This window comes from Culex pipiens, chromosome 3 (assembly GCF_016801865.2).
Source record: "Culex pipiens pallens isolate TS chromosome 3, TS_CPP_V2, whole genome shotgun sequence".
Taxonomy (NCBI): domain Eukaryota; kingdom Metazoa; phylum Arthropoda; class Insecta; order Diptera; family Culicidae; genus Culex; species Culex pipiens.
In genome coordinates, this window is record NC_068939.1 from 26,728,220 (window position 1) to 27,304,935 (window position 576,716).

At 38.9% G+C, this 576,716-nt stretch overlaps 32 protein-coding genes, 2 long non-coding RNA genes, 3 other non-coding genes and 2 pseudogenes across 63 annotated transcripts in view; 15 read left to right on the forward strand and 24 right to left on the reverse strand.

Annotated features, from left to right (window-relative positions):
• Positions 1–11,043: 11,043 nt before the first annotated feature.
• LOC120417411 (uncharacterized) lies at positions 11,044–15,207 on the reverse strand. Of its 2 annotated transcripts, XR_005605461.2 has the most exons (5): positions 15,130–15,207; positions 14,953–15,069; positions 13,189–14,890; positions 11,469–13,126; positions 11,044–11,406 (listed from the first exon to the last, which is right to left on the reverse strand). It is a non-coding gene; the product is annotated as an uncharacterized LOC120417411 (long non-coding RNA). The 2 variants fall into 2 exon arrangements; XR_008212510.1 differs by having other exon boundaries at positions 11,469–13,050; positions 14,953–15,187.
• Positions 15,208–18,977: 3,770 nt separating this feature from the next.
• LOC120417404 (uncharacterized) lies at positions 18,978–35,735 on the reverse strand. 5 transcript variants are annotated; one of them, XR_008212507.1, is made up of 3 exons: positions 35,351–35,735; positions 19,761–19,919; positions 18,978–19,692 (listed from the first exon to the last, which is right to left on the reverse strand). XR_008212507.1 is itself a non-coding variant. In XM_039579444.2 (2 exons), exon 2 carries the CDS (start codon positions 19,612–19,614, stop codon positions 19,123–19,125), a length of 492 nt encoding a protein of 163 aa, XP_039435378.1. In that variant the 5' UTR covers positions 19,615–19,692; positions 19,750–19,919; the 3' UTR covers positions 18,978–19,122. The 5 variants fall into 5 exon arrangements, 1 of the variants encoding a protein (XP_039435378.1); XR_008212508.1 differs by having other exon boundaries at positions 19,750–19,919; positions 35,544–35,732; XR_005605458.2 differs by having other exon boundaries at positions 19,750–19,919; positions 35,351–35,731.
• LOC120417403 (acidic leucine-rich nuclear phosphoprotein 32 family member A) lies at positions 28,726–40,968 on the forward strand. 2 transcript variants are annotated; one of them, XM_039579442.2, is made up of 7 exons: positions 28,726–29,154; positions 38,938–39,314; positions 39,383–39,459; positions 39,523–39,894; positions 39,969–40,033; positions 40,099–40,273; positions 40,337–40,968. In XM_039579442.2, exons 1-7 carry the CDS (start codon positions 29,107–29,109, stop codon positions 40,390–40,392), a joined length of 1,170 nt encoding a protein of 389 aa, XP_039435376.1. In that variant the 5' UTR covers positions 28,726–29,106; the 3' UTR covers positions 40,393–40,968. The 2 variants fall into 2 exon arrangements, with proteins under 2 accessions (XP_039435376.1, XP_039435377.1); XM_039579443.2 differs by lacking the exon at positions 39,523–39,894 and having other exon boundaries at positions 28,789–29,154.
• Positions 40,969–49,292: 8,324 nt separating this feature from the next.
• On the reverse strand, positions 49,293–130,034 carry LOC120417406 (mediator of RNA polymerase II transcription subunit 13). Of its 3 annotated transcripts, XM_039579448.2 has the most exons (14): positions 129,811–130,034; positions 128,409–129,019; positions 112,080–112,407; positions 72,542–72,626; positions 72,268–72,351; positions 71,588–71,946; positions 68,179–68,803; positions 67,443–67,751; positions 59,775–63,730; positions 58,233–58,465; positions 57,323–58,168; positions 57,112–57,256; positions 56,906–57,051; positions 49,293–51,095 (listed from the first exon to the last, which is right to left on the reverse strand). In XM_039579448.2, exons 2-14 carry the CDS (start codon positions 128,475–128,477, stop codon positions 50,718–50,720), a joined length of 7,563 nt encoding a protein of 2,520 aa, XP_039435382.1. In that variant the 5' UTR covers positions 128,478–129,019; positions 129,811–130,034; the 3' UTR covers positions 49,293–50,717. The 3 variants fall into 3 exon arrangements, with proteins under 3 accessions (XP_039435382.1, XP_039435381.1, XP_039435383.1); XM_039579447.2 differs by having other exon boundaries at positions 128,409–130,034; XM_039579449.2 differs by lacking the exon at positions 67,443–67,751 and having other exon boundaries at positions 128,409–130,032.
• On the reverse strand, positions 94,235–94,915 carry LOC120417407 (uncharacterized). Its single transcript, XR_005605460.2, has 3 exons — positions 94,770–94,915; positions 94,570–94,704; positions 94,235–94,491 (listed from the first exon to the last, which is right to left on the reverse strand). It is a non-coding gene; the product is annotated as an uncharacterized LOC120417407 (long non-coding RNA).
• Positions 130,035–131,239: 1,205 nt separating the features above from the next.
• LOC120417418 (uncharacterized) lies at positions 131,240–132,330 on the forward strand. The gene is made up of 3 exons (XM_039579461.2): positions 131,240–131,395; positions 131,584–131,977; positions 132,036–132,330. The coding sequence occupies exons 1-3, from the start codon at positions 131,333–131,335 to the stop codon at positions 132,269–132,271; spliced, it is 693 nt and encodes a 230-aa protein (XP_039435395.1). The 5' UTR covers positions 131,240–131,332; the 3' UTR covers positions 132,272–132,330.
• LOC120417417 (transcription factor grauzone-like) lies at positions 132,286–133,832 on the reverse strand. Its single transcript, XM_039579460.2, has 2 exons — positions 133,652–133,832; positions 132,286–133,593 (listed from the first exon to the last, which is right to left on the reverse strand). Exons 1-2 carry the CDS (start codon positions 133,769–133,771, stop codon positions 132,364–132,366), a joined length of 1,350 nt encoding a protein of 449 aa, XP_039435394.1. The 5' UTR covers positions 133,772–133,832; the 3' UTR covers positions 132,286–132,363.
• Positions 133,833–140,651: 6,819 nt separating this feature from the next.
• On the forward strand, positions 140,652–142,339 carry LOC120417419 (transcription factor grauzone-like). The gene is made up of 2 exons (XM_039579462.2): positions 140,652–140,853; positions 140,917–142,339. The coding sequence occupies exons 1-2, from the start codon at positions 140,749–140,751 to the stop codon at positions 142,303–142,305; spliced, it is 1,494 nt and encodes a 497-aa protein (XP_039435396.1). The 5' UTR covers positions 140,652–140,748; the 3' UTR covers positions 142,306–142,339.
• Positions 142,340–144,570: 2,231 nt separating this feature from the next.
• Positions 144,571–146,191, forward strand: LOC120417385 (transcription factor grauzone-like). 2 transcript variants are annotated; one of them, XM_039579404.2, is made up of 2 exons: positions 144,571–144,711; positions 144,766–146,191. In XM_039579404.2, exons 1-2 carry the CDS (start codon positions 144,607–144,609, stop codon positions 146,158–146,160), a joined length of 1,500 nt encoding a protein of 499 aa, XP_039435338.2. In that variant the 5' UTR covers positions 144,571–144,606; the 3' UTR covers positions 146,161–146,191. The 2 variants fall into 2 exon arrangements, with proteins under 2 accessions (XP_039435338.2, XP_052566294.1); XM_052710334.1 differs by having other exon boundaries at positions 144,607–146,191.
• On the reverse strand, positions 146,180–147,704 carry LOC120417392 (transcription factor grauzone-like). The gene is made up of 2 exons (XM_039579413.2): positions 147,522–147,704; positions 146,180–147,459 (listed from the first exon to the last, which is right to left on the reverse strand). The coding sequence occupies exons 1-2, from the start codon at positions 147,627–147,629 to the stop codon at positions 146,227–146,229; spliced, it is 1,341 nt and encodes a 446-aa protein (XP_039435347.1). The 5' UTR covers positions 147,630–147,704; the 3' UTR covers positions 146,180–146,226.
• LOC120417389 (transcription factor grauzone-like) lies at positions 147,689–167,752 on the reverse strand. 3 transcript variants are annotated; one of them, XR_005605457.2, is made up of 4 exons: positions 167,498–167,752; positions 165,989–167,440; positions 165,829–165,897; positions 147,689–147,704 (listed from the first exon to the last, which is right to left on the reverse strand). XR_005605457.2 is itself a non-coding variant. In XM_039579408.2 (3 exons), exons 1-2 carry the CDS (start codon positions 167,627–167,629, stop codon positions 166,007–166,009), a joined length of 1,566 nt encoding a protein of 521 aa, XP_039435342.1. In that variant the 5' UTR covers positions 167,630–167,752; the 3' UTR covers positions 165,738–165,897; positions 165,989–166,006. The 3 variants fall into 3 exon arrangements, 2 of the variants coding, with proteins under 2 accessions (XP_039435342.1, XP_039435344.1); XM_039579408.2 differs by lacking the exon at positions 147,689–147,704 and having other exon boundaries at positions 165,738–165,897; XM_039579410.2 differs by lacking the exons at positions 147,689–147,704; positions 165,829–165,897 and having other exon boundaries at positions 165,932–167,440; positions 167,498–167,751.
• LOC120417388 (uncharacterized) lies at positions 148,946–161,231 on the forward strand. Its single transcript, XM_039579407.2, has 6 exons — positions 148,946–149,278; positions 149,338–150,710; positions 154,471–154,651; positions 159,426–159,502; positions 159,559–159,694; positions 159,753–161,231. Exons 1-6 carry the CDS (start codon positions 149,168–149,170, stop codon positions 161,157–161,159), a joined length of 3,285 nt encoding a protein of 1,094 aa, XP_039435341.2. The 5' UTR covers positions 148,946–149,167; the 3' UTR covers positions 161,160–161,231.
• On the reverse strand, positions 150,816–152,650 carry LOC120417390 (transcription factor grauzone-like). Its single transcript, XM_039579411.2, has 2 exons — positions 152,476–152,650; positions 150,816–152,418 (listed from the first exon to the last, which is right to left on the reverse strand). The coding sequence occupies exons 1-2, from the start codon at positions 152,584–152,586 to the stop codon at positions 151,042–151,044; spliced, it is 1,488 nt and encodes a 495-aa protein (XP_039435345.1). The 5' UTR covers positions 152,587–152,650; the 3' UTR covers positions 150,816–151,041.
• On the reverse strand, positions 154,219–155,862 carry LOC120417391 (transcription factor grauzone-like). Its single transcript, XM_039579412.2, has 2 exons — positions 155,608–155,862; positions 154,219–155,547 (listed from the first exon to the last, which is right to left on the reverse strand). The coding sequence occupies exons 1-2, from the start codon at positions 155,737–155,739 to the stop codon at positions 154,321–154,323; spliced, it is 1,359 nt and encodes a 452-aa protein (XP_039435346.1). The 5' UTR covers positions 155,740–155,862; the 3' UTR covers positions 154,219–154,320.
• A 165-nt stretch (positions 167,753–167,917) lies between the features above and the next one.
• On the forward strand, positions 167,918–201,566 carry LOC120417397 (protein KIAA0100). Of its 3 annotated transcripts, XM_039579424.2 has the most exons (7): positions 167,918–168,193; positions 168,325–168,448; positions 171,050–175,341; positions 175,408–177,700; positions 178,173–178,274; positions 178,405–178,419; positions 178,731–179,338. In XM_039579424.2, the coding sequence occupies exons 1-7, from the start codon at positions 168,135–168,137 to the stop codon at positions 178,779–178,781; spliced, it is 6,936 nt and encodes a 2,311-aa protein (XP_039435358.1). In that variant the 5' UTR covers positions 167,918–168,134; the 3' UTR covers positions 178,782–179,338. The 3 variants fall into 3 exon arrangements, with proteins under 3 accessions (XP_039435358.1, XP_039435360.1, XP_039435359.1); XM_039579426.2 differs by lacking the exons at positions 178,405–178,419; positions 178,731–179,338 and adding an exon at positions 201,539–201,566; XM_039579425.2 differs by lacking the exon at positions 178,405–178,419 and having other exon boundaries at positions 167,921–168,193.
• LOC120417396 (obscurin) lies at positions 181,373–257,756 on the reverse strand. Of its 7 annotated transcripts, none has more exons than XM_052710325.1 (28): positions 257,502–257,756; positions 251,402–251,580; positions 225,029–225,153; positions 224,602–224,769; positions 220,787–220,918; positions 220,538–220,714; positions 220,196–220,361; positions 203,732–203,824; positions 197,794–201,475; positions 196,557–197,663; positions 195,959–196,093; positions 195,149–195,388; positions 194,931–195,072; positions 193,908–194,859; positions 192,934–193,849; positions 191,772–191,906; positions 190,556–191,662; positions 189,801–189,967; positions 189,627–189,741; positions 188,970–189,572; positions 188,658–188,908; positions 188,389–188,600; positions 188,184–188,323; positions 184,301–188,121; positions 182,807–184,238; positions 182,516–182,741; positions 182,352–182,457; positions 181,373–182,282 (listed from the first exon to the last, which is right to left on the reverse strand). In XM_052710325.1, exons 1-28 carry the CDS (start codon positions 257,548–257,550, stop codon positions 182,145–182,147), a joined length of 16,716 nt encoding a protein of 5,571 aa, XP_052566285.1. In that variant the 5' UTR covers positions 257,551–257,756; the 3' UTR covers positions 181,373–182,144. The 7 variants fall into 7 exon arrangements, with proteins under 7 accessions (XP_052566285.1, XP_052566284.1, XP_052566286.1 ...); XM_052710324.1 differs by having other exon boundaries at positions 196,557–197,666; XM_052710326.1 differs by lacking the exon at positions 195,959–196,093 and having other exon boundaries at positions 196,557–197,666.
• LOC120417398 (uncharacterized) lies at positions 237,024–244,136 on the reverse strand. The gene is made up of 2 exons (XM_039579427.2): positions 238,610–244,136; positions 237,024–237,455 (listed from the first exon to the last, which is right to left on the reverse strand). The coding sequence occupies exons 1-2, from the start codon at positions 243,131–243,133 to the stop codon at positions 237,336–237,338; spliced, it is 4,644 nt and encodes a 1,547-aa protein (XP_039435361.1). The 5' UTR covers positions 243,134–244,136; the 3' UTR covers positions 237,024–237,335.
• Positions 257,757–275,262: 17,506 nt separating the features above from the next.
• LOC120417421 (protein Daple-like) lies at positions 275,263–278,886 on the forward strand. Its single transcript, XM_039579465.2, has 13 exons — positions 275,263–275,450; positions 275,504–275,782; positions 275,841–276,225; positions 276,344–276,545; positions 276,606–276,721; positions 276,779–277,082; positions 277,159–277,190; positions 277,456–277,608; positions 277,667–277,867; positions 277,922–278,072; positions 278,133–278,233; positions 278,294–278,652; positions 278,711–278,886. The coding sequence occupies exons 1-13, from the start codon at positions 275,425–275,427 to the stop codon at positions 278,874–278,876; spliced, it is 2,475 nt and encodes an 824-aa protein (XP_039435399.1). The 5' UTR covers positions 275,263–275,424; the 3' UTR covers positions 278,877–278,886.
• Positions 278,887–287,183: 8,297 nt separating this feature from the next.
• LOC128093463 (uncharacterized) lies at positions 287,184–313,581 on the reverse strand. The gene is made up of 3 exons (XM_052710331.1): positions 313,323–313,581; positions 298,649–298,745; positions 287,184–298,588 (listed from the first exon to the last, which is right to left on the reverse strand). Exon 3 carries the CDS (start codon positions 298,573–298,575, stop codon positions 287,185–287,187), a length of 11,391 nt encoding a protein of 3,796 aa, XP_052566291.1. The 5' UTR covers positions 298,576–298,588; positions 298,649–298,745; positions 313,323–313,581; the 3' UTR covers position 287,184.
• Positions 303,701–308,883, reverse strand: LOC120417415 (uncharacterized protein K02A2.6-like). 2 transcript variants are annotated; one of them, XM_052710333.1, is made up of 2 exons: positions 308,660–308,883; positions 303,701–308,106 (listed from the first exon to the last, which is right to left on the reverse strand). In XM_052710333.1, the coding sequence occupies exon 2, from the start codon at positions 307,898–307,900 to the stop codon at positions 303,902–303,904; it is 3,999 nt and encodes a 1,332-aa protein (XP_052566293.1). In that variant the 5' UTR covers positions 307,901–308,106; positions 308,660–308,883; the 3' UTR covers positions 303,701–303,901. The 2 variants fall into 2 exon arrangements, with proteins under 2 accessions (XP_052566293.1, XP_052566292.1); XM_052710332.1 differs by having other exon boundaries at positions 303,701–307,908; positions 307,966–308,883.
• Positions 308,579–312,290, reverse strand: LOC120417383 (uncharacterized). Its single transcript, XM_039579401.1, has 3 exons — positions 312,257–312,290; positions 308,838–309,276; positions 308,579–308,618 (listed from the first exon to the last, which is right to left on the reverse strand). The coding sequence occupies exons 1-3, from the start codon at positions 312,288–312,290 to the stop codon at positions 308,579–308,581; spliced, it is 513 nt and encodes a 170-aa protein (XP_039435335.1).
• Positions 313,582–314,541: 960 nt separating the features above from the next.
• On the forward strand, positions 314,542–320,063 carry LOC120417393 (uncharacterized). Its single transcript, XM_039579415.2, has 2 exons — positions 314,542–314,669; positions 314,731–320,063. The coding sequence occupies exon 2, from the start codon at positions 314,752–314,754 to the stop codon at positions 319,105–319,107; it is 4,356 nt and encodes a 1,451-aa protein (XP_039435349.1). The 5' UTR covers positions 314,542–314,669; positions 314,731–314,751; the 3' UTR covers positions 319,108–320,063.
• A 1,937-nt stretch (positions 320,064–322,000) lies between these two features.
• On the reverse strand, positions 322,001–333,462 carry LOC120417422 (vigilin). The gene is made up of 5 exons (XM_039579467.2): positions 333,389–333,462; positions 329,230–329,314; positions 327,328–327,408; positions 325,029–327,266; positions 322,001–324,956 (listed from the first exon to the last, which is right to left on the reverse strand). The coding sequence occupies exons 3-5, from the start codon at positions 327,341–327,343 to the stop codon at positions 323,449–323,451; spliced, it is 3,762 nt and encodes a 1,253-aa protein (XP_039435401.1). The 5' UTR covers positions 327,344–327,408; positions 329,230–329,314; positions 333,389–333,462; the 3' UTR covers positions 322,001–323,448.
• Positions 333,463–338,899: 5,437 nt separating this feature from the next.
• LOC120417414 (2-oxoisovalerate dehydrogenase subunit beta, mitochondrial) lies at positions 338,900–342,104 on the reverse strand. Its single transcript, XM_039579457.2, has 3 exons — positions 341,970–342,104; positions 340,761–341,651; positions 338,900–339,391 (listed from the first exon to the last, which is right to left on the reverse strand). Exons 2-3 carry the CDS (start codon positions 341,643–341,645, stop codon positions 339,164–339,166), a joined length of 1,113 nt encoding a protein of 370 aa, XP_039435391.1. The 5' UTR covers positions 341,646–341,651; positions 341,970–342,104; the 3' UTR covers positions 338,900–339,163.
• On the forward strand, positions 339,398–340,747 carry LOC128093496 (uncharacterized). Its single transcript, XM_052710481.1, has 3 exons — positions 339,398–339,626; positions 339,681–339,716; positions 339,773–340,747. Exons 1-3 carry the CDS (start codon positions 339,576–339,578, stop codon positions 340,061–340,063), a joined length of 378 nt encoding a protein of 125 aa, XP_052566441.1. The 5' UTR covers positions 339,398–339,575; the 3' UTR covers positions 340,064–340,747.
• A 6,926-nt stretch (positions 342,105–349,030) lies between the features above and the next one.
• Positions 349,031–349,850, forward strand: LOC120417423 (60S ribosomal protein L7-like; annotated as a pseudogene).
• A 597-nt stretch (positions 349,851–350,447) lies between these two features.
• On the reverse strand, positions 350,448–352,305 carry LOC120417382 (THUMP domain-containing protein 1 homolog; annotated as a pseudogene).
• LOC120417395 (uncharacterized) lies at positions 352,229–370,109 on the forward strand. Its single transcript, XM_039579421.2, has 10 exons — positions 352,229–352,801; positions 357,404–357,703; positions 357,771–357,913; positions 357,977–358,863; positions 358,919–359,077; positions 359,140–359,351; positions 363,830–364,814; positions 364,870–365,074; positions 365,142–365,297; positions 368,635–370,109. The coding sequence occupies exons 1-10, from the start codon at positions 352,708–352,710 to the stop codon at positions 369,685–369,687; spliced, it is 4,194 nt and encodes a 1,397-aa protein (XP_039435355.1). The 5' UTR covers positions 352,229–352,707; the 3' UTR covers positions 369,688–370,109.
• Positions 370,110–373,169: 3,060 nt separating this feature from the next.
• Positions 373,170–375,206, reverse strand: LOC120417413 (uncharacterized). Its single transcript, XM_039579455.2, has 2 exons — positions 374,277–375,206; positions 373,170–374,218 (listed from the first exon to the last, which is right to left on the reverse strand). The coding sequence occupies exons 1-2, from the start codon at positions 375,033–375,035 to the stop codon at positions 373,967–373,969; spliced, it is 1,011 nt and encodes a 336-aa protein (XP_039435389.1). The 5' UTR covers positions 375,036–375,206; the 3' UTR covers positions 373,170–373,966.
• Positions 375,207–377,348: 2,142 nt separating this feature from the next.
• Positions 377,349–388,458, reverse strand: LOC120417425 (U-scoloptoxin(05)-Sm1a). Its single transcript, XM_039579470.2, has 4 exons — positions 387,794–388,458; positions 378,367–378,528; positions 377,959–378,108; positions 377,349–377,771 (listed from the first exon to the last, which is right to left on the reverse strand). Exons 1-4 carry the CDS (start codon positions 387,843–387,845, stop codon positions 377,566–377,568), a joined length of 570 nt encoding a protein of 189 aa, XP_039435404.1. The 5' UTR covers positions 387,846–388,458; the 3' UTR covers positions 377,349–377,565.
• Positions 388,459–391,262: 2,804 nt separating this feature from the next.
• LOC120417394 (coronin-1A-like) lies at positions 391,263–457,185 on the reverse strand. 6 transcript variants are annotated; one of them, XM_052709627.1, is made up of 7 exons: positions 456,791–457,185; positions 402,673–402,885; positions 394,403–395,026; positions 393,781–394,330; positions 393,395–393,723; positions 393,133–393,330; positions 391,263–393,071 (listed from the first exon to the last, which is right to left on the reverse strand). In XM_052709627.1, the coding sequence occupies exons 2-7, from the start codon at positions 402,685–402,687 to the stop codon at positions 392,943–392,945; spliced, it is 1,845 nt and encodes a 614-aa protein (XP_052565587.1). In that variant the 5' UTR covers positions 402,688–402,885; positions 456,791–457,185; the 3' UTR covers positions 391,263–392,942. The 6 variants fall into 6 exon arrangements, with proteins under 6 accessions (XP_052565587.1, XP_039435350.1, XP_039435354.1 ...); XM_039579416.2 differs by lacking the exon at positions 456,791–457,185 and adding an exon at positions 456,239–456,656; XM_039579420.2 differs by lacking the exon at positions 456,791–457,185 and adding an exon at positions 416,278–416,541.
• Positions 432,038–432,109, forward strand: Trnae-cuc (transfer RNA glutamic acid (anticodon CUC)). The gene has a single exon. It is a non-coding gene; the product is annotated as a tRNA-Glu (tRNA).
• Positions 432,413–432,484, reverse strand: Trnae-cuc (transfer RNA glutamic acid (anticodon CUC)). Its single transcript has one exon. It is a non-coding gene; the product is annotated as a tRNA-Glu (tRNA).
• Positions 432,784–432,855, forward strand: Trnae-uuc (transfer RNA glutamic acid (anticodon UUC)). The gene has a single exon. It is a non-coding gene; the product is annotated as a tRNA-Glu (tRNA).
• Positions 457,186–462,202: 5,017 nt separating the features above from the next.
• Positions 462,203–475,128, reverse strand: LOC120417405 (U2 snRNP-associated SURP motif-containing protein). The gene is made up of 9 exons (XM_039579446.2): positions 474,972–475,128; positions 474,790–474,906; positions 474,578–474,671; positions 474,150–474,514; positions 473,327–474,096; positions 473,028–473,270; positions 472,780–472,966; positions 462,615–463,843; positions 462,203–462,551 (listed from the first exon to the last, which is right to left on the reverse strand). Exons 1-9 carry the CDS (start codon positions 474,975–474,977, stop codon positions 462,455–462,457), a joined length of 3,108 nt encoding a protein of 1,035 aa, XP_039435380.1. The 5' UTR covers positions 474,978–475,128; the 3' UTR covers positions 462,203–462,454.
• Positions 475,129–481,926: 6,798 nt separating this feature from the next.
• On the forward strand, positions 481,927–483,795 carry LOC120417412 (60S ribosomal protein L19). The gene is made up of 3 exons (XM_039579454.2): positions 481,927–481,978; positions 482,444–482,550; positions 483,126–483,795. The coding sequence occupies exons 1-3, from the start codon at positions 481,974–481,976 to the stop codon at positions 483,626–483,628; spliced, it is 615 nt and encodes a 204-aa protein (XP_039435388.1). The 5' UTR covers positions 481,927–481,973; the 3' UTR covers positions 483,629–483,795.
• An 8,688-nt stretch (positions 483,796–492,483) lies between these two features.
• On the forward strand, positions 492,484–498,902 carry LOC120417387 (adenylate kinase). Its single transcript, XM_039579406.2, has 3 exons — positions 492,484–492,643; positions 492,739–492,862; positions 497,691–498,902. The coding sequence occupies exons 2-3, from the start codon at positions 492,758–492,760 to the stop codon at positions 498,309–498,311; spliced, it is 726 nt and encodes a 241-aa protein (XP_039435340.1). The 5' UTR covers positions 492,484–492,643; positions 492,739–492,757; the 3' UTR covers positions 498,312–498,902.
• A 3,462-nt stretch (positions 498,903–502,364) lies between these two features.
• Positions 502,365–576,716, reverse strand: part of LOC120417386 (uncharacterized) — a 74,419-nt gene continuing 67 nt past the window's right edge. Inside the window, exons 1-13 of the mRNA XM_039579405.2 lie at positions 576,140–576,716; positions 569,321–570,116; positions 555,782–558,784; positions 551,012–551,131; positions 550,819–550,914; positions 521,936–522,121; positions 516,881–517,083; positions 516,394–516,508; positions 511,985–512,182; positions 511,712–511,917; positions 506,451–506,850; positions 506,260–506,386; positions 502,365–502,888 (exon numbers count right to left, since the gene is read on the reverse strand). The exon at positions 576,140–576,716 is cut by the window's right edge and continues 67 nt beyond it. Coding sequence (XP_039435339.1) covers positions 502,779–502,888; positions 506,260–506,386; positions 506,451–506,850; positions 511,712–511,917; positions 511,985–512,182; positions 516,394–516,508; positions 516,881–517,083; positions 521,936–522,121; positions 550,819–550,914; positions 551,012–551,131; positions 555,782–558,745 — 4,725 coding nt within the window. The 5' untranslated portion in view covers positions 558,746–558,784; positions 569,321–570,116; positions 576,140–576,716 and the 3' untranslated portion in view covers positions 502,365–502,778. The remainder of the gene's footprint in view (positions 502,889–506,259; positions 506,387–506,450; positions 506,851–511,711; positions 511,918–511,984; positions 512,183–516,393; positions 516,509–516,880; positions 517,084–521,935; positions 522,122–550,818; positions 550,915–551,011; positions 551,132–555,781; positions 558,785–569,320; positions 570,117–576,139) is intronic.
• LOC120425839 (uncharacterized) overlaps positions 551,960–576,716 on the reverse strand; it is a 144,177-nt gene continuing 119,420 nt past the window's right edge. The window contains exon 5 of one of the 2 annotated variants that reach the window (XM_052710500.1): positions 551,960–552,035. The gene's annotated coding sequence lies outside the window, so the exon portion shown is untranslated. The remainder of the gene's footprint in view (positions 552,036–576,716) is intronic. The other variant, XM_052710499.1, reaches the window with a different exon arrangement.

Sequence of the window (576,716 nt, forward strand, 5' to 3'; positions counted from 1 at the left end):
ATTCTTTGGTACAGGGCCCTGTTTTCAAGATATAGCCACCGAATGTTTGATTTAAGCGGAATATTCACAGTTTTTCGATTTTTAAAAATAGTGACCATTTCTAAAAATGTTGTTTTTGAAAAGTTCAGAAAATTTTCCATAAAATTGTCTAAGAAACATTGCAGATAGGACCTCTGATTGCTGAGATACAGCGGCTTAAAGAAAAAGAAATATGGAATTTGAAGTTTTGTAAGTCTTACCCAAACAACCCACCATTTTCTAATGTCGATATCTCAGCAACTAATGATCCGATTTTCAATGATAAATCATGAAACATTCGTGGAATTTCCGATCTTTTCGAAAAAAAATACTTTAAAAAATTTTAAATCAAGGCTGACATTTTAAAAGGGCCAAACATTGAATATTACACCCATTTAGAATGCTAGTCTTGATTTAAAAAATTTCATAATATTTTTTTCGAAAAGATCAGAAAATTTCACGAATGTTCCATGTTTTATCATTGAAAATCGGACCATCAGTTGCTGAGATATCGACTTGAGAAAATGGTGGGTTGTTGGGGTGAGACTTAGAAAACATCAAATTCCATGTTTCTTTTTCTTTTAGCCGCTGTATCTCAGCAACCAGAGGTCCAACCTGCAATGTCTCTTATACAAATTTATAGAAAATTTTCTGAACTTTTCAAAAAAAATATTTTTAGAAATGGTCACTCATGATCACTACTTTTAAAAATCTAAAAACTGCAAATATTTCGCTAAAATCAAACTTTTGGTGGCTATATCTTGAAAACAGAGCCTTTTATCAAAAAATTTGTGAAGTACTTTTCGATTGCAAATTTAATTTTACATTTAAAAATTACTTCAAGTTTGTTTTTGCATGAGATTTTGATTTTTTTTTCAAAAATCACTGTTTTTTTTTTCAAAAAATCATAACTCGGTGGCAGATTTTTTGACCATGTTTTTCTATGGCTCAAAAGTTGCGGGTTTTTGTCCCCTAAAAAGTATCAAAAAATCTCGAAAATCAAAAAATACATATTTTGGGAAATTAAGTTTTTGTGAAAAAAAAAGCAAATTTTTTTTCCGTGTGCCAATTTTTTTCTCAATAGTCCTCAACAATACCTACAACTTTGCCGAAGACACCAAATTGATCTGAAAATTCAATCAAAAGTTACAGCTGGTTGAATATTTACGTACCATTTTTGTATGGACAGCTGTCAAAATTGTATGGAAACTTGTATGGGTGGACCAGTGACACAAAACAGCTTCTTTGAAGGAAGGCCCCCACAAAGTTTGAGCCAAATCAAAAAATATAAATAAAATCCATTTCCGGTTTTGGTAGAGAATTGCTCTATTGTATCTTGAGAAGATTTAAAAAATGAAAGCTACTTGTTTATTTTTTAGATTTTTCAAAAACATCTTGGTTTTTGTGATTTTTCGTTGCATGTGCAATAGTTTTTTTCCGCAAAAAAGAAATAATTTCGTTAAAATTAAAAAAATAGGAACACGAAAAATTAATTTCTGATTTTTTATTTAACCTTTTATCACTAAAAGTTCAATTCCCGAAAAAGGATTTTTTTTTAATTTTAGAGGTTCTTTATATGTTTTAGGGGAATAAAAAGGCATAGCCCTAGTGAGTAATGGTGCAAAATGTGGTTTATGACATATGAATTTTTGGAAATATTGTGGTTTTTGGAAAAAATCGAAACCTGGACAAAAAATATTAAAAATCCTTTTTTGAAGCAAAATTAAATTTGCATCTGAAAAGTACTTTACCAATTTATTTGATAAAATGGAACCGTTTTCAAGCAATAGCTTTTTTTAGGTAGAAATTTTCGATTTCTTTTCGTTTTTTTAACATTTAAAAAATATCCCCGAAAAAAATATTTTTGAAAGAGTCGAGAAAATTTCCTACAAATTTCTTTCTAATACTTTGAAAATCGTGAAATTAGTTTCTGAGAAACAGCCTCACAAATAATAATGCGAAATTTTCAAAAATTTGAAATTACTTTTATTTAAAAGATTCATTTTTGAACATTGAAAATAGTTTTCGAGATATCGTCAGTTGAAAATTACAGGCTAATTAGCAAACACTTAGAAAACTCATTTACATCGATTCGAATTCTTTGGGAGGTTGTATCTCAGAAACTAATTTCACGATTTTCAAAGGCTCAGAAAAATATATGAAGGAAAAATTTTTGGATGCTAAAAAAATATTTTTCTTCAAGAAGTTTTTTTAAATGCAAAAAAACGAAAATAAATCGAAAAATTCTACCTAAAAGTAGGTAGTTTAGCAGGTACATTTTATCAACAAATTATAAAGTACTGTTGCAAATGTTGGCAAAGTTTTGCTTCCAACATTGTTTTTTTTTTTTTCTGTCCAGATTCAGGACATTTTTTTTAAGAATATTAGCTATTTTATTTTCGACAACCTATTTTAACGATTTTGTTTTGTTATATCATTTGAAAATCAGATATTCACCTCTTCCGGCCAAGATCAAAATCGAGATTTGTTGAACATTTTTGTTTACCTTGACCAAATTGGACGAAAATACCGAGATACCGTCAGTTGAAAATTACAAGCTAAATAGGTAACACTTAGATACACTCATTTTCAATGATTCGAATTCTTTGTGAGGCTGTATTCATTAGGGCACAAAACTTTTGTAAACAAGAGTGTATCCCTGTCACACCTTATGCAAACTCTCATTTGAGTGAAAGGGATACACTATTGTTTACAAAAGTTTTGTGCGCATTTGAAATGTTAGGCTCCAATTATCAAAGGCTCAGAAAAATATTGGAAGGAAATTTTCTCGACTTTTCAAAAAAGTGTTTTTCCATCAAGAAGTTTTTTAAAATCCCCAAAAAATATAAAATAAATCAAAATTTCTACCTAAAAGTAGTATAGCTTGAAAACGGTACATTTTATGAAAAAATTGTAAGGTTGCAAATTTTTGCAATTATTGCTTCATAAGGCCGATGCAAATATTTAAAAAAGTTTTTGTCCCTCGGCCAAGGCCGAGGTCAAGGGGGGGGCAAAAAAAAAAAATTGAATAACAAGCCATAGTCTTCACATTTAAATGAAAAAAGTGTTTTAAAATGCATTTTACACTAGTTCAGTTGTTTTGCAATCATTAGTTTTCAAAAAATCTAAGATCTGACAAAAACAAAAATTGTATCGAAAAAAAAGATTTTGCATCGAAAATTTTCAAAAAATCTTAAGATTTTTTAATAAACCCAAACATGCTAAAAATGATTTTAAACGCAGGAGAATGTATTTTAATTTGATTTCAGCTGGTTGCACTTGAATTTTCATTGAAATTTTGAAGTTTATCGTAAACATATTTTTTTTGCCCCCTGATTTTTCGGGCCAATTTTGAAGGGAGGGGTGACAAAAACTTTTGAAAATATTTGTACCAGCCTAAAATGAATTTATTTGTTCAGGTTTTTTCGGTATTTTCCAAACCGAGGGACAAAAACTTGAAAAAAAAAATCAGCCTGAGTCGCACATTTATCCAACGAGGTTTCTCATAAATTCAAGTTTGGACGAGTTAAATACATTTAATTTTTTTTTTTTGCAATTCCGAAAAAGACTCTTAGTATTGGATTTGTTCTTTGAAACGACAGGTGAAAAACTCCAAAACTGTAACGAAAAGGAATATCTGCCCTGATCGCACAAATGTCACTTATTCATTTTCATCGTTTTTGAGTTATTGGTGTAGTTTGGTTCAACATCGTGTGCTCTTTCAAAAGAGCCTACAACATCCAGTTTTGTCGCGAAAACTTAATACGTAGCCTTATGTGTTGGCCAAACTTCAAATGCGTTTTTCTCAGCTTGCTGTTTTTGCATATGGGACAGGTATGCGAACATAGGCAGTTAATACTCTTCAATAATATGGTATAAAATTCAGATAGTTTTTGAGCTCTGAAATCACCAATCGTGGTTGTAAATTCATTAAAATTTTAATTAAAAAAAACGGTGTGGATAAATTAAGTAAAAAATCAAATAATTTAAATTATTTCAAAATTCTGACACAGCATTACAAAAGCAATCTGAAGTAAAAAACATCAACTTTAGGTTAACATCATTACTTATGTTGGGATATTTATATCATGAAACAAAATATAAGCATCACACTTTCTTTAACAAAAAAACGCAACTTTAAGCCCACCCCCACCCATTAAGGGGCGTGATACAGTAACTGCAGACGTCAACCCAATATCTGCGGGTGCGGGGGTGGTAAATCGGTGGGAGAATCCAGTTCCAAACCACAAATTGAAACCGCACCTCTGGGAAACAAACTGCGTCTGTATGCCTAGCTTCAATAAAAAACAACATAAAAATAAAAATCCTAACCGAGCCACGTGAGACGCCATCGGAGGACACGTGGTGCGAAGCCAGCGAAACCAAGTGAAGTGAAATTAAATAGCCTCGGGGTGATTGAAATTTTTTGACATCAATTGGGTGGCAAATTAGGGGTGGGAGGGGTGGGAGATGAGGCACCACCGGAAGTCATGGGAAACAGGAAGCAGCTTGTTTATGGGATGGGATGGGAACCAGCCGAAAACGATTCATTGCGGCGCAGGCACTTGGGGAAATTGGTTTGGGAAAATCTGCCCTGATTGATGGCTGACCAGCTGATGGGAAATTTTGCGGTGGGAAACGTCTCCGGAGGAGGTGTGTGCTTTGGGGAAAACGTTTTATTTACTGACGTCGAATGACTCGGAAGTGGGAAAACCAAAAGTGACTTTATGACGGTGTTGGCTTTGAATGATTGCCGCTTACATGGTTTGGTGTCATATAATGTATTTCACGATTAAAACAAATCCGTTGGAAACTTCAATAAAAAGCAAACAGAAATACAAGCCAAAACCCAAGTAAAGCCTCTCTAATGGACTCTACATCTTCAGGATTCTCTCCATGGAAATCATCCCTCCTACGGAAGCATTTTAAGCCCCACTCGTTGTTAAGTCGTCACTAAACTCGAGCACTCTCGAGGGGGAAACTCATTTTCAGGATTGCACTCACGTTGATCACTATAGGTTCGACTCAGCCCCTTTAAAATCAACCCCAACCAGTTCACTGAATCAGCGTGAAATACTTGACTTAGAGGGTGACGATTCTCGAGATTTTCAATTTCCCGGGAATCGAGAGTTGAATTTGGCAATTTCCCGGGAATTCCCGGGACCCGGGAGTTTTTTTTTCTATGCATTAATTTAAAAGAAAATGTAATAATATTTTAATTTTAATTTAATCCTCTTTATCTGAGGAACTATATCTACCTTTTGATTATTTTTTTTCTGAATCTGCAAATACAAGATTGTTGCTTGTGCTTTTTAGAACTCATAATTGTTGTTTAAAATGTTAACAAATCTTTATTCGCACTGAGTGATTTTTCAAAAGTTTCACAAGCTTGTTGCATGAACTTCTTATTAGATTTTTGTTAAGTAAAAAAAACTAATATATAATTTCCTAGTATCGGGATATTTGCAGAATGATAAACGACGACCCAAAACAACAATTTAAACTTGTTTTTTTTTCCTTTCTAAGGTCAACTGTAAATATTCATCGAAGAAATATTTACAGTTATCAGGAAAATCCGAAATTTCACAATTGGTGGACTTTACAAAGATTTACAGAGTGTTTTTTTCCAAAATATAATTGAATATTGAGGTTGACGTAAAACAAAAAAATACTTATTGACATCTAAAAAGGAAATTACCTTGATACAGCGAAATTACCCTAGGGACATTGAATTTAAAAAAAAACAGGTTATGAGGATTGCTGTGCTCGAGAGAGGAAATGGAAATTGAACTAATTTTGAAAAAGCTTTTCCCTCTTATAAATAATAAATAAAAGTAATTAAAAAAAAACTTTCGATTTCATTTCTGGGGTGCAACTGCTAAGTATGCTTCAAGATAAATTTTGGGATCCAATTTTTTTGGCTTCTCTCAATTACAGTTATTGGAATTTTTGACAAGTTAAATTTGAAACTTTCTGAATAAGAAGATCAGAGAAGCATTGGTTTTTTCGAACTTGGACATCGAACATTGAACTTCCAATGTTCTATACAATTTCGAATTTTTCAAATAATTTTCTTATTAGTTTATATAATTTATAAGCATAAAATTTCCCGGGAGTCTCGACCGAATTTCCCGGGAATCGAGAGGTCCAAAAATGGTCGATTTCCCGGGAATTTTTTCCCGGGAATTCCCGCTCGTCACCCTCTAACTTGACTTGAAAAGCTCAACCAAACCGTCTGAAGCTACTGCTATAGCAATAAATACTACAACACAAAACAACTCGTTCTCAATCCTGAAGCTCAATCAAATGAAACTTGAAACACAAAGAATAGAAGATATCCAAACTCAATAACCGAAAATCCCTTAAGCAAAACACAATCATATTGTACGAGTTAAACCCAGAAGAAAACAAAAAGACGAATCAAAACCAAAACCCAAGTTTGTTACGAAGAAAAATGTTCTAAAAAAGCAAAAGTCATGAAAAAAAATCTCAACTGAATCGGCTTAGATAACCGTTAGCAATCAAATGAATCGATAAATTATTACTTAAAAAAAAAAGCAAACAGAAAACTAGGATTATTCCGAGATCGAGAGAGAAGGTTCGGAAGTCGCAAAATCAAAAAAGTAAATAGCGTGTTTTTAAAAGAAAAGATTATAAAAAAGATGCAAATATAGCGACTACTTTTGTAATTGTGAAGAACTTTAAAAAAAAGCGTTTGAACCTGTCCCGTTTGTGACCAGAGACGGGAGGTCATCTTCGGTGCCAAAACCTGTGGGACATCATCAAACGCCAGTTGGTTTCGTTTAGGGTGCAAGCAGAAGTAAACAAAACTAATGTTAATTAACAGAACAAAACGGTTTATATACTCAATTAGTACAGGAGCAGAAAACATAAAACTCAATTTGTAAAAAGGGGACATACATTGTTAAAGCAGAGCACACTCACACAAACACTTGAACCCCTGGAAAAGCGAAAAAATCGAACAGAACTAAAAATCGGAAAACAAGGATTACATTTTGGCTGCGAACACGGGCGAACACATTTTCGTAAGAAAAGCGATGAAATAACAAAAAATAAAAGAAGCAAAAAGTGTTACCTAAAGAAATTAATAAAAGAAAAAAAAACATAAATGTCACTTGTATTAACGGAGCGATTTTAACACAAAACCAGAAAAAAAAACATTAAACAAGAAGAAAGTGTCTATTATAACTAGGAACAAGAAACAAAAAACTGAAACTTAGTTACCGATATACGTTGATGAAATTCATTGGAGATAACAACATAGAAAAAGCAAACGTGTGAACTGTATAAAGAACAAAACAATATAGGTGATATATTTTCATTAAACTGTAGGAAATCGAACAAAATGCTTTAATTTGAGTCCCAAATTAGTTTTCAATATCTCACCAAACAAACATACCAATTCTCTTCACTAACAGTAATCAATGACGATCAAGCAAGCAACCGATTCCCACTTTAGAACAAAACAATCTCACTTTTGTAGCGAATCTTTGAAATACCAAACATTTTAAAACCGAATTGTACGAATTTATTACCAGAAAACCAGAGAAAACGCTCTTGCCCCACATCTAACCAGAGGCAGAGAGTTTAGAGAAATTAGTCGTGCTATTTTTCCACAAACAGCATAAACACATAAAACATATTTTCTGATATTTAGAAGCGCGCAATCACATTTTGAGACACATTTTTTATTCCAAAAACCAAACTTTTTCAGGTACGCGTTTTTTCCTAGATACCAACCGAAAAAAAAATCGAATAGGCCATCAAGAACGTAGGCAGTCATTTGAGGAGTTTTAGCCAATTTGTATCGCAAGCATCACGTTATCGGAGGGTGGGACGTTTTTTTGAGAACATGAAAAACGAGTGAGAAGTTGTTGGACTAGTAAAATGCCGAAAATAGAGGGAATATTTGGACTCTACTGCTGACAAGTTTGAAAGTCGATGAAATTTTGTTGGCGAAACAATTCAAACTTGTCAGCAAATTGAGCACTCAGATAAGAAAAGGAAAAATAAACCAAAAATAATTACAAAAAAACACGCACTTACACACAACCAGGAAACAATCGACGAAGACCGTATTGTAAACGTGACCGATCTGGTGGTGCCTCCTTAAAAGAGAAAACACTACCAGTTGCAGTTGCCAAACTAATCAAACCACAACGGATAAAACAATCTTAATCAAATTATAGCAAGAAAAAGTCAACGTTCGGGATAGCAGCAAACAAAATTAATTCATTCAGATAAACAGATACAGAAACACACACACAGACATGGTGAAACAATTTTGGGTAAAAAAGAATCGTGAATAAAATCTAAAAATGAAAAAAAAACAAACTAGAACAAGAAAAAAAACTAATGTAAAATTTAATTGTAATGTTTTGTATCATATTATTATGAGAAGAAAAATGAGACAGATGTTTTTATGGTTAAATATATAGTATTCCAAAAATTGTTATTCAGCTTCCAAATAAGACGGTGCTGTATTATTTTAAGGTGGTAAATCACAGCCAAACTCTTTCAGTTTAGAATAAAACTCAATTTACAAAATATCACAGCCACAAAATTCATTTTCATTTACGAAACGGATAAAGTTTACATTCTATGCTCTAAGCCATAAAAACCGTACAGTCGATGAAAAGCTCACCTATAGCATGCCATAATGCTCGTTCGTGAGTTACTTCTGAGTGACTCGAGTAAATCACACCAAGAGCTCTAGCCCAGTTAACTCATTCGGAATTCTGAAACGGAATTCAAAACGATTCGAATTGAATTCCGTTTCAGAATTCCGATTGAGTTAACTGGGAGACTGCTTTCTGATATTTAGAAACGCGCAATAATGGTTTGAGACGTTTTTATTTCAAACTATATAAGAATCCTGGAAAAAAAAGATTTCCCGTTTCTAATGCTTTTTGAAATTCAAAATAGGTTTAAAAATAAGTTTTGGCGATTTTTTTAATCAAATCCTTCTAGGGGCATTGAGTTCAAATGGTTAACCTTCTTATGCCGAGAATAAAAAAAAATATTGTGGAAGTCATGTTAAGCAGGTTTTTTGCTACGAAAAACTTAACATCTCTTGTTTTATGTTTGTCTTGCTCAATTTTTAGAATTTTTATTTGAATTTACCTTGTTTAGTTTATGTTTATTTAAAATATGCCATATTCTACCACCTATCTAGTATTTTTTCATGTTTTTGCAGAACAGTCTTAGTCTAGAGCATTAGAGCAGCTCTCTCCGAAATCGGCCGATTTCGACCATTTTTATTTTTTGTATTTTTTTATTTGACTTAAACTTTGTGGGGGCCTTCCATATGACCAAATAAGCTATTTTGCGTCATTGATTCACCCATACAAGTCTCCATACAATTTTGGCTGCTGTCCATACAAAAATTGTATGTAAATATTCAAACAACTGTAACTTTTTAGTGAATTTTCTGATCAATTTGGTGTCTTCGGCAAAGTTGTAGGTATTGTTGAGGACTATTGAGAAAAAAATAGGTACACGGAAAAAAAAATTGAGGTTTTTTTTATCAACTATTTTTTCACTAAAACTCAATTTCCCAAAATATGTATTTTTTTGATTTTTGAGATTTTTTGATATGTTTTAGGGGACAAAAATCCGCAACTTTTGAGCCATAGAGAAACATGGTCAATAAATCTGTCGCCGAGTTATTAATTTTTGAAAAAATAGTGATTTTTAGAAAAAATCGAAGTTTCATGCAAAAACAAATTTGACATTATTTTTTAATGCAAAATTAAATTTGCAATCGAAAAGTACTTTACAGATTTTTTGATAAAGGGCTCCGTTTTCAAGATATAGCCACCGAAAGTTCGATTTTAGCGAAATATTTGCAGTTTTTCGATTTTTAAAAATGCTGTAATTCATGATCAAAGTGCTGATATGCCGATAATAGAAATAGGCTGAGAAATGGTTTATTTCCCCTAATGGTCCGATTTTCAATGTTAAAATATGAAACTATCGTAAAATTAAAAAAAAAATATTTTGAGTTTTTTTTAAATTAAGACTAGCATTTTAAATGGTCGTAATATTCAATGTTTGGCCCTTTTAAAGTGGTAGTCTTGATTTAAAATATTTTTAAATCGGAAAATTTCACAACTGTTTCATGTATTAACATTGAAAATCGGACCATTAGTTGCTGAGTTATCGTCATTAGAAAATGGTGGGTTGTTTTGGTGAGATTAAGAAAACTTCAATTTTCGTGTTTCTTTTTCTTAAAGCGGCTCTATCTCAGCAACCCGAGGTCCAATCTTCAATGTCTCTTAGACAATTTTATAGCAAATTTTCTGAACTATTCAAAAAAAATATTTTTAGAAATGTTTACTCATGGTCACTATTTTTAAAAATCGAAAAACTGCAAATATTTCGCTAAAATCGAACTTTCGGTGACTATATCTTGAAAACGGAGCCCTTTATCAAAAAATCTGTAAAGTACTTTTGATTGCAAATTCAATTTTGCATTAAAAAATAATGTCAAATTTGTTTTTGCATGAAACTTCGATTTTGGTTTTGGATTTTGGTAGAGAATTGCTTATTACAAAAATTACTGCATACTTTGCATTTAGAAAATGAAAAAAATACTTTTTTTTAAATATTGGACAACTTACAAATCAAACATCCAAACCTTACATTTTCTAAAATGGACGAAGACGATTTAAAATTGTTTGAAGAAAGGATTTTTGGTGAATTTAGCGATCGAAGCGCGCCTACAGGTGGGGTTGAGTTAATTTGATTGGCTAAAGGAGCGTTTTTTTATCACGCAATGCCCCCCCCCCCCCTCGTAATTTTTTTTTATGAAAAAAAAATGTATTGAGCGTAACACGGACTAAAGTAATTCTAAGGGTTATAAAATGTTTGGTGCTCCAAACTCTGTCTGCTTTCTGGAACAAACTAGCCCATCGGTTGTTACATTTGACTTGTCCACTATCTCTGTGCAAATATCACGTCCCACCACCATCAGAGGCTTTAGTCATCATCGTACACATCAAACATTTCACTCAATATATTTATTCACATCTTTGGGACACACTGAAATTAGTTAGAAACATTTGATTATTTGTCAAAAATGTATTTATTAATTTTCTTCATTTCAATCACTCTTTTCGTTTCTGCTCTGCATAGCTCTTCAGATAAATAAATGAAAGAATCACTGCCACAACAATGGCAACGTTACGAATCCTTTTCCACAAATGAATGCCTGGACAAAATGAGGAAAGATGACCGTTCACACGTCATCGGATAATCCCAACGGGGTGGACCTGCACGAGATTTGTGACCTATGTAGATTTTGGAAAGTATAAACAAAATAGTCCCCTTAAGTCCATTGACGATGTGAAAACGGCTCGTAAATTCCTGCAAAAGTTGAAGAGTCGATTAAAATTTTCTCAACGTAATACACAATATTTGAATCATACGGGACTGTTGAAGAAAAATCTCCCAGCAATGTAAAAATAAGGAACTGCTAGCCAAAGAAAGTCCATTCTTGCCAGTTTAAAGGTACGAACTGAATTACCTATTCCGCAATGCGCAGTCTGAGAAGCAAAAAAAACATGTGGAGCTTGTTGAAAAAAGCACACAGCCAAACTTTGCCAATACTACTGAAGTTTGTTTAAAACGATTGTACTTGAAATAGTAACATATATGTTTCGTGAGTTGTTCTCTAAGAAAAATAATAGCTTTGGAAAAAGGAAACATATAATTTAATATAGCTTGGAAAATTTTATCAACCAATCAAAATGGATTCTTTAACCCTACAAAGCGAATAGTGTTATGAAATTTAAAAAAAATACTAATAAAATATATCTTTAACCAACATCCCAGAGAATTGTTTCCATATCAGATGCAACCAAAAAGTGAATCTATTGTGAAATACGTAATATTACTCTCAAGGAAACTGATGCAATATGATGTGATTTTTTAAAAATAATCACGCAAAAATTACTTCAAGTTACTCTGAAATTTACCGTAAGACGCAAGAATATTAATAAACACTAATAATATTATAATGTGAATCGAAAATGATCAGTTTTGTTATGAATCTTTAAAAAAGCGTTAAACATGCGCATAACTTGCAAAAGTGGACGTTTCATATCTCATGAGTTAGCCTCAGAGTTAACAGTATTTTCAGACATAGCATTGCATTGTATCGTTCACTGGGAGCAATTCTGAACATATCGTCGCTGTCGTGCCAAGTTGTCGCACGTGCATTTTGAGTCGAATTGAGTTAAGAACACAATTTTGTGCAGCTCACAATGCCTCACCTTTTGATTCAATAAAAAAAATGAAAAAAAAACATGCATTGTTGTCACTCCTCTTCATATGAAAGAAGTTTCGATCCAATCGTGCTATCTTGACACAGCCTGAAAATTGGTGCGACAACTGTTCAAAGATGTTTCAGGTCAGAACGCGTTTGACACAAGTACGAGCTCGACTACCGTAAACATTTGTAATTATAACTCGGGACTCCAGCAACCAAATTCAACCAAACTTCAGGACAATGCACAGAGTGTTCAACCAATCAAAGCTTGTTTGTTATCGTTGACATTGCGTGTTCTCGTTTTTGTTTGTTCAAGGTCAAACATTAAAACGCGTTCTCGAAACGTCAAAAAGCGACGTGGGACAAGTTAGCACGACAGCGTCGATGTGTCTTTCTCTGTTCAAATATTACATCCCACCACCACCAGAGGCTTAAGTCATCATCGCACACATTAAAAGTTTCTCTCAATATATTTATTCACTATTTATTATTTATATTTATTCGCATCTTTCGTCTAAAGTAATCCTTTCAATCACTCTTCAATGAGTCTTCATGTACATGCTCTGCTTTGATATTCAGAAAAGCAAATGAAAGAATCACTATCATAACAATGCCAACATTACGAATCCTTTTCCACAGAAAAATGCCTGGACAAAATGAGGAAAGATGACCATCCACACGACACAATGAACACGTCATCGGATAATCCCAACGGGGTGGACCTGCACGAGATTTGTGACCTATGTAGATTTTGGAAAGTATAAACAAAATAGTCCCCTTAAGTCCATTGACGATGTGAAAACGGCTCGTAAATTCCTGCAAAAGTTGAAGAGTCGATTAAAATTTTCTCCAGAGGATATCAAATATTTGAAACTTACGGGGCTAGTGAAGAACAATCTGCCAGCAAAGTAAAAATAAGGAACTGCTAGCCAAAGAAAGTCCATTCTTGCCAGTTTAAAGGTACGAACTGAATTACCTATTCCGCAATGCGCAGTCTGAGAAGCAAAAAAACCATGTGGAGCTTGTTGAAAAAAGTACACAGCCAAACTTTGCCAATACTACTGAAATTTGTTTAAAACGATTGTACTTGAAATAGTAACATATATGTTTCGTGAGTTGTTCTCTAAGAAAAATAATAGCTTTGGAAAAAGGAAACATATAATTTAATATAGCTTGGAAAATTTTATCAACCAATCAAAATGGATTCTTTAACCCTACAAAGCGAATAGTGTTATGAAATTTAAAAAAAATACTAATAAAATATATCTTTAACCAACATCCCAGAGAATTGTTTCCATATCAGATGCAACCAAAAAGTGAATCTATTGTGAAATACGTAATATTACTCTCAAGGAAACTGATGCAATATGATGTGATTTTTTAAAAATAATCACGCAAAAATTACTTCAAGTTACTCTGAAATTTACCGTAAGACGCAAGAATATTAATAAACACTAATAATATTATAATGTGAATCGAAAATGATCAGTTTTGTTATGAATCTTTAAAAAAGCGTTAAACATGCGCATAACTTGCAAAAGTGGACGTTTCATATCTCATGAGTTAGCCTCAGAGTTAACAGTATTTTCAGACATAGCATTGCATTGTATCGTTCACTGGGAGCAATTCTGAACATATCGTCGCTGTCGTGCCAAGTTGTCGCACGTGCATTTTGAGTCGAATTGAGTTAAGAACACAATTTTGTGCAGCTCACAATGCCTCACCTTTTGATTCAATAAAAAAAATGAAAAAAAAACATGCATTGTTGTCACTCCTCTTCATATGAAAGAAGTTTCGATCCAATCGTGCTATCTTGACACAGCCTGAAAATTGGTGCGACAACTGTTCAAAGATGTTTCAGGTCAGAACGCGTTTGACACAAGTACGAGCTCGACTACCGTAAACATTTGTAATTATAACTCGGGACTCCAGCAACCAAATTCAACCAAACTTCAGGACAATGCACAGAGTGTTCAACCAATCAAAGCTTGTTTGTTATCGTTGACATTGCGTGTTCTCGTTTTTGTTTGTTCAAGGTCAAACATTAAAACGCGTTCTCGAAACGTCAAAAAGCGACGTGGGACAAGTTAGCACGACAGCGTCGATGTGTCTTTCTCTGTTCAAATATTACATCCCACCACCACCAGAGGCTTAAGTCATCATCGCACACATTAAAAGTTTCTCTCAATATATTTATTCACTATTTATTATTTATATTTATTCGCATCTTTCGTCTAAAGTAATCCTTTCAATCACTCTTCAATGAGTCTTCATGTACATGCTCTGCTTTGATATTCAGAAAAGCAAATGAAAGAATCACTATCATAACAATGCCAACATTACGAATCCTTTTCCACAGAAAAATGCCTGGACAAAATGAGGAAAGATGACCATCCACACGACACAATGAACACGTCATCGGATAATCCCAACGGGGTGGACCTCCACGAGATTTGTGACCTATGTAGATTTTGGAAAGTATAAACAAAATAGTCCCCTTGAGTCCATTGACGATGTGAAAACGACTAGAGAGCCTGGATCTTATAAGATCCAGGCTCTCTAAAAACGACTCGTTAATTCCTGCAAAAGTTGAAAAGTCGATTAAAATTTGCTCAAGGTAATAAACAATATTTGAAACCTACGGGGCTGTTGAAGAAAAATCTCCCAGCAATGTAAAAATAAGGCACTGCTAGCCAAAGAAAGACCATTCTTGCCAGTTTGAAGGTACGAACTGAATTACCTATTCCGCAATGCGCAGTCTGTGAAGAAAAATACCTTGTGGAGCTTGTTTGAAAAAAAAGCACACAGCCAAACTTTACCAATACTACTGAAGTTTGTTTGAGCGACTATACTTGAAATAGTAACATATATGTTTCGTGATTTGTTCGCTAAGAAAAATAATAGCTTTGGAAAAAGGAAACATATAATTTAATATAGCATGGAAAATTTTATCAACCAATCAAAATGGATTCATTGACCCTCCAAAGCGTAAAGCGTAATACAAATTTTAACAATCCGATAAAATATATCATCAACCAATGTCCTAGAGAATTGTTTCCTTATCAGATGCACTAATCTCATCGTAACAAATGACTCTATTGTGAAATACGTAATATTACTCTGAAAAAAACCTATGCAATATGAAGTATTTTTTTTTAAATAATCACAAAAAAAGACAAAAAATTGCTCGAAAATATTTACTTTGAAATTTACCGTAAGACGCAAGAATATAAGTAAACACTATTATCATGTGCATCGAAAATTATCAGTTTTGTTATGACTCTTTAATAATCGTTAAACATGCGCATAACTTGCAAAAGTGGACGTTTCATATCTCATGAGTTAGCCTCAGAGTTAACAGTATTTTCAGACATAGCATTGCATTGTATCGTTCACTGGGAGCAATTCTGAACATATCGTCGCTGTCGTGCCAAGTTGTCGCACGTGCATTTTGAGTCGAATTGAGTTAAGAACACAATTTTGTGCAGCTCACAATGCCTCACCTTTTGATTCAATAAAAAAAATGAAAAAAAAACATGCATTGTTGTCACTCCTCTTCATATGAAAGAAGTTTCGATCCAATCGTGCTATCTTGACACAGCCTGAAAATTGGTGCGACAACTGTTCAAAGATGTTTCAGGTCAGAACGCGTTTGACACAAGTACGAGCTCGACTACCGTAAACATTTGTAATTATAACTCGGGACTCCAGCAACCAAATTCAACCAAACTTCAGGACAATGCACAGAGTGTTCAACCAATCAAAGCTTGTTTGTTATCGTTGACATTGCGTGTTCTCGTTTTTGTTTGTTCAAGGTCAAACATTAAAACGCGTTCTCGAAACGTCAAAAAGCGACGTGGGACAAGTTAGCACGACAGCGTCGATGTGTCTTTCTCTGTTCAAATATTACATCCCACCACCACCAGAGGCTTAAGTCATCATCGCACACATTAAAAGTTTCTCTCAATATATTTATTCACTATTTATTATTTATATTTATTCGCATCTTTCGTCTAAAGTAATCCTTTCAATCACTCTTCAATGAGTCTTCATGTACATGCTCTGCTTTGATATTCAGAAAAGCAAATGAAAGAATCACTACCATAACAATGCCAACATTACGAATCCTTTTCCACAAAAAAATGCCAGGACAAAACGAGGAAAGATGACCATCCACACAACATAATGAACACGTCATCGGATAATCCCAACGGGGTGGACCTCTGCGAGATTTGTAAGCTATGTAGATTTTGGAGAGTATAAACAATATAGTCCCCTTGAGTCCATTGACGATGTGAAAACGACTAGAGAGCCTGGATCTTATAAGATCCAGGCTCTCTAAAAACGACTCGTTAATTCCTGCAAAAGTTGAAGAGTCGATTAAAATTTTCTCCAGAGTATATAAAATATTTGAAACTTACGGGACTATTGAAGAACAATCTCCCAGCAATGTAAAAATAAGGAACAGCCAGCCAAAGAAAGTCCATTCTTGCCAGTTTGAAGGTTCGAACTGAAATACCTAGTCCGTCATGCGCAATCTGTGAAGAAAAATACTGCGCTGTACTTGGTGAAAGAAGCACACAACCAAACTTTACAAATACCACTGAAGTTTGTTTGAGCGATTATACTTGAAATAGTAACATATATGTTTCGTGAGTCGTTCGCTGTCCACGCTCCATACAAAAAAGATTTTTTTTGTATGGACAATTGTCCACGAAGGGGGGGGGGGGGGGGGGTTCGAGATTCCCAAAAAAGTGTCCACGTGGTTTATGGATGGTCCCCAATCAAAAAGATTCATTAACCCTACACAGCGTATAGTGTTATAAAATTTAAAGAATATAAATATAAAGGGCGTAATATTGAATGTTTGGCTTTTTGAAATGTTAGTCTTGGTTTGAAAATTTTAAAAATATTGTTTTCGAAAAGATCGGAAAATTTCACAAATGTTTCATATTTTAACATTGAAAATCGGACCATTAGTTGCTGAGATATCGACATTGAAAAATGGTGGGCTGTTTGGGTGAGACTTAGAAAACATCAATTTTCCTGTTTTTAAACCTTTGCATTGCAATATCTCAGCAACTAAAGGTCGTATCAACAAAGTCCGAAGAAGCAATATATAGAGAATTTTCTCAGCTTTTCAAAAATATTTTTTTCAAAAGTGTGCAAACATGTGCACTAATTTAAAAAAAACTGCGACTATTTTCAAAAAAGTCACCTAAATATGGATTTAACTTGAAAACGGTGCACTTTATCAAAATTTCACTAAAGTACTTTTTGATTGCAAATTCAATTTTACATCGAAAAATGAAGTTGAAAAATTTTTGCGACCAATATTTCGATTTTTTGAAAAAATCAGTAGTGATTAAAAAATTCATAACTCGGTGATTTTTTGCACAACCTGGAAATTTCTGAAAAGTTGGCATTTTATGTCTTCTAAAACATATGAAAATAAAATAAAAATAGTCTTTTTTTGCAAATCAAGTTTTAGTGATAAAAAGTTAAATAAAAAAATCACCAAATTTTTTTTACCGTGTATCATTTTTTTCCAGTGTAGTCCGTATCCATACCTACAACTTTGCCGAAGACACCAAATTGATCAAAACATTCCTTCAAAAGATACAGATTTTTGAATTTTCATACATCATTTTTGTATGGACAGCTGCCAAATTTGTATGGAAAGTTATATGGACAAACTAATGATGCAAAATGGCTTCTTTGGGCATACCGAAGGCACCAAAAAAGTTTCAGTCGGATTAAAAAATACAAAAAAAAAATCGAATGACCGAAATCCTAGAGAACTGCTCAGCTGTGAGTGTTATTGAAACAAAGTTCAAAATAAATGCAAATTTCAACACGTTTTCAATAGAACAATAGAATAAAGAAATGTGGACAAGGTTATAACTTTTTGATTTAATTCATATCATATTAAATAGGATCAACGAATGAGCATGAGCATGAGCATGAGCATGAGCATGGTTGACTGCCAATGAGCTGCTACTCCGTTATTGACAGATCAGCTGAAGTTAAACAATGAATCAAAAATGATCAGTGGGAGCCAACCATCCGTTCACTGTTTAACCTCTGAAGATCCATATTTTATTAGTCAATACCGGCGCCCTCCCAAGAAGCCTGCAGTTCAACGAAAGGGAGGAATGTTAGTCCGATAGTTGAAGTTGCAGATTCATCAAGCATACAGTTTTTCGCTATATACTTGCTGATACCGCTTGAGACCGTTGAATCCACAGCATCTCCTTCAAGCATCACGTGATTAATATTTTTTTTGGGTTAGTAGGATAAGGTATTGGCTTTTCGATGCCTTCCGAGCTACGACGCTATGGGGAGGATTTTCATAACAGACCCGTCGGCGAGCCTTCCGAGCAACGATGCTATGGGAAGGTATTTCTGGTTAACACACAAAATTACTCACACACAGTTATTTTGCTCCACTATTAACTCGACGTTCCAAATTGTCAGTGAGTCTTTCGATCATTATACAAAAATGGCTTTTTCACCGCAAAAAAATAAAACCTTATTCGAAAAATTTAAACACAATCCACCCGACGCCGTGCCTTCCGATCAACGATGATATAGGAAGGGCTTTGAAAATCATAAATAAGTTAAGTATCGAAACGAATCTTCACAGTAAATAAAATAAATCGTGTCATCTGATTTTTTGTTTTTATTTGTTTCATTTGATCACATCACATCACAGCATTGTTTTTTTAGCATCAAACAGTAAATACCTCACTTATTCTATAGAAATTTCAAACATCTTTTTAGCTGGAATGTTCAGTACAATGGATTCGCTTCTATTTCTGTAAATACAAAAACAACACCACAGCCGCAACAATTGCTCCAGTCTTCACCACCGAAACGATCTTCCGATACAGCTTCTTCCCAGGACAGGCCGACGACTTGTGACCCTTGACGCGACACCGGAAGCACCTCCTGACGGCGTACTGGCACGTTCCGTGGGCCCTTTCCCCGCAAGATTTGCACCGCGAAGTTCGGTTGTCCGAACTTGTGCAGAAGTAATCAATCCACGTCAGCGCCCACAGGACGACGGAAGGTTTGAACTGGGAATTTTCCGCTTCGAATATTTTGGTGCAAACCGATGCGATGTGGCCACCCTCGTGGCAAATTTCACAGATTCGATTCCGGTGAAAGCATTGCTCCGCCTTGTGGCCCCTGTGGCCACAGCATTTACACTCGTTTTTCCGCACAGTGGTGTCGAAACAGCTCCAAACAGCCCATATTACAATGGATCCGAATATTCCAAATAAAATCCAAACGGGATCCATGCTGCCGGTCCAAAACTAACTGAATTGCGTTGTATGCTGTTTGAAGCACTACTGATGAATGTGAATGATAACAAATACCTGCAAATTAAATCCATGTTTAAACATATTGATAATCTCTTTATATGTATTGTATACCGGCCACATACATACGTGCTCACTCGGGTGCCTGATTCAAATATCACAACAGCAAATATTGCTGAGCAATCAACCAACGAGTGGCTCGGAGTCTGGAAAACGGCTGTTGAATGCAGCGTTCAGTCATAATTAACTCTCCTTTCATTCCCTTGAGCAACAGCCGGTGAAACCTGAAAATAAAAAAAAACATTTGAAAATTGTGATAAACAGAGCTGTGGAACTATGAATGCATTTGATAGTCTTGAAATATAATATTTTTATAACCCTTTCAGGTATATTTTTTTATATTCTGAGATTAGCCCATTGCAAATGTTATTCCAAGATTTTGTCCTGACTAAAATTTTAAATCCAAAACTTGCAAAATTCTTAATTGTAAACAGTTAAGAATACATTGTATAATGCCTATTAATGCATTTTATATAAAATCTTTTTTTACAAATTTTGAATTTTAACCACAGCCCGGGCAGACGGTAATAACAAAATTCATGCCATTTCAATAACAAATACTGTTAAAAAAGCAGAGAGTGTTATCGATTCTTCTTGAAAAATCCATTTTTGCATAAGATTTAAATAACAGTTATCATAACAAAATATGTTATTGGTCTGATATTGATTGAAAGCCAAAAAAACTTTGGAATATCATTTTTTGTTATGGAAGATGGGGGATGATCGGATTAGTTGTTAAAATAACAAAAAATAATAACAAAGATTTGTTCGAAGAATAACTAAAAATTGTATCAGTCTGTTATTACAATAACAATCCAATAACAAAAAAATCAAAAAATGTTATTCCCAAGTTATTTCCGTCTGCTCGGGAGATCAGTACAAAACGTAAAAGTTTAGGAAATTATTATCATAAATTCATTAATATTTTACAATTTTCTTTATAAAAGTATTATAATTGTAATGATGTTTAAATTATTTTGTAATAATTTTTGTTTTAAAATTTCGAAATTCAGGCTTGAAACTTAAAATTTAATTCAGAGCTAGCATACTTGGCTGAAATTTCACTTTTCTACTTTAAAGATTTTTTTTTAATCGAGAGTATAGAATTCTGGTATCTTGGCTGAAATCAGTAACTAGAGTTTGGTGTGTATACAATTGACATTTAAACAACAAATTGTGTAGAAGAAATCACATTTTACCATCCGCTTTTTCAATGCATCACATTTCACACCACAACAACCTCCGTCCAACTGTTCAACGATAACTGCGCCCCATGCTTGTGCCACCCAGCATCAACCCCGCGATGCACTTATATCATCACCTCGGCACGTCCACTTTGGTACCGTTTTATGTATACGTATACGAATGAGTTACGGGTGAGTGACGAAGTTTAAGAAATTAGGTAGGGGAAATATACCCTTTCTCAGCCTATTTCTATTATCGGCCTATTAGCACTTTGATCATGAATTACTACTTTCATAAAGTGTTTTTGACTGTTCCAAAGTAATAAATAGTTCAAATAAAAGTGAGCAAGCAACTTTCCATTGTTGATGTATCTGAAAATGTTGATCTAATAGCGGAAAAATGCCAAAGTGATGAGAATTGGTCGAACGGCTTAGACTGATTAAAATGGGTATAATTCCCCTACTACCCGAAACCTGCATTTTTCAGCTGCTACCATTTTTGGTTAAGTTTAGTTTTCTTTAGTTGAAGTAAAGTAAAACAATGTGACAAGGTATTTTTCTCACAAAATCGTAAATATGGTATCTACTAGATTTTTCGCTAGTGCGTCATCCCGGGAATTCCCCAAAACCACGAAATCCCGAGCTTCCGAAAATTAAACATTTTTAATGCACTCAAACCCCGATGGTTTGACACTAGCTGTGACACTAGTCAAACGAAGGGGGTCACTTTTTAGATTGACACCCCTTTTACACGGAGTTCACACACACTACCAATCGATTGTTGTGATAGTGTGCGTGAACGCTGCGTAAAAAATGACAGTTCGTTACTTTTTAGTTTGAATTTGACCAACCAACAAACTGAAAAAGTGTCAAACGAAAAAGTGACCAACCACCGGGGGTTGAGTTTAATAAATGGTTTAGGAATTAAATGCCATCTTGTTTCTTCAAAAAATACATTTCACAGTGCATAACTTTTGTTTTAAATAAATCGAAATTATTGTTTGAAAATTACTAAAGAAATTTTGGTGCTCAAATCTGCAAAAGAATCTCAGATGTTTATGTTTCTCAAAAACTATTATTGTTTTTAAATACTATTGCTTATTGTTAATAATATGTTTGAACCACAAAATTAATATTAACTAAATCATTAATTCACAAAAAAAAGTATTGAAAAAACACATAAGATAAGGTCGTTGTAAATATTTTACAAAGCGTAGGTCGCCCCCCGCACCTCCCTCAAAATCGGCCTGAATAATCAGGAGGCAAAAAAAAATATTTTTTCGAAAAACTTCAAAATTTTAACGAAAATTAAAGTATAATCAATCGAAAACCAGTTAAAATGCATTTTCCTGCGTTTATAATCATAATTAGCATGTTTGAACTCCTTTAAAAACATTTTGAACTTTCCTGTACAGTCCCACGAAAAGTTTTTTTTTCTCGCGAAAAAAAAATTCCGTCAATAAATTGATATTTTGAAAACTAGTGATTGGAAAGCAACTGGACGCGTGTAAAATGCATTTAAAAACACTTTTTTCGTCCAAATGATGAAACCTAGGCTTGTAATTTAAATTTTTATATTTTTTTTATTTTACATTTTTTCTGTTTTTTTTCTTTTTGTAGTTTTTTTTAGCAACTAAAGGTTCAACCTACAAAGAGTAATAGACTAATTAATTTAAAAAAAAAAACAATAACTATTGAAAAACAAATAAAAAAAACTCAAAAAACATTAGCGAAAATTCTGAAAAGTACTTTCTGATTTCAAATCCAATTTTGCATCTTAAAATTTTTTTTTTTTTTTTTTGTATTTTTTCAAATTTTTCCAAAGCCTGAGATTTTTTTTTAAAAGAATTGGCATAGAGCCATTGCAAATTTAGTTTCAAGTTTTTTTGTTTTCAAAATCTCAAAAAAAAATAGTGGGCGCATAAAATATTGCGGAAAATAAATATTTTCACAAAAGATTATACAGCTGATGGTAAACTATTTTAAATAAATGGTAATTTTGTATTTTAAATCAAATAAGGCACTTTGAGACTTTTCCAATTCCAGGACACAGGAATTGTAGATCATACATACATACATACATTGATATTTCGATAATTTTCGGTAGTAGAAGTTAAAAATTGTTTAAATTAGAAAGGGTTAAAATTAAATGGTGTGCGAAACACACATGTTTAGAATAAATTTAGACTGAAAAAGTGACAAAATGTGGACAAAAAAAAAGTTGTATTTTTTTTTAGAATTCAAATAACACATTTTCCCTGACATAAAAGATGTACCCATTCGCAGGAATAAAATTTCCTTTTTTTGTATACAGTTTTTTACTTTAAAATTTAAAATTTAATTTTTTTTAATTTTCACAGAAACAGAAAAACATCTTACTGCTATCAAAACACTCACAAATAAATATTTCCTGCAAAGCCCAAAATAACCGCGCACTCATTTTCCGCTCGATTTCCTTTCGCCGGATGCATTTTGTATTTTTTTACTCCCAACTCACCCCCAAGAAACTCTTTCGTGCCAAGTGTTGGTGATCACGGGGGGTAGTTTTTCGTCGAAAATACTACCGATACCAACACAGCTCCAAAACTCGCCGACCAACCACCAACACAGATGCGAAAGAGCTCCCTGTATTTTTCGACTTTGGTGATTTTTCGCCCCAATCGGCGAGCTTTGACTCACAAAAACGCGGTGTAAATTTCAAACGGTCCCACCCGCCTGACCCCACTTGGCCCTCCCCCACCGCATCGTTGCGTTGGTTGACCGTTTTGCATTATTATTGTGTGTTGAGGAGTGAGCATATGTGTAGAGCATGGTGAGGTGATGATGGCAACATAGTTTCGCGAAGCTGTCGGACAAGACGTCGCAGCTCATCTGGCAGTGAAAAAGGGTAGTTTTTGGGCAAGAAAAATTGCAAGTTTGAACTGGTGCAAATTTTTCATAGTGAAGTGATTTATAAAATTTAAAATATGTTTTAGGTAAGTGAAAATGAAAAGCTTCAAAACAACTTTGTAAAAAACCTCATTAATTTGTGCAAGTTCAATAATTCAAACGCCGAAAAATGCGACCTTTACAAACCTAATTAAGGTCAGACGAGTCCAAAACAGATAAGAAAAGGAAAGTTGTTTGGAAAAACAAACAAGTCAACCGCGTTTAGAAGAACCGGCCAAGATCACAGAGAGAGGGGAAGGAAAAACTTGCAGAAAATTTTGAACTTTCCTCACGCAAACAACAGGGTGCTCGGTGGATGATGATGATGATGTCGTCGGCACACAGTTTGATTTGTGTTGTTGTTGCCTTGCTCCAATCATATTTTGTCGAGTTGTTTCGATTTCCTTACACTTTGGCTGTGACGGCGCTCGTTACGGTTCTTAGCATGGCTATTTTGTCATAGTTAACCATTAACATTATTTAAATAAAACTAATAAAATTTGCTAAATTTTCATACAAGTTTGTGTAATCATATCGAGTCAACAAAATTGTTATCAGGGGTATTTTTGCTTCATTTTAATCTTATATGTCCTGCTCAAAAGGTTAAAAACTATTTTAAAAAAACTATTCTCATTTCTCTAGAAAAATTTTCCAACCTCACCTCATTCAAACTTCTTTCAAAAATGGTTTGAGATGACACTGAAAAAGGCTCATTTTTACCAAATTTTATGTTTAAGAGGCTGTATCGAGTCAAGAATGCAAAACTAAAATAGTTTTTTTTTCTTTATTATGAAATTTTGCGATGTTTCGAATAAAAATATTTTCAAATTTTAATAAAATGCTTCTACAGATACGAAATAGTAGTTTATGCAACAAGTTGCAAAAAGAGGATTTCAAGTTTTGCAACGAGTTCCATACAACATTTTTTGAAATTTCGAAAAACACCCATTGGGTGAAATTTTAAGTCGAATTTTCATGTATTTTGTCAATAAATTGTTTAAATCAAAAAAGTGTTGAAAAGTGTTACTTTTCGAAACAAGTGCTGAAAAGTTCAACTATTCAGCATTTATTTTGAAAAGTGTTGCTATTCGATTCTGTTATTTTTGGTACAGAAAAGTAGGCTATTTCGTCGTTCAAGAATGACAGGAAAAGTAAGTAGTTTCACGACGGAATTGCAAAAAAAAATTAATGTTATCAACTAAAAATTGTGAACAATATCGAAATTTATGGTAAGTACTTTTCGATATCAAATTTGATTTTACCTCTAAATATTTTCGACTATTTTCAACGTTTTTCAAAAATCAAAAATTGGCAACACTGTCAAATGAATTTTGACCATCTTGTGCCAAAGCTCAGAAGATTTATTTTTGTCATCTAAAAACACCCAAAAAATCAAATTTTCATAGATGGTTATTTTGAGCAATTAAATTTTTTGTGTGAAAAGTCCAGGTAATTTTTTTTAGTAGATACCATTTCGATATCATTTATGGTTTCGGTTAGAACGGATACAGAGGATACAGACCAACTAAATTAGTGCATCGATTTCCTAATTCATCAATTCGGATCGTGCTCAAATTTTGGGGGTTCCCTGGCCGAAATAGTTAGACCTGTTTTTTTTTTTTTTTTTTGTTTGGCCATTCAGGTGACCTACGCCGTGTTAAGGTGGTCCAAAAAATTGCCATTTTCTTCAATTTTCGCAAAAAAAACACATTTTTCAAAAAATCATTACTTGTCTGTCTTATACGCAAATGATGATTAGTTGGCCTTTCTAGAAAAAATTAACAGAAGTTTCAAAAATCTAGTCTAGTTAAAATGCCGTTTTGACAGTGTCTGGACCAGTGTTGCGATCCTCACGCGCTCGTGAGCGCTCATTTTTCGCTCATTCGTGAGGAGTTTGCCCGCGCTCACGTTTGCTCCGATTTTTTCAGCTCGCGTTTGCCCCACGCTCGCGCTCTCGCTAATGTTTCGCTCACGGAGCGCTCACTTTGGAAGTATCGCGAATCGTTTTACGTTTTTGAGAATGTTTTTGTTTTTCAATCCTAGTTAGATTTTTTGCTTAAGGCGCAGCATGTCAGTGGAAACATCACTTAGGAACATTTTTTTATATATTAATTGGAATAGCTTATTTTCATTGACTATGTTTTTGAATAATAAATTGGATTCGCAAGGGTAAAATCATATTGGAGAACTACAGTCAGAGTTGATAATTTAAATATTTTCGAATTAATCGGGCTTACCTTAAAAATAGATAAGGTAAGTAGCAGTGTTGCAAATGAGTGATAAAAAAGCTATCAATAGATTATCTCTGCACCAAAAATATCCGAGAGCATAGCGGCCGTCACAATAGCTTTCGAGATCTCTTCTTGTGTCTCGTGATTCCCAGCGATGTCATTCTCTCTCTATCACTCCTCCCCTTTTCCTCGACTATGCGCTCTCACCGCTGAGTCTCTCAATCTCTCCGAAAACTGCAATGAGAGAACGCGAGATGGCGATTAGGAACCGACCACGCATGACGTCCCGTTAAACTGCGTTTGCGAAATTGGTTTTGTGGCGGCTTTTGTGGTTAAACGCTGTTGCGGTAGGATGATCGTGGAAGCGGGAATGAGAGAGAAAAGGAAATTGTCAATCGCGAGTGTGTAAACACGAAAACGTGTTCGGCTATGTTCGGCGCTGAGAGTTTCAATGAAGAGAGAAGAGCAGTTGTATTTGAGGCATGAATATTCATGCGGGATAATTGTAGTTGCTGAGAGCTGATATTTTGATATTTTAACAACCCTGGTAAGTAGAGACAATTGCTGGGGCAAGGGCGGCTGATCATTTTTATAAAGTTAATCTTTCTCTTTCTCATTTTAGAAAATGAGGTAAAATTGTTGAAACAGTTCTTTTTTACATTAAAGCCTCCAAATTGCTAGTGTTTGAAATAACCCATTTGAATGAAATAATATAAATTGTCATTATTTTGTTTTACCACATAAAGGGTGGCTCCTCTTCCCCCAAGTTAATTATATTTAACACTTCCGCTACCAAGCCCCTGAAAATGTTCATTTATAGATTCAATAAATGATTTTTTTGAATATGGACATTATGTGAAATGTTCCAAATATGAGAGATGATTATAACTTTTATAAAGCTTACTGCTGAGTTTTTATAAACATTTTTTTTTGTGTTTTTAAAACCACCTTGAGTCAAAACTCCAGATTCTAGAAACTTAAAATAAACATAATTTGTCAATTAATTCAATTGTTTGTACATATCAATGCATCTCTTCACGTCAATGAATTTTTACATTAAGAATGAGTTAGCTTTTTGTTAGCTCACTCAAAAGTGAATCATTCTGCCCCTTGGCTAATTCTGAATTTAAAATAGAACGTATATTTCAGTTCGCCGACTAAATCCATTTCATTGCTTACTTTCGTTCGTTTGACCACTTTCTTGTTTGTTTTAGCTGCCTAATCTGAGATAGTTCTAGAAACTTTGTTTCAAACAGGCAGATGCTTCAACAGGAGAAAACAACTACCTACTTTGGCTCACCAGCTCACGTGAGCGCAAAACGCTCCGGTGAGCGTGAGCGAGCACGAGCTACCTGATAAAAACTCATGCTCCAGCTGGAGCGAGCGCGCCTTCCGTGCGCGCTCGCTCATTCGCAACCCTGGTCTGGACAAAGAGCCTATGTCTAAATATATTTCTTGACTTTTTTTTGATAAGGTCCTATAAACAAATGTAAACATTGAGTGTATCCCTTTCACACCTTATGTCAAAGTCCATCGGAGTAAGCGGGATACACTCAATGTTTACATTTGTTTATAGGACCTTATCAAAAAAAAGTCAAGATTTATATATGATTCCTCAGACAGTTTTACGTAACATACTCAAAAATGGGAGGAGTTCTCTTAACAGGATTCAAAGATATGATTTTTTGAATATAAAATCTAGGTTTTTCGACGCGCCGAGCGCAAAAACGGGAAATTGATTAAATCGGCAAAAAAAACAACTTTTTTCACTAAAACAACGATAACTTTATAATTTTAGCAATGACCTATACATTTGGGTACCAAAAGTTGCGTCTTTCAATTACGGTAATTTTATTACCCTATAGCTATGGTTTATAAAAAAAATTTATCGAATTCTGCCCTTCGAGTAATTTGGTCCTAAAATTTAGCTCAGATTTCTGATATTATTGTTCATAACGATCCTGACGATAGATTTCTATGGGATGGCCTCCTGGAGAATTGTGGCCGATTCTGTAGAAATATACAATTTTCAATTCATTAAAAAAATAAGAAAAACTAAATTTCTATTTATAATTCTGATTTTCTGAATTTCGGAACTAAAAGTATAACAAAATGCTTTGTACGTCATCACAGTTATGAAAAATTTACAAAATATCAATGAATTTATGAAAATATTTTTATCTTAATAAGACGCGTCTTTTACCGATCTGGGGTCCCAAAATTGAAAATCTGTGAAAAGAAGAAGTCTTTTTTTTGATAAAAAAAAGTGCATTCATAAACGTTATCCAATGTATGCTGATTAGTTTACAATCGATTTTCAAAAAAGTTTCAATACAAATTTGAATATACCTAAGTCAACAGCTTATTCTGCCCCCTCTTTTTTTTTTTTTTTTTTTTTTTTTTTGATGAATAATTTAATATGAAAGGACGAAAACCTGAAATAAAATTTGCAATGGCCAATATTCTTGCATAAAACGCACTTCCTGTTTCAGAATCCATCCATCCTTCAACCCCCAAACACTTGTAGCAGTTTCAATCGCGCGCCGCCACCGCACCGCCAACCCTCTCTCGCACCGGCATCAGTCACTCATTCCACCCTCTCTCTCTCTCTCTCTCTCTCTCTCTCTCTTGCTTTCTCAAACTCTCTTCCAGGTGTTTGCCGCGCCGCTCGCCTTCACCAACACACGCACCGTTCGACAAGAAAAAGACTCGACGAAATAAAAATCGAGTGTCTTCGAGGGGCACTCTCGAAGGTTTAAAGGTGTAGTGGTGCGCAAAAGAACTCACGTCATACGTCGTCGGTCGGTGTACGCGAGTTTGACTTGCGAGTTGTAAAAGACGACTGTGTGAGCTTTCTGGCGATAATTTCGGCGGAATAATTTGGCCCGGAAAAAGTCGGTTTTTCGCGTGTTTGGAGTGGTTTAGGCTGGTGGAAGCGTAATCGGTGCGTGGTGCGTGTGGATTACCGTCGAAGGAGACTTCCGGAAGTGGCAGCGGGACCGAGTCTGAGACCTCAGGGGGCCAGGCCAACTTAAGGACATAAACGTCACAGCAGCAGCAAAACAACAATGGAGAAGCGAGTAGCGCTGGAAAAACGCGGCCTGCCAGATGACCAGGTAAGTGTGTCCGGGCGGCACCGATTCCGGATGGGGAGGGGGGACCAGTGGCCACGCTTAATTTGGTGTTCGGTTTTTTTTGGGGCGCTATCTCCCCCGCGCCACCTGCGTCCGCTCGCTCCGCGTTGGCGCGTTCTGTGTGCGTGTGTGCACGGTCCGAAATGCACGCACATTCGCAAATTCCTGGCCGCGGGATGCACCGGCACTTCCGGTTCCAGGCTGCACCGCACGATCCGTAGTGGGCCAAGTTAGCTAACAAACCGAACGGAAGCAATTTAACCTCAAAGTGCGTCGTTTCGCTTGGCAGCTGAAAAACAACGCCTTCTGCGTTAATTACCGACTGTCACAGTGCAAATTACGGCGAAACTGGACGGTTTTCCTAAGGTCCAGCACCTTATGGTCACTTGGCCATCCCAGGAGGACCCCTTTCCCCCCAGTGTTGCATTCAATCAATATGTGCGGATGCTCGGCGGAAGAAAAAGTCAAAACTACCAAAAACACACCAAGAAAACTTGCCTCAATTTGATTGAAATAGAAAAAGTGAAAATTTCAACTCAAAGTTCCTTCCACCCCTCCGAATCAACCCTTACGGAAAATCTTCTAATGTTCCTCCCCAACCTCCCCCAAACGCGGCGGCGGCGGCGGCATGTTTACATCCAAATCTGTGTCCCGTTTTATCAGCAAAGACCAAAGAATTTTTCGCGCTTCCCAACATCGATTTCGTCGACTTCTCGCGACGGAACTCCCGGAATCCCACGCGCGCTGGGTATTCAGACCAGAAGCGCTGACAAGTTGTGAACCCCCAACAATTCTAAGCTGAGGCATTTCAGGCTTCGTTTAGAGTTTGAAAAAAGTTTAATAAATTAATCATTCATCAATGGGGAAGGAAAAATCAGCCGCCATATTGCTTCGATCGAGGAAGAAAGAAGTGGTGGTGGGTAACACACGAAAGAAAAAACGCAACACATATCGGTGTGCGGTGGCAACGGAGCGACGGTGGTCAGTGGTGAACCGCCAGTGGTGCCAGATTTGTGGTGGTGTTACAGAGTGTTATTCTGAAGAAAAAAATAAGTCATAGGTAGCCTCAACATTTGAATGAAACAAGTGTTTGAAAAAGCATTTTACACTAGTTCAGTTGTTTTGCAATCATTATTTTTCTAATAAAAATTAAGATTTGACGATAACAAAAATTTAGCAAAAAACAACATTTCATCGACATTTTTTTTAATTTAAAATCTTTTTGAATAAACCCAAACATGCCAAAAATGATTCATAACGCAGGAAAAGCATTTTTAATTGTTTTCAAAAAGCATAAACCTATGATTTTTTGAAAAAAAATATTTGTTTCCTGCATAATCAACATTTTTTACAAAACTTATGCCGGATTCGGATGAGAAAAAATATTTCCAACAATTAGGTGTACAACTTTCGAATATTTGTTTGATTTTTCTATGAGAAAACTTTAAATTTAGAAAAAGATAGTAGGGGAAGATGGGGCAAGACGACCATATGGGGCAAGAGGAACAATCGCTCGTACGGCCGTAATTTTTACACTTTTGATTATTTCCAGTATGAGGAATTGTTGCTAGCAATGCAATTAGCTGATTCTACTACCACATAACCGCCAAAACGACGCAAACGCCACGGGGCATAAGATTGAATGAAGTTTTTGTTAAAACCTTAGTTTTCTTATAATTTTTGGAAAATACAAAACAAGGCTTAGGGTTTGTTTTAAGGCTCATTTTATCAAAATGCTATTTTTCCTAGATCAGTAGTGTCCCTATCAATGACTTGCACCTATTTGAAAGTAAGATTTAACTTTTTGTTTTTTTGTTGAGAGCTTTTAAAAATCATGTTCAGGTAGGGCAAGGGCACCATATGGATTTATAGTATGGAAAAAATACGAAGTGCTGTAACAACATATTTTATTCGAAAATAAATACATAAAAGTACTTAAAAACTGATAATCAGTTGATAAAAAAAGCAAATTAACATGTTGTTTCATGCATTGTTCCTCTTGTCCCAACGGGTTGTTCGTCTTGCCCCACTAGTTGAGTAGAACGTACGGAAAATCAAAAATTTTAAAATCAATTTTTACATTAACAAACTGGATTTTTTTTTAATTTGTTCTATCAAAGTCTAAGTCAAGACCTGGAATAAGATGATCACTTGCCCCACTTTCCCCTGATTTGGACTATTTTCAAGAAAGGCAAATCAATAAAAATTGTTGAATATACGTTAACACATCTGTTATCAACTATATAACTGATTATTTCATTGATATATACGGGGAAACTCATTTTATCGTGTTCCAAAACAAGTTTTTTAAAGAAAAAGTTCACAAATTTTTGCGCGCTCAAAAATTAATGTTCATTATTTTAGAGCAAAAAAAAATTTCTCGTATTTTGCAACCAGTTTCATTAAGATTGATGCAGGGAATCATGAGAAATAAGCGATTTTGTTCTACAATCCGGCAGAAAGGCATACATAATAACCTCATTTTGGCGCCACCTACATTAGAAACACAGTCGCGCTGCAAAACCTCAATTGCACTTCAATTTCCATTATAATTTTTTTAAAGTATTTTGAACAAAAAAAAAAGTTTGCTCTCTGATTTTTCGGGCAGATTTTGAAGAGAGGGGAGGGGAGCGACAATTTAACAGTGTTGAAACTGAAGAAGATATTTTAATTAATTTGTTCAAAATAATTAACGTTTGATGAATCTATACTCTTTTAATATGCTATAATTCATTGTACCGTAAACCGGGGTGACTTTGATAGGATTTCAATTTGTTTTTGGAATATTTTCCAACAGGTAAGGTTTTTCTGAAGCTTATTATTTTCAAAACGTGTACTGGGGTAGGCCACACAAAGTTCATGCACTTTTATGGAAAAAAGCTTTTTCAATAGTGTTTAAAAAAATAGTTACGTTAAAAAATCTTAGTTTAAATTCCGGGGTGACTTTGATAGTAGTAGTTTTCTTGTTAAAATCATATTTAAGATGATCAAACTTTATTTGTACGTTAAATGTACCATCACTAAAGTAGCTGATACAGTTTTTAAGATAAAAAAATCAATGTTTATATTTAGTTAACTAAGTTTATAAGCTTTTAAACAAAATACATATGAATTTAAGGTAAAATTGTTAAAAGGTCGGAATTTTGCCTGAAATTTGTTAAACTAGTTTTGATTATAAAATTATCGATTCATATGGCATTTTATACTGAAATCGAAGCAAGAATAGATTGTTTTCACATTTTATATGAAGTTTGATCTACTGAAAATGCCTATAAATTAGGAGATTTTTTTGAATTATGTTTCCAAAACACATAATATCAATTATTTACAAATTTATTTTACCTTCTCCTAGTAGAAAATTGTCCAAAGAATCCGAAAATGCATTCCATTTTTTGATTCAAAATCAGGTTCATTGAGAAAACCATGGCACTTTGAGAATATTAAAATGATGCTATTTATCGACATTTTCTTTATTATAGTTAACTAACTTTCTAAACTTTTCAAAATTATATGAAAAGTTCTTTTTGAGGTACTTTGAACACTTCTCTACCACGGTCAATATGATTCTAAACAATTCCGTACGTATTTTAATTGTATTTTTCATTTTGCGGAAAAATCGCAAACCTATCAAAGTCACCCCGGCTATCAAAGTCACCCCGTTTTACGGTATCCAAACACCTGAATAGAGTTATCTAAGCCCAATCTCACGCACACTAGCACTCCATTTGTTTTGCTGGCGGGTACAAATTTTAACCTTAAAACCCTTCGTGTACGTACACGCAATACATGCGCACGTAGATTACTCTATAAAAACTGGAGAGATAGACAGATTGTTAACATCTAGTTTCAAAGTTCCTTAGCTCATTTGAAATTACCGCGGATTATCCTTACAGATACTTACTTACTATTCATACATTGACGATCACGGAATAAAAACACAGTTTGTTAGTTTATCGTGCAAATATCGACAAAATACAAAATTACGTAAACATTCTTTATTTTAAGGGAGCGTTTTTTTATATCGTAACGCAGAAAAATGGATTTTTGGACCCCCTCCTCCCCTCTCCTCGTCTCCATTCAAATTAAAAAAAAAATGGAGCGTAGCATGGCCTTCGAACCCCGAGTTACAATGTTGGATGACTTGTTTTGACCCATGTATTGTTCTCTAGTGTCATTTTGGTGTAACTTGATCTAATGTCTCCCCTTCTATGGGGAGAGACTGGGTCAATTGGGTCCTAAAATGAAGCTTAAATTGCTGATATTGTAGAACACAAAGGCAAAGCTTTTTTTTAATATTGTCAACTCATATAAACTAACTTCTGACTAAATTTCATCCACATTGATGGAGTACGACTGTTTTTACAGACCAAAATGTAAACATAAATCGGGTATTTTTGCAAAAATATTAAAGCACTAGTTTTACTAGCTAAGAACTCAATGAAAAAGGATTTAATTGATTGTAATGCGGTCAATAAACTTGTTATAACATCAATTTTTGTATATTTTTGTTGTTTTTGGACTTGTATGGGAATATCAGAGAATTATTGAAAGAAATTTAACTGGTTCTTTTAAAGTTTTAACAATGAATAAATTGTAAGAAAATGATGTTAGAGGCAGTTTCAATCTTCTTTATCAATTTTACATACATATAAGCCATGAAGATAAAGATTTTACCGGTGGAGCATTGGTTCACCACTAATTTTTTTTTTTTTTTTTTTTGCATGGATTCAATGTTTTGTGGACCAAAGTTAAGCTAATCTAGGGATATTGGACCAAAATTTATGCATTTACTATTTTTAAAACAGTTGATAAACTCTGGGCGTTAGAGGGTTAAGATGGAATTCATCAAATGTCCTCGTATTTTAGAAAAAAAAAATGTTGATAAAATATTCAACAAAAATCTTATGTAAAAGTTATACCAATATTACTTTTCAAAACACCCAATGCCCTACGATTTTCCTACGTACATAGGTCCTTTTGAAAAGAAAGCGAGATACAATAAAAAATTTAAATCTTGAAAACTAAAAATCAATGTTTTTGTTGTTTTGCAATAGATTTCTTAATGTAAAGACGTAACAGGAAAGTGCAAATTTTGCGAGAAATGGCACCCCGAGTAAGACGTTAATATTCATCATCTAAATACCATGGTTATATTAACATCTGATAAGGCGTACATGTTTTATGTCGGGAAAAGGTGTATATTTGACATTTTCCTGTGTAATTAGTGGTGGCATGCTCAACCTTCGGCTTTATTTTCAAACAGCAAGTAATTATTAAACTCAAATTTCATTTTTTCGTAAAGAATAAGAAACATTTAGGGGAACAGCATCTAACTCCATCGTGCCGCTAATGTTGCCATATCAGCACATTGACGTTCAATTACAGCTCATAAATGGCGTTTTCTACTGAAACCGAGTGATACATAGGTCAATACAAAGTGAGCAAGCAAGTTTCTATGAACAGTTTTACAAAATAAGTTGTTTAAATAGTGGAAATCATTTTCAGCTAAGCTAAGTGATTGTAATTAGTCCTCAAGTTTAAACAGTGTATTTTTGTTTGATTTGAAAACAAACTTAATAGTAATTTGAAATGAGCGGATGAAAAAATGGCAATTCGAACAACTGAAAACTGAATGTTTACATTTAGGTGCTTTCTAGTTCGAATGAGGATCGTCGCTATTTAATAAAATTAAAGCAGTTGACTTTGATCTATCCAACAAACGTTTTAATTGTACTTTAGAGTATAGGTGATAAAATTAAAATTTAAGATAATCAATGAATTTAAAAATTCCTAGATAGCAACAAAAAATTAAGAAGAAAGTCAGTGTCACAAATCTGGCAGCACTCTCCGTCCTACTCCGCTCGCCACCAGAAAGAGTGTTCCGCACTGACAAAACCCGTGCATTGAAAAACCAACGACAACAGGGTGTGCGAGTTCCACCCGATTTTTATTACGACGTTTCGTAATCGCGTTCGTCCTCCGACACCGCGATGCGATTGGAACTCCGTCGTCGATTTTTTTGAAGGCAGAAGGCACTCAAAAGTTTTTCGATGCGATTCGCCACCAATACTACTACAACTAAGATTTCTGCAAGTACCGCTCTGATTGTGTGTGCATCCAACAGGCGCCGCCATAACCCATACCAACACAGCGCAAAATGTTGCTAGCAGTCACTCACACTCAACACGCGTGCAGGATTGGTCACTCAACGCCACCACCAGAGTGAGTGGGTCGCCATCTTGGTTTTTTCATCCAGCCCCCGTCAGCAGAAATTTTTTCCACCGTTTTTGCACTCGCTTTTCAGGCACTTTTCCGGGGATTTTGGAGGATCCTTGGGCGGGCACCGGACGATCGAGCACGTCGGAACGTACCGATTGTGTGGGCGTGGGGCCCACAACACCGTGGGCGGGGTCGGTCAACACTTCCGCATCGGAAAAAGAGACACTGATTACGGGGGCACATTGCTGCCAGGGCACCTGTGCCGCACGCGTCCATGGCCAGCGCGAAAGAGGAGTGTGTGCTGCTTGATCGAGCGAACGCTCAAACGCGACTGGGGTGGTGTTGGTCTGGCCGAGGTCCGACCCACCGAAAGGTACTCACGCTGGTCAGAATACAAATTTTTGATGGTGGTGAGTGCCGACAGGGTTGCCGGAATTATCTTTGTCTAAAAATATTTCTTTATCGCTCTAATTCATAGAGGAAATCCGGAGTTTTCTTTTTTTTTATTTTTGAAAAGGTCCAATAAACCAAATTTCTGGTTTTTGCTTTTTGGATGTTTTTTAATACCCCTGACTTAAGGCGGTTTCAAACACAACCAAAAAGCAAAAACTGGAAATTTGGTTTATTGGACCATTTAAAAAAAACTGAGAATTTTGGCTTGAGCCTCGAGTCGATCTGGCTCGAGATCGAGCCTGAATCGAGTCGAGGCTCGAGCCAAATTTCTCAGTGGGATTGTGTGTTGTTTGTACTTTTACCAGGGAGACGACTCCTACACCTGGAACGACCACCAATAAAACAGATGGTTCTTGTGTAAAATCGTCTGATGAACAGAATGGTGACGTTGAATTAAAATTGCGCATCATTCTTTAATTCTAGATTAAATTTTCAAAACAACCTATCCATCGTGGGTTTCCTATGCAGATAGGAACTTTTGAAAATTTAATCTAGAATTGATCAAAACCCGATACAAAAACGGCTTTAGAACCTTTTAAAAACTAACACAAGAATTTTTCATACATTTTTTTTTCGATGGAGCGTAGACATTAGCAAATCTCCCCCAACTCTTAGGTGTTCGCTTTCACTAAAATTTAAATTAAAAAAACACTACTTGATAAACGATGAAAAAAATAGAAAAAATATGAAAAATTTTAATACAAGACAGAATTTCAACATTTCAATACAAAAATTGCTGGTAAATGCATTATTCACAAGTACAGTTGATACGCAATCATAACTTTTTCTTAATTTATATTTTTTGTATTTTTAGGCTTTTTGGGTGTTTTTAAACCTCCTTGTATCAGCAGTATTCAGAACACTTGAAAAGCAAAAATGAATATATTGTTTGTTTATTATTTGACCATTTTTAAAATTAAATTCTCAAAATGTAAGAAAAAAAGCCAAGAAAAGCATTTTTGTGGTACCTACTGTACACCGCAAAATTTAAATGATTTTTTAATAAATCCGAACATTCTTAAAATGAATAAAAACTCCGATGTATGCACTAGAATTTAAGTTGATATCAGCCGATAGCTCTGAAATTTCTATTGAAATTTAGTTTTTTTTTAATAATATTTTTTGTCCCCTAATTTTCAAGCTAATTGGATGGGTAGGAGAGAAAAAACTGAAAAATATTTGCCACATCCTTCAAAATAAAAATAAAAGATGAACGTTGAAACAATGCTAATTTCATAATCATATACTTAGAGTTCACGCGCGTTGATATAACCGATGTTATAGAGTTTACGCGCGTTGATATATAACAAATGTTTGGCTGTTGTCAAAGGTATATTCAAAACAAACCAAGTTGCTAGCCAAATCATCGTTAAATTTCAGGTAAACTTCCATATTTTTACACCATGGTAATTTAAAACGGATTTAAAAATCGATTAAAAAATAACGCGGTCTCCTTGACTGAAAATGCACTTCTTGACACCTTGTTCCAATCTTCATCAGCCAAAACTTTTGCAATTTTCACCCTTTTTTGCATCTACAAAAATCTTTTTCATAGCATAACTTTTGAAATACTTCACTAAACTACATAATTTTGAATAAGGTCTTAGGGGACCCCAAAACGAGAATAAGGCAGATAATCGTGCGGAAAAAATCGTGTCTACACACACCCCAACAGAAATTTGCTCAGAATGAGTAAGGGGCCAAAAATGTGGTCAGAAATGATTTTAATCGTATTTTTACCGATAAAAATTGAAATAGGGCTTTAGGACCTTATTCAGGAAAAAAGAATCATTGAAATAATAGCTTCAAAAAAAGTTGTTCTTTCACAATAAATCTGGCAACCTAGTCGATTCCGAATGAGTGACCACGGCACTCATGCACCGATTAGGCATTTCACCAACACCGTCTCCTCTTTGTTGGTGTGGGAGCAATGTTTTCCTCGCTCGTTGATGGCAGCAGCAGGCCGCATTTCGTTCCGCGCGATGGTCGACGAGAAAAATGTAAACATTTCTGGCTGTTGATCGATTTTTTTCTTGCCCCTCGCCATGCAAGCCATGATTGGCCATTTCCAAGTGTCAGACACTTTTAACTTAGTTATGACGGTTCAAAACACCGTCGACCCGACGACACGTGTTGCGCAATTTGACAACGTGGTCTCGGCGCGAGATGATGTAGTTTTCAAGGTCTTTTCGTCGTTGATTCCGCGCGCGCGGAGACGAAATCCCGCTTGAAAATCGATCTTCCTGTTGCCGATGTGTGCGTAAGATGCATATTTTGACAGGGCACTCGCACGACGAAGAGTTCCCTCGCGTGAGTGTCGTCCTCTCACCACTACTAACGAGCATGCTTGCCAGTGCGGGAGCTCACCCACACCGATGAAGGGAGGGGGAGCCACATCGGTGTTGTCATACCGACACAGAAAAATCAAATTCTGGAGCGCGCGCGAAAATGTGCTGAGGAACCGTTGCTGGTCGGGGCGCTTCCCAACTGCCGACGTCGATATCGAGGGAGGTCGCGGGGGAGCAATAATTTTATGCACATATGCTGATCATAGGAAATTACTCAAGATTTTTGTTTTGTTGTGAATTTTGTTATTCTTTGACTTATTTGTTGCGTACAACTTTTGGAATGAAAATGGAAGGAAAGCTGCATTTCGTTTATGTACTTAAGTGTTATAGCAAGCCATGAAATTTGACGATGCTGACAAGGTTTCTAAATAAAACATTCTTATTTCGACCACTGAACAAGAAGGTTATATCTTTCACTACGCAATATTGGCGACGAGGATTTTTTTCTTTGATGATCCTAGCCAAGAAAAACCGTTGTAGAGATTCCACTTGGTATCGACGACTTTGGAACTGAAAGGAGGAGGGGATGTTAGAGCAAGCCATGAAATATGTGACAATCTGAAGAGGTTTTCAAATAAAACGTTTTTATTTCGATCACTGAAAAAAGATGGTTGCTTCTTTCTCTACGCAAGCAATATTGAGCAAGCATTTTCTACCGTTTTTCAAGAGGCATTAAACAGTTTGGTATGTGGGGCCTTGACCTTGAAGTCCGCAATTGAAACGAATCCACCTTCCCCTCCCGCAGATCACCGAGCTCATCCTGGACAACTGCCGCAGCACAAACATCGAGGGCCTTACGGACAGCTTCACCGCGCTCGAGGTGCTCAGCCTGATCAACGTGGGCCTCACGTCGCTCAAGAACTTCCCCAAGCTGCCGGCGCTGCGCAAGCTCGAGCTGTCCGACAACCGCATCTCGAACGGGGTCAGCCACCTGGCGGGCAGCCCCAAGCTGACACACCTGAACCTGTCCGGCAACCGGATCAAGGACTTTGACGAGCTGAAGCCGCTGAAGGAGCTGGAGAATCTGGAGGTGCTGGATCTGTTCAACAACGAGGTCACCGCCACCGAGAACTACCGGGACAAGATCTTCGAGCTGATCCCGTCGCTTAAGTATCTGGACGGGTGAGTTTGTTGTTTTTTAGGGGGTTTTTGATCAGGTACTAATGGGAGACTTTTTTTTTTTGTTGTAGCTTCGACCGGGAGGACACGGAAGCGCCCTCGGATGAGGAGGACGAAGCCAACGGCGGTGGCGATGACGACGATGAAGGTTAGTATCGCTTTGTGTTACCACTTTTCGTAAGACTACGATCGAGGCCCCCAAACCTTGCAGCCGCATGTTTCTCCATCAACGGGATCGACATCGATCTGGACGAACTGGAGCGGTTCGAGGCCCGGCTGAGGCAGAAACGTGCCGTCGTTGAAGAGGCCGTCAACGGGCTAGAGTCCCGGTTGGGTCAGCTCGAGCTGAGGCTCGATGCGGATGAAGAAGAGCAAGAAGACAAATCCGAAGCCCATGCTGCCGACGATAGGGACGATCTAGACGAGTTGTACGAAGAGATACAGCGAAAAAACGAATCCGAAAGTGCCGTCGCACGCAGTGAAAACCCCCCGTCGCTGGGGGCACTGCTGGTCGCGTTCCTCTCCCTGTTAGCGTTCCTCAATCAGATCTGCTTCGTTCAGCGGAACCAGCAGCTGATGGAGAGTTAGTTTCGGAACCGGGAAGGCTTGGGTTGCTTGAGTACTAACGATCTGTTTCTATCTTTTCTCTCGTTGCAGACGTCGAGCTGGATGATTCCTCCGATTATGATGAGGAAGACGACAATGATATCTCGCTGGCCGATGTGAGTTTTTTTTCCGGAAATTTCGTCGTAGAAATCAAACTTGATGCTAACTTTTACTCTCGTAGGTCTACAATGACAACCTCGAGGAGGACGGTTCGGACTGGAACGAGGAGGACGGCGAGGGTGACGACGACGTTGACGAGCCCACGGACGATGAGGAGCATGATGGCGAAGGCGACAGTGACGGTGAGGCTGCTGGCGGCGAAGGTGCAGAAGAGAAGGCTTCCTCGGACGCTGAGGGTAAGTTTGAAGGTGCTCCGGAACTTAAATCAAGAGATCTAATTATGGTTTTTGTTTCTCCAGGCGCAGATGCCGAAGCCAGGGGTAAGAAGCGGAAACTGGACGGTAACGACGGTTAAATCGCAGACCGTTTGTATTCTTCTTTTTCGAAAAACAAACAAAAAACACACACCCCCTTTTACTTTAATTATTATCGATAGTGGTAACCGTAAGTTTCGACTGTAAGAATACAAAATAATACTATAAAGAAAGCGGAAGGTTTAAAACAAAAACACAAAAAAAGAATCCAGGAATGAAAGTATAAAAACCACAAATTTACAATAAAAAGAGCAAAAAACCAATTGTAGCGAAGCAAAACGTGCGGCATTCACATTTACAGAAAATCAAATCGCGATCACCTCTGTCACACACAAACACACACACACGGTAGTAGCAGCAGTATAAAAGAGGGAAGTAAGAGATTAGTAGGAAAGAGATCGCGTTCGTGCGCGTGTGTTGCGGTTGCGATTTTTACGCGCAATCAGAGCCAGAATTTAGAAAGACAGTCTTAGAGATTTTGACACACAAAAACACACCAACACTCACACTTCTTATAGCGAAAGCAACGTGTATTGACGATGTGCTGAACTCGAGTCAGTTAAACTTTTATTTGTTGAATAAATTCATACGTCACAAGCGCCAAGCTGTAACATAAATAGTCGATCATACTTGTATTTGTGCACCTCACACACATCCTTTCCCCCCGAAACCCCAAAATATTCTTCACCCCTCGTAGATATTTAGTTGCAGCAAACTATGTTCTTGTTGTAAAACCAAATTATCTTCCCAAGCGACGACGGTGCGCTGCCTTGAAGCACACAGACATTTGGACACGCGTTTCCCCCAAATAAAAAAAAACTGAATTTTGAATTTATTAAGCAGTGCTGTATAGAGAAAAACAACACAAACATTTACAGACTTACAACACACACAGTATATATTAACAAACAGCAAAAAAAAAGAGAAAAAAATAGTAAAAATGAGAAAACATTGCAGAAACAATACAAACAATTACTGCGAGTCATGTGAGCAAATCAATGATGGACGCGCGCGTGCGGCAGGTGAGATATGAAAGAGCAAAATTTATAATTAACTGAAAGTATTTGTTTAAATAAAAAAAGAGTAATTAAAGCGGGTGATTGTTTTGGAGAACGAAAGAAAATTCACTTAAAACTCTACTCAAATTCGCTCAAAATTGTCTTAGATACTTGAAATAACTGGAGTGGTTTAAAGATCGCACTATATTTAAAAATTCATAGAAAATCGTAAATTCTGGGTTTTTTTTTTCTCGAAAAGTCCAAATAAAAAAATATTTTTTTGCCGTTGGGGATTTTCAATGCTGACTCAAGACGGTTTCAATATCAAGAGTAAAAAAAAAAAAAAGGAAATTGAACACAATCATTCGCATTATTTGAATTTGAAAGCGTTTGTTATGAGTTCTAAACTTTGGATTGACTAAGAATTATATTTAAATTTTTGAAAGAAAAAAATACTCTTGAAAAGCACAAATTCACTAATTTTGACTTATTCTAGTATTGTATAACTTTTTACAATATAATGACTTCAAGCGCTTTAACCAATGAAACTTTTTTATGCCTTTATGTATGGAATGATTTTTTTTTTGTAGATTTATCATTTAAATTAATGTGTTTAATGGAAGACGACGAAGATCATAGTAGACTACGTATAGGGGAGTCGGAGGTGTAATGGGACGACAGTCCAAAATAAAATTCATTCTATTGCAAACACTCAACTGAAGTAGTTCGGTCTCTGGCTAATCTCCCAAAAGGTTATGGGCCCAGGAAGATTTCAAAACTGAACACTTAGAAGAATTTTGAGAAGCAGTTACTTTTTTTTTTCAAGAAATTTTATCAAGTTCCGGAACAAGATGAGTCAAGCCGGAAGTTTCCCAGCCTTGGAACGGCTTGCTGGTCGCGAAAATTGGGCCGACTGGAAGTTTGCGATGCAGACGTATCTAGAAGTCGAAGAATTTTGGACCGCTGTGAAGCCGGCAAAGAAGGCGGACGGAACATATGAAGCCGTAGATGCCGTCAAGGATCGAAAGGCACGAGGCAAGATCATCTTGCACCTGGAACGTCACAATTTTTGTCACGTGAAGGACACGAAGACCGCCAAGGAAGCGTGGGAAGCGCTCGAAGCCGCGTTCGAGGACGCGGGGCTGACCCGACGGACCGGCCTGATCAGGAAGTTCGGTTCGACGCACTTGGAGGACTGTTCGTCCATGGAGGAATTCGTGAACACGGTGATGTCAACCGCGCACCAGTTGCGTGGTATCGGAATGGTTATTCCGGAGGATTTGGTAGGTGGACTGCTGCTGGCGGGACTGCCGGAATCGTACCGCCCGATGATCATGGCTCTGGAGAATTCTGGAACGGTGATTTCTGGAGATTCCATCAAAACGAAGTTGCTGCAGGAGCTCCCGGTGACATCGGCAGGTGCGGCCTACTCAAGTAGGAAGCAGGAACGCAGACCCGAGCAGAAACGGCCACCACGACCAACCGGCGACAGCAAGGGTCCGAAGTGTAGGCGCTGTCAGAAGTTCGGACACATTGCGAAGGATTGCCGCTCAAAGGACTCGAATCGGAGGGACGGTGACGCTTGGTGTACCGTACTGTCAACCGTCAACGAGGACGACCACTGGTACTTCGATTCAGGGGCTTCCAATCACTTTGCGAAGTCGAAGGAAACGTTGGACAACCTGGAGAACTACAGTGGTACAGTCGTTGCTGCTAACAGAGGTGCCATGAAGGTCATCGCGAAGGGAAGCATGAAGCTGTGGACCACGGTTTCACCCGATGAGAAGCCGATTGAAGTCAACGACGTGCAGGTAATTCCGGATCTGTCGACGAACCTACTCTCGGTAAGCCAAATCGTGAAGAGAGGGAACACGGTTACGTTCGACAAGGCTGGAGTGAAGGTGATCAACGCATCCGGGGCCACCATTGCCACCGGAAGTATGGTCAAGGACATCTTCAGGCTGAACCAGGCCACACCGAAGCCTCAAGCGCTCGCGGTGACTGCTGCGGAATCGTTGGAACTGTGGCACAAGCGGATGGGCCATCTCAACTTTGACGGCGTGAGACGTTTGAAGAATGGTCTAGTTTCCGGAGTCCACTACAACGAGTCTGCTGTCGAAAAGTGCAAGGTTTGCGCTATGGGTAAGCAGACACGTCTTCCGTTCAGCAAGGCTGGCTCGCGCGCAAGCGACCTGTTGGAGTTGGTTCACTCTGACATCTGTGGACCGATGGAGGTTCAATCCTTCGGAGGTAGGCGGTACTACCTGAGCTTCATCGACGACAAGTCGCGGCGGATCGCTGTGTACTTTCTGAAGCAAAAGTCGGCGGACGAAGTCTACGACGCATTCGAGGATTTCCGTTGCAAGGCGGAGAGGCAGACTGGTCGGAAGTTGAAGATTCTTCGCACGGACAACGGTAAGGAGTTCACCAACAAGAAGTTGCAGGTCCTGCTCAGCCGCTTGGGAATACGCCATCAAACGACGGTGGACTACACGCCGGAGCAGAACGGGCTTGCTGAACGCGGGAACCGGACCATTGTCGAGCGTGCGCGGTGCATGCTGTTTGACGCTAACCTACCAAAGACCTTCTGGGCGGAGGCAACGGGCACAGCGGTGTACCTGGCGAATCGATCTCCAACCAAAGGCCACGTCAAGACACCGGAAGAGGTATGGACTGGACGCAAACAAAATCTGGCACACATCCGTGTGTTCGGAACTCCGGTCATGGTGCACATCCCGAAACAGAAGCGGAAGAAGTGGGACGCCAAAGCCCACGAGTGTATTCTGACAGGTTTCGAGGAGGATATCAAGGCCTACCGCCTGTGGGATCCGAAAGCGAAGAAGTTGATCAAGCGACGAGACGTAACTTTTCTCCGTGAAGGAGGAGTCCCGGCAAGCGCTCCTGTCTCTGCAAAGCAACCGATGGTGATTCGTCTGGATTTTGAAGAACCCATCCCGTGTGTGCAGGAAGAAGACGAGCCGCCGGTGCAGCTGGAAGAAGCTGAACCAGTCGTTGATGATGTCCCACAAGAGCCTGAAGTCACAGCTGAACTCGAAAACGACAACGCTGAAGTTGAAGTTGAACGTGATGACGGACTGTGACGTGACACCTATTGCGCTCCCCTCGCGACCATTACATCCGCCTGGGTCACCGGCGTTGTTGCGCAGCGGTCGGGAGCGCAGTCTTCCAGGCAAGTTCAAAGATTTTATTCTGTCGAGCAAAGGCCTGTCCCTTCCATCATTCACAGCCAACCTTGGATATGACGAGATCGTTTCGGACTCGGAAACAAGTGGAGACGAGAACTCGGACGATACACTAGTTGGATTTGCAGCCAGACGTCAGCCCACGAAGGGTCGAGATCCCGTTACACCGGCAGAGGCGATGAAACGTGGCGATGCGAAGCTGTGGAAGGACGCGATGGACGATGAGTACCGATCACTCATGGAGAACGGCACGTGGGAGCTGGTCCAGCTGCCCCCGGATCGCAAGGCGATCGGATGTAAATGGCTGTTCAAGACCAAGGAGGACGAGAAGGGCAACATCGTGCGGCACAAGGCCAGACTCGTGGCACAGGGCTTCACCCAGAAGTTTGGCGTGGACTTCGACGAAGTTTTCGCACCTGTGGCCAGACAAGAAACGTTCCGGATCCTGCTGACGATCGCTAGCCGTCGGAAGATGGTGGCAAAGCACGTGGACGTCAAGACAGCGTACCTTCATGGCAAGTTGGAGGAGACCATCTACATGAAGCAGCCTGCAGGATACACAACCGGAGACGTCAACACTGTGTGTCGATTGAAGAAGAGTCTGTACGGGCTCAAACAATCTGCTCGAGTATGGAACCACAAGATCGACGCAGTTTTCAAGCAACTGGGATTCGGCCAGGCGAAGGCTGATCCGTGCCTCTACGTTCGGACGACCGGAAGGTCAACAGCGTACATCATCATCTACGTGGACGACATGGTGATCGCTGCCGAGACTGAGGAGGAGTTTAAAGCTATATTCAACGGCCTGCAACAGCACTTCACCGTCACGAACCTCGGAGATCTGAAGCATTTCCTGGGAATGGAAGTTGAGCGAGCGGCCGATGGATTCAAGTTGAACCAGCAGAAGTACATCACCAAGATGGCGAGTCGATTCGGTCTGGAGGATGCCAAGAAATCGAAGATTCCCTTGGATCCAGCCTACCTACAGCAGAAGGAGGAGAACGATCAGCTACCCAACAACACCGATTATTTGAGCTTGATCGGAGGTCTGCTGTACGTAGCTGTTCACACCCGACCGGACATTGCCGTTAGCACATCGATTCTTGCTCAGAAGTCGAGTCGTCCGACGCAGCTGGATTGGCAAGAGGCAAAGCGAGTGCTACGCTACCTGATGGGGACGAGCGATCACAAACTGCACTTGGGATCTACCGGTGCAGGACTGGAGATGTACGTGGATGCGGACTGGGCAGGCGACCACCGGGACCGGAAATCTAACTCTGGTTATCTGGTGCGTTTTGGCGGCGGACTCGTCAGCTGGGGCTCCCGGAAGCAGAGCTGTGTAGCGCTGTCATCAACGGAAGCTGAACTGGTGGCGCTGACTGAAGGATGCAAGGAGCTGATCTGGATACAGATGCTGCTGGGTGAGTTCGGGATCAAGATCAACCGTGCTGTGCCGATCTACGAGGACAATCAAAGCTGCATCAAGCTCGTGGATGGCAACAAGATCGAGAAGCGGACGAAGCACATCGAAACCCGATACTTCTACGTTCGCGACCTGAAGGAGAAGAAGATGATCGATCTGCAGTACTGTCCGACTGAGAAGATGTTGGCAGACATTCTTACGAAGCCGTTGCAGAACCTGCGGATCAAGATGCTGCGTGAAGAAATCGGTCTACTACCGGATCACGTCGAGGAGGAGTAATGGAAGACGACGAAGATCATAGTAGACTACGTATAGGGGAGTCGGAGGTGTAATGGGACGACAGTCCAAAATAAAATTCATTCTATTGCAAACACTCAACTGAAGTAGTTCGGTCTCTGGCTAATCTCCCAAAAGTGTTCCGCAAACATGAAGTCAGTCGTGGTGATTATTGCATTCGATCGTAATTTTTCGACTTACGATTTTAGTAAGATTACGATCGTAATTTGTCGATAGTAGATTGAGATCATTCGATCGTAATTTCTCGATCTAAAAAGGCACAGCAATCCACTTTAACGACCCGCGGGTATTTTGTGGTCTCTGTTGCAAGTTTCTGCTCATTTCTAGGCGTCCGAAGGTTATGTGTGGCGATTCACCCAAATCCACTTTTGCGCAAATGGACTTCCCCATCCGATAGAAGGCGTGATCAGGCAAATCTCGTTTCGAAAAATGCCACCGGTTTCGTCTGGAATTGGGTCCTAAAATGTAGCTTAGATTGCTGATATTATTGTTTGCAGCGATAAAGCTTATTTTTCTGAGTACAATGACCCTTTGTACGACCACAAAGAGTTTAAAATGGATTTTTAAATCAATTTAGAAAAATTAACCTCGCGGTCCTTCCTGACAGAAAAGTTCCTACTTGACAGCTCGTTCCAAGGGGACCATAGTTGATCCATCGAAAAAATGTTGTCTTGTATTTTTTTTTTTGCATTAAAATGAAAAAAAAAAGTGATCAGAAATGGTTTTTAATCGTGTTTTTTACCGTTGTACATAAAAATTGACATAGGGCTTTAGAACCCAATTGAACCCAGGCCTTACTGGGGTGAGAGGCTACCACGCTAACCACTACACCACCGAACCCGGCTACCATCGACAAATTACGACCTCCGATCGATAAAATCTCGATATGGGTTCAAAGCTCGTTTTCAAAACTTTTAAAAATTCATGATATTAAGAAATTTTTAAAATTTTATGACTTTTAAAAATCTTAAATTTAAAAATTTCGAATTTTTTCAAGCCTTAAAAAAATATTTTTCTTAGTTTTTGAATTTTTAGATTTTTTTTAACTTTTCAGATTTTTTAATTTTTTTGAATTTTTTTATTTTTTTTTTTTTAAATTTTGAAATATTCGATTTTTTATGATTTTTTTAAAATTTATAATTTTTTTGAAATTTAAAAACAAAATTACATTTTTGAAATTTTTAAATTTTTTGAATTCTTTAAATTTTTTAAATCTTTAAAAGTTTTTGAATTTTTTGAATCGATTTAATTTTTTTAATTTTTTTTAATTTTTGAAATTCTAAATTTTTTGAAAATTTTTGATATTTTTAAATTAAAAAAAAATTAAAATTTTGGAAATTAATTTAATTAATTTAGGATATCCTCAACAACACATTTAAAAAAAATATCTCTTGATAATCTTCATCTTCATCAAAAATTTTCCGAAAAAAATACAATTAATAAGAAATCGAAGTTTTTGCACTCAACGAAAAAAAAAATTACTCTATAAATTTTTGTTTTATTTCTTTAATTCTTTAATTTTTAATTCCATTTCACCATCACTATCTTGCTTACATTTTAGATTACACAAAATTAGATTGAATTGGATAATTTTTTAAACATAGTTCAGTTTAATTTTGAGAAAAATAAAAATTTAGATAACGAATACTAAAGTAAAATTTTGGAAAATTTTCTAACCTTACATTTTTTTTTGAACTTTAGAATAAAATTTAAAAAAATAAGAAATCAACAATTCCAAAATATCAGAATTTCATAATTTTCAAAATTTAGAATCTTTGAGCTTTAGAATTATAGATTTTTTTTTATTTTTCGAATGTTCGATTTTTTTTACTTTGGAAATTTTGAATCATTCAATTTTTCTGACAAAATGTATGATTTTCTCTATGGTCCTGGTAACTAGATAGGAAAACCAGCAAGCTTAGAACAAGAGAGCACAGAGGCATCGATATGCTGAGCAAACGACCAATTTTAGAACAAATCTCTGAGGATGGTGGGGCAACTTTGTGAGCTAGTAATTTGTAATTTTCAGTTGAACGCAAATCCTGAGCAAAACCAAATTATTTGATTTTAATAAACATATTGCAAACAAGCAACGCGCGAAGAAATGTCAAATGCAACTTTTCGTTGCTTTTCCTTTTCTTCGTGACCCTTTTTTAAAGCATTTTTTATATGGAGTTTTGCGTTCCTTCCGGACTGACCAATATAAAAAAATAATATTATCAATGTTGCAAAGTTTGGCCTGGAAGACATTCAAATACTTCATCAAGGGCGAATTTTCAAAAAAGAAATGAAATTTTGTAGTAATATTTTTAAGATCATTGAAATTCCCTCACCCAGCTTAAAATTCCCTGACTTTCCCTGACTTTTCCAGGTCAAATAAAATTCCCTGACAATTCCAGGTTTTCCCTGACTTTTCCAGAAATCGACACCATGTTGATTGACCGTGGCTCGATTTGATAATTCTTTAGGCAATTTTGAATTGTGGTGGGATTTTTCTCAATGAAGTAAAATAAAAAATAACAGTGTTTGTTTTCAATGATGATCCATTTATTTTTATGATTTTTTGTAAACGAAACCTTAACATATACAAGTATTAATATTTTATATAATAATCATGTATAGTAATTAATTTATATTAATGACAATTCATTAATATTAATAGTTTTTGTTATTTTCTTCTCAATTTGCATAGTAATATTCTTATTTTGTTTCACCACAAGGGCCGGCCCACACACGCTTACTCTTCATGCACGCTCTAAATTCGCTCATTTTCGCAAATCTTGCTCTCTCTTTTAAATTACCACAATCACTCACTTTTCCTTCCACACCATTGTTCCTACTCATTTTTAAGTGTTTAAGTTTCTTTGCGATGTATATCTTCTGGTTTTTCACTTTTCAATAGTTTTTTTTTGCCGTCACTAACACTCATTTGTTGTTTGCTCAAATATTTTTTGCTTGTTGTTTTACTTTGTTTTTAATACAATTTGGCCTAAACTTACGATAGAATTCTCGTTCCACCATTTCTTTTTTGCTCAAACCTACATTTCATTTGCCTACTTTTCTTACCGATAAAATTGATGATTCTAGTCAACCCACCAAAATCTTTGATTTCCGTTTGTCTGTTCACGCCTCGATCTATTTCCGAGGCGGGGGGTTTCAATCATTGTTTTTAGAATGCCTCTTGGAACGAATTTTGCTGCTTCTTTTAAAACTATTTCTTGCTAATATTTCTAGTTAGTGCTTGCTCTGTAAAATCATGTTATTTTTTTTGCTGTGTGTGTGTGAGCATGATGATAATGGTTCGATTGCAGGTTAACTAATCACTAATAATGGTGTGTCGGTGTGCTACTAGTTTAATTACTACTTTCTTTTTTGTTTATATTATTTACAAATTGTTATGAGCGCGTTGCATTTGGTCACTATTTCTTTCCCCGCGCTGCAGCGCGGAGTTAATTTGAAATAAATATTTTGTTCTCGTCTCGTCCCCCCGTGCAGTGAGTCAGAGGGAGAGCGAGGGTTAACTTACGTTTTTTTTTACACACATTTTTATTTGAAGTCTGATTCAGATTTGAAAGGGTTCAATTTTTTTTTATTTAATGTTTGATTTTGTGTTTCCCCTAAAACTTTATACTTAGCATAAGAAGTATGTACAAAAAGGGGGGAGGCAATTCTTTCAGAATTTATTTGCCCGAGGGATGAGACACTGTTATTTACACTTTTTTTTGTTGCGTGCCTGGTTTAGGTGTATTAACTAACGACCATTCTCGGTTTGCTTTAAATAACAAAACAACACTGATTGGATCTCTGTTTGCTTCTGCACTACACGCAATAGTTTTTTTTTTTGTTTATATCTTGTTTCTTTTCAAAGAGGAAAGGGGACTCATCTTACTACCAACTAAGTAAACTTTTACACAATTCCCTAGAGTGTGATTTCACATACATCTGTTCGCATGTATAAATTGACTTTTTCTACCGTTTTTTTTGTCTTATTTTATGTACAAAACTTTACACAGAGTTACGACGAAAACAAAAGATTGCAATGTTCCCTAGGTTCAGTTGTTTGTTGTTAATCTCCACAATTTGCTGCTCGTTTGTGTGTTAAATTGGTTTATTTTTTTTCAGGGTTAGGGAAAAGGGGAAAAACCAAAATACTGTTGCGAAAAAGCTTGGAAAATTTAACTTTTTGGTGTCACCTCAATACTTTCACAGTGGCTTGCATTCTCTACAAAGAAGAATAAATTAGTAACTTATATACTGCGTTTGTGTGTGTTTGTGTAAAACCAGATCTTGGCCGCAATTGAAACTCGTAAAATTTGGACATAATTTCAAAGCGTTAAAATTTTAGCGGGGTTGTCACGTGTTGCCTTTCTGCTGCTAGACCTCTCTCTCTTCCTTTAACCTTTTACCTAATATCACAGACAGTCGAGGGGGGGTGTGTTGGTTGCTTAGGCCAGCGCCGCCGTCATGTGGTACAGCTGCATCAGCACCTGGACGTGCACGGGCAGACACGACAGCCGGTCGTGCGTGTTCGAGTCCATCGCGAGCCACGACAGCACGTTGTAGCCCTCGAGCACGAAGCGCAGCACGTCGGCGGTGATGTTCGAGTCGAGCGGATGTTCCGTCGTCGACTGGGACTGCGCCATCGGGTCGTCGTTGTTCTGCAGGATCTGGAAGCTGTTCAGGTGGAGCGCGATCCGCAGAAACACCGGACAGACGTTCTCCAGGTGGGGGCAGGACGCCCAGAACCAGGGCGGCATGCGGCCGGTCGGGGCCGTCGAGACGAGGTAGCCGATGGCCATCGGTTGCTGGGCGAGGGAGCCGACCTGTGGGAGAAGAATATGATGTTGTTATTTTGAGCCTTCAAAGCATCCACTAATTATGGTAAATTATAATGAGCGAAACCCCTATGTTCATTATGAATCGTGTAAGCATAAGTCGAAAATAGGCTTAATATGAACTCTATTAGGTTTTAAATTAATGTTTTTTTTTTAGTTTCTGTTGAAAAAATCGCTAACACTCCTTGTCCTTGAAATGCAATCTTTTAAAATTTCTAAATTAAAAAAAATAACCTATTTGTTTTTTACTATATTTTTTGACGAATTTTTACAATATACATACTGAGATTTTTTTACCGAATTCGGAATATGAAAAATCGGTAAAGTTTGGATCGGTAAACCATCTGTCAAAAAGAACCAAATTTTACCGAATTTCGGTTGTACGATGAACAATAATGAACTTCTTACCGATTTGCGGTAAGTTTTTACCGAATTCGGTAATTTTCAGTTTACCGAACTGTTCAGCAGTTGAAAATTCGGTAAACTTTACCGTATTCTGTAAAAAAATTTAAGTGTGTAAATTCAGCTTTATTTCAAATGGTCCTATAAACATAGGAAATCCCATAACTTATATGACATGTCAAAAAAAAAAACTTAGCATGAACTTTTCTTTTTTTACCAAAATTGGTAGTTTTTAATTTACCAATGCAGTTGAAAAATGGATAAAATTTTACCAAATTCGGTTTAAAATATCTAACATTTTTAAACATAAATCGGTGGAGTTTGGATCGGCAAACCATCTTTTAAAATGAACAAGATTTTACCGAAAATTGTTGTAAGATAAAGAATAATGAACTTTTCAAAGTTTCTACCGAATTCTGTATTTTAAAACTACACGGCAAGTGTAGTTGTGAAATGGACATTCCACCAAATAAACAAGATGACGATTATTTGAGATTCTTTTTATCGGTCTTTTTCGTGCGCGAGAGAGGAGAGCCATGATCTCTTCCAATTTTTTCTCAGAATTTCGCAATTTCTTTCGCGATTTATTATTTTGGGTTTTTTTTTATTAGGGCGAAACTTTGTCCATGCCTTCCCAATGTAATTTTACACCATTAGTTTTTTGTAGTTTTTTCATACAAGTCTCCATACATTTTCGTTGGCTAGTCATACAAAAGGGCATGTGATAATCGAAAATCTGTATATTTTTAGCAAAGTTGTTGGTTATGGTGAAAACTTCTCAGAAAGAAACAGATAAATGAAAACAAAAAAAATCACAATAAGGCTTTCTAGGCCCAGTGAAAAAAATATAATTTAACCCAAAAATGACGAACTTCTCGTCACAGTGTCCTGATGCAAACAATAGGTCTATTCCCGTACTGCAGAATTCTGCAATTCTGCACGAAATTGGCAGCAGAGCGTTCCCGTACTTTTCTGCAACAAAAGTAACTTTTCTCTCAGGCAGAACTTCTGCAATGAGAGAGGTAGAAGTTGCAGCAAAACCGTTCCCGTACTTTTCTGCAAGCTCTCTCTTCTCTTTCGTGTTGAAAAGTAACTGCAAGTTGGTGTGAGTACACGCTTACATAAAATTTGCAAGTTGGGTTAAATCAAGCATTTTATTATTATGTAGTAGTAATAAATTTGATGTTTTATTATTACTAAATTTAAGTAGTCTTTTTTATACAAACGTCCCTTACGTTTGTATATTTGGAATTGATAGTTTTTGGTGTATTTTTTTTTAATGTCTGGTTTAATTGAGTACAATATTTTATGTTAAAATAATAGGTAAATTTAATTGGAAAATAATACATTGTACCTGCAATTTGTATTCTTATATGAATAAAAAAAATTGATGTAATTTAGTCGAAAATAAATTCTAAAACTCTGAAATTTTTGAATTCTTAAATTCTTAAATTTTAAATTCCTAAATTCTTAAATTCTAAAATACTCATTTTTATTTGCCGCCATCTTGAATCATGAAAAATTCACATATTTTGGAGTCATATTCAGAGGATTTAGAGATTAGAAATTCTGAAGAGGTCGTCGGATAATAGAGTGCAAACTGTTTCTATTTTTTATAATTGAAACTCAATTATAATATGTTTTTTTGTTTACAAAATTTTTAAATTTTTCTTTTTTCAAATTATAAATTCTTTGAATTTTTTAACTGTAGATTTGAGTTTTTGAAGGTCAAACTTTTGATTTTTTTAATTTCGAATTCAAAATATTTGAATTTTTGAGGTCTGAAATTTTATATTTTTCATCCTTATTTTTTTTTATTTTGAGTTTTTGAAATTAAGCTTTTTTTTAATTTTATACATTTTGAATTAATTTTTAATTATTTGATTTTTTTTCTGTTTTTTTTTTAATTTTCTTATATAAAAATTTGCATTTTAAATTTCTCAAATACCTGATTTTTTTTAGTTTCTCAATTTAAAAACATATTAGTTTGTTTTTTTTTATATTTTTAGTTATGAATTTCTTAATTTCCGAGTGTCTAAATTTATGTGTTTTTATATTTTTGAGTTTGTGATTCATTTACTTTCTAATATTTTTCAATTTTGCTGCGTCACCGTTGTTCTTCCATGTGACATCCATAATTTTGTTATGTTATGTCCTGAATAAAAAAAAACCTTCAAATGCTCTGCTATCAAAACATGTATTTATGATCTCTTCTATATTAAACCTTTGCTTGTCATTTTTTTAACTTTATTTTTTAAACGTACCAGCCACTCTCATTTCTATTTTTTTACCTAATGTAAAAAAATTTAATTGTTTGTAATGTAAAATTTCTACCTAAGCATAAGCATCTTTTAAAAAAATATTGAGTAGCATAAAAAAATAAGTCACCGTTCTTGAGGTAAACTTCTTTCAATTACAATTAAAAAGAAACTTTAATACCTTTAATACCCAATTTGAGTAAATCTACTCAACTGTGTACAATATTGCAGAAAAAGTACTGGAACGCGCTACCCAGGCAAAAGTTTTGCGGCTTCTCTCCTTGCAGAACTTCTGCAAAAGAGAGAGATGAAGAGAGCGAGCTGAAAAGTACGGGAACATGCTGCAAAAAAGTGACTTATGCTGGCTGCAGAATTCTGCAGAAGTTGCAGAAATTCTGCAATTCTGCAGGTACGGGAATAGACCTAATAGAGTAATCTACGTGCGCATGTATTGCGTGTACGTACACGAAAAAGATTGAGGTTAAATTTTGTACCCGCTAGCAAAACAAATGGGGTGCTAGTGTTTGTGAGATCGGGCTTAGATAGCTCTATGATCGAGCTCGAGCTGTCACAGCCCTGCGAAGTATGTTGGCTGACATATCGGGCGGTCAGTCAAAAAAACCAGCTAGAAGTCGTCTGACAAAAAACTTTTGCTAGAAAGAGATAGGAAACCTGATGCAAACAATCGTCCAGCTGTAATGTAAACATACTTTGAATGTATTGGTAAATTTCTGACTAGAAAGCCTTATTTGTTTTAGTAGACCTATTTTCTATTTTTTTTATATATGTTTATAAAATTGGTGCAAAATCAAGTACCGGAGATAATATCATGAATTATGATTTCTTTTCAAATGTCGCCATATAAAAAATTATATCTGTTACTGTTACTAATTTGAAACATATAAAAAAATTAATGATAAGTTATTGTCAAACTTAATTATAAAAATAATTTTTAGATGCAAAATCAAAATTGCAAATAAAAAAAAACTTAGCTTTTTTTGTCTGATAATGAGCTCCTTTTTTGGTTAATTTTTCAGCTCGCGATTCTCGGAAACTATTGGTTCTATTTTCAATGCTGAAAAAACTTTTGTAAATATTGTTGCTCATTTTAGTAAAAATAATTTCAAAGTTTTTAAATCAATCCCACATTTTAAAACGTCAATATTAAATCTTCTAACGCTTATCAGGAGCAAAAATCGGGGAACAGTGCTCTCCTCTCTCGGACACGAAAGATCGGTAAAAAGAAACTCAAAAAATCATCATACCTATTAGGTTTAACGCCGAATCAATTTTTAGGTTAGAAAGGAGTGCATGTAAACAGTTACATGGACTTAGCACAGTTCGACGCGCTCGTCGATTTTGTTCGGGGAAAATCATCGACAATCGACGAAGACCATGTAAACAGTGCACACGAGCTGTCAAATGACGTCACGGTGTAAAACCTAATTAGGTTTTACAGCGTGACGTCACGAGCGCACACGCACACACATTTTTACTTAGACACACGTGCAAAAAATGTAAACAGTGCAGCCGAACTGTCAAATTTCTAACCTAAAAATCGAGTCGGCGTAAAACCTAATGGATTATTCGACGGAACACCGATTTCACTATTACACTTGCCCTTGTAACGTCACAAGTCGAAAAATGACATGTCACTTTTCGTGGATTGACAATGTATAAACAAAATGATGTAAATTAATTTAAATGGTGCTAACAATGAAATTCACTAAAAATCTTCTACTAATTGATTCAAGATCTCTTCGAAAAGTTCGGAAGCGATTTTATTTTGCGAATTTCGCCACCTCTCTATTTAGCGGGTGAAGAAAGTTCGCAGGCAAAAAGATTTTTTTCAAGATTGATCCATCCCTAGCCCTTTCATAAAGTTACTCTTGGTTCTAAAATTTAAAAAAAAAATTATTTAAAAGAGCAGAAAATTTAACTTAAGTGTCATTTTTAACATTTACAATCAAGCCAATAATTTCTGAGATATTGCGAGTTGAAAAATGAGGGCTAATTAGATGAAATTAGAAATAATTCACAAAGTTTAAATTTTAAGAGGCTTTATCCCGGCAACCAGTAGTCCGATCAACGTCAAATAAGACAATTACAGGAAATTTTCTCAGTTTTCAAAAAAAAAACCTGAACAAAATAAGCTTTATCGTTTAAAAAAAAAAGCAATTCAAGCTTAATTGTAGGACACAATTCGACGCCAACATTTCAAAAAGCATCATGTACACACCATGCGTTTTGAGAAAAACGCATTTGAATGTTGAGCATCCATTTTCAATTCCCATTTTAATATAAAAGCAAAATAAGATGTTCTAATAATAACAAACGATGAAAAACGTTGCTTTTATTGATACTTGATCATCCAAATTCAATAAAACATCATTTCCGTAATTTTATTTGAGTAAAACAAACATAACTCCTTTTGAAATCACCAACGTCGATATCACCCTGCTGTCATTGAGGGGGGCGCTTTGTTATGATTCGTTTTTCTTCGCCGAATGTACATGGCGCTTTGTTCATGTAGCTTTTTTTCCGTCACGAGGTTCATGTAGTCTTTTGTTTGACAGGTTGACAGGGCTATATAAACAGGGACTGCTGATGGCAGAGATTTTGTTTATGTTACTTTATTTAAAATCATGATTAAACAGACTTTACTGAAGTAACTTTTGCTCATTTTTGGTGGAGAGGTAGTTTATTAGGAGTACTTTCAAAATATGCAATAACCCAGAAAGTGTCAAAATGTACATGATGCCTTTTGAAATGTTACCGTCGAATTGGCAATTTTCTCTGCTATCAATAATTCAAAAACTTAAAAAAGGTTAGAAAAAAAATCTTTTGACATATTTTTAAGATAAGATTAATTAAAAAATGTAAAAAAAAGAAACTTCTAAATTTTATAGTCTTTTTCTAAATTTTTTTTTCCTGAAAAATGGTGGCTGCAGCAAAACATTTCAAAAAGAAGGTGCAAAAAATTACGTAATATAATAGACCACCTGATTCTGTTCGTAAAAGAGTTCCAATTTCAAAAAAAAGTTGAATTTTTACAAAAAAAATCAAACTATCAATCCACAATCATCAAAACAAACTTAACTCGATTCTTAAATAAAAAAAAAAACACTTAAAACTTACATCTTCCGCTTCCTGCGCCATAAACCCGTTCATGTTCTGCGCACAGTTGGACCCGCTGTCACCCGGGCTGTGCCGCTGTCCCTCGAACGGGCTCGGACTGCCCTGCCGGGAGTCGTTCTGCATCAGCTGCTGCGTCGGCAGATCGTCTACAAATAAACACACAATCGTTAGTTCGAGGGACTCTTCACAAAATGTTCTCATCTTACCCCAGTTGTCAAACAGATCCCCCAGCCCGTTGATGCCGTCCTCGTCGCACTCGCCGTCCAGGCCCAACCCTTCCAAGTTGCCCTCCAGCTCCAGCCCGAACTCGTCGTCGTTGATGTGCTGCTCCACGAATGCCGATTGGGCGGACTGAGGGGAGAGAATTAATGTTGTTTAGCCGTTGAAAACTTCTTTGGTTGAGGAGGGTGTTCTTACCTGAGTCCTCGCGCTGGTCGGGAACACCAGGATGTGGGTACAGGTCACGTCCTGGGGCGTCGTCAGCGGCGACTGCATCGACAGCTGGCTGAACCGCTCGTCCGGCGTAAACTGGTCCGGCATGACTCGTAGCGCCGAGTCCGGTTCCAGCGTGACCAGGCAAGCGCTCAGAATGCTCGGCACCGACACCGGGTGCATCAGCGAACACTGCTCGCAGATCTCCTTCAGGTGTTTGGACGCCTTCTGCAGGTTCTGCTTGCTCAGCAGCCAGCTCCAACCTTTCAGCTCGCCGTGCCCAATCCGGCCGACGCGACCGATGACGATCCGCCACGGTTGCACCGTCTGAGAAATCAACCCCAGAATAAAGTCCATCAGCTTCTGCAGTCCGGATCGTCGCGCGGACGCCCGCTTCCGCCGCACCCGGTTCGGAATGTCGATGTTGATCGTGACCGTCTCCAGGAACTCCCCCCGATCGTCGGTGGCCACCGCCAGCAGCCAGCTTTGGTCCTCGCTCAGGCAGTAGCTGCAGTACATGATCGAACACTGCTGCTTGATGCTCGTCTGTCCAAACGACTCGGTGTTCTCCTTCTTCTCCGTCAGCTTGGCGAGCACGTACGGTGGCGTGTACAGCTTGTACGGCGTCCGGTTCTTTTCGTCCTTGTTCTTGATGAACGCGTCCGCGTTCGCCGCCGTCCCGAAGCCCGTCAAACTCTTCACGTTGTTGGCGTGCGCCATGAACCGCCGACTCTGCGAAAAGATGCTCAACGCTTGGCAGCGCATGTGATCGCTCAACCGCAACCGATTTCTGCTGCGTCCCAACTCCAGGATGCTCTCCAGCGAGATGAGCTGCAATGATCAAGATTTTGTTAGAGAAATATTAAATCTATTCACTAGCTCCAAGAATACCAACCTGCACGCTAATATTGCTCCGAATCGAGTCCGGCACCTGGTTCAGAATGTTCGAGTAGCACCGCAGCAGCGACAGGCACGCCAACCGCTCCGTTTCGGGCTTGTCCGTGCCGCACGTGAACGGTTCCACCATGTACAGCACGATGTGGGGCGGCTCCTTGCCGTCGTCGTCGTGCTGCATCCGGTCGGCCGGACTGCTGGACGAGGACGTGTTCAGCATGCTGCCGTCGGCGTCTACATGGTGAAGAAACGAGAATTAGTTTAGGAACTTAAGGACGTATTAAGCTACGACAAACTTGCAAACAAACAAACTTTTTGACAGTTTGCTTGCATTGTTTGTTTGCCTGGAAAAATTGTTTGTACACACGTCAGCCTGCATACATTCTGCTAGGTTTGCGAGTTTGAAGCAATTAGGGGCAGGGGGGGCAGAATGGACCGCCTAAGGGAAATGCACCAAAAACCATAGAAAAACATAAAAATTTATGAATCAAGTGTAGTAGGCTTATGCTTTGGAATGTTCCCTTCAGTGTTGTATACTTGGTTGATGAAATTTTTTTACTTAAAACTATTTTTGAGCCACTTAAAAAAAAAGTTTTTCGACTAACTTTCCAGGGTCCGGGGCAGAATGGACCACCCTGCGGGGCAGAATGGGCCACATTAGAAAACAAGCCATTTCTCCTAATACAACGTTGAAGGGTGATAAGAAATTACTTGAGGGACCTTTCCATTATAGTTTCCATGAAATTTGATAACTTTTATAAAAATAATAACTTAAAAAAAACAAAGATTTTGAAAATAGTGTAAATATGTCGAAAAAAGACACTATTTTTACAACTAAGCGTCGAAACAACTAAAAAATCAACTTTTGTTGCATTAAACGTGATTTGTGAAGCTACCAGGAGTGAAATAATCCATTTAGCTCAATTTTTTTTAACTTTTGATTGTTTTTATAAGGCAGGAAAAGGGTGGTCCCCCAAGTGTATTTTAATTTAACACTTCCACCACCCAGCCTCTAAATGATTTGAAGGTTCCGTTGTTGTTTGTATACCTTGGTAGTATCATCTAGTAACGTTATAAGCATTGAGCAAACTTTTTCAAACAATCCAACTTTTCAGAAAGCTTATTTAAGAACCTCGAAAAAAACATCATTTGGGTGGTTTTGTCAATAAATTTACATTTTTGCTCATAATTCAAAAAATACAATGAATTCAAACATCGTTTTCGGTGTGGTGATGTTATTTGACGTCCTTTATAAGACCCTTGCAATACAGTTGGTCTAAATCCATTCTAAAGCCCAAAACCAAGGGTGGCCCATTCTGCCCCCCTGCCCCTATGCGAGTTTGGAAAACTGTCAAACACGGAAAAGTGCGAGTTTGCTTGATTGTTTGTCATAGTTTAAAGGAGTCATTACACTACCGCAAACAAAAAAACTCGCACTTTTTCGTGTTTGACAGTTTGCCAAACTGTCAAAAAGTGCGAGTTTGTTTGTTTGCCGTAGTGTAATAGCTCCTTAATACGTCCTTTAGTAGTAGAGTGAACTCACCATTGTCGGACTTGGGTGTGCTGGGCGCCTTGTCGCCGGGTTGCGACGGGTCGGGCGTGCTCGGCGGAGGCGGCGGCATCGGACTTTGGCCGTCTCGGTTGGGCGTTGAGCTGGCCGCTTGGGACAGGGCAAGGGCGGCGGCGGCATGCGATGAGGAAACGTTGTGATTTTCGGGTGGGTCGAGCAGACTCTTGTCTGAGGGTACCTTGGAGAGGTACGGTGCAAGCTGCTGTTGGCACGTTTGGGCGTACAGTTTGAGCAGGTCGGACAGGCGGCTGTCGCCGAGGCTGGTGAACCACTCGTCGGCGTTGGAGTTTTGCGTTTCCTTGAGGACGCGGTTCGAGCTGACGCGGAGCACGCCGTCCCAGCCCTTGATCGGGTTGTGCCGGCCCAGTTTGCACATTTCGTACGTGGTGCTGAGTTCTTTGAAGTAGGTCTTGACACGGGACACGATGAAGTCGTTGTCAGGGAGGACGACAACGTAGGCAATGTCCCGCGCGTACGAGTACGGTTCGAGGAGGAGTTTGTCCCAGTACTGGATGGCGTACGGGGACAGGGAGAGCCAGTCTTTTTCGTAGCCGACGACGAGGGATGGTACGGGTTGGGGTTCGCACTGGCCTGTGCCTCGTCCGGCTAGACGATGGAACTGTCGCCAGGTCAGGGGGCCCTGGATCGTGTACGGGGCGTCCCACAGCCGGGTGGTGCACTTTTTGTGGAATGCGTCCTGAAGCAACGGTTGCATGGACTTCATTATCCGGACAATGTCTTGGTTGCTCTTCGGGCCGCCGGCTCGCAGGTACGGCCACTTGTGAACATTTCCACTGGTTTTGACTAGCGCCGTTTCCTGTTCGGGTTTGGTCTCGCTGATCGCTTGCAACCGGCTTTGTTCCAGCGCCAAACTGATCACATCGTTGGCGTCCGAATACTCCAGCATGTGGACGGTGGCGTTTGCCACACTCTTGACCGTCATTGCACTACGAAACCGGGCCACCGCTCGGTGAATCGAGTTGCTCGAACTCTGAATGACCGCACAGTGCTGCCGCAGCAGATCCATGATCCGCAGCGGTAGCGGGGAACTATCACAGCTTACGCCCGAAGCTTCGGCGCCCTTGCCCAGCAGGAACTCCAACAACGAGCCCTTTTTGTGCAACGCCGGATCTTCGGCCATTCCGGTAATCTCGAGTTCATCCTCGAAGAACAAGCCCGCTCGGTGCGCCAGCCGGCGATTGACCAGCGCACTGAAACCGCACGTACACTTGATGGGATCTTCGTCCAGGTAACCGTTCTGCAAGCTATTGCCACCGTTGATGGCCACCGCCGGCGAATTCATCATCTCAAAGGCACCATTGTTGTTGTTCCCCCCGTTGAACTGCGAGGGCGTCGACTTGGCCGACCCACCCTTGCTGCTACCGCCGAGGAAGCTCGTCCCAGGAAGAGCCAAATACGGCCCCGAGTCCGCTCCCCGGATGTTCCCCACGCACTTGGGCCCCGCGTTGCACACGCACAGCGTACAACTGGTAAAGTTGTGATCGCGGAAGATGTTGAGCGACGTGTCGTACAGCAGCACGTTCACCAGCAGCGCGCTCGTCTCGATGGCCGTCACCAGCCGCTGCTGCAGCGAAGGATTGTTGGAAGCAACCTCCGGGGCGGACGGCGTCGCCGGCTCGGCCCCATCGTCCGGCCCGAACTGCTTCGCGTGGTAGGAAGAGGTCGTCGAGGTAGCGGGTGACGCCACGGCGACGTCGTACGGCGGTGGAGGCAGAATCGGCGTCCGGCGGAAGTTCATCGGATTGCCGGGGCTGCCTGCGGCTCCGAGAGGGGATGGGTACGGCAGCGGGCAGGAACCTTGGGGGGTTGGGACGCGCATCGCCGGAGTTCCTCCGCCGGGCGTTGCCGGGGATATCGGGGACATGCCCTGCCGCAGCATGCCCGGGTGGAACATGTTGTTGTTCATCATCGCGCCTCCGCCTCCGTTGTTCATGGGTGAGGGACTCATTAGGGAGTTGACTGAGGGGGGTCGCGATAGGACGCCTTGGGAGGGGGGATTCGAGTACGGGTTGCCGATGCCGGCATTTCCGTTAAAGTTGAGCGAGTTTGGAGCGCTGCTCAGGGGTTGAGGTACGGTCAGGACGGGTTCCTGCTTCATCATGACGTTGCTGGTGGCGTTGGTGTTGGCGTTTGGCGGGATGTTTTCCACTTGAGCTTGCTGTTGTTGTTGCTGCTGCTGCTGCTGTTGAGCAGCTTCTTGCTGTTCTTGGAGTTCGCGCAGTTTGATGAGTTTTTCGCGTTCCTGTTTTTCCTTGCGGAGTTGCGAGGAGGATTTGTACACACAGTTGAGCGGGAGCGTAACTTGAGGTTGGGTTAGTTGACTGGGGAGTTGCTGCAGCGGGGCGTACTTGGACGATCCGACGTACTTGCAGATTGGAGGAGGGAGAAATACGTACGACCAGTCGTCGATGGGTTCTTCCTGGGGACTGCCCAGGATGGGGATGGCCGTAGCTGCACTTTCCACCATGGTGTCTATTACGATCCCGTCCGAGAGGAAGCCTCCGGCTCCTGGGCTTGAGTTTGGATGGTGTTCTAAACTCGGTGGAGTTGGAAACATTTGGGAGAGTTCTTTTGGACTGAGAATGCCGGTGTGGCCGGTACCGGTGCCGCAACCGGTAAACCTCTTGATGTCCTCCATGTTGCCACTCTTGTTCGACGCCGGACTCGTGTTGGCGTTCATGTCCGGATCGTCGTGGTAATTCGCGCTGTCATCAAACAGGTTCTCCAGGTCGTCCAAGTTCGGTTGCAACCCTTGCACGGTGTACAACCGATCGTCTTTATCTTCCTTCTCCTTCTTAATCTCATGCGCTCCCAACATCTGGTCGTCTCCTTCGCCATCCTGGCCGCCACCACTTCGATCGCAACCAGCTTCCGTCTTGATCTGACTCTCGTTGAGCATACTGCCAGGCCCAGGTGTCGAGTCTCGCTCGTCCGGAAGTGCCAACGGATCCTGTGGATCCTGCTTGACGCCATCCGCAACACTCTGCACCGTCGCCAGATACTTCTCCGAGTGCTTCTGGTCCGCGTACAGGTCCATGTGACGAATTTGCTGCGCCAGCTTGGACTCCTCGTTCGGTCGATACCGCTTCACCGGATGATTCATCCACGCGTCGATCGACGAGTAGTCGTACAGCGCCTGGGACGTGCTCGGGATGCAGTCCTCCCCGGCGATCTCCTCGTAATCCCGCGAAGACAACGATGGCCTCTTCAACGACTGCAGAATCTGCAGCATCGCTTCCCGCTTATTCACCGGACTCTGGTTCGCGATCGGGTTCAAACTACTATACACACTCGGCGTAGTCCCCGGCATCACCTCACACTTGATACCAGCCATCCCAACGCCACCACCACCCCCATGACTCGGCAGATTGCCCGGACTGCTGTTGGTCGTCCCACCACTACTGCTACTGCTGGTACTGCTCAACCCCGTCTGCTGACCACCCCCAGCCGCCGTTTGCAACGCGTTCTGCACGTTCTGCTGTTGTCCACCCCCAGACTGCTGCGAGTTGGGCGTCTCAACGCTCATGACCCCACCGCTTCCACCTCCCCCACCCGGATGGGACGGCGTGTGGTACGGCGAGGCCGTAATACTTTTACTGTCGTGCTGATCGGTCGGCGTCGGCGCCGGCGTGTTCTTGTCCAGGTGGTCCAGGCACGAGGGCGTCCCCGGCTGGACGCTGCGCGGGTTGTTCGAGGCGGGCGGGTGCGGCGACATGGTGATGAGCTGATCGCCGGACGGCACCGACGTCGGCTGGGACACGGACGACTGCATCGGCGACGGGGCCGCACTCGCCGGGCTGCCCTCCGAGGGCAGCGGATGCGAGTCCCCGATCGAGAGCGGATTCCGACAGTAGGACGGAGGTCCCCCGTACGGCGTGCTACCGCCGGCGCCGCAGTTTTGGTTTGACCTGCGGAAAAAATGGGTAAAAGCCGGTTAATCAAAAACATCGTTAAATTTTACCACTTCAAGCTAGTACAATGATTTGTCTCTAGCCGCCAGTGATTTACAGTTAGTAAAAGCCAATAAAAAAGAACTAATAATACAATAACACTATAAATCGCCTTCACCGCGAATAAATCAGCCAGCATTATGTGTAGAAAAGAAGAGAAAAGCAATAAAAAAATGAATACATAGCTCTCCAACATGAAGATATACCTAGTTGGAAGAGGAGTGCAGAAAACAGACATGCAACCAAAGGCAAAGAAGAAAAAAACTAGCAAAGCACTAAACACACAAACGAAAAAATGTGCATCAACACACAAACAGACACACACAAACAAATAAAAAAAGAGGTAAGAGATAGCATGGGAAAAACAGCAACTAGTTGTAAATAGTAAGCATGAATTGGTTGGTGTGGTGAAGAGATGCCCTCGGTTGTACCTTCTATCAACCAACTTTTATGGTTCGTGAAGGTTCCAAAATTTTAAAAGTCGATTTATTTTAATGCCGGAAGGTTAAAGGAGTGATTTGTAAACTTAATTGAAAGGCAAGGTAACCGATTTTTGCATGCCATTGCGTGACGAGCAATAATCTACTATTGTTATTGAGTGATTTGGTTTAGTCTAGTGAATAAAATGGTTTGAAAATGAATTTCAACCAGAGCACACCAAAAACAATTTTTTTTTATTTAAAACAATCTTGATGGGGTGAAAACGTATCTTTGGCATGATTAAGCTCTAGTCCTATTTTAATGTCTTTTGACGATTTATAGATATCAATTTGTTCACTCCAAACCATGCTATTTATTATCCAAATTCCAAAATGCTGATGAGATGCCCGAATGAAATACATGCCTTTATTTTTTTCACTATGAATATTAACTACGAACAATGACGGTAACAGTCTAATATCATCAATTTTATCATATCAAGAGTTTTATTTGAAAAGTTCTTAAAAACATAAGGAATCCCATAGCTTAAAGGAAATTAAAAAAAAAGTCCAAATATTTCAAATTGTCACAATTGTCCAAAAATGGTACGTTTTTAGCGGATGTCACCCTTTTGCACAAGATGGAAAACATTGTGTCTAAATTCACAAAATACTTAATTTTCACAATTACGTATTTTCGATTTAAAAAAACTGAAATTTTCAATTTTAACATCAAATGATCAGGAGTTTTGATATTTTTTAATCTCAATTTTCACAAAACTACGTATTTTTGACAAAAAATTGGATGTTTTTTAATATTAGAATCAAATAATCGAGAACTTCTAATGGATTTTGAAAGTCACAGAATTTTTATTTTTTTTAAATACAGTTTTTACAAAGCTACGTATTACGTATACAAAAAAAGACTACATTTTGAAGTTTTTACTTATTTTCTGTCATTAAGTTCAAAAATGACCTCAAAATGCTGTAAAGTGATTTCGGAATTTTAAATCCATGAGTGACCAAATTGGCGGAGCTAAAATATTGAGAATTTTTTTTCAGTGTATTGGTAATTGTTTATTGGTAACCATTAAAATTTTACTAAAATGGGTGATGTTAAAAGTGAGAAGATAGTAAATCTAGGCTTCGTATAATCGAGTATGGACTGAACTCTATACTTTCACAAAACTACGTTGTTTTTGTCATACAATACTTTATTATTTTGATTCTAATGGAAATTCATCATTTGGTACTGACTTTAAATTTAATTATTAAAAAAAAACTGTATGAGAAATTTCCATTTATTTCATTAAATAAAACATAATATTTGAGTATTTTCAAAATACGTAGTTTTCATATTATTTTAATAATGTTTTACGACTTTTTCGATCTTAGTTCAAAAATACAAAATACCAAAAAAATAAAATCTAGCCTAACGATTTCGAAAGTCGAAAAATAGATATTTTTAAAAACTGTAATATGATGACATCAAGCAAAAAAAAAATTATTCTTTGGAATATTGTGTCTCAGTAACTAATTGTCCGATTTTGATTATATATAGCTTTTTAAGCGAAAATGGCGTTCGAATGGTGAACGCCCGAAATGTCAAAATTACGCAGTGGTACCAACATTACGAAAAAAAAGTGTGCCGTGGCATGACAGCCGCATTTTTTTCTAATGTTGGTGCTACTGCGTGATTTTGACATTTCGGACGTTCAACATTCGAACGCCATCTTCGCTTAAAAACCTGGATATAATTTTCCAAGACACCGAAAAAAATATTTTCTCACGTGGACAAAGACGGAGACAATTTCTAAAGTTTTTTTTTTAATATATTATATAGGACCTACACACTTTATTTGAAAAAAATATGGATAATTCTTTTTCTGCAAAAAAAAAGATTTAAAATCGGCAAAAAAAATCTGAATAGCTCTCAACAATAATGCAGGTACTTTGCTGAATACACCAAATCTACGATGTTTGTATGTACAGTATACAGTAAATTTTTTTGTAAATTTGGAAGCTGTAATTTCGGAAGGTTGAATATTACCTCTTCTATGATGTAATTTTACATCAATTCAGACTGAAAAAGTGACATTACAACAGAAAAGTGGCAAAATTACACATTTTCAGAGGTAAAATTACAATTTTTTCTGACATAAAAGATGTACCCCTTTCCATATGTAATATTACCATGATTTTTTTCCTTTGTACTTGAAGGTGGAGTGTGTATGAAAAAATCGGAGAAATGTATGATAAACCCAATTTTTCTATTGCTTTGTTTTCAGTGAAAGCTATTTTCATCCAAGTATCTTCGAAAGTGAGATTTTCATTGGAAATTTTAAGATCTACAACTTTGTCAAACACACCAAAGCTGAAAAATTCGATCTTGAAAAGTTATTAGCTATTAAAAATTGCTTAGCTAGTCAAATTTCACATGGCTTAATAAAAAAAAAAAACGATGTCTGAGAATCAATTTCGTTAGAATCATCGATTTTTAGCAGAATCGGAAAATGCTACCGGACACCAAAATCACCCGGGAAATTTTTCTGCTGGTTTCGGGAGAAATATTCATAGTTTAGCGGATTTTTTCGCTGGACCACAGGTTTTTGGCCTATCATTTGAATTTTATGGATTAAAACAAAAATGTGATAATAACATTAGAGTGAATGGAGCCGGCTGGGAGGGACAATGATGCGTAGAAAGACTGCGAAAGTGGTGTTAAAATTCCAAACCGGATGTAGTTGCCATAGGGTAAGCTTGAGTCCAAATAAAAAAAAAATGCATTTAAACTACCCATTGTTCACAACGTGTTCATTTTACGTAAGATATAGAACATATTATAAAAGTAAAAATACTAATATGCAGACAAATTTCCAAATTGTAGGTTAAAACTTTAAAAAAACAACCACCTCCAGCTCGACTTTTGTTAGTTGAAAAAAAAAGTTCTATTTTTCATTGCTACAGAAAGAATGATAAATAGAAAGGAACCTTTAAGTACATGTTAAACAAGAATAGACCCTCTTCCAAAGGCAATCAAATGAAACAAAACTTTAAAATAACAATAAAATGAATAGTATGAGTAGGTGTCGCGTTGAAGTGATGATTTCGTGATGAGTTCGAGCTTCGCGGTGGACCTTCTTGTATTGTGTCGCGTTGCTGTTTTTGGGGGTGAATATCTCAAGCTGCTGCAACACAGCAGCGGAAAGAAACGGAGAGTGGGGGGAAACAGTTTTCAAAACAAAACGCACCTTTGAGCGGACTCGAGATAGTCGGGACTGTCCGCGCCGGTAGCCCCGGTGGACGAGGACGGAGAGGAGAATTGGTTGTGGTGGTGTTGGACGGCGGTGGACGAAGACGGCTGCGCCGCGGACCTGCCCGTCGGGAAGAACCGCTGGTGGTGGTGCGCGGCGGAAGGTCGCTTGTGGAACGGGATCCGGTGCGGCCGGGCTGGCCGAGAGGAAGAGGAACCACTGCCGGTGTGGGAAGAACCGGACGCCGTGGTGCCTTTTCCCGACGACGAGGTTCGTCCACTGCTGGACGATGGCTTTTTGTTGCACCTGAAAGAGCCACACAAGCTCAGCAACGTTCGGTTTTGCGGTTCTCGCGGGTTCTAAGGCTAGCTTACGGACTCGGTAGTAGGTGTTATTGACTAAGATTTTTAGGGTTTCCGTTTTTCTGTTTTTCGATTTCTTTTAGAAGGGAAATTGATTGAATAGACACACTTATCTAATGCAGCAAAGAATACTAGAAGAAATAGTTTCAGCATGCGCACTCAAGGTACATTGAGCACATCTTAAATAGTTATATTAGCACAAGATTACAACGTAACGATAGAAGAGAGAAGTAAAGGAGCAATACACTAATCTAGGAAATGGTATACGTAAAACGAACTATCTAATTGTAATTTCTTCAATCGCGCGTATTCAACAGGGCATAAAACACAAATAATAACTGCAAAAAAACAAAACAAAACCCGAAACTCACTTGATGCACGAGCAGGACACCTTCTGCGTGGGATCGGTAATCTCCCACACGGAGTTGGCGTTCGCGTCCACCCCCATCGAGGACGACGACGTCGAAGACGTGGTGTTGTCGCAGGGATCTTTCGGCTCAGACTTGATCGCCACGCCGTCCGAGCCGGGCGACTGCTGCGGAGCGGGAACCTGCGGGGCGGTCGCCCGCATAATACAGTCCTGCCAGGCCCGTTCCGGCAGCAGGACGGCCGCCGAGCAGTTGATCTGCGCCGCGGACATGCTGCTCTGGTTGCCGAGATCGTTCGAGGGCGACTCCGGCACCGTCAACGGTGGGTTCATCAGCGGCCGACAACTGCTGCTGCTGTTACTATTGCTACCATTGTTATTACTACTACTGTTGCCGGTGCCGGTGCTGGCGGTGGTTGTCGTGGTTGGGCTACTGCCGGTCGAAGACACCAGGTCGGCGGCCAGCGAGTTGGACACGGCCACCGTGAGGGAAGATGCTGCGGCGGGGCAGACGGATTTGGAGTTTGCGGCGGAAGAGGCGTTGCTGCTGCCGTTCGAGTTGGGCGGCGACCAGTCGTCGATGTCCGTTACGAGCACGTACTTGGACGGGTAGCGCATCTTGATGCCGCCTGGAAGAAGATTGGAAAGGGTGAGGATTGTAATTTTAAGTTTAAAAGTTTGATTTGATAGCAATTACCATAAAGTTTGGTTTAATGAAATAAAAAATCGAAAATGCTGATAATTTTTTTTTAATTTCAACCCGAAAGATTGCTTTAAAATTTTACATTAAAATGAAATAAACTAAAAATTATCAATCAAATAATATAGAATTAAACTATAAAAATTAAATCCGTGCAGTACAAAGAGTTCATAAATGTCTTTTAAAACATTCATCTCGAAATAATAAAAAAAATATTATAGAATATCTCTCTAAAAGGCGACCCTTTCCCAAATACCGTTTTAAAGAAAATTAACGTGTTGGCATTGAAAAAAAGATCCAGGCCTAATATGTCCAAATATGATCAATATTAAGGTTATTTTTTTAATTCAAATTTAGTTTTTATTTTTTAAAAAATTTCTTTTTTTGTTTTTGGAGTTAATTTTGAGTAACTTTTTTTCTACGAAAACACGACTTCTCTTGTTTTATGGTTTTCTTCATTCATATTTTAGTATTTCGTGAGTGTTTTCACATATTTTTGAAAAAATATTTCAAAAGAGTCGAATGGAAAAAGGTCGATTTTTTCAAGTTTTTTTGTTAATGTTCGAATGCATTTGCCCTGATCAAGTTTGATTGAATCGATTTTTTTTTTTGGTGTCTGTTTGAGTACAGACTTTTTGTTAAACAAGTTTTTTAATAACTTGTATTGTTTGAAATGAGCACATGAGTGCATGAAAATATAATGAAACAAGATTTTTCTTATCTAATCTAATCTAATCAGACCCTAGCGCAGCCAATCTTTCGAAGGGATCCTGGAGAGTGCCTTAGGTTAGATGACGCCTAGCACTCTTCTTGTGAATTGCATTGAAACATCACAAGCGTTGAAGCGACCAGGCCTACTGCGTAAAGCCGTATCGCAAAGACATGATTCGTTTGAAGTGGGTTGAGTTTGAGCACAGAGTGTTCGAACAACAACACAATTCTGAATCGACAGGGGAGGAAGAAGCGTGAGGACACACCACCATACGCTCCGAAGAAGTATGAATAAATTATTTTGAAAAAAAAAAATTTTTTTTTGAAAAATTCCAAATTTAAACTTGTGTTTATAAAACTTTTGAATGAATTGCTAACTTAACAAGAATACATTTACTTGATGTCATATAGGAAAATGTTTGAATTTAAAAAATCTCTTTCAGGCCTGAATAATAAAACAATTTTTTTTAATGATGGGAAAATGATTTTTTGGGACCACCGCCATATTTGGGGTGAGATTGGGTTTAAGGGGTGAAATTGGGTCATATAAATTTCACACATTTTATATGACCATGTCTCACCCCAGACCCAATGTCACCCCTCATAACGGTACGAGAATTGTAGGCATGTTTAGAAAATTTTGATTTTTGGGTCAATATGACATCAGACCTGAAAGAATTGTAAAATATCAAAAATACTGAATCAAGAATAAAGTAATTTGCAAAATATATGAATTCGAATTTTTTTCTCAAAATGCTTTTAACAGAAAAGTTCATGCTTTAAAAAGCTAAGAATAAATTATTTTAAAAGAATATAACATTCTTTATAACATTCTTGTCATAAAACATATTAAGGTGAAACGGAACGCCAGATCTTTAACAATTTCTATACAAATTAAATCAATTTCTAAACTGGACAGGATGCTTGCTATCGTCTTATTTAGCGTCTGCAAAAAAAAAAGAACTTTGTAAGTTACGGCATTTTCCTTAAACGTGCTTCTGAAAATTCGAGTCGTGGTGTCAATATGGCGCTGCCTGCCTTGTAAGAATGGAAAAACTCACAAAAATATTACAGAACAAGAGTACACTATTTTGGAAGAATTAGAAAAAATTAGCCTAAGAAATCTAAGCCATTTGGAGAACTGTTCAATAAAAAAGGAAAAGCTTGCACAGATTTTGCTGAAATAAAAATAAATTGTTTAAAAAGAGCATTAAATTCTTAAAAATAAGCTTTTCCTTCTTTTATTGTTTGTATTTTTTTTTTGCAATTATCTTTTATAATTTTTTTTTTGTTATTTTACGATAAAATTGTACTTTTTCCTAAATTTTCAGACATCTTTAAAATTTGCATGTTTTTTTTTCAATTTCGTCATGACCAACTTATTTTTCCTGATTCCAAACTTATTTGCTCTAACAAAAGTAACAGAATCGAAAAGAAACACTTGTATAAAAAAGTCGTGCATCAAATTGTTGAAAGAAATTGTTCATTATACGAGTCGTGAGTTTATCAAACAGGCTTCACCAAGTAGGATAAATTGAATTTAATTATAAGTCAAATGTTCATGTGTTTGGTCCATTCACCATTCAAATCAAAACTATATTTGAAAGTACATTTTTTTCCTTGAGCAGGAGGTTTTTTAAAGAAACTTTTGTAATACGAAATTTTACATCAATTGTTTTATGTTTTTCTTCTTTGATTTTTTTGTGTATTTTATGCATTTATCTTGTAAAGTTTTTGTGTTTTTCAGATACAATTAGGCCTGTTGAGAAACCTCCAATAACTGAATCTTTCCTAATTTGCTGTCACCTTTAAAATTTAATTTTAGCTTTTAAGGTGCAAAAATGCATTTAGACATGTCAAATCACCAGAATGTCTTTTGTAAAACAAGAAATGGTAAAAAAGGATTTTTAAAATTTTTGGATTGAAGGTTTACCAAAAATCCCAAATAATAAATTAAGTATTTTGTCATTTGCTGAGCTAAAAAAAACCCCAATCAACTTACCGGTCATAATCTCCACGATCGGCGGCACCAGATCACCGCCGCCGCCGACGCTCTCCGCCGCCAGGTGCATGTTCTTGTTCGAGATCGGATAGAAGGCACTCCAGTCGTCCAGCACCTTCTGCGTCTGGGGATCGCTCGCCTTGTGGCTCTGGCCGGTCAACGTTCCGGCCAGCCCGAACGGGGCCAGTATCACCGAGCGGGGCTTTGGACTGTCGCCGCCTCCCTGGTGGGCCTGCGCCTCCTCCAGGTGCTTCAGCATGAGGGGCCGCACCGGCGGATGCTCGCGGATGTCCATCGAGGCGCACACCGTACTGTCGCCGTGCACGAAGAACGCAAACGAGAACGAAAGGTGGAGCGAGCTGGGAAAGGGAAGGGATTGTTAGAGTACTCTTTGTAAGATTTGCCAATTGGCGACAAGCGTTGCTTGCATGGTTCTGTCGATGGGAGAACGAAGACATTTCCTAATGACTACTCGAAAACGTCACAGAGATCCATCGGTCCGGGATTGCCGGACTTGCTCTCGGAAGTGTGACCCAGACTGGGCGTTCCCACGGGTTGCCACCCTGGCCTCGGGACTCAGCGCAGGGCGGCACCACGGCGCAACTAACAGCGGTGGGAAAACGGGTCTCTTCCGGAAGTGTGCATTCTTCAACGCGTGATGAACGAACCAAATTGCTTACCTCTTGCCAAACACTCGCTCGCTGTTGGAACTCGGCTGCACGAACCACCTGCCCAGACGGACGACATCCCGCGACAGTAAACATCTGTCCACATGTTAGCAGCGGCCACAGGCGGGTTCCACAGGTGGTTGGTTCCATGATGAGAAAAAAAAAGAAAGAAACAAAAGCAAATCGCGTCAAGTTGATGACGATAATTTTCGCGAGTAACGACTTTTTTGAAAGCCGCGGTCGTAACTCTCCGCTGGACCAGTTGGTTTGTATCATGAACACTTACCGTTCGATGACGTTGTGCAGCGCCTTAAACAGCAGCGACCGGCACTCGTACGACAGGCCAGCCTCCCAGGAACCCTTCTCGCCGTCTGGAAAGGTAGAGGAAAAAGTAGGATATCAGTTTGGTGATGTCTCGCGGTGATGATGTTTAATGGTGATTATAGTAGTTTAAGCGAAGAGGCAATAATGTGCGATTTAATTCTGTTTAAGCTCATACTATCGAGAATCGGCACGATTCGCGACAGTTCAAATAATTGTCTTCAAATGGTGACATTGGCCTTCACCTCAGATTTAAACAGCCTTCTGAATGAAACTTTCAAATTATGGTTGACAAAACCACAAGAATACGATTAAAATATTAAACAATTATCATAATGAAACTTGAAAACGGTCCAAAGCATTTTTTTAAATTTGGAGCAATTTTGTGAGCAGATTCGGATTTGTGAGCAAAATGATGTGAGAAAACATGTCTAAAGTTTTATTTGAAAGGTCCAATCAACAAACTTTTTAAAAAATAACTATAGATGTAGTTGAACAAATTTGTTTTTTTTTATTGTGTCATACACTTTTCTTTAGAAAATTCGACATTTTCAAATAATTAATTAAAGTTCGAAGCAAAATACTCGTGCATGGTTTTCTCTGATACAAAATAATAATTTAGATTTGGATGTTATCACATGCCAACATCTTTCCAGAAATTGAAAAAGGAATACAGTCCAGACTCGATTATCCGAAGGACTAGGAAAAATTTCACTTCGGATAATCGAAACTTCGGATAATCGAATCACGAACAAATTTTTTTTTCGTTGTCTAAATTTTGATTATCGAGCTTAGGTATGACCCCTAAACTACGCTAAAATGATTTAGAATTTTTAAAGCCAAGATGGCGGGCAAAATAGCGGTGTGTGTGTGTGTGTGTGCAACCAACCAAACGGGGCCACGCGGCCGCTTCTTACAAATTGAGTTGTTTCCATGTGTTTTTAGATCTACATTCTATACATGCAAATAACTCGCATAGGCATTTGGAAGTTGTTAGCTCTGCCGAGCTTCGGTGACCCATTTCTACACTGGCTAGCCGAGCGCGAGGTACTTCAGCTTTTATCGACAAGCCCCGCCCTGAAGAACGTTTTGCTTCAATCGGATTCAAACGTTATTTAGAACTTCCGAACCCTTGTCAAATGGACAAGGACCCAGCGCGTATATAGTTGATAGTAACAGTATTCCTAATTCCAATCATAGCTCACCAAGCCGTGATGGCGTAGTGGTTAGCATTTTTGCTTACCAATCCAAAGGACGGGGGATCGAACCCCGACTCGGGTGACTTTGATTTTTCGTTCATGTTCAGAGTTTCAAGATTCATATTTCCTACACTTTCTCGTTGGGAGCAGATGGGTATCGAACCCAGGACCATTCGCTTACAAAGCGAACACCGTAACCAGTCAGCCACGGCCGCTCCCGCAATGGCGGGCAAAATAGCGGTGATGCAATATTGAAAAAAATGTATTTTATTTTTTTAATAGGCAATCAACAACTCAAATTTGCATAAATGGGGTCGTAGAAATTTAATTTTATGCTAAAAACAAGAAAATGAAAAAATACGAAAACACATTTTTTTTTGTTTGTGATTCGATTATCCGAAGTCCCATACAAACCTTCGGATAATCGAACTTCGGGTAATCGAAACTTCGGATAATCGAGGCTTCGGATAATCGAGTCTGGACTGTATTGTTTTTTCCTCAACTCCTCACAAGACTTCAAAGCTCCAAAACTAGACCACCTTTCCAAAATAAAATTTTGACTTTATTTATAAGGCGATCTGGATCATACCTTTTTTTGTTACAAGCTTTTTTTTGAGAAATTCTCTGAAATTTTAATTCCAGTACTTTTCTAATAAGTGTAGATTTTTAAAACTCTTAACATTAAACATACACTTGCATAATTTTCTCAAGTTGAATTTTTTTTTTTTTTTTTTTTTTGTGAGGGTGGTCCAGCCGCACATCGTTGATGTTGAAACCTCTAAACTGGGCCCTCGTCCTGTCACGTCCGTCAGTAGTCTTGTCGTACATTACAACTAGAATCAGATCTGCCAATGAATTAGTACACTTCGACCAAATAAACACTGACGCTGTATGGATCTGACTCTAGAATAAATGCACAGTGGTGTGTTATTCATAAGTCCAACTTATTCAATTATTCATTTAAGTCCAAATATTCATTTGCTAACTACTTTGGATTGAAAATCTAAATTTTAATCTAAAATCCTCTAAACTTAATGTTCAAAACTAAACGTTCCTTTAACTGTTGCAGTACTACTTCTATAAAAAAAAAACAATAAAAATTTGTGAACTAATGTACAAATAGGATAGAAATCGTGATTTTAAAAAGAAATGATCATTTACGTCAAAAGATCCGTAGTTCCTCGATTCGCAACAATGGTCAATACAACCATAATCCGAAAACCGTTAGTTCAACAGATCAACGAATTTTGTCCGATATCATTACATTATTGATTGATCGAGACTCTATGGACAATTTGACATAAAAGAATGCCTAGTATTCTACATCTATCAAAGTTTATTGACAGCATTACTTTAACTTAACAATTGCAACTAAATTTATCATCAAATAGATTTGGAAAAGATACAGATTTATTTTAAATGCTAATGCTAAGCAACAAATCAATTGTACTATCCTGAAGTCCCACCTAAATCCCACATTGTGATAGTGAAAAAGTCACAGAAGCAGCGGTGTCTTGTGCAATTGTGATATTTTCACTATCGGAGAACTACCTAGTTCACGAAGACAGCTTATCGGTCAACGCTTAAGCCCTGGGGCTGCGACAAAGCGAGTTCTCGTAGCATGAAGTGGTGTCCATAGTGCTTATAAAAAAGAATGTATACCCAAATTTTAACTAATGCACTAGGATCAAATCATGCCCCTTGACTTTACAAGGCCCAGGGATAATTTTCTCAAGTTGAATTCACAACTAATTAAAGTTATTTTACGTTATGCATGGTGACCAAAAACATGTTGTATGGTACTCTTGGTACAAATATTTTTTTATCATTTTAAACGAGTTTTAAAAAGATTTTGTACAATAGTTAAAATTATTTTGAATTGGTTTTCAAAATCTAAAAAAAAAATTGCGTTAGACAGTGAAGCAGATCTTAACTTTTTACCAAATAAACTGGATTTTTCAAAAACCAAAAATTCAAATTTTTATTCGAAAAGATTTTTTGCGAAATTTTAAAAAGTTCGTAGTTTTCGAGTCATACACATATCTAGATTGAACTTTAAGAAGAGTGTGTCTGTTTTCATCAAATATTTTACTTGAAAAGTTAAGAAAAAATCAAGAACCATTTAAAGATTATTGATCCGACAAAGCTCAAGGCAAAAAAGTAGATTTTTTTTTACAAAAATTGCTCAATTTCTAGTTTCAAAACAAATTAGACAGTAAAACAATAAGAATTAATGTTGCTACTTTAAAAAAAAAAACAAAGTTGACTTTAAAGATGTCGGCCACTATTGCTAGTTCCAACCACTAGTGTCTTCCTTTTAACTACAAGGACTTCGCCGCCCTGGGCTCCTAAGTGTTTGAGTACGGCACGGAGCGACGGCGCCGGATACCCATATTTACACAAAGAATTTTAGAGCGCCCGCCGCGGGATTTGAACCAGCTGCCTCTGGATTGTGAGTCCAGTGCGCGGTCCGATTGATCCACACGGGCAGGATGTTGCTACAATTTGATTAAATACCCATAGGGGAGAGTGGGGAGACTTGATCCCCGGGGACACTTGATCCCAAACCTGTATCTCGTCAGCATGTGGGTAAAACAATTGGCTTTGTTCTAGAAAGTTGTGCGAAATCAACTAAAACTCATTGTAGAAAACAAAGAAAAAAATTAAAAAATTTCTAGATTGAGTTACACACATTTTTCTAAAAAGTGCTGCAAAAAACTTCCAAGAGATCTTTTTTCTTTGTTTTGATAAGTTTAGAAAACACTCAAAAATAATTCAAAAAAATAGTTGTTATACATGAATTGTTTGATAAACATATCAACTCCAAAACCTTTACGCATTTGACGTTAAATTTATCGTCATACTAATTTTACAATCAATTGTTTAAAAAAGTGCGTTTAGGGAGACTTGATCCCTGCATTTTTACAGTCACTGGAATCAGCCTCAAGATTAAATAATTGGGCTGGGTTTTCGTACATAGTTTCCTTCAGTATAGTTGAACATAACTTACTGCAGTTTGAACCATTTTTCAAAAGTTTTGTAAACAAAAATTACCAGCTTTTGTAAACATGCTCAATTTTGGTCTAAAAAAGAAAATTTTAAGTTTTTAAATATTTTGCATGTTAAACTTGTTATATTTTGAACACAAACGTACAGGTTTAATGTGAAATTGCTGTAACTTATAGAAAATTAAAAGTTTGGATGAATAAGAAACATTTTGCTTAAGATTTCTTCAAAATGTTGAATGGGGGATCAAATTACCCCCAACATTTTGAAAATGGCGGTTTAAAATATTTTTTTAAAACGCTTGGCATGATTCGAAGAGTTTATCTGATGAAATACCCTTATCAGCCAAACATAGTTGAATGTTTTAGCTTTCAATTCATGCAAAAAGTTCATAGTTTTGTGAGAAATTGACAGAGTTATGTGCGATACAAAAAAAGGGGATCAAGTCTCCCCACTCTCCCCTACTCATTATTACACTCCATAACTCAACAGCTGCACCAAGCAAAACTGCCCACAACACCTGTCCCGCTCTCGACAGCAATCATATTCCGAACGACACTCTACTGATGGCACGTATCGATCATCGTCGTCGCCACCGTGATCGACTCAGCTCCGGCCAATTGCATTCAATACCTTGTCACAAAAGTGCACCCGCAATATGTGTGTGTGTTCAGTTTCCATACTGCAATTTACAGCTTGCACTTTTACTCGCTCGGCTTTGTTGATGTTTCACTGTTTAACCTTTTCGCGCGTTCCCTCAGACACCTTAACGGGTGGGTGGTGTTTCCCCCACCCACGTTCCCACGGGTTGGCACGTGCCATATGACACCGTTTCACACACCACTTGAAATAGTGCCCCGTCACCCACCACCGCGGTAGCGCCTTGGCGCCTTTGCAGTTGAAGATTATGTTGGGATAAATATTAGGTGCTTTTATTGATCTTATTTGGGATTATCTGAATGGTGTTTTCACAGAACGTTAAAGTAGTATTTTTAATACATGGTTAAACAAATTTATACATGAAATAACGATTACCACAAAATTATAGACTATTTTGAAGAGAAGAATACGTTAGAAATTGTCATTGTATTTTGTTTACAATCAATAATATCAAATATATGCTTTTCAAGCTAAACTATTAAGAATAATTTTAAACCTTTAAATATTTTTAAAATAGTTTTTCAGACATGTATTGGATTAGGCTATACAACGTTCTTATACTACATTTTTCAAAAAGTTTTTTTTTATTCAAATTATGCTTTGAAAATTATTTCATCAAAAAATCATATTTGAAATGCTGAAGAGACTTTTATGGCCAGTGTTTATTAAAAATTGTGCATTAAAAAAGTTTTAAAACATTAAAACAATATAAGTTTTGGAGGTCATCAGAAAATATAAGAAAAAGTATTTTAAACTAAATTACAGAGAAACCTCTTTTAACGCGATGCGTTAAGTTTTTCTAATTTGTCGATTTCTCTGGAACGACGCAATTATTGCAATCTTTTAAAAGCAATTTGTAGGTTTTGTTCAGATCTACAAAACGCTGTTTGAAGCTTGCAAAAATATTGTATGGTTTAAGAGAAATCGACGAAACAAAAAGCGTAACGCCACTGCGTGAAAAGAGGTTTCTCTGTAGCAATAACCCTATTATAGTCGTAGGGTATTTGTCCCTATTTTGGGCCTAGTACCTATATTGAGCCTACCAAACATAATTTGACGAAATTGTGCATTCCACCGTCAATTTGCAGGCAACTGCCACTTGGGAATGATTCTTGCTGTCATTAGCTTCAGTTTGGTGGGCAAAAATAATTCACTATTTCCTTTTAAATAGGAAAAAACGGAATAAACATATCACTCGTCAAATTTTTCGTGGAAAATTACTAATTGCCCATTAGGCCCAAAATTTTCACCACTTTTGCTTACCGCTTGTTGACACTCAGCGTCACGGCTTTCATCACTCGGCACACGAATGAGAGCCTTCCCCCAAATCTCAAACCACCAGCAATAGGTTTTCATTGGCGGTTAGCATTATCCCGGTTCAAAAAACAATCACTAAACTGACACCAATCAATTATATTCTTAATCAAAGTTACTATCTTAATTTTGTAGACGATGCCTGTATTTTCAGTCCATTTGACACTTCTACAAACTGTGACAGTGTGTGCGCGCCTTTCACATCTCAAAGTCCTTACTCGCGTAGTACGGATTAAATAATTGGCTGCGCAACAAATATTTAATTATGTTTAAAGCTCATTAATTAATGAAATAAATTATGCTCATTCAATTAATGCTCGTAATTTAACTGTTACTGGTTAAATCAATCATTCTAACGATGATTTGTGGCTTGAAACCGCACAACGATTTAGCCTGTTTGGTGACCGTACTTTTTGGGGCTGAACTGTACGAGCTGGGGCTGAACCGTACGTCAAAAAAGTTCGCCACGTGCTTCGAGATTTCAACCAATCAGAAGGTAGGCCGAAAATATGCACAAAGAAGGTCGTATGCTAGAAGCAATATCCCCAAAATAGGGGCAAAAAGTTTTTTAGTTTTTCGTGCTTTTACAGCGATATAAGGCATTTTTATCAAAATGTTGATAATGTACGAGATTAAGCATTAAAAAACCAACTTATTCATGTAAAACAAACTAGGCTGCCAATAGCAGCCTTTGAGAATACATCAAATTAAAAGTGCGCTCTGCTTAGTAGGCCCAAAATAGGGACAAATACCCTATTTAGATAAATTGGGATGACTGAAATCTAATTTTAATCCAAGGATAAAACAAAACATATTTTCGTTGATTCGATACTCCTCAATTCTTTGAAGAATATCGCATATTTTTTTTTTTTTTTTTTTGGGAGGGTTGTCCAGCCGCACATCGTTGATGTTGAAACCTCTAAACTGGGCCCTCGTCCTGTCACGTCCGTCAGTAGTCTTGTCGTACATTACAACTAGAATCAATGAATTAGTACACTTCGACCAAATAAACACTGACGCTGTATGGATCTGACTCTAGAATAAATGCACAGTTGTGTGTTATTCATAAGTCCAACTTATTCAATTATTCATTTAAGTCCAAATATTCATTTGCTAACTACTTTGGATTGAAAATCTTAATTTTAATCTAAAATCCTCTAAACTTAATGTTCAAAACTAAACGTTCCTTTAACTGTTGCAGTACTACTTCTATAAAAAAACAATAAAAATTTGTGAACTGATAAACAAATAGGATAGAAATCGCGATTTTAAAAAGAAATGACCATTTACGTCAAAAGATCCGTAGTTCATCGATTCGCAACAATGGTCAATACAACCATAATCCGAAAACCGTTAGTTCAACAGATCAACGAATTTTGTCCGATATCATTACATTATTGATTGATCGAGACTCTATGGACAATTTGACATAAAAGAATGCCTAGTATTCTACATCAATCAAAGTTCATTGACAGCATTACTCTAACTTAACAATTGCAACTAAATTTATCATCAAATAGATTTGGAAAGCACACAGATTTACTTTAAATGCTAATGCTAAGAAACAAATCAATTGTACTATCCTGAAGTCCCACCTAAATCCCACATTGTGATAGTGAAAAAGTCACAGAAGCAGCGGTGTCTTGTGCAATTGTGATATTTTCACTATCGGAGAACTATTGTGGTTTTTGAAATAAATCGAAATAACAGCGCGAGTGCTTTTCATCTCGCGAAGAAATTTCTGTTGATCTTTTCTGAGTGTATCTCAAATGTCACACGCAAAACCAAAACAAAATTTCGCCGCGGCACCAAACTGAAATGTCGCCAGTTGAGCTGCGAAAAGACTCGCGCCGCGACTTACACGGAGCACGGAATCGATCACGAAGATCTACCGGAAATCGTTCTGTGAGCGTGGATTCGATCAACCAGATGGACCATTTCATGATGTCTAACTTGGAGAGGACAATTACGGCGCTTTTGATTTTCAAATTAGTGGCTAGGTCTTCCCATTTTGACTCTAGAGCTTACTCAATCGGCACCCGCATCAGCAAAACTCTCCCGGTGGTAGGACACAACGGACCGGATTGAGGCCCTCGACAATGATGGCCACTTGTTTTTGTTTTATTCAGACGGAATCCATCCGCAATCAGCAACTTAACCAAGACTTTTTTTCCATTCTGCGTCTTTTTTCTGAAGTCGAAAACCGACTGACCTTCAAAAATTACCCCAATTGAAACAGTTCTAGTGGTAGCAGAAGTAAAAACCAAGATTTTAAACAATAATTTAATCTAAAGCGTTCCATTTCCTCGGCAAATCAGAAAAGATCAGCCACGTTTTTCTCAACATCCGAAGCCGTCAAAACAAAAAAAGCAAACACACTGATTCAAAATCACCTAAACATGCTTGACAGATATTTCGCGACAGAAAATCGTCGCGAGAGTTAAACCTGCTCAATTCGGTTTAGTGCCGCGGCGACAATACTTAGTTCACGAAGACAGCTTATCGGTCAACGCTTAAGCCCTGGGGCTGCGACAAAGCGAGTTCTCGTAGCATGAAGTGGTGTCCATAGTGCTTATAAAAAAGAATGTATACCCAAATTTTAACTAATGCACTAGGATCAAATCATGCCCCTTGACTTTACAAGGCCCAGGGGCTTTGAAGAATATCGCATATGTAATAAAATCAGACATTGGATAGTCGAAACTTAAGATATAATCGAAGTTTCAGATAATCCAGTATGAACTGATCTGTCGAAACGCATTGATAAAAATAACAAATATTTTTAACCCATGCTAGGTCATAACTCAAAAGTTGATTTTTTTGATGCTCTAAAACATATAAAAAAATGATAGCTCTGAAAAAAGCGCAGATCGATTTTTGGTATTTTGCATTTTTTATGTATCTATTTTCAAGAATTATCCTCACCTATAGTTATAACTTTGATCGGAAATTCCGTTCTCAAGATACGATTTTAAACTTGAGCAGCCAAATCCTGTGACAAACTTGTCAGAGGCTCTACAAATGGATGTAAAAAGCTTCGTGTTAAAAAATAAATAAATTATTATTCGGATTCAGCTAGTGTCTGACAACAAGGATTTGATTGTATGTGAATTAAATTTTCTATTTGTGGTTAACATCCATAAATAATAAGTGGTCGATGAGTCCACAATCGACTGTTGTGTTTGTGGAAGCAGCATTTATCAACACAAATTTGTTTGTTGATAAACACCACACCAAAGCCAACGTTTATCCCACAATAATTGAATCATCATCATTTGTTGAGTCTACCACTATAGCTGTGCAAATAATCTAGGTCAGGATTTTCATCAGAACGAAATTTGCCGCACATTGTTGCTATGTATGTATGTATGTATGTATGATCCCCATACCCGCAGGCAACTTGGTCCTGAAACACATGTGAGCGCTAGGTGAACAATTCGATCATCTTTTACTCCGTAATCTGTACACCCACGTGCATAAGTTTTTTTGCACGAATTTTAATGCTACAAATACCGGCGCATAGATCAAAATGGTTTCCCGCTTCCCTTCCCAAGCGCCGGAAATTTGTAGTGGGTGTAGGGACACTTCGCATAGACGCCCTTGCTCCCATCACGTCACTGAGGGTATGGAGCGACGAGAAATTAATAAGCATGCCCCTCTAGTCGAACCTTCATTAGAGAAGCAGGCAATCCACAACTCACAGCGAACGACCAAAGGAACACCCTACCGCGTATATAGTAATAATTTGGCGTAGATGTCTTGATTGATGTGTGTGTATGTCAGAATAAATGAAAGAATGAATGTCTTATAAAAGGAACGAGCTCACCAGATTCTTCAAAACCAGCTTCTCTTCAAACGTCTTCAGGCTTATGACAACAACGAACGCCAGACTTGCTAGGGAATGCACGAGCCGTCCAATCCATGATTAAGCGCACTCCAGACACCACCGGAAACAGACAGCATATAAGGGCTTCACGGCATTAGCTTTGAATTCAACTCGCATGCCTGAGCTACACCGAAATGGGCAGATCACGTCCAGCTGCTATCCGCAAACCGCCAACAAACACCAACAATCAAAGTAGCTTACTATTAATCGATAAAAAAAACCTCAACAGCCCCCTCACTCAGGTTACTATGGAAATGAAATAATAAAACTGAATCAGAGAGAAAAAATTTAATAAAATAGTAAATCGAACAGATTTGAAACGCTAGTTTAAATATTGAAAAATAATTGCAGGCCTGATATGGCAAAAAAACACAATTTCAAAACGCGAACAAGGATTGCAACTCTCAACCACCTCACACTTGCACCCAATTTCTTCCAAATTTAAGACAATTTCCAATCCGCACAATTCGCCAGCTAATGGAACGAACGAAATCCACACGCCGGTAAACCCGCGGAATTCACACGACTCAAACAAATCCGGAACGGACAAACCACCAGAAATGAATAATTATTCTATCAAAGAAGTCAATTTGCCGCACATTGTTGCTACTGCGTTAATTGTGGCAGGCAAAAATGTCGAGCTGTCAGTACCAACTCTGTGTTCGCCACTTCTAGCAGCTTTCTCTCGTCGTTTTCGCTGCTTCTCTTTACAGCTAAATTATGTCCAAGACTACCCCCTACTCTCTTTTCATCAACCGTTTGTGCCGTCTGTACATGGGGTTGTATGTACCGGAGCAGTGTGCAACATGAAGATTTACATGCAAATATAAGCACAATCTCGGTGTATATGGACTCATTTTCCAGTGGTTGCAATCGTTTACCACATGCAACTTGTTTATTTTCGTGTATTTATTTATTTTTATTTTTGTTGCTTTGGATTTATCCAAATATTGTGCCAGCCAGTCTGAGCGTTCTGTGGCCATCCGGCTAGACTGGTGGTGAAGTTCAAGCTCGGAACGACATGACTGCATGCCGCATTAGGAAGGTCATATTGCAGTAAGATTCAGCATTTTCAATGATAATGTTTGAAATTTTACAATTCGTGTTTTCAATTTTCATATTCTACCTATTTTTCTTTTTCAAGTAGCTCAAATAAACCATAATCTTCAATCTTGTTCAAAGTCCTCACGAACATCTGCGTGTTGAGCTCTCGTTTCCACCCGCTAAATTCAATCAAACACACTTGAAATACAACCCCCAAGTTAAGGCATCGGGATCAATACGGCATCGTCCTTTTGCATTCTAGCACACCATCGCGTCCTCGCGTTCTTATGTACTTTTCATAGAGAGAACAAAAAAAAAAACACAGAAAAAGAAAAATCGCCGTCGTCGCCATGGGGCAAAAAGACCCATAAAACAATATTTGTCCCCGCACTCCTCCCCATCCAGGAATGTCCGCCGCCGAGTCGCGCCAAGTCAAGAAGCGCGCGGAGGACACTTTTTCGGTGTGGCACTTCTTCCACCATTCCAGTCAGGACGACGGGGCACGTTTTGACCCCATTAGATGGCGTCCTTTTAGAAACTCCTCCCCACAGCCTGCTTCGATGGAAAAGCGGAAAAAGCCTTTTGCTGTCGTGACATCGAAAATGTAACCAGCAGCAGGAGGGGGAGAACTCAGCGCGCCAAGATTAGGAAATTCTATTACCCAGATAATGACTTTATATTGGATTTGGAGGGCGCGTGCTACGGAGTTACGGCTCGACATATGCGCGGCGTCCGGGTCGTAAACTACTTGTTGCCGCGGTGGTTTGGGACGCCGAAATTGATGGTTTTATATCGCGCAGAATGGCGAGATTAAAAACAAACAGCGATTATTGGGTCTGGGGAAGTATGCTGGTCAGTGTTTTATATGGGATATATAAGGCCATATATTGGGATATCAACATAAATCGTTAAACGGTTGTATTGCAATCGTTAATCTGCAGAAATCGAAACACACATTTTTTTTAAATTTAAGTTTTAGAAAAATAAGGACAATACAGTCCCTTTATTTTACTCTAATAAAGACATTATCAGGGTGACCAATCAAATCCCATTTTCAAATTCCTGACTTTTCCATAAACTCAAAAAATATGCACTTTTTTTATCTAAATAATAATTTCAAACAAAAAAAAATGAAAAATTAATATCAAACACAGAAAAAAATCTAAACAAATTAAAAAAAAATCAAACTATTTACAGTTTTCGTAAAAATAAAATTTAACGACAAACTTCTAAAAAATACTTTGAAAATAGAAGCACTCATTATTTCGATTCAGGGTAGAAACATAAACAAATAATAGTCTTTGAAAAATAACTGAAAACTTAAAAACACTTATAACTTCAAAGTTAATTTTAAAAACTGGAAAACGTATAGTTTTTGATGCTTTAAAAACAAAAAGTTAAAGATTATTGAATATAACATTTTATCCTTGATTAACTTTGTTGTTGTTGTTAAGTTTGTTTGATAAATAGATCTTGATTTATAAAAAAAAGTGAAAATCAGTTATGCATTTAATATTTATTAGGATTTTTAATGTCTTGAATGGATTTTTCATTCTTAAATTGAAATAGTGAAAGAAACCTTAAATTTAAAATAAGTTACTTTAAAAAAATGTTGTGAATTTAATTTGAAAATGGTACAAATATGACAAAATTATTCTAGAGTTAGAAAATAATTTTCAAACAAGTATGCTTGGAATTCCCGACTTTAATTTTCAAACAAGTGTGCTTGGAATTCCCGACTTTTTGACAAAAAATCACAAATTCCAGACTTTTTCCCGGATTTTGACGAATTCCCGACTTTCCCGACTTGAGTGGCCACCCTGCATCATTGAATTGGATCGGTTTTATATCAAAATTAACTATTAAGACATATGATGTTATAAACGATTCAAAATAATTTGCAATGATTCTTATACAGTCTAGACTCGATTGTCCGAAGCCTCGATTATCCGAAGTTTCGATTATCCGAAGTAATCTGAAAAATCTTTACCATAAAATATTACCAAACAAAATTGCTAGAATTATTCTTAAATTGCTGATATTATCTTTCACAACGATAAAGTTCATTTTTCTCAGTACGATTACCACAAAAGGCACACAAATTAATTTGCGGGCTTTCTTGACAGCAAGTATCATGGGGACAGCTTGTTCCAAGGGAACGATAGTTAATCCATCATAAAATATTTACTTGCACTAAAATAAAAAATAACAGTGATAAGAAATGTTTTTAAGTGTGGTTCATTCCGTTGTACATAAAAATACAGTGGGCTTTAGGACCCTATTTCCTAAAACTGCACATTGCACAGTGCATTTGTAGGCAGTTCAGTTCGTTCTGAATTATCCGGAACTTTGATTGTTTGTAGGTTCGTCTATTCATAGTTTGATTATATTACATATCCGAAGTCCTTCAAAGAATTGTAGAGTCAGGATAAAAATGAAAACAGGTTTGAAATCTTGTTCGGAATGTTATTTTTGGATGTTCTTTAAAGAAACTTTGATAAACTGCACCGTTTTCGAGAAAAATCCTACTTTTCTAAACGGTCAGGCCAACTGCGTAAAGTTAACCGCAAAGATGATTCGTTGAATTGAATTGAATTTGAGTATGAATGTTCGCATAACAATACAGTTTAGAATCTACAGGGGAGGTTGTTTTTTCTGATGAAAAAACAAATCATGATTGTTGGTTGTTACAATTTCGATGGAAAATAAGATTAATATGATTGCGCCTCACACAATTATCAGTCAACGCCAAATTGGTGACTTTCCACGCATTGATTAATCCCCCCTAACAGCAACGTTCCCACCCCTAAAAATCAGTAATCCGACACTAAACACACCCGAGCATTGGCATCGGTATAATGCTGGCAACTTAAACTGCAATTAACACCAACGCCAGTCCGCGATTAAATATAGTCCTGAACTGCCGTCGTCCTCCTCGCGTGAGGTTGCTCTTTTCCTCGTTTGGCGCGCGCGGGAATTATAAATAGATCTCTCGGGTGTGTGTAATTTCCCCCTACTCCCAAGTTGGGGAAGAATAATCCACGCGCCAATTTTCTCAGGTTTTACCACTTAGTCGAAGGTGGTAGTGGAAAGATACACGCTGAGTGTTGCTTTGTAGTAGCCCCACGACGACGTTTGGGGAAACTCTCGATTTGGTCATCGGAACCAGATGTGCGCGAGTGACTCACGGATGATTCAACGCGTCAAAACATACGGTTATACTCAAAGGAGGTAGAGTCACGCCCCTACTAGCTTCCGTTGACGAGGTCAAGGCTTGAGACAGCAACGCAAGTCAGAGTTCGTTACAACCTCTCCAGGTTGACGAGTTATCTCCCTATAATTTGAGTTCATATTACTTCTAGCATGTCGTAGATAAGCAGGGGAACCCTCATCATTCGCAGGTTCCGTTTGCTGTGTAGTGGTAAAAGGGGAGCACTCCTCGCAATACAAACCCAGCACACTAGAGAGTGTGTAGTAGAAAAACAAGAAATTCAAGTTTACCTTTCGTCACTCCTCCGCGCGTGCCGTCATCGACTTGTCGAGAGTCGAGGGGGCGTTGTTCGTGCAGAATTCCGGTGGATGTGTCCGCCGGGTGGTGGTTGTGGTAGAGAGGACTTCCCGGTCTCTTCCGCCGGCCTGTCGTTTGTGTGTATTTACACACAGACCAGCAAGAGCAATAATTGTGTGACGTCACGTTTTTTGAAAATCTGCACACACAAACCTCACGCGCAGTCACGAGACGATATCGTCAACGGTGATTGTGACGGTAGTGTTTGCAGTGCCAAAAGCAACTCCAGCAACTTCAAGCTTGCAGCTTGTATCCCGTTAGCAAAAAAAAAATCCATACATCCGGAAACACTAACCCAAGTTCCGAAAAGGTAAGCAATATATGCAAATTTGCTGGTTTGTCTTCCCTTGCTCACATTCTACACACACTTGCTCATACTTGCTACCATACGTTCGCGTTATTACATTTTAATCAAGGTTTCTTCTTTGCGCGAACAGAGCACACAATTTCATTAAATTGAGCCGCTGCTGGCTCGACCTCCTTTCGGGTGATAGTGTGCGGAGAGCAGCTTTTTTTTTTTTGCTGTATTATTTCCCTCATGATGGTCCTCCCCTCGTTTCGAACAGCCGGTAAAGCCTATCCACACTCGCTAAGAATGAGACAAAATTTGTTGTTGAACTGATTAAGAATACAGCAACCACTAGCGTGCACAGGGTGGGGCAACATGGGGCAACTGCCCCACCATCCTCAGAAATTTGTTCTAAATTTGGTCAGGGGGTGTCCACAAATGACGTATTTTTCAAAACGTCCATATTATTGCCCCACCTTCCTCAAAGAGCTGGGCACGCTAGTGACAGCAACCTACATATTTTTAAACATTTTACAAACGCAAAAAATAGAACCGATGGAACATTTTGTACCAGTAGATCCCAAAAAGAATTCAAATATTATTTCAAACTGTTTCTAAAATTTCCCCTCTCTAAATTAATTTTGATATGTTTTATCTTAATTAAATAATATTTAGATATAGAATAAAACTTTTTTTTTATAGGTCTTTACAGTCCAGACTCGATTATCCGAAAGCCTTGGCAAAATTTAACTTCGGATAATCGAATGACGAAAAAAAAATTTTTTCGTTGTCTTTTTTTATTGTTGAGCTTTACTCTAAAGCGATGTAGAATCCAAGATGGCGGCCAAAATGACGATGATGAAATATTGAAAAAATGCATTTTTTAATGTTACGGGCAATCAAACATTCAAAATTGACTAAGATGAGGTCGCAGAACTCGAATTTGGTGTATAAAGTAAGAAAATAAAAAAAATACAAAAAAAATGTTGTTCGTGATTCGATTATCCGAAGTCCCATAATCGAATCTGGACTGTAGTGATATTTGAAAAGGTCCTATAATCATATAGAATCCCACATTTTTTTTTTTCATAATTCATGCATTCCCTCTTATTTTTAGAAAATTATAAAGACATTGTGAAAAATAAAATTAAGTTGAGGAAAATAACAACATTTGTTGTTGGACTTATTTTGAATTAAAAAGAAAAGAAAATAATTAAACTACAGTGCCATCCCGTTTTTGGCAACATGAGGTGATTTTTATGTTGCCTTAACAGGGATGTTGCCAAAATGGGAAATAATTGAGTATATTTCGAAAATAGAACTACTTTATATTTGTGTGGGAACCATCCATAAACGACGCTAACCCTTCAGAATTATGATAAGGGTTTAAGGAACCATCCGTAGATCAAATCATGAACGAAATAGAAGATTGTTTTACAAACAAAAATTAGCATGATTTTTTTTTTCAAATATCATACCTTAAAAATCACATTGTGATTTATGATTGATTAACGTGATTACTGTTTTAAATGCATAATATTTAAAATTTTATTCAAAAAAATATTTTTTTTTTCACAATGTTATGTAATTATTGAATGGCCCAAAAGACAAAACTTCTAATGAAAAAAAATGAAGGATTATTCTATCCCATGCAGTATTGAATGTAAGTAGATTTTTTTATTACATTTATGAAATAATAAGCCAAAGAATTTGTTAAGTTTTACACCCAAATCGAGGAACTTACAATAACTTTTGCTAAAAACTGAAATTTTGAAGAAAAAATAATAATACAATAGTAACATAATAATTTATTGTATAACATTTATTTTTGAAAAAAAAAAACACAAATGGGCCACTTCAAACTCTGAAGGTTTCTCCACATTTTTAAAGTTCTAAAATGAATATATTTTTGACATGAGTCGTACATTTCGAGCCAAACATTTCATTAGGGCACAAAACCAAAAACCGCGATTCGAGAAAATCGCTGGCAAAAAGTGGACAACTTGGTTCAATTCCTATTAAAAAAGAAAGATTGACTGGTGGTATTTTCACTAATGATACGATAAAACACATCATTATCCTCATCTCTGCTTTAATGCTTCTTAATTTATGTTGATTTTCGCTATAAAACTCATAATTTTAAAAAATCTCGTTATTGGGCCCTTTTAACTTTCCAACTGTTGTTCATAATAGGCCCTTTCTAAATGCAATTTCGAAGAGAGCTGAAAGGGCACTAAAGCGCTGTCACCTGATTGTTGTTTTTAATGATGTTTATTGGGCCTTTTTGTTTAGTTAGAAATACAGAGGAATTCAGCGGAAATTTTGATAATTGGTGAAGTTTTGTGATCGAATGTATGTGAAACATAAAAATTCTTCAAAAGTTTACTTAACAGCAGCCGCGGGGCCTAATTAAATATTGTGTTTCAACGAAATTTTCCAACGATTTATCCAACGATGCTAAGCCAAGTATGATACATAATGAGAGTGCTGAAAAAATCGAGTTTTGCAACGATTTGCAAACAACATTTCCAGAGTTTTTTTTGAAAAGGACCAATAAACTATTGTCTTTTATATGTTTATAGGACCTAAACAAAAAAAACTCTAGATTTGAAATTCATTTTTTTTTTCTTATTTCTTCATGGGAGTCCAATTTTTTTAGGACTATTTCTAATAAAACTCTAGATTTCTAATAAAGAATAAGTTAAAACTAAAAACTAATAAAGAATAAGTTAAAACTAATTTGAAACATCTTTAGCCAACTTAATTGATATCAAATGTATTGTATAACCCTGTACCTTCCACCCAAATGTAATATTTACAAACTTTTCACCGCAGCAATTCAACGACCAACATGCGCGATCGCTTTGCTATTCATGTTATTACTCCTTGCAAAAGAAAATACACAACTCCGATTCTTCAACGAATGTGTGTGCGTTGTTCTAATTTTTGGCCCTTTTATGTACAAATTTGTACATGCATGTAAATTCACACAAAATTCTTACACGTATTGGTGTGGTGGGGGAGCTCTCCCAAAAGAAAAATACACAAACACAAACGGCCGCCAAGCCGGCGGCTGTTTCGCTTGTTGACAATTTTTTTGACATTTCACTGCGCGTGTGTTGGTGGTGGGGCTGGCGTGAGTGTATTGGTGCGAGGCTGGCTATGTTTTGTAGTGTTATTATTGTTATTATTATATCCCACAATCTGTTTTACTTTCTCACTTTGTTACTTTTCGTTCGCTTGTTCTCTCTCGTTCATTCTCTCTTACTCTCACTCTCTCGCGGGTAACTTTATGTTTCTCCGCTGCAAAATCGCGATTGGTTGTGTGTACAATTTTTATTAACGTTTAATTGGACGTAATGAAATTGTATTATTATTTACAGTCGGACCAGGCGGTGTGTGTAAAAGAGTCATTAAATGTTTATTTATTTTAATTTTCACGTCGCACTGAAATTGCAGCAGCCCTTTTGGTATCTGTTTTTCTCCACGCACTTCATTTTCGATGCCAACTTTACATGTATTGGTGGGGAAAATCGTGGTGTTTGACAATTTAAAAGAGGCTTTTCTCTGGAACTCGTCCAGACGCGCACGATGAAGTCGCGTAAGGTGGGGACAAAAGTGGAAGAGAGGAAAAGGGAAATTCTCCCCGCCCGCTCCACATTTCTTCGAGTGGAGCAATGTCGTCACGGTTTGGTTGTACGACAGAGGGGGGGGCGGGTTGAGGGTTAAGCAGGCCGACACTGGGGCATCTATGCCTGTTTCTATGCTCTCTCTCACACACTGGGGTTGGTCGGTTCAGGTTTGATGCTATCGGAAGAGGAAGTGAGTTTCGTGGAGAAAGACCCAATTGGCACAGATAGAAATGGTGTTTCTAGATTTTGGATGATTTTTTTGGCAATTGAAAAATTTGTTTTTGTTTTAAATATTATTTGTTCGGTACAACAAAAAAGTTTACGTATAACCAAAATTTTTCTTTACCCATCTCAACAGTGCAACAAGTAACCTTAGTTTGATGCTGGAGGAGCGTTCTTTCGGAGTTGTTTACATACTTCCACCGCACCAAAGGGGTCGTGCATAAACCACGTGGTCTCCTTAGGGGGGGGGGGAGGGGGTCCGAAATCCGACCGAAAAAAACCATGAAAAGCCATGGGGGGGAGGGGGGGGGTCAACGGCTGACCACGTGGCCTTTAAAAAAAATCTTTTCTTAAAAAAAAACAAAAAAAAAGCGCTTTGAATTTACTTTTATGCATACATTTTTTGTTACACTTCAAAACCATACAATTATTGTGTTTAAAATTATTACTTATATTTCAATGTCATAATATTTTCCAATTCAATATTGAATTATATATTTCGGCAGATTCATATCAATACTTTGAGCCTGTTATTGATTGTACACTTTTTAATACTCATGTAACTACGTCTTGCAAAAGTTTAAAAGCTGTTAAAAAATAAAGTGACAGTATCCAAAGTTAATATACCCTAAAAAATGCGTACCAAAATGCAAACACAATTTCTCTTTTTTGTTGATGGTATCAAGTAGCTAAAAATGTGCTTGCAAATTTGCATTGAAAGCAGATGTAGTCTTCGATAGTTCAATTTTGGAACAACTTAAAAAATTAATATCGCTGACAATTTTATAAGATTTTTGTAACAAGGCAAAAACTAAATATGTATTATAAATGAAGTGTCTAAAAATGATTCTCTGCGAAAATTTTTTTTTTCAAAATCTCAGATCTTAGCTAATTACCGTAGCTGGTCCTATAAGTGATTGAAGAATCTTAATCGAAAGATTTCCTTTTGGCACTTAAAACAAACTCAAGATATCTTGTATCTCCTCTCTCATGCAATATTTTTTTAAGTACAAAGAAACTAAAAACCCCAATTTCAGGATTATCGCACAAAATTTCAGTATCACTACCTCATTTGCAAGTGAAACATCTAACATTAAAAAATAACCAGTAACGAAAAAACGAACGATACATACTTTAAGATTCCCCAAAAGATTTGATGAATATTTTGGTCTAAAATATATTCCTTATTTCATGGGTTACACAATTTGGATTGTTATATTACATTACATTTCATAAAATACACGTTTACTATCCATCGTCAAAGTTGTAGGTATTTTTTTTTAGTTTTTTTATGTTAATAGGGACCATCTCTTGAGCCAAAGAGAAACATGGGCAAACATTTTAGATTTTTAGAGAAAAAAAACGAGCTTCAAGCAAACATTGTTTTTGTTTCTCAATTAATTTAAAGATTAAAAAAATAGGGGCCAAAGGTGCCCTTTCCTGAAAATATTAGTTTTTCTTTAAGCTGAGAAAATATACTATACCCTCAACTTCATATTTGAGATAAAACCACTCAAATATGTAGACACATTAAAATAATTTAAGTTTTAAAGAGTCATTTAATTTTTAAATGCCGATATCAATATGTGAAATAAATTTCAATACAATGCCGTTAAAGATCAACATAAATAAAACTCCTTAAAAAAGATGGAACGGTATTTTCAACTCGCTGGTTCTCGGGCATAACTCAACCAACCGGGACATTTTTTTTTTTTTGAGTGAATTATAAGGATGTCTAGATGATCCTTAAACTTTGCAGAACTCGATTTGGTCAAATCTGTAATTTATGCGATCAAAAACGTCGTTCCAACTTTTGTTTGCTCTAGTAAAAAAAATCGCCCGAAAATCCGCGGAGACAAGCCCGAAAACCTGTGAGTTGAAGTTACCGTTCCAACGTTTTAGGGAGGCTTTGGCATCCGTGTATATTGGACATGCGTTGGGCGTCCCAGTATTAATAATTTCAAAGATATTGAAAAGATTGAAAAATTAACTTATTCAATATTTTTTTTGTATTTATTTTGAAGTAATATCTAAGCAACCAAAAGTTGGATCAAAAATCTTAAATCGTAGATAATTGCTTATTTAAACAACTGAAAAAAATGTAAAATAAATTCCAAATTTTAGCTCAATCTTTTTTTAATTAATCAAAACACGTAGTCGATAGCAAAATCAATTTAAAGTAAGAGTAAGACTTAAACAATTTGGATGTCCATGACTAAAAGAATGATTTTTAGCGCGTTGTCTACAACTTTTCCAAAGACACGAAATCGATTTTGGAGCAATTCTATACAAAATCGGTCTTTGTTCTTAAATTTTAATTTTTGATTTTTTTAATCCGTCTGAAACCTTTTTTGGTGCCCAAGCCATTTTGCATCATTAGTTTGTCCATATAGTTTTCCATACAAATTTGGCAGCAATGAAAGTTAAAAAATCTGTATCTTTTGAAGAAATTTTTGGTCGATTTGGTGTCTTCGGCAAAGTTGTAGGTACACGGAGAAAAAACCGTTCCGAAAATTGTGAACAACGTACCACGAATTCGGGAACAACGTGATTTCTACGGTACGCAAACGTACCATGAACAATTTCCATGAACAAAATCACTTTCGTGAACACCTGTTCACGCCGCTAAATCGACCAAACCCCCTAACGGATTTAATTGGAACTAAACCATTCGATTTCCTTGAGCTTTGAGCTTTTAAGCGTCATTGTATGGTAACAGCGCCATCTATATGTTGTCCGTAAATCAAAATGAAAGCTTTTGCCCTGACATCTGGTGGTCGGTATTGATAATAAGAACTTCGTATTTGGTTTAGATTTGAAAAGAAATAAGAAAAAGAAAAACAGAAACTACTGTTTATTTATTAAATGAAAATAACATTTTCGCCACAATAATTGCACTATTTTCTTCTTAAAAATAAATCCGCATGCCACTAGGTCTCGCTCAATCCGGTCAGGTTGGTTCACGTGAGTTTAGAGTCCGAAAAACGATTTTGAACCTCCCGGATCGTTTCCGCTTCTTCTCGACTGCATCACCGGAGGCAGGACAGGGAAAGCAACTGCAATTAGCTCTTCCACTCTTCTTTCTGGCCAAAATCCTGGAACAAAAGCAAACTCGTTAGAAAACAACCAAGGAGCGCGGTTTTTTTTCGAAATTCGACAAAAAACAAACTTACCGGGAATGAATTGCCAGATTCCATGTCTTGCCGGCCAGGGCCGATTCGCCATTGGCCGGATGCGATCGCTTCAGGTCCAAACTTAAAGAGAACGGAATCCGGGAGTAGCAGACCGTTGCAGCGGGCAGATTTTTACTGCAATAAATGAAAACATAGGCAAATAAACAGAAATGTAAACATGTTTATAAAAAATAACTTACCACAGATAGCAAACCGTAGTTTTTTCCCAAATTCCTGAGACTGGGAATGACCAATTCTCCAAAAACGGTCCATTTCAGCTTGAAAATGGAAAAAATCGCGACGGACAACTCGTCCATACTGGTTTCACAATGGCGACTGAGCTTTCAAGGGAGCGCGCAGTGAAAACGAAACGCGAAAAAAAGAAGATTGTTCAAAAATTACGTAACGTAAAGTTTTTTTTTATTATTCGAAGTAAAAATTTAAAAATGACCGGGAAAATTATTTCATTAATTGACAGATGAAATATTTTAATGTTTTCAATTATTTTTTATTATAAAACAAAAACTTGTTAACATGAAGAATTGGGTCCTCAAATTTAATTTAAATGGCTAGTTTGGTAGAGTTCTAAAGCTTATGTGAGAGCCCCGGTTCAATACATCATACAGAAACATAAGCTGCGAACCCATGATTCGACATTTTGGAATTTTGAAAGTCTGGAACGGATTAATTACCCCCATTACCCCATTATCGGTTTACCGCACGGACAACGTGGAAATAGGGTCCTTAAGCCTTATGGAAATTTTTATGTGCAGCGGTGTAAAACACGATTAAAAACCATTTCTGATCACTTTTTTTTTCATTTTCATAAATAAAATAATTGACAAGACAATTTCTTTTCGATGCATCAACTATGGTCCCCTTGGAACGAGCTGTCAAGTAGGACCTTTTCTGTCAAAAAGAACCGCGCAGATATTTTTTTAAATTGATTTAAAAATCCATTTTAAATCCGTTGCAGTCGTTAAAAGGGTCACTGTACTTTTTTATTTAATTTTAGTGGAAAAAATCAATTGGGTCCTAAAATGCAGTTTAAATTGTTGATTTTATTTTCACAACGATAAGACCACAGAGGGTGTTAACTAGATTTTTGAATATTTTTTAAAAATTAATTTCGCGGCCCTTCTTGACATAAAAGGTCCTACTTGACAGCTCGTTCCAAGGAGACCATAGTTGATCCACCGTGAAATGTTGTCTTGTCACTTTTTTTTGCATTAAAATGAAAAAAAAAACATATCAAAAATGTGTTTTTTACCGTTGCACATAAACATTTACAAATGTCAATGTCATTCCTGATGACGGAAGTATTTTTTTATTTTATTGCTTTTAACATCAAATTCGAGTTCTGCGACCCCATTTGAGACAAATTTTAATAGTTGTGTTTTTTTTTTTCAATATTTCATAACCATCATTTTGACCGCCATCTTGGATTTAAAAATTATAACCACTTTAGCTTAGATTAGGGGTGGAGGGGGGGGGGGGGTAATATTTCAGTTCGACAATCAAAAATAAAATAAGCAAAAAAAGTTTCGATTATCCGATGTGAATTTTGCCAAGGCCTTCGGATAATCGAGTCTGGAATGTACAATGACACAAAGCATCCTACTTGTCAGCTTGGTCCAAGGGGACCATTGTTGATCCATCGTGAAATGTTGTTGTCAATTTGTTTTTGCTATGAAATGAAAAAAAATATCAGAAATGGTTTTTAATCGTGTTTTTTACCGATGTTCATTAAAATTTACAAAGGGCTTCAGGACCCTATTTAAGCTTAATTTTAGGACCCAATTAACTTAGTTTTTTTTTGTAATTCAAAAACCTTTCTAGATTATTTGTACCACTTAACAATTGAATCATAAATAAATATTTTAAAATAATTTGTAATCCGAAAGTTCGGTAATGGCTCAAATGTGGATTGATCATCGGAAACTTGTTCGAACAAGTCCAAAATCGTACCACACTACACGAGAACAAAAGACTGCGGTTCACTGGTGTGAGCGCAAGAAATGTTATAAAGCTCCTTAGACCAAAAACAGTCCACAGGTAGGTGGCGTCACAAAACCATGTTATTTAGGGCCATCTATTGGCAACTAACATGAAACATGAAAGCTTTTTTCAGACATAAGATTCAGTTCGTGCTTCATGAACTATGCGCTCGATATCGTGTTTTTTTCTCCATAATATCATGAACAAGTTCACGATTTTATGAACAGCGAAAGTACGCGATTTCATGCACATTTGTTCACGAATTTCAGAACGGTTTTTTCTCCGTGTATGGATAAGGACTACACTGAAAAAAATGATAAATGGTAATTTACTTTGCTGATTTTTAATTTCACTTTTTGTCACTAAAACATGATTTGCAAAAAAACACTATTTTTATTTTTTTTATTTTGCCAACTTTTCAGAAATTTCCAGAACGGCCAAAAAATCGTTGTTTGAGTTATGAATTTTTGAATCAATACTGATTAAAAAAAATCGGAATATTGACCGCAACATAATTTCAATTTTATTTTTCGATGTAAAATCGAATTTGCAATCTAAAAGTACATAAGTGAAATTTTCATAAAGTGCACCGTTTTCAAGTTATAGCTATTTTGAGGTAACTTTTTTTTAAAAATAGTTGCAGTTATTAATTTAAAAAATTTAGTGCCCATGTTTGCCCAATTTTGAAAAAAAAATATTTTTGAAATGCTGAGAAAATTCTTTGTTGCTTTGTTGCTGAGATATTGCCATGCAAAGATTTTAAAACAGAAAAATGGATGTTTACTACCCAAACAACCCAAAATTTTCTTATGTCGATATCTCAGCAACTAATGGTGCGATTTTCAATGTTTAAAAATAAAACTTTCGTGAAATTTTCCGATCTTTTCGAAATCAATATTTTCAAAAAAAAATTAAGACTAACATTTCAAAACGTCGTAATATTGAATGATTGTCCCTGTCTCTGATTCTTGTATGGAGAAAAAAATTAAACAGCTCGACTTTTTTGGACACACTGAATCATTGGAATCAATCATGCTTAATTAAAAAGAAAAGTTGCTGTAGTTTGGATTTTTATGAATGTTTGGAATAAAATAAATATTAACTAGGAGCTTTCATAACTAGATATTTTCCTTAAAATAAAATGAAAATATTTTTTTCATGAAACAAAACTTTTCTATTTAATTTCGATTTTAAGAAAATATTTAAAAGCGCATTTAAATTAAATCATGAATGCTGTTTATATATCAAAATAGCTTTAATTCTTAAAGCATATTTATTCTGGATGCAATTAATTGCACTGCAATTCCATAATTTTGAATACATATGTTTTACTAAGTTGCTTGTTTTGTTGAGAGTATTTTTTACTTTCTGTACCATTTCAATAAATTGTTATACTGTTATTATTTACCTTAAACTTTGTGATATCATACTTTTTTCACACTTTTAAGTGAATTTCTGTTTTTTTTATATATATGATTAAATTGGTTTTAATGGTGTTACAGCACCTACACAAATTAAAATGTTTTCTATTTGACCCAATGTCACCCCCTCTAAAGGGTGAGTTTGAGTTAATTTTAAAACGATTGGCATTTATGAACGGTGTGATTATACTAGCCATATTCTGGGAAAATGTTGGTAAATTCAGGAGCATTCCCCAACATTATTTATTTCGATATAATTTGAAATGTTTTTATTGTGTTAAAATAACAACAGTAATATCGTTTTTTGACCAAAAGTCACCACCACTGACGGTACATCATTTGTGGATAAACATTTTTGAAATCTATACTTATTTTGTTTTTTTTTAAGATTTTTCACCTGGGAGGAAAAAGCCACGTGGCCATATAGGGGGGGGGGGGGGTTGGCGTGAAACCACGAAAAACCATGAGGGGGGAGGGGGGGGTCAAAAATTCTCCAAAAAAAGGCCACGTGGTTTATGCACGACCCCAAACCGGGGAGCAGTGCATGTTCTGCTTCCCGAAGCCACGCCCATCGGAGGTGGTGGTGGCACTATCTAGCGTTTGGTGGTCATTCGGTATGAATAAATACAAACTGTTTAATAATTTAGGGATGCTGCAAGGTGGAAAAGACAGAAGAAGAGTTTGCCAAAATTTACATCGATTAGAGTTCAGGGTTTGGGGTGAGAAGTCACGTTTCAAGGTTGGTGTGGCATTGTTGGAATGTTGACACTGATGGAGTGAAGAGTTTCACCTTTTTTAAGGGGATAAGGGAAACTTTCCACGGTATGTTGGGAAGTTTTGAGGAAGGTTTTGGATACGCCCTAAGCAAGCGTTACGACCATTAGTAAGCAAACGGATTCTTGGTTCAAAAGAATAGTTCAATGTTTCACAAACTAAAATTTAAGTTGAAAATTTTAAAAATCTGGGGAAGTTTGATTGTGCATTTCTCGGGTGAGTTTTCAAAAAGCCGTAAGAGCCACCGTGACCTCTGACACTAATTTTCGTTTTTCTCCAAAATTAAACAAAATTTCATTTATTTTTAGTTTGGGGCACTTGAAGGACGTGTAGATGAACAATCTCAAGCATTTTTGATATTGGTTTTTCGTAAGTAGGTCGAATACCGATGCAAAAAGGACTTTGTTTACCAATGGTTCTTACGGCTTTTTGAAAACTGATCCGAGATTTGCTCTACGTTCTACAGAGTTCAAACCAGATTTAAAAAGCAGTTCAACTCAGTATGGTTTCAGACCCAGAAATCGAAGCGGACACGCATGAACAAACCCGTAGATCTCCTCAACAGGCACGACGGGTCGACGACAAGGACATGCCGCGGGCTGGCACAGCCCGCTCAGCGGATTATACGAGACGAAAATTTATGATCGTATTTCCAGTCCGGCCGGCACCGTCCTCCCCCTGTGGGACCAACTCACCCCGTCTCTACCGAGTTTCGACGACGACGACGACGACCAGTTCAGAGGCTCCATCCTGGATGCTGTTCCAGGCCGCGCGCAAAAACCCATAAAATATGTCATATCACACTTGCCTCGATGTTGACTACAAAGAGGAGCGTCCTGGTCTCTTGGAACGGCTTCTTGCCGAACATTCTCTGCCTGCCGGCGAGTTCACTCCTCTGTTTCGGGCTCCATTATTGTGCCGTATTTCAGAACGGAGCATTTTTTGCCACCTACTTCAGAGCGTGCGGTTCTATAGCATAATCTAGTTATTCCCGGTTGTATCTCTCTCTGTATGTGAGTTCCCCAGGATGTAGGTGAATGTATGAGCTGTGAACAGCTCCCACACTCGCCGCTGTTCAACGAAGCGTTCCCTCGCCGTGATAAGACACACCAAAGTTAGGGGGGGCAAGTGGGGGATCTGCGAGGCCCAACATGGAGAAAGCAAGCATAAATAATGCAAACTGCTTTATGTTGTATACTACATAAATGCCGTTTTTTAGTTGTTTTTGGATTTTTCCTTTGGCGCTTCGTCGAGCTATGTACTCGTGGGGCTCCACAGCATTGGTTGCTACATCTCTCTAGCCACAACACGATGAAGCAGAGAAGCTGGAATGATATGGCTCTTCACAGCCAACCAGCAGCAATCTCCCACCCCATTCGATGATGCTGATGATGAAAGGAATGGACGGTCGACCGTTTTGAGTTTCATCTGACTTCATCGAGAGTGATTCTGTTCTATAAGGTGTAACACGCACTTCTAGAGCAACCTAGTGCAGGTGGGGTGTATTTGAACCTTACGCCGTCAGTTGAGGCTTGTGCGAATTGTAGAGCAAGATGTCAACGTCAGCTGATTAAGCCGACCGAGGTCTCGCGAGATCATAGAGATGATTTAGCTGAAAGCGTTCAAGCAAGTTCACTCGTGAGCTCAATCAGACGCAACGCTAATTTGCTCTGACGAGTTGCTACTGTTTGTCACTACCACACCAATCGCTATTGAATACTCTCTCTTCTGACTTCTCTTTTTCTCTGATCAGTTGTCGCTTTGTCGCTCCAAAACAATTCAAAATATTCTGCTATCGGCTTTGTTTTAATCATTGATTCGTTTACTTCAAATCAATGCTATCAAAAATATTTTGTTTACATAACACCAAAAACACATTTGACAGCAACTTTCACTATACAAAATTAAAACTGACGATCAACTGTGGTAGTGCAGGTCAAACGAGTGTCACGCTGGTATTTTGTTAGCTTCGCTCCTAACTGAGCATATTAGCACCTAAACTCCCAAGCTCGAGAAAAAGGGGGAAATTGTATTGCTTTTTTCTCGAGCTTGGTAGTTTAGGTGCTAGTATGTAACTGTCGCCGACGAGCGTAGTAGGCCGAGCAATTCACGCAGTTTATGAATTGCTGAGAATAAATCGGACCAATGGAACACCCGATTCGAATGGTAGAAATGACAGTTCTCCCATAAGGAATACATTGTAGAAAGAAGCAAAAACTGCTCGAATGGAAATGCTCCATTGACCGATGCAACTGCTTGCAAATAGTGGTATAAATATCTACAAAAGACACGACATCTGTAGGAAAGTGCCTCGAAATGCTTGAAACTCATTGACCATTTGATTGGTTGGAGATGCCAACCAATAGACATCCAGGATCATTATTTAGTGTAAACCAATCAGGGATCAAGATTAAGATCTCTACGATTTAGATGTCTCTGCAATCGGGGTACGCAATTTTGACAAGTATTGGCATTCTTAAGCTAAACGACATACGACATCTAGTGTTAAGTAACAGAACAGAGCGAAGGATGTCGATTGAAATTTTTGCCCTTTGAGGTTATGTATGCGAATTCTGTTTTGTTAAATTCCAGCGTTCAAAACAACTTTTGAGCAAAAATTCGAGCTGATACTTTGTTAACTTTTGATGCTCTATCATTTTAAACAATATTTTTTTTTCAAAATTATTTTTTTTCAAAATCTTTTTTATTGCGTTAATTTATAGAGGGCAAAAAGTTTACACTCGTACTACTTGATTTTTTTCTCAAAAGTTGTTCTAAGAGCTGTAAATTCAATTTTAAGTTTGCATTCCTATATAACCGAACAGCGAAAATTTGAATCGTCATTCTTCGATGCTTTGCGCCATCTGCCGGAATTATGGAGCTTTTAATCGCGAATTCCGAGGCACTCACCAACCGTTGTCATATCACATTAAGCATTTCTAGATCGTGGTAGGACCCTTGCACAAAGTTGGCGGAAGGAAAATATTATAAATGGGAGATTTATAAGTAGCAAGTTGTTTTTTACCTTCCTAATAAAAAAAATGTACAGCTCAAAATATTCTATCGGTAAAAATTGCGTTTTTCAGAAAAAAAAAACAAATTTTCATACTAACGGATATATAAAAAATACCTTTTTTTTTAGTTTCTAGTTAAAAGAAAAGCAATACATTTTGAAATGCGACATATGATAAAAAATATTTACAAATTATTAAAAATTACTTGAGCCATCATGCGCCTCCTTCCATCATACTTTATATGGAAAAAAACGTTTATTCTGAAAAACACAATTTTCATCGATCGAATGTTTTTTAGAGTTTTTATTTTCAAAAAGATCCTTTAAAGTTTAAACAAAATTTTCATTTTATGCTTTTTGGGTGATTTTGGTGAATTGAACAACTGACTCAAGGCGGTTTCAAAAACACACAAAAAGCGAAAACTGAAGATTTTGAATCGTACATAATTTTAATAAGGAAGCTGAAACACAACTTTCTACGTATAAATCTCCCATGGCTCATCTCGTTTTATATATTTTTATCATTCTAGTCAAGTTGTTGAATTGGAACTTCTAGACCTATTTACAACCTTTTCTAACTTGAAGTGTTTTTTTAAAATTGCAAAACTCGACATTTCTGAAGTTGATGTCAGTAAACGCTTCAGTTTCGGCAAGGTATGATAGATTTTGGCTTTGTGAACATGCTTTAATCGAAAGAATTTAATTTTAGTGAATTTCCTGCCAATAAATAAAATTTTAAATTTCGGGTGTAAATGGTATGGAACCATTTTAACAACCATGCGCACCCACGTTTATCTATGGGGGTTGGAAAAATAATTGTTTTTTTTTAGAGGGTGTGTATGGTTATTTACGATGATTCCATAGCACCCAAAATTTACAATTTTATTGATTGACAGGGAATTCACTAAAATTTAATTCTGTCGATTGGAGCGTGTTCAGAGAGCCTAAATCTGTCATACCTTGACGATACTGATCCGTTTACTGACATCAACTTCGAAAATGTCGAGTTATGTTTTCTTCATTGTTGTTCACTTAATTAAATTAGTTAAAAAAAAGCACAACAAACAAAACCTTAGAGGCACTTCCATGAATCACTAGAATAGCCTGATACCACTCATTCGCACAACGCGAAGCTAGTCGGAAATCGCCGCTCAAGGCGTATTAAATCAATTAGGCTTATAAACGCACATCAGATAATGATTTTCCCATGAAAACGAGAGCTGACTGCCGGGGGCAGCACACTGCTCGCTCTCCATGGTGACAACCTGGAAAAAGTGCGATACCACCGCGAGTCCGCCGCACGCTTCACGATTGTCGTCGGTGCCAAGAGTCGTTTAACTCTTAATTATCACGCTCTGGAGAGCGCTCCACGAATCGAGCGGGAATGCACTGTGCAAAAAATCTGTTTCAAAGTGAGAGGGAACAGCTCTGAATTTGGGAGGAAAAAGCCCATTTGACAATGACTTCTCTCAATCCAAATTGAGAGCGTTATTCTCTCGAGTGGATGCTGTTCAAGTTCCACTTTCTTAGGGTTTCGCTTGATTGTGATTCCAAGTGAAGTTTTTTCACTGTTCAAGCCACACGCGACCACCAGATAGAGCCGCGACCACAACTGTCACATAGTCGTTAATGATTCGCGGAGCAACGGCTCAGAAAAAAAGGAAGGTAAAACAGTATCACCGTCAGTCGGATGTGTTTGTGCGAATGCGATACCCCTAGTATTTGCACGGTCTCTCTCTCTGTTTGCTGTTTGTGGTGTGTTGTTGTGTGAAAAAATATAATCACCTTAAACGACGTTGACGACTTTGTCGAGCTGAAGTATCTCCTTAACCGGGGCGGGCGTCCAATCCCCCCCAAGAAGGCGAAGGAGGACGACGGGTTACGGCAAACCCATTCATAGATGATTCTTGCTCTTTTCTAACGCAATGCGCCATTCCGGAGAGTTGTTTGCACGACATTCTCCAGATTTGGCGAACTTGTTTGCTTTGGGATTTGGCGTGTTTCGTCGAGAGGAAAGCGAAAGTTTGTGCTAGGGAGTTCTTAAGAGTGTCCTCTGAGTATCGGTAATCCAAACTTGAGACGTCAGTCAGAGGTGAGAACTTCACAGGTCTGTCGACAAAAGCAATTGCCAGAAAACTAGTCTTCACGTCTAGTTCGCAGCGCTCTCCGTCCGGATTTCCTCCAAACTAGCCCCTCGGCACCCACCAGACATTCTCACATGGCCAGACTCGGCGCGTCCACGTATTATCACGAGTCGCGTTTTGTTTTGCTGTTTCGTTAAGTTTAACGACCTGTTCGCGCGCGCTTCTCCGTGCACCTCTAATTCCGCGCTCATTTCTACCGACGAGAAGTCTCACATCTGCTCCCTTGCGCGGTCTTTCCGCCGAAAAGTTGTGCCAAACGCGGACACATAAGGCACCCTTCGGGGTTCTTTGGTGTTGGTGTCTTTGCCGGTTTTCGAGCGCGAATTGCGCGCTGCAAAGTAGGGCAAACTTCAACGGCTGCACCGTGTGTACGTGGGAACGCTGGTGTTAACAGTGCAGCGGTAGCGATTAATTTAATTATCCGATCTAACCTTGACGGAATCAAGTTCAAACCCCTGTTTTAGTCCGGGCCAGGGCAGGTACGCTCTGCTGAACAGGTTTCCGAGCGGCTTCGCGTCAAAGTGGAGCAAGCTGGATAACGCAGCAGAACACCACACTTGCACCGCAGACGACCTTGACGAGGTAGCTGAACTGTCGGTGCAGATATCCAGCGATTGGCAGTGGGTGTAACTGTTCCAGGCTGTACCCACCAAACAAAAAAAAAACCCTTGCAAACCTATTCAAAAATCGATGCAAAAATGTTCCCACCACCCGACCCGGAGTCTATTGATCCGGTTTTGTGTGGTACCACGCGCCAACCGACACCAACCTACACACCACCTTAACAAAAAAAAAAGTGTGTGAGTGGGTGGGGTGGAAGTTCTGCCAGCAATAACCCATCAAACGGCTCGTCTCCCCGTCGTCATCTGGTGGCGGAGGAGGCACACTGCTGTTGTGTGTTATGTACTTTGTGTATAGCTCCTATCGGGTTTGGGGCTAGCTCCAGAGGGTACATAATGATGAAGCCGACCGTCCTTTTCGTGTTGTTTCTCGGTGCGGAATACCGGCACTACTGCCAAGCAGGAAGTGTCCCACGACAGGAAAGTAGCACGCACCATCGGCGGCCTTTTAGCGCTGTCTCTGTCTCTGTCATAATTCTTGGTCTGGTGTATTTTGCGGGACTATTTCCCTACCACGCTACCACTCTGTTCGGAAGGAATTAGTTCAAGGAAGACTACTTGCTGTACAAGGATTTTTGTTACACGAAGATTTATTGTTATATTTCTTAGGATTCTCAGACATTTTGTATTCTCTTACTTATTTTTTTTTTTGGTTAAGCATCAGTTTGACAAGATTATCAGATTCTTGGAATAACATAAGGTAGAAAGCATTCCCTCGCAATTATCGTGGCAATGTTTCGAAGATAGACTTCATTTCATCGTAGTTATTAGTACATCGGACAAACGCGCTGTATTCAGTGTGATTCCTAGCGAAAAATCCCCAATTCAGATAAAAGTAGATAAGCATATGTATGAATCTGGGGTATAAGTCAAAGTGCCATCTTTAAAATTATTTAAAGTTGGAAGGATTAAGCTATGCTATACAATTTTAAGGATCTTCAACAATGTTCGCTAGGACACACAACTCAAGGATTACGCACAGATCAGAAATGGTCTCGCAAAATAGGAATTATGATCAAAAGTGCATTTAATTTGATCTTTTTGGACAGTATTTGGCATACATGAGTGTGCTTACTCGAGGCGGTGCTGTTGCTGGTAAGTTTATGGCCTAAATAGTTATTTTGGGGCATTAATCGAGCAAAATACTCTCTATATGGCGAAGATAGATATTTGATTAGAATACGCATAGTTCCCCTAATATTTTTATCTGTAATTTTTCAGGGATGCTTTTTCTTCGTGATATTTTTTCAAACTGTAAAAAACATTTTTGGAAAAAAATACTGAACTGACTTCAAAACGGTACCCTTTGTTTTTTTTTAAAAAAAAGCTCGGAAGCTATTTTCGCTTAATTGCTTCATATAAAATAAAAAAATTAACCCTTTTCCCCTCAAATAAGGGAGGTAAGATTGGGTCAAAGTTTTTTTTATTTTAACATTTCTCAGGTTCCCTCAATGATAATAAATTTTGTTAAAAGGGACTTTGACTTAACTGAAAAAATCTCGTTCCTGGAACAAATCCTGACATTTTGGCAGCTGTCTAATATAGGGGAAATATACCCTTTCTAATCAAACACCTATCTTCGTCATATGGAGAGTTTGATGCTCGATTAAAGCTCCAAAAATACTATTTAGGCTGTAAACTTACCAGCAACAGCACCGCCTCGAGTAAGCACGCAAATGTATGCCACTTACTGGCCAAAAATATCAAATTTAATGCACTTTTGATCATAATTTCTATTTTGCGAGACCATTTCTCATCATTTTGGTGGCACACACATCCACACGCAAGATCAGAGGTAAACTGCTTAACGAAAGTCGCCATCAATATCTTTTCACTTGCACTAACGATTTCAAAGCGCTTAAGATATGAAATTGCTTCCAACTACCGGCCACATGTTCTTTTGACCATTACTTAGTCACTCACTTGAAAAATAATCCCGAAACATGTAAATAATTAGCAAGCGCCATCAAAAAAACAAACGCGCTAAGTCTTTTGACGTTTCAATTTTGACCACCCATTCTAATCGAAGGCTGAAGAAAACCGAGCGAGAAGCTAAGGCAAATAAAGAACAAAGGGTGGCCACCAACACCACCAGCAGCGCTTGTGGTGTTGCCAGGAAACTTTCTCTATAAATGCTACTTTTCGTGAGTGTTCGCTCAAAATTTCATCAATTTTGGCAGCACGAAGCAGACCCAAAGCGTTGGAAGAAAAAAAGAACTAAGCTAAAAATACAAAAATGGGCGTGGCCCAATGCACACGACTGATTAGAATGCGTTTTTGAAATATTTTTTTAAAATGCTTGTAAAAGGAATAGCATAACTTTTAATAAAAGTGAAAATAAACAGAAATGTTCACAAAAAGGTTGCTCTACTCGTTGGTGTACTTGGTTTTACTGAATTTCAAGGAACTCTCCAGATTATCCAGCATCATTCAAACAAGACCGCTTATTTGGCTACAAATGGGTTTATTTCCCCTATATGTACGTTTTAAGCCAAAAATGACCTCTCGAATTTTTTTTATATTTATTTTGCAATTGCCCGAAAAGTACCCAAATGTTTGAAAAGTTCTTCAAATTCCACCATATTTTGGGAAAATACTAGTAAAATATGAATTCTGGAGTTTTTTTTTAAAGGTCCAAAAAAAAGTAAAGCAATTCAGTTTAACAACCCCGGGTCTTTTGTGGTCTCTGTTGCAAGTTTCTGCTCATTTCTAGGCGTCCGAAGGTTATGTGTGGTGAGTCACCCAAAACCTCTTTTAGGCAAATGGACCGACGTTTTACTTCCCCATCCGATAGAAGGCCATGAGGATAAGGCGGGAATCGAACCCGCGCCCGTAGCAACTTAGGGATCGGCAACCGAAGCCGCTAACCACCGCACCACGAGGCCCTCAAGGTCCAATAAACCAAATTTTCAGTTTTTGCTTTTTGGGTGTTTTTTAATACCCCTGACTCAAGGCGGTTTCAAAAACACCCAAAAAGCAAAAACTGGAAATTTGGTATTGGACCTTTTTTTAAAAAAAAAACTTAAAAATTCTACGTTAAAAGATGTTCGAAATTATTTAAATTATTTTTGTTACTAAGAAATTACTAGAGATGTATCGTTTTTGACCCATAGTCACCCCCACTGACGATATTTGAAAACATTTATTTATTAAAGAATCTTTGTTCGTCCCTTTAAACCAGAATTGTTACAAGATAGATCTGTTTATGAGCAATTTTCTACGAAATTATTTGGCTCAAACTTTGTGAGGGCCTTCCCTATGACCAAAGAAGCTATTTTGTGTCATTGGTTCAACCATACCATTTTGGCACCTGTCCATAAATGGTACGTAAATATTCGAAAATCTGTAAATATTGAAGGAACCAAATTCTGATCAATTTGGTGTCTTCGACAAAGTTATAGGTATTGATGAGGACTATTAAGAAAAAATGGATTATAAATTGTTTTTGTGACTAAGAGAAAAAAAAATACACAAAACAAAATAAAAATTTAAAAAAAACTGATTCTAACGGGTCAAATTAGCAACCAGTCCCCTAAAATATTTTTTTTTAATAACAAAAAAAAAATTAAATCAGTTATGACTCAAACTAACACCTTTGGAGTCACCCTAAGCTATCAACGGTGCCAACCTTCTGTGGCCGAATGGTTACGGGTTTCGCCTCATAAGCGGAATGTCATGGGTTCTTCTCAGGGTGGCAGCCTTAGGTTTAAGTTCAGAGGTAGCAGCAACCGCATGAGTATAAAACGGTTGCTTCACGTGCTCTTCAAGCATGTGATCGATCTTGGGATATTCCTTTGCGCCTCTTCCCAAAATACTTTCCTCGTGTCTTCGCATGTAAATAATGCCCAGCCGATCGGTATTGCACTGCAGTCCAGTCGCATTGTCCAGATCAGAGCAAAGGGAACACCGCAAATATAGCACCACAAAAGACAATTGTCTTTACAAGAACCCGCGCGGCAAATATTAGCTGCTGGGAAGAGCTTGAAAAATGACACGAAAAAATTGTCACCGCGGTTCTAGCGATACATAGCGCACAAGGCACAAGGAAAGGAGTTTACAGCATCTGGATGGAACAGCACTTTTCCTCTCAATAGGGACTGTGTTATAGATCTGGAAATGCTTAATAACAGTAAAAATGGGTAACACGCTACAATAGTTCTCGTAATCAGGATTAAGTGGCTTAATACTCAAACAGAAAAAAAAAAGCTATCAACGGTTCATCACAGTACCCCTAAGCCAAGCAGTTGTTATTCTGTTTGGCACTACCTTGCTGCACGTGCTTCAGATAAGATACGACTGCTCGCTCGGTGATGTTCAGCAAACACCCATCGATTCAATTGGTGGCGCTAATGGCACATATCAACGATAAAGTTCGAGTAAATTAAAGAGTCAAACCGGTAAAAACGTTGCCCCTCCGGAAATGGTGGGGGTGTTCCCGCTTTGACTTCGATGCTGAACATCGGAAGAAATGGAAAAATCAATACCCAACCGGCGCTCGGCGCGGTTATCCTTCTGTTCTGGATAGGCAAGTGGTGAAACAGCCTTTTCCCACCAATTTCACGAAAATTTCCCACGCACGTCCATGGGAGTGAGGGGGGATGCAACGTACGGAACTGACCAGCCTACGCACCCCAACCCTTTCCCAACCGGATTGGAAGCTGTTGCTATGTCAAAGCCTCGCGGTTTCGCTAAAAAAACTCCAAAACGATGTCAACTGGCCAAACGTGTGTACACAAACTTCCTTCTTCGTAGCGCCACCACAAGAAGCACACTCTCCCTGGAAAGCGTGTGAGTGAGTGCGGGCGGCCGACAGAGTGGGTTCCAGGACATGCGCGGTACGGCGCTCCAGTGGGAAAGCCTTCGCAGGACTTTCGCCATGGGTTCGTGTTCGTGGTTGGGTGGCACACACAACTTGCAGCATCCCTCGTCGCCGACGACGCCGTACATGTGCTGGTTGGGGGCTACATGGAATGAATCGATACTAATGGATGGTGGGGATTCGAATGGTTCGACACCGGTGTGGCGTTTAGAGAACTAGGTTGATATGGTACCTTCAAAGTGTGGAAACCAGCTAGAGCTCATCCAGCTAAGCCTGACTTCATCGGGTCAACATCAAGCGATTCTCTACCGTCAATCAATCGAACGGACCAACGTCATTCCTGGTTTTCCAAAACAACTGCGTACGAGTCGATGGCGTTCCCAATCCTCATGCGTGTCACTCAAAGCAATCCCGTATTCCGTTCGATGTTCGACAGGTCCGTTTACCGGTGTGTCAGAAATCAAAACCCTCTACCTGCGAGACCTCTATGGCATTAGGTTATGCACAAAGGACTCTGTATCGCCGCATCGCCATCAATTCCACCTTCAGACAGATTGGGTTATTACCGTACACTCTGTGCGGGGTGAAGCGGCGTACGATAGCGATATCCTTGCTACAACGGGTACGGGTTCTACATGTCATAAATACCAATACACCACTCATCCACCCGGAGCTCTATGCACCAATTTGGTCTAGAATAGCCCGATGCCGACGTGGGACTGGGAGCCAGCGTGGGAGCCAGTGAAGCCCTCTAACTCTCCCCCAGCCAACACTATGTACTGGCAGCCCGGATTGCTGTTCCACATACAACAGAGCGACAAAGACATGAAAAACGGCAGCACATAGCTTTTAATCTGCATCATTATTACTATTATTACTTTTTATTGTGCCCCGCCATGCACATGAAGACCAGGCTTCTGCTCTGGGAATCCGAAACCGAGTCCGAGGATCCAAGGGACAGTGGGGGTAGAGACGACAACATCTGGCCCTGTCCTCGTTTTGGCAACCTACCAAAGGTGTGGGGACGAAATCCAACGCCCCCTCACACGTGACAGTGCGAACCCCCGAAATTTCATGGCTCAATCCTGAACTATACGCACAAAGAAGGGCTGCACTTTGGTTGCAGTCACTCGAAAGCCTATACCTACACGGTATTTCCCAACCTCCTACGCGGTCCGGTGACCTCTCGTTATGCCGGGAAAAGGTTCGTACATGGAGCGTTATGTAATGAGACACTAACTTTGCAAGACTCGACGCTGCTGGTGAGCTGTGCGTATTTGTTTTGCAACCAGCAAAGTAGGCAGAGAGTTGGAGACTCTGGGGTTGACCAGACGGACACGTATTACGCTGAATTAATTCGCTGGATTTGGCATCCGTTTGTGAATGAACTAAGTGGATGTGGATTGATTGGATGGTTCGGATTTCGTAGGGGGTTTGAGCGTTTTGGAATTCGTTGGATTAAACAATGAATGTAAATCCTCTAAAGAGCCTCCAAGCAAGGCTTGAAAGAGGATCGGTCACTGACAGATCGACCCGATGGTTGAATGTTTACTGATAGCGCCGGTCACTTGGATGCAACCAGGGTTACCACGTCTGAAGAATAAAAAATCTGGCACAAAATCTGGGAAAAATCTGGCAAGCCACTTTTTCCACTATTTTCACTTTTTATACATTATAGCTTCACAAAATAAACAAAATACGTCAATAAAACAATGTGAGGAAGAGATAAATTGGCGCTCAAAAAATCTGGCAATGCCAGATTTATCTGGCAACCTGGCACCCCTGGATGCAACCGTCAGTTGACACACACGACGTTGATACGAAAGAATGCGAAGCTCAACATTCAAACTGCACATGCTTTCTCTTTCTATCTTTTCTTATATTTTTCTTGCTTGCGCGAATCAACACAATATGTTACGTCCAGACTGGTGGCAAGCTTGTCAAAAAGTGAACCTCGCTTTTGACAGTCCATATAGGGTGAACGCTCCATAAACTGGTTGCACAAAATAGGGTATACAGGCCATTTATGAGTAAATTCGAAAATAAGTTTATTTAATATTTAGATTTGTAATTTGAAATTGTTATTTATTGTCTAGTTAATTTTTTTGTTAAGACCGAGCCATGCGGCAACGCTTCCGCCTCGTAAATGGGAGTTCAGAACCCGGTGCGGACCAACATAGCAGGTTATCGTTTCCCTTCTGGATTCGATTTCTAAGTAAAGGAAAAGTAGTTTATCGTCACAAGCTGGACATTATCTTCTTGGAATATTGACATTTAACACTAAAATATGTGTATAAGCTAACATTAAAAAATGTGAACGATTGACTTCGTCCTCAAAAGGCTGGATAATATTTTATTTTTTCTAGTTATTATTTTTTGACAAAAAATATTCAAGGCTATTCATCAAAAACAAAATTTAAAATAATTTTTCACAAAAAAAACTTTTTTTCAATTGCACATTTGCTGGCTCTTTTACCCTATATTTAGCGTCAGAGGGGTAAAGCGACCAAATAGCGGGGTCCACGGTCCAACAAATGTGAGTATCGCGGCCCATACATACAATTTGACAATCTTGCCATCAATTTAAGAGCGCATTTCTCTGTGTTGAGAGTGAATCCTCTCGATCACAACCGTGAGCATTTTGCTCCCAGCATATCTGACCCATGAATCAATTCGCACATTATCGCTAGTTTAATAATAATAGCAAAAACAAAAACTTACCCGCAGACTTGAGCAGCTCCGGATCGACCAGGTCGGTCAGGTCCGGCTCCTCGCCGTACCAGAAGATCCACAGCTCCTTGGCGGCCGTCAGCGACAGCGGCGGGTGGATCACCGAGCCGCCCGTCACCGGCCCCGGTATGCTCATCTCGAACACGTTCGGGTCCTGTTCGGCCGGCTTGGGGGCGGCTACGCGGCGCCACACGCACAGGATGTCCACCTCGAGGCATTTCGAGTAGGACCGGAGGACCGGATCGTCCAGCGGGTTGCTGGACGCGTTCGGCCGTTCACCCTGGGCTAGCTTACGCCATTTTATACCGCACAGATCGGTCTGGAAATGGGAGGGGGATGAAAAACAAGTTTATTAAAGTTCAATACAATTTGTTTTCGATGCAAAGCAAAATCGTTGCGCGAACCAGCAGCTAGAAAACGGTAGAGGGGTCAACAGAAGAAGGTAGAAACAATGAGTTTTTACATAACAGAGTTCACGTTTTGTCCAGTTTTATGTACGTCGCAATGTTGTGTCGATAGCTGTGACGGAGCGCATAGAAATCGAGCAAATTACCAAGGGACGCCATTATGGCAAAGTGACAGCTTCGGCGTCAAGCTTTATAGCAAACGACTTGATGCAGGCCGCCAATCTACCGTAATCGCACCGTGCAAGTTCAACAGCTTGTTCCCACTGCAGATGCGGTGCATCGATTGCCCAGCGCGTTGCAGACAAGTCTACACGCGACGGGATTACACGTGCAGCGATGTGCAGTTCCACACCGGGTAATCGGGAGCCGGGTCGGGGTCGGGCAAGTGGTGTTTGGCTCTCTCTGTGTGTATACACAGGTTACTCCCGGCGGCCTAGCCAAACCCCGTCACAACTACCAGCTCAAATTCTCACACCGCAGTATTGGTGAGTTGGACTTTTTTGTTTTCATCTTCTACAGCGGTGTCGGCGCGCTGACGAGACGGCTGTGTGTGTGTGTGTTCCGTACTCGTTCCGATCCCGTCTCGCTGGCTGTCCCTTCCCGTCTCGTCTGCAGAGGTAAATAACAGGCGCGAGGAAACCCGCTTTTCGTCGTCGGCGAGAGTCTCTCGGATGTTTTCTGTCTGTTCCTCTGCCTTTACAGCCGCCGTGAGGTAAGACTCGCGCTGCCAGGCAAAAGAGTGAATGGGATGGAATCTCGCGTGCGGAACTTGGCCAGTGTCGAGTACGCGACGCGAAGCAGGTTTTCAGAGTGTGTGGCAGAGCGTGGATGTGTGGGAAGCGATCGAACGATTAAAACCTAATTCGGCGAACGGACAGCGGCGGCGGCTGTCACTACGGTATGCCGCCGTTGATGATGCTGCGAACGTTGCGTTGCTGGCGCTCTGGAATGATCCGGTTTTTGGTCAGTGTCGGTGGTTACACCGGTGGAAAGGTATTTATAGACGCGTACTTTGGAGCAGTTTGATGGTCAGCTTCATTGCATTTGTCATTGAGATTGGTCCATAAAGTCAGCATCGAAATGTCAGATACCATTGAGGTAGGTTCGTCTTAAACTCAACATTGACTACAAAACATCCGGTTCAAGAGCTGTAAAAGATCATCAAGCAGCAAATCGACCAGGAACAAACACGTTTCAAGAGATGCTCTCAGGTCGAGTCGTGGGTCGTGTCTTTTCTCGTACCCGAGAGTACGCATGTCCCGAAAACAAGTAGCCAAAAGAGTGCTGTTGTTGTTGTTGTTGTACCTACATGTAAATCAAAAGAAGTGGGAAAAACGTTCGAAAAAGAGAGGGCCTCCCCTAAAGGCAAACCGGTACCGTGCCCACCCCACACACAGTCAAAGTCACCACCATCAGGAGAAGCCGACGAAGAACAGCTCAAAAACGCGCGGAGTCGAAAAGGTATCGCTTTTTGTGACCCCATGTTTTCACCGAGTGGATAACAGTTCCGGATTTGGTTTACGTGTACATAATACACGTAGAAATAGAGGTCGGTCTGTAAATTTTTCGTCGAGTTAGCAGAAAATTTCATGATTTGAATTTGCTGATATTAACCGAACATTTGCTAAGCCAGCAGATAATTTCACTAAAACCAGCATATTCTTTAAATCAATATCAGAAACATATTTTACTGGTTCTTTTTACATGGACTGCAATAAACACCTGACAGCAGAAAATTTTGTTCAAAATTTCGCTTTTCTAGCGTGATTTTTTGCTACTCTGACAGAAATCCTATCTGATGTGGCAGCTGCAGTAAGGAAAGTTGTCATTTTCATTTCAGCAGTTATCGACTAAAACAAGACTCAAAATGGTTTTTGAGAAAAACTGAAAATATGAAGCTTAATTTGTGTAGTAAAGTAAAGTCGACTGAATATAAATGTTTTAATGATGCTGGTTAGTGAAAATCGTAATCTAATGAGTCCTGAAGTTGAGTTAAAAATCTCTTTTTTTACACACATTTTTCCGCAAAATAAAGAGTACAAATTAAATACGTTCGGAATGGTATGGAATCATACTGACCGTGGTAGAGAAGTGTTCAAAGTACTTGTAGAAAAATTATCATAAAATTTAGAATAGTACAAAAAGTTAGTATCGAGCAGTTCTCCCAGATTTCGGTCATTCGATTTTTTTTGTATTTTTTCATCCGACTGAAACTTTTTTGGTGCCTTCGGTATGCCAAAAGAAGCCATTTTGCATCATTAGTTTGTCCATTTAATTTTCCATACAAATTTGGCAGCTGTCCATACAAAAACGATGTATGAAAATTCAAAAATCTGTATCTTTTGAAGGAATTTTTTGATCGATTTGGTGTCTTCGGCAAAGTTGTAGGTATGGATACGGACTACACTGGAAAAAATGATACACGGTTAAAAACATTTTTGGTGATTTTTTATTTAACTTTTTGTTACTAAAACTTGATTTGCAAAAAAAAACACCATTTTTTTTTTTTTTAATGTGTTTTAGAGGACATAAATTGCCAACTTTTCAGAAATTTCTAGGTTGTGCAAAAAATCTTTGACCGAGTTATGAATTTTTGAATCAATACTATTTTTTTCAAAAAATCGAAAAATTGGTCGCAAAAATTTTTTAACTTCATTTTTCGATGTAAAATCAAATTTGCAATCAAAAAGTACCTTAGTAAAATTTTGATAAAGTGAACCGTTTTCAAGTTAAATCCATTTTTAGGTGACTTTTTTGAAAGTAGTCGCAGTATTTAATTTTTTAAAATTAGTGCACATGTTTGCCCACTTATACACAAAAATATTTTTGAAAAGCTGAGAAAATTCTCTATATTTTGCTTTTTCGAACTTTGTTGATACGACCCTTAGTTGCTGAGATGTTGCCATGCAAAGGTTTAAAAACAAGAAAATTTATGTTTTCTAAGTCTCACCCAAACAACACACCATTTTCTAATGTCGATATCTCAGCAACTAATGGTCCGATTTTCAATGTTAAAATATGAAACATTCGTGAAATTTTTCGATCTTTTCGAAAAAAATATTTTCAAAATTTTTAAACCAAGACTAACATTTTAAAAGGGCGTAATATTGAATGTGTTATATAATTTTGAAATCCAAGATGGCAGCGGTAGAATATTGAAAAATGCATTGTGTAATTTGTTGGGCAATCAACTATTCAAATTTGACGAAAATGGGGTCGTAGAATTCAAATTTGATGATAAAAGTAAGAAAATAAAAAAAAATACGAAAATGTTAGTTTTTGTTATTGAATCGATTATCCGAAGTCCCATACAAATCTTCGGATAATCGAGTTTGGACTGTTACAGTAAATGTAAATCAGCAGTTCATCAGAAAGAAATTTTCCTTTTTTTTCATTTTGATAAATGCTTATGAAGTTTACGCAGTTTGCCATTATGACGTCAGCATGCTGAATGAGTAGTTTCTAGTGACGACGTCACTGGAACTTCCACAATTGAAGAGAGAAAATCTCATCACCATACATTTTTCAAACATTTCTATTGATTCAAATATTACAGCGCTCGCAGCACAACTGGATGTCCTTCACCACTCCAGAACGCCCCAGCACTCAACTCCGCACCACCTTCATCCGAAAGGTCGTTCCGAATGGAGTGTTCTGTTGCGCATGTGCCATTATTATTTGTAAAATGTCCAGCGGAACCAACCGCCGCCGGGTGACGTCGGCCGTCTCCCGAGTTTCACATCGCGATGGACTGTTCGGAAGCGAACTTGTTCATGCGAAGAAAAAAAAAACTTCTTATCTACGCAACGATGACACCCGCAGCGTTCCCTCTGCGGTCAACCAACAACCCTTGAGAGGTAAACAAGAACGCGCTGATAACGGCAACTTTGTTGGCTTGTTGATGTTCCCACACAACCACCAATGTCTAACTGATTAGTGGAATGTTTCGGCGGACCGTCTACGCAATGGAAATCTTTGCAAAATTAGTCTCTTCCCATGCGATAGCCAGATAGCAAGTTATCGCTCCACTGTCCATTCACCCTATTATCCATAATTGATATGTACGTATGTGGGAAACCCGTGCCCGACGAAGTCGTCGCCGTACGAACACACGTGCGGGTGGTTCAGCGAATACCAACACACACGCAGCGAGAAACGTCACTTTCGGTTGTGTACGGTTTATTTATTGCTTAAGCAAGTTATCGTTTGGCGTATACGCCAAATTTGTCGCGCGTCAAATGCGCAAATTGCGATAGTTCAAGGTGGGCCAACTAGAGCGGCTGTTGTTTTGACAAAAATTTCGGTACGATTCATAGTTTCAAAACGCAAAACAAATCAGCGCGCGCAAAATCATCGATCCTATCGCGTTTGTATGGGTGTCGTGGCTGACGATCATTCAGCAGGAAAGTAAGCAAGTTTTTTCGTTACTTTGTCTTCTTATCTAATTGGTATGTGAGAAGCACGCTCGTCGTCGTCGTCGGTGTTTAACCAACCAGAGAAAATAAAAGACAAACAAAAAACAACAACAGCAAGAAACGCAGATATCTCTTTTGTTTCCCTACCAAGCCAAACGTCGAGCGAAGTAGGTATACACGCTCGCAGCGAAAAGTCAGAAGAAGTTACAACGGCAACAGACAAAAAACAACAAACAACCCCATGGAAAACACGACGGCGAAGAGCAAAACAACAGCACCCCGCGCGTACGTACAGTTAGAGCGAGCGAGTCGTGCGGTCGAATTCGTACCTAAACCCAGCCAGGGAGAGGAAAAATAGCGATAAATGGAGAGAAACGCTTGAATAACTTTTGCGGCGACTCAGCGTTTCGAGCAACAACAGCAGCAAAAAAGATCGTTTGTTGTAAACGCTATGAATTTGTGGAGCTTCTCTGCGCTACTGAGAAAAGAAGCAACAACAACAACAAAAATCATGATGATAAATGCGATGTTGTCACATTATCATTATTCCTGTATCGCACACACCATCGCGCAGATCGTGTAATCATGCCGGGAACAAACCGCACGACCACCACCAACTCAACCTCTTCATGAATTCATGGAATAAGTTATCTTTAGTTACTTATTTTTAGACGATTCTTTCACCACCCCGGTCGACGCTGGCTGGTTGAATCAGTGGTAGCGTTTCCCACAAAGCTACGGTGAACAACAGCTATTTTATGGTGACCCAGTCGGAGCCTTGACATTTGGTTATGGCGAGTTGAGTGCACTAGTTTATGGAAAGGGACTTGTAAGGATTTCAACCTGAAGTTGCCACAGCTAAAGCTAAGCAGCACGTCAAATGCGCTAACTGCTAGGGTTCAAGAAAGGCTGATTTTTTCGTTCTCAGTTGCAAGATTTTGTCATGATCCTTAAGATCCATAGGTTTGTATGAACCCTAGTACAACAACACATTCTAGCGAACGAGCAGCTACCGCGATCATCAACACTCACACATTGACCCGTGATCGTAACGACCGTGCGCGTTCAGATGTATACCGCGTGCACAGGTTGACATTGACATCAATTGCATTATTACGGCTCGGCTTCAAGAATGATTCGCGAACGCGCTCGTCAATGAAAAGTCCGCCGCCGCACAAGCTCTGATCTGCTAACGTAATGCCTGTGATCAACAACAGCTCACAACGACAAGAGCGTTGAAACACGTTCAACCCAACACGCAATATGTACGGGGGCGATCTTTGGTGTTGTTGTTCTGGCATGGCTGACGAGGTGTGCGTTCAATTGCTGCCAGTGTGGTGGGGTTGTCCTACTTCTGGCTGAAGTCGATGAGTAATCTACCCGAGTTGAGTAAGGCCTAAGTGGGGCGATTGTTTTTCGAGGGACTTCTGCAGACCATGGGTCACGAAGGTAGATAACGGACACCACGATCAGGCTGTGAACCGGACTAAGGTCGAAACAGAAGGAAACAGTTACTTGGCGTTTATTGTAGCCTATAGCGCAGTACGTAGTCGTGCCCACAACTACTACCACAGCCTCATTCATACGCGCTTCAAGTTGTGGAAATGGGAGGAGGTTCCCCCAAACGAAAACCTTGGCCCCACTACCAAACGTACTAACGCTCGCCGTCATTCACAAGAAATGGTTTATGAGAAGTGGAGAGAACAGAAGAAAACGCTGATTATCCAATCTCTTTTCAGCCTCGTACTCCTCTACCAGCGCAAACACCAACACCACGTAACCTGGCTGACTGAATGACTGCCGAGTACGACGACCTGTTTGGGCGCATAACCATAACTTGGTGAGCACAGCGCTGAGCATAGAAAACCAGGCCACAACTACTCCGGGGCACTGCTTCTCTCATCTGCCTAATTAGCAACTCCAGCCAGCGAGCAGTGTCTTGCGCTGCAATCGCTGCAGATTACGAAAGTTTGCATTCTTCGGCCGGTATCGAATATCTGGACGAGCTCAGCCGTACGGAGAGTTCATCAAACTTGGTGGATCATCATAACATCCCCCAATGCAGCGCTCTCTGGTTCGTACACACAACAATCGGCATTGAATAGACCAGCTCGTAGGCAGACGAACAACGGACGCAGTGATGGAAATATTATACATACTTTGAGGCTCCGGTAATTAGAGAAGTGCCGCGCGAGCAGCTCCACGAGTGAGGGGTGAATGTCGAAGGAGCTGCTGCTCTCGAAGAAAGGCCGAACGAAAAATGTAAATAAACACAAGCGGCGGCAGCAGCAGCCAGCGCCGAGAGCGAGAGAGTCGACAAAACAACCAAACAACACGGGTCTACGGACGCGGTGGTGGTAGCGACTGGAGGAAGTGAGTTCAACGAATCTTCTGGCATCGCAATGCAATGCGGTGCTGAATAGTTTTTTTGTTGTTGTTGGTTTTGTTAAGTATTTTACTTCAGAGCATGCAAGAGGTAATCTATACTGTGTTTGGAAGAGCTAGTCGTAGGTTTCGGTATTATATGAACAATTTATTTTGATATCTTGGTAAGGATCAAAAACACACAAAAACCAAAAAATACATATTTTTGAGACTGAAAATCAAGTCTCCCATATAGAAACCCACCTAAAATTTCAAAACTTTCTTCTAAAACTGGTATTAGTTTTCACCGAAATATTCCGAGTTAAATTTATTAATACAGTCCAGACTCGATTATCCGAAGGCCTTGGCAAAATTTCACTTCGGATAATCGAATCACATTTTTTTTCGTTGTCTTATTTTTGAATGTTGAGCTGAAGTTATTTAAAAAATTAAATCCAAGATGGCAGCCAAAATGGCGGTGACAGAAAATGGAAAAATGCATTATTTAATTTAATAGGCATTGAACCATTCAAATTTGACTGAAATGGGGTCGCAGAACTCAAATTTGATGTTAAAAGTAAGAAAATATAAAAAAACTTAAAAAATATTTTTGTCCATGATTTGATTATCCGAAGTCTCATACAAACCTTCGGCTTCGGATAATCGAGTCCCTGGCAAAATTTCAATTCGGATAATCAAAACTTTGGATAATCGAATCACGATTTTTTTTCGATTTTTTTATTGTTGAGCTTTAGTATTTGACAAAAATGGGGTCGCAGAACTCGAATTTGATGTTAAAAGAAAGAAAAAATATTTTTGTTCGTGATTCGATTATCCAAAATCTTATACAAAGCTTTGGATAATCGAGGATTCGGATAATTGAGTCGAAAAAATCTCCAAAACCCCTGATTTTTCAATATTTTTATTTTTTAAACCACACAATGATTAGACTTAAGACAATGGTCAATATGGAGACTGTTATGAAAATTGTCTGGAGAATCGATTCTTACGATCGTTTTTTTTTTTTATTAGACTTAAGACCACTTTTTAAAAATACGGTTTTTATAAATAATTTTTGTATTTTTCATGAGAGAGATACAATCCAGCATTTTTCGTGAGGCTTTTTGTAACATCTAAGAGTAATTCCACAAAAAATGAGCGAAAATAATGTCATATAAATTGTGTGTGTTTTTATTTCAGTGTATTTTGTTCAGAAAGCTCGTCAAATTTCCTACAAGTTTATCTTTGCCCACTTTTTGATACAATGCAACGTTCTCGAGTGCAACTGGCGCCGTATACACAAAAATTGTTCATATAAACCTAGGACAGCATGTCTACAAATTTTCTATGAAATCAGAGAAGATCGAGCAAAAAAATACTTGACAAATTCCTTCCTTTTATTTTTTCCTTGTTCAGAAGATCATTTTGAACAACGTTTGTAAAACTTTACTTCTCTTGTTTACTCTTTACTTAACTTTACTCTCTTGTTTAAAGTGTGTTTGCCAGAATTGCATGAATCATGGTATCCACACTCGTTGCCGAATTGTACTAAAGTAAATCTTTCCCAGTTCCTGAGGGGAACACCCTTCAAGAGTATCGGGGCCGGCATTTACAAAGCGGATTCAGTGGCAGTTTTAAACTCAACTAATGTTAACATGTTAAGGTTAATGTTAACATTCCATAGGTCGCCTTCCAAAGGTGTCGTTGATAAGGTCCAGCTTGTGACGATGCACTACCTTTTCTTTACTAAGCAATCGAATCTAGAAGAGAAACGATCACTAGTTGTGTTGGTCCGAGCCGGGATTTGAACCCCGATCTACCGCTTACGAGGCGGAAGCGTTACCACTAGGCTACGTGACTCGGTCGATAAATGTACTACTCGCGATGAAAAGATGTGATTTCGCAATTTATTGCATAAACTACTTTTTGCAATTCCGTCGTGAAACTACTTTCTTTTCCTATCATTCTTGAAGGACGAAGTAGCCTACTTTTCTGTACTAAAAATAACAGTATCGAATAGCAACATTTTTTTAAATGTATGCTGAAAAATTCTACTTTTCAGCAGTGAAATGGGTGCACTTGTTTCGTAAAGGAACACTTTTCATTTTTTTTTGATTTAAGCGATTTATTGACTTATAATTTCACTCAAAGGGTGTTTTTCGGAATTGCAAAAAATGTTGCATGGAACTCGTTGCAAAACTTGATTTTTTCAGCACTCGTTGTATTTATCCAACTCGGTGAACGTCGTTGGATAAATATATGACTCGTGCTGAAAAAAATCCTCTTTTTGAAACTTGTTGCATAAACTACTATTTCATCTTGTGTTCATTCGATACTAACGAAAGCTGTTATACTCGCGAAATATGAGTTCACGTAAACGCGAACAAAGTTCATGGCATCGGGAAACCTGCAGTTTCTTCCTAGTTCACGATGCCATGAACTTTGTTCACGTTTACGAGAACTTTTGTTTGGTGAATATCGTAGATTGACCTAAAAATCAGCTTAAAATACAACTTTTTTTTAAAACGAAAACTTTTCAACTGACATGTTTTCCTCACGCAACCAGCGGCGACATCGGCACTTTTGTTATTATTTGCGTTACACATCGCCGCCAAAGCCAGCTTGTGTCAGGTTCAAATGTATTCGTGAACAAATTGCTCCTCTTGGCTGGTAGTGGTGGTGGTGCTCGCACCGTCACCGTCCGTCCTCTATGTGGGAATGCTGCGAATGCGCGAATATCACATATTGGGACTGACGGACGGAGCCGATTTGCCTTGAAGTTTTTTTTTTTCGCATTGTACATTATTCTCCTCTCGTTTGTCGGTTTCGAGGGAAGGATAAAAGAAATTTGCAAATAAAATGCAAAGAGAAATCCCATAAAACACGTTAAGCCGCGGCAGGGTACGCCGTATGTATCCTACTTGGATCACGTTTCTTGGGATGCTGGCAGGGTTACACACTCAAACGGCTTCATGTGTGGGAGTTTCGAATTCATTCTACGACGCTCACATTATCGGGCAATTAAAGCCGACGACTGCTCAGCAGGGAATGCATTTCAAAGCTGTCATTTGCAGAGATTCAACAGTGCGGAATGCTTCTCGAATGAATCATCTTGCCAAAGGATTGGAATTGCCTTTGGTAGCGATAAGTTAATAAAAAAAGTCTTGTTCGATAAGTTACCCCATTTGCGTATGTGTTCAGTAGCAGTAGATTTGCCATAAGTGCCAAAACTAAACACGATGCACACACAAATTGTGTACATGTGTGGTGGTGCGACCTCGCTGCAGCTCTGCATGCACCGCACTATAGCTGTGTGTGCAAACATATTCTTAAACTTGAAAATAATAATAATAACCCCACTGATAAAGGCAACAAGCCAAGGCTCATTGATCGAAGCCCTGCCTCCAAACACCCCTCTGCGTTCAACGCGACCAGCCTCAACCGCGGCTGGTGGATGTCCTCGACAAAGTGCATGCAACACCAGCTGCGACGACAAATGCACCACCAACACATGCACGTTGCAGTTTTTTGTTGTTGTTTTATTTTTGCTCACATACACCGTCAAACAGACGTGCAATCGTGTCATTTTCTGTTTTATTTTAGACTTGATTTTTTTCTATCTCTTTTAATGTGTTGGTTTTGTTTATTTTAAACATTAATTAGTAAAAAAAAAATGATTAACTTGCTCATACCAAAAATTCAAAGAAAGACAGCATCACCCTACTAGGTGGCTCGAGAAAAAAAAATGCGAGAATCCTCGATTCCCAGTTGCATCGTGCAACCGTGCAGCAAGTCGATGCAAATTTATTCCAAATGTACACTGGGCTGGCTGCACTGCTGCTGCCGGTTTGCTCGTTGTTGCACAAGAAGTGCACACAAGTGAGGATTGTATACGTAAAGAGCGGCCGATGATTTCGTCGTATTTGCATCGCCGCAGATGGCATCGCCGCAGAGGGAAAAATGCAAATGAGGGGAACGAATTAGCCGCTGTCGACGGGGCCTAAGTGGATCAGTGTAACTTCAGTGGTTCCGTGGTGGCAAGGCGGTGTTGAGATAACCTTCTTGTTGAGGTCGACGGGACAAGGCTGTTGGCGGAATGTTGACAGTGTTTGTTCCGGTGAGAATGATAGACTTTTTTTATTAGGTCCTATAAACATATGAAATACAATAGCATAAAAAACTCTAGATTTGAAGTTTCGTGGAATTGTTTGGATTTTGCATAAATCGTCCTGTCTCAATGGAGTACCGGATTCGAGTGGTAGAAATGACAGTTCTCCCATAAGGAATACATTGTAGAAAAAACAAAATCTGCTTGAATAGAAATGCTCCATAGAGCATTCTACGTGCATATGTATTGCGTGTACGTACACGAAAAAAAGTGAGGTTAAATTTTATCCGACCAGCAAAATCTAATGGTGCGCTAGTGTGTGTACGGTAAACGTCATAAAGCTCTATTGGCGAAAATATAATAACAGGGTTGCCAGATTCACAATGTTTAAAGATCAGAAAATATAACGGCATATGGCCTACTCTCAAGATACCAACACAGCAAAAAATCCGATGATAAAATCGCATGCAAAAGCATGCACATCACCTTCGTCAAAATAAACACTTAATATTACACACTGGATGTACAATTTTTGCAAACACAACAAAAAGTTGCAACCGACGGGATTCAAACCCAGCACCAACAGTAAGGGCTGGCGCCTTAGCCCACTCGGCCATCTGACCGATGAAAAGCTAAAAGGATAAACGCATATATGAGCTTGACATTTCGTTCAAGTAGGATTCCCATACTGATGGGCGACATATTTCAGGGTGTAAAATCACATAAAATAATGCAATATTTGCAATAGCTGGATTACTACTTTTTTAGCTATGAAGCTGTGGTGGCCGAGGCAGTTAAGTCATTGAGAATGTTTGTTAGAGGACCTTGGTTCGATTCCCGCAGTCTCGAAACATTTTGATATTTGTTTAACCCTTTTAGGCCTGAATTTCAAGAAAAATATTTTTTGTTTTGTTAATGATGGGAAAATGATACTGAGGACCATACGAAAATTATAGGCTACTTTAGAAAATTTTGATTTTTGGGTCATATATGAGATATGACCCATCAGGCCTGAAAGGGTTAAGACGGGTGAATTATGTTTTTGAAATTCAAAACATCAATTTTAGGAGTATTATAGAGCCACACGAAAAAAAAGGGCATACAGTCCAGACTCGATTAGCCGAATGCCTCAGAAAAATTTCACTTCGTATAATCGAAACCTCGGAAATTTTTTATTTTATTTTTGATTTTTTTATTTAAGTATGAACCCTAAACTAAGCTAAAAGTGATTTTTTTTTAAATCCAAGATGGCGGTGTCGAAATATTGAAAAATGCATTTTATTATTTAATATGCAATCAACTATTCAAATTTGAATAAAATGGGGCTCAGAACTCGAATTTGTTGTTTAAAACAAGAAAAAGAAAAAAAAGAAAATTTCGTGATTAGGTTATCCGAAGTTCAAGCAACTCAATCAAGTAACTTTTTCACTAAATTCGAAGAGTTAAACAATAGCTGGCCTCGCCAGCAAAATAGTTGCAGCTGTCAAAATGCTTATGCGCCCTTTTTAAATTTTCCTCTAGAAATGCTCGTTTGGCAGGTGAAAAATTTTGATCCAAGAATTTCTATCAATTTACCGATTTTCACTATTTAAACAACTTATTGATTCATACTTTTGAGCAGGTTATAACATGATTTCAAATTAAAACGCCGTCAAAAAACTTGAATTTTAAAGTAATGATATGCCAAAATTAAGTGCTCGTTGGAATTGTACAGTCCAGTTTCGGTTATCCGAAGCCTCGATTATCCGAAGTTTCGATAATCCGAAGTTCGATTATCCAAAGGTTTGTATGGGACTTCGGATAATCGAATCATGACCAAAAATATTTTTTTTTCATATTTTTTATTTTCGTACTTTAAACATCCAATTCGAGTTCTGCGACTCCAATTTATTCAAATTTGAATATTTGATTGTCTTTTAAATTGAAACTACTCTAAAGTGATAAAGAATTTTTTAATCCAAGATGGAGACCAAAATGGCAATGATGAAATATAGAAAAAAAAATTACAGGCAATCAATCATTTAAATTTTACTAAAATGGGATCTACTCGAATTTGATGTTTAAGGGGTTACATACATGTAGAAAATCACAAAATTTCATATTACAGAAAATTTATTAAATCCACTCAAAATATGATTTTCAATCACTCCTGAAAGTTTCACGAAGATACTTTATGATTAAAGTAAGTTACAGACGATTTAAACTGAAAATTTTGCTATGCGCAAAGCGAGCTGTCAAATTTTGTGAGCGTTTTTCTCTGAACACCGAGTGAATTTACGGGTGCCACGATATCTCGAGATGAGATGGACCAAATTGGCTGAAATTTGAGGTGAAGACTCCCAAGACATATCCCGTGTGCATGACGAAGCCCGATTTTAAAATTTTGCTTTTTTAAAAAATACAAAAATCAAAAACTGTCGATTTTTTATATGAAAAATATAAAAATATTTTTATCTTTTTTTAAAATTAAGTTTTTGAAAATCGGCCTTCGTCATGCACACAGGACCGGTTTAACAAGTCTTCACCAAAATTTTGAGCCAATTTGGTCAAAGCAGTGTTGAGATATCGTGGCACCCGTTTTTTGAAACTGCTAACTTAAAATAGCTATATCTCGGCAATGGTACATCCAAATGTCTTCATATTTATTTTTTTAATAGATGAAAATGTATATTTTAATGCCCTGCAAAAAGATTTGAAAAAAGTTTAAATGTGTGCTCATACCAACCTCTGTCATTTTTGACGATTTACATGTATGTAACCCCTTAAAGTAAAAAAATACAAAAATACGAGAACAAAATTTTTGTTCGTGATTCGATTATCCAAAGTCCCATACAAACCTTCGGATAATCGAAACTTCGGATAATCGAGTCTGGTCTGTGATGTGTTTGGTAAACGCAATTTTTGATCCTAAATTTTATGCCATCTAGCTACTTGTAGACCACATTTGTGTTTGGATAGTGCAGTTTTAATTAAAAATAAAATGCATTTCAGGTACTTGAAGTTCACGTCCGTATTAGGGAAGCGCTATTTCAATAACCAATATTTCATGCATTCTAGGTACTTCTGATTCAGTATGATGAAAATATTGTTAATTTCTGCATTGTTTCAATAGAATAGAACTAAATAAATAATATTGAAAGGTTTAAACAAATTCTGATAAACATTCGAATTGAACGGTGCACAAATTTTGTCATTTCGGTTTTTCTGAACGGAGTTATACGCGTTTGAAATCTTACATGTTATTCTTCGAGTGAAACGTAAACGTTAATCATCCTCAAAAAGCAAATAATCAACGATCATACCATGTTGAAAGATTTCTCGTCAAATCAAAACTTTTAGAAGTTATTATGGTATTTTGACCTTATAGTAGTGATTACTGAAGTTCCCACTATTTTGATCCAACGCTCACAGCTTGATCCATTTCAATCAGCAGACATCATCGAACGGTCTCAGCGCATCGCCCCTTCTTCAGCCAGAACTCCGTTGGTCTCAAAATTCCACTGGTACTTTTTATTCCTACACCAGTTCCGATACGTGTATGTACTGCTCCTCTCTCGTCTTCGCTCGTTCCTACATCGGTTGCGTCTTCATCGTCGTCGTCGTCGTCGATTCGGTTGTCGTTCAACAAGCTGCTGGTCCGTGTACCTCTGCTTCCTTTCATCGTTGAAGGCAGGAGATGCGCAAACCAACCAACCAAGAAAACGACGACGACGATGATGATGATGATATCGAACGGTTCCTCGTGCCTCTTTTGCTGTTACATGCTTTGCTTGCTCTCCTACAAGCTACAATCTCTTCCTCTAACCATGGTCACACAGTCGCAGCCCAGTCATTGACGTCGTCGTCGTATTCTTCGTACACACATGCGGCATTAGAGGAGAGCGTTGCTTATTATTGAAACATTTTCATTTATTTTTAAAATCAAGTTTTTCTCAACATCACACACTCACACAGCGATACGGGGAGAGGCACGCGTCGTGTAGGTGAAGCCCCGTCGTCGTCGCTCGTGGTTGGCAAAGCCTCGAGCTCGGCGTTGGTGTTTGTGGTGTGATGTGTGTGTGCGAGGAGACGAGGTTCATTGCTTTTCTTTTACTGTTTGTTATTCTGCTTTGCCGTACTCGCTTGGCTCGGTCTACTTTAGGTTCGTCGTCGTCGTCTGTTACCAATACGTGAATCCACCGTAATGGTGTCGTTGTGGAGGTGACGGTCGACTCGGACGGAACCAGTTTCACCGGTGTGGTGTGTGCGGGTAGGGCCTGCCGCACACGCTGGTGGTGTGCAAATTTGGAATTCTTCTGACCGTCATAGGCGACGACGACGACGGCGAGTTGTTTGCAGCAGGTCGTTGATGTTGCCGAAGAAACGCCGAACCACGGCTGACTGGGGAATGTTGGAGTGACCGACACGACTGCTGGTGTTGGTGTTCCATCACTGGAAGTGGTCGATTTTGGGATTTTGCGATAACGATCAACTGTCCCGCGATTGAGCGCAACTTGAGCTAGCGGGGTGCGATGCTGAGTGACCTCATAAAAGGTTGCTGTGAATGGTCGTTGAGCACTGCTGACGTCTCCATTCATAGGTTTGTGACGCAAGTGCGATAAGTTGGAATAATAGTTGACTAACGGAATGGACGAATACCACCCAACGTTGCAGATCTTTCACAGTTCCGCCTTGATCCGGATGTTTTATTAAATGAGCGAAAGTGAATCCGGTTCAGAGCCATCGTGACCTCCGGAATAAAGTTGAATTTTTCTCTAAAACAACAAAATTTTATTGCTCTGGGTTACAAATGGATTTTGGGTCCTTTCCAAGACTTATCCGAGATTTCTGCACCTAACTACCGTAACGTAGCATGTTGCCTTGTTTTTATTAAATGAGCGAAAGGTTATCCGATTTGCATTCCAAGTACAGCAATACTAATCATGACAACACGAATCTTTTCCATAGAAAAAGACAACAAGAGTATTCAAGTCTGCTGGTTCGTCGCAACGTAAGGGACACTATAGCTAAATTAAACAAAACTCACCAAGGCGAAAAAGTTTGTGTGGCAATCTTCCAAACTTGCGCCGTTAGTTTGGTGATTCTGGTGCGTCATGGTTGTGTTATTCTTAACATTTTCACTAGAGAGGTAAAAACAATTTCTACACTATCTCATACAGAAGCACGCACACCCAGACACACGCTCTTCTATATTCAGCTCTCGTTTCTCCTTTTAGTAGTGGTGGTGCGGTAAGATTAGCTCCCTTCTTCGAACGGTGATACAATTTGTGCTCACGCGCACACTCACACAACTACGTGTACTCTTCACATGCACAAGCACATAATTTTTCTAGATCTTGACTCCTGTGATGTGCACTCGGGACACAAATTTCTTCTTATTTTTGTACACTTTTTCTACAGTGTAGAGCTTATTCCTTTGGAGAATTGATCTCCAGGTTGCTTGATGTGTAGAGTAGTCGGCTTGAAGTTGTTTCCTCCACTTATTCACAGGCACTAGACTGCTCGCAGTGTCGACACATACACCGACACCCCTAATCGCAAGTACACACACTGTGCGATACACTGCCAGCCTTACACTAGAGATGGCCAATTTTTGCTCAACTCGCACCGTAGAAAATGGCGGACATAGAAAACAAGCTAAAACACTGTTGTCATATTTGACATTTGCGAAAAATGCACGCACACATCCTCAGGCAGGCAGTGTGTGCAGTACTCTTCGGCACGCACACATACCAACACCTGTGCACTTTACTTTCGTCGCCGTAGCGTATTTATGCACTTTTTTTCTTCCTCTACGCAAACGCGCCTGTGTGCGTGCACACTCTGTACACTCGCACGTTCGTACGCGCTCTCACCCACACACACGGTGTTGTGGCGAAGAAAAAGTGAAGAATTTTCCCTTTTTTCCCGAACTTTGTGTGAAACTTTTCCTCCAAAGTGTAAAACACTTTCACAGCGTGACGTTACGTCGCGATTCGCGTATCCAAGTGCGCGTACTCTGAATCCACCTTGACACACCACTCTTTTCCTTCTCCTTGTCTACTTGCTTCGCACTTTACACAGGGGTAAAAAGCCCAACTTCACTCGCGCCGCTGCAGGAACGCAAAAATAATCCGTCCGTTCGATTCCCACGTCGAGAGTCAATTATATTTAGAAAGTATGTTAAGTCCGCGAGATCTCGATCTTTTGCTTGTTCGTTCGTGTTCGCTCTCGCTCTTTCTCTCTCTCTCGTTCGCCCGTTCTCTGGCTCCCTACACAGCTCTTACGGCCTTTAAAGCGAGCGGAGATCTCACCAATACTACCAGCGTCTCACTCGCACATCAACATAGCTGGCCGTGCGTTGGGATTGATGCAATCGAAACATTTGAGAAATTGCACTTTTTACCAGCACTTTGGGCACACTTTCACCACTTTTATCGATTACAAACCGCGAATATAGCGCAACCAGGAGCGCGTAACGGTGCTAGCCGCTGGTTCCGATAGGAAAATCACGCATTTCACGACGGACACGACACGGATAAGCACGGCGGAACACACACACACACGTACGCGCGCCTGTAAGGTAGACACCACCAAGCGCCTTTGATGAAGGGCCAGCGACAGATTGCGGTACGAGAGACACGTCCGTTCACGGCAACGGCTAAAAGTACAATGAGGAGAGCCGAGAGCGAATAATGGAATCAACAGTGAATCGGATCGGGCCACTTCCAGTGAGTGCCGCACCGTGATCGAGAGTGGCGGGGTGACCAGCTAGGGATGAGTGCACTGTTTCATGGGTCACGTGGTCATTTGGCTGTGGGATTACCGTTTTTGACGATATCTACAATTTTTTAATGAAGCGCTTCTCGATTACGGACTTCACTGCTGAGTACCCACACCAGTATTATCATAAAGCACTTTGAACACCTTCGAGCACTAGGCCCATAACCTGTTAATGGGAATTAACGACTTTCTAGTACAGTCAGGCATACTAATGTTTAAACTTGTGGTGAAATTCTGTGATGTTATTCTGCCATCAATTATCGAGTTAAAACGTGTTTACTTACTTGAACTGCTGCTCCTGTGACGAAGATTCATGAATTAATAGGATAAGACACCTTAGCGGTGAAATCTGGTTACAGCATTTTCATTATGTTGCGGTGACTCGGGTTTTGGTCGGAGGTAATGTCGGATGTTGTAAAAGCTTTTCCGACTTTTTGATGATTATGATTATGGTACATCTGGATAATCTGAAAAGAAAGAAAAAGTGGTTAGAGTTTATGGAATTCAAAAAAAGTAATAATATCAAAGGCAGCTAGATTTCTTTCATGCCGTGTAACTCTAAAGTAGCTTTTCAAAATGACATAACTTTGGACGATGCCAAGCAAGGTTATGTCCTTTAGAAAATTTACCTTGAAATTCTACAGATTCCGTAGCGATTTTGCTCTAGGTCTCATTGATATTTACGTCTGTGTTAGGGAAGCACTTTTTTGTTCGTAAAAATTTAAGCAACAAAAAAACACGTTCTTTCGCCTAAACGCATGCACAATGCTAAACATGTTACGGCACAGCTTCACAAGCTTTTTCGTCAAGCTTTTTAGCAACTACTCCAACCTAATATGAACTTTCCTAATGTCTCACTCAAAAAGTCAAAAGTCTGGAAGTGAGTGACTCTGCCGCGGATCTCCCGCGTTGCGTGACGTAACTCTTCACCCTTACCAAAAATCGTGATTTTTTGAGTTCCAAATCCCACTTTTCATACGATTTTTCGAGTTCAGGTACTACAACCATAAAAATGGTTATATGGGTTGAACTGAAAAATTCGTATGAAAAGTGGGATTTGGAACTCAAAAAATCATGATTTTTGGTAAGGGTGTTCCACCCAGCTGTCAGTCGGTCGACTTCTGTCAAATCAAGCAACACTTTTCCGTGGTGGCTGGACGTTCGTTCCGGCACTTTATTAATCGGACCATGGCAGCATTTATAAGGAATCAATTGTGCAGCAGCGCGATCCAACAGATTACCATCAAAACCGTGAGTATGATTTTGATTTGATTGCTGCTGAGACTTGCCTCATTTGATGTGATTTTTGCAAGCGAGTTCAATGTTTTGCCGAGGTTATAAAACAGAAACATGGTAACTCACAGAGTGAGTGCCCAACTAACCCTTAGCTTGTGATTTTGTTTCAACAAAGTTAAACATTTACTTTCAATCTTGAAAAGGATGCCCTCACGACGGTGGTCCGCCACTACGCCAGCGCGAACCGGGTCAAGCCGTTCAAAAAGGTCACCATCTCGGACCGGGCTCGCAATGAGGCCAAGGCTGCCCAAATGAGGGACCACCCGGAGGATGACGGCGCAGTCATCGTGGCCGGCAAGCGGCTCGAATCCGTCCGTCAATCGCTGGCCTCCAGGGGGTATTTGAGATCTAGCAAACAGTACGCCCCACCGGAGGATGTCCTGTCTAAGATCAGGGAGTTGGCAAAATCAGCCAACATTTCTGATTCCAACAAAAAGTTTACCGACAATCAGCAAAAGTTTGACTTTTTGGCGGCCTGTTTCACCACGTTCAAACATTCGGTGCCCAACTCGAGCCTGCACGACATTGAATGCGTTGGTAATTTAGCTTTCAAGTTACGAACTAAATAAGATATCTAACTGTAACGTTTTTTCAGAGGACGCTCTAGCCTTCTACCAAACTCCAGTCAGCACGATCACCCCGCTGGAGTCGCTCAAATCGGTGGACCTGCCCGAAAATCTGCACATCCAACACGAGTACGTTCGGTTCCACCCGGAGACGGACACCATGTTCGGAGGAAAGTCGGCCTTCCCGAAGAGTTCGACCGTCGTGACGGGGCTCAAGTACAAGGACAAGTACCGTGGCCATGAGGCGAAAAAGTCGTGGCCTTAGATTGTTCAGGGTTGTGTCATCGAGTTAGAGAATAAACGGATTTGCTGAGTTGTAGGATATTCACTTTGTGTTGGGTTTATTTCGGGTCCCTTTCATCCGTAAGCCGCGGTCATGGCTTTCTTCTTGGCCTCCAGCCACTGTTCCGGGTGTTTGTTCTTCTTGTGAGAGTAGAGGTTCGCGTTCGAGTTCGTGGTCATGCCGCAAACGTCACAGGAGTAAAGCGCTTGTCCGGTGTGGGAAGCTCGGTGTTCCTTCAAATAAATGCTTCGCTTGAACTTTTTCCCACAGAATTCACACTCGAACTTCTCCTCCACGTGGACACGCCGCCGGTGGCTGCTGAGGGCCCGTTCGTTCGGATACATCTGATGACAAACCTCGCAAGCTACCGACTGGTTGTCCTCGTTGTGAACCGTCCGAATGTGGATCTTCAAGTTAGATTTCCCGTTGACCCACTTGCTGCAGATGTGGCACTGAACCCGCTCGATCGGATTGATCCCCAGATGCTGCTTAATGTGCCGATCCATCGCGAGTTTCGTCCGAAATTCCTGGCCACAGGTGTCGCAGATATGCTTCGTCCCGCCGTTGTGCATATTCGCCATGTGACTTCGCAGCGTTGCCGAACTAGCCAGCGTTTTGTTACATACCGAGCAAACAACCTGCACGTGCGTCTCCAAATGACTCTTCAGCAGATACTCTTTTGGGAAGCCGCGGCCACATTTCTCACATTTGAACGGGAGCGCTCCGTCGTCGTCGGAGTGCATCTTCAAATTGTGCAGATCCAAATAATATTTGCTATTGTAACTCTTGTTGCAAACATCGCAATGAAACTGGTTCGGATCAATATGCGAATTAATATGCTCCAATATCTTGCACTTTTTATAAAACACTCGATTGCAGCACTTAATACTCGCCCGAGCATCGTGCGCCTTCCGGGTATGCCGCTGCAAACGGTCAAACGTTTCGAAACACTCCGAACACGATTCGCAGCCCAGCTTGAAAAACTCCTTAATCTGTCTATTCTCATCTTCCAACTTTTTGCTTTTCTCCCCCTTCCCAACCTTACCCTGCCTGCCCTTAAGTGGCCTGTCATCCTCCGAATCCGATTCCGACGCTTCCTGCTTGATCTCCGAGTCAAACTTTGCCTCCTCGAGGTCGGAATCGGCCTGCTCCTGCTTGACATCCTCGTCACCAATACCGGAACTCAGCATCAGCTGCAGCTGAACCTGGCTGGACCGGACCGCCTCGTGAAACGCGTAAAACTCGTCAATTTTGACGCAACAGGCTCGGCACATCCGGCAGGGCAGTGGATCATCGGCTGGAAGCTAAATCAAAAATCTTCATCAAATTCAATTTAAATTGATAAAGAAAATCAGCATTCACCTCAAAGCTAAAAACTGTTTTAATCTTTGCTTGAAACTCGTCGTCCGTTATCGCGGCAGTGTCATCCGGTTCCAGCTTGAGATGGAGACAGATTCGGCACATTTCCTGGATCTGGGACATGGTTGTGGACACTTTTTAGCTTCACGGACGTTTTCTAGAATAATTATTCAGGTGGATTTTCTTCGGGTTTGTTTTTGTTTTGATTCTTTTTGGGTGATTAAACATGGTGGCGACTCGAAAGTATTTTAAAATAAGGTGAAGCCGTTCATAATTCTAAATTAAATTTTCAAAACAACCTATCCGTCATGGGTTTCCTATGCAGATAGGACCTTTTGAAAATGTAATCTAGAATTCAAGCATTATCTAGAGTTTTGTTTTTAATGGTCCTATGAACATATAAAAGACAATAGCTTATAGGACCTTTAAAAAAAAACTCTAGATTTGTGTCAAACAATTTTTGGGTGTTTTGAAACCGCCTCGAATCAGGCTAGCTGTCAGGGGTATTAAAAAACACCAAAAAAGCAAAAAACTGAAAATTTGGTTCATTGAACCTTTTTTTAAAAAAAAAACTCCAGAAATGCAGATTTATTTTTGAGAAAAAAAAATGCAGATCATAAAATAATCTGGCATCGTTGGTTGGAAATAAAAATTGTCCTTTTGAAAATTCTGGCCATAACTTGGGCCACAACCTGGAGTGGTCGGTGCCTTGTGCGTAGGTTCTGTCGGGGGGACATTTACCAAACCATTCGATTTTAGCCAATATGGGTATCAAACTGCTTTGATCCGCCCTCTACACACCACTAGAGACCCTAAATAGGGAGACTGGTCTAAGTTTGCTAAATCGATCTGGCAACGTATGTTTTGAGCTTGACAACATTGATAAGTTTTGCTGGGCGTAATTAGGTTTTACACCGTGACGTCATTTGACAGCTCGTGTGCACTGTTTACATAGTCTTCGTCGATTGTCGACGAAATTCCCCGAACAAAATCGAGGACCGCATCGAACTGTGCTAAGTCCTTGTAAATAGTGCACTCCTTTCTAACCTCCAAATCGAGTCGGCGTAAAACCTAATGGCAAATGCTCGTTCGGAAACGTCAAACTCTTGTCTGTTGTGGTACGTCAAATTCACTTCGACCAGTCTCCCTATTTAGGATCTCTACTCACCACTCCAACAGCTGGATAATTTCTTCAACGTGGCCCATTGAAATTCACGTCTGTGTTAGGGAAGCCATTTGCTTGCTCGTAATGTAAGCATAAACGGTACTTAACCCTCTACATCCCAAATTTTTTATTTTATTTTTTTTTATTTTTCCCGTGTTTATTTTGTCATTTTGAGCTACTTTTGTTCTACTAAAAACTTTACTTCCCTTGTTTTATGTTTTGCTTGTTTAATTTTTAGTATTTTAATTTGCATTTATCTTGTTTAGTTTATGTTTGTTTTTGGTAGTTTTTGGCCTGTTCTACCACCTCCTATCATTACATTTTGCCTATCTTTTTAATTTTTTCATGTTTTTGCTGTCACTTTTTCAATTTTTTGCTTGTTTTTCACATTTTCTGCCATAGAATGGCACCATTATCATTTAAATTGTAGAAAAATGCGTAGAGGCATAGTCTGGGACACTAAAAAAACTGCTGCATACTTCTTTTTACTTAAAATAAAGGAAATGTTAGTAAAAACACCGCCAAAGTTGACCCCTATAAAAATGACATTTTTAAAAACATTGGCAAAGTCACATAAACATAAACACCACTCAAATTCCATTTTCAAATTCCCGACTTTTTCCCGACTTTTTTCCAGACTTTTCCAGAATGCTCAAATAATAGGCATTTGTTATCTAAATAATGATTTCAAACAAAAAACTTTCTATAAAAAAGTCAATATTAACCACCGAAAAAAAAATTCTCAATGAATTAAAAAAATATCCAAATATAGGCATTTTTTGTAATTACAGAAATTAAACAATGAAAAAACTTCAAAAATTGAATTTCATTATTATGATTCAGAGTAGAAACACAAACAATTAGTCTTTGAAAAAATAATCGAAAGTTCAACAATACTTAAAACTTCCATGTTATTTTTTAAATTGGCAAACGTATAGTTTTTGATACTTCGTTTCAACTGGAAATGACAAAAAGTTAAAGATAACTGAACTTAAAATCTCGATCCTATTTTTTTAAAACTTCATCATCATTTTAAATCAAAGAATGATTCAAACATAATTGGGTACTAAAGCCCTATGCCAATTTTTATGTACAACGGTAAAAAACACGATTAAAAACCTTTTCTGATCACTTTTTTTCATTTTCATGCAAAAAAAAAAAATATTGAAAAGACAACATTTTTTCGATGGATCAACTATGGTCCCCTTGGAACAAGCTATCAAGTAGGAGCTTTTCTGTCAAGAAGGACCGCGAGGTTAATTTTTCAAAATTGATTTAAAAATCCATTTTAAACTATTTGTGATCGTACAAAGGGTCATTGTACTCAGAAAAATAAGCTTTATCGCTGTAAACAATAATATCAGCAATCTAAGCTTCATTTTAGGACCCAATTGCTGTTATTATTCATTTAAAGGATTTAGAAAAATGTCAAGGAATTCATAACAAAATGTTTTTGCCAAGTTCCCTTTTTAATTTTGTAATTTTTGATATTGAATTTTCTAATCAATGCTAATTTATCTAGTGGTCAGTATTTAACTGTTTGTTTTTTCAATTAAAATTCAGTTTGATATGATTGTATGTTTTCCCACTTTTTTTAAGCAAAATGTTTGATGAGACTATTCTTTTAAACAATTTTATTGCAAAAAAATTCAAAATTTCCATGATTTTTTTTGCAATTTCAAAATTTTCTTTATGTTTTAAAAACGTAATTTTTTTTCAATTTTGGATTTTATGTGATAATTAAGTTTTCCGAAAACTGAAAATAAAACTTTAATTATGGTAGGTAATTTACCCATACTCACAAAAAAAATGTTCAAGGGTAACATTTGAAAAAAAAACATATTTTAAATTACTTAATGAATTTAGTTAAACAATTAATAATATTTACAAAAAAAAAACATTGCCACATTCAATTTGGAATCTGTTTTCAAATATTCAATTTATGTGACAAAATTAAATAGAATCTATTAGGATTTATTTTTATATTAGTTTTTCATTGACTTTACCTCTTGTTTAATGAACAAAAAATAATAGCGATCATTTGATTCATAGAAAAATATTATGAAAATCTGTGTCAAAGACCCCAACATTCATTAAGATTTTGAATGTCTTAAACCTAGGGGCAGGACAACTTGGTCGATAGACCAATAATAGTTCGTTGATTGATTTATATTTCGTCAATACTTTAACGCGACCTTACCTGGGTTTGTGGATCCTTGAACCTTTGACAAATAGAAATGTCAAATGAACATGCACACAAACACAAACCATTTTGGCGGTGAGGATTTTCATGGAAATTTCGGAGGGAAATTTATAAGTGGCAGAAAATGGACATTTCTTCAGCGTGGACCATGCTCCGTCGGCCAAGAATGGTCAAGTTACGCCAAAGAAGAAAAATGCAGTGGACCGGTTTACTGATTCCTCTACGTCCCGCTACGTTGAAGTGTTACCCAAAAAGTCATGTCCACCTAATCTAGCCTCCTCCTCTTGCTCCTCTTGCTCGACCTGTTGCAAAATTAAGATGCCATGTTCCGGGATCAGAACCCGTCCTGTTGCTTCCTCCAGCAATTATGAAGCAACAATGAACCCTCGACTATAATCGTTTAAACATAGAAAGCTTCTCTTTTTTTCTACGGAACCTGGACAAATTCTTTGCACAGGCCGGATAACATAACCTAATATTTGGAGCTCAAAGAAAAAAAATTGCTAGAACCGGTGACATTCCGGATTGGTCCAACATCATCTAAATGGTGGAAGGGAAACAGCTTTCCTTTAAAATACAGGAACGAGTTCCGCCCTTTAGTATATCCCAAATCCGATCACCAAATGTGGCTAAATTAAACCAGCGTCGAAGGAGGAAAACAATCACCAACGAGACCAATTGCCTCCTTCTTCAACCGCGCAAGAGGAGAAAATGTGAACATCATCATTATCATACTATAGTAGAACAGTTGAAGCGAAAACCCGGAGAATCCCGGATGGAACCGTAAATATTGCCTCCTCCTTCTTCTCGAACTGAACCAGAGGGCAACGATGGGTCAAAGACAAAGCTTTCGCCTACTTCCGCAATCCTCCTACCGTTTGAATTCCGTCAAACCTCGGTCGAAACGCCACATACTCCATTGCGGCGGAATCTCCCTCTTGCTGTGATCGTATTTGGTCAATCTGCAACTGAACAAAGCATTTTTCTCTTTATTAATGCCGAACAGCGTGCTTCAGAATGGGATACAAATTTGTTTCGCCAAAATTATTATTTTTTCATCTGTCAACTGTCAAATCAAGGTGTGCAAATGTAGGTCATTACATTTTTCGTTAATCTATTAACCAATATATCAATAACAACGTCAATATATTGACGAATGGTAAATATGTTGACTCTGTACACCCCCTAGTCTTAAACAGCTTTTCAATACTCAAATATATTGAAATAGTCAAAAGAACCTTAAATTTAAAGAAAGTTACTAAAGCAGAAATGAGTGACTTCAATTTTAAAATTGTTCAAAAGTTGAAAAATAATTTTCAAACAAGTATGCTCAGAATTCCCGACTTTTCCCGACTTTTTGACAAAAAATCACAAATTCCCGACTTTTTCCCGATTTTTTGCGGATTTTGGCGAATTCCCGACTTTTTCCCGACTTTCCCGATTTCCCGACTTGAGTGGCCACCCTGCATAAAACAAGTAAAACTTCCAACCTATACATTTTCTAAAATTTCTTCTTTCCAATGCTTTTTAAAGATCAAAAATTGGTTGAAAAATTGATTTTTGGCGATTTTTTAAATCGAAGCCCGTCTAAAGGCGGGGTTGGGTTGTGAGGGTTAATGGCCTATCTACAATCACTTAGGTTAGAAAATTGGGTCCTAAAATTAAGCTTAAATTTGTGATATTATTGTTCACAACGATAAAGCTTATTTTTCTGAGTACAATGACCCCTTGAACGACCGCAATGGATTTAAAATGGATTTTTAATTCAATTTTTTAAAATTAACTTCACGGCCCTTCTTTTCTTCTTTTTTTTTTGATTTTTTTTTTGATTCACGGCCCTTCTTGACAGAAAAGGTCCTACTTGACAGCTCGTTCCAAGGGGACCATAGTTGATCCATCGAAAAATGTTGTCTTGTCAATAATTTTTTTTTGCGTTAAAATGAAAAAAAGTGATCAGAAATGGTTTTTAATCGTGTTTTTTACCGTTGTACATAAACATTGACATAGGGCTTTAGTACCCAATTGTACGTAGGGTAGAAATTGGAATCCATAGAAATGAATCTGATCATTCTGTTCATCATTAAAAATTTACGGTAATTTGCGAGGTAATTTCACAGGGATGCTACGGCTGTCATCTGCATACAATGTCACTGAAGCCTAAAAAGTACCAAAGTTTTGATGTCTAGTGTCAAAATTATGGGGAGTAACATGACGAAAAGGGCGCAAAATCGAAAGGACGAAAATTATTTTTTCTATAATTTTTGTTTTGTTAGTCAAAATGAATTTAAATGTGTACCATTATTCGGGGCAGCTCGGGACACATGAGTGAATTAGGAAGTGTTTTTGCACAATATTTGGGTATTTTTTATTGGTTTCAGTTAGAACAAAAATAGTTTCTAAATTTGAACTTTTATGTCTAAAAACAGCTGTTCATAGAAGGCTTTCAGGTCGAAAATTTACTAACACATTTAAACCACGGGGTACCATAGAAGTTGGTTCGTTTGACTCAAAAACATGTATTCTTGTAAACGTAAATGTGGTAAAATGTAACATGCTTTCTCGAAACTATATGGTGAGCTCCACGACGTCCCTAACAATGGGCTATGCCCTGTTCGTGAACTCGCTCTTGAGGTTTCTCAACAACATGGTTGAGCCCACATATTTGTTTAACCGCCTCAAATTGTAGATTTAAATTAAAATTATGATGATCTTTCTGGTTTTGGCGAGCGGTCTTGTCGAAAGAAGGAAAACAGTGAACAGTGGAGAAGTAGAGACAATCTGTTTTTCTTCTTTCGACAAGACTGCTCGCCAAAACCAGAAAGATTAAAAACAATCAGTCGTTGCGAAACCGGATTATGAAGATCTGTAAGTTCATTGGCCAAATTACAATAGAGCATTTCCATTCGAGCAATTTTTGCTTTTTTCTACAATGTATGTCTAATGGAGCGAACTGTCAAAAACTGCTCGACTGCGGGTACTCCATTTGCGGAAGACATTTCGGAGGATTTAAATAAGACACCTGCTGGGAAGATTATATTGACATATGTTGTTGTTGGCGGCATTTTTGATTTAATTTAATGAAAAGAATCATTCTGAGCAGCTACAGGTTTTCTTATCCAAAAATAAAATTAAATGATATTTAATATATTTTGATTTGTGACCCTCTTAAATGATAATCCCGAAACAGCGCCACCAAACATTTTGTGGCGGCTTCAGCAAGCTACGTCAGTACCACGGGCCTGGGTAATTTGCATCCACAAAACATTGTTCGAGTTTCAAATTTTTATTGTAGTCGACACCCTGTTTGCTCACGCCCTTTTCAAAAACAGACTTCAAAAGGGAGCGTTCTTTTATTACGTAACGCAAAATTTGGGATTTTTGACCCCCCTCCCCCCCCCTTTGTAACAAATCGTAACAGATGAGCCATCCCCCCTACCCCCCCCTGTAACGCGTAACGCAAGGTCTTTTTGCAAATTTTTATGAGTGCTTATATGAAAATTTTGCGTTACGTAACACAATTTTTCAGCACACCCCCCCTCCCCCAATTTTCGTAACATTTCGTAACAGACACCGACACCCCTCCCCCCCCTAACTGCGTTACGTAATAAAAGAACGCTCCCAAAACATCAGCCCTTGACAGCTTGACTTTCGATTGCGTCCAAAACAAAGGTGGAAAAATAATACGGAGCTCGTTTAGGCCACATCAGGCACGGGATAGAGGTTCCCCACACTATGGAATCGTCCTGCCGCCTCTGTTTGGATCCGTTCGCGGAGAACGCGTCCTCGATCGATGACCCCCAGCTGAAGGCGAAGATGGAGCAGGTGTTCAACTTTCCGGTAGGTTGACTTTGTGGAAGGTAGTTTTGTTGAATGACCCACTAGATTTTTTTTTATCGGTAGGTTGACCTGAAGACAGGCTATCCGTCCCAGGTGTGCCAGAGCTGTTCGTACACGATTTCCGAGTTTTACGTGTACTCCGAGAAGGTTCGGCTGAACCAGGACCGATTGGAGGGTGGGAAGGAATCGTTCGAGAAGGTCAAGCTTGAGCAGCCGGAAAGTATCAAGTGTGACGTTGATATCGTCGGGGATGTTGTGGTTCCGAAGGAGGAGGAGCCCTCGGACGACGAAGATGATGGGGAGGGTTTTAGCGAAGGGGAGGTCTTTGCGGAGACATATGAACCTCCGGTTAGACGGCGGAAGCGAACGGTCACCAGGAAGCCGCGGAAGAAGCGAAGGAGACTGTCGTCGGATGATTCTGACGAAGAGGACGAGGATGGTGGCGAGAATTCTGAGGGGACCGAGCGTAAAAAGCGTAGCTATAAGAGCAAGGAGGAGAGGGAGGAGGAGTTTCGACAGATCTATGAATTCTACAAGATTGTGTGTGATTTGTGTAAGCATACGACGCCGGATTTACCTACGTTGAATCGGCATTTTAAGGAAGAACACGATCAAGATGGGTACCTTCTCTGCTGCAAGAAGAAGATGTACACACCGAAGGTCATGTTGAACCACATAGATTACCACCGTAATCCGGATGAGTATCAATGTAAGCTGTGTAATAAAACCTACAACAGCAAGGAGTACTTGGCGAACCACATGGTCAAGAAACACAACGACAGTCGGCAGGATCTACCATTCCGGTGCGACCAGTGTAATCAGGCATTCCGTAAGGAGAATCAGTTAGTTTCGCACAAGAAATTCCACGAAAAGGTCCAGTGCAGCATTTGCGATAAGGAGTTCGCAAACAAGTTCACGGTTAAAGTCCACATGGCGAACATGCACAGTGACGTCGATCGTCGAATGATTTGCGATACCTGCGGGCAGGAGTTCCTGAACAAGTTATGCTTCGAACGGCACGTGAAAGAGCACGCGGGCATCGAGGTCATCAAGCGGTACCAGTGTCACATCTGCAACGCATGGATACGCGGCGAGCGCGGCCTTCACCAGCACATGGTGAACCTGCATGACAACAGTGGGCAGCAGTGGATTTGCAACATTTGCGGCAAGCAATCGCCCAACTTCCGGTCTCTGTCCAAGCACAAACGCGTCGTTCATTGCGAGGAGAAGTACGAGTGCGAATTTTGCGGTGCCAAGTTCAAGCAGCCGGTCAACCTGAAAGAACACCGAACCATTCACACCGGAGAGGTGCTGTACTCGTGCGAGCACTGTGGCGTCACGAAGAACTCGCGGTCCAACCTGTACGTACACATCAAGAATGTACACCCGGTCGAGTGGGCCGCCAAGAAGCGTAAGGCGGAGGAGGCTAAAATTCCCAAGAGTCAAGCGTGATGTGATGATGGGAAGAAATGATACTGGAAATGAGTCTTCTTTGTTGTTTTTATTTAATGCCGAAATCCCAAAAATCTGACTTGCAGGGTTGTTACGAAGAAGTCGAAAAAAAATCCGCGCTAAATCCGCGCCTTCCCAAAACCAAATCCGCGCGTCATCCGCGCCATATTAAGAAAAATAATTTCGTGACAAACGAAAAAGATAGTTTTATAATATATATTTTTTTAACGAAAAAAAGAAAGTATTTGAGAACAAAAATTAAACTCGTTTTATGGTTAAGGGCTCCCTCAGCAGGAACGCAAAAATTAAAAACGTTAAAATAAGGTTGTATTCAATAAATATAATTTTCAATCCAAAACAGCATTGTGAGACTGAATCTTAGAACGCAGAATCTTGAAACGCCGAAAATATATGGACAAATTTATTCTTGCTGGGATGAAGTAAGCCAGAGGGGAAAACCATAAAAATATTTTGGCAAAAAAATAAATCCAAAAATAGAAATTAAAACACTAAGAAATTATAAAATTCTAATTACAAAATTAAAACAAAATTTTGAAAAATCATAAAATTAACAAAAAATAAAATTTATAAATCTAGTGTTTTTTAAATTCTAATACAGTTCATACTCAATGATCCTCGCTAATGTGTCACTCAGAAAAATCGAAACACGAAATTTTTATTACTTCCCAAAATTATCTAACCTAAACTCTGATCCTAAAAATGTTCCTGTAAGCTAAGATGGTGTCAAAAATGATAGTATTCAAAAATTTATGAAACAGCAGTTTTAATTTTTTTTAAAGATAAAATATTTAAGAATTCAAAATAAAAGATTATTTTATAATTTTAGAATTCTAAAATTTATGAATTTGCCGAATTTAGAATTTTAGAATTTTTGGATTTAGTAATTTAGGAATTTCGGAATTATTGATTTCAAGATTTTAGGAATTTTGGAATATCGAAATTTTGGAATTTAAGATTTTAAGAATTTAGGCATTTGAAAAATATAATTTTTGTTCTCTTGATTGTTTTGTCTTCCTCACCTCACCGATTTTATTTTCAATAAATTGAATTTTTAAATTTTGTCTTTAAAAATTTGTAATTCCTCAAATTTAATTTGAATGTCAGTTCTTTTGAATATTGAATCTAAAAATTTGAACATTTAAAATCTGAATTTCTATTTTTTGGATTTAAAAAAAACTATAAAAATCAAAAAAGATTTTAATTTTTGTAATATTTGAACTTTGAATTTTTAAGCACTAAGTTTTGAATGTTTTGACCTTTTAACTTTTTCCCCAAGATTGTTTTAATTTAGAAAAAAAAAACTTTCTACGGGTTAAATCCCATCAAAATTCAAAGGCGGAGAGTCAGCTTCTGTTACGTTTAATTTGAGCACAAAACGCCCGCGGAACAAGCCCCAATCCAGATTTTTAAGCGAAGATGGCGTTCGAATGGTGAACGTCCGAAATGTCAAAATCGCGCAGTAGCACCAACATTAGAAAAAAAATGTGGCTGTCATGCCATGGCACACTTTTTCCGTAATGTTGGTACCACTGCGTGATTTTGACATTTCGGGCGTTCACCATTCGAACACCATCTTCGCTTAAAAACCTGGATAATCATTAAAAATTGGATGTATCCAGTATAAAATAAACAATAATAAAGGTTTAAAATACATCACTCAGAACATTAAAAAATATATTCAGAGCCGCTAAGCAGATGCTAAAAATTGAGTTGAGTGAAGTAATAAATTTAAATCCTCAACAATACTAAAATAAAATAACCTCTTCCTTAAGACTATTTCAACGTATCTTATTAAGAAAAGACAAATAAACATTTTCGGAAGAAATTTCAATTTTGTTTCAGTAACAATTTCTAAGAATTCGGAGTTTTTGCACTCAACGAAAAAATAAACTATCATAATTCCTGATAACATTTTTCTTTTAAACTTGAAAGTAATTCTATCTCACTAAATTATTTTATTCATCAAAATTACCATCCGCGCGAAATCCGCGCCTGAGCAAAATTATCCAGCAAATCTGCGCCAAATCCGCGCGAAACGCGCCATCCGCGCAATCCGCGCCGTCTGTAACAACTCTGGACTTGCTGTTGGGTGGATTCATTTACTTGCGAATCGAAACAATACCTTCTGTATCACATAATCGTAAATAATTCTAGAAGAAAATTGCGAAAGCTACTGCATCACCCTAGATCACACCAACACATTCATGAGCTGCTACACCTTCTGCTTGTTTTATCTGTTGACAAGAATAATAAGTGAGAAATCACAACAATCTTACAAAAATGGACGGATGTCGCCTCTGCCTAGACCCGCACGCAACGGGTCCCATCTATCCACTGGAGGACCCCCGTTTAAAGGAACAGCTGACCACGGTGTTCAACTTTGCCGTAGGTAATCCAACAACTCAAAGGCGCAAAAACTTAAGATTGCATTCACTTCAGATCAACGCAGACGTCGGCGGAATATGCCAGCAGTGTTCCACGACCGTGTCCGAGTTTTACCAATTTGCGATCAAGGTTCGCAATAATCAAGAGCAACTCATCAGCGGCACGCTGCAGGCTGAATCGGTTAATGTAAAAGTCGAAGCCACCGAGTTTGTCGAGGCTCAAATTGTGGAGGGTGATGAGACGCTTTCGGAAAGGGAATTTAAGGAGGAACTATCGGAGGACGATAAGGATTTCAGCGATGACGACGAGTCGTACGACCCGCCAGGGGAGGGCAAGAAGGCTGCTGAATCGGATGATGAAGAGATTGAAGATTCTGAACCATTGAGCAAGCGGAAACGGAGGCAGACCAAAGAGCGTAAATTGAAGAAAGTGAAGAGATTGGATGATGAAGACGGGGTTAAGCGGAGGGGCCGCAAACATGCGTCGAAGGAGCAAGTTGAGTCTGACTTTAAGAAAATCTACGAATTCTACAAAATGGTCTGCGATGAATGTGGAATCGTAATGGAAGATTTCCCCTCTTTGGACGCTCACTACCAGGAGGTGCACGATCGAGGTGGGTTCATCGTATGCTGCAAGCGGAAGCTGTCTATCCGGAGCAAGATGTTGGAGCACATGCAATTGCACGAGAATCCCGATGCATTCCGGTGCAAGGTTTGCGGCAAAAACTACAAGGGAAAGGACAACTTGATGATGCACACGCTGAAGGCGCACAGCCCGGAGGAAGAACAGGTGTTCAAGTGCGATTTGTGTCCGCAGTCGTTCGCATTGAATCACATGCTGAAGGCACACATGATGAAACATCAGAAGGTAGAATGTACGGAGTGTGGCAAGATGTTGTCCAGCAAGGGTGCGCTTCGTTCGCATCAGATTAACATGCACAGCGACGTCGATCGAAGGATGATCTGCGATACCTGCGGGCAGGAATTCCTGAACAAGTTTAGCTTCGAGCGACATGTTAAGGAACATGCTGGGATTGAAGTGTTGAAGCGGTTCCAGTGTCACATCTGTCAGAAATGGCTACGCGGAGAACGAGGACTTCAGCACCATCTTCACTACACGCATTACGATCGCGAGAAGACACATATCTGCGACATCTGTAACAAGCAATATCCTACTGGACGAGCGTTGTACAGTCATCAGCAGATCGTCCACGTGATCGAGAAGTACGAGTGTGAATTTTGCGGTGCAAAGTTCAAGCAGCCGCTGAATCTGAAGGAACATCGAACCATTCACACCGGAGAGGTTCTGTACTCGTGCGAATACTGCGACAAGTCGATGAACTCCAGAGCAAACTTCTACATGCACATCAAGAGGAATCACCCGTTCGAGTGGGCGCAGAAGAAGAAGAAAGCAGAGGAAAGTAAGATGCCGAAGGCTACGAGTACCTAGTTGAATAAAATGCCATAAATCCACTTAAAAAGCTTGTTTATTTTATGATAAATCTCAATACAAATCCTAACCCCCTACATCCTGTTTCTTCGCCGCCCACTCCACCGGATGATGCTTCTTGATGTGCACGGCAAAGTGCGCCCTCGAGTTCATCGTCGCATCACAGTGCTCGCAAGCGTACAGCCGTTCTCCGGTGTGCTGCGTTCGATGTTCCCGCAAATTAACTTGCTGCTTAAACTTCTTGTCGCAAAACTCGCACTCGAACCTCTCGGGCACGTGCACCGTCCGTTTGTGGCTGGCCAGGGCCCTCGGGCTGGGGTAGACCTGCTGGCATACGTCACACGACACGTGCATCTGGCCCGGATCGCCGTGCACATACGCGATGTGTCGGCTCAGGACTATCTCGCCGCGAAGCCACTTCTGGCAGATCTGGCACTGCACCCGCTGGATCACCTCGATTCCGGCGTGCGCCTTCACGTGCCGCTCGAAGGTGGTTTTGCTGAGGAATCCCTGCCCGCACGTCTCGCAGATCATCCGCCGATCGACGTCGCTGTGGGCGTTCGTCATGTGAGAGCTTAGCGTGGTCTTGTTGGCCAGCACCCGGTGGCAGATGGGGCATTCGACCTTTTTGTGGCTCTCCAGATGCAGTCGCAACTGGTAGGATTTGACGTACGACTGAGGACATTGGTCACACTTGAAGGGACGATCCTCGTCTGTGCCATGTACTTTGAGCTGGTGCACCGACAGAAAGAACTTGTTCTTGTAGTTCTTGTTACACAACTCGCATCGAAACGCCTTCGGGTTCAGATGCCACTCACGATGTTCAAGCAAATGTGTGCGCTTTGAAAGTTTCTTTTTGCAGCACATAATGTACCCATGCCGGCCATGGTTCGACCGGAAGTGACTCTTCAGCGCGTTGAAAGATTCCGCCGTTTCCTCACACATGTCACACCTCATCTGGAAGAATTCGTTCAATTTCTTGTTCTCTTCGGCCAATTGTTCTTTAGGTTTTATGTTGATCAGCTTCTTCTTCGGCTTCTTAACCGGTGGAGGAGCCTCAGCGATCAACTCCTCTTTATCGCTATCCAAAAGCTCTTCCTTAACATCAACAGAATCCTCAACATTAGCTTCCTCACCAATGTCGAGTTCTGCTGGTTCAATTTTGATATCCTCGATCGACACCGATCCCGAAAGCTTCCCCAGGTTTACTCGAACCTTCTCCGAGTAGTCGTAAAACTCAGCAATTTTGTGCGAACAGTTGTGGCAAACATTTCGCAGTTGGCCTTCATCAAGTTCGACCTAAAACAAATATCTTTATTTTTTTAAATAAACTTTACCTCAAATAAAATTCAAAATATTACCGAAAAGTAAAACACCTTGTCCATCTGGGACTTAAGATCCGGTTTATCAATGGACAAGCTGCTATCCGTGAATGTATTCAGGCACAAACAACAATCGTTCAGCTGCATCGTTATATCCGTCCTTTCGTCACTTATTTTGGCTAGTTTCTGTTGTTATTGACTGTATCGTACGGAATCTGTAATCTGAATGTTGATAATAACATCGTAAGCTCAGTTTTCATGAATTTGTCTTCGTTTCATTTCGTTATTTCCTTCATAGGGTGATGCTTTTTTTCAACAAAACTTTTCAGCAATTCTTAAATTTTTTTTTTTTTATATTTTGAGATGTTTACCAAAATATATTAACATATCAATTTGAATTTTAGAATCCTAAAATTCTAGGAAAAAAAAATAACTCTAAAATCCTGATACATAAAATGATAAAATTCTCAATTTTTTAAACTCAAAATATTTTATGCATGAAAATTCTGATTTTGGAATCATAATTTTTTTTTATATATATTTTTTCTAAATAATTTTATAAAATATTAGAATGTAGGTATTTCAAAATTTTAGAGATCAATGCAATTATAAATTGGAGCGTTTGGTACGGTATGTCCACGCATCCTTCCTCCCCTGTAGATTCTGTGAAATGTGATCCGTTCTCAAACTCCTCTCTGCGGTAAACACAACGCTGTTGGGCTGCCAACTTTAATTTTTGTAATTCATCTTCAGGTGTTTTCGGATGTACTGCAATTATTAATTGACAAGAAAAGTGCTCGGGGCGTAATCTAATCACAAGACTTTCCAGTATGCTTTCATCGGACTGGCTGCGTTTGTGTTAGATTAGATAAGATTAGAAGGTATTTTAAAATTTTAGAATTTAGTTAGAATATAGTCGACTTTTTTGATGTCGACTTTCCCGATCTCAATATTGCTCATCCACCGAATTCTTCAGTCCCTTCAAACTGCATACCACGATTCTCTTCCCTCGATATTTTCTCTTGCTTGAGGGATCTCTTACTCGATGGATTCCTTTTGCTTTCAAAATCTCTTCCGGTTATCAATAATTTGACATGCTTGTGCTGACTTGGCCTGAAGACGCAAGTAAGACGAATTCTAGAGTATTTTTGAAAAGGTCCTATAAGCTATTATGTTGCATATGCTTAAAGGACCTAATAAAACAACTCTAGAATTGGACTAGCATTGAATACGGCCACGAGACCTGGACGCTGCAACAATTAGGTTTTACAGCGTGACGTCACGAGCGCACACGCACACACATTTTTACTCAGACACACGTGTAAAAAATGTAAACAGTGCTGCCGAACTGTCAAATTTCTAACCTAAAAATCGAGTCGGCGTAAAACCTAATAAGACGCTCGCGTTTTGCATTACGGTAGGGAAGGTAGGTAGGGATGGCGCATGAACCATAAACTGCACGCTTTGCGATTTGACCATCGTCACTGTAGCGAGGATCGGGAGGCACAGCGGCGGATTCCCTTAAGTGACGTCACAAATTTACCAACACAGACGAACAACGAAAAGTGAACAACTTCTCCCGACACCATGATCCTGATACACTTCTCCACTGTTTACTACTTGATTCATCGGAATGTATACACTTTGATGTCAAAAAGATTTTTATAAAATTTTAAAATAATAAAATGGAACCCTTGGACGGCTGCCGCCTGTGCTTGGATCCATTTTCGGACAATGCCAGCTCCCTGGAAAGTGAGGATTTGCAAAAGCAAATGCAACAAGTGTTCAGTTTTGCGGTAAGTGTTGAAAAATTAAGCTCGATTAAGTCAAATTGAAGCAGTTTTCGTAATTTCAGATTGAACCAAACGAGAAATTGTCTACGAAAGTGTGCCAAAGTTGCACGTATACAATTTCCGAGTTTTACCAGTATTCGGAGAAGGTTCGCGAAAACCAGGACAAACTGCTGGGACATGCCAACGCTAGTGAGGAATCTAAACCGGTCATCGACGATACCGTAAAGGTTGAGCCGTTGGAAGGAGATGAAGGCTCGGATGATGAAGATAGAGATGCGGATTGGAGTCCGGAGAAGAGACTGAAGCAGGAATCCAGCGAAGAGAGCGATGCGTTTAGTGATGGAGAAATCTTCGTGGAACAGCACGAGCCTCTGCCTGAGAGAAAACCTCGTCAAAAGCGGAAAGCCGAGACGAAGCCTCGACGGAAGAGGAATACTGTTCAAGAACCGCAGGAGGAGGACGAGACTAAGCTGAAGATGAGGCAGGAACGAGCGGAGACTGATAAGCAGATCAACCAGTTCTTCCTGATGAAGTGTGATATCTGTGGAGTCGTTGAGGAGACGTTCCAGCAGCTGCGAGCACACTTCTGGAAGTATCACGAAGTTCGAGGGTATATCGTGTGCTGCAAGAAGAAGTACAACAAGCGGTACGCGTTGCAGGAGCATATGTATCTTCACGCGAATCCGAATGCATTCCGATGTGAGATTTGTCAGAAGAACTACAAGAACAAGGTTACACTGGCACTGCATATGGTCAAGACTCACGCGAGCGAGGAAGAACGTCCGTTTAAATGTGACCGATGTACTCAGTCCTTCTCGAAGTCGTACATGCTGAAGACGCACATGTCCAGCCACGAGAAGGCTCAATGTCCGAAATGTGAAAAGCTGCTAGCTAACAAGTCCGCCCTGAGTGTTCACCTGATCAACGTGCACAGCGACATCGATCGGCGTATGATCTGCGACTCGTGCGGGCAGGAATTCCTCAACAAGGTCTGCTTCGAGCGGCACGTCAAGGAGCACGCCGGAATCGAGGTGGTCAAGAAGCTGCAGTGCCACATCTGCCAAAAGTGGCTCCGCGGCGAGCGAGGTCTCCAGAAGCACCTCCAATTTACGCACTACGAGCGCGACCAGACGCACATCTGTGACGTGTGCCAGCAGCAGTATCCCAACTCGAGGGCGCTGTGGAGCCACAAGCGGACGGTTCACATTGCGGAAAAGTTCGAGTGCGAATTTTGTGGGAAGCGCTTCAAGCGGGCCAGCAACCTGAAGGAACATCGAACTATTCATACTGGGGAGGTGCTTTATTCGTGCGATTACTGCGGCAGCACCATGAACTCCAAGGCCAACCTGTACACGCACATCAAGAAGAACCACCCGATGGAGTGGGCCGAGAAGAAGCAGCGGACAGCGGAGGCGAGTGCGCCGAAGACGACCACGTAATGGGGGGAGATTGTGATAGGTCGAAGAAATTTGGATGTTCAATACATTTATGATAATTTAATTTGTGTTTATTTAAAAGCCGTTTTTCCCTTTTGTTCATCTTTCTATAGATCATGTATGTATGATCCCCATTCCCGCAGGTAATTTGGCCCAGAAACTTATACACCCACGAGCATAAGTTCTTTTGCACGAATTTTACTGCTCGAATACCGGCGCTAAGAATAAAGTGTACGGACACTTCGTATAGACGCCCTTGCTCCCATCATGTAACGTCAATTGTATGGAGCGACGAGAAATTTACAATTACTGTTTTTTAATAAGGAATTTTTATTTTGGCCACACCATCGCTTCCTGACTTCTGCCATCTTTGCCATTCTGCTTCTTCTGCGCCCACTCGAACGGGTGATTTTTCTTAATGTGAACGTAGAAGTTTGCCCTGGAGTTCATCGACTTGTCGCAGTACTCGCACGAGTACAGTACCTCGCCGGTGTGAATGGTTCGATGTTCCTTCAGATTCTGCGGCTGCTTAAACTTGGCACCGCAAAATTCACACTCGTACTTTTCCACTACGTGAACGATCGCCTGATGCCGGTACAAGGCCCGACTAGTCGGATACGGCTTATTGCAGATATCGCAGATATGTGTCTTCTCGCGGTCGTAATGCGTGTACTGAAGATGGAACTGCAGACCGCGTTCTCCGCGTAGCCATCTCTGGCAGATGTGACACTGGAACCGCTGCAACGAATCAATTCCGGCGTGTTCCAGGACGTGTCGCTCGAAGCAAACCTTGTTCAGGAATTCCTGCCCGCAGGTATCGCAGATCATCCGTCGATCGACGTCGCTGTGCATGTTTTTCTGGTGCGAACGAAGCGCACCCTTGTTGGCCAATATCTTGCCACATTCCGGACATGGTGCCTTCTCGTGTTGCGTCATGTGTCTCTTCAGCATGTGTTGCAAAGCGAACGACTGCCGACACAAATCGCACTTGTACACCAGTTCCTCCTGGGGACTGTGGGTCAACGTCATATGCATCGCCAGGCTGCTCTTTCCCTTGTAGTTCTTGTTACAAATCTCGCAGTGGTACGCCTTCGGATTCTCGTGCCAATCCATGTGCTCCATCATATTGGTACGGTTCGACAGCTTCCGTCGGCAGCACAAAATGTACCAACCTCGTTTGTGGACCTCCTTGTGGTGAGCTTCCAGCTTTGACAAGTCCTCCACTACAATGTCGCAATCCTCGCAAGCCATTTTGTAAAATTCGTTGATTCTTTTAAGGTCTTCTGCGGCTTGTTCCTTAGATACTGGTTTCCGAACCTTACGCTTCGCTCCATCTTCACCATCCTGACCCTTTGGCTTACGAGCTTTGGATTGCTTCCCTTTCCGCTTGGTCGACGTTTCGGGAGCTTCGTTATCTTCCGATTCAGCTTGCTTAGGAGGTTCATAGCAGTCGTCATCGTCGCTAAAGTCAACCTCTTCGTCCGATAGCTCCTCTTTGAATTCTGGCTCGTCTGGCTTCCCAATCTGGGCCTCCACAAATTCGGTGGGCTCAATTTTAACATTGAACGTGAATGGTTCGCTTGGTTCACTTTTCAGCGTAGAACTGCTAAATTGTTCCTGGTTCGTACGAACCCTTATTGAAAATTGGTAAAAGTCGGACACGGTCGTAGAACACAGCTGGCATATGCCTCCCTGGTCCGAGTTGATCTGGAGTGAATGCAATCTTACATTTTTGCTGTTTTTCGAGAGGTTTGAAGTACTTACGGCGAAGTTGAACACCGTGGCCAGCTGTTCCTTTAGCTGAGCGTTCTCCAGTGGATAGATGGGACCCGCGGCGTACGGGTCTAGGCAGAGCCGACACCCGCCTGGATCCATTATTTAATGTTTCAGACAAGATCTCAGTTCTGCTTACAAATTTTCATAACATTTGTTTGGTTGTGTCAAATAGAGTAATTGAACTACGAGTAGTGACAAATACACAGTACAGGCAAGAGTTACAACTGCTTGCAGTAGTATTGGTCCCAAGGCAGTTTCTCAAATTAGTTACTCAAGCCTGCTCGTTTCGTTTTCGTTTTACGGAGCAAGGTGGGGGACGCGGCCTCAAGTCAGTCCAAGTCCGGTTTCTTGTGGAAAAAAGGGTAGTGGCCGAACTAGTATTGCATACAAAATGAACACCACTGGAAGATATAGGGGATCGGGAGGGGGAAGGTGAAAGAAAATTAGTGTAGGTGTAGTAAGAACTTGAATGACTTGAGCAGTTACGGTAATCTGAGTTTAACACTGAATAATGAAAATCTTAAATTTTGATTCAAAATAAAAAGGCCCGGAGGAAATTAAATTATTATTTAATTAAATAAGAAAATGTTACTAATCGGAGATTTATACAAAGGAAACCTAACATGTATATCAAATTTAAAGGAAAATAAAAAAAAAAATTAAATCGAAAGATGAAAACTAACTTGTCTAGGGAATACAAATCTTGATCTTTCTGGGCCACGTCCTGTCGCGTCCGTCAGTAGTCTTGTCCTTCATTACAACTAGAAGCAGATCTGCCAATTAAATAGAACACTTCGACCAATTCAACTAATCATTTAGATCCAATTATTTATTATGGCAAACTAACTAACTTGTATCAATAACCTTAACTGAACTGTCTAAAAGTAACTTGAATCTCAAATCCCAAAAATTGTAATTACAAAGCCAAACATTCCTATACCTAGTTTTTAAACCTGTCTTGCCGCCCCAAACCAAAAACCATAAACTTACTGTTCATATTTTACAAGTTGAACACTCGTCGTTAAGACGACTATTTCGTGCCTTCCATTTTATTAGGACACACAAGCTTTGCAAACAGGAGCATATCCTTGAGCATATCCCTATCATACCTTTTGTAAACTGTTATTTGAGTGGGAGAGATACACTCCTGTTTACAAAACCCATGCGCCCTTTTGAAATGTTAGGCTCTATTTGATCGTCAAACCTCCAGTAGATCCTCGATTCGCAACAATGGTCGATACAACCATAATCCGAAAACCGTTAGTTCAACAGATTAACGAATTTTGTCCGATATCATTACATTATTGATTGACCGAGACTCTATGGAAATTTTGACATATCAAAATGCTTTGTATTATTACTTAAATGGAAGTTTAAAATGTATGCACGTAACATTTTTTTTTTATAAATTTCAAAATCTATTCTATCCTACAATGCCTAGAAGAGGCCTCTGTTTCTGTTGTGAGTAAGCGCTGGTTTCAGAGTTCATTTTTCAATTTAAAAGGGGTGGGAGACGACTAATTTGCTTCATGAACTCCTACTCGGCCTTGGGACCACCTCTTAAGACACTGATGGCTCCTAGCTAGGAATTAAACCTAGACACAGCGTCGAGGCCCGCTTCGCATGGCAAAAATGTTGGCTGGGGGGGGAAGTGATATTATCACGAAATTTTATTTTAAAGCCAACATTGCTAACGGCGTCGAGGTCCTTACTCATGCCCAAGGAGTTTCTCAAATTAGTTACTCAAGCCTGCTGAACTTTATGATTCGCTTCAGACAATTTAATACGAAACTATCAAGGGAAGGTCATCACAAGTGATCCCAATCCATTCCATCATCCCTTAGCACCTTTATTCTTAGCCCATTCTTCCGGATGAACCTTCTTCTGATGTTTGTACATGTTGGCATTCGAGTTGAACGTCATCGAACACGTCTTGCACGAGTACAAAACCTCTCCCGTGTGCGTAGCGCGATGTTCCTTCAGCGAAATGGCCCTCCGGAAGCGCTTCCCGCAGTACTCGCACTCGTGCTTCTGCTCCGCATGCGTCACCGATTTGTGCTGCCTCAAGGCGGCCGAATTCGGCGCCACTTTGCCACATATCGGGCACACAAACTGCTCGCCGGACTCCGTGTGCTGTGTCTTGATGTGCTGCCGCAAACCCACGGTAGTCGAAAACCACTTTTGGCACTGTTCGCACTGCGCCCGATCGGTATCCCGCGAGGACACTCCCTGGTGCTTTTGCAGGTGCCGGTCAAAGGCCACTTTAGTTCGGAATTCGGCACCGCACGTGTCACAAATGAAACGACCGGACTCGCCGTGCATCTTCAGCAGATGATCCCGCAGCGATAGCCGGCTGGACATGATCTTGCCGCAGTCGGGGCATTCAACCGCCACGTGGCGTACGGAGTGAGCCTTCAGTTGGTACTTCTTCACGAAGGACCGCGGACACTTGGGACATTGAAAAGGCTTCTGATCCTGAGGAAGATGCTGATGCATGTTGTGCAGCTCAAGACTTGTTTTACACGCGTAGTTCTTGTTGCACAGCTTGCAGCGAAAGGTTTCCGGATCGAGATGCTTGGAAATGTGCTCCAGCAGACGACATCTTCTATACAGCTTCTTATCGCAGCACTTGATGTAACCTGAAATGCCATGTATGTCCCGAAAGTGTGTCGACAACTCCGTAAAGGCTTCGTATTCTGCGAAGCAGATATCACACTGAATCTTGTAATACTGCTTGATGAGGGCATCCTCCTTTTGAGACTTGGTTTGACCAACATCTTCTTCACTCTCAGATTCCTCCTGATCAACTGTAACATTCGCTTTTTCAGCATGTTCCTCCTCACCTTCGTTAAAGTTTACGATAGCTCCATCATCCTCCTCATTCCGAGCTGATTCGGACTCCTCAATCTGGTCAAAATCTACCTCAGTCTTCCCCGGCAACTCCAAAGACTCCAGATAGTCTTGGTTCCTGTGCACAAGTTGAGCAAACTTGTGAAAGTCCTTGACCAAACTGTTGCATTTCTGGCAGATCAACCGGGGAAACCATTCCGATTCGCAGAACTACTAGAAAGAATCCACTCAATGTCGTTCAACTGCCATCATGTAACAACACCATCTTACCGATCTTTGGAAGATGAACTTCAACCGGTCCGCTAGCTCGGTTTCGTCTAGTGAGAAGGAATCGTCCGCCGCTGTACAGGACCGCAGGCACAACCGGCAACATACGGACAGATCCAGGACTTCGAGCTCCATTCGGGGTTTACTGGTTTGGAACAGCAATAACAAACAAGTGGATATTTACAAGCAATGACAAAGTCATGTAAGCTCCAGGTTTCGTCGGTACGAGTAGATAGATGTGTTTGTATCGTATTGTCGCTAGCGTGATACGTTTTGCAACAAAAAAAAATAGGATCGATCTGAACGGTCTGAACTTTACTACAGATTTTAATTTAACGATATTTTTTATTCATCCCCTAATGTACTTTCAACAAGGTAATTTACAACAAAGTTTGACTATTTTCACAATCACGTTATTGCAGGATTGGGTCCGTAAGTTTGACAATTTTGGAATAAGAAGATAACAACTTCCTTCGTTGCTGTGCACCCTTAAACCATTTTTTTTTGCTTTTTGGGTGTTTTTGAAACCACCTTGATTTAATTAGAAACACTAAAAATCGCAAGACTTTTTTTGTTTAGTCTTTCCATAATAGTTTTCTTTTTATAATTATTAAATGAAAAAAAAAAACTTTTACTGATACATCGATTTGGTTCCATAAATGCATGCTAGTATCAAAAACTTTCAAACTTTTTAATAAAAAGTATTCAAGTTTCTACAAATATTCACTAATGCGAACTTTTAATCCAACGCACGATCTTTTTAAACGAACAGTTTTTTTTCCTTGTGTGTAGCTAACGCTAATGGTTCTATTTTCTATGATAAAATTAAACATTCGTAAAATTTTCTGATCTATTCGTGAAACATGTTTTTAAAATTTAGGAATTAAGGCTAACATTTCAAAAAGGTAAAATGTGAAATGTAAGGTTTGATTCCAAAATTAAAAAAAAAATTCGAAGAGATCAGAAAATTTCACAAATGTTTCATTTTTTAACATTGAAAATAGGGCCATTAGTTTCTGTTGGTACTAAATAGTACTAAATAAAAGTGATGGACTTCGAGCGAAAAGAAGGGAATCTTGGCTCGCTGTCGAGCGAGAGAGAGAACTTGTGGTTCTTTCCTCTCCTCCCCAAGTAACCACAAGCACTAAATTGAAGTATTAATTCAGTACTAAATCAGCACTCAAATGTTTTGAAGTAGTAAATTAGCTTTGCGAATGCCTCATAGTACCAAAACTTTGCAGCATTACAACTGGCATTAAATCACCATTTACGACCTTGAAAATGTGCTTCAAAGCATTTGATGTTTATCAACAAAGTAACCCATCGATACGGGAAACATTTCAGCCAGACACGCTCTTATTGACTTTGATCCTCCTTCCGTCATACCGTTCTAATAAGCGAGCGGGCTAAGGCGCAGTTCCCCCAGTGTGCATAAGTTTTAATTTTGCGTGATCTGGGTTCAATTCCCGCCGATTGAAGTGTTTTTTTTTTTGTTTTGCCAACCGTGGACCAAGCACTCCTCGGAAAACTAGTTTACGTTAGCCGTTAGCCAGCACTTGTCCCTATTAACCCCAAGCCTTCCGTAATTGATTGTACTGTACTTGACTGGATGGCCGCAATTTGCTGAGTGGACAATAATTTTCGTCCAACGCAATGACAACGGGTTTTTCTCATGAACCAGAAACTCGAAACAGCAGAAAGAAAGTCTTCCTTAATGTTCGATGCATCAACCACATCGATTTAAACTTTCAAAACAAACACTCATTTCAGAATACATCAGTTGGCTGGCGCGCATCCTGGAGATCGACGAGAAAAATGGAAGAATAACATCAAAGTGTCACACTCACACATGACACGCAACAGGAGAAAAAAAAACAAAGGAGGCCCACCACCAAGTGTGTGGAGTAGCTAGCTGTCCTTTTTTTTCCCCCAGCCTTGACGTCGATAAAGCAGTTTTTTTTGTTCGAGCTTTCGGTGAGGCATTAAATCGGCATCACTGTGCGCCACTTGAAATATTTCTCAAGGGAAAAGTGCTGATTTAATGTTTTGAAGCATTATTTGCTGGTATTAAATGCCAATATAATGCTAATTTAATGCCGCTATTTAGTGTCCGCGGTTACTTGGGTCGCTCACGCTTGCATTTTTGCTCGTGCACTCGTTTTGGTCGCGACTGCTCGCGAACGCCAGGTGCTTTCAAGCTAGCATTTTTTTTATTGTGGATTAAGCTCGTAGCTGGATTTTCTGCCATCTTCTCACGGTCAATGGAAACGGTCGTGGATAGACCTAGGGGCTCCCAGTTGGAGTGAAAAAGTTCAATTTATAGAAAAAATATGGATTAAAATTTTGGTTTTTAATCCCTTCTCCGACATCAGGAATAATTGTTTGAACTTGCTCGCAATGTTTTTATTCGGTCGGAAAAATATTATTTTTCATGAAAAAACATTCATTTTTAATCACATGATCACCCCAAATTCTGGCTCGATGCCGCCATCATGCGACCGCGTGCTCCGTTTGTTTGTCAACATAGCTGCAGCTGGATGGTGAGACGAAGTGAGGGGGGAGAGATTTTGACATTTTTATGCCCGCATCTGACCCGCCGCCTATTTCGGCGGTCGTTGAGCCGACGGTCGTTTCCAGCGACCGAGTCCAGTTAGGAACTGATCGTACAATAAAAGGCTTATGAATGCGAACGACACCGTGGTAATGAAGTGTAACTTTAATTATTTTGTTGTTGTTTCTCGTTAGTAACGTTAGTCTTACTTCTCGCTCGCGGGCATTTCTGGCTCGCAAGCTGGCCCGTTCGCGAGCGCTACCGAGAGCGGAGGAGAGCACGGGCAATCGGCAAGTTGCTCTCGGAAACTTGGGTCACGCGGCGAGTACGCGAGAGAGAGAAATGTTTAACGCGAGAGCGCGAGAATTCCAACACTGCATGAGAGCATGGATTTTTTTTACAGTTCGTCAGTTTGAGACCAAAACGGTGCAAGAGAACGTCTCGCATTGTGTTTTATCTTATTGAGAGTTCGCGGAATATATAGGTCAATTCGCGAAAATGTTGTTTTTTATTTCGAGTATTTCAAGTTGTTCGATTTTTTTTATTTTGGGTGATTTTAATTTTTTTTTTTAAATTTAAAGCATACACTAAACCCTCGGTGGTTGGTCACTTTTTCGATTGACACTTTTTTAGTTTGTACCCCGTTGGTTGGTCAAATTCAAACTAAAACGTGACGAACTGTCACTTTTTACACGGCGCTCACGCACACTATAAAAAAAAAACGTTTGGTAGTGTGTGTGAACTCCGTGTAAAAGGGGTGTCAAACTAAAACGTGACCCCGTTCGTTTGACAACAGTTGATGTCAAACCATCAGGGTTTGAGTGTATAAAGTTTCTAATTTTCATTTTTTTTGCGTGTGTGTTAACTTTTAAATTTTGATATTTATAAAGTTTTGTATTTTTCAAACTTTGCGTCCTAGACAAATTTAGGCCGTTTTTAAGGGGACGTATTATATGAATGAATGAAACGATATAGTTAAAAAAAAATTACTCCAAGCTCGATTTTTTTACCCCTCGTAGTATTTATCCAACTGGACCGGCCTCGTTTTGCAACTCTTTACAATAACTACTAATTTTACGTCTTCTCTTAATATTCACATTTGAAATCATAAAAAATATCTTGAAGTTTTAAGCACGTTTAGGATCAACTTAACTTTTTTTCTGCAATCTTTGCATTCACATGTACCGTTAAATGTATTGTCAGTCTAATCATTCAACACCAGTATGACTCCTTTCATGCGGGAACCTCTATGAACTCACGTTGCGTTCAGCTGCCAAGCCACTGTGCGAAGAATAAGCAAACTTCAAGTTTTGATAAAATTAGGCACCGACAGGGGACGCAACGCAAGTTAGTGACAACAATTTTTCGCTAAATCTCACAATTTATCGAATCCAATTTCGCAGCAAAAAACCTGGTCCCACCATGGACCTTGGGGAGCACGTATGCCGGTTGTGTCTGCGGAACCTGACGACGCCGACCAGCACTTCGATCGAGGATTCCAAAATCCGGTGCAAGCTGGACGCGGTGTTTAATTTTCCCGTGAGAGCTGCAAACTCTGTAATTTTGATTTGATTTAAGAAAATTTGATTACTTTCAGATAACTTGCAACGATGAGGAGTCGTTGCCGTCGCGCGTGTGCTCGGACTGTTCCCTGCGGGTCACGGACTTTCACGAGTTCTCGGAAACGGTTCGATCGAATCAGGACCAGCTGAAGGCTCGCAAGCGGGCCGTGGTTTCACTGGATGGGGAGATCGTGGAGTCGCTGCTGAAGCAGGAACCGGTGGCCATGGAGGAGGACAACGATGACTTTGGGTCGGATGGGGGCGGTGGAGGAGAGATTGGGGATGACCTTGAGGACTCGTTCAACGTGAAGGTGGAGATGGACTCGCCGGACGTGGACGACAGCGACGACGATCAGGACGAGTACAAACCTCCGGCGATTGTGAAGAAGAAGGTGGGAAGGCCCCGGAAGTACCCGAAGGAGAATGGAGATATTGACGAGTCTGGTAATGGTCAGCTGAGTCCGGAGAAGCGCCAGAGGCGTGCGGAACAAGACAAGCTGATTTCGGATTTCTTCCCGCTCAAGTGCGAACCGTGTTCGGAATCGTTTGAGGGCTTCCTTGAGTTTAAGCGACACACTCGCAAGACGCACAACCGAGCTGTGGAGTTTAACTGCTGTGGAAAGGAGTTGTCTCGTCGAGGGGACATTCTGAACCACATTGCGGTCCACACCAACAGCAAGTTCGAGTGTGACATTTGTGGGAAAAAGTTCTCCCGTTTTTACTGTCTTCAGGCTCACCAGCAACTACACGGATCTTCCGATAAGCCCTTCAAATGCGGCCAGTGTGACCGCAGTTTTAGCAAGAAAAACTTCCTAGTTACGCACCAGAAGATGCACCGTGACCAGCAGTGTCCAATCTGTCTGGAAACCATCATCGGTGAAAACAGTGCCAGTCTGCGGAAGCACATCGCCGAGAAGCACGAGTCCCAGGACCCGACCAAACCCAACGAGGCCAAACTGATCTGCGCGACCTGCGGCAAACAGTACAGCTTCCTCAGCCGTAAAGCCTTCTCGCGGCACGTGAAAAAGCACACCGGAGAAATTGCCGAGGAGCGCGTTCAGTGCCACATCTGCTCGCAGTGGCTCAGCTGCAAGACGTACCTTAAGATCCACATCGACACCCGCCACAACGAGGAGGACACGCGCATCGAGTGCGACGTCTGCCACCAGGTTTACCCCAACCGGAAGTGCTTGATGACGCACAAGCAGCGGGTTCACATCGAGGAGAAGTTTGCGTGCGATCTGTGCGAGCGCAAGTTTAAGCGACGGATCAACCTGATTGAGCATCGTGCGGCGAAGCATACCGGCCAGACGCTGTACTCGTGCGAGGATTGCAGTATGGTTACGAACTCCAACGCCACGCTGTACGCGCACCGGAAGAAGAAGCACCCGGAGAAGTGGATGGAGGAGAAGGCCAAGGCAGCGGCCGGGGTGATCATTTAGGTGGGCGTTTTGTCAGGTGGTTTGTCGATCGATTGAAATAAAGTAAATTTGAAGAAATTTAAGGAAAAAAAATGCTATTCAATTTCTGAAATCAATCCGTATAGGAAATTGAGCAATTCTCTACGAAATCGGTCTTTTTGCCTTCTTCACCTTACTGAGGAAAGGCTATAAAATCACTCGAAAAACGAAATTCTTAATTTGATCTCCTAGTTTTATTTAATTTCAATTTTTGTATTTTTTAAACCGGCTGAAACTTTTGTGGTGCCTTCGGTACCTTCAAGAAGCCATTTTGCATCATTAATTTGTCCATATAATTTTCAATACAAGTTTGGCAGCTGTCCATACAAAAATGATATATGAAAATTCAAAGATCTGTATCTTTTAAAGAAATTTTTTGCTCGATTTGGTGTCTTCGGCAAAATGTAGGTATGGAAAAGGACTACACTGAAAAAAGTAATACACGGTAAATTTTTTTTTGTGATTATTAATTTCACTGTTTGTCACTAAAACTTGATTTGCCAAAAAAAACTATTTTTGTTTTTTTTCCTGATATGTTTTAGGGGACATAAAATGGCAACTTTTCAGAAATTTCCGGAATTCGCAAAAAATCTTTGACCGAGTTATACATTTTTGAATCAATACTAAATCTTTCAAAAAAATTGAAATATTTGTCGCAAAAATTTTTCAACTTCAACTTCAACTTCATTTTCCGAGGCAAAATCGAATTTACAATCAAAAAGTACTATAGTAAAATATTGATAAAGTGCACCGTTTTCAAGTTCAAGCAATTTTTAGGTAACTTTTTTTTTTAAATAGTCGCAGTTGTTATTTTTTTCAAATTAGTGACCATATTGTTAAAAAGCTGTGAGAATTCTCTATATTTTGCTTTTTTGAACTTTGTTGATACGACCCTTAGTTGCTGAGATATTGCCATTCAAAGATTTAAAAACAGAAAAATTGATGTTAACGTAATTTCACAAGTTATGAGAACACACCCTAAGTCTCACCCAAACAACCCCCCTTTTTCTTATGTCGATATCTCAGCAACTAATGGTCCATGTTAAAATATGAAAAATTCGTGAAATTTTCCGATCTTTTCGAAAACAATATTTTTTTATTTTTTTAAATCGAGACTAACATTTCTAACTAACAATAATACGCCATTTTGAAATGTTATATATTGGTTATTGGTAAATATTGGTCAAGTATTTCGATTTAAAAAAATCAATATTGATTTAAAAATTCATAACTCGGTCAAATATTTTATGCACTTTTGGAAATTTTTGAAAGGTTGGCATTTGATGTCCCCTAAAACATATCAGAAAAAAAATGTGTTTTTTGCAAATCAAGTTTTAGTAGAAATGAAATTAAAAATCACCAAAAAATTTTTAATCGGTATAATTTTTTTTCAGTGTATTCCTTATCCATACCTACCCTGTAAAAAGTTTAACAGTTCTCAATCTGAGCAATCAGCCAACGAAATCGGGTGTCTTCTAAAACGACCGACCTGTAAACCTACTAAGTTGGCATGCGTCGATGCCAACGTTTCAGTCGATCTATTAATCGGCAAATTAGATTGGTTTAAGTCGGGCATGCACGGAAACACACTAAGTTGGCCAAAGAATCGGTCAATGAAATACGTTTTAGTGTTGTTTACTAAATGGACTTCAATGTTGTAGCAAAAAGTAGCTTGTACAAAGTTTGGTAAGTATTTTCTAAGTGTTTCAATAATCATTTTTAAGAAAAATAGGCAAGTTTATTGTTTCAAGTGTTTGTTTGTTTTTAAATGTTTTCAAGGTAATGAACCAAAACATAGTTTTGAGGTAGCGGTCCCAGCAGAAGGCCCGGCGCTTCAATTGACCATCGGTGTATTTACTTAAATCTTTTGGGGTAAGTTTTTATTATGAAATATCAAATAAATTTTAATCACAGAACATCTGGAACTTTGTCCGGAAGTTCTTAAAAATAGACAATGATTTCTAATTCGTAAATTTATTTTTAGGTGATTAAACTAGCAGCCGAAACGTTGTGGGTATGTAATCCATTACTTTTTGGCAGCTAATTCATACGCCGGTTCCATTAAGACGCAGGTTCTCGGATTTCTCCGGGGACAGTGATTTTAATCTACCTTCTAATCGGCCAACTTCGTATGGTCGAGTTGGCTGATTGCGAATACCGATTCGTCGGCTTACGTCTGGGTTAAATTTCCATAAGCGTATGTTGCAACATCGGCCGATTAGTCGGTTATTTCGTCAGTCGATGCATCCGACTAAACCCGATTATATTTTAGGAACAGTAGGGTGTTTTTTCGACAGGGTACAACTCTGCACAAGACACCAAATCGATCGATAGAATTCCTTCAAAAGATACAGATTTTTTAATTTTCATATAGGGGAAAGTGGGGCAAGTATAACAAGCTAAGAAAATGCTCGTTATAACCCATTAAAAACGTTAAAAATCTGACGGATTTTTTTACAATCATCTTATTCCAGGTCTTGACTAAGACTTTGATAGAACAAGTTTTAAAAAAATCCTGTTTTTTTATGTAAAAAAATGATTTTATAATTTTTGATTTTCCGTACGTTCTACTCAACTAGTGGGGCATAACGAACAACCCGTTGCACAGTGGGAAAAATCGATGCAAAAAACGGACTTAATTGATGCCGGTCAATTAGAACTTTCAACCAAGACTTTTCTTATGTGAAAAATTCCGAGAAATCGATTGGTGATGGTGAGAACCCGCGGAAATTTGCGTAAGGCCCGTTTAAGGCCGATTTACCCTGTTTTTTCTGTTTTTATTAGCATTAAATATGTTGCTGAAATGTTCAATATTTTGACATAACTTTTTCTTCTCTCTTCTCTGCTTCAGCAAAATGAGTTTTAGGTACATTTTGCGGGTTCTCATCATCACCAATCGATTCCTCGGAATTTTTCACGTGAGACAGAGTTATGTCAAAGGATTGAACATTTCAACAAAATATTTAAAACTGATAAAAACAGCAAAAATTGAGTACATCGGAATTTTCCGAGGGTTCTCACTATCACCAATCAATTCCTCGGAATTTTTCACTTAAGAAAAAGTTATGTCAAAATATTGAACATTTCAGCAACATATATAAAACTAATAAAAACAGCAAAAAACAAGGGTAAATCGGCCTTAATCGGGCCTTACGCAAATTTCCGCGGGTTCTCACCATCACCAATCGATTCCTCGGAATTTTTCACGTAAAAAATGTTTCAATCAATTAAGTCCGTTTTTTACCTCGATTTTTCCCACTGTGCGTTGGGGCAAGAGGAACAATGCATGAAACAACATGTTAATTTGCTAACAATTACTGTTATCACTTAGATACATCAGATTAGAATGTATTTGAAAAGTTTCTTTCATTTTTAGATTAAATAATAATATTTGACTAAAAAATTGATCGTTTTTACGAAAAAAAATTATTACTTAGATAGTAAATTTTCATAATATTATGGATAATTTTTTTAACAACTGTTTATCACTTTTTAAGTACTTTTATGTATTTATTTCCCAATAAAATATGTTGTTGCAGCAATTCGTAATTTTTTCCATACTAAAAATCCATATGATACACTTGCCCCACCTGAACAAGATTTTTTAAAAGCTCTCAACACAAATAACCAAAAGTCAAATCATACTTTATAATAGTTGAAAGTCATTGGTAGGGACACTACTGACCTAGGAAAAATAGCATTTTGATAAAATGAGCTTTAAAACGAACCCTAAGCCTTATTTTGTACTTTCCAAATATTATTTAAAAAAACAAAGGTTTTGAAGAAAACTTCATTGAATCTAATGCCCCGTGGCGTTTACGTCGTTTTGGCGGTTAAAAAAAATCTAAAGAATTCTAGTCGATGAAACAGAATTTCTCTATGTGTCACCAATTATCCTGTAATTTTCAACCTGACGATTTCCCAGAAACTGTTAGTCCGTTTTTCAATGTAAAAAAAAATATAAATTTTGCGAAATTTTCGGATCTTTCCATTAAAAATCTTTCAAAACTTTTAAAGTTTGGTCTGAAATATGAAAAAAGAAAAAATGGCAATTGGGTACTAAAGCCCTATGTAAATTTTTATGTACAACGGTAAAAAACACGATTAAAAACCATTTCTGATCACTTTTTTTCATTTTAATGCGAAATTTTTTTTTGACAAGACAACATTTTTTCGATGGATCAACTATGGTCCCCTTGGAACGAGCTGTCAAGTAGGAGCATTTCTGTCAAGAAGGACCGCGAGGTTAATTTTTCAAAATTGATTAAAAAATCCATTTTAAACTCTATAAAAATTCAACTTGTTGATAAAAAAATCTAGAATTTTTGAATTTATAAATTAATAGATTATTTAATTGTTTGATCTTAATTTTAACTTAAAATTGTAAATTCTCTATTATACAAAAATAAAAATAAATTACTAGTTAAACATATTTATTATTTTAGTTTTTATTTATTTATTTATTGTTTTTTTTTCGAGTTCACATTTCTTTTTTTTTTTCAACAAGTATCAAATTATTTAAAGGCAAGTAAAAAAAATGTGTGTATAGAGAGAATGTTCAATATGGAATGGAAATAGGATCGAATTCCTAACCTGCCAAACATACGAGAAGCTTCTTCGCTTTGAACAATTGAAAAAAAAACTCACTTACCTTGTGACGTTCTGGCTTCACCCTTTTCTTTCCAACTCTACGCAACAGTTCTGTTGGAGTTTTAGGGATCTGTGAGAAAAAAAGACATAAAGCAAATCATCGATTAGTACATTACAGTTAATCTCATTTTATTGGTTCACTTTATTCACTGCTCCAATACCTTGCCAACGTCGCCCGGCTACGGTCCCGGCTGCTGCCGCTGCAGCTTGCGCTGCGTTTTCTTGGCCATCTTTTCCTGCTCCCACTCGGCCGGGTGGATCTTCTTGATGTGCGTGTAAAAGTTCGCCTTCGAGTTGAACGTCGTCGTGCAGTACAAGCACTGGTACAGGATCTCGCCGGTGTGGGTGGCGCGGTGTTCCTTGAGGGTCGTCGGATTTTTGAAGCGCTTTTCGCAAAATTCACAGCAGTACTTTTCCTCGCAGTGCACCTTCCGCTTGTGGGATTCGAGGGCGAACTTGTTGGGCGCTTGCTTGCCGCACTGGTTGCAAATGTGCTGCTCGGTTGTTTGCGTGTGTTTGGCGATCATGTGCTTCTTGAGGGTGGCTTTGTTGTGGAGGATTTCGTGGCACTCGGTGCACTCTATGCTGGTGTCCTCGACGACGCCCATGTGTCGCTTTGTGTGTTTGTCGAAGCAGGTCTTGGTTTTGAACTCGCGACCGCACGTGTCGCAGATCATTCGGCCTTCGTCGGAGTGCATGTTGACCATGTGAGCGCTGAGGGAGCCCTTTCCGGCGAGAACTTTGTCGCACAGCGTGCACGGATACAGTTGGTGACGGCCCATGTGCGATGTCAGCTGGCCTTTTTGGATGAAACTTTTCGGGCATTTGTCACACTTGAAGGGGCGATCGACCGTTGCGTGCGTTTGCATCCAGTGAAGTTCTTTGTACTCCTTTGTCGAGAAGCTCTTCGAACAGAGATCGCAACCGTAAAGGTTCGGATTGAGATGAACTTGGATATGCTCCAGCAGATGGCACCGCTTGAACAGTTTCTTGTTGCAGCACCGATGAAAGCCCTTCTGATTGTGTATCTCTCGAAAGTGCCTCCGTAGCTCGATAAACGTATCGGCGGGATCGTGACAAAGTTCGCAAGCAAACTTGAAATACTCCAAAATGAGTCGATCCTCTTCCTCAATCTCCTCCTTCGGCTTGTTGCGGTAATCTTTCGAGGGGTCGTGCCCGGGTTTCTTTTTCTCCTTTTTCGGCTTCAACGGCGCTCGTCTGGTGTACTTTCGTTTTGTCCTCACCACCGGTTCTTCTTCCTCTCTACTCTCCGTAACTTGCGGCGTCCAATCGTCATCTCCCTCGCTGAAATCCGAGTCCGATTCCGACGATTCGTCCAACCTGTTTTCACCCTCACTGTTGTCCCCTTCGGAGTCATCCTCTGGCAGCAGTTCCGGCTCGATCTTTACGATTTCCGGGGCAACCTTCGTTCCAACCTCCTCGCCGTCCCAGTCTCCGTCCATTGCTTCCTGCTTGACTTCCTCCTGTTGGTCAACCAGCATCCGCAAGTATTCCTGATTGTGCTGGACCCGCTCGGAGAACTCGTGAAAGTCACCGACCATGGTGCAGCAGGTTCCGCAAACCAACTTGGGCAGGCGGTCTATTTTTTCCAACTGAAAAGACAATGTTTTAGTCTAGAATTAAGATTTCAAAAAATGTTCCATCAATACCGTGAAATTAAACACGCTGCTGAGTTTATCACTCAACGGAGCGCTGTCTACGGTGGCAAGATCGGTGACGTCGGCTGGGTTGTTTACATCCGGCTGCAGACACAGGCGGCAACTGTTGGCGACCTTTTCCATTGTTGGTGTGGCAAGAGGGACTGTTTAACAATTCAATGAACACTGTTATTCATACAATTTGCACCATTTTCACTTCAAAATTCGAAATTAACTTAAAAAATTTACGAACTTGATTCTGTTTGTTTTGATTTTTTGGGATGTTTACTTTCGCTTTTTGTGAAACGTCAAAGTGCAGCGTTGCCAGCGCGTAAAAAGACTCTCTCAAAAGGGGATCACCCGCACACTACGTCACGGAATTTGCCCAACCGGCGTTTTCTTCACAGCCCGCTTCACACATCGCTTCACAGCGCGCGTCCAACCAAAACATCTGTTTGTCAAAACAGTCGCAACTGTCAAAACTCGCGGATCGCTGCTGATGTGTTGTTATTTTTTTATCACTTTTCCATCGTCGTCACCGCGGTCTGTTGGTGAAAATAATTTTCCTCTTTTCCTCCCCGCTCTGAATTAATCGTCTGGATTTTGCGTCGCGCGTCGGAAAACTCGCGGAAAGTATGCGCCCGGCATCATGATAACGTTATTCTGGTTCCTGGTCATCATCGTGCTGATTTATTTGGGAATTACCTGGTGAGTGAGCGAGTTGGGACTACCGCTGGGGGCCCCACCTTCCCGAAGAAGACTCATTATTTTTTGCTGCAATTAATGGTTTCTAATAAATTTCACCCCCCACCTTTTCGGTGGTGTCGTCTTTTTTGCAGGTTTCTCCCGCAATGCATCGGCTACGTCTTGAAGCGCAAGTTCAACATCAAAATTCGCTTCGGTCGGATTGGTTTACCGTTTTCCCTGCGGGATGTTAACATCTGCAAGAGTGGCTTCTCGGTGGTAAGTTTGGACGGTTTTATTGGTTCTACCGCGGCTGGAGATTCCGCTTCGGAATTATATAATGGAATGTGACGACGAATGTGGAGCTTGTGGTGGCTTCCAACCAATGTTATTGGGCTAAATTTAGAATTCAATCGTAAGGTTGACCTTTTTAATGGATTAGAGTTTTGCTTCCCTTCCAGCAGAGCCATGATTTTGTGACTCATGGTCTGTCTGGTTTATATCTTATCTTGTATTTTGGATATACCTCCTCATGATTTTTTTAGTTGTTTGTTGTGATGCATTGAGTCAATTTAATAAACTCATTACAAAAGTAATTAGAAGATAAGAATACACACCTTATCTTTCATTCAAATTTACTCAGAATTCTATTTCTTACAAGTGTATTCAGCTAGATAACGCAAACGCTCCAATCCTTGGAAAGTTAGGCATTTGGTCCAATTTTCATCCTTTTTGCTGCTTATCACTTTATAAACATATTATTTTGCCAAACTTTTGATAGGTAGCCAAATCATAGACTGACAAACTAACTAGTCAGTCTATGGCTACGGGCTGTTTTTACCTTAATTCCAGCTTAAAATTGAACGTCAAAGTTCTGATTCCACGTCAAACCAACAGGAGCCAGATCAAAAGTGCTCCGATTTGGCTCAAATTTAGCATGGCCTAAATCCTAAATAATTAAACTATTTTTTTCTGTTTGGCGATTAGGGTGATTTTATCCGTAATAACGGCCAAAAAATAGCACTACTTGAAGAAATATTTCCAACGACTCAATTTTCCGAAAAAAAATAAATAATAAAACACCAAAACTAGGATTGCATTTGGATTTCACAACATTTTTTCCATTAAAATAATTATTCCATGACTCACCCAATTGTATTTTCCAATTTTAAAAATTTCAAATTTTTGATTTTTCGATTTTTTCCAATTTAATAGATTTCAGAAATGTTTGGAATTTTGAATTCTTAAATTTCTAAATTATTGAATTTTTTAATTTTTGAATATAAATATTTTAGAATATTTTGGATTCCTAAATTTTTAAATTGTTAAAATTTAAATTTTGTTTTAATTTTTGATTATCATTTTTTTGAAGTTTTAAAATTTTAGAATTTTAATTATTTTTGATCTTTAGATTTTCAAATTTTAGAATTTATAATATTTTGAATTGTTGAATTTTAAAAATTTTGAATTTTTAAATTTTTTGAATCTTTGGGTTTTTAAATTTTAAAATGTTTGATTTTTTTTAATTTCTGAACATTTTTTTTTTATTTTTAAGTTTTCACACTTAAATTTATTTATCGCATTCGGTAGTTGAAAATTTTAGAGTTTTAGAATTTTAGAGTTTTAGATTTTTAGAATTTTAGAGTTTTAGAATTTTAGAATTTTAGAATTTTAGAATTTTAGAATTTTAGAATTTTAGAATTTTAGAATTTTAGAATTTTAGAATTTTAGAATTTTATAATTTTAGAATTTTAGAATTTTAGAATTTTAGAATTTTAGAATTTTAGAATTTTAGAATTTTAGAATTTTAGAATTTTAGAATTTTAAAATTTTAAAATTTTAGAATTTTAGAATTTTTGAATTTTTGAATTTTAGAATTTTAGAATTTTAGAATTTCAGTATTTAAGTATTTCAGAATTTTAGAATTTTAGAATTTTAGAATTTTAGAATTTTAGAATTTTAGAATTTTAGAATTTTAGAATTTTAGAATTTTAGAATTTTAGAATTTTAGAATTTTAGAATTTTAGAATTTTAGAATTTTAGAATTTTAGAATTTTTGGATTTTTTCAGAATTTTAGAATTTTAGAATTTTAGAATTTTAGAATTTTAGAATTTTAGAATTTTAGAATTTTAGAATTTTAGAATTTTAGAATTTTAGAATTTTAGAATTTTAGAATTTTAGAATTTTAGAATTTTAGAATTTTAGAATTTTAGAATTTTAGAATTTTAGAATTTTAGAATTTTAGAATTTTAGAATTTTAGAATTTTAGAATTTTAGAATTTTAGAATTTTAGAATTTTAGAATTTTAGAATTTTAGAATTTTAGAATTTTAGAATTTTAGAATTTTAGAATTTTAGAATTTTAGAATTTTAGAATTTTAGAATTTTAGAATTTTAGAATTTTAGAATTTTAGAATTTTAGAATTTTAGAATTTTAGAATTTTAGAATTTTAGAATTTTAGAATTTTAGAATTTTAGAATTTTAGAATTTTAGAATTTTAGAATTTTAGAATTTTAGAATTTTAGAATTTTAGAATTTTAGAATTTTAGAATTTTAGAATTTTAGAATTTTAGAATTTTAGAATTTTAGAATTTTAGAATTTTAGAATTTTAGAATTTTAGAATTTTAGAATTTTAGAATTTTAGAATTTCAGTATTTCAGAATTTTAGAATTTTAGAATTTTAGAATTTTAGAATTTTAGAATTTCAGTATTTCAGAATTTTAGAATTTTAGAATTTTAGAATTTTAGAATTTTAGAATTTTAGAATTTTAGAATTTCAGTATTTCAGAATTTTAGAATTTTAGAATTTTGAAAATTGGGATTTTTTTTCAAAGATTTGTTATAAATTATTACAGCAGCTTTCTCCCGCTCCTTTCAGCAAATTGACGAAATCTGCATCCGGAGCAGTTTCTTCAACTCCGAGGTCACCAAGCTGCTGTCGATCAACATCCGCGACATTCGGGTGAACAAGGACATCAACCGCCGTCAGCAGCAGCCACCCTCTCCGACAGCCTCGCAAAACCAAAATGCCTTCGGTGGTAGCGGCCCGTTCGGGACGGGGCCGGGAACGGCCCCAGGCACGCCAGCCGGCGGCGGTTCGGACTCGTCCGCTGCGACCGGCCGTCGGATTCTGGACTTTCGCGAGAAGAAGGTCCACCCGATGATTCTGAAGTTTGCGCAGTTCATGGCGGTGCACATAAATAACGTTTCGATTGCGCTGCTGAACAATGACCACGATCCGGGCTGGTTGCTGCACGCGACCGCCAAGGAACTGCACCTGGACGGCAGCATTATGCACAGCACGAAGACGATGCTGGTTTCGGCGGCACTTTGCGATGCGCAGGCGAAGATCTTGCGACACTGTCCGGCTTCGACGATGGGGAAGAAGTCGGCGGAAAAGTGTCAACCGTGTTTGGGGGAGCTGAGCTTCGGGATTGCCCTGGATAGCGTGTTGGTGGCACATGGGCCGATCTCGCTGGAGAAGCTCCAGATGGCGATGACCAACACGAAGATGGTGCTGCACGGGGGTTTGTACGAGTTTATCAAGGATGCCCAGAGTCAGAAGCGACGCCATCAGATGTTTTTACGCCAGAATAGTGTGAGTTTGGAGCAGGTTCCCAGTGTGGACGGGGATGGTGGAGATGGAAGCGAAGCGTACCTCAGGATTGCTCCGATTATTCCGAAGAATTTCGCGATTAAAATCGAGAACACAACCGTATCGGCGGTGCGCGAGAACAGTTCGAACGACTTTTCGGTGACACTGCAGACGTTCACGATCTCCGGTAAGTTTAGCAATCGGAACATTTCCGACGAATTTCGACTGCCGATGTTTTACGTTGGGACGCAGCTGCAGCAGCTGGAGATTGACACCATGCAGGAGAAGCTGCTGTTTTTGGAGCAGTTTAGCGTCGATGCCAAGCTCGAGAAGAACCTGGTTAACGTTTACTCGAAGCTCAAGTCGTTCCGGATGATCTACCACCACAAGGAGATTTACGGGTGGATCAGTAAAAACTTCTTCCAAAGTGAGCGCATGGCACGGCAGATGAATCCGAAGAGTTTGAAGCTGGCCACGGCGGCTAGCGCGAGCGGGGTTAAAAGCGGTGGCGCGTTGGAAGAGTTTCTAAAGCGAGTGGTCATCACCGGATGTGCCGAGTTGTGGAACGTTACTTCGGTGTTCAAATTTGGACCGCAGGAAGTGTCCTCGATCTGTTGCAATCACACGAAACTTTTGCTGGACCAATTCGCTGACACTCGGAGCAGCGTGTACGAGAATCGGCTGTTGAATTTGGTCCTCGAGAAACGCCACTGGAGTGCGGAGTTGATGATCGAGTCGCTGTGGTGGTCCCTGAACGGCAGCATTTCCCACAAAGACTTTGGTCAGAGTTTGAAGAAGAGCCACATCCGTGGAAGCCCGTTTTACGTCGGGGTAAGTTTGATCAAGCTGAGCAGCTATGGCGATGCGACCAAGTTGGATTTCACGATACACACCTTCCGGACGGAGTTTAGTCCCGGTTTGGCGATGTACCTCGTGCAGGCGAAGCAATGTCTGGAGCAGTACCGATCGTCGGAATTCGCTAGGCGGAAGTCAATCCAGCTACCTTCGGAAGACATGGAAGATCCGCCGGACATGGAGAACTGTTCTCCATCGAAACGACCAAAGCCCGGGCTGTTGATCAACGCCAAGGTCACGGACGTGACGGCATTCTTCTTCAACAAGTACGAAACGTGCGTGCTGGCCAACTTGAACGAACTGTCCCTGGCCAAGACGCCCACCATCAACGTGATCAAGCTGGATCAGTTCCACATGGAGGTGCTAGACTTTAAGAACATTTCCGGCTCGGAGTTTGCCTCCGCTGAGCTGCAGAACATGTTTGCCAACTTCAAGGTAATTCGGGTGGAGTTTACCCAACATCCGAGGCACCCCAAGCTGGCCATCCACTTCCTGGAGGACACCGGCGCGATGTGGAACGCGAACCTGCACATGCACGTGGTCACGCTGTTTGGAGAGATCAAGGAACTCAAGGAGGCGCTTAAGCGAAAGGAGATGGCACAACCCCCACTTGAGCTGCCGGAAGCTCCCAAGGTTTCGTCGGGAAGTGATCGCCGATCGTGGGTCATCGACGTGTACGCCGAAGGAAGTGCGGAGTTTGCGATCAAGATCAGCGATCGCCACTCGATGCAGATCTTCAGCGAGAATCTGTACATTAGCCGGAAGGAGCGATGGGTTATTTCGTTCGAGAACATCTTCATCAAGATTGACGATCAGCACATTTTTACCTTCAAGGACGTGGACAGTCACCAGCTGGCGGAGATGGACGTGCTGAGGGCGGAGAGGAAGCACTACGAGAATTTCCGGCAGGCGAGCAACAAAGTTTGGGCTACCTCGATCGGGGTGGTGAGGATCATCTTTCCGTACGATCACGACTTTTACGGTGCGATCGTGAACGAGTTTGTGTCGATCTACAAGTGGTTGAAGCTGATTCATGGATACAAAAAGAAGTCATTCACGCAGGATTCGCCACTGCCGAGTGACATGTTTATCCAGATCAAAGAGTTCCTGATGGAGATGAGTGACGATCCGTTTGAGGTGAAACTTCGCGACAACTATGTTCTGCTGTTGGACGAGTACAACGAATCTGTGAAGCGGAAGGAGTTGTTTGATCAGAAAATTGCGCAGCTTTGCGCGGAACGGCTGATCTTGCCAGGTGGGAAACTGGACGAGTTGAACGCGAACTTGATCAAGAAAAACTCGGAGATTTACATTCAACGGTCGAAGAAGCTGGCCGAAACGGGTCCACCTCGGACGCGACTGATCGCTTGGATCATGACCGATCTGGAGATTATGGCGATGGCCGATCCGTCCGTTCACGGGACGGAAAATGCCGTCAACATGATACGGGAGATTGACGGGGAGAGTCCTTGGCCGGAGGAAGGGATTGAGTTTGTGACGCTGTGGTGTCGAGCGGTGAATGTGAGCTGTAGCGAGTGGAAGTTTATGCTCAGGGATTATCCACAGCCGATGTTCCACGTGAAGGCGATGCACCTGTTTGGACATTTGGCCGGTGCGGAGATGGCACCACCGAGACGGGCTAAGCGGGATGTGGATATTGAAATTGGAGATCCCTTTGGGACGCACACGATCCAGCGGAGTATGACCTCGATCAAGTTCTACCATGACTTTGACTGGGAGTTGGATTACTTGGCGTACGCGTTTGGTCCCTGCTGGGAACCGGTCATGGCTCAGTGCAATCTGATGATGGAAAAGATCTCCGCTCCGTCCAGAGATCCCAGTCCTCCGCTACCCTTCTGGGACAAGATGCGATTGTTGATGCATGGTCGACTTACGATCATAGCGAAGCAGTTCACAATCCTGCTGCATGCCTCGCTCGATCCGTACAACACCACGGAAGAAATGGAACTGACCTGGAACAACTGTGGCATCGTCTACACCAACGCCAAGATTATGTTCAAAGGAGACCTGAACGTGTTCGTACGAACTGCTTCCCGGTACGACGATTGTCGGCTCCTCCATCTCCCGAACCTCCGGCTAACCTTCAAACTAAACTGGATCTGCCTGGCAAACCCCAACGACCATCACGCCGTAATCCCCTGCGCCCCGGACAAACTCCCGGAATACTCCAGCAACCAGGTGCACGACTCCTTCCGGGCGTTCCGCTCGCAAAACCTCAACATCTGGGTCTCGTTCGAGATCAAGCAAACCGATGTGGACGTGCCAAACCTGGTCCTGTACGGCAGCACACTCCGCTGGTTCGAGAGCCTCAAGCTGATCCTGTCCGGCGTGACTCGGCCAACGCGTCGCGGGCCCGTGTTCAACAACGTCCGACCGCGCAAGAAGCAACTGAGTCGGCACTACCGCAAGGCGAACCTGCAGATGAGTCTGCACAAGTTCCAGATTTACTACTGGATGTCGCACGCGCTAAATCGGGGCTTCCAGCTGAACGGAGGCCGGATTACGCTCAGCTCGGAGCACACGCTGACGCTTTCGCCGATCGACGACGGGTTGATTCACCGACCGCGCGCCGATTGGGCCATCATGTACATGAACTGCGAGCTGAACGATGCGGAGATTTGGCTGCGCACGACGACGGTGAGCGATCGGACGGACGGGAGCTCGGAGAGCATCTCCAACTCGAACGGGGACATTTGTCGGTGAGTTTGTTGGTGTTGAATGTTTTCGTAGGTACGAAGTTTAAATCTATTGTATCTTCTTTCCAGCTACTACTTCCTGAGTGTGGCCCGCGTGTCGTACGGCCGGGAGGCACTTCTGGCAAATGGGAACGAGCGCGAAAAGGACACGCCCACGCACAAGCTGGTCGTGTACGACCTGAAGGGCGCGTGGACCAAGGACAACCGGGACGTGGCGTTCGCGTTGTTCGATTCGTTCATGAAGAGTCAACGGTTGAAGAACAACCTGTCGACGGAATCGCTGCAGAGTTTCCGCAAGGAGGGCAACAATACGCCGCTGAAGTCGTCCCGGAACAGTCAGGACAAGGGAACGGCGCAGCATCACTCGGAGGGTGGAGCGGGAGGACGGGGCAGTCAGGGTCACATCAGCAAGAGGCAGGAGACTTCGGATGGGCTTGTGATGCTGCAGCAGTTGATTTCGGAGGCGGATCACAAGTCGGTGGTGTTTAGTGACGACTTGTCGGCGCAGACGAGGCAGCAGCAGTTGAAGGGACTGCAGGCTTGCCAGGATGGGGACGTGTTGCACTACAATTGGTTCATTTCGTTGGTGAACTCTCAGGTGCTGCTGAAGGGTTGTGAAACTTCGGGGTATGTGATATTGAGTGCAGCCAAGGCGGAGATTCTGCAGCGGGTGCATCGACCTGTTTGGCGGGATCACACGATCGTTTCGAAGACGACCTGGGTGGGATCGCTGGAGTGCATGCAGTACTACGCGACGGTCAGTGCGGAGGACGGGGACACGCGGGAAATGGCTGAAATCATGTGGCTGACGGTGGACAACATTCAGGAGCGCGATAGGGAAGCGACTGTGATAAACGAGTTTCCGGACTTGCCACATCTGGTGGGGAGCGGACAGAGCGTTGGCGGTGTTGTATCGGAGACGGTGGGTGGCACCGGGGAGAGTTATCCCGGAGGGAAGTCACCGATTCAGCTGCAGCGGATCGTTTCGCGCTGTAAGTGTGAGTTCTTCTATGTGAGCTATGGCGATACCAGTATTGATCCGGGAACTATCAGCGAAGTTCCGCCTCCACCGGTGGAGGAGAGCTTGAGTCCCTGGGAGAATCAGGACGAACCGGTAGACGCCTTCACGTTGATGCACCACGATCTGGACGTGTGCACCAACTCACTGCAGTACGCCATGATCTTGGACATTGTGAACAACTTACTCTTGTACGTGGAACCACAAAGGAAGGAAGCTTCAGAGAGACTGGCGAGGATGCGATTCCAACTGCAACTGTACAGCATTGAGGATCAGAAACGGCCCATTCAGCACGTCCAGACGGAGATCAGAAGCTTAATGTCGCGGATTCGTTGCTTGGAAAAGGACATGCATTTCATCACGAAAGCTCGATTGGAAGAAGGTGACAACGATGAGTTGCGGCTCGAGTATGATGAAGTCCACAAAATTATCCGCGAGTACAAGGAAATGCTGACGAACAAGAGTGACGAGCTGGACATGATGCTCTCTTGCTACAACGAAACTCAGCTGTCTGCTTCGAATCGCCTAGCCACCATCCGGAAGGACAAACCTCTGACGATCGTGCGTGCTAACGAAATCTGCTTCAAACATGCCCAGTGGAGGCTGACCGAAGCGGATGGTCAGATCGGCATTGCAGATCTTATCCTGAGCAACTTTTTGTACACCAAAAACTCCAAGAGTGACGACTCCGTCGATCACCTGCTCGAACTAGGATACATCCGGATCAACAATCTAATACCTCGCGACAACTACAAAGAAGTACTCTGCCCAACGGAAATCCAACGCGACATGCCGGTCGACCACAAGCGCGTCCTGCGGGTATTCTGTCGCGAGAAGCCTCCCGTCGGTGGCATCAGCGTCAAGGAACACTTCGAGATCAACGTGGTCCCGATCACGATCGCGATCTCGAAAAAGTTCTACAACACAATGCTCAAGTTCTGCTTCCCCGATCGCGACGCGTCCGAAACGGAGGGGAACGACGAACTCGAGGACGGGGCCAGCTCCAGCTCGGCCTCCTCGCTGGCCACCAAATCGTCCTCCAAGAAGAGCGCTCCCTCCTCCAAGGGCAAGAAAAGCTCCAAGGACAGCAACTTCTACGTCAAGATCCAGGACGACGTGGAAAAGATGAAAGAACGCGCCGAAAAGAACAAACTGTTCATCTACATCAAAATCCCGGAGGTGCCGGTGCGCGTCAGCTACAAGGGCAACAAGGAGAAGAACATCGAGGACATCACCGACCTGTCGCTGCTGATTCCGACGCTCGAGTACCACAACGTGACTTGGACCTGGCTGGATCTGCTGCTGGCGATGAAGTCCGACAGCCGGCGGGTGCTGTTGTCTCAGGTAAAATGCCAAAATAAAGGAGCCATTACACTACCACAAACAAACAAACTCGCATTTTTTGACAGTTTGCCTGCTTTGTTTGTTTGCCACCAACTGTTGTCAAACGAACGGGGTCACTTTTTAGTTTGACACCCTTTTTACACGGAGTTCACTCACACTATCAAACGTTTGTTTTGATAGTGTGCGTGAGCGCCGTGTAAAAAGTGACAGTTCGTCACTTTTTAGTTTGACCTTGACCAACCAACGGGGTACAAACTAAAAAAGTGTCAAACGAAAAAGTGACCAACCACCGGGGGTTGAGTGTATTTGTTTGTACAAACGTCAGCCTGCATACATTTCGCTTTGTTTGCGAGTTTGGCAAACTGGTAAACACGATAAAGTGCGAGTTTATTTGTTTTTTGTTTGCCGTAGTGTAATAGCTCCTTAACTTGTTAAGAATTCAAAACTGTAACGTGTTGATTTCGAATTTCAGGCCATCAAGCAAAAGCTGAAGCTGAAAAAGGTGCTAGTCGACGAGCAACCGTCTCCTCAGGAAGAAGACAAAGCGAAGATGCTGTTCGGGAACAGGCATGCGGTGAGTACCAAGTCTGGCGCGTTTAGTCACCATTCTTACTTTTAACCTATCTTCTACCCGTAATTGGAAATGAATCCCCCCCGCTATCGCAATCTATTTCCAACCGATGGCATATTGCTCGCGAAAATAGAGAGCTCGCAACAAGGTATCGCACCCGTCCGGGGTTTGACATTTTTTAGATGCTTTCGCTGTGTTTTAAGTTGGAAACACACAAAATTACAAAATACCAATTATGACTCACATTTGCCACACAAAATTCAAACTATTTTACACCGTTTAAAAGCTTTTGCATTTTTTAAAAACACTTGTTCCATAAAGAAAAAATAATTTATCAAAGTTCTGGACAAATAGTTGTCGATTTTTTTTATTTGTTCAATTAGCTTTAATCGTTAATATTCGTTCAATGACTGTCATCAACTAATTTCTTCGATTCTAAACTGTCTTAATTTTTTTTAGCCCGAGAACAAAAGCTTGCGCAAGGGTGTGTTCAAGTTTTCCAAATCTTAAAAAGAACGAAGCTGCCCACTCTTTTCCATCAAATTCGACAACTTTGGGTCCCATGAAAACCTCAGCAAAACCAGAGCAATAAATATCACAGAGCTAGTCCCAACGAGAGAAACATATTTAAAGGGTGCAATTACAACGCACCCGCCAACTGCAAAACAAATACACATCACGAGTGACCGCGGTATGGTTCAAGGTAGATTTCTAGTGCAGAGTATATTTAAACTATTAGAGGGCTTTAAAGGTGGAGTGGAGCATCCATAAATTACGTGGTTTAGTCAAACTAGTGCTCGAAAATTATGTCAGCTTTGGGTGTCTATTTAGGGGTAGTTCCAGGAAGTTATAGTTGAGTTATCACATCCCTACACTGTGAAAATTGAAAGTATTTATTTTGTTTGTGACGTAAATCAATTTTCCTCAAATTATCAACTCTTAACAGTAGCCCTCAAAAAGGCAATCTTTACAGTAAATATTTCTGTTGTTTTAGATGGAATAAGTTGTTTCAAACCATAGACCAAAAACTTTAATATACTGATAAAACGTATTACAAATTCAAACCCGTTTTTAAAAAATCTATAACATATCGAAAATCCATTTTAATCATGTTTTGCCTATCATTACAAAAATACTAAAAAAAACGGAAATAATTTTGACAAAATTCAAAACGAGCATCGATCGAAAAACGGCGTAGAAAATGGCTCGCAAACTGTGAAACACGTAAAAGAGTGAGTTTGTTTGTGTTTTTTTTTGCCGTATTGTAATAGCTCCTTAACTATTTATTTACTTAACCTCATGAAAAAATGTAATAAACACAACTAAACAAACATTAAAATGTGAATATTTCAAATAACCTTAGTGCGTAATGTTTCTTTTTTTATTTATTTATATTTTTAAACTCTTAATTTCTTTTTTAAATCTTTTATAATTTTGTAATTTTATTTTATTTTTCTATATTTTTTGAATTTTTGATTTTTATTATTTTTTTTATTTGAATTATTCAATGTCTTTCGACTGAAATGTGCAGGAAAGACAGTGGTTATTAAAAGCAACCTAGAATTTGAAATATCAATTTATATTAACATTCATTCATAATATACTGCCGTTCTACGCATGATTGTCCCATGTCATTTTTGGATAATTCTGACTCATGGATTTCTCAGTGCATCTCCAGCGCTGGTGGCAAACATCGAAGCAAATCAAATTTGCACTCGACGTCAACCCAACGCGGTACCAAATTTGCTCTCAGTTCTTCGGGATTTCACTTTGCTACCGCATCAAATGGATTTTTGCACGGAAAATTCGAAAAATCAAATCCAGCACGGAAAAAAAAATTAAAAATCAGAAAAATTAAAAAAATGTGATAATTTTTTTTAAATTAAAAAAATTGTGATAAAATTTACGGGACCGTGGTGTAAGGGTAAGCGTGATTGCCTCTCACCCAGTCGGCCTGGGTTAGATCCCAGACGGTCCCGGTGGCATTTTTCGAGACGAGATTTGTCTGATCACGCCTTCCGTCGGAAGGGAAGTAAATGTTGGACCCGGACTAACCTAAAAAAAAGGTTAGGTCGTTAGCTCAGTCCAGGTGCAGGAGTCGTCTCCCTGGGTCCTGTCTCGGTGGAGTCGCTGGTAGGCAGTTGGACTCACAATCCAAAGGTCGTCAGTTCGAATCCCGGGGTGGATGAAAGTTAAGTTAAAGAGGTTTGCAATTGCCTCAACAATCAAGCCTTCGAACACCTAGTTTCAAGAAGGAATCTCGCAATCGAGAACGCCAAGGCAATGCTGTAGAGCAAATAATTTGTTTTTTTTTTGATAAAATTTTAATGTTTTGAAAAAAAAACTATAATTTTAATTTAAAAAATGTATTAAATTTTTTTAATTTACTTTTTTATTTTTTTTTTGAAATTTAAATTTAAAAAAAAATTGCCTTGAAATCGGTATTTATAAGCCGGTTGCAAATTTGATTTGCATCCCAGCGCTACAGATGCCCTAAGCATTTTTGAGTCAATAAGCAGTAGTGGCCGAGGCAGTTAAGTCGTCATTGAGTAAGTCTGTTAAAGGTCTCTGATTCGATCCCAGAAGACATCACTTTTCGATTCTTTTTTTTTTTTTTTTTTTTGGAAATGAGCTCGAGAGCATAATTCTCTCGGTTATCTCGAGCTCTATTCTCTGTGTCCGTAAATTCTATTTTATCATTCTCTTGGACGATTGCTGCCGGTTTTGGGTGTAGTTGAATAATAGTTAAAATATAAAATGAAATCTTAAGGAGCCATTACACTAACGCAAACAAACAAACAAACTCGCACTTTTTCGTGTTTGACAGTTTGCCAAACTCGCAAACAAAAGGCAGTGTAATGGCTCCTTTATGATTTTCTCCAAAGCTTGTATGGATTATAAGGGTGGTTTGTCGCACTTGCATAAAATCTACAAATTGCATGTAGGAGAACCGAACCGCACTAATTTTCCATACAAACTTTGGAGAAAAACTATTCGGAAACATGACCCCAAAGTTCATGCTTCCCCTAGAGATAAGCCTGCGCAAAAAAAATGTTGGTCGGTGTTATATCATTTGTGATGTAAATAAATACAATACGAACTATTTATGCACAACTGTTTATTGAAATTCAAAAGAATATTGATAAAAACAGAAAAGAATAACGTTCTACAATTTTAAAGCTTCCAAAGTTTGCCGTTGCTACGAAATAAGATAAATCAATCTGGTTATTCGATTTATTAAGAATAGTTTTTTTTTCTACACGAACATTTCGCCAGCAAAGTAACCTAATCATCTCCAAATTTATTATTTTTGCTATCGCTTAAAATTACACAGTTCTCTTGTTTGGCGGTCGCCATCCTTTCTGTTCTTATCTTCTATTGCTGTCCTTCTTTGGTTTTTTTTTTTTTGCTAAACTAGCACATTTTTACACTTCTCGATATTAAAAAAAAACACCAACGAGAGCAACACGATATATGGGTCCGAGTCGTTTCTTCAGGGATGTGTAACGTATTTGTGGTTATAGTTTCGGTTAAAAATTCATATAAAAAATTGTTCCGACCCGGATTATCACATATACAAATATATAAAGAGTTCTCGTGGTTTACTATTATGCGTTTCCCTAATGATTATGCCTAAAGGTTTATAAATAAAAATCAAGTTGCTGTTCAGGAAACAAAGATTTGAGTATGTACAAAACTTAGTTTGAATGTTAGCTGCCTTTTTCGGGGGCGCTACGTGAACTACGTGCTATACATGATAAATAAATAAATAAATGGGTAAATAAATAGTTGAAGGGTTCAAGAGAGACGAAAGTATCATTTTAAAGTAGTGTGTTATGATAAGATGGTAGTGGTAGAGATTAAGGAAGGCTTCTAGAAGGTGGTCAACAGCTCCTCCTGGATGCTGTTGGATCGCAGCAACTGGCGTGGGGATTGACCACCGAGGTTGGAGATGGTCTCCGACTTGGTGGCCTCGTTCGTTTTCATCGAGTGGTAATATTCGGAGAATTCCTGAAACAAAACCATGGCGGCATGTAAATTATACGTAACTTTCGAACGAAGCAAAGATATCCTCCTTACCTTCAGACGACTTCCCGGGAAGATCGCACGCTCGCGTTTCTTCGTCATGAAGTCGGTATGGACAAGCCATCTGTGCTCGAAGCACTCCTCCACCGATGGACGTTTGCTACAATAGAAAAACAAGTCAGCATTTCAAACAACCACGCAGTGCAGACGTTACTTACGTTGGGGCTCGCTTGAAGATCAGCATCAGGAAGCGGGTCGACTCCTGCGTGACCTCCTTGAACAGATACTCGAAGCGATAACGCACGAAGCTGATGTTGGCACGCGTTTCGGCCTCGTCTCCGCCGTGGAACGGACTGTTGGCGGACAGGAACAGGTACGCCAAGCAACCAACGGTCCAGATGTCGGTCTGCGGGTAGGCAGCCTCACTGTTGAGCACTTCGGGAGCTGGTGAAAGAAAAAGAATCGTCGTTACCCCATGTTCAGTCACTGTATGACACCATGAAACTCACAAGTAAAGTCCAACCATCCAAGATTGGGCACCTTTGCACCCAACTTGGTGACCTGCTGGGCCGCTCCAAAGTCAACCAGCTTGATCTGGACCTGTCGCACCGACGACATGACGATGTTGTCCGGCTGCAGATCCAGGTGGCAAATTCCGCGCCAGTGCAGATACTGCAGACCGTCCAAAACCTGGCCGATGATCGTGGCAACGACCTGCTCGGAATACTCGGAGCGACTGCTGAGGTACGTCAGCACGTCGGCACCCTGCAGCTTCTCCATAACGAGGGCAGCGATCGAGGTGTTCTTCGGCTTGAACGCCGCCAGCAGACTAGCGATACGTTCGTGTCTCAACGTGCGCAGCATGTCGAACTCACTCTCAGCAGCTTCGGCGACGCGTTCGTCACCCAGCTCGAAGATCTTCGCGACAACGATCTTGTCGGTGGCCTTTTCCAAGCCCTTCACGACGATCGAGTAACGACCGCGCGAGATTTCCGACATGAAGCTGAACTTTTCGTTGTAATTGCCTTCGATGCTCCACTTGAGCGGAGTCTTCTCGTAGCTGTAGTCCAAACGACCACCGCGTTCCTCGGGACCAACCTGTTGACCGGATTCGGTCAACTGTTGCAGCTGCTTCATGGCGCGGGTAATTTGGATCTTTGGCGCTCCCACTTCCAACGTGTGCACCGCCTTCGTAGGGATACCACGGTCACTCCAACCAATTCGGTTATAAGCGGCCAAACGGAACTGGTAACCGGTGGTTGGTTGCAGACTGTGCACCAGATAGAACTCGTGGTCAATGTTGCTCGCAACATCAATCCAGTCTTGCCTTCCGTGCTGTCTAATCTCCAAGCTGTAGCAAATAACCGGCGAGTTACCGTCGCTTCTCGGCTGCTTCCAACGTAGCAACACTTCCGTATCACTAACCGCCACTGCGTCCGGACTATCTGGTGCATCCGGAATGATGGCAATCACGACTCGGCACCGAGCAACCGTCTTGGCAATTCGGTTGCTGGCAACTGCCTTGTAGATACCACAGTCGTTGAACGTCGCCGGATGGAACTGAATCACCGAGCGACCATCAACGTCATCCAGCACCTTGATACGGTTATTGTCGGTGATGACCATGTCGTTGCGGAACCACGTTACCGATGGCTTCGGATCACCGACCGCGTAGCAGATGATCTGGTTCGGTTCTCCTTCGCGAATCGAAATGGTCTGTGGCTTCTCGCGGAAGAACGGTGCATGACCTTCACGCTTGACCTCGATCATGGCTTCGGCCTCAGCGTACGATCCCAACCTGGTTCCAACCTCGGTACGGAGACGGCGACTGATGGTAATGCTATCGTCGGTACCGTAACGGCTGATGCGGCTTCTACGCTCGTCATCAATTTCCTCGTCCATGACGTCAGTGAAACGACGACGCTCGCGAATGATCGGCAGCTGTTAAATAAAACCAAAAATTTGTACCTTTCTAACCTAAAACAACCCTCTCCGTTACTTACGCTCTGATCGTAGTTGCTCTCGCTGAGCAGGCTGGGCGACCGGTGCTTGGCGATCTTCATGTACTCACGAAGACGGCACGGGAAGGTGGTGTCACGCAGCTGCAGCAGGTACGTGTCCGGTCCCTGCTGGTAGTGGCTCTCGGACTTGAACGAAGCCGTCTCGTAGTCGGGATGGTTGTCCTTGGAGACGTATTCGTCCCACTTCCTGCGCTTGTGCGGGGTGTCCTCCACGCCGACCGGTGGTGGAGTGCCCTCCGGAGTAAAGATGATACCAGACGGATAGACCATCTTGGACGGATGGTCGAAGCAGCTCATCAACGGGCGTCGGCGGTACCATGTGCGGCACGAGGCATTCGTGTACCAGTCGCGGTAATGGTAGTAATAGCGGCGCAGACGATCCGTACCAATCTGATACTCCTCGAAGGTTCTCTTGTAGATGACATCGAACCACGAGTGATTCAGAGCTTCCTTGATGGTCATACGGTGATCGTCCTCATAAACCAGCAGCCTGGTGATGAAGTCACGTGCCTCGGTAGAGATAAACTCCCAAACGGTGCCAACAAAGGTCCACTTTCCATCGCGTACCTTGGTGAGCGTTTCACGATCGTTGCGACCCAGGAACGGGCTTACACCTCCCAAAAGAATGTACGTAATGATACCGATACTCCACATGTCCTGACCCAAGCCAACTCCACGGCGGTTGATAACCTCTGGAGCAACAAACTCAGGCATACCGTAGTCCAGCGTGTAAAGCTTATCGTCTTCAATGCGGCGAGACAATCCAAAGTCGCAGATCTTCAGGTTATCGCTACCCGGGTGGGCAATCAGCAGATCCTTGATGGTCAATCCCATGTGACCAATTCCTCGGGTGTGCATATGCTCCAGACCCAACAGAATCTGGTACACATAAATAGCGATCTGACGCTCAGTGTAGTAATCGTGAACAAGCAGATTGTCACGCACCAACTCACCGCCAGAGGCAAGCTCCAAGATCAATGTCAACGACCTGTTGATATCGAAGGCGTCGTGCAGGCGGATCAACTTACGATGGTTCAAGATGTTCATGATATCCACCTCGTTGAACATAAACGGTCTCAGGTCCGGACTACCGTGCATGATCTTAGCCGCAAAGTTACGTCCGTTGGAACGATCCACAGCGTGGTAAGTGATACCCTGAGTACCTCTACCAATCTCATCTCCAATGTCGTAAAAGTCTTCGCACACCTTGTTGCGAGCACGAACGTACGGAGTTCTGTGATGAGCGTTGTACACGTAGTCTTCCTCGTTATCTTCAACGTGCACCATAACCGACGAGCTGATCGATCCGATAGCGTTGTAAGCGCTCAACGAATACAGGCCTTCGTCCTTCTTGATGGCATCGGTGATTAGCAGAACCCAGGTGTCTGGCTCGTAGAAAATCATCTTGACGCGAGTAGATTCTGTGATGGGCTGCCAGTCCTTGAACCATTTTACATCCGGGAACGGAACTCCTGCGATCTTCGCCTCAATACGTCCCGAGCGACGACCCATGATGAACACTTCCTCCGGGCGTTGCAGGAATCGTGGATACTCTCCGAGTTCAAGGCAGACACGTTGCTTCACAGAGCCGTACTCGTTGCTGGCGACGGCCTCGTAGACGCCAACGTCACGCTCAGACATGCGGTTGATGAATAGCGTAGCCTGGCCGTTTCTGGTGTAGCTAAAGCAATAACGACCTCCGGCTTCGATCTTCTGATCGTTGAAGTAGTAGGTCATTGTTGGCTTCGGATAACCATACACAAACCAGAACAGGCTAACGTTGTGGTTCTTGGTGCCGAACTGAACGGGGAACTCTTGGCGCAGGAACTCTGGCGTAATGCCGGTACGTTGATCCTTGTGCGAAGGACGCTCTACGTCGAAGTTGTGGGGATAGAGCGGAGAAACGTCGGGGCGGTAATCACGTCCCGGTCCAAGGTATGGATAGAACACTGGCGCATCTGGCTCCAGCTTCTGTCTATACGTCTGGACATAGGGACTTGGTTCACTAACGCCATACTTGTTTTCGACGCGGATGCGGAACTTGTATTCACGGAACGGTTCGAGGTTGCGCACTTCACACGAGCAACTGCGCAGTCCAGATTGATAGGTATACCAGTCTCCGTCGGGAAGCTCCATCATTTCCATTTGGTACGTGATTGGATAGCGCGGAACGGTCGTCATCGATGGCTTCCATGACAGAGTCAAACGACGATCGGACAATTTCGAGATGATCGGTCGGTCCATGAGCGGGTAAGGCGTGCTATGCAGGTAGTCCTTGCCCTTGCCCTTTCCGTAACGACGGCGTGGATGGGCGTCCAGAGTTTCGAAACGCAGATTTACATGCGCCAACACTTCAGCAAGGTTGTTGAAAATCTTGCATGTGTAACGTCCAAGATCCTCCTCCTGAACGTCGTCGATGATCAACCGAGAAAGACCGTTGATGTCAGCTTCGATGCGGTACTTTTCACTTGGAACCAGACGATGTCCGTCACGGATCCATTCCACAGTTGGCAGTGGGAATCCATCGACACAAGCAGTAAACTTGGCCTTCATGTTTTCAAGAACTGTCATATCGACTGGTTTCTTCATGAAGTACGCTGGCAGCGGCTCATCACCCTTGGTCAGTTGCGACACGACATCCAGCTTGGCTTCGATAGTGCTGCTTCCTTCGCGGTTGGTAGCGATGCACGAGTACAATCCCGTGTCGGACTCGTTACATTCCTTGATGTACAGGCAGCAATGTTCTCCCTCGTACTTCATCTTGTAACGATCGTTGGCAGAAATCGGAGTTTCGTTCTTGTACCACTGTACAGTTGGACGTGGCACACCGACCAGCTTAGCCGGGAACTTGGCTTCCAATCCTGGCAGCTGTTGAAGATCCGGGAAGCGGTACACGAAGTTCGGCTTCTGGAACACCTTACGAACAGTGGCCGAGGCCTTGGTCTCAGTTTCGCCCAATGGGTTAGCCATCAAGCAAGCGTATTCACCAGAGTCGGATGTCTCAGCCGGAGCAATAGTTAAGCCAACACTCTTACCGTCACAAGTGACAGTAACGCGTCCAGTAGGTTGCAGCGGCTCTCCGTCCTTGGTCCAGATGACTTCGGGTGCTGGGTTACTAGCGAAGCGAGCACTGAACGTAAGCTCCTTGCCCTCATCGGCGATAATGTCCCGAATACCTCCCAGGAAGGTTGGTGGCTCTTCTCCAATCGAGGTGTCAGTGACTGGAAGAACAGTCACGGTAGCAGCGCACATGGTATCTCCATTCTCGTTGGAAGCAACAACCGAGTACTCGCCACCATCGGTTCCGACCGCCTTGTCGATGGACAGCCAAGAGCTTCCCTCACTCTCCTCTGTGATCTTGCAACGATCGCCAGTGATTTGAGTTCCGTTGTGAAGCCAATTGATGGCTGGCATTGGATAGCCAACAACCTTGACGTTCATCTTGATCGGATAGCCCTCGACAATGCTGATGGTCTGCAGTTCGTTGATGAACTGAGGCTTCTTGGCCTTTGGCAGAATTTCCGTGATCGATGCGGACGTCGCCGAACCGACCGAGTTCTTCACCTCGCAGGTATAGATACCGGCGTCCTCGGGCGTGACGCGATCGATGATGAAACCAACCAGTCCGTTGGGCTCGTTGATGAAGTTGATCGCACGCGTTTGGTGGATTGGAATGCCATCCTTGAACCACCTAACTTCCGGCATCGGGTAGCCAGCGATTTCAGCTTCCATGTGCAGTTTATCTCCAACGACAATCTTGTGGTCCTGGAGCGGACGGATGAACACCGGATATCTTTGCTTGGCTGTCGGGAAGCAATCATTGGTTAATGGGTGTACTCGATTATGATTTGCTTAGGTAACTTACGTGTGATCGCAACAGAACTCTGCGTGGAAACATCGCCGCTCTTGTTCGACAGAACCAGCTTGTAGCAACCACTGTCTCCGGGTTCAACCTTATCGATGACCAGACGGCAACGTCCGTCGTGACCGTGGGTAATCTTAACGCTGAATGTGTTAGAGTAAATAAGTTTACCGTATAAAAAGAAAAACGAACAATTCAAGGTGCTTACTGATCATCAGCGATAACTTCGTTGCCATCCTTGTACCAGGTCATCTTCGGCAGTGGGCTACCATCAACAATGCAGGACAGCTCCAAGCGATCGTCTTCCTCCAGATCCATAGATCTGTCCAGTCCCTTGCCAAACACGGGCTGTTCGTTCTTGACCAAAATCATGAACTTGGCCTCGGTTTCACCACCGATGCTCGATGCCAAGCAAGAGTACTGTAAAGAGATTAAATTTGAACCATGCGTCTTAGTAGCACGCCAGTGCATACTCACGTTTCCTTGCAGCTCAGGCCCAAAGTGGGTGATGAACAACTCACTGGTCACCTCAGAGTCACCAGTAGTCACGACCTTGACCTTGGGTTCGTTCGATTCCGGATCGATTTCCTCCAAATCAAGTGGCGTTCCGTTGCGGAGCCACTGAATGGCAGGACGTGGAACACCGCGAACTTCAACCTTGTTGTACACATCGGCCCAATCGTGGACGTTCAAGCTGTCCGGTTCCTTGGTGAACGTTGGCTTCGTGGCTATGGAAGTTTAGTTAGTTAGTTTTATTAGTCGAAAGATCAAAGTCAAGGTAACACATACTGTGCACGTTCAGCTTAGCCGTTGCAACGGTTTCGCCAAAGTTGTTCGTAGCCGTCAAAGTATAAGTTCCATGTTCGGCCATCGCGCAGGACTCCACCAGAAGGGTGTAGATTTCCTTCTCGACGTCGGCAATAACGTCGCAGTTGTCGACGTTGCACAGATTGATACCGTCCTTGGTCCAGGTAACCTTCGGCTTGGGGTTCGCCTTGATCAGCACCTGGAACACACCCTGTGTGAACGGTTCCACGGTGATGTCCGACAAGTTCTCGATCTCTGGCTTCAGCAGCACATCCAGCCGGCAGTTGGACTCGTTGATGTCGTACTTGTTCTTGGCACGGAAGGTGTAGTTACCGGTGTCGTAGTGACGACCTTCGGCAATGTACAGCGTGTACGTGATCTGCTTGAGGTTGTACTCGAGCTCCTGGATCTCCGTCTTCATCTGGATGAAGTTGTCGGCTTGCACCTCGGTACCGTTCTGGATCCAGCTGATTTCCGGCTCTGGATCGGCCGTAAGCGTGACACTCAGCGTGATCGGTTCGTTCTTGTGCACGGAGATGTCCTCCAGACCCTTGCTCAACTTGGGACGGCGGTACTCCTTGCAAGCTGTAGAGTGAGATTGCGTTAGATGGATTCATTATCAGAGTTTGAGAATCTTACGAATAACAGTCAAGTTGCACGGCAGCGTCTTCTCGCCGATACGGTTCTTGACAACGGCCTTCCATTCTCCAGCGTCGGCTTCCTTCACGTCGCGGTTCTCGATCTTGTAGGTAGTCTGTAAAGAGTGACGGTTAGTAATCGCATCATCTAGAATGAGACAACTGATCAACTTACTCCCGAGTCAGTGAATCGGATGCGGTCGCTGGCCTTGACCTCCTCTCCGTTGTGGTACCAGATGACGGCAGGGCGCGGGATGCCATCGGCTTCGACGGTCCACGACAGTGGGAGCGAGTCGAACGTAGTAACGTCGGCGATGTCGGTCTTCAGAATCTCCGGGGACGCTAGAGGTACAAGTTCACGGATTAGTTCACGTTGATGGGCACGTCTGAGGCTTGTTAGTTTGGAAACATATTTACAAGTGTTTAGAGACACTATTTACATAGATTTGTTTGAACTCATTCGGAAGAAGGTAAGTGGTTGCTATCCACTACGACAGGTGCGGTAGAAAAATAGATAAGCCTGACTAATTTCACGACTTCTGGTTCTGCTTTTCAGCAGCTTCTTCAGCGGCAGCAGCGCAGTATCTACAGGCACTAAGCAGCCACCGAAGCATTGAACTGCCGTTGTTACAGTTTGGTTTGGTACATGAAGTAAAGTTTCGAATTGTTGCCCAAAGAACTTACCGCCAATCGCCTCTTTTACCACGGTAGATGCGGACAGGAAGCGAGACATAGGAGGACCAGTACGGTTAGCTGAGCTGAAACCGGCGCGGTAAGCGTTAGTCACTTGTGTGCGAGTGTACAAATTTCGAGGTAGCATGCGGCCAATCGAAACACTCAAAGTGTGTTGTACTATGCATGGAAAGTGTGAATGTTTGGTGTAAGTGTTCAACAGTGGTAGAGGTGAGAGTTAGATGTTTCAAATACTACCTTCAGGGCGAGTTGCGCGGTTTGCATCGGATTCTTGTGGCTTCTGAGACTTGTCAGCATCCACTTCAGTTATGTCCCCTTGCAATGAAGCTTTCTTGGGCTTATCCTCTGTCTGCTCGAGTTTTTTCGCTTTCTCGGTGGTTTCGTCAACGGATTCTCCTTTCAACAGAGCTTTCTTTTTGCTAGCTGTCTCTTCGGTCAGCTTCTGCTTTTTAGACGCATCCGCTTCGACTTCGACGGATTCTTCGCTCTTCAAGGCTTTCTTAGACTTGCTGTCCTCCTGTGTTTCTTGTGCTTTAACCGAAGGTTGAGTATTTTCCACTGCTTCTTCTTGTTGGAGGCGTTTGCCTTTCTTTGCTTTTTCAGTGTCTTCAGAAACGATAGGTTTCGCTTCTTCAGCTGCTTCTTCGTCGACTGTTCCCTTGAGCAACGCTTGTTTCTTTTGTGCTTTTTCTGCTTCGCTCTCATCGACTGCTTTACCTTTCTGACCTTCAGCTTCCTCAATGGATTCTTTTGAAAGAAGCTTACCAGCTTGAGAAGTGGCTTCATTTGTGTTCACTTTAAGACATCTTTCATCGACTTCTACATTGCCGCCTTCAGATTCTTGCTTCTCGAGCAGACGAGCTTTCTTAGCGCTCTCGGCCAAGTCTTCTTCAAAGCGAACCCTCTTGCTCTTCTCCGAATCGTTCAGATCGGCATCTTCTCTGGTCAAACCTTGGGATTCTTCGGCTTGCTTCGCCTGCTCAGTGAACTCTTCCATTCCCGGTCGGCTGGACTGTCGCGACAGCAGCTCGTCATCCGAAGCCGACGTAATGGACACTCCTCGCGAGTATCGTCCACCTCCCGAAGCGGCTTCGTTGTCCGATTCGAGCTCTTCTATGACGAGACGCGTTCCGGCGGATTCGTTCACGGTTAGGCTGTGATATTGAGCCTTCTCCTCTGGAGATTTGAACGTTATGCTGTCGATCTCCTCCACGTGCAACGCCGAAGCGTGCGGTCTGTTGGGGAAGATGATCCGCTGGGGCACTTCCAGTGGTGAGCCGCTGTCTTCTTCAAATATAATCGTCGTCGCGCGCATCTGGTGGATCGAGTGGGACTCTTCGGTACCTGGGAAGAGTGTATGTGTTTGTGCGTGTGTGTTTTGGTAGGTGCTTGAAAATGTGCGTTTTTTTGGGATTTGGGATTCAAGGATAGGGTCAATCAACGAACATGTTACCTGTTACTATCCCTGCGTGACTCTCTTCGGTGTGCACCGAGATCATGATGGTCTCTCCGTTCTGGCCAATTTTGGTGCATTCGCTGATCATGTGGTGCGTTTCGGCGTTCTCATCGGGGCTCGCTACAAGGGCTTCTATTCCCGGTAGAGAGTGTACCGAAGCAGCACAGAGCATGATTTGCGGGATTTGTTTTGGTTTTGTGTAGTTCAGGTGTATGCAACAAGTACAGACAAGGGCGCGTAACATCACAAACGACGTGGAGATCACGTCGATACGGGACCGGGTGTTTGGCAGGTGTGGGTGTGTGTTGATGGCGATGAATAGGTGTTGGCATGTGTATAAACAAGTATTAATAACAATGGGTCATTGACTTAACACTAAAAAAACAATGGGATTTTATGTACACGAGCTCGAAAGACTTGCATCAAAACAACTTGGTGGAGTACTTGAGGTGAAAAATCTTCACTAAAAGGGGCAAAGAATGGAATCGGAGGTTTCTATCATACAGTGAACTTGGTGCCTGGATAGTGTACAAGTTGTTGAAGGAATTCCGTTTACCCTGATCGTCCAACACTAGAACCACTTCCTCTTCGACAGCAGGTTCGGTGCTGCGTAGAACAATCTCGATCTCTTGAACCGGCACCGGTATGGGCGGTGGTTCCTCCGCGGCAACCGGTTCGGCCAGCGCGATCTCGGTTACGAGTTCCTTTCGAACTTCGATCGTAACTGATGTCTGCTCGCGTACCGGACTGTCCTCCTTGGGAGGCACTTCCGGAACAAGCTCGATAACGGTCTGTTCGATCGTTACCGTGTCGGAAATGAGCAACTCTTCGTTGCTTTCCTCCACTATTGCTTCCTGCTCAACGTACACGGCTGAATGACAATAACATTAAGCGATTTATTGTTGTTTAATAGAACACATAAGGATATTATCACAGTATCTCCCAGAAAAAAAAGAAAACAACTCCGCAAAGAGTTAAAGTTCAAAATAACAGTCAGGTCAGGTGGTTATTGACAAAACACGATTTCCGCTTGTCAACATATAGAAGAACACATATTCGCTGCCACGGCTGGCAGCGATCGTTTTGTAAACCAACAAAAAATAAAGTCTAAACACTAGAACATGTATAGAATCAGCTGCAAGCATGTAACAATACTTACTTTGCACAACGACCCTCGACTTGCTGGTAGCGGTTCCCATGGCGTTGACCGCACGCACCTCGTAATCGCCGGAGTCTGCTCCGCGGACCATGGTCAGCGAGAGGGTGTAGTTCTCCACCCGCTGGCTGTCGCGCTTGATCGTGAGACGAGCGTCGGTCTGCACCGGTTGGCCGTTCTTGAACCAGCTGATCTCCGGCACGGGCTCCGCGTAGATTTCGACCTCCAGAGTCAGAGTAGTGTTCTCGTCGACTTCCGTGTCCACCAGTGACTTGCGTACCTTAGGCGAACACTGGATAGTTGTCTTGGCGCTAGATTCGTCCGAACCGTATTCGTTAGTGAACTTGGCCTTGTACACACCCTGCAGTTCTGCCTTGGCTTCCTTCATGATCAACTTGTAGTACAGTCCTTCCTCAACCGTTTTGAACTCGTTGCGGGATTCGGTGATCTCGACGTCATCGATGTACCACTGAACCTTTGGTCGTGGGTAACCGTCGGCCTTGATGCTCATGACCACATTGCTATCGCCCTCCTTGCAAGTGATGGCCTCCAGCTGTTCACGGACCTTGGACTTGGTGTTCACATTCACCTGGGAACGCTCCGTAACGGTACCGTAATCGTTGATGATATCGGCCGTATACAACGCAGTGTCGTCTCGGTTAGCCGCGTGGATCTTCAGCGTGTAACGATTATCTTCTTCGATAATCAGAATACGCTTGCCATCGGGGAAAACCTCCTTTCCGTCCTTGTACCAGCGCACGATCGGCTTGGGATTACTGTCAGCCTTGACGTACAGCTCGATGTCCTCCTTCTCGTTGACGATCGTTTCCTTCGACAGACCGTGCATCAGACGCGGTGGGGAGTTGATGGTGAACTCCCAGAATTCGGTTGCCTGGCTGATCTCGTTAGCGGCGATGATCTGGAAGAAAGCATTGCTTGGAGACGACTCATGAAAATTGAAAAATGGGTCAACCTACCGAATAATTGCCAGCATCTTCCATGGTGGTCGGACTGTACTTGATGATGTGATAGTTTTCGGCCGTCAGGAACTTGATACGGTTGTCCTCCTTGAGTTCCTTACCGTTCTTATAGAAGCGAACGGTAGCCTCCGGCACGGCATTGACTTCCACGGACATCTTGAAGTTTTCGCCAACCATGGCAGAGGTGTCGTGTGGCCTCACGATGCTTGGTGGACACTTGACGGTCAGATTGATGAAGGTAGAGTCTTCGCCAAGTTCGTTCTGCGCAACGATCGAGTAGGCACCGGCGTCCGAAGATTGCACATCCATGATGACCAGCGATACGGACTCGGCGTCCTCGTAGAGGAACTTAAAGCGACCACCGGGTTCGATGATGGTGCCCTCGTGACGCCATACGAGCTCCGGCTTGGGATAGCCGTGGACTTTCATCTCGAGCATAGCTTTACCGCCAATTCGCGACAGTGCGTCCTTCGACTCAATTACTATGTGCGGCTTGGATGGGTCCTGCATGAGTTGGTTGACTTGCCCCTGAACCGTGAGTTCAGCACTACACTGGATATTGCCGGAAGCGGTTGCGGCAACACAAGTGTAGAGTCCAGCATCTTCAGGTTTCACGTGCTGGAAGACAAGCGCCAACGAGTCGGAATCATCCGCCATAAGCACCTTAAACCGCTCTTCAGGATCGAAGGGAACACCGTTCTTTTTCCAAACGAATTTACTCTTATCGTCGAGAGTGTCCAGCTCGTTAAACAGTTCTCTCTGGTCAGTAACCAGAAGCTGGGCTTCGGTTTTGGTACTGCCGAACTTGTTGTAGGCCGTGCACGAGTACACACCACAGTCGCCCTTGTGGACTTCCGGAATGATCAACTCGTAGTACCCACTGTCCTCACGCTCGCGAACGACCTTCATACGCTTGTCAGTGTCAGAAATCTCACGATCGTCTTTGCAGCTAAACAGAGAAACGAAAGATCGAGACACGAACATTAGAGGACAACGTCCCACCCACCGCCAACTACTTACAATCGGATCTTCGGCTTGGGATCTCCCTTGACCTTGACCAGGAAGGTCAGGTAAGTCTTCTCAACGACCTCGGTGTTTCTAAGTATGACGCTAAACACTGGGGCGTTGGTTTCCGAGAGAGCCTTCCTCTGCTCTGGGGTCACTGCGTGGGAACAACCAAAATGATGAATACCGATGCCGGTGACCTACGGTGACCTCTCCCCGACGAAGCTACTTACACTTCTCCACGGTGAGTTGCGCCGTACAGGCGGCATTCTCCGCACCGTTGATGGCCCGTGCCGTGTAGGTGCCGGTGTCCTCCTCGCGACAGTGCTGAATCTCCAGCGAGTACGTCAGGTTGTCGGCTTCCTTCGTGATGACGCGATCCGCCAGCTTGTCATCGAGCGGCTTGTTATCCTTGAGCCACTGCACGCTGGAACGTTCGTCCAGTTGGCACGAGAACTTGGCATTTTCGCCGGCTGGTTTTGCAAGAAAGTAGCAGATTAGTTTGGGGGTTTCGCAAGGGGTTTCGGTTTGCTGTAGAAAGTTTTGATTAGAGATTCTAGTAAGGTTTGTGAAAGTGTTCTACTGAGAGACAACGTTTCGGTTGCCTTTGGTATTGTGTGCTTGTTCAGGGTGTAATGGTTTTCACTTGAAAGCTGTTTAGATACAAGAAAGATAACTTGGATTACATAGAATTACCATTATTTACTGGGTCACTCTACACTGAGAAGTAGAAGCGTACTCTACGAAGCTAGTTTAGATATGTACTCAAAGCTTTTATACCCTTAATTTGAACATTGATTTGAAGCGGACAAGGGACTCCAATAAGCTTGCTTGAAGCGATTATTTATGTTTGTTTCTCGTTTCGATGATGATGTGGGTATTTCGATGTAAAGTCTTGTGTCTTTGCATAATCTGTAGAAGACTCGAATGATCCTTAGTATCAAATGCAAATGTGCCAAAAATCATACGTATGACATTTCCATTTGATCACGGGGTACTACTGCTTGTGTATGACTATACGATCTACTGGAACGACAACTTACGCTCAACGCACAGACCATGAATGGCCTGCACAAAGTGGGGCCGAATGTTGGTTGGCACCCGCAATTTCTGGGTTTGCGTCGCCGACATCTTCTCCAGGTGCTTGTCCTCGAAATCGGCCAACTCCTCGAGTTGCGCTATACGTCCAAAAATGGTCAAGTTGTTGGGTTGGTTTAAGGGAGGTTTGGAAAGGAATTAGATTGGTATTAATGTCGAGAAGTGCACACACGCAGCGAACAGGAAATGGTATAATCTTGAGATGACAGAAAGCATGAGTTCGTTTTGAGTGGTTTTTAATCAAAAATTGTTTTGGTTAGCTCACGAAATTTCTTTTATTCGTTCGGAAAATATGCTTAAATTTGATAGAAACATAACAAACAAAAAAGAACAGGATGATTCGACGAGGCTAGCTGCAAATAAAGTACAATTCGATATTTCAGACGAAGACACAGTTATACGGGTAGAAGCATGCTATTAATCGCCATCAATTTGCCGATTCGAGCTGGTGCATTGTAGCCAACGGGCTTGCCGTACTACGGAGTGCGAGTTAACAGATAGAGAGACAACAGAGGACACGAGCGTCCAAACTACTAACTGTACCTTCTAGTGAACGATTCTTAAGGGAAGTGTATCTCGACGACGATCTAGAGGTATACTGATCCTCCATCTCTAGTTCTTTTTCAATCAAAACGACGTTAGGATCAGCAGTACAAATCTTTTCGCCGGTAATCGGATCCTCCACCGTGTACTGATACTCGTAGGCAGGTTCCCTTGGTTTTCGCTCTTCTTCTGGTTCGGGGAATACAATACTAGAGAATTCACCCTGTTCCGCCTTGTGAACTGTATCCTCGGCGTACCGAACTGTTTCACCGGTTTTACCAATAAGGTGCTTAAGACCTTTTACCTTTCGGTGAGCGGCTGCTGTAGAATAGTCCGGATCCGGAACGTCGATATGGCCTTCAAAGAACAGCTGTGTCTTCCGTTCTAGTTCGTCGGTATTGACCACAAGCTTTCTGGTGATCTTTGGTGGCGGTGGTGGTGGTGGACGTTCCTTCTTGATGAATACCTCGATAGTAGCCTGATATACTGGTGGTGGAGGTGGATCAAAGAAAGTTGGTAACCGAAGAGGCGGTGGAGTTCGCTTGCCTCCACTTCCGTCGCCTGACCCTTCTCGGTTATCTCCTCCCTGATTGCCTTGGCTGCTCTGATCTCCACCAGATGTGCCTTCCTGTTGATCAGATCCTCCTTCGTTAGAGCTCTCTTGTGGTGGAGGTTCTTGCTGCTGTTGGGAATCTGAACCGTTATCTGCCGCCTTGGTGATCTTCGGAAGCTTCGAATCGGATTGCACCGCTAACTTTTCAACCTTTGGCAATTTCGATTCCTTCGTGTTCGGTTCGTCACTGTCACCTAATACTGTCTTTACCGATTCCCTTGTTGCTTGAATCTGCTCCAAAAGTTCCAACGCAGTTTCCTTGATCTGCTGGATCTCTCGCTTGCTTCTCTGGTCAAACTTCCTACGTATCTCTTCCTCCTCTGCTTGTCGGATGCGCTTGGCCTCGACAAGTGCTGCCTTCTCCTTAGCGTAGATCTCGTCAAGCTTAAGCTTGAGCGATTCCTCTCTAGATTTCTGCTCTACTAGACTCTCTAGAGAGGGTTCCTGACCATCATCCGCTACAGGGGTATCGTAACCTGTTGTGCTAGCGGACTCTGCTGTAATTATGTTCAAGTTCAAAAATAATGTAAAAGCCTGGTATACAGTGCAGATGAATTCAACAAACGTGTTCGGTCCGTAATGTATTCACCCAAACGGATCGAAACAATAACGCATTCAACTTACCTTTAGTTTTAGCAGGTTCGGACTTCTTGCTCAGTTCCGGTAGCTTGACTGCTTCAACCTTCTTCGCGTCGAACGGCTTTTTATCTGCTTCCTTTGGCTTCGGCGATTCCGGTGTCTTTACGGCAGGAGTATCAACCTTTTTAACAGGTTCTGGTAGCTTAACGGCTTCAACCTTCTTTGCTTCAAATGGCTTTTTCTCAACCTCCTTCGGCTTCGGTGATTCCGGTGCTTTTACAGCTGCTGCTGGTGTTTCAGCCTTCTTGGCCGGTTCAGGAAGTTTCACTGCCTCAACCTTCTTTGCTTCGAATGGTTTCTTCTCAGGTTCTTTCGGCTTCGGTGGGTCGACCTTTTCCGGCTTCTTCTCAACTGGCTTAGGACTCTCTGGAGCCTTTGTTGGAGTCTTCGGTGCCTCTGGTAGCTTCTTCTCAACTGGCTTAGTACTTTCTGGAGCTTTCACTGGAGTTTTTGGTGCCTCTGGAAGCTTCTTCTCAACTGGTTTTGGACTCTCAGGAACCTTAGTCGGTGTCTTTGGAACTTCAGGAAGCTTCTGTTCTACCGATTTTGGACTCTCTAGTGCCTTTGTTGGAGTTTTCGGCGCCTCGGGAAGCTTCTTTTCAACTGCTTTCGGACTCTCTGGAGCCTTCACTGGAGTCTTCGGAGCCTCTGGAAGCTTCTTCTCAACTGGTTTTGGACTCTCCGGGGCCTTTGTTGGGGTCTGTGGAGCTTCTGGAAGCTTCTTCTCAACGGGTTTTGGACTCTCTGGAACCTTTGTTGGTGTCTTGGGTGTTTCCGGAAGTTTAGGCTTCGGTGACTCTGGTACCTTAGTTGGTGTTTTCGGTGGCTCTGGTGTTTTCACAGGCTCAACCTTCTTCTCAACTGGTTTCGGACTCTCTGGAGCCTTTGTTGGAGTCTTAGGAGCCTCGGGAAGCTTCTTTTCAACTGGTTTTGGACTTTCTGGAGCTTTCACTGGAGTTTTCGGAGCCTCTGGAAGCTTCTTCTCAACTGGTTTTGGACTCTCTGGAGCCTTTGCCTTTGTCTCTGGAGCCTTTGTAGGTGTCTTTGTAACTTCAGGAAGCTTCTGTTCTACCGGTTTTGGACTTTCTGGAGCTTTCACTGGAGTTTTCGGAGCCTCTGGAAGCTTCTTCTCAACTGGTTTTGGACTCTCTGGAGCCTTTGTTGGTGTCTTGGGTGTTTCCGGAAGCTTTGGCTTCGGTGACTCGGGTACTTTGGTTGGAGTCTTTGGTGGCTCTGGTGTTTTTACAGGCTCAACTTTCTTCTCAACTGGTTTAGGACTCTCTGGAACCTTCACTGGAGTCTTGGGTGCTTCGGGTAACTTTTTGCTAGCTGGTGGTGGACTCTCCGGCTTCTTAACTGGAGTTTTCGGCGATTCCGGTACTTTCTTTGGACTTTCGGGAGCTTTCACCGAGTCTAGCGGTTTCTCCGGCACTGGAATCTGCAGTCGTGGACGATCCTTCTTGTCGACCTTTGGCTTAGGCGATTCAGGAGTTGGTTTCGATGCTTCCTCAGTTTTCTTCTGAGCTTCAACTAACTTGACTGCCTCAACCTTTTGCGCGGTAAAGTGCTTTTCTTCGGTTTTGGCTGGGACTGGAAGTTTCGACTCCTGCTTGCTCTTGGTAACTTCTTCTTCGTGGTCCTTCTGGAACGATTGTCGGCGAGCGGTGTGCCTGGCTTCGATCTGCGCTAGTTTCGATTGAGTTTCCTGTACTTCGACAGTTGCCTTTACCTCGGTTACTTGAGTTTCCTGAACTTGCTGTTGCCTTTGCTTGAGTGCCGCGTACTTTGACTCGATCAGTTGGATCTTCGAAAGAGAATCTGGGGTCAGTGGTTCGGCAGCAGGCTTTGTCTCGACAACTGGAGTAGTCGGGATAACCTCAGTGGTTTCTTGCTGAACCTGCTTGCTCTTGTACTTGGATTCTAACTGTTCAAGTTTGGACAGTGGTTTTGGTGTTTCTTGCTTCTGTTCTTGAACTACAGTTTCTTTAACTCGAGCTACAACGACTTCTTGCTGTTGTTCTTGCTTTTTGTATTTGGATTCAATCTGCTCAACCTTGGACAGCTGTTCAACTGGCTTTGTGGGCTCTTGCTTCGGTTGCTGTAGCTGCTTCTGCTGTTCTTGCTTCTGCTTGAGGGCAGCAAACTTGGTCTCTACAATCTGGAACTTGGCGTCGACTTCGTCAGATTTTTGCTCGAGCTGCTTCTGCTTGAGAGCTGCGTACTTGGATTCAATCTGTTTGATTTTCGAGTCGGCGTCAATCGGTGAGCTGGGCACGGAGTCCTGCTTGGTGCTGGTGACAACCTGTACGGATTCTGTCTTTACCTCTTCGCTGACTGTGGTCGCCTGTTGGTGCTGCTTCTGTTTTAGGGAAGCGTATTTCGATTCAATCTGGGCGACTTTGGAGACGGATTCTTGTGCTTGAACTGTCGCTGCTGATGCTGCTGTGGTGGTTTCGACAATTGTTTGCTGTTGAGCTTTAGAAACGGACTTTTGCTGGATCGATGAGGTTTTCGATTCGACTTTTGAAACTGATTGTTGAGCAGCTTCAACAACTTGAACCTTGGATTGAGCTTCAAGTTGTACTTCTTGTTGACGCTTGACAGCTGCCGATTTGGACTCTTGTGATTGAACCTTGGTTTGAGCTTCGATTTGCTTGCTTTCTTGGACTTGAGTCTTTGATTGGCTGACGGCCTTGGATTCTTGTCGCACTGATGAGTTTTGTACAACAGTCGAGCTTTGAACTTGAGTGGTGGATGATGTTCTACGTTCCTGAACCTGAGTTGTGGAAGTTTGAACAACTTGTTTCTGCTGCGTGACTTGTTGAACTTGTGCGGATGAAGATGAGGTTCTACGTTCCTGGGTTTTGGCTTCTTGTTTGCTGGAGTTGAACTCGAGCTTTCGGGACTTTTGGACCTCGAATGCAGCGAGCCTTTCCGAGACACTGGCGGATTTCTCCTCTTCTTCTTCTTCGTCGGCCGCGACTACTGCTTCTTGGCTGACGGTTTTCTGCACCAACTGTGCGTCGTCGCGGTGCGCCTTGTGCTTGAACACTACGTAATTGTCCGCGATGTCCGACGGTTTGATATTCTCGTCGGTTTTGTGCGCTTCGATGCGCTGCGGTAGCTTAATGATACTTTCGTCGATGTTGGTTTGGGTCGGATCTATACGCAAATCGTCGTTAGCGTGCTCCTGCAGTGCAACCGCGTTGTTGACGTACTCCTCGATCTCGTAGATCCAGCGCTTCTTCGCCTCCTCCGAGTACGCGATCAGATGCACCACCGCACTGCTGTCTCCTTTTCCGGCGGTCTTTGGGGCTAGCTCAAAGGCACGGGAATCGATGTCCTTGATTTGCGCGTCGGGTAGCTTAACGATATCCTTAAGAATAAAAATCGATTTTTCGTCCGAGAGGCGTTTCGCCTTGGTGATGAGAATTCGAGCCTTGAATAGAAAGAGGTAGCGCTCCTTGATCTTGTTCTCCTTGTCCTTGACGCCGAAGTACTCGTGGGCGAGGACGCGACCTAGCTTCTGGAGGTTCCCGCGGAAACCTTCGATGCTCTCCAGATACTTGTTGTTGGCTGCTCGACTGGGCACCGAGAGCATCAACTCTAGGGCCTTCTGGAGGTCGGTGACATTTTCGCCGAGCGCGTTGGAATATTTCAGAAGTTCCTACAGATTGCGAAACAAAATGATTAGACTTTTCATCTTTTTTTTGTTTTCTTTTTATTGCAGAGATCGAAACTTCGCTGATGCCAACCAGGTTAGTAACTTATTGTGAAAGAATATGACAGAGAATTTTGTTTTTTTTTTTCAAACACCTGTTGAGTCCAAGAAAGAACCCCGTTGCATTTGAGAATATGATTTGGCTTAGCCAAAAATATCTCAAAAACGCACCGACAAGACGCACCGCAGCATATTGCAAACATCGTCATTTTGTAAACATCGTAACTTATTTTTAGACACATGTGTTGGCAAATGACACGTTTGTTTATAACCACCGGTGAATTCATTCTCATCAGGGGGTTGGCTTGGAAAAATATGGTATTTTAAAAATAATACACAGACTAATAGGGTGGCGATGAAAAATCACCAATGGGGTAATGTGTTCCGGTGAATTCAAAAACAGGTCAGAAATACGGTTGGGAATGCTTGTAAAAAAAATTTGAATCAATTGGCCTTATAATTATTTTGGCGTTATCGCACCTCACCGTGTCTGTCTCAAGACAAACCAGACACAATTGTTTCAAGGTGCGCTTGAGTCGTTTACCATGTCGTCATCAGCAGTTTTACTGACTCATAGACATACGTTTGTAAAATCATTTGCCCCACTTTTGAGACCAGTTAACTTGTACAGATTTGTAGCCGGAATTTGGATGTGAACTTTTACAAGATGTGAAATATTTTTTTTTTGTGGATTTAAATTAAATGATGAGCAAATTACGTTCATGATTCATATTTCGAGCTGGTGGCATCTGGTTTTGGTAAACAAGCGTTAAAAAATATTCTCACAGAAATGATACAATCAAAATCTCGTGCTCCTCAGGTGAGGATGAATGTTCTTTTTATAAAACCACGCCTACATTGTTTCAAGAAATGTTTCATTCGACGGTACACGGGTACACAAAATTCCACCTTCGCACGTCTGCTACCGTGTTTTGGTCATGTAGCGTAAACGCCATGTTAATGAATTCGATCCTGATCCCGATTGAGAGCAGACCTAGCATAGTTGCTACGTCCTAAACCGACAAGACAGTGTTGTTTGGCCAAATCCAACAACTTGAATATAATATTACTTTTCTACAAAAAAAAGATCATCTGCAACGTTGAACAAGGTCGCGATCCTTCATCAAGGTTATTATTTATAGTACTTTCCCCCCAAAAATATCTCAGGGCGGGCGATTTCCCAATCCCCCATGTCGAGTGTGTGGGCAACTTTTTCTCTCCGCCCACGCATTTATCTCGCGGATCGTCTGGAAAACTAATGCGTGACGCGCCGTTTGCTAACCTTGGCGGCGACCTCCCGCGTTCGGAGGAAAAAAATATCGAACGGTAATAAAAATAGACAATTTTTTGACCAAATTTTGAACTTTGAACGGCAGAAAGATGAATTAAAATTTGATATATTAAAACCAGAATACCCAAGTTGGAAAACCCTCTTTTGCCCGCACTTGAAGCTAATTTCATCAATTCAGATCAAAATTACTGAAAAATACACCCGATCAAACAAATACTGCAATCGCGATAACCCTCTAGACTCTAATCCAAAGAGCTTCGGTAGGAAATTCGCATTTTTAAGAGCTATGAAATGATCGACTGCAAATTTGGACCTAGCACATATTTAATGTAATAGCGTAGTTTTCTTAAGGATGTATCAGACTATGGCAAACAAACAAACAAACAAATTCGCATTTTTTGTGTTTGACAGTATAGCAATTTCGCAAGCTTGCTAGCGGCAAACTCGCAAACAAAGCCAAATGTATGCAGGCTGACGTTTCTGCAAACACATAAAGCAGGCAAACTGTCAAAACAGTTGTTTTTTTTGTTTGTTTGTCATAGTCTAATACGTCCTTAAGCCTGATCTACAATGGCAAATCGCAAAATGTTGCGTATGTCACTGTTTACTTTGTTACTTCGATGTCAGACAGGGATCGCAGCAACTCGACTGACATCTGGATCAACTTGATGATTGTTTTCGCAAGAGTTTACGTAAGATTGATTGTAGATGGCAAACCTCTTAAAAAATTGTCCGCTCAAGTTTGGGCGAATAGCCGAGTGCGGTTAAAATCCTTCGTCCCCACTATTTAGGTTTGGTTGTTCCAGTGTTAAGCATGATGTTATGAAATGCACAACTTTAGTACCATGCGCCTCCACCATTTCAAGATGATGGAGATGCACGGTACTCAACAAAAATCACAATGAACTCACCTTGAATAAAAGTTTATAGTCGTTGATGCGCTGGATGGGTAGCTTGAGGTGTTCCACTAAACTCTTGTCGTCGTCTAGTTTTTGGGAGAGGTCCTGCAAGAAAAGGAAAACAAAACTTCATGTAGCGCAATTTTGCAATTAACATTGTTGACCGGCGGTGCAAAAATCCCCCCTCCATCAATATTTTTCGTTATTGTTTCGCATCTAACCGAAATCGAGGACGGGGGTGGTTAAATTTAGATCTTCGCGTCAATGAAATTCAACTGCGAGCTTCTGCGCTGAGTTTATGGGGAGGAGATGTTTGCATTTTCGTTCGCTGTGAGGCATATCGCGAGATTATCCGCGGCGGCGGAGGAGATATTCACGAGGGATTGAACTTTTCTCGTTGCCAAATTGATGGGATTTTACTTGCTCGGAAAAATGTATGTGGTGGGTTGAAAGCGGACGCAGACAATGGTGATGCCACGAAGCGAATGAGGAAACATAGTTCTGGCGGGTGCGGCAATTGAGGGATATTGAGCTCGACAGTTTAATGGGGCTTTTGCCGGGGGAAGTATTTATGAGAAACTTTCGTGTTATGAAATGCCGACCAAAGTTCGATGACTTTTGAGATGTTGTGTTGAGAAAGGGCCATCCATAAACAACGTGGACGCTTCTTTGGAGATTCTCTCCTCCCCCTATGTGGACCATTGTTATACAAAAGATTTTTTTTTTGTGTGTAGCGTGGAAAATCTCCAAATTATTGTTTTTTAGTCCAATTCGGAATGTATAGTGTTTATTTGTGCCCTTTACTTAAAGCAACCTCAAAGCAATAGAGTTTTCTAGCAAACATATTCAAAACAATAAAAATAACAAAAAACAGTAGCAGATTTTTATAGGAAAATATTTTTTGTTATTGACCTAAATCAAAAAATCTTCGCAAAAAAAAAAGGTATAAAAAGGTCATTTTTGCAATTCCACTGTGAAACTGTCAACTTTTCCTGCCCTTCTGGAGAAACGAAACGGCCTACTTTTCCCTACCAAAAATAACAGAATGGAAAATTAAAACCTTTCAATAACAGTGCTGAAAAGTTCTACTTTTCAGCACTGAAATGGGTGCTGAAAAGTTGAACTTTTCAGCACTAGTATCGAAAAGTAACATTTTTCAATATTGTTTTGTTTTGAACGATGAATTTACTAAACACATGAATGTTTGACATAAAATTCCATTAAAAAAGCGTTTTTCGGAATTGCAAAAAATGTTGTAAGCAACTCGTTGCAAAACTTGATTTTTTCAGCACTCGTCGTATTTATCCAACTCGGTAAACCTCGTTGGATAAATGTACAACTCGTGCTGAAAAAATCTTCTTTTTGCAACTTGTTGCATAAACTACTATTTCCATAGCCACCACACAAAATAATTCTATAAACTAAGTGTCATGCTGTTCCTTCTCAAATTTATCTCTAAAGAAAACCAAGGAGGCGCATGGTGCTCGATTTTAATTTATATTTCCTAACGAATGAACTTTTTTGCACTCGATTTAAAACCAACGCCAACCAACGCACAAATCACTTTCCCGAGCGCTCGCCCGTATGACATCAAAGATTTTGTGTAATTAGCAATAACTTAGGCGATTTGCGTCACATGGATTTCGCCCAGCTAGCAAAGCATGTTCGTTCCAAAATCGAACACGACTGAAGTTACTTGTAAACAACCCCGGAAGATAGATTCCCGACTGGCTGGCATGTTTGCTGAGCTGTTTTCTTTGAAATATCTCATTTTATTTAGAATTTCTGTCCTTTCAACTTGGCGACATAAATTACAGAACTCTAATTACGCACCAAATTTGAAATTCCGGGCACATTTTCGTAACACTAAAATCGTAAATTATGATCGAACGACCAAATTTCCCCCCGGCATGCGATAATTTAAATTTCACCAGTTTATTTTGCCAACTTGCTCGCACCGCACCTCACAGATCATCATTATTTGCGTGGAAATTTAGACATTCAAGCATGGGCAAAATGCGTGGGCGTGTTGAACTTGGGTCGATTCCAAATATTTTTATTTCACTCGTAAAACCGTCACCTCGTGCTGCTGGGTGGTGGAAAGTTTTTCACACCTTTCGGTGTTCTTTTGCTTGGTTTGGGTGAGGGCAATCGTGGGAAAATTGGCCCTCAACTTGACAGATTTTCTGGGCGTTATATAGGACATGCCGGTTTGGTTGAGCGGAGGAGGCATTTGACCCATTTTTTAAGGTAAATTAATTAGTGCTGTTATTGTTTACACTTATATCTGAATGTTTTAGTATAACTAACGATCAGTAAATATGAGCAAGAATAATATCAAAATTGATTTCAGAACAATTCCAATATGATGCTGATCTTCATTTCTTTCTTTGTTATTTTCTCAGTACCTTGTTTTTTTTTTCAGGTTGATGAATAAAAATAGCGTTGATTATTCGTTAAATAGCTCTTTTTTGCTTCATTTAGACGAATCTAGTGAAATATTGAAATTACCCACGATCATAATTAGGGGTAAAAAACATGATTGCCTAAGATGATTCCATAGCATTCGAAGTTAACAATTTCATGTTTCACCTATTCAGAAAACACTGCTTAACGTTTATTTTGTAGTATCTGCTACTGTTTCCTTCAAAATGTTAAAGGTAAAATTTGCAATCAGAATTTGTTTTTTTGAAAAAAAAAGTTCTTTTACAAGCATTAGTTTAAAAAATATAAGTTTCAACCAAAAAATCAAAGTTTTGACGAAAATATTTTTTTTTGAAAAAAAAAAATTCACAGGACTTCTACATTTTTTAACTCTCTAACGCTCAGAGCTTAAATATAATAAATAGGTAAATTTTGGCCCAATACCTCTGCATTAGCTTGACTTTGGCCCACAAATATTGAATCCATGCAAAATTTTAAAACTTGGAGTGGTGCACCAGTGCTCCACCAGGAAGATAAGGAACTTGTTTTCTGTACCGGTAAAAACTCTATCTTTACAAAAACAAGATTTCATGGCTAATATTTATGTAAAATTGATAAAGGAGATTGACACTACCTTTAACATCATTTTCTTACAATTTATTCATTGCTAAACCTTCAACAGAACTAGTTAAACTTCTTTCAATAATTCTCTGATACTCCTAAACAAGTCCAAGAACAACTAAAATATCGAAAAATTGATGTTATTACAAGTTTATTGACTGCGAAAAAAAAAAAACGAAGTTGACTTTATAGCTGTCGGCCACCATTGCTAGTACCAACCACTAGCTCAGCTACAAAAATTTCAGAATCGTACATTGAGTTAAAATTGAGCTTAGTATGGACGTCAAATAAGTATTTTAAAATACAAACTTTAGATAGCTATTGAACATTTTTTTGTACATTTTTGTTCCAGAGTATTCTAGTAAGTATTTCCACCATAAGATCACCAAAACATAAATATATCGTAATTCTAAAAGGTAAACATAAGGGGATGCATATTTTTCCGCATAATTTGTCAGAGGCTTGTTAAAACCAAGGATCTGACACGCATGCAGTTTCCTGAAGTCCCCGCCAGAGGCGCTGTCAATATTGTTTACGCGTGGTTTTTGAAAAGGTCGTATGAAATAAATACATAAATTTTGTTCCCAAATTATTTTTTGCCAGATTTTTTTTATCTTTTGCGAATATTTGCGAGATAATTTCAATTATTATGTAAATTTTACCACATTTTACATTTATTACATCAATAAAACAAAGTTCTACTTGACGATACAATACAACCAAACTCACTAAACTAAACTAAAAATCTTAATATCTTCAGTTACCTTGAAATAAAATTAAATTAGTTTGATTCTTCCTGACCGTTGGTTTAAAATGAATGGAATACTTATTAAATTTCAGTCAAACAAACTTTAAACTAGCTGTCACTGAACACCACAGTGCTGATATGCCAACATTAGGTGCTTGACGGAATTAAATGCAGTTCCCCTAGTTGTCTCCTGAGATTAAATATATATATAAAAAAACTTATATTAAAATTAAAAAAGTTTTTAGTTTTGTTATTTATGTTCGATGCGCATACGACATTTTCAAAAGCAACGCGCTTCAAACTTGGTTCAATTTTGACTTCACTCGTTTTTATATGTGAATGACAGTCGTGACGTAGCCGTGGTTAAAACGCATTTATAAAATTCATTCTTTTGCATTTGTAGTCCTTATTTAAATCAAGTAACTAATGAGGGTGGCTAGAAAACATTCCTTTTGTGAAGTGATGTTTTTCAAATGTTGTCTAATCTTCGAAAAAACTTCCTGCTTAGCGGGTACGTATACTTTTTAAAATTGTTCATGTTTTTCACAAAGCTGTGAATTCACCTGAATTTTGTCCACATTGCCAGATTCAATAAACACATTTTTTTACTGTGTATTTCTTATAGTGAAATTTATAGAACTTTTGAAGTTTGCAAAAAAGCTAAATAAGTATCATGAAGGCTTCAAAAGCCTTAACGTGGATTAGGTAATAAGACTACACAGAAAAAATGTTAAATTTTGGAATGTTGAAAATTTGGTAGGTTGAATATTACCCCTTTTTTGAGTAATATTAAATAAAAAATGTGTAAAAATGTGAACCTGATGGTTATATAAATATAAAAACTGATGAAAATTCAACATTTTCTGGGGTAAAATTAATCATTTTTTTGACACAAAATCTGTCACCATCATTTCCTTATGAATATTACCATATTTTTTTTCTGTGTAGAGTTTTTTTTAAAAGGACCTATAAACATATGAAAGACAATAGCTTATAGGTCCTTTAAAAAAAAATTCAAGAAGTGTTTTTTTAAGTTTTACATATTTCATCGATTTTTTTTTACATTTAATTAATTGATAGATTCAAAAGAAGAGAAACATTTCTAATTTCATCACTGTTGAAAAATTGATGGTGTTCATTTCTCGAAGATGGTATCGTATAAACAACCAATTTCCTCTACACGAAATTTTCCACCGTGCCACAAATTTCCAAGACAGAAGTATTATTTTAACTGCCTGATTTGTCTACCGCTCGCTTACACAATGTCAATACCAAATTTCTGCACTGTTTATCGAAAAATAAATAACACTCGCCATCCGATTTTACACCCTTTTCCACGCGCGTCAGAGTTTTTCGCAAAAACATTGCGCGAGTGTCGGGAAAATTTCACTCTGATGTGTGTTTAATTACACTCATTTTTCTTGCCCTGCTCTGTTCCGTAAAAAAAAAGGAAAACGAAAAAGAAAAAAACTTGAAAAACCAGCAACAGTCAGTGTCGCCAACCGAGCTGGCAGTGATGCAATCGTCCGCCACATGTGGGGGCGTTGCGTGAAATTGGAACCACATTTCTTGGACCCACTCCATGAACTTGGAGAGCGGCCGAGCCACCACCTGTTGACGCTCGGTGTCGATCCAAGCTGCACTTTTCGAAAGGTGAGGTGGTGGTGGGAATTCCTCGCGAGGTTCAGACCAAGGGTATGGATTGCAGGTGTAAACAACCTCTTAAGAGGTGTAACTGTTGTATGTGTGTGTGTTTTGTGTGTATGTGTTGGTTGTTTGGTAAACAAATGCCGCGTAGTTTCATTGATCTCTGGCGATTGGGCCAGGTGTCCTTGAATACGCGCAATGAGCGAATCATGGGCGCGTTTGAGCTAGGTTTTTTGGCGCTTTGTGCGAAAAAGCCAGACTTGATTTCGAGATTGTTATAAATATAAACCGTCTCTGATTGTGGTGGTGGAAGTGGTGGCGGTTGGTGTTTGCCTGTGGTAGTTTGCGAGATTTAATGGGAAAATGGGTTTAATTCAGGACAGAACCGGAGATAAAGATTGGAAAATTTATTATTGGAAATCCACTGATGAAGACCTCCTCGTCTAAAACATGATCTACGGAGGGGGTTCCAGAGCGAGCGTGATCTCAGATTCGGCTCAACTCGACATCCGGTACATTCTGTGTATGTGTGTCTGTATGTGTCCGTCGCGGTCGGAAAATGGCCGTGGGAGTGAAAAATTGCAAAATTTTAGCTAACCTCTTGGAGTTTCTAGAGCTCGACTGCAGAAACCGCCAATCCTGAACTGCGTTGAAAGTATCCAAATTCGGGAAAAAATCTGCGATGAACAAGAGAAAGTTGAATTTTCCTGTGTCCTATTTTCGCACAACTTCCACTGTCACTGGGTCTGGTATTATTACATAACACACAAACACATACACACTGACTAGCTGGCTGACTGGTTCTACAAAGTGTGACACTTGTGGGTCAAGATTTTTCCTGCGAGAGCCAAAGATAACCTTCAAATCTTCAGTGATCAATCACGAGCACGCACGATCTTCACCTTTAAATTCTCAAATACAAGAAGCAAAAAAAAAAAAAACGCTCACAAATTCACCAACTCTATCTTGCTCCGCCAGCCAGAGATTTTCACGTTTGGAAAATTTCAAAATTTCTTCTCAAACCAACTTCAAACCCCGCGAGCCACTCACTTCTTCCTTCCTGCTGCTGGTGCCGACCACGGCTTGAACACTTTGAACAATTTTCCTCAGACACTTGGGTGTGGGAGAAAAGAAGAAAACGCGTTCCGCGGACGGGGCGATCTTGCCACTAGAAACTATGACCAACGACTGACGGGCCGCGGCCGAAAGGCGCGATCGTCACGACGGGATTCTAAAATTACATTCCCAGCAGCGCTCTTGCAGCGTTGGGAGCGCTCGGAGTGACCACCCGGTTGGGATCTGGGGGTGGGCGGAGGAGGCGGGGGTCCGGAACAGAGAGAAAGAGTGGTTTTATTTGGGATCTTGACGTGGAAAGTTGTTGGAAAAGAGTTTTATTCAAAACAAACACTTCTTATTTCTTTAAAAAAGTTTTAATATTTTGATAAAAAAATAAATCATTAAAAACAAGATGCCAATTTTGGAAAAATGACCAGGGTCGTGCAGCAACCTGCATCCTCAAACTCTGCATTTCTGGTAATGATTTCAATTCTTTCTATAGATATCTTCTCCCATTCCAGAACACTTCTTACTCGTGTTTTGATCTATCGCTTGACATATTTGACATAAATTGAAAAATATCTCAGTTGGGAACAAAATTTTGGATAGACCGGAAGTGGATACTATGTCCAACAAGCAGTAAACAAGTATTTTCTTTCTTCTCACATTTTAGAATACAGCCGAAATTTGATGATATGATATCTTCTTTGTTTTTACAACACTCATTATGGCATGTCGCATTATATATCCGACCATTTTTTGAAAATAACCCTATAGGAACTCTGATCAAATACCTATAATTGGTAGACCGAGGTACCTCATCGCAATCCGGAATATCCGGTTAAAATTGACATTTTTTTCCCTTCTGTCAGTTGAAAATATAGACAAATCTGGATCTTTTGCATTCGGAAACTGGTAATTTTAACATCCAAAAATAAATTTAAAACATTATGCAGCACTTTTTAGGGAACATCCATAAACCACGTGGACACTTTTTTTTCGTAAATCTCAACCCCCCCTCCCCCCCCCCATAGCATCCACGTGGTTCATGGATGGCCCCTTAAATGTTTCATTATTTTGGCTTTATTTTGAGCAATAATTCTTCTCATATTTGATCTCAGTCAGAATCGAAGGTAAAAACTTTTAATAAAATTTGGAATGGCCCAATTTTTATATAAAAAAAAACAGTCAAAGGTGTTGAATTTTTGGTTACGAATTATTTTTCAAGTAATATTTCTAAATGCCTGAAATTGAGTATAAACAATTCTGTTGCTCTTTTTCTCATGAACATAAACTTTGAAAAATATATGCAACGGCCTAAAAAACACTTTCAAACACCAGTAAGGCCGTTGCAAATATTTTTTGAAGTTTATGTCCCTCAACTCTGACCAAAGTCGAGGGGGGGGCAAAAAAATAAAAAAGTTGAAAAATTTAAATTACAGGCCACGGTATCAACATTTGAATGAAAAAAGTGTTTTAAAATGCATTTCACATCTGTCCAGTTGTTTTGCAATCATAAGTTTCCAAAATTTCTAAGTATTGACGAAAATTTTATTTTTGCGAGAAAAAAAAGTTTTTGCGGTGCTGTACCTTGTAATTTCATAAAAGTTCAAAATATTTTTAAACGAACCCAAACATGCTAAATATGATTATCAATGCAGAAAAAGGCATTTTAGATGGTTTTTAGTTGATTAGACCTCTACTTCCATTGAAACTTTCAACTTTTTGAAAAAAAAATATTTTTTTGCCCCCTGATTTTATGGACCAATTTTGAAGGGGGGGGGGGGGCGACATAAACTTTAAAAAATATTTGCAACGGCCTAAATTATTTTTATATTTCACAAATATTTTGAAAATTAGAAATATGGTTTATTAAAAAATATTGATTTAATCATCAAAAATTTGCCAGCAAAATAAATTAAATCAAAAATATAATTCAAACATTAACCTTGATTAATCTAACAAATATTTGATTATTACATTATTTCAATGGTTTCAAATGTAGATATCTGATAACGATTTTGTAATACTTGATACAGTATCTCAATAAACATAAAAAAAGTTCTGGAAATCGCACAAATTCAAGATTTATGATAAAGTTTATATGGTAAAGCCATACATTTTTCAAATATTATCAAGTAGAATGTATTTTTTTTACTGATATTTTTATTCAAATTATACTGAATCATGTATCCGTTGTACAAACTAAAAATGAGTAAAATCTTGAATAAAGAGCAATTCCAGCTCAAATCAGGAATTTTACTGGTACTTTTGTACCCGACCCTCTCCGATTTCAATGAAACTTTGTGACATGTTATCCTAGGCCTTTATAAGCCATTTTTGTATAAATGGAGCCAACAGTACTCGAAAATAACATTTGAGAAGGGCGTAAGGTTTTAAAATATTTTTGTATTTTGCAATTTAAAAATTACTATATCTCGAAGCCGAAGCCGTTATTTCCTCAAAAATTTTGAGCGAAAAAAATCGTGACATCACCTTGAAATTTAACTTTTAAACTTAAAAATCTAAAAATCTCATAGAAGTGGCGTGTATTTCAGTGTATTTTTTTTTCAGAAAGCCCGTCCATTTCTTACGAGTTTGTCTTTGACCACTTTTTGATACGATGCAACGGCTTCGAGATAAAGTAATTTTTAAATTGCAAAATACAAAAATATTTTAAAACCTTACGCCCTTCTCAAATGTTATTTTCGAGTACTGTTGGCTCCATATACACAACAATGGCTTATATAGGCCTAGGATAACATGTCTACAAAGTTTCATTGAAATCGGAGAGGGTCGGGTACAAAAGTACCAGAAAAAATCCTGATTTGAGCTGGAATTGCTCTAAAATAAAACCTTGTGTTCATTTTTTTCAATTCTTTGCTTTATTTTTGTAGTTTTTTTAAATTTATTGTTCATTCATATTAAAAAAAAAGATCGCGTTCCAATCACACTTCTCGGCATTTCCCAATGCACTCATTTCCCCTCTGCTCTCTCTTTGACCACTCACGCGCTCTCACTCTCAGTTGAGTTTCCCGCAGAGAGTGAGACCGCCGCATCCGGCGTAAACCCACTGAAATGTTGTTTTGGCGCCCGTTTTTTTTGCGTTGATCCTCGCCGAAAGTGGTTCAAATGATCGACCGTGACAAATGGTGCCGCCACCGCCGCCGTTTGAGGGATTGATCCTCCGGATTCCAAAACACAGACAGAGAGTGCTGCTGGCGACAAAACAAGGAAATTTGCGGTAATTTGTCAGATTTTTCAATTTTGGGATATTTTTAAGGATGCAGATGAAGCAATATTTTTCTGTAAAATCCTTGTTTGAAAAATTGCAATTTTCAATAATTAAGACATAATTTCGTAACATTTTGAAACCCAGTTTTCCTCGGCGCCTGAACATCAGCTGTCTTCTTTGAACCGAAAAATCCGGAAACGATTTTCACTGCTAGAGATTGAGCAACGAAGACGCTTGCACACACATGCTTCAGAGCGGTGACATCTATTCTTGTTTTATTGTTCTCTTCAGTTATCTCATCCCATTCTTCCCTTGCTGGTGGTCGTCAAACTTTGTGTTCTGTTATGTCATTTGAGGAAAATGGGAAAGCACCATCAATTTTGTGTTGGTGTGTGTGTCAAATATTTTGACGCAATCTTGTGTTGGCTTTTTGTTTGAAAAGTTGAAGAAACTTGCAAAGACTATTTTTGAACGATTTAAGTTAATCTAAAGTCCATTTCCTCAAACTGATGCATTTTGTAGAAAAACGATCTAAAAAATTCTTGTGGTCATTTTAATAACATTGACCATCTTTTTTTCTTTTTCTTGTGTTTCTTCTAGCCAACCGTCCAACGTGATCTAATTTTAAGACAGTCTCGCGGCGGCACGTTGGGAAGATTTTTTCTCATTTTCCGCTCAAGTTTGGCAAATTTGTATGTAACTGGCGTTGGTTGATGGTGACACCACCCCGCATGCTATACAGCCACCTTCTGACTGACGGACGACCAGCTGGCTTGGCGTCACATGTCTTGCCGTCCCAAAAATGGCCAATAAATTCGAGCAAGTTCAGCGGTTGTGGGTGTAGTCGATAGCGTTGAAGTGACTTGCAGGGAAAAATCGGAGGTCATTTACGTGGGATGCATGGAACGAACTTAATAAATTGCATTTTATATGCAGTTTGACGGCTGGATTTTAAATTTGAAAAAATATCATTTTTTTTATTGAAGTAGTTTTTGTTGTTCAGTGTTTGAACATACAGTCCAAGTGCAATTACCCGAAGCACTCGGAAAATTTCAATACGGGTAGGGGAAAGTGGGGCAAGTGTAACAAGCTAAGGAAATGCTCGTTATAACCCATTAAAAACGTTAAAAAATCTGTCGGATTTATTAGAATCATCTTATTCCAGGTCTTGACTGAGACTTTGGTAGAACAAGTTTTTAAAAAATTCTGTTTTTTAATGTAAAAAATTGATTTTAATTTTTTTTATTTTTCGTACGTTCTACTCAACTAGTGGGGCAAGACGAACAACCCGTTGGGGCAAGAGGAACAATGCATGAAAAAACATGCTAATTTACTAACAATTGAACTATTACCACTTAGATACATCAGATTAGGATGTATTTGAAACGTTTCTTTCATGTTTAGATTAAAAAATAATATTTTACTTAAAATTTGACCGTTTTTACGAAAAAAAATTACTTAGATGATAAATAGTAAATTTTCATGATATTATTATATAGTGTATGGACAATTTTTTAAACAATTGTTTATCAGTTTTAAAGAACTTTTATGTATTTTTTCACAATAAAATATGTTGCTGCAGCAATTCGTATTTTTTTCCATACTAAAAATCCATATGGTGCGCTTGCCCCTCCTAAACGAGATTTTTTAAAAGCTCTCTATAAAAATAACCAAAACATAAATCATACTTTATAATACGTGCAAGTCATTGGTAGGGACACTACTGATCTAGGAAAAATAGCATTTTGATAAAATGAGCCTTAAAACGAACCCTAAGCCTTATTTTGTACTTTCCAAATATTATAAGGAAACAAAGGTTTTGAAAAAAACTTCATTCAATATTATGCCCCGTGGCGTTTACGTCGTTTTGGTGGTTATGTGGTAGTAGAATCAACTAATTGCATTGCTAACAACAATTCCTCATACTGGAAATCATCAAAATTGTAAACATTGCGGCCTTACTAGCGATTGTTCCTCTTGCCCCATATGGTCGTCTTGCCCCACCTTCCCCTAATCGAATCAACTAAAAAAATGGTTTTCGTTTACTTGTTTTGGGTCGTTGAGATCACATATGACCCCTAAAATGCTCTGCTTGAAAATATTAAATCAAATATGGCGGTGATGAAATGTTGAGAAAATGTATTTGTTAATGTAACAGGCAATAAACCACTCAAATTTGACAAAAGTTTGGGCGCAGAAATTGAAAAAATAAACTTGAAAAGAAATAATAAAAATATTTTGTTTTGCGATGTTCGAGAATTAAACCTTCGGATAATCCAGTCTGGACTGTATCTGGATTTTTCAAAAGGTTCAATAGACAAATTTTCAATCTTCGATTTTTGCATATTTATGATTCTTTCATGGGGCCATTCATAATCCACGTGGACACTTTTTTGGAAATCTGTAACACCCCTCGTGGACAATTGTTCATACAAAAAAAAAAATTATGGACTGTGGACTATCGCCACGAAATTTACCTTGCAAAAATATGTGCAATCGATATTTCACTATGAAGAATACTTTTGAAAACGTTAATTTTGAAGGCATAAGAAAAGATTTCTAGAACAAAAAAATATGCCTAATATAGTAGTTTATGCAACAAGTTGCAAAAAGATGTTTTTTTCAGCACGAGTCGTACATTTATCCAACGAGGTTCACCGAGTTGGATAAATACGACGAGTGCTGAAAAAATCAAGTTTTGCAACGAGTTCCATGCAACATATTTTGCAATTTCGAAAAACACCCATTGAGTGAAATTTAAAGTCGAATTTTCATGTATTTTGTCAATAAATCGTTTAAATCAAAAAAATGTTGAAAAGTGTTACTTTTCGAAACAAGTGCTGAAAAGTTCAACTTTTCAGCACCCATTTCAGTGCTGAAAAGTAGAACTTTTCAGCATTTATTTTGAAAAGTGTTGCTATTCGATTCTGTTATTTTTGGTACAGAAAAGTAGGCTATTTCGTCGTTCAAGAATGACAGGAAAAGTAAGTAGTTTCACGACGGAATTGCATAAAAATATTTTCGTGATTATTTCTAATTTTAAAACATCATTCTTCTGTAAAGAAAAAATACAATATTCGTCTGAAACTTGTAATTTTTTCTCCCTGTTTTTTAACCTTTGCATGGTTCAGAAAATATAGAGAATTTTCTCACCTTTTCAAGAATATTTGTTTCAAGAGTGGGCAAACAAGGGCACCAATTTTAAAAAATTAATAACTGCTACTATTTTACCTGAAAATGGCTATAACTTGAAAACGGTGGGTGAACTTTATCAAAATTTCATTAAAGTACTATTTATTGCAAATTTGATTTTACATCGAAAAATAAAGTTAAAAAATGTTTGCTACCAATATTTCGATTTAAAAATAAAACAGTATTGATTCAAAAATTCATAACTCGGTCAAAGATTTTTTGCTTATTCTGAAAAGTTGACATTTGATGTCCCCTATAACATATGAGTAATTCTCGCTGAAAGTGGACCACTATTTACACAAGGTGCTCAAAAATCAAAAGCAATGTACTTTTCCAATAGCCCCCACCAAGTTATGAACGAAACCATGTTTGGTTGGTTAAATTTGTCCTCACCTCGGCGCCACGAAGCTTAAACATTTTTTTTAATTGGTAATTTTTTGACTTAGGCGCACCTACAAAATTGCTCATAACTTTGCAAAAGTTCAACGAACCCTTGATGTTTAGGGGTGTTTTGGAAAGGAAATGAGCAGAGCTTTCGAATGCACTTGTCAGAAAAATACCGTTCCATACATTTTTTAGCCACAAAACACCAATGTATTTTTAAAAGTCATTTTTGAAGGCCGGCGCCCCGCTTTATCGAAAAACTGACAAATCCATTCGAAAGCTGAGACGATTTCACATAAAGGACCAATAAATCTAAGGTGTATGTTCCTCCTATCTTTTTTAATCTAATTTTGATTCTGCGAGCGCAGCGCTCCGTTCGCATTTTGGGCACCCAAAATGTTGCAATTTGCTTTGTTTTGTCAAAAAAATATATGTGCTCACTTTTTAAATGATCATTTATTGTCCAAGGATCAAAATGCACTTTCGATAATTGACCAATATTTATGTTTTTGGGTTCTTCCAGCCAATTTAATGCCGAAAAATTGTTTTTTTACTTTTTTTTTTGTAAAATGCTCACTTACAATTGGTTGGACTTTTTTTCAGTAGAACTAATGAATGTAGCATGTAGGAAATTTCACCACGAACATTTTTCTCTAAAAGAAAACGTTATTTCGATACTCCAGTGCCAAGATATATAAGTTTTAGTGAGAAAAAAAAAGTTCCAATTTTACAAATTTCTCAGAATTTACAAGTACGGCCTATTTTTACATGCGGCATATGTTTTGAAGGGCAGAGTATGGTTTCTTATAGTTATTTTGGTCGCTGAATTCGGATCTGGAATCAAATTTCAGATTAACATTTAGATTTGGAGCCACGCCCAAAAGTTATTTGCGGTAATATGCTGTAATTTTAATCGCTAGTGATTTCGGTCATATTTCATCTTTCGCTCATCTTTAATTGATGTTTTACTCACGGATTTTTTTATGGAGATTGTTTTTTTTTCAACTTCTGATTGTTTTGAGAGGCCTCGTGGCGCGGTGGTTAGCGGCTTCGGCTGCCGATCCCTAAGTGGCTATGGGGAATACACGCAAATAATATTTGAGCGTGGCTAAAATATCACTGTTCACTGTTAATCTGAAATTTGATTCCAGATCCGAATTCAGCGACCAAAATAACTATAAGAAACCATACTCTGCCCTTCAAAACATATGCCGCATGTAAAAATAGGCCGTACTTGTAAATTCTGAGAAATTTGTAAAATTGGAACTTTTTTTTTCTCACTAAAACTTATATATCTTGGCACTGGAGTATCGAAATAACGTTTTCTTTTAGAGAAAAATGTTCGTGGTGAAATTTCCTACATGCTACATTCATTAGTTCTACTGAAAAAAAGTCCAACCAATTGTAAGTGAGCATTTTACAAAAAAAAAAGTAAAAAAACAATTTTTCGGCATTAAATTGGCTGGAAGAACCCAAAAACATAAATATTGGTCAATTATCGAAAGTGCATTTTGATCCTTGGACAATAAATGATCATTTAAAAAGTGAGCACATATATTTTTTTGACAAAACAAAGCAAATTGCAACATTTTGGGTGCCCAAAATGCGAACGGAGCGCTTCGCTCGCAGAATCAAAATTAGATTAAAAAAGATAGGAGGAACATACACCTTAGATTTATTGGTCCTTTTTGTGAAATCGTCTCAGCTTTCGAATGGATTTGTCAGTTTTTCGATAAAGCGGGGCGCCGGCCTTCAAAAATGACTTTTAAAAATACATTGGTGTTTTGTGGCTAAAAAATGTATGGAACGGTATTTTTCTGACAAGTGCATTCGAAAGCTCTGCTCATTTCCTTTCCAAAACACCCCTAAACATCAAGGGTTCGTTGAACTTTTGCAAAGTTATGAGCAATTTTGTAGGTGCGCCTAAGTCAAAAAATTACCAATTAAAAAAAATGTTTAAGCTTCGTGGCGCCGAGGTGAGGACAAATTTAACCAACCAAACATGGTTTCGTTCATAACTTGGTGGGGGCTATTGGAAAAGTACATTGCTTTTGATTTTTGAGCACCTTGTGTAAATAGTGGTCCACTTTCAGCGAGAATTACTCATATCAGAAAATAAAAAATATAAAAATATTGCAAATCAAGTTTTAGCGACAAAAAATGAAATTAAAAATAACTTTAAAAAAATTTACCGTGCATCATATTTTTTTCAGTGTGGTTCTTATCCATACCTACAACTTTGCCGAAGACACCAAATCGATCAAAAAATTCCTTCCAAAGATACAGATTTTCGAATTTTCATAAATCATAAATTCATAAATTTGCCAAATTTTTATGGAATATTATATGGACAAACTAATGATGAAAAATGGCTTCTTTGGGCATACCGAAGGCACCAAAAAAGTTTCAGCCGGATTAAAAAAATACAAAAAAATATCGAATGACCGAAATCTCAGAGAACTTTTGTTTTCCCTATTTTCAACAGACTTCTTGATTTTTCATTATTTTTTCAAATGTTTTGATCGATATCATAATATATCATCGATCAGTGGCAGAGTCAAGATAAAGAAGTAAAACCAACAAATCTATAATATTCTGAAAATTAAGGAGTTTTATTGCCTTATTCTTTTCAAGGAACATAAATTGGTAAAAATATTGTACCGTTTAATCCTTCCTCCTTCGTTAATCCCCCAGCAATCAAACTCAACCCACCCATAAATCAACCCCAGGACTACAATGTTGCAACCTCTGCGACTTCGTCGTGGCCTAACGAGCATGTCATCAACCTTGACAACCTCTGCAAATGGGTTGACTAGTTGTCGGCTTGTCCGCTATAACATCAGATTAAACGACACCAGGCGCAACATATCTCAAAGAGGTGTCGACGACCACAACATACGGAGTCTGATGGTGCGCGAAAACTCGACCGCCCAAGGAAGCACCGTATTAAGCGCATCACATGCTGTCAACATCAACGCCACTTGAAATTGAAACCCGGCGGATTAGCGGCGCGACATTGGTTGGGGGGAAGACGCGTTGGACATGCGCAGTTTGAGACAGGAAAACTTGCGAGCTTCCATCGCCAACCGCGAGATGGTGCTGTATAATTTTGGAACTTTGGCGCGTCGAAATCGGTTGGAATAAAATTATAGCAGCAGATTGAACTTACCATAAAAAAGTCCCGCACGGCGTCGTTGGCGGCCAGAAACTCTTGGGCGGCCGGCGCGTCCCGGCAGTACCGCACGTGCTTGTCGAAGTCGCGTTCCAACCGCAGGAACGTTTTGCCGATCATTTTTGGATTGTTGGCGTTGTACTTGACGCCCTCGATCAGTACGCTAATGAAGCCGAAGAAAATAATAAAAAAAAAAAATGCTAAAATATAGACCAGGCGATGACTTAAATTGAGCGGAAAAGAAGACCGGTTTCGGTTGTCACTTTTCCAAGGTTTTTTGAAATTCGCAGACCGTGCTTCCTAAAATGGTGCCAAAAAACCGTCTGAATTGCTGCTTACGTGTTGTGAAAGTCCGCGATCTGTTTGAAGTTGTTGAAGATGTCGTCCTTGTGATCGCGGATCATCCGGGGGATCTTGTTGTCCGGGTTGTCGATGTACTTGATGTAGTTCTCGACGACCTGCTGCAGGTCGCGGCCGAACTCTTCCTCAGTTTCAATCAGCTCTCGAACGACAGCTCTGTTTTGGATTAACGAAAAAAGTAGTTTTAAATCATTTTGTTGCATCGATTTAGGACATGACAAAACTCACTCTCGACGGTAGGCGGCATCGTTTGCCTTCTCGCCGAAAACGGCCTGGTCGGTGTGCATGATGTCCAGCACCGAGACCGGAATCCAGCCCGCTTTGGCGTTGTCATCCCCGTCGAAGATTCGTACTTTCCACCTGTAGGAGTTGGAAATATTTGAAATCGTTTCATTAGTTTCCTATTTTAATCGAATTTTGTACTATAGAATAATTATAATACGATGTCTATTCTAAATTTACAATCAGCTCGCATCTTGATGCTTGTTGCGAACGTCGGGAGATCAGGGCGGACACCGATTTCGTGAGCGGGAAAACTCAATAAAAACACCAAATTTTCCATCGCTACAAAACTGCAATTTTATTGCACTCGTTAATTAACATAAAGTTCACAATATCACAAATTACTTACGACTTTGGTGTCCGCACTACCGCTCGTTGCAAACTGTTGTTTACTTCTGATTGTTCTTGAGCAGTAGTGCGGGCACGAGCCGCAAGCACATACAATAGAACGATAACACGACGATCTTGAGCAGCAGTGTCCGAGGGGTGCGACATTTGCGTTTTTGTCGCAACAATGCTAATTATATAAGCATTATTTCACACATTTGAGCTAAAAGAACAAATTTCGTGTAGTACGAACGTAGTGACGTTAATACAGATGTTTTCAATCAGCGGACTTGTTTTCGCTTGCATCGCTTCAGGAATTCTATTAAACTTGGTCGATTTCGAAAAACTTTACTTCACCTTGCATTGTTTCATTGTTCTATATGTTTCAGGAAACAAATAGTATCAAATCTTAGCTTCTCTTCTAGGGCGTCCAACTTTCCCGGGTTTTGAATTTCTTGGGAAACGGGAAAAATATTTTTGAAATCCCGGGAATTCCAAATCTTAACAAGGATAGCAGTTTCTAGATAGCTTGAAAGATTTTGTTTGGTTTTTTTTTGTGATTTGGTTTTTAATCTTTTTTCCTATCCATTGTGATTCAAATTAAAAAAGTCTCTTATGAATACATTTTTTATGTTTTTTATATGCCATGACTAGAGAATCCTAAAAAATATTTTTAAATGTCTAAAATAACAAATAAAAAGACATGAAATAAAATTATACCAGTCAATGTTAAATTTTAAATATGTTTAGACATTCATGTTTTATACAAAAAAATATTTTACAAAATATCTTGAAGTCACTATCGCCAACTGGGGAAAATCATGACTACAGTCTTAATAGGTACATGAGATTTTAGAGCAATCAATTTGAATATCGGTGTACTAATAAGAACCACTAATACTACTACTACTAATGAGAAGAAAACAATTATTGTTTTCTTCTGCTCCTGTTTTAACCAAAATCTATTAAAAAAATTAAAAACATTTTGCAAAAAAAAAATAATACTAAAACAGCTGTCATAATTCGATACATCCGTCTTGATTTGCCAAAGATGTTGCATTGAAAATAATTTAAAATGGTACCTATTATTTTTATCATAAACACACGTCATCTTTTGAAAAATATATAAAATTAGATAGAATATATAAACCGCCTTGAGTCAGGGGTATTAAAAAACACCCAAAAAGCAAAAACTGAAAATTTGGTTTATTGGATCTTTTCAAAAAAAACTCCAGATATGAAAAACACAATAGCTTATAAGACCATTAAAAAAAACCCTGGATGTATGCTTGTTTGTTTTTGTTGTTCATCTATTTCCACAACAAAATATGAATTTTCAGACCAAAATTTGACATTTTTTTTCCAATTTCGGGAATTCTCGGGACAAAATAAAAATAAATCCCGGGATTCGGGAATTCCCGGTTTTGGAAAAATCCAGGGGATTTTGTCCCGGGAATTCCCGGGATGGACGCACTATTCTCTGCTACGAAGCAAACTAGTGGAATAATTGTTTTAACTTATTTTTCTTTCAAAAAATCATTTCAATTAGCAAACAAATAAATAAATTTATGTACAACTCCACAAGTCTCGTTGCATAAATGCAAGAAAAAATCATGCTCAAAAATCTTACCAAATCGTTGCAGTTAAGTGCTTTATATATAATCAGTGTACTTCACTTTAAATTTTATGTAATCCACGCCATTTCATTCGCATTTTATAATACTTGAATTTAAAAAAAAATTATGAACATATTGTCGTATGCAATGAATGACAAAAAGTCGCATTTCAAACAAATGTGTACGATGCTTTTTTCAAAATATTATTAGTTAGAATGGCATTAATGATTTCGGACCACTATCAAAGAACAAACTCTCAATTTATCACTCGCGACGGTAACATTTCAAAAGGCATCATGTACATTTTGTCACTTTCTGGGTTATTGCATATTCTGAAAGTACTCCTAATAAGCTACCTCTCCACCAAAAATGGGCAAAAGTTACTTCAGTAAAATCTGTTTAATCATGATTTTTAATAAAGTAACATAAACAAAATCTCTGCCATCAGCAGTCCCTGTTTATTTAGCCCTGTCAACCTGTCAAACAAAAGGCTACATAAACCTCGTGACGAAAAAAAAGCATCATGAAAAAAGCGCCATGTACATTCGGCGAAGAAAAACGAATCATAACAAAGCGTTCCCCTCAATGACAGCAGGGTGATATAGACGTTGGTGATTTCAAAAGGAGTTATGTTTGTTTTTCTTAAATAAAACGACGGAAATAATGTTTTATTGAATTTGGATGAGCTAGTATCAATAAAAGCAACGTTTTTCATCGTTTGTTATCATTAGAACATCTTATTTTGCTTTTATATTAAAATGGGAATTGAAAATGGATGCTCAACATTCAAATGAGTTTTTCTCAAAACGCATTGTTTGTACATGATGCTTTTTGAAATGTTGGCGTCGACTTCTGTTCATGACGTTATTTGATTTACGAAAAAAATCAACTAAAACGTAACCTTTTCAAAGATTCGAGCTTTAGCAGCTCGCTAATCACGCTAATTGCACACGTCAAAATTCGCAAATTAGTCCCCCTCGGCCTGGCGCTGGGCTTCGCACGAGCCTGTCCTCGGCGTGCGGAAGAAACCAGTCAGTAATCTGCAGCTATTCGTTGACGATCCAGCGCTGCTTATCGAACAGAGAAATGGAGCCATCCGTCCCAAGACCGTTGCCCCGTCGAACCATCCGGTGCGTCGCCGTGGGAGATCGAATCTTCGGGAAGCCCGTTTGCTCCCGCCAATCACCGCACGGATTCCGGCTGAGTATGCCGTTTGAGAGCTATTCCGCTGAGTTGCAGATCGGGGATGAGCCGTGCACGCTGAACTTGTTCTACGCAGCTGATCAGAAGGATTTGGACGGGCTGCGACCTCAGCAGTGGTACCAACAGGCCGATGTGTTCCTGGTGTGTTTTCCCGTGGACAGTCCTGGGGCGTTGGTGAATGTAAGGGCCAGGTGGTTGCCGGAAATCGAGCGGTACTGCAGGAAGGGGACGCCGTTTTTGCTCGTTGGAACGAGGATCGATCGGAGGGACGAGGGGAGGAAGTTTTTGACGAAGGCGCAAGGTGTGAAAATTGCTAGGAAGCTGAAGGCGGCGAATTATGTCGAGTGCTCGACGAAAACAAACGCCGGGCTGGAGGACGTGTTTCTGGAGATGATTCTGGCGGTACTTGAACCAAAGATTTCCGAAGACAAGCAGTGGTTCAAACTATTCAGATGACTACTGGAGGATCCCTCGGGAAGATTGTCAACATGTAAAATTGTTACTAAGGAAAGATCTCGTAGGAAGATTATGAAAGATTTGATTTGGAAAAGCAAGTGGAAGAGAAAACGTCGCACTCTGATGTAGAAAATAAATGTAGTCTAGTCGAATACTCACTTTTCATTCGGTTTGGGCTGGTACTGCGGCGGCTGTGGACTGACGCTTCTCCGTAGCGAACTCTGGTGGTTCTTCTTCGGTTTGACGGCCAGCTTGTGCTTGGAGACGGAACTGTCCAGCAGGCTCTCGGTTTTGCCCACGTTCAGCGATGGGTCCAGTTTGGGCTTCCTGCAGAAGGAAGTATTTGAATACTTGAGCCACAGACAAACAGACGTAAATTGTTGAACGCTTCTTTAGAATCCATCAATCACGCCTCACTGGAGACATCTAGACGTGAATGCGAGCACTACACAAAATATAAACTCTTGACGAGATTCACGTCTATTTGTCTGTGCTTGAGCTGTCAAGATGTACCATAATGGCTACAATGGTCTCGGTCACCCTTATGGCAACCATCATAAAAAACAAACAAAGATGCTTTACTCACTTTGCGGCGTTGTTCTTGGCGGACTCGCCCATGTCCAGGACCTCGACCAGATCCCCTACTCGCACCGAGATGGAGTCGGGCCCTTCGGCATCGTAGTTTTTGTTTACAACCAAAATATCGTACATCTGAAAGCATGTGGAAAGGTGCGCGTGTGAGGGTGCACGGTGAGATATAATTTAATTAGTTGGTAATTAGTGCAAAAGGGACCGTAAAATTGAGCCAGCATTCAACAAGTTTCGGATGTGAATTAAGGTTTGCCACTCTCGAGTAGACGAGTACAGAGAGCAGTGCTAATGAAGTGAATTAATTAGTCTCAATAGTATGCGCGGTCTATTTTTGAATACCACTTTGAGAATATAACTCATTTTCGCATAACAAATCGCATCTGCGTGAATTCATACCCTGTTCTTTTTGCAACCACTTTTAGTGAAAGCTCTTATTATGTAATAAATTATGGAACACTTTTTTGACGTTAATTCCGTAAAATTTGTCAGCCTATTTTCACCCGTTAATAATACACTCGTTTCTAGCTTTCAAGAAACTTTTATTCTCCCCCGCGGTGTTTGCTTTTCCCGTCCAAAAAAGACGATGGCTCATAAATCCGGACTTAACGATGGGTATCAATCTTTCGGGAATAGCGGGCGAGCCGTTTTCGGTGTCATCGAGCGGATCTTTATGGACGTTGCATACACCGTGGAACAACTGGGGTGGTGGGATGCTTCCGCGGAAGTCGTTAATTGTGAATTGATTGGTGGAATGCAGTACATTGGCACGAGTTTCTAATCTTTTTTGTTTTATGGGAATGGGTTGCGGGTTCACACTTTTGCAATATTGGAAAGGAATTTCTAAGAAAAGAGGTTGTGAGTTTTTTTTATTCAATTTATTTCATGTAAAATTACCGATTTGCTCAAGTGACACCGAAAGCATTAAATTTCAATTGAGTGTATCGAATGAAATTTTTAACGGCTGGTTTGGTTCTAACCGGCAATTACATCACAGATCAAAAGATCTACACGTATACGAATTTGGTTTCTAAGGCATGTTACTAAGCTTGTTAAGAGAATAAAATATAGAAAAAGCATAATATTATTTATATTTAGAGCCATTTAGGGGCCATATATCACGTGGACACTTTATTGCAAAATTACTTGTGGCGATTCGCTTCAAAATATTTTTTTCTAAATTTAAATAAGAGAAACCTTTAGGGGAATGCACACTAAGCTTTCCGACCAATTTTCATCGCTTTTGCAGTTTTCTGCTATCATAACACAATTTTTAGAGAAATCAACAAAGGAGAGTGGCTTGCTATTTTTTTTGGCCTCTTAGGCCGATGCAAATATTTTTCAAAGTTTTTTTTCCCTCGGATCTTGTTTGAAATAACAAGCCATAGTCTCAAAATTTGAATAAGTTGTTTTTCAAGCATAAGTTATTTTTTAAAGTAAAATTTGACGAAAACCAAAATTTTTGCGAAAAAAAAACTTTTTGCGGTACTGCACATCGAAAATTTAAAAAAAATCAACACATGCTAGAAATGACTCTAAATGCAGGAGAATGCATTAAGCTGATTTCACTTAAATTTCGATTGAAATTTTGAAGTTTTATGAAAAAATATATTTTTACCCCCTGATTTTTCGAGTCGATTTTGAAAAAAAGGGGCGGGGGATACCAGCCTTATTTTTAAATAGTCACAAAAACTGTAATTAAAGGTCCAAGTGCTGATAGGCCAATAATAGAAATGCGATGAGAAAGGTTTCTGCGATCCACTGAATTCACCGAATCTCGAATATGACTTCTCAGAAGTGATCTGAGCAATTCTCCCAGAAATCAGGCTTAATTTTGCGTCATTTCGCAAAATTAAGGGAAAAATGAATTTTTCAAAAAATGCTGAACTTTGAAGCTTTGGTGTCTTCAGAAGAGTTGTTACAAATGAGATGGGGCAAATTTTGACTCGAGTGGTTCACGATCTGGGTGTTTTATATTATCTAACTTTCTAGGAATATTTTTGGGATTTTGTTTCCTCTTCTAGAAAATGCCTTTAAAGCATCCAAACAACTGTCGGAAAAACCAAAATTTTATTTCGTAGCATTTTAGGGTAAAGGTTTAGGAAAAAGTGAGCAATCAGCTCTGAAAAATAAAAAAAATCTTTTTTGAAAAAATAAAATAATTTAGACCTGATCAAAAGTTACAGTAATTTTAGGGTAAAAAGATACAATTTTAAATTTCAAATATCTTGAAAAAGCGCAAGCCAAATTTGAAACGCCAGGTTGCATTCAAAAGGGAAGATTCAACACTCCAAACGCTCAAAAAATTTCAGAAAAAAAATAAAAACATTGATCAGTCCCGAATAGTTTCAGCCAAATAACAAAATATATATAAGCAGCATTTTCAGTTTTTAGAGAAAACTGTTCTCTGATTAACTGATGAGGGCTATTCTGAAAACAATAGACTGCATTGTATTAAGTTTTTTTTTTTAAAACCAGAAAGAGCAATGATCTAACAAATTTTAGTCGCCTGATTATACTAAATTTTAAATAAATTTCAAGGAAAATAATTTTATGTTCAAACTTTTTCAAAGGTTTGTTATAGGTAATTTCAGTTTTTCTGTTAGATTTGCAACTTATGCTCAATATTTGAAACCACTCCCAAAAATTTTTTTTTTAATTTTAAAAATGAAGAAATTAATATCTCAAAAAACATCGTCTCCATGTCTGTGGCAGTTTTCTCACCGAAAAAGGTGCGAAAGTGTTCTATTTTAAGCCGCGTGTACCGTATGGGAAAGCGAGTCTGTGGGTGGAAAAATGGTTTGTATGCCATGGAATGACCTTATACTATGTACTGCGCTTCCAAATGGACACAAACTCACACTCACTTCCCACGGGTGGGTTTAAGTTTATAAATATTGTAACGACCCTAGCCCGTGTGTCCAACGGTGACTATTTTCATCAGTTTTGTTGTTTGTTTTGAAATGTAAATTTACACCGAACACAGAATTTACCCTGCGTCACTCTTTTTGAGCCTATACATTTTGTTTTGTTGCCGGCCATAAAGCAAAAGTGTGTTACATAAGGGTCCATTCAGTCGTAACGTTCTGAATCGGAGCTACTCGGTTTCTTTACGATGTTTTCAAGCATTTTGGACACTTTTAGTAAAAGCAGGGCAACATTTTAGTAAATTTATTACCCGTTAAAGTGTTGTTTGGTTGCTTGTTTTCCTCTAAAAATAGTCTTCACACCTTTATTTTTAGTCTAAAAAGAAGAAATTATATCATATGATCGATGGTATTAAATTGCAATATTTCAGCGCTTTGAAGAGAAAAGCCCGGAAATCCCGTTTTTCCTTTCAGACTTAGACCAGCAATATGGAAAATGTTTTCTCCCCTTCATCATCGCTAGTGTGACAGCTCAGAGCGTGTGAGTAGTTTTGCAAACTGCCGGGTGGAAGATTACCGGCCAATTTAGCAGCGGAGATGTTGTTTCCTGGCCTCCTGCTTCTGGGGTTCAGTTTTGTGCACGAATGACGTCGGCGAAACAGTCAGTACAAGCCCTCCCGCAGGTCAAAGCGTCCTTGACTCGCGTCAAAAAGTTTGTAGGTGGCTGGGGTGCACAACGGGCTTAAAACACCTTAAAGTGTATTTTGTTTAAATAATTTAGAAATTAAACTAAATTAAAGTTAAAACATTTAAAGGCGAAAATACACAGTAAAAAAAATGTAAATTTGGAAGCTGTAATTTTGGAAGGTTGAATATTACCTCCCTTATGAAATAATTTTACCTCAATTTAGACTGAAAAAGTGGCATTACACCAGGAAAGTGGTAAAATTACACATTTCTAGAGGTAAAATTACACCTTTTTTTCTGACATAAAATATGTACCCCTTCCCAGATGTAATATTACCATGATTTTTTTTTCTGTGTATTATTTGAAAAAAATAATTTAAAAATTAATAGAGTTGAATTTGAAACGATTACAATCAATTTCAGCTAAAACTAACATAAAATACTTTGCACTTGAATCTCGCCAACCTAATAGAAGCGTATGGGTTGACCATTTTCCAAGAGCGAATTTTCCAATTTTCCAACGGCCACTGCTGCCGCACCCGGTGCAACGAACCTCGGCTGCTGACCTTAGGCCACAAATCCCGCCCAGACTTTGTTGTTATTTTGGGTTTGGTTTGGAGCGGCCAGTTGGTGTTTTTCCGCCGTGTGTCACCGCGTGGTTCATATTTAGCGATAGAGATGGGTCGAGTTTTCCTCCTCGTTGTGGGTTGGACACGTGATTTTGAAGCGAACGAACAGCTTGAACTTTCTCTCCTTCCCGGATGATTATGCGACAGTCGCCGCCGGGACTACCCGGAAAATGGACTTTATTTATTATTTATTTACGGAAATGAGTTTTCCCACGGACTTTGACAGGTGTTTGAGTTTGGTGTGAGATGCTTCTTGACATTATTTCGTTAATTGAAGACATATTTCGTTCTTGGTTTATCATAAAGAAATCTAAGCTGGACTGATGCTTCAGCTTTTGGTCGATTAACAAGATAATTCAAGTCATTTTTTCTTCTGATACTTGGTCTCTCAGATCAAACGGTCATAGTTTAAGGTTAGACCAGACGGCACACGTCACCCAGCTCGGGAGGAAAATTCGTTGGATACAGCTTACTGAAGAAAAAGTGTGAAAAAACTGTCTGAGTGGGACTGATTTTTTGCAAATATGATTCACTGCAACATTTAAAGATGGAAACCACCCACGCCACACAAAATTGCACAGTTCTCACACTTTCAAAAATAAATGGTTAATTTGATTGGCGATTGACCACGCTATTGCGCATCGATTGATCTCGATTGGGCAGTTTTTTTTTTTGTTTCTTAACGATGAATGTCGATGAATGAATGGCGGTTGTCGGCGCAATTTGCTGAATGATTTTGTAGTCTAAAGAATAATGGTGATTTAACTTAGTTGGGAGACTTCATCCCTGAAGAGATTTGATCCCTAGTCTGTATCTGATCAACGTGTTCGTAAAAAAAAATCTATTTTATAGAAAGTTTTGCGGAGTTCAGCGAAATTTTTTCTTAAAAAACGTCATGCTTCGAATTCCCGGACGCTACGAAATTCGGAATCTTGTTTTAACAATTATTTGGAGTTAATTGAAATTTACATCAACTTCCATGTAAAATTTATTTGGAGGCTGCAGTCAGTGCCAAATGCAATATAATAATAACATGAAATGATTGTGCTTACCTTAAATTTTAGTCCAAATTTGAGCGATTAGCCAAATCGAGTGTACGGAATTCAGATTAAACGTCCGGAATTCAAAGCACAACTAGTAATTTTAGTTTTATAATTCTGATAAAACATTTTTAGAAAAGACATATTACATGCTTTCTCTTAAAATTTACTGTTTATAGAAAATTTTAATGATTTTTGAACATTTCTTACTTAAGGGGTTACATACATGTATGTAAAATCAAAAATTTCATATTTCAGAAAATTTAATAAATCCACTAAAAAGATAATTTTCAAACACTCCTGAAAGTTTAATCAAGATATTTCATGATTAAACTGAGTAATAGACGATTTATGTACGTTCAAAATATTGCCATGCGCAAAGCGAACTGTCGAACTTTGTGAGCGTTTTTCTCTGAACACCGAGTTGATTTACGGGTGCCACGATATCTCGAGATGGGATGGACCAAATTGGCTGAAATTTGGGGTGAAGACTCTCAAGACATATTCCGTGTGCATGACGAAGTCCGATTTTGAAATTTTGATTTAAAAAAAATACAAAAATCAAAAACTGGTGATCTATATATATAAAAAATTACGACGGTTTTGTTCGAACGCGAATCAGTTCAACACGGAGCGTCGAATCGAGGTGCTTTTTGTTGCGTTGGGTTCGTATAAGCCCAAGGAAGGTTTATATGCTAAAAAATTGTCACTTTGGCCACTCTGGGATCGATTCCGGAGCATCTGCAGATTGTATGGGAAAATTTGCGCAAACTCAAATTTTGATCATAGGAGGCTGAACCAGCAAACAAGCTATACGTCAAAAAACGAAAAAAGGCAGAACGAAGTTTGTCGGGTAAGGCTTGTTTTTTATATGAAAAACATTATTTTTTTTATCTTTTTTTCAAACAAACTTTTTGAAAATCGGGCTTCGTCATGCACACAGGACCGGTTTAACGAAGCTTCACCAAAATTTTGAGCCGATTTGGTCAAAGCAGTGTGGAGATATCGTGGCACCCGTTTTTTGAAACTGCTAACTTAAAATGGCTATATCTCGGCAATGATACAACCAAATATCTTCAAATTTATTTTGATAATAGTTGAAAATATGTATTTTAATGCCCTTAAAACATAATTTAAAAAAAGTTTAAGTGTGTGCCCAAACCAACCTCTTACAATTTTGTCGATTTACATGTATGTAACCCCTTAAACCGTTGCAAATATTTTGAAGTTTTTTGAAAAATGTTTAGAGGTAATATCACACATTTTTTCACAAAGTCTGTCCACATTCTGTGTTGATCTAACATTGCTTTAGTATTTTCGAATGGTTTTTATCAATTATATCTCATATTTAAGTATGCCATACAAAGTTTGGCCAAACATTACCTAAATTTTACTGGAAGTGAAATAAAATATATTATTATATATTTTTGAAAGTTTATCTGTATCTTTATTAGTGGTTATAAAAAAAATGTGAAAAACAAAATATCTTTCTTTTTTATATATTATCAGAATTGTTATATAATTTTTTTTTCAGATAATTCAAAAACATTTTTTTAGAGTTCAACTAAATAAAGAAAAGGCACTTTCAATTAAAAAAAATCGCTTTTAGGTAGAAACTACAGCAATTAAACAAACTGAAAATATGTCGGATTTTATTTGATTATCACCTGAAAATTTCGTTCAAAAAAGTTAAACATTTTTTTAGGGGTTTGGTATGAAAACTTTAAAGAGCAGAGTGATATAATTTAAAAAGGTGATTTGTATGAAAAACCAACAAATTTTTAATTAAAGTGTGTCAGGCAAAATACCTATATCGATCACTGCAAAATTATTTTTCAGTATTATCAAATTTGTGTGTTTCCCATCTGGAGTCGAAATTTAAAAATGATAAAATAAAAGCAAATCAGTTGCCTTTTTTTACTGAGACATTTTTCATAAAAATATTTTAGTTTAACTTTTTTTTGGAAAATATTTGCCTTTCATTCGTGAAAAAGAATTATGATTGAGATTATAAAAAAAAACTAATTTCAATAATATTTGTAAAACTGAAATAAAATTGAATTTAAACGACGAAAAATTTATAAATTTAGCTCTCGATTCTCGGGATTTTCAAATCCCGCTAATCTTCACCATCTAACCTGCAGTTGAAAATTCAGTTTTTTTCTCGTTTTAAAATACTCGAATTGTGTGGGAATATGAAGCTTCTCCATCAAATATCTTCAAACAAACTCGTTCAATGGAGACGCATGATGACTCAATTAGGAAATATTTATTCAGGCAATCGCAAAATTATGTAACTGTGGAAATAATTCTAAATAAAATTTTCATATATTTAACCAATACGCATTGGATTCAATTGGTGATATACCCACTAATTATCCCACGGGTTCAAATAAAGTCCCTTCAAAACTAGTCCGCCATACTCATCGCACGTGCCCATTTTCACACCTACACCCGGTCGGCGTCCGGGCGTTGGCGTCGTCGTTCAGTGACACCTAGAGGTGCAGCAAATGAGGAGACAAATTGACGAAATGCGTCATTTACCTCACCACACCCCGTGCCGGTGGAAATACTCCCACGGCGATCGCTTGGTCTGCCGGATTTTGCGTTTTCTGCAGTTTTCGCAAAGTCTGGATTAAAGTGCCACTTTGCGAATTTCAAAGTTTCAGGATAGTTTGACGTCACTGAACAATTATAGACAAACAGTCGGTACTCTCTTCCGCAAGAGTTACGGCATCGTTGATCTTTTGCACCACTTACGTCCATCAACGGTGCTCCATTTGTAGAACCGTTTGTCAAACACTGGACTCGCACGACTGAGCGGAAACCTTCCGAAAGATGTGCGAAATTCTACTCCAGTTTGGATGATTATATCCCTTTTTAATTTATGGCCACTTTAGTCGAAAGGGTTTTGCACTCAGCGAACCCCATTGACCCCGGGGCCGGCGATGGACTGTCACGTCGTCGATCGTAACGTCCAAGTCGACATTCGCTACCAGCCGACCAGTCAGTGGCAGTATGGTAGGTCCTAATTAATATTTTTAGAATTATGCAACCCAACCGTATCGCTGATGACGATGATCGTTTAGTGTAAACACACTTTGCCGGGTGTTGTGCGCTCTTGGCGCAAGTGTCAATTTTGAAGTTCTCAAAATTTCAAGTGAAACAAAGATTGGCGTCTAATTATGAAACGAAAAATTACTTATTGCGTTCGTAGAGCACGTCAATAACAACATGCTCTTACCGCTTCTCATGCCGGTGTTCGCCATCAGTCCCAGTCAGATGTTGGCCTGGTTGGTCCAAAGATCTCCGCTAGTCGATGTTGTGTAATTAAGCGGGCACGCAGGAAAGTGAACAGACATGAACACGAACTTTACGCGTAATGCTTCTGCCAAAAGGCATGAAAACGAAAAAAACAAAACTAAGATCGTCTGAGCAGTACACCGACTTCCAAATCCCAAATTTATGAGCTTGAAAAGAGCTGACAGCTTGATGCACTCTGCTCAAGTCCCAGGTTTCGCTGGCCGCAGGCCGACCAGACGAACGCAGTCTGATTTATGTTACCATCGTGCTGCACGCAGGCAGGGAGGTGATGTCCGTCGTGACTTCATCCGTGACATGGTGGGTTGAAATGTCATCCGGAAGATCACTTTCTGTTTGTTGGCTGCCGGCAGAGTGGTAATGCTTCCAAGACCCCCGACGGTGATGATTCGGGGAACGGGGACATTTGGAATGGGTTTTTTCTTGATTATTTTAATGAGCAAAAATATTTACAATAAATTCATGTCTAAATTGTCTAAATTCAGATTGTTTTAGAACGTAAACAAAAAAATAGTAGATTTTTTTATATATATAATTACCGTAAACTTTAGTGGTACTGAAAAAATTTCAATTTGCATATTTTTAAAATAATTTTCAACTGGTATGGCTTGTTCAGGGTGGCCACTTAAGTCGGGAAATCGGAAAATGTCGGGAATTCGTAAAAATCCGCCAAAATCGGAAAAAGTCGGGAATTTCAAGCATACTTGTTTGAAAATTAATTTCAACTCTAGAATAATTTTGTGATATTTTGTACAATTTTCAAATTTAATTCACTCAATTCTGCTTTAATAAATCACTTCCAATTCTTTTTTTTTTCCAAGGTTCTTTTCACTATTTCAATATATTTGAGTATGGAAAAGCTGTTTAAGACATTCAAAATCTTAATTAATATTGGTTGCAGTTTACACAGATTTTAATAATTTTTTTTTTATAAATCCAATGATCTCTATTAATTTTTGTTTATCAACAAGAGGTAAAGTTAACCCTCTACTGCCCAATTTCTTTTCGAAAGTTTTCATTTTTCCCGTGTTTAGGAGTTCATTTTGAGCAACTTTTGTTCTACGAAAAACTTTTTTTATCTTGTTTTTTGTTTTTCTTGTTTCAAAAAAAGATTACGTTTTGAAAACATGAAGATCCAAAAAAAAAATTGAGTTATTGCTAAATTCTTTAAACATTTTGCTTAAAATAAGTGGGAAAAGTAGGCATGAAATTTTAAATTCAGTTTTTTTTACCTTTTTCTTTGCTAGTTGAAACGAAGTATCAAAAACTATACGTTTGCCAAATTAAAAAACAACATGAAAGTTATAAGCATTGTTGAACTTTCAATCCCCCGTCCTTTGGATTGGTAAGCAAAAATGCTAACCACTAGGCCATGACGACTTGGTCAGTGTGGACTGGAATTAGGAATACTGTTACAGAGAGCGAGTTGTGGCGCTATAACCACGGCAAATAGTGTCCAGGGCATTCGTGGAAATACAATGTCCCATCCCAGAGGGTCCCGGAGTACCAAACCTTCTTAGCATGGTGCTCCCAACGAATACAACCAAATCTCGGAGCGTATGGTGGTGTCCCCCCACGCTTCTTCCTCCCCTGTCGATTCAGAATTGTGTTGTTGTTCGAACACTCTGTGCTCAAACTCAACCCAATTACGAGTCATCTCTGCGATACGGCTTTACGCAGTAGGCCTGGCCGCTTTAACGCTTGTGATGTTTCAATGCATTCTAATGAAATGGCGCACTACAAATGTTAATAAATGACAAGAAGAGTGCTAGGCGTCATCTAACCTAAGGCACTCTCCAGGATCCCTTCGAAAGATTGGCTGCGCTAGGGTCTGATTAGATTAGATTAGATTAGAGAGTTCTTTTTTTGAATCATTCTTTAGATAAGAAATGTCTATTATTTGAGCTATCTGGAAAAGTCTGGAAAAAGTCGGGAATTTGAAAATGGGATTTGAGTGGTCACCCTGGTGTTTCAAAATTTATATTAAAAACATGTATTGGGGTTACTCCATAATGTCCATGCATCTTTAGAAATTGTTGCATTGAAAATTGATATTTTGAAATCTGGCTGACTATCAAGCTGTGTTATTTCAGATTAAAATATAATGGATAACGTCAAAGGGTCATTTACTAAGAAATTTGAAGTGTTTTAAAATTACTAAAAATATGTTGAAAAATATTCATGTTTTTAGAACATTTGTCTTGATGTCATACCTTTTATATTTAAATTTTGAAATATTGATTTTCGAAGAGATTAATTTTTTAAAATTGAATCGCACCATTAGTATTATAGATACAGGCATTTGAAAATTGAGTGTTACGCAACTTAAATTTGTTTTAATTTTTTCAGCTCATCTTAAAAAAATATTTATGGAGATAGGCACCTTTTTATGTAAAAACAGGCGACTTAAGATTTAAGATACCGTTGATCTATAAATAAAACAAGAAACAATTCTATGAATCGTAACCAAACAAATAAATCCAGGACACTTAAGTGTGCTTACCGCATTAAACCGGTTCGGCTCACTTCTGTCTTCGTCCGGCTGACAAGACTGAGCGTTTTTTATGGCCCCCTTCTCGCTTTTTTAGCATCTCCAATCTTTTTATGCGTGCAAAAACAATATTTTAATAGGTTTACGATATACGTGTAACGCATACGTCTGTTTGCGAACCAGTCAGCCAGGAAATTGAGCAAGCGTTTGCATGATGTTTACCCGATGTATTACCAAATCGATGAGTGTTTTCATTTTGGCGAAATTCCATGGAGTCGCGTGGTCTTTCGTGACTCTATGGAAAAACCACGCGACTCCATGGAAGTATCTAAAATTATCGAACATTTTCAATGCCAAAGACAATATTTCTTGCCCGCCTCTATGACAGCTCAAGAACGTCCTCGATTAGCCCTGGACAGGGCATGATTAATCACCCTAGCGGCGTTGCTCCTCCCTCGAAAGAGACTAATTGCTTGGGTTTTCCACCTACACTCTCGGAGGGACACTGCAGCAGCAATCCAACATCATCATCGCTCCGCGAATCGCGGTGGTTTAGACTGAGCAGTGAACCGCAGCTAATGTTTTGACCCGTGTCAGAACAAGGTCTGTGCTGTGGCCACCCCTCAAATCTAGGACAGCTCGAATATCTTTATTCACTTTCTCGCAAATGCGCTCAAAAGTTGCGGATCATCGCGAAAACTGGTTTTACCAGTGCAGCTAATTCTACTGAAATGTCGATCCACCATAAGTAAACAATCAACGGGCGTTGGACCTTGTTACGTTGCAGGAATCAAATTAAAGGATATTGTGAGATCAGCGTGGTCAAACAACCACGGTTCAGCGGTATCAGATGTGCAAAAATGGTCTGCGAATCGGCGAGTCGCTTCCCAGGAAATCGTGATGAACCAGATGATGGGGATTTCTCGTGTCGTGAAGGAAAACAAACTTCCTGGAAGTGTCGATTTTCACTTTCTTTATTATGTGTCAGATTATGTTTGTTTAAAAAGAAACCGTTGTTGTTTCGTCTATACCTATCAAAGAGTATAAATACTATGCAGCATCAGTTGAAACAGCAGTGTTGCGGGGGTTGGTGCACAGGTGTAACTAATACAATGTATACATCTTTGAAAAAAGTCTTATTAGATTGCGTAATGTATATTTCTATAAAATAACCAAAATCAGGCGCTTAGCAGCTAATAGACCACAGCTCACTCATGGGATAAACTCTATACAGGTGTGCGGTTAAAAACTAAAGCCCAGGATCCACAAATCACTTGAGCCGGGCGAGCGACGAGGACCGGTGCAGGTAGTCCCGGCTGGAGGACTTCATGATCGGCGCTTCCCGCGAAAGTGAGGCCTTGATCGCTATCCGCATCGCCATCGGGAGAGTCTGAAAAAGGGGAAACGGGAAAGATTCATAGCATCGTAACACCAGATGGTCCAGCGTTTGTGGAGCGGCTCATTATCGACTTGTGGTTGATTTGTTGCAACAGATTTTCCGGGCGCGTTGGCGGCGGCCATTGGTTGAGGTTCGGCGCGCTTCTTCGTTTAAGCGGTCTATTTTAAGGAGGCCGCAGATTGTGCTTCGTCGAAGTGTATCGCAGCGAAAATTACTACTTGTGATGCGAAGAGACGCGATTTTTTTCGTGTGCTGCTTGAAAAAGTTTAAAAATATCGACCCTGTTGTAAGACGGGGCAATTGTTCGAAGATCGGCGCGGCTACGCCGTCCGAGTATCGAGCAAACATTGTGTACATTCACGGAGCCTGTTAAAGTTCACCATATCTCTTCTCGCGCCAGAACTGTCATTCGTAACGGAGGTCGATCAGCTTTTGCGCTAAGATCTACGATGGCAGTGGTACAAGGTTCAGTTTGGCGAACCCGAGCAAAAAAACAAAAAAAAAACTCCGCAACAAACATAAGCAACAAATTTGCACTGACGATCAGACTCAAAGTCTTCCTGTTTTCTCTATTTTCATGGGCACACGTTGCAAAACACAGCACGTTGAAAGTGGGAGGAATTTATGAACGATTCGCTAATGGAGAGGTGCACGCGCTGCTGCGGTATTTCGGTACTGAAAACGCGTTGTTACCGTTGTCCGAACAGAACTTTACACGATGTTCGTTTTTTTTTTTTTTGCAAAACATCCACTTTTGACTTGAAAAACGCAAAATATTTCTTTCGCAGCGCAAACTGTCCAGTGCACCTGTTCACCTGCGTGATTTCGGAGAACATTGTGACCTGAAAACGTCCAACGCGGAGCACCTTGACCGAGAGTTCGGTGGTTCACATGAAATAAGAACATTTTTTGCTCGGGTCCGCACTATGATACGATACATGCCACGATGTCACACGCACGACATTTACGACGTCGATAGTAATAAAACCTATCTCACTTTTGAAGGGCAGCTGTTGTTTGGCCTAAGCTAAATATAGCGGACTAGCAACAATCTTTTCTTGACACCTGATCAATATCGGGTAACGCACATTTTTTGAACTCCAATTGCAACAAACCAACACCCTAGTCGCGAAAAAAACACTCACCTTAACATTCTCAACATGATGCAGCGGATAATGCTTCTGGTGGTGAATCCTGGCCGCTGGAGCTGTCGTTTTGCGATGTGACAGTGGTGTCGACGGTGGCGTCGATCCCAAGTAGCCGTAGCTGTCCAGTCTGTCTCCTCTCCTGGGATACGGAGCACCATTTCCTCCATTACCCGCTGGCACTCTCAACGAACCCCGCCGTGACAATGGCCGGCCGTAGCAGTACACGTCTTCAAACTCCCCATCGTGACTGCTGCTACTGCTCAGCGTGTCATTGTCCAGCTCCTCGGCGATATCACATGTGTACATCGAGAACCGATTCAGGAATCGGGGTGTGATTTTGAGCGCGTTCAGCACGTTCATCGGCTGGAAGTGCCGGATGCCGTTCTCGTCCAGTACGGTGTAGGCGATCTTGCCAGCAAGCACTTCATGGCTGGATTCCCGCGGGATGACAGCCTGGATGCCCTTCTTGATGATCAGGAAAGCCTTCGGACAGTGTCGCTGGGTTTGTCCACTCTTCAGGAAGAACTCTTCAATGGCAAGTTGATTGTTGGTGTAGAACAGCGAAATGGGAACATCCTTGGATGTTTCGATCGCGAGCTTCTTGGTAGGAGCATACGAAAGAGCTCCACTCTGTCGGATCAACTCTCGCAGCTTATCACTACTAGTTGCGTGAGCCGGAGTCTTCTCCAAACTATCGATCAACTCCCGATACTCGTCGTCATCCTGGGCCAGCTCCTCCATAATCAACACTCGGTTGATGATGGTGAAAAGATCATCATCCTTGTTCAAATCCTTGAGCGCTTCCGGATGCTTCATCAGATACTCAAACGTCTCAGCTTCTTTACTGTTGCCCAACGCAAGTGCCAGTCCTTCGGACTTTTTCAACAACGCCGTCAACTGATCGTGGTTCGGATCTATCATCAACTCCACCAACGCACACTGTGCCTTCTCCTGAATACTATCCACCACGGCAGCTTGCAAAATCTCCGCAATATTGACAGTGTCCTCAGCCAGCCCAGAAGTCTTCAGTCCACTCACAATAGACTTGAACAGATTTTCGTCCTTCTTCAACAAATTGACAAACGCTTCCGACATACGATCATTGTCCATCAGCTGACAGAACTCCTCGATCGCTGTGTGGCTTGCAACAGCCGTCTCTCCACTCTGCTCGTTATCTCCGACCAACGCGGTAATCGTTTTCAACTTTTGATCAATGTTGTTCTTCACGATCGTCTTGTTTACCATACCAGCCAGGTAATCCACCGCAGCCGGATTCTGCATCACGTGCTGAAGCTCCTCGATACTGTATTCGCCGTTGGACATCTTAATCGCTTCAGCGATCACCTCGTACATGGTGCGATTTTCATTCTCGTCAGTATTCGCCAAGATTGAAGCCAAGTTAGTTGCCAATGCATCCACCACTCCCACTGATCCATTGCAAACGGAAACATCCATAGGCTTCCGTTCGTTGAGTTCACATTGCAACGATTCCAGGTTAACCCGACTGCAAACCGACTTCAATCCGTCGAATATATTCTCCAATACATCCACACTACCATTCTGGATGTTGTGTTCGGCAATAAACTTCTGCAGCGCCTTTCGCTCCTTGGTACTTTGCAGTACGTAATCCACAGCGGATGCTTCAACCTGGCGTCCAACGTGCATTCCAGCCTCCGAGAGCTGCTGCAGCATCGAACTGTCCAGCGTCACGATCAAAGAACTCTCCTGCGAGTCCATCGTGCTCAATGTCTGATTTGGCTTCAACAGTTTCAATTCCTCCGGAGTCACGGTGTAACTCTGCACCAAGAACTCTTCATCGCCGTCCTCGGTATCCTTCAGATCCGGAGCCACAAACTTGGGACCATCAGCGGTCTGAACAATTCTACCCGGGATGAACGTCACCTTATTCTCCGTCTCCACAACCCGACCCGGCACAAACCGTGGCCCATCATCCGTGTCCACAATCTGACCGGGTACGAACTTTTCTCCGTCATCATCGGTACTGATCACCTGGCCAGGAATAAACGTTGGTCCGGCCTTCGTATTGATGATCTGACCTGGCACGAATCGTGGACCATCCGCCGTCTGCATCGTTTGTCCGGGCACAAACTTGGCACCGTTCTTCGTTTCAATGATCTGACCCGGGACGAACTTGAGTCCTTCGGATGTTTCAATCACCTGTCCGGGTACAAACTGCTCACCGTGATCGGTGAGCACCACCTGTCCTGGGATGAAACCTTCCTCAACGTTCATTCCAGGAATGAATTTAGTATTCGCTTGCTGTTTGATCAACTTTCCTGGGACGATCTTACCCTGTGGCAGCTCTTCCCGCTTTATCTTCTCCGGATAAAACTCGACACCCGACTCTTGCTGAACCATGTGTCCAAATACACACAGAGAAGGTTCGGTGATCTTCATGTTATCACTATCCATAACCAGCCCAACCGGTGTAGCTTCACTAAACTTGACGGCATCAATAGTCGAAGCGATTTCAAACATCAACTCTCCATTCTCCGCCACCGTCGTTGATCCCGGCATAAACACATCACCGTGCTTCGTGTGAACAATCTGTCCTTGGACAAACTTGGATCCTTCCTTGGTTTCAATGTTAACTCCCGGCACAAACTTGTCTCCTTCGGTGATACCGGGAACAAACGTATCGTCCACGTATTGTCCAGGTACGAATTTGGAACCCTCCGGTGTGACAACCGTTTTGCCTGGTATAAACTTGGAAACCCCATGTTCGTCAACCACCGTTTGGCCTGGAACGAATACCATTTCCTTGTTGGCACCCATCACAGTATGTCCAGGAATAAACTTCTCCTTTCCGTTCACCGTGATCGTCTGTCCGGGGACGAACTTGACTCCCTCTGGCGTTTCAATATTTTGCCCAGGTACGAACACGCCCGTAGCTTCGTCCACAACCCCAGCCACAAACTTGCTGACACCTTCGGGCGTAACGATCGTCTGTCCCTGCACGAACTGGGGCTCGTCGTTGATGGTCAACACCTGACCGCACACGAACTTTCCGTCGATGATCTTTCCGGCGATAAAGTTCTGCGGTTTACCCGCCTTCGTCAGACTGATCTCACCCGGGATGAAGTGGATCGATCCTTCGTGGGCGGTGATGGTTACCCCTGGGACGAACTCGAGGATTCCGTTCTGGGACTCGAGCGTTTGGCCGGGTACGAAGGTTGGTTTGTTGTTTATGGTTAGTGTTTGCCCAGGGATGAAGACTTCCTGGTGGTTGACGATGAGTTTAACGCCGGGGACGCCGTCGACGGTGGTAGCTTGGGAGTCTTGGATGCGGGCGATGACTGAGGCGAGGTCGTCCAGATGGGGGAAGAGTTCCGATTGGGAGGCTAGCTTTTCCTCTACGTGGGCGAGGGCGTCCAAGGTTTCTGGGGTGAGGGATTTCATTGCTTTGAGACGATCGGATTTGATTTCGATCTTGGTTGGGTTAATTGTGCCAACGTAAGAGGCTGCCTCCATGCCGGAGGATTTTTCGAGGATCGCATGATCGACTTGGATTTGTTTGGGGGGTAGTTCGACGGGGGTGATTTGAACGGGTTCTGGAAGATTCTTGATCGACACTTCGTTTGCGCTGTTTTCGGCGGCTTCCTTTTCCAAAGTGTTCCAATCCCAGGACTCGATCATTGGCTTGACTAGGTCACCAAGTTCACTTTCTTGCGTGATTAGGTGTTCGCTGAGTTTTAAAGCGTTGAGTTTCTCGGCGAGTTGACGTTCACGACGTTCTGTGGCAAGGCGGACAGCCTTTTCGCGATGAGCTTCGATGAACTTTTGTTCTTCCTCTTCCTTAAGATCTTGGACCTTTTCTTTTTGCTCGAAAATGTTTGCGATGCTCGAGAGATTGGATTTGCTCTTTGGTTTTGGACGTTTAGCTTCCTCCTTTTCACGCTTTTTGATGACCTCTTCGCGAGGACCTTCACCCTCGTACAGTTGCTCCAGATCGGTTTGCTCGACAGTTTTCAGGCTGACGGAAACGCTGTTGCCTTTTTTGAGTTTGATCAGCAGCTTGTCGGATTCCTTGGCAAGCATTACATCGCGAACATCTCCGTCGCGGACGGCAGCTTCCAAGCGGGCTGGGAATACCAGCCCAAAGTTTCGTTCATCAACTTTGTACACGTAGAGGCTTTGCTCAATTGGTTTGTTCTTCTGAACCAAGATGCTGGTGAGTGTTTTCTGCGCTTCGTCGGTATCGTCCAGAACCGGAAACACGTACCGGAACGCAACGACGACTGCATGCTTGCGATTTCCGTAGTTTCCTGGCTGGTAGTGATGGGGGTCTAGCTCGCCGGCAATGTTGGTAACTTTGCACTTTTCTTTGCGTGAAGATTTGATCAGGCAGACCGGTATGAAGTGGTGCGACGGAAGTCCGTACGACTTCCCCGTCACTCGACAGAACCGTTTGGCATCTGCTGGAGAGATTGGTGGCAGCATGGGGAAATAGTTTGGCTTCGGCAGTGACCGGCACTTGCCGGTGATGCGACAGAAAGACATGTTGGCTTCCTGGGAGGTCTGGACGTGTCTGTTGAAATTTCACTGTTCTGTTGCCGCTCCAGGCAACAGCGGAACATTTGCTTAATTGCTGCTAGATTTAGGTTGATCTACTTTTTCGAACTCTCTTCCTCGAGTTCTGCGCTATTAATAGCGGCGACGGCGTGTACACTTCTTCTGCACCAGCGCGCGATTTGACTAATGCGATTCCCGATCCAGAAGCACGTGCTGTTGAGTCTGTCTGACGCCGAGCAGCATCGTCTAACTCAGACGAGTGAGTCAGTGGAGCATAGATTTTCGGGGATTTGCTCAGACCTCAGGTTACTTCTGGACCAAATGCAGTTCTATTTTTACCCAGGCAATGTTGCGCTTTCGCGGAAAATTTGGGAGTTTTCCTTCTTCTTTACTTCACCGGGGGGTAAAATCTTGAAGTCACTGCTATTCGACCTCCAAATCTTCGCAAGGTACGGTATTCTTCCGTTGTTTTCCCGCAAAAATTGAGAATGATTTTGACTGACAGCTTCTGTTCCTTTTAACGCGAGCACAAAACGAGAGAGCCTTCGGTTTCCACTAAAAATAAAATGCGTTCGTCACGGCTTTTCTGGCCTTTTGGTCTTCACGGTCCCGCGAAATCACAAAATTCCTCGGTGATATTACGTGAAAATGCTTTATCTTCTAGGCAGGCTTCCCCGTTTCTTCAATTATTTTTAATTCTGCGGATCATCAACCACTCTTGACAGTGATCTCGTAAATCTTGGCTCTCGTTGACACTTTACAGCATCCGAAACACGCCGCTGAGTCAAACGACTGTTGTGTCACAGTATCACTTTACACTTGCTATGAATGGCTGTTTTTCTTCCTCGAACTTGATTCACAAAATTTCACAAATTTCCACGCAAGTTCCAGATGATGCTCTGGTGCCGGGTTCTGCAGGCCGGAGTGGATCAAGTCGCGTTTCAACGATCGTTTTCGAGTGACTGTCCGCGGTAGACTGATGCCGCCAAAGTGGGGTGTTCTGCGGCAAACGTGAGAACTGGTTTTAAATATAAATAATTTTCCCGCACCCACTTTTATTCTAAAGTTTCCACTCGCGTCGTCTCGCGTGATCTTGCTTGGCTCTGGCTCGCAAATCATCGTCTAGAGAACTGAGGAAAAGCGAGCGAAAGAGAAAGAGTGGAAATTTGTTCTCTCGCGAGAGCGGCCAACATTAGGAAAGGTGTGTTTTGCACCTCTATGTTGCACATGTTAGCTTTAGACTGTGTATTTCTGAGAATGAGAGAGTAGGTGCGAACGTGAGAAAGAGTTGACGAAGTGCGAGAGAGTTGTGAGATATTGAAGGGATTTCGAAAAGTGTAGTACAGTCATCCCACATATTCGGAACACTCACAAATTCGGAACACTTTTGTGATAATTTGTCAATAGCATGCCAAATGTAGCTTTTCTCTCGACCCTACTATTTTTAAGACCTTTATTTGGACATTTTATTGCTATTTCATTAGTTAAAAGTAGTACTTTTTGAACAAAAAACTTCACTTCAAGACTATTTTATCCAGAGCAGCAAAACACTGCCTCCAAATTGCCTGTTCCATGATTGTGGGATGTTATTGTGCCTCCCACAATTGTGGAACACCTGAATTTAACTGATATTTTCACAAAAAAAGTTATCAGACCATGGATAAAACATCACTAAGCTTGAGTTTCACTGGTTGCAGTGTGTGAAGTCATTATTTTGTTACAAATATGTACTCCTGGAGAGATCCAAAGTTTGTTTACATCCGTAAGAAAAAAGTGTTCCGAATTTGTGGATTTCAAGGGTCAAAGTTTTTCTTCAAAAACTTGATATAAAAGTAAAAATTTGCAGTTGTTCGATACAGCATTCGAAAGATCGCATGAAAAGCTTTCAAATGAAGGTAAAAGCGAATCATTAAGTTCAATTACCGATTTGCTATGATTTTTTGAACATTGGCCGATCTGTAAACTGTTCCGAATATGAGGGATGACTGTAATTGCAACGGTCAAACACGTTTTTCTTAAAAAGGTGAGTAGGATGATATTTCGATTTTTTAAGAAATATGACAGGTTCAAGATAATTTAAAAAAAAACTCTTAGAATTCACTTTGAAACTAACTTTTTTTTAACAAGAATTACTGAAAATAACACCAGATGTATGACTTCAAATTAATCTGCAGTAATGAGCGTTGTTTTTCCGAGGCAACAGTAAACATTTATCCAACCGCGTTTATTGTCTCTGGCGTGCGCCCCCGAATCCTTGACGGAAAAGTCGCCGCGATGCAATCCGTCACTCCTTCATCACTTGGGCCATTTTCATCCTTTTGCGGGAAATCACTCGACAGCTTGGGGATCCATCATCGTGCAAGAAAGAAACAGATCGTGATTTCTTTCCAAAACAATTACCGTGCAGAGTCAAGATGCTGAAGGTCGTCCAAGAAGACTTTCAAAAGTTATGGGATCAATTAGGTTCAAGATCGTCGAATCAAATGATCATGAGATCCCGGATGAGCCGGAACGTTGATCCGCGGAGCAACTGTCAAGCAACGGGGGGATTTCCTCGTCATCGCCCATTGGCCGTTGTTGACCCAAGAAGTCTAGCGACGCCTGTCGGCGATATTTTCCGCCAGTAGTGGCTCTTTATTTTGGAGGACAGCACTTTCACTGTTCTGGCTGACGTCGGATTTGCTGCCGGCCCGGGACGACGAGCGAAAGTGCATTTATTTTGGCGGATTGGATTTGCGCGAAATTTGTGACATCTCGTGATGGTAGGGCCACTTTACGTACGATGACATCGGGGGAAATTTGTTCAAGAAACGGCGCAGTTTTTTTAAACGAAATCCATGAACCAGGCCTAAAGAATAAAATTGCGCTAACATATTTTGGCAGAAATTTTCTAGTAAATGTTAGGCCGTTGCAAATATTTTTCAAAGTTTATGTTTATGTTTAAATCAGGAGGCAAACAAATATTTTTCCAAAAAACTTCAAAATTTCCATGAAAAATGAAGTCTAATCAACTGAAAACAATCTAAAATGCATTTTTCTGCGTTGATAATCATATTAAGCATGTTTGGGCTTGTTTAAAATGTTTTGATTTTTTCTGAAATTCCGATGTACAGCACCGCAAAAGTTTAAATAAAATTAAATTGTGTCTTTACTTAGATATTTTGGGAAATAATGATGGCAAAACTACTGGACAGGTGTATAATGCAATTTAAAACACTTTTTTCATAAAAATGTTGAAACCATGGCTGGTAATTTCAATTTTTATACGAGCAATTCCATGTCAAATAGGGAATCGGTTGTACCCGACCCTCTCCGATTTCAATGAAACTTTGTAGACATGTTATCCTAGGCATATATAAGCCATTTTTGTGTATATGGAGCCAGTTACACTCGATAATGACATTTGAGAAGGGCGTAAGTGTTTTAAATAATTTTGTATTTCGTAATTCAAATATTGCTATATCTCGAAGCCGTTGCATCGTATCAAAAAGTGGTCAAAGACAAACTTGTAGGAAATTTGACGGGCTTTCCGAAAAAAATACACTGAAAGAAAAAACACTCCACTTTTATGAGATTTTTTGATTTTTAAGTTTAAAAGTCAAATTTGAAGGTGAGCCCACGATATTTTTTCGTTCAAAATGTTTGTGAAAATAGCCTAAGATGTTACAAAAAGACTCTCGAAAAATGCAGGATGGAGCAACTCACCTAAAAAAATACAAAAATCATTTACTGAAACTGTTTTTTTGAAAATTGCTCTGAACGTCAAAATTTTCAAAATCCGAGTACGGGAATCGATTCTCCAGACAATTTTACATAAAAGTCTCCATACTGACCATTGTCTTAAGTCCAATCCATGTGAAGTTACAGCGATTTTAAAAATAAAAATGTTGAAAAAATAGGTTTTTATGGTTTTTGTCAATTTCTATAGGACAGTCTTGATTTGTCAGTCTCGAAAATATTTTTACCATAATTTTGTCTTTGACCACATTTCAATTGGATGTATGGGCTTACAGATATAAGCTAATTACATTGCTCATAACTGAAAACATAATATTTTTTCAGTGTAGTATAGTAACTTGGATAGTAAATTAGCTTATATCTGTAAACCCGGATTTTGAAAATTTTGACGTTTAGAGCACTTTTCAAAAAAAAACAGTTTCAGTAAATGATTTTTGTATTTTTTTAGGTGAGTTGCTCCATCCTGCATTTTTCGTGAGTCTTTTTGTAACATCTTGGGCTATTTTCAAAAACATTTTGAACGAAAAAAAATCGTGGGCTCACCTTCAAATTTGACTTTTAAACTTAAAAATCTAAAAATCTCATGAAAGTTGAGTGTTTTTTTCTTTCAGTGTATTTTTTTCGGAAAGCCCGTCAAATTTCCTACAAGTTTGTCTTTGACCACTTTTTGATCCGATGCAATGGCTTCGAGATATAGCAATATTTGAATTACGAAATACAAAAATATTTAAAACACTTACGCCCTTCTAAAATGTCATCATCGAGTGTAACTGGCTCCATATACACAAAAATAGCTTATATATCCCTAGGATAACATGTCTACAAAGTTTCATTGAAATCGGAGAGGGTCGAGAAAAAAGTACCTAAAAAATTACTGTTTTGGGCTGGAATTGCTCATACTTTTTTTTTTTAATTTAAAATAAAATTAAATCAAGGTATATAAAAATACAAAAATGATATTATGTTAAATTTATTTTAAAGCTATTCTCAAACAATTAAGAGCCAAAATGCTATCAATAGATATAGATAAATATAAATCAGAAAAAACGTTCTTTGCATGGAAAACTTAAATAATTGATTTCCAAAAACTGTGCAAACCATTTTTTACAGATAAAAATATTCAAAAAAATCAATTTCACTGTTAAAATGTAACTTCTGGAGTGAGTATAATTGAAAAAAAAAAAAAACAGAAAATTTCTAATAGTTTTTTTATTTCAAAATCTAACCAAAAATATCCGATTTATTTAATATTCTCAGCTCCTCGAAAATATAAAGGTTGAGGTTGCCTTTCTTTCATAAAGAAATTTTTAAATGAACGCAACTAAAAAATCCTAAAAATTATCCCTCCTATGACTTAAAAACGGTGACCTTAATCAAAAAAGTTGGAGCGTAAAAAAGTAAAAAAATAAGCTTTGTTGAAGACAAAAAAATGTTCTGAAAAATCCTGCTCAAATAGTTTTCATTTACGTTTCCTTTTTGTTTGTCTAGTCCCCTTCGTATAGACTGTTGAACTTTTATATGGAAGATCTAATGATGAAAAATAGTTTCTTATTTTTGCACAGCAAAAGTTTCATACAAAAAAGTCGATTTGCGAAAACCTTGAGAATTACTCTATTCACAAGAACAGCTTACTCATAACTTAAGGTCACTGACCTACTTTTGTTTGAAACAGTCACGTTTGTGACTCATCTTCACACAAAAATAAGCAGATTTCCCGGCAATACCTAGAAAAAAAACCTCCCAAATCGTCCGCCAAGCCGCGAGTGTCCGCGTCGGTCCGGAAAAGTGTCAATCAAAAAATCTGTGCTGATAAATGAAGTGGTAAGCCGCTCTCAAACGGGTAAAATCATTCATCCACTTCCCGAGAATCGCCGTCCGGTTTTGGCTTCGTTGGTTAGTGCCCCAAAATAAAACGTTTATTTTTCGTGTGTTTGACAAAGGCAGCTCGCGCGGCTTCCCTCCGCCCTGTTTGTTTGCCATATTTCGTTCGGAATTGTGGCGACGAAAAGACAAATTTTCAGCACTGGGCCAACGAGAGAAATAAATGTGCACGCTGTCAAAGTTAATCACATTTGGGTAAATAACGGTTGACTGTCGTCCGGGACGCGCGGTTCCCCGCACAAAGAGGTCCAAAGTTCGGTTCGCGTCGAGTAAGGTAATTAACTGGAGATCGGCAAATCCCTTACCGAAGAAGTCTCTGTGTTTGACAAATGGAAATTGGTGCAATAAATGTTCATCACCGCGTGGAAAACCCATCACGTGTTTGTTGTTTTCTTCCAAATTGCCGATTATTACGTGCAACTTCCGAAGCTCAGATTCCGCAAGCAGATCTGGTTTGATTGATGACCATTATACGAGTGAGGCAGACAGTCGGACAGACAGGCCGGTCTGTGATCTTTCTTCCGACGATCGGGGCACGACTTGGAGAAATCATCTGGTTGCTGTATTTTTTTTTTTCGCGAGTTTCAATATTTGTCCAATTAGTGGCAAAATAAAAATTTAGTGTGGTTGTAAAATTTTGAAGAAGAAAAAAAAACGAACCTTCACAAGAAATTGGCAACGTTGACGGGTGCCAGATTTTTTGACATTATTTTTTCTTCCCATGTCGGGAATATCTTATTTCTGGTCCTTTGCCTCGTGAGTAATGTTTTCATTTTCTGGTGCCAATCTCGACGAATGTCTTGTTTGAAATTCAGGGGAAATGTCTACTTCTTTGATTGTGAGCAGTAGTTTGATGTGTTTTGTGTGCTTATTTAATTTTTTAAATTGCTTTTTTTTAGTTTAAAAAACATCTTCAATTTTAGTTTACCAAATTCATCGTAATAATCTAGCTGAGATAAATCTTAAAAAATTGCTAATGTGCTCATTAATTTAACAAAAATCAAAGGGATTGAGCTAAAATTCTCTCACTTTTTCAAATATAATCTTGCTTACATATTAGTAAATTATAAAAGGCCAGATTATGCAAACTTTAAATTGTTCATAACTGTATTGATAAAAGAAATTTTATTAAAACTTCTTTTAATAATGAATCTGTACCGAAAAATCCACGAAATGTCCTCACGTAAAACAATATGAATGTTGATAGTGTTCAATTTTAGTGTTCAAATTCACTTTAAGAAAAAACTAAGGGATTTTTGTCATATTTTAATGTTTGAAATTTAACATTTTTAAAAAGTCAAAAAGTTTTTCATGTTTTTTACTTTGAAATTAATAACCAGTTCAGGAACCAGTTTACTATAAAAAGTTATACAAATAAATAATAAAGTATAAATATCATTTTATTTTTCTGAAATCAGTCAAGAAAATTATAAAAAGTTCGGAATAATATTTCAAAATACATTTGTGATCAATTGCACAATTTAAATTGTAGTTGATTTGATTTAAACCATATTTTTTTATAATTATGGGATTAACTCACCGATTTTTTCAGCGAATTCGAAAAAACTTACAGAATTTTTAACTGCTGTTTAGTTCGATAAACTGAAAATTTCCGAATTCGGTTAAAATTTACCGAAATTCGGTTATGAAGTTCATTATTGTTCATCGTACAACCGAAATTCGGTAAAACTTTGTACATTTAAACAAATGGTTTACCGATCTAAACTTAACCGATTTTTCAACAACCGAATTCATTAAGAAACTAGTTTCCCTTTTTAATAAATGACATAATTCATATTTTTAAGTGAACCAATAATAGTTTCGAAAAAAAATTGTATACACTACTACAGAAACCTCAATTATCATGTCTTAGAAGCTAACAAATTAATAATGCCACGCGTCTCCATGTCCTGAGTTGTTTGATTCCCTAATACTCAAGTCATAAACAAATTATCCCACCCCAAACGAAACAAATAACACTCGCCAGCTGTCATTCCGAATTTACTTCGTAATTCACCACATAGAACAACCATACAGCCTATTCATAAAAAAATAAACTCTCTTCATACACGTGCCAGAGAGACAAAAAAAAGCTCTCACATATGTTGTTTGGCGAAAAAAAAAGAAGCATGATATCTCTATAACACCGCGCTCGAGTTATTAATCCATTAGCGCGCAGAGCCGGCTGCGGCTGAGTTGCGGTCAACACTCCATAACAGCAGCGGACGCGGTCTGCCAACCATCATCCGTGTGGACCAGGGAAGCAGCAGAACCGACCTTACTTTAGTTCAAATGATTCACGACGACATTGGATAGTAGGAATTTCCTGGGATATTCGATATTCGGAGAGTTCGTCCGACCGATTGGGGCGACATCTGTGAGATTTTGCTTTCCAATAGATGGCATTGCGCTGAAAACGGGGGAGCTTGCCAGCAGATGTCGATGCTTGGCGGAAAAGGATCGCGCATGCGTCGGATGTTCGCGAGAGCTGACAGATTCTCCTGAAATCTTGGGTGAGAGATAAACTTGGCGCCAACAATCGTTGGCGGACACTTGTTGAACTGCTCAATTTTACGTGTGGTGGTCATCAAATTTGAACCCGGCTAATCCGGATTGGTTCTAGTTTACAGCACTTACCTTGGAGCCGTTCTCTTCGTCGGACTGTTCGTCCCGGTTACTGTTGGTGTGGTCTTCGTTGCTTCTTGTGGGACGATAACGGTTGGTACATTCGGACGACGACGCGATCGACGACTTCCGGCTGATGCTCGATGACAGCAGAAGGATCTCGTCTTTGGTGGAGTACGATTCGCCAAAGTCTGAGCAAAGCAGACAGTTGAAAAAAGATCAATAATTAGAATTTATTCCGTCGATCACATAAAGATTGCCACAATGTTACACAAAGTAGAGTTACACACGGACGGAAGGTGAAAATTGGCCACAAAATGTCAACGGACTTTTTCCTCCACACACTACCGATTCCTGCTTCAAGATGCTGTGGGGGGAAATCGGCCCCGTAAAAAAGCTGTTTATTACCACCACTCAGTTAAACGAGCCGTCGTAATTTCTTTATTTTTATTTTAAAGAAAAAAGTTCGTTTTCATCGGCTTATTAGTTGCGCTGGGCGCTGCACAAATACACAAACAGGATTGGGAGGAATGTTTACGACGACGAAACAAAAAAAAAAACACAGTAGAGAGTACACCATACGAGACAGGATTGCCACTTGTTCGACGAATTTGCGTTCAGATTTATGGCTTAAGTGGCCAACGTTACAACATCATGGCGGCCCGCTGTAAATGCATTATTTTTTTAGTTCTTTTTTTGCGTCGCAGAGGTTCAAGTAACGGCAAGTTACGCGATGCAATTCGAGAAAGTTGTTGAATGGTGATGATTATTTACGACACGGATTTATTGACAGGAGATGGAGGGCGCCACAGAGGTTTGAACGACAATAAATTTTCATTAGTGTTGAAATGAGGAACAATGCACAGGAATTTTCGAAATAATTCCTCTTTTAAATAGATCCTACCACCCAAAACTGTAATAATAAAGCAAAAGACGTTCATCCTGATTTGTTTTCTAGAAGATCGAAGGAATTTAATCGACTGAGGATTGTTCTTAAAAACAAGTGTCAACTGTTCATAATTTTTTATGTTCAAGTTTCCTTTCTAACATAAACAGTAATAATAATTATGGTAATATTACATCACGGAGTATGTACAGATTTTGAGTCGGAAGACGTGTAATTTTACCCCGAAAAATGTGTAAATTTACGTATTTTTATGTGAAATTCAAATGTTGAAGCTTCGAGAGAACAGCATTTGGTTTATTTCAACGAAGTTTTGAAATATTTTGCCATATTCTGGGCACCCTATTGTCTCTGTTCAACCGATTGTTGTGTCTGATCGTGGCAACTATATCCCACCGTGACCGTAAATTCGCGTTTTCCTCGTGCGATTTCGCGTAGTCTTTAACAATGCATTGTTTATGTTTTTCAACGAACTCCCACACAAACGCGCTCGCTCGCTGTCATTTTCGTGTTGTTTTTATTTTCGTTCGCGAAGGTAAAAGTGAAACGTTCACCTGTGTAAAGGTGTGCCCAGAACATCTTTTGGCAGAGATGACGCTGACTGATGTCTGGCAGGCAGGTTTTTCATAAACACGTTCAAGTCTATTTTCGTAACTCAAAGCATCGGAGATGCGCCAAAAAGATCTGTTTTTCTTTTTTTCCTTTCGCTGTGACAGATTGGTCACACCCAAAACGACTTCAAGGTCATCGCCGGATGCAACCGAAATTCCTCAGCCCGCGCGCAACTGACACCTTTTTCGACGTTCGAGTGACGAAATCTAGCGCGTTGACCGTGTTCGAGTAGCGATCGATAGTCGCCGGCGCAGCTTTTAACACCCCGGTTCGAGGCAAAGGAAAACGAGTTGGCAACGCCATGTTGGTTCCACGATTTATGTGCCCTCGCTAAACGGTACATGCAATTTGCCGTAACATGCATAATTTTTGTCGCCACCCAGTAGGGGAAATGGTTCAAACTTTGGTTTAGTTTGTAAAAACATCCCTTAATCCAAATGAACGCACTTTGATACTCCAGTTTTCACAGCGGCGAGTTGGCCGTGCGGTTTGATACTTTTTTGGGATTACATATTTTTTTTCCTAGCGTCTGCCAGATGTAAATTTACACATTATAAGAGGTAAAATTAAAGCTTTTTTCTGACATGAAAGATATACTCCTTTTTAGATGAAATTTTACAATGATTTTTTTACTGTGCAGATTTTTTGAAATTAAAAAAACACTTTTTTTTAAATATTGAAACAAAATAGAATCATTTATCCTACAAAACAATCTAAACTGTAGTGCACCTTAACCCAACTGCATCCCATAAGTTTATCCCCCGACTAACTCAAAAACTGACTTCGAAGTGCCACGAGCAACGCATGAATGTGTGTGTGCGTTTATAGTTGCCAAAAAATCTCAGCATAAACAGTGCCCAACCGGGTGGGGATTCCTGGTGTAATTATAAACGTCATGATTTATGGCACTTTTATAACTGTTTCGTGCGACCAACAAATATGAATCGGCCGCGGCAGACAGCAAAGCTGACTTAGAAGTGGGTATCAACTTGCCACAACCCGGCTCAACCTGTTCGGGTGGGGTGGTTTTTATGTGTTCGCGGGAACAGTTTAGGCCATGCCACTTGCGATCTGTCAATGTTGATCCTCGGATAATACCGGAATCAATTTGGTGCGGGTTTCTGGGAACGTTTTTGGTCGGGAGTTGACTTTGTTGTTACTTTTAATGGAGGAGCATGGTGATTTAAGATGACTCAGTGCAAAGATGAATAACCGTGCGTCTCCATAATATTGAACATAAATTGACCAATATTTCAGTTTGCTTCGTTTCAAAATCAAATGTAGGTTGAACTATTTAAAAAAATCATCATAATTGTTTTGTCCAATACATCACACAACTTTTTGAAAGTTGTTTTTGCGGACATTGAAACGGTCAGTCGGTAAACGAAGGCGCAAAGATTTTTGTTTCCATTTTTTTAGTGTTTTATTAACCAATTCCCCCAACAATAAAGACCAAAAATTAATATTTTAGACAATTTTTCAAAATTTCTTACGCCGGATCTACAATCGAACTTACGCAAACTCTTGCGAAAACAATCATCCAGTTGATTCAAATGTCAGTGGAGTATCGATCGTCGTTTGCTGCGATCCATGTCTGACATCGACGAAACAAAGTAAAAAGTAAACAAAGGCAAAATTCTGCGATTTGCCATTGTAGATCAGGCTTTACAATTCGAACAACGATTATTGTATGCTCTGTTTATTTGGTTGAAACTTTATGAGTAGTTTATCATCAGGTCATCAAGCAAAACTTCAAAATTGGGTCAAAATATGGTTTGGATTTTTTGATGATTTTCGGTTTAAATTACTAATTTTGCCTTGAATCTTACCCCAAAAAAATTAAATGGGCCATTTTGTTCTACAAAATCGCCAAATCTGCACCGATTTGGTTAAACATTTCACCAGGATTATATTTGAATCCAATCTAAGGCCGTTGCAAATATTTTTTGAAGTTTATGTCCTTCGACCTTGGTCGGGGTCGAGGGGGGGGGGGGGCATAATCTCAACATCAGAATGAAAAAAGTGTTTTAAAATGCATTTTACACCTGCCCAGTTGTTTTGCAATCATTTATTTTCAAAATATCAAAGTATTAAAGAGATTTTTTTTTTCGCCGAAAAAAAAACTATTTGCGTGCTGTACATTGGAATTCCACAAAAAATTAAAATATTTTTGATCGATCCCAGACACGCTAAACATGAATTTGAACGCTTGAAAATGCATTTTAGATTGTTTTCAGTTGGTTACACTTCTATTTCCTTTAAAATTTTGAAGTTATTTGAAAAAATATTTTTTCCCCCTGATTTTTCGGACCGATTTTGAAGGGGGGGACTTTGAAAAATATTTGCAACGGCTTAATCAAAAAATCGAAAAAGATATCGATTTTCTGGCCGGAAAACTGATAATCTGGACCATGCAAAAATTATAGGCTATTCTAGAAAATTTTGATTTTTTGGTTAATATGACCGCCTAAAAGGATTAAACCGAAAGTCATCAAAACATTATGATTTTATTCTAAAAAATCGCTAAATCAGACCGATTTGGCTGAAAATTTCACCAGGGACCATTTTGACCCAAAAAAGCACGCTTCGATTGAAAACTAAAAACTCGAAAACATTTTGAATAGATTTTTATCCTTGGCCAAAAACTAAAAACCTCGAGATAGATAGGTTCCCCTGCATGAATCAGGCTCAAATTTCGGCCTATTTTTGTATACAGAGTCGACTGCTAAATGTTCAAATCGATCCGAGGAACTTTTCGCATAGCGGTTCACGGTAGTGCGTTTCTTTGTCTAATATACCTCAAAAATTTAAATTATTCGATTATTCGCTTTTTTTAGAAATCAAGGTTAAATTAAATGTTTAACATGAAATAGAACTCTTAAAATTTGAGAAAATTTTAGGGTTGAAAGTTTGACTTATTTTATAATTTTGCCAATTTTTTTTATGTATTCTTTTCCAGAGGTCAACTTTGGTTGTGTTTTTCTATTCAATATCATTTCCTTCAATTTATGTTAATATATGCAGTATGCAGTATTTTTTTATTACCCAAGTGAAATGTGAAAAACAAGCAAAATTAAAAATTGTGGCTGTATAAACATGAAAAAACTGAAAAAAACAAAAGTATTGATATGAGGTGGTAGAATAAACCTAATATTACCAGAAACAAAACTTTAACTTAAAAAGATAAATGCAAATTAAAAAACAAAAATGAAACTAGGAAAGCATAAAACAAGGGAAGTAGGGGGAGAGGGGGTAATATGCACCCCCTAAGGGAAAACTGTGATTTCTCAACCATTATAGCATTACAGTGGAAGAATTTTGTTCGATGTTCTAAAAAAAACTATTGTTTTTCGTCATCCATGTGAAAAAAATCTTATAAAACCTCAAAATTGTTCGAAAATATCAAATTTCTAAAAACATTTTTGATTCATTTCAAACAACCATGCGGGGCAGTATGCACCGCAACATTGGGGCAAAATGCACTACAACAACGGGGCAAAATGCACCGGGTAAAAGCAGTTTTCACTAGTCACCACTAGATGACACCGCTGTTTTTACAAAGGAGCTTCACAGGGGGGCATTTTGCCCCGAACACGCTTTTTGCGGAAAATTTAATTAAAAATGCATTTTTTATGTTTTTGGACTCATCTATCTACAGAATAATGAAGATTATGGCAAAAACTATATTCCTCTACACTTACAATATCAATAAATGCTTTTTATATTGTCCAAAAATCATAATGAATGTTCAATGAAAATTAGATGAAAACACAACATTTTAAAGTTTTGCAAATAACATTGACTGTTTTTATCCTACCATGCTCATACTTTTCCAGCATGGTTTAGCAAGCAACTTCTATGATTTCTTCCCCGGAAAATTCTTCCAAATACCGAGAAAAGCAGGGGGTGCATTTTGCCCCAGGGGTGCATGTTACCCCCTCTCCCCCTAATATTTTTCATGCAACAAAATTTTCCAAAAATAAATCTCCTGAACAAGGGAAAAATAAAACAAATTTGGGCAGTGGAGGGTTAAACGAAGATCGACTATCAGAGAGTCGACATTTTAAATGATTAATAAAAATAAATACAAAAATTTCAAATCAATAAATTTAAGCTTGAAGTGAAAAACAATTTGCTGTAAATAAAAATGTTGCTAATATTTATTTATTTAAATAAGTTTAAATGAGCGCACATAACAATAATATAAAAAACAACACAGGATAGTCCCAGTTGAATGACCTTATGACAATTCCGCAACATATTTGAAATATATCGCCCAAAAATTCATGTTTTTCTTCGTATAAAAATGTTAAAAGGCCGCTTGCTTAATCCCTCATGTCAACAAACATGAATAAACATAACCCGGCCGGTACCCAGACAAAACAACCCACCGCAAATGCCAGCCAGACACGGTTGGCCATGATCGACCATGATCTTCACACCCGAAACGTTTGCGGTTAGAACGTGACAACACCTCTTCTCTCTCTCTCTATCTCTCTCTGTCATCACACCGAAGAAAGATTACCTTTGTTCCACAAATACCACATGGTAGTAACATACACCCACACAGACACATACAGAAGAGTCATTGCATACCCGGTTTGACCTCCGCCGAGGCGGTGACGATCTCGTCTTTCAGCGTCATTTCCGGCCGGAAGGTCTCGGAACTGCGCGCTGACAGTCGCTGACGCCGGGATCAGGTGGGGACGGGGCGGGGTTGATTGATGGATTTTTTGGGAGGGTTGTGAGTTTCAAGTTTGCACTTTTCGTTTCGTGGTCCGTGGAGAGAAAATTTAATGAAGAAAAAAAAAACTAACGCACTAACGGTTGAGTTTCTTCACACTACTTTGAACTGACGACAGCGTGATGATGGAGCCGGATCCCCTAGAATTTGTGATATTTTGAGTTTATAAAGAGATTTTTAACCCAGTTTGTCACATTTTTGTTTTTCGTATTCAAACAATTCTTGTGGCAATTTATCTATTTTCAAAACATTTCTTCAAGTCTGAACAGTCTGACTTCTATGTAACACCTGTTTTCGGTCTTTTCCCGGCACCTTTGGGAATAACCTAACCAAAACATTCGAATGAGTCAGATTCTTCCCTCTAGAATGTGTCTTTCTAAATCCGTCCTTAATTTGTGACGGAATTCGGATCAGCTAGAAGAAGAACGTTACTCACCACAGCCGACCAAACTAACCAATCATCAGACATTGAAAGTTAGGGTTGGTCAGTTCGAGGGAAAATCTGTTACCGTCGCAATACTTGGGATGTCAAACTTTGCGTTGACCATCCCTAGCGAAAATCTGCGCACCCCCCAAAAAGGTGCGGCTAATTTACGACCGTAATAATCTTTCAGCTAAAAATAACTCACAGTCATGAACTTGAAAATATTAGCCGACGGCGACGGTCAGCCCCTTCTCAAGAGCAGCATTCCTCGTAACGACTCTGGAATGCCTCAACAGATGGCGCGCTTCAGCTGACTACGCCTGATTCACCGTCGTTCGAAAAACGATTTCTTCTAAATGCCATCGACCCGTTGCACACCTTTAGGCGCGAGTTTACATTGTATCGCCCAGGTCAGCGCTTTGCAATCAGTTTTGGTTTTATTTCGCAACGGTGCGAAACTTGAACGATTGAAAAGTGGATGTGGACTTATTTTGGGAATTAATCACACGCAGTGCAATGGTGGTGAATCGCATATCACCTTGTGCCAATAGTGTCGTGGTGTCGTGATGTCGGGAGGACCAAAAATAGTGGCAGTGTTGTAATACTGCTTGGCCAACCTTTTTTTTTTTGTTATTTTGGTACAATCTACTTTTGAAGGAAGGATACTATTTATAGCAAAACGGCTGATCAATTTTGTAATCGATCGCTGGTTACAGTTTCAGGTCGATTATTTAATTGCTCGTTAGTAAGTTTTGGGGTGTTTCAAGTTAGAATTTAGTTTAGCATATAGTTCTGAACTATACACTGAATTTAAAAAAAAATCTTTATTCTAGGAATTTTGCCTCTTTTCCTTATCAAGTAATTGGGGTTTTTGGATTACTAAATAAGGAAAAGAGGCAAAATTCTGAGCTTTGAACCCGTTGTCGTTATACATTGGTCAGAAAAAAAAAATATAGCGTGACAAAATTAATAAAGGCCATACGTTAAAAATGAAAGCATAGAGCCAATTTTTATGGTCATTCAGAATATTTATCATTGCGGGATGACGAGATAGCGCTTCACTGCCTTCAGAAAAGTTGTAGAGATCGCTGTTTTTGAATAACTTTCAAGTCAATTCAACTCTGTTCAGCATGTTCCAATTCGCTGCTATGAAAACCTTAAATGATAGTGCCATGAAACCATTTTATTGGAGATCACAAAGCACAAAAAAATATTCTGAAAAAGGGCTTTGCTTTTTTTTGGTAAAGCTACTCAACATGGCTGCTTCTACAACTTTTTTCAAGGCAGCGAAGCGCTGTCTCGTCATTCCACAAAAAATACATACATTCATTTTTATTTTGTAGTCCATAAATCTTAAGTTCTCCAAATTTAGTATCCTAAATAGTTTTCCGAAATAAAGCGAGACAACATTTTTCTAGACGGCAAAAATTATTATTTAGAGCTTTACTGCCTTCGGGACAAATGATCAGATTCAAAAGGGGCATCTTTTGATTTACTGGACATTTATGTGGTCAAGATAATCTGATTGAATCTGATCATCAGCCCTAAATCATAATTTTTGCCGTCTAGAAAAATGTTGTCTCGCTTTATTTCGGAAACTATTTAGGATACTAAATTTGGAGAACATAAGATTTACGGACTACATAATAAAAATGAATAAACTAATTATTTTTACCTTAAAACCTTTTTGCGTACCGTAAAACGGGGTGACTTTGATAGCCGGGGGACTTTGATAGGTTTGAGATTTTTTCGCAAAATGAAGAGTACAATTAAAATACATACGGAATTGCATGGAATCATACTGACCGGACTAGAGAAAGGTTCAAGGTACTTCTAGAAGAAATTTTCATTAAATTTTGAAAAGTTTAAAAAGTTAGTTAACTATAATTCAGAAAACGTTGATGAATAGCATTATTGTCATATTCTCAAAGTGTCATGATTTTCTCAATGGACATGAATTTGAATCGGAAAACGGAATGCATTTTCGGATTCTTCAGACAATTTCCCACTAGGAGAAGTTAAACGAAGTTAGTAAATAATAAAAATTGTGTGTATTGAAACATAATTAAATAAAATTTCCAAATTTGAAGGCATTTTCAGAAGAACAAATTTTATACAAAATGTGAAATTTTTTGATTAGTGCATCGAATTCAGTTTCAAATGCAATATGAATCGATAATTTTATAAGCAAAACTAGTTTTAACAAATTTCAGGCAAAATTCTTTTAACGATTTTTCCTAAAATTTATAAGTATTTTGTTAAAAAGCTTATAAACTTAGTTAACTAAATATAAACATTGATTTTGTTTGTTAAAACTATATCAGCAACCTTAGCGATGGTACATTCGACGCACAAATAAAATTTGAACACATTTAACCTGATTTTAGCAACAAAAACTATGACAAATCAAAGTCACCCGGCATCCAAAATAAAAAAAAATCAGCTCAACTATTTTTTTAAACACTATTGAAAAAACTTTTACATAGTACATGTTTTAAAAATAAAAGTCTTGAGAAACCTCTTAACAGTTGGAAAATTTTCCAAAAATAAATTAAATTCCTATCCATGTCACCCCGGTTTACGGTAGTTAAATTAGGTGGTTTTTCAGTCTCGTAAATATTTTTACAGGATAGCTCGTCCAATTTCCCATAAGTTTGCCTTTGACAGCATTTCAATTGGATGTAAGGGCTTACAGATATAAGATTAATTACATTGCTAATAACTGAAAATAGAATATTTTTTTCAGTGTGGTAGAAACCAGGTCTGTCATATAGAAATTGCCAAAAACCACAAAAAACACGTTTTTTCAATATTTTTATTTTTAAAACCGCTGTATCTTCCCAAGGATTCATAGGTCAATATGGAGACTTTTATGTAAAATTGTCTGGAGAATCGATTCCCACTGCTGGTTTTTAAAAATTTTTACGTTTAGACCACTTTTCAAAAAAACAGTTTTAGTAAATGATTTTTGTATTTTTTTAGGAGAGACATACCATCCTGCATTTTTCGTCAGTCTTTTAGTAACATTTTAGGCTATTTCCTCAAAAATTTTGAACGAAGAAAAATCGTGACATCACCTTTAAATTTAAGTTTTAGACTTAAAAATCAAAAAATCTTATAGATGTGGCGTGTATTTTTGTTTCAGTGTATTTTTTCAGAAAGCTCGTTCAATTTCCTACAAGTTTGTCTTTGACCACTTTTTGATACGACGCAACGGCTTCGAGATACAGTAATTTTTTAATTACAAAATACAAAAATATTTAAATACCTTACGCCCTTCTCAAATGTTATTTTCGAGTACTATTGGCTCATATACACAAAAATGGCTTATATAGGCCTAGGATAACATGTCTACAAAGTTTCATTGAAATCGGAGAGGGTCGGGTACAAAAGTACCAGAAAAATTCCTGATTTGAGCTTTTTACTTTTTTTGATTTGGATTTTTTTTCTTGTACTCGCAATAAATTTAATTCGTGCACTATTGTTTAGTGTCTCATCTTACAACCGTGCTGTTAATTTTCCGCGCCAGTGATTTTTCTAGTTCTGTCGCTGCACGCGTATCTTTAACGTAAACCCGTCGCCGAAACCCTCGTGAGTATTTGAATTTTTCGGGCCGTGGTGGTTATCTAATTTTAAGCACTGTGCTGTGAAAACGATATTATATCAAATGCTCGTTTGTTTCAAGGAACAAGCGCGTATGTTGTTTTCGCTTGTTTAGCCCCTCTCACTTGCGCCGCTACTCGGTGGAGGTCGTCAAGTGTACTATTTCTTGGCAAACGACACCCGCAGAGAGTTCGGACGAGTTCACGCATATCTTTGCGAAAAAGAAAGAAAAAACGTTTTCCTCACAATCACACAACAACCGCACAGCGTCGCCGTTTAGCGCCTTACATTGTCACGCCAGATTTGAAATTAAAATAAATTAAATACCATGTTCTAGATTCTATAAATTGTTTCGGCAGTGTGGCGGCGTCGAATAACCTCGAACTGCGCGCCTTCAATCACAATGGCAAACCACCACTTCTTTAAAGCCAACTTCTTCGTGAAGCTGCGCAAAGTACTCGGAAAGGACTCGGCTTGGCTGTATTGGTGTGCGTGTGATGTATGTGAACGCGGTGACGGGATCATACCACAGTCAATCACGGTCACTAATTAGGCACGAAAATGAAAACCATCACACCATTACGTCTGCCAGATGATGGAGGCGCCTGGTCCAACGAGAGTTGAACTTCAAATCGCTCAAACTCGGCTTGCGCACCAGTCAGTCGTTGTCGTAATCGAGAGTAAATTCAAGTCAACAACATTGGTCGTGAACTGTGCACAGTGAAAATTAAAAACGAATATTAAATTTCACCAAAATACGCAATGTTGTGAAATTGCTGCAAAACCAATAAAAATATCATATCTACAATTTTAATTCAGCGTGTAGCTTTTTTTTTCTCGCAGTGTAGCACTGACAGCTAGGAGACAGAAATGTCTGTGCCAGACGCGGTGTCAGTCAGTCAACCAGGAGGAGGATCATTGTGCGAGTGGCACTTTTTTTTGTCCTACTATTTTGCGATTTTTAGGTTGACGTCGCGGCGACATCTAATCCCAGAAGTGGTGGTGGTGCAACAAGTGATTGTGCGTTGCACACTTGTGGTGTAAGGAAGTGGGACAAGTTTTGCTAAAAAAATTTTCTTTTATTTATAGAATTTATTTATCATGTTAAAAACTATCTAATATATTTAATTAGCAAATTAGCGTTCAGCAGTTTTCTCAAAAAAAATGCAAAATTTACCATTCGTTCTTGAATTTTGCTATAATTTTAAATTAGTTTTCTCATCAATTTAAATTTAGTATTTTTGGCATTAAAAATAATATCTTTAATTGTTCATTATGTTATCATTCAAATGTTTAAACAAATCACGTATAATCTCCCCAGTTTAATTTAACGTGTAAAAACTACAATTGGATTAAAAAATCAACAAATGATCCAATCATGGTTCAATTGTGGTCCAAACTCAGAATTTACCAATGAGATAATCTTTCATTTTGAACAGATAGAAATATTCATAATCTCTCAAATCAATGAAATTATGGCTATTATTCATGGTAAATAATACGTATAGTGCTTGGATCGGGCTCAAATCTGGACTGGGTGTTCCTTGGCCAAATTAACTATAGACCCGTTTTTGCCATTAGAGTGACCTATGCCATTGGGTTGTCAAAAAACTGGCAATTTTAATCGATTTTCGCTAGAATTGTAACTCCGCGCTTTTTTGGTCGAAATCAAGAAAAAAAAATTTGGAGTTTGAAAAATCGTATGAAAACATCCTACATCTGGAAATATTTTTATCTTACTTTTTGTAATATTTTTTTTTTAAAAGAAAGAGGAAAATTTTGAAATATTATACTTTTTGTATTTTTTTTTGTAATTGAAAGAGGAAAATTTTGGAATATAAAAGAGTAAAGTAGAGTCATGATTCTTTTTTCAAATACATATGTGGTTTTTGCGAAAATTGCATAAAATTACATGTTGGGCTACCCCAACATGGCTGAGGTCAAAAACTATTATTTAAACTTTTGTAGAACTTTATAATGAAATATTCTTAATTTTGGTTTGATTGATAAAATATTTTTTTAAGCCAAAACAAAGTTTTAAATTTACTTATCACAACTGTATTGGAAAATTTCCATCGACTTGTTATTCTTAAGCCACAAAATATACTTAATAGAACATGTCTTTATGCATTTGAGAGGCGAATTTACAATTATCCATCATAATTGCTTTACATTGTAAGGGGTTACATACATGTAAATCGACAAAAAAGTCAGAGGTTGGTGTGAGCACACACTTAATTTTATTTAAAATCTGTTTTCAGGGCATTAAAATATACATTTTCATCTATTATCAAAACAAATTTGAAGACATTTGGTTGTATCATTGCCGAGATATAGCTATTTGAAGTTAGCAGTTTCAAAAAACGGGTGCCACGATATCTCAACACTGCCTTGACCAAATCGGCTCAAAATTTTGGTGAAGACTCGTCAAACCAGTCCTGTGTGCATGACGAAGGCCGATTTTCAAAAAACTTATTTAAAAAAAAGATAAAAATATTTTTGTGTTTTTCATATAAAAAATCGTCAGTTTTTGATTTTTGTATTTTTTTAAAAAGCAAAATTTCAAAATCGGGCTTCGTCATGCACACGGGATATGTCTTGGGAGTCTTCACCCCGAATTTCAGCCAATTTGGTCCATCCCATCTCGAGATATCGTGGCACCCGTAAATCAACTCGGTGTTTCGAGAAAAACACTCAGAAAGTTTGACAGTCCGCTTTGCGCACGGCAAAATGTTGAGCTTAAAATCGTCTCTAACTCAGTTTAATCATGGAATATCTTCATGAATGTTTCAGGAGTGATTGAAAATCATCTTTTTAGTGGTTTCAATAAATTTTCTGTAATATGAAATTTTGTGATTTTCTACATGTATGTAACCCCTTAATCAACTGGATAAAAAAAGGAAAAAAACAAAGAATAACACGTAGGAAATGACTTTTTAGATGTAACATTGGGTAAGTGCACCTATTAACGGTGCACAGCAACCAGAACTTTTGCACCCAGATTTTTGTTGCAGACATTTTAGTATCTTCAAAACTACGGGTACTATCGAAATATTTTTTGATTCTTCCCCTAAAATACTGTCCACAAAGTAATTTACAACAAAATTCACTAATTTTACAATCCCGTAGTTGCAGGATTGGGTCCGTAAGTTTGATTTTGGAATAAGAAGACAACAACATCCTTCGTTGCTGTGCACCCTTAAGGGTCTTCCTGATTATTCTTGAGATAATTAATCACCTAAATAAGATTCATCGTCATTCTAAACACTTTGGACCCCCTCGGGATTGCAGGTAAAATAAATTATTACCCAAAAATAATGTCTTAGATCCAGTTTTAAATTATATAAAAACGAAAAAAGTAAACAATTCTGTAAAAAAAATCATATATTTTTAAAAGGCTACTTATATTTTATTAGAAGAGATGTAATCTTCTAAAAGTCAAACTCAAACAAATCCCCAATGACATCCAAAGCTACCCGTGACATCCCTCTAAATCTGTCATAATTTAGTCGCCAATCTCAAACATGACACCTGGTAGCGCCAGTCAGTGTCCGCCAAATCCGAAATTAATCGTTCAATTACACTCCCGGCATCGCGTCTCACATGTGATCCCTCTCACAATCCATTTGCCGTGTTCATCATTTATAATGATCCGGTGAGAATAACATTCCCTTCATCCACGCCAACCCCTTCTTCTGTAGGTCAAAATCTGTTTTGACTCTTTTTTTCCTTTATTTTCTGCCGACGATGAACTTGTTGGTGGTGCCGATAAAACCGGGAAATGCGGATTTTCAAAAATAAAAGTAAGTTTCAATCACGACAATGGTTTTTCTTTGTTTTATTTTTTTCTGAGTGAGTAAAGATCAACGAGAGAGTGAGATTCGTGGGAGGCCCGACAAGTGCGGATCGGAAAAACTCTTATTGAACACTTTTCAACGCTTGATCTCTTCCTCTCTCCCTCGCTCGTTTGTGTTTTGCATTTCACTGTTTCACTTCAACCAACTGTTTCTGCTTCTTCTTCACCGATGACAATTGCAACTTAATCTTTTTCTTCTTCTTTGAGATTCGCACTTTTCAATCGCGATTGCGACAGTGCGAAATCAATCACTTATGTAACATGCCCGTTATTTAATCACTTTTTCTTTGCAAATTTTCCGGGAAATTCGCTGTAATTTGATGCACTCTATATCAACGGTCACACGTGGTTTTGTTTTGGGCACATTTGAAACAGCAGAACAGCGCACGAGTAAGATTTGCCCACTTTTCTTCACTTTTTGTGGTGCAAAATCTCTAAAAATCACTGAATGCATCACAAGGACATTTTTCCCCCCGAGCAGGACATTGTCCAGCTCACTTTTCCAGCAAACGATCGCGCCCTCTCTTTCCAACGCACGCCGTCGTCCAATAGCGCGGTCTCGTTCTCGCGCGATCCAACAAGTGGCCAATTTTCAAACCGTCAAAAAATGAAAGTGCCAAAGAGATCCTCGCCGGAGAGCACTAGCTGATAACTTACTTTTCTATTCGAAAGCTCGACTGAAACTGAGCTGGTGGTGCACGGCAGATCGGTGACCATCGGTCGGTTTCTTGGCAGGTCCATTCGGCGGCACGGCGAACGTCGCCGTCGACACACCACCACACGGGCCAGGGCAGCTCAGTGGCAATGTCTCTCTGTAGAGACGAACACAACAACGACAACCAAAAACGCTCAAGAAGAGAACAAGAAAATTCGAAAAGATCATGATCAACGTCTGGTTGTTGGCGACGGTTGAGAGCACCTTGAGAAATATCTCCTCCATTGATAGTTAATCTTTTTAGGTTGAAACTATTGATGGAGGTCAAATCCAGAGTTTTTTTTTTAAAAAAAAAGGACCTATAAACTATTGTCTTTCATATGATTATAGGACCTATTAAAAAAAAACTCCAGAAATGCTATTTTTTTCTCTATCTGTAACCCTATCGTCTAGATTTTTGATCAGCGATTCTACGTCAAAGCAGCAGGATCTAAATCAATAATCACTCCGATGTGAATCCAATTTGGCAAGGGATTCCTTGATCAAAGTCATTAGACTCGTAGTTTTTGTTTATTTGGCCGGAACGGCTGAACCGATTAAAGCTTGCCGGGATTCAAAAGGAAAGTGATTTTTTTGTCTTTTAGGGAAAATTAATATGAAAACATAACTGAATACACATGTAGACTAAATTAAAAATGTATTCCCTTACATGAAAGTGATTTGTTCTGGGGAAAAATTGTCGACAAAAATCGACCCTAACTCGGTTAAGGCCACCTTTATCGAGAAACAAAAAAATAACACTTTTTCATATGCTGATTTTTTTATCAAAAACTTTTTCGTGAAAGTCTGATAACTCGTGAAGCAATTCCACGTCAAACCAGCAGGATTCAATTCAAAAGTGCTCCGTTTCGGCTTAAGTTTGGCATGGGATTTCCTTGGCCAAAATTATTAAAGCCTTATTTATTTGCTTCTCGGTAAAGGTGTCCTTAACCCGAGCAAGGGTGGCCCAAAAAAACGACATTGATTGACATTTTTTTCCCAGAGCAAATCACTTTCATGTAAGGGAATAAATTTTTAATTTAGTCTACATGTGCATTCAGTTATGTTTTCATATTAATTTTCCCTAAAAGCCGGAAAAATAACTTGAGATAACTTGCGTGAAGAATACGTGCAAATCCCTTTAGTTTGTAGAATATTGATACACGAGTAACCAAAGTAACAAAAAACACGTAATTTTAAATAACAAATTTGGTTCTAAAATAAATATTGACCACTCTGATTCATTGCAGATTCGAAAAGTACATGAAATTTCCGATATATTATGTCTCACGATGTATGACAATTGTGTAACGGGAAATGGCAGCGGGTTTAAAAGTATTGTTCAACTTTTTTGATGAAAAATACATTTTTTTCAGATATTTGAGTAAGCCGGGCGTCCAATTTTACACAAAAGTACCTTTGACACCAAATTTCTATCTCCTCACGGTTTCCAGCTACAAATCACTGAAATGTGTCTTAGTAAAAATCCAGAAAATGAAAGGGATTGTAGCACCCCACTGTCACGAGATATCGAAAAAATTACCTCCTAGAGCAACGTTTTTTTGGAAATTGAAGAGGGGTCGGGGCAACTTTTTCTAATTTCGTGTGAGTTGGCGGAAAATAAATAGTTGAATAGATTGTTGGATATAATAGGATGTTCAGAAATGTTATTTTTCTCGAATTCGAAGTCTGAAAGTGGAAGCTGGAGATTTTTTTTAGTTATCTGAAAATATATCATCAGAAATGGAATACATAGAACCTATTTCAATTATTTGCTTATATTGGCAATTAGCGGCGAGAAATATTAAACTAACCTAGGACAGAAAGAGGAGAGACAGAATTGAAGATCGCGACAACAGTTTTTTCAAACCTTTTGTCACATGGTGGATAGATCCAGACAGGGCGCTGGCAGTTATAAGGGGAAAGGAGGTGAAGAAGCTAAGGGCCATTCATTCTAAGTGTAATATTTGGTTGAACTAGCTTTTTAGGGGTCTTCCATTAACCGACACAGAAGGTATCGGAGAATGTCCCACATAGTTGACACACGATAATTTCTTTTCGTGTTTCGTCATCTATGGGACGACCCCCAAAAAACTAGCTCAACCAAACTCGCTATATACTCTTAGTGGCGCACTTCGATTCTACCGATGGATTTCTTATTTTCAGATATTATCTACCGAAATGTTGCTGCTTGTGAGCACTCTGTACCGATAGTTCCTACTTTCGAACAAATACCGATAGATGAGTTTTATTGTTTTTCTTTTTTACCAACTTATTTTTTTGCTTTACATTATTGTTTTTGATCACCGGAAGTTAATTATAATTATTTGCTTATATTGGCAATTAGCGGCGAGAAATATTAAACTAACCTAGGACAGAAAGAGGAGAGACAGAATTGAAGATCGCGACAACAGTTTTTTCAAACCTTTTGTCACATGGTGGATAGATCCAGACAGGGCGCTGGCAGTTATAAGGGGAAAGGAGGTGAAGAAGCTAAGGGCCATTCATTCTAAGTGTAATATTTGGTTGAACTAGCTTTTTAGGGGTCTTCCATTAACCGACACAGAAGGTATCGGAGAATGTCCCACATAGTTGACACACGATAATTTCTTTTCGTGTTTCGTCATCTATGGGACGACCCCCAAAAAACTAGCTCAACCAAACTCGCTATATACTCTTAGTGGCGCACTTCGATTCTACCGATGGATTTCTTATTTTCAGATATTATCTACCGAAATGTTGCTGCTTGTGAGCACTCTGTACCGATAGTTCCTACTTTCGAACAAATACCGATAGATGAGTTTTATTGTTTTTCTTTTTTACCAACTTATTTTTTTTGCTTTACATTATTGTTTTTGATCACCGGAAGTTAATTATAATTATTTGCTTATATTGGCAATTAGCGGCGAGAAATATTAAACTAACCTAGGACAGAAAGAGGAGAGACAGAATTGAAGATCGCGACAACAGTTTTTTCAAACCTTTTGTCACATGGTGGATAGATCCAGACAGGGCGCTGGCAGTTATAAGGGGAAAGGAGGTGAAGAAGCTAAGGGCCATTCATTCTAAGTGTAATATTTGGTTGAACTAGCTTTTTAGGGGTCTTCCATTAACCGACACAGAAGGTATCGGAGAATGTCCCACATAGTTGACACACGATAATTTCTTTTCGTGTTTCGTCATCTATGGGACGACCCCCAAAAAACTAGCTCAACCAAACTCGCTATATACTCTTAGTGGCGCACTTCGATTCTACCGATGGATTTCTTATTTTCAGATATTATCTACCGAAATGTTGCTGCTTGTGAGCACTCTGTACCGATAGTTCCTACTTTCGAACAAATACCGATAGATGAGTTTTATTGTTTTTCTTTTTTACCAACTTATTTTTTTGCTTTACATTATTGTTTTTGATCACCGGAAGTTAATTATAATTATTTGCTTATATTGGCAATTAGCGGCGAGAAATATTAAACTAACCTAGGACAGAAAGAGGAGAGACAGAATTGAAGATCGCGACAACAGTTTTTATAATTAACTTCCGGTGATCAAAAACAATAATGTAAAGCAAAAAAATAAGTTGGTAAAAAAGAAAAACAATAAAACTCATCTATCGGTATTTGTTCGAAAGTAGGAACTATCGGTACAGAGTGCTCACAAGCAGCAACATTTCGGTAGATAATATCTGAAAATAAGAAATCCATCGGTAGAATCGAAGTGCGCCACTAAGAGTATATAGCGAGTTTGGTTGAGCTAGTTTTTTGGGGGTCGTCCCATAGATGACGAAACACGAAAAGAAATTATCGTGTGTCAACTATGTGGGACATTCTCCGATACCTTCTGTGTCGGTTAATGGAAGACCCCTAAAAAGCTAGTTCAACCAAATATTACACTTAGAATGAATGGCCCTTAGCTTCTTCACCTCCTTTCCCCTTATAACTGCCAGCGCCCTGTCTGGATCTATCCACCATGTGACAAAAGGTTTGAAAAAACTGTTGTCGCGATCTTCAATTCTGTCTCTCCTCTTTCTGTCCTAGGTTAGTTTAATATTTCTCGCCGCTAATTGCCAATATAAGCAAATAATTATAATTAACTTCCGGTGATCAAAAACAATAATGTAGAACCTATTTCAATAAATCAAAAATATACTTATTTTTACTTATAATTTCCCTAAGAATGTCTGTTACTTTCGCCCGTTGAAAAAATTATAATTAATTTATGTTTTAAAAATTAAAAAAAAACATGATTTTTTTTTAATCGTATCTCCGTGATTTGTTTGCCTCTGTGACTAAAAACTTGCCATTTTTGGTTTCCAAATTTTTGGATAAACAAATCGTAAAGTTTTTAGGAATCTCACCCTTCGTGAATTAGAAGCAATTAAAAAAAGTGTATAAAGTTTAACTTAAAATTGTGATTAAATCTTTTGCATTACAATAATGTCCTAATATTATCAATTGACTACTGATATGACAATATATCATTCAAAAGTTTTCTCTACAAAGCCAAAACTAAACTTTATATACGTGGGTTGTTCCAAAATCGTCTTTTGCTAATTATTTCTTCAAATTTTGTTGTTTTTTTTCCTCCGTGCAAATCAGATAGTGAATCCTCACTAGCTAGTGATTGAAACCTTTCAACCCAATCCTGCCCTGTCACCCACCACCCAAAAACTCACCCCCTCTTTCTTTTTCCCCTCCCACGGCAGGGTGGAAAAGTGATCCTCACGCGCCATAGCAAAATGCCGGCATTGCTGGGCTGTGTTGTGTGCTTGCGCGTGTCTGCGTGAAACGCAAGTTCGCGCTTTTCCTCGACCCAACAGCCAGCGGGTTTGGTATATTTTTAATTAGGGGCAGGGGGGGCAGAATGGACCAGGGGGGCAGAATGGGCCACCCTTGGTTTTGGGCTTTAGAATGGATTCAGACCAATTGTAAGGCAAGGGTCTTATAAAGGACGTCAAAAAACTTCACCATACCGAAAACGACGTTTGAATTCATTGTATTTTTCGAATTATGAGCAAAAATGTAAATTTATTGACAAAACCACGCAAATGTTGTTTATTTCGAGGTTTTTAAATAAGCTTTCTGAAAAGTTGGATTGTTTGAAAAAGTTTGCTCATTGCTTATAACGTTACTAGATGTTACTACCAAGGTATAAAAACAACAACGGAACCTTAAAATCATTTAGAAACTTGGTGGTGGAAGTGTTAAATTAAAATCCACTTGGGGGCAGAATGGACCACCCTTTTCCTTCCTTATAAAAACAATCAAAAGTTATGAAATTTGGATTAAATGGATTATTTCACTCCTGGTAGCTTCACAAATCACGTTTAATGCAACATTAATTGATTTTTTAGTTGTTTTGATGATTATTTGTAAAAATAGTGTCCTTTTTCAACATATTAACACTATTTTCAAAAATCTTTGTTTTGGTAAGTGACTATTTTTATTAAAGTGTTCTAACTTCATGGAAACTATGTTAGAAAGGTACCTTAAGTCACTTCTTATCTCCCTTCAACGTTGTATTAGACAAAATGGCTTGTTTTCTAAGGTGGTCCATTCTGCCCCACAGGGTGGCCCATTCTGCCCCGCACCCTGGAAAAAAAGTCGAAAAAACTTTTTTTTTAAAGTGGCTCAAAAACAGTTTTAAGCTAAAAAATTTCATCAACCAAGTATACAACATTGAAGGGAACATCCCAAAGCATAAGCCTACTACACTGAATTCATAAGTTTTCATGTTTTTCTATGGTTTTTGGCGCATTTTACTTAGGCGGGCCATTCTGCCCCCCCTGCCCCTATATATATTTTCTCGGGCAGTCCGTTTTCGCGCTTCTCTTGAAGTTGTTTCACCCCTTCCTCCCCTTCTCTCGTTGGCTCTAAGATGTTTCTGTTGTTGTTCTGGGTGGCGGTGGTAGTGGTTGCCGTTGTTGTTGATCAACGTTCTTTCTCTCGGCGGCATAGTTGATGTTGTTGTACACATGATTTGCATATGATGGGGAACGGAAGCGTGAGATTTTCTGCTCACGTGAGAGTGATGCTCGGTTAGTGGATCGTAAGAGATCGGGTGAGGAGAGATTATTTTTTTTATTTAAAAGAGAGAGAGAGAGATTTGTTTTCAATTTCATACCTACCTGTTTACTAGTAAGGATGTTTTCGAGTTCTCAATTAGGGTTACCAGAGTAATTGTAATGCTACAGCACTGTTTTTTGAACGACTGCACGGAGAAAAAAGAGTTCCCAAAATCGTGAACAAGCGTTCATGAAAATGGGAACCTCGAACAAAGTGTTCAAATCCCATGGTACGATTTTGAAAAACGTACCATGAAATTTGAACACTTTGTTCGAGGTTCCCATTTTCATGAACGCTTGTTCACGATTTTGGGAACTCTTTTTTCTCCGTGTGCCCCCAGCTCGACCCCCTCAAAACATTCTATAAAAATATTTCCTAAAATGGAAACTTTCGTAAAAAAAACTTGTACTATCGATTTTAAACTACGGTGCCATCCCATTGTTGGCAACACGACGTGATTTTTATGTTGCTAAAACAGGGATGTTGCCAAAATCGGGAAATCTTACAAAGTTTATTTTTAAGAAAAATCTACTAATATTTGTGTGAGAACCATAAATAAACATCGCCCTTCATTAGGACGGGTGTTGTTGAAAGGAATATTCATTAATTACGTAATAGAAGAAATTGATGATTTTTTTACTTGAAAAAATATTTACTGTAAAAGATATTATTTGCTTTAAAAAGAGTTTTTGGAAAAATAACTAATTAATTTATGTTTTGAAAGTGTTACGAAACCGACAAAGTCAAATTTAATTGGGATGTTGCTAAAATCGAGTAAATTTGTAGAGTTTTTTAATAGGTCCTATAAACATATGAAACACAATTGCTTATAGGACCTTATAAAAAAAAACTCTAGACCTGAAAAAAAAATTCGCCAAAAACGGAATGACTCTGTATTTAAAATAAATAATTAAACGTTTTTCTTGCATTTTGAAATGAAATTGGTCACTGAAAAAGTGAAAAAAATTAATTTCGAATCCATAAATCGGAAAAAGACGTAAAACTTGAGAGAAAAAAGTTGTTTTGCAAATTTTGGTCGGTAATACAAATGTATTATTAATGCATCACAGTAATTCTCTAGAATTTCTCAATTTTCTAGAGATTTTTTATTGTGTATTTTTTGATCTAGATTGCCATTTTACATCATTAGTTTTCCAATACATGTAAATATTGTGATATATTGTGAATATTTAGGTCATTAAAAAAAATAGTATCACAGGAAAAAATACCAATTTTTTATTTTACTTTTTTATTACCAAAAGTTTGATTCCCAAAATGCGTATTTTTATTTTCGCTTTTTATTAAATAATTTTAAGAGGACTAAAACAGGAATCTTTTTTAAGTTTAAGATGGTTCAAAATCTGTTACATATTGTGGTTTCAAATATTTAAATCGAAATTATCTTGAAACAATATTTTAGAATAATTTTGAGGTGGGTGGTGAAATGTGGGGTCGAAAAGCGGTACCATTTCCAAATGTCATAGTGGAACCATTTTTCTATTCGCGAGAATATGCAAGTATTGTTATCGATCATTCCAAAAATAGTAACAAAAACATACTATATTTTTTTTCAAGGATTCAGAAAGTCGGTGTTGGTGAACTTTTGCGAGACCCGGAGATAAAGAAGACGAATTTCAAGAAGCTCTGGTTGCAGTCGATGTCATCTTTTCCAGAGAGGTCTTTAACGATTGATTTACTAACATTATATTGAACAACCCCTTTTTACCGTTCGAAACATGCAAAACACACAATTTTGCAGCAAACATTGTCAAACACTAGACAAAATAAAACACATACCACTGGTCTTAAAACAGCTTATTTACCCGTAAGAAAAAAAAAGTCATGCTTGTGCTTGAACAGCCTCCTAGCTTTTAGATGTAAACAAATGGGATGATTTGAAAATCGCGCTACGCATGCTCTCTTTTCATCACTCAGATTTTAAGATTCAAAATCGAATATGCAGTCGAAAATGGCTTAAGTTCTCTGGTTTAATTTTATTGAAAAAAAATAAAATTTTATTTGCAAAAAAGTAGAGAACTACTTATCGACCATTTTGTGACAATTTTAATAAAAAAATGAATTACTGGATTACATACCCAGGTAACTTTGAGGAATTTTGGGTCATATTTAAGCTGAAAAGCCCAGACCGACATCGACCCAGACATCGAAAAAAAAATCTTCATTCAATTATCCAAAGTAAAAACTACTTGTGGACCTCGGATAATCAAGACTCGTCTTGGGAAAGGAATGGAAGAAACTACATATCTTTGCAAAAAAAATGCTGGTTTTAAACTAATAATTCTCGATTAAATTTTCAAAAGGCCCTATCTGCATAGGAAACCCATGAGGGATAGGTTGTTTTGAAAATTTAATCTAGAATTGTCAGTAATACCCCATTCGCACGGGCGAGTTATAGCCGGTTATAACCGGTTATCGGGTATAACGTAAATAATTCTAATTTCATTAAAAATACAATCCGTACTTGATTATCCGAAGTCTTCGCCAAAAAATTATCGGATAGCCTGACTTTTTGTAGAATCAACAAATTTTATTTTTTTATCAAATTTTGGGCCTCTCCACAGAGTAACTCTGAGGTCTTTCACTCCCAAAAATTATCTGATAGTGTGTATAAGGCAACCGACAAATCGAAATTAATTTGGAGTCTCTGAACAATTTACATAAATCTTCAAATTAGCGATTTTTGGAAAATCGTTTTCAATCATTTTTTTTATCGTATTCCAATAACACGTTGACGTCACTCAAATACTCTCAGAATCCCTGTTCTACACTCGAATTATTTTACGCGCGCGATCGTTCTCTCACCAATTTGCTCTTTCGTCACTCAAAGCGAAACGCGCGCGCCAAACCGTGAGTTCCCTTCATACGCGCACGCGCTCCGTCACGCTAGTCGGGTTTTCCGTTTTTGCATTCCGAGCACTGCACCAGGTGTACGGTACGGTAGCTCCTGGCAACCGGTAAATAAAAACATCAACATTGTATTCAGGGACTGGAGATTGCTCATAGGTGGACGTGTTTTTTGTTTCGTGATGGAAAAGTTAAAATTTTCTGTGGAACCTTGGATTTTTGAGGAATATTCAATCTGAAAAGGGATTTTTGTGATAGATTTTTTGGAATGGGCAACGATCAACAGCAAAATGGGTGAGTTTTTCTTGATTTCAACGTAGATCTTCAGCTAATCCCGTTGAATTTAGGAAGCGACGACCCGTCAGCGCTTCGCCGTACGCCGAGAACTACAAGGTTCCGATGGACATGTGCCAGCGGCACCTGATCAACCATCGGTTGATGGTGTCCAAGCTGACACGTCGCGAGCTGGAGGACAAATACATTAACCTGTGCGACGAGAACTTCACCATGAAAAAGCGCGCCCAGGAGCAGGACGAGCAGATCAAAAAGCTGAAGGTCAAGCTGGTGCGGGTGTCCAGCGAGAGCGGCCGGTCCAAGTCGCGGACGGATTTGACGGGACAGCAGAGGTTGGTGGAACTCGACTCGGTTGTTGGAGTAGAAGATTGAGGGTTGGTATCGTTCCAGCAAACTGCAAGATCTGGAAGCACAAAGGCGTGAGCTCCGCGAAAAACTGGAAGCTCTGAGGAAGAACCAGAAGAAGGAATCTCGCGAAAAGCGAGAATCCTACACAAAGGTTCGTTCTCAGAGTGCGCGAAGGCTTAAGGAGAGCACCACGACCAGGACTTCACCGTCAACTTCCAACGAGGATGACGAAGTTGGATACGACGAAGATCGGGACCAGGTGTCCTCATCGGAGGAGGACCAGGAGCAGGATGAGTCCAACTCGAGCAAGGGTGAGCCTTCCAAGCCGTCGAAACCGTGCTCCGGCTGTCAATCGCTGCAGGCGGAAAAGTTGGCCAACGAGTCCGAGTTTGTAAAGATGAAACTGAGCATCAAATTTATGCACAAGGTAAGTGTTTATCGATTTTCCACTTTTCCAAAGTGTGTGTTTGTGCTGGTGTGAGGAAACAGTTTAACACCTCGGCATTGGTTCGATGCACGCAATCACCCCTCCTGCTTTTCAACAGGAAATTCAAAACGAAAAGGAAAAGAATGCACTGCTCGCAAGACAGCTGGAGGAGAAGCTATCGTACGAAATTATGAAGCGCAATGCCGCCGAAAACGTCGAGGTGATTAATTTGACGCGCCAGGTTGAGGACATGAACAGGCAGATTCAGCGCCGACAGGAGGAGGAAAAACGCGCCATGGACGGTGAGCTGGCTAAGCAAGGTTGGAGCTCTCGAATATTCGTAAATTTTTGATGAATAAGTAAATCATTAAAATTTTCAGGTGAACTCGAAGGTCAAGTAAGAAAGGAAAAGGATCGAAATGTTCACCTGTTCGAGGAATGTGAACGACTCAAGAAGAACATCGAAAAGCTCAGAGAAAACATGTCGGAAGTTGAGGTTCTACCTGTCAATTCTTAAAGTTTTCATACAACTAATCCCAAACACATCACCTAGATCGAGCGTGACTTCCTCAAGCGACAGCAGGAAAATTTCACCAAGATCGTCGACGAGAACAAGCTGCTGCGGTACCAGCTGGAAGAGTTGCGCAAGCAGAACGAGGAGCTGGCGCGGCAGATCGAGGCCCTGAGGGAGGAGGAAGCCGTCACCAGGAGCGCCCAGAAGGAGCTGCTGGAGAAGTTGAAGACGCTGCAGCAGGACAATGACACGCTGTCGGTGCTGCTGGAGGGGTTGCGCACGGAGAATGAAACGCTGGCCGAGGAGAAGACGGTGCTGGAGCATAACTTGCGGAGCTTGGATGGTAAATTCGCCACTTTAGCCTATTCTGTACTTTATACATTTTACATTCAAATCTAAATTTACTCTTATATCAACAGCCTCCCCTGCGAAAGATGGCCGCGCAACGCCGGTATGTTAAACCCTGGACTCTTCTTGCCGTCATCCACTATCCTTCCTTCTCAGACTTATCTTAGTAAAAAAAAGTCGTCTATTGCCTTAGACTGCTTTATATAGTTGTGTCTTGTAAAGTGTTACCAGCAAATAGTGAATAGAAATTTCAATGCAACATGAAACCATTTTTGTCTGTTTATTTGAAAATTTCCGCTCAATTTCTCAAAATGCATAAAACGAAGCCAAATACTAATTAAATTTTGTAACAAAATTGGACTAAACAGATGATTAGATGCCAGGTAGAAACTCAAACGGAACCTATTGAAATGTTGGACGAATCGGGCTCTGAATCGGGTGATGAACTGATCGTATCTCCTCAGAAAAGTTCGGATCTTCAGGATGAAGTACACACTCCTGCAAAAGGATTTTCAGCAGAGGTATGCAAAAATTAGAAAAAAGTCAATAATAGCAAATATTACAATCAATCTAATCAAGACCCTAGAAACCACGAGTCCGTCGCGAAGACCTACTGAGGAAACCAACACCTTGCAGCTGATGGGCACGAAGCATGTCCGGATCAGTCAAATCCGACGGTTACCGCGAGTTTCCATGCTACAGCAAAATATCATCCATCAAGCCCCCAGGACGAGCAATTTAGCGCTGCTTCTGTCCAACACTTACGCGCAGAATTTAGCGGTAAGTTCAGCTCGGTTTTTAAGGTAGAAACAAACTTAAGTCAATTTATTGCAGAAGGATTTTCGAAGCAGTCACTTTTGGAATCCACCGGCGCGGGACTCCATCATGTCGTCAGTCCCAACGACCCCGGAAAAGAGACGCATTTCGTTCCAGGCTGATGAATCAATCCCGCTGGATAACCCATCAAGTGAAGCAAGAACTACAGGTTTGCACACTTACCTTGCACGTGCGAACCAGTCAACCCCAACCCTCGACCTCCCCCCAGAGTCATCTTCGCCAAACACGACCGACGTGCACCAAAACTACGCGGAATATTTTGGACTCAAGCCAGACGTGCAGCCGCCGCGCATGTCGATGATGCCCAAGGTGAGGAAGTAATTAGTTGCAATTTTACTTTTCTCACACACTAACCCACGGACCGTCCAGCCGCCACCATCGGCGGCCCTTCCGGAGCAGCGGCTGGCCGTCGTGATTCGCATGGTGCGCTGGCGGGACGCCACGCTAGCCGACCTGTTTGCCCAAAAGGTGCAGCATTTCTACGTGGAGTTTAGCTTCCTCAACGAGAAGGGTCACCTGCTGGAGACGCAAAATTCGGCCGACCTGCTGGCGGCCGGAATCAACCGGAAGCCACCGCTGGAGTATCGGTTCGACTACCGGATCGAGTTCGTGCTGGACGGGCAACGGAGGCAGATGCTGAGGGATATGCTGCGGCCAGGTGGACGCGACATGGTTCGGTTTGTGGTGGTCCACGAGCAGGTTGAAATACGGAGGTGTACGGAGATTGGGTCAGTTTGGGGTGTGTACAGAAGAAGAATTTAATCATAATTATTTATTTTATTTTAGATACGCATCTATTAGACTACGACAGGAAGTACTTCCACCCGAGGCAGACGATCCAAGGATGATTGATACTCCGATTTATGATATTTTGGCGCCGGATAAGGAAATTGGAGTGCTTGGTGTCACACTGGAGGGTATTGCAATGCTTAAAGAGAGTTATGGTAGCTAATGAATTTCATGTTTAAAACAAAATAAAACAGTTTTTTTTTATTTGATGAAAAAGCTTATATTTATTACGAACATACTTTTTAACCAAACATTTATGAACTATTTATTTTAATAACGGAATCGACGTTAACGTCCTATCAAACCTTGCTCAGGCGGGTATCGTTATTTCTGCAACACGACTCCGTCTCTCGGGTCTCCTAAGTGTGAATACTTACACTTTACACTTATAATCTTACAACCATTTAAAATTTTTAGTAACCAGTGACCACCTTTCAGTTTAAGTATCGGTCTAGTGAATAAATAAAAAAAACATGAAGCTCACGGCGGGGTTCGATCCCTCGTCCTTTAGATTGGCAAGCAAAATGCATTCCACTTTACCGTGGAGCAATGGTTCTTTGAGGAGGACTTAGACTGATATAGTTGATTCCAAGAACCGGACGAAAAAACAAAGTTGAATGCAAGAATTTCAAAACTAAACAAGATTGCAAGCAATTTTGAAATTGAATCTTAAATTATCTCGCTAAAAATAGCCTGGGCGACTTATAGAATTTATCCAATAAGAGATGAGAAGAATTGAAAGCTTTCCCATTAGAAATTAGAACACACGAATAATTCGAACAACAATGCAAACGGTCGTTACCACTCACCTAGGGTGGCTCCTTAAACCATATTCACCTTCCCAAAAACCGTCCAACTCCAAGCGAAACTAACTTAGGAACACCGTGGAGATTTTCCCTTGTCCCCTTAAAAAAGTGGAGCATCAACACTTCCCGTCTTCCCGATCCCTTTCCTTGTCCCTGGTACGCGGTGGAGATGGGAGCGGCCGGCAATGGACGGCTGCCATGGTGGTAAAAATCTGGTTCAGGTGGAATTGGTTATATTCCCAATTATCGATTCCTAGGCAACTTGGGCTTAGACAATCATCACATCACATGGCGAAAATCCAGTCTGCAATCCGCTAAAATCACCGTCTCCTAGCGAAGTGAAAGTGATTAAACTTCATGTAAACTATGTTGAAAAGGTCCCTTGAATCATTTCTTATCACCCTTCAACGTTGTATTAGACGAAATGGCTTGTTTTCTATGGTGGCCCCGCACCCTGGCAAAGTAGTCGAAAAAACATTTTTTTTTTAAAGTGGCTCAAAATTGTTTTAAGTAAAAAAAAATCACCAACCAAGTATACAACATTGAAGGGAACATTCCAAAGCATAAGCCTACTACACTGAATTCATAAATTTGTATGTTTTTCTATGGTTTTTGGTGCATTTTACTTAGGTGGGCCATTCTGCCCCCCTACCCCTAATTACGAAAGCCGACTCGGTCCTAACCAGGTCCAAGCTCCGAAAAGGACCTCGCCTTTAAGTTTATGAAAAAAAAAAACAAACATAAAATCTCACACTTGGACAATGTTTGTCGAGACCTGCACAACCTGGCAGAAAAAATATAATAGCGACCCCTAAACCTTAACCGATTTGGCTCAAAATTGGCAAAGATACATATTTTTGCCTAAGGAATCGAAAAAAAAGGAAAAAAGGAATCGAGTTAGAGGATAACCCCAATGTCGATTTTTTTTATTGTCACCCTTATCTACACTCTCCCAAAATGGTATTTTTTCATTTAGAACAAACATTTTTTATTTGTGTAACAATATTGTACAAAGTTGTAGAGCAAGAGCAGGCAATTACAAATATTTTGATACTACAGCAATTCCCTACGAAAACAGCAAGATTTGAAAAAAAAGTTGTACGATCGTGCTAGAGCGTCCAATTTCTCGTCTCGGGAAAAAAAAATCCCGGGATTTTCCGGAAAAATATATTTCCCGTTTCCCGGGAAATTAGTAAATTTCCCGGGAATTCCCGAAATTTTTCTTAACTTTTTGTCATTAATCATTTTCTTAACTTTTTGGAACCATTTTTTTTTAAATCTTCTGAAAAAAATAATAAATGATGAAACTCAACTTGATTTTGTTCAATTAAATTTATTGAGTAGTTCAGATAGAATTACAGTCGACTCTCTGGCTGTCGATCTTCTCGATATCAATAATTCTCCATCAATCGATGAATTCTACAATCCCTTCAATCTGCAAACTTTAATTATCCTCATTCCTCGATATTTTCCCTTGCTTGAAGGATCTCTTCCTCGACGGTCCCTTGGAATCTGTTTGCCTTAGAAATCTCTTCCGGTTATCAATAATTTTACTTTCTCATGGCTTGCATAGACATTTTTCTTGGCGAAACGAAGCTTTGAAGGGTGTTTGACATTAGTTTGTTTTTGTTTGATGGACGTTGCCATGATTCTCTCCCATAGCTGGGTATCAAGAAAAACATATTTTCAATCGAGTCTTCATTTTGCATCGTTCTGTAAACTGATGATTCCCTTCCTCGACGGTCCCTTGGATATTGACAACCAGAGAGTCGACTATAATAAGATTATCAGATTACCATGATGATCAAATAAGATGCAAATCAAATTGGTATCGTTAAATATTTCAAATATGTTTGTGCAAGAAGAATTACTTCAATTCGTTAAATTATCTAGAATTATGGAGCACGAGTGCAACAATGGGTGTTAAAGGGTGAAATATGAAAAAATGGAAGACTGATTGTGGCATGATGTTAATTTATCGTATAATTTAAATCATGTGGCATATTAAAACTATTAAAAAAATATTGAAAAACTACTTTGTATTGTTTAAGAGGTGCTTATAAAAGATAAAAAATATTTTCAAGCTTGCCCCAAATATTTGAAAATATTGAGAAGTTAGTTTTTTACAGTTAAACTAAAAAGTCTTTCTATTTTGTTCAAGAGCCAGTTTGACTTGTTTTATAAAAGTTATTTGTCATGAAACACATCATTTCTGCATGTTCTTTTTTTTCAACTTTATGTGTCAAGCCACACACTCGAACTGGTGACAGAGGCAAGTTTAAAAGAAATTTTGTGATTATAGAGTATGGATTCATTTTACTCACTGTCTGAACACTTTGATAAAAAATACTTCTTATCTAAAAATACCTGAGAAATTTTTGTTTTTATTCATTGTACGATTGGAGTTTATAAAATTAGAAAAATAGTACATTTGCTTGTAGTTGTTTAAGTTTTAACTTGCAGTCTAGTTATTAATTGATCTTCACACTTATTTTAACCATTAAAGTCCCTGTCCAATACAATTTTGTTGCATAATACTAATGAGAACCAAGATCAAAACAATTTTCAATAAATTTAAAATTTCCCGGGAATTCCTGGGATTTCCCGGGAATTCCCGGGATTTCCCGGGAAATTGGTTGAAAATTTCCCGTTTCCCGGAAAATTATTAGGGTGACCTACGCCGATGGTCCAATTATTTTTCGCATAAGCCACAATTTTCGTCGTTTCAACCGATTTAAGCTCGAAAATGAAAGGTTATTAGTTGGACTTTGAAGAAAACACAGTTTGATTTTTTTTAATCTAGCCTAACATTTTTAAAGACCGAGCCACGTAGCCTAGTGGTAACGCTTCCGCCTTGCAAGCGGTAGATCGGGGTTCAAATCCCGGCTCGGACCTACACAATTGGTGTTTTTTTCCCTTCTGGATTCGATTGCTTAGTAAAGGGAAGGTAGTGTATCATTCCAAGCTGGACCTTTCCACGACGCCTTAGGGAAGGCGACCTATGGAATGTTAACATTAACCTTAACATGTTAACACTTGTAGCACCAACGGGGTCAAAACTTACACAAAGCACCAAGGGGGTCAAAAAAGTTGGAAATGCAACTTCATCCGGCTGTATCTCGGCGAAAACTCAACCGATTTGGATGATTCTTGTTGCATTCGATCCGAAAGAATGTCAAGAATCACCTCCAACAATGAGATTCAAAACAGATGCGTCTAACTAAAGTTATAATAAAAAAAGGCAAGTCCAACTTTTTTTCCAAGGGTTGTATGAGCCGGTGAAAATGCATTTCCAACTTTTTTGACCCCGTTTGGGCTACAAGTGTTAACATTAAGTTAAGAAATAGCCACCGCTTTGTAAATGCGGCCGCGATACTCTTCATGGGTCATGGGAAAAATATACTTTATTTAACATTTTAAAGGTCGTATTAAACATTCAAATGCCGTTTTGACGGTTCTAAGCCAAAGACATCCCGGATAAACGAAAACTATATGAATTCTAGTGAGGACCTTAAAACAACCTTATGATTTATGGTCACCATTTGTAATAATGTTATTTGGCGGACCTTGATAACTATTTGGCAAATGGTCGCCATAAGTAATACAGTTATTTTAATGTTTGTAATGGTAAACAATTTTCTTGATGACTTTAAAAAACTATTTGAGGATGTTTACTCAAATGGTTACCCTAAACCATAAGGTGATTTTTAAGTTCAAATGGTTCATATTGATTCACGATTACCATATAGAAACATTAAATACCCATTTGAAAAATAGTTAGAATTTGCAAAAAGCGTTTACCAAATTTGACTAAGTTTTGTTTTCAAATGAAAGAATCAAACTTTTTTGTCTGTAGCTTCATAAGGGGTTGGGTTTGTGCTGGAGTCGGATTTGGGCAACTTCCGGAACAAGATTTTGTCTGATTAAGTTGCCGGAAAAGTGTACGATCTACTCAACGATGGTGGGGCTGATAAAAGCGAAGAATTACAACTTTGGCGGAGAGTTTGTGAACCATATGGTAAAGGCATTCACTTTACGGTGAAGTGTTCGTCGTGCAGCTGCACCAGTAGTACCAAATTATGTGGACATCATTTGGCTTACTTGGCCCTGGATTTTACCCACATTTGAGCTGCCAAAGAAAGCCAATCCGAAGTTTACCAATTTTAATTGACAGAATCTAAACCAAAAAAAAGAGAAAACAAACTGAGGAGCTCAAGAACAAAAAGGCTCGAAAATGTCGGTTCCTTTTGATGCGCTACAATTCCTTTGAGTTTCGTTGACGATTCAATTTTAAGCATATCATGTTTGTGATAATTGTTACTTTATTTCAATTGTATGAGCGAAACATTTTTCAACAGTTGATAAATTTGGATTCACGGCATATTTGCGAGAGCAGGTAACGAGCGTAGCGAGAGAAGAGAAACGAAAGAGCGCACCAGGCAGAATATTATTACTCTGCTTTGCGCGCTCTCTCGTTTCATTTCTCTCGCTATGCTCGTTACCTGCACTCGTTGCAGGCTGGCGCAGGCAAAAACAGTCTGAAGTGAAACGTTTGTACGGCTGGTTGTTGTCTACGTTTTGTGCGCAGGTATAATTTTCAAACAAATCATTTGATTTACCAGACTTTGTTTTCATTTTTCTTGTTGATCATTTCAGCGCCGTGGAGATCTTGAAACAACGGAACAGCTGGTGCTGGAGGATTCGGCGGCAGCCGACCGACAAAACAAAATCGAAGCGAACGCACGATTGGCATTAATCAAGGAAAGCATTTGAATCATCAGATAAGTACACGTATTTGAATGTTACATTCTACTCGATACTTTGTGATTTTGACATAGGACTATGTCTCTACTTACTATATTGGGGGGCCAGTTCAGAAATTCGATCCAAACCGTCACAAGCGTGCGAAAAAAATTGACATATTTCAAACGCTTATATCTTTTCCCCCAATCGATTAATCCAGAAGATTCAATCACCAGTCGAGAGGGGAAGACTTAAGCTATCGTTTTATTACATAATAACTTTGACTAAACATAGTTTAAGCGCTTAAAACATGCAATCAAAATGAGTCATTTTTCAGTTCAAATCGGGCAGATGACCAATCAGAGCGAGCGTATGCATTCGAGGCCGCGCCCCTTTTGTGCCGTTCTCCGGCTGTGCCGCTATATAAGCAGAAAATTTCGCAAAAGCAAGTCACTTTGGAACGAGCACTCGAACTGTGCACGTCAGGCCGGCGCGGAGCAGCAGCAGCAGCAGCCAATAGAAGAAGAGGACCAGCAACCAGAAGGAAGAACCACCAGCAGCAGAAGGAGGAAATTCGAGCGAAGCGGACCGGTGGAAGTCGCTATGAAAAATGGCCATTTCGACAGTGGTGGCCAAATCCTGGAGAGGCCGGTGCCCTCGAAGCAGGTTCCCCTGGGGCCCGGAGGGCCTTTTACAGAACCATACGAGTTGTGGCAATATGGGTATCAAAATTCATGGTTTTTGATACTGAACATGAAAATTGCCATTTCGACAGTGGTGGCCACAACCTGGAGTGGCCGGTGCCCTCAAAGCAGGTTCCCCCGGGGCCCGGAGGGCCTTTTACAGAACCATACGAGTTTTGGCAATATGGGTATCAAAATTTATGGTTTTTGATACTGAACATAATTATTGCCATTTCGACAGTAGTGGCCACAACCTGAAGTTGCCCAAAGCAGGTTCCCCCGGGGCCCGGAGGGCCTTTTACAGAACCATACGAGTTGTGGCAATATGGGTATCAAAATTCATGGTTTTTGATACTGAACATGAAAATTGCCATTTCGACAGTGGTGGCCACAACCTGGAGTGGCCGGTGCCCTCAAAGCAGGTTCCCCCGGGGCCCGGAGGGCCTTTTACAGAACCATACGAGTTTTGGCAATATGGGTATCAAAATTTATGGTTTTTGATACTGAACATAATTATTGCCATTTCGACAGTAGTGGCCACAACCTGAAGTTGCCGGTGATTTCAAAGCAGGTTCCCCCGGGGCCCGGAGGGCCTTTTACAGAACCATACGAGTTGTGGCAATATGGGTATCAAAATTCATGGTTTTTGATACTGAACATGAAAATTGCCATTTCGACAGTGGTGGCCACAACCTGGAGTGGCCGGTGCCCTCAAAACAGGTTCCCCCGGGGCCCGGAGGGCCTTTTACAGAACCATACGAGTTTTGGCAATATGGGTATCAAAATTTATGGTTTTTGATACTGAACATAATTATTGCCATTTCGACAGTAGTGGCCACAACCTGAAGTTGCCGGTGATTTCAAAGAAGGTTCCCCTTGGGCTAACATTAACCGAAACATACGAATTGTGGCAATATGGGTATCAAAATTCATAGTTTTGATATTGAACCTGCAAATGGCCATTTCGACAGTAGTGGCCACAACCTGGAGTTGCCGGTGCCCTCATGGAAGGTTCACCTTGGGGGAACATTTATGACAATTTTGCCGACAAATCTATGAAACAAAATAAAATAATCTTATTCCAGATTTCACTAGCCATCCAAAAACTCATTCAAATTGTTTGGTCCTATGTCTTTCGGTTATGTCTCTGACATACCATCTTGAACTTTTTTTTTTTCTTATTTTTTCAGGTTTTTTTTCAGGTTTGGACGACTTTGGCAGTATGATCAACCGAACAGAATCGGCAATCAACTAGAATTAAAGCCAAAAAAGTTTTAATATTATTGTTGTGAACCATCCGTCAAAAAGTGAACAATTCTGTAAAAAATAGGTAAGTAAAAAATGTAAGAAAAACTTTTAAAAACTATTTCAAAACTATTTCTCAAAAAGCAGTAAATTTGTATGATAAACTTTAATTTACCATTTGAAAACTATTTCTGAAATAGTGAAACTGGAAAAAAATGTTGGATTAACCTTAAATAACCATATGAAAACTATTTCCAAAATAGTAGCGCTAGGTAAAAATAGCAAGAAAAACCCTAAAAAACCATTCACAAACCCTTTCTAAAATAGTAGACGCAAGGTTAAAAATTGTAAGAAAAACCTTAAAATACCATTTAGAAACCATTTCTGAAACAGTAAAAACCGGAGGAAAAAGGTCGCTTCCACGCGAAAATTAACTTTATTTTTACCATTACACAAATGGTAATCTGACGAAACGTTGTTCGGAGATTTTTAAGGTTACCGTTGCTAACCACCCTCATCTCAGATGGTCGAACTTTATGAAAAATGGTAGGGTACCATTTCCGATATGGTATTTTTAAGGTTTTCCTACCATTTTTTAAATAGTGGTTACAATCTCTGAAATGGTGAGAAAACCATATAACAAAAAGTTTTTTTAAAGTTCTCTTTTATGCGGGATTATTTCTAAAAATATTTGTATCAGACTCCGCGGGAAATGTCACGTAACATACTCAAAAATAGAGGAAATTCAAATCCGAGGCATGACTTTTTGAAAATAAAAACAGGGTTTTGAAAAAAAAATGTATTAATTAACCTGTAAGAATATGTATTCACCATAACTTTTTCAGTCTAAATGGAGATAATATTTTTTTAACTGTGTACCGTCATCAGGGGTGACATTGTTTCTGCATTTTTGTATGACCCAATCTCACCTCTCAGACCCAATGTCACCCAATATGACAATACTGTAAGAAGTAACATAAGTTACGCTACTCATTCATTTTTCCATGGTATATTTATTGTTATCAGGTTTGAACTCTTTCATTTCTTTTAAGCTTTGGTTATATGTGTTTTTAATTGTTTTGAATATTTCTTTTGGTTCATAATTTTCAATTTTCTGTCTAGCCGTTTTGATGGCATCTTTTTCATATTGAGATGCTTTTGGATTTTTTTCCTGAATTTCCAACACAGCTAAAAATTGCTGTTTAAACTGAGCTATTGTGCGTTTATTTTCTTCCGTTGGCTTCTCCATATTAATTTTTTGTAGCTCATATTTGTTTAGCTCGTCGCGTTGTAAGGTGTCAATTGCTTTTCCTACTGGACCTCTGTTGAATCTAAAATTAACTAGATGTGTATGTCCTTTGCTTTTAGCAAGCACATAGTCTGCTTCGGGATGCTTCTTCAAAGGTTCGCTATTTTCTCCTTGTGGTGCAGCCACAACGTGTGCAGCATCGATATTTTTATCACCTAGTTCGCTGCTTTTTATATCTTTGTATACAACTTTTTCTGTCTTATTGGTAAGTAATTCAATGTCTATTTTGGTATATACCGAAACGGCACATTCAGTTGCTGCATACTTTAATGTATCCAAAAAACGCCGATAGATATGATCTTCAGGCGATTTTTCTGTTTTTGTATGTTCTATTTTATTTTTTATGTATATTTGTTTAATTTTGTCTGGGTTCTTGGCATCTTTAACATTATCTTTCGTTGCATCTTTTGCGATTGTTTTTGTAAATATTGTATCTTCATTTGTTGTATTTGATTTGTTTACATTACAGTGTTTTTCTTTTTTATTCTCTTTTTCTTCATCCATGTCATCTATATCGGCAGAATCTAAATCGTCATATATACCACTCGGTACATCTCTTCGTCCCCCAAAAGCACCACGAGTTAAAGGAAATTTGTGCCATCCTTGCTGAATGTGGTTCATTATACGCGGGTCAGTTTGAACTGTGTTAGCAATCTGATCACGCAATTGTTCCTCAGACACGTCTCCTAGCACGCCGAAACTTCCCAGCACAGCTGTACACAAGCAGTTGTTGTTTGTGGTACCTGTTATAGAATCTCCCAAAGTCTGGAAGTGTCCATTTTCAAGAATCAACGGAATTATAGCCCCCTTCTCTCCATTAGGGTTTGATGAAAATTCTTGTCTTAGACCATCGTCAGTTTCAACAACAATGGTAAATGAAGGATTTTCGATACCCTTAGATTTTAATATTTGTGCTATAGCAATTGAGCATGCTCCGACGCACGTTATATCCATCGGTACATTTTCACGCAAAATATCTGCAAATAGCTTAGGATTGCAGGTCTTCTTCATCAATTTTACGAGATCTTTGTGGTACTGCTCCTTGAGGTTTTCTGCAGCCTGTGCAGCATCATCTCGATTACCGATTTTAGCTAGCTCTTCTTGGTGTTGCTCCTTCAACTCTTCAAAACATTTAGAATATTTATTTTCCTTGTATGTCTGATACTTCCGCTGGATTTGCTTGCCAGCATATATAACTAAACAGTTGACACCCTTCTTAAGTACTGGAGCAACGAAATGCTGTTCGATGATCTGTTCGGCTTGCTGCCGAAGCAGCTGCTTCCAATTGGCTATTGCATCATCAGTGAACCTGCTGCACTCTAACTCAAGATCAGCATTATGCTCTAAAGAAGCAAGGTTTCCTTTCTTAAGCCGTTTCTTAAATTCTTTATTTAGCTTATAGTTCAACTGCAATATTGACACTTCGGTAAGAGTAGTCATTTTAATTATGTGTTCAGTATACTCCAAAAAAGTCAACGCTTTGCCTATTGCCTGCATTGGAAGCTCCAACGGATTGTCCGTCATACTGCGCTTTTTCATGGCGGCACCTAAACCCTGTAACACTCCGCCAGCAAAGGAACGGAGTGTAGAAGTGAGCTCTTCTATCTGTCCTTTTCCGGAGAAAACTTCTTTGGTCACCACAGAAACCACTTCTTTAGCTTCTTGTTGCCCAAGTTTCGTGAATACTTCATTCAAAGTGGCAGTAACGCTTTGATACGCTGTTGAAGTTTCAATAACTTCAAAAAACTTTGCGGCCAGCACACTGCACAGTGTACGCAGGTAGTTCTCCATCAAATAGTCTACACTTGCATTCGCCATTCCAAACGCTATTCCGTGGATGGTTTTCAATGCGATTCGCTTCGCAACTTCCTTCACGATGACTCCTCGACCTACCTCTTTAATAAGCTCTTTGCCACAGGTGGCTGCTATTTTCTTCCCAGTGGCTTGCAAATGTGGACCAGCGAGTTTGTAACCGTACCGGGACACTTTGACTCCTCGAGAAAGGTATGCACCAATGCCAGCTGATAAAATTGTCATTTTTAAACTTTGTAGCTTTTGCTCTCGGTATTCCTTCCAACTGAAATAACCCGACTTTAGGGCACCGGCGGCGAAAAAGATGTCGTTGACTCCTTCGCTGATGCAAGCTCCTCCTACGTGGGTCATAAGGCCCACTGAGTACAACTCTATAACTGCCCCCAAAGCTATTTGAGCTACTCCCAGTGCAATCACTGTGATTGTATTACGAATCATCTCCCATGTCCACTTCTTTTCTCCTAACTTTAAAAGATGGTCCATACCGTTGATAGAAAATAAATAAATTTCCTCTGCGTTGGAAAATTGGCCCTCACTGAAAAAAGCCACCAGTGATATTAGTTGACCCTCCGGTACCTTCAATGCTCTGAGTGATCCTTTGCAGCGATCTAAAGTATCTAGAACATGCTGAGTCGTTCCTTTCGCAGTAATCTTTAACTCACTCAAAACTTCCGTTATGATGTTCTCTATGCTATTAAGCGTGGAATAAATTTCAACGGAAAACTCAATACCGGAATTCCCATAAACGGAACTAAAATGTTCAAGTGCCCGGCGTTGTTGTATTTTGTCCCAAGCTTTACGACTTGCTGCAGTAACAGGTTTCACAATTCTTTGTTCCAAAAGTTCTGCAAGCAAACTGTGGTGGGGTCGAACCTGGAGGTTAATTCGGCTAGCTTGATGTTCCTCAGTAATTGCCTGTAAAGCTATTCGATACGTGAATGTAGTTGCCAATAAAGCTATTACAGCATCTTCATAAATGGGACATGCGGATAACTTGAGCTGTCTGAATGCATTAAAATATTCACCAGCTACAAAAATATCACTTTGAGCGCTTTCTTGAATGATTCTGGCCTCAATCAACTGTGTCAGCACTATCAAACATTCACTCTCGGTTATTCCTATGTGAGAGAAATCTCCTCTTTTTAGTGAGTCAAAGTGTTCAAAAACTACAGGTTTTCCTTTTATCGCACGGAAAGAAGCTTTTTTATTCGTAGTAAATGAGCCTTTCTGTTTCATTGCAACATACAAAGTCGTACCAACGATTTTCTTAAATTCGGTCTTAAGAAAAATTTTCGCGCAGTTTTTCTGTTCTTCTATGAACTCCGGATACAATACAAAATCATTTGCATCAATTAATGGAGCGATTGGTTCAAGTTCGTTTTTTTTGGATGTCTCTATTTGGTTAAAAGCTTCCTGTTCGACAAAGGCATACTGTTTTTCATCGACAAGAGCACCTTGCTTAACCAAAGCTTTCCAAAAACGTTCCCGACTTGCGAGTGGTACTGAATTTTTCAACTCTTTGGTGAAATTGTTCAAGTCAATTGAAGACCCTCTACGCTGAGTCAAGAAGCTCTCAAAAGAATTCAATGGAATGCCATAGCTTTTTGCTATTGGGCTCAGCTTGTCCAGGTCTAAATTCTTCGCAATCCTCGTTCCTTTCAAAACACCCTTTTCACATAATTTACTTATAAGTTTCTCCGCAGCATCTTCACTGATTGCATCGTTCATGATTTTTTGTGGAGTAATTTCGTGATTCAAAATATCGTCAATAGACTGGGCAAATGTTTGATAAATTTCGCAAAAACTTTTTTGCTGCTCCTCGAACGCGTCAATCTGTAACACACCTGCAGAATTATCTTTTTTAATGTTTCCAACAATGCTTCCAGCACGAATGGCATTGATTTGACGTTCACTAAACAGTCTTGAAGCTTCGCTCAGTTCGCGCTTGAAATCTCGTTTTGTCGATTCAGAATCGATCGATTGTTTAGCCAGAGCATAGGCCTTATAGTAATGAGCAGCCTCTGAGAAGTGCGGTTCCTGTCCTATGACTGTATCAAAGAGCTGCTTGGCTAGTTCTATTTCGTTGTTTTTCATAAGAAATTTTCCAAGCTTGATTGTTCGTGGTGGATTGCCTTCCACCCACTTTGGGAGATCTTTAAGTTTATCACATCTTAATAGCACTAATTGTTTTAAGAAATTCTGAAGTGAACTTTTAATTTTGCTGTTTTCTTTTCCTATTTGTTTGTTGTGTTTATCCAACCAAAACACCCACTTGTCCAGACAACTATGTAACAGAAGCTCCTCAAGTTTATTTGTCAATGATTGTGAATCTATGTTGAACACACGTTTCGTTCCTTTAACTATTGTATCAACGACATTTTGCTCATGCAAGGTTTCGCTGAGTTTTTGCTGCAAACTCTCGTAACATTGCTTAAATTCATCGAACAGATTTTCTTCAACACGGATGTGAGTCTCATAATAAGTTTTCACGTCTGAAATACGCTGTAGTTCTTCTGCATCTCGTTGTTTTTTAAGTTCCATCACTCGTGCATTGTTGTACTGCTGTCCCTGCAAATCCAAGAGAATGAGTTGCCCTGAACCCAGATCTCCACATCGTGCTGCCCGACCGAAAGCTTGCTGCTCAATTCGAATGTTGCTTGGTAGAAAAGTTAGACAAACATGCAAACCGCCAGCGCTGCGTAATTTCTCCGTTATTTTGACATCCGTTCCACGACCAGCAAGATTCGTTGCAATGATAATTTTTCCAGAATCTAATTTTTTCTCATCCGTACCATTATCGAACTCCTCATAGTCCCTCGTGTATGTGAAAATGTTTGGAACAGTTTTACCCCCGAATGCCGTGTGTAGATTCTCAACTTCGTTAACCGTTTCACAAATTATGAGAACTGAGCGCCCTTTTTCCTCTGTTTGTTTAACTGCTTCCTCAACAATTCTTTTCACCCACTCATTCTGACTATTGCAAAGTATAGGCTGAATTTCGCTAAACTGTTTGCACTTTGCAGTTGGGATTGTAACGAAATCAACGTTGTACAGTTCCTCTAGTAGAGAACGTTCCCTCTGCGATCCGAGAGTACCCGTTAAACCGTACAGATATTTGTATTTCTTAAGATATGAAACGTTGGATATAAAAACGGCCTTCAAACTTTGAAGAGAAACTTTACAGCCATGTTTAATCTGGAGAAATTGATGCAATGCTGCTTCCCACTGCGAACTGGCTTGATCTGTTCCAGTATCACGATCTAGAATGATAATGTTTGGATTCAACTCCGCACGTGTACCACTTCGATCGACGTCTACTACGTAGTCTCGTCCCGGTTGCATGTAAAAAGCCGTTATGGCACTCGTTATCCATGAATCCAAATGTTGCTCTACAAAGGATACTAAATGATTCGGGATGTGAATATGCTTTTCCCTTTCGATACATTCTTGAATTAAATAGTTCATTCTGTCAGCGTATCTTTCAAACTCAGGTTTTAGTAAATCTTTTACAACTTGCTTATCAATTTCCTTCACACATAACTTGCTGTTGTATTCCACAAGCCCAGCCTCCACTAATCTCTCCCAGATTATACGTTTGTCCCCATCGCTCAACTTTGAGTCCAACTTTTCAATATCTTCCGGCTTAATCATTCCATGAATGTTCCACATTATTGCTTCCTTAATCGCATCTGCATCGAAGGCATGCTTTAAATCTGCATAGTCTCGTGCAGGTCTATTTATCCACTGCCAGATAAAAATGTACACCGACTCCAGCTTATCAAAATCAGCCAAATTATGGGATAAGTAAAGCATGTTGTTTCCTTTGTCCAGTAACATGCTATCAACCTCGTCGACGATGACGTTTTGAAAGTTGCGATCACCTAAAATCTGTTTCTGATAGAACCTATCCAACAAGTAATCCCGCTGAAAATTGGCCAGATCTCCATAGACAACCGGATTTCCGGAATAAACCATTCGGCGCTTTTCAGCATCTTCGCTGCAATTGTGGGACACATTGATTCCAAACAAGTTAAAAATATCACGATTTGCTTCTGCATCTCGCTTTGCTAGCACCGATGAACTAGTAATTATATCAACTTTCTCTCCCTTTAGCAGTGATTTGACAATTGCTACTGATACAACGATAAGCGATTTACCCTCGCCGGTGGAAACTTGGGTCAACGTACTCTGATTGTTTGACAACATCGTCAATATAGTCAACAGTTGTGTATCTCTCAACGTGATTCTTTTCTGTATTTGAATTGCTCGAACAATCACAGCAAGGACATCCAGTAGGTTATCTGTGTCTGATTGTACATCTTTTCTAAGCTCATATTGTTGTATCCAATTTTTTATCGCATTTTCTAGTAAATTTTCGGTACTGCTATTTTGTATTCCTTGAAATGCCATTTCTGACTGCTGCCTTATCCTTCTTACAAATTCCTGAATCTTTTGAAGATTATTTGATACATTTTTGTTGCATTTTGTCAGTGTTAAAAGTTGAACAATGTTTCTTTCTCCATATGTCGTTAAGAATTTTTTCTGCATTGATTCAATCCACTTAGACACGTCGTAGCATTCCATATATTTAAATACATCTTCATTTAAATTCCACTCATCACTGTAGAACTTCTGTAATACATAACATATTTCTCCGACACTGAACAATTTCATTAGTTTGTGATCAAACAGTTTTTCTACTAAAAGTTGGCCGTAAGTATCCTCCATTGAATGCACATAATACGAACAAAGAGATATTTTCTCAGGAAGCTCACCCCAAGAAATGAGCTGGGACAGCTTGTATGTCCAGTATTTTTCTTTGAGAGCAAAAACCCACTCGGTTAAATTTAATTCTAGTACGCTGACTGCTTCATTTGGTATTTCACTCAGCAGTTTCAGTATATTGTCCACAATATGTTCTGTTATCAAGGTGTTTGATTGACCCGAAGTTAGTTTGATGCTAAGCCAAAAAATAACGTTCCTCTGTTTGGTGTTTTGCAAATATTTTCGCCAAACAGATTTGTTCTTAATTTGCCTTTTGAAATATGCCTCTAATTGTAGTAGCAATGTTTCGGCTATCCAATCTCGTTGGCGATACGCAGCAAATATCCAAACAAAATGATTTCCTTCCAAGCTCTCACAAATACTTGACTTCAAAATATAGTTTAAAATGCAACACATCTCCTGGCAGGTAACATATCTACCTTCGCACAGAAAACGATCCAACAGTGTGGCCAGAATTTGCCCTCCGTTTTTTTCGTACGCTGAAATCACCTTGCCTAATCGTTTCTTTAACAAGTATTGATCACTTTCCGAAAAATATACAACAATTCTACTGATGTAATCGTTTATCACATCTTGATTGACAACTTTCCCACGGTTTGCCATGGGATATGGGTGCTTTAGGAATATTTGCTCTATTAAATATTGATATACCTGCGTCTCATCTTTCAGCAGTTTTATTTCCCTCATAATGTTTGCAAACTGATCACCTTCTTTGATTCTTTGCTCATCTAATTCCAAACCGGCACTGTCGATAGTGAGATTAATAAATGTCTCATCTTTAAACAAAAAATGCACAGCACAGCTCGATTGTGGATTATGGTTGTCGAATAAAACATATTCTCTGTCCTCATTTTGTTCATACACTCTAAGATTTACGTTGAAAGCATACGCCAACAATTCACGAAAACAAACGCCCTTTGCTTTTAAATTTACTATAAACTCTTGCATGAATGAATCATCGGATAGGCATCGTCTACAATCGAACATATCTACACAATTATTTATGTAACGTTTGTAGAGATCTGTTAGGTCGTCGCTTTGTTGAACAATAAATTCAAATTGGCTTTTAAGACCCACGTCTCGAAAGCTACGCTGCCAATGCTCAGATAACTCTGCATGTACTGGCTTGGATAGTTCCCTTACAAACTGAATCAACAATTTTTTATTTGATCGTGTTGCCTCATCCATCCAGACTTTGTAATCTTTGTAATACGTCTCAATGCTTGTTTTTGGAGCTACATCTTGAAAAAATCGCCTAATTGAATGCATCAATATCTCACTTTTACCGCAATGCGATTCATTCAATGCATAGTCAACAATATTATCATGTTGCTCGTTTCTATTCAAACAATTCTCTAGAGTCCCAAATTTTTCATGCGTTAATTTCGGTGAATCGATGCTACTACATTCAATGAGATATTTGGCGGCATAGTCAGCTGAAGGCAATACTTGGGTAGCGTTTGAACTTATTGTTTTAATTTGATTTGCAATCACTTGTAGAACTGCATACTGACACTTTTTCATTAAGACTTGTTCTATTCTTCCCAATGCTTCTGTTTCTGCAGTGTTATTCTGAAATCGCCTAAATTCCGAAAATACGATCTGAACTTGATCAAATGACACCTCCATGTCGTCTAATTGGGCCCATTCGGTTGGGGTTTGGCTGTTCCTTATTTGCTTTAAAAATGCATCAAAATTCATCACCGTTTCGTTAAAATTAAGTGGCTCAATGTATCCCAAATGAGTTTTCAGCTTGTTGTACTGGAAGTTGCGTTCAACTTTAATATCGGTGTTAATTTTAGATTGCTGCACCTGATCCTCCAAAAAAGCTTCCTGCGCACGCTGTTTCGTACGATCCAAGTCAGAATGCAGACTTTGCAATGTAGATTCCACTGAGTGATCGAACAGTTCGGCATATTTTTTCAGAATATTGCCCTTTGATATTGTTTTTTTGCTCACAGCTCTTGCGTGGTGTTGTCTTTCTTGATTTTTTTTCGTATTTTCGTTTCTGAATCTTTCTTGCGATGGATGATCAAGCTTACTCACGGTTATGCCAACAAACTTATTACCATTGTATGGACACACTACCCTTTCACTTGAATTTTCAGTGTAACAAGTTGCAGTACAAGTACTCTTGTAATCCTCACCATAGTATTTGGGATTAAGCCACAAGTCATAATCCATAAACGACATATCCCAACCATTTTTTCCATGTTTTCCACTCAATCCTCCTTGACCAGTTTGCCCATCGGGTCCTTTCTCAACTTGCTGTGCTACTTGGAAGCAGGAATAGCCGTCTTCGTAATTTTCTATTTCTATGTGCCCTCCAAATCCTCCTTCACCACCCAATCCACCTTTTCCTGCTTGTGTTCCTGGTTTACCCGGAGATCCTTTATAGATAAAATAACACTGTATCATTGTATCAAATGATAATCTACAATACGAAAAAACTACCTCATTTCCGGCATCAGTCAGGGCTTTAACGTAAATGTCATTGTTAGCAGATCTCCATTCTAAAGGTGGAACTGAACATTCTTTTTCAATATGAGACACAAAATTGCCAATATAATATAGGAATCCTTTCAATATTTCATACTTTGCGTGCAGATCCTTTTTCTCTATGCCCTTCCCATCGGGCCCATCCTTTCCATCGCCACCATCTTGACCTGCACTTCCCATACCTCCATTAGACAGCAGAGTAAAGGATTCTGGCCTATCAAAACGCTTGCAAAGAACCAAAACATTGCCGCCACTTTCGCCAGCAAATCCATCTGATCCGTCCCTTTCCTCAGCTGCCTTTTTAGTGTATTCATGACCATTATCTTTTCCTGAAACATCCCACTTGATACTTTCATGAACTTTAATGGTTTTTGCCAATACAACTATATTCTTGCCTTTCCATATGGCATCATCAAAGCTTGAATCAATGTGCAGGACTTGTGCAGCCACAAACCGTACTTCTTCTATTTTTGAATTTGCCTTCAATTGACTTTCCAATGCTTTTTGTTGTTTACTAAGAACAATAACCGTTCCTGTCACTTCGGCAACCAACCGACCATCAATCATTTTTATGTTTAACATCACTGGTTGTATAAATCCGCTAATAGCATGTTTGAATCTATCCAGCATAAACATATCATAAGGCTCTTCGAAACATTGAGCTGATGCTTGCAACAGGGACAACCCTTCTCCGTACGCATCGACATCCAGGTTCGAAACATTTACCAACAAATCTTGCAGCGTTATTTCATCTCGTAAAAAGAACTCCAGCTCTAGCCCAACAATCACTGCCTTTAAATTGGTTGTCAAGCTCAAAAAGTCTACAAAGTTTTCGATAAAACGCAATTCTAGTTCAGCCAATGCACTGAACTCAACAACACATGTCAAGCATTGCTGTTTAAACCATTGTGCGAGCTTCTTTTCGTCATCCTCACTTAGTTTAAGCAATTTCAAAAGATTCAAATATTCTGATTCAATAAACGTGTGAGGAATAGTTTCAAGGTTCGTGATCGAATCTAGACTTGCAAAAATATTTCGAATGACAACAGTATTTTTGTCATCTGTTAGTTTTTTCAAATATGCCGATACCTCTGAATGCCAAAAATCTGTACACAAATCTAGATACTTTTTTTCGATGTAAGCAATTTCAAATGAGCTGAGTGGCTTGCAGTAACTTTCTTCTAAATATGATACGATTTGTTTGACAGTACTTTTATAATCTTTAACTTCACTAGCAATTGTTTTATCAATATTATCTCGCTCATCAACAACGGATGGCGTAATTCTATTATCAATTTTTTCCACATACTTTTGCATTGCACTGTTATAGTAATCGCTCAAGTCTGATCGGTTTGCTATTTTGTAAATTTCTGCTAAACAAGAGCACTGATCTATTGTAGTTATTATGTGTTTATTCTTAGGTAGTGATAATTCGTTTTCTAGTTTGTTGATTACTTTCAAGACGTTTACACAATGAAGCTGATTTTTTTCTTTTTGAATAAAGCTATTTATAGTTGAACTATCATAATCAAGACCTAACTGTGTCTGTTTTTGAGCGGTGATTTTTTGACTTTTTAATTGGTGAAAAAGCTGATTTACCTTTGCCAAGCATTGCTCGGCGTCCGTTTTGAGAACAAATGACTCTTTAGAAAGCTCGGTTGTCGTATCTTCATTAAGTTTTTCCAAACAATTGATCAACCACTTCCGAACGCATCCCAAATCGGCACCGTATTGGCGAAACAAGTCATTGTAGAAGCATGCGATGCTGTAGTAATGGAAAGCGACACGTTCACAGTACTCGGAATAATTCCAAACAGTTGCATTTTGACACAAATCTTGACGAAAACTGCGATATTCTCCGTAGAACCAACCTGCAGCCGATGGTAGCCATTGATTTTCTTCCGAGCAACATTTTGGCCACAATTTGATGGCTTTTTCTAAGGAAACATAATCGCTGGTTTTATCATCGTTGTCATCCATGTCTTTTTTATATCTGAAATAATAAGCAATTAAACATGACTTGCACTTATAGAAGTTATAAGTTATGTTATACCAATGCAATGTACAGATGTTTATTGTTTATTGAAATAAGGTGACTTTATCCGAAATGTGGTCATTCGTCACCAAATGGTGTAGTTTCTTTGTTTACCCTGAAATCAAGACAAAATAATTTATACATAATTAGTGTCTTTATCTTTTGATCTTAATTAATATTTTTATGAAGAATTCTAAACAATTGAAATATGTAATTCTCAAAGTTGTTCATTTGGCACTTTTCGCCTTCCATTACACGGTTAAATTGTATGGATGTTAGGCCGTTGCAAATATTTTTTGAAGTTTATGTCCCTCTACTCTGGCCAGAGTCGAGGGGGAGTCAAAAAAATTAAAAAATATGAAAATTGAAATCCCTGGTATTCACATTTGAATGCAAGAAATGTTTTAAAATTATTTTTGCAATTCCGTCGTGAAACTACTTACTTTTCCTGTCATTCTCGAACGACGAAATAGCCTACTTTTCTGTACCAAAAATAACAGAATCGAATAGCAACACTTTTCAAAATAAATGCTGAAAAGTTCTACTTTTCAGCACTGAAATGGGTGCTGAAAAGTTGAACTTTTCAGCACTTGTTTCGAAAAGTAACACTTTTCAACATTTTTTTGATTTAAACGATTTATTGACAAAATACATGAAAATTTGACTTAAAATTTCACTCAATGGGTGTTTTTCGGAATTGCAAAAAATGTTGTATGGAACTCGTTGCAAAACTTGATTTTTTCAGCACTCTTCGTATTTATCCAACTCGGTGAACCTCGTTGGATAAATGTACGACTCGTGCTGAAAAAATTCTCTTTTTGCAACTTGTTGCATAAACTACTATTCACACTTGCCTGGTTGTTTTACAATCATTAGTTTTCAAAATATCTAAGCATTGACGATTTTTTTTTTTTTTCGCCGAAAAGTAAACTTTTTGCGGTACTGCACAACGGAATTCCACAAAAATTCCAAATATTTTCAATCGATCCCAGACATGCTAAATATGATTTTAAACGCTGGAAAATGCATTTTAAATTATTTTCAGTTGGTTAGACTTATATTTCCTTATGGAGTTTTTTGAAAAAAATTGCTCCCAAATTTTTCGGACCATTTTGAAGGGGGAGGGGCGACATAAACTTTGAAAACATATTTGCAACGGCCTTAAAATGTACTTAAAAATAGTTTTTGAAGGGGCAGTTAGGAGCTTGTTCCGGTGGGCTTACTGAGCCTAAATCCCAAATATGAACTTGATTGCACATAACAGAACCTGGAATTTTGCATTTGAATTTTTAATGAAGTTTAACCCGTAAAAATACATTTTCGTTCTTTGAAACTGCTCCCAAAACCAGGCATTATGCTACTCTTCTCGGTGTGTTTCCTTGAACAAACTTAAGATAAACAAATTGGCAGGTCTGATATTTGGCACAATGAAAGAAAGGCTCTTTCCCGACAATTTGCGGGGTCATTTGCAGGATTTTCTTCAGAAAAATTGCTCAAAATCGATGGATTAATTTATATATTCATCAAATTTAGTTATGAATACACTCAACCCCCGGTGGTTGGTCACTTATTCTTTTGACACTTTTTTAGTTTGTACCCCGTTGGTTGGTCAAAGGACTCACACTTGCTATCAAACCAAACGTTTGGTAGTAAGTCGACGCTGTCGCGCTTTTTGACGTTCCGAGAAAAACACGTTTTAATGTTTGACCTTGAATAAACAAAAACTAGAGCACACAATGTAAACAATAACAAACACGTTTTGTTTGGTTGACCATTCAGTGCATTATCCCGTTTGGTTGAATTTTGTTGCCGGAGTTCCGAGTTATAATTCGGTCCTAAAGCCCTATGTAATTTTTTATGTACAACGGTAAAAACAAGTTTAGAAACCAGTTCTGATAACTTTTTTTTTTTCATTTTAATGCAAAAATAAATAAATTGACAAGACAACATTTTTCGATGGATCAACTATGGTTCCCTTGGAACGAGCTGTCAAGTAGGGCCTTTCTGTCAAGAAGGAGTGCGAAGTTATTTTTTTTTAATTGTTTAAAAAAATCCATTTTAAATATTTGCGGTCAAAAAAAGGGTTATTGTACTCAGAAAAATAAGCTTTATCCTTGTGAACAATGATATCACAAATTTAGGCTTCAGTTTAGGACCCATTTGAAAATGTTTACGGTAGACTTACATCAATTTTCAGGGTGTGTCAAGTTATATAACACGACAAGATTGAAACTTCTTTCATATGAAAAGTGACAACAAGGCACGAAGCTTTTTCGAAAAAATCGAAGTAGGTCGCGCAATTGAATGGTTAAACACAGGGCTTGCGAAATTTCGACTTTGTTTGTGATAGCTGACAGAACACTCCAATCGTCCTCACCACGACAACTTGATTTTTACATTCTACTTTCGTTCGTTTCACACACAAAGGAATGAGTGCTACGCAGAGTCACTCACACAATCATTGACTTCACTCCAGGAGAAATATCGCTTGGAGAGCGGTCGTTTGACATTCTACCGAGATTCCGATCATCTCTCCAATGATAGCATACATACCATACCAATCAGCATAGCGCACCAGGTACGCGTGCTGTAGCAAGAAGACGCTTCCATCTTTCTCGGTCTTGTGCTGCTACTCTCCAATTTCCCAGGTTACAGATCTTCCGGATATCACCATTCACTTGATCTCCCCACCGTGCGCGCGGTTTCCCTGCTCTTCTGCCTGTTCCGCCAGCTGGTTCAGCGCGGTCAAATAGCAGTCTGACAGGCTGGCTTTCGTCCATTCGGGCGACATGGCCGGCCCACCTGAGCCTCCCGATCTTCGCCTGGGTGGCGATGGTCGGTTCTTCAAAAAACGCGTGCAGTTCGTGGTTCATGCGTCGTCGCCACACTCCGTCAGACACCTGCACTCCACCGTAGATCGTTCGTAGCACCTTCCGTTCGAAAACTCCAAGGGCACGTTCGTCCTCCTGCCGCATCGTCCAGGTCTCGTGGCCATAGAGGACTACCGGTCTGATCAGTGTTCTGTACATCGTCAGCTTCGTGCGGCGTTGCACTCGATCCGAAGTGAGAGTTTTCCGTAATCCGAAGTACGCACGATTCCCAGCAAAAATACGAGTCCGGATCTCTTTGCTGGTGTCGTTGTCGGCGGTTACCAGCGATCCCAAGTACACGAACTCGCTCACCTCCTCCAACTCATCACCATCCACAGTTAGAGGGGTGAGACTTGGGGGGCCGACATCCTTCGAACCCCTTCCTCTCATGTACTTCGTCTTCGTCGTATTCATGCCAAGTCCTACACGCCTTGCTTGTACCTTCAGTCGGGTGTAGACGTCCATCACCGTCTCCAGGTTTCTTGCCACAATGTCGATGTCATCGGCAAAAGCAAGCAACTGGTAGGACTTGTTCATAATCGTGCCACTCGTTTCGATGCCCGCCCTTCGAATAATGCCCTCAAGGACGATGTTGAACAGCGCACAGGATAAGCCATCACCTTGCCGCAGCCCTCGGCGTGATCCAAAGGGTTCCGCTAATTCCCCCGAAACACGCACGTGACACATCACACCATCCAAGGTAGCCTTGATCAGCCGAGTCAGTTTATCCGGGAATCCGTTCTCGTGCATAATCTGCCATAGCTGCTCGCGGTCGACTGTATCATAGGCCGCCTTGAGGTCGATGAAGATGTGATGTGTGGGCACGTTGTACTCACGACATTTCTCGAGGATCTGTCGGAGACAAAATATTTGGTCCGTGGTGGCGCGCGCGCCAGTGAAGCCCGCTTGGTAGGGCCCCACGAACCTCCTTGCATGGGGTGACAGCTGACGGCAGAGGATCTGGGAGAGGATTTTGTAGGCCGCGTTGATAAGAGTAATGCCGCGGTAGTTGCCGCAGTCCAGCTTATCGCCCTTTTTGTAGATGGGGCACACGACACCATCCATCCATTCCTCCGGTAGCTTCTCCTCCTCCCAGATCTTGGAAATCACGCAGTGAAGCGCCCTCGCTAGTTTCTCTCCTCCATATTTGAAGAGCTCACCGGGTAACCGATCCTTTCCGGCAGCTCTGTTGTTCTTCAGCTTCCTGATCTCCCTCTTCACCGTCTCCAGATCAGGCACTGGGAACTGTTCATCAGCTGCGGGCGCTCCAAGGTTGACTCCATCGCCGTCTCCGTTCGCTTCATCGCCGTTGAGGTGCTCGTTGAAGTACTGCTTCCACCTGTCCAACACCTCGCTCTTGTTTACGATCAGGTTTCCACCACTGTCCCTGCACACGTCGGCTCGCGGCACGAAGCCTTTGCGGGACCGGTTCACCTTCTCGTAAAACTTCCGCGTTTCGTTAGCTCGGAATAGCTGCTCCATTTCTGCGCAATCCCGGTCTTCCTGCTGGCGCTTCTTAAGCTTGAAGACCGCGACCTGCCGATTCCGAGCCTGCCTGTATCGTTCCACGTTCCCTCTCGTCGCCTTGTGCAGCTTCTTGTCGTAAGCTGCTTTCTTCTCGGCGGTAATCTGTTGGCACTCGTCGTCGTACCAATCATTCCGACTGACTCGGATCGCACTACCCAGTGTGGCTTCCGCTGCACTGCCGATGGCTGAGCGAATACGGCTCCAACCATCTTCGAGCGAGGCTGCGCCAAGTTCCTCCTCACCTGGCAGATTCGCTTCCAGCTGCTGCGCGTAACTGTGGGCCACTTCCCCGTTCTGGAGACACGCGGTGTTGAACGGAGGGGCCCGCCGGCTTCGGCGTTGGTTGTACACCGTCGACAGCTTTGAGCGCATGTCAACTCCAACTAGGTAGTGGTCCGAGTCAATATTCGCACCGCGAAAGGTGCGCACGTGCGTTACGTCCGAGAAGAATCGGCCGTCGATCAGGACGTGGTCGATTTGCGTTTTCGTCCGTTGGTCAGGTGATGTCTAGGTGGCTTTGTGGATGTCCTTGCGAGGAAAGTAGGTGCTCCTGACCACCATTCCACGGGAGGCTGCGAAGTCGATGCAGCGTTGGCCGTTGTCGTTCGTGACCGCATGTAGACTTTCTGGGCCTATTGTCGGTCGAAACATTTCCTCCCTTCCGAACTGTGATAGCTAAACTCTTTATTCCACCTCTAATCCACGACGGCTCTCCGCCGCACGTCTGCCTTCTCTCGCTTTCCGTACACGTCTGCCTATCCACTGCTACAATGGTTTATCTCCCCCCGCTACGTTGGCTTACCAAGATGATATCGTATAGGTGTGTTTGTTGATCTTGGTTCCAATGCACCACATCTCCTTTTCTTTCTAGACTCTAATCGTCAACTAGGTGAGAAACAATGTAGTCCCTGAATCTAGTTGGTCGTTTCACTTCGCGTCGGTTCCTGAAATGATTATCTGCTTGAGCTTCCTCCGCTATCGGTGATGGTCTGAGTTCGACTGGGGGCACTGGATCTTCCTGGGGCGCTTCCACACTTCCCGCCACCGAAGATTCGCTCGGTGCCTCGACTGGCACTCGCTTCAAATGTGTTACGTTCCGTTTGTATACCTTCCGTGACTCCTTGTCTTGCACGGTGACGCGACCGCCCTCCTTGCTCAAAACGACATGTTCCTTTGGACTGTAGGCCGTTGTCAGCTTGTTGCCCGGAAGTACATTTTTTATTAGGACTGTGTCTCCCGGTTGTAGATCAGATGGTCTGGCGTGGCGTTTCTTGTCCTCCAATTCTTTCCCTTTTTGTTTCAGCAAACGGTCCCTTTCCCGGAAGTCCTCGTCATTGGGAGTCGACTCCACGTCGATCAAGCTGGGAATTTTCGATCTGATGGTTCTGCCGTAGCACAGCTCAGTCGGCGTCTTCCCCGTTGTTGAGTGTGGAGTCGTGTAGTACATCAACAAATAGCCCGCCAAATCCTCTTTCCAGTCGCGTCCCAACGCGTGGCTGATCTGCAATCGCTTGATCAGGGATCGATTCTGGCGCTCGACGAGGCCGTTCTCTTGTGGCCAGTAAGGAGTTGAGTAGTTCAGTGATATTCCATGTTGCTTGCAGTAATGATCGAAATGTGTGCTCACAAATTGTCTGCCATTGTCCAGAGTGATAGTGACCGGAAAACCCAGACGAGTGAATATCCTGTGCAGCCGTTTCGTAGTTTCCTCAGCGGTTATGTGCTTCATTACCTCGATCTCCTTATACCGGCTGTAATAATCCACGATCACTAGCAGGTATTCTCCAGATGGCAACGGACCCAGGAAGTCGATTGCGACGTCCACCCATGGTTTCGTCGGAAGCTCCCTGCGGCACATCGGTTCGGGCTTACTCGGCAGGCCGATCAGTCTGCATCCCTCGCAACCTGTTACGTGTTTAACGATGTCACCGTCCATGTTAGGCCACCACACCCTATCTCTTAGCCGACGCTTCATGACTGTCTCTCCCGGATGACCTTCATGTCCGAGGTCGAGCATCCTCGGTCGCAACGCCCGCGGAACAACTAGCTTTGACCCTCGAACCAGCAGTGATTCTCCCAGCACGCCGAGCTCCCCCTGGAATCTCTCGTACGGCTTAGCATCAGGTTGGTTCCATACGCCGCTACGGACGCACTCGCGGACTGCTGCCAGCTCTCCATCTCCCTGTGAGGCTCTCTCCAGTTCGTTCGTATCGATAGCTGCTGACTCAGCGATTGCCAACACCAGAAACTTACTGTCGCTGTCGAAGTCCACGCCTTCATCCAGCGTGCACAGCCTCGAGAACGGATCTGCGATGTTACTGCTGCCCTTCCGATACTTAACTGCAAACCGGTATGCTTGCAGCCTCAGGACCCAACGCTCGATTCTAGGGCACGGACTCGAACTGGGAGAGAAAATAATCTCCAACGGCTTGTGATCCGTTTCTAGTTCGAAATGACGTCCAAGCAAGTACACCGAAAAACGCTCAACTGCCCACACTAATGCGAGGGCTTCTTTCTCCGTTTGGCAGTACCTCTTTTCGGTTGGACTGAGGCTTTTACTAGCGTAACCGATCACCCGCACCTCCGAGTCATTTCTGTAGTCCGTGAATTGAACAAGTACTGCTCCCAGTCCCACGGGAGATGCGTCAGCGATCACACGGGTTCGTAGCTTGTTGTCAAAGTATCGCAACGTCTTCAGATCACAAATCAACCGCTTCACCTTCTGGAAGGCATTTTCGTGTTCCTGCTCCCAGCGGAACTTCTCGCCTGCGTGCGTGAGCTTTCTTAAAGCAGCCGTAGCTGTGGCCAGATCCGGAAGGAAACGGCCCACGTACGTAACGAGGCCCAGAAAACTCCGGAGCTCTTCGACGGTCTGGGGGGCTCGAAACGATTTCAACGCGCTTAATTTCTCCTCTGCTGGCCGAATACCCGTTCCTGAAATGTGGTGACCCAAGAACACAACCTCGGATACCCTGAAAACGCACTTCTTGTGGTTGAGCAGCACATTTTTCGCCTTCAGTTTGTCCATCACCTTCGCCAACGCCGCGTCGTGTTCCTCCTCATTCTTGCCGTAGACCAAAATGTCGTCAATGTAGTTCAAGGCATTCGGACATCCTGCCAACATCTGTTCCACGATCTTTTGGAAAACCTCAGATGCATTCGAAAGTCCGAACACCAACCGTTTGTATCGGAACATCCCCTTGTGAGAGATGAACGTCGTAATTTGACGGCATGACTCGTCCAGCTCCAGCTGATGGAAGGCATCTTTGATGTCCAGACGGCTGAACACGCGTGCTTCCTTCAGCCTTGGAAGAAAATCTTCGAATGTGGGCATCAGATGCGACTCGCGCTTGATTGCGAGATTAGCTCTTCGCATGTCTACGCAGAGTCGAATCTCTCCGTTGTCCTTCAGCACGGCAACCAGCGGCGACACCCACGGACTGTACTCTTCAACAGGTTCAATAATGTCCGAGGCCAGCAAAGAATCAATCTTACATTCAATTTTATCAAGCAACGCCAGGGGTGGGCGTCGGGCATGTTGCGCGACGGGTGATACCGTCGGGTCAATTGGTATGACTACCTTGACGCCTTTTATTTTTGGAAACGGCCGCTTTTGCTCGCAGCTCATCTGGTACAGCTCCGGGGGACGAGTGCTAGGTAATCCCAACACCAGAACACCCAACACTTTCGCTGTGGCGCGGCCCAATAAAGGTTGTTGACCGCCCTCCACTACGTAGAAAGTTGCCATCGTCTTGGCACGTTCACCGTTGTCCCCCACCGCGATGGATGCCTCGAATACCCGGCTGACCTTTAGGGGATCCGTGTGTCCGTATGCCCGGAAGTTTACTCGGGAGTCCGTGCGCATGTCCGATACTAAAACTCCTTGGTTTTTCAACTTGTCCCACGTTCCGCTGTCAACAATGTTTTTCTCGCAGCCCGAGTCGATCAGCATTTGTACGACGATGCCTCCAAGTGTCACCCAGATGAGCTCATCACCATCACCGATCGTGAAAATAAAATCAGTGCTTTTACCTTCTTCCTCGGTGTCCACCGCTCGCACCCGCTCGAACTTCACTCGCTTCCGTTGTCCAGTTGGTCCATTGAACTTGCGCTTTCGAGCTTTTCTCGAACGGCATTTGATTCCAAAATGGCCAACATTTCCGCAGACCTTGCAGGTCCGGTCCCGCGCCGGACATCTTTCATCGTAGTGGAAATGACCTGGATAGCCGCACCGCGAGCATTCGCCGACCGCGCCGGCCGCGTCATTGTTCACCACGTTCACCTCTTGAAACGGTTTGGGCTGGTTCGAGTGACCTGCCATCTGTCCCGCTTGGAATTTGACGGACTGATAAGCGTTAACGGTCTTGGTCACCGAATCAACGCTCAGGTGCTCCTTCTGCAGAAGCTTTTCGCGCAGGTCGTCAGGGGCCATTTGGATGACTTTGTCGATTACGCTTATGTCTCGTGCTTCCTGTAGGGTATTCCCGAAGTTACACTTCGAAGCCAAGTCCATAGCGCGCAGCATAAACTTGTCCAGTGATTCTCCGTCCTTCATTTGTTGTGACCAGAACAAGAATCTCTGGTAGGCTTCGTGTTGCTTAGGTGCGAAGTACTCGTCCAGCTTGTTGATAGCGATTCTGAACGGGTCGACGCCCAGGCGCTCTTCGACGTCAGCGTCTGGAATGCTGCTGAACACGTCTTGGACGTCGACTCCAGCTCGGGCGAGGAAGATATGCTTCAGCCTGGTCTTATTCGTCACTGCGTTCGCCAGAGCCATGTACTCGAAGTTTCGTTTGTAGCGAGTCCACTCCTCGCGCACTTCATTTGGCGGCATTTGTTTGAACTTAAACGGCGGTATGTCAAACTTGTCCATGGTGCTTGCTGAAAACACAACTTTCTCAGCTTTTTCTCATACATTCGTCAGACTGTAAAAATTACCTGGGCTAATCGATATCGCTCTCCACTAGTTGACAGCGCACTCAGTTGACTTCGCTTTTTTCTGCTTTCGTCCGGTCAGTCTGATTTTACCCGAAACCCTTGTTTCAGTAAGCCTTCTGGTAACTCGAAATCATGTATTATCTGTAACAACACAAAATTGTTTCGATTACACAATGTTTACGTCTGGTTCTCGTTTCGTTGTCTGTTTTCAGCTTGACAGTTGGCTGGGTTGCCAAGCTGTCGATAGAACTTTTAATCGCAGACTTTTCCGAATGCTGTTACAGAGAAATGTCTGTCAGCCTGGGTGGCCTGTTGTTTTGACAACTCAGCTCAATTTCTTTCTTCTTCTTTTTTTTCTTTGTGGATTTAACCAACTTTCCCTGGCTCTAGGCCTTTCCAACACCTGGCTCAGGGCCTTTGTTGTAACCTGGCTCGAAGCCTCTACTCGATTCCGAGTCCAGTCTTTTCGTTTCTGACTCGAAGTCTCGTCGCCGGCCCAAGGCCTTTGACCAATTTTCCCGGCTCGAAGCCACGGCGTGTGAGTTTTCACTCTCTTCGACCACTCCTTCCGGTGCCGGACCCGTTTGGCATCACTGTGTGTGTGTGTAACAGGTCAAAGCATACGGAGGGGCTCCGCCCCGCAGAATTTGACGCTGGAAGAAAAAACGTTCAACGATAAAGAACAAAATCTTACCAGTCGCGTGGTGTATTCCGCAACCCATCCACAGTCGCCAATTTGTGATAGCTAAACTCTTTATTCCACCTCTAATCCACGACGGCTCTCCGCCGCACGTCTGCCTTCTCTCGCTTTCCGTACACGTCTGCCTATCCACTGCTACAATGGTTTATCTCCCCCCGCTACGTTGGCTTACCAAGATGATATCGTATAGGTGTGTTTGTTGATCTTGGTTCCAATGCACCACACGAACCGAGCGTTCATGTCCCCAATGATGATCTTTACATCCTGCCGCGGACAGCCGTCGTACACCTCCTCCAGCGTCGCGTAGAATGCTTCCTTCTCATCATCGGTCTTTTCTTCGTGGGGGCAGTGCACGTTGATGATGCTGTAGTTGAAGAAACGGCCTCTTATCCTCAACTTACACATCCGCTCGCTGATCGCCGTGAAGCCGAACACGCGATCCTGCATCTTGCCCCGCACGATAAAGCCGGTACCCAGCTTCTTGTCCTTGCCGCCGCTCAGATAAAAACGGGAATTGGTCTGCCGACCTGGCCAGTCGAGCACCTGCTCCTCCTCCAAGCACACCTCCTGCAGTGCCACAACATCGAAGTTGCGAGGTTGCAACTCCTTCGCTAAGGCGAATTCGAAACCCTAGAAATTTAAAGACCTGCAGTTCCAAGAGCCGAGTCGCCAATCGGTGGTCTGCTATTCTATGGGCTTCTGCCGTTTGTTCCGGATTTCTAGCCTTCTTGCCATTCGCGATCCTCTTTTTCGGTAGGCAGCCTTATCAGGGCTGCGCTACCTAGTCTCGGGGTGGAGAACCACCTAAGGGCTACCGAGACCTAGCCCCGGTTTTCTCACGCTACCGTAACGGGGCTTTTATCTCGAAGCCTAACGGTCTTCATATCCGGAAGAGGACAATGATAGCAATCATATGATTTCTGTCACCACGCAGCATACACTAGGAAGAGAGAGACAAAAACGAGAGAAAGAGAAAGAGCACGTTGTCTCGTTCGGGCGGCTTCTTGAGTGGTGCTCATTTTTCGTTCGTTTCGTCTTCGTGTTTACGTTCATCGACCGTCGCCAAGCAATGACGGTCATAATAGGCGTTGTGTGTCAGCGATCAAATATCGTTTTGGGAAATGATCGCTGACAGAAAGTTCTATCGAATATCGAGCAGTCCCGTTCAGTGATAGATCCCTTTTCAAGCATTGGTTAAACATTTCGCTCGCTTCATTTTCGGAGGAAAAAATAAATTTTCAGTCAAAAATAATAAAGCTTTCTTTATTCAAAGTCGTCGGTTACGGCCGTTTCGTGGTCCCCCGCGTACCGAATATTCTCCGAAGAGGAGGAGTACACCCAAATGAACTTGTGTTTTCAAAAGGAGAAGATTTTTTAGCGGAGGGAAATTCAGCCGTGTCTTAAGAGTGAAGTAAAAGCTCAAAAAGATAATTCCGTGTGTTCTACGTAGCGCCAGTGGGAACCGTTTTGGCACTAGATTTAGAAAAAGATTCAACTCGCTATCGCTGTTATGTGCACATAAATAGAAGTATTGTGGTCAGCAGCATCATGACTGCCCTTTTACGTGAATTGAGGTCCAACTCCGTTCGAAAACGGGAGCAGAAGATGGATTCGGAGACATAGTGGCATCCCTAGGCGATAGTGGGTCCCACCGAAATGATTGAAAATACGAAGTAGAATCGGTCTGCCAGTTGTGTTTCCGGTGTGTAGCTGTGGAAATATCAAGTATTTAGCTGAGGAGGCACTTTTGCTGCGCAAATGATTTCGAGTCATGAAGAATTGGGACCAGTACCAGACGCAACGCAACGCCTCTCCACGTGTTCACCGTCTGACATGTGGAGTCGTGGTTTTCACCAAGCCGTCATAGCATACTAAGGACAATGTGATGCTTTTGAAGGGTGATTCGTGTTTCTGGAGACACCGGCCGTCGATCCAATGCGCACCTTGGGGACTGAATGGACAATCCTAATTCCTTCTGGAATGTGTTCATTGGACCATCCCCTACACACCTGTCTTTATTTCGGGTGAATTCGTGTTGTCGCCTGACCTGTAGGATCGATTGAATGAAAATAAAAAAAAACCATAGTAATTTCCATGTAAATTTCAACTCGCTGGGGACAGACCAATTCTCAACCAAATGGGCTGATATTTGGCATGGGAGTCCCTATGGGTATCCTCTACAAGGTGAACCTCGGTTTTACGTAATCTGAGAACTTTTTGTTTTGGTTGAAACACTCTAGTATGTATGTATGATCTCCGATTATTGCGGTACCTGAGGGGACGCGCAGTCCTGTTTTTTATGCTAATTTTCATTTTTTTTTTGTGTCAGTCCCCTGTTGATTCTGTGAAATGTGATCTCTGCGGTAAACACAACGTAGTAGGGCTGGCCGTTTTAATTTTTGCAATACATTTTCGGGTGTTCTCGGATGTACTGCAATTATTAATAATGACAAGAAAAGTGCTTGGGGCGTAATCTAATCACAAGACTTTCCAGCATGCTTTCATCGGACTGGCTGCGTTTGTGTTGGATTAAATTAGATTAGTATGTATGTATGTATGATCTCCATACCCGCAGGCAACTTGGTCCTGGAATCGAATGTGAGCGCTAGGTGAACAATTCGATCATCTTTTACTCCGTAATCTGTACACCCACATGCATAAGTTTTTTTGCACGAATTTTAGTGCTACAAATACGGGCGCATAGATCAAAATGGTTTCCCTCTTCCCTTCCCAAGCACCGGAAATTTGTAGCGGGTGTAGGGACACTTCGTATAGACGCCCTTGCTCCCATCTCGTCACTAAAGGTATGGAGTGACGAGAAATTAATAAGCATGCACCCTCAGCCGAACCATCAGAAGAGAAGCAGGCAATCCACAACTCACAGCGAACGATTAAGTGAACATGGGAATGATGTGTGTGTATTAGCGTGGTTCACGGATATACGAAAACGACAAAAGTAGGGTAGAGGACCCAGAAATCGCCCACTTTAATTTATTGAAAACATCATTGTTAAACTGTTTAAACAAGGAAATCATTAGATTTTCTTCAAATTCAGATATGCAGTGAAGCACTGAATAATAGATTTAATTTTTTTTTTTCGGACAAATTGTGCTGTAGTCGAATTTGACAAAAATATGGCGGCTGCAAAGAGGCTATTTTTCAAGAGCTTATAAAAACTTGTTAAACAACAGAAATCCATTAGTAAAGTTTCAATTAGTGTTAAATATAAAGATAAAGATAAAATTAAAGATAAATATGTATATCTGCATAATTAACTCAACCAAAAAATGGTATATGTTAGTTAAATACTAATAAGAACCAGTAGGTGGGCGAAAACTGAAGCAGGGCGAAAACTGGGTCCTCTACCCTATTCAAATTCGTTTGCATCAACTGGAATTTTTAAGTACTATGACCCCAGAAGCTAGCCTGTAAATTTGAGCTTATTTGATAAGGGTTTAGTTGCTCCAGTTTTGATCTGAAGTTAGAATGGAATTTCAATAAATTTAATTGATTTATTTTTCACTTTTTAACTCGTCTTAAAGAAAGTTTTCCTCAACCCGGTTAAATTTTATCATCTGAGAGATTTCTTACAGGTTTTGATCCGGGGAACAACTTTGTAGAACATCGCTAAGCGCTAGAAATTGATCCCGAAAAGATACAGGATAATTTTTTGAACATGTTTTTAAATTTTGCCGAAAAAAGTTAACTCCAAAAAACATCCTCTATCTTTTCGGGATCAATTCCTACACAGTAAAACAAATCATGGTTAAATTTCATCTAAAAAGGTAAAATGTAAATTTACATCTGGCAGACGCTAGGAAAAAATATATGTAATCCCAAAAAAATATCAAACCAGCGATAGTTATCTAGCTTACTAAGTCCGCGCCCCATCCCGCACGGCCAACTCGCCGCTGTGATAACTGGACTATCAAAGCCAATGTAGCTTTACGTATCTCGTATATCGTATCGCAGTAAATACAGTATACAATGTACGGAACACATAGAGCTATATTGGCTTTGATCGTACAGTTTTCATAGCGGCGAGATGGCCGTGCGGGTTGGGGCACGGACTTAGTAAGCTAGATATAACTATCGCTGGTTTTTTCGAGACGAGAATTGTCTGATCACGCCTTCCGTCGGACGGGAAGTAAATGTTGGATTAACCTAAAAAGGTTAGGTCGTTAGCTCAGTCCAGGTGTAGGAGTCGTCTCCCTGGGTCCTGCCTCGGTGGAGTCGCTGGTAGGCAGTTGGACTCACAATCCAAAGGTCGTCAGTTCGAATCCCGGGGTGGATGGAAGCTAAGGTGTAAAAAGAGGTTTGCAATTGCCTCAACAATCAAGCCTTTGGACACTTAGTTTCGAGTAGGAATCTCGCAATCGAGAACGCCAAGGCAATGCTGTAGAGCGAATAATTTGATTTTGATTTTCGTAGATGGATCGAATACCAAAAAAAATGCTTCATTTCCAAACACGTTCATTTTAAAACCAAATCGAAATTTACTTCATTTGATTGGAACACGTATGTGAATTACTGAATCCAAAATAAGCTCGATCATAAAGTCAGACAAACGCGTTGACACACGTTTTGTAAATTATGATAACGTCTTCCCAGAACCGATGCAAATAACGATAGCGTCTTCCAAGAAACCATGACTCACCTTTCGTCTGCTCCTCGCATTCGGCGTCACTTTTCAAGAGCAACGTTCAACACATTTTGAATGTTCTTAGATACTGATCACAGCACATATGATTGGGATAACAGTGAATGTTATGTTTTTAGTATTTTTTTTTTTTTTTTCAATGGCTCAATTCAAATTAATTGATCTTCTATTGATTCCGTTTAAATTCTACCCTTGAAAATCTGAAGATTTTTGCGCAACACCACGTCCACGTTTGAAGGCACGAACGTGTATACTGAGTTGAGCGAAGCAAAAATAGTTGTTTACTCATGTCTTTACCGTAGTAGAAGTGTGAAGGAGCAGTGCTGCGCGTTTTTGTTAAGTGATAATAATAAATTCAAATTTTAACATAATCCATAAAAAGCTATAGAGGATCATCAAGACCATCCATGCGCTTGCGCATGTGAATAATGAAAAACAAAATTAATTACATATTCAAAGATTGGTTTGGTAACACTGCCGGAACTTCATCTCGACGTTGTCGTGCTATCTTGTCGCACGTCGCTTTTGGACGATCCGAAAAAAAGCGTTTTGATTTTTGACCTTGATTCAACAAAAACTAGAGCACGCAATGCAAACAAACACGTTTTGTTTGGCTGTCCGTTTTGTGCATTTTTTTTTTTTTTGAAGTTTGGTTGAATTTGCTTGCCGAAGTCCCGAGTTATAAATATAAATGTTGACTGTAGTCGGGCGTGTACGAGTGTCAAAGGGACCATCCATAAACCACGTGGACACTTTTTTGGGAATCTTTTACCCCCCCCCCCCTTCGTGGACAATTGTCCATACAAAAAAAAAATTTTGTATGGATCGTGGACAATCGCCATACCCCCCCCCCCCCTTAAAGTGTCCACGTGGTTTATGGATGGTCCCAAACTGCTTCTGACTGAATTCCCTTCGGCCAATTGTCACAATTGCAGCAATTTTCAGGGTGTGTCAAGATAGCACGAGAAGATTGAAACATCTTTCATATTATGAAGGGTGACACGATGCACGGAGTTTTTTCGGTTTTTATTGAATATCTCAGGATTGATATCGAATTTTGGGGATCTGTTAAGGCCAAAAGGTGAGGCATTGAGAGCGGCGCAAAATGGCGTTCCTAACTCAATTTGGCCCAAAATGCACGTGCGACAAGATAGCATGACAACGACGATCTTATCAGTGTTGGTCTCCGTTGGCATGTGGCGTTCAGTGTCAGTGCAACAGTCCAAGCGAATGCTTGCGAAGCTGTGTTCGTCTCGCTTAGTTAATCTATTTAAACAAATAATTGAACATAAACCAGAGCCAAAGAATACCTCTACTTTTCCGTATCGGTACTACAAATCCTAGGTGAGTAACAACAGTTCATTGCAATGCGAGTTTGGCTTTAAAAAAAATCAATGACTTTCAGCACGATACTTAAAACAGAAAAATGGTGAAATTTTTCTCAAATTGGTTTAGTAAAGGAAAACAATCATCGCCATCTGGTTCCAGCCAAGCTGTCCTTGGTGAACCTCCGGAAGAAACGTTTTTCGACGCCGAAGACGGTAATTCGCTGGAAATAATCGAAGATCTGGACGTAATACCGGCAGCCATCGATTTCAAACGACATGTTTGGAAAAACAATTTGAAACCATGCATAAATCCACGATCTGCGAATGGAGTTGAGCGCAAACTTTTAAAAAATACACAAGAATACATCGAAGGACGCTGGACCGGTGGAGGGCGTTTGGAGAAACTTCTCTCGTTTCAGTTTATCGAGCAGGATGTGACGATTTATGTCAGAGAGCAAACTGCTGGCTATTTATGCACACTTGACGAAGACGACTTTGTCGCAAGAGTTCAGTTTAAAATGGACTCTGTAGGCTCTAATCTATCACTCGAAATTGTTAAACGGGACTTGCTGCGAAATATGTCTATGAATCGAATTATTTCCGATCGAAAATTAGACGATCTTAAATCAGCCGAGAAAAAAATAGTGGAACTTTTAAAGCAGCGAGAAGATTCGACAGCAATCGACATTAATCACGCTGAAGATATCTATCAAATAACCATGTTGAAACAAGCATCCATTGAGAGTATAGTGGGAAATAAATTTATTTCATTGGATCTTAAAAATGCAGCAAGAGATATCCAACAGAAGCGGAAAATTTTAGAAAATAGAAGGAAAACAATCAACCACGTCAAAAACGATCAGACAGTTGACTTAAAAATGGCTCTAGAATATGTGTGCAAAGGAATAATAAGGAAACATCGGGATGCTCTTTATGGTGTTTTTCCATGGAAAGTATCTTCTACGGATTATGACAAGCTAGAAAGCTTGGAAAGCAACAAAATACTGCACTTCTGCAAGCAAGATTTGGTACTTTTTACGAATCTGTGTAATCTTGTTAAAGACCCTTTACTATTATCGTTCGTTAAAGACACTTGGAACAAACTTTTTCTTCAAATCAATCAGCTAATGTCACGTAACACACCTACCTCATTGCGTGAGAATGCACCACTAACAAATCAGGTTAGTTTTTTTCTATGTAAGAGTTTTCAAGAAATTATCTCTGAGATTATTCGTAAATCAAATTTATCAATAGAAAAAATACTTCTGGAGGAAAGCACTAACAATTGGAGTATATCAAGGGCAAAGATTCCCTGGAAAAGTGCTTCTCCACTCAATACCAGCTTGGAACAACAATTTCATACTGTGTTCAAATTGATGCTTCATTTTTCTCCTGGTTATTATACGCGTAAGCAACCATTAAAATATGACTTTAAGGTACTTAAAAATTGCAACCCAAATGTCCATGACAATATGATATGGTCTTGTATTTTGGATGCTGCAATCGATGGTTTGTTGCTAGAAGATAAAGCTAGCAAAAATATATTTGACCAACTATTAGAAGGTTATGTAAACTTTTCCAAAATATCAACCAATCATGAAGCACTACGTGTCATTACACACAACATGGCGAAGTTCATAGTGCAAACTAGTGGATATCTTGCCGACAAAACTATATCTTATGACGACCGTAAAGTTTTGAGTCACCAAATTGATACCTTAAACAGAGCGGTCACAGAAAATAATTTTGAGCCTTTTAGAGATTTGGTAGAAGTTTATAACGATTACTGGGACAAGAGACAAAATATTATTGTTAAATTGGTTTCAAAGATTCCAGCTAAAAAATTTCTTCAGGACATTATGGTCATTACACAAAAGCTTGTAAAATTATTAATCGATGCTCATGAAAAACGAGGCACAATACCAAATCTAATAGATTGTTTGCGCTCGTTCAATGAACTATTGACAGATTTAAACGATGTTGACTTTACTTGGATCGTCAAGTGGAAAAAGACCGATTATCCATCCACGTTGTCTGTGGTGAATAAATCAAAGCAGTCGTACAAGGTCACGAATCCTGAGAATTATCTAGAATGTGTTGGAGAATCCGTAGAATTTTGCCGGCATTATACCATAGAAGTGCTTCACGAGCTAGTTGATATAGCTAATAAACTTTTCCTAAAAGAATGGCCGGACAATGAAGTTTTAAGTTCGAGCACCGAGCTTCTTAGTGCCATTCGCAAGTCGTTAATGTATCTCAAAGAGCAAGCCGATTACGAGTCCTTTGAGAACTTCAAAGCAGTAAGTGTTCAACCATTTGCCGTTACATTGCAAAAGAGTAAAAGCAGTGTTGACTTTATTAGGCGTATCGGCATCATTGGAGAATCGTTTTGGTATTTGCGAAAGCAGGATGAAATTGACATCAACGAAGCATTAAGATTGTACAAAGAATTAAATGCTAATGCATCGATAGAAAAGCTAAAACAATGCTATGATCGATATCAAGAAGAATTTCAAAAGTTTTTGCAAGACACGGCAAATGAAACGTCGGATGACAGGATTGATAAAATAGTATCGAAAGTTAAACAAATAGCAATGAGTTCAAACTTGGTAGATATTATCAAGTGGGATGAACAAATAAAATTTGAAATTATACCCAAACTCATTGCCGGGTTCGCTACGGTTTGGTCCATCCGTGAGTCCCGAGACTTGGTTCAATTCGGACAATATTTGAAGCCACACTGTATTCAGATTGTTTGCGTGTTTCTTCTGCTGGGTTTAGACAGTGATCAATCGATTAGCAAGCACCTTGCACAGGTTCTTACCGGTCAAGGCAAATCTCTGGTGCTGGGTTTACTTTCGGCGGTACTGGCACTGACCGGTAATAACGTGCGGATGGTGTGCTACAGTGAGTACCTTGCAAAACGAGACCGCTGCGATTTTGAAGATTTCTTTACTATGTTTGCAGTTCACAGTCGAATTTCATATGGCACCTTTGAAGAGATGGCCAATGAGATTCTTAACCCAACAATAAACGGCAAAAAACAATGCCTGCGGCAGCTGGTTGAAAAGCGTATTCTTAACCACGATGGTCAGTCTATTGGTAAGATAGCACAACTGGATGTCAGCAAGACCATACTTCTAATTGATGAGGTTGATGTTTTCTTTACCGATCAGTTCTATGGAAACTACTATAACCCGTGTACAAGGATCAAGCTAACTGGACTGACACGTGTTCAAGAAAAAATTTGGAAAATTGTACAAGATAACATTCAGGACAAGGATGTTGTTTTTCTGAAAGTTAAGGAATTCATTGAAGAAAATGTTAAGTGTCGCGATACTGAGCTGTTAGAGTTCCACAAATTTTACTACAAACCTGGAAAGTTTTGGTTGCTTAGTTATGATATGGTTCTAACAGAGTACACGAATGAATCCCTAATCGATGAACATTTGAAGCTGATGATCTCTACCGCCGCTAATGTTGTAAAAGGAAGTGATGCTGATTGGTATATCAGTAAATATAAATTGAATGAAAACGGAGTTGTAAGTTATCGTAATCCAAACGGGCTTTACAGCATACATACTATCAGCAACTACTACAACTCATTCAATTACTTCCGTCTGAAGGAAACTGAATTCGATCATAAATCATTCCAAAATTATGGCTATTTACTAATTGAATGTGGCAAAGTTTCCTATGCTAAGTTGCCAGAAAATTATCCAATAATTTTGGGAGTAAGTGGAACCCTGACATCTTTGAACGATCACGAGAAACAGGTTCTGAACCAGGAATACAATATTCATCGAACGTCCGACATGCCGTCATTCTTTGGTAGATCAAATCTGGAAATCCGCGCAAACATTTCGTACACCAAATTCGAGCAAGATTGGCTAGATAAAATTTATTCTCAAACGAACTCACAGCTCAATTCGAAGCGATCTGTGCTGATATTTTTCGATACAGACTGTGAAATAAATAAATTTACACTCAAGCATTCATCCTTTTTGGAACGTTTTAACATATTAACGGAAAATACCAACGAGGAAGATAAGAAACGATTCGTTAACGATGCGGGCATTGTCAAAACTGTCACATTGGCGACTAGACAGATGGGTCGGGGTGTGGACTTCAAGTCCAGCGTGGCAGTTGAGAATGCCGGCGGTGTGCACGTAATTCAGACGTTCTTCTCCATAGACATCAAGGAGGAAACGCAAATCAAGGGTCGTACGGCACGCAAGAACAATAAGGGCAGCTACGAGCTGATTCTATGCGCGGAACACCTGAAACGGGATAATCTAATTGAAGACGAAGACACGGATCCTAGCTATTCGAGTTTGGATGCGGCTAGGAAACAGTTGGTCGACAAAACAGGTGCCAATATTGAGGAGAAAATTAAAATCTCTGAAGAGAAACATAACACTACGTGGAGCTTTTATCAGACTTTTTTCAAATGATATGGAAGCTTTCCGTATTTTGATTGTCGACCTATACAGAGCGGATTCGCTAATTCGAATGGAACTGCATTCGAATGAGCGAATTCAAATTCGCTAATTGGAACGACTGACAGCAGTCAAAAGTTTGAAACCACGTGTTCGGAAATTGTCGAACAATGGTGTTGAAACGTCAACATCAGTTTGACAATTGTTTTTGACGGCTGAGTGCTTTTTAAATTCGAATACGTTCGAATTAGCGAGCATTCGAATTAGCTGACATTCGAAGTAGCGAAATTCGAATTAACGAATCCACTCTGTATATCAACAATTGCACGTAACTTATCAATTTTACATTCGTAATAAATTAAGTAAAAATTGTGTTCTAGAGCGCTCGATGAGTTTTATTGCAAATTACGACCAAATTTGAAGAAATTCCACAGTGGGCAGCGAGTTTTTTGACGCCGTCGGTTTCTGCCTTTCACAAGTCGTGCATTTCACTCCACTTACCTCTTTTTTGTGTTTTCTCAAACATCTTGAATTTCTTTAGTAAGCATCTTATTTCATGTAACAAAATACGAGAAATCGATTGGTGATACGTCAATTAATGGCAAATGACGGTAAAGGTCCATTTTGACCCAGATATCCCTTTGCATGTAACCCAAATCGTTTTTTTTTTTAGCTTTAGACACACTGAACTAAATTATAATTTTAAAAATAGTGGCTTATGGGACTCCTAAACGGTTCAAATTAGACCAAAACGTTCAAAATCGCTACAGCCATCCGTATCGAGATAATGAGTCCAATTACTTTGAACAACATCTCACCACACGCACAGGCATTTGCTTCTGAGTCGATACGTCAACGTCACGTCAAACCAAATCAAAAGTGCTCCGTTTTGGCTCCAATTTTGGCCCATTTAAAAAAAAATTAGGCGAGTGGTACCTTTATACATCATTACAGTTATGCAACTTACCAACAATTTGCTAAATATCAATGAATTTCTGAAAATATTTTTATCTGAAGCTTTTCGTATGTGACCTTAAAATTCCTTTTATTTTTTTTAAAGAATCGATTAAAAAAAAATCAATGAAAATATAAATTTTAGTCACGTTTTTAGTCATTCAAAAACCATAATCGCCACACAAAAAATACGGGTCTATTTATTTGGGGGGGGGGGGGTTGGGCCTATTATTATTTAATCCAAATTGCCCTGCTGGGTTGACTTGGGATTGCTGTATGTATGCTAGTCATACTAGCCTGTCTAATTTTGAGGTCATGTCGAGGGATTTTAGGTGCTCCCTTCTTAAATGGTAGCTGAAACAGATTTTCGTGATTTTTTGTGCCAATTGGGTCCTAAAATGAAGCTTAGATTGCTGATATTATTGTTTACAGCGATAAAGCTTATTTTTCTGAGTACAATGACCCTTTGCACGACCACAAAGAGTTTAAAATGGATTTTTAAAAATTAACCTCGCGGTCCTTCTTGACAGAAAACAGCTACTTGACAGCTCGTACCAAGGGGACCATAGTTGATCCATCAAAAAAATGTTGTCTTGTAAATTAATTTTTTTTTTTTTTTTGCATTAAAATGAAAAAAAGTGATATGAAATGAGATTTGATCGTGTTTTTTACCGTTGTAGATAAAAATATACATAGGGCTTTAGTACCTTCCTTATGACCAAAGAAGCCATTTTGTATCATTAGTTTGTCCATATAATTTTCCATACAAATTTGGCAGCTGTTCATACAAAAATGGTTCGTAAATATTCGAAAACCTGTAACTTTTGAAGGAATTTTTTGATCAATTTGGTGTCTTGGGCAAAGTTGTAGGTATTGTTAAGGACTATTCAGAAAAAATAGGTACACGGAAAAACAAATTGCTGATTTTTTATTACCTTTTTTTACACAAAAACTCAAATTCCCAAAAAACGTATTTTTTTTATTTTCGAAATTGTTTGATGTTTTAGGCAGTGTTGCGATCCTCAGCGCTGTGTGAGCTAGCTCACGATAGCTCGCGCTCACGTTCGCTCCGATTTTTTCAGCTTGCGTTTGCTTATCGCTCACGCTCGCGCCCATAATTCGCTCATGGAGCGCTCCGGCGCTTTCAGGTATAAAATCTATTAAGCGTTAAAATTTCAAAATTTTAAAATTTTCAAATTTCAAGATTTAAAAATTTCTAAATTTTTAAAGCTCAAAATTTCTAAATTTTTAAAGTTCAAAATTTCTAAATTTTAAAAGTTCAAAATTTCAAAATTTTAAATTAGGGCATTAATAGCACTAAATGAGCACTAAATTTTAGCACAAAAAATAAAAATAGCGACATGTGTCATCAAGCTTGTATTTTAAATTTTGTATGACAATTTGTATGGAAACTATAAGGGCACTAAATGTGAGGTATAGGGCACTAAATAGCACTAAATGAGCACTAAATTTTAGCCAAACAAATTCAAAATGGCGACATGTGTCATCTGGCTTGTATAGACCTATCGTCAATACTAACTGTGACACACTCTTGAAAAACTCGCGCCTCTCTTGGGACTCTTTTAGTGTTCATTTTATCATTTAGTAAAAGCTTAACTAAATGATCCCAATTCCTCAACAGACGATCAAAACACACGGGTTAAACAATTACAGAAAATGTAATAGGATTTATTTCCTTTTATTCATCGACGCTCCGCCAGGAAACCCCGATTGCGCTTTTCTTTTCCGCAGGTTTTTACTCTGCTCGCTTGCTTTCTCTTGTTGCTTGCTTCATTTCCGAAATCAAAAAGCTGTCGTCGTTCACTTCGTTTCTCAAGTTTACATTATTAATCTTAATTACAAGTTAAGTGTATAATCAACTGATGAGTGTATGCTTCTTTCAATCTGTTTACGCTCACTGTATGCACATTCCCCTAAATTTATTGTTCATTTCTCAGTGACTCGTTTGTTTCTGCTCTAAAGTTGTTTCGTTAGTTGCTTGCATTCCTTTAGTTTAATTTTTTGTTAATCACTTCAAACTAGCACAATATTATATTTTTAAAAGATGAAAAGAAAACTCCGCTTACCTACTGCACTATACTGATTATCAAAAAATATATGTAGGTATATAATAGTTTCAGCTTGTTTACTGTAAAAATTTGCAAAATCAACCAAGAAGTTTTCTGTTAAATCTAAATTGTGAAACAGTTTTTTTTTCCATTTCGCTAGAATTCTCATTTCCATTCCTATTCGATACACTCAAACAAACAGAACAAACTTAAAGGTTTTAATTGTTCAGCTTTTAATTTTATGTTCAGTACTTAGTTTGCTTTTCTTCTTGTCACCCATTTTAATATGTTTGGAAAACTGATTTGCATATTGTGGTACATTTCATCATCTCCCTCTGTCTTGCACATTTTAGTTACATAGATTGAGCCAACATAAAAATTGTTTCTTTTTCTCTTTCTTGATCCACACACATACACACGTGAGATCTCGGTACGATTGCTTCGGAAAAGAGCTTTTATGGTAACACGCTTGAAACGTAACAGGGATCATCAGCAAGAGAAAAAGTTATCCGATAAATAAGGACGAGCACATTTCTTTTCTTCCAACAAATAAAAGGCCAATTTATGTATTATTACAATATAATTTCCCATGATAAACTTAAATGTGGGATGTTGTGTTCTATTAAACTGCGGATTAGTAATCGTTCGCATTTTCTTAGCAAAAAAAAAACAAAAAACTGAGACACACGATTGTGACACGACGCTTGCAGCGGTCGCTAGTCTAGGTAAAATTTAATATAAATTCTGCACTGTTTCGCGCTGGCGTCGCTCTCTTACTCTCCGTTGCACACACACATGCGCGCGCTCGCATATTATATTGCCTTCCTTTTTTTTGCGTTTGTTTTATGTACAACTTGCACTAGATCATGTATATTTTTCCCACAATATTGATTGTATTTTAAAGGTTAGCAAAACAAAAACGTAGAACCAGAAAAAAATATTAAATAAAATAGAAAAAAAAAAAACATATTTGTCTTAGTGTTGTTGCTTCACTCAAATCAAGAAACCTGTACGAGACTGCCTGGTAGATTGATAAGTCTTTAAAAGAAGCCTTTTCCGGACGAGAGAGTTGTCCAGCTGTCCAGGGAGGATAACAGGTGCGTGAAAGCTGTGTGACACGAAACCGGTCGCTGCTATTACATTGTAGCTGGGTTGGGAGAAAAATTGACTTCGCCCTGCCTCTCTCTCTCTCACTCTCTCCACCCTTCTCTCATGCGCTATGTGTGTCTCTCGTGATCTCGTTCGCTCTCTCTCTCGCTACGTTACGGATGAATCTATTGTTTCACGTGTGGTTGTGTGTGTGTGTGTTTATAATTGCTGTTCAAAGTCACGCTTAGTGGCGAGCGTTCCAGGCCGATGCGATCGGAGCCGATGGTGCCTGCTCGACTGGGGCCGGTCCGCCGAGGCCAAAGTCGGGGAAGTCCTCCTGGGACTGCGTGTTGGGAGCGTTGTTGCGGCGTTCCCACGGGGCGCCCTGCACGACAAAGCCCTGCTTGGGCGTTTCGCGCTGATTGCCAATGTCCTCCAGGATCTGGGTGAAGGTCGTTTGCTGCGTCGGGGCGGTTGTAACGACGTCCTGCAGGAACTCCTCCTCCAGATTGAGCAGATGATCGCGGCAAGCCTCGACATCGTCCTGGTGGCTGCCGGAGATCACAATGATCGACTGGTCCGGATCTTCCGGCCGCGGGAAGCTAATCTCCACCTTGAACATCTCCTTGATCTCGCGGACGCGACGTCCCTTGAAGCCGATGAAACGGCGGTGGACGCGCTCGTCAATGGAAACCTCCTCGCGGTGCATCGAGTTGAGTTCGTTCACGATGCCGAGGATCTCGTCGCGAGCGGCGTAGGCGTTCGCTTCGTATCCCTGGATCGAGATGATGTTGTTCACAGGATCGTCCACCTTCGGGAACGAAATCTGCACCGAGTGGTTTGCACGAATCTTGTTCACAACAGCACCACGGCGACCGATAATCTTCGGATGGAACTCGGGGTCAATTTCAACCTTCACCTCGAACGAACGCAGCTCGCGATCCTTGCGGTCAGCCTCCAGCTCAACAATTCGCTTCTCGATGGCAATCTTGGCCTCCTCGATGTTGGCCCGCGCTCCGGTGACCTTGATAATGTCCAGCTTCTGGTCCTGCGGCGACAGCTCAATGTGCACGTCGTACGTGTTCATCAACTCCTTGACGTCACGTCCCTTCTGGCCGATCAGCGAGCGATGCAGATCGAACGCAACGTTGATTTCCTCCGTAATGGGAACCAGAGCCAACAGAGCCGCCTTGGCCTTGTCGCACTTTTCCTTGCGTCCACTGATCCGGATAATGTCCGTCGTCATGATGGGATCTCCCCCGTTGACGTCGCCATTCTGGTAGCCCTCGGCGATCGCTTCCTGCGCGTCGCGCTCCGGGAACTTGATGTTGACGTCAAACTCGGACGTAACTCCCTGCACCTTCGAGCCACCCTTGCCCATAACGATACGGTGGTGACGGGCCGGGATGATGCACTCGATCGTAACCATCTGCTCCAGATCCTCGACAATCTCCAGCATGCGAGCCTTGGCCGCATCGATACAGTCCTTGGCGCCCTTCAGCGTCACCCGGTCGCTGTCGACGCCCGACCGCGGGAACGAAATCATCACGCCACCGCACTCCTCGGCAATCCGGTGCAGCACCTCACCGCGACGGGCCACGAAATGCTTGTGGAACTTGGGGTCCACGCTGATCTCGTCCTCGACGATGTTGTCGATGTTCTTGATGATCGCCTCCAGCTGGGTACGGGCCTCCTCGACGCCCTCCTTCTTGCCGATGATGGTGATGACCTCCTTGTCTTCATCGTTAGTACCTTTTGAATTGAAATGGAGTTGGACATTAGACCTTTAATCGTGACCAAAGTATGTGGTTTGGTACAACTTACCCGGGAAGATGATCCTGGCGCCGGTGAGGTCGCGGATCTTCTTGATGGAAGCACCGTTCTTGCCGATCAGGAACTTGTGGTGCTGCGGCTTGGCACGTACCTCGGCAGTGAAAGAGGACAGCTCCTTCTCGTTGGTCAGCTCGATCAGCTGCGCCTTGGCGCGATCGACGTCCTCCTTGGGGCCACGGATCGCCACCTTGTCGCTCTTGGATTCCGGGCTGGGGAACTTGATCGAGACGCCACCGCACTCCTCCATGATGGACGAGATCAGCTTGCCGCCGGATCCGATCAGCGAGTTGTAGTACTTGGGCGGAATCTGGATCTCCTCGGTGATGATGTTGGCCAGCTCTTCCTGGATCTTCTGGATGCGGTCGCGAGCTTCCTTCACGTTTTCCTTCTTTCCGGTGATGACAATCACGTCGTTCTTGTCACCCTCGGCCGGCAAATCGATCTTGGTTTGAGTCTCGTCGCGAATCTTCTTGATGTTGGCACCGCCCTTGCCAATGACGTACTTGTGGAACTGCTTGAAGATGGGCACCTCCATGACGAACGAGTTCTTCTGCAGCTCCTTGACGTACTTGGCCAGGTACTTGCTGCACTTGTCGACATCTTCGCGCGGTCCGCGGATCTTGACAATGTCCGACTTGTCGTTCGGACCGGGGAAGATGATCTGCACCTGGTTGTGCTTGTCGCGGATCTCGCGGATCGTTTCGCCCTTCGCTCCGATGATCGTCTTGAACAGGCGATGGTCGATCACGATCGACTCTTCCTTTTCGTTTTCCAATTTCGTGATCTTTTCAAGCAGCTCCTGCTTGGCTCGCTCAACACCGTCGGCCGGTCCCTCGATACGGATCGGCTTGATCGAGTCCTTTTCGTCGATGTTGATGAGCACCTCGTACTCCTCCTTCATCCGGTTGATGTTGGCTCCGTTCTTGCCGATAATGTGCTTGCAATAGATCGGATCCACCATCATCTCGGCGAAGGTGAGACGCCCGGTCAGATCTTTGACCATTTTCTCCAGTGCCTCGGCGGAGGCATCAACCTGCTCTGGCAGGCCTTCGATCTTGATCTTGTCCTCGTTGAACTCCACGTGCACGTTCGGGTACTGGGCGGTAAACTCCTTGATGTGGCCACCCTCGCGTCCGATAATGTACTTGTGGATCCACTGGGGACACTCGAGCGTCGTGGTGCGAACCGAGTTCGCCTTCTGGTACACGACGCTCAGAGCGTTTCCGAGCTTGTCCTGCGGGCCACGCAGAGTGATGGTATCGTTCTGGGAATCGCTCGAGGGCATCTCCACCGACACGCCAGTCATCGACAGGATCTCCTGGATAGTGGAACCCTTCGGTCCGACGATGTACTTGTGCTGGGCACGCGGAACTTCGACGCCGACGCTGGTACACTTTTTCTCCATTTCCTTGCTGATGGCTTCGATGCGTGCCTTGGCCTGCAGTACGCCCTCCTTCTCGCCGGTGATGATGATCTCGTCCTTCTGGACCGACGGGGGCGGAATGTTGATCTTCGCGCCCGTCTCCTCCATCATCTTGTTGACGTTCTCGCTGTGCGGTCCCACAATGAACGGATGGTAGATCTTCGGGATGTTGACACGCTCGAAGGCCTTGCGCGACTGCTCGTCCGACGTGATGCGGATCTCGTGCTCGGCCTTCTCGATGCCCTCCTTCGTGCCGGAGATCGTAATGACGTCCGACTCGTCGTTGATACGGGGCACGTTAATCTTGGTGGCCGTAGTTCTCTCCAGCTCACGCAAACGGTCTCCCTTCTTACCCAGGATCCAACGGTGGTGCTCGCGCGGGATGCTAATCGACTTGCTCGCCTGCGTCTGGAAGTGCACCAGAATCTTGCGACGCGCCTCGATCACCTCGTTCGGCTTGCCCGTCACCAGGAACGTCAACGATTGGTCCTTGCCGCTCGAGATCTCGATATGGGCGTTGGTTTCCTTCATGATGTTCTGGCACGTGCGCAGCGATTCCCCCTCGCCAAACTTGTCCGAGTCGTACTTGCGCTCGCCGGACGGCACGATGAAGACCTGCGTCACAACCGAGCTGCCGACGCGCATGTTCTGCGTGGCCGGCGAGATGGTTTGGTTGTTGAAGCGCGGCGTATCGCTCACCGGCAGCGCCGGGAACAGATCATCGTAGCACGGCGTCGCGACGGGACCGGTGGCCACAGCCGCCAGGTTGTTGTCGTACGCGGCGGCGTTGGGCTGCTGATCAACGACTGCAAAACCGAAATAAAAGTTAGCTCAATTTGTTGTGACAGACGACCGAGTTGAACCAACCTGTTGAATCCTCCATCACTGCTGCTTGTTTTACTGCTTGAAAAGAAAAGTCCTGATTCGTAGCAAGTCTTTACAGTACCACTGCGGAAGAGAAAGAGAGCGAGAGTAGAAAGAAGAATTGTTTAGAGACACGTGGCACTAGGGGAAAATTGAGTGCAGAATAGATTAAATTATTACAACGAGCCATATGAGATCACCTCGCTACTCCCACTTCACTTCGTAATGGAAGAAAGAGAGGGCACCACATCAAAAGAGAACGGATCACACACCACAGGGTGGAGAGATCTTCGAGCAGAAATTTTCGAACGAACTTCGAAACGAAAGTGTAAAACGATAAAAGTCGACTAAAATAAGAAAAAAAGGAAACAAAACCAGCAAAACCACACCGAGAAGCACGAGAGATAGTGCTGCTGGTGCTGGTCTGGTCATTTGTACAAACACAGGCAAAGAGAAATGCGCTGCGCAGCGCACCAAGACGGGCAGATCTAGCCGAGCTAGTTTTGCGGGAGGAGAATTTGTTCAGCGAGAGAGAGAGCGCTGATTGCGGTTATCTCCACTTCTTGCGATGCTCTTGATTCTAGATTTGGTGCGTTTGCGGAAGATGATTTGATTATCGAATCTTATCAGAATCGTAAAACTCCAAAACGTGAAAGGGGCGCCTTCGCCACGCTGTTTAATCCATTATTCACTCCATCAATGCTGCCAACGTGGACTCCTCGCGCGTCGCGCCAAAGAGGAGTGCCAACTCACTCAGCCTTTGCTGCTGCTGCTGCTGCGCACCAAGACGGGAAACCATATCAAACCGCTGATACCACACACCGGCGGACGTCAGCAGTGTTGATAAGCGCCCGATTTTAGCTCAATCATCATTCCAGCGGGCGAGCGAGCGAGACATTCCACCACGACGATCGGGCAGCGGTTACCAAGCTGGCCAATAACGGTTGTTCTGTTTTGATTTTCCATCCTCCTATCCTAGTTTCGTTGAGGTGAAGAAACGCACCATCGCGCATACCATCGTCGCCGTCTTCCGACCGCGACCTCTTTCGATGTATTTGTGATGGTGGGGGCGCCCGCAGAAGAAGGAACAAAAAAAACAAAAACATCACGTAATCACTTTCGACGTGTCACACCGTATCGGGTTCGACCGGGGGTTAATGAGTCCGGTCGTGTCGAAATTAACGTGATTTGGCGACTTTCTTTTCAGCTTGCCGGTTCTTGAGTTGTTAGTGTCTGCTGTTGAGTGGCTACCAACGTTCCACTACCTGCTCGACCGTCTTCTGTGTGTGTGTGCAAGCGTTACAGCGAAGGTCTTTTACCCCGGTGGGATCCACAAGGCATGCAGGCAGGCAGGCCGCGAGGGTGACCTTCCCAGTTGAGTCTCTTTTAGTGACCGGCGAATTTACGGTCATCTTCTACCAATTGCTCTCTAGCATTTCATGACCGCGACGAACCCCCTCAGGTAATCTGTTGTACGGTGTCGCCCTGCTGGTCGGTTCCTTGATGGGCTTGACCCAGACATCGGAAGCATGCGATTGAACGGGCGAAAATGATCACACGTCGACAGTTTTTTTTTTCCTTCTGACTCCGTCTTCCTCTTCGTCCATTTCATTCCTAGAGCCGTGCATGGTTCTCTCACGCGCTTAATTTTTCTCTCTCTCACTCTCTGCTGCTCGATGTGGCCGCCGCCACGGTGGCCAGTGCTGCCGATGTAATTTCGGTGAACCATGGTTTGAATGGTTTAATTAACACCACACTACACACGAACTGCACGATCGCGGATCACCACTTTTATACTAAAATTGGAACTATACAGAGGTCACCACACACTTCGGGTCACGCACCGTTTCTTGTGATATCTGAAACCAAAAAAAAAATCACGAAACCCAAAAAAAAAATACTCACTGTACTGTATATAGCCAAAGATCCGGTTAGATGAGATTTGTCCTCGTTGGAGACTCCAGCTTGAATGCACTTGGTTTGCCGTTTGCTGCGTAGATAGATCCAGCAACCACACAACCACACAGAGGCGCGCAGGCATTCCGTAGGATGTCGATGGAGGCGGGTGCAATGACCGAAAAGAGGGAAGAAAACAAAAACAGTAACGAAATTAGTACGTTTTTCTCCTGCTCATTGACGGATCGTGTCTGGAAGTGAAAGGATTTTTGATTGTGAAAATTGTTTGGCTGGCGGTGCCCAGCTTTTTGTCCGATTTTATGTAACCTAATCACAAAGTTTTCTTCACGCAAAGTTATCCTGTCTGCGACTTAAACCGGACCCCCGCGAGACGGCACGGAACGTAACGCAAATATGTGTGGCTATACTTCGGACAGGAGAGATAGGGATGGAGAGCGCAGAGCGTGTGACCCAAGTGTTGCCAAAAGTCTTCAAAGTTAATGGAAACTATTTAAAGCCAACATAACTCACCAAGTTCATTAGAAAATTTCGATAAAAATTAACAATTTTAAGCAAATACAAAATTTTAATTGAAAAAAAAATTGATTTTAGGTATCACAGACAGCATAAGCCAAGTCTGATACAAACTATACTTTTCCATAATTTCGCTGTCGGCCAACATGTATTGGATTGGACCAAGCACACAAAAAAAAATAAAAAAAAAATCATAGCTTTTTGATACTTTTTGATTTAAACAGGTTTTTAAGTTGAGGTCTGGAGTTTTTTTTTTGAAAAGGTCCAATAAACCAAATTTTAGTTTTTGCTTTTTGGGTGGTTTTTAATACCCCTGACTTAAGGCGGTTTCACAAACACCCAAAAAGCAAAAAATGAAAATTTGGTTTATTGGACCTTTTCAAAAAAAAAAACTCCAAAGGTTTAAATTTGTTTTTTCTTTGCTTTCCTCAACATAATACGAGTAATGAGCTCCGTCTTTACCTATCATAAGCCCTTATTGGAAAATATCAAGTTGTGTTGAGTACTTTAAAAAGTATGCATAAAAACGATTTTTTGCTAAGATTTAGGAAATTATAAAAGGGCTGCGTTTTCAACAATATTTTGAATTTGAAATATTTTTTCAAACGTATCTGAAAGACATTGTTATTTTTAGTCCAAAAAATTGTAGATCTGACAATCCTATCAAAAGTTATGAATACCTAAGTGTTAATTATACACTTTATATGAAGCCGGATCTCAGATATTTTGATGAAAATGAAGTCCAGCTCCATTAAACGATCCTTCTTTGGATGGGTATTTTAGTCTACCCAAAGCCAAACAAGCTCAAGAGCTGACAACCCTATCATAAGTTGTGAGTTCTTAAGGGTTATTGAGGACGGATGTCGAAAATATTTTGATGAAAATTATTTTTGGACGGGTAATTGAAATACCTTGAATGAGCCTTGATTTTTTTGACGTAGACTTACGTCTTTGTCGAAGGTACTGGGGTGCCATTCCAAAAAACCCGGGCCGAAGGCCCTGGAATACTGCGTCATCCGTCAAACGCTTATATCTTCCTTCCCTCAAATCGAATCGGCACGATTTTGGTTCCATTCGATTCGAAAATTATTCAGCAATTTGCTATTAAATTTTCAATGTTGGCAAAATAGTTTTACTATTGTAACAACTCAATGTTTTAAAATGTTTTCAAAATGCAGAGATTTTGCAAGCAAAATGAGCGCTTCCCACTCACGGACGGGAAGGTCAAGTACCTATTTTGAGGGGAAAATCACACAAGCAGCGCGACCGAGTGTCGGTCGCGAAAAAGGAGGGGAAGTAGCGGGCCGAAAACATATATAAGAAACTGCGCCAGATTTCAGACCATCATTCACGTCTCAGACGTCGGACCGGCAGCAGCAGCAGGAAAGCTCAGCCCAGAGCAGCAGCAGCAGGAGAGAGACCAGAGCAGCAGCAGTAGGAGAGAGAGAGGGACCAGAACTGCAAAAGAAGCGCGCATCGCCGTCTCGTCGTCACCGTCAGCCAGTGGCCTCTCGATGGCCGGACCGTTTGGATCTTTCGTGGTAGGGGGTGAGAACTTCCCAACTCTTCGGAGTTGCCTCACTCCCCGTCTCTCGTCCCACCCGTGATGAGTCGGTGAAATGCCTTTCAGGAACTAGTGTTGGTCTTCGGGGGTGACGGATTGCACAGCTTTCTGAGGCTGCTCCCCCCCCCCCCCCCCAAACCCCTCTCTCTCCCCCACATTATGCTACCAAACTTTCATTCGGTTCGCGAAAAAATCGTTTTTCGTGCTTTTCTCCTCCATTCGATGTTTCCATTGTTTAAATAAGGCTTTCTAGTCAAAGATTTACCAACATATTCAAAGTATGGTTACATGGCAGTTGCGGTTCGATTGAGTTGACTGGAGTGTGTAAGTTCTGTCTTGTTGGGGGGTCCATCTCCCATTTACGATCTTATTCCGTTAATGTATTTCAAGTATCTAGCTAATTCTACAAAATTAAGATATGGAAAACTCTATGTCCACATCTCAAAACTTTACGTAGTCTACTTTGACTTTTTAAAAAGATCTGACTACCGGACTACCCTATCGAAAGGTATGAACAGTAAAATTAAATTGATAGAATGTTGAAAGTATGGATGTTGCTATTTTGAGGAAAAATTACAATGTAAATGTGAGGAAAACACTTATCACATTAAAGTGGAATAAGTAACAAGTTTTTATGATTACAACTCTATACTGCATAAACTTTCAGCAAGCTGAGAAAACGAGCTTGAAGTTTAATTTTTTTTTCTTGAGTTTCATCAGAAGGTTAAAGTTTGAGTAGTCATTATTGTGACACGGAAAACAATCATAAATTATTTTTTTGCAATTCCGTCGTGAAACTACTTACTTTTCCTGTCATTCTTGAACGACGAAATAGCCTACTTTTCTGTACCAAAAATAACAGAATCGAATAGCAACACTTTTCAAAATAAATGCTGAAAAGTTGAACTTTTCAGCACTTGTTTAGAAAAGTAACACTTTTCAACATTTTTTTGATTTAAACGATTTATTGACAAAATACATGAAAATTTGACATAAAATTTCACTCAGTGTGTTTTTTGGAATTGCAAAAATTGTTGTATGGAACTCGTTGCAAAACTTGATTTTTTCAGCACTCTTCGTATAAATGTACGACTCGTGCTGAAAAAATCCTCTTTTTGCAACTTGTTGCATAAACTACTATTAACCAATCAAGCAAAACGATGTAAACAGTCTATTCTGCTCACGTGCATAACCAATTAAGCTAATATTTTGTGGAAGGTGTTTTTCGTCTTTTCATATGGCATTAGCTAGACTAAAATCTCCATTGGATTTAACCAAACTTAAGAGTAAGGCCAGAATCCAGATCTGCCTCATGATCTAGTTTAATAATTATTTATATAAAAAATTGAAACATTGATTAAACATAATTTTTACTCATTTATGGACTTTTTCGCACAAATTCAAAGTTTTCATGTTTTGAAAATAAAAAAATATATTATGGGTTTAATGATTTTTTTAGCAAGTACTTTTCAATAAAAAGTCAACACGAGAAAAGTGCGCATTAGCACTTTGACACCTGGAACTATTTAGCTTATTCAGAAAAAAAACATGTAACTTTATCACAAAACCTCATTTTTGAAACAATAACAGGTATTCCAGCTTCACTTTGACATGGCAATTACCTGCGTCTCGGAATTTGCAAAATAGTTCGTCAAAATGCTTATGCGCCCTTTTCAAATGTTGCTGAAACTACAAAATCAACAATAAATGCAAAAAGGGTAGCATTCATTAAGCTAAACATTGAATGAAGTATTCAATTCACAAAACAACATCCGGCGCAACATCATTCATGAAAATTTAAATCCCCAACTTGGTGCGCGCTGGCAACACTGTAACACACACACAAACAGACACACACACACATCCGACCGGCTCTCGCTCTCTCTCGGAGAAACCAAGAGAGAGCAAAAAAGCAGAGCACCGAGAGAGCCCGTTCTTCTTCCTCCTCGTGTGTGTGCCGCCGCTTATTCTTTCTCCTTCCCAATTTATCACTGCAATATGGTTCTCTTGGCCAGGGCCAATCCCGGCCACCGGAAAAATCGGATTTGCCCCGGCGCAAAACCGCCGTACCGGGTCGCGAATCGGCGCGTCGCGTGCGGGACACTTCCCGCAGGGCACTTTTCACTGTCACTGTCACGGAATCGGACAAAAAACGGGCCAATTCCAGCTCGACAAAAGCGAGCACACCGCAGAGCCGCACACTTTGATGGCCAAGAGAAAAGGCCAAAATTCACAAAAATCCAGACAGAGCGAACCAAAAACTTGCGTTGAACCTCACGTACCGACTCCCAAGCAATGAATGAACGGTACGAAGGCAACTTTCGTGGAGCCGCAGCTTTTGCTGGCGTGTCAAACAGGGTTGCCGGGAGTGGGGTTTCGACGGTTTTGACAGGCGGTGGGTAAAGTTTACCGCAAAAGTCTGTACAGGACTGTGCTGCCTGCTTTGCACTGAGTTAAAACTATGGTGCACATTTCCAGAGCAACATTTGAAAGGGGCGGTACGACACGAGGTACGACCTAAGATACGACATTGTTCTTACGGCCTTTAATTACACGCGTTTAAATAAGACGAAAGGCCGTAAGAGCAATGTCGTACCGCCCCTTTCAAATGTTGCTCCAGTTATCTTATTTAACATTGTGATTTTTTGGCCATTTATAAAGCCTTAGAAATAGTAGTTTATGCAACAAGTTGCAAAAAGAGGATTTTTTCAGCACGAGTCGTACATTTATCCAACGAGATTCACCGAGTTGGATAAATACGAAGAGTGCTGAAAAAAACAAGTTTTGCAACGAGTTCCATGCAACATTTTTTGCAATTCCGATAATGGGACTATCCATAAACCACGTGGACACTTTTTTGGGAATCTCAACCCCCCCCCCCCCCCCCTTCGTGGACAATTGTCCATACAAAAAAAAAATCTTTTTTGTATGGAGCGTGGACAATCGCTTACCCCCCCCCCCCCCCTAAAGTGTCCACGTGGTTTATGGATGGTCCCTAAACACCCTTTGAGTGAAATTTTAAGTCAAAGTTTCATCTATTTTGTCAATAAATCGATTAAATCAAAAAAATGTTGAAAAGTGTTACTTTTCGAAACAAGTGCTGTAAAGTGTTCTACTTTTCAGCACTGAAATGGGTGCTGAAAAGTAGAACTTTTCAGCATTTATTTTGAAAAGTGTTGCTATTCGATTCTGTTATTTTTGGTACATTTTTGGTAGGCTATTTCGTCGTTCAAGAATGACAGGAAAAGTAAGTAGTTTCATGACGGAATTGCAAAAATGTATTTTTTGTTTCAAACCCTTTTACACGGAGTTCACACACACACTACCGTCATCAGGGGTGACATTGTATGACCCAATCTCACCTCCCAAACCCAATGTCACCCCTGATGACGGTACAAAACGTTTGTTTTGATAGTGTGCGTTAGCGCCTTGTAAAAACTGACAGTTCGTCACAAACTAAAAAGCGTCAAACGAAAAAGGGATACACTCAATGTCATTCGTTTTAGGACCTAATCAATAGAAGTCAAGCTTTTAAATAATTTAAAATTTGAACATTGCAAAATAATAAAAAAACAAAAACCCTAAAATATAAAATAAAAGTTTTTTTTTAAGTACGTGTTTCGGAGATGTCATTTGATGTCTGCTTAAGTTGATGAGAGCAAAACATGAACAAAATTGGAAAAATTAGAAGAAACAAAATTTCAAAAATTTAGACATTGCAAAATTCAAATTAAAAATCCCAAAATTCTAATCGATTATATTTATATTTGTATTTTATTTTTCAATAAATTTACCGAATGTACAACATTTCTTGTATACATTGACTTAAGAGCGAGTCCACGAGCAAAGCATACCCATCTCGCATCGACCTCACCAATTTGCCTGAAATTTTCAGGGGTTGTTTGTACATATAAAACTAGCATCTGGACAAAATATGAGCACCCTAGGTCAACGGGAAGTGGGGCAAATCGGGACACAAAGTTTAAAGGTTCAAAAACGTCAAAAATCTTAAAAAGGCTATAACTTAGGCAAAATTCAATTAAGTTTTAAAATTCAAAATGCATCTGAAAGGGCTCAAAAAATGCAACAAAATGCAGGGTAGAACATCCCGATTGGTTAAATCTAAAGGGAGTTATTGGCATTTTTGTGAAAAAATAGCATAATTTTCAATCTCAAATAAAAATGTGTTCCATCCAGATATCAACTCGGTTCGACCTGCAGCTTGTAGGGGACATCTGGGACTACCATCTGAGACTGAGAACGCTTTGGGTAAGGCAGTTTAACATATTAAATAGACACTTTTACTTTTAGTGAAGTTTTTGGTTGTAAATTTTTGCTCGGGGGACCCCAAGATCCCATTTTCTGGTGATAATTTTATCATATTCGTGTTCCTGAGACAATTTCACAATAAAAACATGCATAAAAATGTTTATTTTGATCCATTTTAACCCTTTAAAAAATAAAAGTTAAAAAAATCTTCGATTCACATTTATTGAAAATCAAGCTCGTTTCCAAGGATACTAGATGACACCAGAAAAAAAGCAGCTTCATAATTTTTTTTAACTTTCATTTTTTAAAGGGTTAAAATGGATCAAAATAAACATTTTTATGCATGTTTTTATTGTGAAATTGTCTCAGGAACACGAATATGATAAAGTTATCACCAGAAAATGGGATCTAAGGGGTCCCCCGAGCAAAAATTTACAACCAAAAACTTCACTAAAAGTAAAAGTGTCTATTTAATATGTTAAACTGCCTTACCCAAAGCGTTCTTAGTCTCAGATGGTAGTCCCAGATGTCCCCTACAAGCTGCAGGTCGAACCGAGTTGATATCTGGATGGAACACTTTTTTATTTGAGTTTGAAAATTATGCTATTTTTTCACTAAAATGCCAATAACTCCCTTTAGATTTAACCAATTGGGATGCTCTACCCTGCATTTTGTTGCATTTTTTTAGCCCTTTCAGATGCATTTTGAATTTTGAAATTTAATTGAATTTTGCCTAAGTTATAGCCTTTTTAAGATTTTTGACGTTTTTGAACCTTTAAACTTTGTGTCCCGATTTGCCCCACTTCCCGTTGACCTAGAGTGCTCATATTTTGTCCAGATGCTAGTTTTATATGTACGAACAACCCCTGAAAATTTCAGGCAGATTGGTGAGGTCCAAACGACGTCCCATACAAAGGGGTATGCCCTGTTCGTGGACTCGCTCTTAAATGATAAGGACCTTATGTTTCATTAAAACTAAAAACTAACAACTAAATTAAAAACTAAAACGAAATAAACTAAAGAAATAAAAATGTCGATAATACGACAAATTACTTTGTATATTTTTTTAATGCGTTTTTCGGAGATTTTTGTTCGTCTGCTTTTATTGGTGAAATGAACAAAAATAAAAAAAATAAAAAAATATTAGATTACTTACAGGGTTGTTACGGAGAATTCGGAAAAAAAATCCGCATACAACAAAAAAAAACAAACATACAACAATGTTTAATTTTGTTTATTAGAAAAAAGAGAGTACTTGAGAACAAAATTAAACTCGTTTTATGTTGGAGGGCTCCGTCCGAGGCTCCGTTAGAAGGAACGCAAAACTCACAAACGTTTTAATATCAATAAAAATAATTGAAAATCCAGAATAGCCTCATGAGGCCGAATCTTAGAACGCTGAATCTTGAAAATCCGAAAATTAAATGGACAATTTTTTTTTCTACTGGGATGAACTAAACCAGAGGAAAAAGCCATAACAATAATGTAGTAATCAATAAAAGAAATTTCGGAAACTGAATCAAAAAAATAAAAATAAAAAAAAATAAAATTCATTTTTTTACAAAAAGCATAAATGAAATAAAAAAACTAATTCATAAATCTAAGGATTCGAAAATTTATGTACAGTTCGTACTCGATGATCCTTGCCAAAGTGTCACTAAGAAAAATCGAAGCACGAAATTTGTAATATTTTCTTCTCTAAATTTCTCTAACCTAAAATATAACTCTAAAAATGTTCCAAAGTTATCAGATTTTCTGTAATCTAAGATGGTGACAAAACTGGTAAGAATCAAGATATAAAAATTCTGCAGTTCTTTATTGTGTGAAAAGTCTTGAATTTAACAACAATACCGTTCTTTTTTTAAAGGTCCAGAAATTAAGAATTTGGGAATTTAGGAATTTAAAAATTGAAGACTTGAAGAATTGGTAAATTGAATATTTTAAGAATTTGAGAATTTATAAATTTAAATTCAATTTTGTGTGTGTAACAACATCAAGAAATCAAAGTTTTTGCACTAAACGAAAAAAAAAAAACAAATTATCCTTATTCCTGATAATATTTTTCTTTATAACTTGAACGTAATACTATCTCTTTCAATTAATTTATTTATCAAAAATGCCATCCGCGCCTGAGTAAAATTAGCCATCTAATCCGCGCTATCCGCGCGAAACGCGCCGTCCGTAACAACCCTGTTACTAAAATTAATTCATTTTGAAATTCAAATAAAAAAAATAAATTTGTAGTTTCTTGATTTTTTGTATTTTGCTTATACTTGTACCCAAAAAAGTATAGAACGATTTTTCCCGTTTCGCATTTTTTTCGGTTTTCGAGCGCGGCGCGTCAGAAACCCCAAATTTTATTTTTCCACTATCTTACGATAAATTTCCCGAGGAATCCACTAAACATATTTTCAGAGGTAGGCTCTTTGGACTAGAGACGTCAAAACGCTATTTTAAGTTTTCATACAACTTTTTCAAATGTTAGGCTAGATTTTTAAAACTCTAGCCAATTTTTCCTTAAAGGTTCAACAAATCACCTTAAATTTACGTCCAAGAAAGCTAAAATTCGTTGAAATGGCGCAGGGTTATATTATTTTTCTAAAAATGCATGAAAATCGACGAATTTGAGCCCGATCTGAACAGTTTTTCTTTGGTTTGTGCTTTTTTCAAATGGAACTATAATACCTCTTTTCGTTCGGAACTAGGTAGAACACCTAAAACTTGAGATCCGAGGTACCCAATAAACATCTGGAAAAATTCCGGTAATTTTTTTCTAGATGCAATTCTGAATTATTTCAAACATAAAGCGTTAAATTGGGACATTTCTATCGAAAATAACAACGAAAAAGTTGACTGCTTCTGATGTTAGTTAGATTAATTATAAAAAAAAAACTCTTTTTGAAAATTTTACAAGAATTTCAATAAAAACGAGCACTCAAAAACAAAAATTAAAGTTGAATTTGCATGAAAAATTGATTTTGAGGAGATTAGGAATTAGGAAGCAAAATGTTCGTTTAAAATATTGAAGCAACTGTAGAAAATGGTTTTATGAAAAACTCAGTCGGAAAGAGGAATGTCCCGTTACACTATATCTTTATTTTGTCGACTCAAACTTTCTGATTTTCAGTGTTTCCTGAGAAATTTAATGTACTTTCCGAATTTGTAAAAATATTACTAGCTTCTCTCATATATATTGAAGTTATAAGCAAAAATCAAACCATTTTGTAATACTTTTTGCATATTTTTTTTAAATTTAGACTAGAAATTCGATTGTTTTCAAGAATTGTCATCAAAAACAAATCTAGAACACACTTTGCTATTAAAACATTAAAGGCACTTTAATTTTTCATTGGAGAATCTTAATCGCAGACTTGTGACCATCTTTCTGATATGTAAAGGGCTTTGTATTAAATGCTGTTCGTCTGTACGTTAATCAACGTAAAACTATACTTAACTGTAATAAATGCATCATGTTTCTCGTTTATCATTTCGTTCAATTTTAGAGTGACTTTGCTCACTTCATCTAGCAGCAACAACTACACACCGTGGAAGACCTTGGATGCCGTTTTGCCTGGTTCAGTAATCGATGAGCTTCTTCACGCCGGCCAGACAGCGGAACTTGTCCGGGATGTAGAACGGCTCGAACACGTGCGGGAAGGGCGTGTCCCAGCCGGTGACGCGTGCTACCGGCGCCTCGAGATGGAGGAAGCACTCCTCCTGGATGGTCGCTGCCAGCTCGGCGCCAAATCCGCTCGTGAGGGGTGCCTCGTGGGCGATCAGCACGCGGCCCGTCTTTTTCGCCGACTGTTGGTGAGTGTGGGGGAGCATGGTTAGAACCGCGGAAGGTCAACGATATTTGTGCTTGTTTGAAATAAGTGCATTCGAATGTACTTATGAAGTTTGAGGTCAAACTTGAGGACCACTTAAGATTTGGATAGGTATAAAAAGGTTCTAGTTGGCAAAATTGTTAAAAGTGAAACTTTCGAAAATGAATAAGTTGTTCCTGATCATAAGCATTGCAGTTGCAGTTTGCGCTAAAGTAAGTTTTATGAAATTATAGTTTAGCTGATTTTTATTAAACTTTAATTCACAGCCCACCGCCAAATCTTCCGTTTTTGAGTGTCTGGATGTAAGTAATTTCGTTATTTTTTTACAAAAAGGTGAGTAAATAATTATAAATTTCAGAAGTTGCAATCAAACCTGGAAAAGCTAGATTTGACCAATTTTGGTGATTTAGCTGAAAATATAGTGAAAACACTGACAGCTTTGGCAGACCACTATCAGCGATGTAAGGAAATCCCACGTGACGATCCTCCCACAATTCTGCAGCAGATGCTTATAAGTGGATGTGAAAGCAGCTGGAATGCAAGCGTGGCCACCGAGTTGGGCCGAATTGGGTTGGAGATTCAGGTCCGCGTGCACACGGCGGTAGATTTAGTTGGCCAGTTTTCCATGTGTACAGGGATTAAATTTTGATGTTTTGTATCAAATTAATTTTAACCCTCTACTGCCCAAATTTTTTTTTCGAAAATATTTATTTTTCCCGTGTTCAGGAGGTCATTTTGAGCAACTTTTGTTCTACAAAAAACTTTACTTCTCTTGTTTTATGTTTTTCTTGTTTCATTTTTAGTATTTTAATTTGCATTTATCTTGTTAAGTTTATGATTGTTTTTGGTAGTATTTGGCCTACTCTACCACCTAATATAATTACATTTCGCCTATCTAATTTTTTCATGTTTTTACAGTCACTTTTTCAATTTTTTGCATGTTTTTCACATTTTCTACTATAGAATCGCACCATCATCATTTAAATTGCAAAAAAATGCGTAGAGGCATAGTCTGGGACACTACAAAAATTACTGCATACTTCTTTTTACTGAAAATATAGGAAATGTTAGTAAAAAACACAGCCAAAGTTGACCCCTAAAAAAATGACATTTTTAAAAACATTGGCATAGTCACATAAAACAAGTTAAACTTCCAACCCTGAAAATTTCTAAAATTTTAAGAGTTCTTCTTTCCAATGCTTTTTAAGGATCAAAAATCGGTTGGAAGTTTGATTTTTGGCGATTTTTTAGATCGAAGCCCGTCTAAAGGCGGGGTTAGGTTGTAGAGGGTTAAAAAAACGAGCACGAATAAATTAGATTATTTAAACACAAGTTTTTATACTCACACTACAAATGGTGTCCTTGTCCCACGGCAGAATCGACACCAGGTCAATCACCTCACAGTTCACGCCGTACTGCTTCTTGGCCATATCGGCAACCTCCGACAGCACGTGAATCTGCGTACCCCATCCGATCAACGTGACGTCGCTGCCGGTTCTCAGGATGTCCGCCTTGCCCAGCGGAGACTCAAAGGCGGCCACCGGAACCTCCTCCACCGCCGCTCGGTACAGCGTTTTAGGCTCAAACACGATGCAAGGATCTTTCTCCTTGATGCAAGCCAGCAGCAATCCCTTTGCCTTGTTGGGACCGCGCGGAACGACCACCTTTAAGCCGGGTGTGTGCGCAAAGTACGCCTCCGGAGATTGCGAGTGATAGCAAGCACCATGTCCAACGGCGCCGCACGGTGCGCGGAACGTTAGCGACCCACAATCGAACAGATTTCCGCTGCGGTACCGATACTTGGCCGCTTCATTGACAATCTGATCGAACGCCGGAAAAATGTAATCGGCAAACTGCATCTCGGCGATGGCCGTCGCACCCGTGTTGGCCACCCCGATCGCAAACCCAGCAATGCCTTGCTCGCACAACGGAGTGTTAAACACCCGATCCTTTCCGTACTTCTTCTGCAGGCCCATGGAGCATCGGAAAACCCCTCCAAAAGCAACGTCCTCACCAAACACCAGCGCCGAAGTGTCTCGCTCCATGGCGATGTCCATCGCGTTGTTAATGGCCTGGAACATGTTCATCTTCTGGGTTGGCCCCTCGACCGGAGCCTTCGCATCCGGGCTGTACACAAAGTGGGACGAGGCACGTGAAACCACCAGCTGGGTCGTCGAACTCTTCTTCAGAGCAGCCGCCGTGGCGCCACTCGCCAACTTGAGAAGACTCATGATGATCTGAACGAGAAAAAGAAAAACAAACGGATTTCCGGTTAGTCAAGTCCCCCCGTCTTGGCACCGATCAATCGGAAATTGGCAACGAGCTCAACCAGCGCCAGACTGTTGAATCACACACCGCGAGAGATTAGTGTTATGTAATTAAGGTTGGCAACTTTCCCGCAAACGTGTCGTCAAGCGCGACAATAAACAAAGAATTTTGCCTCGCGTTCCAAACAAAACTCGCAAGCTAATCGGGAATGCAGTTGGAAATGCGATCCCGCCAACGAGGGGGGCAAGCAAAAGGTTCGGAATTAGAATTTTTAATCGGAAATTTACCTCGCTAAATTAGGCTGACTGACGACGACGCACTTGTTTTTGTTGACGAAACGCGCGAGTTGTACCCACCTTGTTATCAGGCGTGTGTGTGTTTTGCGAATTTGACAGCAATCGGTGGGTGCAAGTGGATTTAGCATAAAAGCTATAAAGGATAATGGCATATCTACAATCACTTAGCTTAGAATGTAAAAGAAAACGTCCAAAACTTCAAAATTTGGAATGTTAAGAACATCAAAATTCCAAAATTTAATGATGATTTGATTTTTTTTAAAGAAATTGTAATTAAAATTTTTAAAAACAATGAATCAAAACGTATGAATTCAAGAATTGGGTACTATAGCCCTATGTAATTTTTTATGTACAACGGTAAAAAACACGGTTAAAAACCATTTCTGATCACTTAAATGCAAAAAAAAATTGACAAGACAATTTTTTTTCCATGGATCAACTATGGTCTCCTTGGAACGAGCTGTCAAGTAGGACCGAGAGTAGGACCTTTTCTGTCAAGAAGGACCGTGAAGTTAATTTTTTTAAATTCAATTAAAAATCCATTTTAAATCCTTTGCGGTCGTTCAAAGGAACATTTTACTCAGAAAAATAAGCTTTATCGTTATGAGCAATAATATCACAAATTTAAACTTCATTTTAGGACCCAATTTAAAAAAAAATAATACAAGAATGTTAAAACTTTAGAATTTTATAGTTTTAGATTTTTTTAAATATTAGAATTTTTGTTTTTCGATTTGTTTTTTTTTTCTTGTAGTTTTTCAATAATTATTTTGAAATTTGCAGTTGAAATTTTGTATTTCTATTTTTTTTAAACATACGTAAGGGCAAGCCTTTTATCGTATACAGAGACATAAATAAGTTCGAAACAACAAACAAAACAAAAAACTTAAAACTAACTAAAAATTAGGGGAGAGTACATCAAATGATCATTGTATGAACAAAGAGAAATAACTTCACCTAAAATTATGTTTTTTTTTAGCATTTTGATTTTTGAATATTGTATCTCTTTATATTTTTAAGAACCTCAAGCGCGCGCACCGTCACACGCTCTCAAACCGAACTGTCAACTTTTCTTGGGAGAGTCACGAAAAGAATGTGCAACTTTCTTGACCGCATCTGCCCATTTGATAGTTTCTTGACCGGTTCCTTCTGAAATGCGTATACCGCTTTAGGGTCAATACGCACCTCCCAAGAAAAGGGATTTAAACGGTATATGCACTTCGGAAGGAATAGAGACCCTAAATTAGGAGACTGATTGATGTGATTTTGACGTATCCAAACAGACACGGGTTTGACGTATCCAAACGAGCATTTGCCTTTACGCCCAGCAAAACTTGGCAGTGTTGGTAAGCCCAAAACATACGTTGCCAGATCGATTTTGCAATGTCTGGCCAGTCTCCCTATCTAGGGTCTCTAGGATGGAACCGGTCAAGGGAAATTTTAAATGGGCAGCAGCGGCAGAGTAAACAAGCCAGAGAGGATGAAGGAAAGCCCCAAGAAATCGCTCCCTCTCCTTTGTTCTGCTATTCGTAAAGCTGTTTCTTGACCCCTTTACTTTGGAACTGCGTATTTTCCCTCAACAGAAAAGGCGAGAGTGGAAATCGTTCGTTTCGATTTATTGCCAGAGCGACAATATTGTGTGGTCTAAGATGCGATCAGCATTAGCTGCAACCTTTGGATAATTGAATTTTGAATAATCTAATCTCCGAATAATCAAGTACTGTATTTTTAGAGGTTAAGATTTTTTGATTTGAATATTAATGTTTACAATTTAGAATTTTTGAATGCATGAATTTTGAAATTTTTAAGTTTTTATAATTTCAAATAATTAAATTTTTAGATTTCAAAAATTTGTATTTAGGACCTTTAGAATCTCAGAATTTTATAATATTTTAGAATGCCATGACATATGTCGGTAAAAAGTTTGGTGGGGATTGACACTTCTTCGATAGCTTCTTCGCCAAATGGCAGCGTGACATGTGCCATTAAATTTATGCGATGAATTGTTTCCAAAAAATCCACCAATATTGTAAGTTTAACAATACGGCTAAGGAGCCCCATAGCTTATAGGACCTTATAGGACCTTTTTAAGGTTCTGATAGGCATCATTCCCGATCGGCCATTTAGCGGTCATGTTTGTTTTAGAAAAACATTCAAATCTTGATTCAGAATGTTACAATCAAAAAATGCTTTTCTCAGTGTTGTTTGTAAAAGCATTTTACATATAGTGATTATATTTTCATTTCAATTTACTATTTCTGGACACTGAATTCAGAACCACCCAGTTAACTCAATCCGAATTCTGAAACGGAATCTAATTAGAATCGTATACAAATTCCGTTTCAAACGCAACAACCGGTTCCGTGTTCGAACCGGTTGTTGCGTTTGAAACGGAATTTGTATACGATTCTAATTAGATTCCGTTTCAGAATTCGGGTTGATTTGACTGGGCATCATTGACAGTAATTGGGTCCTTAAATGAAGCTTAGATTGCTGATATTATTGTTTACAGCGATAAAGCTTATTTTTCTGAGTACAATGACCCTTTGAACGACCACGAAGAGTTTAAAATGGATTTTTAAATCAATTTTGAAAAATTAACCTCGCGTTCCTTCTTGACAGAAAAGGTCCTACTTGACAGCTCGTTCCAAGGGGACCATAGTTGATCCATCGAAAAATTGTTGTCTTGTCAAAAAAAAATTTTGCATTAAAATGAAAAAAAGTGATCAGAAATGGTTTTTTATCGTGTTTTTTACCGTTGTACATAAAAATTGACATAGGGCTTTAGTACCCAATTGCCCCAAAAGTGAAAGACGTCTTTCACCATCTACAACCTTAAAACAAATTCTCTAGATTTGCGCAAATGGTGAAAATTTGACGTTTATAGCATCTATTCCAAACCCCCTCGTTTTGACGGGATTCCGTGACGTTTGATTTTTCTCTCTCCTCTGTTCTCTCCTCCTTCTCGATGCGGTGGGGTGTAAAGAGAGAAATCGAGCCAAACATTTCATTAGGGCACAAAACCAAAACGTAAACATTCGGGATTATTCCACTATTCCACTCATTAGTACACTCCCTACATGCCCTCCAAGAATCAGATTGATAGCAAACAATTTACCATTGAAAAAATCAAAAACACAAAAGGGCACATAACAATTTTCACTCCAAACCCAAAATAAAAGTTCAAATGTGCCCTTTTGTTTTTCGTTAGTTTTTCGTAGTTATGGAACTTTTTGTGTTATAAACTGAACTTTTCATACATTCTTATCACTAATTCACTTCAAAGCAAAGTTTGTTTTACTTTTCACCAAGCATTTCTGCAGAAAAAAAAACTTCATCGAAATACACTATTTAATACGGTCCCGCGGATGCTGTTCAGTACACTTTTGTAGAATTTTTATGTTTTACATACCTTATCTACACCATTCAATCACAAAACTTCACCAATTATCAAAATTTCCACTGAATTCCTCATTATTTCTAACTAAACAAAAGGGCCCATAAACATCATTCAAAACAACAATCCGGTGACAGCGCTTTAGTGCCCTTTTAGTTCTCTTCGAAATTGCATTTAGAAAGGGCCCATTATGAACAGCAGTTGGAAAGCTAAAAGGGCCTAATAACGAGATTTTTTTAAATTATGAGTTTTATTGCGAAAATCAACATAAATTAAGAAGCAGTAAAGCAAAGTTGAGGATAATGATGTGTTTTATCGAATCATCAGTAAAAATACCATCAGTCAAGCTTATTTCTAGAGTAAATTTTCAAAAGGTCCTATGCGACAAAAGTAAACAAACTGAGTTATTTATTGCATTACATTCTGCAAGCTGGAAACTACACTCACCGCTGATCCAATTTCTTCAAAGCCTTTTATTTTTAAAGTTATTGATAAAATACAAAACAACCTAAAAGCATTCTTAATAAATTCTACACCAAATAAATATAGGTCGTTTTACCACACGGGAGTCCTATGTGCAATCGAGTGAAACGTGCACATAGAACCGTAGCAAATCAACCTATGGAACATTAATATAATTTTTTAATGCTGATGCACATACGCTCATATCAAAATGACCTATGTACATGTTTATTGAGTTTATTTGAAAATATGTGAGCAATTCTCTGAGATTTCGGTCATTCGATTTTTTTTGTATTTTTTATTCCGGCTGAAACTTTTTTGGTGCCTTCGGTATGCCCAAAGAAGCCATTTTGCATCATTAGTTTGTCCATATAATTTTCCATACAAATTTTGCAGCTGTCCATACAAAAATGATATGTAAAAATTCAAAAATCTGTATCTTTTGAAGGAATTTTTTGATCGATTTGGTGTCTTCGGCAAAGTTGTAGGTATGGATATGGACTACACTGAAAAAAAATGATACACGGTAAAAAAATTTTTGGTGATTTTTAATTTAACTTTTTGTCACTAAAACTTGATTTGCAAAAAAACACTATTTTTATTTTTTTTTATTTTTTGATATGTTTTAGAGGACATAAAATGCCAACTTTTCAGAAATTTCCAGAATGGGCAAAAAATCTTTGACCGAGTTATGATTTTTTGAATCAATGCAGATTTTTTCAAAAAATCGAAATATTGGTCGCAAAAAATTTTCAACTTCATTTTTCGATGTAAAATTGAATTTTCAATCAAAAAGTACTTTAGTGAATTTTTGATAAAGTGCACCGTTTTCAAGTTATAACCATTTTTAGGTAACTTTTTTGAAAATAGTCGCAGTTTTTCATTTTTTAAAAATAGTGCCCATGTTTGCCCACTATTGAAAAAAATATTTTTGAACAGCTGAGAAAATTCTCTATATTTTGCTTTTTGGGACTTTGCTGATACGACCCTTAGTTGCTGAGATATTGCCATGCAAAGGTTAAAAAACAGGAAAATTGAAGTTTTCTAAGTCTCACCCAAACAACCCACCATTTTCTAATGTCGATATCTCAGCAACTATAGGTCCGATTTACATTGTTAAAACATGAAACATTCGTGAAATTTTCCGATCTTTTCGAAAAAATTATTTTCAAAAATTTAAAATCAAGACTAACATTTCAAAAGGGCCAAACATTCAATATTACGCCCATTTGAAATGTTAGTCTTGATTTAAAATTTTTGAAAATAATTTTTTCGAAAAGATCGGAAAATTTCACGAATGTTTCATGTTTCATCATTGTAAATCGGACCTATAGTTGCTGAGTTATCGACATTAGAAAATGGTGGGTTGTTTGGGTGAGACTTAGAAAACTTCAATTTTCCTGTTTTTTAACCTTTGCATGGCAATATCTCAGCAACAAAGGGTCGTATCAACAAAGTCCGAAAAAGCAAAATATAGAGAATTTTCTCAGCTGTTCAAAAATATTTTTTTCAATAGTGGGCAAACATGGGCACTATTTTTAAAAAATGAAAAACTGCGACTATTTTCAAAAAAGTTACCTAAAAATGGTTATAACTTGAAAACGGTGCACTTTATCAAAAATTCACTAAAGTACTTTTTGATTGCAAATTTGATTTTACATCGAAAAATGAAGTTGAAAAATTTTTGCGACCAAAATTTCGATTTTTTGAAAAAATATGTATTGATTCAAAAAATCATAACTCGGTCAACGATTTTTTGCCCATTCTGGAAATTTCTGAAAAGTTGGCATTTTATGTCCTCTAAAACATACCAAAAAAATAAAAAAAAATAAAAATAGTGTTTTTTTGCAAATTAAGTTTTAGTGACAAAAAGTTAAATTAAAAATCACCAAATTTTTTTTTACCGTGTATCATTTTTTTCCCCTGTAGTCCGTATTCATACCTACAACTTTGCCGAAGACACCAAATCGATCAAAAAATTCCTTCAAAAGATACAGATTTTTGAATTTTCATGCATCATTTTTGTATGGACAGCTGCAAAATTTGTATGGAAAATTATATGGACAAACTAATGATGCAAAATGGCTTCTTTGGGCATACCGAAGGCACCAAAAAAGTTTCAGCCGGATTAAAAAATACAAAAATTAAAATTAAAGAAAAAAGACCGATTCCGTAGAGAACTGCTCATGTATAAGTCGTTTTTTAATAAAATTCTAAAACATAAATATTTTACAATCTTCATGTTTGTACAATCCACGCACAACGTGTAGTCATCAGCTGGGAGAGAGCATGAAATGTTTCAATGCTGTCAAAGCAAAAGAGAGAAGTTCAATTCAACCTATCTGCACTCTCTCGAATTTGACAGATACGCCACCCAAAAACTTGGGAGCATAACACCAACAAGGCAGCATAAAAAATCATAACATTTGTGCATATAGGTCGTTTTGCACGGTTTAGTTTTTTGTTGTTTTTAAATGCGATTTTTCATTGATGGAGGTAAGTCTTCATAAAATAGATAAGTCATTTTTTTTTTTTGAAGGAGTGGAGTGATTTGGAGAGAGTTTTAACAGGTTGTAAAGTGAGAGTGATCATTATTTTCTGTTTGTTTATTTTTTCTCAGAAGTGTCGAGGTGTGCTCCACCGGGGGTTTTTAAATCGCCTCATTATGTTCGGCACGGAACCGTAGCCTAGTTTTAAATCCCAACACAAGCATAACTCGAACAAGATACTTATCCGGAAGTTGCCGTCTCCAGCTTTTGTTCGCGGGTGCTGTACAGGCAGGGTTACCAGGTCAAAATTTGAAAAATCTGGCAAAGTATCGATTATAAATCAGGAAAAATCTGGCTGACGAAAATCTAACAATTCTGAATGATGAAGATGAGGGAGGATATGAATTAATTCAAAAGTTTGTAGAATTCAGATGTTTTAACTTATTTTATGGCCTAACAAATGTTGAATTTACATTTATTTTAAGAAATACTCATTCTAAATTTTATGATTTTCAATAAAATTTACTCATTTCAATCAAAAAGTTGTTCAAAATGGGCATTAAGTGAAAAATCTGGCAAAATCTGTCAATATCTGGCACAGAGAAGGGTGAATCTTTATTCTGGCTGACACTTGAAAAATCTGGCATTCCCAGATTTATCTGGCAACCTGGCAACCCTGTGTACAGGTGCGAAATTACCTGCTGATGTTTCACTGCACTCAGCAGTGTTGCTGGCGGAGTTTAGTGACATCATTCATCAGTTTGGACTACGTGTGTTTTGCGTCCGCTGTCAGACCGACTTTCATTCTTGATGTTACGCTGATCGTACCGCTAGTTGGTAAGTTCCTCGATATTTTCCTACTGTGAACAATTGCTAAACTCACACCTCCAAAGACAGCACATTCCGAACGAAATTTCCGCCTTTCACGGTGACCGAAGTGTTGGAAGCGGGCAATCGTCTACGTTCCAAGGAATCCCTAAAACTCCCGGCGGTGCCAGAATCCAAGCTGAAGGCAACGAAGGCTAAGTTGTTGGCCCACCCGGAAAATCTGCGCCGCCAGCTGCAGGCCGTCAAGCTACTTCGCGTTAGGTAGAACCTGCTGCGCGCGGCCAAGTACACCAAGAAGTATGCCCGGATGGAGCATGAAGTGGTGGACAAGGCACGCGAGGTTAAGAAGGCCGGAAACATCTACATTCCGGGCGAGCCGAAGGTTGCCTTCGTCATGCGTATCTGTGGTATCATTATCAAGCTGAACAAAGTCACCAAGAACTTGCTGCGTATCACCGCCCCGACATCACCTAGGGCTATCCCTTGCTTAAGTTCGTCAAGCACCGACAAAACCGAATCCCAACTACGGACTTCTTCGTGATCGACTGAAGCTGCGTGCCGCGTACAAGCCTCAACACCCCGACCGGTGAATGGCGCAAGTACAACCAACTACGCAAGTACAACCACTACGTCGAAGACGGAGACTTTGGCAACCGCAAGGAAAAGATCAATCAGCTGATCAAGCATATGGTTTAAGTGATACATAGCGCGTTGAGGGAGAGTGTTGAATAAAACAAAACCAAGAATATAAATAAATTTGGTTTGAGAAAATCCTGTATGTTTAGTACTTCATATAGGCAGCAATCGCGTGTAAGTTGAACCCACACACACATGCGCGGTCATGTCCGTCGTCTAGCTTTTGCCACGCGTGTTTCAAGCGCTGGTGTTCTATCTTCCAGGGGAACGCCAACCAGACCAGCTGAGTAACGTACAGCAGATCACCCTGCTGAAAACGCTCCTTCTAAATTCTAACTTTTGCGTCAACGAACACTGCAGAACGTTCTATGTGTAAATTGGCAGCATTCAGCGACAAGTTGTAACAGCTGATGACCAATTGCGGGCGGATCCGATACACTGAACCCGGTTCGTCGAACTGATGAATTCTGATCTCTTGATGACCATGAGCTACCATTTGACCCCTAGCTCATTGCTTTTGATCTAGTCATCCGCGGAAAAAGTAGGCACACACGGCTTCCACGTAAAATAATATAATTTCCTCGACTTGTCCAATATGCGACAACACGAAAATTGAAAAATATATTTAAAGTAGTTAGAGTCAACGAATTCAGTTTTTTATTTTGCAAATCCAAACGGTATGAATAATACGGTCAAAAAATCATCAATCTTCCTCCTCTTCCCTCGGGCAACATCTTCTGGCTTTTGGACATCCTCTGCTAGTACAGCCGCTTTCGCTTCCTTCTGCGTACCTTCCTTGCCGTTAGTTGCACTTTGCTTCTCTTCAACCTTTATCTCCTCATCGCCAGCGACCTTCTCGCCAGACTCCTATCCATTCTGCTCCTCGGTCGATTCCTGCGACTTGGCGTCCTCGTCCTGTCGGGTGCAAATTTCTATCAGTTCGAATACTGCGGCACAATGCTAATCAGCATCAACCGTTTGGTCACTTCTACGATCCCCGAGTTCTTGACGCTGATCAGTTCGGCGAGCGCGTTGGTAACGATTTCGCGTTCCAGTCCGTTGTTGATCATCGGTTGAAAGTGACCGCGAACGTTTTCGGTTCCTTCACAAGTACAGGACAGCTTGCCGGCGCCGTCCATAATGTCCTTCAGGTTGGCCTTGGTGATTGAAACTAGCCGCACAATATTTCTTGGTTCCGGCCGCGTCCTGCAGAATCTTGAGCGCCAATTCCGTCGAATTTTCAGCCCGTCTTAATGAAGCAGATGTTTTTTCGCCCCGATGACTACCGACTCAAACCGGTACTTTTTCTTCTCCATTTTGGCAGATTCGGCTTGTTTTCCCACAAGCAATGAAATGTCCTCCCCCTCCTCGTCTTTTTTTTGCTCTGCCGCGGCCTTTTCGACAGGTTGTTCGTTGGTCGGAGGCGGAGAATCACACACCTTCCCGTACAGATCGTTGGCGTACTCGTTTGTGATCGGTACGTGTCCCGGGTTTAGTTTTGCTCGATCATGTTGCACGTCACAAGGAATCCGCGCTGGCCCGCTTCCAGGTAGGCCGGTTTCTTCCGGTGAAGATTTACGCTTGCTTGTTTTCTGACCAGATCTGTAATACAAATTAAACGCAAAAAACACACAAATTATAAGCTGCCACTGTACTGCATACTTGAAAAAACTCACCTGAACCGCTTACGACAGGATTGAATCAAAAACGCAAAAAAGCAAAAAAACAATTGAAAATTAAAAAAAAACCAGAAAAGTTCTATGCGCACTCAGTTAAACTTTGTTTACATTGTCGGATAGGATGTTTTGTAAGCACCTATCCGGCAGATGCCGACGAGTTCTGTGATTGGTCGATTTGTTCTCGTAACGGTTTCTCTCTCTCGCGCTGGAAAGCATTGAAACATTTCATGGTCTCGATCAGCTGTTGCCTACACGTTGCGCGAGGATTGGGTAATCATAATTATCATGAAAAAGTTGTTCTTTTTAAATAAAGATTTAAATTAAGTTTAGAAAGATCCTATGTGCAATGCTGCACATATTTGCTCCAATGTGGTTGATCCTATCTGCAAAAAAAGTTCTATGAAGCGTGTCCTATGTGCACTAAAAGGTCGTATGAAACAAAGTTATTCAGAAATAAGTTTAAACTAAATTTTTGATAGTTCCCGTTAAGTACACTTAAAAAGCATCATTCTAGGTCCATTTGTGCGTTTTTAGAATTGAAAAATACCCAACCTTGTTTAAATGGGATTTAAAACTGTCCAGCAAAACTTTGACATCAATTTACTTAGATTGAGGTTTTTGCACATAGGACCTTTTGAAAATTTACTCTAGATTTTTTAAATAGGAATTGGAACAAGTTGTCAATTTTTTGCAAGCGATTTTCTCGAATCGCGGTTTTTGCTTTTGTGCCCTAATGAAATGTTTGGCTCGAAATTTACTTTTAGTTCAACGCAAGCTCTCACGGTAATCGGACGGCTGATGTACCGTGCTCCGCGGACGGTGGAAAATTCGTGCATTTTCCTGTGTGGCAATAAATGACGTAATGTTTTAGTGCTCAGAGAACCGAGTGGGGGTCACGAATTTGTGAATTTCATCTTTCAAACAGAGAGCTTTTAAAAGGCGCAGGAAATTTATATTGAAAGTTTCAAAAGTGTGTGTATTTGTGTGCGAATGAGGAAAAATATTACACAAGGAAAAAAGGTGCACCTTCTGGGCTGTCAGTGAGTGTGTGTCGTACGTTCATGGCTTGCTGTTTTGCATAAAAATTGCAAGCAGGAAAATAGTTTGATGAAAAATCATTAAAAACTGCTCAGCCAGCAGCCAGTTCCGTGAAGTTTGAGGTGTTGAAAAAGGGAGTTTGTTCAGTTCCTGCTGCTGCCCTCGGCGGACAGGAATGAAGCAGCAAATCGAAAAAGAAAATGGTTGATAATTTCGTGTGCGCTGGCTACACTTTTTACTCCAAATTTGACTCGGGAAATTTGGGCAGAGTCGAGCTCGTTCGATGTTGTGAAGGTGAGTGTTTTTTCCTTCTTTTTCATTCTGCACTAGGAAAGGACAACAATAAAATTGCATTGCATTAATCAGCTGAAGTAAGCCCCTCCACCTCCCTCCCATCTCCTCTTCCAACCAACACACTTTGCGCAGACAGATTTTTGACTTTTTTCCCTTCTCCTGCTGTTGGTGGTGCTTTGTTTTGGGTTGTTCTCTCTCCTGCCCAGTGCAGCACTGCTGGTGGGTGAAGTGGAAGGTAAACAAAGAAGGGGGTGGTGGGTGATGGAGGGAAAGACCCCTCAACAAACATGAATAAAAAATAATAATAAAATGGAAGATCAAAAACGAAGAGAAACAAAGTGTCGCGAAGTTTATGTTTCATTCATTTTCTTGTTTTCTACTAAGTGCTGCTAGAAAATTGGTACCTCTTTTATTTTGGTACATTATTAATTAATTACAAAAATAACAAATTTAAGTTAATGTGCAATAAGGCGTAAACAAAGCCATGTTTTACCAATGCTCGATTAATTTTACGTATTATAAACTTCAAACAAGCTTTTAAATTGTTCATCTAAACTCCTTTAAAATATAATGCTTTTCACTGAAAATCTTAAAAAAAATATTTGTTTAAGAAATTTTTTAACAAGATTTGTATGTCGTGGTGGCTTTTATGACTGTGCAATAAACACGAGAAATAAGAATATAAAAAAGATCTTTCCAATTTATCTCTTTTTTTACAGTAAAAGAATCGAAAGTTACTAGCAAAATTAATTTAAAAAAATAAGGCGAAAGATAATTGCTTGGAGGTTGTAGAAAAGCCCTGTTATAACCAAAAACAAACAAAAACAAGGCAAGATAAATGCAAACAAAAACAGTAAAAATTATAGAAAAAATCATAAAACAAAAAAAAAAGCTCAACACAGGAAAAATAAATAAACTATATCTATACCGAATCCAAAGCAGATTTGTATCTTCAGAATGCAGATGCAGTTCACACTCGATTATCCGAAGCATCGATTATTCAAAGTTCCGTCCATCCGGAGTTTGGTTATTATTTCGTGATTCAATTAAGGACGTATTAGACTATGACAAACAAATAAACAAACAATCAAACTTTTTTACAGTTTGTTGTTTGTTTGCCAGCATTTGTTTGCAGAAACGTCAGCCTGCATACATTTGGCTTTGTTTGCGAGTTTGTCAAACTTTCAAACACAAAAAGTTCGAGTTTGTTTGTTTGTTTGCCATAGTCCAATAACTTCTTTATCTGAGGTTTCGATTATTCACAGTCACAGTGATTCTGGACTGTTTTAACCTTCAAAATGGTGATATGCCAACATATACATTTTTTTAAATTTCAAGATCGAACATACCGTTTCAAAAAGGCTTAAAACACTAATTTTGACCTTTTTGAAATGTGTGCTTGATTAAGAAAATTTCCAAGTTTTTTAATTCGAATAATTGAAGAATTTCATACAGATTTCATTTTTTGACATCGAAAAATGCTAAGAATTTTTCGATTGCAAATTAGATTGTAAATTTTAAAAATCCAGAGCAACATTTGAAAGGGGCGGTACGACATTGCTCTTACGGCCTTTCATTACACGCGTTTAAATGGGACGAAAGGCCGTAAGAGCAATGTCGTACCGCCCCTTTCAAATGTTGCTCCAGAAATGATCTTTGCAAAAAAGTAAATTTCCGTTTTTTTAATTATGTTGTTTTTTTATATTCGTTTATTAATTTAAAAAATGTTTTTTTTTTCTAAATTTTTATAGCTCAAATCTCGGGTGAGTTTTCAAAAAGCCGTAAGAGCCGCCATGACCTCCGGCACTAATTTTTCTTTTTCTTCAAATTGAAACAACATTTCATTTGTTTTAAGTTTAGGGCGATTGAAGGACGTGTAGATGAACAATCTCAAGCATTTTTGAAATTGGTTTTTCGTAAGTAGGTCGAATACCGATGCAAAAAGGGCTTTGTTTACCAATAGGTCTTACGTCTTTTTGAAAAGTGATCCGAGAAATGTTGCCTTTATTGTACCCTGAAGCATATACAAAAATTGAAAAACGCAGTTTTGGAAAATTTAACTTTTTGTGAAATACACATTAAAAAAGGTAATGTTTTTAAAATGATTTTTTTTTATTTTTCCTCACAATAACCATCAACATCGATGTTGACAAAATTACATGGAAACTTGTCTTGTATGGATCCACAAAGTTTTAGCTTTTTTTTTTAGATCGGCCGATTTCGGAGAGGATTAACATTACGTACCATGTATAAAAAATAATTCTTTGATAAATAACTGATTGTTTTCTACGGCCCGATTGATCCGCACAGACAGAAAAGTGGGATAAGTATTTGCAATTATGCGGCACAGAAGGTATTGTTTGGATTCGCTAAATGTTGAGTCAACTGCTGGGACTTCTCATCTGTCCTTTATCAACTTTCCCTGTCGTTTTTAGAGCAAAAATGACCAAATTTGTTGACGCATTCCACTTAATTGGGCAAAAGGGACAACATTTTATGATTCTATCTTATTCTAAAAAATCCATTTCCCAAATAATCCATTAGCCAGAATGCCATTCACCTGAATAGACAATTCTACTCAGAATTGTTTATTGTTGAAATTAATATAAATAGATTCTTCTTTCCTCTAACTATCCCACATCTTTTAGCTATTTCGAAGGTTATTTTTGCATTTTTTTTCCTTCTCTGTCCAATTCGTTCTCCTTAGTACCAGTAAACTCTCTCCCCATTTCGAACAAATCAGCTGTTGAAAGGTAGTCCATATCTCAGCACAGGATAATAACTGCACCAATGTAATTGTTAAAGCAACCTAATAAAAATGAAATGAAAAAAACTCGGGTGAGTTTTCAAAAAGCCGTAAGAGCCACCGTGACCTCTGACACTAATTTTCGTTTTTCTGCAAAATGAAACAAAATATCGTTTATTTTTAGTTTGAGGCACTTGAAAGACGTGTAGATGAACAATCTCAAGCATTTTTGATATTGGTTTTTCGTAAGTAGGTCGAATGCCAATGCAAAAAGAACTTTGTTTACCAATGGCTCTTACGGCTTTCCGTTTTTTATATTCGGCTTTCCGAGAAATATAAATAGATTAGCCATTCTTTTTGGTACCATAATATCTTTGAATCATAAATCTCGTAGAAAAAATACACTGTTTCCCTCTGGAAAAAAAAAATCAAAAAACATCTCAGTAATAATTCATTCTGGGTAGTGGTTTATTCTAAGGTAGGGTAATTCTGAAGAATAAGTATCTTGGACGTAGTTTATTCTGGTGATTGGATTTCTGGGGCATGGGGTAGAACCACATTGTAATGGCTAGTAGACAAGATTCCAAAATCTTTTGTAGTTTTGCATCTTTTCAGTTCACTTTGTGACTTATCGATTTTTTTCGATCATTTAGCTTTATAAACTGAATCTAAATCATTATCGTGGTTCATAGTAACCAACACACATGTTGTGTTCTAGTTTTAAATTGTTTTGTTCTCTATCCCTTCAAGTTTCTAACACAAATCTATTAGCTGTAACAGTTTCAACATGAATTTCATGTGAAACATACCTGAAAGGACTACTAATAAACTATTGCTCACTCCTAATGTGAACATCCAATGCCGTGAGCAGGATAGACTCTTTGTTTATAAACCCACATTTGCCCATTTGCATTGTTTTGCTTGAATTGTTACTTAATTATCCACCAATAAAACTAAATTTAATTGCAATAAACACATTTTTTTAGAGTTTCTAACCGTTGAATTCAATTGTCGATTCAGGATAAAACAGTAAATCAAACCTAAATTTATTATGTACTTAATGGTTCCACCCTATGTACACATGGCAAACTAAAGTAAACCACATCAACTTGCAAACAGCTGGCAATGATCGTTGATTCAAAACGACCTTGGGAATTGCGCGGTGACACTTTAACAGCAATAATTGTTTCTGATTTCTTGTTTTCTGGTTTAATTCTAACAACTTTTTTGTTTTGGTAAAATATGGATTGTTCTTCTATTCGGTAATAATTTCGGCCTTTATTTCGGTTGAATTGTTCGTTTGTGGTTGGCTTTAGGTTAGTAAGTTTCTTGTTTCGGTTTGGTCGCGGTTATGTGTAACTAAACCAGATCGTTATCTGTTAGATTGAAATTTAGTTGCGCGTGATTACCGTGTTTGGCATAATTCTGTTTATTTGTTTTCTTTTTCGGTATCGATGTAACCCGATTTCGGGCCCTTGCATTGATGTTGTGTGCCAGTCAGTTAACATGTTCTATTGCGGGGGTGCTTTCTTATTTTGCAAAAACTTCTTTACTTTTTGTCGCACTGGCTTCTGTATGACTGGGGAATATTTGTACTGAAATATTTGTTTGCCGTAATTAGATAGATAGATAGATTACTTATAAAAAAACATACATTTCATAAAAAGATAGATTCATCAATTTAACAATATACAGTTTTTTCGCTAGGTGGATCGACTCCACAATAACTCAACTCGTCACGCTCGTTCCACATTCCTGACCAGCAACAACAGCCCCGAAAACTCCCAAGCAACGAAATCCAAGCAAAAAAGTAAAACTATTTTCCCTTTCTCTGTCGCTCCCCGTCTTTATTGCAGGACTCAACATAATCGGTAACAATGTTAGCAGCACCTCTCCGGCACCGCCCTCGTCCGCGTCCGCCCCACCGGCGGTCGTCGCCGCTTCCATCCCACCACCGGCGAACCGCGCATCTTCTCCCCCCGCGTTAGTTCCGGCCGAACCGCCCGCCGTAGCCGCCCTGCATCACCCGCCCTCGTCGGCCGCCGCCGCCGCAGCCCTGTTCGTCGAGGTGGAGTTCAACCTCTGGACGCGACCCGATTGCGCCGGCACGCCGTACGAAAATCAGAACAGGACATGGTTCTATTTCGCCGTAACGGGTGGGTTGTGTGAAGGTGGTATGACCGAGGAACAGCTGATTACTTTTTGTTTTGTTTTGTTTTGCAGGTGGTCGGCCGAACCAGATCGTCAAGTTTAATGTGATGAATTTGAACAAACAGGCCAAGCTGTTCAGCCAGGGCATGCATCCGGTGATGAAGGTTGGGCCCGGTGGCCGTTGGGAGCGCATCAAGGACAAGCCATCGTACGCGGTGAGTTTTGAGCTGGGTGATTGGGGAAGAAGCTGGTAGTAAATCTTAAAATATGCTTCACAGATTGCCAACGACGTGTTCTTCATCTCGTTTCTGCATCGCGCGCCGGAGTCGCCCGAAACGAGGACCTACTACGCGTTCACCTTTCCGTTCACGTACAACGAGCTGCTCGAACAGCTGGGTAATTTTGACAAACGCTTCGGCCGCCATCCGTTCGATATGCACCAGATCGCGGTTGAAGTGGCACAGAGGTACGATAGCAGTGCTGCCGCGGGACCGGTTGAGGTCGTTTCGGCGCCGTTGGTGACGAGCTCGAAAAAGGGCAAGCTGGCCAAGGTAGCTAAAACGATCGAGCGGAGTGGTCCGGAGTCGTTCGACGACACGGCCCGCGATGGCAGTGGCATGGAGGACGCCGGCGTAGTGCTGCCGAAGGAACAGGACCCGGTGAAACCGCTGGACAGTGCCGAACTGGCGTCAGCCATGTCCATCGACGATAACAACACGTCGGAGTCGATGCAGCAGATTACGAATCTTGTAAATAAGGTGAAGATTGAGTTACCACAGCAGTCGGCTGAGTCGGCCAAGGGCAAGCTGTTGTTCTTGCAGCGAATGCTGAAGACGCCCACGCTGGACGACGAAGCGAGGGCGACCAACCTGGACCAGCGGGACGACATCTACTACTACCGGGAACTGTTGACGCACTCGGTTGAGCATCGGCGGGTCGAGCTGCTGACCATTACGTCGTTCCACGGGGTTCAGCCGGAGCGCGAGCCACGCCTCCGGAATCTGTTTCCCGACGAGCGAACGCCCCGGTGCCATACGTTTAAGAATAAGAAAATTGTCTTCATCTCGTCGCGCGTACACCCGGGCGAAACGCCCGCAAGCTTCGTGCTGAACGGGTTTCTCAGTGTGCTGCTCGACCGGAAGAGCATCGTGGCCATTACGCTTAGGTAGGAGCTTGATTGATTGATAATAGTTTAATAATTAACCGTTGACCATTTGCAGGAGAATGTATGTGTTCAAAATCATACCGTTTCTGAATCCGGACGGGGTCTACAACGGACTGTACCGTTCCGACACGCGGGGACACAATCTGAACAGGGTTTATCTGACGCCAAACATTGAGACGCAGCCGTCGATTTACGCCTCCAGGAAGCTCATCAGGTAATCAATGCTACTTCAATTTTGAAAAACAGATATTTACGATCTACTCCCCCAACCCGCAGATACTTCCACCTCGGCACGGACGAACCCGAACCGTACGAGCTGGAGCAGGAAAAGAAAGCTGCTCTGCTGAAGAGCTCGGCGGACACCAGCACCGAGGAGTTCATTCAGCAGCACTCAACGCTCGAGGAAAAACCTCCCACGCTAGCCGAGGAGCAGCAACAAACGAAGACCTCCGACCCTGGCCCGTCGAGTCCGTCCGCCGTCAAAAAAGGTACGACCCCTAGCAAGAAGTGCAAAAATCCCATTCGAACTAACAAGCAACAACACAAAACTTCACGACTCCCCAAACTAACACTCCAAACCATGACCTCCGGCGGGGGTGCCGCGGCCACGTGTGAACCACCGTCGCCGCCAGCGTCGACCTCGTCCAGTTGGCCCACAAAACTGTTGAACAAGGTTTTCCGCCACCGGCGTCGCATCGCCCCCAAACTGCCACCGATAATCCAACAGAGCACGACACCATCCCTGAACCTCGCGCCGGTCGTCGAGGAGCCCACACCAGCCGGTAGTGAACCGGTGACCCGAAACACCGCCCGACCCACCCTACTTCTGCTCAGCCAAACTAGCAGCCTAATCGTGGAGATTTCCCAGTCGATGGAGAAGAGCTGTGGCGGCGCCGCCGCTGCCACCGGCGATGGTTTGGGCAATATTTAGCTCTCAACTCTCACTCACTCGCAAAAAAAAATCGAACAACCCTTTAGCCTACATATTTGTTTGTCCTCACGCCATGCCACGCTGCGTCGCGCCGCCGCCATGCATGTCTCATAAATCCATACCAACTGTCAACAAGCATTAAACCTTCATTTGAAAAATCGACGTCGATTCCTTGAAATGGGGAACACGCCGCGCCGACCTCCATGCCAGCTGCAAGATTCACCCCTACATCCCGCGGTCATCATCAAACTCAGCATTATTAGCTACATCTAGATTGTACAGTAGAAGTTTGTAAGGTTTGCACTGTGATCTGTTTTGAGTCAGGTTGCAATTCACATTTTTTCTAGATTGAAATTTTTTTCATGCATAATTTTTAAATAAAATAACTTTTGTCATGTAATCTTAATGAATTTCATTATCTGAAGTGTAGAAAATTGTTAGAACTGAATTTTAACATACTTCACTCATGCATTCTAGATTAGCTCAATAATCATACTTTTCGACCAAGATTTTTTAATCTGCGCCTCCATTCAAGCTAGCCAACTCACATTGCAAATGGCCTGACGCTTCTCTGATTGACGTTGTACTTTTTCATAAAAGGGTAAATTAAGCACTTATTTTACTAATTTAAAATAGAAAATAAATTGTATAAGATTTTTCCACAAAACTTTTCATCATTTATTAATTTATACAACCTTTATTTGTTCAAAAAAAAAAAAAAAAAATTACGTTTTTGTAATTAAAGGTTGATATTCAAATTTCAAAATTTATCGAAAATCTGTATAGTGCTCAACACAAATTTATCGAGATGGTGTCTTCGGCTAATTTGAAAAAAAAATGCTACACTCTTAAAAATATCATTTTTTATTTCCCTTTTAACACAAAAATTAAAAAAAAATCTGACTTAACTTTTTGATTTCAAATCAAATCTCGAAAATCTCTGGACATAATATTTGAACAAACCCGAAATATACATAAAAAAAATCGTTTCGATTTTTTGAATACATCGGTTTTATCCCATTCCCCAGATATCCATTTGCCAGAGTAGACCATTCTGTAGCAACATTGGAATAGGGCGCATAAGCAAGGGTCCTGAATTGCGGCTCAAAAATAAAAAAAATCCTCACTCATCGCCGAACGAACCTTTGCCGACTTAAGCGCGCAACCATTCGTGAGCGAACACGACTCGCTAGAGCCAGCGACTTTCTTAATTCCAGCGATACAAATACTCCGTGAATATCTTTGCCTAGTCCGTCCGTCGACCAGAGTCACAAACGAATATATTCAGAGAGAAGAGAATCTAACAAGTACCAGTGCCGCGGCGCTCAGTTGGTCTGCATTTGCTGTAAATTTGTATTTGGAATGGTGGAAATTGCTATCAAATGTGTCTTCAATGTTGTGTTATCAACAAAATTGTAAAATATTTTTGGTAACATCGACGTTAAGCAATTTTAAAAATGATCAAAACAAAGCCAATCGCACGCTATTTTGAGTCAGATTTGAGCGATACAGCGCAATCAGCCTCTCCAAACCATTCGAGTGAGAGAGAGAGAGAGAGGGAGAGCAAACGAGAGAGTATTTAGGAAAATATTTCGCGAAAAAATTAGGAATTCCAAAGAAGATTTTTTTTTTCACGTTTTCTTAGAAAATATAAAATTTGACAAAGCATTTTTATCCTTGCCAAGAAATTTTACCTTCTTTCAGAAAACAAAATGAAGTTTGATTTAATGATTAACAACGGTACAAACTGTACTTGACGTAGTATTTTTCTAAGAAGTTTTCTCTTTTTACTGAAATTTTGAAGCTTTTTTTTTTTAAATCTTGTAAAATTTTAAAATTGATTGTTTTGAAGCTGAAATAGAGTTAAAATTTGTATTTATTTTTTTAAATTTTTGAATTTTTTAATCACTACGGTAAATATTTCTGGGGAACAGTTACTTGTTAATTTCTTCGAAAAAACTTTTGATAGGGTTGTCAGATTTTAAATCTTTTAGACTCTTTGGAAAGATCTCGATTACTCATCCAACGATTGGTCGCATGGCAGATCCAGACAACGTTTTCATCAAAATATGTGAGATCCGGCCACTAAAAAGTGTATAAATAACACTTAAGTGGTAATAACTTTTGATAGGGTTCAGATCGTCAAAGTTTTGGGCTCGTTGGGAAGGCCTTTTAAATACCTTTCTAAAAATGTATGGCATGACGGATTTTCTTACTTTAACCACCCTTTTTACAATCTTCCAAAGTTTAGCTAAACCTGTTTTTTTAGCATAACTTTTGAAGTACTTTTCTAAACTTCATAATATTGACTAGGGTCTTGTGGGACCCCAAGACGGATCGAATGAGACTAAAATTGTCCAAATCGGTTCAGCCAGTCCGGAGACAATCGTGTGCATATTTTTCGGTGCACGGACTTACAGACATACACACGCACAGACATTTGTTCAGAATTTGATTCTGAGTCGATATGTATACGTGAAGGTGGGTCTACGAGGTCGAATTAAGAAGTTCATTTTTCGAGTGATTTTACAGCCTTTCCTCAGTAAGGTGAGAAAAGCAAAAAGGTGCAGGATGTTATGATACACATGACCAATACATAATAGCTTATAGGACCTTAACAAACTAGATTTAAATAAAAAGTCCAAGTTTGAATTCATTATTTGTATTAATTGGTTCATTGTATGTATTAAGTTTTTGATGAATGAAAGGTTTACATATATGCTTCATGTTTGAATTTTTCGTGTTTTTTTTTTGTATTGACACTGCTTGAAAAAAATCCCTTTGGACAAAGATTTATGCTAGAATATTTTTATTTTCAAATAATTCACAACTATCCTATCTTTGCTAACTTTTTCAAAAGGTTCTATTTACATAGGGAACCCATGTACTGCAAAGTAATGTAGATTTCAAAAGGGGCCTTATATTAATTTTTCATATATTTTTTCTGAATGATCTATTTTTGCCTTCCTCACCTTACTGAGGAAAGGCTATAAAATCACTCGAAAAATGAACTTATTAATTTGACCTCGTAGACCCACCTTCACGTATACATATCGACTAAGAATCAGGTTCTGAGCAAATGTCTGTGTGGATGTGTGTAGGTGGGTGGACAAAAAATTGTCACTCGATTATCTCCGTACTGGATGAACGGATTTTGACCGTATTAGTCTCATTCGATCGGTCTTGGGGTCCCATAGGTCTCTATTTAAAATCAGCAAGTTTAGTAAAGTATTTCAAAATTTTTGCTAAAAAAACGATTTTGGCGTATGTCCGGAAGATTGTAAAAAGGGTGGTTTTTGCAAGAAAACCTATCATGTTATACATTTTCAGAAAGGTATTGAAAAGACCTTTCAAATGAGCCTAAAACATCGAGGATCTGACAACCCTATCAAAAGTTTTTAGCACTTAAGTGATGAATGATTTCCGGGTCCATCATGCGACCTGGAGGCCGGATTTCAGATATTGTGATAGAAATATTGTCTGTTTTTATCAGACCTTGCCGATGAGCCAGAGCCGAACCCTATCAAAAGAAATGAGTAATTAAGTTGATTTGTTAAACATGTTAAGGGGGAATGTATGAGGAAGGCACCAACCACCTAGAGGTGGATTAAGTAACGTTTTTTTTTAAATATATTTATATCACAATTTAAAACCAAGTGCTTTTTAGGTGACAGTTAGAAAACACCAAACCGGACAAATAATTCTTTACTGATTTACAGATTTTTTTATATTTACTTTTTGCTGTGACTCTCTTCGAGGTTTTTTTTTGAAGTTTGCCGATCTTTTTTGAATTCATGAAAAAAAACTACCTTTTTGTGATTGGTGAACTCCCTTTTCTCAAAGTATCGCAAAAACAGAGAGTAGTCAGGACTATTTTTAACCAACTTTGTGTGAGTTGGTTGAGTTTGATTCCTCAAGTTTGGCCCATTTCGACTAGCTATTCAGCATCTGTACATTTCTTAAATTTTACACATTTTCTTTCCAATTTCTTTCATGGTTGTTTCAATTCTTACAATTTCCCCATCCTTCTTCCAGATTCCGAATCCACCGAAGAAAACACTCCTTCAACGTCGGACTCTGGCTTTGGCGAGGGCCAGCCGAACCTTTCCAAAAGCAGCACCATTTCGGACTCGTCATCGACGCTCACCCTACTGGCGTCCGTAGACCCGCTCGTAATGTCGTTAGTTCCTACTGCCGCCAGTTTGGAACCACCGAAAGATCCGGAACCGAAGCCGGAACCAGAAGCAGCGACGATCGCCACCAACGAAGAGGTGCTTCCACCACCGAAAGTGTTCACCGAGCAGCTCATCCCGGATCTGCTTCCGGTGGTAACGGAGAGTCAGGGTACGAGCTCGGTAGTTGCGCCTGTTCAGGCCGGACTAACCCGACCGGTTCGTAGCGCATCGAATCTCAGCACTGCCAGCAGCATGGCCAGCCAGACTGTGCAGAAGAAGATCACGGCCAAGGTGGACACGGGTCGCAAGGGTTCGCTCAAGAGTGCCACCATGAACAAGCCCAATCTGATTGCGACCACGCCGAACACGCTCAAGATGAAGGACTTTGGGGTGGGACAGGTGGGACAACAGCAGCAGCAGCCTTCGTCGGCGTTGGCGGTGACGGGTACGAAGACGGCCAAAAAGTCGTCCTCGTCGTCGTTGCACCACAAACGAGCCGAAGGCAAGATGCGTCCGCAGACGCCGCAGATGTACAGCCACTTCCGGTCGCACCGGAACGAGTTCCTGAACCCGGCCAGCCAAAAGAATCTCAACATCAGCTTGGACTATCTGGCGCAGCTGGACGAGAAGAACGACAAGGTGATCTACGAGGAGAAGAGCAACATGTTTCTGTACATTGACCTGCACGGGCACGCATCCAAGAAGGGCGTGTTCATGTACGGCAACCATCTGCCCAGCACGATCGAAGCCATCGAGTGTATGCTGCTGCCGCGGTTGATGAGCGTGAACTCGCTGCATTTCCACTACGACGCGTGCAACTTTAGCGAGCGCAACATGTACTACAAGTGAGTGTTGGGATTTGTACGAAACTTTGGGCGGAATTAACATTACTTTTCACAGGGGTAAACGCGACGGCTTGTCGAAGGAGGGTTCCGGCCGAGTTGCCATCTACAAGTGTTCCGGATTGATCAAGAGCTACACGCTGGAGTGCAATTACAACACCGGAAAGAGCGTCAATCAACTGCCACCGCGAGGAAAGGAAGGTTCCACCAACAAGGTTCAATCGCCGGTTCCCCCAAAGTACACCCCAGCCGTCTTTGAAGAGGTCAGTTTGTGCGGGCACTTCTCAAGTACCAACAAAATAATCACACAACAAAAAAATCGTTTTCCAGGTCGGTCGCGCCCTCGGTCCCTCGATCCTGGACCTGACCAACTCGAACCCCGCCTCGCGCCTCCCCAACTCGGAGTTCCGGACGCTGCAGGGCCTGCGCAACACGCTGCGCATCGAGATCGAGCGGGGCTCGTCGAAGGCGCGCGTCACCAACAAGGTAGGAGAAAGGATGGTCCCCGCTTGTTGTCCCCGGAGTGCCCTTTGCTATGCTGCCTGACCCCCGCCACCACCACCGCCACTACCGCCACTGCCAATGTCTTTTGCTTGGGTGGGGAAAAAGTCTGCCGGGCACCACCGAAGCAGCTACCACCACCACCACCACCACGGGGAGCAGTTTTTCTCGTGGTGCTAGGCGGGGGGAAGGGTCAGGTGGTGGTGCTTGTGCTTTTAACCCTGTGCTTGTTTTGATAACTGTTTTGTGTGATGTGTTGCTTTATTTTTTGTTTTATACTTGTTGTAAAAAGATGTTCTACTGTTGTTCTAGTTAGTGTCTGCTGGAAGGAAAGGAAAGGTTAATAACAATCTTATTTTAAGTAACACTTATTTCGAACGTTTTGATTTGCAATTTGATAACATTTATTTAGTTTCATATTTTTTATTTCTCATCCGGTCAAATTTTGCAACGCCTTTTTCGTATGCTTGCTTTGAAAACGGTTTGTTTTAATGTCTGATTGAAAATGCTTTGGTGTATTATAATTTCTCTAAAAAATTTATGTTTAAAAAATTTATTCTATAAAAAGTATCTGTTCAGTTCAGATATTATAAATAGGGGAGGCTAATTCTTTTTTATGTAACATTTTTCAAAGTTCAAATATGGCGTACCCGACGCGACTGGCAGTATTTATTTTTTTGAGTGAACTGTCAAAGGTATTTTACCACTTTTGTGGACAGATATTAAGGTGAAACGCGAAGGTAGCGCCTAATTGATTCCACATCTCGAGTTTTTAAAAGCCCCTCTAATATAAAATATAAAGCTACCAAGCAATCTGAACAGTTCATAATATGATTTTAGTTGAACAAAAGTTGTCCAATAACTAGCGTCCCGTTTCACGTTAATAGTTATTTAAATATGTAGCTTTATGCGATTTTTAATTTTGAACATGTAGGTAATTTTTTACTGTGCCAAGTTAATTATTATGCATCTGCAATATTTTTTTGAGTATTTCCATTTGTGAATTTTTTTAAACTTGAACATGTTTTCTTGTTCTTATTACAAATTAATGTATTCTTGCTATAAGGCTTTCTAGTCAGAAATTTACCAACACATTCAAAGTATGTTTACATAGTAGCTGGGGGTTTGTTTGAATCAGATTTGCTATCTCTTTCTAACAACAATTTTTTTGTCAGGCGACTTCTAGCTGTTTGTTTGACTGACCGCCCGATATGTCAGTTGATCATTTATTTTTTATTTATTTTTTCACTTGGCCTAGCAAGCCTTATTGTTTTTCTGTGAGTTTGTTCATTTTATTTGCAAACATAACATAAGGCACATTGCAAATTTTATTCAAGAGGAAAAAAATATTGCTGAAAATTTAAAAATTTTAATTGAAAAAACATGTTCAATTGATTGCAAACTATTAAAAAACATTGCATAACATTTATTTTTGTATTTGTATTGTATTTTTTTAAAGACTTTTTGCAAATTTTCAATTTTGGGACCGAAGATCGGGAAAAAACATAAAATTTACGGAAAAAAATCTCAGTAAATTCATTGACATTTTGATTTTTTTTTTTGTTAGTACATAGCATAACTTTAATAATAAAAATATAAAGCATTTTGTGATACTTTTTGCTTCCAAATTTTAAAAGATGGGCTTGAATTTGAATTTTGTTTTTTTTTGTATTCGGTGTATTTTGACCTTTTTCCATTCAACCTTATTTCTTTCGACATACATTCCAAAAAATGATACATCGTGGGCCGAATTTCAGAATCAAGAAGTGCAAAATTGCGACAAGAGATTGTTCACTTTTTATGGGCGAATACAGCGATGTAATCTTAAAAAAAAACACTTTTAAATCCAAAATCCACTCTATTTTAAATTGAAACGAGATTTCATGTTAATACATACACTCAACCCCCGGTGTTTGGCCACTTTTTCGTTTGACACTTTTTTAGTTTGTACCCCGTTGGTTGGTCAAAGTCAAACTAAAAAGTGACGAACTGTCACTTTTTACACGGCACTCACGCACACTATTAAAACAAACGTTTGATAGTGTGTGTGAACTCCGTGTAAAAGGGGTGTCAAACTAAAAAGTGACCCCGTTCGTTTGACAACAGTTGGTGTCAAACCATCGGGTTTTGAGTGTATTCAAATTTTTTTAAATATTTTTTTCCATGGAAATATTTCCTATATTTTAGGTAGCATAACGTGCAAACGCTGAAAAATCTAATTTGAGGATAATTATATCTGCTTTTAATATTTTCTTCAAAAAATAAAAGAATAATTTTTTTTGGATGACTTTATTTTCTTAATAATCTACCACCCACTCCTTAATTGCTGTACAAAAAAATAAATGAAATTGATTACTTTGATCGTGGCATACGCAAGAGCGTAAGTAAGAGAGTAACTCTCTTTCCAAACGGGACTCTTGTTTACTCTCTCCAGAGAACACGAGAGTGAAGCAGAGAGAGCGGCTGATTAGTAAACGCTTAAAAACATGAGGCATCATTATTTAAAGACCTAACAAAAGCACTGTAATAAGTTGAGATTGAAGGTTATTAATAATAGGCATGATTTTTTCGAGAAAAATTTCATGTTCCAAAATTATGTTTTTGAAAATTTACCGGAAACAAGTAAAAACCATTCCATACAAACAAATTGGTATTTTTCATGAAACAGCAAAATGCTCACTCAAAAGCCGACTGTTTCGAATTGGATACTTTATCATTGTTTTATTGCTTAGTTATTTTGTTGAATTTCATTTAAAAACTCTTCTAGAAATCCTAACATTTATACCTTTATAGAACGGCGATTATTTGTGGCTCGAATGAAGGAGTCGCTGATCGAAACATAAATCGCTTACAATCCCCTTTGAAGTTGAAGAATGAAATTTTACAGTGAAGCAAATCGCATCAAGCCAATAAAATTTGTTGTTTGTTGTAAATATATATCTATTTTTAACCTCCTTCTCAATCTTCTTTTGTACCTAGCTTGTTTCTAGTTGTTTCAACGAGTATTATCAAAATAATAAAACAAAATGTGTTCAATTTCTGGTTTCTGCTTTTTAATCTCCCTCTATCTCCATTCGTTTTCACATCTTTACCTTCTCTTCTTTAACTTTTTATCTCTCTTTACATATCTTCTCTCTATTAGTGTATAAAAGTATTTTAATCGTGGCTGGTTGTTGATTGTAGTTCCTCCCCTTTTGCTCGAAGCGTCGTAACCGTTTCTTGTGACCCCCCTCCAGAACCTGTTTCCCGACAAGGCGTGTTTAAAAGCGACACGGTTCGCGTATTTTTCTCTCTCTTGGAACTGTCCCATTTTTCTTTGCAGGTCCCGAAGACCCACTCGAAGCGGTTGAGCAACCAGTCGTCCAGTTCGCTGGATGTGGCCAAGGAGAACGCCCTGCAGTGGGAGAGTGGACCGGCGGTTGGCATTTGTGGACCAGCCTTGGGAGCGGCAGGGGTAGCAGCTGCGGCAGCCGTGGTGGGATCCGGGAGTCCGACCGGGGCAGGGAGTAGCGGTGAACCACTCGGTGGCAACGGGAACTCGTGCTCGGCCACTTCTAGCGGTGGGCGGCAGTTCCTGAAGGGTGGCGTTGGCGCAGGTGTTTCCGGCAAGACCCACTCGGGCAAGATCTCGCGGAAGGGCGTCGGTGTCGGAGGGAAGGGCTTCGGCAAAAAGGACGCCGTCAAGAAGACCAAGATTCTGTGCGAATCGGGCGTCGCCGTTGGAGCGGTCGTGGCCGCCGGTGGCAAGAAGCTGCAGGAGCTGATGCGTGCCAAAGACCAGCACCAGGTTCCGCGGAAGAAGATCAAGGTTTCACCACCGCATCAACCCCAACTGTCCACCGTGGACGGATTCGACCTGTGCTTCAAGAGTACCGGCCTGTCGGCGACGTCGCTGCCCAACTTCCTGGCCGCACCGCCATCCCTCGGCGAGCTTCCCCTGTCCAAGAAGGTCAAATCCGAAGCGAAACTGCTCGAGGAGTGTCTCGACTGCGACGACAGTCTGGATGCGCCCTGCTGTTCGTACTCGTCGTCGCTGCCGTCGACGACCGCCGCCGTCGCCACCACCAAGCTCATCGCGACCTACAGCCCGGCTGGTTCTCCGGGGTCGGACATTGGTGTACCGTCGAGCCCGCCAAGCTCCGGAAGTGGTTGCTCCTCGTCTGGCGGAGGAGTTGGTGGATCGAATGTGGACGGAACTAGCAGCGCTGGTTCCAAGGCCGGTAAGATTAGCAAGTTCAGCAAGGCCACCTCGGCCAAGTCAAAGCTGGGCAAGTCGTCCGATGGTAGCGGCAAACTGCTCAAGAAGAAACGGTCCCTCAAGACTGACTCGAACCTTAAGCGGAAGAAAACCCGGGTCAAGCCAGCCCTCACCTAAATCGTTGTGATGAAATTAGCAGTTACTTCTTTTTGTTTTTTACATATATGCTAATAATTATCCGGGATGAATTTTTATTTATGAAGTTTTTATAAGAATAATATTTTTTGTTTCTGTTGTAAACGCGATAGACGAAAGAACTGTTAGGAACAGACAGAAAAGTGCTTTGGGTAGGATTTTTGGAGCGTGAAATTTGATAGGGCTAGGTAAAATATTGAATTGAACCAATCGCGCAGTTTGGGATCAAGAGGAGTGCGTTGTGTGTGAATTTAAGCTCTTTTGGTTAACTTTCGGCCACCGAATCTTACTGCCATTTTTATTACTTTCCCAGATTTCCAACCAACTGAGTGCACTTTTCGATGAGTTTTATTTTTATACCATCAGTTCGTACTACAAAGATTGTTTTATATTATTTTACAAATTCTATTTTTCAAAACCACATTCAACACATAAATAATCGAGCTGTTAAGTGTGCGGTGTTCAGATTAACGTTGTCGATAAACGCTATCTACTAACAGGAGTTATTAATTCTAGAGTACTTTTTCGTTAGGACATAGAGAAAAAGTAATCCAGAATTAATGCATAAAAGCAAAGTTCTGGCCTTTAATTAAAATCGATATTGTTGGACTGCAAATTCTGCGACGTCGCACACACATTAATTGCTGTCTTAACATTCGTATCTACCCAAATTTAGGAAAGAGAGCTGCGCGAGTGATTTTTAGTGAAGCGAGGTATTAACTAACGCTACTAACACGATTCAGCTGAAGGAAACTAAACAATAAATTATAAAGGAAAAATAAACAATAAAATAAAAAAGCCCAGGTGAAAACCATGGGTCAGATGCAATAAATAAACATGATTTGAAAACATAAAAATGTAAAGGCTGCTTGAGGCGAGCTGTTTTTTTTTTTCGTCGTGTTGTGCACACATTATCCGAAATATCCACTATCCTAAGAGCGTTGTTGTCTTATGAAGAAAAAACGTATTTTTATTTTTCCTTTCCTTTTTAAGCATTCCCTAATTTGGCAACTTTTTCCATTCTTAGCAATACCGTTTAACACATATTTCCAATAAAGAAAGATCTGCTGGTTGAAGATAAACGTACCAAAAATTAAATCCAAATTTTTATTAAAACTCAACGAAAATGAAAACGATTTGAGCCCGGTAGGAAATTTTTGGAAATTGAAAAACAAATTTGTGTTGCCACTTGGTTGGTACTTCAAGCAATATTTTCAACAAGTTTTTAATAGCTTGAAAGTTTTTTTTACAACTTTAATGAAGAAAATGTGAACTTTTTCAAATTCCCTTAAAGTGACAGGGTGGCAACTCAAGTCGGGAAAATCGGAAATTATCCAAAATCCGCCAATAATCGGGAAGAAGTGATTTTTTTTGCCAAAAAGTCGACCACAAAGAGTTTAAAATGGATTTTTAAATCAATTTTGAAAAATTATCATCGCGGTCCTTCTTGACAGAAAAGCTCCTACTTGACAGCTCGTTCCAAGGGGACCATAGTTGATCCATCGAAAAAATGTTGTCTTGTCAATTTTTTTTTGCATTAAAATGAAAAAAAGTGATCAGAAATGGTTTTTAATCGTGTTTTTTACCGTTGTACTGTTGTACATAAAATTGACATAGGGCTTTAGTATCCAATTTTAACGATTATGGCCAGCGTAAAGTTATGATTCTTTTTCATGTTTATTGAATATTCGAAAAATGATCCGAACTTGAGTTTCACAATGGTTTTTATGCTAAATATTTTTAATTGTTTAACTTAATTCATTAAACCATTCGAAATATATTTTTTTTCCAAATGTTTCCCATAAATTTTTTTGTGGATAAATTACTATAGATAAAGGAAAACTTAAATATCGAATTAAATCCAATCGTTACTCGTTTCCAATGTGAAAAGTACAAGAAATTAAGTTTCTAGTTATTGTAAATATGTTTAAAGAATTCAAGAGTTTTTTTTAAGGTCCAATAAGCTATTGTGTTTCTCCCTGGAGATGGAGCCACACGTTGCCGTCGTTTCAGGGCTATTTGCAAAGATGGTTTCTTGTGTTGATAGAAATCACAGCCTTTATACTATGTAAAATTGCCAGATATTGATTTTTTTATTTGAATCTCAATATTCATGTTCGTAAAATCTGTTAGGAACAGGTTTAAATCTGTTTGATAATGGGGAGGAATAGTTAGTTTTGTTGTAACTTTTTTTTAAGGTTGTTTAATAATAATTATTATTATTCCATACTCCAGTTATGTGTAAGCCAGTTTAGTTATGCTATCAGAATCTCTGATTTCAATTGAAGTGGTATACTAACCATTCTGAATTGTCAAAAAATCCATAGAGTCTCGATCAATCAATAACGAAATGATATCGGACAAAATTCGTTAATCTGTTGAACTAACGGTTTTCGGATTATGGTTGTATCGACCATTGTTGCGAATCGAGGATCTACTGCACTGAAAGCCCGACCATGGTAATTTTAAGAACATTTGCTAAAAATGCTGCTTATTAAATTAGCTGTGGCTTTTTGGTAAAAGTAAACGCAAATATGGTCAAATGTACCATACTTCCACAAAATTGAATGGTAGCAATTATAAAATCATTATCATTCTCTCGGTATTGGAGGGTTAAAATTACCATTCCGCTCTCGACATAGTAAAACTGACTGCGTTAATCAGTCAATCCAAGCACGGATTGTTTTTAGCAAAAATACGTCGGTGCATGTTCTCAATTTAACCCTACAGTATGGTAGCAACTACCATGGTTGGGTTTTCAGTGTGGAGTTTTGACGATCAAATGGAGCCTAACATTTCAAAAGGACACACAGGTGTGAACAGGATTGTGTCTCTTTCACTCAAATGACAGTTTACATAAGGTATGATAGGGATACACTCTTGTTTGCAAAGCTTGTGTGCCCTAATGAAATGGAAGGCACGAAATAGTCGTCTTAACAACGAGTGTTCAACTTGTAAAATATGACGTTTCATTAATTTTTATTGTTTTTGGAAGCAGCCAGACAGGTTTAGAAACAAGGTAAAGAAATGTTTGGTTTTGTAATTAAAATTTCGGGGATTTGAGATTCAAGTTACTTTCAGACAGTTTAGTTGAGGTTGATTCAAGTTAGTTAGTTTTCCCAGAAAAAAGGCCTCAAGATTTATGTTCCCTTGACAAGTTAGTTTTCATCTTTAATTTTCCAGTAAATTTATTTGATTTCCTTTAAATATGAAATACATCATAGGTTCCCTTCGTATAAATCTCAAATTAGTTTTTGATTGAATCATAGTTTCAGATTTCCTTTATTCAGTTTTAAAGTTAGATTAACGTAACTGCTCAAGTCATCCAAGTTCTTACAACTCACACCTACACTAATTTTCTTTCACCTTCCCCCTCCTCATCCCCTACACGCTTACCAAATAAAACCAAAAAAATGGTTATTATCATGATTTTTGGAGTTCAACTCGGATAACAGTTCGAGCTTGGGGAAATATTTCACAGGTTTAGATGTTGCCTATCTTCGGGCGTTTTTTGATTTCTCTTTTGGGATTGAAATAAAAACAAAGTTTAAAATAAATTAACAACACGGCGCTATTATTATTTTATTATTTTTACTCTCAAAACTTAGCCAACATTAAAAAAAAAAGGATGGAGGCGAGTTCCGGTTACCAGTTCCACTTCATGTGTGTAGTTTAGCCCAAGCATGCGAGGCACGATTCTGCCGCTGCGAACGGCCGGCAGATCCTGCTGCAGCAGTAAATGGTTCGTAGATGCCCTGAAACAAACGCACCTCAGTTAGCTGCCAACACGACTTGAGATCTACGAGCTTACCTTCAAGTTGCCGGTGGTGCCGTCCCAGAACTCGAGCCGCCCGTCGGCGCACCCGATCACGATGAGATTATCCAGAAAGTCCAGACACCAGATCGGCGAAGTTTGGTAGGATTTCTTGCGACCCGTACTGCTGCCAGGTCGTTGGGACGTTGGGACGTCGCCTTGTATTTAGACCGGAAGACAACAAAGCAGGATCTCTATCGGCGTCTTTGGGTAGAACGGTACGTTGCCGGTGTTAATGCTCGGAACGTCTCCGGTGTCGGCGTCGTTCAAGTCGATCGGATCCAGCGCGGCGGCCAGTGCCTTCCAATGGAAGTGATGCGGGGCTTTCTCGTCGAGATTGCTAAGTTTCTGAGCTATTTGAGGACTAACCGCGTGCGATAGCTTGATCGAGGGAAGAACGTACCGTCCGAAGAGCTTCAGGATCGACGACCAGTGAAAGTTGGACAGCTAGTAGACGGTCTCGTAGTCCGGGTGCTTCAGGCGATTCAACTGCTCCGTGACGTTCGGAGTCCCGTGGTTGAGATTCAGGTGACCTGCTGCGTCAGCCGACCGCAGATCGTGCATATCGCTAACTGGGATGTCCACCCTACTAGCCTCTCTTGCCGCACGCTGCGTCTCCATGTTCTTATCGATCATGAACTCAATCAACCCAGGATTTCGACGAGCGTAACGGGTCAAGGCCGTTAGGTCATGGATCGCCTAAAAGAAAAATAAAGGAAGTTCAAGACCAGTTTATACTGCCTAAAACAGGTCGTACCGAATTGAGGGCGGCCAAGTCCGTGTTATTTTCAACTTTGGCCAGATTCCTCCTGCAAAAAATGTTGGCATGTTGGACTACCGGAAGAACGAATGGCGACGAAGCAGCGACGTCCGCATCAAACGGAGGTCCGTGTCCATCACGTTCGAGGTTGAAATGGTCTCGTCCTGATCTTCCTATCCGTTCCCTCGTCATCGTGTGGTCAACATCGCAATAGTTGCTGGAGATCAGCAGGATCATATCTCGCCTCATCGGAAACTCCTCGAACCAGTCCGCCACGCCAGTGTCCCGGATAAAGTTCCGCAAACTCCTCATACTTCGGCGCAGGTTCCGTCGAATCTCTGGAATGGCCTTCTCTCCGTCTATCATCGCAACTGCCTGTGTGATGGTTGGCGCCTTAAAGCTCTGGCGCGATGTCGTTTTAGCGACCTTAAGTCCAACAGGACCGGAAAACCTGACGGCGGCACGGTGTCCATTTTGGTGCAAGGCGGCCTTGAAGGTATTCTTCAAGTTGACTCCTTCTGCAAAAATTGCGAAAAAAAATCCAGTTAGTATCACAGTTCCTTTTGCAAACATCACGAAGATCACTCCTGCAAAAAAAGTCCTTAAAAAATTGAATTGGACCGAACCTTTTCGCCAACATAGGCAGGCAGTCCATCTACCGGCGGACGGATTCCTCTTGCATTCTTTTCCAGGAATCCGTTCACCAGTGGACGAAAAATATTCGCCAAAATTAGCAGGCAATCCGTCCTCTTGCATTCTTGTCCAGTAATCCGTCAACCGGTGGACGGAACCTTTTCCCAAACATTGACAAGTAATCCGTCTACCGGCGGACGGATTCCTCTTGCAAAACCTTGTCCAGTAATCCGTCCACCGGTGGACGGAACCTTTTCCCCAACTTTGGCAGGTAATCCGTCCACCGGCGGACGGATTCCTCTTGCAAAACCTTTTTCACAACATTGACAAGTAATCCGTCCACCGGCGGACGGAGCTTTTCACCAACATTGGCAGGTAATCCGTCCACCGGCGGACGGATTCCTCTTGCAAAACATTTTTCCCAACATTGGCAAGTAATCCGTCCACCGGCGGACGGATTCCTCTTGCAAAACCTTGTCCAGTACCAGTCCAGACCAAACCTTTTCACCACCAAAAATCCGTCCGTTTTACTTACCTGAAATCCCACTCGAAACTCCGGAGCACAAAACACAACTAAACAAGAAACATTTGAGAAGAAACATTTCAAACGAATTTCAAAAAATTCGATAAATCCAAAATCGCACTTTTGGGAGTTCGCATAACTGAACTCGTTTTTTGGTGATTTTCACAGTTTTTCGAGTTCGCGAAATCGCACTTTTTTGAGTTCGTTTAAGCGAACTGTCAAAAGTGCGATTTCTGAACTCCCAAAAGTGCGATTTTCAGTAACCGTGTATATCTTCCGGTGGTGTTCATTTTGTAAAACGAAAACGAATAAGCTATTGTGTTTCTGTTGGAGATAACCGAGTGCTAACGAAAAAGAAGACTTCAAATCAAACCTAAAATTTTATCATTACCTGAATAAACTCAATAACCAAGTGTTTCATATGTTTATAGGACCTATTCAAAAAAAAAATCTAGAATTTGTCACTGTCTGAAGTTTTAATTTAAAAAAAATTAAAAAAAATGAATACTGATAACTAGATAAATTAAAATTGATTCAACACTTGAATATCCGAATTTCCAAATATCAATATTTACATAATAAAAAAGGGAACTTGGTAAAAACAATTGAATTCCTAGATATTTTTCATCATTCTTCAGATCAGAAATGCCTATTATTTCAGTTTCCAGAAAAAAAAAATAAAATGGGATTTGAGTGGTCACCCTGAAAGTGCCATGAAAATTAGTTGTGACCAAAATGCGCTGCATTTTCGAATTCTTCGAACAATTTTCCTCTTTGAACTGATAATAGTAGTTTATGCTGCAAGTTGCAAAAAGAAGATTTTTTAGCACGAGTCGGATAAATGCGACAAATGCTGAAAATATCTAGTTTTCCAGCTGGTTCCACACCACATTTTTACTATTTCCAAAAGGAATTTTCAAAAAAATACCAGCTGTCAAAATGCTTACGCACCCTTTTTAAATGTTTCTCTAGAAGTTTCATAGTAAATGAGGAAATTCAAGGCAATCAAAATAAATATTGTCATAAAAATGTCCTTGCATTTTTTTTTCCATTTTTAGAAAAAAAATGTAATCTACTCATCTCCTAATTTCTTTTATTTCTTGTTTATTTCTATGCTCAAGTCGACGGTAACATTTCAAAAGGCATCATGTACATTTTGAAACTTTCTGGGTTATTGCATATTCTGAAAGTACACCTAATAAGCTACCTCTTCACCAAAAATGAGCAAAAGTTATTTCAGTAAACTCTGTTTAATCATGATTTTAAATAAAGTAACATAAACAAAATCTCTGCCATCAGCAGTCCCTGTTTATATAGCCCTGTCAACCTGTCAAACAAAAGACTACATGAACCTCGTGACGAAAAAAAGCATCATGAAAAAAGTGCCATGTACATTCGACGACGAAAAACGAATCATAACAAAGCGCCCCCCTCAATGACAGCAGGGTGATATCGACGTTGGTGATTTCAAAAGAAGTTATGTTTGTTTTTCTCAAATTAAATTACGGAAATAATGTTTTATTGAATTTGGATGATCAAGTATCAATAAAAGCAACGTTTTTCATCGTTTGTTATCATTAGAACATCTTATTTTGCCTTTATATTAAAATGGGAATTGAAAATGGATGCTCAACATTTAAATGCGTTTTTCTCAAAAAGGATGGTGTGTACATGATGCTTTTTGAAATGTTGGCATCGAAGTGTCCGAATAAGACTTATTGAACACGCTTACGTAAGGTTAAACTTTGTGAATTCTGGTTACATTTTTTAGAAGGATAATATAGCTTAAAAAAAAATTATGGTCAGGACAAATTTGAGCCACATCAGAGCACTTTTGATTTGGCTTCTGCTTGTTTAGAAAGAAAAATAAACCTGTTTGAATCGTTCGGATGAAATAATGCAGTTCCTTTCTTATCTTGACTTTTGTAAATTTATTGTCTTTATTTAGATCTAATATAGCATGATATGGTTAAGATTCGAGCACAACTTAAAAGCTTCCACAAGATTAAACAAAATTAGGACAGGACGGAATGACGGATTTCGATCAATGATCAAGAAATCATAGTAAAAAATACACAAAAATACTTTTTGAGGAAATGTTAAAAAATGCTATCTTCCTATGGCACCACCTTACAGCCTTGCGGCTGCCACCCACGCAACTCCGGCCAGCAGCAGTGCCACCACGGACAGTGTCGTTCGCTGGCCCCCGTTGCATCCGTCGGTATCGCACGTGTAGATGCAGGACCGGTACTCGATCTGATCGCCCGGATTGCGCACGTAGTTGCAATAGTTGCCCAGGTCACGCGACGAGCAGTACCGTTTTGCACCGATTCCACCTGTTTTTTTTTGTGTCGTTTGCAGGGAAGAAAAAAGAGAAATGTTGAGTACCAAACCAGGTAAAATTTTAACAACTATTTGGTTAGTAAAAACATGCAGTGCACATAATTTAAACTAAAAACTACAAAAAAGCACACAAAATGAAAAAAAGCAAGACAACCACAGCCAAACCCAAATGTTATTAACCGTGCATGGCCGTCGATTTGACGCAGTATTCCGCCTCGAACACGTGGTCACACGGTTCCGGTTTGAATGGGGACGCCTCGTCCGCCACCAGCATGTCCGAGCAGTACATGCTGTGTGCCGAGGAACATTGATAGCACAGGATCGCTAATGCTGCAAAAATAAAAGTTAGAAACCACAACCGCATTTAAAGTTAGTGTAAGTTGGATAAATATGGATTTAAATTTGCTGAAAATGTCGAATTTAAGATCATGCTTTTGCTTAGTAGGCTCATTCCGTGTGCAGCTGCGACTAGATCTAGGTAGGCGTTGCCGATTGTTTTCACCAAATTATTAGAACAAAATACGCTTGCTTTGTTAGTCCCACAGTTTGGGGGGCGAGTCGTGTCCTGAGTGGTGGGAAAAAAGCTACCTTCGAAGCGACCGATGTGCTTGATGCAGTATTTGGCCCCGTAAACGTTGGAACAGTCCTGCGGCTTAATGTCCGGCGAATCGAACCGTTCGAACCACTCGCTGCACTGGAAGGGGGTGCTGGAATCCGTCGCGTTGCACACGTAGCACTCGATGGCGGTGGCTAGATTTATGGGTGTGTGATTTTATTGAATGACATTGTTTTTAAATTGAATTATTGCTATTATTTTATGTGACGCCTTGCCACGTCTGTTTTGTTAATGAAATTTTAAACATCTCTTTGACCTATCTGTATATTCGTGCCTATACTTTAGATATGAAATGTGTTATAGTTGAGTAATTTTCTACGGAATCGGTCTTTTTCTTTTATTTTTTGTATTTTTTTAATCCGGTTGAAACTTTTTTGGTGCCTTCGGTACGCCCAAAAAAGCCATGCAACATTAGTTTGTCCATATATTTTTCCATACAAATTTGGAAGCTGTCCATACAAAAATGATAAATGAAAATTCAAAAATCTGTATCTTTTGAACGAATTTTTTGATCGATTTGGTGTCTTGGATAAAGTTGTAGGTATGAATAAGGACTACACTGAAAAAAAATGAAACAAGGAAATTTATTTTTTGGTGATTTTAATTTCACTTTTCGTCACTAAAAATTGATTGCAAAAAACATTTTTTTTTCGTTTTCTGATATGTTTTCTTTTAGGGGACATCAAATGCCAACTTTTCAGAAATTTCCAGAATGTGTAAAAAATCTTTGACCTAGTTTATAAATTTTAGAATCAATACTGATTTTTTTTTCATAAAATCGAAACATGAGTCGCAAAAAATTTTAAACTTCTTTTTTCGATGTAAAATCGAAATTGCAATCAAAAAGTACTTTAGTGAAATTTAGATAAAATGTACCTTTTTCAAGTTATAGCCATTTTCAGGTAACTTTTTTGAAAATAGTCGCAATTATTCATGTCTTTAAATTAGTGCCCATTTCCCACTTTCGAAAAAAAAAAATTTTGGAAAAGCTAAAAAAATCTATATATTTTGCGTTTTTGAATTTTGTTGATACGACATTTAGTAGCTGAGATATTGCCATGCAAAGATTTAAAAACAGGAAAATTGATGTTTGTTAAGTCTCACCCAAACAACCCACCATTTTCTAATGTCGATATCTCAGCAACTAATGGTCCGATTTACAATGTTAAAATATGAAACATTCGTGAAATTTTCCGATCTTTCCGAAAACAATATTTTCAATATTTATTTTTTAATCAAGACTAACATTTAAAAGGGCAAAATATTCAATATGACGCCCTTTCGAAATGTTAGTCCTGATTTAAATTTTTTGAAAACATTGTTTTCGAAAAGATCGAAAAATTTCACGAATGTTTCATATTTTAACATTGTAAATCGGACCACTAGTTGCTGAGATATCGACATTAGAAAATGGTGAGTGGTTTGGGTAAGACTTTGAAAACATAAATTTTCCTGTTTTTAAACCTTTGCATGGCAACTAAGGTCGTTGTAAATATTTTTCAAAGTTTATGTCGCCCCCCCCCCCCCCTTTAAAATTGGCCCGAAAAATCAGGGGGCAAAAAAAATATTTTTTCTAAAATCTTAAAAAATGTAATGAAAATAGAAGTCAAATCAACTTAAAACAATCTAAAACACATTTTTCTGCATTAATAATCATATTTAGCATGTTTGGGCTGGTTTAAAAGTACATATTTTGAATTTTTATCACTAGCGTGCCCAGCCCTTTGAGGAAGGTGGGGCAATAATATGGACGTTTTGAAAAATACGTCATTTGTGGACACCCCCTGACCAAATTTAAAACAAAATTTCTGAGGATGGTGGGGCAGTTGCCCCACCCTGTGCACGCTAGTGTTTATGAAATTCCAATGTACAGCACAGCAAAAACTTTTTTTTGCAAAAAAATAAATTTTCGTCAATACTTAGGTATTTTGGAAACTAATGATTGCAAAACAACTGGACAGGTGTATAATGCATTTTAAAACACTTTTTTCATTGAAATGTTGTAACCATGGCTCGTTTTTTAAATTTTTATACTTTTTTATTTTTTTGGTCAAGGTCGAGGGACATAAAATTCAAAAAAAAATGCAATGGCCTAAGTGTCGTATCAACAAAGTTCAAAAACGCAAAATATAGAGATATTATTCAGCTTTTCAAAAATATTTTTTTCAAAAGTGGGCAAACATGGGCACTAATTAAAAAAAATGAATAAGTGCGACTATTTTTAAAAAAGTTACCTAAAATACCTAAACTTGAAAACGGTGCACTTTACCAAAATTTCACTGAAGTACTTTTTGATTGCAAATTCGATTTTACATCGAAAAAAGAAGTTGAAATTTTTTTGCGACTCATATTTCGTTTTTTTTTTGTTCGGACAAAGATTTTTTGCACATTCTGGAAATTTCTGGAAAATTGGCATTTTATGCCCCCTAAAACATATCAGAAAAAAAATAAAAATAGTGTTTTTTTACAAACCAAGTTTTAGTGATAAAAAGTGAAATTAAAAATCACTAAAGTTTTTAACGCGTATTTTTTTTTTCAGTATAGTCTTTATCTATCCTACAACTTTGCCGAAGACACCGAATCGATCAAAAAATTCCTTCAAAAGATACAGATTTTAGAATTTTCATATATCATTTTTGTAAGGATAGCTGCGAAATTTGTATGGAAGATTATATGATGCAAAATGGCTTTTTTGGGCATACCGAAGGCACCAAAAAAGTTTCGCCGATTTCGTAGAGAATTGCTCTTATATATAAAAAAAAGTCAAAAATCCAGCGCATGAGCAATTCCAGCTCAAATCAGGAATTTTTCTGGTACTTTTGTACCCGACCCTCTCCGATTTCAATGAAACTTTTTAGACATGTTATCCTAGGCCTATATAAGCCATTTTTGTGTATATGGAACCAAAAGTACTCGAAAATAACATTTGAGAAGGGCGTAAGGTATTTAAATATTTTTGTGTTTTGCAATTCAAAAATTACTGTATCTCGAAGCCGTTGCGTCGTATCAAAAAGTGGTCAAAGACAAACTTGTAGGAAATTGGACGGGCTTTCTGAAAAAAATACACTGAAACAAAAATACACGCCACTTCTATGAGATTTTTCGATTTTTAAGTCTAAAACTGAAATTTAAAGGTGTTGTCACGATTTTTTTCGTTCAAAAATTTTGAGGAAATAGCCTAAAATGTTACAAAAAGACTCACGAAAAATGCACAGTGTATTTTTCAGAAAGCCTGTCCAATTTCCTACAAGTTTGTCTTTGACCACTTTTTGATACGACGCAACGGCTTCGAGATACAGTAATTTTTGAATTGCAAAATACAAAAATATTTAAATACCTTACGCCCTTGTCTAAAAAGTTTCATTGAAATCGGAGAGGATCGGGTACAAAAGTACCAGAAAAATTCCTGATTTGAGCTGGAATTGCTCGCATGTTTAATCCTGGTATCCACACGGAGAAAAAAGAGTTCCCAAAATCGTGAACAAACGTTCATGAAAATGGGAACCTCGAACAATGTGTTCAAATCCCATGGTACGATTTTGAAAAACGTACCATGAAATTTGAACACTTTGTTCGTGGTTCCTATTTTCATGAACGCTGGTTCACGATTTTGGGAACTCTTTTTTCTCCGTGCACCAATAGGGTTTGTAACGATCCACATTTAAAACAATTGCATGTAAAAAATGGCACGATTGCTACGTTATTTGTAAATGACGCTTAAAGGTAGTCAAGAACATCAAATTTAGACACAATGAATCATGCCACCCCCTTCGTGACTATAGTTCACCAACTAACGTTTACCCTCCCAAAGTTCGAAAGCCAAACGTGAGGGGGGAAGTTAGTGCACCCCTTAATAATTCCACCGTTAACGACACTAAAATGGGGGGTGCGCACCCTAGACAATTTCACCCCTCTTGTTTCGCGCCCGAAACAACAGACAAGAAAGTTTCAACCACGCGACCACTAATCAAATTCACCCCTCGGGTCAGTCACAGTCTTGGGGGCGTGAATCTAGGCCACGGAGACGCGGACTTGTTCGATGTAAAGTTCGATAATCTGATTAAGCAAAGCGCGATTCGCGTTTCCGGAAGTTTTGGGGGCAAAGTGGGAGTAGGGGTGGAACACCTATGTTGGTATGATTGGAAGAATGTGGTTTTGTTTCAATTTTGAACTTTTTAGGGATGAACTAAAAATAATAAAATCTTTTCTAAATCAACCAAAAATAGCTGCAAATCCTCTCAAATCTTAAGACAAGTGCCAAGAGCAGCTCTGAATAATTGTGCTAAATTCAGCATAATTTTATCCGCTCCATTAGCGAACCAAAAGCCACGGCGCCCGGCTTTGGGGTGTTCACTTCCGCATCTTCGCAAAAGTTGTCACGATTCGTTATCTAGCGTGGAGGTTTGCCTAGCGGGCTTTCCCTGGCAACGAACAATTTTCCATTATTATCGTCATTATTATGCTGAGATAGGGAAGCGCCGCGCCCACCGACGAAAGGCGCGACGGACACGCTCAAGGAGCGGCTACACCGTCAATTGGAAGTTATTTGGATTGCGCTTATCAGAAAATGTAGAAGTTTTTTTTTTAAATTAATTTTCGATGGAGACGCACTGTTTTTCAGGGAAAAAATCCACTTTAAAATATATTTTTTTGTTACAAAGAATCAAATAACTTTTCAGAATTCACTTCTAAATACGGTGAATCCTTCAACGGTTTCCCCTCACGGTAAAGACCATTGAGTCTTTTTCTATCTTCTAGTTGGTCCTTTGCAAGCTCTTTATTTCTCCTTCAACAGATATTAATAGCGTGATTGCACCTCACTTCCTGAGAATCGTTTCCCCCTCGGTTCCATGAAACTGCACTTTTTTACACTGTGTAATGTCTCCGAGAGGTGCTTTTTTTCCTCCACTTTTTTTTCCTAAACCCTTGAGATTGTGCTCGATTGACCGTGCAGCAGCCCAACAAAACCCTCCTCCGTCAGCGTCAGCTGTTCTCGGAAAAGTGCATCCGCTGAGATGGAGATGGTTTATTTTGCTCACTGCTTGTTGTGAAACTGAAGAAGCGGAACGAGAATACTTGTGGTATCGGAATATTCATCGATGTTAAACACCGAGTAAACATTTTGTTCCCTTTCTATGAAAGTTGATTGGAAAATATTCTATTATAATTTTTAGTATCAATGTATGATTTTAATTTTTTATATCTTTTTGAATTCATGGGGAGCTATTTTGAAGGTTCTTTTGTAACTTTTTTTCCTTCAGTATATTTACTCGATTCTTTAAGCAATCGCAAACTCTGTTCCCAACTTTCAATTAATCAGCTGTTGTTTTTTTACCGAAAAATCGGTAAAGTTTAGATCGTTAAACCATCTGTTATAATGCACAAAATTTAACCGATGTTTGTACGATAAACAATAATGAACCTCATTGCTGAATTTCGGTAATACCGGTATACCGGATTCAGTAGTTTTCAGTTTACCGAACAGTTAAAAATTCGGTAAACTTTACCGAATCCTGTTAAAAAAAATCTAAGTGTGTACTGAGAACAAATTTTATAATTTTAACAAATAATTTTGTTGATAGTAAATTGATTGGTGATAAATACTTGAAATAAAACCTGAATATTTTGATAAATTCATCAGATTAGATTTTTTTCCGGAATAATGTGGACTTAAGATTTTTGAAATAATTGTTTATGTTTATGTAAAACCTGTTAAAACGTTTGAAGCTTAAAAAAAAAATATATATTTTTTAAATTGTCTTTTCTTTCTAGTTGAAAGTATTTTTTTTATATATATTTGCGATTTGCACCCTTTTTCGCCCACTTTACAGTGATCAAAAAGGTCTTAAATAGAAGCTAGAAATAGGTTGACACCCTGTAGATGTGCCACCCTGTCTTCCAAACATGTCAAAATTTCTTGGAATAAGTTAACAACTTAACAACTTTTCCTAAGACACCAACGCTTTAAAAGGTCACCAGTAGAAGTTAGGGCTTGGTTGACACCCTGTAGGTTTGTCACCCTGCATGTCAATAATTTTAAATGAAAGCCACATTCATATACAACAACTTTTCCTAAGACACCATTTTGCTAGGTTGCTTACTTATTACGTTTAAAAAATAAGATGTCGAAATATCTACCGAAGTACCTGGCAGTGTTGGCAAGAATAGTAGTTTATGCAACAAGTTGCAAAAAGAGGATTTTTTTAGCACGAGTCGTACATTTATCCAATGAGGTTCACCGAGTTGGATAAATACGACGAGTGCTGAAAAAATCATGTTTTGCAACGAGTTCCATACAACATTTTTTGCAATTCCGAAAAACACCCATTGAGTGAAATTTTATATAAAATTTTCATGTATTTTGTCAATAAATCGTTTGAATCAAAAAAATGTGGAAAAGTGTTACTTTTCGAAACAAGTGCTGAAAAGTTAAACTTTTCAGCACCCATTTCAGTGCTGAAAAGTAGAACTTTTCAGCATTTATTTTGAAAAGTGTTGCTATTCGATTCTGTTATTTTTGGTACAGAAAAGTAGGCTATTTCGTCGTTCAAGAATGACAGGAAAAGTAAGTAGTTTCACGACGGAATTTCAAAAATATTATTTTCAGCACTTATTTTGAAATGCCTCTTTTAAAAACTCTATATCTTTTTCCAGAAGCAAGATAGGACCATGCTTTCTTCGGGAAAGTTTTAGAGGACAATCAGGACTATACTCCTACGGTGTTAGTTTTTAAATTGAGTGAAAAATAAAAATTATAAAAATTAAAATGTAAAGAGGGTTTTCCCATACAAATTTCCATACAAATTTGAATTGCTTTGTGGAAAGCCGGGTCAAACCCAATCGCTCCCAAATTTTGGGGGCTTGTTTGGAGGCCAAAATGGGACCGGAAAATGCCTGTTTTGATTGAATTAGTCTATTTTGAAATTTTCCCATACAACTTCAAGCCACCCTAATATATATTTCAAGTAACCATTCTGAAATACTTGGAAAATATATTTTCAGAGTTTGTCATGCTTGATCACATTTTCATTTCAATCAATCTCTTTTAGGTGAGTGGGTTCAACATGATTTCAAAACTGGAATAGGATGTTTTTTTTTTTATTAGGTCACATCTAAAAATCATTATTTTTTTTATTTACGGCATTAGCGGATAATTGATTTCTGCTCAAAAAATGGAGATCAGTCAAATGTGTTTAAGATACCGATCCAAGATGAAATATTGGGGAAATGAACACGGTAATGTAACAGGTCACATAACTCGAGTTTAATGTAAAAACAAGAAAAAATAAAACGAAACAAATTTTTGGTATATGATTTGATTATCTGAAGTTGAAAAAAACCTTTCTATATTCGAACTTAGGAAAAAAAGGGCATCTCTAAACCACGTAAAAACTTGTTTTTACACTTTTTTAAGAACGCAAAACGTTGCATTATTTCGACGAATGTTTGGCTGAGACACAGTTAGGACGAAGATTAACCATTTGGTGTTTTGCCATAAGTAGCAAAATTTAAAAAAAACTTTGATTAGCCATTTCAATCTGTTAATTTTCTGCTGTTTGTTTTAGTACCGTCATCTGGGGCGAATCGGGACTACAGTCTTATTAGGGACAGTAGTGTTTAGAGCATTTAATGATTTTAAATTTGGAAATGGATGTACACATTTTGTTGGCCAGAGTCTGTTCTAACCGAAACCAACCAGAAAAATAAAAATATTGTGCTCCTACATGGTTAAAACTGCTGTCCCAATTCGCCCCATGTGTCCCGATTCACCCCAGCTGATGGTATCAACCTTAGACATAAAAAACACTATGAAAAACCCTTCCAACATTTCGTAAAGCCAATTTGCTGTGAAGCGCGTCCTCATTAGTCTTTTGGGGATAATCTCCCCACCACGTGATTCGCGGATCAAAAGTTCGCCTCTTCCAGCGGTGTGCGTCATAATTCTGTTCTGTTTGAGTTTTGGCTGCGATTGTAACGAAAGATAAATAGAAAAGCTCAGCTTTTGAATTCGCGCGCGCTTCAAAAGTGCGGCTCCCCTCAAGTGAAAGAACTTTTTCCCACCAGGACTCCAATTCAGAGTTGAATTCCCGCACCAGGACAATGCTCCATATTGGGGTCCAATTCTTCTTTTCATCACAACCAATCGAGTGGAAATCCGGCGATAAGAGAGTGGTGCAATTTTTCTCTCCCTTTTTTTCCTTCTGCAATTATTTTCCAAGTGGGGCCCCCGCCGCACCTTCGCCAAGGGAATGCTACTTTATTGTGTGGGGGAAAGGTTTTATTAAATTTTCCGGGAAATCGAGCATGAATATGAAGGAGAAGCCTCACAACTTTACTGGGAAGTAACAGCCATCTAACGTGCAACATCTAAAAGCCATTAATTTAACGCCCTGTGATTTTTTCTCGCTCGTTAGATGTTAGGTCGAACGATTGGGTATTCGCATTCTTCTAAATTCAATCTCACTAATTGTTAGCGGGGGTGCGAGGCGGGGGCGATACATTGACGTAAATGTGTCCTTTTTTTTGGGGTGTCTTCTTCCAAAGGATATTCTTTCACTCGAGCTTGCTGACTTGAACAGAAACCAATCTGGAATATGGTAGAGCTGACCACAGCTGGGAACAATGGGGTCGATTTGAGTTTGCAGGACAGATAAAAATAATTTGCTAATTTCAAGCCAAATTAGAAACTCTGGAAATCGAGGCTTCGGATAAATGAGACTAAACTGTATTCTCAGACAGATTTTAAGATATATTTTTTGTAATTTTGGTAGTTGGTTTCCCATTCTAAACTTTACTAAATTTCAACTATCAAGTTCGGCTTCAAAAAAATCAAATTGTTTGTAAATCATTTTTTGGACACTTGCACAAGTCTTGAATCAATTATCTGAAGTTTTCGATTGGATGTTTCAAAATCATTGAAATTATCAAAAAAAAAAAAAATCAAAATGTAACACAGCCGAAAATTATTATTTTTTCCCAAAGAATTCAGCTCTTCAGAATCACTGTTCGATGGTTCGATGGCGCTTAAAAGGATGACCCATCACTATGACGACCGGGGACCCTCACACACATTGCAGACTTTTTCCTGCACCAGAGCCAGGATAAATTCTGCGTAGGAAGGAGTAGGCTATGGCTCACAAGGTTGTGAATAATGGCAAAGGAGTAAAGCTACACTAATTGGTAATTTACGTCGGATTTTTCGCTTTGATAAGGTTACTTGATATGTTTTTTTTAATCTTTTTTTCATGGTTTTGGATAGGATCAATTGATCATTATTCAAAGGGACACGCTTAAAATTGGTTATGTAAATTGAGTAGATATTGATTAAAACAAAGAAAACAATTGAAATTTATAATTTATGAAAAATTTGGCTTATAATAATAAAAAAAGAAATCTCACCTGTTTTAAACATTGTAGCCACAACGAACGCACCCAACAGCAATCGATTCATGTTTGATTTCGTTGTTGTTCCAAACTTTCCACCAGCAAAGAAGACAATGATGATCAAGGTTTTAGGGCGTGATCCAAAATCAAGATCCGCAGTTTGGAGTAAAATCCTCTTCCTGTTAGCTGTATTCCGGAATCACAAAAACGCTTATCGAACCATCTTTGAAATCAGCGCAAAATAATCCACATTTGTACAAGTTTCCACGATTAAAACATAAATTTAAACTCCCAAAAGCTTCGATCCAAATGGTAGACACTTGTTTCTCCTGTTGGCGTTCTGTATGGTGGAAGATCACTCCAGCAACTTGACAGCCGATATCACCTCTACATCCAGAGAGAGAGAGCCCAAGTCGACGATCGTTTCACTACTACCACTCATTCAGCCACAGTTGGGTTTCCATTCAAATACATCCAGTCAGGCAGCCCGAAACACATGCGAACAGATCAAAACAAACCCCGAGACTGGTGTACTGAATCATCATGGTAACTGAATGAAGGCTCTCCAAACAGCGTGCTTGTTGTCGTTCTGTTCATTTTCAGGCGCGCGCGTAATTCACGCGCATGTGAGTTGTGTGAGGTGTTCATTCGGGTGAACTTCAACTGTGGGCTAAAATTGGATAGATTTTAAAAATAATTAAAACCTGTATTTCCGAGCCTCAGAAAGATTTTGTTGTTGCATGGGTATTTCAGAATGAACACAAATTTAAATTTTAAAAATTGGAAGCTTTTTGTTAGTTCGCAAAACGACACTGATTTGATTTTTTCTCTAGAACAAATAAAATTTGTATTGTTTTTGAGTAAAAAATACGTGCAGCTGAACAATTCAAAACATTTTTGAATTTGATCATTTGTAAATATATCGAGAACCCATCAAAAAACGGCTTATTTGCAACTGACGCTAAGGATCTTTTGCAACCTACTCGAGAAAATTATATACATTTCCTAGTTTCTACTTTGACTTGATATATCCTAATCACGAAATATCCTAGCAGAGCTTATTCTGACAGAATCCAGCTAGAATGTTGTTAGAATATTTAGCTTTGTTGGAATTCTGTTAGAATGACTGGAATAGTTTAACTAACAACCAATAAAACTTCCAATTACTCTTTACAAATTAGAAATTTTAACATTTTTTGTATGATTGAACAACTATAAAGCAAAAAGTATCAAAAAATAGCTGTTTGCATTGTCAAAACAGTGGATTGTGGAGGAACAATAAACCAAATTTTGTTCTTTTTTAAATAAAAAACACCAGATTAAACTACTGACAATAATTTGCAAAATTACAATGAATCAATTAATTTTCCGAAAGTGTTACATCTTTTTCCGATCTGTGGCTCCAAATTCAAAATTTGGGAAAAGCCATATCCCGTTTGAACAGAAACGCAGAAAAATACGTTCAAAATGTATGTAAAATAAATTATATTAGATTGTAAAACTATTTTGAAACACTTTAAAATGTGTCGTGAAGATTTAAGTGGATTTTTTCTCATAGCTTTTGCAAATTACTGAAAAAATCAAGCTTCCCATGCGCCAGTGCCAACGCACACCGCGGGTTTGGTTTTTTAAGCTTCGGTACGAGCCTGAACCCATTGTGTGTTGGTATTTTGGTTCATTGTACCAGCGCACCACGACAATCTCGGCTCGTCGCCTCGGTTGTGTGTCTGGCACTCACCCGAGGCATGAACCCAGCGTATTAACCAACACTGAAATAAAAAAATAGTACCAAATTCCTTTATTCTAGGAACTTTTCCTCTTTTCCTTATTAAGTAATCGGGTTTTTTGGATTACTCAATAAGGAAAGAAGCCAAAATTCCTAGAATTTAGGAATTTGGTACTTTTATTTTTTTCAGTGAAGGTGCTTCACTCGGTACGAGCCGAGGAACGTGCCGTGGTACGCGCAGTGGTATTGAACCCGGTTTGTACCGCCAGCGCGTACCACGGCACGTACCTCGGCTCGTACCGAGTGAAGCACCATGGTTCATACGCTGAGTTCATGCCTCGGGTGAGTGCCAGACACACAACCGAGGCGACGAGCCGAGATTGTCGTGGTGCGCTGGTACGTTGAACCAAAATACCCTCGGCTCGAGAGAGTCGGGTACGGGTGTAAACCGAACAAAGCAGGCGCAAAGCAAAACCGAGGTACAAGGGAACCGCGTGTACCGCACGGTTCTGGGAAGCTTGGAAAAAATCAAGGTTTTGCAACAAGTTCCATATCACATTTTTTGCAATTCCGAAAAACCATTTGAATGAAATTTTAAGTCAATTGTCTATGTGCTTAGTCAATTCACCAATAAAATCAAAACAATATAACTTTTCGAAATATGTGCGATAAAGTTCAGCTTTTCATTCTTTTATTTTTAGTAGAGAAAAGTAGGCCATTTTGGCGTGCGAGAAAGACAGTAAAAGTAATTAATTTCACAACAAAATTGCCAAAATGATATTTTCAAACATTCCATTATCTTGATGCATCAGCCTCGAATACCAATACTTGCTTAGGTAAAAATAAAATAAAATTGAATGCACTTCTTCAAAACATATTTTTTTTATTTAGCTTAGAACAGCGATTCTCAACCTTCTTCTAGGCTGGTACCCCCTGCCATGTAAATCAAGTAGGCCCGGTACCCCCGTTGAGAATTGCTGGCTTAGAACAAATTGTTTTCATAAGTCCGGTGCAAATATTTCCCAGAATAAAACATACTCATTAGATTAGGACCATAAAAAAAATATTTCAAGGTTTTACGATCGATTCACAGATACAGATCCTACCCATCCTTTAGCATAACTTTAATAAAGTAAAAAAAAGTAAATCTTTCTCTGTTCCTGAGGGGAACACCCGCGAAGAGTATCGGAGCCGGCATTTACAAAGCAGATTCAGTGACAGTTATTAATTAACTTAATGTTAACATGTTAAGATTAATGTTAACATTCCATAGGTTGTCTTCCTTAGGTGTTTCGATAAGGTCCAGTTTGTGACGATACACTACCTTCCCTTTACTAAGCAATCGAATCCAGAAGGGAAAAGATCACCAGTTGTGTTGGTCCGAGCTGGGATTTGAACTACGATCTTCCGCTTACGAGGCGGAAGCGTTACCACTGGGCTACGTGGTTCGGTCGGTAACTTTAATAAACATAAACTAAATCTATCATTTTCTTTGTGGAAAAGACCAATAAACTATTTTTTAATATTTTTTGTGTTTTTTGGGTGTTTTGGAACCGGTTTATGTCAGGGGTTTTTAAAAACACGCAAAAAGCACAAAAAATGGTTTATTGGACCTTAAAAAAATTCCAGATGTCATCCTGAGGTTATTTTTTCTTGCTTTAAAAGCTTTGAAATTAGGCTTATTTTTTCTCGAATATATTTTAAACAGTAAAAAGTCAAGGATTTTTCTTTTCGTTCCACCAAATTAAAAAAAAACACTTCAGCTCCACAATCTTCACATACTTTTCGTACTTTATTGAAGCGCCACCTTACATTTCAGCATTGCTCTGGACACTTTCCGCGCTATTATTGTGTGAGTGTGGATTCTTTTTAAATGTTCCCCTTCGTTTGTATTGAACGTATTCATGTTTCGCGATTACATAGGCGTTTAGCATAAAATAGAGAGTGGTGGAGGAGATAGTAGTTCTCTCGATAAAAGCTTGATATGAAAGCATTTTTTGTTTTTGTTAAATCCTGTTTAAAAAAAACGCAATGTCTACTTGGTTTAGTTGTTTAAGTTGGCTGTACTTTGTGCTTTGTGTTTGGTAAGTTTTTTTTTTGTTTGGCGACTCCACAAGCACACTGTTTTGCTCATTATTTGCGTTTATTACATTTAGTTATAGTTTAGCATTCGTAGAAAAAAACGGAATGTGTCTATTTTGTTAATCCTCTTGTGAGTTTAGATTGTTTCAGCAGCAAGCAAGTATTGTATTGTTTTTACGGAAATGTCAGATGAATTTGGCGGTTTAAATTCGTGTGCCAAATCGGACATTTAATCAGACGGGTTGTTGTTGCTAAACCTGAGATGCTCTGCATTTTGACAGATTCGCTACTTTTTTAATCAAAGTGACACAAGAATTTCAACCGCAACATGACTTTTATCGATATTTAAGGTTGTCTGACGGTTGTTTCCTTGGAAACTCGAGTTTCTAATAATATTAAATAATAAAACCTTAACGATAACTTATAACAACTTTTGCCTAAGTTAATTTTATAATTGAGGAAAACTGAGTTATAAACACAATTTAAAAACAAACAAAAATTTAATAGTTACAGCCAATCTTTTTAAATAATTGTCACCTTCTTACCGCTTTCACCTGTCAAAGTAGTGAAAACTTCTTACTTTACGTTGGTTTTAAAATCGATGTTTGGAAAAGTGAAATAGAACCAAAAAAGTAGGGGCAGTCTGCCGGTTTTTATCGGTTTTTTGGTAACTGATTTTTTGGGGTTATATTTATTTGTCCGCTAATTGCTTTGTGTCGTTTTGTTTTGCATACAGCAACGAGTTGGACGTTTCTAAATGGGATAAATCACCTACAAAATATACGTGTGTATTTTTTCATATGTCTTCCACTAGTTATCCACCTAAGCTTAAATATCATCTTCCACTAGTTGTCTTTCTGAATGAATCACAAATCACATGTTTTTTTTTCGCTTTTCAAAATCTTTTCCGTTTTTCATCCCCAATAAAATGCAGTATGAGAAGCCACTTTAGTGTTGGTTTTTTCCAGCTTATCAATTATCATTCCGCTCCAAATTGTGCGCAAATAAAACGAAATTTGTCCATCGATTGAGCTGTGGCCGGTCCTCCCTCAGCGGAAACAAAAAAGGTTAAGCGCACACATTTACAGAGAGAGCATGATCATTTTGTTTGCCGTCTGGTTGAAATACTGATTTAGCGTTAGATTTTTGCGTTAATTTATTATCTTCACTTTTACTTATACGACAATACGAATTACCTGCTTCGTACTGCTACTCTAATCGTAAATTTAAGGGGAGGGGGAGTTTGAGGAATCACAACACAAAGTACATGCTTTTGTCACGAGACTTCCTCTTCAAAGTGGGACACGAGGGAATGGGGAATGGGATCCAAGATTATGATCCATCTTGTCGTCGACCTTAGTGCTTGAGCTGCAGCTGAAGTCGCTTCACCTCGGCTTCGAGTTCGCGTACCCGCTTCTCCGAGTTGTTCAGCGACTTCCGGAGGCTCTTGATCTCGTCGGACTGCTTGTTGAACGCCTTTCGGAGCTGCAAGTCAAACGCATGGATTACTAGATTTGAGGTTGGTGAAAAGAAAAAGCAAACTCACCTCATTCTCCGAGTTCAACAGGTTGATGTTCTCCAGCGAACTGTTGCGCGAGCTGTTCCGCGAACTGCTGAGCAGATTGTTCTGCAGGTTGGCAATGTCCTTGTGGTTCGCCGTCTGGTGCTGCCCGAAGATGGCCTGCAGCTGGTGGAACTTTGTACTCTGATTCGTGGACGTCTTCTGGCTCTTTTCGATTATTTGCTAAAATGGTAGAAAGAAAATCAATCAATTTGTGCCAAAGTCAGTGCCGCTAAGAACCACCAACCGTTTGCGGCCGGTAGTCCGGTATCGTCGGTTGCGACAGGAACGCAAACTTTTTCGTGTTGTTGGTCTCGAACTTCCGGTTATCGATTTCGTTCTCTTTGTTGTTTTTGCCCCCGGCGCTGTTTCCATTGGTCACGACCGAGCCGGTTGTCGTCGTCGTTGTTTGGCTGTTGCCGTTTGTGTAGTTTCCGTTGATAGACGGGGTGGTTCCGTTGACGGGGCGTTCGTTCGTGTGATTGCCGTTCAGGCTGTTCAGGATGTTGTTTTTGCTGCTGGAGTGGTGCACCGTTTTGGACTCCCTGCGCTGGCTGGTGTCCAGAATAGATTCGCCTGAAAGAAAGCAATCTTTATAGAGATGGTTTCAAATTACGATTTGATAATACCAACCAGTCTTCATCGATCTCAGCATGGGTTGCACGTTCCGGCCCGAGAACCACTCTTTGGCACCGATCGCGGGCACATTGGCCAGCGTGTCCGGGTACAGGTCACTCTGGAACAGCGTTGACTTGCGCGGCACGATCATCGAGATGGGTTCGCAGATGTTTCCTGCGGCGTGCAGTTTGTAGAACCGGAACACCTCGCACTGGGACACGGTAACGCCCCGCTTCGGCATAAACCCAAGCGCTTTCTGCGGTTGTCCCGACAGAAACTGGTTCAGATAGTACACGTACGGAGGTTCGTCCACCACTTCGTAGTACCGAATGTTGCCATCACCCTTACCCGCCAAGTAGATCATGCGAGTGTCGTAGTCAAAGTAGGGCGTCACAACACCACTTGAACTGTCGATCACTTCCTGTACCAGAGGCTTCTTCAGGTCATGCTGATCCCACACGGCAAATTGTCGGTCCGAATGGCGCGAAAATCCGGTCGTCAAGATCCGGTTGTTATCCAAGAAAACCGCCTTCGAACACTTGGTTCCCAAATGACAGACTCCCTCCTACAAAAAATACAAAACCAATGACCACCAAACTTCAACACCAACCTCCACCCCCAAAAACCCAAAACTCACCGACACCACAATTCCACTCCTCGGCTCGATCACCCTCAGCTTCTTGTCCTTCGAAGTCGTCGCGATCAACGCCCCGTCCCGGCTGACCGCCAAACTGTAGATCATGTCCACGTGGCAGCTGATCACGTTCAGCAGTGGCTTCTCGCTGTTCCCAACGTCCCACACACAAACCAAGTGATCAAACCCAGCGCTGATCAGCACATTGGCCGCCGTCGGATGCCACTCCACGTGCATCACCTTGCGCTTGTGGCCAACCAACTCAACCATACATTCACTCAAGTTAGCCGTCAGCCCACCCTCCGGCACCTTCCAGATCTTGATCGTGCAGTCGTCCGACGCCGACGCGATCATCTGATCGTCGAACGGGTTCCACTTCAGGTCCAGAATCTGCCCCGTGTGCCCGATCACCTTGCAGCACTGAAAGTCGATCCGGCCCGTCTGGTTGATCGGGATCACGACGAACGTGGTGTCGGCGACGATCGCCAGGAAGGTGGGATTGACGGCGCAAAAGTTGCCATCGTTGCCGCTGCGCACCACGCTGATGTCCGTGTAGCAGCACTCCTTGCGCGTAGGCAGCCCGTACACGTGCCGGAACTTGGAGGGCCGCACGCCGCGGAACCATAGCTGCAGGGGTTGGGAGAGAAAAGAGGAGTGTGAGAAATAGGAGACAAAAATATTCTATCAATTCGTTTATTTAGATTAGACCAGTCAGTAAATATTTTCAAATGCCAAATCAGTTCAAGGTAAAGAAATGCGAATTACTTAGTGAAATCTTACTTTAATAAAAATATGTTTTGTTAAAATTCGTTACATTTTGTTGAGCCTTGATTTTAGTGCTCCCTTTTTTACCTTAGTTTTACAGAAACAAAAAAAAGTTAGACAAAAGAGTAAATAATATTTTCCTTCAAAAAACATTACGATTCGCAAGTAGTCAGCGAACACAGCGATTCAAATACTTCGTGAATATGCTCAAGAATATACTTGATGTTGTGTAAACAAGAAAATTTTGAAATGTTTTTAGTAACATTTATTTCAAGCAAGGGTCCTGATTAACGATTCATAGATCAAAAATCACTTACTCATCACCGAACGAATCTTTGATGATTGCAGCGCGTAACCATTTGCTACTGAACACGACTCGCTAGCTGCCATTGTGAAAATTGTTTTCAAATGTTGTGCGAATAACAAAATTTCAAAATAGTTTTGATATCAATGATTTTAATAAATGATCAAAACAATGCCGCTCGCAAACTATTTTAAGTCAGCTTTGAGCGACATAACGATATCGGTCTCTTTGAACCATTCGCTGTATTACCCGATTTGAGTGAGAGGGAGAGCAGAAGAGAGGGTTTTCAATAGCGATTGGAGTGGTAGTGACAAGCGGTAGGAATTCATCAGGGCTGATTGCTTCGCGTCCGACTTGTGCTCACTAGTGAAGGGAAGATTGTGAGTAATCAGGACCCTTGAGAGTTATTCTGGCTTTTAAGTGATGCAAATATTTGTTGTTGTTGCAAGTTTGAGATTTATAATTAAAACGTAAAAAATCTTAATTTTGCACTGGGTGGGAAACCTCTTAGACGCAGGCCTGTCCCGGAACCGGTCCGTGAAGCCATTTCATCCGGCTCGCGACGGCTTTCCAAAATAGCTCTATGATCGGCCCGTTAGGCTGTTTATGAAACATTCAATAAATTAACTGAGTGTCTATTTTAATAAAAAATTAGATTTATATCAAATTTTTACAAAAATTTAACCCTAATATTTTATTTTTTTTTGCTTTTGCCAAAAAAATTACCAATTGATAATTTCAGAATTAATTATTAAACTGAAAAATGGTGCAAGAAAACAAAATTATCCATTTCGTCTAAAAATGTACTTAAAGGCACTGAACATAAATTTCTAAAAGATTTCACTATGTTCACTTTAAATTGAAGTTGTTCTTCTTTTGAGAAACTGGATTAAAATTGTTTTTGAAATAAGGCTGGTACAAATATTTTTAAAAGTTTTTGTCACCCCCCCCTTCAAAATTGGCCCGAAAAATCAGGGGGAAAAAAAATATTTTTACAATAAACTTCAAAATTTCAATGAAAATTCAAGTGCAACCAACTGAAATCAAATTAAAATAAATTCTCCTGCGTTTAAAATCATTTTTAGCATGATTGGGATTATTAAAAAATCTTAAGATTTTTTGAAAATTTTCGATGCAAAATCTTTTTTTTCGATACAATTTTTGTTTTTGTCAGATCTTAGATTTTTTGAAAACTTATGATTGCAAAACAACTGAACTAGTGTAAAATGCATTTTAAAACACTTTTTTCATTTAAATGTGAAAACTCTGGCTTGTTATTAATTTTTTTATATTTTTTTATTTTTTTGCCCCCCCCTTGACCTCGGCCAGGGCCGAGGGACAAAAACTTTTTTAAATATTTGCATCGGCCTAAATGAGCAAAAATAATGTATTTTTACAGGACAACTTTTCAGTGATATTTTTTTTATATAGCTAAAAACGCAAATTAATCATACTGAACATAAATATCGCTGCAAATAATTTTAAAATAGGTATTCAAAAATGTCAAAAATCAGGATGCAAAATTATAGTTTTTCCAAATTTCAATAGTTTAAAGAAAATTGAAGATTAACGAATTGAAAACTTTTCGATATATATTTTACTATACTTTTTGATGTATTTATTTTGTGTTTTTAAAATCATTATGAAATATTTTGCAAAATATTTGAATTAATGTGCACATTAACGACATTAACGCCAAAAGTTTTTTTTTTGTAATGAAGATTTCTAAAATTATTTTGTTTCAGTAAATTTTATCAAACCTCATTGATTTTTTCAAATATTGTTCTGATCAGGAAATTTTTCTAAAATAAAGCTTGCAACGACCACTGCAATTTGAATGTATTTTTTTACAGCCAATGATATCAGGGCATTATTTGCAAACGACAAAAACAATAACAATACAATTTTATACAGAACAAAATAAAAATAGATCAAATTGACTTATTTTTAAAAGTTATCTTTGTTTTTCTTTCCTAAATCAAGATGTATAAATCTCATTTGCTTGCACTCGTTTATATATTTGTTTAATTTAAAAGATCACTTTTTTTTTTTTTTTGGGAGGGTGACCCAGCCGCACATCGTTGATGTCGAAACCTCTAAAACACTGACGCTGTATGGATCTGACTCTAGAATAAATGCACAGTTGTGTGTTATTCATAAGTCCAAAATGTTCAATTATTAATATAAGTCCAAATTTTCATTTGCGGATAACTACCTAACTTGAATTGAATACAAGATTTAAATTAACCTATTGCGAATTGAAAAAGAGACAACCATTTGATCGTCAGAATTCCAGTAGATCCTCGATTCGCAACAATGGTCGATACAATCATAATCCGACAACCGTTTTTTCAACAGATCAACGAATTTAGTCCAATATCATTTCACTATTGATTGATCGAGACTCTATGGAGATTTTGACAAATCAGAATGGTTTTATGCTACTTGAATGAAAATCACCGATTTTGATAGAATTACTAAATTCACTTATTACTGATTTTGTCCCTCAATAACTAAATGCAAAGTATAAAAAGTTGATATTTATAGTTAAAATCCTAAGTTCTACAAAAACTAAATTAAAAAAAACCCGCATCCTAACCTGACACCCACATTAAGATAGGGAAAAATCACATATGTAGGTTCATTGTACAAATGTGATATTTCCACTATCGGAGAACCTCCTAGTTCTCGATGACAGCTTACCGGCCATCGATTAAGCCCTGAGACTGCGTCAAAGTGGGTTCTCGTAGCATGAAGTGGTGTCCATGTGTAAAAATGGAAGCTTCAGCAATATACTGCAAACTTCGATTTTAATTCCACATCGAATCAAATCATACTTCTTGCCAAACAAGCATCAAACCTATGATACTCATTATGACAAAGCCCAGGGTGTTTAATTTAAAAGATCATTATAAAAATAATTTTATAAAAAAATATGTTTGATTTTTTCAACATTTTTTAAACGTTAGTTCCGGCCCGCCACTGCTTCAGAAAAATAAGATCTGGCCGCAGAGCCAAAAGGTTGGGCACCCCTGTCTTATATTAGAGGTTCTATTTTTCTAACAAAAACAAAAAAAAAATGTAATTTAATTGTGTGTCCTCCTTATTTTAAAGTGCGTCTCCTGATCAATATGTTTCCTGATGTGAATGAGCAAAAACAATTTAAAATTGACAACTCTTCATTCTGGAAAAGAACAGTTCATTTACAGGTCCCACGATGTCTAAGCCTTAGGTCAACCTAAGTCAGTGTTTCTCAACCTTTTCCGTTCCAATTCCCCCTTGACTATTTTTCAAGACCCTCACTCCCTAAACCAAATTCGATTTATGATACATCCTCAATCCCCCCCCCCCAAAAATGGTTAAATCTCCCCCCCCCCCCTTTCTCACCGGTTGAGAAACACTGACCTAAGTATTTTATACAGTACAAAAACGGAACACATTGAAGTTGCAAATTTTTCTGCAAAGGAAAAAAATAATGATAATATTACATTTAGGAAGGGGTACATCTTTTATGTCAGCAAGTCAGAAAACATGTGTAATTTTTCCTCTGAAAATGTGTAAGTTCACCACTTTTCTGTTGTAATGTCACCTTTTCAGTCTAAATTGAAGTAAAATTACATCATAAAAGAAGTAATTTTCAACCTTTCAAAATTAAACCTTCCAAATTTACAAATTTATAACTGAGCAATTCTCTACCAAAACCGGAAATGGATTTTATTTGTATTTTTTGATTTGGCTCAAACTTTGTGGGGGCCTTCCCTGTGACCAAATAAGCTATTTTGTGTCATTGGTTCACCCATACAAGTCTCTATACAATTTTGGCTGCTGTCCATACAAAAATGGTATGTACATATTCAAACAGCTGTAACTTTTGAGTGAATTTTCTGATCAATTTGGTGTCTTCGACAAAGTTGTAGGTATTGTTGAGGACAATCGAGAAAAAAATATGTGCACGGAAAAAAAAATTTGCAGATTTTTTATCAACTTTTTTTTCACTAAAACTCAATTTCCCAAAATACGTATTTTTTGATTTTCGAGATTTTTTGATATGTTTTAGGGGACTAAAATCCGCAACTTTTGAGCTATAGAGAAACATGGTCAAAAAATCTGCCGCCAAGTTATGAATTTTTGAAAAATAGTGATTTTTGGAAAAAAATCCAAATTTCATGCAAAAACAAATTTGAAGTTATTTTTTAATGCAAAATTGAATTTGCAATCGAAAACTACTTTACAATTTTTTTGATAAAGGGCTTCGTTTTCAAGATATAGGCACCGAAAGTTTGATTTTAGCAAAATATTTGCAGTTTTTCGATTTTTAAAAATAGTGACCATGAGCGACCATCTCTAAAAATATTTTTTTTGAAAAGTTCAGAAAATTTGCTATGAAATTGTCTAAGAGACATTGAAGATTGGACCTCGGGTTGCTGAGATACAGCCGCTTTAAGAAAAAGAAACACGAAAATTGAAGCTTTCTAAGTCTCACCAAAACAACCCATCATTTTCTAATGTCGATATCTCAGCAACTAATGGTCCGATTTTCAATGTTAATACATGAAACATTCGTGAAATTTTCCGATCTTTTCGAAAAAAATATTTTGAAATTTTTTAAATCAAGACTAACATTTTAAAAGGGCCAAACATTGAATATTACGCCCATTTAAAATGTTAGTCTTGATTTAATTTTTTTCAAAATATTTTTTTCGAAAAGATCGGAAAATTTCACGAATGTTTCATGTTTTAACATTGAAAATCGGACCATTAGTTGCTGAGATATCGACATTAGAAAATGGTGGGTTGTTTTGGTGAGACTTAAAAAACTTCAATTTTCGTGTTTCTTTTTCTTAAAGCGGCTGTATCTCAGCAACCCGAGGTCCAATCTTCAATGTCTCTTAGACAATTTTATAGCAAATTTTCTGAACTTTTCAAAAAAAATATTTTTGGAAATGGTCGCTCATGGTCACTATTTTTAAAAATCAAAAAACTGCAAATATTTTGCTAAAATCAAACTTTCGGTGCCTATATCTTGAAAACGAAGCCCTTTATCAAAAAAATTGTAAAGTAGTTTTCGATTGCAAATTCAATTTTGCATTAAAAAATAACTTCAAATTTGTTTTTGCATGAAATTTGGATTTTTTTTCCAAAAATCACTATTTTTCAAAAATTCATAACTTGGCGGCAGATTTTTTGACCATGTTTCTCTATAGCTCAAAAGTTGCGGATTTTAGTCCCCTAAAACATATCAAAAAATCTCGAAAATCAAAAAATACGTATTTTGGGAAATTGAGTTTTAGTGAAAAAAAAGTTGATAAAAAAATCTGCAAATTTTTTTTTCCGTGTACCTATTTTTTTCTCAATTGTCCTCAACAATACCTACAACTTTGCCGAAGACACCAAATTGATTAGAAAATTCACTCAAAAGTAACAGCTGTTTGAATATTTACATACCATTTTTGTATGGACAGCAGCCAAAATTGTATGGAGACTTGTATGGGTGAACCAATGACACAAAATAGCTTATTTGGTCATAGGGAAGGCCCCCACAAAGTTTGAGTCAAATAAAAAAATACAAAAAATAAAAATGGTCGAAATCGGCCGATTTCGTAGGGAGTTGCTCAACTGTGTAAATTTGTCTTGCCGAATCAATAAAAAAGTTTAGTTAAATTACATTTGGGAATGTTACATCTGGGAATGAAGACAGATTTGTGTTACATTACTTCTAAAATTGTTTGAATTTACATCATTTTATGTGTTATTTCACATATTACACATTAATTGATTTAAAATTTAATCTATATTTCGAAAATACACTTTTTTATTTGGATTGAAACGTACGTGAAGTACGTGAAGGCCAAATGGTAATTACTTTAGAGCTGATAATATTACAAAATCACTCACTCAATAAAAACAATCTGTCTGGGAAGAAACATAAAACATGGGAATATCCAGAGTTTTTTTTTTTTGAAAACGTCATATAAACATATGAAACACAATAGCTTATAGGACCTTTAAAAAAAAACTCTAAATATTCATTTTTTTTTCCTTTTTTGATATTCCAAATGAAAAAAATCAAATCGGATAATCGAATCACGAAACAAAAAAAAAAACTTTTTTGATTGTCAAGCTTACGTATGAACCATAAACCATTCTAAAGTGATTTAGAAATTTTAGATCCAAGATGACGACCAAAATAGCAGTGTTGAAAGATTGAGCAAATGCATTTGGTAATTTTATAGTTTATCAACCATTCAAATTCGACTGAAATGTAATCGTATATAGAGCTCGAATTTCATATTAAAATAAGGAAATAAAAATGAATTTAGTTTTTTAGTTTTATGTTAGGATTAGTTGTTAAAGTATTTTTTTCTTTTTTACTCAGAGTCCATACAAAATTTAAAAAAAAAAATAAGTAGATAAAACGAACGTCATCAGTTAATAATAAAACGTAAAGAACAACAAAGATGAAGAGCATTTAGCCATACCACTTAAAATGTAAAAGAAATGTTATTATTATAAGCATGCTCAATAAAAAAATATTTAATTAAAAAAAATCGGATAATAAAAAATACGATGTTTTGTTCATGATTCGATTACTCGAAGTTCCTTTGAAACCAATAATCGAAACACTTGCAAAGTCGAGTCGGGACTATACATTTTTTGAAATGGTTTATGATATCGATTTGTGTTGGACGGAAATTCAAATTTGGCGCCTCTTTAGTCATTTTGAAAACTAAACCGAGATAAGCTCTGTTCCAGTACAAAAAGTTCATCATGACATTTGATGCAAAAACTAGGTGGAGAAAATTATTCTTTCAAACGTTACAAGTAATGTTTAGCGTAATTAGACTAAAATAAGACCTGGGCGGTTTCTGGATTCTTTCCCCTATTTGATACGAATTGTGTTTTCAATTCATTGTGCTTTTGATCGCAAAACGAACGTCTGGCAATCTCTGAAACTCTGAAATTCCGTGAGGAACAAAAAGTTGCCGCACGTCTTTATTGTTTGTCAATATTTCGCTTGGCATACCATTTAATAACTAATTTATAATACGCAAGATAAAATCACGTCACTTATTTGTATCGAGCCCCACACTTTAACTGCGCACTCTTTGGCCGGGCAGAACGTGAGCGCACTGCAGAGAATGCAATTAATCGACACCGCAAGCATCAGCAGAATGGTTTTAGCCCCATCGATTTTTTTATATACCTGTGAGTTAGTCATACTGTCGTCGTCGCCGTCGCCGTACTGGCAATCGTCGTTATCGCTGCTGTCTTCCACGTGCCGCCGCCGGTCTCCGCCAGTACCACGTGGCGTCTGATGCAGCTGCTCCGGGTCACTCAAGCTGAGACCACCTCCGGCGCCACCAGTCTCCAGCAGGGCACGCCACTTCTCCGCAAACTCGTTCCGTATCGCTTCAAACTTTTTCGATGATTTTTAAAGGTGAAATGTAACAACGCAAAATTAACTATTGTGGACGGTTGTGAAAAATCAAACAAGCTTTCATAACAAGCTAACACTACTGAATTCTACAAAACAATCGATCCTTTCTTGCTCTATCACAGAAGAAAAACAACACTTGAAATCACCCCTTAACTTCAATTTACAGCACCTTTTGTTCAAATAAAGTTAGAGAAAAAAAACACGACACAAATTTAGCGTGGTGGGTGGTGAAGATGACCAATTTTCCAAGCTTTCTTCTGCAGTGATGACTCAAGCCAACACCACCGATTAGGGTCGGCTACAACCCCGTGTGCTGTACCGATTCCACTCGAGCTGCATCAGGTTAACTGAACATAATAATACTGTCAGGAACGTAAAGTAATCTGAAATAAAAGGAAATAAAAAAGAAAATTAAAATAAAGCAAAAAAATGGGTGAATATTAGTAAGGTGAACTAAACATAAAAAAAAACTAATCATAAATAAAACACAAGACATAAAACCAAAAAACCTGTACTAAAATAAATTTCGTAACACTGGTTCGCAAACCACAACCATTTCACAACGATGTCACATAATTGGTGGACGTTAAAAAAATGTGTTATGCTCGCTACGCTTGGAACTGGACCGTCGTCGTCGTCAATTTTGTCTTTCCGCTCGGAATGAAATTGAAGTCGAAAAAAACATTGCGCGCGGTCCCATTAAAATGTCAACTCAGCGATCGCCGCCACTCTGTTTAACGGGCCTAACGTGATGGCGTTCGGTGATAAAATACACAGAAAAAAAATGATGGTAATATTCATCAGGAAATGGTGACAGATTTTGTGGCAAAATAAATGATAAATTTTACCCCAGAAAATGATGAATTTTCATCAGTTTTTGATGAATATTCATCAGGTTCACATTTTTACACATTTTTTATGTAATATTACTCAAAAAAAGAGGTTATATTCAACCTACCAAATTTTCAACATTCCAAAATTCAACTTTTTTTTTCTGTGTAGTGCAATTTGACGAGTTTCAAAACAGGGAAGTTTTGGAAAGATTTTGAGGTTTTTTTTTAAATATGAGGTAAGTTGAAAATAGTTAAAAATAAGGCAGAATAAGTCATTCCGAAATTGTAATCGCACGATGGTATTCTCAAAATCAACTACTGTTTAATGCTATTGCAAATATTTTTCAAAGTTTTTGAGCAAAAAATATTTTTTCAAGTAACTTTGAGTGCAATCAGCTGAATCAAAAACTTAAAAAGGTATTCCCCTGCATTTATATTCAAAAAATTAAAAAAAAACTGATTCAAAAATATTTTGAGTTTTAGTGAATTTTCGATGCACAGTAACTACCCACCATTGAAAAAACGGCTAATATCCACTTTTGACAAAAACGAGATATTAGCACCAGGTGGTAGAGAATGTTGTAACGCATCTTCTGGAACTTGAATTTCATTGAAATAGTTTTTCGACTTGGCTGCCGATGCGAAAAACCAAACGGCTAATACTCTTATGGGAAAATGCCTTGACGGAGATTTTGTGACAAACACTAAAACGTGTTTTTCTCGGAATACTTGATTTGGCATAATAGTCGAATTTTCAATTATGGGCAGCAGTACCTAACAATTTTTTTTTTTCCACAAAAAAAAATATTTTCGCTAAAGCTAAGATTATGTAAACTAATGATTGCAATCCGATTGTGCTTTTTGTTTCTCCCCCCCCCCTTGACTTCGATATTTTTTAAACAAGTTCCTCCAAAAAAAAAATCAGAAAAATATCCATAGAAAAAACTATTTTTAAATGACCGACATCAGGGGTCTAGGAGGGGGGGGGTGAGATTGGGTCGTACATATCGAAATTTGTATGGCCCAATCTCACCCCCCAGACCCAATGTCACCCCTGATGACGGTAGCAATTAATCGTTTTGAAAACAGAACACCTTGTTTGTTTTTGTGAAATTCGATTGGTTGAATGTTTTGCAATTAATTGAAATGCGTGAAAAATAATGAACAAAGCGATTGTGGGTGGCTGTTGTGCTGATTTTTCGATGGCGCATGATAGTGCTCAGTATCTTTGAAGAATTATCATCAAGGAACATGGTGAGGATTTTCCAATTACATATTTTTATATTGTATATTTTATTTATCATGTATTATTATATATCATCACACTTGACATATTCTACACAACTAATGCAACCATAAATTGGAGCGTTTGGTACGGTATGTCCACGCATCCTTCCTCCCCTGTAGATTCTTTGAAATGTGATCCGTTCTCAGAATCCTCTCTGCGGTAAACACAACGCAGTAGGGCTGGCCGCTTTAATTTTTGGACTACATTTTCGGGTGTTCTCGGATGTACTGCAATTATTAATACTGACAAGAAAAGTGCTTGGGGCGTTATCTAATCACAAGGCTTTCCAGCATGCTTTCATCGGACTAGCTGCGTTTGTGTTAGATTAGATTAGAAAACAGAACACCAGTAAAAAAAACATTTTCGATAACTTGATCCCAAAAAGTTTTTATTTTTGGATATTTCGCAAGGCATGATAACAGTTAAGTTGCATTAAATAAAAATGCAAATTTCCTTTTTTTATAATTTATGGTTGTACGTTCTTTTCCGAACGCCTGTCACAAAATTAAAAAAAAACTTGAGAGTGTCACATTTAAATAAAATTGTAGACGGTGGGTTTTGTGCCTATTCGAGAGTGGCGAATTTAGCGATCCAACTCGAACGAGCTTTTACCACCCAGTCCATTAAGACAGATAAATGTCGGATGGACAATAAAATAAAAATAACAAATAACAAATAAATTTTGAGGATAAAAATAGAACATATAAATTTGGAAATGAACAAAACATTATAATGAATTTAAGTACACATTATGATTATTTTTTAATGATTCTTTTTCTTAGACTTTTGTTGTGTCTTTGCCTATGTCCTTAAAATCAAATCATTTTTTTTATTGTTATGGGATAGATCGTGAAAACGGCTCAGGATTTCCACGAATCTAAGGAAATTAAAGTAGAAAAATACGAATATTATCAGTAGTTTCTGAAATTATCATTTTTAAACTGACATCACAAATTATCACGAAATCCTCGATCAACTTTTTTTCAACTTGAAAGATTATGCAATTTAATTTTAAACTTTTTAAACATTCTGATTTTTGAGTTCAAAGATTGGAACTAAATTTAACTCTTAAGGAAATAATATATTTTCATGAAAACAATGGTTTTGATACCAATGTATTTTTTGGTTAAATACAAAAAAATATAAAAAATATTCATATTTTTTAAACTTCAAACTTTTGGTAAAATTCACTGAATTGAACGCTTTTAGTTGCAATAGATCCAGATTTGTCTCTATTTTCATCTGTATGTAGACGGAAAAATATGGTCTAATTTTACCGGAGATATTCCGGATTCCCAGCCTTCGATGTGGGTTTTTGGTCAAGAAAATAAAAAAAATGCACAGAACAATGCCGGAAATGTATAAAACTTGAAGGAATCACCCTAATACATCAAGCTACAAAAATAAATGACATGGTCTAGTCCTATGAGCCACCGAAGCCGGTTCTAAATGGCCAAAAATACTAACAAATCTGAATCTATTGTGACCCGAAGCGTCCATTTTTGAAATTTCTTCTAAAAATCTATTTCTCAACATTACGCACAAAAAAAAGTTGAATTTTGGAAGATTGAATTGGTTTTGATTGAATATTACCTCGTTTTTAAGTATTTTACCTTAGAAAATGCCTAAAAATGTTAAATTCAACAGAAAGTGATGAAAATTTCACCACTTCCTGGTGTAAAAATAACTTTTTGCAATTCCGTCGTGAAACTAATTACATTTCCTGTCATTCTTGAACGACGAAATAGCCTACTTTTCTGTACCAAAAATAACAGAATCGAATAGCAACACTTTTCAAAATAAATGCTCTTCTTTTAAGCAATGGAATGGGTCGAAAAGTAACACTTTTCAACATTTTTTCGATTTAAACGATTTATTGACAAAATACATGAAAATTTGACTTAAAATTTCACTCATTGGGCGTTTATCGGAATTGCAAAAAATGTTGTAAGGAACTCGTTGCAATACTTGATTTTTTCAGCACTCTTCGTATTTATCCAACTCGGTGAACCTCGTTGGATAAATGTACGACTCGTGCTGAAAAAAACCTCCTTTTGCAACTTGTTGCATAAACTACTGTTTTCAAATTTGTAATATTTATTTTGCTTGAAATTTGAAATTCAGTAATTTTTATTGCTCTTCCCCTTCCCCTCCGCTCGACCTCAATCAGGGTCAAGGAACACAAATTCTAAGTAAACAAAATGTTTAAAAAAAAGTCGCATTATTTTGAAACATGACACCATCTGTTTTTTTTTTGTTTAGACACGTTAAGTTAGGTTGTACCACTAAACCGTCTTCCCAAGGAAGTCGACCCTCGCCTTCATCTTCGTTGCCGATATCTCGACATAATTGACAAATTTCGATTAATGCAATCCGATGAAACATTATCCAACAACTACGGTTGAGTTCATCACCGGAGATAGGCAGCCTTTTCCGCGGCTGCTTTAATCACTTCTACTATTTTGGCTTAAAGTTTTCATCGCTCGTTGTTTGTTTTTTCTCTCTCTATCTTTTGCTCAACCTGTTGCCATAGAGCTCTATGTACAAAGTCAGACAGTAGGAGCATTAAATTGGTAATGAACGTCGAACAGTATGTGTCGAATGTTTTCTATTATTATGATCCTGACCTAACAACTGATCTCAACTGTACCGATTTTTTCACTATCATCCCAAACTGCCCCCCTGCGTCTGGTTTGCCGTTTTATTAGCTTTTTTTTACAGAAATAAACAACAACACCAAAATCGCCATAATCACGTGGCTGGTTTGGCCTACAGAGCCCAAGCGTTTATAACGGGCTATTATCGGGCACTTTGCTGGAACGCCTGTAGTCTCACCTGTCCGGATTGTGGCGGGGAGATTTCAAGACATTAACCCGGTGTGCCTGCTGCTCACCTTTCTCCGGCGGTTCGAAAATTTGGGCTAATCAGTTGGGAGCATTTTTTTTTCTTCTTCTTATTGGGCTGGTTTAACTAGTTGATTTCGCGAAAATAATAGGCTACTGGGTATGGTATCTGACTGAAGCTATAAAGAGATTTTATTTTATTTATATGCGCCACAGGTTGAACGAAAACGTCAGATAGCCAACTCTGCTAAGCTTTATCGAAAGAAAGTGAATGCAATAAAATTGATTGGCGATAAAATGGTAGGCAATTTCGTGAATTAGCTTTGGAAACAGAACGGATGGTTGGGGTAGACGAGTATCGGTACAAGAAGGGTTCAACGTAAATATAATAAACAGCATAAGGAATATCGTAATTTTGTATGCAATTTGCTGTTGTAACTGAACTTACACAAGAGTTCTGTTTTAAAATTTAGTGTTTTTTTAACAAGTTTGTAGTGCAGGTCTTCCGCCGCAGTGCTCCAAGGACATTACCTCCGTTTTTGCGTCTTTTTCAACACAACACACGGGCTACAAAATTCACAAAATATTGATCCATTTCGTATTTATATCCCCGGGACCCGCATTTGGCAAACTCCTCTCGTGTCCTTGCTTGACGACAACAGAACTTAGAGCCTCTGACTAAGGAAGGGGGAGACACGATAAAGTCTCATTATGTCGCCGGCTTTACCAGAGAGTGTCTACCACTAAACTCTTGGCAGCATCGTCATCAGCGGCAGCAACCACAGCAACAACAGTAAGCGGGATAACGTTCCGGGTTTTATCGGACTTGTATGTCATTGCAGAGAGGACATAATGGTGTCAACTCTAGAAATTAGCTCACTTGGAATGTGGATCATTTGAAAAAAAAAAACAATTTTAGCTTTATTTCTTAAAAGGAAATCTTAGAAATTTCACAGCTTATTTCTGCAATGTTTTCTCTGTTAATTTCTCGCCACGTTTTGTAAGTTTTTTTCCGACCAGCACAAAACAGCAAATTTCGGGTATAAATATTACGGTTCCATTCTGAGAAACCAGGCGTCTCCATGGATTCAATATGAGAAGGGGAGATTAAATGCAGGTGCTTGGTTTTTTACAATGATTCTATAGAATATATACCAAAAAGACGACTAGTTTCGGTTGAACCGTTCCCCCAAAAGCTCAAATCAGGAACATTTACACTACATAACTCAACATCACATGATACACGTTCCACGTCAGCAGCGTCAGGGAAGCTCATCAAATATAGATGACTTGTCGGCTGGATGCTGGCGCACGTTCGTCCAAGAAGCCTTTGCCGTCTGGATCGGGTATCCGTGATCCGGATGACTGCACAAGCGATAACTCGTCGTGGTTGTGCTTTGCAGCCGCACGTAGGATTTCGACGAATCTTGGAAAAAGCATTTGAGCAAGTCTCCATTAGCAAGTTAGGATTTTTTTTAAATTGTGTTTTTTATTGAAAAAATAGAATTCTTACCCAAAATATTGATAATTTGACCCTTTTGAAATGATAGTGTTGATTCCAATTTTTTCCAAATATTTGTTTTCGAAAAAATATAAAAAAATATAAGTTCTTGTCCCCTAAAACATTTAAAAAAATTTCAAAAAGACGATTAGGAAATTGTTTTTTTTTGTTAAAAATTTAAATTTTCAGTTCTTGTCCCCTAAAACATATCAAAAAATTTCAAAAATGAAAAAAAACGTTTTTTGTAAAAAAAATAGTCAATTTAACAAGATTTAAATGTTTAGTTCCTGTCGCCTCAAACACCCCTCTAAAAAATAAATAAATTTAAAAAATGCGGGTTTTAAGAAACTGTAATTTGAAGCCCAAATAAAATTAATTTAAAAAATCGGCCAATTTTTTCCCCTTGTACCTATTGTTTCTGAATATTTTTCATCAATACCAATATTTTTGCCGAAAATATTAACCTGGCCATGTTCGCATAAATGTTCCATATGCAAAAACAGCAAACTGAGAAAAACGAAGATTGTGTTTTTATTGAAAAAAATTAATTCTTACCCAAAATATTGATTATTTGGCCCTTTTGAAATGATTGTGTTGATTTCAAAATTTTCAAAATATTTGTTTTCGAAAAAATATATTTTCGGAAATGGTCACTCATTGGCACGATTTTAAAAAATCCTGAAACTGCAAATTTCTTATTCAACATCAAACTTTAAGTCAGTATCTCCAAAACGGTGCACCTTGACAATTTTTTTTCTTTTGCAAATTCGATTTTACATTAAAAACTGTTTTTTTTTTAAATTTTTTAATAAGTTCTTGTCCCCTAAAACATATCAACAAATTTCAAAAATTTCAAAAAGACAAATAGGAAATTGTTTTTTTTTATTAAAAACTAAAATTTTCAGTTCTTGTCCCCTGAAACATTTTTTTTTTTTTTTTAAAAAAGAATAGTTAATTAAACAAGATTCAAATGTTTAGTTTTTGTCCCCTCTAACACCCCTCTAAAAAAATGAAAAAAATGCGGGTTTAAGGAAACTGTAATTTCAAATTTACTGTAATTACTAATTTGAGACCCAAATAAAATTAATTTTAAAAATCGACCGATTTTTTACCTTGTACCGATTGTTTCTGAATATTCTTCATCAATACCAATATTTTTGCCGAAAATATAAATTTAACATTAATATTATTATTTTTAATATTTTTTGAGACCTATCAAAAAAATTCTTTAAAAATACAGATTTTCGAATATTTACGTACAACTATTGTATGGACAGCTGCAAAAATTGTATGGAGACTCGTATGGGTGAACAAATGGTATAAAATGGCTTCTTAATCATAGGAAATACCCCACAAAGTATGTTAGTAGCTTTGTATGAAGTGTGGCAACATGGCACGGAATTATATGGTTATTTTCAACTATCTCAGATTTGCCAGCAAGTTTACCAGTATCTGTGAAAGACATCATATGAAAAGTAGCACAAAATGACGCCTTTCACTCAAAGTGTCCCAAAATCTGCTTGCGCCAACACAGCACAACCTCATCGGAAGCTGGGAGCTGGGAGTCGAAAGGTGGTAAATGCTAATTTTGTATTCCAGTGCCACAACGTTCATCAACTGAATACCTTCGTAGGAGGTGTTGACAGGCCTCAGCCATGGGCTGTTTTTCATCTCATTATCCTAAAAAGGATGCGCGGAGCGTCCTTTTGGGACGTGCAAAGGGTTGCTCTGCGTCTACTTCCGCTCAGTTAATAATCGCGGCATAAAAAGGGGGATGACAATGTGGGTGGGATGGTTGAGTGATTTTTTATGGTTGGAGTCATCATTATTACCCATGTGTATTTGTTTGAGAAATTTTGAGCCATTTTTGATGATTTCATAAAACAGTTTGTACTCGATAATGTTCAGGTTCACGAATCTCGAAATAAATGATTTTCTATTTTTATAATTTAGTTCGATTGGCATTCAACAACTGGTTATAACAGCATCATAGCGCTTAGGAACATTTTTGGACATATTTAAGCTCAGCGTACAACAATTGGAACATTATTTTAAAACAAACTGAATTAGCCAAAGATTTGACAGTCTGAAGATAATGTTGACAAGGGCTTTGGATAATCGAGAACGGCCTGTAATTATGTTACTGTCTTTCTTTGTTGTCCAATATCTCAAATATTTTAAGATTTTTTAAGGTAATATTTTGGATCGCAAATCACGAATACGATTCTTATACTGCTTAAAGTGTTCTGGAATTTTCAAATTATTTTAATCCACAAAACAACGAGCTGTCGGACTCTGGTCTTGCTAAAGATCTAGCCCGGTCACCAAACTCTTCGTAACCACACTCCCAGAGTTCTCCTTCTCCTCCTCCACCATCGTCTTCGGCAATGGCATTGCAAAAGCTGGGTGCAGTTTGGCGACTTTCACCTGCTGGTGTTTCGATAGCTATCGAGCGATAAGAAACGGTTCAATCGTCGGGGTCTCGGCGGGAAATTGATCCAAACCAGCCACCAGCACCTGCTGCCGCTCCAGCAAACTACCTGTCCCGCGTTTTTTGTTTGGTTTTGCTGATTTTCTTTGCTAAACTCAGACTTAGGCAGTGTGGGGACTTCCTGATTTTTCCCCACTCTCTGGGGAGACCTGTCGGAGGCGCGCTTGTCGAGGCGACAGGTCTCGTTTGGAGTGACATTTTAAGCGCTTCCGTTTTGGCCTGTTAAAGCCGTTGCGCCATCATCGCCGCTAAAGGGCTCTTTGGTCGCGTTAGGTGACAGAAGAGGAAAAACTAGTAACACAGTGCGCAGTTATCTAATAATAATGTGGAATAGCGATTTTTCTGGTGTCATTACACTCATGCACTGGATTGGTTCCTCGTTTATAAAGTAATTTGGAAAGCCAAATTATAAATTGATTTCAAATTCTGTTAAAAAAATATTTCAAAGCATGACCAATTTAGAAATCAGTAGGTTTATTTGAGGGTTTAATTTGGATTGATTTTTTTAATAAAATTATGAACCTAAGAGCGAGTTTTTCACCAATGTGTAACAGGTCGTATCGAGGTGCTCCGATTTGGATGAAACTTTCAGCGTTTGTTTGTCTATACATGAGATGAACTCATGCCAAATATGAGCCCTCTACGACAAAGGGAAGTGGGGTAAAACGGGCTTTGAAGTTTGAGGTCCAAAAAACCTAAAAAATCTTAAAATTGCTCGCATTTCCGTAAAACTTCATCAATTCCAACTCTCTTAGATGCATTCGAAAGGTCTTTTGAAGCACTTCAAAATGTGCCATAGACATCCAGGATTGGTTTGACTTTTTCTCTTAGCTTTTGCAAATTACTGTCAAAAATGGATTTTTTTAAAACCTTAATATCTTTTTGCAACAGCCCTTTGTCGTAATACTACTAACTTACGTGAAATTGTCCGAGGATTCCGAATATGACAAAATTGAGACCAAAAAGTGCCGCTATGGCGGCCTACAGGGCAAAAACTAACGTTGTAAAATGTTTGTTCTAGAAAAATCGAAAAACTATGAGAAAAACTGCGATTGGCCAAAAAGTTAATACCGTAGGCTTATAGTCCATGTAATTACCTATCTTTTGACCTATGGGAGTATGGGTGTTGGAGGCTGTTGCAAAAAGATATTAAGGTTTTAAAAAAATCCATTTTTGACAGTAATTTGCAAAAGCTAAGAGAAAAAGTCGAACCAATCCTGGATGTCTATGGCACATTTTGAAGTGCTTCAAAAGACCTTTCAAATGCATCTAAGAGAGTTGGAATTGATGAAGTTTTACGGAAATGCGAGCAATTTTAAGATTTTTTAGGTTTTTTGGACCTCAAACTTCAAAGCCCGTTTTACCCCACTTCCCTTTGTCGTAGAGGGCTCATATTTGGCATGAGTTCATCTCATGTATAGACAAACAAACGCTGAAAGTTTCATCCAAATCGGAGCACCTCGATACGACCTCTAGAACAAACCGAGCAATATTTACAAATACTGCCTCTTAAATATACTTGACGAGCCAATTAGAGTTGCATGGAGAAACGTGAGAAAATATTTTTTTACAAAAGAAGGACAACAATAACTTAAAGAGAAAAATTTGCTTATTTGCGAAGCATCGGTTTCAATTACGTTTAAATAAATTATGCAAGCTTTTTATAACATAGGTATGTAGAGTTTTTTTATTTCATTATTTTTTAAAAGGCACAGCGAACCATTTTTTTATTTTGATTTTGAAAATTTTGAAATACCAAATATCTTCGCGGTAACCTCGACGAAAAAAAATCCAAATTTGTTGACAATAAACTATATTTTTCTGCAAATAAATTATTTTCTGGAATTAGCTTTTTTGGGATTATAATTTTTTATATGGATTAGAAATTTTTATTTGGATTAAATTGTCAAAATTGAGATGGAAACACATTTTTCTGACAATTGAAAATATTAGACTTGATTTAAAAAAATGTGAAAAAACAAACAAGATTTAGATTTTTATGGCACAGTGCACACCACCAAAGATTTGCCGAGTTACAGTTAATTGAAAGATGAAGACCAAGAAAAAAAATATTTTTTTGCAGAAATAGAACTTTGAGAACCTTTTTTTAAGCAACCAGTTGTCCGATCAATAAAGGTAAAAGTTAGAGTTGCTAGAAATTTTCTCACCGGTTTGAATTTTGTTGTTGATGAATGCTTCTCCTTTATAAGTTGTTTTGAAATTACACAAAATTAAACATTTTTTCGAAAAATTTCCCCTGAACGTGCCATCAGCTTAAAAATAGTGCAATTTATAAAAAAAAGTCACATTCGAATGAAAATTTGATTTTCAATTATTTATGTTAGACATTTTGTTCAAAAATCATCATTTTTCAATAAATTATAACTCCAGTACTAGGGTTTCCACCGTACTGAACTGCAGTGCCTTTTGTACATAAATAAAATTTAAAAAAATCAGAAATAAAAAAGCGTATTTGAATCAAAAAATCAAAGAAATGTTGGCAAAACGTTGAAAATTATTTAATAGCTATATTACATATTATTTAGAAAATAAAAAGATTTTTATTTATAATAATGATGATGTGTGTGTAACAAATGTGTTTCTATTTCAATCCATTTCAAGTTTCACGTACTTTTTTCCTAAAAAAAATCAGAACCATTTGATTTTTTTAGAAGGGTACACTTGCCCCACTTGAATAAGACTTATTTATTGCTATCTTTTAAAAATACTTATAATGAATTATAATTCATAATAAGTGCAAGTCATTGGTAGAAACACTACACATCAAGAAAAAATCCAATTTTTTTAAATGAACTGAAAGATAAACTCGCCATACGTTGTGCTTTCTAAATCAAATAAGAAACAAAAATTAACAATAGGTTGCTTCAGGAACAATGTTGTCATAAAACGAAAAAATCGAAAAAATAATAAAATCGTTTAGAACTCGCGATTTGCGATTTACTGAAAAATTCCAGTTTTCATACAAAATATCTTATTTAGCTCTAAAACATTCAAAAAACGCTTTCAGATTGCCAAAATTTTAACTTCAATTCATAGTTAAGGGTCCCACCAATAATGTTCTGCATTCGGATTGATCGAGGTAGGGATTTGTAGATATTGGAGAAGTCAAACTTGAAAAGTGTTTTTGAAATAATCTTCAAGCTTTCAAAATTTGTTCAGGGAAAAAAGCAATCTTTATATTAAAAAAGAATTAAATCATAAATAACACGAATGTCACACCGGACGATACGAACTCATTTAGAAACATCAAAGGCCTTGAAATCTGCATTATCGATCGAGATTTTCCAAAGAGTTAGTCATCCGGTCCAGAGCCATACTCAGTATAAAGTGTTGTGGACTATACACAGCGGTTCGTTCCAGCTGCAGCAGGCAGGCCCATCCCGGCCAACTGCCAGCCAGCGTTCAAGGACTGGCACATTTCCGCACGTATCCAGCAGAATGACTATTTGGAGCACCACTACGTAATGAGTTGATGTCCCTATTTTCGTCCTAATAGGTCCAAAATTGGGTCAGTTTTTAAAATACTAGAAACTTTGAAACTGTCTCTGCTTTGGACCCAAAATAGCGGCAAACACTCTTAACCAGACTGCAAAAGTTGTCCTCCCGATGCGGCGTCCATCGTCGATGCAGTCATCAGCATTAGCCCCAACCAGCAAACAATGTACCAACACTAGCGCTTTTTCCCCTCCCGGTGCCACAAAACCTCGGTGATAGAGCAAGAAGAACGCAACAAAAAAGGATCACATGCACTTTCATTCTCTTTTGTCGCTGCATTTCTTCGTCATCACATACAAACTCTTAACTATATGTATGTACGTTAACGAAAGTAAAACAAAAAATAAATCTACAGAAATTAAGGCCACAGGGAAACGAGAACAACTTTGCCGTTTTCGTTGTCTCTTCTTCGGGGATGCAACAGAACAGGAAAATTTGCACAAAAAAGGACACCATCAGGTAAAACCAGAGACACATACACTACTCATATTTGCTTCTTTTTTTATTTTTCCCAATTTGCTCTCGTGTGCACTTCACTCCTGTGCGGAATTTCCTGTGCTGGCCCTCTTTTTTTCTCTCTGTCTATCAGTGATGTCTAATCTATGGTATAACTAACTATAATTGGTGTCTGTGTGTAATGTGTGCAGCGAAATTCCAACAATCTGTCGCCAGCAGTACGTGTCTTTGTGTATTTGTGTTAAGATCTTCTTGAAGAACTTTTCGACACAGATGTGCAACAACAATCTTTCCTTTGCTGGAGTGCTCCCTTTGAATTTTGAGATAAAAAAAAACTATTTAAAAGACGGACACAAAACACGCTGCAATCTAGAATTGCAGTCTAAGATTTAAAGAAATAGATTAGTTCAAAGATTAAGGTAAACTGATTCAAACAAACGCACTTTCGCCTTTTTTCTTCCTCTTGGGGGGGAAACTCCTTTTTCCTTTAAACCACCCCCAAAAACTGGCTTGGGGAAAGCGAGGGTGGGGACGAGCACGCACACACACACTGGCACACTCCTGTTAGTCACTGCCGTAGTAAAAATTTATAGTATTTTCCTGCGTCAGGATATTTACAAACTAATACACAGACAGCACAGGCTGGCAGGAAACAGCACGCACGAAGAAGAGTAGAGAAAGTCGACCGACCGAACCGAGTTTGCGAATTGGACTGAAGTGCCGAGGCGAAGAGCAAACGCTGGGACTGGGAGCGAGCAACATGTGCTTTTTGCACGACGAGCATAACTTCTCTCGCTCGCGCTCTCTCTCACGGGATCTTCTTCTCTTGTTCGATGTTTGATTGGAAACGGCAGCTGCTGTGGTGCGGATTTTATGCTGCGAGAGCATAAGAAATGATGGTTCGAGAATTTTGTGGTTGAAAAGACCGGTAAGAGAGAAAATCAGAGTTGCAAAATATTGGTTTAAATACCATATTAAAAAAAAAAAAACAAGATTATAGAGGTATATTTCAACACATTTTGAAATTTGAGCTATAATCAGACTTATTCACAAACAATTAAAATTGGTCTGAGCCACCACGCGCCTCCACGCATAGTTTGTTATAATGGGAGCCATTTTTTTTGAAAATCCCAATTTTCACCGATAGAATATTTTGAATTTTCAGAATATTACTTTCTTATTTGTCAAATTTGTTTCCCCCATAAAGTTTGGCAGAATTTTGATCAACTGAAATTTCAGTAAATAATTCAGTAATTTGTAATTAATTGAGATGAATTACTGAAATATCAGTAAAATTTATTCAAAACAATTGAAATTTTAGCAAAAGAAATGTCACTTTCTTTTGCTTACAATTAAGTATTTTTGTTTTGTCATTTTTTCATGACGATCCAGCAATCGTTTTTAGTATTTCAGTTAATCAGTTAGATTTGGATTTTCTTATCATTAAAAATGTTTCCAATGCTGTTATTGATACATTTTTTCTCAAATCAATTTTGAAATTGAACAACCGATTGTCCGAAGTTCGATTATCCGAAGGTTTCTGAGGATGGTTTTTTCTCATTTTTAACAACAAATTCTAGTTCAGCGACACCATGTTCAAATTTAGTGGTTGATTACTTTGTTTTTGCAAATTATTTTACGATTTTTTTTATTAAAACTTTGTCCTTACATTTCCTATGCAAGCAACTTTGCATCATTAGTTCTTCCGTACAAGTCTCCATACAATTTTGCGGGCTGGTCGTACAAAAAGGCACGTAAATATTTGAAAATCTGTAACTTCAGATGGGATTTTCTGAATGTTTTGGTGTCTTAGGCAAAGTTTTATGATTATGATTAGGACTTTTTAGAAAAAATAGATGCACGGAAAAAAATCCTGACTTTTTAATTGATTTCATTATTGCTAAATTGACAAATACGTATATTTCTAATTTTCGAGAAAAAGTTAATCTTTTACGCTAGAGTTTAGGATGGTGCAAAATCTAGTACCGGAGAGATGATTTTTTGCTTTTTTTTATTTAAAAAAATGTCAAACAAAAGTTCAAACATTATTTTTAGATGCAAAATCAAATTTGCAATCGAAAATTGTTTAACACATTTTTGATAAAGTGCACTGTTTTGAAGTTATTTGCATTTTTTTTTTATTCTTAACTTATTTTTATTAGGTCCGTTTAGGTGCTGTGACCAGGTTAGGACCGAGGGACGGTTTATAATAATTTAGAATACATTAAAAAAAACTCATTTTCCGCCGTATTTGCCGAGCATGTAACTGACGAGTCTCAACTGGTCCACGCGGCTCTTGCAGGTCTGGAACCTGGCGTAGTTATTTGCATTTAAAGATGAAAGATTTCGAAAAAAAAATCATCTTAGTACAATTTAAAAATACTTCATAAAAAAATATTAACGCCAAATTGCAAAATGCTAGTTTTACTTCAAGTTTTTGAAATAAAACTATTTAAAATTTACCCCCAAAATAAGGAGGCAGGAAAAAAAAATACTGAAATTCAAATTTTCATTGGAAAACGCTAATAAGTGCACTTTAAAACAAATAACAACTTATTAATCATTTAAAAAAAATGAATTTAGGGAACCCAGATCAGTGAAAGACGTAAATTGATAGATATTTTGCACATTTTTTTTAGTAGCATATCTTTAATGATGTATAACGCATTTTGAAGTACTTTTTGTTTTGGAATTTCGATAATTAGGCTTGACATTTGTATTTGTTTGTTTATTTTGCTACCTGGCAATACTTATCCTTCACGCTTCTTATATGTTGATTGTTTAAAAACGTTGATAATTACCTGAAAAAAAAGAAAAAAAAATACTAGTTTATTAATATGAACGATTCAATTAAATTCTACATCACTGCCATGGCTTCAACGGCGAGAAAACAGAGCAATAGGGAAAGAAAAACTGAGAGTGAGCAAATTCTCTTCAAATTGGCTATATCATTAAAACTGAGAAAACCATCCAAAACATCACATCGGCAGCCACCGAAATGAAAGCGCAAAAGAACATAGAAATATATGCTGAAGCGATGATAAGCATTCCCCAAGTTCCGCCACACGGCAGCTGTCGGTGTGTTCGCAAACATAAACATACACATTTCAGAAGCGGCCTCCTTCTTCCCAGAATGTTCCTGCTTCGCGTATCGCCCCTCTGATTGTACGGTTCAGCGAACCATCCGAAAATGATAAAAAAAAAAGGTTGAACGAATCAAACGATGATGGTGCCTCCATACCTGACGGGTGGAGCTAATTTTGGGAAATGGATCTTGCCTCGAAAAGGAAGTGATCATAATCGAAAGTTCTGGGAAGTGCTGGGTTGGGATCAACGGACTTTTGAGGTTTCAACAGGGTAAACATCAAAGCCGATAGGTTTCGACGACTGTTGAAGAGTTGATGAACTCATTTACAAGACACTGTTTGCTTAACAACTTCTTCCCGAAGCGTTCCAGTAGCCTAATCGAGTTGGAAAGGGGTCAATAGGGAGGTGGCACCTTTTTGGGGCCAACTTCAAGTGACACCACGGAACGAAAAGTTGGCCCCACGCTGAGAAGGTCGGATTACGTAAAACGGGCAGCAGCAGCTCATCTTTCACGCGCGCGTTGAAGAATACTTTGGAGAGAGCGCGCCGCCACCCAGTCCCACAGGCACTTTTGGAGGGCAAGCGTCCGTATAGCAAGTGAGTGTGTCTACTGGGTAGGAAGATGAACAAGTAGGTACACACTCCACAGAGAGATACAGTGGAAGACCTCTTCAACCTTGTATGCACACTAGAAGTGTGACGCCAACAGAAACACTTGTTGAAGAGATCTAATGAGTTCATGCTGAACGACTCGGATCGATACACTGCGCAAAATGTTTAATTTTTGCTAACGAATAAATAAGTTTATATTAAAATGTAAAAAAGGAAATATCAAAGCAATCAATTTAATTATTCAAATATAAATATTTTTAAGGATAAATGTAACAATTAACTGAATCTTAGAATTATTCCCTGAAAGTCCTCTATTGCTCACATTTTAAGACATTCTCAATTGAAAAAAATACTTGTTCGGTAAATTGGACTATAACTTAACGTATTATTCTACGCATAATTGTCCCATACAATTTTTTGAACGATTCTGATGTTTGATCATTGTGAAGTTGTTTTGACGTATACTTTTCGAAAAGCCCATAAAATCTGGTACTTAGTTCGGAAAATCATTATAAACAACACCAAGTTCGTTTGTCCCATCGTAATGCTACTCAATACACAATACAATAATGACATTTCATGTTAATCAACTGTCAAAAATCAAGATACATAACAATTGTAGGAATTTTAATGTACTTTTCGAATCTGCAATAACCCTGAGAGGTCAATTAATATTTAGAACAAAAATATTCATTTTAAAATTACGTTAATTATATTATGCTTTTTATAAATTTTACATTAAATAAATAAAAGGTTCCAAGTTTGATCAAAGTTCACTAGAAATTATTGTTTTCCAAAAAAATATCAATTTGTGTTGCCAATAAACTAAATTTGTGACGTGATACAAAAAATGTCCAAAGTTACTTAAAATATTTCTACTGAAAATGCCTATAAATCAGAAGATATTTTTGATTTCAGTTTCAATAACACTCATCTTCGTGTAAAATTGTGTAAAGAATCCGTTAATGTAATCCTATATCCGATTCGAACTAATTTTCATTGATTTTCAATACTACTTCTAGAGGTACTTAGAAAACTTTCTATCAAGCTCAGTATGATTTCATACCATATTGAATGTATTTAATTCGTATTTTTCATTTAGCTAAAAAAAATCAATTTTACCGTTTTTGACTTATATGTCACGAATTTATTTGCACCCTGTGGATTTTTTTTCGCCTATTCTGAAGTACTATTATCAGTTGTCATATTAAAAAAAATCTTCAACCTATTAATGTCACCCAGGTTTACAGGTTCCAAAAATCCTTGATTAGAATAAAAAAAAGTTCAAACTTGACATTCAAGTGTGATATTTTATTATTTTTCCTCCGATCGATCCTAACCAACAATTTTTTTAGCCCTCTCAGATGCTTTTTAAATTTTAATTGAATTTTGCCTTAGTTACAGACATTTAATGATTTTTGAGGTTTTTAAACCTTCAAACTTTTTGTCCCGATTTGCCCCACTCTCCATTGACCTAGAGTGCTCATATTTGGCCTAGATGCAAGTTATATATGTCCAAACAACCCCCTGAAAATTCCAGGTAGATTGGTGAGGTCGATGTGAGATGGACTCGTTCTTAATTATTTGATAACAAAATTATTAAAATTGTGAATTAAAAAATATCGAGTGAAGAGCAAGCATAAGAAAATCTTTAAATTCGCAAATTTGTACACTTTTGAGCTTGCCGTTGCCCACAGCAACAACCCATCGCTCATGTACAGTTTTGGAGCAGTCCATCGAGTACCCTCAAGAATACTTGATGTTCACAGTCGAGCCAAGTTGTAAGTTATAAACGTCATGGTCGTCGTCGTTAAACTCCACTTACTTCACCTCCAAAATGTTTGGAAAATGCACACACACACACAGAACCGCGTATAATGTTTTCGGGTCCGAAGAGTGCCCCTCGAAAAATGTAGGGTTTTAGTTTTTCGATGCGTGTGCATAATGAATATTTATTTGTTAAACGATGTTTTCAATTAAGTCTTGGCTCAGCCAGGGCTTGAACCGATTTAATTCAAGCAAGTCAAGTGTTTTCGGTGTACGTCTCGTTGAAGAAGAAGCATTCAAGATATTGCCAATGCCCGGTGGTCCGATTTCGTAATATGCAACGGGGCTTATTTTCGCTGTTGATTTTTTTTTTTTTTTTGCTGGAAAATAAATGTGCTTGCACAGCTGATCGCGTGAGTCGTCTTCACCGTGGTCTCTTGTGCCGTTGCCGTGCGAGGTACACAAGCCACAACAGGTCAGTTCGTTTCCGGTGTCGGACGGTCGAACATCGGAGATGATGATGATGGGCAACTTGCTGACGAGTGGCATTGAAGAAGTTGGAAAATTGGTTTTCCCATTAACCTTGGTGCGGCGGCGATGGTGGATTGTTAGTGATTGATCAAGTGAGCAATATTTAAAGTTCGATCGCAAGAATATTTGAACTACTCTAATTTATTGAGCTAACACACAGGTTGCTCCCTCCCTAACCAGTGAAAACACGACCCATTCCCCAAACCTACTTCCTGCCACTAATGGGTCACTCTCTCGTATAATGACCACACAACTAGGACAATCTCAGCACCCCAATCCGTTGTCGCCGTCGTAGTCCTTTTCAACTTTGTTCAAACGAAAGCAATAAATCTTACTTCGTCGTGACCGATATCTGTGTTGCCGTTCCTTTCAAGTTATCGTGTTTGCAAAAGTCGTAAAAACTGTGTGCAAACTAATTACGGTGCCCTCATCGCAAATTTGTTCTAAATTGCCTCGAAAGAGGTCGTTAAAGATCGATGGCACAGGTGTGTCGCGGCGACGAGGGAACCTCACGATGAGGTCAATGTCAGGGAATGTAAACAAACGGCTCGACGGGAGACCTCCCCGAAGGGGGGAACTTTTTGCCAAAGTGAAAGCCAAACGCAACTTGATTGATCGCGCACGCGAACTTCCCGGCGGCGGCGAGCGAAAATCTCTTGACGAGTTGAAGGTGGCGCGAGGTGTGGTGTGACGGAACAGGACGCACGGCCCTTTCCGGAGTTCACCTGCCAGAGATTTGAACTTAGGTTGGAAGGTCATAATGCGAACGGGGTTGACGGCTACGGCAACGGTTCTCAAGGTGGAAACTTCAAGTTTTGCAACGAGTTTTATAATTTTTTTTTTTGCGATTCCGGAAAATGCGCTTTGAATTGGTTAAATGTGATGAAAATCTGAACTTTTCAACACTCAAACGGATGCTGAAAGGAACTAATCCATTTTCTACTTTTCCTTTGTTCAATGGGTCATTTTTCCATTTGTTTTATGTTTTTAAAATTAATGTTGATTAATTTTATATGCATTTGTCATGTTTAGTTTTTTTGTTTTGCCTTCCTCACCTCAATGAGGAAAGGCTATAAAATCACTCGAAAAATGAACTTCTTTATTCGACCTCCTAGACCCACCTTCACGTATACCTATCGACTCAGAATCAAATTCTGAACAAATGTCTGTGCGTGTGTCTGGATGTGAGTCCGTGCACCCAAAAATATGCACTTGATTATCTCAGGACTGGCTGAACCGATTTAAACTGTTTTGGTCTCATTCGATCCGGCTTGGGGTCTCACAAGACCCTAGTTAATATTATGAAGTTAAGAAAAGTACTTCAAAAGTTATGCTAAAAAAACGGTTTTAGCTAAACTTCGGAAGATTGTAAAAAGGGTGGTTTTTGTAAGAAAACCCGTCATGCTATATATTGTTAGAAAGGTATTTGAAAGACCTTTCCAACGCGTCCAAAAGATTGAAGATCTGACAACCCCATCAAAAGTTATGAGCACTTAAGTGTTATTTATACACTTTTTTGAGGCCGGATCTCAAATATGTTGATGAAAAAGTTGTCCGGATCTATTATGCGACCCATCGTTGGATAGGTGATCAAAAGACCTTTATAACGAGCCCAAAAGATTGAAGATCTGACAACCCTATCAAAAGTTATAAGTACTTTAGTGTTTTCAATACACTTTTTTTTAGGCCTGATCTCAGATATTTTGATTTGATAAAAATAAGTGTTATTTATACGCTGTGTAGTGTATTCACTTTATTAATGTGAGGAAGGCACCAACCACCTAAAGGTGGATTAAGTAACGTTTTATTACTATAGTAACAAATTGTTTTTGTTACTATAGCAACAAATTCCAACGATTAACTTTTTTTCTTTTTGTAATTTTCATAATGTTCCGGGATTTGTTTCACTTCTCGCCACATCTGCATATTTATTTTGAGAAATTTAAAATCTGATAAGGCCAAAATAAATTTAACCACAATTTTATAAAAAATAAAGAGTTCTCCTTTTCATTGTTTTTTGCAGATTTGATTTTTTTGAAAAAAAAAAATTAATCAATTTGATAAAAGCAATTGCCGAAAAAAATCATTATCGATTAATCAATCACTCAATTATTAATTACCGTAAAACGGTGTGACTTTGATAGCCGGGCGACTTCGATAGGTTTGAGATTTTTCCGTAAAATGAAGAATACAAATTAAATACGTACGGAATGGTATCGAATCATACTGACCGTGGTAGAGAAGGGCTCAAAGTACCTCAAGAAGAACTTTTCATAACATTTTGAAAAGTTTAAAAAGTTAGTTAAGTTAGTTTACTATAATTAAGAAAATGTTGATGAATAGCATTGTTTTAATCTTCTTTAAGTGTCATGATTTCTAGGATTGCATTTTAGGATTTTTGGACAATTTTCCACTAGGAGAAGATAAAATAAGTTTGTAAATAATAAATATAATGCGTTTTTGAAACATAATTTAAAAAAATCTTCAAATTTATAGGCATTTTGTTGAACAAATTCCATATAACATGTGAAAACTTTTCATTCCTGCTTCGAATTCAGTTTAAAATGTAAAATAAATCGATAATTTTATAAACGAAAATAGTTTTAAATGAATTTCAGGCGAAATTTTGTCTTTTTAACAAGTTTACCAATAATTTATGTATATTTAGTAAAAAAAACTTATAAACAAAGTTAACTAAATAAAAACACTTTTTTTTCTTAAAAACTATATCAACAACTTCAGTGATGGTACATTTGACGTAAAAATAAAATTAGTATGCCATAAATCTAATTTCAACAAGAAAAACTATGACTATCAAAGTCACCCCGGAATTCAAACTAAGAATTTTGTACGTAATCATTTTTTAAACACTGTTGAAATAACTTTTTACAAAAATAGTGACTTTGTGTGGCCTACCCTAGTACATGTTTTTAAAATAATAATCTTGAGAAAAACCTTACCAGTTGAAAAATACTCATAAAAATAAATTAAAATCCTATCAATGTTACCTCGGTTTACGGTAGTTAGATTGCTATTCAATCCTCTGTATCCTCTTCAATTATTTTTATCCCTTATTTCTAATTTTTCTTCTGAAACACAACAATGATTGAATGATAAATTTAATGAAATTCATTTAAATACCGGTTAAAGAGAAATATTCGAAAGCCTCACAAAAAAAAAACTTCGGATAATCGAATCGCGATTTTATCGTTATTTTAGCCGTTGAACTCAAATATAACCTCAAAAATGCTTCAATGCTGAATAAGTAATCCAATATGGCGGAGTGCCTGAATATTGAGATTATTTGATTTATTTAATAAAGTATCAGATAACCAAACACTCAAATTCGAATATTTTGGGTTGCTGAACCTCGAATTTGGTGTAAAAAAAGAATTTCCGGTTTTGATTCGATTATCCCAAGTTCCTTTAAAGACTTTCGAATAATCGTAACATCGGATAATCGAGTCTGGATTACACTTATAAAAGAAGAGAAGAATAATCTGATCTCTTTGGATTATTTTTTCACTTGGTGAGTGCCTAGTGAATCGAATGTTTAATGTAGAGCTCGCGCATAATGAAAATGTAAGGTTGTAACCTTGTAACAATTTATGAATTTAAATATCAAGGATTTTTTAATTTTGAAGACTAATTTGCTTAATTGCTTAACATTCGCTTAGTTAGAAAAAAAAACTTTTTTAAAGATTTTCTATTTTTTGCAAGATTTCCTGTCAAAACAAGTCTTGTTTCATGGTTCAACTATTCATCAAAGCACCAGACATTTCCAGACCCCTCCCCAAAACTCGCTTCTGAACTCAGAATCCTGTAGAAAAAGAGACTCTGAACGGAGAGCCCCCCTCTCACTTTCTCGAATCTTCTCCAAGCACCTTTCCCATTCTCACTGAATGAATGCCGATGGATACCGAGGGCGACGAGGTCTTCCCCCAACTCCCACACCGACAACAACAAAAACAACTTGAAAAGTGCGATGACTCATCGCTGGATCTGCGCAGAATCCAAATCTCGGAATTGTATTCCCGCCAAAACCGCTTCCCCAAGCCGGCTCTCCCCCACCAAGTTATTATGAAAAACGAGAAAATAAACAGCAAACAGGGTGGTGGTGTTGGAGCGGGGGAGGGGGTCCCCTTTACGAGGCGTCCCCCCTCGGGGTAAACACTTGAAATATGTATTACACCCAAAGCTCTGCGAAAGGGAGCGTTTGCGTCGTCTTAGAAGAGTTCTAACAACCCCCCTCTTTCGCAGCAAAGGCCGTGACGACAATGTCTGGCCAGGTAAAGGTTCGCCGAGTGCGTTTGAAATACGCAATGTTGGTGGAGGAGTATTCTTGCATGAAAATTTTATCACCCAGCCAGACAACAAAGAGGAAGAAAACATCGAAAAAAGTGCCGGCTTTTCACTTGGGTTTTATGCGAGAAGTTTTTTTTATGGTTTGTTTGGGGGAACAAAAACTGGAGGGGGTAGATCTGGGACCTAATATCGGCATGACATGCATGTGAAAACGTAGTTTTGACCTATTTGGCGGGAAAATGGGGTTGCTGGAAGGGTACTTCTGTGTTTGAAGACTGAAACTGAAGGGGAGGAAGTTTTCAACAAGTTTATTTTTGATATATTGATTCTTTGACAATCCTGTGGTATCATTCATCAACAAACTCTGATGCCATTCTCCAAAATTGACAATCAACCTGGTCCAATCATAACCATTCATGAAAACAATAAAAAATATCAGCAACGTGCAATTGCAGGCAATAAACCACACCTTGTTTTGTCTGTCGACGGTGTCGATACTTCGCAATATTATGACTACTGCTTCTGCCATCATTTACCATGAATTGCGAGTTGCGATGACCACAGACGACGACGACGCCGTTGATGAAGCTGCAATTAATAATCACCATCAAACCGACCAGGTCGTTCAAAGCTCATCATCGCGTTCGTGGTCGCAATCTCCGTTCACACTTATCCTATTAGCGAATCGAGACCAGCTCGCTCCAACCCCGGCCAACCGTTGCCGGTTTGAATTTTTTCAAAACCCCTGGTTTTTGGTTGGGTCCATCCTCCAAAAACGAAAAAACAAGACAAGAGGCTAAGTACTTTGCGCAAAGATCATACGCCGAGCGCGCGCGTCGTAACAATTAAGTCATCGCTGCTTTGTTTTTCGCACGCGATTTGTAAAGATCGCACACCAGATTGCGCAATAGGCCACTGCTGTTTTGCCAAGACTTCCCCGTAGTTCCTGCCCGACTCATAAATCATCCGGCGGCCAAGTTTGGCAGCTAAGTATGTTAGCCCCGTTCAAGCGCGGCTTCGCAACGCAGTAATTTCTCTCCAAACAAATCGAACAGACAAACAGCACTCCTTACGCTTCCTGAAGATAGATAGATCAACGGACCATTCGAAGATCTGCGCGAGGCTGTGCCGTCTATATCGATTAGTTCAGCGGCTGCGATGTAATAGCTTCCATTGCAGAGTTTGGGGCGAGCCCCTACGGGGGTTAGTTCCCTCCTCGACGGTTACTTCGTACTTGTACTCTTGGGCAATGTTTTAGTGAGCAAACCAGATAAGTTTTGTACAGTATTTTGAAAATCTTATAAGATTTTAACACAGGTATTTTTTTAAAACAGGGTGTAATTAGTCCAAGCATTTAAATGGATTGGATGGAAATTATTGTCACTATTTAGGAATCATGGTTTTAGATTCATACGAGAATAATCGATTTCTTCAAGTATAATTTAAAATCGGTCAAGAGAAAATGTTCCTTTTTTGCATTATACGAACAATTGAATAAACCATCTAAAATATTTTTGTATGTACCACAACTTATTTAGCTATTTTTTGTACTGAAGTAATGAGTAACATAATAACTTTAAAAAGAACCTAAAAATAACTCAAATCAAAACCGTAGAAAGAAGGGAAAAGAACATTTAAAAAATATGTTGCGCCTTCGAGTCTCTTTTTTATTCAAATTAAGGCCATTGCGAATTTTATTTCATGTTTTGCCCCCCATTTTTATTATATAGATTCAAATTTTGATTGCAAAAACTTGTAAAATCGATTTTAAACTTTTCAGAATCATTGTTCATATAATGCTTATTTATGCATTTTAAATCAATTATAAAAAAAAAGTTTAGGAATACAAATATATATGTATTTTCATAAATACATTAATGGTTATTTAGCAATTTTTGTATGAAAGCGTAACCGTAATTATGTATAAAGTATTTGATGATATTTTTATTTAGAAATTTAAAAATTATGATTTGAAATATAGGATTTTTTTTTGCTTTCTCCTTTACCTTACCCAGAGTCGAGGGACAAGATCTTTAAAAAATATATACTAGCCCATCAACAATTTTTAAACATTTTAAGAAAGGGAAAGTTGCATTTAAAAACTTAAATTAAAATATTGAAAGAAGGGCAAAATGTAATGTCTCGAGATATATTTCCTTCTTTATGATGAAGTTTTAATAAAAGAAGAGAAAATTGCATAAAATTGCTTCGTAGCAAAATTTTTAAAAAAATTAAAGAGTAAATGTAAGTTATTGGGTGATTTTCCGTATTTAAAGTGGGAAAGTGTCATAAAAATCTTAAAATGTTATAAGAAAGCCAAAATGTACATCTATTGAGACCTTTCCCCTTCTCTAAGTTGAATTTTAAATAAAAGAAGGGAAAACTGCATAAAACTAATCATTTTTTATTCATTGTTAAACTGCTTTTGAAGCTTAAATATTTTGTTGGTTTTGTTCGAACTCCAATCAGTTCAATACGGAGCGTCGGATCAAGGCGCTTTTTGTTGCGTTAGGTTCGTGTAAGCCCAAGGAATGTTCTTACGCTAACTGATTAACACTTTGGCCACTCTGGAACCGATTCCGGAGCATTGGCAAATTGTATGGAGAAAGTTACGTAAAATCATATTTTGATCACAGGAGGCTGAATAAGCAAAAAATCAAAAAACGTCACGAACGAAAAAAAAGCAGAACGAAGTTTATCGGGAAGAGATTGTTACTTATAACTATGGAATAGACAAGAGTAAGAAAAAGTTTTCAAAAAACTTACAGAAAGAAATGAACATTAAATTTTTCCCTTTTTTTAAATTATGTTTAAATAAAAGAAGAGAAAATTGCTTTAAAAAGCATAATTGTCAAATATTTAAAGAAGAGTTAAATGTACATCTATTGATAGATTTTTTTCTTTAAAAAAAATTACAGCTTTTTAGAGTTTTTGTTCTTCTTATTACAGTGAAACTATTTTTTTTGACAATCCGCTTTGAAAAAATAATAAAACGAGGATATCTTGACAAAACGTTAAGTTGATGCCATCTTTGTACTACAAGCGTCACAAGACTGTTACAACAAATTCTTTTTTTTCTGAAATAAAAAAAAATTGTTTACATTATTTTAAAAGCATGTTAAAATATGCATCAATTTCTCAAAGAATAAATTATTTTGAATGAATATGATATGTTTAAAAATATGTTTGAGTTCAGACTTTTTCTCATAAAACTTTCATATTCATTTAAAAAAAAAAAAACCAACAAAAAAATCAGAAACAATAAAAAAAATTCTGAAAGTATGGACAAGCTATTACAAATATTACAGATTTTTTTTTTGAAAGAATTTAAGTTTCTTTGAAATTTTTTCATCCGGAACGAGTATTTTAAGAGCTGCTCATGTTTGAAAGGATGAAATAACTTACAAAAAATTGAGACATAAAATAAATTGATTAGTAAGGATATAAAAATATGTTTGGAATCAAAAAAGAACTATTAAAACTATTGCACAATTGGTCATGTTTGAAAGAAAGGGAAAAAAATCAGCAGAAGCAAATAATTATAAAAGTATATCAAATTCTTATAGATATGTCTGAGTTTAGTCTTTTTTCATAAACTTAGAAACTGCTCAGGTTTTAAAAGAATTAAAAATAAAAAAAAACAAAAACGAACACAAGTCATTTCAAAAATTATGTTAATTTATCATAAAATGTTGGAATATGACTGAAACAAGAATTCAGATTTTTATCTCAGAATTCAGAACATTATACAAAAAAAGAAACTCATATCTTATTATGAGATAATGTTTCCTAATTTTCTCACATTCGATCATTGCCTTTAAACATGTTGGCATGTGACCTTTTGCCCTTTCCAACTAACGTCTTCAGATTTTGCAAACAATTATCCTTTATCAATGTGGACAACCGTCAGAATGCGGCCTGTTGAAGAAGACTAGTAACCAAAACTTGCAAAAAACCGCTATTATTGCAAACAGATCGTTCTAATTAGCGGTAATTTGGTTCCGTCCAACGCTCTATACTCCAAATTCCGGATGTTCCACGAGATGCGAGCTCAAATCAGACGTCAACACTTGATCGCTTTAGCGCCGCTTGGAAGGTCAGCGGGTAACTCACGGTGTGTGCAGAATTCACCGTTGCATGGCATGTCTCAACAGCGAAGGTATATACGGGGTAATTGGATTCTAGTTGATGTTGCGGGTGAACGGTAGCTAGTTTTGGCCGTCGCTGGCACGACTTAATCAGCCGCAGTAATTTGGTTAGATTTCATTAGATAGACCCCCGGGCTGGCGTCTTGCGATGCCCCCCTCCCTAGCGGGGGTTGATGAGGAGTAAATTGAATAATTAGCATCGCGCGCGCGCATACAATTTTCGTAAATGGGATCGAATTTTCGCCCTTGCTCGTGAGAGAAGGTGGAAGAGGTAGTTTCGCATCACTGACTGCTATGAACCGTTAATTTTTTGCTTGTTGGTGGGAAAATAGACTAAGCTTTGAAATACTTTAACTTTTTAACAAGATTCATAGAAAACTTGTTTCAGAAAATTCTTAGATAAACTTCAACGATTTCAAATCTTCAAAGTAAACTTTCTGTTCCATTGACACCGTCATTTCCACCCATGTAAGTCAAACTTGCTCAAGCACATTTTCGCACGAATCCAACTCAACACACTTACAGGTTTCACGCGGTATAGTTTACACGCGGGTAAGATAAGCCATCGCAATAATATCTTGCACCCTCCGGAGAGACATCGCGATGGCGCGCGCTTGTCGCGTGGAAACGACGACAGGTTCTTCCTGTTTGCATAAACGGCGATCTGGTTTTTGTTTTCTTTCCGGTATTTCCCCCTGACGTCCGAAAGTGGGTCCACCTCACCTTTTAAATGAATGTCCACCACAGTGCAAACAGATCTTGGCCGGTTATCGAAACGTTTACAAAGTGGAATTTTTCAAGGTATAGGATTGAAAGGTTAGCATCAATTGTTTTTAAGGTGTAGATTTGAGTTTGAACTTGCAAGTAAATTGTATGTTTTTGTAAAGAAAATGCCGAGTCCTTAAAAACATTCAACCTCTTCTAACAAACAAGTTGTACTGTTGTTTCTACGATCATTTGTCTGACCTAAAAATGGTTACACAATAGTTGCTACAACCTAAATGTCCTTAACTACCAAGCAAGTACCAAACTTTTCACAGTGCAAACCACCTCACACCAAGTTCGCGAAGCTTGTCCAGCTGCTGCCCTTTAACAGAGGTATCAACATTTAACTACAGCGATTTGTTATCTGCGTGTGGCGCACATGTTTTTAACCTGATGGGCGTTTAAAGGTTGGTTGTTGTAAAGACCCACCGCGTCAGAGATAAAATAAAAACTTTACGATGTTTTAATTATGTTGTGATTTCGTACGGGGGCTGGTGAATGTCGGTGGCGGCGACGGAGGTAGAGGTTTCAATTTTCTGCATTTCTGTTTGTTCACACCCTGGTCAGCCGGTTTTCTCCGGGACGACGCGATGGCCGATAAAGGGAACGAGGCAAATTGTACCTGCCGTAAGCCGGTCGACTCAACCCGGAATGATATATTTTAGATAGAGAGGGGAAAATTGCAAATGTGCAAAATATTCAATTTTAGTGTAAATGTTTGCATTTTACGCGAATGACATCGGATGTCATTACACCGTTAGGGGTGCGACCGGGAGTTTATATTGATTAAATATTGAATTTGTAATTAAAAGTGGGCATTTGTTTGCCAACGGGGTGTGATGTCAACTGTTTGATTCTTGGTTTCATAACTATTTTAAAATAAAAAGGTAATCAATTCTATACCTAACCAACAAAATCACAATTTTCAAACGTTCCGAGTGAAGCCTCTCAAAACCAGTTGAGCTTCTGGCGCCCAACCTCTCAATGATCCCATATTGTCTAGTGGTTAGGATATCCGGCTCTCACCCGGAAGGCCCGGGTTCGATTCCCGGTATGGGAAGTTTTTTGCAGTCACAATCACTATTTAGAAATTTCTTTTTCCATCCAATTGACGCTAATCTACATGAATTCAAATTACATGACAACTAACTTGCAGAATTTTTGATAGAAACTTGCCTCAGCTTTTTATTACACGATTTTAGTCGAAAACACTCGATTTCGGGTGAAAACATCGTATATAAGCTGTAATTGATCGTCAAAGTGCTGATATGCCGATATTAGGTTCCCAAGATAATCAAATGTCTTTCCACTTTTTTCTGGGATCTATTCCCAAAACCAGTAAATCCAAACTAATCAAAAAAGTTTCCCATACCGGGAATCGAACCCGGGCCTTCCGGGTGAGAGCCGGATATCCTAACCACTAGACAATATGGGACTGTTGAGAAGCACGGCTTCCAATCTCAAACTGGCGCTACGGCGCGAGACATGAAGAGATACGGCTAAAAATAACCCCCGAGCAATAAATTTGCTCGCAAACACGAACCAACAGAGGTAGTTCACGCGAAGCGTGCAAGGAAAACGAAGAGAATGAACTCGGCCGATGTTCAGCAGCGCAGGCTCGTAACTTGTCGGGTCGTGTTCACTGTGTTTGCCGATTTACTCGAGCAGTAAAGGATGAACGTTTTCCGGCCGGCAAATTTCAACGATTCGTGTTTGGTGTGTCATTTCAGTACCTCCCATATGGTCTAGTGGCTAGGATATCTGGCTTTCACCCAGAAGGCCCGGGTTCGATTCCCGGTATGGGAAATTTTTTGCGTCGCTTCTCAATGTGGAGGTCGAGGGGAATTCCCCCAAACTTTTTTGGCAATCAACCCGGGAAGATCGCAATCAATCTGTGTGAGCGCAAAGCCGTAAAGCAGACGAATTTAAAGCTCATTATCGGTGCGCGGGTAAAACAGTTCGTTCAGCCGCGGCGGCTCGGAAGAAAGCGCGCGTAATTAAGAAAAGTGTAATGTGTTGTGGCAGCACACAACATTTCTGTACACATCATTAGCTAGCCGTTAAGATCTTAGATTTGAACCGCGGTGGCGGCGCGGCCATAGAGTTCGTAGTCGGTATCGCGGAGGTATTAAGGAAGAGCGCACATTACACACCGAGTTCGCACTTAATGGGTACGAATCGAGAAAGTTTTGGTGCGGATTTTCGGGGAACTTTGATGTTTTCTTCGATTTAAGCTGCGGGAGATATGGCAGCCAATTAAGCAGATCGCTCACATCTCTTCCCGTTGGCGGAGCACGTGACACATTTCGCTGAACGGGTTAACGCGCCAAACAGCTATTCACGCGACGAAGAATCTCACGCCGCTCGCAGCCGGTTCCACTTTGGAGCTGGGTTTAGTTCTGCGCGCTGCTTTTTATTAGAATAAATTGCGCACATATGTTTAGTTGGTGCATGGGAAGCAAAAAAAAAGCATAATCTGAAATCGCTTTGGGAGGATCTATCGCGTGAAGTCGGCCAACAACGAACGGGTTGAGCGAAAGTTGATCGTAGGGTTAGTAAAGAATTAGTTAGCAATTGATTAAAGTGCACGGAAAAGCTCTGTTTGGTTTTGAAATAAATAAATTTCTACAAGTTTTGTATTACAGAATTAGACCTTCGAAAAGGTTTCTGATTTTAACATTCGAGATCAACAATTGTAAAAAAATAACAATTTCAGTGCAGGCGAACCTCCTCTTTGCCTGACAGTGCGATGCAAAACGGATTTAATTATGTCTAATTAACGAGCAGTGACCGTACGTTCTGCAGCTTCCGCCTTCGGGGTCTTAAGTCAACAGACGCCCGCAAGGTCTTTGCCGCGATCGGTACCTCGAGATAACGATTTATGAAAGGGTCGACCTTTTCCGAGCTCCACAATGGTTGAAAAGATCTTGAGCTTGACGGGAGGACTCTCGTTATCGATTCCCGCACAGGTTCTTAAGATCAACTCGCTTTGCTAGTCGTTGCTAGGTTTGTTAATTGATTTAATACTGTTACCGTCGATCGGTCAGGTCTTCAACGCCGCTGCGGAGTGATTTATGGTTCCGAACCGTCGAAAATTGCGATTAGCTAGGCGAGTCTTTCTCCTGAGGTGTAGACTCCACGGCTCAGTGTGAAAACAAACGGCATCGACCTGCCCCTAGCTTTGGGAGGTTGCTCTCGTTTAGTCGCGATTTCACCTCAACATTTCTTCTGCGTTGCAACAGCGTCGTCCGCGTGGACCATTTCTGCGGAATTACCTGAAACATAGAAAGAGAAAAGATACGGGAAATTAGCTGATTGCAATTTATTACGGAGGGGGGCAGATTAGAAGACACAGAAGAAACTAAAGTGAACCCCCCCGTTGCATTTGAATATGAAAACAACACAAAACATCTGAACCGGGCACATATCATTACCGAGGGGAGAGAGGGGAAAGTGTTAGAAAGACTGTTTAAATCAGAGTGAACAAAACGAGTCCAACGGCAAACTGCGAACAAAAGGGCGCCATCCGGGTGCCACCACAAGCACCATCATTCAGAGTGCGAAACACTGATGTGGTCGCAAAAAAGTGAAATTCAGCTAACTGGACTATCCGTGGAATCCTCTGGCATAGACAGGCGGACCTGATAAGCCTTGCAATTTGCATAAAAAAGTTAATCTACATATGTGAACAAGTTTCTGTTACAAAATGTTGAGCTTAAATGTCAACACATTAGTTGGATGTTGTGATTTATCCCGACTTTAGGAGGTCGTCGACCGCCCTGTGTCTTCCCACCGGAAATATCAACAACACTTTCTCTACGCTATCAGTCACAGTGGCGAATCTGCAAACTAGTCCACAATCTCTGGATTAACCCGCACCCAAGCTGAGAGAATTCGATTTGTAGCTCATCAAGCGGTTGGTCGGCACTCTTTTCACGTAACATCCCGACGACCTGGCGGTGTCCGGCGGGGGTCGTCGCCGGTTTGTAGAGCGTGAAGTTTCGATTCATGTGTGTGGATCTCTGTAGAGTAAACAACAGTTGTTGGAGCTCTTTCACTCTTTCTCGCTGTTGTTTTGCTTCGACGCTGGTGGCGCCTCCTGGGGCGCACTTGTTGGCGAGATGGTCGTTGATGAGACCGCCGCCGGTTGGCTTTGCGGCAGTCGAGTGAATGTCCCCTGCGGGGACCACTGTCACCAATGTGTCGATGATGGCACCAAGGAAGTCACGACAGTTAATTTGATTAAACCATGTAATTATCAGAACTGTGAAGACTACCAAACGAGACCTTCGTCGAACAATCTCCTCTCGAATACTCGCGGATAGTCTCGAGAGTTCGTACAGTATCCGACACTACCTTGAAATCGACGACGATCTGTCTGGCAGAGTTCTTTCTTCCACACTTCGCGCTTGTCGCTTGTGACCCTCGTTGATCCAAACTTGGCAACCGGACCTCGGATCAACACGGTTGAAAGCTGTAGCTATACGGATGTCCTTGGCTCTTCTCCGCTGCAGTCGCTGAACCTTCTTCATCGGATGAGAGGAAACGGGCAGCTACCGTTTTGCAGTGTAAGTTACAAGGTGTCCATATCCTGTGACCATCAAGAGCGCGGTCAAGCTTCGAAGTGAGTGGATTATTTATTAAGTCGTTAATCTTGAAGGTGTGCAAATCGACGGCACGTCGTTGAAGGTGGTCGTCGAAACTGCAGCCGTGATTATTGTATGGACGATCAACTAAATGAGTGCAATCGAACGCCTTGAAGTTCAATGGTTGTACGAGGTGTCGCGGCGACCTTAGTTGTTCCCCCCCAATGAAGTCATGACAGTTTTATTGTAGTCTACGGCTCAACTTGGAGCTTGTCGATTGTCGTTCCTTCGCCGATTTTGGCAGATGATAGGCGGTCTGGAGACCTTAAATAAATTCGATGATATTCCCTGACAGCCCACTGAATGCGTACAACTTTCGACAGTCCATCATAATCCGCTCTTTCTACCTCTCACCTGATTGATGGATCTAATTTGCCACGATTCTACAGATTGCCGTTCCATGCTACTTCACAAACAAATAGCGTATCCCGTCATGCCAAATTTGGAGTTCTCAAATTTTAAACGTTTCCAAAGCCCAATGCTTTCGCTTTCCCCTCTTTCTTCAACCTTCTGGTTCTTTCCAGTGATGGCCCCACAACTTCGACACTGGAACTCGTCACTGCGGACGACCCTTCTCGGGTTTCCTTCGCGCGGTATCGAAAACGTTTGCTCTCGAAACACCTGCCACTATTCATTGTGGAGGCCCAAACCCAATCTCTCGGCTTTGCAGTTGTTCTGGTTCCGTTTTGAAGATCTTCGGGCACTTCAAATTTCGGAGCGCTCGGGATCTGTGCGTTTGTGATGGGGTCGAGGAGGTTGTAAAGTATTGTGTGTGAAGAACTCGCTTTGCAGGGAAAGATCTCGAGAGGCCAATTTATTAGCTATTAAAGACTGGGTACAAGACATAGGGTTTGTCTACCTGTGTTTATGGCAGGGAATTAAGCTGGATCTTTTGGGACGTAATTTGCTTGAATCTTGAACCCTACAATCAGAGAAGTCCTTTTGGGGTAAACTCCGTAAAAAGTAAGTTTTATTCCTAGATAAAACATTGTAAAATAAAGGTTGAACCATCACTTGAAAGTTGTTAAATTTCTTCAGATTTCCTATGACTTCCATGACGCAAAAAAAGTGAGGTGAAGAATTCTTTTAAAACCCCACCTCAATCGGGAAACGTAATCGTAGGTATTGATTGTCGTTGACAAGTAGTGTTCGTATAGCACTCTCTCTTTGAGCTGACGATACTACTTCACTTGTGCAAACAGCTATAGTTATCAGCTGTTATCAGGCAGAGAAACTGTTTGCACAGGGTGCACTACAAAGTGGAGAATTTCATTCTATTCTTTCCATACGGCAATTACTGATGTTACGTTGCTCATACAGCGATAACCTGATTAGTGCGTCCTTCCCGGGAATTCCCGGGACAAAATTCCCGGGATTTTTACAAAGCCGGGAATTCCCGAATCCCGGAATTTTTTTATTTTTGTCCCGGGAATTCTCGAAATTGAAAAAAAAAAAACGTAACTTAATCCACCTTTAGATGGTTGGTGCCTTCCTCTCATTTATAGAGTGATTACAATCCCCTAAAGTGTCCACATGGTTTATGGATCTCCCGTAACGTGATCGCAGCACCTAAGAGGTCCTAATAAAAATAAGTGACGAGTAAAAAAAAACAGACTTCCTACAGACTTTTTGTCAAGATTACACAGACACCGCCTTTCAGGAAAATGGCATCCCTCTACAAGGCTTTTTTCGTAACGATCAGACGGGACCATTTGAGGTTATGCAAATTCAGACCATTTTTTAAACTGCTTGTAATTTTAGATAGGTAAGTCAGATCTTGAACATTCTTAAGGGTGCACAGCAACGAAGGAAGTTGTTGTCTTCTTATTCCAAAATTGTCAAACTTACGGACCCAATCCTGCAATAACGGGATTGTAAAATTAATCAAACTTTGTTGTAAATTACTTTGTGGACAGTAGTCTAGGGGATGAATAACAAAATATGTCGATAGTACCCGTAGTTTTGAAGATACTAAAATGTCTGTAACAAAAATCTGGGTGCAAAAGCTCTGGTTGATGTGCACCGTTAATCCACAAGAAAGGTCTTCTCATATGTTTTCTAAAAATATATAACATGTGAGGGTTTCATGAAAAAAACACCCTTTTTACCATAATTTTAATTTAATATGAAACAGATTTTTTCAACATAACTTTTTAAATACATGATAAAACTGCATGAATTTAAATAGCAACTTAGGGGACGTTAAGACGGATCGATTAAAACCAATCCGGCCAAAATCGGTTGAGCCTGTGACAAGATATTCCAGTGACATTGATTTGGTACATATGTCTACATACAGCCAAACACACAGACATTTGCTCAGCTGGTGATTCTGAGTCGATATGTACAAATGAAGGTAGGTCTAGGAGGTCTAACTAAAAAGTTCGTTTTTCGAGTGATTTTATAGCCTTTCCTCAGTAAAGTGAGGAAGGCAAAAAACAATTTTGGTATGAAAATTCAGATTTGGTTGAAGAAATAGATAAACAGTATAATATATAGTAATCGATAAGAATTTAAAAGCAATAAAATTTGTTTCCGGCATTTATCAGCATTAATTTGGATTATTAGGAAAAATTGAAAAAAAATTAGTTTACAGATCCGCAAAAACATTCTATTTAATTTTATATATTTTTAAAAGACTGGGTATTATACTTAAGTATATTAATGACTTTAAATTTGAAAAAAAAAACCATATTACATTTTTTTATCAAACACCGGCATCTGGGAAAATCTGGACAAATGTTACGAAATAAGACCGCTATTTAAGCCCAATTTTTTTGCTAAATGTTTTGAACGACTTCGGTTAAAACAGGAACAGAACTAAACAATTAGTTCACCGATTTCCAAATTTATTGCTCCAAAATCTCCTGCACCACCTTGAGACTGTAGTCTCAATTTTCCCCAGTTGGCGGTGGTAACGTAAAGATAATTTGTAAAATATGTTTTATATAAAACATGAAATTCAAAACTTATCTAAAATTTTACATTGACTGGTATAAAATGATGTCGCTACTTGTTTTTTAGACATTTTCAAAGAAATTTTTCAAGCGAATGTAAAAATAAAAATAAAATAAAATTTAATTTGAATCACATTGGAATTAAAAATTGTAGTTCATTTAAAATCTAAAGCAAAGAACAAAAAAAGAACAAAAAATTATCATCAATTAATATTATTGAGCTAATTCTATGATTTTGGGCTTGAAAAAAATATACAATAAAAACAAAGATTTTATGACTACTTCAATAATTTCCCGAGATCCCTGGAATTCCCGGGACTTCAAAAATATTTTTCCCCTTTTCTCAGGAAATTCAAAACCCGAGAAAATTGGACGCCCTAAACCTGATGTTATGAGTGAGGGTCAACCTTTTTTTTATTTTTATTTTCCATTTAAAATATTGTGATATTATAGCTCACAAATACAGTACTTGTTCTGTAGCATTGCTGAGAACGTCGCCCAGTTCAAGGTTCAAGGTTAATAGTGAAAATTTGTCTTTTCTTGATACTTTTCATGCTTTCTTTATGACTTACGTTTTTTTTGGTTTCATGAATTTTATTCATGATTTCATTTCATTCATGACTTCCAGAATTTGATTCATGATTACATGTATTTTTATTTTTTTATTGTACCCTCCAAATTTTATTCGCAAAGTTATGAATTTGTATGATTTCAATACAAAAATAGTCGCTGATAAATTTGCTGATTCAAGATTCCGTTGCAAATATTTTGAAAATAACGGATTTTTTGTAAGGAGGAAGGCAAAATGAGTTTTCCTATATTTTTTAATTTTTTTCTGAATAAATCATGTCCAATATTCATAGTTCAAAAAATCGTGGCGTAAAAATCCCGACATTTGTCTCTTCATAGTACAAAATCAATCTAAGTTGGGTTCTTTTGTTTTGACAAATTCCAACAAATGATTTCAACTAAATAGCACCAGTTTATACGCAAAACGTGATGACTGTCCAAAAAAAAACACGAGACGAAATCTACATAGCTTAACGCGATCTGAGCCGCTTATGCAACAGTTTTGAATGCTTTTTTCCACCGTTTTCCCCGAAATGATAGCACACATTATGTGTCTCATTTTTGCTTCTGTCGGAGTCGGTGGGTGACGCCTGTTGCTCTCATATTGCAACTTTGCAGCAGGTGGTGGCGCTGCTGTTGCATGCAAATATGGGCGACCACCTTCGTCGCCGACACACACGAAACGGTCTCATGTTGCTGCAGTTTGCGAAAAATTTATGGAAAAAAACGCCGCGAAAATGGCGACGGAATTGACGCAAGGTTGATGACGGTCACATGTGAGGGTTTTCTTTTTTTTATTGTCGGTGTTAATTTAAAGTTTTGTTGACGAAGCTAGAGCGGCCCGAGTTTCATTAGTTGCACAAACTTTTGTTTAGAGCACAGACAACAGGCGTGAACTGTTTGAAAGGTAACACTTTAGTATGTTTACTACCACCTCTAGAACATTCTGAGAGTTACAAATGAGCTGTCAATCGGTTGTTTGCCTAAATATTTAAAAAATGTCAACCAAGACACCAACAAGTTATCCGTCGTATCCAGAATCTCTAGAAAAAAAATCTATTTATTTTTTTTCGCTATTTTCAAAACGTTTACTCTATGATTCACCCCTAGAACAGGGTGCCCAAGACGCCCCATGGAACGGCACGTAACCCTCGTATCGTGTTACGTGATGGCGTTTGGCTACGGCCCAGAACGATGGGACGCCGGAACCGCACTTTGGACGGCACAAGGTTAAAAAATGTGCCGGCCATAGCTGATGGGTACATTCTCCGTTTTGTTTTGATTCTGTGTTTAGCGTTGTTTCGCGACGACGACGTGCACCTTGACACAGATCTTGGTGCGCTTCCTGCACGTTGCAGCTCTACAGTTTGGAATATATTCTCGAGAAAGTGGTTGTAAGTGCCACATAACATGCAAAGTTTTTTTTTTTTTGGGAACTGCCATGTTTTTGGGCACGTGTTGAACAGATTGCATTTTGGAATGCAAATTCGGGTCATGGCTTCTCGAAAAAATTAACCATTTTCGGGAAAACCATGTTTCAGTTATACCTGGAAAATACCTCGACAATATTTTCATTCTAAATACTTTACGACTCAAACGCCACCTAATTTGAATTCTGGTAATTTCCATAGATTTAGATATGGTCACTCACTGCTGTTGAAGATGTGACGCAAAATGAGCAAAGGTAACAACTCATATTGCCCAGCGGTCAGTGCTGTTCTCTATGGATCACATTTCGTATGCACGACACGGTAATAATATTTTTTTGCATAATAAATAGCAAATGCTCCTTTGGAATAGATGATTTGCGTTTATTGATCTTTTGGATTGGCGTCAATTATTACAACAAAAATGTTGAAGTGACGCTAAACTTTTTTTTTTGTAATTTTTGGTATTAGGCAATTTAAATGCCAGATTTAGTCATTTGAACTGGTACCATAAGTTTAATATACTTTTATAATCTGTGCCTTTGAAATGTAAGGCTTGATTGAATAGATTAGAAGTTATTTCGATTGGAAAGTTATTTAAAAATGAGTATTAATTAGGTGACACTAAGAAAAAATATTTTTTCACAGCATCCAACTTAAAATTGGTATATCTTGGTATTGGTATATGGTAAAATATTTTTGGCGTAATTGCTTTTTCTTCACAAAATATTTTTGAATCTATTTTTTTCGGAAATTTCAACCAAACAAATTCTATAAAAAATAAAAACTGTGCACTTTATCAAGAAGTTAGGTCATTTTGGATTGCAAATTTAATTTTGCATCTAACATTAAAGTTTTTAAATTTTGTATAGCCATTTTTTCGATATTTGAAAAACAAATTATTGGGAGTTTTACTTTGAGTGATAAAAATGTGAAATAAAAAATAAAGAATATTTCTCCGTGTACCTATTTCACTGAATAGTCCTAATCAAAACCTACAACTTTATCAAAAAGTTATGTCATTTTCGATTGAAAATTTGATTTTGCATCTAACATTGAATTTAAAATTGTGTATAACATTTTTTCTATATTTGAAAAACAAATTCTTGGGAGTTTTACTTTGAGTGATTAAAATGTGAAATAAAAAAAAATAGAATATTTCTCCGTGTACCTATTTTACAGAATAGTCACAGAGTAAGACAGAGTTCCCACTGCATCTTGATTGTTGGTTCAACTTGGAGGTACATCGCAGGTACATCGCACGCCTGCTACCAGCAATCCTTATGGAGCCAAAAAATGAAATTACATTTCTTCTGACTGGTCACTCTGGGTTACTCTGTGGAATAGTCCTAATCATAACCTACAACTTTGCAAAATCCTTCTCAAGATACTTATGCGGTAAAACCAAAAAGGAAAAATGGCTTATTTTGACATAAGAAATACATAGTCGCAATTTCATCCAAATAAAAAAAAACAAAGGAAGCTCTATTTTCAAAACGGAAAATCACTCAGAATTATGTTTAATGCATTGAAATTTAAAAAAAAAATGCCTAAAAAGATCCAATTTGTAATTGTTTTTAATGACTATTATCCCCAACACACGACACACACAAATTCAATAAATTCAGGAAAAAATGATTCGGTGGGAATTTTCAATCGAAAAAGTCGGTGCAGTTTTGAGTCCCAACAAACCATTGAATTGAACCTGTACTAGCAGATTTGGAAAGTATTTTCAACAAGTAAACAGTATTCCACAAGTTAATTGAAATTAAGGTACTGTACTTACATTGTGAAGAATAAATATGACTTAATGATACTAAATGCATGCAAATGTTTCAATTTTGATGAAATTCTTTCAAATTTGTGTCAACAAATCAATAATTTTGGCAAAAAATAAAATTCCCGGGTCCCGGGAATTCGCGGAAAATTGCTAAATCCAACTCTCGGTTCCCGGGAAATTTAAAATCTCGAGATCGTCACCCTCTACCACAGTCAACTGTTAATAATTTAAAAAATTCAAATCTGAGCTGGATGATAAGAGAAATTCGATGAGCAGTGATCCGCTAACATATGAGAGTACAATACCTCGCGCCAAAACCACAATCTCTGTCGTTCCGTTATTGATCGACCTGGTGCAAGCTCCTCGGAAATCGCTTATCACAGCCTTCGCCGTCAAACAAAAGATGGCGTGCCGCGCCAAACAGACCGACTGCCGCCGCCACTAAACCGCGGTGGACCACACACTTTCCGTTGACCAAGTCGCCACTCTGTTACGTAATTATATATAGGCTAATGCCGCCACCACCACCACATCACTTTCGGAGACTCCGGGGCGTCACCGTCAAAGCCAGATTGTGTGATGGCCACCTGCACGCCATCAAAACATGAACATGAACATGAAGTGTGGACACATCAACAAAACAGCAGGGCTCGATTAGACGGTCTATCGATTTTTACTGTGGAATGACACCGTGAAGAGCGGGTATGGTGGACAACACGTGTACTCAACTGCTTCTTTTTGTACTCAGCTTGGAAGAAAACTGTTTACGTATTAAAAATTCATAATATGACTCTTTTTGTTGACTTCCACTCCAGTGAACCTGCTGCTGTCCCAGGTCATGGGAGTTCACGTTCGATGGAGCACAGACATGTGCGCTTGGCACTTCTTGAATGTTGTACTAGAACTATTTTTGTAATTGCCATGAACCCAGCTTGCTCATTAGTGTCCACAGGAACCAGGAACGACATTGATTTGGCATGACTGCATATCTACGACTATGTTCAACCTTAAATGACGAGGTCTGTGTAATCATGCTCAAAACAACTAAATCATTGGTCTATGAATCCTCCTTTTACATTGAGTTCAAGTACCGCTCCATCTCCCGGGTAATTTCAGGCAAATTTCACGGAAAGAGTGCAAATAATTGTATCCCCCTTGCGGCGATGATGGGAAATGAGCGCCTCCCTGGGTCTTCAACAATTGTGTATACCAAGAAATGCCCCAGGGATAACTGTGTGTTGTACTCAACTTAAGACCCGATGGGTGGTGAGCGCCCAGCTCGACTTCCTCGTATAAACCATCTCCACAGGCAGAGACATTGCGAGATGGCGGAGATGTGTAACGAAACGCGTGGCACGACTAGCCGCCACCCCTTGGCTTATCAACTGTCGCAGCAGCAGCTAGACAATTCGCACAACAACGGACGCCAAAGGATACCGACTATGCCCGTGCAGAGCTCGACAAGTGTGTTTTATGTCTTCTTCAACGGACTGATGCAAAATGCACTCCCCAAGATATCGCGTGCTCTGTGATTAGCTAGCGGACCGCCGCGCCACAGGGTCCGTGTCACCACCACAGCTGGTCTTTGGCGCCGCAGGGGGTCATTAAACCATAGACTTGTGGACAGTGATAGTCTTCGTGGAAGCTGAGCTTGAGGATATATGAAGTTATGTTTGCAAATTGAATAACTTGTGGTGGCAAATCCATCGTGATATTGGTAAACAATAGAGAGACAATAATTCAGACCAACTGGTCATCGTTTGAAAGGTCGTAACTCGTTCGCCGATGCGTAGTGCGTGTTCATCGGAATGAAGAGGTTCGCACCACCGTGGACCATGCCACAGCCAATTGTGACGGGGCTAGTAATCTGTGCCATCATCGGCCTTTCAACCATCAGCTACCGTTTGGCGTTGAAGCTCATGGCGCGTTCGTTTGAAGCATACGGTCAAAGTGAAGCCATAGATTCGGACGGATTGCCCGAGGAACTCGGGAGAAGCTGCCGACGCCAGCGATGATGGGCGTAGTAGATGTTTAATCATACAGCCTGTCTACTGAAGAAAGGTAGGGGATTGCGTGCAATCGTTATCAACGCAGCGGCTTGTGGAGATTGAGCGTGGCCGCCATCAATTATGGTGATTATCATATCGAAATGGAAGCGGCGCGAGCGCACGCGTTTTGTTATTATTTTGACGCGAAAGAAAGGGAGTTTGAAGTGGGTAGGAATGTTTGTTTTAAACTAAAATGTTAGCGCTTATGTCACTGATTGATTGCAGTTGAAGTATCAAAAACTTTTAAATCCAACATATAACGTTTTTAATTGAAACATATTCTACAACCAGTTTTGCTTCAAACCATCACAATTTTATATCTATCTAAATTTTTTTGTTAGGTTTATTACAATCACAAAATCAACATTTCAAAAGGGCGCTTTTTTTATTTTGATGCATTCCTAAATTAAAAAAAATCAAAATTAAAAATGACACGAATTTTAATAGGTACTTTTGAGTTTAGAAAAATTCAAGATGACAATAATTTCATTATATCAATGAAGGTATTTCTATGGCGAAACATATTTTTTCATGTAAAATTTTATTTTTTTAAACTCAATAAAATTGGACGCCCAATTCGATGGCGTATCCGTATTCTAAATGTCAAAAATTGAAAGACATGTCATTTTGAGGGAAATTTAATGTACTTTTCGAATCTGCAATAATCATGAAAGGTAATTTTTTTCATATAGAACAAAAAACAATCTGAATTTCACAAAAAAAAAATTTAAACAGGTGATGATGTCCCCGCCCGTGTGGATCAATCGGACCGCGCACTGGGCTCACAATCCAGAGGTCGCCGGTTCGAATCCCGCGGCGGGCGCTCTAAAATTCTTTGTGTAAATATGGGTATTCGGCGCCGTCGCTCCGTGCCATACTTTCATACACTTAGGAGCCCAGGGCGGCGAAGTCCTTGTAGATAAAAAAAAAGGAAGACACTAGTGGTTGGTACTAGCAATGGTGGCCGACAGCTATAACGTCAACTTCGTATCGTATCGTAGGTGATGATGTTATAGCCATTTTTTACAATTTTTACACCTATAACTTATTCGTGTGCTTTCGAAAGTAAATTCTTCAAAAAGCTCAGCAATTTTTTTATGAAAATGATGATTGGACGTTTTATGTAGCTCGTGAATAGCTAGAAAGCGATATATTTTTTCTGAAATAAATAAATAGGGGTTTAAACTTTGAAAAACTGGTTAAATATTCAAAAACATCACTTTGAAAAATATCGTAAAATTCTGATAACTTCTTCAGAATACTTGCCAACCTCTTATGTTATGCATTTTTTTTGTGCTCTACCCTGTAACCCTGCAAATCCTTATACTTTTTCGAATTTTGAGTACGCCATTCGCCATTCGAGTGCGAATTTTGACTTAGGCTCATTTCCAAATATTTAAATGTTATTAAAGTGTGAGAACGCAGATTTTGAGAAAACAAATGCGTTTAAACGTGAATTTTCAAGAAACGTTTTTCCGTAGGACACAAATTATAAGAATAGTGTTATTTTTAAATTTTAGTCATTTCAAAGCTCTATGTTTTAAAGCTAATTATCTCGCAAATTAAAAAGAAAATATAGAGACAAAAAAAACTCGAGACTGTTGAGATAGTTTTCTAAATATAAATTTTTTATAAAGATTTTTTCCCTTTTTTTTAAAAAAGGCGGTTGAGTTATTCTCCCCGAAATCGACCTTTCTAAATTTTCTTTTCTTTGTTGTTTTGGCTCCAAACTTTGTGATGAGGTTTTCCTATGACCAAATCAGCTAAATCTGAGTTAGTCATAAGTTCGTCCATACTTACAAGTCTCCATAAAAATTTCACAGCTGACCATATAAAAACAAAGTCTTAATATTGTATTTGGGAATAAATTATGATCAATTTGGTATCATAGGCAAAATAGTCGTTAATGAAGAAAGAAATCAGAAAAAAACAGTAACTCATCGAAAAATGTTCAGTATTTTTTAAAATTATGTTTCAAACGAAAAAAAAACACCGATTTAAAAAAAATGTTTGAGAGGACCAAAAAACCGCTTTTCAGATTTGATGTTCAGCAAGAGCAAAAAATATATAGGGGAAATATAACCATTTTAATCACTCTAAGCCGTTCGACCAATTCTCATCACTTTTACCGTTTTCCGCTATTAAATCAACATTTTCAGATGTATCAACAATGGAGAATTACTTGCTCACTTTTATTTGAGCTATTTATTACTGAGGAACAGTCAAAAACACTTTATGAAAGCTGTAATTCATGATCAAAGTGCTGATAGGCCGATAATAGAAATAGGCTGAAAAAGGATACAGTTCCCCTAGCAGTTAAACCTGTTTTTTTTTAATTATTGGCGATTTTTTAAAGACATCGAAAACAAGGTCGATTTTTTTTTATTTCTCCAAGGTTGCCGTTTTTTGCCAATTTCTGAGATTATTTCTGGAGTTTTTTTTTTTTTGAAATGGTCCAATAAACCAAATTTTTAGTTTTTGCTTTTTGGGTGTTTTTTAATACCCCTGACTCAGGGTGAGATTTCTAAAGCAACCAATAATTTTGCAATATGGACAATATACTTGAAAAATTTATAAAACTTGGTGAACATATTTAATTTTGCATGCATGCATTCTCGGATGTTTTGTATCCGGTATGGTATTTTATTGGAGATTGTCAAACTCACCAAGTCACCAATTAGTAAGTGTATTAATAAATATATTATTAAGTCAAAGAAAAAAAAACATATTATTGAATTTGGGTAAAAACGGCGAACCAATTACAGTTTCTATCAATAAACATCCGATACCATTTTGAAACAATACCTAAAATTATGTTGTATTTACATCTCGGGTGAGTTTTCAAAAAGCCGTAAGAGCCACCGTGACCTCCGACACTAATATTCGTTTTTCTTCAAATTGAAACAATATTTTTTTTTTAGTTTCGGGCACTTGAAGGACGTGAAGATGAACAATCTTAATCATTTTTGAAATTGATTTTTTGTGAGTATGTCGAATGCCGATGAAAAAGAGGCTTTGTTTACCAATGGCTCTGACGTCCTTTTGAAAACTAATCCGAGACATGTTTTATTACATCATATAAACTGATTCAAATATAGTTTCAAACAACATTTGATCATTTATCATTCTCGAACCATTGCCCATCTGCCTGCATCGTGCGCCCTATAATTCAGCCAAAAAAAGGGCGCCCAACAATTATTGCACAATACCTCAAGACCAAAATTAGGCGCCCAAAGTGATCGCCATTGTACGAGTGGGTAATTACCCAGCCGCCCCAGACATTGCCGATTACAAAACGACGCAGCAGTGAACATCCCTAATGAGGCAGATGCGAGATGAAATGATATCTCTGGTGAATACATTTTTTTTGCTTCATCCGATCCGTTACACTTTCGTATAGAAAAAAAAAACTGCTGCAAACGCGAACGTAAACAAATAAACATATTGTATATGACGGGGCCTGTTGATGTTATTGTTGATGCACTTTGCTTCGTGCAGATCTCTCGGCGAGTATAAGCCTAGAAGAAGAGTTATGATGGGTGCTTTGTTGGTCTTTTGCAGCGCGGATTGCAATTGCTTCTCGAGAGATGATGTGGCCGCTGCTGGCAGGCAGACAATTTATGGAAATAACTGGAGGAAAAGTGTTTGTACGCGCAAGTGTGCAACACAGCACACATTATATTACAGTTGGCAATAACAGTTTTGTCTGATATGCACACAATTCGAAGTTATGTTTGTGGTATACCATTTGCAATCGAAAGAGATACATGTCCGGGACAATCCTGGTACCAGATATCGATTGCACTGGAGTTGTAGTAGTCATTCTTTAGGGGGGTACCTCTCAGCTCCAGACGTCGTTACGCTCTGTAAAGACCATGAAATGTGCATCAGCGTCAGTATCGATCGATTGAACGCTTCAGGTACAAGTGCCTTCTATACCTCCCCGAGGAGATAAGATAACACCGAGGGGTTCGTCATTCCCTTGTACAGGTCTCAAATCAGGTAACAATTTCCTGATTGTGGTGTGCGCTATCGAACTCGAATGGTGTCTGATAAAAAATTTAATGCATTTGTCAACAAGTGTCATCGACAATTAATTTGACAGCAGCGGTTCGGAACAAACACACATTCCCCACTGGTGATAAGAGGGTCGTCCTCCCCTACGGCGGAATATGAGGAGAGAGAGTGAGGTTAAGGTTTGGGCTGGCCTCGTGGCAAAATAGTAAAAGAGAACGATGACAACAGACGATTGGTCACGTACAAGGTCGGTGTCTGGGTAAATGAATTTATCTGGAAACTCATCGTTTCGATGATAAAAGGAAAGTGAATTATGTAATGCAAATTGAAACTAGCTCCAGGTGCCCTTTCAATCTAAATTCTTACACGTCTAGAATAACTTGCCATCTAATTTTACAGTACACTCAACCACCGGTGGTTGGTAACTTTTTCGTTTGACACTTTTTTAGTTTGTACCCCGTTGGTTGGTCAAAATGTGACGAACTGTCATTTTTTACACGGCGCTAACGCACACTATCAAAACAAACGTTTGATAGTGTGTGAACTTCGTGTAAAAGGGGTGTCAAACAAAAAAGTGACCCCGTTCGTTTGACAACAGTTGGTGTCAAACCATCGGGGTTTGAGTGTATACAAATCATAATTATCTATAATGAATAAATGCATACATTCTTTGGGACACCCTACTACAGTTCAGACTTAATTATCAAAAACCTTCGTAAAAAAAAGCTTAGGATCATCGAATCTTTAGATAACCAAGGCTTTGGATAATCAAGTCTGCACTGTATCACTGTATACAGCAGCGATTCTCAACCTTCTTCTAGGCTGGTACCCCCTGCCATGTAAATCAAGTAGGCCCGGTACCCCCGTTGAGAATCGCTGGTATACAGCAATTTCATGTCAAACGATGATGTCGTCGAAGCTACAAATAATTTATTATTTTTTTTTTAGAGTTGTGACTTTTTAGGCAAACCTATAAAAACGCATGTTTCAGGACCACTCCAACTTTTCCATGACGAGTCTATTTATGAAGTTTAACATGATCCAAATCTGAGTCCGTTTAAGTTGGCACATAGAAGTTACCTGAAAATTTACAGGGTGACCACTCAAATCCCATTTTCAAATTACCGAAATTTCCAGAAACTCATTGAATTATCATTTCTTATCAGAAGAATGATTTCAAACAAAAAACTCTTTATAAAAAAGTAAATATCAACCATAAAAAAACTAAATGGGTTATTCTTTACCAATTCACACAAAATCGGGGAAAGGTGTACCGACCCTCTTCGATTTGCGTGAAACTTTTTCCTAAGGGGTAACTTCTGAACCTGATCACGAATCCGAGGTCCGTTTTTTATATCTAGTGACGGTGAGGCGGTACGATCCCTTCTATTTTTGAACATGCGAAAAAATGCATGGTTTTCAATAACTTGCAGCGTGAAATAATGATGAAATTTGGTGTCATAGGGACTTTTATGTAAAATTGTACGCTTAATTTGATGACGTACTCAAAATTAAAAAAAAAAACGTATTTTTCATCGAAAAAAAACACAAGCAAAAAGTTTTAAAAACTCTCCCATTGTTCGTTACCCAGCTATAAAAAAAATGGAACATGTCATTTAAAGGAAATTTAACCCTCTTCTGCCCAAATTTTTCTTCGAAATTTTTTATTTTTCCCGTGTTGAGGAGGTCATTTTGAGCAACTTTTGTTCTACGAAAAACTTTACTTTTCTTGTTTAATATTTTCTTATTTTATTTTTAAGTAATTAAAATTGCGTTTATCTTGTTCAACTTATCTTTGTTTTTGGTAGTATTAAGCCTATTCTACCAACTCCTATAATTACATTTTGCTTGTCTAATTTTTTCATGTTTTTATTGTCACTTTTTGTTTGTTTTTCACTTTTTCTAGCTCTAGAATGGCAACATTATCATTTAAATTGTAGAAAAAATGCGTAGAGGCATAGTCTAGGACACTACAAAAATTACTGCATACTTCTTTTTACTTAAAATGTATATAGAAATGTGATCTGTTTTTTTCAAAACTCTTTCAAAACTTTTTTTCGTAAAATCACGATAACTCGTGATGTTTATAAGCAAACCCCTTATGTCTATACATCAAAATTTTTGTAATTGTCTGCTTTACAACTTTGTAGAACATTGTTACACTCTAAAAAATAACCCTGCAAAGTTAGAAAAAACACGAAATTTTAAAATGAAAAATTTTGTTCTAAATGAAAAAATGACCCTTCTGGGACAATGTAGATTCGAAAAGTACATTAAATTTCCCATAAAATGACATGTTCCAAAATTTTTTACAGTCGAGTAACGGAAAATGGGAGAATTTTTAAAACTTTTTTAGTGTTTTTTTCGATGAAAAATACGTTTTTTCGGAATTCTGAGTACGCCATCAAATCGGGCGTCTAATTTTACATAAAAGTCCCTTTGACACCAAATTTCTATCTCATCACCGTTTCAGGCTGCAAATTATTGAAAAACACCTCTTTTTTCGCATGTTCAAAAATGGAAGGGGTCGTACCGCCCCTCCGTCACGAGATATCAAAAAACGGACCTCGGATTCGTGATCAGGGACAAAAGTTACCCCTTAGGACAAAGTTTCACGCAAATCGAAGAGGGGTCGGGGCAACTGCTGTGTGAGTTGGCGGAGAATTACCCATATACAAATAGGATAGAAATCGCGATTTGAAAAAGAAATGACCATTTACGTCAAAAGATCCGTAGTTCCTTGATTCGCAACAATGGTCAATACAACCATAATCCGAAAACCGTTAGTTCAACAGATCAACGAATTTTGTCCGATATCATTACATCATTGATTGATCAAGACTCTATGGACAATTTGACATAAAAGAATGCCTAGTATTCTACATCAATCAAAGTTTATTGACAGCATTACTCTAACTTAACAATTGCAACTAAATTTATCATCAAATAGATTTGGAAAGCATACAGATTTATTTTAAATACTAGAGGTGGGCAAAAAAAGAGCGAACCACTCAAAGAGCCGGTTCACTAAAAAGAACGAACGAACCATGGCTCACAAAAAAAGAACCGCGGTTCTTTTTTAAACTCCAGTCTTTCCAAAGAACCGTTCCGTTGAGATATTTTTTAAACTTGTTATAAAAATAATTCATTGAATTTCGAACAAATCGAAGCATAAAAATTGTTTTTAGTATTGAAAATGCAATTCCAAATTTAAAAAATAATTGCTTATAAAAATAAATCCCAAAATTGCATTTACATTGTGATCATACATTAAAAGTATTACCCGAGTACGAATTTGAGCATTTAAAATTGCTTAGCTTGTAAAATATTACCAAAACTCTAATAAATATCTAAGAGATTCTGGATTCATTAGTTCAATTTTAGCAAAAATAAACGCAATTTTAAAATTTATAGCAATTCCTCCAAAATCCTAGATTTAAGTTTTGATGTCAATTATTTGAACGTTTAGGTTCGAGTAGAAATGTTGACATAGAGACCGCCAAGACCTATTGTTTTCACGGACATCTTCTTGGTTTCTGATTTTTTTTAAGTGATTTATAAAAGTACAATGTGAAATTACTTTAAAAATCACACCATTCTTAAAAATAACCTTTTTATCGAAGTTTTGAAAAAGAGCGAAAGAGCCGTTCAAAAGAGCGGCTCTTTTTGATGAGCGAACGAAAATGAGCGGCTCCTAAAAAAGAACGGTTTTGCCCACCTCTATTAAATACTAATGCTAAGCAACAAATCAATTGTACTATCCTGAAGTCCCACCTAAATCCCACATTGTGATAGTGAAAAAGTCACAGAAGCAGCGGTGTCTTGTGCAATTGTGATATTTTCACTATCGGAGAACTACCTAGTTCACGAAGACAGCTTATCGGTCAACGCTTAAGCCCTGGGGCTGCGGCAAAGCGAGTTCTCGCAGCATGAAGTGGTGTCCATAGTGATTATAAAAAGAATGCATACCTAAATTTAAACTAATGCACTCGGATCAAATCATGCCCCTTGACTTTACAAGGCCCAGGGAATTTGTACCAACCTAAGTTACTAAAGAAAAATTTTAGATTACTTTTTCAAAACAATCAATGCGCCATGGGTTTTCTATGTACATTTAATTAAATTTGCAAATTGTACAAAACACAAAATTATTCAAGAGTTTGAACGTAATTTTCTAACAAGTATGCTTGGAATTCCCGACCTTTTGACAAAAAATCACTAATTCCCGACTTTTTCCCGATTTTTTGTCTTTAAACGACGTTTAGTAGTTTACATTGAGTATCTGGTGCATTCCCTATATATAAATAAATCCCAAAAAATGTTATACATATTTGCCTTATATTTCTCTTAAACTTGAAAAAAAAAACAAAAACACAACCAGCCCGTTTCGGTCGGGTTGCGATTGTTATTCTTTCCCATTTCGAGGGCTTTATTTGTTCAGGTCCATCTTGAAAAGCACACAAAGAGTCCACCTTAAAAAAAATTCAACCCAAGAAAGGTCGCCGCCAGAACTTCCGCTTTTTACGATGACGGGACGTGCGTGTATACAACCGAGGCGTGTGTTTTTATTTGGACGAATTTAGCCTCTTTTTTTTGGGAGACTTGAACCGGTTTCTTCACGCGCTGTCTTTTGAATTATCTTTTGTTGCATGCATCTTTTGGTGCAAGCCGATCCAAATTTGGCATTTTTTAATTTGATTGTGGGACTTCCAGCTGACTCGACCCTGGATGACGTTGCTGTTGGCGAGAGAGGATGTTAAAACTTGTTTTGATGGGCTGCGTGACGGCTTCGCAGACATGGTGAATAATTGAATTTTGAGGGTGGCTTATGAGATTTGCAACGCAGATTTGGCCACATCTGAGTGTCAGATTAGCAGCGTGCTGTTTAAAGATCCTTTTTTGGTATACAGTCCTGAAGTTCAACTTTTCAGCACTGTATTTCTTGGTATTTCTTTTCGATATTTTTTTATTCGCTATAGGATAGAATAGTACTTTTTGAAACTATGTATGTGGATAAATGTTAACATTTCAAACAAAGAATTGTTCAAACTTTTTCGAATCAGTAATGTAAAGAGCAACCGGTGTACACCTGCTCAAAAGCACACCACAATGTAATCTAATGCAACCCAGCTGATCTTTCGCATAACTGTTGCTAAATTGGACCAGCTATCTGCAGCTGCTGCAGCTCCGGTGCCCTCCAACCCGGTGTCCGTTATCCATCAGGTCGGATGGGGGTTGGAGCAATTTTCCAACGCTTTTCTCGCGTGGCACACAATGTCGGTGCGATGCACTGCTCTTCCAGAAAGCCACCTTTATCTTGGCCAAGTCTCTCGTGTTCAAGCTACAATTCCACGTCCGACGGAGAGGTTTTGTTAAAGTTTATTTTTTCGTAAACTACAATTTTATCGCTTCTTGAATGCTCGTCCATCTTCCTCAAACCGAGAAGTAAGGCATACTTTTTTTTTTTGTTTTTCTCACACGTGTGCCGTAAAATGTGGGCTTTTCCCCGCCGGCGAGAAGGGGTTATGTGGTGATCCGCCAACACCGCCAAAACGCGTTGAAATTCCTATCATTAAGGCAGTGCGCATCGCGCATCGCTGGAAAGGCAGCAGAGGGTCAAACGCAAGTGCAAATTGATCGTTAAATGTGAAGTAAAGCTGACGCTGCCCTGCCCTGGCCAAGATGTATACGAAGTAGTTCACGCAGCTGCTCCTCGTCGTTGTTGGATGGATGATTTGGTGCTAATTTGGGGGAGAGCGAGATTGTGATGCAATAAAAGTTTTTGGGGGTTAATCGTCTTGAAACATATGATTTTTTTTCCTCACTCTTTTTTATGATTTTTGGTTGCTGATTAACACTGCGTTAAATTGGATCTTTTGAGCAATGACCCACATATTACGACGTGTTTTCATCATGCTTGTTATGATATTTTTTAAATATTTCTTTGGAATTTAATGTATTATTTAGAAATTTGTTTTTTTTCGGTTATGATTAAGATATGATTACAATTACTCACCCACGTTCTCAGATAGTTGTTATTAAAGACTCTTGATACTCTCCAGGCGCAACATAGCCGACCACGTTTTTTATGTCCTTTTATTAAACATTCCTGAGAGATCAAAATACTCAGCGGTGAGAGAGCGTAGTCAAGGTAAAGGGGGAGAAGTGATAGAAAAGAATTCTTTTATGCTTCTCACAAGCTTCAGTAAAGGTCGCCTCACTCTCTGATTTTTTGGGGCAGGAATCATAAAATGATACTTTTTTCTATCACTCACTTACACTGAGTTTACAATCTTATTTACACAGTTTACAATCGATTGCACAAGTTTATTCTATGACAATTTTCTTTTTATGCAATGGGAGAAGGTGGGGCAAGTGTAACAAGCTAAGGAAATGCTCGTTAAACCCTATTAAAAAATGAAGAATCTGTCGAATTATTTGATAATCATCATTTTCTAGGTCTTGACTAAGACTTTGATGGAACAAGTTTCTAAATAAATCAAGTTTTGCACCTTGAAAAATGATTTTAAAATTATTGATTTTCAGTAACCTTTCACTAAAATCAGTGTAAGAGTAATTCTCTAGAAAAAATCTGATCAAATTGGCAAACAGAAAAATGCTTTCCCATTTTTTTATTTTACAAATAAAAGTTAAATTCCAACAAAACATTGTTTTCGAGATTTTTTATATGCTTCAGAGTTTGGGATTTTTAGGTGCAAAAATTGTTTTTTAAATTACGATTTTCAGCTAATATATCGGAATTATGGCTAACAAAATTTCATTTTCAATGCAAAATGAACTTTGCAATCGATAATGACTCTACACATTTTTTGATTTTTAAACAAGTCGTATAGAGATTTTTTTTTTAAACAAGTCGTATAGAGATATGAAACACAATAGCTTATAGGACCTAAAAAAAAGCATTGAAAAAATGGAAGATAATCATTTATAGTTTTTTTTAATAAATTTATTTTCAAACCATTTTCAATCATTTGATGAAGAAAAAGCACCCCTGCCAAAAATATTTCGAACTTTCGGCAGCTGAGGCCTCTTAATAGTTTTATATTGTTCAAAATGGGTTTTCCCAGTGTCCATATTTTTCAACTAAAAATATCTTGGCAATTGTAAAACCTATTTTCAATGTCAAAAAATTTAACTGATGTGAAATTTTTAGCTCTGCTCAATAAACATATTTTTAGGAATTGAAAAAAATTACCAGTAAAAATGTCCAAAATAAGTGTTTTCTGTCCATTTTCAAAGTATGGCTTAGTTTAAAATTGTTTTAGTTCGTTTAGTTTGTAGCGTTTTCATATTAACTAAATATCAATAAATCTCCAGAAGTCACAATCGGAGTCGGAATCACAACATTTTCAGGTACCAGAATCAGCGTCGAAATCGCTGCAAAAGCTACACGACATAACATCCAAGCTGTAAATCATTTTCAACCTGTATAAAACATTGAAAAGTTAAAAGAGAAGTGAGTAAAGAAGTTTTACATTTTTCCGAACCATAAACTGGAATTTACCAAAACAGTTAAGCGCAAACGATTCTAGATAGTATTCAACAGTTTTCACCATCTTCATAATCATGCACCAGAGCTAATAAAACCCTGACTCATTTAAATCGTCTTTCCCTCAGAACACGAGAACATCGTAATTCCTCATCACGTTCCTGTGTGTGTTCATCTTGGCTTATCAACCACGACCACGACCCACGCCCCTTCATGCCATCCCATCGCACCTACCTTTTTCTCCGGTTTGGCGCAGCCTCGCGAATCAATCAGACCGTTGTTGTTATTCCCGGTCGGCGTCGTCGTGATTGATGCCTGCTCCTTGCCTCCACCGTCCTCCTCCTTCAACAACAGCAGCCCCACCGAACGCTTCTTCCCCCCTGGACCAGCGCCGGCAACCATGGCCGCCACCACCGGGTCGTCCTCGGGCACCGCGGCTTTGGGCTCCTCTAGCATGGTCTCTATTTAGTGGAATCGGTAGCACACGCAATGTTTTGGGTGCCTTATTTATTATTTTATTTTGGAGAAGCACAAAGTCTGGCTCTTTTATTGGCTTGGCTTGTTGGGGCCGCTCGATAATGCACCAAACAGGCCACTCTCTAGCTACGGGTACAACGTCAAAGTTCAAGGGCAAATGTTTTCACTCGGGATTGGAATTAAGGGGGAATTCAAGCGCCCAAAGTCTGGATTGGATAAAGTTAATCGAGCTAGATTTTGAGATTTTATTAACGACTTGCAAGAAAGGATCGATTATAATTTATTTTTAAATAAATCTAAAATTCTTACGTTTGACTACAGGTCAAAGCTCGTGATACGAAAATATTTGAAAAATCCAACAAATTTAATTTAGCGATTTTTTTGAAAGCACAAATAAAACTAAATAATACCCTATTATTTAATTTTCCTCAATCACAATTTTCCCTCTCTTATCACTTTCAAAACTATTGCACACTTGAACCTAATCACACAACTTTTTATCGAGGAAAATCTTCCAAAAGCTGCTCTCGAGACACAACAAACAACTGCTGCTGAGGCAGAGTGCGGTGAACCACGGCGAGGGTAACAAAGACCGGAGCCGACGACGGAACGCGAGATGATAGGATGGAGGGAAAAAAACAACAACCGGATCGACGGAACGTGAAGCACAAACACGTCTAGACCAACGAACGGATCTCACAAGACTGAACTCGGCAAGAAAGAAGACGCGCGCGGCGGCGTTTCTCGCGTTTGTTTTTGTTTGTGTGCGATGCGAACAAAAATGACAGCGAGAACTGTCAGCGTCATCCGGGGATGCCAGAGAGAGTTTTATGGAAACTCTGCAGATTCGGACGAATACGATAAAAAGCTCTGTACACTTATGGTAAACTTGGATAACACCGTCTAGCAATTTTTGTTAGTAAAAAGTAATTGTGATTGTTTATTTGAGACGAAGGCCTGTTAATTTACAACTTTTTATCAGGTTAAGGAGGTAAAGTGTATCGCACGGTAAATTTTTCCGCGACAATTAAGATAAAATGTCAGGCAAGTCTTTTTTGTGTTTGCATTTATTGATTTGGTTATAATCACAGTGGAATTTCACTAATTAAGTCTCATATATGGCATCATGAAAGAAGAGCTCTTTTCCAACATTTTGCGGGGTGCACCGAAATATTTTGTCGGGGAGTCCTGAGCAGCTATAAAAAAATATTATTCAATATTTCACAAAAAAAAAAGTTGCTAAAAATTGCTCATGTAAATATCCATCACATTTTTATGAATATGCCTTGAGAGACTCTAACCTACTTATTTGGAATCCAATAAAATGTTTCCGATCCAAACTTACCAAATTTCTACATTTTTTATATTCCCGCCATATTTTATGCTAGAAGGTACCGAGATAACCAAATACAGGGTTGTTACGGGAAAGTCGAAATAAAATCCGCGCCGACCGAAACCTCAATCCGCGCGAAATCCGCACCATATAAAAAAAATCGCGACCACATTCAAGAAATGTTGTTTCCAAAGAAAAAACTAATACAGAAAGTACTTGATAAAAAAAAATGAAACTCGTTTTATGTTTGAAGGAATGAAAGCAAAAAATCCTTTTAAAAATACCTCAAGAGACGTCAAGAAAAGTGTCACCAAAAAAAATCGTTTTTTGCAAATCAGAAGGATCCTACAATAATTTTGACCAATATAAACAAAATAGAAAATTATAAACCAATATAAACAAAATTTAAAAACCTAATAAATGAAATTTAACTTCAAAAATATAAGCTCATGAAAACCAAAATCTAAAATTTTAATATGATTAAATTTTAGATTTCGAAATTCTCAAAAATTCTAAATCTATAAATTTTAATACAGATTGTATTCTAAATTCCTCACTAAAATTTCATTCCGAAACAAATTGCATTTCCCATATTTAAAATATTTTCTTCTAAGAATTTAAGAATTTAAGAATTTAAGAATTTAAGAATTTAAGAATTTAAGAATTTAAGAATTTAAGAATTTAAGAATTTAAGAATTTAAGAATTTAAGAATTTAAGAATTTAAGTTTAAGTTTAAGTAGGAATTTAGGAATTTAAGAATTTAAATTTTATTTGAGATTTTTTAGATTTCCGTTTTTTGTTTGTTTGCAAAATTGTTTTAAATTTATTTATTTTTTTACTTTTCAAATTTTGTTTTTTTTTTAATTTTGAATTTTTCTTTAAATTTTGAATTTTGGATTTTTTTTTATTTTTTTGGGGTTTTGAATTTCAGATTTTTAAAACTCTGAATTTAGAAATTTCGGATTTTTTTAATTACAATTTTTGAATTTCGAAAAAATTTTAAATCTGAATTTTAAAAATTTTGATTGAAAAAAACTATTAAAATATAAAAAAAGTTTCGAATTTTTGAAATTTTAATTTTTAATGATGAAGCATTAATTTTTGAATGTTCTGATCTTTTTATTTTTTGCCAAGAATGTTTAAATTTAGAAAAATATTTCTACGGGTAAATCCCTTCTAAAATTCAAAGGCAAATTGAATATATCCACCATAAAATTAAAAATAAATAAGGTTAAAAAAACATTACTCAAATTCAAAAGAAATTACATATTCAGAGCCGAATATATTAAGAAATTAGTTAAGTATAGTAGAAATTTTATTTAGGAATCTCTCAACCATAAATTTAAAAAATAATCTCTACATAATCTTTCATCTTAATTTTTCGAAAATACAAACATTTTCAGAAAAAATCTATTCGCAATTCGCAATTCGCAATTTTCAGTGTAAGAACGGGCCTTGACCGATCTTATGCACCAGGTTCCCGACGAACACGCACTGCCCTTACACCTACATCTCACCCTTGCTCTGAGTCAGTACGAGCAGCACGCTAGAACACGCTTTGAGTGTTCGTGCCAGGCATGCACACCTTCTTTTCCGGTTACGCATTTTAACTCGGCCGGGGGTGGTACATTACGTAGGGTTTGATGTAAGTATAAGCGCCTAACCATTTATAGTGTGCCTATCAACATTCATTAAAGCAAAAACTGTTTTATTTTTAGTTTGAATTCAAAAACTAATTGTTTTTACTGTGTTTTGTTTTCTACTGAAAGCTTTCCTAGTGTTGAGTCGTGTTTATATGTTTCTATTTCTTTTGTCGCGGTGTTTTGATACAATTTTTGGTCCTAAACATGTTATAAAAGTTTACCAAAAGTACAATAGTAATATTTGTGTAAATTATTTGATCATTCCAAAAATTGAGTAAGGGCTCGAACCTCATTTGTTTGAAGAAAAGGGTGAAGATTGAAAACAATAGACAGTGAAAGAAATATATTATTTGAAGAATCCAAAGTAAAAGAAAGATGGTAATTTATGAAGTAGATAAAGAAATTAACAATAGATAATAAATAGAGGTAATAAACAAGCTTAGATTGTATTAGGGCAATTTACAGGGCAGATGAAAAATTGTTCAAATAGATAAATAAAGAAAAGGCACATGATAAACAAAATTGACATCGCTGCCAAATTAAGGGAAAGCAGAAAGTATGTTACAGCAGCATCAATTGGTAAAATAGAGTGAAAAAGCGTTGAGAAATAAGAGAATCAAATAAGTAAAATCGAAATCAAATGGAGGATAGTAAATAGATGCCGCGTTAGAAAATCAGTGAAACAAAATAAACAGAAGATAGATGGTAGATAAAAATGGAAAGAAAAGACAAACCCCGTTCTGCGACGTTCAGGTACATCCACAGCAGTTGACTCAACATACTGCGAATCAAAACAATACCGTCTACAATCACAAATAACTTCCCTTTCCCACATTGACGCGCCCCTTTCTTTTAGCCGTCTCGACTCTGACCCTTGCTGGTCAAAGGTTTACGATCCGTTTCCACAGGCCACCAGCTAGGTCATCATGAAAACCAAGCCAACGTGGAGGTAAGAAAATAGGACACTTGCAAGGAACCAGAGCTATACTGTCTTGATCAAGAATGATCTAACAGGACTACGGACGTAGTCAGTGACGCTCCTTCCAGGATGTTCCTCGCCTGAGCGTCAACTGAAGAGGTATCATCAGCATCATTCGCACTTGGCCTGCACAAACATTTTCAGAAAAAATCTATTAATAAAAAATTGAAATTGCACTCAATGGAAAAAACATATTCTCGCAATTCTTGATAATATTTTTTTTGATAACTTGAAAGTAATTCTATCTATTTATTTATCAAAATTGCCATCCACGCGAAATCCGCACCTGAACTAAATTAGTCAGCAAATCCGCGCCAAATCCGCGCTATCCGCGCCATCCGCGCGATCCGCGCCGTCCGTAACAACCCTGCAAATAGGATTATTTTCTTTGTACAACTTGTCAAGTAAAAATGGCAATAACAGTAATAATGGAAATTTGGATGAAGGAGCCGGTAAATTTAATGATATAAATAAAAAAAAATCAAAAATTCGAAATTTCGATCGATAATTCAAAAATATATTGAATACCTTGAAAAAAAAAAATTTTCCCGACATTTTTGAGAATTAAAAAAAATAAATATCGAAACTTCGGTTAATCGATGACGAATAATCGTCGGGACGATAACAGTAATCTATCGTTATAATTTACGTTTTATAAATCTCTCTAAAATTTACTTAATCCAACCATATCATGTTAAATTTTCAATATTTTCACTAAGAATATATTTTTCGATAATATAGTTGGTTTCAATGTATGAATGCTAAATTTATTTTACAAAATACCGTATTTTTCTAAATTCACATTTTCATCATTTGTTGTTATCTTTTTTGTAAAATACTCATCAATTCACAAAATACCTTATTTTTTCGAAAATACTGGAATTTCATTATTAATTAGCAATAAAAATCGAATTGCAATTATGTTTGAATTTTAGCTTTAATATGGTTTTGTTTGTAAAATACCCAAAATATCGTATCATTGAAAAATACCTGAATTTTCATAATTCGCAATATTGATACCCATACAAAGCGAAATTTATGAATTTAGTTTCTCAAATTTCCTCAAAATATCGTATTTTTTAAAACAATTAAATTAGCATTTTGTGTGCATTTTTACTTTACTAGAGTTTTTTTAATATGGTGTGTTGTGAAAATTTGAGTATATTGCAAACATAAAAATTTAAAAGTTAAAATTCACACAAAATTGCACTTTGCTAATTCTGAAAATTTTTGATTTTTTTAAATTACTTCAAGAACTACGGTCGTCCCGCCCGTGTGGATCAATCGGACCGCGCACCGAACTCACAATTCAGAGGTCGCCGGTTCGAATCCCGCGGCGGGCGCTCTAAAATTCTTTGTGTAAATATGGGTATTCGGCGCCGTCGCTCCGTGCCATACTTTCATACACTTAGGAGCCCAAGGCGGCGAAGTCCTTGTAGATAAAAATGAAGACACTATTGGTTGGTACTAGCAATGGTGGCCGACAGCTATAAAGTCAACTTCGTTTTTTTTTTTCAAGAACTAAATTGTAATTGCGGTTTTAAATTTTTTATTTAAAAGCGTGTTCAACGAACTGTCAAATTTTCTTTAAGGAGAATGCTTCGCAATAATTCCCCATTTTTGTTGATCACGTTTCTTCGGATCTGCTTAATCTGTTTATTTCTGCCCAAAATATTTTGCTCATTTTGGAGAAAAGTCTTGAAAGAAGGTGATTATTTCATTTGGACAATTTTTCGAATAGTTTAAGAAGAGGCACACTAACAAATTTACCATGCTAGTAAGATACAAACAAATCTTTATTGTTTCTCTTGGCATTACACTCTTGCATTTCGAGTGATCTGGGTCACTTTTACATCAAAATTTCACCAAGGATTAAAATGCTTTTTTTTGTGTAATCTCTGGTAGGATTTAAAATCAATCAAACTCTCGCGCTAATCGGTTTCTTGTCTCATTGTATCGTTCTTGGTTACGATACGGTGCAAATTTGTAGTTATAGAACTTAACGCTACGATCCATTCTAGTACTTGTGCTTTTTATGCTTGGAGCTGCTGCTACTGCCACTAGCCGTAGCGTACCGATAGCTGTCCCGGCTGGATCGAACCGGCGACGGGGATCTAGTGGGGGAAGTTGTCGTTACATTATCATCTGGCGAAGGCAAAATTTACCGTATCTCTTACCTGTACCGCCTGCTGTCGGAGACCTCCTCGTACTTTGAGCTGACCGCTTCGTACTTGCTGCTCGCGTACTTGCGATCGCGCGTGTCCCGGTCCCGTTCGCGGTCGTGCTTGCTGGACGACGAGGAAGCCGGCACCGTTTCGTACTTGTCGTACTTTTCATACTTGTCGTACTTTGAGGATGAGGTTTCGTACTTGTCGTACTTGCTGCTGCTGCTGCGCGAGGCCACCGGCGATTCCAGCAGGTCGTACTTGCTGCGGCTGACCGGGGAGAGGGATCGATCTTGGTGGCGGGAGGAACGCGTTGGGGAGCGGGAAACGCTGCGCGACGGGTGGCGGTGACGGGAGGATTTGCTGGTGGTTCGAACCGGTGAAGGGGACGCTTCGCGCTTGCTGCGGCTACTGCTGGAGTAGAGGGGGGAGCGGGACCGGCGGGACGACTTGCTGGTGGTTTCGCGGACGTACTCGGATGACGAGGACCGGCGGGTCTTTTTGTGCTTGCGGGTGGGGACTTCCGGTGAGACGGAGCGTTTGGACGCTTTGCGTGAGCTGGAACTTCGCTCGTACTCGTCCGTGTCGTCGTCGTCGTCGTCGTCTTCATCGCTGTCATCTTGGGCTTGCAGTTGCTGAAGTTGTAGCTGCTGCTGCTGGCGAAGTTCTTTTTCGGCTTTTTTGATCAGCTTACGGCGGTAGTGAGCGATCTCTTCGCCGAGGGTCCAGCCGACGCGTACTTGCCGCGTTCCGGACTCGAACTCGTCCTGATACTGGACGATCTTCACCTCGATCTCGCGCAACCTCAGCCGGCGAGCTTGGTCGTCCTTGCTGCCTCCGCCGTCGTCGGAATCCTCGTCACCGCGCAGTGAAATGTGCGGCGGAGCGGGTGCGACCGGATCGAGCGTGTCCCACTTGCTGGTCGTGACCGCTTGGGCCTCGATCTGGGACGCGTCAACCGTTTCCCACTTGGACGGGATGAACGAGCCACCTGTTTTGAGCTTCTCCTCCGAGCTCTGCATCGGCACGCCGTCAATGTCCTCCGTGGCGTCCAGCGGCATTCCGTCGATGTCCTCCTCGTCGCTGTAGATGTCGTGCTTGAGCACAGGCGTGCGGGAATCTGTGTCGGCCATTCCCTTGAGCATGGCGCTTTTTAGAAGGGCGGCACCGTCCAACGGAACGCCGTCCAGGTCTTCGTCCTCGATGTCCTCTTCGGGCTCTTCCTCTGGTTGCTTTTCGACCTGTTGAGAGGATGTATTTTTGAAGTTGTTAAAGTAAGGTGTGCAGATCGGAAGAAACTAAAATTCTAAATTCCTAATTTTTTTAATTCTAAATTTCTTAAATTCTTAATTTCGTAAATTCTTAAATTCTTAAATTCTTAAATTCTTAAATTCTTAAATTCTTAAATTCTTAAATTCTTAAATTCTTAAATTCTTAAATTCTTAAATTCTTAAATTCTTAAATTCTTAAATTCTTAAATTCTTAAATTCTTAAATTCTTAAATTCTTAAATTCTTAAATTCTTAAATTCTTAAATTCTTAAATTCTTAAATTCTTAAATTCTTAAATTCTTAAATTCTTAAATTCTTAAATTCTTAAATTCTTAAATTCTTAAATTCTTAAATTCTTAAATTCTTAAATTCTTAAATTCTTAAATTCTTAAATTCTTAAATTCTTAAATTCTTAAATTCTGAAATTCTGAAATTCTGAAATTCTTAAATTCTGAAATTCTGAAATTCTGAAATTCTGAAATTCTGAAATTCTGAAATTCTGAAATTCTGAAATTCTGAAATTCTGAAATTCTGAAATTCTGAAATTCTTAAATTCTTAAATTCTTAAATTCTTAAATTCTTAAATTCTTAAATTCTTAAATTCTTAAATTCTTAAATTCTTAAATTCTTAAATTCTTAAATTCTTAAATTCTTAAATTCTTAAATTCTTAAATTCTTAAATTCTTAAATTCTTAAATTCTTAAATTCTTAAATTCTTAAATTCTTAAATTCTTAAATTCTTAAATTCTTAAATTCTTAAATTCTTAAATTCTTAAATTCTTAAATTCTTAAATTCTTAAATTCTTAAATTCTTAAATTCTTAAATTCTTAAATTCTTAAATTCTTAAATTCTTAAATTCTTAAATTCTTAAATTCTTAAATTCTTAAATTCTTAAATTCTTAAATTCTTAAATTCTTAAATTCTTAAATTCTTAAATTCTTAAATTCTTAAATTCTTAAATTCTTAAATTCTTAAATTCTTAAATTCTTAAATTCTTAAATTCTTAAATTCTTAAATTCTTAAATTCTTAAATTCTTAAATTCTTAAATTCTTAAATTCTTAAATTCTTAAATTCTTAAATTCTTAAATTCTTAAATTCTTAAATTCTTAAATTCTTAATTTCTTAATTTCCTAAATTCTTAAATTCTTGAATTCCTCAATTTCTGATTTTTTTTTTATTTTCATGTTCTTAAATAATGCCGCCATCTCAAATAAAAAATACATTTTTGGAGTCATCTTTTAGGTTAGAAACTCAAATTTACAGAAATTAGAGATTGGACATTTTTACGAGAACTTAGGCGAATAGAGTACGAACTGGTTTTACAAATAGATTTGCGAATTTGAAATGTTTGAGATCTAAAATGTTTGATTTACTATTTTCTAAAATTTTGATAGTATTTGAAATTATAATTTTAATTTCTTTGAGTTTTTTTGATGTAGCATTAAAGAATTTTTTAAATTTAGGATTCTTGATTTTTTAAAATGAATTTCTGAGTTTTGAATTGTAAATTTTTGAATTTTTAAATGACTTAATTTTTTATGGTTTGAATTTTTGATTTATTGATTTCAGCTTTTAATTGTATTTTCGTATTTAAAAATTTCTGAATCTCGATTTAATTTGTTTAGTTTCTCAATGGAAAAAAATTGTTCTAATTTTGTATTTGTTCCCTTTTGAATTCCTTATTCAATTAAGTATTCTAAATTTCGATGATTCCAATTTTTTGAATTTTTCTACCAGAAAATTGAATGCTTGAGCCCCCTTTGGTTTATTTCATTTCGAGCAAAATCAAAATCTTTTAATTTAAAGATTCTGCATTTTGAGATTCGGCATTATAAGGTAGTTAGAAAATTTTCAATACTGTTATATCGAACACAACATTATTGATACGTTTGTAATTTTCAGTTGCATTCAAATAAGCAATCCAAAATATTGCAAACAAGCACCGCGCGAAGAAACTTCAAACGCCACTTTTCGTTTCTGTTCCTTTTCGACTGCGTACCGCTTAAGTGCATCTCCAGCGCGGGTAGCAAACATCGAAGCAAATCAAATTTGCATCCGACGTCAACTCCACCGCGGTACCTGTCGCGGTAGCAAATTTGCTCTCAGTTCTTCGAGATTTCACTTTGCTACCCGTTATTCAGCCTGTTTGCTACCGCATCAAATGGAATTATGCACGGAAAATTGAAAAAACTTTCAAAGAATAAAAAATTTAAAAAAAATTAAAAAAATAAAAAAAAATTTAAAAAAATTAAAAAATAAAAAAATTAAAAAAAAAATTAAAAATTTAGAAAATTTTTAAAAAATTAAAAAAACTTAAAAGAAAATAAAAAAATTAAAAAAAATTAAAAAAATTAAAAAAAACATAAAAAAATTAACAAAAGATTAAAAAAAATAAAAATTAAAAAAAAATAAGAAATTTAAATAAAATTAGAAAAAAATAAAAAATTGAAAAAATATAAAAAAATAAAAAAAATGTTTTTTAAATTAAAAAAATAAAACCCGATTTAATATCACCATATGTGAAATAGAGCCTTTCTTACAAAATAATGAAACTCCGACAAATATTTTGGTGCAATTATTTTTTCAGAAACAGTGAGAATTTGACCTAAAGCTTCGAATCTTGTTAGGCTGAACCTCGAATGCCATTTTTTTTTAATTTCAGAGGCACATTATGGGTCGCAAGATAATTATATTTAATTAAGAAAAAATTATTGGATTGACATTATTAGAAAAAAATATAAAGGATACTCAGTCTTTAATGTTAATGTTGGTGATTAACTTATAAAAATATATGTATCGATATTGCACTTTGTCGATCTAATATGAGAAGCCAGAAAGAACATTTTCACGCGCAGCGTAAAACGCACAAGCGTAAATGTGCAAGCTTTTATGTTTCGACTTGAAGACTTGTCGATCTTTCGAGCGAAAACGAGCCGGGACTTCGAATTTGATGTTCAGTATATGATTCTGTATAAAATCAAAAATTTAATAGGAAAAAATAGGGTAAAAATAAAACGTAAAACACTAATATGGCTTTATCTCTTGAAATACATTTTGGAAAAGCTTCAAATTTTGGGCCCAAGCAGTTTAATGCGCATGTTTTCGAATGGCTTTATGTTTGAAACTGAATTCTTTTAATTTGATAGTGTTATCTGTAAAATAGTCCAAAAAATAGCTCTAAAATGGCTTTGACCACATTTACTGGTCGAAAATTGTGAATCGAAAAATAAAATGTTCATCTCGGACCCCACGGCTACAAATCTGAAATATAAAAATTGTGGGTTTTACGAGCACAACTACGCCGGAGCACAGACTACGTGTGCGTGCGCACTAACGCGGTGTTGTGCTCCGGCCGGTCCGTCGAATTTACTCGCGAATCCGTGGTTATCCGGTCCCCCGCGACGTGAAGTTCCCGTCAGCAGGTGTTGGAACCTGTAGTGAAGCGGTGCAAAACAAAATCCGCGTCCAGCGATCGCAAAATCGCCAATATTTCGCGAAAAAATTGGTCGATCTTGCGGTTTAGATCTGGCCAAACAAGTGAACAATAAAGTGCTCCCCGGCAACAAGAAGCTCGTCGTCGTCGTCGTCGTCTTCGGTCCTTCGCATCGCGGTAGCATTGTGTGATCGTACCGTCGTCGTCACGAACGGTCTGCGTGTAGTGTGGCTTGGAAGTGTGGAAGAAATTTCGAAGGCGCACAGTGGGCCGGAGTGAAATCGTAGTGCGACAAAATAAAATCGGCAAAAAGTTTTTTTATATTAAAAATTAAAAAGAAAATTATAGTGAAAGCAAGTGAGCGTTGCGTACGTGCACCAAACCCGCCCCCCCCCCCCCTCCGCCATCCGTTTTTGGGCGGCTGTACCCCAGGTTAGGGGCGGCCCAAAACAACGTGGGGTTTCGACTCCCTTTCTCCGTGAGCGGCTGTTCCCAGGTTAGGGGCGGCTCTGAAGAGGTGAGCGACCCCCCCCCCCCCCTTCAACGGGCGTCTGTTCCCCAGGTTAGGGGCGGCCCGAAGAAACTGGTGTCTGGCTCCATAGTCGAGGTAAGCGTCTGTTCTCCATGTTAGGGGCGGCTTACAGCGGATAGAGTTCAGACCCCCCCCCCCCTCGAGCGGCTGTTCCCCAGGTTAGGGGCGGCTCGAAACAGCGTCTGTTCCCCAGGTTAGGGGCGGCTGATTAAAAGTCCCAGTGCCAGGGTGGGACTCTAAACAGTCCTGGTACGACGGTCCTCCGGCGAGACAGGGGGTTGGTGATGGCTACACGCACCCGCCGTAAAAACCAAGTGCAGAGAGCTCCAGATGCGAGCCGATCCAATCGCCGACCCGATTTTCGGGGATCCAGGGATTGGAAACTCGGGACGTGGAACTGCAGGTCTCTCAACTTCGATGGGAGCGACCGCATTCTTCATAACGAATTGCGGGTCCGCGGTCTCGAAGTCGTGGCGCTGCAGGAGGTGTGCTGGACGGGGAAGGACCACCGAGAGCTCGGTGGGTACACTATGTATTGGAGCGGCGGCGATACACACGAGCTGGGGACAGCTTTTATCGTGCTGGGCGAAATGGCGAAGCGCGTGATTGGGTGGTGGCCAGTCAACGACAGAATGTGCCGGTTGAGAATCAAGGGCCGATTCTTCAATCTGAGCATCATCAACGTGCACAGCCCGCACATGGGAAGCGACGCCGATGACAAGGACGCTTTCTACGAGCTTCTTGACCGCGAGTACAGGAAGTGTCCAAAACACGACGTCAAGATTGTCATCGGCGACTTGAACGCTCAAGTTGGCCAGGAGGAGGAGTTTAGACCGGTTATTGGGAGGTTCAGCGCTCACCAGCAGACGAACGAGAACGGCCTACGACTCATCGATTTCGCTACCTCCCGAAACATGGCCATACGTAGTACCTTCTTCCAGCACACCTCCCTATACAAGTACACCTGGAGATCACCAAACGACACGGAGACGCAAATCGACCATGTTCTCATCGATGGTCGGCACTTCTCGGACATAATCGACGTCAGAACCTACCGTGGCGCGGACATCGACTCGGACCACTACCTGGTGGTGGCAAAGCTGCGCCAACGCCTGTCCGAGGTCAACAAGATCCGGTACCGTCGCCCGCAGCGGTATAACCTGGAGCGACTCAAGGATCCTGAGGTCGCTACCCAGTACGCGCGGGACCTCGAAGCTGCGTTGCCTGACGAGGGTGAGCTCGCCGAAGCCCCTCTGGAGGCCTGCTGGAGCCACATGGAAGCAGCCATCAACGCAGCGGCATCGAGCGCCATCGGGTACGTGGACCGAGTTCGACGGAACGGCTGGTTCGACGAGGAATGTCAGGCGATTTGGGACGAGAAGAAAGCAGCGCGGGACAAGTGGCTGCTGCACAACACCCGTGGGAACAAGGAGTCGTACAAACAGTTGCGAAGACAGCAAACCCATCTCTTCCGGGATAAGAAGCGCCGCCTGGAAGAGTTGGAGTGCCAGGACATGGAACAGCTGTATCGCTCCAACGAAACGCGCAAGTTCTACAAGAAACTCAGTCAATCCCGGAAAGGCTTCATGCCGCGGGCCGAAATGTGCCGGGATAAGGACGGAGGCATCTTGACGGACGAGCGTGAGGTGATCGAAAGGTGGAAGCAGCATTTCGACGAGCACCTGAACAGCCCAGAGGCGGAGTACCAGGGCGACGGGGGAAACGACGTCAGCGGTATGGTGGACGGCGAGGACGAGCCAGCACCCACGATGAGGGAAGTTAAGGATGCCATCAAGAAGCTGAAGAACAACAAAGCAGCGGGTAAGGATGGTATCGGTGCTGAACTCATCAAGATGGGCCCGGACAAGCTGGCGGCCTGTCTACACCAGCTGATAGTCAAGGTCTGGGACACAGAACAGCTACCGGAGGAGTGGAAAGAGGGAGTAATATGCCCGATCTACAAGAAGGGGGACAAGTTGGAATGTGAGAACTATCGAGCCATCACTATTCTCAACGCGGCCTACAAAGTGCTGTCTCAGATCATCTTCTGTCGTCTGTCAGAGCGAGCAAAGGATTTCGTTGGGCCGTACCAAGCCGGTTTTGTGGAGGGGAAATCGACGACGGACCAAATCTTTTTGCTACGCCAAATCCTCCAAAAATGTCGCGAGTACCAGATCCCGACGCACCACCTGTTCATCGATTTCAAAGCCGCGTACGACTCGGTCGATCGCGAAGAGCTATGGAAGATCATGTACGAGAACGGCTTTCCCGGGAAGCTGATCAGACTGGTGAAATCAACGATGGACGGGGCACGGTGCAGCGTGAAGATTTCGGGGGCGATGTCCGACCCGATCGAATCGCGCAAGGGACTGCGACAAGGCGACGGTATCTCCGGCCTCTGTTTCAACATTGGGCTTGAAGGTGTGATGAGGCGGGCGGGCTTCAACATGCGGGGCACGATCATCAACCGGTCCAACCAGTTCATCTGCTATGCCGACGACATGGACATTGTCGGCAGAACGTTCGAGGATGTGGCCAGGCGGTACACCGAATTGAAGCGGGAAGCGGATAAGGTTGGATTGAAGGTGAATGTGGCGAAGACGAAGTATCTGCTGGCAGGAGGAACCGAGTCCCTTAGGGCTCGCATAGGACCGAGCGTGACGATCGACGGCGACGAGTTCGAGGTCGTGGAGGAGTTTGTGTACCTCGGTTCGTTGGTAACGTCGGACAACAACTGCAGCAGAGAAATTCGGAGGCGCATCATCACCGGTAGTCGTGCCTACTATGGACTCCACAAGACCCTACGGTCTGGTCATCTTTCCCGGCGTACAAAGTGCACCATGTACGAAACGCTGATAAGACCCGTCGTCCTCTACGGGCACGAGACGTGGACGATGCTCGAGGAGGACCTGCAAGCGCTTGAAGTTTTCGAACGGCGAGTGCTTAGGACGATCTTTGGCGGCGTACGGGAGAACAATGTGTGGCGGAGAAGGATGAACCACGAGCTGGCGCAACTCTACGGCAAACCAAGCATTCGGAAAGTCGCCAAGGCTGGCCGAATCCGGTGGGCCGGACACGTCGCAAGAATGCCGGACGCGCTGGATGCGCGCCAACCGAACCAGACTATCAATCCGGTGAAGTTGGTGTTCAATTCGGAGCCGGTTGGAACGCGGCGGAGGGGGGCGCAACGTGCACGGTGGTTGAACCAGGTGGAGGAAGATCTGGAAAGTGTGGGAGTTCCGCAGCGGAATTGGAGAGTAGCAGCCCAGGACCGAGTTAGATGGCAACGCATCTGGAGACAGCTCATGACCCGGAGGTTGTACGAGCAGTAAAAGTAAAAGTAAAGTAAGGGTTTTACGAGCGGATACAGACATCGCTCAAGTATTTCAGAAGAAGAGCTCTCAAAAATCAGACTTTGATTTCCGGGTTTCGGGCCAAAATTCAATTGAAAGAGCGCATCTGAACCTTCAATTTAGTAATAGGATTTTTTTCTGGGACGATTCCTCGCCGTGCACGAATTGTTTAAGATTTCTGAGAAAAGTGTTTTTCCAAAAGCAAACCTTAAACCTTTCTTTTGTAAGAATGGCAAAAAGTTTTAAAAAAAATTAAAAAATAAAAAAATCAAAAATCAGTTAAAAAAAACAATAAAAAATATTAAAGGAAATTGAATACAGCTTGAGCTGTAGAATCCTAATTTGGTGAGATCATTCCTATTCAGTAATCATTATCTACCAGATGATTTTCCTTTATAAATACGATATCATATTCTATTAATCAAATGATATATCCCTATAACCCTACCCTTCCTCCAAACCAAATTTTTCCCCCCTCCCCCCTCTCGCCCTTACCCCATAAAAATATTATTATGCCAAATTTACAACAACACACCCAACCACAACTGATCCGGAGCGTTTGGTACGGTATGTCCACGCATCCTTCCTCCCCTGTTGATTCTGTGAAATGTGCTCCGTTCACAGAATCTGTCTCTGCGGTTAATGCAACGCAGTAGGCCTGGCCGCTTTAATTTTTGCTATACATCTTCGGGGTTACTCAAGTGTACTGCAATAATTAATATTGACAAGAAAGAACTTGGGGCGTAATCTAACCACGAGTTCTTCCACGATGCTTTCTTCGGTTCGGCTCGATTAGATTAGATTAAATTTAAAGGAAATTAAAAAAATAAGCTTTTTTAACGCATTTTTGAATTTTTAAATTTTTGAATCTTTGAATTTTTGAATTTTTAAATTTCTGAATTTTTGAATTTTTGAAATTTTGAATATTTTGAATCATACACAAGAGCAGACATACAAAAATCTCCGAAACACGCATTCAAAACTTTGCCCCCGGCTTGTCGGTACTTGTCGGGTATCAGAAAATGAGTACCCGACAGGTACCGACACATATTTTTCTTCTACAGATGAACTTGAGATCAAATTTGATACCTGCTTTGCTACGCGCGGTGGGAGACTCGGGGGCAAACTCGAGAGCAAATTTGGTGGGAATCAAATCGGGTAGCAAATTGTTTAACTTTCGAAATTTTCGAAAAATGAACTTCTTTGAAATTTTCAATAGGAATAAAAAGTTTAATAAACTTTTAGCATTTCTAGGCATGAATCAACACATAATTGTTGATTTTGAAGGTAAACGAGAGCAAAAAATGATAAAAACCCATATTTGCCCCCCACGGTGGGCTTGTTTCGGTGTCAAATTTGCTACCCTAGCGGTGGGGATGACGGAGTTTTTTCAAGGTGGCAAATTTGATCTCGGTATTCATGAGCCGGGTGCAAATTTGATTTGCACCCCAGCGCTGGAGATGCCCTAAGAAAAATCTTTTCGTGACCCTTTCCTTGACCGTTTCTTGGGCGCTTTTTTCTCATATGAAGTTTTGCGTTCCTTCCGATCGGCGTATCAGCCTTAAACCAATTAGTGAATCTACTCACAATCGTAATCCCCAGGAAGGTGTGCTGCAGCCTGAGCAGAAACTCCTTCGGGTAGACGGCCCACTCCTCCCACGCCTTGAACACGTTCATCACGCGCGACTTGAAGCCCTCGGCCTTGAGGCGGCTGTCCAGCTGCATGTGGTACGCGTTGAGACTCTTGAAGATGTCCAGCAGGTTCTTCTCCATGCTGTTGGAGGAAAAAAAGTGTTGAAATTTCCGCTGTATTTTCGAATTGGTAACAGTCTTACGCCTTCCGGAAGAAGCTCGCGTTCGACACCTTGACGCTGCAGTTGTGCAGAATGTCCGAGATCAGGTAGATGCGGGCGATCTTCCGCTTGACCATGGTTTCGTTGCTCGACAGTGACTCCGCGATACACTCGCAGATCTCCTCGGCCGCGTCCGCATGCTCGATGCAGAAGATCATCGCGTCGCCGATCTTTTGGCGCTCCGGCGTCAGGTGGCGGATGAGGTCCTCGAGGCGGTCGCGTTGGCTGAAAATTGAAGTTGTTATTAATTTGAGAAGTTAAAGTTATGAGTAGCGACTTACGCCACCGAAAGGTTGCCCTTGTTGCAGTCGATGCCTTCCAGGTCGGCCAGCAGCTCCTCGGGCATTCCCTGGGTGTAAAAGTTGATCGGAGGCGGCTTCCAGATTGACCCGCCGCGGAACATCCGGAACTCTTTGGTGCGCCAATCGTTGACCGAGTCGCCCTGGAGCAGCGAAAACAGCTTCCAGCGGTAGTAGATGTGCGACGGGCTTTCGTTCTCGAACAGAAACTTGTACATCGGATTCTCCATCTCGCGTGTCATAATCAACGCCTCGAACATGGGTCCCTCGCGGATCACGAACTCCACCATCCGGTGGATAAGCATGAGCAGTGCACGTTCCGTCGGGATGACCACCTTCACGATGGATTTGTACAGCACATCGTCCATCTGCTGCTTCAGCTCGGGCTCGTTCATGTAGTCATGCGAGGTCATCTTGGGAATGTTGTCCAGATCCGCGGGGTGCGCTTGTGCGTTGAAGGGCAGCCCCGAGGGCGGAGGAGGCAACGTGTAGGCCACCAAAATCGGCGGAATGTAGATCGGATGGGTCATAATCGGGACGGATTTGCCCCAGCCCAGCTTCATCTCGTAGTTCATGACGTCCTTGCCATTCAACGCACGAAGTGCCCGCTCCGCGTCCCGTCGACTCATATAAGCTACAAAGCCACAGTTCCGCCCACGAGCACGCTCCTCCTCCGAACGTGGCCACATTATCTTGATGCTCGCCAGTGGACCGTACTTACCAAACAGTTCCATCAGCGCTTGTTCCGAGATCTGTAAAAACGAACAAAACTCATTCCAAGCCGTCTCTCCCCAACCCAACCCACCTTCGGATTCAAATTCCCCAGGTACAGATTGGTCGTGTTCGGATCTCCATTATCGAACGAGCCCGTCTCCTTCTCCTCCTTGTACGTCTCCTGCTCCAGCGACGTCGACGACGCCGGAACCATCGACTTGGCCATATGCTTGTACTTGTGCCGCTCCTCGCGTTCCTCCTGAATCTGCCTCAGCTCCTCCTTGAACAACTCCAGATTGCTCTTCTTCTTCTCCTGCGCTTTCTTCTTGTTGTTCGCCAGCAGCTCCTTCTTGCTCTCGTTGGCCACCATCTTCACGTAATCGTTCGCCTTCTCGTGTTCCGCCTCCAGCCTCGACGACGGCTTGTACAATTTGCCCTTGTCGCGGACGTCCTCCTCTGAAAAACAGTCCAATCCGTGAGACACAAACCGGAAATTCCACCCCACGCCAACAAACTTACTTCTGGACCCAGCGTCGTACGTTCCGGCCTTGACCCATACCTTGGAAATCTTGGAGGGAGCTTCTTGAAACGTTTCAACAAACTCTTTGAACGCCTTAAATTGTCAATTTGGATTAGAGAGCGGTTCTTGCGCCAGATTTTTTGTTTTGTTTAAATCAAGTGTAAAACTAAGATAATCAAGAGAACTTAAGTGGGGGAAGGTGGTCACGTACGTGTGCGGCCGCGGCCTCGTCCTCGCGCTTCTTTTGCTCCTCGAGCTCCTTTCGGCTGAGCTGCCGCTTGCCCATCGTTCCGACCGCGAAGGCCTGCAGCTTTTGCTCGGCGATTTTCTGGAGCGGAGAAAAAACCGAAATAAATTACTCAGAACACGCAATTTCACGCGAGTTTCACGTACCTTCATTGCGGCTGCCAGTGGCGGTGGTTTGCCGCAGGTTTAAATTACTTTTTGCTCCGAATTAGTGCAGTTATTTGAGGAAAAGCTGCTTTTTTATAAAGCGAAAACGACGGCAAAGTGAAAATTTTGGTCCATCAGTTTTGATGGCCGACTTTTGACAGCTTGAACGTTGTCAAACCTTGGTAGCGTCAGATTGGTAGCCGCTGTTTTTTACCACAGGGTACCGGTCCAAAACGTAGACTTCAGTAACAACTTATTAAAAGGGCGAACCTCTCAGATGTAAACAAACTGAGTTTTCATCAGAATCATGTAAACACTCAAAGTAAAAAGTATCCTTTTTTCAAGTTCACCCGTCGTCACCCTTTAAAAGGGTATCGAAAATGTACTGAATTTGGCATACCCTTTTAAAAGGGTGACGCCGGGTGAACTTTGAAAAAGGATAGAAAGTATCCTTTTTGAGGATTCAAAGTACCCTTTTGAGGGATACTTCTGACTTTGAGTGAAGCGAACAAAACAGTTTATAAAACACCCTCCAACATCTCAAAATTCCAAAACTACGTAGTGTTACAAGCAAAAAACAAAAGGGCTAAACAATAACATTAATCAAAACAACCTCGAAAAAAACCAAATTGAGTATCCACCCTTGTGTTTCACCCAATCACGAGGGGCGAATGTCGTGTTTTCTGCAAGTTCCGACGTAAATTTACAAACACAAAATTTTAGCTATAAATTAGTGAATTTCAATCTGACAATCCTCAACATTGAACAAAATGTATGTTTCTGATGTCTCTGACCACAATTCCACAACAAATCATGAGTTTTTTTTAAGAGGTTTAATGTGCAGTTGCTGTGAAGGTTCCCATGGCACTTCGAAAAGTTTAACTCCATGTTGCATGCGTACACTCTCACTTTTAATTTCTCGATTCCCGTACTGCAGAATTCTGCAATTTTGCACAAAAACGGCAGCAGAGCGTTCCCGTACGTTTCTGCAACAAAAGTAACTTTTCTCTCAGGTAGAACTTCTGCAGTGAGAGAGGTAGAAGTGGTAAGGTAAATTATATAGCGATTTTTTTAGTGTTAATATTTTAAACTGCCAAAAAAAGATAACAATAGGCATGCCGAAACAAAATTGCATTTGAAATAACCGTTTTTGGAGGACGATGGTTCGGCACTCGAGTGTCCCGTCTGTTTGTCTGTGTTCATACAGTCAATACATTACTATTCAACGATAGTTCGCATGGAACACTGAAAACCCAACCATGGTAGTTGCTACCATATTGTAGGGTTAAATTGAGATTACGCACCGACGTATTTTTGCTAAAAACATTCCGTGCTTGGATTGATTGATTAACGCAGTCAGATTTACTATGTCGAGAGCGGTATGGTAATTTTAACCCTCGATTATGGAGAGAATGATAATGATTTCGTATTTGCTACCATGCAATTTTGTGGAAGCATGGTACATTTTACCATATTTGCGTTTACTTTCACCAAAAAGCCACAGTTAATTTAATAAGCAGCATTTTTAGCAAATTTTCTTAAAACTACCATGGTCGGGCTTTCAGTGAAGATTCAGACAATATTTCTATCACAATATCTGAAACCGGTCTCCAAAAAATGTATAAATAACACTTAAGTGCTAATAACTTTTGATAGGGTAGTCAGATCCTCGATGTTTTAGGCTCATTTGGAAGGTCTTTCCATTATCTAACTAACGACAGGTCGCATAACGGACCCGGGCATCATTTTCATTGAAATATTTGAGACCCAGCCTCCAAAAAGTGTATAAATAACACTTAAGTGCTAATAACTTTTGATAGAGTTGCCAGATCTTCAATGCGTTGGGCTCATTGGAAAGGTCTTTTTAATATCTTTCTGAAAATGTATAACATGATAGGTTTTCCTGCAAAAACCGGACATGAGCCAAAATCATTTTTTAGCATAACTTTTGAAGTACTAAACTAAATTTGCTGATTTTAAATAGAGACCTATGGGACCCCAAGACGGATCGAATGAGACTAATACGATCAAAATCCGTTCATCCAGTCCAGAGATAATCGAGTGACATTTTTTTTGTCCGCACTCACCTACACCTAGGGGTTAATCACTTCGAGTATACCCAAGTAACCATCCAGCATTACTAGAAATCATAAATCAGATGCAAAATAGCATTCACCAGCTAATCAGCTGTAAAACGGCAAAGATTAAAGCAAATCAGCTCTAAAATAACTGCTTTGATTACAGCCTTTATAGAGCTGATTACCAGCTGTCACTAGCAACACTGTTGTAAATTGTCAAAAAACTGGCAACACGTCTGCCGTGTTGACCGAGAGTGAAAGAGAGCGACTGAGAAAGAAAACAAAACGGTGAAAAACTCTCGCTCACTCGTAGATCAACAAAACCAAAATAATCATGGTGATGGAAATTTGGATTGAGGTTAATTACTGCTGGAGACTGTTTTTCTTCTAACTGTCGTAAGTATAGCACAAGATTACTACTTAAGAATCATCTATTAATAATCAAATATCTTTCAGGATGCATCAAACAATGTATTTGTGGAAAACAGCGGCCGTTCCGGACCATCAGCAATTGGCAGGTGATTCTCGATTTCGAGGCTGCAGCTGCTGCAGGCTTGAACGAAATTGAACGTTGGAATGCAGATGTAGATTGCGGTGCTCCGGCTGAAGGTTCAGGTAAAGGAAATTTCGCTGAACAAATGATTAAATAAGATCAATAAAAGTACTTAAGTCAAACTAAGAGTTACGCACGTTTTTCTCCGAAATTGAAAGATCAATTGACTCCAGGCTTTCTAGGGAGACAATTTGAAAAAAGGTTTTTAGAAAATGTAACAGTATCTGAAGCTGTTCAATCTCGTCAACAAAACATTTCCCAAACAGGCGTGACGATATGGGCACAGGAACCACCAGTAAACAGCGACGAACACTTCCAACATCTGGCATCAAATCCCCAACAACGCAAAATCAATCAAATAAAATGATTCCCCTCCGGTTAGCTGAGCGTCGGTAAAGTGGTTACAAACAAACCAAAATAGAACAGACAGGTGAAGGAGGAGAAAGGAAGAGAGAAAATATTTTTCCCAGCTGTAAATCAGAAATATAAAGTCCAAATACAGCTGCAAATCGGTTGTAAAAGCGCTTTTGGTGCAATTTTGAAAACTGTTTAGCTGTTATGCGTTGCACTAAATGCGCTTATAGTGCTAAATAATTTCCTGTTTTAGTGCTGTTTGGTTACTTGGGTACTGCATACGCGTATCATACGCACATAATATTCTCATTGTCTGCATACCGTATTGACGATATAGACCCCATATTCGTCGTATTTGAGGTCAATTCTACCCAAATATCAGCGTGAATATCATACGCGCATAATACTCGCGCAGTATTCCTTGGCTGCATACCGTATCGACTACAATATTGGCTTCATATTGGTGCAATATCAGAAGGGAATTGCCCTTTGACCTACACACATCCACACAGACATTTGCTCAGAACATGATTCTGAGTCGATATGTATACGTGAAGGTGGGTCTACGAGGTCAAATTAATAAGTTCATTTTTCGAGTGATTTTATAGCCTTTCCTCCAAGGGGGTTGACACTCGATCATTCTGGAATAATTCTGGGTTAATTCTGGAATGAACGGAATGACGATGATGATTCCAGCAAAAATGATCAAGTGCGGGTAAGAGTGTAACATTCATAATATTTATCTTTTTAAACCAAAACATGTAGCGGTGGTTGCGGTAGGTTGCGGTGATCTGCAGCATTGGGTAGGACAACAGAACCGGCGGTTGTTCTGTACTGTTTCGGTGCGTTCGGTGCCGGCGACATCCAGAGCAACGGCCGGATTTGCCTACAATGGAATCTGACCGAGCTGCACAGTCCAGGTGTTGGCCACAAGACGAGGTTGGCAGAATTGGAATTGCTCAGTTATTGTTGTGTGGATTTTCTAAAACTTACTTTCAATTTCTGATTTTTCTGGACAGCATCTTAGATGGACCAGCTACGTACCGGCTAGGCCAACGTGCTAGTTATTCCGGTGGCTAGTGAATCCAACAGCAGGCTCGGAAGAGGAACTGAATCCGTTGGGGTACTTTTTTGGGCTGCGATAGCGAGGGAAGCGACTGAGCTGTGGTAGCGGAGATCCCTCGGAAGAGGAGCTCGTGAGGTGGCTGATGCCGACGGGCAGGACTTTTTCGGTGATATGAAGATCAACAAGGAGGGTGAGCGGGAGATGTTTCAAAACAAGTGCGATATTTTTGTGAGATAAGTTGAATTAATGGGATAATTAACGTTTTTGTTAAACCTAGGAACGGCGTCAAGACATGCATGCCAGCCGAGAAAAACAAACGGGAATTCAGACGCAGTTTTCCTACAATGGTTCGCTCAAGATGGATGATTTCGACTGGATTCTAGAAATATATAAAGCTCCTGGGACCTGCTGAAGCGCTACCTAAGTGGGCGTGTTACGAATCTGTTCAATACGGAATCACACAACTAATGTGCAGCTGCCATGTTCCAAGCGAATTGGATATTTTCCGGCCTCACCCAGTACATTTCCCATCGGTTCTAAAATTTGCCGCGCGTTTTTCACGACCTGGCCGAGTACAACATGCTTAACTTCTCTCCGTACAAGACGTTCAAGTGAGACATATTCAAACTGGCCGCCTAGTCGAAGGCAATTATCCTGCCGCTGCGCGAGTCTGGCGATTGAACAATCCGCGAGGCCATCATCTTAGACAGTCACCTTCAGCTCGACGAACATCCCGGTACTTCAGTGTTCACACCTCAGACAGTAATGTCGTAGACCAGTAACGCAATTGCCTGGTCAACGTGCTAGTCGATTCGGTGGAAAATGATTTTGTCATCGTGTTGAGCCACACCACTCTCGTATGCCGTATTCCGGGACCTCGAAACGGTGACCGGGGAGAAGCGCCCGCTGGCTCCGGCGGGGAACTCCGCTAATCAACGGTGAAGATGGCTTTTGTCAGAATGGCAGTGTCACCGGCAAGGATTTGATCGCGTTCACTGTTTATGCAATCCCAGGTGCAGAATCCGATCGAGCCTTATGATGCGCACAACACGATCACGTGTCGAAGGAAGTCCTCGTCGGGCCGGTTTACCACAAGGCAATCCTCCCAGAAGTGAAGACGGTGAGCGTGATGGTGGCGACCGCCCTCTTCCGCCCGGCTCGCCACTGGATTTTCTCCAAAACAAACTCCTTCACCGACAAACTCCGCGATGTATCTGGCACACGAGGAGGAAACACCTCGGCAGGGGGGCCTCAGCTTGCCGCAAACGACAACGGAATACGAATTATCCGAGATTAGTTTTCAAAATGTTTATGTTTACTTTTTCCTTCATGAAAATGACAGATGCAGATCGCTAACACGCAAAAACAAAATTAAGTAGAATCGGAATAATCATGTTTATGCCAGCATCATTCCAGAATAATTCTGGAATGAACGGAATGATTCGAATAAAAATATTCGATGTGTCAACCCCCTTGCTTTCCTCAGTAAGGTGAGGAAGGCAAAAATATTGACGAGACAACATTTTTTCGATGAATCAATTATAATTATAATCAATTATAATGGTCCCCTTTGAACGAGCTGTCAGGTAGGACCTTTTCTTTCAAGAAGGGCCGTAAAGTAAATTTTTCAAAATTGAATTAAAAATCTATTTTTCAATCTTTGTGGTCGTTTAAAGGGTCATTGGATTAAAAAAATAAGCTTTATCGATGTGAACAATAAAAACACAAATTTAAGCTTAATTTTAGCCCGGGCAGACGGTAATAACAAAATTCATGCCATTTCAATAACAAATACTGTTAAAATAACAAAAAGTGTTATGGAATTTTCCTGCAAAATCTATTTTTGCATAAGAGTTCAATAACAGATTATGTTATCATAACAAAATTTGTTATTGGTCTGATATTGGTTGAGAGCCAAAACAACTTTGAAATAACATTTTTTGTTATGGAAGAATAACTCCAACCGTTATTGGGATGATCGGATTAGTTGTTAAAATAACAAAAAATAATAACAAAGATTTGTTCGAAAAATAACTAAAAGTGTTATCTGTCTGTTATTGCAATAACGATCCAATAACAAGTAAATCATAACGACGAATAACAAATCTTGTTATAAATAACATAAAATGTTATTGGCCTAGTATTTTCAAATATCAAAAAATGTTATTCCCATGTTATTTCCGTCTGCTCGGGAGGACCCAATGGAGTACCCGACGCGATTAGAGATCCTAAATAGGGAGACTGGACGAAGTGAATTTGACGTACCCAAACAGACGCGAGTTTGACGTATCCAAACGAGCATTTGCCTTTACGCCCAGCAAAACTTATCAGTGTTGCCAAGCTCAAAACATACGTTGCCAGATCGATTTAGCAAACTTAGACCAGTCTCCCTATTTAGGGTCTCTAGACGCGATTGGTAGTGAGCAATGTATTTCTTATGGAGCGAACTGTCAAACTACCAGTTGAATCGGGTATTCCATTAGCGAGATCGATTTCGCGAGTTTGAATGAAGTTCCATTCGAATTAGTGAATTCACTCTGTACTAGCATCAACAGTCGATTCAAAGGTATTTCCGTTTTTTATCATCGTGCAGCGCCGCTTCAAATTTCACTATGTGCTACAGAAATATCGTATTGCTGCAGATTTTAGACTGCGCTGAAAAATTCAATTTTGTGAGGTTGTTTTCAATAAATAAATACTTAAATAATACTAAATTAGTTAATTGCGCCCCCTAATGCTTTAAATTCTAAAATTTCCTTTAAAAAAATGTAATTTGAGAATGCAACTTGACTCGCGATAATCAAAAAATAAATTCCTTACAGAGCTTTCAAAGTGACAGCCACAGCTTTCTGCCCAATCTGACAGCCGCTCGTCAGCGGTCGCGCTGTGTAGTACTTCCGCCCGGCCGACAGGAGCTTTCTTTTTACTTCTGCGAGGAAACAACAAGCAACATGAGGTACGACGGCCGCTCGAATTTTGCTGAATTTCTGCGTGAAAATGGTCGCAAGCCGGCGCAAAAGTGTGATCAAACGATGGATTAACTAGTGGCGCGGACGGCGCGTGAAGGTTTCGTGAATTTTCGGCGATTTTTGCGGTGTTTTGGGTGATTGGCATTTTGGTGCCTTTGGCGACACAACAGAATTCTAATGGAGGAAGGGCGAAGGCCCCGTCAGATTCGGCTTCGTGTGCGTTTTTTACGTGAAGTGCCGACATTGCCAGTGAATTGCGTGCGATTGGGAAATGATTCCTGAGATTATGGTGAAATTTTGGTTTTGCTGCGAATTTTTAGTGGAAATTCCTCGTTTTGATCACACTTGGCCGTGACTTCTTGACAGATTGTTATTTTCTTTTGTTTATCTCTAACCTCCTCCGGTCTGTGGCATGCTTGGATTGATTTGGTTCTATTTTTCCTTTTCCACAGTTCCCTCAAGCTCCAGAAGAGGCTGGCAGCCTCGGTTATGCGATGTGGCAAGAAGAAGGTCTGGTTGGATCCTAACGAAATCAACGAGATTGGAAACACCAACTCCCGTGAGTATTTTTATTGTTTTTTTGGTTGTGTTCCGGAAACTGGTTCTGTTTAATGGATTTGTTCAAGAGTTTTTGTAGCAAGGATTTTGATAAAATCGCGAATAGTGAAAAAGTTGGAATACGTTTTCAATAAAAACAAAGATTGGTGATCTGGCAACTCTGTCCAATGTTATGAGTACTTTCTTAAAGTTTAGTCAAATAAGAAATGCTCGATTCTTTCATTTTTGTGAAGACAACTTCTAGAGAACTGGTGTTCAATAAATAAGTATTTAAAACATAGATTTCTTCGATAAGACGTGAACATTGAAGATCTGGCAACCGTGTAGTGATAGAAAGCTACTTAAATCCTCGATCTAAATTTTAAATCTTGAGCAATCAATTGAAACAGAAGCAATTTCTCGCCTGGCATATTTTCCATGATGAATACTTTCACACATCCTTCTGAGCGTCAATCACTTGACCTGAAGACATTCAAAGTTTGGTTCATACTGAAGAAATATGCCAGAAACTGTTTAATTGATTCCTAACACCGAGAGAAACTAATCCTTTTCCGCCCTCTCCCCCCTCCCACGCAGGCCAGAGCATCCGCAAGCTGATCAAGGATGGTCTGATCATCAAGAAGCCGGTGGTGGTGCACTCGCGTTACCGTGTCCGCAAGAACACAATCGCGCGCCGCAAGGGCCGCCACTGCGGCTACGGCAAGAGGAAGGGTACGGCGAACGCGCGTATGCCCCAGAAGATGCTGTGGATGAACCGTATGCGCGTGCTGCGTCGCCTGCTCAAGAAGTACCGCGAGGCGAAGAAGATCGACCGCCACCTGTACCACGATCTGTACATGCGCGCGAAGGGTAACGTGTTCAAGAACAAGCGCATCCTGATGGAGCACATCCACAAGCGGAAGGCCGAGAAGGCGCGCAGCAAGATGCTGAGCGACCAGGCCGAAGCCAAGCGTACCAAGGTGCGCGAGGCCCGCAAGCGCCGCGAGGAGCGCATCGCCAACAAGAAGCAGGAGCTGCTGCAGACCATCGCCAAGGAGGAGGAGAGCGCGCAGCAGGTTGCGGCCACCGGCAAGAAGTAAACACCGCGTTTCGTGCGCTTTGTTTGATCGTGTGTGAGCGAGCGAGAAGTTTAAGGTATTTTAAGGCAAAGATACAGAAAAAAACAAAATACAAAAGCACTCCTGGATTGGGGGAGATATGTTTGAAGCTGCACGGTTTTAAATATACCTCTTCGGAATGAGAAAAAGTTGCAGTTTTCTGATGGTCAATTGAGAAAGTCCTTTTCCGAGGTTTGGTCTGCCCTTAGGATATTTTCAGCAGCAGTTAATTGTCATTCGTTTAGTTCAGCAGATGACTCGCATTCTGTCATTTGATCCACCTAACACAATTTGACTTGGTCTTCTATCTTATTTGCAGTTTTATAAAAAAGAGGGGCAGTGGTAATGCTACAAGGATAATCATCAAGACGAAGAACTTCAGATACTTAAATAGCACGTCACGAGACGGGTGTGGGTGTTTCATCTTCAAGCGTTTCATTTCGCTTAGCGTAATTTTGGATTTCTACCCCGTAATAGAGCCTTAAGACGACATTCTTCGTAAAAAGGCTCAAGAAAGGTGTCACGACACGATTTTTCAAAAGCGGTGTGTTAAACTTGTAATCGGAATGGCGTTGAATAACGTAGTTTAGTTTACCGAGAAGTACTATAAATTCAATAATGGGTTTGATATACGCAATATTTCCTTCAAAATTGCATGCAAGTTCAGATCCGTGTTAGGGAAGCGCTTGTTCGGTGACGAATTTCATGTATTCTAGGTACTTGACATTTCCGTCGGTGTTAGGGAATCGCTCACTTTGCTTGCAAATTCTCTGCATTTTTAAAACATTGAATTGATTCAATAGTAAACCTTTTTTATAAATTCTGGACACCATAAACCACGTTGAAATCTTTAAATATAGGCATTGGGATACTGTTACATTTAAATTGGCAATTTGTTAGGCAACCAACAGGTCGAGTTTAAATAATTTGAAGACACTGAATCTAAATTTAACCTCGAAACTATAGTCCAGACTCGAATATCCGAAGGCCTCGAAAACATTTCGGAAAATCGAACTTCGGATAATCGAAACATTAAATAACTAATCGAGGCTTCGGGTAATCGAATTTGGACTGAATAAATAAATTTTTAATGCTTTGATTATCCATAATTCTTACTGAAGCTTTCGGATAACCGATTTTTAGATAATCGAGAACGGACTGTATCTAGGAAAAATTAAGATCTCAAGTTTTGAGTTTGAATGTTGATAATGTTTGGAGAAGACGTCGTATTTTTTTCAGTACTTAAATTTCTAAATTTTAGTTTATTTTCAATTTTTGAATATTTGTTTATTAATTACCTTTTTTCAGTTATAGAATCTATAATTTAAGATCTAGGATTTTTTTTCTCAAAGAAAATTCCTTTAAAGAGTACTCAGCAAAATCAAAACTTAAACTTAGAATTATGTACCCTCCCTGCTATGGCTTATGAATTGATCTCAGTTGAAATGTTCTCCAAATCTCTGAATTGCAAATGTAATATCCTGGAACAGACCTGTTAAATTCTAATAAAAACACCAAATTTAAATGGATCTCTTATTTTAAAATGTTACAATTTCTGAATTCATGTATTTTTCAGTTCAATTTGGTTTTTAGAATTTTTTAATTTAATTTGTTAACAGTTTTTAATCTTTAATTTTTTTAATTTCTTTATTCTGAGGAGTGGCCGTGGCTGACTGGTTACGGTGTTCGCTTTGTAAGTGAATGGTTCTGGGATCGATTCCCATCTGCTCCCAACGAGAAAGTTAAGAACACTTAAATTTGAAATGATGAAATGAACGAAAAATCAAAGTCGCTCGAGGTGGGGTTCAATCCCCTGTTCTTTGGATTGCTAAGCAAAAATGATAACCACTAGGCCATGACGACTTGGTGGTGAGCTTGGACTGGAATTAGGAATAGTGTTACAGAGAGCGAGTTGTGGCGCTATAACCACGGCAAATAGTGTCCAGGGCATTCGTGGAAATACAATGTCCCATCCCAGAGGGTCCCGGAGTACCAAACCTTCTCAGCATGGTGCTCCCAACGAATACTACCAAAATCTCGGAGCGTATGGTGGTGTGTCCCCACGCTTCTTCCTTCCCTGTCGATTCAGAATTGTGTTGTTGTTCGAACACTCAGTGCTCAAACTCAACCCAATTATGAGTCATCTCTGCGATACGGCTTTACGCAGTAGGCCTGGCCGCTTTAACGCTTGTGTTGTTTCAATGCATTCCGATGCAATGGCGCACTACAAACGTTAATAAATGACAAGAAGAGTGCTAGGCGTCATCTAACCTAAGGCACTCTCCAGGATCCCTTCGAAAGATTGGCTGCGCTAGGGTCTGATTAGATTAGATTTAATTTTTTTAATTTCTTTATTCCAATTAGGAATTTTCTTAGATTTTTTTTCTAATTTTTCAATTTCTCAATTTTTTATTTACTTTACGTAATAAAAGAACGCTTCCAATAAGGACCTTTATATAAAAACTCTAGATTTCTATTACAGAGCGGATTCGTTAATTCGAATTTCGCTACTTTGCATGTCCGCTAATTCGAATGCTTGCTAATTTGAACGTATTCGAATTAAAAAGCACTCAACCGTTAAAAGCAGTAGTCAAACTGATGATGACGTTTCAACCCGATTGTTCGACAATTTCCAGACTGGTGGTTTCAAGCTTTTGACAGCTGTCAGTCGTTCCAATAAGCGAATTTGGATTCACTCATACGAATTAGCGAATCCGCTCTGTATTGGCTAATCAGAACATTGATTGTGAATTTCCAAAAGGGAGCTGTGTCCCATCCCTCGCCTTGTCCAAGCCAAAATCCAGCCTATCGAGAAATTAAAAGTGCAACATGGAGATAAAATTTCTATCAAGCTTCTGTTAAGTTTACCATGACCGTTGTGAAAGTTTAACTCCATGTACCGGCTCACATCTCTCTTTTCAATTTCTCGATAGGGTTATCTACGTGCGTATGTATTGCGTGTACGTACACAAAAATAAAGTGAGGTTAAATTTTGTCAGGCAACGAAACCAACTGCGTACGCGAAACTGAGTGAAATTCACTCAGCTCGGACGGATGCCCCATTTACTGATTTCTGGGTAGGTTCTGTTTTGAAGGAAACTGAGTGATTTTTAAAGTGCTTGATGGAAAAATTGTTTGAATAATATTTTTGAAGAATAATAAATAAAATATACCTCTAAAATTCTCAAATTCAAGCAAAACAATCTATAGGATTTAGTTAGTTAGTGGATGTTTAGATATGAAGTGAACAGGATAGACTTTTTGTTTAAAATACTCACATTGGCCCGTTTACATTGTTTTTTCTGAATTATAAAAAAATAAATCTTGACTAGGTGTTGTAATATACTAGCTTAGCTAAGATTTAAGTAGTCTATGACTTAGCAAGCTATGACTAAGCTATTGAGGTCCCAACATTGTAACTTTAGGATCATTCTCAATAAAGCCTTCAACCTGAACAGACGTCTTCAAAAGTTCAGAAGTGGGATAGAAGTCATGTTCCTGCGAAGCTATAAGCCATCCCAAGAAGAACAGTCAGAGGATATCGGAGAAGAATTTCCTCCTCTGACTAATCAAGATTGCGGAGATCAAGCTGAAGTTGGTTCTGGCCGGTCAAGAAGTTGTGAAGAAGTTTTTGTTGGACAAGCTACTGGTTCGTCTCGAAGTCGGACCGAGCAAGTTTTGTCAAGAAGCAAAGAAACGGTTACGTCTGGCCAAGGTGCAAGCGCGCAAGGTCAAGGCATGTCTGGAAGTCAAGTTACGCTTTCTTCTGGTCAAGCTGGTCAAGGTGCAGCTAGAAGCCCTGGAATTTCTGTCTCTGGCGCTGGAATTCCTGTCCCTGGCGCTCATTTTCCTGTTCCAGACGCGAGAAACTGTACAGTGAAGCTGGATGAAATTTCAAGCATTCTCCCGTGTTTCTCCGGGAACCCTGGGGAAAATGTGGACCACTTCATCAACAGCATCAAGTACGCTAAACGGATATTTGCAGTTAACGAAGAGGTCATGAAGTTGGTGATTTTGAAGCAGCTTAAAGACAGTGCGCAAAAGTGGTCCATGACGCAAGAGTTGCTGTTAAAGCCATTTGAAGAAGTTTTGAAAATTTTGAAGATCACTTTTACATCGGTCGAAAGCAAGTTCGTGGTGAGGAAGAAAATGGAAAATCGAAGATGGATGCCCAATGAAAAATTTCTGGACTACGCCAATGACAAATGCCTGCTTGCTGCATCGCTCAACCTTGAAGAAATCGAGCTCGTTGAGTATATTATTGAAGGAATTCAAGATGAAACACTTCAAAATCAAGCAAGGATCAACCGTTTTCAAACTGTTGCTGGATTGGTGAGAGCGTTTGGTTTGGTGCAGTTGAAGCCGGTGTTCAAGCCCAAGATTTGCTACAACTGTAATCAACCAGGACACGTTGCAGTCAATTGTGGATTTTTCGCTGGTAATCAAAGGGGACAACAAAAAAGGGGGGACTTTGGACCGAAGCAATTTGGAGGATCGTCAAATCGCGTGCCTAGAGGACAACCTGGAGGAGCGTTTGGAGGATCGTCAGCGGTAACAACGTCTGGAGGACCGTCAACCCGAGGACCAGCCTGGATTGCAGCAGTGGAGGATGAGAATGATAGGGCTGACTTGGTAGGACAGACGGAAGGATCTGATGGACTGGTAGATATAAAATTCAAAAATTCATTAAAAACTTTAAAAGCTTTGTTTGATACAGGAAGTCCGGTTAGTTTAGTACGACATTCAAAAGTTTTAGATTTTGAAATTTTGAGCTTTGAACAAAACAAAATTTTTAAAGGATTAGGAGGAAACAAACTAAATATTTTAGGCAAAATTATTTCAGATGTATCTTTTCAACATTTTTGTTTCAGAACTGAATTTTTGGTTGTTGCTGACACGGATTTGTCTTCATTCGATGCAATAATTGGAAGAGATATAATTATGAAGCCTGGAATAAAAACGATTATTGAAGAAAATAAGATCAAAATTTTTAGAACACCCATTTTCAAAACTGAGAAACCTGGAAACGAAGATTCAAAAATCAAAAAACCTTTGGATCCATTAATTTTGGAAAATATAGGTAATGTAAGGGATGATCAATTGGCAAAATTTCAAAATGTGTATCAATTAAATTATTCAGAATTTAAAAGACCATTAACTCAGGAAATTAAATACGAAATGAAAATAACACTAAAAACTGGAACACCATTTCATTACAAACCGAGAAGACTTTCACACTCGGAAAAAGAAAAAGTCAACACAAAAATAGATGAACTTTTGAAATCAGGCATAATTAAAGAAAGTAATTCTCCTTTTGCGAGTCCAATAGTTCTAATTCCAAAAAAAGATGGTGATATAAGAATGTGTGTAGATTACAGAAAATTAAACAAAGACACTTTGAGAGATAATTATCCTTTACCATTGATTGAAGATTTGCTGGAATTGTTGAGGAACAAGAAATTATTTTCAATTTTGGATTTGAAATCTGGATTTCATCAAATTAAAATTGAACCTGAAAGTACAAAATATACATCATTTGTAACTCCAAATGGGCAGTATGAATATAAATGTGTTCCATTTGGATTATGTAATGCTCCAGCAGTTTTTCAAAGATATGTTAACAAAATTTTCAAACCTCTTATAGATGCAGGAAAATTATGTGTTTATATTGATGATATTTTAATATTTTCGGAAACATATGAAGATCATTTAACAACATTAGAAAAAGTTTTCCAAATTTTAAGCAAAAATTTATTAGAATTAAATATATCCAAATGTAATTTTTTCCAAAACGAAATTGATTATTTAGGATATACAATAAACTCAAAAGGTAGAAGGCCAAATAAATCGCACATTGAAGCCGTTTCCAATTTTCCAGAACCAAAAAATATAAAAGATGTTCAAAGGTTTTTAGGATTAACAAGCTATTTTAGAAAATTTATTCAAGGATTTGCAACGATTGCAAGACCACTTTACGATTTATTAAAGAAAAATTCACAATTTAAATTTGATGATGTCGAAAAAGAAGCATTTGAAAAATTGAAAAATAAACTGATAACTGCACCAATTTTAGCTATTTACAACCCAAAAGCAGAAACACAGCTTCATTGTGATGCAAGTTCTTATGGTTTTGGGGCAATTTTATTGCAAAAGCAAAATGATAATAATTTCCATCCTATAAGTTTTTTCAGCAAAAAAACTGATGAATTTGAGAAAAAATTGCACAGTTTTGAATTAGAAACATTAGCTGTAGTTTATGCTGTCAAGAGATTTCATGTTTATTTATCTGGCATTGAATTTAAAATTTTAACTGATTGTAATGCTTTGGCTCAAACATTAGAGAAAAAAGAAATTAATCCGAAAATTGGAAGGTGGGCATTATTTTTAGACAAATATCATAAAACAATTGATTATAGAAGTGGACATAGAATGCAGCATGTAGATGCTTTGAGCAGGCAAAATATGAGTGAAGGTGAAGATCAAAATAAAATCAATCAGATGATTTGTGTATTAAATATTCAAGATATAGAACAAAATATTATTTTGGCACAAGAACAAGATGAAAAAATTAAAAATATCAAGAGACATTTGGAAATCAATACATTTCCAGGTTTTGAGTTACAAAATGGAATTTTATTTAGAAAACATGAACAAATTCGTTTGCTTGTTATACCAAAAGCTATGATTGATAATATTTTAAGAATTTGTCATGATCAAAATGGGCATATCGGTGTAGAAAAAACAATGATTGAAATTAAGAAACATTATTGGTTTAGTAATATGAAGAAAATTGTGAAAAAGTATATATTGAATTGTTTATCTTGTATTTTTTACAGCCCTCTTGATGGGAAAAAAGAAGGATTTCTTAAAAGTATTGACAAAGGTAATGAACCTTTCAATACAATTCACATGGACCATTATGGACCAATAAAATTAGGCTCGTCTAGTAATTATAAATATATTTTAGTAATCATTGATGGTTTTACAAAATTTGTTAAGTTTTATGCAACTAAAACGACTAATACTGATGAAGTTATTAAATGTTTACAGTTATACATGAATTACTATAGCAAACCAATGAGAATTATAACTGATAGAGGAACTTGTTTTACCTCGAGAAAGTTTGAAAATTTTTTAGAGTGTCATTGTGTTGAACATATTAAAACTGCATCTTACACTCCAGAAGCAAACGGACAAGCAGAGCGAGTAAATAGAACTTTAACTCCAATGCTTGCAAAACTCATACATGATTCTAATTCAAAATGGGATACTTTGCTTACTAAAATTGAATACATTTATAACAACACATTCAATAGAAGTATCAAAAATTTTCCAAGTATGCTTCTTTTTGGGAAAAAACAAGCGAACATGAGTTTAAATCAAAATAATATTGAAACGTTTATAAATAATTATCAAGAAATCTTTTCCAAAGAAAATTTAGAAACCATTCGAGAAAAGGCAAATAGAAATATAGAAAATCTTCAAAATTACAGCAAATCTTCAGTAGACAAAAAGCGAAAAAACATAACGATGTACAAAGAAGGAGATTTCATTGTTTTGAAGAAAATTGCAACACATAAATTAGCAGAAAAATTTCAGGGTCCATATGTTATAAAAAAAGTTTTGCCAAATGATCGTTTCCTTATAACAGATATTGAAGGGTTCCAAGTTTCCAGTCTTCCATTTGAAAGTGTGTGTTCTCCAAATAATATGAAAAAATGGCTTTCTTCAGATTATTGCGTCGATGAGGACATCGCCGTTTCAGGATGACCGAAATGTTGTAATATACTAGCTTAGCTAAGATTTAAGTAGTCTATGACTTAGCAAGCTATGACTAAGCTATTGAGGTCCCAACATTGTAACTTTAGGATCATTCTCAATAAAGCCTTCAACCTGAACAGACGTCTTCAAAACTAGGACATATTAAAAATAAAACGTTACTTAATCCACCTTTAGGTGGTTGGTGCCTTCCTCACATTCATAAAGTAAAGACACTACACATCCTCAAAAAAGTGTATAAATAAAAGTGTATCAAAAACACTAAAGTACTTATAACTTTTGATAGGGTTGTCAGATCTTCAATCTTTTAGGCTTGTTGGAAAGGTCTTTTGATTACCTATCCAACGATGAGCCGCATGATAGATCCGGACTACTTTTTCATCAAATTATTTGAGATCTGGCTTCAAAAAAGTCTATAAATAACACTTAAGTGCTCATAACTTTTGATGGGGTTGTCAGATGTTCAATCTTTTTAACGCGTTGGAAAGGTCTTTCAAATAAACACCCTTCTTATTACATACAGCATGACGGGTTTTCTTACAAAAACCACCCTTTTTAAATCTTCCGAAGTTTAGCTAAAATCGTTTTTTTTTAGCATAACTTTTGAAGTACTTTTCTAAACTTTATAATATTAACTAGGGTCTTGTGGGACCCCAAGACGGACCGAATGAGATCAAAACGGTCCAAATCGGTTCAGCCAGTCCGGAGATAATCGAGTGCATATTTTTCGGTGCACGGACTCATATCCAGACACACGCACAGACATTTATTCAGAATTTGATTCTGAGTCGATAGGTATACGTGAAGGTGGGTCTACGAGGTTAAATTTCATTTTTCGAGTGATTTTAAAGCCTTTCCTCATTGAGGTGAGGAAGGCAAAAACTCTGGATATTCAAAAATCAAATTGCATGAAATAAACACTTCGCCTTGTCTGTGCTTCCTCACGTTGTACAGTTCCCTAGACCGTTTTGATCGTTTCGCTTACCTGTCAACGCGTTGACAACAAAACGATAAGTCGCCAACAAAATCAGCCGCCCGCATGCTAAAATCAGCACCAGTCTGCGTAGAAAAAAAAACCCCTCAGTCGTTTGTCAGTGCAGTTCGAAAACGGGTTCCTCCGGTGTGGTTCGTGGCAGTTCCGTTCCGACGTTCGTTTCCTTCTTGGGTTGTAAAGCTTCGACCTAGCGTCGATTCCCGCGTGTGTTTGCTTATTTTCCGGTTAGTTTTGAATCGTAGTTTTGTGCCAAATTGACTCTCGGTGAAGAGATTTTCTGATTTCTTCGTTTTTTTCTTCTCCGGATTCCGGCTTTCAGTGCTTGAAGAAGCAGTAAGATGGCCCCAACCGCAGCAGTGCCGCTGGCGAAACCGAGCCAAGAATCGCCGGTCGGAATCAACGCCATCCTGCTGGGACCGCCCGGCTCCGGCAAGGGAACACAGGTGAGAGTCGGATTCCCGAACCTCTAAAATGAAGGAAAATTTAAATTAGCAAAAAAATCGTGACCTTGATTGGCAGAAAGTGATTTTTTTTTGGCAAGACCTTTGAACGCGTGCGTTTCCCCCCCACTTCAAGGCATGATTTTTGTAGCAAGTTATATAATGTCTGTAGAGGGACGGATTCCTGGATTACCTGGACAAATCCTACCCGCAGGGTGCTGTTTGATCTAGTTTAAGCTTCGCTTAACAGATAAAAACAGATAAATGCTCTTCGGTGTTTGCTTCTCCGGGTTTGTTTCATATAAATTCCTTCAAGGCCATCGTTGCCAATTAGAGGGACGAGACGTGGTCACGAGTGAATCGGAACGCCCAGCCACATCACGAAAGCGTAGTTTGTAGTATTTATCGCGGGAGAGCGTATCATTGACTCGCTCTTTCTCACTGTTGTGGTTGTTTGTTATCTTTTGTTATCGTATTGAACGGATAGATAAAACCAGTAGCGATACTGCAAACATCTAATTTCATTTGCCTCATCGGGGCAAGTGACCGCAACCGATTTCAAAAGTCGAGCAGGAGTCGTTACATTGTTTACAACAATGAATTTAAAATTTGCGAAAAATAAAACTATTAAACTCTCTGAATAATTTTCAATTGACTTGATTTTTATTGCTAGGGGCAGGAAGGATAGAATGTGCCACTTTGGGTTTGGGTTTTTAAACGGATTTGAAATTCGTTTTCTTCAACGATTTATTTATGATTTAATGGTAGTTTGGGGTCTATTCTACAACCTTTATTATTTTTATTACAGTCCAGAATCGAATATCCAGCCTTGATTATCCAAAGTATCGATTTTCCAAAGTTCGAATACAGTACTTGTTAGGTAACTGGGCGTTGTTTAACTGGGCGCTCGATAAGTGGGCCGTAGCCCAGTTAAAAAGCAGACAAACGTCAAAAAACCAAAACAAACGAATTTACCGAGGGGTTAATCGATGCAAAAATCATGCAAAGTTTTTCAAACTTTTAATTAATTTTAAGTAACAATTAAAGAAATATGAAAAGTAGGCAATGTAAATAAATTTTAGTAAACTTTATTTTCATATTTCATCAGGAAAATATTATGCCTCGAAGGTCCCCTCGTAATTTTTCATTCAGCCCAGTTACCGAACAAGTACTGCATTCGTATTTTTTTTTGTTTTTCTGCTGTCATGAAATGTGATTAAATTTGCATTCTGCGATTCATTTTTTGTCAAATTTGAATACAGTCTCGGCAGGCCAACATGATACTGATGATACTCGTCGGTTGACACCCAGGCGAGGAACATCCCGGAAGGAGCCCAACTACATCCGTAGTGCAAGTCGGGAAAAAGTCGGGAATTCGCCAAAATCCGCCAAAAATCGAGAAAAAGTCGGGAATTTATGATTTTTTGTCAAAAAGCCGGAAAAAGTCGGGAATTCTGAGCATACTTGATTGAAAATTATATTTTAACTCTTGAATAATTTTGTAATATTTTGTAAAATTTTAAAATTGAATTCACTCATTTCTGCTTTAGTAACTTACTTTAAATTTAAGGTTCTTTTGACTATTTCAATATATTTGAGTATAGAAAAGCTGTTAAAGGCATTCAAAATCTTAATGAATATTGGAGTCTTTGACACAGATTTTCATAATATTTTTTATGAATCAAATGATCGCTTTATTTTTTGTTCATCAAACAAGAGGTAAACTGCCGTTCCAAGCATAATTGTCCCATGTCATTTTTTGACGATTTTGACCTTTTGACATTTTTAAGTTTAGTTTGTCGTATACTTTTCGAAAAACCCATAAAATCTAGTACTTTGTTCGGAAAATCTTCAAAAACAACACCAAGTCTGTTTGTCCCATCGTTGTACTTCTACGCATAATTGTCCCACCAAGTATTTTCTTTCACGGAATCATTAGTTATACGAAGCATTGAGTCTTGTTTACACACTGTATAGCAAGAGGATCATAAATAAGAGTGATAAACTACTAACTGGGGCGATTGGGGACACATAGGACGACTAAGAACCCACGGGACAATTATGCGTAGAAACACAGAAATCGATCGAAAAATTTCAATCGCGTTTTTCTCACTTGCACTTTTTTGAACATGGGACAATTATGCGTAGAACGGCAGTAAAGTTAATGAAAATCCAATATAAAAATAGAGCATAATGGCCAGCTTAGAATTATAATTCTATTTCATTTTGTCACATAATTGGATATTTGGTAACAGATTCCAACTTGAGTTTGGCAATGGTTTTTTCCGTGAATATTTTTAATTGTTTAACTAAATTCATTTAGTAATTTAAAATATATTTTTTCCAAATGTTGCCCTTGAACTTTTTTTGTGAGTATGGCTAAATTACCTACCATAGATAAAGCTTGATTTTCAGTTTTCGGAAAACCTAAATATCGAATAAAATCCAAAATAAAGAAAATATTGAAATTGCAAAAAAATAATCCAAGAAATTTTTAGTTATTGCGAAATTGTTTAAAAAAAATGTTTCTTCAATTATTTTGCTTGAAATAAGTGGGAAAAAATTGATTAGAAAATTTAATATCAAAAATTACAAAATTAAAATTAAATTTTATGAATTCCTTGACATTTTTCTAAATCCTTTGAATGAATAATAACAGCAATTATGTTTCAATCATTCTTTGATTTTAAACGATGGTAAAGTTTTGTAAAAATAGGGACGCTATTTTATGTTCAGTTATCTTTAACTTTTTGTCATTTTCAGTTGAAACGAAGTATCAAAAACTATACGTTTGCCAATTTAAAAAATAACATGGAAGTTTTAAGTATTGTTGAACTTTCGATTATTTTTCCAAAGACTAATTGTTTGTGTTTCTACTCTGAATCATAATAATGAAATTCCATTTTTGAAGTGTTTTTTTTATTTATTGTTTAGTTTTTGTATTTACAAAAAATGCCTATATTTGGATTTTTTTTAAATCATTTTTTTTCGCTGGTTAATATTTACTGTTCTTATAGAAAGTTTTTTGTTTGAAATCATTCTTTAGATGAGAAATGCCTATTATTTGAGCATTCTGGAAAAGTCTGGAAAAAGTCGGGAATTTGAAAATGGAATTTGAGTGGTCACTTGGACAAAACAGCATGGCTCTGGTTCCTTGCAAGTGTCCTATTTTCTTACCTCCACGTTGGCTTGGTTTAGTCATCATGATGACAAGATGTAACCTAGCTGGTGGCCTGTGGAAACGACTCGTAAACCTTTGACCAGCGAGGGTCAGAGTAGAGACGGTTGAAAGAAAGGGGCGCGTCAATGTTGGAAAGGGAAGTAATTTGTGATTGTAGACGGTATTGTTTTGATTCGCAGTATGTTGAGTCAACTGCTGTGAATGTACCTGAAACATCGCACAACGAGCGTTTCTCTTCTCTTCGTTCTCAGCTACCACCTATCTTCTGTTTATTTTGTTTCACTGATTTTCTAACGCGGCTTCTGTTTACTATCCTCCATTTGATTTCGATTTTACTCATTTGATTCTCTTATTTCTCAACGCTTTTCCACTCTATTTTACCAATTGATGCTGCTGTAACAAACTGTCTGCTTTCCCTTAATTTGGCAGCGATGTCAATTTTGTTTATCATGTGCTCTTTCTTTATTTATCTATTTGAATAATTTCTCATCTTCCCTGTAAATTGCCCTCAATAAAATCTAAGCTTGTTTGTTACCTCTATTTATTAACTATTGTTAATTTCTTTTAATTAATTACTATCTTTCTTTCACTATTGATTCTTTACATAGTATATTTCCTTCACTGTCCATTGTTTTCAATCTTCACCCTTTTCTTTAAAACAAGTGAGGTTCGAGCCCTTACTCAATTTTTGGAATGATCAAAGAGTTAAGGTAAACTTTATAACATGCTTAGGACCAAAAATTGTAACAAAACACCGCGACAAAAGAAATAGCAACAGATAAACAGACTCAACAATAGGGAAGATTTCAGGAGAAAACAATACACAGTAAATAACAATTAGTTTTTAATTTCAAACTAAAAATAAAACAGTTTTTGCTTTAATGAAAGTTGATAGGCACACTTTGAATGGTTAGGCGCTTATACTTACATCAAACCCTACGTAATGTACCACCCCCGGCCGAGTTAAAATGCGTAACCGGAAAAGAAGGTGTGCATGCCTGGCACGAACACTCAAAGCGTGTTCTAGCGTGTCGCTCGTACTGACTCAGAGCAAGGGTGAGATGTAGGTGTAAGGGCAGTGCGTGTTCGTCGGGAACCTGGTGCATAAGATCGGTCAAGGCCCGTTCTTACACTGAAAATTGCGAATTGCGAACAGAACTGCCCAGATAAATCAACACATGACAGGAACAATTAATAAGACATTTATTTAAAGGTGATATTTTTACACCCTAAATAGACAGCTCTTTTCGGTTTCATAATTGCGTGCAGATTAAATTATAGCTCTGCATGGCCAAAACCCGCATGCACACATCGTATGTTGTTTTACTATCAGCAGCAGCGAATACGTAATCTAATTTTAAAACGTAAGCTGCGGCTTCTCTACGCCGCACCGTCCGTCCACCACAATCTTTTCGGGGTGTCTCGTTTCGCGCGGTCAACTTTCAGCTGCTTCCTCACGCTGATTTAAGTCCCTACGATTTCGTTTTGCCTGTTTCTAAGCTGTGTTGCTCAGATTGATACTGACCTGGGGCGCGTCAGAACGAAAGCGAAAGTCTAAACAAAAATAAATTACTCAATGAGGAGTGCCACTCCTCTCGGTGATAGTGAGTACTAGTTGATTCAATGTTTAACGTTTCCCCTTTCTTCCAGGCCCCTCTGCTGAAGGAAAAGTTCTGCGTGTGTCACCTGTCCACCGGAGACATGCTGCGGGCGGAAATCGCCGCCGGCTCGAAGATCGGTGCCCAGCTGAAGAAGGTCATGGACGAGGGCAAGCTGGTGTCGGACGACCTGGTCGTGGACATGATCGACTCGAACCTGGACAAGCCCGAGTGTCGGAACGGATTTCTGCTGGACGGATTCCCCCGGACGGTGGTGCAGGCCGAAAAGTTGGACCAGCTGCTGGACAAGCGCAACACCGGACTGGACGCCGTGATCGAGTTCGGCATCGACGATTCCCTGCTGGTGCGTCGCATCACCGGCCGACTTATCCACCAGGCCAGCGGTCGCTCGTACCACGAGGAGTTCCACCCACCGAAGGTCGCCATGACCGACGACGTGACCGGCGAGCCGTTGATGCGCCGCAGCGATGACAATGCCCATGCCCTCGTCAAGCGACTGGAGTCGTACCACAAGCAGACGAAACCGCTGGCCGATTACTACGCCCTGCGCGGTCTGCACTTCCGGGTGGACGCCGCCCGGAGCGCATCGCAAGTGTTTGAGCACATTGACAGTATCTTCATGAAGCAGCGGTCAGCACGGTTGGGACTGTAAAAAAAAACAAGGAAGATCACCAACAAGACGACGACGAAGACGTAATCTATCTATATCCGGAACAACCAGCACACTACCTTTACTGCGGGATAAGTTTTTAAAGTGACGTCAATGTTTCCTAAAAAAACGACAACATTTAGTAAGCATTTAGTAGAGGAGCCATCCGAGAATAATTGTAGTTAAATCAAATTGACAACACAAGCAACAAGGTCGCTAACCCCGCGCACGCTGACTCTAGAGAAAGAAGGAAGGATAGTTTAGAGAGCCTATTTTTGTTAACTTGATCAATCGAAGGGGGAAAAAAAGACAAACATCTGTATTATTGTACTGTAACAACGGAATACCGAACTATCGACGGTACACACACATACACAAACACACATTCACACCTACGTAAGGGACAAACTTGTTGCCAACTTGCGTAACAAAAATTGGTGGCGCTAAATGTTATTTTGTCAAGACAGAAAAAGATGGAAGAGCAATATCTATTGTACTGAATATGCATCGTGTTGAAGACTCTTTCAATGGTGGAGAGGATTAAAAAATAAAATCAATGGATCACACTTGATAAATGGTTGAATGGTAACACAACTATGTGCATTCTATTCAGTTTGATTGAGAAATCCCTTTTTTCTGAATAAATAAATAAAATTAATGCTGTTCATTTTGAACCTTTCGGCCAGTTTCAAAATGTCCAAAATGAATAAAATAATAAAAATTGCCGAAATCATCAAAACGAGCAAAATGATCAAACTGAACAAAATTATCAAAATGACAAAACGACCAAATTGACCATTTGACCAAAATGATCGAAATGATCAAAATGGCCAAAATGACCAAAATGGCCAAAATGATTAAAATTGTCAAAATGATCAAAATAGTTAAAATGACCAAAATGGCCGAAATGATCTAAATGATCAAAATGGCCAAAATGACTAAAATTGTCAAAATGGCCAATATGACCAAAATGATCAAAATGACTAAAATGGTCAAAATGACCAAAATGGCTAAAATGAACAAAATAGTCAATATGACCAAAATGACCAAAATGGCCAAAATGGTCAAAATGACTAAAATGGCCAAAATGAACAAAATGGCCAATATGACCAAAATGACCAAAATGATCAAAATGATCAAAATGGCCAAAATGACCAAAATGGCCAAAATGATCAAAATGGCCGAAATGATCTAAATGATCAAAATGGCCAAAATGACTAAAATGGTCAAAATGACCAAAATGGCCAAAATGACCAAAATGGTCAAAATGACTAAAATGGCCAAAATGGCCAAAATGACCAAAATGGCCAAAATGATCAAAATTATCAAAATGGCCGAAATGATCAAAATGGCCAAACTGACTAAAATGGTCAAAATGACCAAAATGGCCAAAATGGTCAAAATGATCAAAATGACCAAAATGACCAAAATGACCAAAATGACCAAAATGGCCAAAATGACCAAAATGACCAAAATGGCCAAAATGACCAAAATGGCCAAAATGATCAAAATGGCCGAAATGATCTAAATGATCAAAATGGCCAAACTGACTAAAATGGTCAAAATGACCAAAATGGCCAAAATGACCAAAATGGCCAAAATGATCAAAATGGCCAAAATGATCAAAATGACCAAAATGGCCAAAATGACCAAAATGGCCAAAATGGCCAAAATGATCAAAATGGCCAAAATGATCAAAATGACCAAAATGGCCAAAATGACCAAAATGACCAAAATGATCAAAATGATCAAAATGACCAAAATGACCAAAATGGCCAAAATGACTAAAATGGTCAAAATGATCAAAATTATCAAAATAGTTAAAATGACCAAAATGACCAAAATGGCCAAAATGACCAAAAAGGCCAAAATGTCCTGAAGGAACAAAATGATCAAAATGGTCAAAATGACTAAAATGGTGAAAATGGCCAAAATGATCAAAATGATCAAAATGAACAAAATGGTCAAAATGACCAAAATGAACAAAATGACCGAAATGATCAAAATGGTCAAAATGACCTAAGAGACCAAAATGAACAAAATGGTCAATATGAGCAAAATGATCAAAATGACCAAAATGACCAAAATCAACAAAATGACTAAAATGAAAAAGGACCAAAATGAATAAAATGACCAAAATGACAAAAAATGCCAAAATGAACGAAATGACCAAAATGGTCAAAATGACCAAAATGATCAAAATGATTAAAATCATCAAAATGACTAAAATGACCAAATGGTCAAAATGACCATAATGACCAAATGGTCAAAATGACCAAAATGGCCAAAATGTCCTGAAGGAACAATTGATTTTGGGCAATATGGTTATCAAACGTCATGGTTTTGAATACTGGACATGAAAATGGACTTGATCTTCCGATAATCGAAATGCTTAAAATAATCTAAGTTGATGAAATGTTGAGAAAATGAATTCAGTAATTTTTAAGGCAATCATCCATTAAAATTTGAAAGTTGAGAGCATGGGGCGAAGGTCTTTGTCATACTGGTCATGTGTAACAACCACCAACACATTTTTTAAATGATGTAAAATGTAATATCAAAATTAAATGAGAAAATGTCAAAATCTTTTGAATGGCAAACCTGAAATGGGAAAACTATCATGGACAAATGTCATCAGCAATGAAAGAACCAGCAATTTAAATTTTTCCACAGAACAAAAACTGTTCTCGCCAATGTTTCGTTTATTGTTAATTTGATTAACAAACTGTTTCTGCCTCAGTATTTCGAGTTTTTAGAGCTGTATTTGCTGTATGTGTGTAAATGTGTTGTTCCGACTTCTTACTCTTCTTACAAAGCAAACAATTATTTCCGTTATTGCGTCCAATTACAACTGTTACATACCGCGAACTAACAATTGCCTTTTTTGTTGTATTTTTATTTATAATGGTTTATTGCGTTTATTGTTGCAGAAAACTTTGCCTCCTTCAGTATAATAGCGCGCTTTCGTACAATAACCGTCTCAACTGATTTTTTTTTCATGTGTGTATATAAAAATTAACTCTATAATAATGGTATAATAAAAATACATTTTTTTCACTTATTTTCGTCTGCTTCGCACAAACGTTGACTTCCAATTAGGTTTGCTACAAAACGAAGCTGAGATGTGGTTGCCGCCCAAAAAAGGGACATCCCCCCTAAACAACTATGATTCTTCCACGAGTGCCAATCAAATACTGTACAAAATAGTTATATAAAAAAACTAACAGGAAAAAAACATCTTTACAGAATAAAAGGAACCAAAGTATTGACGGGGAAATTGCAGAATGTACAAACGGCAGGATCAAACTTAACAAAAAGATAATAATGCTCATCTAAAACAAAGAGGTGAGAGGGATGAACTGGTAAGCATCTTTCTAACAGCTAGTATTCACAAATGGGGGAAAACGAGGAAATAAATGAAAACAAGTTTGTGACCAATAAATAAATAAATTAAAAACTAGCACAGAGTACTTCCTCTTTTTCATTTCGTCGTCGTGTTTTAGGTTTGCGGGGGAAAAAGTTAATTTTTCCGCGCACTTTTTCGTCACCAATTGATTATTGTTTCATTTTTCCAGTGTTTCTATCATGCTTTATATAACACACAATTTTTGATGTTGTTGTTGGTTTGAGAAAATGAGCCTCATCGACAAGTAATTGCGTATTTGATAGGGCGCTAATTGATGTTTGTTATTATTATTTGTTTATGCTTTGGCTTATTTCGTTTTTTCTAAACAGACTTTCTCGATAACATTTAAGGATTTTTTTTTTGTTAAATTCAACTTGATTGATTCGGGAGAATTGGATTGTTTAGCGTTGGCGCATGGGTGGGTATTGCAGAGACTAGAGCGATAGAGTGTTAAAAGAGATAGAGTGAGCGAGAGAGAGAGGGAGATTGTGTTGGCAGAGAGAAGCGGTAAGACGCTCTCTCACCGATAGAGTCACGACGACAGAAGCTCTTTTTCCTCTCAGTGTTTTGGGAAATGTCTGAAAGAAAGAAAGATCAAAAAGCAACGAAAACGCGATTCTTTCGGAGAGAGAACTTCTCAGAATTAGAGCTAACGTTACAACGATTGTGTATTTTATCCAACTTTCTTCGGCTTATAACGTGCACGGAACTCTATTCTTTACACGCCAGCGTTTCCTTGTGATTCAATAATTATTGCTAGTTTAGTTTGGTTTTTGGTTCACAATCCTAACCTCTAATAAACACTCATCACAATATTGTTTTCCACTTAGCTTTATACAGTATTAGCACTATTGTTTTGTGTCTCTTCATCGAATGTATATTTTGGCTAGTCCGTGTATGAATGTGTGTGAATAATGTCTAACTGTACGGTTTGATTTGTCCCAACAAACGGATTTGATGATATGGTGAAAAAGTGTGAAGAAACGGGTGAAAATTGTCCCAGAAAATGCTTGCATGCAACAACGCGTTTGTCCCTAAACTTGCCCTGTCCAACTTTATTCCTACTAATGTTCGTTCAGCTTGTCCTGGCTGCGAGCACCACGAAGACCGCGGGACGACTTTCGGTTGATCGGTTCCAGGTACGCTGCCGGAGCCCATCCCTCGAGACCGGTGCCTATAATTTAAAGGAATAAAAAATATTAGGAGTTATTTTTTTTTTTCGTTTGAATATTCATTATTATTTTCGTTTTGTCAAATTTGGTACATTTTCTTCAAAAACTTGTCTTTTCTCCTTTAAATCTATGCCTTTACCTTCCATTTCATAATTTAACAGCTTCACTTTTTGTGCAAACAATAATAATAAAACATAATTTACGAAAACTATTGATATATGTTTTACATGATTGTTGAATGTTTAGATTTTTAATTATTTTTTCATTTAATTTGTTTTTTTTTCTAACAATAAAACAACAAAAGAAAAATTTATACAAATGATTATTAACTATTCAGGATGAATTGTACATATAACGTTGAAGATGAATTTTGGGGCCACGGATCAGAAAAAGACGTGAAACTCCAAGAAAAAAATATGTTCGAAAATTCATTGATATTTTGTATTAATTTTGGACAGAAGCATAACAATGACAAAAAATCCCTTTTACTAAGGGTTATTTCAAAGTTTATAGTAAATTAACAGTAAGTTTCTGAACCGTTCGATTTTTTTCAGTTAAGAGTACAATTTAAAAAATCCAAAATTGGGTAACGTCACAAATTCGAATGAAATTTAAGTGAATGGCATTCTTTATAGGTCTCAAATAAGCTGTTAACATCAAAATAATCGAAACTTTGTACAGAATTTTACTAGAATTTAAGGAAATCAGAACTATAATTTCCTGCTTTGCCTTCCCGGTGCTTCGCACGCCTCTGAAATATTTCAGTGAAATGTTTCTATTTTTTGGTTAACTAATATTTTATTTTTATTTAATTGTTTTGACATTGACTACAGCGTCCAAACCAATTTGAAATGAGAGTTGATGTAAGAATTCATGAAATAACACAGTTTTGTCAGTTATAATGCAAATTCATATTCAAATAATTGATAAAATAAGATGAGGTGTCCGGGTTTCGAAGCGTCCGGGAATTCGAATTATGACATTATTTTTAATAAAATAAAAAATAGGGGGCTGTACGCTGGCACTTTTGGAGCACATAATATTTTTAGTGATTTTTTGAAAAACATAAATATTTTCAAAATACAGATACTGTCCAGACTCGATTATCCGAAGGCTTCGGAAAAATTTCACCTCGGATAATCGAATCACGAAAAAAAAATTTTTTTGCTGTCTTATTTTTAATTGTCGAGCTTAAGTTTGACCTCTAAATTACGCTAATCCCCCGGGACAAGTTGATGATACCGGTGTTGATCTTTTCACGCTTCCCGAGTTTTTCGCTTTTGCTGGAGAGATGCACAAGACAGATCAATTCAAAGCTCTTAAAGAGCTCACGCAGACAAATGTTTTGTAGAATCAACCTGTACGAGGATTGAACCAACAATTTGTTTGTTGAATAAAATCAACAACAAAATTGCGTTGAAACAAACCTTGATTTTCTCAATTCCACAAAAGTCTTTTGTTGTTTTGAAAAAGCTGCTTTGACGTTTTACGTTGATTCAACAAAAATCATGATTTTCAATGTTTTCAAATCAACAAAACGTTTTGTTGATTCAAATAGGGTATTTGTCCCTATTTTGGGCCTACTAAGCCGAGCGCACTTTTTATTTGATGTATTCTCAAAGGCTGCTATAGGCAGCCTTGCTTTTATTACATGAATAAGTTGGTTTTTTAATGCTAATGCTCTTACTTAATCACATTTTTGACTAAAATACTTTATATTTCTGAAAAGCACGAGAAACTAGAACATTTTTATCCATATTTTGGGGATATTGCTCCTAGCATACGACCTTCTTTGTGCATATTTTCGGCCTACCTTCTGATTGGTTGAAATCTCGAAGCACGTGGCGAACTTTTTTGACGTACGGTTCAGCCCCAGCTCGCACAGTACAGCCGCACAAATTCGGTCGACAAACATGCTCAATCATTGTGATGTTTTAAGCCACAAATCAACATTAGAACGATTGATTTCACTTGCATTACGTGCAAAGTTAGCTTTTACATGATTTATATCATTCTTTACGAGTTTTAAACATAATAAAACATTTGTTGCGTAGCCAAACAACAAGCCCGTAATATGCAAGAAACACTGTAACTTGTGAAAAGCGCACACACACTGTCACAATTTGTAGAAGTGTCAAATGGACTGAATATAGAGCCATTCTCTCCGAAATGGACGAAGTTATTAATCAGTTATTTTATTGATTTGGTGGCAGTTTGGTGATTGTTTTTGCAGTGGAATTGTGGCACCCACCAATAAAAACATATTGCCGGTGGTTGGAGATCCGGGGGACGGCTCTCATTCGTGTGCTGAACGATGAAAGCCGGGCGCTGAGTGTCAACAAGCGGTGAAAATTTTCGCCCTAATGGGCAATTAGCGATTTGCCAAAAAAAAAAAGTGAAGAGTGCTATTTTTATTGCTTTTTTTTCTAATTTAGAAGGAAAAAGTAAATTATTCTTGCCCACCAAAATGAAGATAATGACTGCACGTATCATTATCAAGTGGCAGATTCCTGCCAGATTTGGTGAAATGCTCAATTTCGTTGAATTAAGTTTAGTAGACCCAAAATAGGTACTAGGCCCAAAATAGGGACAAATACCCTATTAGGTTTTACACCGTGACGTCATTTGACAGCTCGTGTGCACTGTTTACATGGTCTTCGTCGATTATCGACGAATTTCTGCGAACAAAATCGACGACCGCATCGAACTGTGCTAAGGCCATGTAAACAATGCACTCCTTTCTAACCTCCAAATCGAGTCGGCATAAACCTAATGCCTTATTTTTTTGCGTGCTGATGATGAAGTACACTCAACCCCCGGTGGTTGGTCACTTTTTCGTTTGACACTTTTTTAGTTTGTACCCCGTTGGTTGGTCAAAGTCAAACTAAAAAGTGACGAAATGTCACTTTTTACACTGCGTTTACGCACACTATCAAAACAAAAGTTTGGATGTATATGTGAACTCCGTGTAAAAGGGGTGTCAAACTAAAAAGTGGCACCGTTCGTTTGACAACAGTTTGTGTCAAACCATCGGGGTTTGAGTGTACATCATTTAGACGATGACTCAGCACTTTTCCACTTTTGCACTAAAAAATAACAGATGGCAGCACAATTCGAACGCCAAACTAAAACGAGGAAACAATTTCCACTAAAATTTCTATTCAAATCATCCAAAATTCGATTTTTTTAGCACTCGTCGTATTTATTCAGTTTGGCAGAGCCTCGTTGGATAAATAAATGATTGCTGAAAAAATCATATTTAAAAATCGCTCATTTTTAAAAATAATTAATTAAAGAGCTTTTCAGTACCACCATTTTTCTTCGCAGATAGAACCTTTTGTACAAGAATGCAAGAATTCATCCCGTTACTCACCGATAACTTTCACAAACCACCAGCCGGCGCATCCAATCTTTAGAAGCTCCACAATGTCCGTCTCCTTCATAGACACCTCGGAGTTGCCCATTGCGCAATAGTCCGCGAGCGATACAAATTTATGACCCTGAAAAAAAACAGCAAATAAGTTATCTCTACAAAATCCAACAAACTTGGTTATTTTCTCCAACCGGAAGTACTCCATCCTCTCCGCCGCCGCCACCACCCCCTCCTCCTCCGCCGTGGGTAAATTCGTCCTCGCTGTTCGAATAGTCCGAGCTCCAGGCGTTCGTCTCCTGGTTGTCATGTTCCGACGAGGACGACGAAATTCCCGTCGCACTCATCATGCTGTCCTGGTGGCCTACTTGGTTGTGGCCGTGGCCATGACCACCGTGGTCGTTGGCGAGGTGGGCTAACCGTGAGATCACATCCTGACTGACGCCCATCATCGGATGCTGGATGTTGTTGGCCGGCTGGGTCTGCTGTGGCGGGCCCTGCGGCGTCGTCATCGTTTGGTCACAGCTCATCGTTCGGTTCGGGGTGCCGTGCATCGTCGGCGGGACGTCCCACGAGGACGTGTGACGAAGGGGTCTGCAGGGGAAGGGAAGAGAGAAGTTTGATTTTTTTTAATTTTAGGCGTTTAAAGCTAATATTATTAATATATTTAATTTACTTAAAAACATCCATCTTTTCTTAAGGGACCATCCATAAACCACGTGGACAATTGTCCACGATCCATACAAAAAAGTGTTTTTTTTTTGTATGGACAATTGTTCACGAAGGGTGGGGGGGAAGAAATTCCCAAAAAAGTGTCCACGTGGTTTATGGATGGTCCCTAAAGACAATTTCGAGATATAACCACTTAAAGGGTTACATACATGTAGAAAATCACGAAATTTCATATTCAGAAAATTCACTAAATTCACTAAAAAGATGGTTTTAAATCACTCCCGAAAGTTTCTTGAAGATATTTCATGACTGAACAGAGTAAAAGACGATTTAAGTTCACAATTTTGCCATGCGCAAAGCGAACTGTCAAACTTTGTGAACGTTTTTCTCTAAACACCGAGTTGATTTACGGGTGCCACGATATCTCGAGATGGGATGGACCAAATTGGCTGAAATTTGGGGTGAAGACTCCCAGGACATATCCCGTGTGCATGACGAAGCCCGATTTTGAAAATCTGCTTTTTTAAAAAATGCAAAAATCAAAAACTGACGATTTTTTATATGAAAAACAGAAAAATATTTCTATCTTTTTTATAATCAAGTTTTTAAAAATCGGCCTTCGTCATGCACATAGTTTATCGAGTCTTCACCAAAATTTTGAGCTGATTTGGTCAAAGCAGTGTTGAGATATCGTGGCACCCGTTTCTTGAAACTGCTAACTTAAAATATCTATATCTCGGCTGTACCATTGCCGAATGTCCAAAAGTCTTCATATTTTGTTTGGAATGTATATTTTAATGCGCTGCTAAAAGATTTAAAAAAAGTCTAAATGCGTGCTCAAACCAACCTTGGACATGGACATTTTTGAAGATTTACATGTATGTAATCCCTTAAAGGCTAATTTTGAGAAAAAAATTCATTTTTTTTCTTTCAAAAAAAAAAAAATGTGTCTGACTCGTCTAACCATTTCTAAAATTTGATTTTTTAGTATTTTTTTATTTGGATGAAATTTTGTCCATGCCATGTAAATGTTAGAAAAACACGCATTTAGAGAAGGTATTTTCAGATCGATTTGGGGTCTTTGCGAGGGGCAGGACCGGATCTTTGACTCTTCTAAAAAGGGTTTTTTTTTCAGAAAAAATAGTTAAGCGAAAAAACAACGATTTTTAGTACCAGTATTCTGCCCTTTAGCATAATTGTTTTTCTCAAAGTCACCGAATCAACCCTTTATTCAAATGGCAATTTCTCGGATATTATTGATTGAATTTTCAATGCAAAAAATCCAACCACAGTGTTTTATAGCTTTTTTTCAATAAAAATCAAAACCTGGGTGCTGAAGAGACAGAATGCGTAACGTGATTTCCGAATGATCCTCAATGCTCCTCACTAATACAACTGCACTACAGCTGTAAACATAAACAATGTAGAATGCTATGTTCAAGCTTAAGCGTGACATATTTTTTGCAGGGATCTGACACGCATGCAGTTTCCTGAAGTCCCCCCAAAGGCGCTGTCAATATTGTTTACGTGTGGTTTTTGAAAAGGTCGTATGAAATAAATACATAAATTTTGTCCCCAAATTATTTTTTTGTCAGTTTTGTTTTTATCTTTTGCATGTATTTGCGAGATATTACAATTATTACCTACATTTTTCCACATTTTACATTTATTAGATCAATAAAACAAAGTTCTACTTGACGATACAATACAACCAAACTCCCAAAACTAAACTGAAAATCTTAATAGCTTCAGTTACCTTGAAATAAAATTAAATTAGTTTGATTCTTCCTGACCGTTGGTTTGAATTGAATACTTATTAAATTTCAGTCAAAAAAGCTTTAAACTAGCTGCACTGAACACCACAGTGCTGATATGCCAACATTAGGTGCTTGACGGAATTAAATTCTGTTCCCCTAGTTGTCCCCTGAGATTAAATGTAAAAAAGAAAAAAAAGAAAAAGTTTTATTTTTTCTTATTTATGTTCGATGCGCATACGACATTTTCAAAAGCCACGCGCCAAAAACTTGGTTCGATCTTGGTTCGATTTTGACTTCACTCGCTTTATATGTGGATGGCAGTCGTGACGTGGCCGTGATTTTTTGCTGCTGAAGTGACTCGTTTTGAAACATTTTGCATCTGATGATATTAATGTTTTCGCTGAAAAATTAAGTTCTTTGCGCTTTTTTCGTTCGTAGACTAAACGATGGGCGGCCAAAATAGAAGAAAGATTATTCAATGTTATTTGGCAGGTGCCATTAGCATGAGACATAGCGCTTATTAAAATGTTAGCGATGAATTATGCCAATCTCGATTTCAAACCTTTTCTTAAGATTTGTTGACTTTGAATACCTCAAAAGCTCGACGCCCTCGACCTTTTTATTCCTGACAAAATAAATTATAGATCGATTACAATACTTGCCACTTCTTGACATCATTTTTCAAACAGTAAATTGGTTCCGTTTTGACAGTTCTAAATTGAAGCCGCTTTGCGGACCACTATTCTGCACCCAGATCAAAACATACGAAAAAGCCCAAAATAATTCTGGAGTTTTTTTGAAAAGGTCTCATGTACCGAATTTAATGTTTTTGCTTTTTGGGTGTTTTTTGATACCCCTGACTCAAGGCGGTTTCAAAACCACCTAAAAAGCAAAAACTGGAAATTTGGTTTATTGGACCTTTTAAAAAAAACTCTAGAACTGTTTTAAGCTGTTTCGAAATTTAGTGCTTGAAAAAAAAAAACAGGAAACTTAAAAATTGTTTCTTTTCAAACATTGAAAATCAAACCAATCGAGGAAGTTGGTGGTGACGTACAGAAAAAAAAAACACAAATTTCATTTTTGTTGTAGATAATTTCGATTACAAATTTGATTATGACTCTGGTAACAGATTTTACACCTTCCTTAACGTGAAGACTTCCATCATTGCCATAATTTTTCGTTCAAAGATATAAATTTTGCGTTGCTTTCAATATTTTGACAAAATTCCTTCAACAAGTTGTTTAGAATAGTGCCCTACACATGCTGATTCCTTTTGGTAACGATTATCCCATTCCTTGTAAAGTTATGGAAATTGTCATTAATCAATGATTGCCAACTAGGACGTCAATGACTGTGCCACAACATTATATAAATTTTGAAGCACAATTGGTTTAGATCAAAAATTCCTTCAGTGGCTTCATAAAGGTAACAACCGGCAGATGCTGATTCCTTTTGGTGCTGAAATTCGTTAAATTGAATTTAATACAGAATATTTTATAGTGATGATCAATTTTTCTCGAAAATGATCAACGGCTTCACCTTAATTTAATGATTAAAAGTGAACAAAAAATAAGATTTTGTTCCGTGTATTAACTATTTTTATCCTTTGCATAACCTATAACTTTGTCGAAGACAACAAATCAATTTTTATCAATTCAATTAAAAATATAAAGTTTTGTCAATTCAATTTTCTAACAAATTATAAGAATTCAGAAAATTTCTTCAAAAATAAAAAAAAATCAAGCCTATAATATCTAAAAAAAGGCAAACAATTCGAAATTAGATTACTATTTATGTATGAACAGCTGAAGTTGTTGTATGGAGACATTTATGGACAAATCAATGCTGCTACATTTTCTTTTTTAGTCATAGGAACGCCCTCCATAAAGTTCTAACCAAATAAAAAAAAATACAAAAAATGTGTAAAATGTCACGTTGTTTTTTTCAAAAGCGCTACACAGTACAAAAAATCATAATAAATGAGGTACATATTTTAAGCCAGAAAAAGGTGTTAATTAACCACTTTTCCAGTGTCTTGTCACTTTTTCAGTATACATTGAGGCTAGCATTGAGGTAACATTACATCATAAAAGAGGTAATATTACAACTTTCTATTTTACACCTTTCAAATTGATTCATTTGTTCTATTGTGTATGGGATTTCCTTTGTTTATGGGATCTTTTGAAATATAACCTTAGATTTTTGAAATTATGGAAAATACAACATTTTCGACAAATATTATAAAATATATAAGTAATCTTAATTATTATTAATTATCATCCGAAAAATGAATTGGCATAAATTGTTAACATTCATACTCCTTAAAGTCACGTAATAAAATAAACAACAACATACTCCTGAAAAACAGATTTTTTTAGAATAAGTGTTCAAAATTTTAATGATGCCAGCAAAAAAAGAACCAAAAATACTAAAACGTTTTCTTTCTTTAAAAAATAAAAATCGATCAAAAGTTTCATTATCATGTGAAAACGGTCTTAAAATTTGCTGTTTTATTTAAATTAATAAGAAACTAATACAGTCCAGACTCGATTATCCGAAGGCCTCAGAAAAAATTCACTTCGAATAATCCAATCACGAAAAAAATATTGTTTTTTTTGTCTTATTTTTTATGGTCGAACTTTAGTATGAACCCTCAATTACTCTAAAATGATTTGGAATTTTTAAATCCAAGATGGCAGCCAAAATTACGAAAAACTGAAAAATGGCTTTTGTTCATTTTGAGGCAATCAATCATTCAAATTTTACTAAAACGGGGTCGCAGAACTCGACTTTGATATAAAAAATAAGAAAATGAAGAAATGCGAAAAAAATCGTGATTCGATATTCCGAAGTCTCATACAAACCTTCGGATGATCGAGGCTTCGGAAAATCGAGTCTGGACTGTACTTGGAATCTGTCCGATATGACAAATTCGTTATTTTTCCATCGTCGGAGATACATAAAAAGTGATATCGCTTGAATTTTCATATATTTTTTTCAATTGATGATAAAAACTCGCAACTCACTTGTGGTTCAGTCCGTACTGCTTGATTTTCTCTCCCTTGAGTTCCTCCAGCTGGTTCAGCAGAACCCGCTTGATTTCCGCGACCCACTTGTTCTTGATGTCCACCGTGCCGGCCTGGATGGTGTGCACCTCCTGGCGACCCTGCAGCCACACCTCGAACCGCCGCGGGTCGCCCCGAACCGATTCCGTGAGGCCAATTTGGGACATCTGTGGAAATAAATTTGAGGGGTTAGCTTTGTTTAAGGTCGATCCGCACGCGTCCGCAGAAGCTCGCCTGTAGCCAGTGCTTGAACTGGTAGGTGCTCTTGTTGTGGCCCGTTTTGGAGCCCTGCTTGCAGAACAGCATCGCCTTCTGGTACAGAAAGATGTGCCGGTGTTGGGTTTTGAGCCGCAACCGGAGGTCCTTTTTGCTCTCCGTCCACACCTGGAACGAGTCCTGCAGCAGCAGTTCGCCCTGCTGGGACAGATCGGCCTTCGCGGGCAGAAAAAGAAAGGAAGAGAAAACGAGAACCGTTTTTGCGAGTTGCCTTGACTTACCTTTCAGAGGCACTCAGTTAATTTTGCTTGTTTTTGAGTTGGGGAGCGTTGCCCCCTTAATCCAAAATGTCTTTTTTATTTGCGAAACAACGCTCACCCCACGAAATTTCGGATAACGATTTGTGGATCATACTACGAAGTTTCGATACTTTTACTTTCTTGCCTTGTGGATAAGTGCATGCAACAGCAGATCTTATTTGTCCAATTAGGCTCCAAAATGAGGTGGATGTTATTTCGCTGAAGGTGAAATTTTTGTGCAGATTTGAAGGTAAGAGGGAGAACATTAAAGTTTTTTTTTTATAGTTTCAATATTCAATATATTAAAATTAAAAAAACTTAGCTTAAAGTTAAAAACTTATTTTTTGTTACTATTCGTTATTTTCAAATTAAAAATATTTATTTTGGACCAGTTTTGTTGAACCAGCCTCCGGCTGAAAAACTTTATAGTAAAGAATATTTTTTTTAAACGTAAGATTGTGAATCATATATATTGCATTGTTTTGATTTAACTGATTGTTATGTAATTTTATGCATTTTTGTTTTATTTTATCAATAATTACAAATACAACTCAATTGCATAACCAACCCTAAAATTTAAAATATAACCAAAATGTTTTTTGTGTATAGTTTTTTGTTTAAAATTTTAAATAATTTACCCAAAACTTATCTATAAGTAATGTTTTGGGATTTTTTTTACGACTATGAAAATTTCATTTTGAAAATTCATCAAAAACCGGAACAACGTGTGCAGGATTAACCCTTGAAGGTTAATTGTCAAAGCTCCCAAAAATATATTTTTTGATAACTTTTTTTTATTCATGTCAGAATCAGTTGATTAAAATGACAATTATTTTTCAAAACATTTATTTTTCAATTTGCAAATATTAAATTGAAAAAATGTCTTCGATCTTATAAAAATATATTCTTTTATAAATATTTATGATTGCATAAAGCTTGTTTTCATTAATAATAAAGATTTTTGAATGACATTTCTTTTTTAAAGCGTATAAAAAAACAAACTGAGTTTTGAACTCGTTTTCTAACAAATTAACCTTTAAAAACCTGCGAAAATCCTACATTATCATAGACAATTTTTTTCTCGAAAAGTTGAGAACATTTCCAATAAAATTGACTAAGAGACATGGACGATTGAACCTCTGGTTGCTGAAATACAGCGGATAGAAGTAAAAGAAACAAGACAGTTAAAGTTTTTTAAAGTCTCTTCCAGCCTTTTATTTTCTCTATAAATATTTTAGAAATTAATTGTCCTTTTTTCAATGTAAAATTTTGCGATTTTTTTGAATTTTCACGAATGTTTCATTTGCCAACATAATTGTTCTCTTTTTTGATTGGCGATTATGGTGGTCCTATCAGAAATAGGGTGGTTAATAATGTTGTTTCTGACAATTAACAAAAAAAAAATAATATATATATATATGAAATGAATTAATTTTAACTCACCGCGTGTACTGAATGTACCGAATTCCGATAATGTTTTTTTTTCTTCAAAAAAAATCTCAGAATCTTGGTAATGGATATTAACCAACATCTTAAAAAAAATCATAGAAAAATATTTCCTGCTCGGAGCTCCCTCTTAGAGAGAAAAAAAAAATGAAAAACAATCCAGAATTTCAAATTTTCAATAAAAAAAACTATTGGAAAATGCGTTAAACACCCGTACAGTTACCCGTACAGTCATCCCACATATTCGGAACACCCACAAATTTCGAACACTTTTGTGATAATTTGTCAATAGCGCACAAAATGCATCTTTTCTGGTGACCCTACACTATTTTTAAATTCTCTGGCTACTTCACAAGTAAAAGTATTACTTTCAAAACAAAAAAACTGCATTTCGAGACTATTTTATTCAGAGCAGCAAAACACTTCCTCCAAATTGCCTGTTCCATAATTGTGGGATGTTATTGTACCTCCCACAATTGTGGAACACCTGAATTTAACAGATATTTTCACGAAAGAAGTTATCAGACCATTCATAAACATTACTTAGCTTGAGTTTCACTTGCTTCAGTGTCTGAAGTCATTATTTTGTAAAAAATAATTACTCCAGGAGTGAACCAAAGTTTGTTTACATCCGTAAGAAAAAAGTGTTCCGAATTTGTGGATTTCAAGGGTCAATGTTTTTCTTTAAAAATTTGATATCAAACGTAAAAATTTACAGGCGGTCAATACATCAATCGAAAGATCACAAGAAAAGCTATCACATGATGGTAAAAGTAAATCATTATGTTCAATTATCAATTTACTATGATTTTTTGAAGGTTGGCCGATCTATAAACTGTTCCGAATATGCTTTAGTATATGCTTTACTTTAGTCTTAATGAACAAAGTTTTGCCAAAAATCTGAACATGGAATAACTTTGATATTTACGATAAAAAATAAGAAAGGCTGACTTTATAATTTGAAAACGATTAGCGATTTTAAAGCAATAAATCTCACAACTAGAGCGTCCAATTTCCCGGGGTTACAAAATTCCCGGGAAACGGGTAATTTTTAACAAATTTCCCGGGAAATCCCGGGAATTCCCGGGAAATTTGAAATTTTTCGAAAATTGATCTTATCCTTCTTATGATTGATATTTTGCACAAAATTGTATAGAACAGCAACTTAATGTTCAAAATGAGTGTTGGGGTCAATTAATGGCTTGACTGTTTTTAAAAATCATACAACTTTATAAAAAATATTGAAATTTTCTAATTTTATATGCTGTCTTTAAACTCCTACCAAATCAAAAAAAATCAATTGAATTTTTTTTCTTGTTGAGAAGTATTATTTTTAAAATCAAATTTTGAATCAGTGAGTAAAATCCATGCTTTTCAACCATAAAAATGCTTTTAAATTTGTCTCTGTTACCATTTCAAGGGAATATGTTAAAGAATAACGTTGACTCATAAATCAAAAAAACAATCATGCAGAAATTATGTTTTTCATGGCAAATAAATTGTTCTAGACCGTATCAACAAAACTCATTTTAACGATTTTTAGGCAAAATTATTACTTTTTATCAATTTCACCTAAAATTTATATGTTTATTGTTAAAAAGCTTATAAACTATGTTAAGTAAATTTACACATTGATTTTTTTCTAAAAAACTTATCAGCAACCTTAGTGATTGTGTAAAATTTGAACACTTTGAATCTGATTTTAACAACAAATACTTTGTACACAGTCACCCCAAAATGCTAAATAAAATTTCAACGGCACTATTTTTCAAATACTATTGAAAAACTTTTTTTCCAACAATTGTGCATGGACCTTGTGTGGCCTACCCCAGTACATGTTTTACAAAATAATAATCTTGAGACAAACCTTTCTAGTTGGAAAAAAAAACAGAATGAAATCCTATCATTGTTACCCCGTTCTACAATAAATATTATCTGAAATACACCTGAAATGAACCTGATTTTTTCTTATTAGTTCAATATGCACAGTAGATTAAAATGAATAATATTAAGTTAGGTTCTCTCATTATTTTTTTTTGTAAATTTTCAAAAAGTTGGGACCAAAAAGTAAGGAAAATGTATACTTCCGCTTGATTTTCGGGAATTCCCGGGAAATTTACAAATTTCCCGGGAAACGGGAAATATTATTTTTCGGGAAATCCCGGGAATTCCCGGGAATTTTTTTCCCGGGACGGGAAATTGGACGCTCTACTCACAACGTTCTTTAAATATTTGTTATCTTTAGTTTTTATTTTAAAGTGGTCACTTTAATTATCTTGTATTTTGTATCGAGTAGTTATTTTGAATTGACGCAAAATTTAAGTTATTCAATTTTAGATTTTTGAAATATCAAAACAATGACAATTGTCAAAACAATTATTTTTGAAGTCAATTCTTCAATGAAGTTTAAAAACCTGTAAAATAATTGTAATAATTCTAGAAAACATCTTTCATTCATCTACTCTATCTGACCAACCGTTTCTCCCTCTTCCTCTCCCATCTGCCATCATCCACCCACAGCGAAAAACCACACTCAAAAACATTGTCGACTGCAATTCAAGTGCTTCATCCCATCACTCTCTTTGTTTCACTTTTGCACAATGTTTCACACTCTTGTTTTATTGTGCTTTTCTTTCTCACTTACGCTCTCGCGCGACTGTTGTTCCTGCTCGCTCTACTTACGGGAAAACCGGTTATTGCGATCTGATGCATCGAATCGTTGACACATTTGAGCACCACCAGCATGCAGTCGAGGGCCTTCTGCAGCTCCCGGGAACACGTTCCGGTGTCGCTGAATCTGCGGAATCCACACGCCAAGGGGGGTTTTTGGAGTGAAGTGACGGGGGGAGACATTTTTGGTTGGATTGGGCATGAAAGGTGACAACGATTTTTTTTCGGTGCAAATTTATGAGGACATGATTACGGGTGAAATGCATTTTTTTCGGAGGAGAAATATGCAAGAGAAATGGAGGAAAAAGAAAGAAAAAAAAGTGAAAATGTTAGCAAATTTGCAAAAGTCACTTTCAGCACTACACTAGGCGCGTCTGGGGAGCCAAAAACCCATAAATTTCAATGGGGGATACACTGAAATAAAAGTTGGTCAAGCAAAATGTCGGACAAAGCATAACAAAAAAGGGAAATATTTCTTTTTTTCAAAGCAATGAGTTACTTGAGCAGGTCCTTTAAGAGCAGCTGATACTTGGTGATTCTTTGTACTGGTTTCAGCAGGTACGCGGCCAGCGGGAGTTTGTGGCCGAGCTTTTTCTGGCACTCTTGCAGAAACAGGTGCGTGTCCACCAGGGTTTCCCGGAGGCGCTCCGACCGGGGGATGTTCTGGCAGTAGTACGAGTACAGCCGGAAGAACGTGTCCCGCTGGAATGAAATAATTTGATATTTAAGTATGTTTATTTTCATTTAACTTCAACTACTCATTTATATGGAGAAGTATAATATTTTTATTTCAACTGATATACCGAAACTCATTTTTTTTTTTTAGAAAATCATATCTAAGAATCCTGTTAATGGAAATTCACTTATTAACCATTTTAGAATAACATTCTGGAAAATCATAAATAAATATTTTCATCTATGAGCTCTTTGTTCCCATCAAACCATCAATAAGCAAATAATGTTTTTTTGTTTGATCTGATAGGTGCTCTAGAGTGGATTCCCAGCAAGCTTAGTACAAGAGAGTTTACGGACATCGAAGTTTATTCAGCTATGTTTTTTACAAATTGTACTATTTTTCATCAAATTGGTTCAGCCGTTCCGGGGATATGATTTTTTCGAAACTAAGATTTTTACAGAATTCTCCAAAAACGTCATATAATTTTGACCTAAGAACTTCCATGCTAAATTTGAGCCAAATCTTTTGATTTGGATCCTGCTGGTCGCTGCATACAAAGCACTCAATTTCTTTGGAGATGGTTGCAACCCATGGGCTCACATCGAAGTATTTTTGAAATTACTTTTCAGGGTAAAAAATATACAATTTAAACTTCTAAAAATTTAAATTGAGTGTCCTCTTAGTGATTTTGTAATTTTTGTAATTTTTGTAATTTTTGTAATTTTTGTAATTTTTGTAATTTTTGTAATTTTTGTAATTTTTGTAATTTTTGTAATTTTTGTAATTTTTGTAATTTTTGTAATTTTTGTAATTTTTGTAATTTTTGTAATTTTTGTAATTTTTGTAATTTTTGTAATTTTTGTAATTTTTGTAGTTTTTGTAATTTTTGTAATTTTTGTAATTTTTGTAATTTTGGTAATTTTTGTAATTTTTGTAATTTTTGTAATTTTTGTAATTTTTGTAATTTTTGTAATTTTTGTAATTTTTGTAATTTTTGTAATTTTTGTAATTTTTGTAATTTTTGTAATTTTTGTAATTTTTGTAATTTTTGCAATTTTTGTAATTTTTGTAATTTTTGTAATTTTTGTAATTTTTGTAATTTTTGTAATTTTTGTAATTTTTGTAATTTTTGTAATTTTTGTAATTTTTGTAATTTTTGTAATTTTTGTAATTTTTGTAATTTTTGTAATTTTTGTAATTTTTGTAATTTTTGTAATTTTTGTAATTTTTGTAATTTTTGTAATTTTTGTAATTTTTGTAATTTTTGTAATTTTTGTAATTTTTGTATTTTTTGTAATTTTTGTAATTTTTGTAATTTTTGTAATTTTTGTAATTTTTGTAATTTTTGTAATTTTTGTAATTTTTGTAATTTTTGTAATTTTTGTAATTTTTGTAATTTTTGTAATTTTTGTAATTTTTGTAATTTTTGTAATTTTTGTAATTTTTGTAATTTTTGTGTTTTGTAATTTTTGTAATTTTTGTAATTTTTGTGTTTTGTAATTTTTGTGTTTTGTAATTTTTGTAATTTTTGTAATTTTTGTATTTTTTGTAATTTTTTGTAATTTTTTGTAATTTTTGTAATTTTTGTAATTTTTGCAATTTTTGTAATTTTTGTAATTTTTGTAATTTTTGTAATTTTTGTAATTTTTGTAATTTTTGTAATTTTTGTAATTTTTGTAATTTTTGTAATTTTTGTAATTTTTGTAATTTTTGTAATTTTTGTAATTTTTGTAATTTTTGTAATTTTTGTAATTTTTGTAATTTTTGTAATTTTTGTAATTTTTGTAATTTTTGTAATTTTTGTAATTTTTGTAATTTTTGTAATTTTTGAAATTTTTGTAATTTTTGTAATTTTTGTAATTTTTGTAATTTTTGTAATTTTTGTAATTTTTGTAATTTTTGTAATTTTTGTAATTTTTGTAATTTTTGTAATTTTTGTAATTTTTGTAATTTTTGTAATTTTTGTAATTTTTGTAATTTTTGTAATTTTTGTAATTTTTGTAATTTTGTAATTTTTGTAATTTCTGTAATTTTTGTAATTTTTGTAATTTTTGTAATTTTTGTAATTTTTGTAATTTTTGTAATTTTTGTAATTTTTGTAATTTTTGTAATTTTTGTAATTTTTGTAATTTTTGTAATTTTTGTAATTTTTGTAATTTTTGTAATTTTTGTAATTTTTGTAATTTTTGTAATTTTTGTAATTTTTGTAATTTTTGTAATTTTTGTAATTTTTGTAATTTTTGTAATTTTTGTAATTTTTGTAATTTTTGTAATTTTTGTAATTTTTGTAATTTTTGTAATTTTTGTAATTTTTGTAATTTTTGTAATTTTTGTAATTTTTGTAATTTTTGTAATTTTTGCAATTTTTGTAATTTTTGTAATTTTTGTAATTTTTGTAATTTTTGTAATTTTTGTAATTTTTGTAATTTTTGTAATTTTTGTAATTTTTGTCAATTTTAATTTGAGGGCACCAAAACAGCTCAAACAATTGGTAAAGACTTGTTAAGTCCTTTTGCATGATAATCGCGACTCTCAAAATGTTTATTTCTGCAGTTTTTTTTTTTGAAAAGGTCCAATAAACCAAATTAACAGTTTTTGCTTATAGGGTGTTTTTGAAACCGCCTTGATTCAGGGGTATCAAAAAACACCGAAAAAGCAAAAACTGAAAATTTGGTTTATTGGACCTTTTCAAAAAAACTCTAGGTTTTGAAAATTGGTAAGCATAATTTTATAGATTTATTGATTTATTTTTTTTTAACGGTACCATCCACAAACCACACACACCACCACTCGCTTTTTTGTCGACCCTCAGAAACCGTTGAATCATGATGTAAACTTTCTGGTATTTTAATAAAATCCTTTAAATACAAAGGACAAACTCTGATATAAGGATAATACTTGAAATGATGAACTTTATCTAAACATTTATTGAGTACATTTTTATTTAAAATTTGATTCTATTTGAAACCAATTTTTTTACTTTATTTTGCAGCAATAAAACAATATTCTGAAAAATGCTCATTTAGCACATTTTCAATAGTTTGAAAATAAAAACAGACATTTTTATTTATTTACATGAGTATTTTTTTCCATATATATATATTCATACAATTTTGTACAAGAATGCTATCAGAATATTCAAAAATCGATATCTTGTGGACGGTTTTCTGGAAAAACCGTCCACAAGATATCGATTTTTGAATATTTTGATAGCATTCTGGTACAAAATTGTATGAATATATATGAGCAATTCTCTGAGATTTCGGTCATTCGATTTTTTTTGTATTTTTTAATCCGGCTGAAACTTTTTTGGTGCCTTCGGTATGCCCAAAGAAGCCATTTTGCATCATTAGTTTGTCCATATAATTTTCCATACAAATTTGGCAGCTGTCCATACAAAGCATGTGCACTTATTTAAAAAAATGAAAAACTGCGACTATTTTCAAAAAAGTCACATAAATATGGCTATAACTTGAAAACGGTGCACTTTATCAAAATTTCACTAAAGTTTTTTTTGATTGCAAATTCAATTTTACATCGAAAAATGAAGTTGAAAAATTTTTGCGACCAAAATTTCGATTCTTTGAAAAAAATAGTATTGATTAAAAAATTCATAACTCGGTCAATGATTTTTTGCACAACATGGAAATTTCTAAAAAGTTGGCATTTTATGTCCTCTAAAACATATCAAAAAATAAAAAAAAATAAAAATAGTGTTTTTTTGCAAATCAAGTTTTAGTGATAAAAAGTGAAATAAAAAAATCACCAAATTTTTTTTACCGTGTATTATTTTTTTCCAGTGTAGTCCGTATCCATACCTACAACTTTGCCGAAGACACCAAATCGATCAAAAAATTCCTTCAAAAGATACAGATTTTTGAATTTTCATGCATCATTTTTGTATGGACAGCTGCCAAATTTGTATGGAAAATTATATGGACAAACTTATAATGCAAAATGGCTTCTTTGGGCATACCGAAGGCACCAAAAAAGTTTCAGTCGGATTAAAAAATACAAAAAATAAAATTAAAGAAAAAAGACCGATTCCGTAGAGAACTGCTCATATATGGGCGAACTAATCGTGCAGAATGGCTTCTTTGGCAGCGAAAAAGTACTCACAAAATTTAAGACAAATAAAAAAATATGTTTCATTCTTGGCAGAAGTTCTTTTCATAGTATGTACTAAACAAATCTACATTTTATCTTACTCCAACATTTTTATTTTGTTAAATTGTTAGTAAAAGTATAATTATATTGCTCATAAATGCAAACAGGACTTTTCTTCAGTGTAGTTAGTTGTATTGTGATTACCTGGGTGATAAATTAGCTTATTATAAGCAATAAACCAACGCGTTGAATCGAAGTGCGGTTAAAGGCATACTTATGTACATTTGGGCGATCTTTCTGGTAAAAATATTTTGGAGAATGAAAATTTACGCCTTACATATTGAAATAGTCAAAAATTTACCAAAATTCGTGTTTTCTTTTTTAACTTTTTTATTTTCAAAGCTAAGTTTTCAAAAGGATATTACTTAGGATAATCGTCAATATGGAATCCTAGAAAACCAGTTTGATTTTATTTTCTAAAAATATGGCTTTGTTAAATGTTTCAAATGTAAATTAACATATTATTTTTCTGTGTAGGATATAATGTCTATATAGACATTAAATAAAAATAAATTAATAGCTAACAGTAGGTGGCTAGAGATAATAAAGTCCATATATTAATAAAGTCATTATATTAAAGTTGAATGATGATAAACTTTGTCGAGAATAATTGGAAACCTCCAATAGTCATAATTTTACAATTTGCTAAAAAAGGAAACATTGGGTATTTTCAAACATAATATGTTATGACGATTTGTTTCAAAAACTTACCCTCTGCACGAAGCACAGTGCGACTAGTTCCGTGGTCGAGATGCAGTTCTCCAGGTCCTTCAGGAAGATGTCGTTGTGGAAGGTGTACAGCTCGTGCAGGTTCCCGAACAGGATGTCCGCCTTGCCCTGCAGGCCCGGCGGCACCAGCGAGCTCATCTCCTCCGACAGCATCTCGTCCCGGTAGCCCTATTGGAAGAAGAAGAAGAAGACACCAAATTTCGATTAGAGTTTGATAACTTTGAATAAATTGGACAAGGGTCTGCAAAGTGGCCATTTCATGGCTGTTCGTGAGCCAAGAGCATTTCTGAAGAAGTCGTTATACTCTCCCTAAGGTGTGGCGAGCTGAGCGTGAGGTTCAACAACACTTTCGTCGAAATCGAACTTGGAAAGAAAAGAAATTGAAATGTGTGTTTGTTTGCCGATAATTGCTAATTACACACTGGACTGCACTCGGAACGCCGAAGTGAATCACTCTCGAATCATTTGCTTTAGCCAGATCAAGTGATAAATAAACAATTTCGTTTCGTCCGAACAGACCATATGGCGCTGGTGGTTTCACCTTGACCATTCATGGGGAAAAATGGTGCCCAAATTGGGTTCAAGACCATCTTCACGCTCCTCACAAAAATTGGTAGCGAAAAGTTTGACGTTCGTCAAGATCAAGATAAAACCATAAAAGAAGCTTGGCCGGCTATGATTTATCATCATTTTTCATCTTTCTATTTTCAATCAAAGCAATCGAGCAGAAATCATAATCACAGTAAGCTGACGCGGCTTCACTTGTGATAATTACGGTTTGTTGTTGGTTGCTTTGTTTTTCGCAGTTTTTTTTTTCTTCCGCAAACATTTGCCCCGAACAGTTTGTTTGATCTATTTTGAGCTCACCGTTTGTTACAGTTTCCGTCATTTTGTACAACTCTTGTTGATGTTTTATGTTTGTGGTAGTTGTTTTTTGTTTCGCATTATAATGAAAACACGACAATTGTTCCTGGTCGACTCATGTGCGCCTAACTTTTGTCGGGTTCGTCAAAGTAAACTGAATGGCAGAAAAATAAGTAAATAGTATTTTAGTATTTTAGTATTATTTATTTTGTATTGATGTATTTTTTATTTTTGTATTTTTGCATTTTAAAAATTTTGTATTTTTGAATTTTTGTTTGTTGATTTTTAATATTTTTGTATTTTTTAATTTTGTATTTCTACAACGGCCTGTCAAAAACAAAAATGTGACAACAAACTCGTTGAAATCCAGCGTTAAAAGCACCATTCCGTTCCAAACACCATTACGTGATCCATTATGAATTTTAAGGCTTAAACCCATCCCAATCATTCTGTGCACAAGTCGCAAGTCAGCAATCTCAAAGGGTTGCCGTCATCTTAGCACGGTGCGGTCATTCAGACGTCCATCACGTTTCACGACTGCCGCGGCATCGCGTTTATTTCGCTGCACTTTATCAAAAGACTTGATGACTTTGTGACCGATTCATAAAAAAAAACCTGAAAGTGGTAAAGTGTTACGCCCAGCGCACCTGAGCATTGCTTGACCTTAAGTGGACCCAAAAACCCATTTTTTTTTAACTTCTTGTGTACCGTGGGATTGGGTGACTTTTCTTGTTCGTGGAACCGGTTCCTCCTCATTTTCGGGGTAACATGCAGCTGTCAGCAGGGTTTTCTGACAGTCATTTTGATTTTTAGCTTGAGACTGGAGCGCAACACGTGTAAAACTACTGCTGGACACGTGTGCTGTAACGTGGAACAAGAAACGAAATCTGGAACTGATTGGCGCCGTTATGCAACTGGCGCTGACCAAACGTAGTAGCCTGCGGTGGTCACTTGATTCAGTCATATGGTATCAGTTCATCATCCAAGTAGTCTGCGCGCTCGGTGGTGGTGTGATTTACCTGATTGAGCTCAGCCAAAACGGTTCATTTTTATTGCATACATTAATTTAATTAATCAAAGCAAGCAGTTCTAGTCTGCTTTGCTCGCACTCAGCATGCTTGTCAACGAAACACCGCAAATGAGCTGGAAGTCGTCGCCGGTGTGGTTTATGTGCTTTTGATTGGTCTGGCCGGGTGTCAGTAATTTTATATGGCCTTCACGGTTTCCCGATTTGGTGCCGGTGCCGGCTCGGGGGCAAGATTGTATAATAAAAAGGTATTTCCCCGCTTTTGGTGGTGGATTTGGTAACGGTCTTCCGGTTTTGGGGCGCAAAGTATTGAATAATCGAGAAGATTCCGATCTGACATTTATGGTGATTTAGATCGAAAGTGTTTGATAGAAATTAGCCAACTCGGATATCGGACTTAATTTAACGACAGATAGATGGTATGCCATCGAAGTAGACGATGCAAAGTTGATTGAAAATTGGGTTGCAAGCTTGTTTAAAAATCAGCAATACTGATAGGGGAACGCCTTCGACGTTCGATTACAGCGTTTGAAAAGCATTATGAATTAATATCTAGTTTTAAATAGTTCAGTATAGACAAAAAAGTAGAATTTTGGACGGTTACCTCTTTTTTGAGTAATTCTACCTTAAAAATGTGTAAACATGTAAAATTTAACAGAAATTGATGATATTTAACAAGCTACTGATGTAAAATTACACATTTTTTGACACAATATCGGTCAAAATTCCTAGATGTAATATAACCATAATTCTTTCTTTCTTTGAAGGGATTAGGCAAGCAAGTTTCTTTCTAAAGTTTAGCAAATTTCTTAATTATTTGTAACTTTAAAATTATGTTTTTTTGAATTAGCGAAAAGGATCAAATCGATATTTTTTATAGTAGGGCAATTCATAAACCACAAGAATATTTATTTATTCCTCAAATTATTTCAAATTAGAAATTAGAAAACATTGATCCTTTCCCATGATTTTAGCAAAAACCACAGTTAAAAAAATCTCCTTGCCATTCCCCAAATCAAAAAGTGTTATTTGGGTAAACATATTCTGGAGTGCATACGACAAAGAGTAAAATCATATTTTTGAAATAATCAGAAATTGAAATTTATGAGTTATACAAATGTTAAAGATTATCAAAATGAGAATAAGCTTCCGGAATTTTTTTTAGGGAATGCGATAAATAATAATTTTCGATATTTGAATAAAATTCCAGAAAATCATAATTTTAAAACTGAGAATTGACTTATTCTGGCAAAAATGATTTTGAAGATTAAATTTTTAGTTAAAAAAGTCGATAGCATTTTTTTCCGTATAATTGTTTTTCTGAATAGTTCTTCTAAGACAAAAAAAAAAAACATTTTTTTCTGTTGCAAGTTTCCCACTCAGCACAAAGCGTTCAAAGGTTTGAATTGTGAGGCAATCCAAACCTCTTTTACACCTATCCCTCTCAAACTCCGGGGTTCGAACTGACGTCATTTGGACTGGGATTGAACCCAGGCCAACAGGGGTGAGGGCAATCGGGCTAATAACTACACCAGCGACCCGGACCAACCCGAAAATTACAAAAGATTTTGACTGTGGGGTTTCCAAAAGTGTTTACAATTTTTTTTTCGAAAAACGATGCTTAATCAAATTTGAACAGTTTATGCTATAGGCTATAGCTCAAAAGATGGCCTTTTAAAAGTCATAGAAATGTCCGAAAATGTCGATTCCATTATCTGTGTAGAAATTTGAAACAAAAAAAAAGTTTTTTATTTCAAGAGTAGCAAATTACCTCACTAACACCTACAATTTTTTACAAGTGACTGGGATTTAAGGCTCTGAAAGGTATCATTCCCAGCCGGCCATTTGGCGGCCAGGTTTGTTTTTAAAAATCATTAAAATCTTGATTTAGAATGCATCGATCAAAAAATTGTATTCTACATGTTGTAATTAATTTTTCATTAGAATTAACTGTTTTTAGGCTCTGTACCCAGAACCATCATTGACAGTCATTTATCAAAAAGCGAATTACACCATCTATGAGCTTACCCTAGTAACCTTTTTTAAACTTACACGTTTTATCAGGGTTCTGAAAACCTTCATGCAGCCTAAATAGGCTTAAAACCTAAAATGTTAATAGGGTAATGATTGTTATAAAACAATTTTCATGAATTTCGTCAAAATTTGATTTATTTTTCATGACTCAGCAAATACTATCATCATAAAATTTATCTGGGTAGGCGGTGTCCACATTTGAAAGGGAATTAAATTCAAAAAAAAAAAAAAAAATTGGTGAAACTCACTTTTCAATTCAATTCAATTCAGTTTTTATTAAGTAAATAATCAATTCACAATTTTCTTTGCAATTAAACCTAATAGAGATTTGGAGGTCCTTTCAGCTATGTGTTAATAAATTTGTCTTTCGACAAAATTGGTTATTCTAAAGGCTAATCACAAGTAGGAAAAAGTTCAAGAAAAAAAAACCTACAAAATTGCTATAGAAAGGGGATAGTTAGAGGAAAACTTAAATCTAGATCACAGTATGATTTTGTCTGTTGACGCCGAAGAGCAGCGCTGCACGAGGCAGCTTATCCGTTGTATACGTATTTGATCATGAGCTCTCCCAGAGCCATGAACTGTTCTGCCTTGTTCCGGCAGGCACGAAAACGAGTTAACATTTCCCCCGCGAGGGCGAAAAACTCTGGCAGAGTGAATAGGTCATCTCCGGACACAGCTGCTTGTTCCGGAACTGTACCGCTCGCCGCGGTCACGCTTGCGTAGGAACCTCCCCAGCCGGGAGGAATCGCTGGAGTAATCCGATCTGCCGCGCCTTGTCCAGCTACAGGAACGGTTGGGCTTAATCTTGGAGGCGGCCGGGTCGCTGGAAGCTTCTTTTTCTTCTTAGCCTGCTCCTCGAGGTATGCTTTACGCGCGGCACAGCCACGGAAGTTCGCTGTATGGTTGCCATCGCAGTTCGCGCACTTGACACGCGACCGGTGCTGCTGAGCGTCGCTTTCACTCAGCCTCGCTTTCTGGGGAAGTTTGCACTTCTCCGTGAAATGCATTTCACCGCACTTAACGCAGCGCGGCGGGAGGTTGCAATTTCTTGAGCCGTGGCCGAATTTTTGGCAACGGTGGCATTGGGCTGCGTCTGTCGAATTCTTTGAGAAATACCTCCAAGTCACCCAGAAACCGTCCAACGTTTTTTTCCGTCGGAGATCCTGGAGCTTGACGGTACCACGATCGAAGTAGAGTAGGTACAGCACGTGAGTACCCGTGACCGTAGTCGTTCTTGAGAGCACCTTGATGTCCCGGGGGTGAACGTTAACGTCGGCAAGGTGCCCAGCCAGGTCCTCCACTGGCCGGTCCGTGTACCCTTGCAGGACTATTTTAACCGGCACCGTTTCAGCCGGATCGAATGTGAAGTATTTCACGTTGTGTGTTTTGAGGACCATCAACACTTTATCGTAATTCGCTCTTAACAACGTGATCACTTGCACACTCTTCTTACCGATCTTCAAACAGTAGGTTTGACCCTCCAGTAGCTCGTCCACATGATCGGCTAGTGTGTCGACGACAAATATCGGCGGAGGTCTTCTTTCCTTCGCCGCAGTTTTGTTGGTTACTGCTTTCTTCGACCCGCGTGCAGGGTCGTCGTCGTTGTCGCTACTGCTGGTGCTGCAGTCGTCTTCATTGTCCTCATCGTCACCACTCAGCGGCTCGAACTCGTTGCGTGTGGGGACGGGGGTGACGGAGGGGACGCCGGAGGCCTGCCGGCCTGCCTTAGCTGTCTTCACACGTAGCTGGTACGGGCTGCGATAGTGTGGATGCAGCTTTGTTTTGTCAATGCCTTCCAACGCTGTCGCCGCGGTGGAAGGCTTGATTTGACTATTGGCCGGATTATTTTTAGTAATCCGGCCAGGAGACGGGTTCCGCGAGGTCCCCGGTGCTGCACTCGAGTTGCCATGCCTAGCGCCACGCTTGGGCATCTCCGGGCGGCAAGTTCGCGATTAAACACTTCACCCGCGGCGTGAAAAAATCGAAATTTTAACGGAGCACTAAAATTGTGTTGTGGCTGGCTCCAACGTAGGTAGCCCGATGAAACTCACTTTTTATTTTACGAAGTTGGGCATATCCATGCCTATATTGAACCAAAACTTATACTTTTTTTAGGGAATTTGTTTCTGAAATCTGTACACTACAATGTTTCAAAATGTAGTGGTGTAATATGACAGAGGATTGAAAAATATTTCTGCAATTCCGTTGTGAAACTTATTATTTTTCCTGTCCTGTCCTGAAAAGGCCTACTTTTCTCTACTAAAAGTAAAAGTTTTGAAAAGTGATACTTTTCGCTACAAGTGCTGAAAAGTTTCACTTTTCAATATTGTTTTGATTTCATCAGTGAATTGACTAAACAAATCTTGAGTTTTATTTGAACAGGTCCTATAAACATATGAAACACAATAGCTTATTGGACCTTAAAAAAAAAAAAAAAAAAACTCTAAAAATAGACAATGGAATTAAAATTCCATTCGAAGGGTGTTTTTTGGAATTGCGAAAAATGTAAACCTCGTTAGATAAATGTACGACTCGTGCTAAAAAATTAAGTTTTGCAACATGTTGCATAAACTACTATTTTGGGAACCTAAAAGGTAATGAACAGCTTTTTAATGAAAAAATCCATGTTTGGATTGTTTAATGCTCAAATTTGTATACGTGCAAGATGTTGCTGTATTTTCATGACAATTTGTACAAAAAAAAGATTTTTAATCGGTCGTCTTGGTTCAGTGGTCAGTGGTTTTGGATTAATTTCAAAGAAAGCTAGAAATCTGGTTTGGAAAATTTGTATTGGAAGTCAAATATATAATTGAGAGTCAGCGACTTTTCTGAAGAATCCTATAAAATCGAAAAAAAATCTTCAAGAAAATTTGCTCTAGACCTAGACCCCCGACGAAATAATTCGGTATACCCCGCAAAATTCGGGAATCCTTTCATTTCATGGCGCCAAAAATCAAACTTGAAGATTTGTTTCATCTTAATGTTCTCCAAATAATAAAAATACACCGTGATATCTACTAAATACGAAAGGAAAGTAAAATAGACATAATGATAGCTCAAGAACGGCCTGACAGACAGGAAGAAAGTGGTAAAACAAGTTAAGCTAAACTAAAGACGATGATCGCGACGCGATCAGAAACTAGTTCTTATACCACAACCAAAGAGACTCGTTTTAATGGGATAGAGAGCAAGCGTAAACCATTTGCATAAAATTATCGCATTTTTTCATGTCCCCCCAAAAAAAATCGAAAGTGACCACAATACTCACACCCTCCTGGGGACCGTTCGAAGGAGTGCCGCAGCACTCGGTCGGCGCCGTCACTGCCCGTTCATTCAGCAGCTTTCTGCCGTTCACGAACCTCGTCGGCAGCGTCTTCGCCGGCGTTGGCGGTGACCCCTGCTGCTGCTGCTGCTTCTCGATGACAAAGCTGTCCTTGCGGGAGCGAACCTCCGCCCGGAAGCGCTCCTTCTGGGTCGACTTGATACTCTCATAGATCCCGATATCGTCGAAGATATAGGGCAGATTAGTTTGGTCGCTGGTGGCGATCAGGCCGTCGAGTAGGACGTGTGACGTGAACCGGTTCTCGTCCTCGTCCTCGTCGTCGCTGTCCACGGGCCGGAAGATGCGCGGTTTTTCGTTGAGGTTGCAGCACGCTGAGGAGGACTGCGGCCGGCGGTGCTTGCGGCTCATCGTGGTCAAGTTGACGTAGTCGAAGTTTTTGAACGAGTCGGAGTAGATGAGGCTGGTGAAGTTGGAGCTGCACTCGATGCCGGAGTCGTTGGCGGCTGCTGCCGGGGTGGAGCTTGGGGTAGGTTTGGAGTCCAGGGAGCGGAGTTGGTCCTCGTGGAACTCGCCGCTGGAGTAGGGAGGAGGCGGGAGGGAGTTGAACTGGGTTTGTTTGGTTTGTGGGCGGAAGGGTTTCCGGTTGAGGAAGTCGCCGTAGTAGTACTGGATGTACGATTCGACGGTGTCGAAGCCACGCTTGCGGACAAAGTCCGTGATGACCCGGGAGTAGGCCTTTTCGGAGAATTCTCTGGAGGGTTTTTGTAGTTTTAGGGTTTCGTTGGTTGGTTTTGAGCTGGTGTATTTTAGGAGGGACTTTTCGCAAAACTCCCTGACCTGTTGGTACGTTCTCTTGCAGCGTGACGTCTTCTTGGGGAGTGTTACGTAACATGGGATGTCCTCCTTCTGGGACACGTCGTTGATTGGTGGGGTTTGCGAGTAGTACTGTGTTGGTAGTGAGGAATACCCGAAGACCTTGGGCGGTACAGTACCGTACTTTTGGTAGTACCGCTCAAAGTTCTGATCCCTTTTGCAGAACACTTGGGGATTCGTGAAGGAGTAGTACTTCCGGGGTATCTCCGCCGCAAGCTTTTCCTTCTTGACCGAGTCGCAGTCATTGTTGGACACCAGAACCGAAGGCGGACTCGAGTGGACTTCCGAAGCGCCAAACTCCGACTCCGAACTGTAGATGTACTCCATAATGTCTTTGTAGTTCTTCTTGATGAGATAATTCTTAAAGTCCTTGTCCTTGATGATGTCCGTGTACGACATGGTATCCAGATAGTCCTGAAGAATCTCCATTTCCGTCTTCTCATCATTATTCTTCTCAAGCAGCTGGACAATCTTACTCTTGAACCTCCACGAAGATCTATTCGATCGGTAGCTCCGCTTTGAGTTCTGCGAATTCTTCGACTTTTGCGACAACTGGGACTTCAACGTCCCCGAGTTTATCTCCGGACAACTCCCAAACGTGGCCCCACTCTTCGCCAGGGACGGTTCCCTCTGCAGCGAGTTGAACGGCTGGAAGTTCTTCACAAACAGCGGCCTCCTCCCCGATATCGTCTTGTTCTTATGAAACAGGTGCGCCTTATTGCTAAACACCTGAAAGCTCTCGTCCTGATGGCCCAACCCGAAGCACGGCATCTCGTTCCCACCCTCAAGCCACGTCGCCGGAAAGTCCTGCGGCGAAAACTTGGTCCGACTGGCGATCGACGACCGGTTCCGGTCACTTCCAGCCCCAAACAGGGACGCCCGGTAGGACAGCGGCGACTCGGACCGTCCCATCGCAATCGCCGTCCCCGGATGGTGCTGGTTCCGCAGGGGAAGCGCCGGAGGAACTTCCTCCTCACACACAGCAACCGGAACCACGACGGGTTGCTGCTCCGGCTGTCGCATCTTCCGCTTGACGGTGCCGATCTTCCGGTGGACGCGACCGACGATGTAGTGCGCAGTGCTCTTCACTTTTCTGATGCGGAAAAGAAAGAGATGCCGATGGCGGGTGGTCGCGGGTTCCGGCGCGGTCAGGTTGTAGTTGCCGAATTTCATGGTTTCTTTTTTTTTGTTGGGGGAGGGCGTTTAGTGTCACATGGTGGCGGGGGTCGTTGTAGAACAAGCCGGTGTGGTGATGGTTTTATTGGGTAGCACTTTAAATCGCTTCATGTGGTATTTTTTTTATTTTTCATGGTAAAACTCACTTAAAAGTTTAGATTGCTTTTGGAGAGAGGAATTTCAATGTCAAATGACCCAAACATTAAAAGATTTCAAAGCTAGGCTCTAATTTGCATATGGTATTAAAAGTAATTTTACCATTATAATGCCAATGCAAATAATATTTCATGTTTTGTCCCCTTAATCTTGCAAATTTCCCCGAAAATCGGAGGCAAAATATAATTAATTCAATATTTTTTTTATTTTTCATTGAAAACCCTGTACAATATATTGTACCCTATTGAGAATTCATTCAATAACTTTGTTTTTTTTGTGCTTTAAATCAAATAGAGCATTTTAAGTCTTTTTTTAAATTTATTTTTTTTGAATTTTGGGACTACACATCAAAAATAGATGCAACGCAACACATTGATAATATTTTCCATATTTTCATGAATTTATTGATATCTATTTCGAAATTTTTTGATCGTGGTTTGACAGCATTTTGTGATACTTCCTGATAACACAAATAAATGAAAATAAGGTTTGACATTTTTAAATTAGTTTTTTAAGCCCCTTTTTGTGTAAATGTATGCAACAGTTAATTATTAAAGGTTTAAAATTTAAAAATAACTATTTTATTTTTTTTCGAACACATTAAAAATGAATGAAAATTTTTAAGTTGACCTTTTTACACATTGTTTCCTCTTCTCAAAAAGGAAACATACAAAACAAAATTATTATTTGCTACAAGCCATACCCGGCAAACTTCGTCCTGCCCTTTTTGGTTTCTTGACGTTTTTAGCTTGTTTGCTTATTCAGCCTCCTGTGATCAAAATTAGATTTTACGCAACTTTTCCCATACAAACGGCGGTGTTCCGGAATCGGTTCCAGAGTGGCCAAAGTGTCAATTAGTTAGCTTAAGAACCTTCCTTGGACTTATACGAACCCAACGCAACAAAGAGCACCTCGATCCGACGTTCCGTGTTGAATTGATTCGCGTTCGAACAAAACCGTCGAAATTTTTTGTATATATAGATAGAAGAAGATTGAAATGGATTTTTTTTTCGAGACACATGGGGCGAATTGGGACAGCAGTTTTAACCATGTAGGAGCACAATATTTTGATTTTTCTGGTTGGTTTCGGTTAGAACAGACTCAGACCAACAAAATGTGTACATCCATTTCCAAATTTAAAACCATTAAATGCTCTAAACACTGCTGTCCCTATTCAGACTGTAGTCCCGATTCGCCCCAGATGACGGTACCGATTACTACAAAGAAAGTTTATTTGTTTCGTGTTCTACAAATTTTTGACAATCATTTCATACATTTAAAACTAAACTCGAAATTTCAAGTTCTCTGACCATGTCATTATTTTTAATTACTGAAATTTGGGATGAAATTGAAAGAATTTATTTTTCTTTCCAACTATAATTCAACCAGTAAAGCTTTTTTTGAGTACATCAAATGGACTACATCTAAGAATGCTTTTTAAGTTTCAAATGCAACATTAAAAATTAGCTTAGCCATCTACAACCCAACCAACCCCATCTCTAGACGGGCTTCGATCTTAAAAATTCGCCAAAAATCAAATTTTCAACCAATTTTTTGATCTTATAAAAGCATATTCTAAGTAAAAAGAAGTTTGCAGTAATTTTTGCAGTGTCCCAGACTAAGCTTCTACGCATTTTTTTACAATTTAAATAATAATTTTGCCATTCTATATCAAAAAATGTGAAAAACAAGCAAAAAATTGAAAAAGTGACTTTAAAAACATGAATAAATTAAAAAGGCAGAACGTAATGATATGAGGTGGTAGAATAGGCCAAATACTACCAAAAACAAACATAAACTAAACAAGATAAATGCAAATTAAAATAAGAAAAACATAAAACAAGAGAAGTCAAGTTTTTAGCAGAACAAAAGTGGCTCAAAATGACCAAAATGACACGGAAAAAATAAAAATCTTCGAGAAAAAAATTGGGCAATAGAGGGTTAACTATGTTGTTTTACTCCTTATAAGGCCAATGCACATTTTTTTTCATATTTTATAAAGGGGGGCTTCCACAAGATCCTCTGTAATTATTAAGTCAAATGTAATTACAAAAGCCGACTCGGTCCTAACCAGGTCCCAGTACCGAAAAGGACCTAATAAAAATAATTTTATGAGAAAAAAAAAAGGGGGGCTTCAAAATTATCCCTAAAAAATAGGAGCAGAAAAACTGTTTGATAAAAATGTAAGTCTTAATTGAAAAAAAAAACATTTACAATTCAGGTAAATTTTATAGAATGCCTCCTAAAACGTTTATTCTTGAATTTATAATCAACTAAGGACTTTTCAAACCGTTGATAGATTATCAATTTGGGACCACAAAACAGAAATTGACGTAAAACATTAGTAAACAAAATTTCATAAATTCATTGATATATTGCAATTTTTTTGGCAGTAGCATTATTGTAATTGTTTACATAGCATTTTGTGATAAGTAAAGTTTTATTGAAAATTTGACAAAAAAAGGGTGTATCAGCCTTAAATCCATATATTTTTGAGGATAAACAAAAATTCCACATTCACTAAGAAATTCGTTCTTCTAAAAATGGCTTAAAAATTGAAGATACCTTTGAATTCTATTTCTACTAATTAATCCAATCTTAAAGAAAACTTGTCCAAACATCAAAATACGCGCAAAACAAAAACTAGATTTCAAAATTCAAACTTATTTTTTTTAATTCCTGACAAAAAATATCACAAAATTCTTTATACATCATTATTCCTATTTACAAAAAAATGTAAAATATCAATAAATTTCAGAAATTATATTTTTTTTTAAACATTTTTTACCGATCTGCAATCTCAAAATTCAAAGTTAGTAAAAAAGATTAAAAAGTCTTAATTTATTTAAAATTCATGGATAAGTATTCTGAATAATTTATAAAAGATTTTTCAAGTTTTAATTAAATTTCAGGTAGTTTTTGTTTGCCTCCGTATTGTATAGCCTCAATATTATATAACCGATTTTTGATATTTTTTTCATTTTCCAGATGGAAACATAACATATTTTTCAACTACACAGTGAAAAATTGTATAATTTTGGAAGGTGTAAAATTTTAATACATCTTTTATAATGAAAAAAACCTCAGTTTAAACTGAAAGAGTATAGTTATACCGGAAAGAAGTAAATTTAAACATTTTTAGTGGTAAAATTACATAATTTTTTCTGACTTAACCGATGTAGTCATTTCCATATGTAATACAGTTGACTCGCTCTGTGTCGATATTGCAGGGATCGTCGAGAACGGGAGGTATCAAATTATAGAACGAAAAATCAAACCATGCTATTTGAAGGACATTCGTGTACATTTTAATCTTTAAAATAGAAGTTTGAAAAAAAAAAATCTGGAACAACAGGTCTACCATAAGCCTTCTTTTTCCAGACTGTAATTTTGTTGATATTCCATAATTTAGTTTTTTTTACAATTTTCAACACTGTTTTCTTGCAGGTTTCAAGAATCTAGGCTGGAGGAATATGGTCTTACAGTTTTTATTAAGGTTATCGGCAACAACCTAAATGTTTCGAGTTTTATGCTCGGTCAGTGTTAGGGAGCGTTCATTTATAACGTAACGCAGATCTGGTAGGGATGGAGTTTTAAAATTTCAACATTGAGATTTACAACAATGCTTTAAAGATGGATACAATTCTTTCAGAACACTAAATTTGTTCAGTCAAGTATAATCAAATAATCCAAGGACTGCTTGACCATTGTATGTAAACAATATTTCTAATCATCACAAATTGCATTGTTCAATTATGGCTTCAATTGAAATTTAATCTTTCAAAAAGTCATAAAATAGCCCACTGCAGCTGGCTCCAAAGCTCAAACTTATCTTTTGAAAGTCTATTATTTGGCATATAGCCACAATTTTGCATTGAACAATTAGTAATTGTGGCAAACAATCGCAGCGTTAAAAATAAAGCCAAATTTCCAAACCCGGTTTTAATCATGACATTGAGCTCGCTGCAGATAGCACAGCTCTAGTTCAAACTTAGCCAGCCTGCCGTGGCGTTCGTTTGTTTATCGTCTGTCTATGGTGCAAAAAGCCCATTAAAACCGTGCAGCGTAGTAGCCTGCTTCTTTTTTTTATGTAGCTATTAAACTCCTTCGCGTTTGAGTGCAAAACTTTCTTCGAAATTCCTCTCCCCTCGCGTCCTCACATTCAGGTCCACACGTGGCACCCTTGATAACACACTCATAACGCGAACTAGTTACACACACATGCGTTTCGGAAAAACTAGCACTGGAAAACTTTTGCGTGATCACACTTTTAAGGGCCTACACTGCGAAAATCCGATTTGTTTTTCCTCCAAAGACACGCACTGCACTTTCCCGATGTAACCCGGCCTCCTGCGATACGCCAACTGATCGATCGAAGAAGCCTCTCCGGTGGTCATCCGGAGTCCGGCGCGGTGATAGGAAAGTGAAAATTTGGCGACCTCATGGCACGCTTTGACGCCGACTGCTGAATGGCCATTTCCACAACGCCGCGATGTTCCAAAATTCACCCACAATTAGAGGTTATGTGCGGGCAAAGTGTTGTTGTTGTTGTTGTTTCGGTGCTTCCCCGGGAAATTTCGACCATTTCGACGCATTTGCACATTCACTGAGCACACACACAGTCCGTTCGATTGGTCAATTATGGGCAATTTTCCGACCGATTTGGTTACACTTTACCGAAATTTTCACGTGGCGAGTGCTGCGATTAAGAGGACGCGACGTAACGTTACGCACGTAACGCCAGCCGAAAGCAAAATGATCACACAGAACAAGAACGATCCAAAAGTAGACTTAAAGAATTCAAAATGGCGACCGGTTTCGGTTTCGGGGTTTGGCCGAGTCCCTCCACTCGCGGTGAGCTATCGAAATCGACTGGAAAAACAATAGAGAGGATTTGCTGAGTTTGGCCACGATCGCGCTTCGATCGCGATCATCACATGCTGAGATCATGTATAAGAAGCCAGCAGCAGCAACAGTATACATATCGCTGGTTGTGGTGCAAATTAGCTGAGTTGTTGTGCTGCAGCAAAAGGGAGCCCCCGCAAGTCTTTACCCAAATGTAATTAAATATCAGGGTGTAGAGCCAAAGCAAGGCAAGGCAAGGCAGTCAAGGGGAAAATTATTGATGTGGGTGAGTTTTTCTTGCCGACAGGTGCTGAAAGAGATGAAAATGATCATCATCATCATCAGCACAATGCTCACACAGGGAGAAAACAAGAGATAAGACGCTGATTAGAAGAACGCTCTTGGGCGTAACTGTAGGTGCGCCGCCAAGGGATTAGATAAGTTCATGTATTATGATCGTAACAGAGTGCAGATTGTGATGAATTCCGGAACCCCTTCTTGCTCGCTATAATAGTTGTGAAAAAATTACGTATTTGCATGTACGTTACAGCAGGAGCGTGAATTGTTGTGTCATTGTGGGCTCTTGTGTGATTAAAGTGACCGCTGAGAAATTTAACGCCCCGATCGGCCCTTGTCAGCTCAATTTTATTCTACCATCAGACTGATCGGGGCGTTATATTTCCCAGAGGTTGGTGGTGGAACAATAACAGAACATATGTTGGAGGGAATAATTTAGAGCAAAAAAAAAAAATAGGAATTTAGAAGGGCTTTCCTTTAAAACTTTTGAAAAATGTAAAAAAATAAAAGTTTTTATTACAGATTTTTTTTAAATATTTTTTGACCAGGGTGCTTTTTGTTCATGAAGTGTTTCTAAATTTAAAAAAAATTAAAATATTTAAAAAAAAATCATCAAAAATGCCTGTAACATAAAAACCAACTCAACAAAAAAATAATTATAAATAAAACTGCAATTAACCCTCTACAACCCAACCCCGCCTTTAGACGGGCTTCGATTTAAAAAATCGCCAAAAATCTATTTTTCAACAAATTTTTGATCTTTAAAAAGCATTGAAAGAAGAACTCTTAAAATTTTAGAAAATGTATGGGTTGGAAGTTTTACTTGTTTTATGTGACTTTGCCAATGTTTTTAAAAATGTTATTTTTTGAGGCAACTCTGGCTGTGTTTTTCACTAACATTTCTTATACGTTAAGTAAAAAGAAGTATGCAGTATTTTTTCTAGTGGCCCAGACTATGCTTCTACGTATTTAATTACAATTTAAATGATAATGGTGCCATTTAATAGCAGAAAATGTGAAAACATGCAAAAAATTGTAAAAGTTACTGTTAAAACATGAAAAAATTAGATAGGCAAAATGTAATGATAGGAGATGGTAGAATAGGCCCAATACTACCGAAAACAAACATAAACTAAACAAGATAAATGCAAATTAAAATAAAATGAAACAAGAAAAACATAAAACAAGAGAAGTAAAGTTTTTCGTAAAACAAAAGTTGCTCAAAATGACCTCCTGAACACGGGAAAAATAAAAAAAAAATTGAGCAGATGATAAAAATGGGTTTGGGGTTTGTTGATTGGTTTGGGGGATGATGATTTGTGGGTGGTTAGGGGTGGTTTGGAGTAAGTAGTGGTAGTTTTTTAGAAGTGATGGTGAGGATTAGTAGAGGTAGTAAATTTTTTAGTGATGGAAGAGGGGGTGTAATGTAATGATAGGTTTTTGGTAGTGAATGGGTGGGGGGGGGGTTATAAAGGGTAGATTTGGAGGGGATAAATGTTTGAGGGGGATGTGAATGTGGGGGTTTTGGGGGGGGGTCAGATTAGGTTTTGGGAAAGTGGTAAAGTTTGTATTTAAATTTGATTTGAAGGGGGTAAGTGGAGATTTTTGTGGGTATTTTGTGTTTTGGGGAAATTTTTAGTTTTGGGGGAGGATTAGGGGGAGGGTGTTTGGATTTTGGGTAATATGGGGGGGATTTAGAGGTGTTTTTGTTTGGGTGTTTTATGGGAGTGGAGGATTTGGGGTGTGATTTGATGGGGGGGTATTGTGGTGGATAGGTTTTGGTGGGGGGGGGGGTGGTGGTGGGAGTTTGTATAGGGGTGTGTGGGGTATTGAGATGAAAGGAATTTAAGGAGGAAGGAATGGTGTGGGGGGTGTGAAGGTAGGGGAAGTGGAGGGGGGATTTGGTTGATGAAGAATGGGTGATTTTTGGGTGGTGAGGTAGTGGGAAATTTATTGAGGTGGGGAAGGTTAGAGGGAATGTGGGAATTTGTGGTTTAGGGGTGGGAGGGTTGTTAAGGAAGTGGGAGGTGTATTAAATTAGATTATTTGTGATAAGGGTGAAGTAGAGGAAGTGGGTTAGGTTGAGAGGGAGTATATTTAAGGAGTTTGGGGGGTGTTTGTAGTTTTGTTGAGTAGTGGGGGAAATGTGGGTAAAGGTTGAGTTGAGTTTATGTATTTTGGAAATTATGGATGTTTGTTGGTTTGGGGTGGGGAATGAATTTAATATTATTTGGAAACGTGTTAAAAATTGATTTGGCTATTTTAAATCTGCTGTCCTCGAAATCAGTTAAGAGCGAGTCCACGAGCAAAGCATACCCATCTCGCATCGACCTCACCAATCTGCCTGAAATTTTCAGGGGTTGTTTGTACATATAAAACTAGCATCTGGCCAAAATATGAGCACTCTAGGTCAACGGGAAGTGGGGCAAATCGGGACACAAAGTTTAGAGGTTTAAAAACGTCAAAAATCTTAAAAAGGCTATAACTTAGGCAAAATTCAATTTAATTTCAAAATTCAAAATGCATCTGAAAGGGGAGATCGAGAACGCTTTGGGTAAGGCAGTTTAACATATTAAATAGACACTTTTACTTTTAGTGATTTTTTTGGTTGTAAATTTTTGCTCGGGGGACCCCTTAGATCCCATTTTCTGGTGATAATTTTATCATATTCGTGTTCCTGAGACAATTTCACTATAGAAACATGCATAAAAATGTTTATTTTGATCCATTTTAAAATCCAGAGCAACATTTGAAAGGGGCGGTACGACATTGCTCTTACGGCCTTTCGTCCCATTTAAACGCGTGTAATGAAAGGCCGTAAGAGCAATGTCGTACCGCCCCTTTCAAATGTTGCTCCAGAAATTATCACCAGAAAATGGGATCTAAGGGGTCCCCCGAGCAAAAATTTACAACCAAAAAAATCACTAAAAGTAAAAGTGTCTATTTAATATGTTAAACTGCCTTACCCAAAGCGTTCTCAGTCTCAAATGGTAGTCCCAGATGTCCCCTACAAGCTGCAGGTCGAACCGAGTTGATATCTGGATGGAACACTTTTTTATTTGAGTTTGAAAATTATGCTATTTTTTCACTAAAATGTCAATAACTCCCTTTGGATTTGACCAATCGGGATGCTCTACCCTGCATTTTGTTGCATTTTTTGAGCCCTTTCAGATGCATTTTGAATTTTGAAATTTAATTGTATTTTGCCTATGTTATAGCCTTTTTAAGATTTTTGACGTTTTTAAACCTCTAAACTTTGTGTCCCGATTTGCCCCACTTCCCGTTGACCTAGAGTGCTCATATTTTGGCCAGATGCTAGTTTTATATGTTCAAACAACCCCTGAAAATTTCAGGCAGATTGGTGAGGTCCAAACGACGTCCCATACAAAGGGGTATGCCCTGTTCGTGGACTCGCTCTTAATTCTGGGATGTCAAGCTTTATAATTGTTATAAATTAATTAAAAAACATATCCCGGAGTCCCGGGAATTCTCGCGTTAACATTAATATTTTTCCCGTTTTCCAAGAAATTAAAATCCCGGGAAATTTTGACGCCCTTATTTTGTTATTTTATTACTTTATTCACTACATCTACAGTAAAGACTAAAGCTCGGACTACAGTCTGAATAGGGACAGCAGTTTAAGAGCACATAAGCTTTCAATTTTGGAAACCGATGTACATTTTTTGTTGTTTTGTGTCTGTTCTAACAAAATAAATCATAAATAACAAAATATTTTGCTAAAACATGACTGAAACCGCTGTCCCAATTCGCCCCAGAAGACGGTGTATCAAATTTAACGATCACTTTTTACTTCAATAAAACTGAATAATAAGTTAGCATGTGATTCTTACACACTTACACAAACCGTTATCTTGGGCGACTAGGGCCAGATGTTTTAGCTAATATGTTGATTTTTTCGGGTTGTTTCGGGAAGATAACAACAAAAAATGTGCATCAAGTTTCAAATTTGAACTTTTGGATGCTCGATAAAATGATGTCCCTTTTCAGACTGTAGTCCCGATTCGCGCCGGTAAACGTTTTGGCGTACAACTTCTTGAATTTTAAGAAATTTTGCCAAGTTTTGGCAGTAGTATAACCATTTTCATTCCTTAAACAATTTTTAATATAGTTTTCTTCAATACAGTAGTTGTTCGGTAACTGGGCGTTGTTTAACTGGGCTGCTTTTTAACTGGGCGCTCGATAACTGGGCCGTAGCCCAGTTAAAAAGCAGACAAACGTCAAAAAACCAAAACGAACCGAAATCACCGAGGGGTTAATGGATGCAAAAATCATGGTCAACAAATAAAAAAACTTTTTTCAAACTTTTATGTAAATTCAAGTCACAATTAAAGAAATATGAAAAGTAATCATTGTTAACAAATTTGAGTAACTTTTATTTTTATATTTCATCAAATAAATATTATGCATCGGTAGTCCCCTCGTTATTTTTCGTTCAGCCCAGTTAGCAAACAGCATTCGATGACTGGGCTACGTTCTCAGCCCAGTTACCGAACAACTACTGTATTAACAAAAATAATAATTGAAATTTGGGTCATTCTCCACCAACTCACACCGCATTTGCCCCGACCCCGAATCCGAGGTCAATTTTTCGATATTTCATGATGGTGGGGCGGTACGATCCATTTCTTTTCTGAATATTTGAAAACAGGCGTGATTGAAAACATTTACATTGAAATTGTGATGATTTGGAAATCTGGTGTTCGTTAACATGGGATACTCAAAATTAGATAAGTACGATTTTATCGTATTTTTTGTTGGCTTTATCTTTTGCTTTTTTATTCAAAACATTGGAGAGTCACACAAAACAAGTTCTTTTTTTCAAAATTTAAATTCAAAAAATTGATTTTTCTCTTTTGCCCATTATTGAAGAAATAGGTTTTAACCAACTTTTGACAAAATCGAGATTTATGCTCTGGGAGTGGAGAGTAGGGTTCCAAAGCATCTTCTTATTATTTTACTAAAATAGTGTTTAGTTTTGGTTGCCGATGCGTAAAACCAAACGGATAATATCGCATTCCAATGGGAAATTGCTTTGACGAAGATTTGATAACGAACTAATTAGAGCGAAATACCGAAAAAAAAATACCAGAAAATATTTTGAGGTGGTGACATTTACCATAGTGTTTTGGCGGGTAATATGCAGATTGCAGTGACATGAGGGGAACCGGAGTTTGATCTTGATGGCTTCGGTGGTTACTTTGAAAATGCTTTTAGGAAATTACATTTAAAGTTTATCAAGCATTCATCACGCAATGTTGCTAATAAATCTTTCTTTCTTTCTCATTACAGGAAATGATTGGATGGACGTAGTCTGGCAAATTCTAGAAAAGTATTAATCAAACAAATTGTTTTTTTAATTTGGAATGACAGAAATCAAACTCCAGATTTAGTTCCACTGCAGCCATGAAGCTACTCACTACTGTTCCGTTGATTCTGATGACCATTGAGCAAACCTTGGCCACCAGCAGCATGGATGCGCAGGATTACGTTTTGAGAACAATCGAGTACCTGGCCAGTATAAAACCGGGAGTGTTCAGCTGTGTTCTCTACGATGTTGCACAGCGTCCTTTTGACAACGATTTTAATGTCATTTTGGAATCACCTACACAGCAAAAAACGTAGTAATCCAGCTGCGTGTAAAAGGCCTGGGTGTAAAATAAATTTTGCATTATTTTATGAATTCTATGTTATATTACACCCTGAAATATGTAGCCCATCAGTATGGGAAACCTACTTGACCGAAATGTCAAGCTCATATATGCGTTTATCCTTTCCATTCTTCATAGGTCGGATGGCCGAGCGGGATAAGGCGCCAGTCCGTACTGTTGGTGCTGAGTTTGTATCCCGTCGGTTGCAACTTTTTTTTTTGTGTTTACAAAATCGTACATGCAGTGTGTAATATTAAGTGTCTTTTTTGACGAAGGTGATGTGCATGCTTTTGCATGCGATTTTACCATCGGATTTTTTGCTGTGTAGATTGGGTAACGTAGTGAAATACATAGTAAATGGGACTTACTATGAGGGATTGGCAAAAATAGAACCCGAGCCGTCTTTGTTGATTTTATATCCTGGAAACGATTCTGATTATTTTGAGGTCAATATGAAACATGTACAGGATTTTCTACGTTTGTTTAAACCAACAACCAAAGTACTCGTGCTTATAGATAGCTTCAACGAAGTACTTGTAGGCAAAATATGTTTTGCAATTAACACTGTTAAGTACACTTATTGGGCTTACGTTGAACGTCTCGGGATGCGCGCATACTTCTGTAATGGAGTAAATTGTTGGGGATGGCCCAGGGTTCCTCAGCCAATGTACTTGTTCAGTTATGGACGCCGTTGGATACAAGGACGAAATATTTCGTACATTGGAAAAGAATACTTTTGCTTCGCTTGGAATCGACACTGGCTCAACGAAGTGACCCGCTACTTGGGAACGGACTCCGTAGAGCTTCAACACAGTTGTAAAGGATTGGGTTCTAAATTTTACGAGTGTATTCTCAAGAATAACGGAGGATTACCTGATATTTTTTTCAACACTATGTGGGCCGCACCGCATGATATCAAAAATTCCCTCACACTTTGCACTAGCCGTCCCATATTTATAAGAATCCTGGTACCCAAAGACAGACCGTTAAACGCAATAGAACTCATATTAATGCCCTTTTCAGAGTCAGCTTGGTGCCTCATTGTGGCGATTCTACTATTGATCGAAATTGTTAAACATATTTTCCCCCATCACTTTACAAACGATCCATTCCTTCTTGCAGTTTGTCGCTTTGAACGACATGATCTACATCGCGCTGGTCGCTGGGAAAAGATCGTTTTCCTTGCCCTGATCATTTTGATGTTCTTCTTGACCAACGCGTTCGAGACTAAAATTGTATCCCTGATGACCAGTAAACCGTCGATTCAACGGATCAAAACGCTGACAGATCTCTTCCAGTCTGATGTCAAATTTCGTTACGACCTGGAAAATAGTCCCCACTTAGCTGATGACTTAGTCGTTGGTGCATTGATAGTCCAAGGCGAAACTCCAGCTCACGGTGAAACGTTTCCTGGCATTAGGACATTATGCGTGGGTGAGTGGTGCGAGATAATACAGGAAAAAGCATTCGATTTCGAACGGATGCAACCATTTTACGTGCTTCTGGATTACGAATCTCTCGATCAGCCCGAATGTTACCCGACGGGCTATCGGTTCTTTTTGCTGAGACATTTCGTACCATGCACAGCACACTGACTGAAGCTGGCCTTTTTATATTGTGGAAACGGCAATTGAGTGCCGAGTTGCGTTCCATGTATTTAGGACGAAGATAAATGCCACTAATGCCTTGCGCACTGTTTTCTCGTTTCCGCCCGCCACACCGCCGCCAAACGCCCGTCACATCGCCACCCAACGCCCGCCACATCGCCACCCAACGCCCGCCACATCGCCACCCAACGCCCGCCACATCGCCACCCAACGCCCGCCTCATCGCCACACAACGCCCACCACATCGCCACCCAACGGCCTCCATCCACGCCTAAGCGTATCGCTATTACACTATGTTAGATTAGTTTAGATTAGATAGGTTAAATGCAATCCCTTCACAGAGCTCCAGCTCACTGGGAAATGCATAGAAAGCATATGTACTCACAACGTTTAAAGTATCCAAAAAGAATAAAACAGTACACAACCGAGCCTAACCCAATCTGGGTAGGTGAATATTCTCAGCAACGCTGTGAAGTGCGCAATTCGGTATCAATTAATAAAAAAAAAAAAAAAAAAAAAAAAAAAGACCCAGAGAAGACGCTCGCAAAAATGCATATCTTAGCTTTGATGATATGCAACCGGCTTGGATGGCACTAGGGATTGGGATGGGCATTAGTTTGTTTGTATTTTTGGCTGAAAACTCGACAATGTGGTCACTCAAAATCATTCGAAAACGTCTACATTTTTTTATACGTTGAGCGGCCACATTCGATACTCAACGGTACCAAGCCTACTAGATCGAAATGGCAGGAGGATCGAGCCTAGAAGATGGTTGCTTTAGACCTAGACTTTACTATCCAACCCCTCGATAAGTCGGACCTGTTACAATACCAAATTAATTTTTCAATATTTCTTCACCGCCATATTGCCGCGTTTTTGCAAATTTAAGCATTGTATTTCAAGATACATTTTGGTATGATAAGTAAATAAACCACATACACCACCCAAATGGCGCACAATCGTCACCAGACGACAGGACGGATGCACTCAACGGAATCCTTCGCCGCATCGCTATTTATATTTTCTCTGCCCAGTTTCGCCCATAAATCGCAGCAAAACTGTGCGCTGCGGCTCAGCTGAAAATGCAAATCTTCACTGCCGGCTCGAAGAAAGCACTCTCAAGTATGATTGCATCTTTGCATCTGATTTGCACTGTTTATTTTGACTCCGTTGCAACGGCCTGCTGACTGAGTCCGCAAGGCCTCCTTGGAGCTTAATGGGTGTTTTGCTTCAGCATTTGCGCGGGGGTGTGAAAGCATTTTGAGAGAAGAAACAGCGAAAAGGCAAGGAATAAACAAAGAGGTGGAGGAAAGAGTAGATACGTCGAAATGCTAAAATTGCTCAAGTCTTTTGATGATAATGACGATGATGGGTTTCTGTGTGCGCTTCGTTGGTCAGTTGCAGTTTTTTTTTGCTTCAAGCCGTGCAAATGTATGATGAATAGAAATGGGTAATAAATAAAGAACCGAGCCATTTAGTCAGTCAGTCAGTTGGTCAACCCTCAAATGACTTTACTTAATTTAACGGCAGTAATTTTGTCAAGATATTTCATTTCATTTCATTTATTTGGTTGCTTTAACAAATACATTGGTGCAGTTGTTATCCTGAGCTGAGATATGGACTACCTTTCAACAGCTGATTTGTTCTTAATGGGGAGAGAGTTTACTTTTACTACACGGAGAAAAAAGAGTTCCCATAATCGTGAACAAGCGTTCATGAAAATGGGAACCTCGAACAAAGTGTTCAAATCCCAGACAGAGAAGGAAAAAAAATGCAAAAATAACCTTCGAAATAGCTAATAGATGTGGGATAGTTAGAGGAAAGGAGGCGTTACTTATTTTAATATCACAGCTCAAGGGGACAACCGCTGCAGCAGAGGATTGACTGAGGTGGCGCACCCCATCCAGATCAAGATATTTAAATTTTTAAAATGTTTCCTAATCGTGAAAAGGAATACTTATTTCTTTTAATTTCACCTAAAATTTTGCTTTTGGTACAAATCAAAAACAATTGAAGGTTAAACTAATCATTTGAAGTGCTCTGACTTAGACGGACTTGGACTGCTTAAATGTGCAAAATAAGTGAAACTAGTCAGTATGTGTGCAAACGAACCATATGAGGTTGCTGTCTTCCCTACCGAAACAGTAAACCTTTAGCAAAAAAAAGTAAGGTAACGAAGAAGATAAGCAATAACAATAAACAGTTTCTGTATGATGGGCCAGTTGGACACGGGTAATGGGCTCGAGCACGGGGTTTCAGGCAGTTGGTCATCGGTGGGTACCGACCATCATCAGATCAGGCTGAAGCATAACATTACCATGTAAAAGTGCTGAACAGTTAACTGTTGCGGTTTTTATTCTAGATTTTACCAGGCTTAATTTTTTTACGATATTGATGTTGAACAAAACTTTATAATCGAACAAACAGTGGGTAGTCTGGCGGAACCGAGAATTTCAAACAGCGCCGTTATTGGCTGCTAAACTTGTAACATCAGGTGGTAAAAATAATCATATAGAATTCTATTCTATTCTATTAACTCTATGCGGATTTTAATTTTCCGAATAACTTGTTGTACACATTTTAATAAATCTTAAAATTTTGTTTCATTAGGAACCAGAGTTACATTTTTCGTTGATTATTTCGCCGCGCAGCCACCGAGTGATTATTTCTTCCACCGTAATTACGGTAGCACTTTATTATTTGCATCTGCGGCTTAATTACTGCACTTCCAAAGATGGCCAAATGACCACACCCATCACCACCACAACATCACACGTAAGCCCCGTAATCAAAACCCATCTCGCGAAGGTTCAGTAGGTCAGTTCTTTTTTTTCGGTGGCTGGCCCAACTGACCCCGATTTCGTCGCATTATTATGCTTTTTGGCCACGTACAAATACAAAAGCCCCACGACGGACGAAGGTGCGAGGGAAACCATTTTCCCGCACGGTAGTCGCCGTTCAAAACCGGCTTTAATATTTGGGATGAATTGTCTTTGGTTGATCTTGTCCAAATTTCACCTTTTTGGAGGTGGTGCTTGTGCCTTTTCGGTTTTTAAAATTTTCATAAATATGGTAATGCGCGCTTGTCGCGCTAAGTTCAACCACGTAACGGTACCCGATTTCTCGACTTTCGATGAATAATTATGGTCAATTTTCGTCCACGATCCGCGGGAGATTGTTCGTGAAGATGTTCCCGACGACGACGACGACAGGTCTGACCTTGATCCTCGCTGAATGATAGCGCATGCATGCTAATCGCGGTCCAGCGATCCACCACATGTTTATGCGCAAGCTTGGTTAAGACAAAACGCCGGCGTGACCCACAAAATTGAGCCGTATGAAAAAGTGAAATGGTTTCGCACTGCAGCCAGCTGGAACTAAGCAGGCACTGGCCGTGGTCATCGTAGCAGGCAGGCGGTCACAGGTCACGGGCTGAAGTTTATTGCGACCGAATCGCTTTCCCGGAGATCGTAGCCAACTAGATCGACTCAGTCGATGGGCTTTATCTTAATTTGGCAAAATTTAAAGAAACGTCCTACATTGCACCTTTTCTAAGTCAGAACAACCGTCGAAGAATAATTATCTGCGCCTGCTCTGTCCACCGATGATCGGCACTTCAATCAGCTCACTACAAAAAAGATGTGTTGAATACTTCCATCTCGCGTGGCGTGATAATCACTTCTTGGTCGGTACGATTAGATTGAGATAGATGCAGCAGGCGTTGACCGTGTTGCTGTTTCAAGTGGGAACATTCCGTTAGACAATTTGTTTCCCATGGATTTTTTTTTGTTTTGTTTTAAAGTGTATATTTTCGTACGAATTAATAAATGTTTAAAAAGTTGTGAAAATACCCGAATCTTCATAATTTTCAAATTTGCACTGTTTTTCCATTTTTTAAGCAAATATTTTTTTTCAAGTCATTGTATTTAAAAAATACTCTTATTTTATAATTTGAATTATTTTGATCAAAATAACGTTTTTTAAATGTATCACGCGAAATTGTGTACTGTGATACAATGTTGATGCTGTATTATAAACTTGCACAAGATACCGACATTTTGATAAAACTCATATTTTCATCATTTGCACACACTTAGTTTTTTTTAACGTTTAGATCGGTAATCCTTCTGTCAAAATGAACAAAACTTTACCGAATTTCGGTTGTACGATAAACAATAATAAAACGGCATTACAGAATTTCGGTAAGTTTTTACCGAATTCGGTAATTTTCAGTTTACCGGACAGTTCAGCAGTTGAAAATTCGGTAAACTTTGCCGAATTCGGTAAAAAAATCCAAGTGTGCACAGTGGCCCAGATCGCAAAATTAAGTGGATTTACCGAAAATTGTGTAGTTTTGGAGCTTTGGTGTCTTCAGAAGAGTTGTTGCGAATGGAAAAAGGTACCTTTTGGTTTGGTTGAAAATTAGGGTGGTTCACGATTAGAGTGATTTTAAAAATCTTACTTTTCAGGAATATTTTTGAGATATTTTTTGTATTCTAGAAAGTTGTTGGGCTTGCCAATCCAAGCAACTTTGTCGAAGACACCAAAATTTTATCTCGCAATCTACGGCTTCTACGACCAAGTTTAGAGAAAGCATCGGAGCAAACATTAAAAATCAGTTTTTGGATCGTAGCAATTTAGGATTATTTTTTAGAGAAAAGTGATGTTGAAGACACTTTTAGAGGTCTAAAAAACAAAAAAGAAAATATTTTTGAAGTCAATTTGGACTTAAGGTCCAAAAGTTACAGCCATTTTAAGGTAAACAAAGATGAAAATTTGAAACTTAAAATCTCGTAAAAGTGCAGGCCAAATTTTATAGGCCAGGTTTCATTCGTATTTAGCACTATAAACGCTGAAAAAATCTAAGGGGTACTTTTATTTAAACTGAAGATATCTGCATTTGACAATGAGCAATTCTCTACAAAATCGGTCTTTTTTTAGAATTTTTTTTTTAATCCGGCTGAAACTTTTGTGATGCTTTTGGGTATGCCCAAAGAAGCCATTTTGCATCATTAGTTTGTCCATATAATTTTCCTTACAAATTTGGCAGCTGTCCATACCAAAATGATGTATGAAAATTCAAAAATCTGTATCTTTTTAAGGAAATTTTTGAACGCTTTGGTGTTATAGGCAAAGTTGTAGGTATGGATAAGGACTACACTGAAAAAAATTATACACGGAAAATTGATGTTTTCTAAGTCTTACCCAAACAAAAAACCATTTTCTAATTTCGATATCTCAGCAACTAATGGTCTGATTTACAATGTTAAAATATGAAACCATCGGGAAATTTTTCGATCTTTTCGAAAAATATTTTCAAAATTTTAAACCAAGACTAACATTTTAAAAGGGCGTAATATTGAATTTTGGCCCTTTTGAAATGTTGAATTTTTGAAAATATTGTTTTCGAAATGATCGGAAAATTTCACAAATGTTTTATATTTTAACATTGAAAATCAGACCATTATTTGCTGAGATATCGACATTAGAAAATTGTGGTTTGTTTGGGTGAGACTTAGAAAACAGCAATTTTCCTGTTTTTAAATACTTGCATAAAATATCTCAGCAACTAAGGGTCAACAAAGTTCAAAAAAGCAAAATATAGAGAATTTTCTCAGTTTTTCAAAAATATTTTTTTTTCAAAGGTGGGCAAACATGTGCACTTATTTAAAAAAAACTAAAAACTGCGACTATTTTCAAAAAAGTTACCTAAAAATTGCTATTTTCACTAAAGTACTTTTTGATTGCAAATTTGATTTTACATCGAAAAATGAAGTTAAAAAATTTAGGCAACCAATATTTCGATTTTTTGAAAAAAACAGTATTGATTAAAAAATTTATAACTCGTTCAAAGATTTTTTGCACAACCTGAAAATTTCTGAAAAGTTGGCATTTATGTCCCCTAAAACACATCAAAAAATAAAAAAATAAAAATAGTGTTTTTTGCAAATCAAGTTTTAGTGACAAAAAGTTTTATAAAAAATCACCTAATTTTTTTACCTTGTATCATTTTTTCAGTGTACCAAATGGATCAAAAAATTCCTTCAAAAGATACAGATTTTAGAATTTTTATACATCATTTTTGTATGGACAGCTGCTAAATTTGTAAGGAAAATTATATGGACAAACTTATGATGCAAAATGGCTTTTTTGGGCATAACAAAGGCACCAAAAAAGTTTTAGTCGGATTGAAAAATACAAAATAAATCGAATGACCAAAATCTGAGAGAACTGCTCAAATGTCTAATTTTCAATGTAAAATTATCAAAATATGATCAAACATTATTTTTTAATACTTTGGTTCAATTTCTGATGGCAGAATCAGATTACATGAAAAAAAAAAACAAGAAAAAAAACATATAGTTGGACAATTTTCGAGTTTCCTTAGGGTGGTTTTATTTACTCTTTCCTTTGACATTTTCAAATGCAGATATCTATAGTTAAATTAATCAAGTGTCTATATCTTGAAAACGGTGCTCTTTATAAAAAATATTTAAAGTACTTTTCAACCCAGAAAAATGCATTTCTAATTGTTTTCAGTAGATTATACTTCTATTTCCATTAAAGTTTTGAAGATTTCTCAAAAACAAAATTTTTCCCTGATTTTTCAAGCCGATTCGGGGCAACATAAACTTTGGAAACATTTGCAATGGCTTTACTGTTTCATTATCAAATGAATATTTCCAATATTCTAACACCGCCATCGTAAATCAAATATTTTCAGATCATTTCAAAGCTGCGATTCTCAACGGGGGCCTACTTTGGTTACATGACAGGTCTAGAAAGTCTAGAAGAAAGTTGAAAATCTTTGCTTTAGAGCATTGTTGGGGTCATTTTTGACCTAACTAGACCCATAATAAGACAACGATTTTTACTCGATTATCCGCAGTTAATATCCATGTTTTTACAAGCTCAGCTCGGCCACATTCCATTTAAATCGGCACCGCGTCTTCCTGACCACTTTGCAACAATTTAGCAAATTAATACGCCGTCATCAAAACTGATCAGTTTGGCGGTGGGGTAACACTCACCTTCAGAATCGATCCCATTTCCGCGACGTAGATGCGCTCGGTTTCGAGCAGCTCGGCCAGCACGTGTCCTCGTTTAAGCTTCCGTTCGTCCGAATCCTACACAGTAGCAGCAACAAAAGAAACACCAACATAAAACAACACAATAAATCCATTAGCGGTGATTGTTGACTGTTGACAGTTAATTGTGACTTACCGTTTGACTCTGCAGATTGAGATCGCTGTCCGAGCTGGCAATGATGGTGTCGCTGCTGATGGAGATTCCCGAGTCCGGCGGGCCTTCGATCGACCGGGGCCGTGACGTGAAGCCGTCGATCTGGGGAGCAAGAAGAAGAAGCCTTACGATTAGCGGTTCTTTAGTTAAACTTTGCAAAAAGGGTGAGGAAAATGAGTGTTATGCAATTTTACGGACTAATGATTCTTGCGAAAAACTTCTTTTTTCCTTTCTTAAAGTTTCTCGTTACAGGTGCTAATGGTTTGGCCAGAACACAAAGTTCCGCCGAAGGTAGGGAGGGGGGTGATGCGGCGTGGAAAATGAGAAACATTCATCTTTTATTTGCTGCAAATGGAATAAACGCTGGGTGCTTTACACTAGTTGCTCATTTAACGTGTAACGGGACAGTAAATTGGATATTTCCTCCGTGCGCGGTATGATCTCTTGCTGATGGACTTGTTGCCACAACGCAGCAAACACAGTAGGCTACACATTTCACCGCGTACACTTTGGTCGATTCGCAATGCTTATTTGGACGATCTTGCATCAAAAATATTATGATGGGTTTGCTGATTTATTTTTAAGAATTATTACATTTAAAAACAAATAAGTTTTACACAAAATCAACTTATATTTGAAATCCATTAAGGGTAAATACTGCTAACCTCACATTGCCCGATTAGCCATGGATACTTGATCGTAAGCCAAGATGCGATCTCTTAGGTAAACAAAGCTGAAAATTTATGACCATCATCTCCGCGAAAGTGAAAAGCCCCCTCCCTAATTGAAGCTCCGGAGCAAGTGCGTGCCCAAGAGGCCGACATCGCACCTCCAAATTAGCCTAAATTTTGCCTGCTTTGGGCAAAAACGGCGCGTCGAAAGCGTTGCAAATGACCGTCGGACCCAACACAAAACCACCAACCCGTGACACGCCTCCTTAGACCGGATTAAATTAGCCGCCGATTTTGACAGTTTGCGAGTGCGCCGCTGCGCGACTCATTTTCACCTCATTATTTATTAATCTTCTCATTGAAAAGTGCCGGCGACAAAATTGGGCGAAAAGTTCACCGCCCGGAGATCGCGAGTTGGCGCGAGCGAATGAACACCGCGAAAAAAGATTCGGGGGTGCATTGGGGTTTAATGATCATTTCGTCATTTGGTTTAATTAAAAAATATTTTTTTTTTCGTAAATATCGCTACTGTGATGCGATGTAATTCATTTTTACAGTAAATTAGGCATTGTTACATCAAATTTGACCTTTCAAACGCACTAGAATGGCCAAATTTTATTAAAACATCAATGTTTGCCAATTTGACCGTTTTACCCCCAATTCCCCTTGTAGAACAAAAGAAAAGTTCATCCGCGGTCTGTCAGCAGCGCGCTGTTTTGTTTGCTGGATCAACATTTGGAAATGTCGAACGTTGAAGGAAATCGCTCAAAAAATGGAAATTAACCGATTTCAAATGTTATGGCCGCAAATGAAAGGTAAGGGTGGCTATTTTTTTATTCCGATCTGTAAAACTAGTTCTGGCGAGGGTTCTGGGCACTGCGGCAATCGATTTTACCAGCGGGTTGCTTCCGGTTGCATTTGATTTGAGGAGAAGGTTTTTCAATCCACCAGGGGCTTATTCGGGGGCAACAGTTTCGGTAATCCGGAACTTCCGGTAAGTTTCATATTTGCAGTGTTTAGCATGAAAAACAAACTGAGACCAATCTTTCAAGTGTGCGCTCTTTTTGAGGAGGGGGCGCAAACCGAAGAAGAGCGCAACTCGGGGGAGCGTTATTTCGGGGTTTGAGCGCAAATCGAAGGAGCGTTATTGCGGGGTTTTGGCGTAAAATGGGATTTTCTTTTTTAATTTTATTTACAATTAAACGAAACATTTATATAAGGGGTCATCCACAAAACACTGATAATGGGCCATCCTCAAATCTGGGTATCCAAGAACTCCCGGATGTCATGGACTAGATAGCTACCTGATCAACGGAGGTCTATATGGGTGAATTAACCATCGGTATACACTCAACCCCCGATGGTTGGTCACTTTTTCGTTTGACACTTTTTTTGTTTGTACCCCGTTGGTTGGTCAAAGTCAAACTAAAAAGTGACGAACTGTCACTTTTTACACGGCGCTCACGCACACTATCAAAACACACGTTTGGTAGTGTGCGTGAACTCCGTGTAAAAGGGGTGTCAAACTAAAAAGTGACCCCGTTCGTCTGACAACAGTTGGTGTCAAACCATCGGGGTTTGAGTGTAGCTTCAGTGAACAACGATGGACACACTGGGGTACGTTGGATTGTTATAAGTCTTCTAAGAACTCCTTGAAGTTATGACCTGGATATCAACCAGATCAACGGAGGTCTATATGGGTGAATTAACCATCGGTATAGCTTCAGGTTGCTTCAGTGAACCACGATGGATACCCTTCACCATGTTGGATTATTATGGGTCCTCCAGGAACTCTCGGGAGTTATGACCTGAATGACCTGAAGGCTGTATATCATAGGTACTCACGATCTTGCTTTGCATTAGTGCGAGTGCATGGCTCCGTGCCACTAAAACCAAAACAATAACAAACGAACAATGGACCGTGCCAGGAAAAGCAAAACATAAACAATGTCAGTGACAGTGGAGTGAGAGAGTCAGAGATAACGATTTTGACAACCGCACTACTACACACTCGCGAGTACCTTAGGTAGAAAGCCATGCTGATGATCTACCTAATCAACGGGGGTCTATATGGGTGTATTAACCATTGTAACTATAATCTTTTTTAGAGCATGAGCATGAGCATGAGCATGAGTAACTATAATCTTTTTTAGACTAAAAAAAAAAAAAAAAGTGTTTAATTCAAACCTGGTCATAACTTAAAACTTTGCCAATGGTTGGTATTCAGAAAATCTTATCTCAAGATACAGATTTGCGAAAACATTCACAGCACTTGTGTATAGACAGACACCATTTTGTATGAAGAATATGAGGCAATAGTGCACAATAACTATGTTGGTCTTAAAAAAAACATCAATGGACAAGGTTTCATACAAATCTGAAAATGCAATCAAAAGTCGATTTGCAATAACGAAAGGAATTAAATACTTTGTTGAATCCAAATTAACGCCTCATTTTTCTGTTTGTTTGTTGTTGTGCAGGTTTGGTTTCAAATATTTCGTTTGATATGTTTCACACTAGCGTGCCCAGCTCTTTGAGGAAGGTGGGGCAATAATATGGACGTTTTGAAAAATACGTCATTTGACCAAATTTAGAACAAATTTCTGAGGATGGTGGGGCAGTTGCCCCATGTTGCCCCACCCTGTGCACGCTAGTGATGTTTCAATTGGGCCCAAAGGTGAAGCTTACATTTGTGATATTATTGTTCACAACGATGACAATGACACTTTGTGCGACCGAGAAGGATTTAAAATCGATTTTAAATCAATTTAAAAAAAATCACAGCTCGTTCTAAGCGGACCTTAGTTGATTCATCAAAAAAATGTTGTTCTGTCCTATTTAAATGAAAAAAATGATCAAAAATGGGTTTTAATCTGTTTTTTTACCGTTGAACATGACAATTGACTCAGGGCTTTAGGACCCTATTGTCTATATGGGTGAATTGATCATCGGTGTGGCTTCAGGTAGCTTCAGTGAACAACGATAGATACTCTGGGGTACGTTGTTATCGATCATCCAAGAATTCCAGGAAGTGATGACCTGATGATCTACCTGTTCAACGCGAAACTATATGGGTATATCAACCATCGGTATCGCTTCAAGAAGCTTCAGTGGACCATGATGGACACTTTGCACCATGCTGGATTGTTATGGGTTTCCCAGGAACACCCGCAATAACGCTCCTTCGATTTGCGCTCAAACCCCGAAATAACGCTCCCCCGAGTTGCGCTCTTCTTCGGTTTGCGCCCCCTCCTCAAAAAGAGCGCACACTTGAAAGATTGGTCTCAGTTTGTTTTTCATGCTAAACACTGCAAATATGAAACTTACCGGAAGTTCCGGATTACCGAAACTGTTGCCCCCGAATAAGCCCCTGGTGGATTGAAAAACCTTCTCCTCAAATCAAATGCAACCGGAAGCAACCCGCTGGTAAAATCGATTGCCGCAGTGCCCAGAACCCTCGCCAGAACTAGTTTTACAGATCGGAATCAAAAATTAGCCACCCTTACCTTTCATTTGCGGCCATAACATTTGAAATCGGTTAATTTCCATTTTTTGAGCGATTTCCTTCAACGTTCGACATTTCCAAATGTTGATCCAGCAAACAAAACAGCGCGCTGCTGACAGACCGCGGATGAACTTTTCTTTTGTTCTACAAGGGGAATTGGGGGTAAAACGGTCAAATTGGCAAACATTGATGTTTTAAAATTTGGCCATTCTAGTGCGTTTGAAAGGTCAAATTTGATGTAACAATGCCTAATTTACTGTAAAAATGAATTACATCGCATCACAGTAGCGATATTTACGAAAAAAAAAATATTTTTTAATTAAACCAAATGACGAAATGATCATTAAACCCCAATGCACCCCCGAATCTTTTTTCGCGGTGTTCATTCGCTCGCGCCAACTCGCGATCTCCGGGCGGTGAACTATTCGCCCAATTTTGTCGCCGGCACTTTTCAATGAGAAGATTAATATTTAGAGTCCGGAAGAAAGTTTGAGTTATGGCTTCCAATCTTGAGCTGCTGCTATAGGGAAGAAAAGAAACATAAAGAGCACTCGCAATGTGAGCAGATATAATTACCTTGCTGTTGTGCTGCGCCATTCCGCATTGGCAGCCGAGTTGCGCTTTTCTCAGTACCACCCCGTTGTTACCTCCGGAGCAGCCGCCGTTGGCACCATTGGAGCCGCTGCCGCCGCCAACAGAACCGTTACAGCCGCCGCCACCAACGTCAATCGAGCTGATGATGCAACTATTGCTTCCCAGTGCAATACTCCGTCGCCGACGGCAACAGCAACAGCAGCTTCCCGAATTATTGCAACATCCCGAACCGGTAGATCCCGTCCCCGAACCGGTACTGTTATTGTCCCCATCGTTGTGTCCCAGCGATTGTCCACTGTCCAAATCCTCAAAGAAGTTATTGTTCCAGAACAGCGGTCCCTCACAGCCCAAACGAATGCTCGTCTTTGAAGTGTAACGGTTGCCGCCGTTTCCATTGCTGCATGTAACGCTCGACATGTTACTTCCGTCACTGCAAACGGTGCTTCCAGTGCTGACCGTGCTGACAATCGACAGTGGTTGCTTTTCCGCTGGACTGAGCGATCGCTCGCTTTGATCGTAGTAGCCATCGTCCTTGTCGGATTCGGCTCCGTTCGAGCTGACGGTCGAAGCTGCCGAACTGGCCGAACTTCCGCTAGCCGAAGTTGAGATCAGCGAAACCGGTTCGCTGAGGTTCGTCGTGGAATTTTGCGATCCCGTCTTGCTCGGTACCTGGTTGGTTATGAAAATCTTTATGCTATTGTTATCCTCGTTTTTGATCTTGTTGTTGATGTTGACCTTGTCATCGTACGGCTTGTGCTGCGGATTGTTCTTCAGCTTGATGTTGCGCTGGTTCTGCTGGTTCCAGAACTTTTGTCGCGCCAGCACCGTTTCCGTAATTTCCGTGATCGGTTCTACACACTTCTCGATGATCATCCGATTCGTCTCCAAATCGATTTCCTTGATCTTCGACGAAATCACGCGAACATTTTCACAACTATTGTTGAGCTTATCGTTCAGCGCGTTGTTCAGGAAGATTTCGCTGTCGCTGTCGTTGATCACGATCGACGTCCGCTTGCCGCAGATAATCTCCGGATGTTCCTTCTCTTTGCACTTGAAACTGCTCTTGTGACTCTCCGCCGCCGAGGGACACTTCTTTGACGACGAGCACGAAGAGCTGGACACCGTAGAAGACGCGGAAGAAGACGAGGACGAAGACATCGGGCAGTTGGGGAACTTACAGTTCTTGTACCCGCACGTAGTTTTGCTACTCTTGGCACTGATCGTGCTCATGTCGTCATCGCTAAGTGTCCGCTCCAAAGATTTGGACCGTACCCGAATGGGTTCCCGCTTGACTTCCTGCTTTTTCGTTGTTTCGAAATCGATCGTTTCCGTTGATCCGCTGTGTCCGTTGTGGCCGTCGATGATCCTTCGGATGCGCTTGCTGATCGTGTCGTCCGATCCGATCGCGGCAATTACTGGGGCTGTTGGAGGTGGTGAAACCGACTTTACGGCAGGTTGCACCGGTTGAGTCGGTGTCGCATTGGCCGCGGCGGCGATCGAAAGGGCACTCTCTTCCGCTTTGTAGCGTGCGCTAAGTCGTTTGTGGACCAGGTACTTTTGCTGTTTGGCGGACATTTCGTCACTCTTTGCCTTGTTCTTCTCGAAGCGGTGCACATTTTCGCGCACCATTCCACCGGCGATGACGGCGGACGGTGGGGCCGGATTTTTGCTGACAATTTTCCGGTTGAGCGCGATCACGCTGCTACTGTGCTGGCGCGACAGTAACGGTTGGATGGACGGAAGGGATGGGGCCGGCTGACTTTCGATCGGCGACAACGCTCTCGACTCTAGGAATAATTGATTTATCCGATGAATATCGTTCATTGATCTATGGCGTGTAATCAGATTAGTACTGGTATGGCTCTTTTGTAGTTTGAAAATGCGATTGTTAGTGTCCGGAAAGTGCGGCTGTGGTTGATGCTGCTTGAAGGTACCTTTCGCCGGCTGTTGGTTGTTTTCCGGGGTAGGTTTCTTGGCCGCGGTTGATTGATTGATTACGCGCAGCATGCTTGGCCGATTAGTGCGCAAATCCCAACTTTGTCGCTTTTCAACATCGCCCGGGCTTTGAGGTTTGGGGTCTGGTTTTTGCTCAGCTTCCGGTTTGGCCGAAGGTTGTTGCTCCTTGTTCCCCCCACCGACGGTTCCGTACAGTTTGTTGTCCACGTAACGCTCGTAACTCCTGCTGTCAAAGTAATACTGTACCGTTTCCAGTTTGTTCTTTTTCTTGTTGTCAAACAGAGCGTACTTTTTCTTCCCATTCTTTGATTTTAAATCCGTATCATTGATATATTGCAACTTTGCCCCAATTTCCGCGATCGACGTATTCGATCCGAACCCGTTGTGCTTTTTGTAGACCAAATATTTAGCCTTGGCATCGCTCAAGTTTGACGTTGAGCCGTTACCCGCGTTACTCGTTAGGTTCACGCTGTTCGTGGTCAGCTGTTTCTTGACGGCATTCGCCACGTTCCCCTTAGTAGGCGCTGCCGCCGCAACCGTTCCCTTTGCAGCCTTTTTGTCCTCTGCCGTCTTTTTCTTCTCACTTCCGGCGACCCCATCGTTCTTCAGGTTGACATAGTTCACCTTTAGCAGTTCCATCTTTGGCACCTTCGAGAACATATCCTCATCGATGTGGTCCAGATCGGAACCCGCTTCACTACCTCGCCCTCCACCAGCTTCCTGATGATGTTGCTGCTGTTGTTGTTGGACGGATCTCCGTCCGGTGTCCACCTTGGGACCCACGACAATCGAGTTGATCCGGCTACTGCTGGCGCTTCGATTGTTCCGAAAAATCGGAATGCCTCCCTTGCGCGGAGGTCCATCAGTCGTTCCGCCAGGACCTCCACCCTTGCCGCCTCCTCCCGGTCCGGGACCGGTCGCAGCAGGCGTTGGTGGCGGCGGTGGTTGCTGGGGTGGTTGCTGTTGGCGACGGGACTGATGCATCATCATGGCAACCCGTTACCAGGGGGTCTCATGGTAGCTGGTCTACTGAAAGAAGAAATCGTTTATTGAAAGAGGGGCGCGTAACCGCCCGGAGGGACATCTCTGACCCAATCGCTTTGGATCGAGCGTGTGGACCCCTCGGGGAAGGTGAAATCGTGCTGCTAGTTTTTTTTTTAGAAAAGAGCCGAGTCGAGAGATTAATTGACGCCAGTGTTGATTAATGACAGCGGTGACCATCGCGCGGTGATGCAATCGATGGCTACCGCCAAAGATGATGACCATTGGGTAAGGTTGCTTGATTTGAACAATTACAGCTCGTTACTATGGCTACCGTTGGTGGTTTGGCTTGAGGGTCGTTAAGCCTGATGACCTTGCATTAGACGTATGTCGGTAATTAGCACCCATGGGAGGAATTGACCTACAGATGCACTTTCAAAACAAGTTTTCTTGAATGCCAGCGTTTATGCATGAATTTTGACATTTGAGCGGACGCTGTTTGCGTGTCGAAAGCCCAGCAGCATGCCATGCTCGCGAGCAGAGTTTTTCTCGTGAATCGATCCAAGTGTTCGTTGCTTTCTTCGCTTAAGACCCCCATCAATTTACACCCCGAGAAACGAATGAAGCAAATCCGAAAATTAAATCTCAACCACCTCTCGAAAAAAAAAGAACATAAATTATACTAATTGTGCGAAAGCATTCGGTTTCAACTCGTGTCGGTTAGTCCATTTGTTTTGTTTATAGTTAGTTGGTGTTTCTCTGTCTATCTCTCTTGAGCCTGCATCCAATTTTCGCGTCGGAATTGTTTCACCACGCCGAAGACGCGTATTATGGGTCCATCGTCGTGATTCATGCAAGACCAATCTTGGTTCCCAAGCTCCACCATCGAAGATGGTGCGAAGGCGGTGAAGATAATTATTGAACTGGATTTCATTTCTTCTAGGCTTGGGGCTCTTAAACAGTCTAATATAGCTGATATATCAATCCTTAAATAGATTTCTAAAGATTTCTAATCCAAAATCTTTTAAAATAGTTTTTTCGCAACTTAGAATAAACAACTAGCACTAAATCAAACTAAATTTTGGACACTTAAGAGCCACTTTACAAGAAAATTCACCCCTATTTTGTTGTTCCCTAGTTGTTTGCGGTTGATCTTTTATGTCTTTCCGGTAAGTAAACTAAAGTAAAACATAATAGGTAAGTATTTCGGCCGGATCACTCACACGGAACCGGCCGACCGCGTTGGTGTGGGTGCTTTTAATGGACGGCACTTTCTAAGCGGCATTTCACGCACAATGAGCCCGATGCGTTGCGTTACAATTACGCGCAGTCAGTATTGGTACCACCCGCCCACTCGTGATTGTAGAACAAATGCCGATGAACCACAAGGGTGTGGATTTCCAATTATGATGGCGCCGCCGCTGCCACCACTTGGGTGCAATGTGTTAATTAGTAGGTGCGATTGGCAGGCAGGTAATTAATCTTAACGCTTTGTTAACACGTGTAAACAGCGGATGCGTATGGCGGATGTCCGCTTTTCGCAATCTCTTTTAGAAACAGTGATTGATGAAAGAAGATGTAATTATAGTTACTATTTAAAGTTTAAGACAAGAACATTACATCACGGTATAGTCCAGTCGCTTAAATCTGAAGAACTTCGAATAATAAAATTAAACCCTTTACCGTCCAATATTTTTTCGATAAATTTTATTATTCTTGTGTTCAAAAGGCCGTTTTGATCAACTTTTTTTATGAAAAACATTACTTTGCATTTTTTATGCAATTTTATATGCATTTATGTGGTAGTTTCAGACCTATTCTACAAAATCCACGCATAATTTTCAGCCATCGCGAACTCCGACACCTATTTGAATTCTTCTCTGAAACAAATAAAATTTCATTGTTTTTCACTGAAGAACATTTAAAGGACGGGCAGATGAAGATTTTGAAGCATTTTAAAATTTGATAGTTTGATAATTCGTAAATTGATCGAGATCAAAACAAGATCTCTATAAATATAAGTAGAACACAGATGCAACAGCCAAAAGAAGATACACAATTTAAATAATCCACTACCATTCAGCAATCTGCATTAAAAAATCATAACATAAGTAAGTGTAACAGCTATCTTGTTTATGATTGATATTGATTTATTTTTTGAAATAAAATATTAATGTTGACCTCAACAAAAAAAAAAAAAAATACATAAAAAGCCGTACTAGAGACAAATTTTACAAGCCAACCCTTGATTTACTCCAGCGTGCGGACATTTTTCTTTGAATCGACTATATTAATAATATATTTTCTACGATACCGAATATCAATTGAAAAAAAAAATTAACATAAAAGGTTTTTGAATTTCATAAACACTCAGGCTGACACTCATTGCGACTTTTCATTTCGATTATCAACTTTAATTCACAATCTAAAATTATGTTAAGCCATTAATATAAGTTTAATGTTTTTGTATTTACTGCCCTTTAATTTTTTTTATAGGGAAAAAATAGGTAGAAGCCAATCATCAACATAACAAAAATATGTTTCCTCTACTCGATGATAGTTGGCAAAAAAGATAAAAGTAGTATTGAAGCCATTATTAATATTGATTTATTATATTTTTATTCATTTTTATTCAATTAGGAAACTAATTATCTGGACTCTTAAATTATTTGAGTAAAGCTTTAAAATTTAGACCAAATGTTATTTAAACAAAACACTCAGTAAGATCAAACTCAAAATTTTCTAAAAATGAAAGATTGCTTTTGCTCAATGCTAGAGCGTCAAATTTCCCGGGGTTGCAAAATTCCCGGGAAACGGAAAATTAAAAAAAAAAATCCCGGGAAATTTTAAATTTATGAAAAATTATTATCAACCTGTTTCTGATTAATATTTTGCAACAAAATTGAATAGAACAGCAACTTTAATGGTCAAAATGAGTGTGAATCAATTAATGGCTTAATTCTTGGCTTGATTGATTTTTTCAAGTGTTTGGACAGTGCAACCATAAAATTGCTTTTAAATTTGTCCCAGTGACCAAAGCGAGAGAATATGTTTATAAATAATATTGACACATATTGTTGAAATGAAAAATAAAATCATGCAGAAATTATGTTTTTCATGGCAAATAACTTATTCCAAAACAAGTCTTACTGGTTTTAGCTAGTGAATAAATAGATAATCATTGAATTTGCCTTAAACATCTAATATCTCGTGCTTTTAACATGAAACACTATTTCATGAAATCACAACTCAAAGTTTTCAAATATTTGAAGCAAGTTTATAAAATATGTTTGCATTCTTTGGGCACCTTGATATGACACGCAGTTTTTGTATATATTTTTTATAGTTTCATTTATTATATGGTTTTTGTTACATGGTATTTAGGCTTATAAATGAGCAGTTCTCTCAGATTTCGGTCATGCGATTTTTTTTTTGTATTTTTTGATCCGACTGAAACTTTTTTGGTGCCTTCGGTATGCCCAAAGAAGCCATTTTGCATAATTAGTTTGTCCATATAATGTTCCATACAAATTTGGCAGCTGTCCATACAAAAATGATGTATGAAAATTCAAAAATCTGTATCTTTTGAATGATTTTTTTGATCGATTTGGTGTCTTGGGCAAAGTTGTAGGTATGGATACGGACTACACTGGAAAAAAATAATACACGGTAAAAAAATTTTTTTTTGATTTTTTATTTAACTTTTTATCACTAAAACTTGATTTGCAAAAAAACACTTTTTTTATATGTTTTAGAGGACATCAAATGCCAACTTTTCAGAAATTTCCAGAATGGGCAAAAAATCTTTGAGCGAGTTATGAATTTTTAAATCAATACTGATTTTTTCAAAAAATCGAAATATTGGTCGCAAAAATTTGGTAACTTCATTTTTCGATGTAAAATCAAATTAGCAATCAAAAAGTACTTTAGTGAAATTTTGATAAAGTGCACCGTTTTCAAGTTAAATCCATATTTAGGCAACTTTTTTGAAAATAGGCGCAGTTATTCATTTTTTAAAATGAGTGCACATGTTTGCCCACTTTTGAAAAACATATTTTTGAAAAGCTGAGAAAATTCTCTATATTTTGCTTTTTTGAACTTTGTTGATACGACCCTTAGTTGCTGAGATATTGCCATGCAAAGGTTTAAAAACAGGAAAATTGATGTTTTTTAAGTCTCACCCAAAAAATCCATCATTTTCTAATGTCGATATCTCAGCAACTAATGGTCCGATTTTCAATGTTAAAATATGAAACATTCGTGAAATTTTCCGATCCTTTCGAAAAAAATATTTTCAAAATTTTTAAACCAAGACTAACATTTTAAAAGGGCGTAATATTGAATGTTTGGCCCTTTTGAAATGTTAGTCTTGACTTGAAAATTTTGAAAATATTGTTTTCGAAAAGATCGGAAAATTTCACAAATATTTCATATTTTAACATTGAAAATCGGACCATTAGTTGCTGAGATATCGACATTAGAAAATGATGGATTTTTTGGGTGAGACTTAAAAACATCAATTTTCTTGTTTTTGAACCTTTGCATGGCAATATCTCAGCAACTAAGGGTCGTATCAACAAAGTTAAAAAAGCAAAATATAGAGAATTTTCTCAGCTTTTCAAAAATATTTTTTTCAAAATTGGGCAAACATGTGCACTAATTTTAAAAATTGAAAAACTGCGACTATTTTTAAAAAAGTCACCAAAAAATGGATTTAACTTGAAAACGGTGCACTTTATCATAATTTCACTAGAGTACTTTTTGATTGCTAATTTGATTTTACACCGAAAAATGAAGTTACCAAATTTTTGCGACCGATATTTCGATTTTTTGAAAAAATCAGTATTGATTCAAAAATTCATAACTCGCTCAAAGATTTTTTGCACAACTTGGAAATTTCTGAAAAGTTGGCATTTGATGTCCTCTAAAACATATAAAAAAAGTGTTTTTTTGCAAATCAAGTTTTAGTGACAAAAAGTTAACTAAAAAATCACCAATTTTTTTTTACCGTGTATAATTTTTTTTCCAGTGTAGTCCGTATCCATACCTACAACTTTGCCGAAGACACCAAATCGATCAAAAAATTCCTACAAAAGATACAGATTTTTGAATTTTCATGCATAATTTTTGTATGGACAGCTGCCAAATTTGTATGAAACATTATATGGACAAACTAATGATGCAAAATGGCTTCTTTGGGCATACCGAAGGCACCAAAAAAGTTTCAGCCGGATTAAAAAATACAAAAATTAAAATTGAAGAAAAAAGACCGATTTCGTAGAGAATTGCTCAAATAATAAATAGGTTAAAAGAGTTTTCATAGTGCAAAAAGTGGTTTAAATTAAACGATGCAAGTTTTTCATATTTAACCGTCTTACACCTTTGGTAGCTCCAGTGCTTCATAGATTTTCAACTTCAAACTGTAATTTCTTAAATACTACTTAACAAATTCATTTTGCATTTTTTAGATTTGTTTTCGTTAAAAAACATATTGCACTTTGGATGACTTTGGATAATCGAGGCTTCGGATGATCGAGTCTGGACTGTATTATGGAAATACAAATCAATATCATTTAACTATTTCCTCTGACTCTGATATAACTCTATTTCCGCACCTCAAATTGCTTGACTATCAATTAATTTACGAAAATTGCTAATTTTGCATGCACAGATCAACTATAGTTATGCAACTGCAGCAGAAGCAGCAGCACCATTTGCATTAAAATTGGACACACGAAACACGCCCCACACAATGATCACGCGCTTATTTACCGCAGAAATGCTTCCTTCACAGTTCGGAAACGTCGGTTATCAAAATGATTTTGTTGCGCATTTTCAACCGTTTTGGTGGATAAACAGTGGGAAGGAAAAGATCGCGAAAGCAGACTTAATTTGCACATTTTTTTTCATTGTGTTTCGGAAAGATGCGACCAGGTGTCGGAAATCGTCAGATTTATTTTAGCTTGATGTCTCTCTGATTAGGTAGATACCGATTTGGGTTATTAAAATCATTCCAGACGGTGGGATTTCCATGGAAGACTGCTTTCTAAGTGATTTCTATTCGAGAATGCATGAATAAAATCATATAATGCAAATTTAGTCTTTCTTTCTTACTGAACCCTAATTTGTCAAATGATGCCCCATTTAGAGAAAGAATTTGCGAGGTTGTCCTTGATTGCTGGGAATATTTAACTAAAAGTAACTTTCTCTATCGCTGACTGTGAGTGTGAACAAAATGCCACCCAAGTGCCTAAAATCGAAGAACCAACAGCACGTGAAGCCACTTTGCGGCTCCAGTTCACTTTCCGGTGTGGGAACAACCCGCAGCCCTTCGTGAAAAGTGAAAACCATCGTTTAGAGCGCCCATCATCAAAGATGCCTTTGCAAAATAAATGAAGTAATAGCGAAGGCGCCAATGTTGCAACATAGCAGCCAGCATTTAAAATATTCACGTGCACCACATCATGGCATGCTTTTCCAAAACAAACGAAAGTGCAAATTGATCTCGACTGGCAGCACTGCTGTTAAGGGCATACTAGGTGTGAAGATGGCGGCAACGACGCCAACTGTCAAAAGTGATTTAGGTGCGTGTTTTGGCGTGACATTTCCCGCGTTAATGGCGAGCGGAAATGGAAAAACGATGTGCTGCTGGTACATGACTTTTATTTAAAGAAAGATTAGGATCACACTTTCGCTATTGTGATGCGGGAAGTACTATAACGTCAAAATGTTTCTCAACAGAGAACCTCCAGTAAAAGGTTTTGATTGATGTGCATTATGTTACCTCAAATGACCACAGCCTGCTAAGATTTTCAGATCAGATGTTGAACATCTGTACCAGAAGAATTGAACCAATTACGTCCGACATTCCCAATTTGGTGTGATGGTAGATCATGAAGAAGCTTGTTACAATTCCACATCTTCAGAGTAAAGTTGAGCCGGGTTGAGCCGCACAAAGAATTTCTTCTAATTATCTCACCCGTCAGACTTTCGGCTTACCAAAAGAGGCCGTTGAATGTGGTTTATGGTCGCTCATGTAGAACAAATTTCGGTGCGGAGAAATGGCCACAGCCCGCGATCAGCAGGGGAGGAATTTCTAAACCCCCCATTACAAATTTTGAGTGCGTGGAGAATCGAGACGTGGTGGAGAAAGAAAAGAGGCAGCTTTTGATTGATGACTGTTATAAGTTGTTTTGGGTTGATGTACTTTTGAATGCGCAAGTATGATGAATGAAAAACTTGTTCAGGCGAGTGAGTCACCTCAAGTTTGAGAGAAGGAAATAAGTTTAATGTTTGAATATCACCATCATTACCAATATATTATTGAAATGAAAATAACAGTAAGCAATACGCAGTACAACTTATAACACATTTTTCCCTGTTGCTTTTTTTAATTTTTTTCGGTGGGATCATGGCTTATTCTCAACTTTTCTTTTAATATGAATGAAAATTATATCAGAAAATTAATCTTTCGGGTAATCATAAATTTTGCTTGCAACATAACTATAAGATAAGCGTAACAAGCAATTTATAACACTTGACACTTTTTATACCTAAACCGGGGTGAATTTGACAGAATTTCAATTTATTTTTGTTATATTTTCCAACTGATAAGGTTTGTCTCTATTATCGGTAAAAAATTTCAGTAGTGATTAAAAAAATTATTGCGTTGAAGATTTTAATGGTGACTCTGTAAGTGGATGTTTTTCTTGTAAAAATTTAAAGTGATCAAAATAAATCAATCAGATTTAAAGTGATCAAATTTTATTATTACTACAACACAAAGTTTGCTGCAATAGTTTTTTAGAGAAAAATAATGTTAATATTTTACTAAACAAGTTTATAATTTATAAAAACATTATAATTTTTTTTGTTTAGAAAACATGTACATTTTAGTTAAAATTGATAAAAAGCTGGAATTTTACAATTCTCTGGTATTTGTATATAAACATATCAATTTATATTGCATTTTAAACTGAATTCGAAGCACCGAGAGTTTCACATCTCATGACATTCGTTCTACTGAAAATGCATTTAAATTTTTAAGATTTTTTTCGACAATCGAGGGGCAAAAAAATCCAAAAAACTTAAAAAAATTAATGAAAATAGAAGTAAAATCAACTGAAAGCAATCATGCATTTTTCTGCATTGATAATCATGTTAAGCATGTTTGGACTGGATTAAAAATTGAATTTTTATGAAATTCCAACGTACAGCACCGAAAAACTTTTTTTTTTTCAAAAAAAATAAATTTTCTTCAATATTCAAAAATTTTGAAAAATTATGATTGCATAATTCAAAAATATCTGCAACGGCCTAAATGGATGGACACAGTCTTAAAAAAAATTATACAAATATGTATTGAATCAGAAAATGTATGTAAATTTGAATGCTTAATTTAAGGAAATTTATGATTTTATTAAAGCTATAAAGCTTAAAAACAACTTAACAAACCCCTAAACATTTAAATTAAAAACATTTTTGCCAATATTATTCACATTATTACACCCTTCTGAATTTCTTCTGAAATCATAAACATTTCATGTTTTTTTTACAAATTTAAACTTAGAGAATCCATACAAAAAAATCCTTTAAAAAACCAATAATTTTATCAATTTATTGACGATATGAAATTGTTTGACAAAAGCATGCCGTTAAAAATTGAGCTAATAATTTGAAATTTAGTTTTTAATTTGTTCGAACCCTCCTTGACCTCGACCATGGCTGAGGGACAAAAACTTGAATTAAAATTTATAGTGCTTTTAGTTTAAAAAGAAGTATAACTATGTAATATCTTTCTTTATTAAGAAAGACAACAGATTTTTTTTGGAAACAAATAAAGTATTTGATCTTTTAAATAAATTAAAAATAGAGTTGATAATGCATGATAAATTTATTGAAAATTCAAATTACGAAAATTTTATTTTTGATATCAAACCAGGGGGCATTTTTGTTTTAAACTTCAAAATATCAATGGAAATTTAAGTGAAATACGTTGAAATAAATTTAAAACGCGATTTAAATAGGTTTATTTGAAAATCATTAAAATTTAAGTGAATTTTGTTTTTAAATACAGCAAAAAGGTTTATTTTCGCTAATTTTTTTCACCTTAAATCTTTATGAAAAGTAATGATTGCAAATCAACTGTACGAGTATAATACATTTTAACAACAATTGTTTCATCGAAATCTCGGATTTGTTTTTAAAAAGACGTTAGAGCCAATGGAAAACAAAGCCAATAGTAAACATCTACACGTCTTTCAAGTGTCTCGAACTAAAAATGAATGAAATCTGGAGTTTTTTTTATTTTAAAAAAAGGTCAAATAAACCAAATTTCCAGTTTTTGCTTTTTGAGTATTTTTGAAACCGCATTGAGTCAGGGGTTTTAAAAAACACCCAAAAAGCAAAAACTGAAAATTTGGTTTATTGGACCTTTATTAAAAAAAAACTCCAGAAATTTTGTTACAATTTGGTGAAAAACGAATATTAGTGTTGGAGGTCACGGTGGCCGATTTTTTTTTAAATTCTGGCTTGAATTTTTTTTTAAATATTTTTCAACATTATTTCAGTTGAATCGGTTTCATAAATAAGAGTGGTATGATCAAATTTAAGCTATTTGACTTGGAGAAAAAATGTTCCTAAAAATAGCTAGGTCAAAAGAAAATTTGGATATTAAATCCTTGACAATTTTTCACAAAAGTGTTCCGCGTGTAAGGGGTGATTTTCGATAAATGTTGTCTTTTACATTTAATGATTCATCGTTGATAAAGACGCGTAATTTTTTTTTCAAAATAGTTGTATGGCTTGAAAAACTACCAACTTTGAAAAAAAACAAAATGTTGCCAAACAAGTCAAACAACCAAATTTCATACACAAAATTATCATCTTTTATTGAAACATTTAAATTTCTCGAAAAAATATAATTGCTAGCACTTTATATGACCACAACATTCATGTTTAAAAAAAATCTAATAAAGTGAGTTTAAAATGAGTAGCGGTAAAAACTCGTACCACATTTCCCCAAAAACACATGTGATCGCCGTATCAAAACCCGGTTACAACTGGTCAAATCACCCGTAAAACCTCACATTTGGTAGCAACCGAAACAAGAAAACAAATTAATCTTATTTGCCAGCTTGCCGCTGCGGCAACAATCACTTTTTAAGATCGACATTTCTAAATCCGTATAAAAAAAAACCCGTTCAAATCTATACCACACTGCATTAAACCCGCACCTTAAAATAGGTGTAACTAATCGCTCAAAAATACTGTCTGTTGTCTCTGTGGGACATCATCACTGTTTCGTTCACGGCTTGCTGCGGTTTTCCCCCTTTCCAATTAGGAGCTCCCCGAACAACCTATATTTTAGTTCCAACGCCCAGTAGCCCGGTGGTCACCGCGGTCATCGCATGGCCTACTAAGCCAAACTCCCCAGACGAAGAAGAAAAAAAAAAAAACGGTTTCCCGTCCCGACTTCAGGATTTCCCATAATGCACCGCTGCGCGTCTGCGTCGACCCGACTCTTTTCTCCGCCGTCAAAAAAGGGCACAAATTTTATTGTTTTTTTCTCGACTTGCAACATACCTTCAAATTGCGAGATTCAGCGCCTCCCGAGGTTAAATTACCGACTTTTTTTACACACTGTTAATCGTCTTCACTTTTTTAAACCCGCAGGAAAAAAAAATCACTGACCAAAGCATTCAAACGTAAGTCGAAGGCACTAAACTGGTAGACGAAACGAAACAAAATAATCCAGTTGAAATTGGAGCATGTTGGCCAGCGGCATTTAACCTTGTTCACTGTTCAAGTTCCATTTTCGCGCCGTTTTACCAAATAAACTCTTTGCCGACACTTGAAATCTTCCTTTCCCCCCCGTCCTTCCTTCTGGTCCGTACTAACTCAGCGTGTATGGAAATCTCAACTTTGAAAACACCGTTTTGCGAGTCAACCTTCCCCCTGGGCAGACAACTCTATTTTAGCGTGCAGAGGCTCTTCTTTATCACTGTTGCGTACCGGCAGAGTTGTGTGTACGGTACGAAACGTACGATTACCGTTGAGTATTATTATTACTTTTATTGTCCGGCTCTGGACGGTTCTTTCACTGCACGAAATGTTTCGTTTTATTAATTTTTAATTTCTCTTCGCCACTTTTTCTCTTCCTCTCACTTGCGGCTTCCTTGTTTTCTCCTCCTTTCCTTGAACAATTTTGTTTGCTTCTAATATCACTGCGTTTTCCACACACTCACATTTGCTGTTTTTTTTTAAATTTATTTCTATCTTCTTAACACGTTATCTTTTTCCACCTCTTTTTGGTTGATTTTAAATTTCTTCTTCTGTTATCGTCATCAGGTACACATCGCTGGCACACAACCAACACTTGCTGGATTTTTGGAAAGAAAGAAGTTGAAATCAGTTTTTCGTTTTCTGGGAGGAAACCCCCATTTGAGCACTTGATCCCCAAAAGGGGAAAAATGTCAGAGTGACTGCGAGAGAGAAGGGAATGAAAATTGGTCTTCTCGTGATGGTCAGGTGAACTGGCAAGTGGCCGTTAGGTTGAGGTTTCTATTTTTTTTTGGTGCTGGGGGGTTTAGCAGATCGTGTGGAGCTGGAGGTTCAGAATTTGGATTAAAAGGTTTTTGATTGAGAAATGTGGGTTCGTGGGCATCTTCTTAGAGAGTAGGTTGGACGAAGGCAATCAGTCATATTTGTTTGTTATAAGTTTTGAGCGTTTTTTTTTTGTAAGTTTTGAGCGTTTAACAGTAACGTTAGATTTTATAGAAAGGTGGATTTCTGAAACATGACTGACAAATCAAGTTAGTGACTTTTTATGGCTGTTGAAAGATTAAGCCTTTAAGTTTGTTTACGAAAAAAATGCTATATTTTTTGGATTTTTTTACATTTTGGTTTTGGTAAAACAAAACAATGTTTCTGTTAAAAAAAAGATCTAATCTAAGAACTAATTATTGAATTTTGAGATAAAAAATTAACACTTTACAATTTTAAAACATCTCTTTCGATTCAAAACAATTAGTTACTTATTAAAAGTTTTGTCAAAAATATAAATATTTTCGAGTATGTGAGTGGTTCGATCAAATACCCGCTGGACGGCAGAGAAATTATGGCAAAGTATTATTGGTATCAGATTTTGTTTGTGATGATACAGCTTATATCTGTCTCGGGTATTTTCAAAGTATTTTTTATTTTAGAAGTTCATATTATTTTATTTAGAAGTTCAAAGGAGTTCTTAAAAAAACCATTTTATTTAAAAAATCCATATCGTTAGGAAGGAAGCTACGTAATTCTTAACTTTTCATGATTGAAAACTCGACTTTTAAAATGCCAAATCAAGTTTCCGAGAAAAATGCGTTTTAGATTTCGCCACCAATTTCTTGTCAAGGAAATTTTCTTATAAGAAAGGCATATCTCATTTTTTTTCCAGAAGTAAATTTCAAGTATGCATTTACAAATAAAATATTTTTTTGTAGTATATTTCTCTCAAAATGAATAGAAAAATAAAGATTCAAATGGAATTTGCTATGAAGAGTTTTACAACAATCTTGAATCTTAGCAAAATCTGAAAAATGGGCGGTTGACTAAAGATTGCAGATTTCACTTAAATCAACTCCCAGATCTTTTTAAGATTTATAGATATTCTTCATTTAAAATTAACAAAACACAAACTGGCTCAGTCTTTCAGTAAAAATAAGTTATTTATCAATTTAAGGCCTTTGCAAATATTTTTCAAAGTTTTTGTCATTCCCCCCCCCCCCCCTCAAAACTGGTCCGAAAAATCAGAGGGCAAAAATTGTTTTTTTTTTTCAAAAAACTTTAAAATTTCAATGGAAATAGAGGTTACATTCAAAAGTTGAAACTGTGGCTTGTAATTTCAATTTTTTTAATTTTTTTTTACTTTAAAAAATATTTGCAACGGCCTTATTTAAAAAATCATGTGTTTTTTTTGTTCATTTTATTTCATATATAGGTATATTTATTCTTTTGTGTGACCAGAAAAAGTTTTTTTTAACAATTAGGATGTTTCTTGAAATAAATAAATATATTTTAGTTTTTCTACCAAAATACTTAAATTAAATCCGAGTACAAAATAATAATAATAAAAAAAAACATAATTTCAAATAGGCTCTTTTTTTAAACAATTCAGACGTTTTTTTAAAATAATTATTTGTCTTTGATTTTTTTTAATCCGAGATCAAAATAATAAAATAAATTGTATTTCAAACAGCGACAGTCTTCAGACATAGATAAGTTATTTTTCATGTTATCTAAAAATATTGTAAATATTTTATTCCATTATATTTCACATCTATATTTTTTTTCTTTTGTTTAAATACTAATTATTTACATAAATCCAAAAGCACGGAAAGTTTGTTTTAATATTTTTTTTAATTAACTGTAGGTTTTTTTTCTATGGAGAAAGGCTGGTACAAATATCATTGTAAGCGCCAAAATTAAAAAAATAAACTAAAAGCATCACATTATCTTTCATTTTTACATTATTACAGTTATGCCACTGTCAAAAAAAAATCAATGAATTTATCAAAATATACATATTTGATAAATTTTATGCCTTTTCAGGCTTGTGGTCTCAAAATTGTAAATTTGTAAAAAACCCAAAAGTGCTCTAATTGATTAAAAATAAATCGATCAGTGTTCAGTGAAAGTTTTCTCGAGGAATTTTTAAAACATGACATAAAATTTGCATTGGCCTTCTAGTTTGATAAAATATTGTTTATGAACAAAACAAGAGAAAGGTTAACAACTTTTAACCAAATGTTTGAAGTACTCTTAGGAGGTTAACAACTTTTAACCAAATATTTGAAGTACTCTTAGGAGGACAAAAATTTTATTTGAAATTTGTCCTATGACCCTCAATTTCTCGCAAAAAAACATTATTGCTTAAAATTCCAATGGTACAATGTAAAACGTTTATTTTTGTAATTTTTATTAAAGAGGCACTTTTGAGCTTTTTACGACAAAATAATTTTAAGACAAAAAAAAAACAAATTATTCGCTCTACAGCAGGGGTGCTCAAAGTTTTTGGAGGCCGGGCCAAATTTAAAGCTCAAATGAGCTTGCGGGCCAAATATACAAAAAAGGTTGTTAAAAAAATGAATTACGTTATTTTAATGTAAAATATTACATTTCTGTTATTTAAAAAAAAATGTGTATTCAAAATAATAGAAACCACAAAATAACTGGTTTCTATCGGTATTGTTGATTTTGTTGTTTCTGGTATTTGAAAAAAAAAGTTTTTAGCTGAATGTACTTGTGTTTTCAAAAAAAAAAAAAATTAAGTTTTGTTTTTATATTTCGAAAATGGTGGTGACATTACATGTTGAACAATTCATCTATAAGTTAAGTGTGGCTAATGAAAAACTTTTAGAAAATGATGAAAGCTTCCGCATAGTTAACCTGCAATCATTATATTCAAAAAAAAAAAAGCGAAACAACATTTATTTATTTCATCGAAAATTTACTAAAATTCATATAAACCCAAACATGCTCAAATGATTTTAAATGCAAAGGAATGCTTATTTAATTAATTTCAGCTAAATGCACTTAAATTTAATTTTTTTATGTTTTTTGAAAATATATTTTTGCTCACGGTTTTCGAGCCAATTTTTTAATAATGGTGGAGGGGTGGGTTGATCGACGAAAGCTTTGTTAAATATTTGCTGCAAACTTGATTCTCAGATTTCCACATTTTGTCTGCCTGAATCAGTTGATAGTCAATCAGATTCGTTATCTAACTGTAATGAGTTCGAATCCCTAAGGAAGTACAATGTAAGTTTGAGGGTCAGTTTATAAAAGGGTCAATATGACTTGCAAATTAATAAAGAAAACTTTTATTTTTGCAACTATTACAGAATTCTACCTAAAACAAACTTGTACGTTTTTTTTGATATTTCTAAAAATGTTTGATAAAAGTTTTGACGATATTTACTAGTTTCACTCACATTGAAACGTGTGAAATTGTTTTAATTACAAAATATTTGGAACAAATTATTTCCTAAATAATATTAATAATATCAGGCTGGTACAAATATTTTTAAAAGTTTTTGTCACCCCCCCCTTCAAAATTGGCCCGAAAAATCAGGGGGCAAAAAAAATATTTTTGCAATAAACTTCAAAATTTCAATGAAAATTCAAGGGCAACCAGCTGAAATCAAATTAAAATACATTCTCCTGCGTTTAAAATCATTTTTAGCATGTTTGGGCTTATTAAAAAATCTTAAGATTTTTTGAAAATTTTCGATGCAAAATCTTTTTTTTTTCGATACAATTTTTGTTTTTGTCAGATCTTAGATTTTTTGAAAACTAATGATTGCAAAACAACTGAACTAGTGTAAAATGCATTTTAAAACACTTTTTTCATTTAAATGTGAAGATTATGGCTTGTTATTTAAATTTTTATATTTTTTTTATTTTTTTGCCCCCCCCTTGACCTCGACCAGGGCCGAGGGACAAAAACTTTTTTAAATATTTGCATCGGCCTTATTAATAAAAAAATAAAAAAGATTAGCATAAAAAATCTTAAAATAAACCCTAATTTTGAAAAAGTATAAAATCACTTTACAAGTGGTCAACGGGCCATTTTACATGATCATTCAAAATGGGTCCGCGGGCCACAAAATATCACCTCGCGGGCCACGTTTGGCCCGCGGGCCATACTTTGGGCACCCCTGCTCTACAGCATTGTCTTGGCGTTCTCGATTGCGAGATCCCTTCTCGAAACTAGGTGTTCGAAGGCTTGATTGTTGAGGCAATTGCAAACCTCTTTTTAAAACTAATTTTTCATCCACCCCGGGATTAGAACTGACGACCTTTGGATTGTGAGTCCAACTGCCTACCAGCGACACCACCCAGACAGGACCCAGGGAGACGACTCCTACACCTGGATTGAGCTAACGACGTAACCTCTAGGTTAGACCGGGGCCAACATTTACTTCCCCGTCCGACGGAAGGCGTGGTCAGACAAATCTCGTCTCGAAAAATGCCACCACGTGCATCCTTATATATTTTTTTTGGCATGGATTTATTGATATTTTCAATTCTTTTCACAGTAGTACAACCGAAAAAAAGAAAATTTGGCATGAAATGTGTTGTTTAGTTTATTTTTACCCTTCCAACTACTCGACCTGGCCCAGGGCCGAAGGACAAAAACTTAAAATAAAATTTGTGCTAGCCTTATTTTATTTCTAATTCCAATCCAATATTCATAAAGCCTTTACATCATGCTTCAATACCTTTGATAGTTTAATACCAATTTCTAGGCATTTTTTTCTAAAATTCAAAAATTGCTGCCGAGAAAATTCAAACTGTTTATTTTCACCTGAATTTCAACAGAAATTAGAAACGTTTTTTTTAAATATATTTAATTCTTGGTGAGGGTTTTCTTCAAAATGTACCTTTAAAATAGGATTAATTCACGAGATATTGTAAAATCTGAATAAAAACTAAATACTTTGGCTCAATGTCACCATCCTAGTCAATTCAGATTTTCAAATAAAAAAAAATCATTTCAATATAATGCAAAATATGGAAAAGGTTCATCCAGACAATTCTTACAACTGAAAAAGGCAATTGATGTTGTTTCTCAGTGATGGGACAATAAGGTAGTATTTTACCAATAATTTTCAAAAAAATTAAAAAAATGTAAAAAATATTATCATAAATATTTAAATAATGAATTATCGTACAACCAAGCAATAAAAAAAATACAAAGTTAAGTATGATTTTTAAGGGACAACATTGTCTGTCTATTTTCTTTAAGAGTATTGATTTTTTTAAGTTTTATAAAATGTCAAAATACACAAATATATATGAGAGTAACACATTACATTCGTTAGTTTGTTTATTAACGTTAAGCATTCGTAATTAAATCAATCGTCATACAAATGAATCGAATTGGCTTGAAATTAAAAAAAAATTCACATCATTTTTGAACAGTTTGCTTAATAGTGCTTCATAAAATAAAATAAAAATGATTCAATTTTCAAAGCACTTCTTACCAATCACTAAGCTATAAGGTAGTTTCATTTTCCAACTCAATTGCATCACCCATTGCAACCGCCTCCTTCAAATTTGTCACACTCGAAGCGCAGGCGCACAACTCGCGTGCAACTTTTCGCCCAATTATTTCCCAGCCAGCTTAATTTCGTCTCGACCTTGTCGAACTGCTTCACATTCCTCAATCGAACGCTGCGAAATCACACTCTGCCGTGCACAATTCCAATTTAATCCTTTCACGCGACTTGAGTGAGTGTGCGTGCAACTGATGGTGTCATTACCGGCCAGTCCTTCACGCCTAAAGCCAGTTTTTGGGGGCCACATCTTTTCACCACCAAAATTCATTCCCTTTGCTTTCTCTTCCTTCGAAACCACCTTGATATATCTTTTTGGCTCAAACTATTGCACAATCGTCGACTTCTGCTCCTTTTGCTTAGTTACATAGTACACGCTGAACTTGTTTCACTTAAAATTATTACACATTTTTGCACTTCTTTGTTTTGTTGTTTTTTTCTCAGTGCATCACATCGCATAATTTGGTGCAATAACTCAGCAGCCCAAGCAGACGTGCGAAATTTCACTTTCATGAGACAATTTTTCTTCCTTTTTGCTGCTCCAAGTCACGCCAGCGATCGCCGTTTTGGCGTAACCATTGCCGCTGCTGCATTGTGGCGTTCGTTTTTCGCCGATGGAAATTCTTTACGGTTCACTGATCCTGCAGCTTCCTCGCACACACACTGGTTAGTCAACAGCTCGCACGAGATCGTCATAACTCGTCAAACACACACGTACGTACGCGATCTTCCCACAGCGATAGTGCACCGCGATTAGCTCACTGAACACCTCACGATCGCAGGGTTGTTCCACCTTGGGTGATCCCATCCCATGCTGATCCCAAGCGATCTTCGCACGCAACGACCTCCTACACACAATCGCTACCGAATGCAGTCCG

Excerpts from the sequence above, each read along its gene's own strand:
- LOC120417405 (XM_039579446.2), bottom strand. Across the intron at positions 474,672-474,789 it reads ACGAGGCCGCGGCCGCACAC|GCGTTCAAAGAGTTTGTTGA; the intron begins GTACGTGACCAC and ends TGACAATTTAAG. Across the intron at positions 472,967-473,027 it reads GCGAGCTTCTTCCGGAAGGC|CATGGAGAAGAACCTGCTGG; the intron begins GTAAGACTGTTA and ends TTCCTCCAACAG.
- LOC120417403 (XM_039579442.2), top strand. The coding sequence starts at position 29,107 with ATGGAGAAGCGAGTAGCGCTGGAAAAACGCGGCCTGCCAGATGACCAG. Across the intron at positions 29,155-38,937 it reads GCGGCCTGCCAGATGACCAG|ATCACCGAGCTCATCCTGGA; the intron begins GTAAGTGTGTCC and ends CCCCTCCCGCAG. Across the intron at positions 39,895-39,968 it reads GAACCAGCAGCTGATGGAGA|ACGTCGAGCTGGATGATTCC; the intron begins GTTAGTTTCGGA and ends CTCTCGTTGCAG.
- LOC128093463 (XM_052710331.1), bottom strand. The coding sequence starts at position 298,575 with ATGGATGACAACGATGATAAAACCAGCGATTATGTTTCCTTAGAAAAA.
- LOC120417387 (XM_039579406.2), top strand. The coding sequence starts at position 492,758 with ATGGCCCCAACCGCAGCAGTGCCGCTGGCGAAACCGAGCCAAGAATCG. Across the intron at positions 492,863-497,690 it reads GCTCCGGCAAGGGAACACAG|GCCCCTCTGCTGAAGGAAAA; the intron begins GTGAGAGTCGGA and ends CCTTTCTTCCAG.
- LOC120417385 (XM_052710334.1), top strand. The coding sequence starts at position 144,607 with ATGGACGGATGTCGCCTCTGCCTAGACCCGCACGCAACGGGTCCCATC.
- LOC120417388 (XM_039579407.2), top strand. The coding sequence starts at position 149,168 with ATGGAACCCTTGGACGGCTGCCGCCTGTGCTTGGATCCATTTTCGGAC. Across the intron at positions 150,711-154,470 it reads AGTGCGCCGAAGACGACCAC|CGAAATGGCCCTCCGGAAGC; the intron begins GTAATGGGGGGA and ends ATGTTCCTTCAG. Across the intron at positions 154,652-159,425 it reads TGTGCTGCCGCAAACCCACG|CTGCCAAGCCACTGTGCGAA; the intron begins GTAGTCGAAAAC and ends CGTTGCGTTCAG.
- LOC120417406 (XM_039579448.2), bottom strand. The coding sequence starts at position 128,477 with ATGACGCACCAGAATCACCAAACTAACGGCGCAAGTTTGGAAGATTGC. Across the intron at positions 112,408-128,408 it reads ACACAAACTTTTTCGCCTTG|ACCGATCTGTGCGGTATAAA; the intron begins GTGAGTTTTGTT and ends TCCCATTTCCAG. Across the intron at positions 58,169-58,232 it reads GGAGCAATATTAGCGTGCAG|CTCATCTCGCTGGAGAGCAT; the intron begins GTTGGTATTCTT and ends TGATCATTGCAG.
- LOC120417422 (XM_039579467.2), bottom strand. Across the intron at positions 324,957-325,028 it reads CGCCAGGATCATCTTCCCGG|GTACTAACGATGAAGACAAG; the intron begins GTAAGTTGTACC and ends TCAATTCAAAAG.
- LOC120417415 (XM_052710333.1), bottom strand. The coding sequence starts at position 307,900 with ATGGACAAGTTTGACATACCGCCGTTTAAGTTCAAACAAATGCCGCCA.
- LOC120417394 (XM_039579416.2), bottom strand. The coding sequence starts at position 456,460 with ATGCTAGAGGAGCCCAAAGCCGCGGTGCCCGAGGACGACCCGGTGGTG. Across the intron at positions 395,027-402,672 it reads ACAGTATGACTAACTCACAG|CTATGGTTCCGCGGCGTGCG; the intron begins GTATATAAAAAA and ends CAACCCCTGCAG. Across the intron at positions 393,331-393,394 it reads CGGACTACCGGCCGCAAACG|CAAATAATCGAAAAGAGCCA; the intron begins GTTGGTGGTTCT and ends CTACCATTTTAG.
- LOC120417395 (XM_039579421.2), top strand. The coding sequence starts at position 352,708 with ATGGTTGATAATTTCGTGTGCGCTGGCTACACTTTTTACTCCAAATTT. Across the intron at positions 352,802-357,403 it reads GCTCGTTCGATGTTGTGAAG|GACTCAACATAATCGGTAAC; the intron begins GTGAGTGTTTTT and ends TCTTTATTGCAG. Across the intron at positions 359,352-363,829 it reads TCCGTCCGCCGTCAAAAAAG|ATTCCGAATCCACCGAAGAA; the intron begins GTACGACCCCTA and ends TCCTTCTTCCAG.
- LOC120417417 (XM_039579460.2), bottom strand. The coding sequence starts at position 133,771 with ATGTCCCAGATCCAGGAAATGTGCCGAATCTGTCTCCATCTCAAGCTG. Across the intron at positions 133,594-133,651 it reads AAACAGTTTTTAGCTTTGAG|CTTCCAGCCGATGATCCACT; the intron begins GTGAATGCTGAT and ends TTTTTGATTTAG.
- LOC120417393 (XM_039579415.2), top strand. The coding sequence starts at position 314,752 with ATGGTGAAATTTTTCTCAAATTGGTTTAGTAAAGGAAAACAATCATCG.
- LOC120417390 (XM_039579411.2), bottom strand. The coding sequence starts at position 152,586 with ATGGATCCAGGCGGGTGTCGGCTCTGCCTAGACCCGTACGCCGCGGGT. Across the intron at positions 152,419-152,475 it reads CCACGGTGTTCAACTTCGCC|ATCAACTCGGACCAGGGAGG; the intron begins GTAAGTACTTCA and ends CATTCACTCCAG.
- LOC120417404 (XM_039579444.2), bottom strand. The coding sequence starts at position 19,614 with ATGGATCCCGTTTGGATTTTATTTGGAATATTCGGATCCATTGTAATA.
- LOC120417389 (XM_039579408.2), bottom strand. The coding sequence starts at position 167,629 with ATGGAAAAGGTCGCCAACAGTTGCCGCCTGTGTCTGCAGCCGGATGTA. Across the intron at positions 167,441-167,497 it reads GCAGCGTGTTTAATTTCACG|TTGGAAAAAATAGACCGCCT; the intron begins GTATTGATGGAA and ends TTGTCTTTTCAG.
- LOC128093496 (XM_052710481.1), top strand. The coding sequence starts at position 339,576 with ATGAATAAGTTGTTCCTGATCATAAGCATTGCAGTTGCAGTTTGCGCT. Across the intron at positions 339,627-339,680 it reads CAGTTGCAGTTTGCGCTAAA|CCCACCGCCAAATCTTCCGT; the intron begins GTAAGTTTTATG and ends TTTAATTCACAG. Across the intron at positions 339,717-339,772 it reads CCGTTTTTGAGTGTCTGGAT|AAGTTGCAATCAAACCTGGA; the intron begins GTAAGTAATTTC and ends TATAAATTTCAG.
- LOC120417398 (XM_039579427.2), bottom strand. The coding sequence starts at position 243,133 with ATGTCTTTCTGTCGCATCACCGGCAAGTGCCGGTCACTGCCGAAGCCA. Across the intron at positions 237,456-238,609 it reads ATCATGTTGAGAATGTTAAG|ACTCTCCCGATGGCGATGCG; the intron begins GTGAGTGTTTTT and ends CCCCTTTTTCAG.
- LOC120417396 (XM_052710324.1), bottom strand. The coding sequence starts at position 257,550 with ATGACGCTGAAAGACGAGATCGTCACCGCCTCGGCGGAGGTCAAACCG. Across the intron at positions 224,770-225,028 it reads GCCAAGAACAACGCCGCAAA|GAAGCCCAAACTGGACCCAT; the intron begins GTGAGTAAAGCA and ends TTCCTTCTGCAG. Across the intron at positions 188,324-188,388 it reads GAAGTTATCGCTGATGATCA|CGTTAAGATTACCCACGGTC; the intron begins GTAAGCACCTTG and ends TAACACATTCAG.
- LOC120417412 (XM_039579454.2), top strand. Across the intron at positions 482,551-483,125 it reads GATTGGAAACACCAACTCCC|GCCAGAGCATCCGCAAGCTG; the intron begins GTGAGTATTTTT and ends CCTCCCACGCAG.
- LOC120417383 (XM_039579401.1), bottom strand. The coding sequence starts at position 312,290 with ATGTTCTACAAAGTTGTTCCCCGGATCAAAACCT. Across the intron at positions 309,277-312,256 it reads TGTTCCCCGGATCAAAACCT|CGAAGGAGTTGCAACCTCGC; the intron begins GTAAGAAATCTC and ends AATTCGCCTTAG. Across the intron at positions 308,619-308,837 it reads ACCTATACGATATCATCTTG|CGTCAAATTCTGCGGGGCGG; the intron begins GTAAGCCAACGT and ends TTTTTCTTCCAG.
- LOC120417414 (XM_039579457.2), bottom strand. The coding sequence starts at position 341,645 with ATGAGTCTTCTCAAGTTGGCGAGTGGCGCCACGGCGGCTGCTCTGAAG. Across the intron at positions 339,392-340,760 it reads ACAAGGACACCATTTGTAGT|TCGGCGAAAAAGACGGGCCG; the intron begins GTGAGTATAAAA and ends ACTCACCAACAG.
- LOC120417391 (XM_039579412.2), bottom strand. The coding sequence starts at position 155,739 with ATGGAGCTCGAAGTCCTGGATCTGTCCGTATGTTGCCGGTTGTGCCTG. Across the intron at positions 155,548-155,607 it reads AGTTCATCTTCCAAAGATCG|TTCTGCGAATCGGAATGGTT; the intron begins GTAAGATGGTGT and ends TCTTTCTAGTAG.
- LOC120417413 (XM_039579455.2), bottom strand. The coding sequence starts at position 375,035 with ATGCAAGAGGACGGATTGCCTGCTAATTTTGGCGAATATTTTTCGTCC. Across the intron at positions 374,219-374,276 it reads ACTTGGCCGCCCTCAATTCG|GCGATCCATGACCTAACGGC; the intron begins GTACGACCTGTT and ends TTTTTCTTTTAG.
- LOC120417418 (XM_039579461.2), top strand. The coding sequence starts at position 131,333 with ATGGCAGCATTTATAAGGAATCAATTGTGCAGCAGCGCGATCCAACAG. Across the intron at positions 131,396-131,583 it reads AACAGATTACCATCAAAACC|GATGCCCTCACGACGGTGGT; the intron begins GTGAGTATGATT and ends AATCTTGAAAAG. Across the intron at positions 131,978-132,035 it reads GCACGACATTGAATGCGTTG|AGGACGCTCTAGCCTTCTAC; the intron begins GTAATTTAGCTT and ends ACGTTTTTTCAG.
- LOC120417425 (XM_039579470.2), bottom strand. The coding sequence starts at position 387,845 with ATGAATCGATTGCTGTTGGGTGCGTTCGTTGTGGCTACAATGTTTAAA. Across the intron at positions 378,109-378,366 it reads GCACATCGGTCGCTTCGAAG|CATTAGCGATCCTGTGCTAT; the intron begins GTAGCTTTTTTC and ends TTATTTTTGCAG. Across the intron at positions 377,772-377,958 it reads CAAATCGACGGCCATGCACG|GTGGAATCGGTGCAAAACGG; the intron begins GTTAATAACATT and ends AAAAAAAAACAG.
- LOC120417397 (XM_039579424.2), top strand. The coding sequence starts at position 168,135 with ATGATAACGTTATTCTGGTTCCTGGTCATCATCGTGCTGATTTATTTG. Across the intron at positions 168,194-168,324 it reads ATTTATTTGGGAATTACCTG|GTTTCTCCCGCAATGCATCG; the intron begins GTGAGTGAGCGA and ends TCTTTTTTGCAG. Across the intron at positions 177,701-178,172 it reads GGCGGGTGCTGTTGTCTCAG|GCCATCAAGCAAAAGCTGAA; the intron begins GTAAAATGCCAA and ends TTCGAATTTCAG.
- LOC120417392 (XM_039579413.2), bottom strand. The coding sequence starts at position 147,629 with ATGCAGCTGAACGATTGTTGTTTGTGCCTGAATACATTCACGGATAGC. Across the intron at positions 147,460-147,521 it reads ACAAGGTGTTTTACTTTTCG|GTCGAACTTGATGAAGGCCA; the intron begins GTAATATTTTGA and ends TATTTGTTTTAG.
- LOC120417419 (XM_039579462.2), top strand. The coding sequence starts at position 140,749 with ATGGAATCGTCCTGCCGCCTCTGTTTGGATCCGTTCGCGGAGAACGCG. Across the intron at positions 140,854-140,916 it reads AGCAGGTGTTCAACTTTCCG|GTTGACCTGAAGACAGGCTA; the intron begins GTAGGTTGACTT and ends TTTTATCGGTAG.
- LOC120417421 (XM_039579465.2), top strand. The coding sequence starts at position 275,425 with ATGGGCAACGATCAACAGCAAAATGG. Across the intron at positions 278,073-278,132 it reads AAGTGAAGCAAGAACTACAG|AGTCATCTTCGCCAAACACG; the intron begins GTTTGCACACTT and ends ACCTCCCCCCAG. Across the intron at positions 278,234-278,293 it reads GCATGTCGATGATGCCCAAG|CCGCCACCATCGGCGGCCCT; the intron begins GTGAGGAAGTAA and ends CGGACCGTCCAG.